This window comes from Mustela erminea, chromosome 7 (genome assembly GCF_009829155.1).
Source record: "Mustela erminea isolate mMusErm1 chromosome 7, mMusErm1.Pri, whole genome shotgun sequence".
Classification (NCBI taxonomy): Eukaryota; Metazoa; Chordata; class Mammalia; order Carnivora; family Mustelidae; genus Mustela; species Mustela erminea.
In genome coordinates, this window is record NC_045620.1 from 28734939 (window position 1) to 29235644 (window position 500706).

The window sequence follows — 500706 nt, forward strand, 5'->3', positions numbered from 1 at the left end:
TGGGGATGCTGGTTAGTAAAACAGTCAGGGTCAGGTCCTGGTCTGAGGCAGCAGCCCCCAGCTGAGGGTTCCCACTGTGAAACAAGGGTGACCCAGGCAGGGGGACTCCCAGAGGTCAACCACCCCTCAGGCGCCATCTCTTGCAGCAGACGGTGGAGCCAGAGGACGGGCGAGGAGCGGCTCTCCGGGCACAGGTGAGGCGGGATGGTGCTTGAGGCGGTGTGTGTGAGATGGGGTGGTGTATTCCCGGTCCAGCCACCTTCCAGAGTTCTCTTCCATCCTCCTTCCTCTCTCCCTTCTTCTGTCCCTCCCTCCCTCACATGTAAGGAGCCCTGGGGGCGGGTGCTTCAACCTGAGGGGGAGGCCCAGAGAGGGCCTGCCCACAGCCCAGAGTTAGCAACACTGAGTTGAGCCTCGGGAAGCAGTGACCATTCATCAGCCTGGGGGACAGGGAAGCTGGTGGGGCCAGGACTCACCCCCAGGCCACAGGACTCCAGACGGCACACTCTTCACCTCCACAAAGCACCGGCAGGAGTGGGGCTAGGCCACCTTCCCATTAGGAATGTGGCCACGGCTCTTCTGTGAGGCAAAGAGGGATTTACCTCTCTGAGGTAAAGTGGGGAGACCCCAGACAGTTGGGCCCACCTGCTCCAGGAGGAGCTAGAGGAAGTCATATGCAGGAGACAAGACCCTCCACTGCCATGAGGTAGGCAGAAGCCATACCCACAGGTCAGGCCATCCTACACTTCAAGTCCTGAGACAGGATGGAGATAGGACGCCATTTTCTCCTTCTTGACTCACAGGCGGGGCCTGCACACCTGCCAGTAAGTGAGGAAGCAGACTCTCAGGAAAGAATGGACTTCTGAGTTGGGTGTGAAAGAGAGTCCCCCTGGACGATTCCGAGGGGGAGGGACTTGTCCAGCCCCCACTCAGTCACACTGAGGTATGTGGGGGAGCTGACGAGGATCAGCCCTCCTCTGCCAAGCCCTTCCCTCTGGTCATCCACTGCTCCCCCACTGCCAGGGGCCTGAGTCCCTGCTGAGGCAGGTCTGTGACCAAGGAGGAGATCCAGGGGCAAGACTGGTGGAAAAGCCAGGATCCTGGGCAGGAAGAAGGCCCACAGGGAGGCACCACTGGTATCTCAATACCCCTTCCTACCCCCAGAGCTGCCCCTCAGCCATGTCTGTCCTCCCCACCACACCCACCATCCCGTCATTCTTTCCCTCCAGACATGGGGATGAGCATTCAAAAATGTGCCTGAGTGTGACTGGATGAGAAAACCCTTCCTCATGGGAGGGTTGGTGCTCTTGGTGACAGTTGTCTAGACATAGGACGCTCAGATCTGGTTCTCCACATTCCGTTCTCCTTGTAGTCCTCCAGTTGCTGTCCCTTCTGGACCCAACCTCCCTCCCCTCTGCCCCAGCCAAAGACGCTACTCTTGGTGGGGGGTCACCTGTGGGCACATGGTCCTTTAAGCAGGACTGAAATGGAAAGTCATTCTGCCTAAAATACAAACCTTTTCTTCCTGAAATATGCCACTCACAGCCCCACCCTTAAAGAAAGAAGAATTTTCATTTAGGGGTCCAGATGGTCAAGGAATACAGCAAAGTTAAATATTGGGAATCCACTAAATGAACTGAAACCCAATTACATAAAGATTTCCATTTTCAATCTCCTCTGAAGTCACCTCTGAGGGGACCTGATAGTGTATTCCTTCAGCTTATGGTCTACAAGGAGAAGAAAAAAAAAAAAGTCTGAGAATACAAAGTTATTTTCTCAAAATAATTACAATTTGTTATTGTACTAGTTGACAAAAAGGGTCAGAACTCTTCCTCCTTGCAGATCATTTGCTAAATGTACTTAACAGTTTAAAATCACCAAGTTGGAGGGTGAGCCAGATCCACTGGGCCTTCCAGCTTCTCCTCAGCCTATTTTCACCTTAGGTCATGTGCGTACGCATGAGGAGGCCTATGACGTGTGAGGGAGAGTGTGCTGGGCTTGGAGGTCTTCCTAATGGAGCAGCTGCTTTTCTGGCTCCTAAATTATTCATTACATGGAGTCCATGGAAAACTGGCTGCAAAGGAAAAACTAAAAAAGTAGCTCATTTTCTGTTGCTCTCTAAGTTCCATATGAATTGCGTTCAGATGGGAAATAAGATTAAAACGGAAATCACAGCCTATAAAAAATGCATGAACCCCCAACTTCTACCTACAGTGTTTGAAAGAACGCCTGGTACAGCTCATTACCAAAAAGAAGACCATTTGTTAGCTGATTGAGAACACACAGTGCTCAGAAGAAGATGCAGACAGATGTTGACATTCTTACCCAGTTCCTCCAAGCAATATGGTGCCAGTAGTCTATGCGGGCCTAGGAGATCCTTCTCCTTCACCTCTTGCACACACTCTTTGCTCTTCTGTCCTCTCTCTCAATTCTAGAACTTTCCTAGGGGTCACGGCAGCAGGGACACACACTTTCTCACACTTGCTCCTGGGTCTTTGGAGGGAGTGTATGTGTTTCTGTCTCCGTCCCTCCTCCAAGATGGGGGCTGAAGCCTTCCAGAGCCATGGGGAAGAACATCTAGAGGACAAACCCACCTCTCATTGGCTGATACTGACCAGCTTCCTAACTTGGATGAGTTCTCATTATACTCAAATAATCAATCCTGCTTTACATTTTCTGACTGAGACCAGGGCTGGTGTGGGCCAAGAAAACCTGTCCCCGCCTCCCCACCCCCCACCCCACCACACACACACACACACACACACACACACACACACACAATCACCTCTCTTTCCATCCATAAACAGCACTCACTGCTTTTCAATGTGCTTGCGACCAGTTAGCTCAAGCAGTAATTGCCCCAATTAGAACCGAGCCCCAGAGATTGTTAATGGTGGAGCCAGACCCTTGCCTGGTGTCCTTTTGTGCATTCACAGTGGGTGAAGCAGCCACAGCAAATACACTCACACTTGTGGGGGCCAGGGGGGGTCGTTTTTCTGCAGTGACTGGGAGCTGGTATCCATGTTCCATGACAGCCTTTGCCGAGTTGTTAGCATGATCCTTGGGTGCAGACCACATCCTGCAAAACAGGCTGTACTATCACACCCTCACCCTCCAGATTTCAACCCAGCAGCCCCACCAGTATAGCTCTCTGGGCGATTTCCCCTTAACACACTCCCCATCCCCAGCTACCGGATCCCACCTGAGACTCAGCTCTGCATTGTTCACCCCTATCTCCGACCTCTTGCATTTCCACTGGGGCCCCTCAGTCCCCTGTTTCCTCTGCCTAGAATCCCCTCACCCTGCTAGCACCACCCTCCTCCCCTTCTTCTCTTGGCAAACTCCTGTTCATCTTCAGCAATCAGAGTAAACATCTGTTCCAATTATACCCTGTCCCACTCTCTCTGTATTCCCATGGCTTTTTTTTCATCCACCATTTGTTCCCTTTTTTTTTTTTTAAGATTTTATTTATTTATTTGATAGACAGAGATCACAAGTAGGTAGAGAGGCAGGCAGGGAGAGAGAAGAGAAAGCAGGCTCCCTACTGAGCAAAGAGCCCAATGTGGGGCTCGATCCCAGGACCCTGGGATCATGACCTTAGCTGAAGGCAGAGGCTTTAAACCACTGAGCCACCCAGGTGCTCAGTTTCCTTTTTTTTAAAAAACAAAAATATGTTTATCTGAGTTATTGTCAAAAACTGGCTTCCTAAGTATCACCAACCCATCTTATCAATAATACAAAGCTGCCTTGTTGCTTACAGCAGGAAAGGTCTCAGAAAGGGGAAGGTGAAGTTGGAATTTCTTGAGAATCGAGAGTTTGATTTAAGGCAGGACTTCCAGAGTGGGGGGCTTGACTGGGATGGGGTACGAATTAGCATACAACAGTCCACAATAAACAGCAAGGCCAGGGTTTTGAGGCAAAGCATTCAAGGAAACTTAGGGTGCAAATTGTCTGTGATGCTTTCCATTGAAGAGCTGATGAGTCTTTGGGGAAATCCTGCAATGACCAGTCAAGCCACTTGCGTGGGCAGGAGACTCCTGGAAAAATAAAGTCATGCCAATGAAGATAGAGATACAGCCCAAAGTCCATCTTAATGAAGACACGATGGTGTAGGTTGGGTTCTCCATGTCTGGGATGAATGTGGGATAGATGGTTTCAGTTCTCAGTTGGTCTTTGTGGTCATTATTTAGCCCAGACTGAAGAATGCCAATCCAGGTCTTCACCACTGTTTGAGGAATCCTAATTGAATGTCAGTTAGGATAACTGTTTGGAATTCCAGATTTCCGGGGGAAATTGTTTCAACCTGTGTGTGAAGTTTTCCAGTTCTTTCTTCTGGATGACCCTTTGCTGAATCATTTGGCACACAGCAGCTGTACAACAGCATTGAAAACCCAGGGGATCACCCATCTGAAAGCTGGTACACAGACAAATGCAAAGAGGATTATGACCAGACTTTTTATGGTTCCATTTTCTGCCAGGGGCCAAGAATGTCCAGACTAAATAAAAGAACAAAACTCCTGCCCAATCGGAAAAGTCCATAGAACCAAAGGCCGACGTAATCTAAAGCAGCTCTGTTCTAGGAGCACCTGACTGGCTCAGTGAGAGGAACCTGGGACTCTTGATCCCAGGGTCATGAGTTTAAGCCCCTACATTGGGTATAGTGATTACTTAAATAAGTAAAACTTGAAAAAATAAGGCAGCTCCATTCTAAGTCATCACCTGTCCAATTTCATAAACCTCTCAGGATGTGTGTTCTTGATGGTATTGTCCACTTACCTGCTATTATCTTAATCACAACATAAAAGATTCACTTCACTCTCCAGACCTCTTGTAACGTGCGGAAATGCAAGTCCTGAATTTCACAATTCTCCTAGAGTAGTTAGGGAATCAGGGCACAATTTTTCTTCTTCCATTAAACTGTCTACTTATCCTGTTTTCCTAAAGGACAAACTAATGGGCCAAAATAGATCCTGGGAGATGTCACAGGCTATCCTGAGAATAGGTATTAACATATTAATGTTAATTAATTAGTTATTTTTAATTATTACTTTTTAACCAAAGTAATAATTTCCTGTCTGACTTGTGAGTAACTGTAGACTTCTGTACCAGATCCAATACCAGTCATTGGGGGCCACAGAGTGATCTGGTTTTGGTCAAAATACTCCTTTGCAAAGGAGTATTGTGAAGTAATGCTGTAATCTTTTGGCACTGTTCATCAAGAGTAGTTTGGTGTAGTGAATTTTCTAGTATGGAGATCATTAAGTGGGACTAAAGGAAAAGAAGAGTAACATGTCTACTTGTAGATCTGTGAAAGTGAGACGGTGTCCAAAAATATACCATAGGTTCCCTGATCTCCTCCCAAATTCTCTTTCAGTGAAAGTTCAAAGTTGTGACATCTCTGTCAGTTTTTGACAAATACATCTCTGTATTTGAACAATACATCTCTGAAGTATTGCTTCAGAGAGTCAAGACCCTCCTAGGAAGTGATGGGAGTTTTGGATTTCTCACCAGCTGGCCGGCTGTGGAATTTCTCATCTAATACATCGCCCAAAGGTGGAGTCCAGTTACTCAGGAAACCAACTGATTTCTTACAAGAAACTGGAACCAAAGAAAGCTGACTGGGAAATAAGTACTTTAGTCAGTTCATGAATGAATTGTAACTGGGTATTGGATTCATACCAAGGAGCGATTAAGGATGCAAACAGCAATATTAGAAATAGAGGCTTATTAGTAACACAATTAAAAATACCCTTAAGTAGGGGCACCTGGGTGGCTCCGTGGGTTAAAGCCTCTGCCTTTGGCTCAGGTCATGATCCCAGGGTCCTGGGATTGAGCCCCGCATCAGGCTCTCTGCTCAGCGGGGAGCCTGATTCCCTTCCTCTCTCTCTGCCTGCCTTTCTGCCTACTTGTGATCTCTGTCTGTCAAATAAGTAAATAAAAACCTTTATTTAAAAAAATAATAATCTTAAAATAAATAAATAAATAACCTTAAGTTAATGCAGGACAGAATTAGGTTAAAGAATAGAAAACAGGGGCACCTGGGTGGCTCAGAGGGTTGGGCCTCTGCCTTCCGCTCGGGTCATGATCTCAGGGTCCTGGGATCGAGTCCCACATCGGGCTCTCTGCTCAGCAGGGAGCCTGCTTCCTCCTCTCTCTCTCTCTGCCTGCCTCTCTGCCTGCTTGTGATCTCTGTCTGTCAAATAAATAAATAAAATCTTTAAAAAAAAAAAAGAATAGAAAACAGAGGAATACAGGTTACAAAGTGACAATCTATGGTCTTGTTCCAATGGATTTTGAGCACAGCTTTCTATATCCAAAGACTGTCTGCTTTAACCCTCAAACCAAGGTCACCAGTAGGGATGGATGGTCTTCCAGTAATTTGAGGATGGTGATGTCTTTTCAGTTGAAGGTTGTGAATCCAAGAATCAATCCCTTTGACAGTTATACTACTGTGCTAGTTAGCAGTACCCACTAGAGTCCTTCCTGTCAGGGTTCCAGGACAGTCCAGTGGTTGAAGACAAAAACGCTGGTCTACAGTCGAGGTTTCAAGGAACTTTGAGGATACAACATGTAACATCCATAAGTGAAAGAGACTTAAAATGGCAATGGTAACTTATTACCGACAACTTTCAAAAGTGAAACGTTATTCATAGCAATAGTGAAACTGACAAGGAAATTTGTTCATTACTATAGGATGCAAAACAAACGTTAATAAGGCAATCTGAAAGTTTTGGGCAAAATGTTTTTAGTGATTAAACATGTTTTTACAGACAAGGAACATTATCTCTGACTTACAAAGATGGTTTAACCTAGTCTTTACAGAGAAAAATATCTTGAGGTATAATGTATAATTAGATAAAGACATATATGCAATATAACAAGAATATAACAAACATATAAGAAAAAGAGGTCAAGAATATTAAGTAAAGAGATTCAGTGAGTCCAGAGTAGGTCCTAAGCATGTGTGGTTTTGTTTTTTTTTTTTTTTTTGAGAGAAAGAGTGAGCGAGGGGAGAGGCAGAGGGAGAGAGAAAGAGAGAGAGAGAGAGGTTCTCAAAGAGGCTTTATGCTCAGTGCAGAGGCTAACATGGGGCTCAATACCAGGACCCCAAGATCATGACCTGAGCCAAAATCAAGAGTCACACACTTAACTGACTGAGCCATCCAGGCTCCCCTAAGCATGTATATTTTAATAAAACTCCATAGGTAAATCTGATCAGTATTTCCAGCTAAAAAGCACTGGCCTAAAAGATGCCAGATTCAAATTAAAGACTTGATACCAAGTAAACATTTTAAATGATAACTGAACTTTGATTATTACACTGTTGCCCAACATCAGGCAAAGCACCTTCAGGACTCTGATTAATGGACTCTGTCATGGACAGCAAGAGCAATGACAAATTTCTAGGAACTGCCCACAGAGCATTCAGTTGCTGAAATATTTAAACATTCGACCTAAGGGGCCCCTGGGTGGCTCAGTGGGTTAAAGCCTCTGCTTTCGGCTCAGGTCATGATCCCAGGGTCCTGGGATGGAGCCCCGCATCGGGCTCTCTGCTCGGCGGGGAGCCTGCTTCCTCCTCTCCCTCTGCCTGCCTCTCTGCCTACTTGTGATCTCTGTCTGTCAAATAAATAAATAAAATCTTAAAAAAATAAATAAATAAAATAAACATTCAACCTAAACCAACTTAACCTAGAAAAGGCTGAGCCTCTCTTCTGATTTGACAGCTCTTCTCATGAAACTCCAACAGTAACATCAAATAATCCTGATTGTTTCTGGCACCTCTCTTTTTCATAAGGTGGAAGAGGAAGATTTTGTGATTTTCCAGGACCTTCTGGGAATTCTCAAAGATAGTTTTAGACACAAAAGATATCCTAAAAGTTATTTTACTTCATTTTACAATTAGGAGTCAGTCTTGGAAAGAAGAAATCAAAAGTTGTCAGATATGAACACTTAAGATCATGGGGGGACACCTGGGTGGCTCCATCGGTTATACGTCTGCCTTTGGTTCAGGTCATGCTCTCAGAGTCCTGGGAATGAGTCCTGGATTGGGCTCCTTGCTCAGAAGGGAGGCTGTTTCTCCCTCTGCCTTCTCTCCCCCTGCTTGTGTACACTCTCTTTCTCTGTGTCAAATAAATGAATAAAACTTAAAAAAAAAAAAGTAAAAAAAAAAAAAGATAGGATTGTGGGTGCCTTAGAAACAATATTTGGCTACTCGTTTGTTTTATAGGCCAGAATATAGTCTGTCTTGGTGAATGTTCCATGTGGGCTCAAGAAGAAGGTGTATTCTGCTGTGGTTGGATTAAGTGTTTTAGAAACATCAATTAGATCCAGTTGTTTGACGGTGCTGTTCCATTTAACTATGTCCTTATTGACTTTGTGCCTGCTGGATCTCTTGATTACTGACAGAGGGGCCTGGACTCTCAGCTGTAATCATGGATTTGCCCATTTCTCCCTGCATTTCTACCAGTTTTCGGTGTTCTGTTGTTAGGCGTATGCATATTAAGAAATGTAATGCCTGGGGCACCTGGGTGGCTCAGTGGGTTGAGCCTCTGCCTTCAGCTCAGGTCATGGTCTCAGGGTCCTGGAATTGAGCCCCGCATCAGGCTCTCTGTTTAGCAGGGGGCCTGCTTCCCTTCCTCTCTCTGTGCCTGCCTCTCTGCCAACTTGTGATCTCTCTCTGTCTGTGAAATAAATAAATAAAAATCTTAAAAAAAAAAAAAAAAGAAATGTTATGCCTTTCTGGAGAACTGATCTCTCTAACATTATGCAACGTGATGCTCTATGTTTTCTGTGATAATTTTCCCTGTTCTAAAATCTGCTTCGTCTGAAATTAGTACAGTTGCTCCAGCTTTCTTTTGGTTTGTGTTAGCATGGCATATTCTCCTCTGCCCTTTCCCTTGTAATCTGTATTTTTCTTCCTATTTAAAGTGGATTTCTTGTAGACAATTTCTTGTTGGGCCTTTTTTGCTATTGACTCTGACAATCTCTTTCTTTAACTGGTGTAGTTAGACCGTTGCTGTTAAAGTGATTGTTGATATAGTTGGGTTACTATTTGCCATGGTTGATGCTGTTTTCTAATCATTATCCTTGTTCTTTGTTCTATTTTTGTCTTCCACTCTCCTACCTCTTGTGGTTTTGACTGAGCATTTCATATGATTCCAGCTTTTTAGCATATCAGTTATAGTTTTTTTTTTTTTCACTTTTCTTAGTGGTTTCACTAGAGTTCGCAGTATCGATTTACAATTAATCCAAGTCCACTTCCAAAGAACACCACGCCACTCCATGGGTAATGCAGGTGCATTATAACAGCGTGTTCCCAGTTCCTCCTCCATGGCCCTTGAACACCACTGCCATTCATTTCACTTTTCCATAAGCTACAGTCATCCAATACTTTGTTGCTAGCATTATTTTAAACAAACTCTTATCTATTGAATCAGTTAAGAATAAGATCTCAGGATGCCTGAGTGGCTCAGTCTGTTAAACATCTGCCCTCCAGTCATGATCCAAGGGTCCTGTGATGAACTCCCACATTAGGCTCTGGGAGCAGCTGGGAGCTTGCTTCTCCCTCTGCCTCTCCCCCTGCTTGTGCTCTTTCTCTCTCACTGTTTCTTTCCATCAAATAAATAAATAAATAAAAATCTTAAAAAAAAAAAAAAAAAAGAAGAAGAAGAAGTTCTCAGATCTCAGCTTAAAGGTTTCTTCCTTTTGGGGCACCTGGGTGGCTCAGTTGGTCAAGCATCTGACATTTGATTTCAGCTCAGGTCATGATCTCAGGGTGGTGGGATCAAGTCCTGCCACATCAGGCATGGAGCCTGCTTAAGAGTCTCTCTCTCCCTCTCCCTCTGTCCCTCCCCTGCCTTGCTTTAAGTCTGGGTCAAGCCCACCCTTGTGCTTCATAGAACAGATCATAGAACTGATCACATTGCCTCCCCACTAACTCAAAACGTGCTGAGGGGCAGAATCTTTTCAGTCTCATTTGCTGCTCTAGCCTTCGTAGCATCTAATCAATGATCAATAAATGTTTTGGTTTGGATAAGTGAATTAGTGAATAAAAGGCCTTTGAGTTCTTGGCCAGCTCAGTTGGCCAGGCAGCCTGGCACCTTGTCCATATGAATGTGTCACCAGTATCCTAGTTTGAAACCCAGAAAGAGAACTTGGAGCAGTTTCTCCCTGAACCTCAATGCAAATCCCATTCACAAATCTAGCACGCTCCAGCTTCCATCACACTTGGACAGATGTTATCTAGATTGGATTTCCCTACCACACTTTGAGATAGGTGCCTATGGACCGGTCGGGTTCCCTGGAAGCAGAGCCTGAGATAGGGATTCTTGAGCATGTAATTTTATCAAGGGTGGCTCTCCGGAGGTAAGAAGTGAGGGAAGTAGGGCTGAGAAGGACAAGAGAAGCAAGGATGTGGCCCAGGTGGAGTCTAGCCAAGGCCTGATCCTGCAGGAAGCTCAAGAGTATGAATGAGGGCGCCTGGGTGGCTCAGTGGGTTGGGCCGCTGCCTTCGGCTCAGGTCATGATCTCGGGGTCCTGGGATCAAGTCCCGCATCGGGCTCTCTGCTCAGCAGGGAGCCTGCTTCCCTTCCTCTCTCTCTGCCTGCCTCTCCATCTACTTGTGATTTCTCTCTGTCAAATAAATATATAAAATCTTAAAAAAAAAAAAAAAAAGAGTATGAATGAGCCACAGACTTGCCCAGTCTTGAGGCAGAGGACTGGATTTTGTGCCTCTGTATCAGTTAGTAATTAGCTACAGGCTGGCTCAAGGAGAGGAGTGAGCTGTAAATTTCCAGGCATTTTCCAGCAAGATGGTTCCCATCAACCAAGAAGGGAGAACCTGTGAGCTGTTAGAGCCACCACACACAGCAGCTAGGGTAGGACGCAGTGGCCAGGTAATGGGAATCTGGGTAGACCACCACCGGCACTTACTAGATTACCTACAAGAAAGCTGACTCGGAAACAATAAACAACCTGCCCAGAGTTACCCAGACAAAAACCATCAGAACCAGACATCAAGCCCAGACGTCCAGACTCTGAATCCCCAGATCCAGCCCACTTACCATGGACTAATTCTGGTTGTTGTTTGACAAGGTGGCTTGCTTCTCAGAGTATAAAATCTCAAGGGTCAGAGAAGCAGAGAGGAAAGGTCTCTGGGGCCACCGCATTGAATGTACAACTTTGAAGGGCTGGATAAGGAGGAGGGTAGAGTTGAGAATTTGGGAACCGGGGACTCCACCTTCCCAGACTCTACTGCTGCTGCTGGGAATGGCAGGTGGCAAACTTCCCCTCTGCTTTTGCCAAAGTTGGGCCTTTGGCAATGCAGCTGGGGAAATCTGCCTGCCCATGGCGGAAAAGGCTGAATGGGGGCCCATGTGGGCAATGGGAATGAGTGCCCTACAGAAGACTGTTTCCAGGCACTGCCCACTCGGACGCAGGGGCTCAGAGCACAAGAGTGGCAAGGCAGGCTGGAGACAGGAGGGGAGGGAGCCTGTGCTGAGTATTTCCCACAGGCCAGAACTTTTACTCCTGTTTTTAATTAGCACCCTGCCCCCAACCAAGTAAGGAAATGGGAGCTCCTAGAGCCATTATACAGATGAGAAAACTGAGGTGCATAAAAGTAATGTGTCTGTGGTCATTGAGATAAAAAATGGTAGAAATGATCTTTTCAGGCAAACCAGTCTAGCTCGAAACCTGTGTTTTTCCTATAAGCAAAAAACATTTTATTTCTGGGTAAAAGTATCAGGGTAATGACATCTGTCCTCAGACGTCAGTCACTGTCCTGTGTTCATTAAGAAGCTAATAGGGTAAGGATGAACATCGCCCATGTTAGAGATGAGCTGAGACTCAGAGAGGTCAAGTGACTTGCTCAAAGACACCCAGCTAGTAAGTGGGAGAGAGGTTGGCTATTAATACCAGAACTGTATAATTTCCCAGCATTTGATTTGTAAATGCTTATACAAAGAGTTGTAGTTAGCATAGTCGTTGGGCAAACTGTTGAGATTTCATACGGTCGATTCCATTCAACCAGGTCATTTGTCAAAGCCTTGAAGTCATGGTTTATACACACACACACGCGCACACGCACACGCACGTGCACACACACTCTCAAACGCAAGAAGAGCTCATCAGGCAGCAGCCCCTGGACAAAGGAACCCATCCAGCCCTTCCTGTGCCAGTGGTCCTGCCTTGCCAAACAGAGACCCGTGCTTGGCTAGCCCCGGGGGCTCAGGAGATGACTCAGTTCTGACCCCAAGTAGCTACACCCAAAAAGAGGAAAGGCATGTGCCTAGGTTTCTACCTAAGGTTTAGGCAAGAGTGTGGAAATGCCAGCTGGTCAGAAGAGGGAGACAGTAAATCTCATCCCAAACCAGAGTTTCTGGAAGAGGTGGCCTTTGGAGCTAACAAGCTCCAGAAAGCATCTTGGACATCTGATTCTTCATAGGCTGGGGCACTTTCCTGCAGTGGAGGCCAGTGAGGCCAGAACTGTCCATTTCCTCTCCCTGCAGGTGACAGGTCCGGGAGGAGACCCTCACGGAAGCAGGCTCCCAGAGCCGAGGGTGCTGCAGCAGGCAGGCGTGGAGCTCAACCTGGCCAGAAGGAGCGGGCTGGGGGCAGCCCAAGGCCGGGGTCTCCCCGCAGGAAGCAGGCAGAGCGCAGGAGACACGGAGAGGAGCTGGGGGAGCAGGGGCGGAGCTCCACAGAGAGGACCTGTGAGGGGAGGAGGAAGAGAGATGCGAGGGCTTCCCTCAAGGAGCAGAGAGCTCCCCCAAAGAAGGAAAAGGAGGTGCCAAGAAAGGAGGAGATGTGGAAGCGGCCAAAGAAACACAGGTATGTTGTGATTCTGGTTCCGGTGCATTTTTTGACTGGCACCCTCCTCTCCTTTGGCCCTTCACCCTGCCCTGATGAAGGGCTGAGGTCTTCTCCACTGGTAGAGGGGGGCTGTTTCTGTTCGTCCCTGCCTTGTCCACCGCCCTGCCTTCCCCATCTGGGGCAGAAATGGGATGAGGGTCTTGGTCATTCCAGGCAGATTGGCCCCTGGGCACTCTCAGAGCCAATGCCCCCTGTCTGGCAGGTGTGAGTGGAAGCACTGGCGGGGGTGGGGAGGGTGGGGGGGTGTGACATGGCAGCCAGGTGGGACAAGATCCCAAGTCTCCTGAATTTCAGCTGGTGACTCACCACAGCTCCGGAAGAGGCACTGAGAGAAACTAACAAAATTGGATGCAGCAGTCATCCTAGGACTTAAGCACGCCATCTCCCCAGTCTGGACCTGTGTCCTGGTGTGTGATGTGTGGCATTGATCTAGAGGACCGTCGGGGATTCCAACAGCCCTGAAACTTGGGATTTGGGGAGAGGGGGTATTTGTTTTGTTTCCTTTGTCTCATTAGCACTGGCACACGGGGGTCTGTGGACTAAGCCAGCTTATAGAATCAGCAAGTCAGGATTTGGTCCATTCTTTGCTATAAATTTTGATGGAACATCAACTTCTGTCTTCCCTCTTTGACATTACTCACTTCTTGGGATGTTTTAAGAATCCATCTTGATAATGGCTGGGGAGGCTTTCGAAATAGTTGAAGGAATCTGGGTTATGGTGAAAATGGTGTTCCTTCCCACGGGGCTCTAGGCTCTTCCACCGAACCTCTCCGCCTTTACAGAGCGAACTGGGACCCTCAAAAGAGCCCACTGATTTCTTGTCACCATGCCAGCCATTCCTGGCTTGATTGGGGCTTTTTTCTACTGTCTAATGGTCTTTGGACATCAGCTAAAGGGGTAAAGGTGCCCTTAGCAATTGAAAGAGAATTTAAAGCACGCAGATTGGGCCCTGGAGTGTTCTGAATTTTACAGGGAGGCTGCCCTCCCCCTACCCAGAAACAGACCCCCAGTGTCTGGATGGCAGATGCAAAGTCAGGGGTACATTCTCAGCTAAGTGCTGCGACAGGTAGAGAGAGGTGGAAAAGGCTCAGTCCTGTTTCCCAGGTGCTGACAGTCTGGCAGGGGAGAGAGGCCTTGGGCAGCAGTCATCACAAGACAAGGCAGAAAGCAATATGATCTGAGAAAGGATTTAACGAACTGCCTTCCTGGGGGGTGCTGGGACATCAGGGTTCCTCCATGGAAAAGGTAAGCTTTTCGGCCGGTCATGGAAGCCCAGGTAACATTTGAACAAGCAATGACTGAAGCCCCCCTCCCCACCCCCAGGTTAAGGGAACCCCTGTGGAAAAACTCAAAGGCAGGTAATCATGGGGTGTGCCTGAGGTGTGACAAGACACTCCCATGCCCAAGTGTTCCCAGAAGTGAAGTGTCGGACCCCTCCTCCCACCTCTGTCCTCTTCTGAGCTCCTCAGAAATTAAGACTCATAGAGGCTCCTGTAAATTGTTCTCTAAGTCGAGCCCACATCCTGGTGTTTCCATGTATGAAACTTGCTAAGAAGCAGCTGGGGCATAGCCTTTTCCTGTGCCCTCCTCACCTCGGGGTGTGGGGGGGGGGGTGCTGCTGTCCCTCCCAGAGTCACCGTGTCTGCGAGTGAAGGACGGTGCAAGTGAGACGCACACACAAGAACTAGGATTTTGTGGCAGCTGAACACATCATCTTGTCTGTGAGATGCTGAGGCTGAGGCTCCTCACGTGGGGAGAAGGGTTCCTCACCTGGGGAGAAGGATTCCAGCTGGATGCTCCCTCCCCCTATGCTGTCCAGTACCATCCCTGTCAGCCTCGTGCTGAGCCCTTGAACTGTGGCCCACGCAGACCAAGACACTGAATTTCTAATTTCCTTTCATTCTAATTCAGTGTTATTACTACAGAATTAACACAAGAGTTAGTGGATTTACTTAACCCGGAGAGACAGCTATAGCTTTGAAATCAATTTAACTTTGAAATCAATTTAACTTTGAAATCAATTTAACTTTGAAGCCGGCGCATTTCAAATCTCTAAAAAATAAAAGGCAAACTGCTTTTGTCAATGCAGATGCAAATGTCAAAGGGAAATGGCATTTGGCTACTCGAGTCATTTGTTGGGAAACTTCTAAGTATGTCTGAAACAACCTGGGTATGTAAATCTACCTTTTCAACTACAAATATTATGAAATCCAGATATGGATGAAATATGTTCAAGGAAAATTTAATGTCTGAATTGATATATGCACAGTAGTTGTGGGATGAACACCAGATTTTGAAGACAGTACAAGAAGAATATAAAATTTCTCATTAATAATTTTTTATATTTGTTACATGTTAAAATAACAATTTTTGACATATTGGAGTCAATGAAATGTATTATTAAAGCTAGCTTGCCCATCTCCTTTTGCCATTTTTAAAAAAATTTTATTTATTTATTTGACAGAGAGAGAGATCACAAGTAGGCAGAGAGGCAGGCAGAGAGAGAGGGGGAAGCAGGCTCCCTGCTGAACAGAGAGCCTGATGTGGCGCTCGATTCCAGGACCCTGAGATCACCAACCTGGGCTAAAGGCAGAGGCTCAACCCACTGAGCCACCCAGGCACCCCTGCCATTTTTTTTTTTTTTTTTTTAGAGATTTTACTGATTTATTTGAGAGAGAGAGAGAGTGAGAAAGAGTAAGCATGAGCAGGGTGAGAGGCAGAGGGAGAAGCAGACTCCCTGTTGAGCAGGGAGCCCGATCAACAGGGGAACTGTTGAGGGGAGCTCAATCCCAGGACTCTGGGACCATGACCTGAGCCAAAGGCAGATGCTTAACGAATAAGCCCCCCAGGTGCCCCTTGCCATTTTAATATGGTTACTAGAAAATTTAAAATTACAACACGTGGCTCGGGTTACGTTTCTGTTGAGCAGCACTGTGCTCCAGTGTGGTGGGTGGGGAGGACTCAGAGAAATGGAGTCGGGGGAGGCCACCCCCCTGGTGTTTTGGGCTACAGGACAGAGCGCGGCCTCTTCTGATGGGCGGTGGGAGTCACTGAGGGCTTCTGTGCAGGCACAGGCCTCTGAGGGGTGATCAGCGCTGGGAAGGCCAGGGAACACAACCCACCTGCCTTGCCTGTGGGTTCCTCTCCGTTCCACAGAGCACCTGAAGACACTTGCCAACTTTTCACTCTCCCCTGCTCTGCCCCGGCTCTACCTTCCAGATCACCCTCCTTGGCCTCCCGGGCCTCTGGAGTGGAGTCTCTCTCAGAGGAGGAACTGGCCCGGATCCTGGAGCAGGTTGAAGACAAGAAGAAGCTCATCGCCACCATGCGGAACAAGCCCTGGCCCATGGCGAAAAAGCTCAGGGAGCTCAGGTGAGTGAGGGGTGGTCAACCGGGGCCTCTGGAAGTCCAGAGGGTGCAAGTCCTTCCCATGGGCCCCAAACCCAGCCGCAAGAGGACTTGACGGGAAGTGGGATTCACTCTCCCACTCTGCTTTGGTCCCTCCTCTCCCCAGCACAAGCACAGTGCCTGAGTGGGGTCTGTTAGAGCCCAGACAAACAGGAGTCGTTACTGCTAACAGAGGGCCTGCGGTTTGCCAGCACCAAGCAGGGTCTGGGGAGCGAGATGAGGATCATGGTGCTCTGGCCTAGAGCCAACCCTGCCACTCTGCCTGATGTCCCTTCTGTCCCGTGCCCCTTCACCTTCATGGCGAAGGTTCCTGCGCCTTCCTCACAACCCAACACAGACATGCCTTCCTTGGGGGACTCTCTGTGACCCTCCTCTGCCTCTGCAAGGTCAGAACTCCCTTCATGTTCCTGAGGCACCCAGAACCTTTCCATGTGTAGCACACTCCCACTTACGTATGGAGAGCAGGGACTGGGTCTGTCTCAGCTACTCCTGCAGCCTGAGGGCCTGACCCCGGGTCAAGCTCACCATCATGCTCCATGAATATTGTTCAGGCCTCCTCAGGCCCCAGCCCCCGACTCCTGTTTCCAGCTGGCCCTTCTCTGGCTTCCATACAAAGGCCAGCGCGCCATACATGTTATGAACCTCTTGTCTCATAAGGGTGAGAGTCACATTGCTTAACTTCTGGTTTTCTACTTAAAACAACAACAACAACAACAAAAACCCTATCCAACATTACCATTTCCCCCCACAAGTGCTCTCTTGGCTTTTCTGTTGCAGGGCTGGGCAACAGCCTTCCCTCTTTGTGAAGCCCTTTTCCCTGGCTCCTCTCACACATGCGTTTCCCAGTGGCTCAAGTCAAATGCCTCATCCTCTACTGGGTAGAACAATCTGGCAGCTGTATTTGGACACATTGGGATTCATGGTTTACCCCTCCGAGAGGCACCGCCCAGATGCTAGTTGCACAAACATGGGTCGGGCTTCTGGTGAACAGAGCTTACTCCATGCTAGCAAATGACCGCATTGTGTCCTACACAGTTGTGGGAAGAAAGGTGTCCCTGTGGTGCCCACCAGCCAGTGTGTCCCAACAGGACCTCTGTTGGAAGTGCTCTAAATCCATACTAATACTCCTGCCGCCAGCTACAGGTGGCCAGTAAGCTCTTAGAGAGTAGCAAGTGTGACTGAGACACGGATTTGGGGGTTTTATTTTAATTTATTTAAATTAAATCATCCCCTGTGGCTGGTAGCTACCGTTCTAGTGGCAGGGACAGCTCCCAGCGGTGGCTATCTTCCCACTCAGCCTCTTTTCCTGAGACTCTTCTCCCTAGTCCCTCGGGGCCAGGTTCTTCTTCCTGCAGGGGGGCACAGAACAGCCATCTGTCACCCTTACGGGACCTCACCCCCACTCAGGTGTCACCTGAACACATCTTTTATTAACAGTGGAAAAAGAGCAACCGAGGTGCTTATGGAAATGAGATCTCCAGGCAGCTGGAAGTCACGGGGCCTGGGAGATTTCCTGAGGGCTGTCTAGCTGCCTGGAGGAGAAGTGTGACATCTCCTCCAGCCAGAGGACAGAGCTCCTGCTCTTGGGATGGTTGACAAATGGCTAAAGCCTGGGAAGCCAAACAGGCTCATGTGTTTCTCCTTGGAGCAGGGATCTTCAGCCAATGCTGGCCTCCTTCCCTCTACCCTCTCCCAAGACTCCTTATCTCCAGCTCAAGTCCAAGCCCAGAGAGCCTCTGAGTCCCCAAGCAAGCTGGTGCCTCTGCCTCGATCTTTGCTTTCTGCCAGCCTGGCTGATTCCCACATATCCTACAGGACTGGGGCCAAGTGTCCCTTCTGCAGGGACACTCCCATCCTTTCTCAGCAGTAATGAAGAGTTCCTACCCAGTCTTGGATGCCAAAAGGAGCCAAATGAGGAGCATGGACTGCCATCTGGAAGAAACCAGACAGCACCCTTTCCTTTTCACCCACTGAAGCAGTGTCAGAGGATGCCTGCTAAAGCAAAAGATTTAAACAAGATCCAGAGTCTTATAATATCCAAAGTGTCCAGGCTTCACCTGAAAATCACTCATCATACCAAGAACTAGGATGATCTCAAGCTGAATGATAAAAGACAACTAAAGATGCTAACACAAAGATGACATAGATGCTACAATTATCTGGCAAAATTTTTAAAGAAACTGTCATAAAAGTGTTTCACTGAGCAATTACGAGGACATGAAACTAATGAAGAAGTAGAAAGTCTAAGAAAAGAAATAGAAGATGTAAAGAAAAACAACTAGAAATTTTAGAAGTAAAAAATAGAACAACTGAAATTTTTTAAAAAATGAATGAGTGGGCTCAACAGCAGAATGAAGAACACAAAGAATCAATGAAACTGAAGGTAGAACAAGAGAAATTACCCAATCTAAACAATACAGAGAAAATAATCGGGACGGGGGGGAATGAACAGAACCTCAGGGACATGTAGGACTGCAATAAATGTTGTAATATTAGTGTTTCTTCCATATCCCTTGCCCTGGATATGAGAGGGTCAGGAGGAGGAGTCCAAGAAAAGAGAAGAGAAGAGAAGAGAAGGGGCTGAAAAAAACCTTCAAAGAAATAATTACTAAAAATTTTCAAATTTGGCAAGACTTACAGACTCAAGAAAACGAAAGAAACCCTACATGGAATGAACCCAAAGTAATCCATGTCAAGACACATCATAGTCAAACTTCTTACCAGCAGTCAGAGAGAAACAATGCATTACCTATAGGGGAAAACAATTAGAATTAAAGTAAATTTCTTATCAGAAGCCTGTCCTCTGGAGGACAGAGGAAGGTTACACAATTTTTCAAGTGCTAAATAAAAGAATTCTCAGCCCAGAATTCTATAGCCAGCAAAAATATCCTTTAAGAAGAAGAAGAAATTGGGACACCTTACTTTGCTCAAGTTGTGAACTGAGGGTCCTGGGATCAAGCCCAGCATCAAGCCCCAGATTCAGTGGTGAATCTGCTTACCCCTCCACCCCTCCCCCTGCTCACATTCTCTCTTTGTCTCTCTCTCAAATAAATAAATAAAATGTTTTTTTAAAAAGTAAAAAGGAATCAAGACATCCTCAGATGAAGGAAACATAAAAGAATTTGTTACCAGCAAACCAACCCTTAAAGAATGGCTAAATTCTCTAAATAAAAAAGAAATGATAAAACAAAGACTCTTGGAACATCAGGAAGGAAGAACATGGTAAGAGCTAAAATATTGGAAACTGTCATAGATTTTCCTTCTCCCTGTGAGTATATAAAATTATATTTAACGGTTGAAGAAAAAATATAACAACATCTAATGTAGTTCTCAATGAATGTAGAGAAAATATCTAAGACAATTATAAATGAGAGGGTAAAGGGACATAAGGAACACACACACATTTTACATTACATATCACATTATATAGTAATATGTAGGAACAATTAGAGCAACTACTGAAAAGACCATACAAAGAGATAACACTGAAAAGCATCATAGATAAACCAAAATGGAATCCTAAAAAATGTTGAAGTAACTTGCAGGAAGAAGGATTAGAGAAATGAAAAACAGAAAGAATAAACAAATAAACAAAAGTAAAACAGTAGGTTTAAATCTTTTTTTAAGATTTTATTTATTTTATTTATTAATTTGACAGAGAGAAATGTATTATTAAAGCTAGCTTGCCCATCTCCTTTTGCCATTTTTAAAAAAATTTTATTTATTTATTTGACAGAGAGAGAGATCACAAGTAGGCAGAGAGGCAGGCAGAGAGAAAGGGGGAAGCAGGCTCCCTGCTGAGCAGAGAGCCCAATGCGGGGCTCGATCCCAGAACCCTGAGATCGTGACCTGAGCCAAAGGTAGAGGTTTAACCCACTGAGCCACCCATGTGCCCCATTTAGGTTTAAATCTTAACATATCAATAACTACATTAAATGTAAGTGGTCTAAATATACCAGTTAAAAGACAGACTGGCAGAGTAATTTTATTTTTTTTAAAGATATTATTTATTTATTTGACAGGGCGAGATCACAAGTAGGCAGAGAGGCAGGCAGAGAGAGAGGGGGGAAGCAGGCTCCCTGCTGAGCAGAGAGCCTGATGTGGGGCTCGATTCCAGGATGCTGGGATCATGACCTGAGCTAAAGACAGAGGCTTTAACCACTGAGCCACCCTGGCAGAGTAATTTTAAAAATGACTTAACTGCATATGGTCTGTAAGAAACTCTATTTTTTTTAAGATTTTATTTATTTATCTGACAGAGATAGACACAGGTAGAGAGGGAACACAAGCAGGGGAAATGGGAGAGGGAGAAGCAGGTTCCCCACTGAGGAGGGAGCCTGACGCAGGACTGGATTCCAGGACCCTGGGATCATGACCTGAGTTGAAGGCAGACACCTAACCAACTGAACCACCCAGGCACCCCAAGAAATTCACTTTAAATATGATGATATATATAGGTTGAGAGTATAAAGATGACCAAAAAATATATGCCATGCAAACGTTAACCAAAATAAAGTAGTAGATGAGGCAGTGTAAATATCAAATAAAGTCAACTTCAGAGTAAAGGAAATTAACAGGGACATAAAGGAATATTATAGAGTGATAAAAGTGTCAATCCATTAAGACAAAGACATAGCAAACCTAAATGTGGGGGAGCACCAAGTGGTTTGGGTTCTGCAGTGTAGTATCTAGGGATGTGTAAACTTAGCAGTTTAAAATAGTAATGAACATTTACTGCCTTGTATGGGCCAGAAGTTCAGGAGCAGCTTAACTGGGCAGTTCCATCTTGGAGTCTCTCACAAGGTTGGGTCAGGATGTTGGACAGGACTGCTGTCATCTGAAGGCTTGACCGGGGCTGGTAGTTGTTAGAAATAGGCCTCAGTTTCTCTCCATAGGCTGCTTGAATTTCCTCATGACATGGAAGCTGGCTTCCCTCAGAAGAAGAGGAAGTCACAATTACCCTTTATTGTCCTAGTCTCATAAGTCATAAATAGTCACTTCTACCACTTTCTGTTCATTGGAGACAAGTCACTATGTCTGGACCACATTCAAGGGGAGGAGAATTTGGTTCTCCATTTTTATTTATTTATGTATTTATTTATTTTAAGATTTTATTTATTTATTTGAGAGAAAGAGAGTGCAAGGGGGGAGCAGAGGGAGAAGGACAAGCAGAATCCAAACTGAGTGAGAAGCCTGATACGGGGCTCAGCCCCATGACCCAGAGACCATGACCTGAGCCAAAATCAAGAGTTGGACATTTAACCAACTGAGAGCCCCAGGAACCCCCAGTTCTCCATTTTAAAGGGAAGAATAACAATTTGCTACCATATTTTATACCACCATCCATGGAAGCCAGGCATTCTTGGTTAACCTCCACTGCCCTTGGACACAGATCCTCACCTGGCCCATCCAAATTTCTACTTAGCACGAGTTCAGCATTTATTGATTCTTGTCTCCACAACTAAAAATGGAAATTGCCTGGGGACAAAGGGAGGCCCCAAACCAGCATGGCCCAGACCACCTTCAACCTCTGGCCACCCCCAGCCCCTAGCCATCTCCTTTTGGCCATCAGGGCTTCCCTCCTACTTCCTTGAGATCCATGCCCCTAAATTCTTCCTCAAAACAACAGCTCCCTCCTCTCTTTGCCTTTTCACTGCATTTACCACATACCATCTGGTCTGAGGAAAAAAGGGAGACAAGTTTGCAGAAGTTCCCTCTTCAAAGGACACTTGGTGACAAGGAAGGGACAGAAGTAAGATTTACAACAATCGAGAAGAACAGGGCAGGAGCCTATGTTTCTATAAACCAAATCCTCTCTGGTAAGGAAGAACGGGACAGTCTGGATTATAGGTAACGTGTTTAAAAAGGAGTTTTTCTGCAAAAAGTTAGTTGTTACTATTTATGTATTTTCACTATATCCAGAAAAGCTCACTGTGTCCACCAAAATTCTTAAACCAGGTGGGCTCTTCATAGTGAACAATCCCTGGAGTTTGCACCCACTGCCGGGCATGGCCTTCTGATCTCCTGAGCACTGTCCGGGGGTCTAGACACAGAGTCTGGATCTCAAGAAGAAAAGTATTTGCTGCTGGGCCCAACAGCTCAGGAACATGAGCTGGCTCTTACTTTGGGAAATTTCACTTGAAGTCCCCAAATCTTAAAAGCTGGCACATTTAAGGATTTATTTATTTATTCTAGAGCGAGATACTGCGGAGAAGGGCAGAGGAAGAAAATCTCCAAGCAGACTCCCCACTGAGCACGGAGTCCAACCAGTTGGGGCTTGATCCTATGGCCCACGAGATCATAACTTGAGCCCAAGCCGAGAGTCGGAAGCTCGACTGATGGAGCCACCCAGGCACCCCAAAAGCTGGTGCATTTAAACTCACAAACTCCAAGTGCTTAGGAGCCTCTGCTCACTTGTCAAATACAGGAAGAGAACAAAAATACAAATTTCATGAAAACATGTTTTTGTGTTGTGCCTAGTTGGTAGCCACAGATAGCTAACTGCCAGTACATGTCCTGCCTGGGGGAAAACAAGGAGCTGATCCCATTAAGGATCCTTAATCCCCTACAGACCAGCTTTTGACCCTGGGGCTCGGAAGCTAGACAGTCAGCCTCATCAATATGGAGACATCGGAATAAAACCAGCTTCAGGATTAACCTGAGGTTAGAATGTGACTTTGACTTTGATCTGCCTGCAGTTGCTCTTTGGAGGTGGGATAGGGATTGTGTAGCATACAGCGAGGGCTGTAGCAATAGCCGCCAAACACACAGCTCCACGACGCCTTCCCCCACAGCCCCAGAGCCACCCTGAAATGGACTTCATTTCTCATCCATTTGTGGTGCTCTATCCAGGGGCTGATGAAAAACTGGCTTTCTGCGGTCTGCGAAGGAGGGGGTCTGATTTGCAGCATTTGCTGATTTCCACCGTCGGAATACTCCCGGTGGCTAATTTCAAGCTACCAACAGTTTAACAGCCAGGTGGCCAAGTTCCTGAATATTTAACATCGGGTTCTCAGGAGCCATTCTCACTGGCCCCAGCACACCCCCCAGAATACCTAATAGACAAACTGATGCATGTTGTTTTCATCCAACCTTCCTGGGTTATGCAGTCCCTCATTCAACATTCATGCAGTCCACAAATGTCTCCTGAATGCCGTATTCATTCTCCTTTTCTTTACTGAAGTATAATTGACATACAATATTATATTCATTTCAGGTGTGCAACAGCATGATTCGAGGTATGCATACACCACGCAACGCTCACCACTATAAGCCTAGCTACCATCTGTCACCATACAATGTTATTAGTATTATTGGCTATCATCCCTAGGCTGTACTTTGCCTCCCCATGACTTAGTTATTTTGTAACTGGAACTTTTTAAAATTTAATTTTTTTTTCAGTGTTCCAAGATTCATTGTTTATGCATCACACCCAGTGCTCCATGCAATACATGCCCCCCTTAATACTCACCACCAGACTCACCCAACCCCCACCTCCTCCCCTCTCAAACCCTCAGTTTGTTTCTCAGAGTCCACAGTCTCTCATGCTTCGTCTCCCCCTCTGATTTCCCCCAACTCACTTTTCCTTTCCTTCTCCTAATGTCCTCCACATTATTCCCTATGCTCCACAAGTAAGTGAAACCATATGATAATTGACTTTCTCTGCTTGACTTAATTCACTCAGCATAATCTCCTCTAGTCCTGTCGATTATAACTGGAATTTTTTACCCTTTCATCTCCTTCCCCTGTTTTGCCATGTCTGTTTCTGTTGCTGCTACAACACACTGCCACAGTGCAACTGTTTGAGCTGCTACTCCCCTATCTACCAGCTCACAGCGCTGCTGGCCACAAGTCCAGCAGGACACGGCTGCATTCTCTCTCTGCACAGGGTCTCACCTGGCTAAAATCAAGGTATTAGCAGGGCTGAAGTTCCCATGTGGGGCTAGAGGTCTTCTTCCAAGCTTGCTGGGTTTGGGCAGAAATCTATTCCTTCTCTTGCTTACCGTGTGGCTTCCTCTCCAGGGGTCCCAGCAACAGAGGGTGGAGAATTCTCTTGCTTCTAATTTCTCTGACTTTTCCTTTTGCTACATCTCTCTCTCTGACTCTCTGCCTTCTTCTCTGTTTAGGGGCTCATGTGATTCTTCTGGGCCCTTCCCAAGAATCCAGGATAATATATTTTAAATTCCAGAATTTTAATTATGTCTGCCAAGTCCCTTTTGCCATTCATGGGCATGCCACCAGGGGGCTACCCTACCCTCATGGGGGCCCAAATTCTGCCTATGGGTGCCTACCATGTACTAAGCACTCATCTTAGTATTTGGGAAACTTCAGTGAATGAAACAGACAGAGAGTCCTGCCTTCACAGAGCTTACATTCTAACTAGGAGTATAAAAACCCTTCAGATTTCTTTTGGTTTGGTATTAATTGCAGTTCTGCCTCTACCCACGCCTCCTTTTTTTTTTTTTTTTTTTTCCTAACCAGGGAGGCCCAAGACTTTGTGGAGAAGTATGAAGGAGCCTTGGGAAAGGGGAAAGGCAAGCAAATCTACGCCTGTAAGATGCTGGTCGCTAAGGTGGGTGGCACAGAGACAGCCAAACCCTCGGAAGTGTTTGCTCAGCCTCTGAACCTGGGTGACCATCACAGGCCCTTGCCCACCCTCTTCATTTCTGTCTAGTTCCCCCAGAATCCTCCCACTGAGAGGTCCGGCTGACTAGCCGATTTGTCCAGGAATGGAGACTGTTTGTTGTCAGTTTCTCTACATTTATCTGTAAGGGCTTCGGTGTATCTGAGATTCATTTCCTCTCCAGTGAAGAACTATAAACTCACAAAACGGATGAGGTGAAAGGACTGAGATCTTATTTCCCAAGCCCCAAATCCGGACACACTGTTTGATGCCCACAGCCCCGAGGGACTGTCAGATGGTGGCCAAGTGATCAGCTAACTGGCAGGCTGTCCCCAGGGGCCTCCCTTGGCAATGTTCATTACCCGACTTGGCCCTCAGCCTTGCAAGTCTATATTCTGTACTGATATTATCAGCACCCGACAGGGGATCCATCCCTCGGGGTTGGGGGGATCACATTAATAAAGCTTCTGAGACTGATAGGTAAAACCAGGTGCTGGATTATTAATTTACAAGAAAAAATAACCATGAGAGAACTTGAAATATGAAGAATTCACATCAGCAGTGCCTTTTTTTTTTTGATAATAGAGTTACTTTATGTGGGTAGCTAACCATAATCTTAATTTCAATCTTTTAACTTGCAACCACAAATCATTACCATAGAAATCAAAATACTCACAGCCCAGGTGATGGGCAGTTTTCCTTATAGACAGACTTAAATAGAAAGCCAATAACCCACCAAAGATGAATTTTGAGCGTGGAATCAGAGCTAGGGAAGGTAGGTAAAGCAGTGGAGCTAGAATGCCCAATGCTAGTCTCCATACCCCTTCCTGTTGTAGGGAGTGCTTTGCCATTGTTATCAACCAGGCTTCTGCTTACACACTCCTCTTCTCTATTGCGCCTGTGACCACCGTCCTTTTCGACAGGTGCTTCCTTCCTTGTATAGCAATCATCCCATCAGGATACATTCAAAGCCTACAGGTCTGGAAATGCATCTGATCCCTTCAGATGAATGTTCCTTTTGAGCCTTTAGTGACTTACATGGGAAACCCCACTTCCTTTACAAACAAGTCTTTAGGGAGCCTTTATTATAATAGAAACTGATCCTAGGGTCTTCTCCCCACTACTTCTTTGTCTGCTGTTTTCTATGAGTTTTTTTTTTTTTAATTCCAAATAGATGTATTTTCAGGGAGTACGGTTGTTGGAAGAGCAACCCCCTTGAGAGCTGACAAATTCTCACCCAGTCAGCAGACAGACAGCTACTCAGGTTTCCAGCTGGTACCAACTCTGAATGTTGGTGCTGAGAACAGATCTTGGAAAGAAGCAAAACACCTAACTTCTTTCAGAAAAACAGAAACAAGAACCAAAAAAAACAGGCCGTTGTTTTCACCAGGAGAAGAATGGAAGCCACGGGTGGAGGTCCTACCAATTCCAGCACCACAAAGGTTGAACAAAGTTCTTATCAGATTTATGCACTTGGCTGTCTGCCAAATGTGGACGTAAGCCTTGTGAGATTTTTCCCTCCTTTGAATGTTTAAGAATTAAAAAGAAAAAAAAAAAAGTTGCGCCAGAGGTTGCTAACCCAATTTGATCCCCTAAACCAGAAGTATATACAGAATTCCTAAGTTCACATATACACTGTCCAAACATGAAATTTTATCAGCAAATACAAGGCACTGTGCCGGGATGGCTTCTCTCTCGCCCCACTCTTGACTTTCATGTTGACGTGTCAGCATCAACATGTCCCTGCAGTGTGTTCCTCCAGGCCCCAAGGCAGGATGTTAATGTACTGAGTGTATTACCTGTTTAATTTCAGAAGTGGGTCAAGTTTAAGAGAGACTTCCATAACTTCAAGACTCAATGTATACCCTGGGAAATGAAGATCAAGGACATTGAAAGTGAGTATTTTGGTGTAACTGTGTTGAGCTGGGTTCCTAACGAGTTTTCCAAGGGCTTGGATTGTGTTCTTGACCAGCTGATCAGGTTATTCCACAGGACCGTGGTCTTAGAAAACAGGATGGCCTTTGAGCAAGTCAGACCCAGATTTAAATCCCGTTTCTTCATTTTCTTATTGCAGGAGCGCAGGTAAATGGGTTAGCCCGTCAGAGCCCCCAGGTTATTTATCTGGAACATCCGTTCCGCAGACCGACATGAAAACAGAATCCATCACACACATGAAGAGCTCGGTCATGCTATCTTCCTCCTTCCACAACATTTAAACCCTGCTGCCTTTCCTTATGCCAGGTCACTTTGGTTCCTCTGTGGCATCATATTTCATCTTTCTCCGATGGATGTATGGAGTTAACCTCGTCCTTTTTGGCTTAATATTTGGTCTAGTTATCATCCCAGAGGTAAGACAAGAGCTTCCTAGATCTCTAGAGAGTGTGGAGGCTTATCATGACCACCATCCTCATTTATATTAATCAAATACTCTCCGTTTTACAAAAAATGAGTCATTCATTTTAAGTTCTCTACTCCCATCCATTGCCCAGATAGCTTAGGACAAAAAACGGAACCAAAATACTTGTGTTCCTTTTTTTTTTTTTTCCAGAGTGTTCAGCTTTATTGAGGGCATGGGATGTCTACAGATAAGGTCTGGAATCAGCCTGGAAGGGCAGTGACCCGATGGGCAGCCAGGGAAGGCATTTCCATGACTTGGGTTTTCTCGAAAGTGTGACTCTCAGCTCCACCCCACCCAATGCCTTTGAGTCCAAACATGGCGTCATAAGAGGGATGATTGTAATAGGGCTTGCCTTCATGCTCAGCAAGGCCCCCTGACATCAGCATCTTTCCACATTTCTCACACATCATCCCCCAAGGCTGATGCCAGTCCTTCCCCAGAGAGCTCACCTGCTCAGCTGGCCCAGTGGCCCACCCAGAGTCTCAGTGGGTCCTTGTGCCCCATGGGTGGGGAGGGGCACCTCCAGTCCTCTAGGCCAATCCAACCAAACAAATGAGGGTTGGGTTCAAGATACTTGTGTTTCTAAATTAAGACATGGACCCTACGTTTTTCTGTCTTTTGTTTTACTTTAAGATTAGTTGAGAATTAACATCTTAGTAAGGTTTTTTCTTTACCCTGAAAAAAAAAGAGAGAGAGAGAATGCATTGTGTCATAAGTTACTTAAAAAAAAAAAACCCTGCATTTAAATTTTATTCCTCACTATTCTCCCAGATATAATCTTATACAGATGTATGTGCATACCTACTTATAGATGAGTAACTGAGAGACAGGAAAGGAATAAGCAACTTGTGCGAAGTCACACAGTAAGTTTGTAGTAAATGAGATCCAGGTCTCCAGAGTGTTGGCCTGGGATCTTTTCCAAGGGAAATCTGACAAATTAGAAGACTTCTGGGCAGAACACTGTCAAGCATTACAGGACCAAAATACAACTGAATACACAGGAGGCTATGTTCTTGGAAGGGAAAACTTAATATTGTAAAATAAAAAAGTCAATCCCTCCTAAATCAATATGTAAACTTCATACAATTCTGATTGTTTTAGAATTAAGGATGCAAATACAGGCATATACATTAGGTTATTAATAACATAACCATGTACACGTGAAGAACTGGCAATATTCTAATATCCAACAACAGGTGATTTGTTAAGTAAATTTATAGTAGATAGATGGGATTAAATATTCTGAAGTCATTTTATTTAGAGACATACCATATATTATAGAGAATTGGTCATAAAATAATATTAAGCTAAATAACCAGACTAAAATATAGATAAAACTCAGAAACAGCCGTAAGGAAATCTATGATTATCTAACAATCATTATCTTTGGGATATGGTGGTGATAGGGACTTTTTTAAAGATGTATTTATTATCAGGGCACCTGGATAGCTCAGTGGGTTAAGCCTCTACCTTCAACTCGGGTCCCAATCTCAGGGTCCTGGGATCGAGCCCCTCATCGTGCTCTCTGCTCAGCAAGGGGCCCGCTTCCCCCCCGTCTCTCTGCCTACTTGTGATCTCTCTCTCTGTCAAATAAATAAATAAAATCTTTTTAAAAATGTATTTATTATTTATTTATTTGAGAGCGAGCAAGCACAAGCAGGAGGGGACAGAGAGAAAGGGAGAGAGAGAATCTCAAGCAGACTCCATGATGAACGCAGAGCTGGATTTGGGGCTCTATCTCAGGACCCTGAGATCATGACCTGAACCAAGACCAAGAGTAAGATGTTTAAGTGACTAAGCCACCCAGGCGCTCCAGTGATGGGGAATTTTTTAAAATGCTCTTCTGTACTTTTTCACATTTTCTACAATGAGTATGTGATAGTTCTACACCAGGAAAGGGATTAATATTCTCTAAAGAAGAAAGTGGGGTGTGTCCTACTCTGAGAAGGGAGATATTTAACCCAGTATATTAATGTCTCCATGTGTTTGTATTTTCTCCACTCATCATGCTGTCATTCTGTCCCTACACAAGGTACTGATGGGCGTGCCCTATGGCAGCATTCCCAGGAAGACAGTGCCTCGGGCTGAGGAAGAAAAAGCCATGGATTTTTCTGTCCTTTGGGATTTTGAGGTACCAACACTAACATGCCAATGCCCTTCTACTATGTGATTGTAAGACCTAAAGTTTGCATGGCTAAGTGTGAAATAATGCGTTTAGTCATTGGAAAACCAGTGCTTAACTCAAATGAGATCTCCACTATACAAATGAGCTAGCCAACCCTGTCCTCCTAAGATCCTTTCATAGGTCCTTCCTGCAGCCACACACCGCTCCTCTCTCTCTCTGCCAGATCCATGTACGCGATCCTACAGGACAGATTTCTCTTCCCATACCCACAGGAAGACTCCAGGGCTATCACCAGCTCGGCTGTTCCCAAGCTTCACATGGCATCCTCAAATTCAACATCTATCCAGCCAAACCCACATTGCGTTTTCCCATCTCCTTTATTGGAACCACCATTCACCCAGTCGTTCAAGTGTGAGACCTGAAAGTCATCCTACACTTTTCCCTTTTCCTCACTACCACCTCCCCCCCACCACACACAACAAGCCAACCACTAACTCTATCTTAATTCAGTCCCCCTTTCTCTATGCCTCTTACCTCTTCTTTGGATAATGTCCACACCATACCAGGACCATGTCAAGAATCTTCTACCTCTGCTTCCTGCTTTGACTTGGCTCCTGAAATCTCCATTTGCTCTGCTGTCAGAGTGATCTTTTTGAAAGGCAAACCTGACCCTGTCACTCCCCTACCTTGGATATCCATTTATTCCCATTCCTAAAGGGAATAAAATCCAATGTTTTACATCAGGTTTATAAAAGAACTGTTCACCACTTGGCTGATCCTCCCTTTCCAGCTCCATTTCTGTCTCAGAACTCATACTTTAATTTCCAATTTTTATCAAGTTTGGGGGAAGTCCCTGAACACATCACATACTAGTGCCTCCTACTTTTGCTCAGGACATGGCCTGGAATACCCCTTCCTCCTTTTGAGTCTCCTCACCTCTATGCCTTTGTGGAGCTCTGTCTGCAACTCCAAAGAGTTCCTAAGGCTGGGAGGTTCAGGCAACAGGTCATCGCTGCTGCTTCATTCTCGTAGTCAGGTTCAAGTTCAGGTCAGGTTCATACTTCTCAGGTACGTGTGGTAGTGTGTTGGAGTATTTTTCCAAGCCATTCAGAATAAGGGTGTTCCAAACAACTACTACATTTCTATAGTACTAAGTATTATATACTACTACTACTGTATACTACCACTAAGGATTTCCTTTATTCTTTATTTCACTCAAGGACCCCTAAGGAAACATACTAGCTGCCCAAAACAAACTGAATTTGTTCAACAATAATCCTCCATTTTGTTGTTGCTGTTGTTGTTGTTACCAATGGTAAAAATTTCTTTTTTTTTTTTTTAATGTGTTTTTAAAAAAATAATCTCTACACCCAGCATTGGGCTCAAACTCACAACCCCAAGATCAAGAGTTGTGTGCCCCACCTACTGAGCCAGCCAGGTGGCCCTTAAATTATATTTTTCAAGCTAAAATTAACGCTTTGGAAAACTTATATCCATCACCATCACAGTGGCAGTTTCTCAATGGTTAGATGCTTTTCCGATGAGATCAATGAAGATATTAACACGTGATTTTTTACATGTGTACAAAGTGCCTCAACATTTGGCAGATTTTTATAACTCAGGGAACCATTATTTTCCACTTGACCAATCCATGATCTTACGGAATTATGTGTGGGTAAAAGATCCCACATCTTGATAGTACAAGATAGAGCAATTAAGCTTTAAAAACTTCAAATCTTGAGATAATTTTAGACTTACAGAAGAGTTGCCTAAATAGTACAGAGATTCCCCCACACACAAAAAATAGTATAGAGTTCTCGTATACCCTTCACCTGGCTTCACTTTATGATAATGTCTTATCTACCCATAGAACAATTTTCAAAACTAAGAAATTAACCCTGGTACAATATTATTAACTAAAGTGTAGAATTGATTTGGATTTCATCAAGTTTTTCACTAATATTCCTTTTCTATTCCAGGACCAAATTCAAAATCACACATTGTATTTGTCCTATCTCCTTAGTCTCCTCCAAATCTGTGACAATTCTCTTTCAGTGCCCTTGACACTTTTGAGGAGAACTGGTCAGTTGTTTTGGAAAATGTCCCTCAATTTGGGTTTATTTGATGTTCCCTCATGATTGTAGTGAGATCATACATTATTGGGAAGGTTGCCACAGAGGTAATGTGCCCTTCTCAGGGTGGCAAATTGGGGTTATACTATGTTGATACATGTTATGATGGGCAACATTGTGACCACTTGGGTAAAGTCGTGTCTGTCAGGATTCCCTATGGCAAAGTTAATATTTTTCTCCTTTCAATTACTCAGTATTTTGGGGATTGCGATGGAGTTTAATGTAACAAGATATGAAAAGCTTAATATGTGATTCAGGTTCCACATTACAACTAATATTTAAGTGATGACTATTTATTTATTGAGTTTAGGTATCATATCAAAGAAGAAACAACCTTAAGTACATGAAAAGATTGTTAAGATTTGCCTTCCCTTTCCAAATACATACCTGTGTGAGGCCAGAATAATCTCGTTTAACTTCAGCAAAGACATACAAGAAATGCTAAAATTCCAAGCTAGTATCACACCTGAAAAGTGTACTGATTATACCTAAAGCCAATTATACCTAAAAGCCAAAACAAAACAAAACTTGAGGTTTAGATTAGACTGTAAGTCCTGTAAAGGTATGGTTTTCTTTTTAAGTTTCATACTGAGAAAGTTCACAGACTCCAGCCTACTTCCAGAGTGTGACATTAAGACCCTGGAAATGTGAGGGGAAAGAATTTGGAGCTCTTCTTGCATGCATGCGCACAGGCACACACACACACACATTGTATCCGCAATGTTAGCAGAGCTGTCCTCCTTGTTTTGTATCTGTATGCATTCTGGGTAATCGAGAACAAAGAGAATGAAGGGGAGACGCAGAGACATCGATAGACTCTGGAGAAACTGGGGGAATTTGAAGGAAGAGTAAGGATGCCCAGAATTCCTCCTTTCACCCCTCAGATTCCCATTAAACCCTAAGAAAGAAATCCCAGTAGAATGAAAGTGTCTGGAGACCATCTGCGCTAAGCTTACAAACCCAGAACATTTGGACCTATCCCACAGGGTTACATCAAGTATTCTGCTCTCTTCTACGGCTACTACAACAACCAGAGGACTATTGGGTGGCTGAGGTACAGGTTGCCCATGGCATACTTTATGGTGGGGGTCAGCGTGTTCGGCTATAGCCTGATGATTGTCATTAGATCGTAAGTATGACTGTCTCTTTTACAGGCTTTTCATTTTCTTCACACAAACAACCCACTCCCATGGCCACTCTGTGCCTCCTTACCTTCTTATGGGGATTTAGAAAGAAAACAAGGAGACATATAAAGCAGATATGGATTGTCATATGTGATATAAAAGATATAAACGGTAATAAGGGAAGTTTTCAGAAAAGGGGTAAAACACCTTTACATGATGCTGAGAATGGCCAGTCACCTTGAAAGTCTGGGGCACAGCATTTTACACAAAGGAAGAGCATGTGCAAAGACCCTGAGGCAGCAAATATCTTAGTAAGTCCCAAAACCTGTCAAAAGGCCAGTGTTGTTTGAGAGAGAGCATGTAACTGGTAAGGTAAGGCTGGAGAAGTCTTCAAGTCTGTTTTCACTTAACCCAGAGGTCAGCTTCCTCAGAAAAACTATTCTGCTCCTCTGTAACTCTAGCTTGCATGTGAGTACTGAGCTCCACATTTGTAAAGATATCAATAAAAAACGTGAAGGAACAAATGTGATGTGATTAACCATGGTGTCCTCTCTGGCCCCAACTCTATCTGTCTCTGTGGTCAGAAATGACTTTTTTGTTTTAAAAGATTTTATTTATTTATTTGACACACACACACACACACACACACACACACACAGAGAGAGAGAGAGAGAGAGAGAACACAAGCAGGGGGAGTAGGAATGGGAGAAGTAGGCTCCCTGCTGAGCAGGGAGCCCAATTTAGGACTTGATCCCAGAACCCTGGGATCTTGACCTAAGCCAAAGGCAGACACTTAACAACTGAGCCACCCATGCACCCAGAAATGACATTCTAATATGTCTGTGCCTTTTAATTTGTGTTCTCTGAGGAAAAATTCTGGCCTATGAATTGCCTTCTTCTAAGCCAGGGAACCCCAATCAGCAAAGGCTGACGTAGTGTCGGGGACACAGCCTCCTGCACAAATCTGACTACCGGGCCCATCTACCCTTCAGCATTCCTCCCGGAAGAGCACCTGTCTGCAGGAAAGGAGTAGAGCAAGTGTTAAAAACTCCAAAAAGTCAGTCGTTAGCCCAGTACAACTTTCTGTCATGTCCTCTCAAGGGGAAATGCTGCTGTTCACGAGGGACTGCCCAGCACAATAGTGACCATTTGGTGATGGGTGGCTGCCCAGCCAGATCTATCAGGGGATAGGCTTGCTTTTATTCTTAGCTCTTATGTTTGTTGCAATGTTCCCTGTTATTATCCCAGATGAGTATAGGTGTATAGAAGGTTTTCCTGATGAACCAAAAACCTAAGTCAACTAAGCCCATGGAATAGCAAATCCCATAAGATAAAGAGGAACAAATTCTACCATACATACATTGTATCTGAGAGAGGATCTGCTTGAAATTCTGATTCTCACAGCAAGGTTGAGGCTATGTAGGATAAAATGGGTGGGTAACGAGGCAGGTCCAAGGGACTTTCAACCAAGTTTGCTTAAGAGAAGGATGTACATGTCACTGGTTTCCGTAACAACTACCTCAGGGATTGTTGGGTTTTATATCAGAAAATAAGTATCTTTTTTGTTCAAGAAGATACGTGAATTAGAAGAGGATATTCTGGTTTGAGAATTGAGTTCCCACAAAGAGTTCTCAAACAACATTGGCAGAGGAGTCTAGCCACAGGAAGTCAAATGTCAGGGTAGAAAACGTGGTTCAGTGGTTCATTGTCCAGATGATACCATGTGTGCTTGCTGTGGACTCTGAATCTGGGGGGAAGGCACCCTGGGTATAGTTCAATTTGAATCATCTTGGCTCTTTCCCCTCATTGCATTTCTACTACCTGTGCCCCAGCCCAACTGAGGCCAAGGTTCCCCTGGGCTAACAGTAGTGGTATGCACCCTACAGGATGGCCAGCAATACCCAGGGCAGTGCGAGTGAGGGGGAGAGTGCTAACTTCACGTTCAGCTTCAAGATGTTCACCAGCTGGGATTACCTGATTGGGAATTCAGAGACAGCCGACAATAAATATGCCTCCATTACCACCAGCTTCAAGGTAGGTGTCCCAGGGTTGTTCCCACTTCCTCGAGGCATTCTGGGTCCCTTTGCTCATTAGGAGACTTCACAAAGTTGGGGCATGATAGATAAGATCCCCAAGTAATTTGTGGAAAAGGCTTTACCAGAGGTGTGAGCCGCGGTCTCAAGCCTTCAAGAAAGAGTGCCCATGACTGGTACCCACATCTGTTTCGTAATATGACAGAGAATCTTGGTTGCTGGGACCTAGTCCTGACTGTTTCCTTGTGGAACTCTTTTCTGCCAGAGAAATTGGAAGGAATCATTTGGGGCTGCACTTCTCAACCTTTGATGCATGTTTAAATCACCTAAGCAGCTTTAAAAATCTTTGGGGCCCAAACCCCCAGAGATTCTAGTATAATTGGTCAGGGGCTGGGGGGGTTCCTGGCATTAAATTCTTTAAAGGTTCTCTGAGTGATTAGAAACCCCAGAAAGAGTTGAGAACTTTGGTTTGTGTGGGTGGAAGGAGTCAATTAAATGTGCAGCAACTTCCTACTTAATTACCTCATAAATTTATTCACAAAAGACATGTGAAGTGGCCTACACATCTCTATTTTTTAGAATAAAAGCAAACCTAGGGGTAAACGAATGAATGAAGACAGAAGCTAGTATGTTGAAGAGCGACACATCTTATTTATTTCCTCTATGTCTATAAAAACCATTCGGAGTTCTTATAGTTCAATATGTCTCCCATCTGATCAGACTTTCTTTCCCCCAGGACCTACCGAAGGTCAGATTTACAACACGCTTAATTGCCTTGTCTTCTTCCCTCTCCTCTCTTCTGGCCCTTCCTGGCAGCTTCCCTCTCACCAATACCTACAAAGGGCAGGTACACCCACCAGGGGCAGAGCTTGGGCTGAGCAGCTCACTACATGGGTTTCATGAGCCCACAGTCCTGACAGCTTGGCAGTGGGTAATGCAGGGAGCTGACTAGGCTCTCTTCCCTTCTCCTTCTGGCAGCAGTTGAGCGGGGGTGGAGGGGGTGAAGGGGGGGGGAGGCACTGTTGGAGCATCCAAAGGCAAAAGAGGGGTCAACGGAGGCTTTGCCTCTTCCTCCAGACCTACCCAAGAGAGAAAAAGAAGGTCAGTGCCTATGTCTGAAGCCCTTTGAACATCTGGCAAGGTGAAGGCTTTTTCTCTGAGTCTATTAAAACCAGAGATAATAACTTTATATAACAGAGCATATATGAAAACTGCAGAGCTAATGTATATTAACTGCTTGATAAATTAGTTAAACCTGGACCTGAATACAGTAACTGTTCATTGATTAGAAAAGTCTCCTTCCCAGTACTTAGGTAATCAGGAGACCTCCTTTACCATCTTGGGTCCACCATGAACTATTTCTGTCTTCATAGAGAGTAACTGATGCAGGATGCAAAGTCTATAAAAAAATCTAAGGGTGCCTGGTGGCTCAGTTAGTTAAGTATCTGATTCTTGATCTCAACTCAGGTCTTGATCTCAGAGTCATGAGTTCAAGCCCTGCATTGGATTCCATGCTGGGCATGAAGCCTACTTAAAATAAAAATTAAAATTAAAATTAAATATATATATGACTATTATATTTTTATATACAACAGCAAAATAGAAAATAATTTTTTAAAAGAAAATAAAAAATTATTATTATTATATTATATTATTATTATTATAAAGAAAAATTATTTTCTTTAAAAAAGAAAATAATTTTAATCCCATTTACAATAAAATTACATAAAATTCTTAAGAATAGAGTTAACAACAACAAATATAAGACATTTCTGAAAGAAATTAAGAAATCCTAAATAAAGGGAGATATACCATATTCATAGATTAGACAGGTATCAACAAATTATTGTCCAGGGGCAAATCCAACCTGATGCCTACTTTTGTAAAGAAGATTTTATAGAAACAAATCAATGCCTATTTATTTCCATATTGTCAGTGGTTACTTTCATGTACTATGGGGTAGTTGAATAGTTGTGAAAGAGACCACATGGCTTGCAAAGCCAAAACTATTTACTATAATGGCTCTTTAAAAAGAAAAAAAAAAAGATTTTAGGGGTGCCTCGGTGGCTCAGTCACTGGGCGTCTGCCTTCTGTTTAGGTTACGATCCTAGGGTCCTGGTATCGAGCCCCACATTGGGTTCCCTGCTCTCCCTCTCCCACTCCCCCTGCCTGTGTTCCCTCTCTCATTGTGTCTCTCTATGTCAAATAAATAAATAAATATCTTTTAAAAATAATTAAAATTTTAAAAGATTTCATTTATTTATTTATTTGAGAAAGAGAGTACAAGTTGGCAGAGGGAGAGGGACAAGGAAACACTGCAATGAACATTTAGCCTAATGCAGTGCTCAGTCTCACAACCCTGAGATCATGACCCCAGCTGAAATCAGGAGTTTGACACAACTGACTGAGCCACCCAGGTGGCCCTACTATTAGAATAGAAAATGTTTGCTGGCCCCTGAATTAGAAGACTCAGTATTGTTAACATATCATTTTAATCTATTTGCTCTATAGTTTTAAAACAATCCCAGTCAGACAGTTGCTGAGATCTCTCTGGGCCAAGTATCTATGACATGGGTGATAATAGAAATTACTATGTTGGTTTGTTATTGGGGTTATGAGGGTGATACAAAACAGGTGTTTAGCACCACAACTGGCATACAGTAGGTATTCAATAAATCTAAGCTTTTGTTATCACGTGTACCAAAATGGGAATAACAACAAGGTATATCTTCTGAAAGAAAACAATTCTTGAGGCGCCTGAGTGGCTCAGTCGGTTGAGCACTGGACTTTTCACCTTGGCTCAGGTCATGGTCTTGGGGTCATGGGATTGGGTTGCTTGTTGAGTCCCATGTGGGGCTCCATGCTGAGTGAGGAGTCTGCTTGAAATTCTCTCTCTCCCTCTCCCTTAGCCCCTCCTCCCCCACTTGTGTGCTCTTTCTCTCTCTCTCTCAAAAAATAGATAAATAAAACTTAGAAAGAAAGAAAGGAAGGAAGGAAGAAAATTCTCCATAAGGCAACAGTGCTCTGCAGCACCTCCTCTGGATTATTTCATTTATGATAATATACTAAGCAGTCGTTTCAGGAACCCAATTTGTTCCTAGCCTGTCCTTACTCACATCTTATTTCCACACATTAAGGAATCAATAGTGGATGAACAAGAGAGTAACAAAGAAGAAAATATTCATCTGACAAGATTTCTCCGGGTCCTGGCCAATTTTCTTATCATCTGCTGTTTGTGTGGAAGTGGGTACCTCATTTACTTTGTGGTGAAGCGATCCCAGGAATTCTCCAAAATGCAGAATGTCAGCTGGTATGAAAGAAATGAGGTAAAAAGGCTGTCTCTGTAGAAGTGAATGCTGAGAGCAAACATGGAAAATTATACTGGTTCCTATGCAATTCAGCTGAATTATTGAAAATCTAGATTATAGGACATATTTTGGGGTTTTTTTAAGATTTTATTTATTCATTTGACAGAGACACAGCAAGAGAGGACACACAAGCAGGGGGAGTGGGAGAGGGAGGAGCAGGCCTCCTGCAGAGTGCAGAGCACAATGTGGGACTCAATCCCAGTAGGCCAGATCTTGACCTGAGCCAAAGGCAGACACCCAATGACTGAGCCACCCTATTGGACATATTTAAAAAGTGAAATCACATCCCTTTCCAGTTAAGTAGCATGAACATTTGAAAAAAAGAGTCACGTCTTATTAGTCTCTTATAGGTTATTAAAGCTGGATTATAATTAGCATGTCAGTCAACTGAATAATAAGTTGTCTTAGCACCAACTATTAAAAAGGTGATCCTTTCTTCACAGCTCTACAGTGCCATACGTCATAAATCAAGTATAAAGTTAAATCAAGTATCTGTTCATGTATGAGTGTGATTCTGAGCTCTCTATTCTATACCACTGATTTATTTACCTGTGCCTGCCCTAAGAAATACACTGATAAACTATGCCTTTAAAGTATGTCTTGATATCTGGTAAAGTGAGTTCTCTCATCAAGATCTACAATAAAACTCATTAAAGTTTCATTATGGTTATATTGAGTCCATAAATCTCTTTTGGGAACTTAACATCTTTAGTAGTTAGCAAAATGGCTACAAGTTTTTCCCCATCTTATATTCCTGTATTTCTTTGCAATATGATTTTCTAGCTCCTCTCATGAAGAGGTAGAATCTGTTTCCCCACCCTTGGAATCCAGCTAGGTTAGCCATGTGAATTGCTTTAACAATGAGACAATAGCAACCATGATATAAGTAGACTTGAAAAATGCTTGTGTTTTGGAACTTACCCTCTTAGAAACCCTAAGATCTCCACCATGTGAACAGTTCCAGACTAGGCTGTTGAATGATGAGAGACATATTGCTCAGTTATCTCATCACTCTACATGACAGCCAGTCAACTAGCAGACATATGAATGAAGTCATCAACCATCTGAACCATAGATATGTGAATGAATCCACATGAGACCAGCAAAAGACCACCTACCTAAGCCCAGAGAAAAATTACTGATCTACAGAATCATGAGCTAGCTAAATTAAATAATAAAAAAGAATCTCTCTCTTCCCATGAAGCAAAAAAGGATAGAAAAAGAAATGTGCAACTGGTAGGACAAATATAAAGCATAAAATCAGATAGATTAATGTCAGTGATTACAATAAATATAAATGGATTAAAGCTATGGTTTAAAAGCAATAATGGGGCACCTGTGTGGTTCAAGTGGTTAAGTGTCTGCCTTTGGCTCAGGTCATGATCCCAGGATACTGGGATCAAGCCCCACATTGGGCTCCCTGCTCCAGTGGGGATCTGCTTCTCCCTCTCCCTCTCCCTCTGTGCTCTCTCTCTCTCGTAAATAAATAAATTCTTTTCTTAAAATAAAGGAAATAATCAGAATGAATGTTTTTAAGCTACATGCTTTTACAGTTAACTTATCTAAAACATCAGATCACTAAGGTATGAGAGGGATACAAAAGATGCCTGAGATGGATTCTGCCCTTAAGCAGATTGCAGTTTCCTTAGGAAGCAGACTTGACAAGAATAAACCAAAACATGAACAGCAGTGGGCAGGAATAGTGATCAACTAAGATGTTTTGGTTTACAGATGTGTGCCAGGTGGAGAGTTCTATGTGAGCTGGAGAGGCAGGGGGACTTTGTGGGAAAGGCAGGAATTAGGCTATGCATTAAACACACAGGTGAAGAAGGGCGGTGGTGGATGTGGTGCAGTGATGCACCACAGTGATGGCTGTCCAGGTGGGAAACACTGCATGAACATGTGTGAAGGTGATGAGTAGCCAAGCCAACAGACAGTGTGATAGAGTATAAGGGTGTCAGAACCAGCCCAGAAGAGTCGACCCACCTGCACTTTGGTCAGCAGTTCAAAGATTTACTCTGTACTAGATGAGCAGTTTTACTTGAAGAAAAAAAAATATTCTACCATGGTCAGGTTCAGTTATACAAGTCAGGATTCTCCCAAAATTGGAGCCAAATTTAGTGCTTACCAGGCTCCAGGCTAGCAGACTTATGTCCACAATCTCATCTGACTCTCACAATAAAAAACTGTCATTCTCACTTTACATGTGAAGAAACAAGAAACTCAAAGAAGTTATGTAACTTGTCCTAAATTACAAACCCAGCAAGGGTTAGAGCTGGAGCTCAAACCCAGAGAACTGACTCCAGATGCCATACTTTTTACCATGTCCCTCTGCTGTTAGTTCCTTTCTGTGATCTCAGCTTCCTGTCTTCCGTGCTCCTGAGATAAGAGCTACCACAGTGACTCTTGCCCAGCTCATGACTTTGACTGAACACAAAGAACTGTTCCATATGTTAACCCATTTATTTCTCAAAGAAAATTTGCCATTTTTATCAATACTAATAGCAACAGTCATGACAGCATCCAGTCACAGAGCAATTATGATGTCTGGGACATAGGCTGACAGTTCCAGGCATGTTGGCAGCTTAGTCACAGTCACACAGTAAGTTGTGGAGTCTTGAGGGCATCTCCAGAGGTGGAAGAGGGGGCAACAAGGAGATGGAGATGCATGGCCCTAGGGTGATACAGATGGTGACCAAACAAGTGATACAGATGACCCAAGTAATCCAGGATTTACTGATTTCTCAGGTAGAAATTGTGATGTCCCTGCTTGGTATGTTTTGTCCCCCTTTGTTTGAAACCATTGCTGCTCTGGAGAATTATCACCCGCGCATTGGACTAAAGTGGCAGCTGGGACGCATCTTTGCACTCTTCTTGGGGAACCTCTACACATTTCTCTTAGCCCTGATGGATGATGTTCATCTCAAGGTAAAGACCACAAACTCCTCTAATCCCTGGTGCCCATGAGATTTCCTTTTTCAGCTATATTTTCCTCATGCATAATCCCTATTAATTAAAGAAATTTTGGAAAATTGAGAAAAGTAAAATGAAGAAAAAAGTATCCCCAGAATCCTATTACCCAAATACAACCATTGTTAATGTTTTGTTGCAGGTCATTACTGTCTTTTTTTTAGGTAGTCTCTTTGCCATAAAGTAAGTGTCTATTGACATGATATCTCATGGTTGACCCCACCTTCCATCACTGCTCACTAGACGGTCATGGAGCACCCACTATATCAGGCCTTGAGGGTACAGCAGACAGCAAGACACAGTCCTGTCCCAAGGATATTTACATCTCGGCTGGGAGACAGACTCATTCAGTATAGCATATTGTGGCATGTGCTCCAGTGGGGGCAAGCCCAGGGAAGCATGACAGTCCATAGGAGGGACTCCAGAATTCCCCCCACCCAACCTGGGGAGTCTTAGTAGACATTGGAAAAAGCAGAGGGAACAGCTGGTGCAAACAAGGAACTGTAGGATAGCAAAGAATAGAGTGGAGGGAAGAAGGGGAAAATGAATCCAAGGAAAGGGTCAGATGATGATGGTCCTCTTCCCCACCTCTACCTTCTCATTACGGAGCTGTATGAACTTTTACCTGAGTTTAACAGAAAACTATTGGAAGATTTTAAGCATGGAAGTAACTTGCCTACCCCTCCACCTTCATCTCTGGCTTTCATCCTACCCTAGTGAACTCTTCTGCTCTCTTGAACCTCACACTTCCTCCGTGGGACAGAATTTTCTCTTGCCTGTCTCTCCACTCCTCTCCCCATGTTTAACTCATTGACTAATCCTCCCTGAGGTTCTGTCTCAGATGTCATTGCTTCCAGTAAGTTCTCTGTGGCCCCATGGTCTGATATGGATTTCCTTGGTCCCATATTCCCTATGGGAATATTTCCCATAGCTCTTATCACTCTATTCTATAATTGTCTGTTCACCTCTCTCACCTCCAGACTGTGAACTTTCTGAGGGAAGCCTGTCTTTCTTTTTCACTCTTGTGTCATCTCTACCTTACATGCCTAGAATAGATCCTGAAAAACATTACTCTCAAAAGAAGAATGATCAGCATCCCACTGGATGATAGATGATTGGATGGATGGTTGGATGGATGGATGGACAGACAGATAGTAACTTAGAAAAAATCTCACGGAAAAGACCCAAGGACTTCAGCCAAATGCCCCTTCTCCTGTATAGACTGAAAGGCTGGGGAGGGCATTTCTGTAGAGACCACTGAAAGGTAAGGCAGAGGCTAGGTGGCAGACTGGTGGCATATTCTAGCTTTAATTGTTGTTCCCTTGGAAACAATTGAACCATCCCTGGCTCCTTCCAACCCCACATTTCCATCTTTCATTCTAGCTTTCTAATGAAGAGACAATAAAGAACATCACTCACTGGACTCTGTTTAACTATTACAACGCCTCGGGTTGGAACGAGAGTGTCCCCCGGCCACCCTTGCACCCTGCAGATGTGCCCCGGGGTTCTTGCTGGGAGACAGCAGTGGGCATTGTGAGTAATTACGTTGTCCTGCAAAAGTGATCCCTGTTCTCGGTTCTTTGTTATTTCTTTCTGGATGTTTCTATTTTTAAGACACCAAAATATCAAGCCAGTATTTCCTAGGAAACTTTTACCTTTTCTCTTTCCCATTTTTTTTTCAGCATCCCACATACTTTTCTACATGCTCCATTCACCGGTCTAATACCACTTGGATTCATTTAAAGTCTTACTTCAGATTTCACTGAAAGCCTATGGTTCTCCATCTCAAAATAAGCCTATGGTTCTCCATCTCCTAAAAACTGGAGGCAGGATCCGTGTCCATATATGCATCTGTGCATTTTTGTAAAGAGAATTGATGGTTTTCATTAGTCCCAAATATTAACAACTACCATTTCACCTTATGCACTGTCACCACCATTCCAGTAGCTTGCATAGTATGGACTTCAAAGGCTAATGTTCTTTGCCTTCCTGGGCAGAAACTTGAAGTATTTTCAGGTAACACAGGGATCAGCTGTTCTTTCTTCCTCAACTCCATCTCCTGCCCAGGGCTTTCTTTCCTATGCCACCACACTGAGATGCAGAGTTTATTACTTCTTCATGGGTTCCCTGAAGAACCCAATCACACAAAGCATTAGACAGCAGTGTTTTTAACTGAGGGTGGTGAAGTACAATGAAGGAAGGGATGTATCACATAGCCCATCAAACATTGCCTATAAATCCACCAGCAGATACTTTCCTGTAGAAGAGTTCCCTTCCCGTGGGGTCCTAGGAGACTTTTTTCCCTAGTTCCTCCATGGAGGGCTCAGACTTACCATTTCTTATCTCTTCTAGTCCAGATTCCCCCCATATTCTTGAAATCCTCCTCCTTTGTACATTCATGTACAAAGCAATCCAGCTTTCCAAGCTCCTGCATTTCTAAAGCCATCACAGGGTATAATAGAGAAAGAGTCTTCAAGTCAATAAAACCCACCCTCCTTAGAAGGCAAAAGAGAGTCCATTACATACATGGTTCCTTTGGAATACTCTGCAATAGAATTTCTCATGTCCTGTCTTGGACCCTTGGAAGATGTCTCTCTTGCCCTCCTCCCTGAATGCCCGTCACTGTTCCCAACACTGGTTAAAGCTTGTCTCTTTCTGAACATGTCAGTAATGATGGGTTTGAGCTGTTACATCCTGCTCACCTGTATCCTTCACCGCTTCCACCCCAGGTCCCAGAGCATCACCTTGCACAGAAGAGTAGACTTGATACATGTTGGTTTGTCTGATACTTAGGAGCATTAACTTGAATTCTTATTGAGGAATAATCCTGAAAACTCATCAGCCGTTCATCCAGCAAACATTCATTAATCATCTTGAAGGATACAAAAATGAATAAAACAGACCCTGTGCCCCCAAGGAACTCCAAGGCTATTAGACAGATGTCTTAAAGGTTGTGATGATGCCTGGTAGATCTTTTCCAATTTTTTAAATTAATAAATTATATACACTCTATAAAGTAGAGAAAAACTTTGCTTTTGGCTCTTCTACTATGTGCCTCATGAAAAAACCTGCATTATTATCTCTGTATGACAAGCCAAAAATCCAATTAGCAGGAGATGAAGAATGCTGGCTCTTGTCCCCAGGGACGATGGTCAGATTCAGTGGTAGCTGGGGGCAGCTACATTTCAGAGGAGGTGCAGGAAGCAAGGAGGGAGCCTTTTAGATCCTCTCTCTGTGCAGTAGTGCTGATAACTGCCATACACTGGGCATTGCCAATGTCCCAGGCAATTTGCATGCATAATTGCTAAGCTTCCCAATAACCCTGCAAGGTTGTTATCACTATCAGCTTTGAGAGGCTCAGAGACTATTCCAAAAGCAAAAGATGATTGGTAACTGGGAACTAAAAATAAGGATTTTCCAAAGCCTGGGGTCCTTTTTCTGTACCATCTCTGTGCCACCAAGAACCAGCAGGTCACAGAAAAGATTCAAGTGGGTAGGGAAGACTTTGCGTGACTGCAGTCAGCTGGGAGAAATGGACAAGGTTTGACCCTGACCATGCTTTTTTTTTCCTGTGCTGCCCCTTGCAGGAATTTATGAGGCTGACAGTGTCTGACATGCTGGTAACGTACATCACCATCCTGCTGGGGGACTTCCTGCGGGCTTGTTTTGTCCGGTTCATGAACTACTGTTGGTGCTGGGACCTGGAGGCTGGATTTGTAGGTCACCATTTCATGAACATCCCACAGAGAGGGGTCTCAACCATCCTATCTGATATAGTCAGATGCATTCTTGGGCATTTATTTGGTTAATTGATGCCAGTCTCTGCTCTGCAAAATAGTGAAGCATTTCATCTTTATTTCCTTTAAGTGACCTATTTGCCTTCCGAGAGGAAACTCCACTTTTCCCGCCATGTAATTAACAATATGACCTTCCTATCTCACATTTGGCCTATGGGAAGGGTAGATCACATGCTTTGGTACTGAGCAGATGGTAGTAGAGAAATGCCGAAGTGGCATCAACTCTCATTAGGGATGGCAAAGACCACCCTCCTTTGGAGTCCATACCGAGCAAGGTATAGGAATGGTAACAGAAGTGGATAAGACAAAATGGTAGTTTCTTTTTTTTTTTTAAGATTTTATTTATTTATTTGAGAAAGAGAGAGAGCAAGAGCGAGCACGAGGGATGAGGAGAGGGAGAAGGAGACTCCCTGCTGAATAGGGAGCCTGAAGCAGGGCTTGATCCCAGGATCCTGAGATTCATGACCTGAGCCAAAGGCAGACACTTAACCAACTGAGCCACCCAGGCAGCCTAGAAATGGTAGTTTTTAATTTTTGAGACTATAATGAAATCCTGGGGTGGGAGAGGGCAGGTGGACCTGAATGTTTCAGAAAGTCTTGGGACAAACCAAGAACATAGTAACCATTGGTGCTATCTTCTGGATTATGCTTTGATAATCTCTTTGCACTCATTCCCTCCACCTGAGATACTCTTCTTCCTCCCCTACCTGGGAAACTGCTTTTTCTAAATGTGTGTCATCTCCTTTCTGTAGTGGCCTTCTGTGATAAGGCAGAATGTCTGGCTTCCTCTGTCCTGTGTGTGTCTCTTCCACAACACCTCACTCGCTATCCCTATAAGTCACTGTTGTTGGGGGCTGGGAGGGGCACTACCCCTTAAGTGATCTCCATATCTGGTTTACCCGTGTCATCTTCATCATGACCTGCAGTAAGGTACCTGGCCTAGGTAAGGGCTGCAGTACAGGTTTCTGTCATTTTTTTTTTCTTTTAGTCGTCAGCCACAATTTTGCACAAGCCTACTCAACTTCTCTTCACAGTGAGGAAAACTTCATAATCTCGTCCGAGAACAAGGTTGAAAGAACCTCATGTTCAAAGAAGATGCCATCTTTAATAGGACAAAAGGAAACTGCTAAGATGTCATTGCCCTCAAATTAATTTATAAGTTTAACAATATCCCCAAATAATACTAAATTTCAGTCTAAAAATAAACATGTAGAAATAGCCAGGAAAAATTTTAAGACCGCAAAATGAAAGGGACTAGACCTACCATTATGTTAAAACATATTATGAAGCTATAATAATTAAAACTAGTACTAGGGAACAGCCAAAGTTATCAATGGAACAGAATAGAAAATCCAGAAATACAATCTATATGAAATAATCTATGTGGAAATTTAGTTTAAGATAAAGGCAGTCTTTCAATCCAATGGGAAAGGATTTTATAACAAAGGGTGGAGACAACTGGTTGACCACTGGGGGAAGGGACTATATCTCTCACCCGTTTCATCTACATACATAAATTGTAGGTACATCAAAGTTTTCATCATCAAAAAATTAAATCATAAATGTCTAAAAGAAACCGTATATAAAGTTACAATCTTGGGGTGAGGACAATTTTTCTAACCAGGACACAAAACACAGCAGATGAGAAGTTTTCAAAAATATTTTTAAACATTTCATTTTAAGGTCCCAAGACTAAACCCTCATTTATTTTGGAAAATGCGCATTTCCTCTTCCTCCTTTGATCCATGCCTGACCTTCCTTTCTCTCCTAATTTCTTCCTCTTCCTCCTCTCTGTCTCTCTTGACTTCCATTTCCAGAGGACAAATGGGGAAGTCGATTTAAGCATGTTGCCTGAGGACCCCTCACTCCCCAGTGCTCACACAATCTGCAGTCTTTCAAATAGTTGACAAATCTCCAACATTCTGAAAATCAGAGTCTGGCTGAGCTCTTTCCTTTGCATGAACTACTCTCAGACTAGAGGAAAATGATAAGGAGAAAAGACAGGTGGAGGAGTGGTTTAATTATTGTGTTTGCTTGTTTGATTTTAAAACTATCATTTGATCCCTCATTTAACTATTTGCATTTGGTTACCTATTAGATTTATTCCTTGATTATAATTTTAAGGTAAATTTCTGATTAGAGCATTGATAAAATGTTCTCATTGGGGCCAGGGTCCTCCCAAGAATACACATTTGGCCTGCAGGCCCTAAAAGGTTAAAATCTCTGACTTTTTTAATGGAAAAAGTAATTGGAAAAACTTTCAACTTCAAGAATTTCAAAACTTTCCTTGAAATGTAGAAAATGTGTTAAAGGAACAGAACCATGAATCCAAGGCTCCTCTCAGATCACCAGAGCAGGCTCTTTGGGATGGAGTGTCCCTGGCTTAGCCAGTTGGCTGGTCATGGAGGCTAGCTAATGCCTAACAACTTCCTTTCTCTCTGTCTGCCTCCCCCTGCAGCCGTCATATGCTGAGTTTGATATTAGTGGAAATGTACTTGGTTTGATCTTCAACCAAGGAATGATCTGGTGAGCTATGCGTTTTGTTTGGGGACCACCTCATCAGGGAGGTCAGAAAACTGGAATCTCGGGCTTGGCCTCCCAGCTAGCTGGGGGAAGAGGTTAGACAAATCCTCAGGCCTCTCTGAACTGCCTCCTTTCAGATGACAGATAGAGGACAGGACAAGATGAGAACCAGGACCATATCATGGCCTACTCATGGGCTACCACGGACAAAGAGGAAAGGAGAGGAACAGAGGAAGCCTGAAGGGGAATGAGAAGGAGGAAGGAAAAAAGGATGAAGTAGAGAAGGGAGGAAGGAGAAGGCAAAAGGAAGAGAGGAGGAGAAACAGAGGAGGAAAGGGAAGAGGGAGGAGGGAGAAAATAGGTAGGAGAGGAGGAGGAAAGGAGCCAAGGGTCTTCCTCCTCTGAGGCGGGGGTTAGAAGAAAAGGCTGAGTAATTTCAACCAAAGACTTTTAAGAGACTGAGGGCTCCCTGAAAGCTGGTGTCCCATTCTCTTCATTTAAGAACTTCAGATACTTTTCTGAGCAGCACTATTGTTTTAGGGGAACCACAGAGAAAGAGTCAGGAGGCCAAATAATTTGTTAGGTGCCTCGTGGTCAGAACCCGAGCCAGTGGTGCTTGGAGATCTCCCTCTCCTGAGGAATGGGTGGCTATGGCTTGGCAATAAATGTCCAGCTTAAATGGGAGACCACTGCCTTCAGAACCTGCAGGGAAGACAGTGAGGCCTCATGCTCCTAATTCATCTATCCCATTTCCTCCTGTCATCCTTCCTTGGCCTCACCTTCTGGGGGGCCAACCGAGTATGTGGTTTCTGCCCTTCCAGGATGGGCTCTTTCTATGCTCCAGGACTGGTAGGCATCAACGTGCTGCGCCTGCTGACCTCCATGTACTTCCAGTGCTGGGCAGTGATGAGCAGCAATGTGCCCCACGAACGCGTGTTCAAAGCTTCCCGATCCAACAACTTCTACATGGGCCTTCTGCTGCTGGTGCTCTTCCTCAGCCTCCTGCCGGTGGCTTACACCATCATGTCCCTCCCGCCCTCCTTTGACTGCGGACCATTCAGGTGCATAGTCCTGGTTGCATGGGAGCAGCTCTTCCCCCAGAGCAGTCTGTTGAGGGAGCCCTGGCTCAGATGTCCTCTTCTAGCATCTTATCAGCCTGAAAAAGGCCGTGGAGCTCTGTGCAAATCATCAGAGCCATTCAATGGCGTTTTCTGCAAGGATGGACATGTTCTATCACTGCGTGATCCAATATGGTAGCCCCCAGCCACGTGTGGCTCTTGAACATTGGAATGATGACCAAGAAACTGAATTTCTTTATTTCATTACAATTCACTGTAATTTAAATAACCTCCCATGGCTGATGGCTACTATATTGGACAGTGCAGCTCTGACCTTTTAACATGTGGATAGTCTACTGCTCTGGATTACCTTACCGTAGGATGAATAAGAGGAGGGAGGGAATAGTCTGAAGATGAAATAACCATACATTTATAAGTGCCATTTGCACGGGAAGCAGCAACTGAGACTTTTGACTGGGTCCCCATGCCCTGCAGAGCATTTGTCAGCACTGTGGGTTCAGGGTATAAGTCAGACCAGTTTAGGAGACTGGGCATCATATAAAGAATGTATAAGTAATGAGATAAGGAGGTACATTGAGAAATAATATGCATCTGCTGCTCTCTTTCCAAGCATAAGACCCTCTGGAAATAAAGCCATCTCTCTACTTCATAAGAAGGAGTTCTGTGGTTCAAGCAGTTTGGAACATGCTGACCATTTTATCTGCCACCTTCTTACTTAAAAATGCTTGGGGCACACTCTTTATAATGGATCAGAAGAATCATGCAATAAGATAATGTGTGCAAGCCAGCATTTCTGTCCTTCTTGACCATAGACTCTTCATGGAACACTCATCCAGGGCCAGGAGTGGGGTGAGGTGGGTGAGTTACCGATTCTGAGCTTGCTCCTTCCATTGTGTGTCCCAGGGCCTGACCCAGCTCACTCTGGTCCTGGCTCTGGGCCTACCATAGTGGATCAACACATGGGGAAATGCTGCCCTGGTACTTTTCCATTTAGAAGGGACTTATGTAGCTAAAGCCCTGTAGTGTGTACCCTCCCCACCCCCCACCCCCCACCCCCCACCCCACCCCACCCAGTGAGTGCTGTGATGCTCAGAGGCATTAGTGGTGTGCTCGTGGCAGAGTGAGATCTGGCTGCACAGAGGTTCAGGTGGAAGGAATGGGGTTGGGGGTGGGGTGGGTGACTAGTTCCAGAGAAGAAGAATTTGCTGAGCTGTAGATGGGATGCCAGGCTGAAGGGAGAGCCACATGATAGGAATGGTAGAACCCTCTCCTGACTTCTTCCTAAGCAAGGTTTGGAGGGCTGAGCTCTAGATTCAAATGCCAGTGCTCCTTTGTTCAGGCTGCCTACCTGCCACCAGAAAGGAGGCCCATGGGCAGGCCTAAGCCATGCCTGACCTTGCCCTCTGCCCCACCCTTGCTTCGTCTGCTACCCTGAGAGGCCCTGACAGCCTACAGCCAGAGAGCAGGGAAAGGAATCTGAAAACAAAACTCAGAAGGAAACATGTCTGCCACGGCCTTCCTGTCACCCTTCTCATCAAAACTCACCAACAGTTAGTTCATTCCTCAGATATTTCTACAGCTGTTCTCTCTCTCACTTGCTTCAGGTGTTTTCTCAAAAGTCACCTTCTCAGTGAGACCTTCCCTGGAGAGCCTAACTAAAATGTCACACACACACACTCTTCTTATCATTGTTTCTGCTTATTGTATCTCCTGATCAACATCTAACAGTCCAGGTTTTTTTGCTTATTTATCGAGTTTGTTGTCTATCTCCTTCACCAGGACATAAGCTCCAGGAGGGTGTGATTTTTGCTTCCTTTCTCACTGCCTTATACCCAGTGGCTAGAAGAGAAGACCTAGTTTATGGTCAGTGTTCAAACTAGACCCTTCACATCACAAAAATTCACTTTTACTGGAGGGACTTGGGGTTTCAACCAGATCCAAACAGACATCAACGGATGAGACATAGAGTTTTTGTAAATAGAGTTTCATTGGAGCACAGCCACACCCATTTGCTTACATATAATCTGTCGCCACAGATTTCTCACTACAACAGCTCAATGGAGTCATGTCAACAGAGACCATCTAGTTCACAAAGCCTAAAATTTTTATTATTAGCTGTTCCCAGAAGAAAAAATTCTCAACCCCCTAACTCTAGAGTCAGCTCAGTCAGTTGCCAGCTGGGGTCATCTCGAGAAGTTACTTAACTCCCTACACCACAAGTTAATTGCCTATAACATGGAAATAATTGTAGTGCTTCTGTCCTAGTGTTGCTATGAGGTTTTAGTGTGCTATTTGCAAAACACTTAAAGGAGGGTGCTAATTTCCATGGTAAGGTATATATACAAGTTTGTGAAGCCTGAGCCCTGCCCAAGTTGGGGGTAGTTGGTACAGCTAACAAGGCTATGAGGTGGAAGCATCATCTACACCAGGGCTCAGCTACCTTTTTCTGACAAGAGCCTGACAGTCAATATTTTCAGCTTGGGAATCAGGAGAAAAAAATCAAGAATATTATGTAAATACTTCTATGATTAGAGAAACAAATGGCCACAAAGTTTATATTATTGACAAAACTCAAAATATGATAATAATAGAGTATAATTTTTGTAATATAGGTCTACCAATGAAAAGAATGGAGTTCTTGAGGGGAAGGCAATGATAATATCTCACATAACAGGGGCTCAAAGTTACTGTCCCTTGTCATCAACATCAGTTTTACTTCTTAGAGAGCAGTACAGTCCATCATTGTACCAGACATGACAACACATCTCCTACCCTAGAAGAAAAATTCCCATAAAGCTTTACTACTGCTACGTCATTGAACTGCTATGCATTGGGCAAGCCAGAACCCTCAGTTTCCATTTCTGACAAAATGCACAGTTTGGAAAATGATTAACTTATGAGAGCAGATGAAATTCACTATTGACATTATTGATTGATTGCAGTAGCACATGATAGATTCAAATATTTTCTGCAAATTACCCCCTGATGAGTAAGACAGAGAATAACCATAGTCTGTCCACACCTAAAACTTCACAGGCTTCATAAATTTGTCCAGCTAAGCCTTCTTCTGCCCTATATATATTTTGACCATTGTCAACTGTAGCATGCCATAGCAGATCCCACATCAGTTGTATCAAATTCCATTCCATTCAGTTGTACTGAATTAACGTATTCTCAACTTCTTTGAGAAAATTTCATCCATATTTGTTCCACATGGTGTATTCACAGAAATCAGTTCTTCAGTCACTTCAAACTTGGCATTCGTTCCTCAGTTAAACAACTGAACAGCATCAGTAACATCTCCTGACTCATCAAGGGCCAAAGAAAACCACTTGACATCATTTACCTCTCTTGGAATACACCCTTGTTCTCAATGTCCTCAACCCTTCAAGCAGCTGCTTTTGCTGGAAATTCTCCAAGTCTTAAGCAAGTTTATTTCCTCCAGATACATTCTTCAGCTCCTGCAATCAAATACAATTTAATCACTTCACCACTGGTCAGTGAGGAATGTGATTTTGGGAAGTGGAGAAAAGGGGAGTCCTTGCTATATAGAGAACAGAAAGCTTAGCTGAATGATGTCCTACAGGTATATGGAAATCTGAATCTGTAAATAATGAACTTGGATGTTTGGCTAAGGAGATTTCTAAGTGAAGTATTGAAGGCACAAACTGGTTTCATCCTGCTACTTCTACTAAAATGTGAGAGGAAAGAGACAAATTGAGAAAAGAACTGATAAGCCAGAAGGAACCAGAATCTAATGATTTGGGAAATTCTCAGCCTGTCCAGATTGCAAAAGACACTGCAAACAGATTTACTGTCAGGAAAGCATGCTCTAAAGGAAAAAAAAAAAAAACAAGGGGCAGGCTGAGCAACTTTTGCAAGTGCCTCTGAGGGATCAAAAAACCTAAATATCCATTCACACAGAGGATTTTTTTTTAAGCTTGTGACTGGGATCCTCTCAACCATCTCAGCAGAAGGCAAGCATAGAGATAGAATTCTCCAGTAAAGATCTGTGTGGGACCCCCTTGTCTAATGGACTGAATTCCCATGACATACATGGAAGACCCACCAGATATTTAAGAATGTCATATGAGCAGTAACACTGCCATCTTTTACTGTTATCTTAGGGCTGGCACACCACTGTATTTTGGGAGTAAATAATTCATTTTCTAGTTTTATGGGTCCATAGAGAGAAGAATTTTGCCCCAAGATGGATCATACCCAAGGTCTCACCTATATGTAATTTAGATGGTGAGATTTGGGACTTTTGTGCTGATGATATTTAGATGAGATTTTGGACTGTGGGTTGATGCTCTAATGGGTTGCAACTTTGGGGGATACATGGATGGTGATGAATGTATTTTGCAGGTGAGATGAACATGAATCTTCAAGGACTAGAGAGTATAAGGTGATGGGCTGAATAATGGCTCCTGAAGATATTTGCTTCTCATCCCTGGAAACTGTGGACCTTATTTTACATAGCAAAGTGACCTTTGCCAATGTGATTAACTTAAGGATCTTGAGGTGGAGAGATTATCCTGGATTATCCAGATGAGCCCTAAATCACAAGTGTCCTTATAAGAGGGAAGCACAGGGATATTTGACTACAGAAGAACATAAAGTGATGTCACCATGGAAGGAGAGGTGTTACCAGCTTTGAAGACAGAGGAAGGGGCCATGAGCCAAGGAATGCCAGGAATAAAGCATGAGATGCTGGGAAAAAAGCGAGGAAACAGATTCTCCCCTAGCACCTCCCTCTGAAGGGAGTGCAGCCCTGCCAACACCTTGGTGTCAACCCAGTGAAACACTCAGACTTTTGGCATGCAGAACTGTAAGAGAACAAATTTGTATTGTTTAAAGTCAACTGTGTGGCAATTTGTTATAACACCCACTGGAAACTAATACATCATCTAATACATCATGATTCAAGGACAAAATAACCCATACTTAACTGTGACTTAAAAGCATAACAGGTGAAATTTACTTTTCTTGTTTTTACATGACAGGTACACATGAATAAGAATAAAAACTGAATTAATGAAATGTCATAATACGATGCACATGGCACTTAAAAGCGCTAAACATTGAGATGGCCATGAGTGGTCTCTGACACAACTATTTCTTGTCAGCCATTAGAGCACAAAAACGACCACAGACCATATATAAATAAACAGGCATGGCTGTGTTCCAATAATATTTTACTTAGTGACACTAAAGTTTGAATTTCCTACTTCAATTTTTATATATCACAAAATATTCTTCTTTTTTCCCCCCAACCACTGAAATATGTGAAAACCATTCTTTGTTTTCAGGCCACAGGAAAACAAGTCATAAGCCAAATTTGGCTCATGGGCCATTATTTGCCAACCTTTGATCAATACTTTACAGAAGAGAAAGATGAAGCTTCTGGCTGCAACATATTGGAGGGCACTTATCATTTGATGACCCCATACATAGTGTTTTATATAAAGTTGTATCTACACCCTCTAAACAATTCTCTGAGGCAAATACAATTATTCTACTCATAATACCATGTTATACTTTATCATTATTATGCTATATTATACAGATGAGGCTATATTATACATAATACATTATTATGCTTTATTATACAAATATCATAATACCATATTATACTGTATCATTATTATGCTATATTATACAGATAATATAGCATAATATTATGCTATATTATATATATCATTATTATGCTATATTACACAGCAGAGAAATTTTCAGTATCTTGGCCAAAGATATCAAACATCTACAGCACTGTCTGGTAGAATTTTCTATGTGATGAAAAAAAATTCCATATCTACTCTTCAAAAATAGTAGCTACTAGTCCCATGACTACTGAGCATACTTGAAATGTGAGGCTAAAAAACTGAATTTTTAATTTTACTTAATTTTAGTTAACTTTTTTTATTAAAAGAGTTGTTTAATCATGAAAAGAGAAATGGTCCAATAACTAGTAAACATAAACAACATAAAGGATGCTGGATGTTGACTTCTTAGTGCTCATCATTTTCAGCCATCAGCTGCAGCTGTCCATATTTGCTGTTTTCCTCTGTAGAAAAGGGAAAAAAGACAGACCTAGAGCAAATCAGAATGAGAAACTGAGTGCTCTGGTATAGATCTGCCAGAGAAAATACAGGATGCCCAGCTGAGTTTAAATTTTAGATAGATAATTAATAATTTGCTCTGTGAGACATTCTTATACTTCTGAAATTCAAATTTAGCTGGATATCTTGTATTTTTTAAATTAATTTTTAAATTGATTTTTATTTTATTCTTTTTTTTTAATAGCTACACTGATGGGGAGTCTCTAATGGGGAGACCGAGGAAACAGAGAAACAGGCAGAAAGAGAATAAGTAAACTATCCCGTGTGTCCCACAGCTAATAGATGAAGAAGCAAGGATTTGAACCAGGAATTTCAAGCCCTAAAGTCCATTTCTTGGCCCTGAAATGATTAACCATAGCCAGCAAGGGACCGTAGTATCTGGACAGGCATTTGTGGAAGTCAGTCTGCATAATAGTTCTTGGGTATTTGAAGAAAATCAAAATTACCACTGTGACCTGTCCAGGAGCCTGTCCTAAGTGATCCAATCTCCTGAAACTATTATCTGAAGACAATTTGTAGGTATTTCTCAGCAGCCCCATGAAGTTGTCTCCCACATAAGCCTCTAGAGAGCTCTTTCCTTCCCTGGGGGCCCAAAGGGAGCTCCATGTCGATCTTACAACCAGCTGACAGGCAATTTTCTCCCAGGAGAGTAGAGTAGAAAACCCATTTTCATCTTGCTAAGGAAGATGTCAGACCCAGGAGACCCATGCAGGTTGAGAAGTTCTGAGGTTCCAAGGACATGACGCTGGCCAGGGGGCTGACAGAGCCAAATGGCAGCCCCTCGTGGGGCATGTTTTACTTGCAGTCCCTTTGGAGCAGAGCTCTGGTTCTTCTGGGAAAGCAGTGGTGAGTGGCAGCTTGGGACCCACGGGGACACGGGCGCAGCTGTGTTCGCCACCTAAGCTTCATATATTGAGCTGTCATGTGTTCTCTCTTCTTCACAGTGGGAAAAACAGAATGTATGATGTCATCCAAGAGACGATTGAAAATGATTTTCCAGCCTTCCTGGGCAAGATCTTTGCTTTCCTCGCCAACCCTGGCCTGATCATCCCAGCCATCCTGCTGATGTTGTAAGTTAGGGGCTCTGCCTCCTGGCAACCTTCCCCTTACACTTGAGACTTCCCAGACAGGTCCTTCTCCCCCAACCCCCAGCCCTCTTCCTTAATCTACATTTCCCAGAAGCAGATCCTGAGACAAAGATGCAAAGGCAAATAATTCACTGGGGAGCGAGGGAAGGAAGTGAGATGGGAAAGGGGACAGCAAGGTCATTACCACTGGGATGACTTTAATCCTGCTGGGGAACACTGGGAAACAGTGGGTCTCAGAGTTATCCGGCTCAAGGGTCAGGGATGGGGCATCTATAGACCAGCACCCATCGCTCACTCTTGGGTTGGACTGGGAAACCTAAAAGGGGATCGGGGTGGGTTAGTTCCCTGGCAATCTGGGTCAGCTGCATTCCTGGGTCAAAGGGTTTCTGCAGGGGATGGAAGGGAAGCTCCAGGCACAGAGGTAAAGGAACTGCTAGTCATAAGTCTTTCAGGGAGCACACTGAAAGATGGGGCCCAAGGAATATGGATGGCCACTGACAGTATCTGTAACACTCTCCTAAACGCCCCTTAGAAATATCAAAGACATCTGGGCTCTGGGTCTCTGAGAAAGCAGAGGGTCTGATTCAGCCTGTCCTTGGGTGCACTAGAACCTTTGGTTCATTCCCCACTCTACCTCCCATCAAAGACTGAGAAACCTGTGAGAATGGTGAGTAGGTGGGATGATCTCTGGACCCCCAACACCAGCACCAGGCCTAGGGCAGAGGAGGCAAATAACACACGTTCAAGGAAGGAGCAAGGGAAGAAAGAAAAGAAGAAGGTGGAAAGTGAGACTCCTGAATTTGAATTACGGTCATCGAAAATGTACTGGTGAAAATATTAGGGTGTTTTTTCTTTACAAAAAAACCATTTTGGCATGCTTTTTTTTAAATTGTGAAATATTCCTAACATACAGAAAAGTACAGACAACATGAATGGGATCACAAGAGTAAACAGATGTTACTAGTTTGCATTACTTCCACCAATCTGTCCTTTACAAGAAATAAAATATTACAGATACACTTCAAGCCCTCTCCCACCCAATCCAGCTCTCTTCTTCCCTCCCCCAAAGTAACCACTGTAGGAATTCACTGTGATCATTTCCACACGTAGTCAGGTGTTTTCATCAGGCACGGGTGTGCTATCCTTTTCTGGGCTTTAAATTTTTTCAGGAATGGTTCACTTTCTCACTCAACGTTATGTTTGGGGAATGTATCCATGTGGATCCAGGAGCTCTACTCCTCTATGAACGGCTCTACTCCACTCTGCAGTGTGATTAAACCACAGTTTTTCTGTCCCTCTGCAGAGAGGTGGTTAGGTTTCCAACTTTTTTGCTATTGCAAATGTGGTCCTTGTGCAGATGTGTGAGGGCTTCTCTTGGACAGACCTCTGGAAGTAGAAGTGCAGAGTCATAGGCATGTGTTTCCCCAATCCTTCTAGAGAGTGCTGAATTGTTCCCCCAAATAGGTGTATTTTCTTACATCTTTGACTGGAACATCTTCTGCTCCTAGTCGAGGCCTAAGAAAGGACTGGCATGATAGTGACCACCTGTACTACCCCTTGAATGCCTGAGGAAATTCTGGAACCCAGACCTGACCCCTTACAGGCAGCAAAGGGAAATGCTGAATTTGGGAATGGAGGGACACAGCCACCCATGAGCACTTCCTCCTCTCTGACCTGCAGTTCCTCCCTAATAGATGGGTGGTTAGTTAGGGGAGAAGGTGAGGTCTGGCCTTCAGTGTAGGAGCCTTACAAAACAGGTCCTGCTGCCTCCCACTGTCCTCCCTGACTCCCCCTGAGTCTCTGCTGCCGCGGGCTCATATGATAGCCTCTGACCCACACTCTGCCCTAAACACAACGGGATTCCTCCTCTCTGGCTGGAAAGAGCTCATGGACTCAATGAATTGGCTCTGGGTGGCCCCGCCCTGAGAGGAAGACTTAGAAGACCCAAGCGGGAGCAGCTAAGACTTGAAATCCTTGGAGAAAAATGACAAAGAAGGATGAACCTCAAAAGCTCCCAAGTAACAGGATGGCGAGGCACCCAATCCACATGGTACCTTGACTTTTATGTCCCCTCCCCTCTCAGGTGGTGCACCTAGGTCATAGCCCTCGACTTTAGGTCCTGTGAAAGGGAAGCTTCAAAGGACACCTGGTGGGAGCTGGACTCTGAAAACCAGCCCAGGACCAGACATTCCCATCAGTGCTCCCTAAGCAGGGACCTCCTGGCCTTCTGCACTTGTGCTTCTAGGCAAACTTGGAGCAGGCACCTAGCATCCAGACCTTCCTCTCTTAGCCCTTGATGACTAGGGAAGGAGCTTTGGCTTTAAATGTTTGGCTCCAAAAGTACTGATAGATGGGGTAAACTTCGACAAAATACTTAACCTATCTGAGTTCTAGGAGACTGATTTGGAAAGATGGGAGACATCCTTTCAACTTCATGGGTTTTCTGTGAAAACCACAGATGTGGTGGAGTGGGACATGCATGACACAGGGCAGCTCCCCAGGAAGTATAAGCAGCTTCTTCTGCTTTCAAGAACTCCTGCTTCTCCCCCACCTCTTCAGATTTCCAAGAAGAATGATTCCCTTAACCAACATTTACTGAGCACTCTGAGAGTTTAAAATGTATGTCATTTCCGCTTTTAATAAAATAGAAAATAGGGTGTCCAGAACCCTCTCCTCATTAAGTCGGGAGCTTAATCTCTCCACCGTGCCCAGAGGCAAACTACTCCAGGAAGCCTGCCTTGATTCCTCCAGAAGGGGTCCAGCTCTTATCATTTTCCAAGACTGCCTTATCACAGGAGGCTCACTTTTCTCTTGCAGCCTGGCCATCTACTACCTGAACTCAGTTTCCAAAAGCCTTTCCCGAGCTAATGCCCAACTGAGAAAGAAAATTCAAGCGGTGAGTCTGTCGGGAGTTTTCATTTGAAAAGATGTCATGGTTTTGGTTTTTGCTAATTTGCTCTGTGAGCCCAGTTGTATTAGCTAAATGGCTTCCTTCCAAATCAGATCCCAAAGTATCTGTGTTATAGGAAGCCTTGTAAGATTGAACAACATGCATTTCTCTTTTGAGGTTATTCAGGGGGCACACAATAATGATGGCTTAAATTTGGAGAGGTTGTTAAAGAACAGGAGAAATTCAATGGACTCAAGCAATGTTCATACATAGTAAAACCAGTACCCCCAGTAATATGTATAGATTAAAACTAATACCATAAATACTAGACAAAATATTGTCAGAATGACATAGTGCTTGTGAACACAGCCTAAGAGGTCTCTTAAGCTCCCGGCTGCACACAGATAGCCTCTCCCCCCACCAGCTGAGTTCTGACTGCTCTCTTGTCTCTCCCAGCACCCAACCTCCCCCCTCCCCTCCAAAAGCAGTGAAGGGCAGACCCCACCCGGCTCTAAGCCTTGTCCTCCTTGCTCCTTGCTCCCTCTTCTGGAACTAATCTCATCTGCCTCGAAGCCAGCTCCCCCTCTGCATCTCCCTCTGTTAACCTCACTGTCCTCTTGCCCAGATACAAAGAACCTTGAAATGCAGGATTGGCAGGGTTTCTGTCCTCCCCTGGCCAGATGTCCCTTCAAATGCTGTGTAAAGCTGAATCTTGGGCTCCCCTGTCCAATCAGCAGCAACAACCAAGACCTGGCAATTTAAGGTAGTTACCAAAAACTGACGATGGAGTCCTTGTCCCCTAGACCTCGCCATCGTGGGCTCTGTTCCTCAAATACCCATTTCCCTGGAACCATTCATTCTTTTCCTACAGCTCCGTGAAGTTGAGAAGAGCCACAAATCTGTCAAAGGCAGAACCACAGTCCAAGATTCAGAGGACACAGCTAAAGACACCTCCAAAAATGCCACCCAGCTCCAACTCACCAAAGAAGGTAAATCCTATTTCATGATGATTCGTTCTTCATGGGGCCACATGGGAGGGTGTATAGAACATCAGCTGAGAAATCAGATGGAGCTGGGATGAAGTCAGAATTCTGACAATTAGCTGTGCGAAGCTGGGCACATTAAGCTAAGAATGGGTCATAGGTCCTATCTCATGGGGTGGGGAGAATGAGATGGGATTCTGCAAGAGGCGAGCTTTACAGAGGCCTGGCACACAGAGAGAGAGCCCATGACTATGAGCTGGGAGGGGCGTCTGTGACATGGGGAAGCATCTCCACTTCTCCCCTGGGGCTGTCTCCTTCACCTCTACCCACCAAGTCTCTCGCTGCATTTTCTTTTTTTTTTTTTTTTTACATTTATTTATTTATTTATTTTACAGAGATAGATCACAAGTAGGCAGAGAGGCAGGCAGAGAGAGAGAGGGAAGCAGGCTCCCTGCTGAGCAGAGAGTCCGATGCGGGACTCGATCCCAGGACCCTGAGATCATGACCTGAGCCGAAGGCAGTGGCTTAACCCACTGAGCCACCCAGGTGCCCCTCTCGCTGCATTTTCTATGGTGACTCTTGACTTTCGCCACAAGTGAGCCTTCTTTTCTGAAATGATTTCATCTTCTTCACTTTCTCGCTTGAGTCTGACAGTCCCCTTCTGATATCCTCTTTCTTTTTTTTTTTTTTTTTTTTTTTTTTGAAAGATTTTATTTATTTTTCAGAGACAGAGGGAGAGAGCGCGAGCGAGCACAGGCAGACAGAGAGGCAGGCAGAGGCAGAGGGAGAAGCAGGCTCCCTGCCGAGCAAGGAGCCCGATGTGGGACTCTATCCCAGGACCCTGGGATCATGACCTGAGCCGAAGGCAGCTGCTTAACCAACTGAGCCACCCAGGCGTCCCTGATATCCTCTTTCTATCTGGCTCTTTAACCCAATAGAAGGGCACTGCTGGTGTCCTACCCAGATGCCACTAAGATACTCTGAGGGTTGGCTGACAGGGGGTCACAGTCACCTAGGGATGGAGGAGGTATTTGTTCTCTGTGTTGTCTTGAATGTTTTCTTTAGAAGGAAAAACAGATTTGAATCCAGCAGTTGCTACTCTTACCAGAACCAATTGGTATTCTCTTAAAAAAGAGAAACACTGGAATATCTAGAATGGAAGGAGAAGAAATGACCACATGTGTTCCAAAGAAGGTGTCATAGGACTTCAACACGGCTTGGTCACAGACCATCTCCACCTTGAGAGAGGAAATGTCAAGCCAAAAGAGACCATCTCCTAGGTGACCCCATGTCCAAAACTTGTCCCTATTGTAAAATTAAACCACATCAGCATGCTGTGATTTTGGTCTCTGATGCCAGAAGTGAATAAGATGCACAAGAAATGGCTGACAGTTCAGGAGTTTGAATTTTTAATGCAGAAATTGTATTATTTATTTGATGACTTTATGACATGTAAGCAAGATCACAAAAAACAGAAACAAAGAATTTAAACTGCACAGTATTATCTCCCTACAAGGTGAACGTCCTCTGTTGGCATATTTTTCTTTTCCTTTTTCTTTTTTTTAAAGATTTTATTTATTTATTTGACAGATAGAAAGATCACAAGTGGGCAGAGAGGCAGGCAGAGAGAGAGAGAGGGAAGCAGGCTCCCTGTTGAGCAGAGAGCCCGATGTGGGTCTTGGTCCCAGGACCCTAAGATCATGACCTGAGCCGAAAGCAGAGGTTTAACCCACTGAGCCACCCAAGTGCCCCATTGACGTATTTTTCATTTTTGAGGTCCAACCATGATGGAAGTGGCTGTGGAAGCAGGTCAGGAAACTTTTGCATCCCTGGAAAACCCTGTGTTGGTATTGGAATACTTGTCAATATCAGTATTGACACTGGAATAGTAATGAATTACTACTGAATGGTTGGTAGCAAGTAAACAAGTGGATGTTGCAGAAAGAAGACAAGAAGTCTGTGTCGCAATAGAACCCGTCCCTAGTGATTCTCCCAAAATAAATGGAAGGCATTTCGAAGCTATAGACCTCCTTGTTGGTTAGATGGGCTGGCGGTCTTTCAATGCTCTCCAAGACTGGTTCAGGGTTGAAATGTAGAAGAGCGACTGGCTAGCTGCTTATCGTGACACTGAAGAAAATATTTGAAATCACCTAATTGTCCCACACGGGGCAGGAAATGGAGTACATGCAATGTTATATTGTAGTATCACCAACAAAAATGAGAAAATGGGGGGCACCTTGGTGGCTCAATAGGTTAAAGCCTCTGCCTTTGGCTCAGGTCATGATCCCAGAGTCCTGGGATCAAGCCCCGCATTGGGCTCTCTGCTCAGCAGAGAGCCTGCCTCCCCCTCTCTCTCTGCCTGCCTCTCTGCCTACTTGTGATCTCTGTCTGTCAAATAAATAAATAAAATCTTTTTAAAAAATGAGAAAATGGAATGGACCTATTTGGACACCGATGGACTTAAGTATGGAAGGAAAACAATAGGTATACAAAATGTTTTCTATGAGAAACCGAGGAACTTACACTGGTTTGACAGTGGTCGGCTCACGTCCCCACAGTCCCAATGGGTCCATCTCCCTGATGCACTTCTTCCCTGCCTTGCTCTACTAGGCTGCTGCTTTAAAGTTTGCCCCTCTTCAAATGTGAGTTTTTAGTACGGATCCAAAGTTCTTTTGATTTTGTACTGCTTACCTTGGTACTGCAGTGTTTGATTTTTTAAAATTAGTGTGATCTGAACACATCAGTGAGAGTAGGCTATGGGGGAAAGCCTGGGAAGATGGCCGCCAGTGGCCTCCATGGCTGCCCTCACTTAGCTTCTCTTCTCGAAGTAGTCGCTAGAATGATGCCAGTTACTATAACAAATAGGCCCAAACAAGTAATGACTCAAACACAATGAAAGTTGACGTCTCACTCAACGTAAAGTCTAAATTGTGTGTTTCCACTTGACGGCGACTTTCTTCTCAAGGGACGCTGCTGCAAGGATGCTGGCTCCTTCCATCTGGTGACTCCACCTACCCCAGACAGGCGCAAGGGGGAGGGGCAGGGAGGAAGTGGGGCACGTCAAAGCCTGGACTTCAGACACAGGCCACATTCACCCACCAGGGAAACCTAGTCCGTTTCCGTGTCACAGGAACTGAGGTTGGTAAAGAGCAAGCCAGTATCACCCTGAGGCCAGAGTTAGGGGAAGGGCAGAAGACAAGTAAACGGGAGCACTAAGTTAGATATGATTCCATGCAGGTCACACAGCCCCTGCCAGCATCATATGTTACTGTTGTCCCAGCTTTGTACCCCAGAAAACTAAGGCTCAGAGAGTCCAGTGTAAGGCCAGTGTTCAAAGCCTAGCTCTCCAGCCAGCAGACCATATTCTTCCAACAAATCTGTTTATGGCAAGGCTGGGCCAAGGTGCCCCCAGACACCCAGGGCCATCTGACCAATCTCACTTCGCCAAATGGGACTGTAATACACACACACAGCAGGACAGCTCCAGAGGGCTCCCGTTTGATACCAGGAAACTGAAGCAGATTCCCCCACACCCTCATTCTTAATCTTGGTTCCTTTTCCAGGTACCATATCTCACTCTGCCAGCCAAAACCAGACCCCAGACAAGAAGGTCCAGGATCCTGGGACCTCCAGTTCTGCCAGCGGGACCACACTGCCTGCCTCTCGGCACCTCTCTGGTGCTCGGCTTACTGGTGTCAGACCAGATTCTGGCCCTGCTCGGCCTCAGACTCATCCTTGGAGAACAGCCTCTGGAAAGAGTGCTCAGAGACCTTCCCACTGACAGCTGGGACTCACAGAAGCACCACTCTGGGGCTGATCCTTCGGCCCCACCATCTCACACACCCAAAACAATATTCTCTGTTCCTCTCTCTGTCTACACACACACAAACACACACAAACACACACACACATGCATGTTCTCTCACCTGTCATTGTGGGAATTTCGATTATTTACTCTCAGGCACTTGTTGGCTACCGCAATGGAAGGACAATGGTTTCATCCACTCTTCAGGGAAGCTGAGTCTCTCCTCACTCCCCATAAACTGCACTTTCCAGTATCTTGGTTCAGGCAGCTCTGGACCCTACACTCACTGGTTCCCAGAATTTGGGAGGAGGGGGTGGGGCCATAATCACCACCATAGACTTTTTTCATGGCCGCCGTGTTGGGACACCAGTTTCTGCTAACCTTACTAACTGGGAGGAAGATGTGAGACAGAGCAGCCCCGATTCCTGACCATCACCTCTATCCAAAGGAGATGAGGAGGTTTAAATGAAAGGTACAAGAAGCCACTGAATATAAAGGTAGTGAACCAAAGTCAGCCATGGTGAATAGGAAGATGATTGTCCCCCAGAACCCAGCCTGAGGGGAGCTGACCCCATTAAGCAGCAAAAATGCATGGGAGCCGGGGCGCCTGGGTGGCTCAGTGGGTTAAGCCGCTGCCTTCAGCTCAGGTCATGATCTCAGGGTCCTGGGATCGAGCCGCGCATCGGGCTCTCTGCTCAGCAGGGAACCTGCTTCCTCCTCTCTCTGTGCCTGCCTCTCTGCCTGCTTGTCATCTCTCTCTGTCAAATAAATAAATAAAATCTTTAAAAAAAAAAATGCATGAGAGCCTTCTAGCAATAAGGCAAGTAGCAAGTGTTTCTTCCAACTAGAGACGACGTAGATTGCTCAGGGCAGAAAAGTCCTTCTCAAGCACCAAATCTGAAAAGGAATTTGATAGTCTGCTTACTGTGTAAGGAATGTTGAAGATGGTTTCTTTGAGGAGTTTGGCAAATGGTGCAATGCAGAGCCTTGTCTCCGGGGATTCTCTGTTGAATTAGTGTCATGGTGTGGTTCTAGGCAGAATGTCTCCTTGGGGGCACAAGCCAGGGAGATCAGACCATTGAGAGGGCCTTGGCAACAAGGACAAAGGCTCAGCAGCATGCAAGTCACAGTGTAAGACTCTGAAGTTGCGGGAGTCCTGTGGGTGGTTTCCTCCTCTCCTCGGCCCCATGTTCCCATACCCCATGGATGCCATATAACTTCATGATCGTCTCATGCCATGTCTCTGAGTTTCTTTTTTTTTTTTTTAAAGATTTTATTTATTTATTTGACAGACAGAGATCACAAGTAGGCAGAGAGGCAGGCAGAGAGAGGAGGGGAAGCAGGCTCCCCGCCGAGCAGAGAGCCCGATGTGGGGCTCGATCCCAGGACCCTGGGATCATGACCTGAGCTGAAGGCAGAGGCTTCAACCCACCGAGCCACCCAGGCGCCCCGTCTCTGAGTGTTCTAAAGGGAGTCCTCTCCCCTGCCCACTGCACAACCATGGCCCCAGGGGTTCTCAGGAGAATCTCCCACACCCTGGAAGTCAGCCAAAGTCCTGGTGGGGAGATAGATATTTTACAGAGACTTCATAAGCTATGAATTAAAGTATTTCCCAGGTTCCCTCCCAATTCCTTCACCTTCCCAACCCAGCACCACCACTTCACACATGACCTAGAATGGAATGGGAATGGGGACGCATGACCAAGAGAAAGAGATCAGTCCTTTTGCCCCCGTGCATCTCCAGGTTAAGATGTTTCATGGGCCTCCTATCCGTGAAATTCAGGTCCAAACTCCAATCCCAAATTATGCTGTGCCTTATGCCTCTTCTGCGAGGACACACGTTGGCCTTGAGCTTATATGCCTGACACTCTGACATCAGGATCCAGGCAATCTAACCCAACCAAGCAGGACTGGGAGGCCCCAAAATGGCCACCACATGACCTCTGGCCTTCAAGACTACCTGCCTGGGTAATGCCAGCCCCCAGGGAGGGACAGTGATTACTGTCAGGCTTCCGATGGCTACCAACATGCCTGAATACCCACCATAAACACAAAACATGATCCTGTCCTGGTGATGCACAATTTTATGTGAGGGAATATCTTCGTTGTCTATTTCTGCACATCAGATTATCCCCCAAACTTAATGGCTTAAAGAAAGAAACACTGATCATCTCACACAGTTTCTGTGGGTCAACAATTTGGGAGTGGCTTTGCCGAGCAGTTCTGGTTCTGGGTACAGCTCAAGATCTCAGGTGGGGCTACCAGCCCTGTAAGAGTTGACTGGGACTGGAAGATCTATTCTCAAGCTGGTTCATACACATGGCTGTGGACAGGAGGAGTCCCTCCTTGCTGGCTGTTAACAGGAGACTTTGATTACTGCCCATGTGGACCTCTCTGCAGGGCTGCTGGGGTGTCCTCGCAACTCAGCAGCTGGTGTCCCCCAGAGCTAGTGACAAGAGAGAGAACCAAGAGGAAGCCATGTGCCTTTTATAACCAGTCTCAGAAGTTACACCATCAATCCTACCACTTTCTATCCATTAGAACTCAGTCACTAAGTATAGCTTCCACTCAAGGAAATGAGATTAGGCTCCATCTCTTGAAGGGCCTTATCCAAGAATTTATGAAAATAGTTTAACAGGAGGTTTCCTAATTCAAATAGTTGCAAGACCACTCTCAAGACAACCCAAAGATTTTTTCAAGAGATGTCCTTCAGAGAATTGGCTCATGGTGGCTCCCAGGACCCTCAAGCAGCAGGAAACTTCCAGTGAGCTGGGAAACAGGCAGAAGAAGAAGGCATGGGTAAGAGAGGAATGGTGCTGGTCTGGCTTTAGAGCAGGGACGTGTTTTAGAAAGCATCTCTGCATTCTTGGGTTTGACCTGCCAGCTCATTCTATCTTAACACTTAGCTTCAGCCTATCTAGGAGCCATCAGGCATGAACATCAGTCTTTCTTCTTTCCTCCCTCCCTCCTTCCTTCTCTTCTCCCCCCACCTCTCTTTCTTTCCTCCGCTCTCCTAAGAATGATTTAACAATAAATTTAACAATTTATCCAGAGAACTTCAACCGTTGTCTTACTGATATCACCGGAGTTTATACATTTTGTATTGGGGAGAAAATGAAAGAGACCCTGGATTTTCTCTGTCAGAATGCCCATAAAGAACAACAATTCCACTCTACACAGACTCACATAGGTAGAAACACACCTTGGGTGAAGGTCAAAGGAGACACCTGACTGTCACACTCACAGAAACTGGAGAGTGAGACACCAGCCAGTAGGGGGAGCTGGGCCAGGTACCAGCACGGTCCGCTAGGCTGGTGACCCTCCGTTTAGTAAACTCCCTTCAGATATGCTTCAGATATGCTCTATAGAGCTCCACCCAATAATATATATATTATTATATATTATATTATATATAATAATGTAATTCCTGTAAGGGATTATAAGAAACAAACGTGCATTGCAGAAAGGGACACTTGTCTCCTTTGACCTTGGCAGCAAGTGGGGAGAAAAAGTCTCCCTTGAGAATTTATAGCCACAAGGCAACCCTCACACAGAGGATCTAAATTCCCACACCACCTGTGTGCTTCAAAAACCTCAAATGGAAGATTTTAATTTAAAGTACTCTTAGAGGGGCACCTGGGTGGCTCAGTGGGTTAAAGCCTCTGCCTTCGGCTCAGGTCATGATCCCAGAGTCCTGGGATTGAGCCCACATCGCATCGGGCTCTCTGCTCAGCGGGGAGCCTGCTTCCTCCTCTCACTCTCTGCCTGCCTCTCTGCCTACTTGTGATCTCTGTCCATCAAATAAATAAATAAAACCTTAAAAAAAAATAAAGTACTCTTAGATTAACAGTCCCTCCCAGAAGGAGGGGGAGAAAAGCAAAGCAACAAAAAAACAACACAGCAAAGAGAAAGTGTGTAAAACGATAGAAAAAGAATATATCAGGAATCAAAATAAATGGAAACAGACTAAATTCGGCAGATTGAAGACCGAGAGGATCAGATGAATATTTTATAATCCCATGCACTGTTTTCAAGAGATACGATTAAAACCTACAGACAGAGTCACTAGGGATTTTATCCCTTTTTGTTCCTAGGGAACAAAGCTAAAACACAATCTTCAAGGGCAAAATCCCCAGGTGTGTGAGTGCTGTCCAATTTTGTAAGTTAGGCTTCTTTTTGAGTGTTGAGGATTGCTAATTAAAGACAGCTCTCTGCAGCATTGTGCCAGATAATTCTTTGATGCAGTATTAGTTTGGAAAATGCAAAGAAAGGCCCAAGATCGTGGTTGGGGTTGGTGAGGGATACAGAGCATACAGACATCTTTATCACTGAACCACGTCTGGTTACATGGTCATCAGCCATGTAAACCTCACCCCCCAAATCCTCCTGTGAAGATTCTACGAGTGGACACAGGTAAGACTAGTGTCAAGCCCCACGCTCTGTGCTCATAAGTAAAAGATATGATCACAGGCACGGGTAAGATCAAACATTCCTCAGGCTCAGATTCTGAATGCCAACAGCACTGGCTGAACGAAACGTTTACCCTACAATCCTGATTACACTGGACTTCACAAGCTCTACCCAAAAAGACAAGGAATGCTGAGCTCGTGGACCGTCCTTGGATGCTTTTCATTCTTCTGTGTCTATGGGAATAATTATTGTATATATGTGTAACTCATTACTGTTGCAGGGGGTTTTTCCATGATTGAGAAATGGGCCAAGGAATTCCTCGAAGTCTTTCAAATTCTATGGGAGGGTTTTCCATTCTAGAAATGAGTGTAGAGAGTCGCCATCTTGTGGTTCTTTCACACAATTTCCTTTCCTGAAGCTCTCTTTACAGCCTGGAATTTAAACAGCCCATTCCATTTCCATAGGTGCCCATTAGTGTTGCCACGAGTAAAAACTCTGGATTAATTTACACCAAGATGACACAGTGAGCCACAGTCTGATCTAAATGAAAGAGGACTAGATGCTATAGAGTATGATCCTTCCCTGTGAGTGGACAGTTCCACCTACACGGAGAAAGAAAAGGCCCCAGGTGCCACATGATTTTCAAGCTTGAACCCAGAACACGCCTGGGAAACCCTCAACCCTTCAGACCTTCTGCCCATGCAGGACACTTTTTCAGCTGGAACTTTCTGGGAAATCTGTCTTGCATCTCACCTCCAAACTAGTCTCCAATCAAACTTTGTGCGATGGAAAATAGGAGTCTCATCTGATCCAAGCCACCCATCCTGGCTTTTCTTCAAGTCTTCTTAGGTTCTGGGTCTTACATACTAGATCCTCCAGTCTTTTGTCCAACTATTAACCAGGATGAATCTTACGTTTCTAGCAATTCCTTCTTCACTACTGGCTTTTGCTTCCACTCTCATTCCATCCGAGATCTCTAGATGACCTACACATGACTACCTAGAACTACCCTTACAGCTGTGAAGTCTTCCCCAGGAACACTGTCCCAAGTGGTCTTCCGGTCAGCCTCTCACACTACTGCACCTCAGTACTTGCTCACGTCCAGTGTCCCAGGATCAGAAAGTCCCTGGAGTCAGAAGTCCCAGGTTAGTATTATCATTGTGTATATTACTCTCCCAGAGCTCTGCATTGCTGACTCCCTTGCTTAAGATCTTGGCTCAGTGCTGCCTCTTTGCTGAGCACCTGGGTAACACCACACCACCTTCCGGAACACATCAGCGTCTGATGCGCTACATATTTACTTGATGGTTTTATCTTCAAGAAGTGAACTCCGTGATGGCAGTGACTTACTTGGTGTGTTGACTACTGTATCCCCAGCACCTAGCTTTCTAGATGGCATGCATATGTACCTGGATGTTACAGGCTCACAAACCCCCCCTTTTTTTTTAAAGATTTTATTTATTTATTTGACACAGAGACAGAGAGAGAGAGACAGCACGGGCGCGAGCGTGCGTGCACAAGGAGAGGGAGTGGTAGGCAGAAAGAGAGGGAGAAACAGGCTCTCCACAAAGCAGGAAGCCGAATACATGACTTGATCCCAGGACCCCGGGATCATGACCTGAGCCAAAGGCGGATGCTCAGCAACTGAACCACCCAGGTACCCCAAAAACTTTTTTTTTTTTAACAAATGGTAGAATTAACCGATTTTGTAGCTTCGTGAATACCCAGATCCCTTAACCTGACTCCTGAACATCCTGATTCCTCACCTGTAAGGGATCACACAATGTCCAAGGTGCTCACTAATTCAAAACTTACCTATGTTCCCAGGGGACCAAAAAAAGCCTAGCTGGATTCAGTTGATTAGTTTGGATCTGAGATGAGTGGAGGCAGCTCTGGGCTCATTTCTCCGCTTCCTCCTCCCAGCCGCTGTCACATTCCATCTTCATGTCTGTGAGGTGTCTGCAGACTGAAAGGAGGGCCCTGGGCCTCAGGCACATATAATGATGCCAGTTGTTGGGGCCACACGGGAACCTGTAAGACTGAGCTGGAACGATACAATCTGGGTAGTAAATCTGAGGTTAGGAAGCTCACCAGCTTAGGGCACCCCAAACTTTTTCATCAACAGCATCTTGATTCCTGACCCAAAAGGTAAGCAATGTCCTTCACAAGGAAAAATCAGATGCTACCAAGCAATGATGGGCGGCCGAGGTTTTTCAAAGAGAAGGAGAAGGAAATAATGCTTAGAAAGCAGCAACGAGAAGCAAGGAGGACAACAGCCTTTATCACCCAAACAGCATGTGGGTCATAGCAGCATGCATAGCAGGTACCAGAATTCCTGTGGAAGTGAATTAGAAGGAAAATATTGCACAGGAAAATTTGCAGACTATCACTACAGCAGTATTTTGAGGACAATGTATATGTAAGAAGAAAAGTTTAAATTAATGAGCCAAAGGAGGTACAAATAATCAGCAAGCTTACGTATTTTCCAGGTTCCAGCAACGTTTCATCAGGGGGACAGATGATGAACCGTCCATCTACTACCACTGGCAGTAGAAAAATGGTATGCATCCCTGTTGTATCATGTAAAACTAAACCGTGCTACAGGTGATCCGTCTACATGGGTGAGTTAGTGGCTGAAGTGGTAGGATTAAATTATGGCAGTGGAATGTATTAAAAAATTCAGTTACAGTAGATTCTATGGGAGGCAATGGGAGAAGTGGGGCTCACCTGAGAACAGAGGCAAGGAAATGTCATCAGGCTATACACACGAAGGTACAAAAGAAGAAGATGAAAGACCACTAACTTTTGTTGAGTACCTACTATCTGCCCAGTACCACCCCTGTGTCATACCCGGCTCCTAGGAGATGGCCAGTAAAATGTTTGTTGAAGGGATAAATGAATCCTCAGTGTTCATTCTGCAGAAGAAATGAAAGCTCAGGAAAGTGATTCACTTAGGTCACATCACAAGTAGTAGGACTGGGGTCTGAACCCAGGTTTATGGTCAGATTCATATTTATTACAGCTTAACAAATCATCCCAAAATTTAGTGTCTGAAAACCACAATGTATTATTTCTCACAATTCTGTGCATAGGTGGGGCTCAACTAGGTGGTTCTTCTGCTGGTTCTGTTTCTGGTTGCTCACATGGCTGCAGTCAGATGTTGGCAAGGGCTGGGAACACACAAAATGGCTTTATACATGTCTCCTTTCTTGGGACAGCTGCAAGGCTGGGCTTAGCTGAGCTGCTGGAAAGCTGGACTTGTCCGTGAAACATCAGGGCCTTTCCCTCTCTATGTGGTCTTCCCAGCAGAGTAGCTGAATTTCTCATAAGGTAACTCAAGGCCCCCAGGAATGCAAACGGCTGAGGCTTGGAAAGGGCACAGAATCACTCCTGCCACGTTCTATTGCCAAGAATGAATCACAGACCCAGCCCAGGAGGTCACTGGATCACTTGGGGTCATTTTTGGACACTAGCTCCCACAGGTGATTCTGAGATACCAAGCCCTTAATCTTCCCATGACTTCATTCCATGATGAGCACCTGCAAACGAACATGATTGGGTTTAAGAAGATCATCCCGGCAATGAAGACGAAGGTGGCTTGGAGAAGGGGAAACCAAAAGTTTTGCAAAAGTCTGCTTTGGTGCTGAAGAACAGAACCTCGGTAGTTATGAACCCAGCCCAAAGGGAAGGAAGGTATGGTTTCTAACATCGCACGCTGTAGAAACGCCCATTGCGGATAGATCATGAAGTATTGGGGAGATAGCTTAGTACAAGAGGTGGAAATGAGGAACCCAAAAGAATATTTTGTGTTTACCCCACAACCCATCTAATTATGCGTTTGTATCTCACCAATGGAAGTGCAGTTTTCTTCCATCATTACTGAGTTAGCATCTGTCCCAGTACAGCTCCTATGTAACCAGAGGACTCAACTCTTTCCCAAGCATGACTGTGGCTAACTTCCAGCTCCATGACTCTCCTTGTATTGAAACCACAGAAATGAATGTTTATGTAACATATATACACTATTAAATTTGTATGCATACACACGTGTTTTACATACATGTGTTTAGCTAAAGCAAAAAGTTTTACAGATCAATATGGTATGTAACATACTTTTATTTCCATTCTCTTTCATCCTATTTTTCTTAATGCTGGCAAAGAATGTCTAAATTAATTCTGCAATCCATTAATGGATTCTGACTTGTTCTTTGAAAACTTTACTTTAGTAGATAAGCACCTAAAACCCCAGGAATATTTAGCATTAAATATAGAAATAATGAAAAAAAATCAGTCATAGAATTAATATTTCCCATTACATTTTGGGATCATCTGCTTAATTTGGTATTTATAATTTAAGAGAATTTAACATACTGATTATGTAACAGATTAATTTTCCAATTCTACTTTTAAGTGTGAGAGAATAATTGATTCATACCCGTAACTGTATTTAAATATATGTAACAGAATTCCATCACGTTTTAAGCGATATTGAGATTATGAGACTTTAAGATTCACTGTACTAAGTTTTAAGACTGAGCTTGCTACTTGGATTTTGTTTACCAAGTAACGGAATTGTTTAAGAAGAAAATATGTTAAATGTATAAATGCACTTCAGTTATAAGACTATACAGAATAAAAATCCCCTTAATGATTTTATAAGGGGCGCCTGGATGGCTCAGTCATTTAAGTGGTTGCCTTCAGCTCGGTGACGACCCTAGGGTTCTGGGATAGTGACCTGCCTTGGGCTTCCCGTTCAGCAGGGAGTCTGCTTCTCCCTGTTACTTTCCCTCTGGCTTGTGCTCTTTACCAGTACATACACCACTTTAGGATAAACAAGTTTGGGGTTTATCATTCTAGTATTAATTATTAAAGCAAAGGTAATTTCAAAATAATCGCCAAAATGCACAGAACCGCTCCAGTTCATTTGGAGCTAACTGAGGGTTCTACGGGGCGAGCAACACGTGGTCCTTCAAAAGGAGCTGGTTCTTCTTATAGAGGAACCAGAAACCGACTTGGGAAGCGGTGAGATCGTTATTCTTTACTACTTTGTCGCCTGTGATAAAAATTTAAAAAATAAAATACAACCGAAAAGCTCGAAGCCGGACACAAGAAGCCGTTTCTCCCGGTCTGCGCCAACACGCCCCAGGCCCCGCTTCGGTCGGCGGGAGCAGGGTGGGTCCCGAGTGGGAATCGGGGATGCAGGCGTCCCGGGGGTTGGTGGGCGCAGGGATTAGTCCCCGGCCCCAGGTCACCCCCGCCGCGGAAAGCGGGCTCCACAAGCTTCTGCAAAGGAATGGTGGCCGCGACCCGCGCGGGGCCTGTCGCCCGGCGACTGCCGAGCTCCGCCATCCAGAATTTCTACGATTGAACACCCGAGGGCTTGTAATATCTGGGAAAACACTCCCCAGGCCCCCCATGCGGCCTGCAGGGCCAGGTACCAGCCCGCGCGTCCCCGGCAACCACGCCGGCCGGCGCCGCAGCAGAAGCCGGAAGGCCACCCGCGCGCCCGCGCTCCCCCTCCCGCGCTCCGGACGATACCACCGCGGCGGACCCCTCCGAAGGCCCGCAAAGGTATCGTCCCCAGCCTGTGATTGGCCGGCGGCTCGGGGGCGTGGCCTCCGGAGCCCCTTTCCGCGCGCCAGAGCCCGCTCGCCGCATTGCGAGCCGGGTCGGGAGCGGGCGCCATGGTGAGGAGTGGTTGTGCATGCGGTTGTGATGAAGGCCGAGCTTTGGGCCTGGGTGCGGGCGGGAGCCCGGCCCGGGGCCGGAGCCGGGGCCGGAGCCTGTCTTGGGAAACGACGGGCGAACGCGGGACCGCGCTGATGCTCGCGCCGCGGCTCTCTTGCAGGTGCTGCTGCACGTGCTGTTCGAGCACGCGGTCGGCTACGCGCTGCTGGCGCTGAAGGAGGTGGAGGAGATCAGCTTGCTGCTGCCGCAGGTGGGTAAAGCGGAGGGCTCACCGGCCTCGTCGCAGCCCCTCGGGCCCCCGTGCCCCAGCATGCACCGCGCCCTCCCACGTGGCCGGCCGCACATCAAGGGTTGCACTGGGCCAGAAAGCCCCAGAGCCGGGGGTCCATACCCGCTTTCGCGACTAGGGTCACGTTAGGAGTATTAGAAGTAAGCCCCCCGGACTCCACCCCGTACGGTGAAGCGGACCGGGATTTAGGGCCTGCCTATAATCGGCTCATTTACGAAGCGTGCGGTTGCTTGGTACCTGTGACCGGGGCTGGAAACCGCTGCTTTACTGCGCCCTAGAGGCAAGAGCGAGGGAAGAAAACCGCTTATGCTCTCTTCTCCCCCAAGGTAGAGGAGTGCGTGCTCAACCTGGGCAAGTTCCATAACATCGTTCGTCTCGTGGCCTTTTGTCCCTTTGCCTCGTCCCAGGTTGCCTTGGAAAATGCCAACGCTGTGTCCGAAGGTGAGTCGGCCACAACCAAGTGTTTTAGGGAGATGAGCGGAGGTTCATTTGCTGCTGCTTTTATCCTCATGGGAGTTTGTGATAGCATTTTCATCTCCTTGGTTCATTTGTTCTAAATCTGATGCATGTTGGGCAGTATTTGGCTGGTACAGGATGTGGCTTAAAACGGCCCAAGGTGGGCGCCTGGGTGGCTCAGTTAAAGCATCTGCCTTCGGCTCATGTCATCCCGGGGGTTCTGGAATTGAGCCCTACATCCGGATCCCTGCTGGGGGGAAGCCTGCTTCTCCCTCTCCCACTCCCCCTGCTTGTGTTCCCTGTCTCATGTCTCTTTCTGTCAAATAAATAAATAAAATCTTTAAAAACAAACAAAAAACAGAGCCCAAGGTCTGGAGAGTATGGTATACTAAATATTTGAGGTGCATAATCCAGGCCTAGGCTTTGTGAGTGATAATTGATTAAGTGAAATCTGGTAGGGAGGCGTAGTTTAATGCTGAAGGTGGTTCTTTGGTCATTGTTGAAGTAATTGGAAAAGGCAATTCTGGTACAGAAGAGCCAAGAAAAAGGTTTGGCCCCAGAAGGCAAATCAAGTACTAAATACTTGTCTCCGTAGTGCCCCTGGGGATGTTTAAGGTTTCCGTTTTGTATTAAACACACGTGCTGTTAGCCCTGTACATCCTGTGGTTGATGCAGGCTTTGCAGTGATGACTTGAGTCTGTCAATCCCCTGAGTGCAGTCACTGATGTCTCCATGTCTCTGAGCAAAGCCTGAAGCAAGGAAGAATATAGGCATGCTATCTCCGCATGCTCTGTGGGACCAACGTAGGATCCGTTTGTCACTTAATCAGCGGTTAAGGGGCAAGGATTCCTTATATGATGTAAGCATTGTTCAGCATGTTAGTGGGAGCTCTGTTCTTTGCCTTGAGGTGTTGTTCATGAGGACCTCCGCCTGCTCTTGGAGACTCACCTGCCATCCAAAAAGAAGAAAGTGCTCCTGGGGGTTGGAGACCCCAAGATTGGTGCTGCTATACAAGAGGAGTTAGGGTACAACTGCCAGACTGGAGGCGTGATAGCTGAGATCCTGCGAGGTGGGACCACCTGTTAGCATTCTTGACATCTTGGAGGAGGGGGATCTGCAAACTTAATCAGTGTGCTTAAGGTTGCTTTTGGGAAGCCTCTCTGCTTGGCTGGCACCCGTGGGTGCCAGACGTGGCTTAGAGCCTTCTCTAGCTTGCTGTCTTGCCCTCCTCCAGGGGTTCGTCTGCATTTCCACAACCTGGTGAAGGGTCTAACAGATCTGTCTGCTTGTAAAGCCCAGTTGGGGCTGGGACACAGCTATTCTCGTGCCAAAGTTAAGTTTAATGTGAACCGGGTGGATAATATGATTATCCAGTCCATCAGCCTCCTGGACCAGCTGGATAAGGACATCAATACTTTCTCCATGCGTGTCAGGTAAAGTGCCCAAGCAAGCCCTGAGAAATGGGGTCTTTGCCCTGTGGTTTAGCGAATTTGGAATGCTAAAATCAGGACTGGCTCCTGTGGGTAGAACAACATGGGGTGGGGCGAGCCTCCCGGTGCTTACCACAGGCTGTGTTCTTACACTGACTGTACAGAAAGAGGAGGCAGAGTAAATCCACCCATATACACCCCAGCCCAGGCTCTTTGCCTGGACTGTATTGTGAATGGGGGGACATGGAGTTGAGGTTTTGTACTGGTCTTGATCCCTTTTCTGTGGGTAAAGAATTGCTATGGAGAGGGCTGAGGCTTTGAGACCTACCCTCGGCTGGGAGTGATTGTGGCCCTTTGCAGGGAGTGGTATGGGTATCACTTCCCTGAGCTGGTGAAGATCATCAACGACAACGCTACATACTGCCGCCTTGCTCAGTTCATTGGCAACCGGAGGGAGCTGAATGAAGAGAAGCTAGAGAAGCTGGAAGAGCTGACGATGGACGGGGCCAAGGCTAAGGCTATTCTGGATGCTTCGCGATCCTCCATGGGTCAGTACAGCCCTGGTGGCCAAGATAAGTTTGGGGCTATGAATATCTGGTCCCGCGTTCACACTGGGTATCCCTTAGGCATGGACATATCGGCCATCGATTTGATAAACATCGAGAGCTTCTCCAGCCGTGTGGTGTCTTTGTCAGAGTACCGCCAGAGCCTGCATACTTACCTGCGGTCCAAGATGAGCCAAGTGGCCCCCAGCCTCTCGGCCCTGATTGGGGAAGCGGTGCGTCACAGGGAGCAGAAAACAGGGCCAAGGAGTGTTACCACATAGGTCCATACTGCTGTGTTTCCTGACCCTCTGTTATGTTCCCCAGCTGTACTTGATGGGGTGAAGCAGAATTAGGCAGTTGGTAGATAGGCAGTTCCAGCTTCTCTGATTCCTTGAATCCTTTTCCAGGTAGGTGCACGTCTCATTGCTCATGCTGGCAGCCTCACCAACCTGGCCAAGTATCCAGCGTCCACAGTGCAGATCCTTGGGGCTGAAAAGGCCCTGTTCAGGTACCAGTGAGGGCACCTGCCCCACTCAGGTGCCACTTCTGGTGCCCACTGCTTGTTTGGGGATCACAGTGATGGCTGACCAGGGCTCCCTGACCTGTACAGACCTCTGCTATGGGGGTGATGGCCAGTCCTGGTGTCTGAGTGATTCCCAGGGCCCAGCAAAGGGACCAGATTTCCAGGTCAGCGACATTGGATGCCTTCCCTCTGCTTCTGGGAGCTGTGGGTTGGCGTAAGGTGGGGTCACTGGCCTAAGGCTCGCTCTGGACACCGAGGGTACAGGGGAGGGGAGGAGCTACCTTGGCTAGCAGGGTTGGAATTTCTGATCTTAAAACTCCCCACTAAATATTCTTCTCCCAGAGCCCTGAAGACAAGGGGTAACACCCCAAAATATGGACTCATTTTCCACTCCACCTTCATTGGCCGAGCAGCTGCCAAGAACAAAGGCCGCATCTCCCGATACCTGGCAAACAAATGCAGTATTGCCTCACGAATTGATTGCTTCTCTGGTATGGGTGGGGGGGGCTTGGAGGAGAAGGGGCTGGGAGGGAGGGAAGGCTGACTACCTAGCAGCTTCTACAATGATGGCAGTATTTTTCGTCAACAGCAGTTCACCTAGTGAGTGTTGATATCTTGGGTCTGAGTGAAGCTGAGGGTAGAGGGGAAACCGGGCGGGGAGCAGCTGGCCCTTTAGGGGCTGACAAGCTTTGTTTATCCACACATACACACACACACATCTAGAGGTGCCCACAAGTGTATTTGGGGAGAAGCTTCGAGAGCAAGTTGAGGAGCGGCTGTCATTCTATGAGACAGGAGAGATTCCACGAAAGAATCTGGATGTCATGAAGGAAGCAATGGTTCAGGTCAGTTTGGACTTTGCTGCGGGGGGGTCGGGGGGAGTACATGAGCTGGCCGTTGGAAGTGATGAGCTGGCTCAGCCTGACCTCATAGAGTGGAGGCAAAAAACTGATTTAATGAGCCTGATCCAGGGAGGCCAGAAGGGAGACCTGGAAAGCCTGCAGTCTTCGGGGCCTCTTCAGCACCTTTCTTTGGGCTAGGCAGAGGAAGCGGCTGCTGAGATGGCTAGGAAGCTGGAGAAGCAGGAGAAGAAACGGCTGAAGAAGGAGAAGAAACGGCTGGCCGCCCTGGCGCTCGCATCTTCGGAAAACAACAGCAGTACCCCAGAGGAGTGTGAGGTCAGTAGGCAGCCTGGCCCTCAGCCCAAGGCGAACACCCTGGATGTAGGGTTCTTAACAGCAGAACAAAGGATGTACTACCTCAAGCCATGGTCTTGGGTCCAGGCTTTTGGACTGAAAGAAGGACCTGAAACATCTCAACTACCTCTTGATTCTATAGGAAGGAGATAGGTGCTGAGAGAACTGGCTCAGGAGCCCAGAGAGCTGGTTGTAGCACACCGGGTCCCTGGGCAAGTGTTCTGTCCTCGGCTGCCTCCCAGGAGTCCTCAACCGGGGGTAGTGTAAATCCCTGCTCTGCGCGTTCTCAGCCGTGTGTCCGGAGGCGGTGCCATTTCCTAGTGGGGCTTGGGGCAGGGGTCTCCACAGTCCAATGTCGTGGTCCCTCCACCCCTGGGATTTTTCATGGAGTGCCCAGTTTGTCAAGTTTTTCAGGGTCCCCTTTGCAACATAGCATGATCGTTCTGTTGTGGGTTTCTCTAGAAGCTATTTCACGGGCTTAGGTGACCATTCTCCCTTTCTAAGTGGGAGTCACCTTTGGGGTGGATTTCCAATGTCTGTTAAACCATCCCAGAAACACAGATTTTCACATCATTTCCGCGTCTTTATGCCCCAACTACTTAGTTGCAGCAGTTTTAATAGGCATGTGTGTGTTCATACAATGAATGATGGTTTCATACCCATTTCATTCTTTAGGAGACAAATGAAAGACCCAAAAAGAAGAAAAAGCAAAAGCCCCAGGAGATTCCACAGGAGAATGGAATGGAAGACCCACCTGTCCCTGTCTCCAAACCCAAGAAAAAGAAATCTTTTTCCAAGGAGGAGCTGGTTAGTAGTGATCTTGAAGAGACAGCTGGCAGTGTAAGTCTTCCCAAGAGGAAGAAATCTGCCCCCAAAGAGGAACCAGTTAGTGATGCTGAAGAGGCAGGAACCAGGATCATCCCCAAGAAAAAGAGGAAATTCTCGTCCAAGGAGGAGCCACTCAGCAGTGGGCCTGAGGAAGCTGCTGGCAGCAAGAGCAGCAGCTCCAAGAAAAAGAAAAAGCTCCGGAAGCTAGCCCAGGAAAACTAGGTCGGACATTTCCTGGTGGGAGGCAGAGCCCCCATGCCCTTTCCCAACCCACCATTATATCCCAATAAAAAACAACTTCACAAGAGTCAATAATGTGTTTTTATTGAACACCTTACATGGTTATGGGTGGGACCTATGGTTGAGGCAGAGCACCAATGACCGCCTCAGTGAAGTCCTGGCAGGTGGCATAGCCACCCATGTCAGAAGTTCGAACCTGTAGGGGAGAATTGGCATCATCCCTGTGGCCTAGGCCCCATCCCTAACCTCTCCCCCACCCCCCACCCCCACCGAATAACACCGTTCCCTAAGGAAGCCAGCCCCAGGACAACCTAGGCTCCGCCCAGATGATTATAGTCTAAAGGTTTAAGAACTCTTCTCTGGTCCACTGTACTGAAGGGAGGTGTAGGTAGTATGGTCCTTGTGAGGTTGGAGGGAATAAAGGGGTCTAGCCCCCATGGGGGTGCAGGTGGCCGATGACAGACTTGATGAAGTCGGTTGTGGTGCTGTAGCCGCCCATGTCTCGAGTCCGCACCTACAGCCACCACCGGCAACAGCCGTGGGGAAGAAGAGAAGAGAGCCCATGAAGGGGGGATAGGGCAATGTGATGGAAATGGAATCCAAGAAAGGATGGCAAGGCCAGGAAGAAGATGCAGTGCGGCAGTCGCAAGGAGGCGGCCAGATGTGCAGAGGGCCAGAGCCCCTCTCGGAGCTGTGCTGCAGCCGGGGCAGGATGGGAGGGAGGCTGAGCATGAAGTGAGATGGAGAATGCGAATCAGAGACAGGACAAGGATGCCTTGGAGAAAATCAGACCAGGTGCAGGGAAAGGCGGCCAAGGATGCAGACAAGGACAGGCTTCCAGGTGTGAAGGTGCCACCTGGGCCTCATTCTGCCTGCTATGTCCCTCTGCTCCTCCATCCCCTGGGCTCTCCCCGGGTAAAGAGCTGCAAGTGCCGCCTTCAATGGCCATAAAAGAGCCAATGGATGGAGCAGGAAAGAGGGAATAGCAGACGGTAACCAAGAGGATGAAACAGCCAGGAGAAGGGAGGTGAAGAACAGCCCTGAGAGCAACAGGGGAAGATCAGAGAGCAGAAGATGTTCTGGGGACCTGGAGGGAAAGGCGGCCCCAATTCAGGTTCCCCAAAGAGGAGTGCCAAGGCCCTGAAACCCACAGCCTCTCTAACTCACCTTGCCAACTTTGATCACCTTCTTCACCGCATCCGCAATCATGTTGGAGTGATACTCGAGACTGTCAATGTGGACAGGAAGGAACTGAGATTCTCCCCACGGCATTCCAAATCTCCTCCACTGTGCTCCCCCCTAACACCCTGCCTCCTGCCCCAGACCTCCATGACCTTCTTGAGATACCCACTTCAAATGCCGCAGCATGTTGGAAGCGGAGAGCAGCATGGCTGTAGGGTTGGCGATGTTCCTGCCCACTGCCTGGGCAAACGGGTGCCGGGCTCCCTGTGGACAGAGGGCAGACTAGAGTCACTGGGGGCAGACATTATGCAGAGTCTAAGGTCAGGGAGAGGCATAAGGGAAGAGAGAACGGGCCAGGGACACTGAGAAGAGGCACAGTGGAGGGGACAGAGCACAGCAGTCACTTAGGAAGGGAACAAGTTGGGAGGCAGCTATCAAGGGACCTCAAGTCAGAAGACAGGCATGCAGAGAAAGTTGGGAGAAGTGGGGATCTCACTCACCGTCTCAAAGACTGCGTACTCTGCACTGTAGCTCTCACCAGGGACCACACCAGCTCCCCCAACCAAGCCAGCAGCCAGATTGTCGATAATGTTCCCATAGAGATTGGGCATCACTAGCACATCAAACTGGTAAGGATTCTGCACCAGCTAGGGGGCAAAATGTGTAGCATGGACAAGAGAATTAAGTTCTGCTCCTGGCCCCTCCCCGGCACCATGAGAGCAGAGACATGGGGAGGACATTACCTGCATGCAGCAGTTGTCTATGATCATTGTCTCAAACTTGATTTTGGGGTACAATTCAGCAACTTCCTCACAGCACTGCAGGAACAATCCATCCCCAAGTTTCCTGTCCGTGAGGACAAAGGGAACAAAGTCAGTCAAGAGTGCAACAGGCTACCTTCCTGGGAGCCTATCCCATGTAAAGGCATGTCCCTCACATGATGTTGGCCTTGTGCACAGCCGTGACCTTGCCCCGCCCCTTCTTGGTGGCATAGTCAAAGGCAAACTTTGCAATCCGCTGAGATTTGGTTCGAGTGACAATCTTCAAGCACTCAATCACACCTCTTGCACTCTGTGTAAGAAGAGAGAAGCAGCCAGGTGACCCTGAAAAGAAGGGAAGGAGCTATGCCACTCTCCCACCTTCACCCCTGACCTCCCCAATTTCTAGGGCCTCACCTCATGTTCCAGGGAGCTGTATTCTCCTTCTGTCTGCTCCCGAATGATCACCAGATCTAGATTGTTGTGTCGAGTCTTGTACCCAGGAAGTGATTTCACATGGACTACATTGGCAAACAAGTCCAACTTACGCCTGGGGGTGGGGCAGAGCCATTAGCACCATGTCTGGTGCTCTAGGACTCCTCTGACCCATGGCCCCCACCACCTACCTTAGGCGCATATCGTAGGAGGCTAGCTCGCCCTTATATTCCATCGGGGTATGGATCTTTCCTGCATAAACAAAGGGGTCAGGGTTGGGCACAAACCAAGCCCAAGGGAAGCCAGATCAGTGTCTGATCCTCTCAGTGACAGGATGCAACCCAGACTCCTCTCCCACTCCCAAATCTGTGACTTTTAAGTGCCTCTGGAGGCAAAGAAAAATGCCGTTAAAACCAGTGTTTTATAAGACAAAACCAGAGAGGGCGACAAACCGTAAGAGATTCTTAATCTCAGGAAACAAACAGAGTTGCTGGAGTGGAGGGGAGTGGGAGTGATGGGGTGGCTGGGGGATGGACATGGGGGAGGGCATGTGCTATGGTGAGCGCTGTGAATTGTGTAAGACTGACAAATCACAGACCTGTACCCCTGAAACAATACATTATATGTTAATTTAAAAACAAAACAAAACAGTGTTTTATTTTTAGTTACTCTATTTAATTTATGATGAAACTTCAAGGTGACCTAAAAGGAGGACAAAAAACATTTTCAGGTGATCAAACAGCCTGGGTTTAATAGGCTAAGAAACAATGCTAAGGAACCTATGACCTTTCTTGATGTATGCCTGTCTACCTACTTGACATTTTTTCAACTGATACTTACTGAATACTGGCCATGCATCAGGCACTAGGGATTTCAACCAAAAAACACAATACCCAATTCCTGTCTTCAAGGGGCAAACAATACATCGGGGAAGACAAATGCAAAACACATGATAAATACCATGGGCGAGGTATTAACGTCATGTACAGGAACCCCGAGTAGAAATTCCCTCTGGTAACATCTAGAAATGTCATAGAACACTTGGCATTTCAGCCAAGCCTTTAGTTAAGTGAGTACAGTAGGTTGAATAGTGACTCCAAAATGGTATGTCCATTACCATTTACCCTAATTCCTGAATCTTATTTGTGACCTTATTTGGGAATATAAAATGTGACCTTATTTGGGAAAATAGGGTTTGTAGACTAATTAAGTATCTTGAGATGAAATCAACTTGAATTAGAGTACTCTAAATCCATTAAGTCTTCATACAGGAAAACAAAGAGAAACAGATACACAGATACAGAGAGGGAAAAGCCATAGGATGACTGAGGCAGAGATCGTAGTGATGTATCTCGAAGTCAAGAAACACCAGGAGCCACCAGGAGCCACCAGGAGCTGGAAGAGGCAAAGAAGCATTCTCCCTGAAGTCTTCAGAGGAAGCCCTTCCAACAACTTAATTTTGGGATTCTGGCCTCCAGAACTGTCAGAACAAATTTGTTATTTTAGGCCCCTAGCTTTGAGGTTAATTTGTACAGTAGCCCTAGGAAACTGTAATACAGTAAGTGAGAACTAATCTAACAGGTAGCATCCGAGAAAGAACATTCTGGACAGAAGTAATGACTAAGTCAAGATAGTCAAGATAGTACACGTATTTGGAAACTAACGGTCCAGTGTGACCAAAGCACAGAACAAGTGTTATGGAAATAAAGGCAGAAGAAGTGAAAGTCAGCTTATGAAAAACTTACTTTCCTAAGCTAAGGCTGGGCCTGACAAAGTCATGTTGGTCTTTCCAAAAGAAGAGATGCAGATGGAGGATTGTAGGGGCAGGACCGGAAGCCCCCAAAACAAACAACAAACAAATGAGATTAAAGCAAAGAAGCAGAGGGGAAGACAGAAGAAAAGAGGCAGCTAGAAGAGGCACTCTAGAAACACAATGAACAAGATTTGATGACCCATGATGGAGCCCCTGACAGACTTCAAACCTTGATGCCTTCCTGCAAAGGCAGCTCACATGATGACTCTCAACTCCTGAGTTAACAGACAGAAGAAACAAACAGCCGCAAAATGGTGATGGGAGCTTGGGGGACTTAATGTGTTAGCATGTGCAGAAAGAAGCTTAAAGAATATTTGCTCACATGACTTTAAGGGACACGTAGGTGGCGTAGCAAGGGAGCACACATACCAATGATGGCCACCTTGTTTTCCTTCATGGAACTCAACACCTGCTCCAGCTTCTCCTCAGATGCCATATTCTGCACCTCGCTCAGGTGATGCTCCTGGAACTCCACTGGGACAGAGGCAGCCTTTGGGGACACGTACCAAAAATCTCTGGGTCAGGATCGAGTAAGCAGTCCTTTCCAACCCACGCCATAGTCCGTGCTGGCTGATTCCCCCAGGGCCCTCACCTTGAACACCTCCTTGACAGCGTGCATCAGTTCAGGCCCCACGCCGTCTCCTGGCAGCATAGTCACGGGAAAGGCTCCCTCCACTCTCATGTCCTCAGCCTGGAAGCAGAGCCGTCAGAGCTAGAGCTGCGGCGGGGGCACAGACTCCCGGGGAGAGGGAATGAGGGGTCAGGGGAGTGGGCAGGCAGGAGTCGGACCTGCCCTTACCTGGCTCCGCGAGGCGGCCTGCGCCACGGCCGAGGTACACAGGCTCCTCCATGCCCCGGGGTTCGGGGCGGCGACCAGAGCCTGCGACACAGACGCACACGCCTGTGAGGTCGGGTATGGGAGTCCCAGCCCCCGAGTACCGCTATGAACCCGGTACAATCCCGCCGCTCCCCCGCCCGCCCGCCCGCCCTCGGCCCGACCTGACCCCGGGCCTCACTCGGGTCAAACAGCGGACACCTATGCGAGCTGCCATGTTTTCAGCAGGAAGTCCAGGGGAAGTGACGCCGGAAGCCGGCGTGGCCCGGCACCCCGACTTCCGGTCCGCGCAACACGGTGGTGAGGGGCAGCGGGCGGTTCTCTCTTCCTTCCACCAGCGCCACCTGTGCTCTCCTGCGTCGCTGGCGCCTCCCTCTTCTTCTGCTTACCCCTTGCCCTGGAGCCTGACGGGAGACACAAGTGCTCTGTCTGTTGCTTGGTTTTCAGGCTCCATATTTATGCTGAAACTAACACCGAAGGACAATATGCGATTTTATGCGAGTACCTGAGTTCAACGGGTTGAGAAACAACAAGGAATCTGGCTTTTCTTCATGTTTTTGTGTCTATGTCTTTGTTTCTCTCTTAGCCAGTACTCGCTGAACATTCGTGTATGAGGCACTAAAAGAGTACATGAACACAATATAGCCCAGGGGGAAGGTGTCAGTCTGTTTTCTCCTGCAGTCTCCTAGCCGGCCCAGTTACTCCGTATTAATCAAGTTTCTTGGTTTTTTTCTTGTGTGGTCCTGTTCGTGCTCTGATAGTGTGTCCCAGGCCTCAACTACCCTGGGCAGGACCATTAACTGGAGACAGAAATTACGTCAAGCATGTAAGTGTGGCCAAAGGGGAATTTTATTTTTTTTTTAAAGATTTTATTTATTTATTTGACAGACAGAGATCACAAGCAGGCAGAGAGGCAGGCAGAGAGAGAGAGAGGAGGAAGCAGGCTCCCCGCTGAGCAGAGAGCCCGATGTGGGACTCGATCCCAGGACCCGGAGATCATGACCCGAGCCGAAGGCAGAGGCTTAACCCTCTGAGCCACCCAGGCGCCCCCAAAGGGGAATTTTAAACTTTTATTATTATTTTTTTAAGATTTAATTTTTTAAATTTTTTTAAATTCTTTTTTAAAGATTTTTTTTTTTTTAATTTATTAGTCAGAGATCACAAGTAGGCAGAGAGGCAGGTAGAGAGAGAGAGGAGGAAGCAGGCTCCCCGCTGAGCAGAGAGCCTGATGTGGGGCTTGATCCCAGAACCCTGGGATTATGACTTGAGCCAAAGGCAGAGGCTTTAACCCACAGAGCCACCCAGGGGCCCCTTAAGATTTTATTTTTAAACAACCTCTACAACCAACAGGGAGCTGGAACTCACAACCCTAAGATCAAGAGACAGATGCTCTTCTGAGCCAGCCGGGGCTCCCCGACTGATTTTAAAAATTCCACTCACTTGCCATTTACAGGTGACCTGCCTAAAACCAAAATGGCAAGGGAGGATTTACCTAAACCAGTATTCTAGAAATGTGATTTTTGGATCTCCTGTCCAAGTGGACCAGGGGCATTTGTTTAGAAAGCAGACTTAGGGGGTGCCTGAGTGGCTCAGTGGGTTAAAGCCTCTGCCTTCGGCTCAGGTCATGATCCCAGAGTCCTGGGATCAAGCCCCACATCAGGCTCTCTGCTCAGTGGGGAGCCTGCTTCTCCCGTGCTCTCTCTCTCTGCGTGTCTGCCTACTTGTGATCTCTGTCTGTCCAATAAATAAATAAAAGTCTTTTTTTTTAAATCTTTAAAAAAAAAAAAAAGCAGACTTGGGAATTCTACCCCAGACTTGCAGAATCTGAGTCTCAAGATTGGGGACCCCAGGAAATACATTTTTAACAAGCACCTCCAGATGACACACACTGAAAGCCACACACTAGTTGGGTTCTCTGTAATTTATATACCTCATCCAAGATTTATAGATTTAAAGATTAGATAATGGTTAAGAGTCTTGAACAAATGAAAAGTGCTGTGTAGATATAAGGCTGCCATAAATATTATAGTTAATATAATTTATTAAGGTATACTACTACTATTCCTCAATCTCCATTCATTTATCCCATGAAACAAATCAAAACTAGAGAGAATCAGGGGCACCTAGGTGGCTCAGTCGCTTGAGTGACCAACTCTTGATCTCTGCACATGTCTTAATCTCGGGGTCATGAGGTCAAGCCCCAAGTTGTACTCTAGGATGGGCATGGAATCTACTTAAAAACAAACAAGCAAACAAACAAACAAACAAAAAACTAGAGCGTATCAGCACCTTGTTCCCATAGACTCCCTAGTCCCAACTTCCATGCTGCTATTGTCATTCACCACCATTTTACTCCTCCAAATATCACTCTGATAAAGAAAAAGTGAGAGATTTACTCTTCTTAAAAATCTATATTTTTTGTTACTTTGGGACATTTAGGGTGGGAAAGAAAGATGCAATCTTGGTCCAATCTCTGGTGATAATCTAATTTTCTTTTTTTTAAATAGCTGAATGCTTTGTTTTTTAAGATTTTATTTATTTGAGAGAGAGAGAGAGAGCGCACGGAGGAAGAGTGAGGGGGAGAAGCAGACTCCCAACTGAGCAGGGAACCCTATGCGATGCTCGATCCCAAGACCCTGAGATCATGACCTGGTCTAAAGTCAGACACTTAAATAACTGAGCCATCCGGGTACCCCGATAATCTAATTTTCATCCTAGAAAACATTAATTTTCTTGAGTATAACTACAACATTATTTTCATCCCTAAATTCTGCCAGCCTGACATTCAAGCAATACCTAAGACATTCTGCTCTTAATTGAGCCCAGTCCTTCAAATATCTGCTACCTGATATGACACCATGTGGCTTTCCCCTGAGTGAAAAGGACTGATGAAGGGTACCAAGTGATTCAAGTTGAGAAGGTGAGACCATCATTGCCTGAAGGCCACGTGTCTTCCCTGTGAGCTTAGTGAGCTCTCCTGGCCTTCCCAGTCCCCAGGAAGGCATCTCTCACTGATACTGCCTGAGAATGGGGAATTTTAGTCAGGACCCTTGAAAAGTTCCTCAAACAGTCTCTTGGCCAGGGGTGGGACTGTTTAACTGATAAACAATCTATTTAACTGTTAAGAACCATGTAGTGTGAGGCTGAGTGAATCGAATGCCGGTTTCCTAGGCCTACAAATCCTCTAGTATGGGGGTCTCAACCTGGGGTCCACAGAGCCTACAGCCATCCATGAATACAAGTGGAACTTGGATGGGGAAAATCCAAAAATCACATCTTTATTCTTACTCACCTCCAACTGAAATTTAGCATTTCCTTTCATTACGAAGGTAGAATGAAATTGTGCTACCGGTAGTACCCTTGACTTTGTCACAAACAGAAATTACATTTCATTCCTCATTTCACTAGGCCCTTCATGGCCTAACCTTCCCGGCCTGTGTGGCTCTCAGAGGCTCCATTGTCCACAGACAACCCACCAGAGAAGGGGGTAGCTGTGAGCAGTTAACAACTAACACCCAAAGCAGGAGAGAAACTGGATGCACCAGCTGGCGGAGGGTCTGAACAAGGCAGGTCCTGCCTGGTGGAGGTGAGAATGAACCTGGTTCTCTGGGGCACAATTAGGAGAGCAGGCATGTTTGAGGAGTTGATGTACAGTGAGGAGTGGTGAGTAAGGTTGGTGCAAGTCTCAGGACTGAGAGAGTGGAAAGGAGTTTATGAACAATACCAATGACTCTATTGGGATGGTGATGTGAATTTATCATGTGTGTGATTTCATGGAGAAAGCTAACTCTTGGGTTCATCCAGAAATACTATTTTGTCAGGCTCCCTCTCAGTGGGAAGCCTGCTTCTGCCTCTCTCTCTGCTGCTCCCCCCAACTCATGCGTGCTCTCTCTCTCTCTTTCACTTGCTGTCTCTCTCTCTCTCTCTCAAATAAATAAATAAAATCTTAAAAAAAAGAAAAGAAGGGGCACCTGGGTGGCCCAGCTGTTGGGCGTCTGCCTTTGGCTCGGGTCATGGTCCTGGGGTCCTGGGATCGAGCCCTGCATTGGGCTCCCTGCTCGGTGGGAAGCCAGCTTCTCCCTCTCCCACTCCCCCTGCTTCTGTTCCCTCTGTCGCTGTGTCTTTCTCTGTCAAATAAATAAGTAAAAATCTTTAAAAAAAGAAAGAAAGAAAAGAAGAACAACTGTGTTTGGACCGAACTCTCAGAGCTTTAATGTAACAATCTGGGATGGGGCCCAGATACTGATGTTCTTCAAAAGCTCCCTGGATTATTCTAAAAGTGGACCAGAGTTGAGAACCAGTGGCTTACATTCCTCATGACCCTGCACTTGGGGCTGGCCAGGTGTCTCAGTTAGGATTAGATTCAGGTGCAGGGAACAAGGCACAACATAATCATAGCCCAAATAAGGGAGGGGGTTACTTCTGGCTGATATAAAAATTCAGTGCTAGTGGTTCAGAGCAAGGTTGGCCCCTGTGGTGTCAGAGGCTCAAATGCCTTATGTTGTTACCCTTCCTTGCAAGGCCTCCATTCCCAAGTTCATTCAAGAGCTAAGACTGTTATTCCAGCTCCAGCCATCATGTCTATATTCTGGCCAGCAAGAAAGACCTGGCAGAAGAGCAGAGGCCGCCATCCCGTTAATGACACTGAAATGTCCCACAGCATCCCTATATCCTCTGTGATAAAGAAACATTTCAATCTTTGTCTTCAAAGCTCTGGCTTTTGTTTTGGAAGGCCTCCTCTAAAGATAATAAAGATATTCTCTGATTTCTTTTTTTATCTGAGAGAAAGTTTATTGTTCTGATTTACTGAGACTTAAAATATTCCATTAAGAAAATCCAGGTAGCTGAAATATCTCAGGGCGCCTGTGGCTGGCTCAGTCATTAGAGCAAGTGACTCTTGATGTCAGGGTTGTGAGTTGGAGCCCTACATTGGGTGTAGAGATGACTTACAAATAAAATTTAAAGAAAGAAAGAAATTGGGGTGCTTGCGTGGCTCAGTCAGTTAAGCGTCTCCCTTCGGCTCAGGTCATGATCCCTGGGTCCTGGGATCGAGGCTGGCATTTGGCTCCCTGTTTGGTGGGGAGTCTGCTTCTCCCTTTCCCTCTCCCTGTTCATGCTCTCTCTCTCTCTCTCTCTCTCTCTCTCTCTCAAATAAAATCTTTTAAAAAATAATTATAAACGAAAATCTTAAAAAAGAAATATTTAACACTGCCCATTTCTTCAAAAGTTCTGAAATAAGTTTTAAAAGACCACAGAATGTATACGCACACACTATGCCACTTAAATCACTTCCGCCATCTACACTTGAAGACTTCAAGTATAGACATAAACCCTGAAGTGCTCAGGTAAAAGCCTTACCTGAGCATAAAAGCTCATCCTAAGGCTTTTTCCGGTGAGCCTCCCCACAACATGACTGGGTAGGTATTTGGGGTTAAGTGTGAATGTTACTGGGAGGTTCCAAGTCACATGATGGGTCAATCCCATTTCAGTTTTAGACCAAAAGCAGCACATGATACATGCCCCTGAAGAGCCTGTGTTAAGTGTATGTGTGTAAGGGACAGGTATGTGCCAGGGGAGGTTGCCTGAAACGCATTAATAATGAATGTCAGAAGTCTGCTGTTGTCAGGAATATAGAAACATACATCTTCAGGTTCAAAGTCTTCCTGGGGATTTCTTCATCATTTCATCTGTGAGTCTCATTCAGAAACAGTTTTAGCTTCCTGCTCAGAAGGCCAAATGCCTTGGCAGCTTCGTACAGAAGACCTTGGGGGCCGCAAGTCAAGTCTACCCAAGTGGGGTTTCCAGTAGGAGAGTACCCACTGTTCCTATGAAACACTCTCCCATGCCTGTTCAGGAGCTGCAGTTTGAGCACTGGCAGAGATCAGTGCCTGGCTCTCCACCATGGCGCAGGCAGACCCTGCTGCCATCCTAAGGCTTTTTCCGGTGAGACTTCGTAAGTCGGTTTGGTTTCATATTTCTCTTTCATCATGGAGGACAGCCAGCTCTGTATGTTTTCCACCAAAATATTAGTGACAACACTTCAGCTTTAAAAGATGTAACCTGGGGGGCGCCTGGGTGGCTCAGTGGGTTAAGCCGCTGCCTTCGGCTCAGGTCATGATCTCAGGGTCCTGGGATCGAGTCCCGCATCGGGCTCTCTGCTCAGCAGGGAGCCTGCTTCCTCCTCTCTCTCTCTCTGCCTGTGTCTCTTCCTACTTGTGATCTCTCTCTGTCAAATAAATAAATAAAATCTTTAAAAAAAAAAAAAAAAAGATGTAACCTGGGGCGCCTGGGTGGCTCAGTGGGTTAAGCCGCTGCCTTCGGCTCAGGTCATGATCTCAGAGTCCTGGGATCGAGCCCCACATCGGGCTCTCTGCTCAGCAGGGAGCCTGCTTCCTCCTCTCTCTCTGCCTGCCTCTCTGCCTGCTTGTGATCTCTGTCTGTCAAATAAATAAATAAAATCTTTAAAAATAAATAAATAATAAAAGATGTAACCTACTATTGCTTTTTGGATTTTTCCAGAAGCAACCCTCCCATCTTGCTTGCTGCCATTTGTACCAATGTTATGATGGATGTTACGAATGTGCAGGGCCAGGCAGGGATGATCTTCTGGTGAGTGTAATGTTCAGGTCAGACCCCTTTAACTGTGTTTGTTTGTTTAAACATTTTGTTTATTTACTTGAGAGAGAGAGAGAGAACAAGCAGGGGGAGGAACAGAGGGAGAGGGACAAGTAGACTCCATGCTTAGCCTGGAGCCTCATGTAGGACTTGATCCCAGGACCCTGAGATCATGACCTGAGCCAAAATTAAGAGTTGGATGCCCAACAAACTGAGCCACCCAAGTGCCCCTAATTTTTTTTTTCTTGAATAAGGACTTTATCTGATGTTGGAACTGGATACGTTTTCAAGGGAGCCTTTATGGTGGCAAGTATGAACTCCATGTGGCTTTCAGTAACATTCAGATACTTCCCTGCAGACTCTGCTTCATAATAAACTATTATTTCATCAGTTACAACCAGACTGCACTTTCTGTGAAGTTTCTGGTTGTGAGCTACTCCTTCATCCATGTAAGAGAACCAAAGCCTGAGCATCCGAGGGTCATCCCTCCTGTTGTCTGATCAAAGGTGTACATGAGACAAACGTCCTCTTCGTGCAGTTCCAGCCTTCTGCAACAATGGTCCCTCTCCTGGAAGCCCTCCAGCAACTCATCCCTCGGCTGCTTGATGGACATATCACAGCCTTCAAGTTTCCCTTCAGAGGCTTCCCCCAGGACGATGGGATCAGGATCTGCCCTTAGGGGAATGTCACATATGTATTTTGTCTAAAGATAGTATAGCTTTTCAAACATTCAATTCCTCAGCGATAGACTTCTCCAAAGACTTGGTCTCAGTAAGAGCTTCTGGATCCTGAGGGGATAACCGCAATTTCTTTCAAAGGATACTTTATCAGAATGGTTTTGGAGTTTCAAATCACTCACCCACATTCAATCAGACTACATCCAAGACACTGCACCCTCTGTTTTCTTGTCAATCAGCTCCTCTCAAACATAGGGCAGCATGAGGTAGTGGACGCTGTTGTATGTCTGTCCTGGACAGAAATAGGGTAAGTCAGCATCTTTGGATTCCAGGACATCAGTTCAGTAGGAAAAGGTGTATAAGGGGCTGTAAGTCTGCACAGGGAAGACAGGACACTGAACAAAGTCTCCAGGGCCATAACATAGTCCTCTACCCTGTTTGCACCCTTTTGTCTTCTCCAGTTCCTCCTGACATACCAGTTGGTCAGGACATCCATGAACTTGATCAGGCAAAGCACAACAGTATAGATCCTGTAAGCTGCCATTTTGGTGTCAAAAAAACCAATAAGTACCTGTGTGAAGGGCAGGACCCTCTGGTCTGTGATGTTGGCACTTTCTTAAGCCATGTTTTGGTTGTAGGAGAATTCCATTTCTTCCTTATTCTGCAACTTCAGGATGTTATGGATGAAGAAGCAGTAGGCACTGTACCAAGGAAGCAGCACATCCTTCAAGATATCACACATACCCTCCTCCTTAAGGCTGAGGCTTCCTGCTCTCACCGCAGGGGAGTTAATAAGATACAATCTGAAGGCATCGACACCATATTTATGGATGACTGAAAGTGGATCCAGATAATTCTTATTTTGTTTGCTCATTTTTTGGCCAGCACTCTCCAGGATGAGCCTGTTCACAATCGCATTCCTAAAAGACACTGTCCTAAGAGAACAATGGCCAGCACCACCAGAGTGTAAACCCATCCTCTGGTCTGGTCAGCGTCTCAGCATCCTCAAACTCCCTCTTGCTTTCAAATGATAATGAAGTTGAGCATAGGGCATGCTGCCACTCTTGAACCAGCAGTCAAACTCTTTAGAGATGCGGTGCAACAATTTTCACAGCAGGCAGGGATGGTCAGATGGTCAATGCTCTCTCTGTGCAGATCAGAGATCTTTTTTCCCAACAGTTCTTCAAGTTCTGCCATTGACCCAATGCGTACTGCCTCCTCAAAGTCATCACTGACCCACAATGCGATTGGGGTGCCCCACTACCTGTTTCTGGAAATTGCCCAGTCACATGCATTCTTCAGCAAGTTTCCTAAACACTTTTCTCGTACAAACCCTGGGACCCAGAAACACAGGTCACTAATTCCTCAGCAACCAGTCTAACCAACTTCTCCACCAGCTAGGCTCTGCTTTATAAATGAGGGGAGTGACCAACCTCCAGCAAGAAGGGTAGCTGTGAGTGAAGGTACTGGCAACAAGAAGTCGGCCTCCTTTTTTCAGGGTCCTGATGATGTTTTTATGTTTCTGTCAGCATCCCTCACAGGCTGTCCTGTGAAATCAGTCACTTCTGATGTCGAACAACCTCAAGCATCCATAGGGCGAAAAGGGGAAGTCTCTCCACGTGATGCTGAAGTCCACACAGACCCAATAATCATCAGCACTAAAGTAAAGAACCTGGTGGGCCCGTCTAGGGCCCTTCGCCTCCTGCACATGGCCATCAGCAAGCCCAGTAAAAGCACGATTCTCCTTACCTGCTCAAGATAGTCAAACAGGGGCCTATATCTCTTGCTCTTTGAGATAGGTGCCAGGAAGTCTTTCAAGGATCTCATAGTCACTCTCCATCTTATGGAGGGCTCATAATCTGGCTTCTGCGAAAATCAGTAATTTTCCTCTGAAAAACATCTTTAATCTTCATATACTGCGTATCTGGATTAACACACAGGACAAGGTTACTAAGATGTCTAGGAAGTGGTTATCTAAGCAACCAAAGATACAGTTTCATCTTCCTCCAAAAGGAATATTACAAATATTGAAGGATCTTGAATATCTTTGTATTTCTGGTGAGACTCAAAGTTGGAAAGTGGAATGTTACAATGTGGTAGAGAAGGACATACCTCTATCCACAAGGCCTTTCTATCCACACCTCTATCCACAAACCCTTTGTTGTAGAGTTGTTTGAAGACCCACTAGACTGATTCCATGAATTGTGGATACAGAGTGTTGTAGTCATTGTCAAATTCAATACACTGGCCAGCCCTTCTAATAGCGGACTTCCATGATATCACTTCACAGATTGATTGGCACTGATTGTTATGCTCTACAATCCCTATTTTGGCTACGTCCTCTGGTCCTCTGGTTCCCAGTATCTTAACAATATCATGTTCTCCATGTAAGCCAAGAAAATCCCATCCAAATCTTCTGTCAAAATGAGACCCACTCTGGTGAGCATATCTGGTAACTATATCTTTCATTGTCCCTGCAAACGTATGTTCATAGTGAAGCAGTCCAGTTGCAAAAGGAGGCCCATAATAAAATGTAGATCTGGGCCCATGTTTTGACTGCTCTAACCATTCCTGAAAACAGGGGCACCCGGGTGGCTCAGTCAGGTAGGCCTCCGACTTTTGATTTCAGCTTGGGTCATGATCTCAGACTGGTGGGATAGAGCCCCAAGTTGGGCTCCATGCTTGAAGGGGAGTCTGCTTGAGGTTCTCTCTGTCTCTCTCCCTATGCCCTTCCCACCCCCTGCTCTCTTTTTCAAATAAAGAAATCATTTTTAAAAATTAAAAAGAAACAGGCATGGCCTGGAAATGGACACAGGGTAGGAGCTATGGGGAGAGCTTGGCGTGTCCCTGCACATTCTTTATGGATATCCAAGATTATGAGGTCCCTAACTGTTCTCTGTGCCATTTCTCAGGCTTGTGCTGACAGAGCAGCTTTGAGGAATGTGATAATACCTTCCTCTAGGACAAAGAGCAGGCTTGATTATTTTTTGCTATAAAAGACCTGGGTTCCCCAGGCTCAGTGTTCTCAGATGCAGCACAAACCTACTGCATACACAGCATCCACTGAGGCCCTCCACGTTGCCCCTGTGGGACTTGGGTGGAAAGGGAAGCGATGTAAACTCTGCTTATGCTGCTTGCTGTGCCCTGAGTAATAAAGTCCTTAGTCTCATCTTGGCCAGCATCCAGGAAACTGTAAGAGGCCAATTAATCACTGATCCACAGGAGAAATTCAGATGCCAGACTATGATGGTTTTGGCAGTGAGGATGTGTTGCTAAAGGAGACATGGCCTTTCTGGAAGAGGAAGGACCCTGTGGACCAGGCCAAGGGTTACGAAGAGACTCCCTGGCATATGTTAGTGAATTCTCTTCCCGCAGTGGTGGGTGGCAGGGTGAGGGGGGCTCCAGTGAGGGCCTCCCAGTGGCCTACCTGTTAATAAGAAGAAGCAGGGAGAGATAGGATTGAAACAAGCCCCCGGAACAGCGCTTCAGTTCCAGCTTATTCTCATCTGCGCAGGAGGTGGAAGAGAAGTCATGATGGTGGGGTGACAGTATGGCTCTGGCTGCTGAGTCAAAGGACTCAAAAGCTGAAATAAATGGTATCGGTCGGTGTGTTTGACACAGAACCTAACATGAACCAAAAGCATTACACATGTATTTGGGTGAGCCATTCAAACCCAAGTGACCAAAAAACTTTGCTTGCTGGCAAGGACCTGCTCTGTCCCTCTATGCACCCCGATCCCTCTCCCCCCGTCAGCTGCTTTGATGAAAAAGTGAAGTATGCTGGGAACTTCATGGAGGGATGGGCTCAGACATTTGTAGCTCTGTAGGACCTGTCACCTTACCAAGCCTGTCACCCCCTTACCATGTCCTGTGGATAGATGCAGCTGGGATGGCTGAAGGGACCAAGGAATACAGTGTGGGACTGGGGCAAAATGACCCCGGGCTCAGGGGGTCTCTGGGCTGACACTAGAGGTACATGGCCAGTGGTATGTCAACTCTATAGCCAGAAGCCAAGAGAAAATAAAAGCCTACCAGCTGTCCCCACTGCTGTCCCATAGGCTAGCCTCCCCCACCCCCCAGCACCCTCTGTGCTCCTCTATCCCTCCTCCACGCCCCCGCATCTCCTCAAAAGCCCCCAAACCTCCCCACCCCTCTGCCTTGGAATAGCATGATTTCCCAATGCCTGGGTGGTTCAATCAGTTAAGTGTCTGCCTTTGACTCAGGTCCTGATCCCAGAGCTCTGGGATCCAGTCCGGCATCCGGGTCCTTGCTGGGTGGGGAGTCCACTTCTCCCTTTACCTGCTGCTCTCCCTGCTTGTGTACTCTCTCCTGACAAATACATAAAATCTTTTTAAAAAGCAGGGAGGTGGATAGCATGATCTCCTATCTCCTGGCACTGTTGCTACAGCTCCTGATTAGCACACACTAAACTCCTTAGTCTGTTTTTCCATAAGGTTAAAAAAAAAAAAAATCACCCAACTTCAAAGGCTGGGCTCTGAGCAACGTCTGCAGTAGGGAAGGGAAATTAAAGCTACCCTGTAGTTGGGATCTTAGGGCCAATGATCTGCGTTGGGGATGCCACTGCTGAAAATATAATTGGTATTGGTGCTTGTTCAGGCTTGTGCTCTGAGTGCTCCTAGTGTCAGCGCATTTGCCCATTCAGAGGCTGCTGCTTGTCCACAAGTGATTCCTGAACACTCGAAATGGAACAAACTACAGGATTCCAAGAGGAGAAAGGTGAACGGGAAAATAGCCTCTATGGCTGCAATTACGTAAAGGCCATTTCCAGGTACAACAGCGCCACCAGCCGGACACAGTCGTGAAGTACATTGCTTTAAAAAAAAAAAAAAAAAAAAAAAAACCAGAACAACAACGGAAAAAACCCTGCTACTACCTTGTTACTGATCCTGTACTGGTCCTGTCACTGTACTCCTGACGTCCTCCATTCTGGCACAGGTCAGCTTGGATTTGGCGGCTATCGAGAGAAGAGCACAAAAGGCCTTAACGGTCAAATGGAAATGCTTTATTCAAGAGTACAGCTGGCCTGTCCCTAACATAACCCGAATTGTACATGGAAGGGTGGTGGCAATCCCTTTGGGGAGAACTCCCTTCCTCACTTCATCACCTGAAGCATCACTTGCGAGCTCAGTGGGGCCCTCGATTCACAGAGGGTCCCCCAAGTGCCTGCCTGGTTCACTGTTGGTTTGGCTACGCTCGCCCCTGATGATGTCCACACTCCACCCCAGCACCAGCACAGCAGAATCAAAAGAGCCATGTTCATTCTGCTCAATGTGCAGAACTCAAGGCAGTGCTGATAGCTCTCACCGATACTTCCCCTGATGAAACATGACCCACTTTTACTGCATTATGTCTTGTCGTCAATGACCTAGCAGTCCCGTGGGGGAGACCAGCAGATCAAAGACATTTCTCACAGGAACTGTGAATTGGAAACAGATCTATCTGCCAATCACACACCCCAGGTCATTCATGGAGATGCCCATGATAAGGACCCTTCTCTAGTATGACCTGCAGGATTCAGGCTGCCAACCCAGCCTGCGTTGGCCATGCACCTCCCACCATTGCCTAGACCCATCATTGCACCAGACATGGCAACACAGCCACAATTGTGGACAGGGCACAAAATAGAGAACTGTCTGTTTCCGTTGCAGAGGCCACTATAAAACTTGTAATGCCTCCCAGAAATTAGACTGCTTGTCTCATTGTAAAGAAGCCATATCGCATGGGGCACTGCTCCTGTCTGCTCCTAGATAACTGACTACCTCTGAATGGGGGTCCATTTTCAGGTGATCGTGTTCCTACCTTAATCTGACCAGGAGACTGGCCACATTTCTGTGGCCCTCGTAACTGAGCCATGTGAAGTTTTGGCTTTTCACACTGTCTAGAGTCTGACAGTGATGTACCCTTTGTTGCAAAAGCCACACAGCAAGGGGCCCATAGTCAAGGTATCTGATGGCCATGCCAAGCGCCTTGCCATCTGCAGGCATTCCATATTATTCGGCATTGGAATGGCTGCCTCAAAAATTACTCACAAGCCTCTGACTACCTCCCTCCTCTCCTTCTGGTCCACACACTTCAGTGAGACCGTGTGGTCACTGAGCATAGTTGTCCCCAGACAAGAATCATCCCTCAGCCATTTCTCCAGTAATGATCAGGACAAAAGGAGGGGTTATATAACCCTTTTCTGAAGATTTGGGATTCAGATTAGTCCTGGGAATAGTGCTTCCTTTTGTCCTCCAAGAACAACCCCTGGCCAGCCTCGCTGGTACAGCCTCTGGTTGTCAGCCTGGCAGAGGGGATCTAGGGGATTCAAACTTCACTCTGGTTTAGCCCCTGGACTCTCCAATGGCTTTACACAAGCCTAGGTGATAAAGGTAATGATGATGTAGTTGAGTACACGTAGTTGAGTACACTGCCCCCTACGTGGGCCCACAGAGGCCAAGGTTGGAGATAAAAAGGATCTCTGTGCATTTGGTTCCACTCACACCTGGCCCCGCCAGATAACAGGTCAGGGTGCAGTAGGAAAAGCCTGGAGAAAAGGCGAAGTGCTAGCTACTACTGGAATGGACACTAGTCCCACAGGTGCAGAGGCCCTGGGGCACCCCAGATGCCAGGAGGTGCAGGGAGGGAAGGGTGACTGACCTCTGTGTTCCCCCAGTCCAGCCCTGCAACCTGGCAAAACCACCACCTGGTTTATACGAGTTACGTGTCAGCGGTCAGCCTGACCCCTTCTGGTTTGGGCGTCCTGTGTCCACGTGCTATGGAAACGGGAAACTCACATCCCCATGACAGGTCCTGGACTATTTGGTTGTGCCCTTTGCCAATGATGGCAGCTCCGAAATGCCGAGCCTCCCCTCCCCTGACCTTGGACAAATGCGCCATCCAGTACAACCTTGTTGCGGTCTGACGGGTACCGATGCACACGTTTTTCGTGTCGCCTGAGTGTTCTTGGGTCATATATGGCAACCGAGGCTGCACCGATTTGGTGACACCGCCCATAGGGCTTAGCCAATCTGCACAATGGAGATACCAATCAGAATTCACCGCAAATCTTGAACTGGGGTGACGTGTGTGGAGGCATATGTTTGTTTGTGGGCCATGGAATGGCTCTCCTTTAGGGATGGGGATTACTTTTTGGCCCATCTACTGCCTCCCATCATTATTGGCAGTGACATCCAAAGTCGGTAGATTAATCTAAAAGTCACTTGTGAGAATTGTAATGGATTGTAACCTGGGTTTAGACTATCTCCCAACCATCTGAAATTAGACCTACTGTTCCCCTTGTGTCGCCCTTGGGACTCGTTCACTAGTGACTGAGTCTGGGACACTAGGTGGCCAGGTTGAAGCCAATACTCAAAGTTGGCCTCATCTTGATGCTTCAAGTTCTATAGATAGTAGACTTAATTAAATTCTGTATGAGACAGATTGAGCAGCTTTGGTTCCAGGCTCTGTGATCAGATTAATCAGCGTGGCGGATGGCGTGGCATACTCATGTGAATATTCAAGTCAGCCAAGAATGTGCAGGGCCGATTGTTGGGAGAGGCAAACCACATCAGCCCTGTGCATCACTGTACATTTGTGCTGGGCATGCCAGGAATATAAGGCCCTGACCGCTATGCCTGAAGTAGGTCTTGGGGTTGTGTGTGCAGCAAGCAACCTTGAGGTTGCTTCAAGGACAAAGAACTTGCTTATTGATTCCTTCAAAAGGGGCGGCTTCCCCATTCTCATGCCCACCACATGCACAGCGCCCAGAGGGCTCCCCTGTGTGGCCCCTGGAGGACTCAGAGGCCAAGGCAACTGATGCTGACAGGATGCTTTCATTACTTGCTGTGCTGTGAGTAATAAAGCTCATTGTCTCTGATCCAGGAATCGTATGTCTTCAGCCAGCATCCATTAACAGGTCAACATTCACATCCAGTAACAGGTTAACTTTTTAGCTTGAAAGTAGGGCAAGTTCAAATTCCAAACACTTACACAGTCAGTGCTAAAAAGGGCCTCAGGTGAAGGGCTGTCCTTGGGTGTTGGCGCTGTCTCCTTGTCATGCCAGGACAAAATACCACGGATGAGAGGCTTGCGTCACAGACAGTTATGGTCTTATGTGCTGGAGGCTGGGAAGTCCAAGCTCAATGTGCTAGCCAATTCATTTCCTGTTGAGGACGCTCTGCCTTGCTTGCAGCTGGCCACATTCTCACGGTGTCCTCCCATGGTTGGGGGAGAGTTCTCCCTTCCACTCCTCACAAGGGCACCAACCCTATGCGATTAGTGCCCCATCCTTGTGATGTCATTTAACCTTTACCACCACCTCCCAGGGCCTAGCTCCAAATACAGTCACACTGGGGGATAGGGCTCAGAACAGGAATTTCAGGGGAACATAAATATTCAGTCCATAACCAGTGTCATGCAGGTGTCAGTTAAGACTAGAGAGGACAGAAGCATTGAAAGAAATGTTGAGAACAGGCAGAAGTGGACTAATTACGGAGAAGGGATTCTGAGGGGTATGGCCAATGTTTTGGGAGGTGAGGAAGTGGTGGATGCTGAGTCAGGGCCAAGGAGAAGCAGAGCATCATGGGACTAAGTATGAGACCAGGAGGGCCAACCTGTGGAATCCACAGTTTGATAGATGAGTGACAGAAACAGTCATGAGAAGCATGAAAACAAAAACTTTAATTAAAGTTAACATTATTAAAAATCAGCACTAGGAATACTACACAGAGGTAGGAAGACTCTTAACGCATGACAACACGGATAAACTTTCACAGATCTAACAATGAATAAAAGCCAGATACAAAAAACTCCACAGTGCATGATACCATTTAGACGAACCCCAGAATGGAGAAAACTCATTTATGGGGCACACACTGACAAGAAGGAGAAACCCGAAAGGCTGCTGGGATGTGGCAAAGGGCTTGTATCTTAATCCAGGCAGGGGCTATATTGGTATATATGTGCAAAAACTTTATCGAGGTATACATGTGGTATGACTGCATTATACCTTAATTTTTAAAAATCAGCATTTTTTGAACACTTTTTTAAAAAAATTGGGCTTTGGGCCAAATCGATTATCTACATACATTTTACCCAACCTGAAGCAATCTCACCAGTAAAAAGAAAGGCCCACATACAGCCTGACCCAGAATAGGGGGTCCCTTGGTCCACCACTCCTGTTCAAGTGGTAGGGAACTTCTATCACCGGGCCCACACCGGGGTGTGCTAGTTTCAGTTCGTATGGGCTCTGGAGAACCTGCTGTGTGTATCTCTTCCCCACATGTCCAGTCACATCACGTTACTTGTTTGAAATGAGCCATAGCCGAAACATAGCTCATGAAAATCAGTGAATGCAGGGGTGCCTGGATGGCTCAGTCATTAAGCATCTGCCTTCAGCTCAGGTCATGATCCCAAGGTCCTGGGACTGAGCCCCACAGCGGGCTCCCTGCTTAGCGGAACACCTGTTTTTCCCTCTCCCATGCCCCCTGCTTCTGTTCCCTCTCTGGCTGTGTCTCTCTCTCTGTCAAATAATAAATATATAAAAATCTTAAGGAAAAAAAGGAAAATCAGCCAATGTTTACAAATCAGGTTTATTTTTTTTTGAGAGGTGGTTGTTAAACACTTAGCCATCACACCAATGGACCCTCGCCACCCCAGGCTTACCCAGGAAGTAAATGAAGCTAAGGATATTTAGGCAAGAATATTTTATTATATTAACTATACCTACTTGAGTCCCTAGACCCCCAAGTCCTTTTCACCTGTGGTGTTTTCCAAGGACCTGGATCCAACGGGCCAAGTGGCCACTGAATGTTAAAAACCAGAGGCCTTGGGGTGCCTGGGTGGCTCAGTGGGTTAAAGCCTCTGCCTTTGGCTCAGGTCATGATCTCAGGGTCCTGAAATCAAGCCCCGCATCGGGCTCTCTGCTATCGGGGAGCCTGCTTCCCTCTCTCCCTCTGCCTGCTTCTCTGGCTACTTGTGATCTCTCTCTCTCTCTCTCTCTCTCTCTCTGTGTGTCAAATAAATAAATAAAATCTTAAAAAAAAAAAAAAGGCAGAGGCCTTGATGCTTTCTACCCCAGGAGTGGGTATAGGTGATGTGGCAGAGCAGGGCTGGGAGACAGGGGGAAGGCATGCTAAGCTCGTCTATTTGGGGCACCCTGTATGACCCCCTTCATACCTAATTAGTCGTGAGTTCCTGACCTCTGCCTCCCAGACAAATAGTCGTCACTCAAGGATTTGTGCACCAGGCACTGTTCTGAACACTATGGAACAGAGAAGAGACAAATCCCCAGCAGCAAGAGCTACAGGTCGGTCAGTGACAGTCCTTTCTCATGAAAGCATCTCTCTCCTCTGTTCCTCTCATTCCCCCCTTGACCTGCCTTTGTTGAAGGTTTTCATTATCTCTTACCTGAATGGTTCCTACCCAACTCCAGGTCCTGTGGGAGGTTGGGGGTTCAGGGGAGCCTGAAGCTCATAAAACCAGAGAGGGTATGGCTCTTTTAGAAGAAAAAGACAAACTTTTGAATACATAATTATATATCACCATGGGAACACACTGCAAGGAGATATCAAAGGCCTTGGAAGGGGTCTGTGAGGATGAGGGTCCCTGAAGTTTAAGCCTCCTGGAGAACTGGCCTTTGCCAGGCCATCTCCCTACTTCACCCAGAACAAGGTGAAAAATGGGCCCCTCCCACCCTCCCCTACTCCCCTCACCCCTTACCCTACTCTTACTTCCAACATGATAGCTTTCTTTCCTGCTGACCATCCCACAACCATAAGAAAAGGAATTTGTTCTTGTCCCATGTGTAAATATAATGTATATATTATATTTACATGCTAAAATAGTTCCCTTCCTCTTCCTCAATGAGCATGAGACTGGTTGTCTTTGAGATGGTTTGTGATCAGTAGAAGTGTGGACAACCAGGAAAATGGAAGGGACATGCAGTCTTTTCTTTCTTCCAGCCTAGAAACTGGAGATGGGAGCTCTACTCTTTCGCCCAAGTGTTGACTCCCATTGTGTATTATTCAACACTGAGTAATTCAGCCTAGATTTGGGAGTGGGAGGGACCCCAGGGCAAAACTAACACATGTAGTGTGGGTCTTTCCCCTAACAACAGGGGAAGTCAACTGGGAGGAAGGCTGAAAGCTGGAGCATACCCACCCAGAAATCTTCTGAGATGGCCCCAGGCATTTTCCTTTTCCTCCTGGAACATGTGGACAACCGTATTTAGTGGATGCTTTAATATTTTTTTTCTGTCTTCACGTTCATGCCTATCTAGAAAACTTGACCTTGAAGTGGATCCAAGCAACTGACGCTCTAGGACCTCCAGGGGGCGCTATGGCCCAACACACAGCCTGGCCGGGAGCCTTCTGCCTAATACACCACCTTAGATCTGTTTTCTGTCGCGTTGCGTCCGTGTTTGGAGAGAGTGAGTTCTGCTGGTTTTCTAAAACACTGTTTGGGGTCTCCTGGGTGGCTCAGTCGGTTAAGCATCTGCCTTTGGCTCAGGTCATGATCCCAGGGGTCCTGGGATTGAGTCCCTCATTGAGTCCCTCATCAGGCTCCTTGCTTGGCGGGGAGTCTGTTTCTCCCTCTCCCTCTGCTGTCCCCCCTGCCTATACGTGTGCTCTCTCTCTCTCTCTCTCAAATAAATAGATAAATAAAATCTTCAAAATACAGTTTTAAGGCCCAGGTTTCCAGGAAAAATGCCATGCTCCTCCACATCACCTGTGATGTTGCAGGTGGAAGCTAAAGGCTTCCACCTTGAAGCAGGTACAGCAAACGCATTCAGCTCCCACTGACCTTTACATACACTGTCTTGATCTCAGGCTCGGGCCCTTCTTCCAAGCTGCCCCAGTCCCTTCCCCTGCATCTCTAACGGCCCAGGTCACTCACTCTGGATAACACTGAGTGTTCATAAGTCTCTCACTGCCACAGTGTGATACCCAGAAAACACAAAACATAAAAATGCACGCAGAGCTCCAAGAACCAGCCTTGCTGGGTCTAAAGTAGAGATACTTACCTCCAACCACAGGGACTGATTCAGAATTTGCTCACCGGCCTTCTACCTGCTGGCCCAATTGATGTCCTCATCACTCAGCAGTGGCTCTAACCCAGAAAGCCTTTCTCTGGGGCTCTAGACCCTAGGAAGCCACCAACACCATCCTGGTTGATTTCTTTCTAGTCTGTGTAGTTAATAGAGAACAGAAAACTGTCCAAGTAAAGAGCCCTTCCAAGATGACTTTAGCTCAGTGCCACTAAGTCCTCCTTCTGCCTCAAGTCTACTTTGGGGAGAGTCTTCCAGAACCACGAAGATCTGCAACAGTAAAGCCCTTCCACCATCATGAAAAGGAATGTGACTCTGCAGCCTCCCAGAGAAGAAAGGCAGGGCAATAGTGAGGACACTGCCTCCCCACCCACCACCCCCACCGCCCCCGCCCCCCGGAGAGAACAGCCAGGTGAAAGGGCTGGTATTTCCAACCCTGTGTCTGGGAAAGAGTAATCTTCAGCGTTGGGCAAGAAAGGGAATGGAGGAAAGACTGGCAAGAGACAGGTGGATCAGGCATCAAAGGGCTTAGACCATCCCTAAACTGGCCCCTAAATGTCTACTTGGGGAGCCACTAGAGACATTTGTAAGTTTCTAAGCAAGTGACAGCAGGAGGACAGAGGGTGATTGGGGTGGGCTGCTGGAGACAGGGGGCTAGTATCAGAGATGAGCTCCTGCCCCTAAGCCTGATGGATATCTGGAGAAGGTGCCATGGACAGACACAGGGAGGAGGACACGAGGAAGAGCTAGGTTGCCAGACCAAGCGACCTCATTTCTGGCTATATAGAGCTATTGTGTTAGGGACACTCTGTGGAGGCAGGTGCTTCCTCGAGAGTTGAGGCCAGCCCTGTGCTCACCAGGACTGGCAGAAGCAGGATGGAGGCCCACACCAGGAGATCGTGTCCCCAAAACGGCCTCTGAGGCTGCAGACCAGCATGAGTTCTCTGGGGGGAGAAGGGAGAAGGAAGCATGGCCCAGCAGCCTGGGGCACTCACAAGAGCAAGAGAGGCAGAGAGCTCTGGTCCTCAGGATGGCTTTCCCTGGGGTGTGTGTGGGAAGGAGAAGGGCTGGAGAGCCCAGGGCTGCAGGGAGTCAGAGGGCCTGAGGCCTGAGTGCAGTGCACACAGCGGCAGAGCTGGAAGGGAGCCAGACCATTAGGGCTCCGGGAGTGGCTTGATGGGGGCTGGCAGGGCATCCTTGGTGGAGTGCTCCTGGGGACTCTCAGAAATAGGAGGGGCACAAGTAGAAGGAGGAGGCGGGGACAAGGGGAGGGTTCTTTTAAGAATAGAGAGGTCTGAGCTGAGAAAAGGAAGACCAAGATACAAACAGATCAGATGGGGCAACGTCAGGAGATGCAGAAGCTGGGACTTAGTAAAGAGGTCCCTGAGCCTGCATGTTTAGTGGGGGTCCAAGGAAAGAATAGAATGGGCGATGAGACTGAGAATGGATGGAAACCACGAACGGCTGAGAGGGACAGCAGGATCTTCCCACCGTTCCCCGGACCCTCTCCATTAAGTAAGAGGTAGGCTGTCTGCTGGAAATTTCGAGAGCAAGAGGTATGTTTGAGGGTTGGAGAGAGGGGAGAATCAAGTATGGAACACTGGGGCAGGGGAAGGTCTCTAAAGCAACACTTCCCAAATGTAAGTGTACATGAATCCCCTGGGATCTTGTTAAAATTGGGTTCTGATTCAGCAGGCCTGGGTAGAACCTGGGACCCTGTATTTCTTTTCTCTCTTTTTTTTTTTTTTTAAGATTTTATTTATTTATTTGACAGACAGAGAGCACAAGCAGGCAGAGACGCAGGCAGAGAAAGCGGGGTGGGGGAGAGAAGCAGACTCCACGCTGAGCAGAGAGCCCGATGTGGGGCTCGATCCCAGGACCCCGAGACCATGACCAGAGCTGAAGGCAGAGGCTTAACCCACTGAGCCATCTAGGCGCCCCGACCCTGCATTTCTAACAAGCTCCCAGGTAGATCTGTTGCTGGTGGTCCAGGACCCCACTGGGAGGAGCAAGGATCTAGAGTCAAATCAGGAGGTGGAGAAAGAGCCTGGCAGAAGAATTCACCTTAAGGAGAGACCTACCTTTGATAATCTCACCCAGGGTAAAAGCTGACACTTGGAGAAGTCTGGGTGGGAGTCACAGCCCCTGCAGTTAATGGGAAGGGGGACATGGAGAAGGAGGGATGGCAAAGAGGAAAGAAATCAGGAGAAAAGGTAGGGGAGCCTCTGGGATGATAGGAGGCGTGGCAGTGCCCCCAGGGCTCCCTATCTAGGTCGGGGTGGACCACCAACTGCACACTTGGAGACCCTCCAACAGAGGATAGGAGTCAGCTGGGGCAAGAAAGTGTTATTCCAGGGTTAACTGAGAGAGCAAGCGACAGGCATGGCCGGCCACCTCTGTGCTGTTCTGCAGGAAAATACTGGACTCATTCTGGCTTTTTCAAAGCTTGGCCTGGACACATCAAGCCAGAATGTGAGGTGAGGGGCACACACCTAGGGGCTCTGCCCTAGGAACAAAGGTGAGATGATTTCTGTGCCAGAAACTTAAAAAAAAAAAAAAGGAATGAAATCTGCAAATCTGCGAAGGAGGGTGCTGGGGAGAAAGAGGAGGTGCGTTGGGCTCCCAGTCCTAACTCTGAGCCCTAAGTGTCTAACTTGCCATCAGAAATCAAGAGGTTTCAGAAAGGTACAGGCTGGAAACGAAAATGCTTTGGGTTTAGGCAACCGGGGGAAGAGGCTGAGGAAGGCCGCTCAGCGGTCTGGGGAGAGGGAGCTTTGAGTCCTAGGCTGAGGTTAAGGCGAGGTCAGGTTCGCCAGGGGAAATGCAAGGAGGACAGTAAGGGCAAGCAAAGAACATCAAGAGTAAAAGCTTGGAGGCGTCAACATGAGCAGCAAGTGCAGGCACAGGGTGTCAGCGTGGGGAATCCGGCGGGTACTTGGGAGAGCAAGGTGAGGCCAGAAGCCCGAGCTCTGTCCCACCGCGACCCGGAGGCGGCGGAGGTTTCTGAGCGCGGCGTGTCGCGCTCCTCCGGCTTTGGCGCGGCTCCCTCGCTGCGCAGCCCTGGCTGCCCCCATCTCGGGCCTCCCAGAGCCCGAGGGTCCCTCCAGCTCCTCCCCGCGGCCTCGGTCAGACCGCAGCCCCCAGCCCCAGCGACCGACTCGCCAGGATCCGCCCCGCCGCGGCGGCCCGGGCCCCGCCGCTCCTCCCCCGATGATGTCACGTCCCCGGCCGCCCCTCGGCCGGCCGCGCCGCCCCGCCCCCGCCTCCCCCGGCCCCCAGTCCCCTGGGCCCGCCCGCTCCCGCCATCCCTCCTCCCGCCCGCGCTCCCTCCCTTCGACTCCCGCTCCCCCGGGAGCGGCGGCGGCGGCGGCGGCGGGATGGCCCGGGCCCGCGGCCAGGCCCCGGGGAGCGGCGGCCGGCGGCGGCCGCGGCGGGGCGGCGCGGGAACCGGGCCCCGGGGGGAGTCGGCCGGGTTGCTGCTGCTGCTGCTCCAGGTGCTGCCGCCCGGGGCTGCGGCAGGGCCGGGGCGCCGGGGCACGCGGGGCTCCGCCGGCGGCGGCGTCTGCTGGCCCGGCGCTGCCCCTGCCTTTCCCCGGGACGCGCGGCTGCTGCTGCTCCTGCCGCCGCTGCCGCCGCTGTCGCCGCCGCCGCGGAGCTCCGCGCCCGCAGCCTCCGCCTCCCGGATGGTAATCAGCGCCCCGCGCCGGCGCCGCGGGCGGGCGGGAGGTTGGGGGGGGCGAGGGGGAAAGGGCGGGCAGCCCCGCGCCCCCGCCTCGCCGGAGGCAGCTCCTGGGGCGCTCGGGCCCCCCCTCCGACGACCGCGGCCCTGGGCAGCCGCCAGAGCGCGCCTCTGGGGCGCCTCCGTGCGGACCGGGTGCCGGCTCCGCTCCCGCCCTCCCCGCCCCGCTCGCAGTCCGCCCGCCGGCGCTCAGGCCGCGGGGGAATCCCTCCATCTCCCCGCCCCGCGCCCCGGGAGGGGAGGGGACAGCGCCGGCGCTCGCGGACCCGCTTTCTCCGAGGGAGCGCCCGGGAGGCGAGCGCGCACTGAGACGCGGGGACCCGGCGCTGCGCTGCGCTCCTGGAGGCGCCCGCTGCCGTCGGGTCTGGCTGAGCCGAGACGTCCGCAGCCTCGGCGGGACCGCATTCCCGGCGGCGGGGGCGCCCACCGACCGCGCGCCCTTATGTTCCCCGCGCAGGACACTCTGCCCCGCGGCGGGCTGAACCTGAAGGAGGAGCCGCTGTTGCCCGCCGGCTTGGGCTCGGTGCGCTCCTGGATGCAGGGCGCGGGCATCCTGGACGCCAGCACCGCGGCGCAGAGGTAAGCGCACGGACGCGACCCGGCGCGCTCGGGTTGGACGACTCCGCACCGTCTTCGCTCAGCCTGCTGAGCTGCTGGGGCGAGGGGTGGGGGAACCCTAACTCTGGACAGTCGCTGCAAGCTCTCCCGCCCACCCTGCCCCGAGCGCCTCTGCTTCCTCCTGAGGCTCTGGGGCGGGCCGGGGCGGGGCTTCTACCGCCTCTGCCGCTGTCCCAGCTCTGATTTCTGATTTCTAACTGTCGCTCAGGGGCCCGGCGGTCCATGACTCTAGAGTAAAAGGTGTCCCCGCTGCCCGCAGTCCCTGAGCCATGACCCACAGCCACCGGCCGTCAAGTAACAGGCAACCCCTCCTTCATGGGCAGTCCCAGTGCCTCTCCTGGTCCAATTCGAGGCTCTCTGCCAGGAAAGGCACAAAACCCAGCCCCCTTTCTGCTTTCCCACGCCCCTCAGAGTTGAAGGAGGGGTGCGTGTGGAGCCAGAGAAGAGGCTGGGGGCTGAAGAGTGGGGAACAAGCGAGCTGGACAGTCGCCTTGGCTGGAATGATTGGGGCTCAGGCCCGGCGCTCAGGCCCCGCCTCTCCTCAAAGTGGTTTCCTGGCGGGCCCTGGAGGAGGCAGAGGGTCCCTGGGAGCCCGGCATTTATGCCAAAGCCTTGCAGGAGTCTGGGCAGAGGGCCTGGATAGGGAATGGACTCCTGGGTTGGAGAGGAAGTTTAAATGGTTTGTTGGCCTGCCCCCACAGCACCTGACCATGGACTTTTTGGTGCCCCTACTTGTGAGCGGTCATGGGGCGCGGGTATTGGGGGCGGGGGGAGTCAGATATCCTACTGGAGTTCTCAGTGGTTAAGACTAAGGCGCTGCAGACTCTGCAGACCCCTGGGGACCTGGGAACTGGGCTTCCCCGAGGTCTGAACCGCTGCTGGAGCCTGAAGGGATTCTGCAGGAGGGTCACCTGGGCACATGGGCCCAACATTCCCATCCCTGGGCCTGTTCCTCAGTGGCGGCTTCTAGTCCAAGTCCAACCTCAGCCCTTAACAGACACACATCTTGTTCCCTGCGCCAGCCAAACCTGTTTCTGCACTCCTGTCCTTTGCTGACTGTCAGCAGGGAGTGCTGGGGGGGGGGGGGCTCTTCCTGGAGCTCATCTCTTCAAGAGGAGAGGGGCTTGCTATGAATTAATTTACATAGTTTTACTCATATAAGTATATTCCAGAAAAATTGGTAAGCAAGAAACAAAATTCTACCTTTCTGATACAACTACTGTCAACACTTTAGTGTATTTCCTTCCCATCCTTTTTCCCATTCACGTGGGTTTTTTACTGGGCTGTGCAAACAATTCTGTATCCTGCCAGATTTTCTGTTGGTTCTGTTTTTATATTTAATTTGAGATGGTCTGTTCCTTAATGAAGGCTCCGTCATTTTGTCCACCACCAGCTGTTGTGAGAGCTCCTTGCAAGAGTGGGTGAAGAGTTCCAGGGGGACCCCTGAGGCTTAGGGTTCCTGTTTCTCTCTGACTGGACCCTCTGTCCCTGTGTCAAGCCAGCAGGTTTGATGAGGGAGGAGCAGATACGGAGGTGGTGCTCTTGTAGCCTGTATGGGTTCAGAAGTGTGGGGATGGGGCCTTTTCCCAGAGGATCTGACCATCAGCAATGTTGTCTGCACGTGGAGGAGGGGGTTCTTGAGTGGCATTGAGATGTCCCATCTGAGTCCTGGGGACCACATCGCTGGGACTCAGAAGCCCTCCCGTTGGAAGAGGGGCATTTCTTCAGGCCTGGGCTTCTTATTTGCAAGTCAAGAGACTTCTCTGCCTCAGAACACAGATTGGGAACACACCCCCGCCCCCTTTGGTTGACTCTGGACCACCTCCATCCAGTGAAGAGCAGGCTAATCCTTTCTCCTCATTCTTCCCAAAGTGGTCCATTGTCTCTCCCATTAGTGTCTTGATCCCCCGGCACTCCAGCCCGTCCTCCTCGGCTCAGGTCTTTCCATCCTGAAAACAGCAGCAACAAACATTCCTTTCCCCATCCCTACCTCCGTCTCCAACCTCTACCTGACTTCTGTCCCTGTCACCTTTGGGAAATTTGCCCAGGAGAGCTCTTCCCCAAGTCTGCTTGGTATCTGACAGTCATCTTTGATGCCTTGCCCCACAGCCCCCTGATGGTCAAGGCTCCTAGATGTTTCTTCATGTCTGAGGCCAACTTTTTAACAATGGCTCACCCCTGTCCTTCACCTGTTTCCTCCCTGGCTTGAAGGTTAATCTATCCCTGTTTACCACTGCAGCCTGCTATCCCCCTACCCCAGCCCCAGGCTCTCACCTCTCCCCCAAAACCATCTGCCATGTCCCAGGGGGACCAGAGCAATATTTTTGAAGAACTCTTCTCTGATCATGTCCTTCTCTGATTAAAAACTTCAGTCACCCCTGCTTCCTCCCAAGTATTCAGCACTCAGGGCTTACCACTGTCTAATCCCAAACTCCCTTCCAGCCATTGGCACAACACTTGGCATCTAACAATGCCTCTTTTTGGCCCCAGCACCCACCTACCCACTGAATAAAGTCTTACAGTCTTGGGGACCCACTGCACCCCAGCACCTTCTGTATGTGTGCCCTCCCACCTGGACCTCAGGAACAGTTCTCAGCGCTGCCTAAAGATCCTGGCCACAGCCCAGAATCAGCAGTGCCCCACCAGCCCGTGCCTTTCTTTAGGGCAAGGATGAGGGCTTATTCGTCCTTGTGTCCCCAGCACCAGGACAGGCTGGAGCAGTCAGCAGAGAGGGGGGCAACGAGTATCTGCTGAAGGAAATAGGAGTGCGTGTTAAAAAGTTCCCAGATTCCTTTTTGTTGGGCTCCCCTCCCTATGCTGGTGGTCTCCAGCATCTACCTGACTCTAGGAACCAGATACTGGGTGGCGACTGCTTTCCAGCTTTATGACGCCAAGTTTTACAGAAGGTGGAGGTGGAGGAGACGGCCCCAAACCTGCCAAGATCAGTGAAGGAGGCTCTGCCAACAGGAAGGGAAGTTCTGAGCAAAAGAAGAGTAGGGGAAGAGAGGGGCTCCCTGCCCTTGCCCTGGAGGCAAGAGGGGAGGAAAGGGAAGTCTGGTGCCTCGAGGGCTGGCAGGATCTTCCCAGTGGGGAGCTCTAAACAAGCACCCCATGCCAGCCCCAGCCCGTGTTCCTCTTGCTGGGGGCTCAGCCCAGAAGCAACTCTCCTCTCCTGATGGGATTCCCGGCCCAGGGAGACCCCCTGCAGGACCCCAACCCGCCCTCCCCTTCCAGCAGGTCCCAGCACACAGGCAGGCCCTGAGAAAGCCAGCTGGGCTGCCTTTCCTGTAAGCAGCTGCACGCTAGCCTCCCTGCTAGGAAATGCTTTTGTTTGCTTTAATAATTAATAGCCGCTCCTCAGCCTGGGACCTGGCAGGCGGGCCTGTGGGTGGGTGGCGAGGGGGTGGGCAGAGAGAAGCAGAGTGGGCAAGCTTTAGGTGGAATGCAGGGCAAGAAGAAGAGCTGGCTGAGATCCTTTCCCTCCCCCCACCCCACTGGGGGGGCCTGGGTGGCTGAGATAACTTCCTGTGACAGGTGAGCCTACCCACTGCCCAGCAGCGGAAGTAGGGAATATGAAGCAGCCCAAAGCCTCGTCTCCCGCAGACCCCTCCAGACACAGATTCAGAGCCTCCAGTTCCTCTCCCTGCCCACATGGTCAATGTGGGTGTGCCCCAGTGGGCTGCTGCTTTTATCTTCCTGGTCTGTAGCACAACTAGGGTCTGGGCCTGTCGGGCTGGGCAGGGTGAGGCCAACGGATCTTGGCTGGGGCCAGGAAGGCCAGGCCCAGTTTGATGGCTCCCAGCAGTCCCAGGAGCCCAGGGGAGGCCCGCAGGGAGCAGGGCCAGTGGGACACTTGGAGGAATAGCGGACACAGAGATAAAAGAGACCTATGTAGTGGGCTGGGCTAGGGCTGCAATTAGTAGCAGAAATTTTAGAGAAAGGTGAGACAAGGGATGAGATGCAGGAGACATAGGCTTTTTGTTCCTTCTACCTCTTGGGGGAGCCTCCCCCCACTGCGGATGACCTTAGGGCTTGTCCCCATTTCCCCAGCATTCCAGATTGCCAGGCAGATCAGGTCCAAGTCAAGGCACTGCTCAGAAACTTGGGCTATCAAGGCAGGCAAGAGTTAGGTCAGTGGGGGGCTAATGGGAAGGGAAAAGGTCCAAGGATACCTTTGGGGGGAGGCAAAACTCCAGCCTGGGCCACTGGTCCTCTGAGGGACTTGGGATGCTTGTTTTAAATTACTTGTATTTTTTATAAGCATATAGTCAGGCATGTAAGGAGCCCCAAGTGACCTCGTGAGGACACAGTTGAGTGGCGCGGTGCTCTCCATACTAGAACCCTGGGGCAGGGTCCAGCAGCTGCTCTGCTGGGTCCTGCCCCGCCCTGGGAAGGAGTGTCTCCAGGGACCACTGGGACCCCCGCAATAGCAGCCAGACAACCCTACAGCCCCCAGCATGTCCCCACCCATATCCCCCAGACACAGGCCACCTGACGGCCCCAGCCGGGAAGGACAGGTTTGTCCTTGTTGTCAACTTTATTATTTTTTCTTAAAGATTTTATTTATTTATTTGTCAGAGAGAGAGAGAGTGAGAGCAAGCACAGGCAGAGTGGAAGGCAGAGGCAGAGGGAGAAACAGGCTCCCTGCGGAGCAAGGAGCCCGATGTGGGACTCGATCCCAGGACGCTGGGATCATGACCTGAGCCGAAGGCAGCTGCTTAACCAACTGAGCCACCCAGGCGTCCCTTGTTGTCAACTTTAACCTGGATTCCCAGCACCGTACTCCAGAAGCCCATGCACACCCACACTTGCTACAAAGCACGTGTCCTCAAACCATGAAGTAGCAGCGCACACCGACGCTCGCCTGCCACTGTCACCTTTTAACTCACGGGCCATTCCAGAACAGAAGATGGGAACGCCGGTGAGCAGGCCACGGTAGAAATATGAAAACAAGCGCTGTCCCCTCCTGTGTCTGGGTTCTTTAGTACAAGAGCAAATGCCCCGCCCTTGGCACACTCCAGAGTGGATAGGAAACTGTTTTGAGCATTTTGTTGAAAATGATCTTTTAAAGAAAGCCAAGAGATGTGTAATTCTTTTTGGAGCCTCACAAAAGTGATGAATGTGGCGGTTCTCGCCATTCAGCTGGCTTTATCTGAGAAAGGCGTCTGTGTGGCATGCTTCGTGCTCTAGTGATGCTAAGGGAGCGAGATGTCTCTGAATTATAGGCCCCAGCAACTCATATACCTGGGGAAGCTGTTCTTATATCTGTCTGCCAATTTTTTAGGCAGTCCCTTGGGCTGTAGTCTTACCGGCTTCTAACACACTGTAGGCCTCTGGATGGCTGGTGGTTGGTACCCTGCCACCTTGGTGAAAGGTCTGCTTCTGCTGCCAGCACCTGGCTCTGGAGACTTCCTTAGGCTGCCGGAGCCTGCTCTGCCCACTTGCACACAGAGCCAGGTGTACCTGAGAAATGACTGCCCAGGACCTCCCCCTGCCACTGCCTTCCACCAATGACTAACTGAAGTTGGTGGATAACTACCCCAGTTCCCTCCTCCAAAGCACCTGCTCTATTCTAGACTGTTTCCAGAGCTCCCAGCAGGACTGAGAAGCTGCAGTGGCCCACAGCGGTGACTTGCGGCACCCTTTTACGGAGTGCCTCTCCTCTTTCTCATTCCCCAATCCCAGCCCTGTGTTTGCTGGAATCACTTCCCACTTAAACTGTTTGCATTTGAACCCTTGTGCCTCCACACTTCAGGGAGTCTACTCCTGCTTCCCTTTTTCCTTTTAGATAAGGGATTCTTTATCCATAGACATCCTTGCACTTGCTCCCTGCGGCCCGTGGGAGACTGCAGAATCAGAGACACCGGCCTTCATCCACATCTCTCTGTCTCTAAGCTAGTGAGAGCAGCCACAGCTCCCGCCTCCCACACGTCTGCACCCAGCAGGGGCTCTCTGACCTCTGGGCGTCCCCTGTGTCCATTTTCTGAGCTGTCTGCGTGTATCTCTCTCTCTCTCTTTCTTTCTGTTCTTTAATCCTGGTTTGTTTTCTCATTACAAGAGCATCAGCTCTTCCCAAGGGGGAGAGGAGCTGAAGTCTCTCCCCTCCCCAACCCTCTCCCTCTGGGCCTTGTCCTTGTATCTAGGCGTGCAGATTGGTCCCCTATTGCACGGTGGGGGTGGAGGCGCATGGAGGAACCAGGACAAGGAAGGGATAGTCCAGAGCTACCCCCACGTTCTTGCTGAGGTCCTGATCCTTCTGTCATTGTCCGCCTCTTGTTCGCAGGAAATACGATAATGACTTTCCAAAGCAAAACTTTTTTCTATTTCACCTTGAGCTTCTCTCACTGGTCTAGCAGGAGTATGAACAGGGGAGACTGGAGACAGTCACAGACCAGCAGCCCTGGGTGTGCCCTGGGTCTTGCCCACTCTGCGGTCCTCTCCTGGTCTTGTGGTTTGGTGGGGGGAAGCTGGAGCTGTAATACTCATATTGTTCTGTCCTTGATCTTGATGGTAACCCTGTCTGTAAGCTGGAAGCTAGCCACCTGTCCCGTTGTTTTACCTCAGTGGGTGTGAGCCCCAGAGGATGAGGGTGCCTGAGACCCATTCAGCAAGGTGGGGAAGACAGGATGATGCCAATGCTGGGCTGCCTTAGAAGAAGCGGAATGAGCCCCCACCCTCACCCCGACCCTCCGGCTTTGGGGTGGGACCTGCACGTGAGACAATGCAACCCTCTCCCCATCCCCGGACCAGCAGCACTGGATACTGGTCCACAGGCCCCAGGCAGCAGGCAGCAGGCAACAGGCAGCGGTACCTGCCCTCTATCCTCTCCCTGGGTTTCCTGACCTCTCCCCCCAGGAATCCCCTCTTGCATGGAGGGCAGCCCTGTGGAGGGAGTTCAGCTTGGGACCTGGGCCAGACTCCCCAGGTCTGGTCCTTAGAAGCCTGGCAGGAGCTGGCAGGCAGCCAGGACCCAGGACAGACTGATATTTGCCAAGAGGGATGGATGAGAGAGGGAACTCCTGCCAGCATCACTAATTTACTCTTGGCCTGGAAGTCCAGGGATGTCTGTGAAGGAAGGGTGTATAGAGTGGTGTAGGGGATTGGGTTGTTGCTCCGCATCGACCCCTCCCCTGTGAAGGCCCCTGTCTCTGTACCCTCCAGCTCTGCCATCTGAGAGCCTTCCAGGCACCTCTCCTGGTCTAGCTGATGGAATAAAGGGCCGAGTGAGAGATCTGGGAGGGTTCCATGAGCCCACCCCCTTCTGCCTTTTCTCCCCTCAGGTGGTCCTGGAACCTGACCGATCGAGCTTCTCTCCCCACTCCCCCCAAACTGGTCCTGGGGCCAGAAGGAGGAGTCAGGATTGCTGCCTCATTAGCATATTCATCAGCAGTAATCAGGGACCTGCTGTGATCAAAGCTCTTCCGGCTTCCCTGCCTCTTGGCAAAAGGGAAGCTGGAGGGTCAAGGCTTGGACTTGAAAGGACTTCTTGACCTAAGGGGGAGGGGAGGAGAGGGCAGAGGAGGTGCGAAGCTGGAGGGAGAAAGGGGCACCTGTAGAAAGAACCTTTGGTGGGGGAAAGAGAAGGTGACCGTGGTCTCCTCCAACTCCTCTTGATCAGAGACCGGCAAGACCCATCACCCAATCCTGAAATCAGCATTTCACCAGGACCAGCAAGGCTCCCAACCAGGCTTAAGGAGGTGGTACAATTGTTCTTTGAATATTTCTGTATTTACTGTAAGATGTACGAGTAAAAACACAAGCGTCTCAAGCCAGGATAGCCCGGTCATTATGGTTTTTGCATGAAGCAGAGTGAGAGTAAGTTGATTTAAAATTATAAGAACAGCATTAAGGAGTGATGCATATGGCGGATGTTTCCACAATGGTGTGTCCCTGATGGGACCCTGGTCTGAATGGTTCAAGGCAGCCGTGCCATCCTCATGCTCTCCTCTGCATCCCTGCAGGGGCTTCTCGCTTCCCCACCCCACTGCACCTTCCCCATGGGTAGCATCTTCTAAGCCCTGCCGGGCCTCAGAACCTTCTGGTGGCCCTTCATTGTATTGCTCAAGACTTATCCCTCAGCAAAATTGGTGCAAAAAAAAAAGAAAAAAAAAGCTAAAAACTCAGCCATGTCAAACAACAAACACCCCTTGCCTCACATAGTTTCTCAGAGTCAGAAGTGAGGGAGCAGCTCGTCCTTCTCCTGAGGCTGCAGTCATTTGAAGGTGTCACTGGGGCTGATCTTCTTCCAAGGTAGCTCATTCATACAGCTAGCAAGCTAAGTGCTGGCTGTGGGCAGGAGAGCTTGGTTCTTCTCCACATAGACCCTCCACAGGGCTGCTCGAGTGTCCTCACAACATGGCAGCCAGCTTTGCCCCCGGAGGCTGATCCAATAGAACAAGGCAGAAGCCACCATGTCTTTTATGACCTAACCTTGGAATCATCTGCCATCACTTGTGCCACATTCTATTGGCCGCACAGACCAACCCTGATACAGTCTGGGTGGGGACTACACAACAGCAGAAATACCAGGAAGTGGGGCTCATGGGTTGCCATCTTGGCTACCACACATGAGGAGAACCAACCTGAGTGAAGCCATGGAGGGTCTACTCTTGGAGGGTGTCCCAGGGCCCCCTACACACACTTGCACATGCTGTGAAGCCTCATTTCTCAGCAACGGTGGTGGCCATAGTTGCCTTTTTTTTTTTAATTTTTTTTTAAAGATTTTATTTATTTATTTGACAGAGAGAAATCACAAGTAGATGGAGAGGCAGGCAGAGAGAGAGAGAGAGAGGGAAGCAGGCTCCCTGCTGAGCAGAGAGCCCGATGTGGGGCTAGATCCCAGGACCCTGGGACCATGACCTGAGCCGAAGGCAGTGGCTTAACCCTCTGAGCCACCCAGGCGCCCCCATAGTTGCCTTTTGTAGAGGGAGGGTCTAAAGCCATGAGAAACCTGAGGAACCATCTTTTCAAGACCTTGGCCCAGAGGAGACAGTCTAAACTCAGAGCCTGGTTTTTGTGTCTCTCCAGACTTGGCACTTCCAATGCAACTTCTTCTTCTCTTCACTTAACTTTCTAGAATCCGTGGTCCAGCCACACCAACCTTCACGCGTACAGCCATTCCTCATGCTCTTTGTTCTGCTCCTTTCCCTGTTCTGTTGAGCTCCCATTCATTCCTCAAGTACCGGGGGAAAGCTACCATCTCCACGAAGGCTTCTGAACCTCATTTCTCACAGAAAGAATTCACTTTTTTCTTCCTTTGCTTCTAGAGTTGTTTTGTTTGTTTGTTTGTTTTTGTTGTTGTTTATTTGTTTGTCTTGTGTCCTAGCCTTCTGTATCTGTCTTCCCTCCCTTCCAGGCATTTAATTCTAGCCCCACTCAGTGCCATGGGTCCGGGACTTGGTACATGGCTGGGGCTGAGGAAGTATTTGGGGAATGGGGCCTTTGTTTTTCTCCTCCTGCTCTTGCCTGGCCCTGGCTTGTAGGAATCTTTTCTTTTTCTTTCCTTTTTTTTTTTTTTCCCTAAGATTTTATTTTTAGGTAATCTCTACACCCAACATGGGGCTCAAACCCACAACCCCGAGATCAAAAGTCCCATGCTCCACTGTCTGAGTCAGCAGGACACCCCTTCTAGGAGTCACTTCTGATGAGCCAGGAGACAGCTCTTGGCGAGCCTAGACCAAAGGGTCCCCCTGCCCAAGGGAGCCAGCGTATATCTTTCCCACCCTGTGAAGGCTGGTCCCTGTACTCCTGAGGGGTGCACCCTCTGCCTTCAAACATAGCCCGGGGTCCGGGCTGGGCAGAGCAATGGCCCTGAGCCAGTTTAATGTCTCTGAGAGCCTGAGGGACATCACCATCATCTCCCAGGTGATGCCATAGTCTCACAAACACAGTCGTGAGACATTTGGTCCAGAACCTCCTAGCTGCCCCTTGATGCTCTAAAGGGCAGTCACAGGAGCCTCTGGTCAGTTAGATGGGCGGTCCATACCTTTGATTTTAGAGATAGATCAGCCTTTCAAAATATGGGGCCCAGGAAAAAGCCTGGGAGGGGGCCTGGCAGGGGTGTCTCCGCGGCTGCCCGCTCTGCCCCTTCCTCCCAAGGGAGCAGGCAAGGGTGACGTCAGTCCGGGGAGCCGTCTGGAAATGATACCCTGGGCAGGGATGGAAGGGCCCCAGCCCACCTGATTTCTGGTCTAGACTCCTGCCGCGGCAGGACGGCACCCTGACCAGCCTCCCCCACAACCTGGTGGAGGTGCTGAGGTCTTTCTCCCCGTCCCCCGAACGCCCCCCCCCGGAAGTGTGTCCGGTGGTTTGGCAGCCCCTTTCCTCCTCACAGCGGCGTGGGCCTGGCGCGCGCACATTTTGAGAAGCAGCCACCCTCCAACCTCAGGAAATCCAACTTCTTCCACTTCGTGCTGGCCATGTATGACCGACAGGGGCAGCCTGTGGAGGTGGAGCGCACGGCCTTCATCGATTTCGTGGAAAAGGACCGAGTGAGAGGCTCGTGGGCTCAGGGCACCAGAGCAGGGGGGAGGAAGGGGGTGGGTTCAGGGAACCCCCTCCCATAGGGTAGACGGATGGACCATGGTGGAGGGGTGAAGTGTGGGGGGGCGGGTGGGATGGATGGAAGGGAGGGAGGAAGGGTGGGATTAGGCAGGAGGTGCTGACGGGAGACTGGAGGAGCCAGGGGAAAGCTGAGCATCCCCATCTTGGCGCCGCAGGAACCTGGGGCTGAAAAGACCAACAATGGAATCCACTATCGCCTCCGGCTGGTGTATAACAATGGTGAGTAAGGCTCACTCCTTCCTGTGGCTCCTGGTGGGGAGGGTGTTGAGTGTGGTTCAATCACTAGAGGCCACAGCAAGCCCTCTCCACCTCCCCACCCTTAGGACTTCGGACGGAGCAGGACCTCTATGTGCGCCTCATTGACTCCATGTCCAAGCAGGTGAGCCAGTCCAGGGGATGTTCAGGCCCATCTTGCCCCCCTCTTGGACCCCATCTGAGTGAGCACCCTCACCCCTGGCCCCACCTCCTCCTTGCTCCTCATCCCCACTGGTCCAGCTCCTGTGGCAGGAGGCTGTGTGGCCTCGCCCTCCCATCTGTAGAAAGACAATGTTTGTACAGAGGCCCTGTCTTAGGTGACCTCCCCTAGAAGGCCAAACCAGATGGGCATGCAGGTGTGTGTGATTTATTGAGAAGCAGGAGTGAACCTTTCAGGAGAAGGCAAGGGAGGGAAGCAGGACAGAAAAGGCTGAGCAGGGCTCAGCAAGGATGTGGTTCCAGCTGGAGTCTAGTCTCAGCCTGATCCCCAGGGAGCTCTAGAGAAGGAATGGAAACAGAGTCACGCCCCCTTGAGGCAAGGAGGCCAGGATTCTGTACGCTGTATCAGTCAGTGGTTGTCTGGGAACCACTCCCATGGGGAGACATTTCCAAGCTAGGCAACTCCTATCTGCTGAGAGCAGTTCTCAAGAGAAAGCCCTCACCAGCCTCCACTAACCACAGCTGAGGGATGGTGCCCTGGTCCACTAAAGGGGGACTGGGTGAGGCCCCAGAATTTCTACTGCAAACCTTTAGCACTTGCTGGTCTAGAAGGTCACAGGAGGCTGAGAGGCTAGCATAAGGAGCTTGGGGAAATTGAAACCTGAGTAAATCCTGATGGATCCTGCCCAAGACAGGGCCCCAAGTGTCAGGGCTTTTCAGGGAAGTTGTGTGTGCCGGTAAGGAGCAGGGCTGGGTCACAAATGGGCCCATTAGTGGCCTGGAATGCAAGGTGGAGACGGGCTTTCCAACAGTCTTCTAGCAGCTTCCACCCAATCTCAGGGCAGGGGAAGAAACTGTTTCTTTCTAGAAAGCCTGTGGCCACTGTGGTCTGGGAGGCAGATGAGGCAGCGGCCAGTGGGACTGTGTGGGGATAAGTGTGGAACGGATGGGAGGAGGTCTGGAGAGAGGGAGGGACCCCACCAATGAGGGATGGCCTGGAGGCACAGGGGGACATAAAGTGGGAAGCTGGAGCTACAGTTTAGGGAGCTCCCTCCTTGCTGCGGGGCAAAGTAGAGGCCAGGGAGCTGGTGGGAAGGCTGATCCAATAGCACAAGGGAGACATACTGGCCTGGGATGGGGAGTGAGACTGGTGGGGAGAACCCAGAGGAACAGTGCTTGCGAGCAGGAAACAGAGATCACCTAGGGCCATGGGAACAGTGGAGATAGGAGTGTGTCTACCCCACCAACAGCCCAACCTTGTGGTCTAGGGACCTCCCCAGCTCCAAACAGAGCTGGCTCTGGAAAAAGCTGCCTGTGGACAAACAGAATCTATAGACCCACCTCATGCCACCCTTGCCCACCGCAGCCCCCGTTGGGGTTCCTGGTTTGGGGAGCCCGGTCCCAGCTCCTGCTCTGCCTTCTTGGGCGCCCCAGAGCAAGTTGGAGTGCAGGATCTTCCCTGGGAGTAGGGCCCATCTCTCCCCTGCACTTGGATTTGAGAACAACCTCCTTCCTCTTGAGCCTGTGCATTCCTCCTCTCCCCAGGCAATCATCTATGAGGGGCAAGACAAGAACCCCGAAATGTGCCGCGTGCTGCTCACCCATGAGATCATGTGCAGGTGAGAAGGTTTGGGACACTTGCACCTTTGTCTCTGGACCCCACCGGGCCCTGCCCTGACCACTGCCGACACAGCCCGGCTCCTCGAAGCTCCCTCGGGAAGCCAGATGGGGGGAGGCGATGCGGGAGGAGGGAGGCCCTTGAGCACAGTGCTGGCTGAAGAGAGGATCCTTGAGGCCCCATTAGCCTGGCCTGTTTATGTGGCTTCTCCAAGTGTTTTTGTAAGACAGGCCTCCTGCCACCACTGGAAAGCTTAACTAATAAAGCTCAGGGGAGGCTTGCTGAGGAGGGGGGCAGGGCTGGGCCTCCCGGATTAGCTTAGAAGCTAGAGAGAGGAAACTTTGCTGCCTCCTGGGTGAGCCTCAGGGTGCTCCCTAGGGGAGGTGGGGGTGGGGCAGACACAACTCTTGGCTCCCCTTCCCCATTACCCCCAGATCTTGACATTTCTAGATAAGGTCTCCCCAGGAGATGCCCCTCACACCGGGTCCTGAAAAGCAGTTCCTTCTGAATGGAAAGGAGAACAGTGTTCAAAAATCTGGCTGGGACCCTGGCTGCCCTTGGGAAGAGTAGTGACAAGGAAGGGGCGTGGGGAGGCTTCTGTGGCACTGATTGTGTGCGGTCTTTCTTCGACTGGATGCTGGTTACATGGGTGGGTTCACTTTCTGGTAATTCCTGAGCTGCATGCTAAAATCCGAGCCCTTTGCTATGTGAGAAAGACCCTGGAGGGGGCCTGCAGCCTGCCTTTACTGAATCCTCCAGGAGTAGCATGCCTTTGGGACAAGGGTCTCCTGGCCAACCTGGCTCTCCAGGTCCTGGTGAAGGACCCTTCTCCCGAAGGCTCCTGGAAGTGAGGCCCCCAGAAAGGGATTCCACACTCAGAGACAGGACGCAGAACCTCCAACCGGAAGCACGTGTGCACGCTTGCGCACACGCATGCGCACACAGACACACCTTCTCGCTCCTCTTCCTCCAGCCGGTGCTGTGACCGGAAGAGCTGTGGCAATCGGAATGAGACGCCTTCTGACCCGGTCATTATTGACAGGTAGGTGCTGGGAAGGAGGCCCCCGGAAGACCAGGGCGGGCTGGTTTCAGCTGCAGAGCACGGGGGCACACGCCTCGCCCCCCCGTTGGTGGCTGTAAGCAGAGAGAAACTACCAGACACGAGGAAGCTGCCACCTCTGGCCTCTACAGAAAGCCGCTGGTGGTAGGCTTCCTGGGGCTGGGCTTAGAGGAGTTCTGCTCCCTGGGGAAGAAAGCCTGAGGGCCAGGGCCTGGGGTGAGGGCGGGGCGGGAAAGAGATGAACCAGACCCCAGAGAGCGGCTGGGAGGACGGACAGGCTGGCATGGGAAAGGCAGGGGAAGCCCTGCTCTAGTCCCAGGTCCACCTGCACCTCTCGCTGCTTGCCTTGACTTCTCTGCACTTCCTTTTCCTTCCACTGAAAAGTGGGGACATACTTGGCGCATTTCAGTCACAGGACTGTCAAGGTGACGGGTGTAAAATGCATTCTCCCACCATGACTTCTTTAAAATTATTTTTTCTTTTTGAAGAGCAAATGCATAGGTAAGGTACAAAATTCAAAAGGTACAAAAGAGGACCCCACCCTTATGTACCAGGGACTTTGTACCGTTACGTTTTTTTAAAAATTTTTAACAATATGTCTTAGAGATCACGCCATATCGGAACATAAACCCTGCCTTATTCTCCTTCTAATAGAGAGCACATTCACAGGAGCAGAAATTCAAGTTTAAAAGAGTTTAAAGCAAAAAGGCCGCCACCTTGGCATCTCATCCATCCATTGCCCTCCAGATAAGCAGCCTTTGTTAGCAGTTTCTTGGCCATCTTTCTTGACATTGTCTGCTCATAGACAAGAAAATACAGATACATTTTCTTTTCGTACCTTTCCTTTTATGTTTCTAAAAATGCTGGCGTCCAAAATGTACCTTTCAGCACCTTTCCTTTTCTCTAAGAAACGTGCCTATCTGGGAGGTTATATCAGGACATAGGAAGTCTCTTTCCTCTTTTTTGGTACTGCAAAATATTCCACCGTATGGATGAACTATAATTTCTTTCAATCGTCTGCCATTGCTGGATGTTTTGGCCGTTTTTGTTCCTTTCCGGAGATCAAATATACTGCAGTGACTTACTTTGTCCCTGTGTCACTTTGCACATAGGTGCGTTCATAAGAAGGATATTACAGCAGCAGAATTGCTGGGTCAGAGGAGATGTGCGTTTGTAATTTTAATAGTTACTGTCAGTTTGCCCTCTGTGGAAATTACACCAGTTGGTATTGGTACTAGCAGTTTTGAGAATGCCTGTTGTCCACACTCTGGGCAATTAGATATGTTATTCTTTCAACAAAATTTTTTTTTTAATATTCACCCCATGCCAGGGTCTCTTCTATATTCTATGGATTAAACAGTGGCCAAAACCAAGACAAAAGCCTTGTGTTTATGGGCTTAACAATCTAGTAGGGGAGATGGACGTGAATGGAATGAATGAAACGTAGATTCTGTTAGATGGCGGTAACAGCTAAGGAGAAAAGACAAGCATCAGGAAGGATCTGAAGTGCCCAGGAAGTGGGGGGTGCAATTTTAGAATGTTTACAGAGAGCCTCCCTAAAAAGATGACATTTGAGCCAAGACCTGAAGGAAGGAAGGGAGTGAGCCATGTTTGAACCCAGGAGAGGAATATTCTTGGCTGGAGCGGACCTGATGTGTTTAAGAACAGTAAGAAAGCTCAGGTGACTGGCGTGAAGGGCACTGTAGGAGGAGATGGTGTCAGGAAACCAACAGAAGGGTCAGAGGAAGGCAAGACATGCAGACAGGGCCATGTAAGTTGCATATAGACCATTATAGGGAGTTTGGCTTTTATTCTGAGTGGCATGGAAGCCAGGGGTGTCAGGGGGGTGTTTGAGAAGAATGAAATGATCTGATCTATATTTTAGCAAGATCACTCTAGCTCGTGTGATGCCGATGACCTGTAGGAGGCAAGGATGGAAGCAGAGAGGTGAATTAGGAAGCCAGCACAGTTATTCAGGTGAGAGAAAGTAGAGGCTGTTAAAGAGGGGGTGTTAGGAGGTGGTGGCAGGAGGTGATTGAATGTATTTTGTGGACAGAACTAACAAGATTTGTTATAGAAGGAGAGACAAAGTGACAGAGAAGGAGGGGGAGTCAGAGATATCCCAGATGTCCAACCTGATCAACCTAAAAGGACAGAGTTCCTATTTACTGAGGAGAAAGAGATTTCAGAACAAGCAGGTTTGGGAGCAAGGAAGATCAGGAGTTTGGTGTTGAGATGATTAGCAAACATCCGGGGTGTGGGGGATTAAAAGCAGGTGAAAACATAAGTACAGATCTCTAGGGAAAGGTTCAGGCTGCAGATCTAAATCTGAATGAATGAAATCATCAAGGGAATGAATGCTGAATGAAAACAGATGAGGTCCAAGAACTGAGTCCTGGGCTGTTCAGTGTTTAGAGGCCATAGAGATGTGGAGCCAGTGAAGGAGAACAAGAAAGAGTGGCCAGGGAGGCAAAAGGGGAATTAGAGGATTGGAGTGTTCTAGAAGTCCAGGTAACAAACGATTCCAAAAAGGGGGAAACAGCCAACTTCAACAAATGGTTCTCATGGAGATGATAAAAAGACTAATTTGACCATCACATTTAGCAATGAGGGGGACAATGGTGACCTCAACAATAGCTATTTCAGTAGAGTGGAGGGGCAGAAGTCTGGTAGGAGGCTGTCTGAGAACAGAAGAGAGACTGGAGGCAACGAACAGAGGAACTCTTGAGAGTTTTGCTCTAAAGGGATCAGAGAAATAAGATGGGGACAAGAGCACAGTGTAAGCCCCCCGCCCCAAAAAAATACAGCTTCTTCACATGCTGATGAGAAAAACCAGTGGGAAAGAGGGGAATGATGATGCAGGAGAGGAAAACTGCTGGAGCCATGTCCCGTAACCAGCGAAGAGCATGGGATCCAATGCACCAGTGGAGGACTGGTTTAGCTGGGAGTGTAGACAGCTACCTACGGACAGAACAAGGAAGTCAGGGAGCCTGGGCCCAGAAAGGGGACAAATTAGGACACCCAGTGTGGGAGCTTGCAGATGCCATTTCCTGATTGCTTTGTTTTCTCGGTGAAATGGGAAGCCAGGTCAATAGTTGAGAATGGAAGTGGTGAAGGAGGCATTAGGGCCAAAAACAGGTGTCCAGGAGACTTAGTGGACCATGGAAATGTGTGATTGCCAAGCAGCACTAAGGGCCTGCCTGAGGTTTGGTGTCATGAATTTGAAGTGAGAAATTTCTTCAGCCATGCTGAGCAGTGGGAGAGTACAGGTGCGGGACAGGTGTTCAGGGTTTGCCAGGTGAGTACAAGGAGACATGAGAGGGCAGGAGAGTAAAAAGCATGTGCAAATGGTGTTTGCAAAAATGGAACAAGAAATTTAAGGGATAGGGAGAAGGATATGGGAGATTGAAGAAAAGGCCGGATGAATGGAAGGTAGGTTCTGATGGGGCCAAACAAGTTTTGAAGTTGTGGTACCAGAAAGGGGTTGAGCTGGAGGTTAGAAAATGGATGGTTAGATCATGGGTTGTCTGTAGGTAAACTTATTCAGGGAGATTGCATCAGTAAGATGTAGCCAAGGGAAGGTAGATACGAGGTCAGTGGCGGAAAGATGCTTGCATAATGCAGAGGACAATGTTTTGGAAGGATTCTCTATCTATGTTCATACTGAAATCCCCAGGAATTATGGCAGGATCATTGTTCAAGAGTATATATAGTGATGCAGCAGGAAAATCTTCAGAGTGAAGGCAAGTGACCTTGGGGTTGAGAAATGACTGCAACAAGCAGTGGTCGCCATACTTTTTTGTCTCTTTCCATCATGGAAGTGAACTGTGGTATCCTGGTGAATTTCATTTCTCTTACTGTAAGGTTGAGCATGCTTTTAGGTACCTAAATTCTATTTGTTTTTTCTTTTCTTGGAACTCTTTTGTCGTGTCCTTTGCTTCTTTTTCTATGAAGGACTGGCTTTTGTTACTGATTTGTAGAAGTATGTATTAAGGAAATTCGCCTTTTACATGAGTTGTAAAGATTTTTTTTCTAGTTGATTGTTATCTTGTAACTTTTCTTAGAGTGAAACTTGCCCAACCTCTCAATCTTTTAAGTACTCTCGATTTTTGTCATATTTAGAAAGCCCTCTCTCACACCAAAATCATTTTTAGAACTTTATCCTGTGGTTTCTTCTGGTTCTTTTATGGTTTAATTGTTTACACTTAAATATTTGGCCCATTTGAAAAAATATATAAGTTGTGTCTCATATCATACATACAAAAGAAAAATACAACAAAATGGAAATTGAGAAGCATTAATAATTATTATACACCTGTGAACTGACCAACAAACTTAAAATTAGAACATTAAAAATATTACTGAAGTTCTCTCTATATTCCTTCACCATCTTGTACCACTGCCTATCCCTCTCCTAAAGATAATAAGTAAATTGAGCTCTGTGTTCACACACAACTCTAAAAAATATTACGACATACTGTAAACACTATGTCTGGTCGTGCTTGTTTTTAACTTTATAAAAAGGATATTGTGTTGTAGTAGTCTTCTAAAATGTTCTTTTTCAATTCAGCATTATATTTTTAAGATTTTTCTGTGTTGCTATATTTATAGTTGGTTGTACTTTGTTTTTGCTATTATAAGCAAAACTGCCCTGAACATTCTTGCCTGTCTCTTATGATTTGAACAGGTACAAGTGTGTGTTTAGGATGTAAACCTAACACTGGAACTGCCAGGTCACAAGGTGTGCCCATGATTAACATTAGGAGTCAATGTCAGACCATTTCCAAGATGGTTGTCCTGAGCAATGCTCCCACCTAGAGTGACTAAGTTCCTGTGGCTCCACCTCCTCACCAGCCCTTCCTAATGTCGAATTTCTTAATGTTTGACAGTCTAGTGGCCACACAGGGACTTTTGTGGGCACCTTAATTTGCATTTTCTTGATTATTAATGTAGGTTGAGCATCTCTTTTTGTTTGTTTGTTAGTATTTGCCTTACTTCTCCTACTAAGTATATGCTAGTCTTTTTTTTTTTTAAGATTTTATTTATTTATTTGACAGAGTTCACAAGTAGGCAGAGAGTCAGGCAGAGAGAGAGAGGAGGAAGCAGGCTCCCCACTGAGCAGAGAGCCCGATGTGCGTCTTGATCCCAGGACCCTGGGATCATGATCTGAGCCAAAAGCAGCAGCTTTAACCCATTGAGCCACCCAGGCGCCCCTAAGCATATGCTAGTCTTTTGCCCATTTTTCTTTTTGAATTGTTTGGAGGATTTATACTGATTTAAATGGATCTTCATAAATCCTAGGTACTGAGCCTTGGTCAGGAAAGTATATTTCAAGTATCACAGTGTAGTTGAACTTACCAGTATTTTCTTCGTGGTTTTTACTCTGTGCTTTATTTAAGAAATCTTTCCCTATTCTGAGTCATTAACATATTCTTCTATATTTTCTTCTAAAGGTTTTACAGCTTTTCATTTTACATTTAGGTTTATAATCCATGTGGAACTAATTCTGGGGCATGGTATAAATTAAGGAATCAGTGTAATTATTTTTACTCATGAATCACTAATTATTGTAGTATCATTTATTAAGTAGCTCACACATTCCTACTGAACTGTAGTACTATATTTATTCTAAATCAGATTTCCTTCTACTTGTGGGTCTGGTTCTAGACTATTTCTTATGTTCCTTTGATTTATTTGATAATCCCTGTGCCAACATCACCTTTTTATAATCACTATAGCTTTTTTTTTTTTCTCAAAGATTTCATCTATTTATTTGACAGAGATCACAAGTAGGCAGAGAGGCAGGTAGAGAGAGAGGAGGAAGCAGGCCCCCCGGTGAGCAGAGAGCCTGATGCGGGGCTCCATCCCAGGACCCTGGGATCATGACCTGAGCCGAAGGGAGAGGCTTTAACCCACTAAGCCACCCAGGCCTCCCAATAGCTTTATAATAATGATATAGACAAGTGTATAGGGCAAGTCTCCTATCCTCTCTTGTTCTTGAGAGTATTGCATTTTTTTTATCTTTTGTGTTTCCATATAAGTTTTAGAGTCCACTTATAAAATTACACACACACACACACACACACACACATCTTTTGGGGGGCTTTGATTAATATTACTTTGATTATACATTACTTTGGAAAAGAATTCACATCTTTATGCTACTGAGTCTTCCTTTCCATGAATATGGTTTATCTCTTTACTTATGTATATTTTCTCTAATGCTTTCAGTAAAGTTTATAATTTTCTCAATAAAGGCCACATGCACTTAACTTTTTTTCATTTAATTTTACTCATTAAATAAATATGTATTGAGCATCTACTATGTACAAGACACTGCTCTAGGCTCTAAGAATACTAGAGTAAATAAAGCAGACAAAAATATCTGTTCTCCTGGAGGGAGAAGACACAGGGGAGATAGGCAACAACAATAATTCTAAGTATGTCAGAATGTGATATGTGGAAAAACTGGAGAAAAATAAAACTGGTCAGGAATTTGGGGATTAGGCAAATGTAATTTTTAAGTAAAGTGATCACAGGAGGCCAAATTGAAGGTGGAATTTGAGGAAGGATCTGAAGAGAGAATGAGCCTCTCAGGTGTATGGATAGCTTATTTATATTTATAGTTATAGTTATAGTTAAAGTTATAGTTATAGTTATATTTTGTTGCAATTGCAAATTATTTCTTTTGTTATATTTTCTAACTTGATAGTGTACAGAAATGCAATTGATATTTGCATGTGAATCTTTGTCTTTATGTTTGTTTTGCTTTTTATGTATAGATGTATAGATCTTATGCAAACCATAACTTTTTTTCCTGTCCAATCCTTTTTCTTCAATATTTTATTTATTTGAGAGAGAGAGAGTAATAAAGAGAGCATGAGCTGGCAGGAAAGGCAGAGGGAGAGGGAGAAGCAGGCTTCCCACTGAGCAGGGAGCCTAACGTGGGGCTTAATCCCGGGACCCTGAGATCATGACCTGAGCTGAAGGTAGACCCTTAATGGACTGAGTCACACAGACACCCCCCCTTTTTTTCCCTTATTTTATTGCTCTGATAGAACCTCAAGTACAGCATTGAATGTAAGCAGTGGCAATGGCATTCTTGTCTTGTGTTTGATTTTAAAGAAAATGTTTCCAGTGTTTCACCATTTAAAACATGGTTAACTGTAGCCATTTGGTAGCTATACTCTACCAGGTTAAAAAAGTTTGGTAACCAATTTTTGTTTGGGGGGTTTTAAAAATCATGAATGAATACTGAATGTTACATGCTGCTTTTCTCTGTATGTACTGAGTTGATGAGATAGCCTTTCTCCTTCAAACTATTAATGTAGTGAATTTCATTAACGGTTTTCCTAATCCTGAATTACTCCTGGTATAAACCTAACTTGATAATGGTTTACTGTCTTCTCTATATGCTGCAGGATTTGCACTGTTAATAATATTTTTAGAGTTTTTGCATTTATGTTCAATGGTGTTTGGCTTGTGATTGTCTTATAATGTCCAGGTATGAGTTTGACAGTTAGTTATATTCCAGCCTCAAATAATTAGAAGGGGAATGTTCTTTCTTTTACTCTTTGCTGGATGAATTTGTATGAGTTTGAATATATCTATTCCTTGTATGATCTGTTCCTTGAAAATTTGTTATAATTTGCCTTGAGTTTTCAGGGATGAAAAGGAGAGAATTTTTAAACAGTTGACTCTTTTTTTTTTTTTTTTTATGGTCATGGACAATTCAGGCCTTCTGTTTCTTTTTTACTCTGTTTTGGTGAGTTATATTTTTTAAGGAATTTGTACATTGTACCAAAGTTTTCAAATTTATTTCCATAAAGTTGTTCGTAATGTTCTCTTATTTTTTGATCTCTATTGTGTTTTTAGTTATGAACTTTTTCCATTCCTGATATTGTTTGCAGCATATCTTTCTCCTTGGTAAGTTTTGGCAGAAATTTGTCACTTTTATTCGTCTTCTAAAAACAGTTTTTGGGGCACCACTCAGGTGGCATAGTTGGTTAAGTGTCTGCCTCTTGGTTTTGGCTCAGGTCATGATGTCAGGGTCATGAGATGGAGCCCCACATTAGGCTCCACACTCAATGTGGGATCTGCTTGAGGTTCTTTGCCCTTCTCCCTCTTCCCTTCCTACTCATGCTCTCTCTTTATCTCTCAAATGAATAAATAAATCTTTAAAAATATATATATATATATATATAAACAGAGTTATAGTTTTTCAGTCTTTTTCTAATGTGTGTTTGCTTTGCATTACATTACTTCTGCATTTATCTTTATTTTCTCCCTTCTTCATTCATTGGATTTATTTTGTTCTTTCCTAATTTCTTGAGTTAGATACTTAGCTCCTGCTTACCTTCTTCCTTACCTTCTTCCTTACTAATACAATCATTTAAGTCTGTCATATTTCCATAAAATACTACTTTCCCTGCATCTCACCTTTTCACATCTCACATTTTTATTACCACTCAGTTTCAAGGATTGTTAAATTTCTGTTATGACTTCTTTTACAATGCACGGGATATTTAGTGTTGTGTTTCCTTATTCTTCATTTTTCAATTAACTTTATGAGGTGTAATCAGTATGCAATAAAATGCACATAAAGGGGGCACCTGTGGCTCAGTGGGTTAAGCCTCTGCCTTCAGCTCAGGTCATGATCTCAGGGTCCTGGGATCGAGCCCTGCATCGGGCTCTCTGCTCGGCGGGGAGCCTGCTTCCCCCTCTCGCACTCTGCTTGCCTCTCTGCCCACTTTTGATCTCTGTCAAATAAATAAATAAAATCTTTTTAAAAATGCACATAAAGGGACGCCTGGGTGGCTCAGTTGGTTAAGCAGCTGCCTTCGGCTCAGGTCGTGATCCCAGCGTCCTGGGATCAAGTCCCACATCGGGCTCCTTGCTCCGCAGGGAGCCTGCTTCTCCCTCTGACTCTGCCTTCCACTCTGTCTGCCTGTGCTCGCTTCTCACTCGCTCTCTCTCTGACAAATAAATAAATAAAATCTTTAAAAAAATGCACATAAAGTGTACAATTTGAAAAGCTTTGACATATGTATATACTGAAGAAACCATCACCACAGTTATAATAGTGAACATATCCTTCATGCCCAAAAGTTTCCTCATGCCCCCTTGGAATCTCTCCCTCTCTCCCCTTACCTCTATCCTCAGGCAACCATTTCTCTGCTTTCTGTCAATATAGGTTGGTTTTCCTTTTTTAAAATTTTATATAAATGAAATTATACAGTGTGTGCTTTTTTTTTTGGTCTGTGTGTTTTCACTCAGCGTAACCTTTTCTTGTGTGTTTCATCCATGTTTTTGCCTGTATCAATAGCTCATTTATTTTTATTCCTGAGTGGTTTTCCATTGTATGCATATAACAGTTTTTGTGTGTGTGCCATCATCTCTTGATAGACATTTGGGTTGTTTCCAGTTTATAACTATTATTAATAAAAGCTTTATGAACACTTATGTACAAGTCTTTTTATGGACAAACACTTTCATTTTTCTTAAGTAAAATCCTTGGAGTAGAATGGTTGGATCATATGGTAAAAGTATGTTTAACTTTATCATAATTACCTAACTGATTTCCAAAGTGGTTATGCCATTTTACATTCCCACTAGCAGTGTATAAGAGTTGTAGTTCCTCTGCATTCTCATCAACATGAGAATAGTCTATCTTTTTAAATTTTAGCCATTCTAGTAAGTATGTGATTTTAATTTGTACATCCCTAATGACTAACAATGTTGAACATCTTTTCATGTGCTTATTTGCCATCCATATATTTTCTTTGAAGAAATATCTACTCAAATATTCTACCATCATCCCCCTTTATATTGGGTTGTTTTTTTATTACTGAGTTTGTAGGAGTTCTTTATATATTATGGATACAAGTCCAATATCTATTTTACAAAAATTTTTTCCCAGTGACTTGCCTTTTCATTCCTAACAGTGTTATTTGAAGAATACAAGTTTTTTAATTTTCATGAAGTCCAGCTTATAAATTTTTTCTTCTATGTATTATGCTTTTTATGTCATAGCTAAAAAATCTTAAATCAATTACCTCAGCTTTCATTCTAGGAAACCTGATAAAGGAGATGAAATTAAATCAAAAGTAAGCAGAAGAAAGTAACTAATAAATGTCAAAATAGGAAACAGATAAGCAATAGAGAAAATCAATGAAACCAAAAGCTGCTCCTTTAAGATCAATAAAATGGTTAAACCTATAGCCAGACTGATCAGAAAAAAAAAGAGAAGACATAGTTTGCCAATATCAGAACTGAGAATGGTGACATCCATACAGCTTCTAGATTATTCAGTTGTTTTTTTATTATTTCATTTATTTCCTTTGTTGGCTTATTAGCCAAACTATTTTGTTACTTTAGTGATTGCTTTAGGGCTTAAAGTACACACCTTTAGGTTAGTATAGTCTACTTTTAATTATATTACTTCTTGTATAGTATGCTATTCTTGTCATGAATTCTATTTTTTTAAAGATTTTATTTATTTGACAGAGAGAGATACAGCAAGAGAGCAAACACAAGCAGGGGCAGAGGGAGAGGGAAAAGCAGGCCTCCCACTGACCAGCAAGCCCGATGCGGGGCACAATCCCAGGACCCCGGGATCATGATCTGAGCCAAAGGCAGATGTTCAGTGACTGAGCCATCCAGGCATCCCAAGAATTCTATTTTTATATGATATAAAAATCCATAATACATGGATATTTTTATTTAAACAGTCAATTATTTTTAGAAATTTTAAAAATATGAAAAATATCTTATACATTTACCTATGCAGTTACCATTTCTACTGCTCTTCATTCTTTTCTGTAGACCCAGATTTCCATTTTTCTTATGTCTGAAGGGCATCCTTTAATATTTGTTTGTATTTTAACTGGGTATGGAATTCAAGGTTGACTTTTGTTGTTAAGGTGTTGTTCCACTGTCTTCTCTTTTCCATTACTCATGAAAAATCTGGTACCATCATTGTCTTTGTTTCTCTGTGCATAAACATGTCTTTTATCTCTGGCTGCTTTTAATATTTTTCTCTTTATTATTCATTTTTTTAAAGATTGTATTTATTTGGGGCACCTAAATGGCTTAGTGGGTTAAAGCCTCTGCCTTTGGCTCAGGTCATGATCTCAGGGTCCTGGGATCAAGCCCCACATGGGGCTCTCTGCTCAGCCGGGAGCCTGCTTCCCCCTCTCTCTCTCTCTGCCTGCTTGTGATCTGTCTCTCTCTGTCAAATAAATAAATAAAATCTTTTTTAAAAAAGTTTTTAAAAAAAGATTGTATTTATTTACTTTAGAGATAGAGAGAGTGAGTGGGGGAGCAGAGGGAGAGGGACAAGCAGACTCTGTTCTGAGCACAGAGTCAAAAACAGGACCAATCCCAAAACCCTGAGACCATGACCAGAGGCAAAATCAAGAGTTGGATGCCCAACCTACCAAGCTATCCAGGTGCCCCTCTTTATTATTCATTTTTAACAACTTAATTATGATATGCCTTGGTATAGTTTTTCTTCATATTTCATGTGTTTGGAGCTATTGATCCTTTTGGATCTATGAGGCTACAGTTTTCATTATACTTGGAAAGGCTTTTTAAAAAGATTTTTATTTATTTATTTGAGAGACAGTGTGAGCAGGGGACAGGGCAAAGGAGAGGGAGCAGCAGACTTCCAGCTGAGCAGGAAGCCCAATGTGGGGCTTGATCCCAGGACCCTAGGATCATGACCTGAGCCAAAGGCAGATGGGTTAACCAACTGAAACACCCAGGTGCCCCGTTTTGGACAGTTTTTTGCCATTATTTTCTCAAGTATCTTTCTGTACACCATCCCCCTCTCCACTCCTTTGGGAACACTGATTACTCCAATTACAAATGCTAAACTGCTTGAGGTTGTCCTGCAGCTCACTTTACATTTCACTTTAGAGGATTTTGTTTTGTTTTGTTTTTCATTTTGGATAATTTCTACTGCCATGCCTTAAGTTCACTAATCCTTTCTTCGGTCCTGTTTCATCCACTGTTAATCCCTTCCAATATATTTTTTATCTTAAATGTTGTAGTTTTCATCTCCACAAGTTTGATTTGTATATTTTTTTTATATCTTCCACATCTCTGCTTAAATTTTTAAATTTACCAAATACTGTTGTAATTACTTTTAAAGACTTCTGCTAATTCTAATATCTGTGTCTATTCTATTTTAATTGATTGATTATTCTCATTACGGGCCTTATTTTTTTGCATCTTGGCATGCCTGGTATTCTGTAATTAGATGCCAGACATTATGAATTTTTCCTTCTTGGGCTTTGGATATTTTTGTATTCCCATAAATCTTCTTGAGCTTTGTTCTGGGATGCAGTTAAGTGACTTGTGAACAGTTTGATCTTTTTGAATCTTGATCTCATGATTTATTAGATGGTTCCACAGCAATACTCAATCTAGGACTAATTATTCCCCACTACTCGAGTAAGACCTTCTTGCGTACTCTACCCAATACCTCATGAACTCTGAGTTTTTCAAGTCTAGCTCATAGAAACAGGCACTATTCCCATCTCTATGCAAGCACCAGAACTGCTCTCTATATTCCTTTTGGGTAGTTCTTTCCTTGGTCTTGGGTAGTTTCTTCATATGCACAGACTGATTAGTACTCTACTAAATACTCAAGGGGGACCCTTCACAACTTTCTGGTTTTTCTTTCTATGTACTTCTCTCCTCTATGAGGCTCTGTCCTATGAAGTCTAGCAACCTTGGGACTCCTCAGTGCATCTCCTCAATTCTGGGGTCTCCTAGCTCTACCTTAGTTCCCCCTCTTGTGCTGTGGTCTGGAAACTCTCAAAGCAATAGTGAGACATTTGCAATGTTCACCTCATTTATTTCCCATCTTTTGGAGATCACTGTCTTTTGTTATCTGATGTCTATTACCTTGAAAAATGTTTTGTACATTTTGTCTTGTTTGTTTTATTTTTAGGCCATAGGTAAATGTGGTCTCTATTACTCCATCCCGGTTAGAAGCAGAAGCAGAAGTATGGTTTTTAATTCCCAAACGCGGTATTTTAAAATTTATTTTTGTTATTAATTTCTAACATAATCATGTGTCTAATAAGTCTAACACTTTATATATATGTTCATTTAATCAATATTTTTAAAAGATCTTATTTATTTGTTTGAGAGAGAGAGTGAGTGAGAGAGAGCATGAGTCTGGGGAGGGAGAGGGAGACACAGACTCCCCACTGGGCAGGGATCCCAACCCTGTGCTCCATCCCAGGACCCTGGGATCATGACCTGAGCTGAAGGCAGGCGCTTAACTGCCTGAGCCACAGGTCCCCCTAAATCAAGATTGAGTAGTGGATGGATCAGTTGATTGGGTGTCTGCCTTTGGCTCAGGTCATGGTCCTGGGGTCCTGGGATCAAGCCACACGTTGGTCTCCCTGTTCGGTGGAGAGTCTGTGTCTCCCTTTCTCTCTGTGTCTCCCCCTGCTTGTGCTCCCTCTCTCTCTCTTTGTGTGTGTCAAATAAATAAATAAATTTTTTAAAAAAAAGATTGTTAACTATATTGTCTAGATCTGTCTTTATTTATCTTTTTCTGCTTGACCTATTAAAAATTGAGAGATGAGGTTATAATCCTCACTTGAATTTTCAGCTTATGTTTATCTTTCAATTTTATATATTTGTGTGTATATATATATATTTATATATATATTAATATCAAAAATTGATGGAACCCACAAAGATAGGCCAAAAGTTCATGTGGAAGATTAATATATACAATATGTAATTAATAATATATATATTGGTGACTATTTTATTGAATGTGGAGAAGTTTTAGAATCTTATAACTTTATTCTGGGTTGAACTTTTTATTGGCATTTATTCGTCCTTTATTTCTTATATATATTTTGCTTTAAAGTTCATTTTATCTAATACTATTTACAGACTCTCTTAACTTACTTTTGGTTCTATTTGGATCATATACATTTATTCATCCTTTATTTTCAACCATTATGTGTCCTTATGGTTCAAGTATTTCTCTTTTAACAGCGTATTGCTGGATTTTTTTATTTTATTTTATTTTATTTACTTGAAAGAGAGCAAGTGAGAGAGAGCATGAGAGGGGAGAAGGTCAGAAGGAGAAGCAGACTCCCCATGGAGCTGGGAGCCGGATTCAGGACTCGATCCCTGGACTCCAGGATCATGACCTGAGCCAAAGGCAATCACCTAACCTAATTCTAATCATATTAGAATTAGCAGAAGAAGTCTTTAAAAGTAATTATTTTTTAAATCCAGTCTATTTTTTAACTGACAAATTTAGTCCATTTTCTTTATTGAGATTATTGATTTATTTCAACTATCTTACTTTGTGCTTTTTATTTGTTCCATCTCTTCTATGTTTCTTTGTTTTCCTTTCTTACTTTATACAAAAAATTGAGAATTTTGTTTGATGTAGTGTATGTGTTTCTTATGCATTTTTCCCTCTACTGATTTAGAACTTTATTCACTTAATTTCTGTTCTTTTAGTTATTACCCTTGAAATTTAGTATGTATCTTAACAAAGTCTGAATTTCTTTCCTAATATTGGAATCCTGGATGGTGGTGTCCTGGAGCTGGCTCATATCAGTTCACGAGAGTTAATTATTAGTATCTCTTCTCAACTCCATATTCAATGACATCACACTAGTAGCTTGAAATCAGTCATGGAGGGAACATATACAGCCATGGAAATCAACAAATGTTATAAATCATGGGTTCCCCCACCCAAAAATTATTGTTAAATATTTACCAACTCACCACTGATCTTAGACAGTTCCATTACCCCTGCCCTATTTATAAGACATGAGGTCCAGAATTTTAATTCTTTTAAAATTCCACACATTGTTATTATTTTTAATTATGCATGAATTTTTTTCTTTAGATTGATCAAGGTTTTGTTTTTTGTGGGTTTTTTGTTTTGTTTTTGCTTATCTTTTTTTTTCCTTGTATCTTATAACTATCTCTGGGGTCCCTTTCTCTCCTTCTGAAGTATATCTTTTAGAGGTTCCTAATTTAATGAAGGTCTGTGGTGGTAAACACCATGCTCACTTTTGTTTTACTATCAGTGTCTTTATATCACTGTCTTTCTTGAAAGGTGGCTTTCCTGGGAACCTAATTCTATATTGATAGTTAGTTTTTTACTTAGCACTTTGAAAATGTTTCCACTATTGCTGTTGAAGAGTGCAGCATAAATGTCATTCTTTTGCCAGCAAATCTTTTCTCTCTGTCTGTATAGAAGAGCTTATCTTTGTTTTTGGTTTTTTTTTTTTAAGATTTATGTATTTATTTTTTTTAATTTTTATTTATTTATTTGACAGAGATCACAAGTAGGCAGACAGGCAGGCAAAGAGAAGGAGAGGAAAAAGCAGGCTCCCCACTGAGCAGAGAGCCTGATGTGGGACTTGATCCCAGGACCCTGGGATCATGACCTGAGCCGAAGGCAGAGGCTTTAACCCACTGAGCCAGCCCAGGCGCCCCTTTTCTTTGTCTTTGGAGTTCTTCAGTTTACTTTAATGTGCCTTGTTGTGAATTTTTTTTTATCCTGCTTAGAGTTTGTTGATCTTCTTGTATCTGTGGATTTATATCTTTCATCACTTCTAGAAATTGCTCAGACTTTGCCTAATGTTACATTTTGGTTGTATTCTCTCTTTTCTCCTTATGGCACTTTTTAAAAACAGTACTTTCATTTTTTTTTATTAACATATAATGAATTATTTGTTTCAGGGGTACAGATCTGTGATTCATCAGTCTTACACAATTCACAGCACTCACCATAGCACATACCCTCCCCAGTGTCCATCACCCAGCCACCCCATCCCTCTCACCCCCCTCCACTCCAGCAACCCTCAGTTTGTTTCCTGCAATTAAGAGTCTAATATGACCCATCTCCCCCTTTGGTTTTGTCCTATTTTCTCCTTATGGCACTTTAAATGAGACTCCAATTTAGACCTTTAATCCTATCCTCCACATATCCTAAACAATTGTGTATGTCTTATTTTTCTCTTTGTACTGCATCCTGGGTAATTCTTTTTTATTCATCTCCTCACTCACTAATTCCCTTTAGCTGTATCTAAACTGTTGTTTAATTTATTCAATGAGCTACTAATTTCAGTGATTTTATTTTCCATTTCTAAAAGTTTTATTTAGTTCTTTTTCAAATATGCCTGGTTACTAGGGGTGGTGTCTCTTGGTGCTTACTAATTTTTTTTAATTAACTTTTTGTTTCTTTAAAATGTTTGTGGTTATTTTACATTCAGTACTTGATAATTCCAGTATCAGAAGTCCTTGGGTTCTATAGCTATTGTTCATTACTTCTGCTGACTCTTATTTGTGATGGCTTGTTTCTTTCTTTGATGTTTTTGTTGTTATTATTGTGGTAGTCATTATTTTATCTTATTTTAGCCCACATTTGGTTGAATCACATCAGGACCAGAATAGGCTATGCTTTCCTCTGGAAGGATTTGTTTGATTCTACCAGGTGGAGGCAGTGCTACCAAACTGAGACCTTTCTAGGATCTTTAGAGGATTCAGGGCCCTCATCTGAAGTGGTCCCTATTCTCCATCCCAGTGTGTTCGTATTGCCATTTGACACCAGTACAACCCTAATATTTGTGCTAGCTCATAATTCATAGCTCCCACTTAGATTTCAACTTCTTGTTTTTGGTTTCTTTTCTTTCTTTCTTTCTTTCTTTCTTTTTTTTTTTTTTTTCTATTTTAATCCTTGGATTTTCCTTACTTTTGGATAAAACTTCAGGGTATGGTCATATTGGGAAGGCACTTTATTTATTCATTTACTTATTTAAGTAGACTCCATGCCCATTGTGGAGCCCAGTGCAGCACTTGAACTCATAACCTTGAGATCAAGACCTAAGCTGAGATCAAGAGATAGACACTTAACTGACTGAGCCAGCCAGGTGTCCCAGGAAGGCACTTTAAAGATATTTAGTCTAGGGGCGCCTGGGTGGCTCAGTGGGTTGGGCCGCTGCCTTCGGCTCTGGTCATGATCTCAGGGTCCTTGGATCGAGTCCCACATCGGGCTCTCTGCTCGGCGGGGAGCCTGCTCCCCTCTCTCTCTCTCTGCCTGCCTCTCCGACTACTTGTGATTTCTCTCTGTCAAATAAATAAAATCTTAAAAAAAACAAAAACAAAAAAACAAAAAAAACTCCTATTTCTGTTGTTTGTTTCATTTAGAAAAAAAAAAAAAAAGATATTTAGTCTACCATAATACTGGCAGAGGAAATCATCCATTTGGAATTTACTCTGGTTAAAGTTAGGAAGTATGGGTTCACCTCAGATATCTGAGTGGCTCAGTCAGTTAAGCATCTTCCTTTGTGTCAGGTCGTGAGATCAAGTCCCACATGGGGCTCCCTACTCAGTGGGAAGCCTGCTTCTCCCTCTCCCTCTGCCTTTCCTTCCAGCTTGTGCTCTCTCTCTTGCTCACTCTCTCTCTCTCTCTCTCTCAAATAAATAAATAAAATTTAAAAAAAAAGAAATATGCATCCACCTATATTTTTTTCTGATCGCTCCTGTTGTCCCAACAACAATTATTGAATAATCCATCTTTCCCCTACCAATTGTAAATATCACCAATGTCGTATTCTAAATGCAATTATTTGTATTTCTGAACTGTTCATCCTATATCATTATTCCTACTTATTTATGTGGGAGTACAATGCTGTTTTAATTTTTGAATATTTATAACACTTTTTAGTAACAGATCTAGTGCTTCTCTGCATTACTCTTATGTTTTAGAATTTTCTCAACTATTCTTTTGTTCTTTTTTTTTTTTAAGATTTTATTTATGTATTTGAGAGAGAATGAGTGAGAGAGAGCATTAGAGAAGAGAAAGTCAGAGGGAGAAGCAGACTCCCCAAGGAGCTGGGAGCCCGATGTGGGACTCAATCCTGGAAGTCTGGGATCATGACCTGAGCCGAAGGCAGTTGCTCAACCAACTGAGCCACCCAGGCGCCTTTTTTTTTTTTTTTTTTCTTTTTGAGAGAGAGAGTACAAGTTGGGGGGAGGAGTAGTGGGGCCAGAGGTAAAAAATCAAGCAGACTCCGTGCGGAGCATGAACTTGACATGGGGCTTGATCTAACAACCCTGAGATCATGACCTGAGCTAAAATCAAAAGTTGGATACTTAACTGACTGAGCTGCCCAGGTGTCCCCCCAGCTTAATTATTTTTTATATTAACTTTATAGTTAGATTGTCTAGGTCATAAAAATTACTTACTTATATCATTTTTTAAGGTGTGTTAAAAAAAAGACACCTAACAAAATTTACTATCTTTATCATTTTAAAACAGTAGTGTTAAATATATTCTCATTGTTAGGCAACAAGTTTCCAGAACTTTTTCTTTCTGCAAAACTGAAACTCTGTATCCATCAAGCAGCAGCTCCCATTTTCTCCTCTCCCAGTCCTGGTAGCCACAATTCTACTTTCTGTTTCTCCAAATTTGGCTACTTTACATACCCCATATAAGTGGAATCATACAGTATGTCTTTTTGCAACTGGCCTGCTTTACTTAACATACTCTTCTCAAGCTTCATCCATGTTGTAGCATATAACAGGATTTCCTTCCTTTTTAAGGCTGGATAGTGTTCTGTTTTACATACATACCACATTCATCCATCAGTGAACATTTGGGTGCTTCTATCTTTCGGCTATCATAAATAATGCTGCTATAAATATGAGTCTGAAAATATCTCTTTGAGACCTTACTCTTTGGATATATAACCATAATGCTATTGCTGGATCATATGACAGTTCTTTTTTAAATTTTTTAAGGATCCTCATACTGTTTTCCATAATAGGTGCACCGTTCTACCATTTCATCAAGATCAGACAAGTGTTCTAATTTCTCCACTTCCTCACGAACACTCTTGTTTTACAATAGCCATCCTAATGGGTGTGAGATGATATCTCATTCTCTTTTTTAAAATATTTTTTATTTTAAATAATTTCTTCAACAACGTGGGGTTCAAACTCACAATTCCAAGATCAAGAGTCATATGCTCTACTAACTGAGCTAGCCAGGTGCCCCAGTATCTCATTGTTTTGATTTGCATTTCTCTAATGATAAGTGATGTTAAGCATCTTTTCAGTTGCTTTTTGGCCATTTCTACATCATCTTTGAAGAAATCTCTATAAAGTCATTTATGTGTTTTTGTCACTGGGTTATTTGTTTTTTGTTGTTTTTGAGTTTTAGGAGATCTTTATATATTCTGGATATTAACTATTTTTCAGATATGTGATTTGCAGATATTTTCTCCCATTCTGTAAGTTGCCTTCCACTCTGTTGATTGTGTGACATATTTACTGAGATTGTGTTTAATTCAGATTAACCTAGATGGAAATGAAATCTTCGCGATGCTAAGTCTTGAAAGTATCATGTGAAATGTAGCTCATTTATTGTATAAGTGGGAATAAGGAGGGTTATTCAAGTCTCCTATTCCCCTGTTGATCTTCTGCCTAGTAGTTCTGTTATTGAAAATAGGGCATAAGAGTCCTCAATTACTGTTGAATTATCTATGTCTTCCTCCAATTCTGTCATTTTTTTATTTCTTATATTTTGGAGCTTTATTATCAGGTGCATATATGTTTATAATTATTTCTTTCTGAAAGATTGACATTTTAACATAAAATGTCTTTATCTCTTATAATAATTTTGTCTTAAAGTCTATTTAGTATGGTATTAATAAAGTTGCTCCTGCTGTCTTCTGGTTGGTTTTCTTTTCTTTTTGTTTTTTTTTTTAAGATTTTTTATTTATTTATTTGACAGAGAGAGATCACAAGTAGGCAGAGAGGCAGGCAGAGAGAGAGCGAGAGGAGGAAGCAGGCTCCCTGCTGAGCAGAGAGCCCGATGCGGGACTCGATCCCAGGACCCCGAGATCATGACCTGAGCCGAAGGCAGCGGCTTAACCCACTGAGCCACCCAGGCGCCCTCGTTGGTTTTCTTGATATCTTTTGCAATCCTTTTATTTTCTTCCTATTTCTATCTTTGAATCTAAATGGTGCCTTGCATAGACATCATATAGTTAGATTATGGGCTTGTTTGTTTATTTATTTATTAAGATTTTATTTATTTGACAGAGAGAGGTATGGCAAGAGAGGGAACACAAGCAGGGGAGTGGGAGAGGAAGAAGTAGGCTTCCCACCAAGCAGGCAGCCCAAAGCAGGGCTTGATCCTAGAATCCCAGGATCCTGACCTGAGCCAAAGGCAGATGCCTACATGACTGAGCCACCTAGGTGCTCTTGGGTTATGTTTTTTAATCCATTCTGCCAATCTCTGCCTTTTAATTTGAGTACTTGATCCATTTGCATCTAATGTACTTACTGATAAAGTAGGATTTATGTCTGCCATTTTGCAGTGTGTTTCATATCTGTTGTATTTCCCTTTTCCTCTATTATTGCTCTTCTCTGTGTGTTAAATTGATATTTTCCAGTGTACTGTTTTAATTCTGTTATTGTTGTTACTGTATTTTTAAGTAATATTCTTAGTGGTTGTTCTGGGAATTACTATTAATATCTTGATTTAAAGCAATCTAATTTAGGGGTGCCTGGGTGGCTCAGTTGGTTAAGCATCTCATTTCAGCTCAGGTCATGATCTCAGGGTCCTGGAATCAAGCCTAGCATCAGACTCCACTCTCAGCAGGGAGTCTCTTTCTCCCTCTCCTTCTGCCCCTCCCCCTACTTGTGTGCACTGGACTCTCTCTCTCTCTCAAATAAATAAATAGAATCTTTTTTTTTTTAAGATTTTATTTATTTATTTGACAGACAGAGATCACAAGTAGGCAGAGAGGCAGGCAGAGAGAGGGAGGGGAAGTAGGCTCCTTGCTGAGCAAAGAGCCCGATGCGGGGCTCTATCCTAGGACCCTGAGATCATGAACCAAGCCAAAGGCAAAGGCTCAACCCACTGAACCACCCAGGTGCCCCTAAATAGAATCTTTTAAAAAACAATCTAATTTAGGGGCGTCTGGGTGGCTCAGTCGTTAAGCATCTGCCTTCGGCTCAGGTCATGATCCCAGGGTCCTGGGATCAAGCCCCGCATCAGTCACCTTGCTCAGTGGGGAGCCTGCTTCTCCTTCTCTCTCTGCTGCTCCTGCTTGTTTTCTCTCACTTTCTCTGTCAAATAAATAAATAAAATCTTTAAGAAAAAAAAATCTAATTTAGACAGTATCAACTTAGTTTCAATACATGTAAAACGATGCTCTAATACAGCTCCATTGCCTCAATTTTCCTTTGTTAGAGCCTTGTCAGTCAATCACATTGTATTTTTACACATTATAAACACATCAGCACAGTTTTATAAATACTGTGTCTATTAATATTTCTTTTTTTTTAAGATTTTATTTACTTATGTGAGAGAGAGAACGAGCCAGGGAGAAAGCATGAGCAGAGGGGAGGGGCAGAGGAAGAACCAGACTCCCAACTAAGCATGGAGCCTGATGTGAGCCTTGATCCTAGGACCCTGGGATCGTGAACTGAGCCGAAGGCAGATGCTTAACCATCTGAGCCACCCAGGCACCCCATCCCCATTAATACTTCTTGCAAGAAAGATCTAACTTCAAGAAAGATCACTAACAAGTCAGGAATTCTCTCAATTTTTGTTTATCTGAAAATGTCACAATTCATCTTTCATATTTATTTAAATTTTCAAAAATGTATGCTTCATGTTTGAAGGATAGTTTTGCTGGATGTAGAATTTTTTTGTTGACAATCATTTTCTTTCACTGCTTTGAATGTCATCCCTCTATAATCTGACCTCCATAGCTTCTGATGAGAAGTCAGCTCTTAATCTCATGAGGCTCTCTTGTAGGTAATTGTTGCTTCCCAGATTCTGTCTTCAGCTTTTGACAGTTTGAGTATGATGTGTCTACATTGTGGATCTCTTTGAGTTCATATTACTTGGAGTCCATTAAGTTTCTTGGATGTGTTGAATAATGTTTTTCACCAATTTCAGGAAGTTTTTGTCAATTATTTCCTTTTTTTTTTTTAAAGATTTTATTTATTTATTTGACAGACAGAGATCACAAGTAGGCAGAGAGGCAGGCGGAGAGAGAGATGGGGAAGCAGGCTCCCCGCTGAGCAAAGAGCCTGATTTGGGGCTTGATCCCAGGACCCTGGGATCGAACTGAGCCAAAGGCAGAGGCTTTAACCCACTGAGCCACCCAGGCGCCCCTCAATTATTTCTTCAAACATTCTTTCTGCCCCTTTCCCTTTCTTCTTTCCTGTTGGGGCTTCCATTATGAATATGTTACTATGTTTGATGGTTTTCCACAACATCTTAGATTCTTTTTACTCTTCTTTGTTCTTTTTCCTTTCTGCTCCAGAACTAGATAATCTCAACTGACCTATCATCAAATTCATTGATTTTTTTTGTTTCTGTCAATTCAGATATGCTGTTAAGTTTATCTAGAAAATTTTCACTTCAGTTGTCCTTTTCAGCTCCTGAATTTATTTTTTTAAAAGATTTTATTTATTTATTTATTTATTTATTTGAGAGAGAGACAGAGGGAGCACAAGCAGGGGGAGGGGCAGAGGGAGAGGGACACGGAGAGTCTCCACTGAGTGGGGAGCCCAGTTCTAGGCTCAGTTCCATGACCCTGAGATCATGACCTGAGCCAGAGTCAGACCCTTAAGTGACTGAGTCACCCAGGTGTCCCATAGTTCCTGAATTTAAATGTGGGGGTTTTTGAAAAATAATTTATATCTCTTTATAGGTGTTCTCTATATGGTAAGGTATTCTCATACTTTTCTTCAATTCTTTTAAACATGGTTTTCTTTAATTCTTTAAACATGTTTAGAATGGCTGATTAAAGTCTTTGTCTAGTAAATCTAATATGTGGACATCTTCAGGAACCATTCATATTAATGCTTTATTTCTTGTGTATGGGCCATACTTTACTGTTACTTTGAATATCTCAAAATTATTCATCAAAAACTGGGCATTTTAATAATGTAATAAATGGAAATCAGCTCCTCCTTCCCAATGTTTGTTGCTGTTAATCTTTGTTTACTTAATGACTTTTGTGGACTAATTCTATAAAGTCTTTATGTGTGTGGCCACTAAAGTTTTTGTTCGGTTAGCTTAGTGGTCAGCTTATGATTGGACAAGCATTCTAAATGCCTTAAACCAATTTGTATTTAATCATTTGCTAGATCATTTGCTGCATATGTTTTGCATCAATTCCTGCATATGCATGTTGTCAGTGTTCTAGCAATATACAACCCTGACTTAACCTCTACTTCCTGTTTGTGCAGGTTTTAGGATCAGCCAGAGATGAGAGACTAGGGCATTCTAAGATATTTCTTGAACATGTGCTCTTCCTTGCACATGCACATGACCTCCTAGATCTCCAGGAATATATGAAAGTTTCTCAGAGTCCCCCTATGAACCCACTTTTTTTCTTTACAGGTTTTGGCCAGACTCTTGTTTGCCCCAACTACTGTCACTGCCTCCAGCAACAGCAGTGTTAAACAATTGCCAATGGTTGTTTTCAACAAACACCCTCAGGATAGAGATTTTCCCACTAAGCAAGCTCTGGTGCAGCTCAAATGACTATTCCTGTGAATGGGGTTGTCAGGGAGCTGCCAGACAGATCAAATAGTGACAGTTGTCTGAGAATACATATTGAGAAGCTCTAGTCTTTTTCTTATAGTAGCTACTAGGCACTAGTTTTCCCAGCAGCCATGGTTGCAGTGCTGCTGGTTTTCAAATCTACTACAGAGCTAGAAAGAAGGGGATGGTAGTAGGGCAAATGAAAATACTGCAAAGCTCTCTGTTATTAAGATTCATTAATTTCTCTTGAGTAAATACTCCTTGGTTTGTGCAAAACTTTTGTTAATTTCAAGTTCTGAAAAAGTTTATTTTAATAGTTTTAAGATTTTATTTATTTGACAGAAAGAGATAACAAGTAGGCAGAGAGAGAGAGAGAGAGAGAGAGAGAAGCAGGCTCCCTGCTGAGCAGAGAGCCCAATGAGGGGCTTGATCCCAGGACCCTGAGTTCATGGCTTGAGCTGAAGAGAGACTTAACCCACTGAGCCACCCAGTCACCCCTATTTCAACAGTTTTTGCCTGTTTTCCTCTTGGTGTTATCAAGGAATAGATTTTCACAGGTCTTTTCCCTACAGTTCTCAAAGTTCTGTCTCTGCAACTGACATTTTTTATCTAAGTACAGGATTTTACTTTCCTATTAAATGTGATTTGGGGGCTTTGGTCCAGTATTTATCCAGTCATATAGTTAATTTTGACTGTTGAATTCCATCATGAATCAGTGAGCACCAGATGTGAGGCAGGTACTGTAATGGATGACTGGGGGAAAACAGGAAAGTTTAAACAATGATTCCTGCCCTCTGAGAGCTTACTGAGCAGTTGAAGACATGAAACATAATTGTTTAAGCCTTTACATATGATATAAGGAAATAGAGATCAACGTAAAGCTTAAAGACAACGCTATCAATAGAACTCTGTGCAAGGATAGAAATATTCTGCACTGATCAATGAGGTAGCCAACAGCCACATGTATCTTGGGCACTGGACACCTGAAATATAACTACAATGACTGAGGAACTGGATTTTTAATTTTATTTAATTTTAATTAATTCGAACTCAACCACATACAGCTACCGTGTTGGACATCACAGCTCTCAGACTAATGATTTTCTTGATCAGCCTAGTGTGAGAGTGGGTGGGAAGCCTACAGCTCTTCTCCTCTGGCTCCGAGGGATGGACTGGAGCTGTGGGCTGTGATGCATTCTGGCATGTAACTGTGCCTGGTGCACAGTGGATTTTGTAGTGATACTGTTGAAACAGGCTGTGCCTGAGCCACCTAGAGGAGATAAGCTTTAGTTTCCCCTGTTGTGGGCAAACTTAAACCCCAATCTCTAGGTCAGGCACAGCCTGACAAAGGCAATGATAGCAAGGGGTTGTGAAAGCTGCAAAAGAATCAGCCTTCCTTCTTAACCCAATGGTCAATGCAGGAATCACTGTTTTTCTCCACAGCCAAAAAACAAGCTCACAGTAGTGTGCATCTCCTTCCACTCTTTCCAGTAGGATCTCTTTGCACCCACGGTGATGCTGCAAGCACAGGCTTCTGTCTGGGCCCATTCTGGCAATTCTTCTTGGGGTCCTGGAACCTCACTGCTGGGTCAGTGCTGAGGTGGGACTGAGGTTCCCCTCTTGCCTGCAGAGTGAACTGCACTTCCTTCCCCACCCCACTCCTTTCAGAGCTGGGAGCATTTGAGAGAGAAGCAGAGAGGGTTCATGTGAGATTCCCCCATAACCCCTAGGGCTCCCCAAACCACCCCTGGGGGGCCATCCAAGGACAAGGGTCTCCAAGCCACCCCCTAATTCAGAAGGAGATTTCCGGAAAAACCTCCCCCAGGCTAAGGCAGGAGGGGAGCTATGGACAGTGCCCCCAGAGGAGGAGAGAAGAAGTGCAGGCATGAGGAAGTGTGGAGGACTGCAATAGGTGGAGTGGGAGGTGGCTAGCAAATCACCTGTCTGCAATTTGAATGATAAACTCTCTCTGTAAATTTAAGGGTTATTCGGAATTGGGAGATTCAAGCCAATGTGGAATGTCTGGCCAGACGACTTGGAGCAAGGCCCCCACGTCCCTCAGCTTCAGTTTCCTCATTTCTAACAAGGAACTGACTCTTAACCCACCCCATAGGGATGCTGCGAAGTTAAGTCCGATGTACTTTTGCAGGGCCTGCCATAATATCATATCTTACCCCAGCCCACCTTCACCCTGATGGCCCATCTCAGAGAACTAGCCTCAATAGCACCAAGAAAATCACTTAGAGCTAACTGACCACAGTCACAGATGAGCAGGAAAGGAGTCTGAGCCTCTGCCAGCGTTCCTGGGAGGTCTGGGGCTGGAATGGAATTGCCTCTGAATGGGAAGGGAGCAACACTCAGCCTTCTGTCCTCTCTGTCCTGGGTCATTTGGCACATTAAGGAAAGTGTCCGGCTTTCCTGACCTCCAACCTCTGCCTCTCTCATGATTCATAAATAGGAGGCACCAAGGTTTCTGGCTTGGGAGCCTGGCTCACCCACCCAAAAAAGCCAGAAGAACTCACAACTTCTTCTCTTCAGGCTATGAGACCCCTCCGTTCCCCTTCATATTCCCAAGTTACTTACAAGCACATCTCCCTCCTCTATGGATTCCGTCTATCTGTCCATCCCTCCCGTTCCCTATCCCTCCCACCTTTTCTCCATCCCTGCTCCTCTTCTGTTCTTCCCTTGGAGTCTAGCATCCTGCATTCTCAGAGGACTCCCAAGGCTAGAGGGGTGGGGGGGATGCAGGACATGTGTGTGTATGTCTCTGTCCACATGGGCACAAAATGGGCTTCATGCTCAGGTGACCCACGGTAACTGTGCTCCTGCCTGGACCCGGTGCTTCACGTGGGGCACCCAGAGGCCTCCCATTAGCAGCCCCTCTATCCCGCTATCCCTCCCTCAGGGAAGTGGAGTCACCACCGCACTTCATGGGCAGCTGGGGGCCCCATATCAGTCTCTTTACCACCTCTCCCCCTCTCCTCAGGCCCCATGCCCAGCCCTGCGGTTTGGAGAGCCTAGTAAGTGCCCTATCAACATGTTAATCAAATTACTTAGGAGCTAAAATTGACGCTGTTCATTAATTATACAAGATTATGCTAATTGCACATGCAAATGCATGCAGGGGAACAGAAGGTGTTCAGGCGCATGGTGGGCCATTAGCATAGAGGATGGGGTGCGGGTGCATTGGCATGCTAATGTATGCGCCCCGGCTATTTATAGTCCCCCAGCCCATCTGCACTGCAGCCACCTCTGCCCCAAGTAGGGATGATGGTGGGGAGGCCAGGTCCAGGCCTGGCAGGTGGCTATGGCCCTGGGGACACTCGGCATTGGCTGCTGCCCCAGGCCAAGATCAGGAAGTAGCATACACCACCCCCATCTGGGCCACCCCAACCTGGGCCTGGATTATCACACCAACCTCCTTGCTTACCATCCCTAGGTGCCCACTTCCCTGGAGGCAAGACACTTCCCAATGACACAGGCAATAAGGCACACTGTGCTGACTCCCCATCACTCACAGTTTCCATAATCCCGCAGGATTTGATGCCAAACCCCCAGACCATGGTCCACACCCATTCTGCTCCACCTTGTCAGGTACCACAGGGAAAAGTGTGCCATGCATGCCCCCAGTCCTTGGGCGAGGCTGTTTATTCCCTTTGCAGGAAGGGCCCTTGCCTCTTCCTCCTCTTTCAGGGAAAATGCCCCTGGTCTTTCAAGACCCCAGATGTCCAAGATGAAATGCGACCTATAGGAGCCCGCCCAGCTCTACCAGGCATAGTGGCTGGGGCACTTACACTGAGCAAGTTGTGTCCACTACTTTGTGGTATTGACTGGGCTTCAGGTTTCTCTCTTTCCTGCTGGATTGTAGTTTTCCTTAAGACCTTGTTCACCTCTAGATTGCACTGCCTGACTCATGTAAGGTGGTTAGTACATCTTTTTCAGTGGGCATGTTGAATGAATGAGGGAATGAATAGTCCAGCCCTCTAGAAATTCCTCTGCCCTTGAGCTGGGGTCAGGGAGCAGCAGACAGGGAAGAACAACAGGACACAGACCCTGCCTCTGGAAGACATTCTATTTCTTCAGAGGTTCATGGGCTCAAAGGCAAGCCCTTTGGAGTCAAAATGAGCAGAGGATTCCCCTGGCCCCCATTCCCCATCCCAGGCTGAAATGCCAGCTGTGGACTTAGAAATAAATATCCAGGTTTATTCTACGCTTTTCTCCCAATCTGCTTTCTCTCCCAAGGTATTTGCAGGACACTTGTTTGGAAGATGCTGCCCCAACCCGTTCATCTGTTCACACCAATTCCTCTTTCTTGATCCATACTGTCCCATAGAGTCAGTAGCCCTGAGGCACATGTGACTCTCTCAGTTTAAATTTAAATGAAACAATGGGGCACGTGGCTGGCTCTCAGTGACACATGGGACTCTTGATCTCGGGGTTGTGAGTTCAAGTCCCGCGTTGGATGTAGAGGTAACGCAAAAACAAAATCTTAAAAAAAAAAGCAAAGTAAATAAATTAAAATGAAACCAAACTGGAAACAGTTTCTCAGTCACACTGGTCACATGTCAGGTGCTCAGTCGCTACATGTGGCCAGTGGATATCATTTTGGGAAAAGCTCCGTCGGACCGCGCTTGTGATCTACGCGTTCCTTCCCCCACTCTGGGCAGTCCTGTGGTTGTGAGCATCCTTGGGCTTCATCCTGCTCTTTCATTTACTAACAGCTTTGTCTCTGGAAGTGGGAACGTGATTCCTGCTCTAAGGGAGTCTCCCGTGGGACATCAGGAGGGCAAACGTGGTGCAAAACTGTGACATGGTATCTTAGGATGAGATTCCAAGGAGCAGAGCTGGAGATGGGGGCACTCATGAAAGGGGTTTATTGGAGGAGAGCTCTGGGAAGAAAAAGAGGGAAACAGCAGCCACAGGAGCAGCTTAGAAAGGAGACAGTCTCCGCTGGAGTCTGGCACCAGCCTGAGCCCTTGGGGAGTTCTGAAATATGAAAAGCACAGGGAGTTGGTCCCCCATGTGATGTCAGTCTGTCTTTGGCTGGGGGCGCTTCTGGCTGAGGATAACTTGAGGGGAGTTGGGGGAGCTGTGAGCCCTTTAACAGCCAAGGCTCACAGTGTTTGGGGGATGAGTAATCCAGCAGGCATCCCCCACCATGGTGCCTGGACACCGCTTTCCACCCCCTGAGAACCCAGAGTTTGCGAGTGGACTCCCATCACTCACCTCCACGTATTGCTTCATGGAAAGCACAGTGCTGAAGGGCTTTCCTTATGAGGGGAGGGGTGACACCCCTGCGAAGTTACAATATACATCAGATGTTTGCACCAGAGTCACATTCAACCCAACATTTGCTTCCTTGGTAGGGATTATTCCATTGACAGGGAAGGTTCATTTCCATTTCATCTCGCGTTGTTTGTACAGGGAGGAATAAGAAGCATCTATAGGAACGACCATGAAGGCGAAGCTACGTTCAGGACGCGGTAAGGGCAGGTGTGCGAGCGAACTGCTCTTACCTTTCACTGAAATCATAGGCGCCTGAGTCATGATGCTTAACTACCACCCTTGAATTGCCTTATTAGCTGAATGACCACAGCTCTTCCTCTGGTCTTGTATTAAACTTTTAATAATGGAAATGTTGAACATCTAGGCCAGAAGAGAATAATGAGCCACCAGTACCCTTCACTGAATTTCAACTCGGCTTGTCTTATGCAACTGGTCTTTAATCTTGGACACCTGCTCAGACTGAGAGCAGCAGTCACAACAGCCAAAGGCCTCCAATTAGGAGCAAGGGGTCCTGAGTCTCTTTTGCAACCTTGCTGCATTTGTGACCTTGGGGAAATGGCCACGAAATGGCTAAACATGTCCCGGTACAGCCTGCCTCTCGGGGCTCCTTTTGAATGAGGCTTGCTTGCCAGCCCCAGGGCTGGGGCAGGGTTGGATTTCGAGAGCCCCAATTAGAGGGAATTTTCCATGACTCTTGTCAGTATCTGGGGGATCACGGAGTCCTGAGCTGGTGTCCAGACTTTGGCCTTTGTGTGACTTTGTAGTGATGCTTACCTTTGGTTTCCTTATCTGTAGAGTGGGGATGATTGCCAATCTCCACCACCTCAGGGTTATGAGAGGATTAGACAAGGTAATGCCAACGGTGAGCTCAGCAGAGTTCCAGGCTCTTACTAAGTGCTTGAGAGATTAGGCCTGGATCACTTTTTACTTCTGCATGTGTGTAGTTTTGTATTTTCTTTGTAGCTCATGCTTGTATTTTTAGTATTTTTCTTATAGTAATTCTAATGACCTAATGGCAGGTCCCCGGACTTCACCTCTCTCTTGCTCCTCTTCCTGTGAGGCTCAGATGAGGAGTCGTGCCCTCTTAGAGCCTCATGGTCACCATGGGTCCGGACCTGGGCACAAGTCCTTCACTGACGCAGAGAGCATCCTAAAATGCTCACTCTCCTTGGGGATACTTAGGTCAATCAGGGCTGTGCACTTGACCAGGGTCCTGGGGTCGACCCCCACATCAGGCTCCCTGCTCACAGGGAACGTGCTTCTCCCTCTCCCCCTGCCTGTGCTCTCACTATCTCTGTCTCTCTCTCAAATAAATAAATAAAACCTTAAAAGAAAAAGTTGCCAAGGTAGCTACAAAGCTAGTTAATGTCTATAGAATGATACAATTACAAACTTCAGGGCAAATTTTTCTACCAAATAGAAAGTATTTACTTCTCCCCATGAAAACCATTTGCATCATATCATTTTCCTGCAAATTAGCACCACCTTTACCGAATCTAGACCCAATCAGTACCAAATACATGTCAAAGTTACATCCCCCTAGAGAATTAGACAAGACTTAGGTGGCTTTGGGAACATAATACTCTCGAGCAGCACTGTCCAATATAAATACGCAAGCCACAAGTGTAATTTTAAATTTTCACTAGTAGCCACATTTTAAAAACAAGAAAAGGAATTGGTAGCATTAATTGTGACAATATATTTTATTTAATTCAGTATATCTAAAATATTATTTCAACATGTAACCAATACAACAATGTTCCTAGTCACTATTTTATAGTCTGTGGGTTTTTTTTTTTTTTTTCTAAGTAAGTCATTGGAATTTGGTGTGTATTTTATACTCACATCTCAATTCAAACCACACTGCAAGGGCTCAATGCCACATGGGGCTAGTGGCTGACGTATTGGATAGTGTAGCTCTAGGAGGCATCAGAATCTCAAATTTAGGAGGCATCAGAATCACCTGGAAGCCTCATGAAAACACAGATGGCTGGGCCCCACTGGAAGCATTTCAGCTGGGTTAGGGGTAGGACCTGAAATTCTGCATTTCTAGCACGTTCCCAGGTGCTCCCATGGCTGCTGAGCCAGGAGGCACACTTTGAAAACCACTGTTCCAGGATGACTCGGAAAGGACTCCTGCTCATCTTTGTGCCTTATTTTCCTCTTGTGGGTAATTTTTCTTAACACCCCTGAGGCTGGTGCAGATTCAGGGGGTACACCGCAGTAGCAGCGGGGGCCCTGGGGACTGTTGGCATTGGCTCATCCCCATCTGGCTGGGAGCAGCCTCACGGCCCATCAGTGGGCAGTGACTAAGACAGCCGCTCTACCATCGCTGGTGTTGACTGAGTGCAGCTCTGAGCTAAAAGTTCAGGGGGACACCACCAGGGAGGGCCCAGGCCTCTTGTGGCTAATTCTTCCTCAGCACCGCTGTGCACCAGGCAGAGATGTCCTGGGGCAGGTCTGCAGAGATGGAGGCACAGGCTGGACCCTGGGGCTCTAAGTGGGGGCACTTCCTGAAATCTAGAATGGCCAGAAAAGGCCGGTCAGACAGGGAGTGGAACTGATACAGACCCAGAATAAATACCACCTGTGACTTATTTCTGGAAGTGAATGATACTGGAAAGAGAAAGGATGGGAAGACCTGCTGAGGAAAGGTTGAGGGGGCTCCCTGGAGGCAGGTGGGAGGACAAGCTGCCGCAAGAAAACAGCAGTGAGGTCCTGGGAGGTCAGAAATAGAGGATGTCCCAGAGGCTGTCCCCGGAAGACGCCTCAGGAGATCAGCTGCTACTCTCCTGGTTCTCCTGGTGGCTGGAGATGGAGGTTAGAGATGTCACAAAGTGAGTTAGCACGCGGGCCAAAGCCCACATCTCGGGCCCTATCTCAGGAACCCTTCCTCTGGACCCTGGAGGTTTGGGAGTGGGATTGGGTGCGGTGGCCATGTGTGTGGATGTAAGGGAAGTGTATGTCACCTTTGGGACACTCATACGCTTGCATCATCTGTGATATCCAAGGGCTGGCCTGAATGCCCCTGAGGACAGGGACTGTTTTTCTCCTGATGTTTGCCCTCCTCCTTCTAGCACCTTGTAAAGGACTGAGCCGATGAACGTGGAATTTAAGCGAAGTGGTCTGCACCACGTGTGATGGGGGTGTCTACATTTTATGTCATGTAAATGCGGGGCACACATAAAACAGTTACTGTAGACACGGGTGACACCATGAGGTGTCTCGCATGGATATTGGAAACCAGTACTGTGGCAGATTATGAGAGATAAATGGGCTGTCTGTACTGAACAGGTGTGCTGTTGGGGAGCACTTGAGGTGACTGCACTTTGGGGTGACCTTATGGATATGCAGGGCATCTACACTGGACTGGCTACTGTTTGGGGGCATGTAAGCTGTCTGCACTGCATTGTACCCAGTAGGGGTGAGTGTGGAGGGTCTACATGGTGGGTGTGCCCTGTTTGGGGTCTTATAAGTTAACCGCATCTCACAATCCTTCTCTGTAGGGGTGTATAGAAGGTCTACACTTCGTACGAGTATTTTGGGGGGCTGTGGATGTAAATGTGTGCAGATGTAGCATCCCTATAAAAAGGAAAACAAAGTGGGTTCCCAGAAGCGTATTCACTCCGTGGGGGGATATGACAGGCGGTCAGGTGTCAGCATTGTGGAGGACAAGAGGCCGGGCCTGGGCGGAGGTACATCTCAAGGAAAATGACTGGTTCTGACTCCTAGGAGGGACGGTCCTTTTGGACACCCCAGCCAGCCCTTGGGGACCTCCTCTTTGGGAATTTGCTTTTAAAACCAGTGACAAATCTTCCTCTGAATGTGAAGTTCATGCTTGTGGGCTCTGGAGGCCACTTTAGGGATTTAAGCTGGATATTCAGATTTGGGGTTCAAAACTAGGGGGTGGTGGTAGAATGAGGACATGCACTGGCAGAGCTCATGGAATGGCCCAGGAGGCAGGCCACGTGCCGGGACCCCAGCACCTGCAGATGTTTGCCCTGCATGCTGCAGTTTGTAAAGGGCATCTCCCTGGATGCATGTGGGGTCCCAGGGGCGCAGAGGCAGAGAGTGATAGTATTTTGAGCTCACTAAGAGCACAGATCCGAAGTATTACGCTTGGTTGCCTCCCTGGTGGCTGGCAAGGCCGAGCCCCGCCCCCCTCCCCCTAGCCAACTGCAAGGACCAGAGGACCAACTGCTCATGTGCTTGTCTAAAAACCAGTCTCATTACTGCACATACTGTGCTTTTTTCCAGTTACCATATGTGAAAAGAAGGTATCCCTTGTGCATCTGTCCAGTGTGTCTGACGGGTACACCGCGTGTGTGTGATGGGCATAGGCTCTGTTTGATGAGGTTATCACTGTGTGTATGTTGAGGTGTACAGTACATGCATGGGAGATCTGTTTGGGCAGGATGTGCCGTGGCAGGGAGCCTGCTATGTGTGAGCAAGATTTGTGCGCAAGAGGGCTGTGTTGGGGTGTGGGGCAGGGGACGGGTGGAATCTGCTGAGAAGGAGGAAAGGAGATCTACTTGCTATTTGTGATGACTGGACGGCAGTGCCATGATTGTATTTTGGGTAATCATATACAACATAAAGTGGTATATTAATAGATATACTCTTTCTGTGCATATACTGTATGAGATGGGCATACGCTGCACATATGGGTATAGACTCTGTGTGGGGGTAGTATACCATATGGGTACGATGACTATAGCCTCTCTGTGGACTATGTATTGTGTATGCTCTGTGAAGGGTATACACAGTGCGTAATGGCTGTATTTTGTGAGTGATCATATATAAGGCATATACGGTATATAGGATGGATGTATTATTACGAGTATACACTGTGTGGGAGATAGTATACTCGGGAGGAGGGGTATGCTATGTGATGTGGGTGCACAGCACGTGTGATGCACACATAGTATGCCACATGGTGTGGGATAGTTGTTGGGAAGGGCCTCCCTGGTGTGTATCAGGCATCCTGTGCAGAGACAGCGGGTTGTGGGAATAGGGGGCGTGCGACTGGTGTGAGCAGGCAGAGGGGAGTCGCCATGCTGGGGAGGGGCATGGAGGCAAGCCATTAGATCTTCATCCGTTTCCAGACCCCCTACCCCAGCCCTTGAACTCTCCTACCACACTGTTTCAGGTTCTTCCTCAAGTTCTTCCTCAAGTGCAACCAGAACTGCCTAAAGAATGCAGGGAATCCCCGAGACATGCGCCGCTTCCAGGTGGGCCTGGGAGAGGGGTCCCCTTGCAAACCCAGCCCTTCCTGATGGGGTGAGTGGGGAAGGCTGTGGTCCTGCCACCCCGGGGAAAGCCCCAGGGCAGCTCTCTGCCCAGCCCTGTGCTTTAGGGCCCAGTGCCTGCTGGGGGTGGGGCAGTTCCATCTCAGCTTATGCTGGCTGCCAAGGGAGGCTTCATTAGAGTCCCACTTAAGGAGATGCTAATTGTGACATTTTTACATGATTAACGACCCAGCTAATTTGCATAGCGTGAAGCAGAGAGCAGCTGCCCTTAGTACATCCCCAACCTGCACACCCCTCTCAGGGAAGGGTGGGAGGGAGAGAAGGAGGCAGCCCCAGTTTCCTCCCAAGGGCGGGGGCTCCCACTGATGGTTTCTCAGGCTGAGGCTGCCTCCCCCCACTCTCACTCCCACTTGCCTAAGACACATTCCTGCCTTGGAGCCTTGGGGATACAGTGCAGGATGCAGGTATGCCCCCAAAACAGTAGCCATTCTGCCCAAGGAGCCAGCAATTTTTTCAGGACTCTGGATTTTTCTAGTTCCTGGCGATCACTTCCCCTGGGCAGCCCTAGACAGTGCATCTGGTTGACCTAGCTGCCTGTCCCCCCCCACCTCCCCTTCTATGAGTTCAGCCCCTGGGGGAATCTCTTTCCCACACCCATGATTCTGAGCTCCAACCGCCAGCCACCCTGGCCAAGTTCTTCAGAATTGCCCACAATTCTGCCAGCCTTGGCAGCCTGCAGGGGGCCCCTGAGGGCCTAAGCCAGGCGGGCTTCCGCTCTCCTTGCAGGTGGTGGTATCCACGACAGTGAGTGTGGACGGACACGTGCTGGCCGTGTCCGACAACATGTTTGTGCACAACAACTCCAAGCATGGTCGCAGGGCGCGCCGGCTGGACCCCTCTGAAGGTCAGGACCCCCGGCCCTTGGTGCCCAGCCAGCCCCCAGTCCCATCCTTGGTACAGGCCCCTGACCTGTCTCTTCTCCTGCCTGGCAGCTGCCACCCCCTGTATCAAGGCCATCAGCCCCGGGGAGGGCTGGACCACAGGAGGCGCCACCGTCATTGTCATCGGTGACAATTTCTTCGACGGATTGCAGGTCGTGTTCGGGAACGTGCTCGTGTGGAGCGAGGTGGGCCACCCCCGCCAGTCTCCCTTGGGGCCTCGCGGCTGGGCCCTCCCCTCGCCCCGGGCTGGAACCCGCAGGCCTCCCCTCTCCCCTCGCAGCTCATCACGCCCCACGCCATACGGGTTCAGACGCCCCCGCGGCACATTCCCGGGGTGGTGGAGGTGACCCTGTCCTACAAGTCCAAGCAATTTTGCAAGGGAGCCCCCGGCCGTTTTGTCTACACAGGTAAGGAGTCAGGCGGGGGACAGGGGTTGGGGGCAGAGAGGCCTAGGGTTGCTGGAAGGAGCCCCACCCGGTGCCCCAGAGCCTGGGTCTCTGAGTTAGCCAGTATCTCAAGTTGGCCGCTGGATCCCTTGACCTCTCTTCCTTCGCTGAGCTTCTCCGTTTCTCTCTTTTCGGCCTGACTCCTCAGTCCCCTCCCAGGCTCGAGTCTCCACCCTGCCGGACTTCCTCCTTGCCTATGGTCATCCTCACCAGGGCACTCTTCACTCTTCACCCTCACAAATCCCCCCCACCGCACACACACACACTCCCCAGGGTCTAGAATATCTCCCAGCGGCGGCACATCTGTTTCAAAGATTTTCCAAAATGGGCTCGATGCTCCCTAATCTACCCTCGGTCTCTTGGTTTCCCAAGCCACCCCAGTCTTCCCTCTGTATGGGCATAAACAGGTGAGCGGGCACTTGCGCGGGCACGCACACGTGTGTACACATACACACACGCGCGCGCGCACACACACAGCCCCTGCAGAAAGCCAGGGCGAGAAGTTAACAGAGACTGGAGTATAGAATACCCCATCCCCTCTCTGTCTGACCACTGGCCAGGACCCTCTCCACCTTCCTTCTCCTGCCCTGCCCCAGCCACCCACTTGTCCCCATCCTACTCTCCACAGATAATCTCCTAGCCCTTCCCTGCACCGCACCAGACAATCGGTAGCGATCCTAACTTACTGGTAGGGAGTTGCAGTCTAAGGGAGTGTGGGTGGGGTGGCTGGAGCTGGGATCAAAGCGTGAGGTGGGTGAAATTACAGGTGGAGGGGAGGGAAGGACCTCTAGGAGGCAGTGTGGGCTTAACAGGGCTAAGCTGAGACTGCAGTGATGAATACGGAGGTAGAGCTGGGGAAAGGCAGTCCTGGAGAAGGAATGGCAAATGCAAAGACCTGGGAATGAGTGCTTTCCCTGTCCCGGGAAACAGAAGCAAATTCACTAAATGAGTTGGTTGTGAAGAAAATGGGTAGGGCTTTGAGGCTTGGTGAGTTGGTCCAGACCCACCTGGAGAAGGAGGTCATGGGGATGCCTAGTCAGGAGTCTGCCCCCTGGCCCGCAGAGCCCTGGATGTGGGCCACAGTCCCTTCCCCAGGGCCCACACACACTTCTAACGGCCAGATACTGCTGGGAGCCCACCTGATTGGTGATAAATGGAGACTGTTGGAGTTTTTAACTTTTGTAATTAATATGTTACTCCTGATCATGCAGACAGAAAGCTCTCCCTCCAGTCCTACCCCTAGGAGTATAGAAACTAATACGTCTATATGGTTGCCCTTTTTTCGAACCACAGATGGGATGGTATAGTGCTTGTGTGTTAATGCCAAGCACCTGGCACAGGGCCCGGCTCAGTAAATATCTGTTGAATCAATGAGCAAAGAAAGGAACAGAACACTCAGCGAACCGAATCTCGCTGACCCGTGTGTGCCGAGAGTTTGGGGCTGGGCTGGTTGAAGGGGGTCTGTAGCGAGGCTCCCAGATTGGTTGCTGGCGGGCTTGGCTCTGCAGCAGGCGCTGGGAGGGGGTCCTCCAAACGCCGCCCTTTCCCCCAGCCCTGAATGAGCCCACCATTGACTATGGATTCCAGAGGCTACAGAAAGCCATCCCCAGACACCCCGGAGATCCCGAGAGGCTGCCCAAGGTACTCAGAGGGGCGTGGGGACGGGGATGAGGGTGACCTGTGGTCCCCGGGGGGGGGGGTTGGCGGGGGTGAAGAGGCAGAGGGGACCCCGGGCCCCTTGGCCGCCCCGCGGGGCTGGCCCTCCGTCCTGCTGTCTCCTCCCCCGCCCCCAGGAAGTGCTGTTGAAGCGGGCGGCCGACTTGGCGGAGGCCCTGTACGGAGTGCCCAGCAGCAACCAGGTATGGCGCCTCCGCCTACCTCCTCGCGCCGCCAGGCCGGGGACTGTCCCCCTCCCGGCGCCTGCGGCTGCCCCGGCCGTGCCCCGCTCTTGTCTTCGCAGGAGCTCCTCCTGAAGCGCGCGGCCGACGTGGCCGAGGCTCTGTACAGCGCCCCACGCGCGCCTGCGCCGCTCGGACCCCTGGCCCCGAGCCACCCGCACCCCGCCGTCGTGGGCATCAACGCCTTTAGCAGCCCGCTGGCCATCGCCGTCGGGGACGCCACGCCGGGCCCGGAGCCGGGTGCGTCCCGCTGCCCCAGCGCGCGGCTCCCCACCCCGCGCCCGCCCTTGCTGTGTGCCTGACCACCCTCTCCCGCAGGCTACGCGCGCAGCTGTGGCAGCGCGTCCCCGCGCGGGTTCGCGCCCAGCCCCGGCTCTCAGCAGAGCAGCTACGGCAGCGGCCTCGGTGCGGGCCTCGGCGGCTACGGGACACCGGGCGTGGCCGGCCTAGGCGTGCCCGGGTCCCCTAGCTTCCTCAATGGCTCCACGGCCACCTCGCCCTTCGCCAGTGAGTGTCCCCGGCCCGGAGAGCTGCATGGGGCTCGGTCCTGCCCCCTCCCGGCCCAGGGCGGGTGGGGGGCTTCCGGCGACTTTCTCACCACAGTCGTGTGACCCGTCTCTGCTGTTGGAGGCCTGTCCCTCAAGCCCACCCTTCGGCAGGATCCCGGACCCTGGGGCCGGGGCAGTTCTCGCACCTTTAGTCTCTTTGCCGATTTCAGCTGCATACCTAGTTTCTAGCCCTCCTCTCCTTCTGAAAGGGGCCTTAACCCGGCGCCGGGGTATCCAGATGAAACCTGGCGGACCGCCACCTTTCCGTCTTACGCCAGGACTTTGGGGGGAGGCTGGCGCCCCCTGCCGGAGGCCCTAGGGAACTAATGGCTCAGACCAAATGGGTACCTGTCTGGGGGGCGGGTGGGGAAACAGGACTGGTGGGAAGATGTGGCTCCCTGCAGTCAGCTAGGGAAGAGCAAAGGAAGTCCGTGTGGTCGGACAGCTGGATTCAGGATTTGAAAGCCCAAGTCAGGAGCTGTCATTTAGCAAGTTACTTTATTTCTTTCAGCTTCAGTTTCTTGTCTGTAAAATTAGATCAGTGTCCCCCTGCCTAGGGTGTTCTCAGATCTGAATGCGCCACTGTGCGTGAAATGCCCAGACTTAGAAAGGGTGCATGATTTCACATCCTGGGTACTGCTCTTCTTGGCTGTGGGCTTGAGCCTGACTCTCTCCTGGTGGTCTGGGCTCAGCTTCTGGGACCCAAAACCCCATATTCCCGTGTTTACACAGGCCATGAACCTCTGCTGTCTCTACCTAAACCCCTGTGTCTCCTGGCTCTCTGCTCAGGCCAGACTCCTCTTCTTCCACTTCCATCAGATTGGAACAGCATTCTTAAAGACTCTGGGTGCCCCTTGAATTCTAAACTGGTGGGGTCTAGACTACCAACCCCTCTCTTCCATCACACACACAGTGCAGTCAGAAGTGGGGAACCTACTGCCCCGGGGGGCAGAAGCCACCCCATCTGGGATCTCCCTGTTTAGCCAGAGAATCAAGAATTCTAAAGTGGCTTGAGCCCTGCTTCCAGCATCAGTTGGGAACCCTGCACTTACCTAAGTGTCAGTCCCATCTCATAACCAGGTCTTACCCACGTCCCCATCCATTCCCTGTGTTCTTCTCATTGAGTTGGCCAGGAGATGCCTGAAATGACATCTGTCTGCTTGGGCCTCCTTTTGGTTTTCTGCTTTGGCCACCAGCAACTCCCAGTTGGACCCACAAATCCCAGTACTACCCAAGCTACAATATGTGGATGTGAGCTCCCAGCTTTGAAAGATACAGTACACTTTCTGACATTCGTCTCCAGCCCTCCTCAGAGTTCCATGATCCTCATCCATTAGCTGTGAGCACTGTCTTTGGGAGTGGGTGCTCCATGAGGCTGAGAACATTAATTTGGAAAAGGGGTAGCTGTTGAAGGCATCACTTTATCCAAGGGGAATTGGGGGTGGTGTGCTCTGATGCCAAAGGCAGCCTTCTCGAGCCATTGGTTTCTTTCAGAAATCGCCCACCTCATGCCAGCTGCTTGGACAGCACTCAAATCACAGCCTTATTTGTATTCAGAAGAGAGAGACAGGGAAAAGGGTTTCGATGAGAATGTAGAAAGGAGGATCCAGAAGGGCCCAAAACCCTAGGAGAGGAGGCCGCAGGAAGGAAGGACAGCCAGAGCCTGGTTGCAGGAGGCTCCCTGGCTATTCTCAGAGGAGCGGTGAACAGCCCTTGGTGCCCAGGAGGTCTCAAATAGGAAGATGCAAGGATGTGGATTTCTGTGTTTTTGCTTAAACTTGCCTGGCTGGAGGAGGGAGATACAGGAGGCCTCCAGGCCCTGGTTAGGGGTGACAAGGACCTGTGTTAAGCTGGCAGAGAACAAAGTGCCCAGTGCAGGTGTGTGGGGAAGGTTGGTAAGGGAAACATATGTGTGGAGGAAGTTAGGGTACTTGTGTGAGTTAAGATCGTGGGCAACAACGCCATATAACAGGAAGCTGTGCGTACCCCCCCAAACATCCCTGATCCCTTGCCCCAGCTTTGTTATGAACCCTGATCTTTGACTCTAACATTGTTACCCCAAGGCCCAGAATGTTCCTTAGCATCTTGGAATCCCAGCTCTTTTAGCAGGAACCCTGACCTGTTCTATTCCATCTATTCCACGTCGTTCACTTTTCAGGGCACCTCCCAATATTTGGTTTTGTTGCGTGTTCTGCTTTTGCTTTGATTTTGACCTAGTCTGGCCCTGGCGTTTGCAGCCCCAAGAAAGGGTCTTTAGAACCCCCCCAGAAGGCAGTTACCGGCCCAGGACCCGAGGGCCTCCTAGTCTGCCTCTATACCCTGCCCAATACTGGTCTCTCTAGGACCCTCACTGCAGCCCCCTAGTGAGGTCTGAGCCTGGTGCCTGGGTCAACAGCCCCCCTGGGGCCCAGTGCCCAAGCCAGGGCTCCAACCGAGCTGCTCACTCTGGTGCTGTCTCCCTGTTGTGTCTCCCATCGCCTTCCCTGCTGCGCCTGCCCCTCCCTGCCCCGCCCCGGAGTCATGCCCTCTAGCCCCCCGCTGGCCGCTGCCTCCTCCATGTCCCTCCCGGCCGCTGCCCCCACCACCAGCGTCTTCTCCTTCTCGCCTGTCAACATGATCTCCGCTGTCAAACAGAGGAGCGCCTTCGCCCCCGTGCTGCGCCCACCCAGCTCCCCACCCCAGGCCTGCCCGAGAGCCCACGGAGAGGGACTTCCAGGTGGGTGACCTGTGCTGCCCTGCTATGGCCCGGTGGAGCAGCTAGGCTTCAGGGGCTCACTCCATTCACATGTCACCAGAGCCTCAGGCTGGTTGGCCAGGTGTCTCTGGAGGATGTAGAGCAGGGAGCTCTGCGGGGGTCCCGGGATGTCCATCTGGCTCCTACCTCCCTGGTCCCCATCGCTTTGGGTGGTCACCACTCCAGAGACTGTCCATTGGCCCCTTGACAAAGGAGAAGACTGGAATCCTGTTGGAGAAGGGCTGGAAAGCACTCCAAGGCCCCATCCCCACCTGGTTGAGCCCAGAGCAAAGATCCTCCACTCAGAGCTGGAGAAACCCCACACAGGCTGCAGGCCTTTGACCTGGGCCTCCCAGCATGTGTGGGAAGGTAGTAGGCACCCTTGTGGGGGTCTGGATCATGGAGCGGGTGGAAGGGGACTGACTTTAGATGAGGTGTAGCCCAGCTCCCACTTCCCCACTTACGAGTGTAGAACTGAGACGACGTTACCCCAACCACATGCCGTTAGTGAAATGGTGGGGGGTCATGTGTCAGTTATTGATCTCCTTCAAGTCCACATCCAACTTAGCAAAGCCTGGGCCCTATACCAGGGGTATAGAGTGAGTCAGGGAGTCACCTGCCCTCGAATAAGATGACTCTTAGGGTGGGTTCATTAGGTGATTTCAAAGGACGCACAGTCTTTTGGTCTTTGGATTTGTTTGGGGTTTTTTTGTTTTTTGTTTGTTTGTTTGTTTTGCCTTGTTTCCAAGTTTTGGATAATTATTCTTAACCTGAGTGTGTCTGGAGCTTCAAATATGAGTTTTGGGGAGCAGGAGAGAGAACCGGTGCGGGTCAGAGGTTTCGGCAGGGGAGGGGAGGATGGAAGTGATGAATTTTGTGGATGTCTGGGAGGGAGACACGCCCCTGCTGCATGAGGGGGGTCCATTCTCCAAGATGCTGACCTTTTTTCTGACTTCATACTCTGTTTTCTCTCCCTGCGGAGGAAGCAGGGCTGGAAAGTGGAGCCCAGAGTCACCTCTTTTCAGTGAGGGAGTTAGGCAGGCAAGGGCCTGGGGCTGCACCTAAGAGGTCCGATGGGTTCGCCTCACCTAACTGTCTGTCAGGAACAGGAACAGCCCAGCACCTGCCAGGCTCTCTGTAGCTCTGCGTGCTGTCTCCCGCCCAGAGGCACACAGGCTGAGAAGGTCCCCAGGCTGCACAGAGCTTATGGTTCCTGTCTTTGCTTACCACAGACCAGCCTTTTGAGGATTCCGACAAGTTCCACTCTTCAGCCCGGGGGCTTCAGGGCCTGGCATACTCCTAATCATGGTAGGTCTCCAGCTGGGCCTTGCTTCCTCCCCTGGCCCTGCGGAGACTCTGCAGGAGACTCTGCAGAAGACGTTAGCTGGGGTGGGGCCCTGGGGTCCAATTCTCTCTCTCCAGGGCCTGTCTAGACAGCTGTCGGGGCCACACAGCCAGCTCCCTCTCCCTACCCCAGTGGCCCAAGCTGAACAGGCAGAGAGAAGGGGTTTCCTGTCCCCTTGCAGCCAGCCTTTTTCCAGAACCTTCTTGTCTCCCTCTCCCCACCAGGTCTGCCAGTGTTGCCCCCACTGAACCCGGACTGGAGGTCCCTCTGGGATACACACTCACGTCCTGGATGGCAGCACAGACAGACGCTGAGCCAGGGCTTCGGGCGGACATCCACCCAAAGGCCTGAACAGGCCACCCTGTGCTTGAGGCCTCCAGTCCCACAGGCTTCTCTCACCTCCCTTCCTCGGGGCTGGTCGGAAGCCTTAGCACTGTGCTGATGCTCTCAGCAGGAGAGCATCCCAGGGAGGGTCCCGGGATGCTGGGTTTTCCTCACTGGGTCAGTTCCTCTGGAAGAGATGAACCTTGTGCAGACCGGACCATCAGGCGACAGGAGCAGGGGATGGGGACCATGGGGAAGAGGACAGCTCAGGGAGAAGTGGCCTGGGGAGGTCCTGTTTGTGTCTGACCCATCTCAGCTGGCCCAGCATCCCGACCTTGCTCCAGGGCAAGAGGTGGTGCCCAGCAGCCTCCCAAGGCCTGCCCAGGCTCCCATGGAGCTTCCAATGGCTGCTCGATCCCTGTGGCTGCCCCCTCCGAGGCCCGCACACTCATGCTTGCCACATATGAATCCCACCAGGGGCTTTGGGCATGGAGTGTGCAGAAGAGGGAGTGCCAAGCCCCCTAAATGGTGGGTCTTCCTCCCCATGGCTATCTCATGGACTCTGGCCCCATTCACATATGACTCTGGCTGGCCCCATAGTACCATGGAATTGGCCTAGCTGCCACTGGCCTCACATTCTGCTCTGCTGAGGTTGGAGAAAACAGAACAATAAACACAGCTGCAGGTGGCCACCTGGCCTCTCTGGCCTGCTTCCTTGGCGTGGGTCTTCTTTTCTCAGTGGTTCTGCTGTTCTCCTGGGGCCCCTCCCAGTCATGCCCCTGGGTGGCCTTCTCACACATCGGGCTTTTTCAACAGCCCCAGAGTTCAGCTGAGCAAGGATTACTTGCCCCACATCTGCTCGCAAGGACCATTGCGGGTGGTGGGCAGGCTAGCAGGCCTGGGGTCCCAGGACGTGGGCTCCACCCCAGGAGCTTAGACTGGGAGCATAGTCTGGCCACTGAGGACTCCATCCCCCAGCTGCTGTCTGGCCAGGCCAAGGCAGGGGTTGTCAGAGGACTGCCCAGGAACAAGAACGGCACAAACAAAGCGCCACTCGGTTACACAGAGGCTCAGAAAAGAGATCCACTCTGAACGAAGGTCATGGGGCCAAGGTAGGTCAGGGTAGGCTTTTGGCCCTAAGGTTGCCTGTTTGAGCAGATCTCCACCACCTCTGCCCCCAGGCCTAGGCACCTTTGTCTCTCCTGTCTCAGAGTTTGGGAGGAAAGGTAGTAAAGAGGTAGTTAAGTAAATAGGCTCATTTACCCCATCCCCCTTCTGGAATGAATTCCTGCCGTCCCCTGAGATGTATCTCCCAGATCTCAAAGGTCTGCTGGCTGACTCTGGAAGCCACTCTTTTGACCTACTGTCCAGGGAGCCTAGCATCCAGCTCCAGGCCTCAGGCTTTACTCTCTTCCTGGTGGTCCTCTTTGGCTCTGGCCTCCAGAAGCTCCACAACCCATGACCATATGCCCTGGGGTCCTCTGGACAAAATACACTTGCCAAGGCAGATGGGCTGCTCATGCCCTTCAGAGGCCTCCACTTCCTTCTCTTGTGTTCTTGGTCAATACCTGGGGATTCAGCTCACTGGGGGCACATGACCAGGAGAGGCTTCCATTCATCTCCGTGCTCCCCTAGCCTCCCCCTCTGTTCTTGCTTCTAATCCATGTTGCAGAGTCCCAGAGCCTGCCAGCCCACGCCCTGCTCCACACAGGCTCCAAGCGATTCCTATAGCCCAGGTCCCGCCCAGGCTAAACACCCAAAGAGCCATAATGTGTCCTGGATGCAGGGGGTAGCTGGGTTGTGGTCACACTCTGGCCCCTGGGGTGGGTCAGGTGCACAGTTGATAGAAATAGGATGTGAGATCTGTTTCAAAGATCTCAAAACTGTCCTCAGACCACCATCCAACTCAACACTGCCCACCCCCTAGTGCGCAGAAGGCAGGACTAAATCAGTGACTAAATGCTGGCTTTGGATGAAACAATTCATACACTAAGCCCTAACCCCTCCCTCCATGTGGTGTTTTTGGACCTAGGACCTCTAAGGAGACGATTAAGGTTAAATAAGGTTTAGTTTAGTCTGACAGAACTAGTGTCCTTGTATGAAGAGGAAGAGACTCCAGAACCTTCTCTCCACTATGAGGGTACAGTGAGGAGTCCATCTATGGGCCAGAGAGAGCGTCACCACCTGGAACTGAATCACTGACCCCTTGATCTGAGACTTCTAACTTCCAGAACAATGAGAAGATATGTTTCTGTTGTTCAAGCCATTCAGTCTCTGGTATTTTGTTATGGCGGCCCAGGCTGACAAATACAGTGTTCTTTCCCACGTGTCTCAGTTTGGATTCCCCTAGAAGCAGAACCTGAGACAAGTTCCCTGCTGGAGAGCTCTGGGAAACAGTATAGGGCACACTTCAGAGCTTCCCCACCGAGTGGCAGAGAATCTGGGGTACTGATCTTCCAGCCCTCTGAAGTTGCCTGAGGACTAATCCCAGGAGCTGCTGACCTCTCTGGCACTTCTGGCCTGCCCTCCCACCTGCAGAGAAAAGCCACCAATTAGGGTTTTGTTCTAGAATGTTGTGAGCAAGTACCAGAACCGAACTGTAAGTCCAAAGGGATATGGGCAAGGTGCCAAGAGCCTCTACTTCAAGCCCTTTAGAGAGAGCATCTTTCCAGAAAGTCCTCTGCCTTCCTCCCTCATATATTTTCCAGCAGAAACAGGCTGTTGTGTTCTGCATCCTCCCTTGGGGACCTGGTAGCCCTGGACCTGGCAGCCGTTGGGGCTGCATTTAACTCAGACAGGACCCGCTGTGGACAGGCTCCACTGACTCAAGCAAAGGTAGACACCAGCTTGGACAAGCCATCCAGCTGAGTATTCTGCAGAATGCCCTTCTCCCCAACCCCCAACCCATATGAGTGGGGTCCCTCTTCTTGCCCCAAAAAAACTCCCAGAAAAATGGGAAGGGCCATGCATCAGGGGAAAGATGGTCTTTTCAATAAATGATATTGAGTCTATCGCATATTTATATGAAAAATTAAACTGGACCTCTACCTCACACCATATACAAAAATTAATTATAATGGGTTGTGGATCCCAATGTGAAAGCTAAAACAATAAATTTCATGCCTTTCAAGATGGACTAGAAGGCTTTTGCCAGAGTAACCTCCAAGGTTTGTTTTCCCACTGCATGATCAATTTTATTTTTTTTTTTAGATTTTATTTATTTATTTATTTCATAGAGATCACAAGTAGGCAGAGAAGCAGGCTTGGGGGCTGGGGGAAGCAGGCTCCCTGCTGAGCAGAGAGCCCGATGCGATGCAGGGATCCATTCCAGGACCCTGGGATCATGACCTGAGCCGAAGGCACCCCTGCATGATCAATTTTAGAATGAGGCAAGTATTAAACATGTTTGAGGTGGTTTGAATGGACCGTCGGAATATCCTTTCTCTTTCCTAGGATGACTTCTCTAAATGGGATAAAGTTCATGCATCATAGGGTCTTTCCCCCCTAGAAGAGACAGGCTCTTCACAATGATTCGCCAAAGCTCCTAGCTCCTGAGCCTAGGGTGGCCGCCTCCTGCCTTCCTACCCATAACTATACCCTTGAGCTTCCTTCCTATGCCACCGCTCAGTGGCGGAAACAAGACCCATCGGAGGATGGAAGGAAATGAGCCACCTTTTTGAAGCTTGAAGTCTGATGTTCACAAGAAGACCCCCAACATGAGGGTCCTAATGAGTGTGCAGCAATGACCATCCCTGTGGACTCATCTTCCTGTTACTTCCTGAACCTTCTTCTCTTCACACTCATTGTGAGGTTTAAAGAAAATTGTTTTTATTTAACTAATCTCTACACCCAATGTGGAGCTTGAACTCATGACCCCAAGATCAAGGGTCGCATGCCTTTCTGGCTGAGTCAGCCAGGTGCCCCTCATTAGGAGATTTTTACCAGAACTTCTTAACTGAATGTAGTGTAAGTTGTCAAACTTTTCTTTATGGTTAGTGCTTCCTGTATCCTTTTAAGAAATCTTTACCCACCTACAAATTAAGAAGATATTTTTGAGTATGGTATGAGCTAGGAGTCAAGTGTATTTTTGTCTGGATAGTCACTTGGCTCAAGTCCGTTTATTGAAATGACCAACTTTTACCTCCTGCTCTGAATTGGCACCTTTATCATCAATCAAGCCACCATTTGTATATGGGTCTGTTCTGGATTCTCTGTTCTCATCCACTGGTCTTTTTATTATTATTTTTTTTAATCTTTACACCAATACCACACTATCTTAAGTACTTAACTACTTGAGATTTGTAGTAAGTTTTGAAATCTAGTATGGCAAGTTGTCCTATTTAGTTTTTCATGATTATCTTGGCTACACTTGGTCCTTTGCATTTCCATATAAATGTGATAATCAGTTTACTAACTTATATTTTTCAAAACCTATTGAATTTTCCTTGGCATTGCATCTGTAAATTTATAGTTCAGTTAATGGAGAATTGACACCTTTAATATACTATTTCAATCTATGGATATGGTATATCCATTTATTTCTATCTTTTAAAACTTCTCTAAGTAGTACCTTATAGACCTCTGTCTTATACATCTTTCATTTATTCTTCAGTATTTGATTACTTTATGCTATTATAAATAACATTTTCTTGATTTCGCTATTTCTCATGTGTATACAATTGATTTTTGAACAATAACCTTATACCCAGCAAACATTCTTAACTCATGTATAGTAATACTTTATCCGTAGATTATCTTGGATTTTCTTAACTACAAAGGACAATTTTTTTTTAAGATTTTATTTATTTATTTGACAGACAGAGATCACAAGTAGGCAGAGAGGCAGGCAGAGAGAGAGAGAAAAGCAGGTTCCCTGCTGAGGAGAGAGCCTGATATGGGGCTCGATCCCAGGACCCTGGGATCATGACCTGAGCTGAAGGCAGAGGCTATAACCCACTGAGGCACCCAGGCGCCCTACAAAGGACAATTTTATCTCTTCATTTCCAGTCCTTGTTTCTTTTTCTTGCCTAAATGCACTGGCTAGACAAATTCATTGGTCATAGACAGTTCATTGTTGAATAAAAGGAGTAATAGCGGACATCTTTGTTTTGTTCCTGATCCCAAAGGCAAACTTTGGCTTTTCACCATTAAGTATCACATTTGGTTTTATAGCTATCCTTTTATTTCTAATTATCTTTAAAATTTGTAAAATTTGGGGGTGCCTGGGTGACTCAGTGGGTTAAAGCCTCTGCCTTTGGCTCAGGTCATGATCCCAGTGTCCTGGGATCGAGCCCCACATCAGGCTCTCTGTTCAGCACCGGGAGCCTGCTTCCTCCTCTCTCTCTCTCTCTGCCTGCTTGTGATCTCTGTCAAATAAATAAATAAAATCTTTTAAAAAAATAAAATAAAATTTTTAAAAGTTTGAATAGATGTTCAAATTTTATAAAATGCTTTTCTGCAAATATTTGAGATAATCACATGACTTTCTCCATTATCTTGTTGACGTGCTGAATTACAGTCATTGTATGTCTAGTGACAAACCATTGCATTAACTGTGCAATTACTTGTTTCATGGTAAACTCCCATCCTTTACCCAGGAGATACCATTTGTCATCAGGGAGTCCATTCCCTCTCTCCCTCCCTCTCTCCCTCTCCCCTCAACCCCTCTCTCTCTCCTGCTCTCCCAGAAGGCACTCATTGGCCCTCACCTTCCCCACTTCTCAGGAAGTTAGGCTTCTGGGAAACAAAATGCAGAGACCAGCAGACTGGTATTTCAGCCTGCTGTGCTGTCTTCTGGGAGCCGGCCTGCAAACTCAACAAGAACAAATGTAAATTCAAGTCTCTACCTAAGTCATTCTACCTCCACTCTAACCTGCCTCTCCCCAGCTGGACTCTTGGCTCTGGGTCCCCTGTACTGGATTTCTATAAGGGCGATCTTGGGCCATCCGTTCCAAAGACCTGCCTCCACCTACCTCCCCAAGGAAAAGGTGGCCAAACCTTGCAGGGGAGCCAAGCGGCAGCCCTGGGGGGATGGGGTCACTCTGGGTTCAGAGCTTCCAGGACTGCCAAGGGGAATGGTGGGAGGGTTCTGAGTGCACGACCCCCCCTGGAGACAGAATGGAAGAGATTTCCAGACTCTAAAGATGTAGAAGAGGCTTCTCAGCAGGACAATAACAGAAACAAGACCTTTTTTTTTTTTTTTTTTTTTTTTGCACATTCTTTAGGTAATTTTATTCCTTGAGAGAGAAGGGGTCAAGTGTTTAAAAGGGGAAGGAAAAATGCCACAGCAGGTCTGTTGTTCCTTGGGACCCAGCATCTCTCTTGGCTCTTCAAAGCCTTTCCTTCCCGGTCCCCTGCAGGCCTGGGAGTGAAGGCAGCTCCCGAGGCCTCCCTAGCTGTGCAGTGGGCCCCTCAGGCTGGCCTGCCAGGGCTCCGGGGAGAGGGGAAGTGTGGATGTGTCCCCATGGCAAGGTTGTAAAGGCCTGTCTGGCACTGTGACCGAGGGACACTCCAAAGTTGGCAGCCATCCCAGGAGTCCAGGAAAGCCCTCTGGCCTGGGCCCCTGTTCCTGTTGCCTCTCTTGGGGTTCCGCTCACCTGGGAGCCTGGCTCCCCTCCACACATCCACCCACTCACCCAGCGTCTGAGTTGACCTTCGGGTGGTGGAGGAGGGTCTGGCCACTCTGGGGCTGGCAGGGACTCGAGCTCAGCCAGCTTTGGCTTCTGTGGTAAAAGCCGGTTTGTCTGGGGCTGCTCCCTAGGCTGTTCTTGGAGCAGGGCCCAGCAGGCCCCCTTGCCAAGATAAACTGTGGCTGGTGGGGGTAATCTGGTGGAGTGGCTGCTGAGCGGGCCCAAACTTGGCAGGCCTCTTGGTGGTGCCCTGGCCTGGTCCACAGCACAAAGTCCCACAAGGTCCCGGGGGCAGGCCAGGCCAGGAGCAGGGACAGAGAGCCTATTTGCTGGGCAACTCTCTGCCCTCTTTGTTGACGGAGGCAGGGACATCTGCTCTCTTGGTCTCAGCCGGAAACCAAAACCTCAGAATGAAGCCTCAAGGTTGACCAAATTCCTTCAAACCTACTTCCTTGTGGGAGCAGTGCTGTAGCAGAAGATGGCGGAGAGGGGGTCGCAGGGAGCTCTAGGTGCCTGTGTGCATGCTTGGGGGTGTGTGTGTGCAAGTGCGGGCTGCCAGAGCAGAGAAAGAACCCCCACGAGGCCTCTGCTGCTGCGCGCCGTATGAGGGGGCTATGCTGCCATTATGCCTCATGTTCACTCAGCACTTGCCACTGACTCGTCCTCTTAGGTGGGATTCCCTGGAACAGAGCTAAAATGGGGATCTGGGAGCATGTGAAAGTCTTCCCTGGAAGAAAAGCCATGACGGAGGCAGGCAGGACAGGGCAGGGCCAAGAGCTGAGAACGATCCCAGCAGGGAGTTCTGGAGCTTGAAGTTCATCCCAGTTGGACCAGCGACAAGGAGAAAGCTAGAATACCTCCAGGCCAGTCAGTCCTTGGTCACAGGCTGCCAAAGCAGGACAGAGCATGGAAGCCCTGTGTCAGGCAGCTCCCAGTTGGCCAAGAGCAGTACTTGGGGGAGGCCGCCAGCTATTAGCAGACAACTTTCCCTTCAGTCAGGGGGTGGGGGCACTGGCTGCTGAGAAGGTTCTCAATGGGACAGGAAGGGCCTCCACCCTAGCCATCTCTCGTACCTCCAGAACAGGGGCTAGGCCTTTGTGGGACCACTATTTCCTGGGTGGCAAGCATGTCCCTTGTGTTTCCTGCTGGGCTGTTTGGGAGTGTCCCGGGCTTTGACAAACAAAGGGGAGGATCTGTGCAGGGAGATGGATGAGGCCGGCAGTGCTCAGCAGCAGAGGTGGACATGTGACCAGGGGAACCTTAAGAGCAGTCACTCACTGCGGGGGTGATAGGTGGTTGTCTCCACTGGCTCTGCTGACCCAGGCCCAGGTTGTTGTCCCAACCCTCTTGTGCCTGTCGTTCCCCTCCCCAACCAAGTTGGGCCATTTCCTTTCTCACCTCCCTGATCAGGTAGCACCCTCAGCAGGTCCCAGTCTCTGGACTGGGGAGGGGGAGTGCTGGCAGTCTTGCTGTCCCTCTAGTCTCCTTCCAAGACATCATCTTGTCATCAATACCTGCTTTCCTTGGGCCTTCCCTTTTCATACCCAAGAGCCAATTTCCAAAACACAACAAAAAGCACTGAGCCTGCTCTGTTCTCCCTCCGAACTGCTAAATCTGAAATGTACACAGAAAGGTAACTTTCTTTGCCCCGAAGTCAACTTTATCTGATATTCAGGTAACCACTCCTGTAGCGCCTGGCTGGCTCCCTGCCTGGAGCGTGCAGATCTGATCTCAGGGTTGTGGGTTCGAGCCCTGTGTTGGGTGCAGAGATTACTTAAAAATAAAATCTTTAGGGGAGAAAAAAAAGCCTCTCCTACTTTCTTAATATATCCTTTTCCATGCTTTTACTTTCAAGGTGTCTGTATCTTTACACTGGAAGTGAGTTTGATACCGTCTATAGCGGTGTCCCATCTTGTAATCCACTCGGCCAATCAGCTGAGCACTTAAGTGTACTTTTCATTATGTATATTAAACTCTGATGAATAAAAACAATCTTGGGGCGCCTGGGTGGCTCAGTGGGTTAAGCCGCTGCCTTCGGCTCAGGTCATGATCTCAGGGTCCTGGGATCGAGTCCCACATCGGGCTCTCTGCTCAGCAGGGAGCCTGCTTCCCTCTCTCTCTGCCTGCCTCTCTGCCTACTTGTGATCTCTGTCTGTCAAATAAATAAATAAAATCTTTAAAAAAAATAAAAAATAAAAAATAAAAACAATCTTTTTGTTCGGAAAAAGGTGACACTGTACAAGGAGAGCTGGAGGTGGGAGCAGAGAGATGGGAGATGGGGCGCTGAATTCCTCCCAGTAATCTGAGACTGAAAGTATGAGAGAGAGACACAGAGACAGCTCAAGAAAGAGAGACAACAGAACAGCCCAGCACTGGGCAGGCTTACCTAACAGGAGGCTACCTGGATGTCTTTGTGCTGAATTTACATGTTAGTAACTGCCCCATCCCTGACCTTACAAACTTTCCTCTGAATCAGTGGGCTGGGTGCCTGATAAATGCATTTCGGAGGTTTCTTTGCAAGCTAGGGTATAGTTAGGTTATTTTTGTTTGTTTGTTTGTTTGTTTGTTTTAAAGATTTTATTTATTTATTTGACAGACAGAGGTCACAAGTAGGCAGAGAAGCAGGTAGAGAGAGAAGGGAGGAAGCAGACTCCCTGCTCCCGACATGGGGCTCCATCCCAGGACCCTGGGACTTGACCTGAGCGGAAGGCAGAGGCTTTAACCCACTGAGCCACCCAGGCGCCCCTTTTTTGTTTTAATTTTAATTTCTTTAAGTAATCGCTACACCCAACTTGGGGCTTGAACTCACGACCAGGAGATCAAGAGTTGCATGTTCCACCGAGCCAGCTAGGCATCCCAGGTATAGTTAGATTTTGCCAGTGGGTTGGAGATTACAAAGTGGCAGGAAGGGAGAAATTATTCTGCTTCAGGCTCTGGCCATAGCAAGTGGTCGCAAGTGATCCCAGGTGGCCGCGGGAGGTCTGGAGCCCAGTTTCTAGGTAAAACTCCCTTCTCTCTTTTCATCATCCAGCTCTTCCAAAACTTTATATCCAATGTCCAGCATTACATTTTTCTCTGCTTGAAATCCCTGAGTGAGCGATTTCCCTGGCAAGACACAGGCTGACACATAATTTGCCCCTCAGTCTAAAAGAAACAAATCAAATCTTGTCATTTACCAACCCTCTCCAAAAATGGCTGTTGAAAGAAATTCAAACATGCCCAGCTATCCTGTCTTCCTTGGCTGGTCTCTCCTGCTTGGAGCTCTCTGTCCATACCCTATACTTGGTTCACCTCCCATCAAACCCCCGAGAACCTTCACCTCTGTTGCATCCTTGATGTCCGAGTCCCTGCTGAATGGCAGTATTTCACACCCAAGTATGTAAGCCCATCTGTGCTCCCACAGCAACCAGCCTCCGCCTCAGCATGCCTCACACCGCACTGAACTATCCCCTCTCTTCACTGGGAGCCCCAGGAGGTTGGGAGGGCCCCCTTATCCTTGACTCCTTGCATGCTTGGCCCTGAACACGGTGCCTTGTGATTGCTGGATGAGCTGCTCTGGTAAGCCCTAGGTTCAGGAAGAACCCAGGCGGGATCTTTCCACACCATTTCTCCAGACGTCAATCAATGAAAGCAAGCAAATATGCGAGGAATAGGATCGGGGAGAAGGGGAAACTGAGGACTGGCCCAGCGGCAGGACCTGGGATACAGAGACAACAGGAAGACTGGCTGAGGTGCCAAGTAGCTTTAATGAGCCTGAGCACCTCTTCCCCCATTCTGTCCCTCCCTCCTTCAGTTCCGGACAGGTCCAGCCTGCCCAAGGCTAGAGGGCTTTTCCCCTGGACACATGTTAATTCTTCTGCCCTCTCAGCCGCTCCAGCCGCCTCCGAAGGTCTGGGGGCACCTTGGCCCCGGCTGCCAGCAGCTCTCGAAGTCTTTGCTTGGGAGTCTTGGTGAGGTGGAAATTGCAGGGCACTGGGCCCTCTTCAAAGGGAACCCAGCACTTCCTCGTGGCTGTGTGGTAGCCCTCAGCACTGGCGGTCACCACATAGTCCCCTGGGGTCAGCAGGCGCCAGTAATCCCCGCCCCATGCTGACAGGAGTGAAGGACAAGATCAGGATCCGGGGACTCTCTGCTTCTGACCCAGCCGAAAGCTGACCCCTCCCACACTTCTGTCCTCCAGTCTCCCACACACCTGTCGTGACATCATGGTTAATCCCTTCCACAGCAATGACAGCATCGGCAATCCCCTGCTCTGTGTCTTTGTCCCGCACGACTCCCGTAATGCCCATTCTCACCTGTGTGGGGGTGGGGGGGAAAGGCTATCAAACCCCTTCTCCTTCTCCTTGCGAATGTGACCTTCACTTCATTTTCTGGCTCTGTTCCGGGCAAAGTCGGGGATGGCAGGTCTATGCTCCTAGGTGGCCACACTCTGGTAAAAATAACTCCCAACTGATCAACTGCAGGTGGACGGGAAGCTATGAACACCTGGCTGGAAAGCCTGTCTTTGGGTTTCCCCAAGTTCAGCAACCTTCGGTATCAGGCTTGTCATTTTGCAACCTTTGGAAATTACACTTACGGAACCATTACAAGGGATACAGGTCCTGTGGAACAGGAAGCACCCATGCCAGGGTCCCCCCACCCCCCCGCCTTTGCATAAGGGGTCTCTGCTGGGAACAGTTCTCCTGGGACAGCTCTGGGACAGCTCTACGGCCCAGGGCTAGACGGCTGTGGGGTCCACTCCTCCTGGCTCATCATGTCAGAGGCCGTCCTGCTGGCAGACTGTGCTTCCCATGGGGACCGCGGGAGGCCCCTCAATGGGAGCTGCAACCCCGGGGGGACAGCGGACAAGACCGCAGCAGTGACATGGGCAGGCGGGGACAGAGCAATTCGGATCCCACCTGTTCCAGGTAGGTAAGGAGGGCTTCTTTGTTGTTCTCCCACTCCTGGGGCAGCTCGTTCTCATGAGGAAATTTGTCACAGGATAGCTCCACGGTGATCTCGAAGCAGTTGGTGTGCAGGTAGCTGAAGTCATTCATACCTAGGGTTACCACAGAGGCTGGAGCCTGGGGGACAGGGGGATGGGAGCCCAGTCCTCCTGGGGCCCTCCTCAGGAGCACACTTCCCAGAGGGCATTGACACTAGGTGGACGGAGCACACCGCCTGACAGGGGCAGGGCTACAGGCACAGGGCTAACTCTATCCTGAGGCACATACTCCCAGGAACCGTGTGCCAGTCGGCGCCGTTGATGATGTTGCCGAGGGAGGAGAAGTCTTGGCTGTGGCAGGGTCGGCGGTCTGGGTCCTGCATAGCCCAGTTAGTGCCTGCATAGACCGTGCTGAGCCAGCGGAACACAGCATCATCGGGGGTGGGCGTGAGTTCACGCGCGGCCCACGGGGTCCGGGTCATGTCGAATGGGTAGGACACCACAAGCTCACCCCCGTGGAGGTTGGCACTCAGCACGAAGGGAATCCGCTGCATCCACTCGATTACGGCTCGCGTTTCGGGAGCCACCTAGACAGGTGCGGGTCAGACAGGGGTGGGAGACAGAGACAAGGGCCCCCGGGGAGCCCTCCACCACAGGCCCAGAATACTCACAGTGGCGTTGGGCAGGGTGTAGTAGGTGGGCAGGGGCAGGTGATGATTGGGGACGGTGTCAGGCACCAACCCATCATCCTCTGCCTCCCACAGGGGCGTGTTGAGGTCGGCAAAATTATGGTTAAGGTCAATGCCCTGCTGGTTCCAGCGGCCCTCGGCCCAGCCTACCAGCTCCGAGCCCTGCATGGGGAGCGGCTTGTTCAAGCCAAGCGGGCACCAGTGCAGAAGGGGCAGGGCGGCCCTCAGCCCAGCCAGCCTACCCGGCGGAAGGCAGTCTCATAACCGTCAGGATTCATGGAGGGCAGCAGGTGAATACGGGTCTCAGTGAGCAGCCTGGTCACTCGCGGGTCCCCTCGCAGGTACTCGTGGCACAGGAACTGCATCAGGAGCAGGAGCAGCTCCCTGCCCAGTGCCTCATTGCCATGCATGCCAGCCACGTAACGCACCTCGGGCTCTCCTGGGAACACCGTGGGGGGGTGGGGTGCCAGGGTTCGGAGCTGGCGCATGCGCACAACCCCACCCTGCGCCTGCCTCTCCCAACTCAGAGCCCGCCAGTACCCAGCTCGTGCTCGCCAGGCTGGTCCGACATCTCCATCACATACAGCTTCAGGCCCTGGTGGCTCTTCCCGATGCTGTAGACGCGGGTGATGTTGGGGCATTTCTCGTTCACCTGCTTCATCAGCTGGAAGGGCAGAGCAGTGTGGGGTGTGTGAAGATCAGACCCCAGGGTCAGATCCCACGTGGCCGGGGAAGGACTCACAGAAACCAGTGGTGGCTCACACATGGGGACATATAGGAGAGGAGAAGTAGCAGACCAGAAGGAAGGGAGGCAACATAACCAGGGAAATTTGGGGGTAGAGTTTAGGGATCAAGGGGAGAAAAGGGTGAGACAGTGGGTAAGTGGGGACATGAGGACAGTCCTAGCAGGTTAAGCCCTGGGAAGGGGACATAAGATCCCCCGCTCGTCTCTACCCCAGCTCATAGGGGTTATGTCTGACCTTCCTCATGGCCTTGTAATTGTGATGCCGGAAGTCCAAAGGGTCAGAGGATCCCAGTGCAGGGGCCTTAGGGAATAGGTCATTTGGATCTGGTGGAGAATGAATTCATGGTAAAGAGGATCCGTGCTGGAGTTTTTTTTTGTTTTGTTTTTTACAATTTTATTTATTTATTTGAGAGAGAGAGAGGGAGATAATGAGAGAAAGCATGAGAGAGGGAAGGGCCAGAGGGAGAAGCAGACTCCCTGCCGATGCAGGGAGCCTGATGCAGGACTCGATCCTGGGACTCAAGGATGATGACCTGAGCCAAAGGCAGTCGCTTAACCAACTGAGCCACCCAAGTGCCCTCCCCCCACCGCTGGAGATTTTACCCTGGTCATCCAGCCTTTGTCTGACTGCCTACCTGAGACTGGGCAGGCCAGGATCTCTGCCCGGAGGCATGACGCGCCTCCCTGAAGCCAGGTCTGGGGCAGCAGGCGAATGAAGCGGGCCACCTGGGGCTCGGGCAGGAGGTTCAGCACTGGTGTCTCTGGGTCTGAGTTGGCAGGAAATACCTGGGGACATCAATTGCTTTGGGGGGACTGCTCAAAGCCCAGCAAGCCTGGCCCAGGGCCAGAGAAAGAACTCAGGCCTCTAAGCTCACCACCAAACCTACGCTGGTGGGCTCAGCTGGAGACTGGCACTCTAGGACAAATACAGAGTCACTGCTAACCGGTAGCCCTCGGCAGCCAGGCTTTCTGGCTTGCTCATAGCTTATGAAATAGACCAATAGGGGCCCATCACTCAGCAGCAGCCAGCCCCACACTATAGTCTGGTATAAAAAGGGGTCTGTGAACTGGGACAGCCAGAGCCATGTGGAGGTGAGAAGTGGGTTGGAGGCCCATCACCGGAGAGGGTGTTTCAGCAGGAAGCTGTGGCGTGAAGTGGGGCCCATCCCGTGGAGAAAGTACCTGGGGAGGATGTGGGCACGTTCCCAAGCAGCTTAGCACCCAAGGCTGCCTGGTGGGTGCTACCCATTCTGACAACCCCCTTTCTCCTAGGATGTCAAGTGCACATCCATTCCTTGACCTCAGAGAAGCCTCAGCCCCACCCAGTACCCTACACGGTGGGGGGGCAACCACCACAGGGCCACTCACCGCCTCCATCCCACTGCTGCGGTTCCTACTCCCCCACCACGTCTGACTGTCATTGCTGAACTGGACCTTGTATGATGTGACCCAGTCGTACCTGGGGCAGGAAGCGTGGGGAGAGATCATCGGTGGCCCCAGGACACCCCCCCCCCGAGTCTGCCTGAGACTTCCTGGACTGGGCTAGTCTGCCTCACCTCCAGATGGAGTTCCTGCCCTGTGTGATGATGCCTGAGAAGCGGGTGGGGTGCCTCGCATCCACCTGAAACCACGGCTTGGTGTCCTGCTGCTCGGCGCACCAGGCCCCGTCATAGAGGTCACCATCCTCCAGGCCTGACTGTGCACAGGACAAGGTGATCAGACCCAGCTGAACAGCAGAGAGCAGGCCAGGGATGGGGGAAAGGGAAGGGTAGGGAAGAAGTTCTAGGAGGTGCCCTACTCAGAACCAGGGCTGCTGACCTGAATGTTGAGCCGTCCCCGGTGTGGTCCAAGACCGAAGGACTGGCTACTGGACGCCTCGAGCTGGCTGTCTGAAACTCGCAGGGACTCCAGGCCCAAAGGGGGACAGCCTGGGGCAGGGACAGAGCAGTGAGATGGGACCAGAGAGAGCATCCAGGGAAGGTAGGAAGCCGAGCCCATGCTTGCCAGTGCGCTGGGGGGCATGCCTACACCTCTGAGGCCAGAAGTGACATGAGTATGCACCCCAGGGGCTGCAAGTCTGGGCAGGTGCAGCAGTACCTGGGTCCTGCTCATCTGGGAGGTCAAGGGCTCCTGTAGTGGTGGTGGTCACCGGAGGCCTGGCAGTCGCCATGGGTCTGGGGCGAATTAGTTTCTTTCGTTTTTTCATAATGACCTTCTTCTTCTTGACGATGCGAACCCGGACATGTGGTTCTGAGGTCCCTGGAGACCACGGAGGCACAGAATGGCCGAGGGAGTGGTCTGCTAGCCCAAGAAAGCAAGCCCCAGGCAGCAACCCCCCAGCCCCTGTATCTAAAGACCTTAGCGTGGACTTAAAATATGACCCCCACCTGCCTCTCCCACCACTTCCGTGGCTCCTTCTCCTTGACATGACTGCATGTTTGGCCGGCCTCATCTCCAACCCTCTCCAGTGGAGAGTTCCACCCAGCCCCTAGGAACTGATGGGTTGCTCCAAGGAGCTGAGTTTGGCCTTGGTTGACCCTCTCCATCATACCATCCACCACCCCTGATCTTATTGCTCAATTCCCAGTCTTTGAGTTTCAGCCCAGGAGCCTTCCTTAGCCCTAGACCCAATCTCATGCTCCAAAGCCCAAGTTGGCCTCTATCGCTCCATCTGCCCCCTGGCCTGAGATGTCCTGTCCTCAGACTGCCTGCCCCAGCGCTCGGGCTTTCCATGGCTGGACCTGTGTCCTGCTTGCCCTGTAGTACAGCACCTTAAACAGGTTGGATGTTTCTAGTTCCCCTCACACCCAGCTCCATGGGTACTTCCAGAACGGGCTGTATATTTTTGTATCTGGTGACCCACACCTTTCCACATACAGTTTCCTTTTCCTCCTCTCTTTAGCTCTTCCTGACTCAGAGAGATCCACCTTTCAGGACCCAGTTCCACTTGCCTCCTCTGAGAAGCCCTCCTTGATTGCCATCCTTTTGCCATCCTCTTCCAGGCACTCACAGCTGAAGTCAGGAAGTCAGGCAGCCTGTCTCTCCCCGACCCCTGCTAGTGTCCCATTCCTCCAGGCAGCTGGCAAAGAGGACTCTCCTGCCTTGCTCTCTCTCTTTCCTTCCAGCCCCAGCCCTCAAGCTCTGTCCTAAGGCTAGCTCTGCACCTTTTAAATTTTAGTCTCAGGGCTTTTGTCTGTCCCTCTTTCTCCCCTTCTCCTGGCTGGGTCTCAGTTTCCTCATCAGTGAAAAGGTTTGGGGCTGGAGGAGGCAGCATCCTACTGGCTCCATCCCAGGACTGCTGACTCGGTCTGGCTGCGAACTAGGGTTGCTGAGTCAGCAGCCATAGCAAGGGGGAGAGAGGGAGGGAGGGAAGGAGTGGATGTGTGAGTGTCCGGAAGGGTCGGCACACAAGCTCCAGGCAGGGGGAGTGTGTGAGTTCGTTGTGTGCGTGTGTGTCTGTCCGGGAAGGGTGGGCACACAGCGGACGGGGAAGAAGGTTAACCGGCCAGCCCGAGGAGCGGGGGGGGCCCTCGGTCGGGGCGCTCACCGTTATCCTTCCCCGAGGGCGGCTGGACTGGGCTGCTCTGCGGGGCCGGGGTCGAGCCACGAGCCGGGCTCCAGGCCTCGGTCGTAGCGGGCGGCGCAAGTCCCAGCACGGAGGTGCCGGGCGTCCGCAGACCCAGACCGACGGCAGGCGCGAAGGTGGCCAAGGCGAGCAGGAGACCCCACATGGCGGGATCCAAAGGTGCGGACGCGCGGGGCTCGCGTTGGTCGGTGGGTTCGTCTCTTCCTGCCGGGTGCTCTAGAGCCCCCCGCCCCTTCCTGCCGCCGCCACACGCCCCCTGCGGCTCTGCCCGCCCACAGCCCTCTCGCTGGCTTCGGACCCTGGAGGGGAGGGGATAGGAGAGGAGGGGAGGGTCCAGGCGGAGCGCGCGGGGCGCACCCCCGGAGCGGCCTCCCCGGGTCTCCGCACCCACCGGCCCAGCCCCGCCCCATCCGGCGTCCCGAGCTCACCCACCCCACTCGGGCACTGCGGTCTGCAGTTCGCACAGCCCCTCGGCACCCCTCCCTGATTTCACTAAACCCTGTGAGGCGCCCGGCCCACAGTGGGCACCTACTTTGCACCGTGTACCACGCCCGGCGCTTTGCACATGGCCTCTCAATCAAACCTCATTTTACAAACAGGTAAACTGAGTCTCAGAGCGCCCTACTGACTTGGCCAAGATAGCACAGCTGAGAACTTTGGAGAGGAAACTACTACCCGAGAGGGAAATCCATCCAGAGCTACAGGCCCCCTCCCAGGGCGGATGGGTCAGAAAGAAGAGGGGAAACCGAGGCACGGGGTGGGGCGGCGAGCAAGGGGAGGACCAGCCCGCCCTCCAGGAATCCTTCTGAAAGACAACTCTAGGGGCCCAGCCAGAGACCGCGCTTCCCACCGCCAACCCCCTCCTCCGGCCCCGCCTCTCTTCTCTCCTCCTTCCCCTTCCCTCCCCTCCTCCTTTGCTCGCCGGCTGCCACGTTCCGGGGTTACATAACTCGAGGAGAGAAGCCGGAGCAGATACCCAGACGGCTGGGGACTGAGGTGGAGGGACCCGGCCTGATGCTCGCCAGTTCCGCTCTCTCCGCCGCCTCCCTTACCCCTGCCTCATTTTCCTCTGGGGGCCGGCAGCCTGGGTCTCTGTGGGCGGGGGCTGCCCCAGATCCGGGGATTCCAGAGCACAGAGCCTTTCCCATCCCGGTTCGCTAGCCCTCTTTAATTCCCCAACGCCAGATCGCCTCCCAGAAGGATGGCAGTGGGTCCGCTCTGCGCCTCTGGCCGGTGCTTTGTACTTGCGAGAAGCCCGCTGGGGAGATACTGCCATCCCCACCAAGGAAGCGATGGCCGGACGTGGCCGGGAAGCCTCTGGAGCGTGTGCCGCCCTGAGCGATTATTATTATTATTTTTTTTTTTTTGCAGGGTCTCTATGTAAAGAATTTGAATCACCCCAAATCACCATACCGACAGCCCAATCTCACGTGATCCCTCGAAAGAAATCCCACGCTGAACCCCTGGAACTAGGTCCCCAGGGGCGACCTCACAGACACCAGCTCTGGAGCCCCTCGAGGTATCTGGCCCAACCCACGCACTCTGGATAGAGAGCCCCTGAAAGGAGTAACCGGGATAAGGCCCACGGGGTACCTCTTCTGCCCTGGAGCGCCCTACCTGGATAGCTAGGTCCCAGGCACGAGAGGGGGAATTAGAAAAAGACACCGAAGGAGCGCCAAAGCCAAGGGTTCGGGAAGCGCTGGGTTCGCCCGGTCAGGGGTAGAAAGACAATATTGTACACTGAGGTTTCCTCCGGGGGTGTGAGGTCAGGACAGGCTCCCATAGAGCTAGAAGTGAGTCTGAGCAGGTCCTGAGGGCTGCTCCCCTTCCTCGAAAGCCCAGTCTGGCCACTACTCTGTCTCTGGCCCCAACCTCACCCGTTTGCCAGGCAGGTGTGAGGGGGTAGAGGGGGGACCGGCTAGGACATGTCAGCCTCCTGAAGCTCCCACCCACAGCAGCTAAATCAGGTCAGGTTCTTCCTTGCTTCAGTCCCTGGGGGCTCACCTGTGAGGCCCTTCCTGACAGAGTTCTTCCCCACCCACACCTTTCCCACCTCATCACCCTGGGCTCTTCCCCTGGCTTGCATGCCTCCAGCGCACTGGCATCTTAGCAGTACCTCCAATGCACCAGCCCCATCCAGCCTCAGGGCTTTTGCACTGGTTCGCCAAGTTTGCGTCCTGGGCTACAAAGGTGCCAAGCCAGGAAGCGGGCTGTGGAGGTGACAGCTTAGATCTCTAGCCCCAGAAGCCAGGTAGAGAGTTTGTCATGGCCTCTCAAGGGCAAGGATTGGTACAAAGCACGAGTGAGCAGGACTGGGCTGGACTGGGTGGAGACAGCTGCAGGAAAGGGATTGGGGTTTAAGGGATGATTGGGGATTCTCCGGCCAGCTCTCCCAGGGTGGTCGGGTGGCTCGAGGTGGAGAGGAGAGCTGACTTTGGCACCACGTCGGCTCAATTTCACACCCGCTTCTGCTGTTTGTTGTGTGTGGCTATCCTTGAACGGTGATTCGCTCTCTGAGCCTCTGTTTCCTGATCTGTAAAATGGGCACAATAATAGCTTAACCCCAGGATTTTGGTGGTGATGAAGTGAGATAATACGTGTTTTCCTAGGTGGTCCTGAAGGTAACCAGATGAATTAAAAGTGGGAAAACAGCCTCAAACAGTCCTCTTAGTCCCACATAAATGGATGGAATAAAACAATATCAAGAAAAGAAAGGAGGCTGTGTGTTTGGCTGCACAAAGAGAGAAGTAGTGGAATCTACTGCCTTCCTGGGCTTCCTAATCGTCTGTCCCTTGTGCTGGGGCAGAACGACTCCGCCCTAGGTGTTCTCCCTGTGATGCAGGTGGGCATTAATGGGGACTCCCTCCTATGGCACCTTGGCTACATGCGTCGTCCTCTGCTCACCACCTCCCACAGCTATCTCTCTTTTGTACATCAAGGTCTTCGAGAGCCCTGCCCCTCAAAGTGTGGCTGAGGACCTAGAGCACCAGCACCCCCTGGGCACTTGTTAGAAATGCAGAAATCCCACCCCAGACCTACTGATTTCAGAATCTGCATTTTAACAAGATCTCCAGAAGATTCAACCTCAGGAGATTCAAGGGCACTTTAAATAAAGGCTGAGCAGCACAATGAGACTTAGAGCACCTCCATCTAAAATGCATGAGATCCATAACTTTCAAGTTTGATGGTGTTTGATGCTGTCACTGGAAATTGGATCTCAAGCTACAAGAGCACATGCATATAACATTTGGAAACTGGTATTTCATTCATCCTGGGAGGGTATATTCCTGATCTCTATAATATGATCCTATATTAATTTTCTTTTCTTTAAATCACTTAACCAAAATACAATAGAATACAGTTTTGTTTTTTATTTTTTATTTGACACAGAGAGAGATCACAAGTAGGCAGAGAGGCAGACAGAGAGAGGAGGGAAGCAGGCTCCCTGCTGAGCAGAGAGCCCAATGTGGGGCTCAATCCCAGGACCCTGAGATCATGACCTGAGCTGAAGGCAGAGGCTTAACCCCCTGAGCCACCCAGGTGCCCCAACAGAATACAGTTTTAAAGGTAAATCCCATTTAAGCTTGCAATAGAAGACTCTTTTGTATGCGTCTCCATTCCCAGATCAGCTTTTAATTGCTATTTCTCCTTATATTTAAGTCTGTACCTCTGTTGCCATTTCTTAATTTTTCTATGTCTAAATGTTATCTTTAGGTTTCCTGCTATGGAATTAAGGATTTTGCTTTCCTACCACCCTCCCCAACACGCATCTCCAAGCACACAAACAAACTCCTTCCATCCTTCCAAAGAGCTAAGTCACTGGAGTCAATATTCAGTGCTTATATTATGACCATGTAAATATTATTGTCCAACTTTGTGTGTTTCTGAAGTTAGCAATTGCTTTGTTTTATCATTTGTTTGGTTTTCTAGGCATCAATTACTAATTTAATCCCAAAGCGACCAACAGAACTGAACATTTTTTTTTAAATATTTTATTTATTTATTTGACAGACAGAGATCACAAGTAGGCAGAGAAGCAGGCAGAGAGAGAGGAGGAAGCAGGCTCCCCGCTGAGCAGAGAGCCCAATGCGGGGCTCGATCCCAGGACCCTGGGATCATGACCTGAGCTGAAGGCAGAGGCTTTAACCCACTGAGCCAAAGATTTTTTATTTATTTGACAGAGAGAGATCACAAGTAGATGGAGAGGCAGGCAGAGAGAGAGAGAGAGAGGGAAGCAGGCTCCTTGCTGAGCAGAGAGCCCGATGCGGGACTCGATCCCAGGACCCTGAGATCATGACCTGAGCCGAAGGCAGCGGCTCAACCCACTGAGCCACCCAGGCGCCCCAGAACTGAACATTTTGAACATCTCTAAAAACCAGAGATAATCTCATTTTCTTCTGGGAGACATGCCTCCTGGAGCATCTGGCTTTTGATTCCAGCCCGGTTGTTTCCTTTCTTCACTCGGAAGCACAGCTGACACCCTGAGCCTGTTTCATCATTGCTTTCCTGTGTTTAGCCTCATTTCTTGACTCCCATATTGTCCCCTTAGTTTAATGCCTTGTTATGCTGAGACACATCCTCCAGTAACTTTCTAGAAAAGAGTGTATGTAAGGTCAGATTTTTGATAACGTGCATGGCTTAAAATGTCTTTATTCTACTCTCATACTTGAGAATCATTTGACCATATCTATGTTTTTAGGTTGGAAATTATTTTCCCTCAGAATTCTGCAGGCATTGCTTTATTACACTGGGAGGAGCCAGAGCAAAAACAATCAATGAATGGTCCCAAGAGCCAGGGGCATTGGTTCTGTGTCAATGTCAAGTTCACCAGGCTTGAGTCTTTGGACAGGGGCTGCTAGAGGTAGATATGCTGCCTGATTCCTGCATCTCCTCTCTGAGGGGCTGTATGGCCACTATCCCCCTCCACCAGCCCCAACATTTTTTCCTCGAAGTATGATATGTGGACAAGGATTCTGTTCTTAGTTATGATCTCTTTCACTCTAGCCTCATAAATCACTAATCTGAGATGGGCTGGAACCTCTGTAGCCACCAGCCATTTACCGATCATCATGGGGATAGGCTTCCTTTTCAGATGATCAATCCCTTCCTTATATGTTCATTTGCCTTACTTTCATTCTCAGAAAGGAACTCTAACTTTCAGTTTGGGGGTTACTATGGTGCAGTCCTCTTACATTATCGGTGCCGTTTCTGGAATCCCAGTACATGGAACGCTTCCCACAGACCACAGGGCTTAGAAACAGCCCCCTCCTGCCCCACCCTATAGCAGTCCCATGGCAGCCCAGCCCCAGAAAGTTTCATGGTGCTTCTGGGAAAAGCCGGTCTCTGCATTTCAGGGCTTCAGTTCTGAAAATTCCCCCACAGGGGCCCACCGGCAGCCCCCAGCTCTCAGGGGAGAGAGAGCTGCCGACAAGAAGATTGAATGATTGTCCCTGGACACATAGCTCTGGGAACCCACAGGAGAAAGAAAGCAGCCCTTCCCCTCTTGCTCAACTGCCCACTTAGAATGCCTTTCTGGTAACTCAGATCCTCGCTGGGGCGTCCTGGGGCAGGGAATTTGCGAAGGCAAGAGGATGAGTCTTGGTTCTCAGAAATCATTGACTCCCTTCTGCCTAAGTCCCGCCTAAGCCACCAACTGCTTAGGAGGCCCAAACCAGCAGCAGCCCGCTCTGTACCCCAGGGCTCCACATAGCAGTAGGTCACAATGCCCCAGCTGCCCAGTCCCAGAACAGCTGACTGAAGGGGGAGGTGAGGAGGGTGTGGAGGGGGTGTGTGTGGGGTGGGGGAGATTCCCACGGAGCGGTCTAGAGTGTCTGCCAGGGCCTCACCCCCTCCCACACACCCGCCCACCCCTACTCTCTCCCAACACTAGTTCTTCCTGTCACCTCCACCTCCCTCCATGACCCAGCTCGGCTTACCCAGGCCCAAAGCCCTTGCTTATCCTATCCCAGTCCTTCCCAGAGGCCTGCGTACTGGCGAAGGGTCCTATAGTCCAGTGGGTCCATGTATGTCCCCCTGGGGCCTAGCACGGCCCAGCTCTGGGACAGCGTCCTAGGGTGGGGGGCACTGGGGCTGACGATTCGTGCAGTCTCTTCCCCAGCTGGCCCAGCCTTGCTGCTGCTGCTGCTCCTGGTCAGCTTCCTGGCCTTTGACCTGCTCCACTGGTGAGTGTGCAAGCAGCCTGGCAGGTAGACAGGAGTAGGCAGGCCAGCAAGCGGTCCACTTCCCGAAGCCCAGCCACCGCCCTCTCTCTCCGCAGGCCCACAGGCCGCCCGCAGCCACAGCTCACACTTCTCCCGGGAGGCCAGATTCAGGGGGCCGGCGAGGGTCCAGGAGAGCAGGCGGCTGTACTCCCACCTCCAGCGACAGTCACAGGACGACTCAGCCCCCAAGAGGCTCTGCTCCTGCTTCTCCTGGGCCTGGGGCTGCTCCTGGGAGTCCGCGGCATGCCCTGGGCCCTGCTTGGCCTGGCTTTCTGCCTCCATCCTTGGGCCTGAGCACCCTCCAGAAATACACTGACCATGCTGCTTCCCCAGATCACCTTTCCCTCTGTCCTGGGTTGAGCAGGCAGTAGGGTACCCCTTTATCTCCAGCCTGAACTGCAGGCGACTTTTGGTATCTTGGTCTAAGTCTGAGACAGAAATAGAAGGCGAGCTAAGGGACAGGGAGCCCGGGGCAGGTGGTGGCAGCCACCTCTGAGCTTGTGAGTTGTGGGTGGCCAGTCTGGCCTCTTCTGTGGTTCCAGAGAGTGAGTGAACAAGAGAACAGAGTGGGACTGGATATCAGTTAGCAGGGTGGGAACAGGGATCCAAAGAGGGCTTCCCACAAGAAAGCACAAGCATCTGCCTCTGCGGGCTCACCAGAGCCCCCTACCAGCCTGCCGGGTCCATGGAGAGAGATTCAGGTGAGCCTCCCATCCTGCAGTGGCTCCTCTCTTGGCTGGACCCCACCCCCACCCGGGTCACAATGGGGATCCTCAGCGGGGGGCGGGCCGGGAAGAGGGGTGAGGGACACTGGGGGCTCTGCTTGGGCTCCTAGGCCATCCTGGGTGCTGCAGGAAGCAACATGACATAGGGGGCTCTGCCTAGAGGTAAGACCCAGGCCCCAGCTCAAAGCCCCAGCCCATGCATGCTGGTACCCTCCCGACCCCTGCACCCCCATCTGCCTGGAGGTCCCAGGCGCCTCCAGGGCTGCTGCTGCAGCTGGCCTGGCCCTCTCCCCAGGTGCACCAGCTATGACGCAGCAGCCGCAAGTGGAGACAGATGCCATCGGGGCCGGTGAGGGGCCACCTCGGGCTGTGCCCTGGTCGGCCTGGGTCACGCGGCAGGACTGGGTGCGCTGGTGCCTGTGCTACGTGCCTCGGAGCTGGGTCCAGTGGTGGGCCACGTCGGGCTGGCGGCAGCCACTCCAGCGTGTGCTGTGGGGGCTGGAGGGCTTCCTCTACCTGCTGCTGTCCCTGATGCTCTGCCATGCGCTCTTCACCACCGGCTCCTACCTGCTGAGCTCCCTGTGGCCCGTCATGGCCGCAGTGTGGCGCCACCTGCTGCCCGCCGTCCTCCTGCTGGTGCTCAGCGCCCTCCCCACCCTGCTCTTCTCTGCCTCCTTCCTGCTGCTTTTCTCCACGCTGCTGAGCCTCATGGGCCTCCTCACCTCCATGTCTCACCCAGACTACACTCAGGACTTGGACCAATAGAAGGGCAACCCCATGCCGCTGCCTGTGTCTCTTGAGCCCTGGCCTAGGGCCTGAGCCCCCCCCCCCGGGGGGGGCAGTGGCTTCAGCAGCCCCACCCCCACCACGCCCCCTCCCCAACCCTCCAGTCCCTAGCCCTGCTTGGGCCAGGCGTGATGTGGTCAGAGCTGGCCAGGGAGTTTGGCCTCACCTCTAGCCACCTCCCTCCAGCCGATGTTACAGGTACTTGGTGTGGGGCATCAGGGGCTTTGAGAAGAGGGGCAGGGCGGAAGGGTGAGCAGGGCCAGAGCTTGGCTGAGCAGCAGAGAGTTCCTGCAAGGGTGTGGTGACACCATGAGGGCTCCCTTGGTAACTGGCAGCCGCTTTTTCTTGAAGCTCTCAGATGCCTCAGGGGCAGATCATTGAGAACTTCTAGCTAGGTAGCCCTGGGCTGGCCATTCTTTCCACTAACCCTCCCTCTTTCCCTGAGCTCTAGAAAGGGCCCACTGACAGAAACCTAGCTGAGAGAGGGCTGGCCAGGAGCCCCATGAGACCTCAACTAACTCACCTCCTGTTCCTTTCTGCCCAGACATCCCCCACTCCTTAGAGTCCCTACCTTCTGCCTCAGTGAGCATCCCCAAGTCTGGGAAGTGGGCCAGCTAGGGTAGTGAGCATCCCAGAGGAGACCTACTTTAAGATTCCTAAGGTCTGTGATGGAAAAATGAACAAGAAGTCCCATTTCCCCACACAATATGTGGCCATGCCCAATTAATTCTTTTGGATTTAGTGGGTTCCAGCCCTGTCATGGGGTTGTGGTGAGTCAAAGGCAATACCATCTTTGTGTGAGGGACTTTGTAAAGACCAGAAAACTGTAAGATCTTATATTGAAGTCTGAGAATAATCTGTAGGCTCCAAGGGTCTTTTGACCCTGAAGGGGGTTGAAAGGGGAAGGGGAAGCTTCCCTAGGCCTTCAGAGAAAAGCTTCGGAGAAATGCATACAGTTTTGGCCCTCCAATGGTAAACAGGGGTGGATGGGTGTGGATGAGATGTAAAAGGTCATGTGACATGAAACCTCAAAACGCGCACATGTTGAGCTCTCCTGATTGTGAAATGTTTGGGGCTGGGGCCTGGCGCCAGGAGGTTCCTGGACAGCTGTGTGAATGGAGAAAGCAGAGCCCAGGGGTTTCTTTAGCTGTCCTGACTGCTGCTCACTGCTCCAGAAAGGTCTGGAAGGGGGCATCCCTTCATGCCCAGCATCCTGGCCCTTCACATAGCAGCTAACCTTCCAAACAAAATGTGATCTGATATTACCAAGCAAGGCACATGGGAGATAGTTTTACCCATGGCTCAGACCCACCTGCTGGACCCCCACCCAGTTCCTGACCCTCCCTGTCTTCCAGTCGTGACCCCTCTGGATGTCTAACCCTAAAACTTCTGCTCCTGAAACCCTGACTCCCCTCTCCTGCTGCCTAAACATTCAGGCCATGGGAACCAGCCCCTAGAGCCCAAGTTTATTTTTGCTAAAACCCCTTTGCTGTGGGGTTTCATAACCACGGTCAGAGGCCTTCAGCGTTGGTGCCCCAAACCCCAGACACAGCCCTTCCTTACTGTTTCCTTGTAGTTCTGCCTCAAATGTGGCCTGGTAGGAAGGGCAAGGCAGGACATGGAGGTGCTGAAACCTCCTGGTTCACATGAGCCCTGGGGTATTAGCTGAGGGTGGGTTTGAATCCCAGCACTGTTACTTCCTAGCCCCATGGTCCTGGTGGAAATTGTTAAACCTTAAATTTCCTTTTCCTCGAGGGTAAAACCAAGGCAAGAACACCTGTTTTAGAGCTCCTGTGGGGCTCGTGGCATGTGAGCAAAATTCCTGGACTGGCTCCTCACGCCACACACTGTAGCTATGCTATCCCATTTTAGAGATGAGGAGTCAGACTTAGGATCGCTATTTGCCAGCACAAAGCCAACTGGTTTGAATCCTGGTTCACGCCAGTGGGCAACTCCAGCAAACGCGATGGAGGAAATACAACTGAGTGGAAGACGCTGGGGCTTCTCGATGCCTGTTCCTAAGAGCTCCTGTCAGGGATGAAGCCAGGATGCCAGTCTTGGGTCTCTCATGGACTTGGCTGGTCATTGCTGGCCAGCGACATCACTTAAGAGTCTCAGGGCCATTCTGATTAAGGGAGAGAAGAGGTTTTGGCTTGGACTGGGCACACTGTGGGGATGAAGGCAGGAAGGGCTTGGGAAGAAGCAAGGAGGCCTTCTGTCCTTCCCCACATAAATATATACCTCCCACCCTCCTGTGTCTGCTGGTAGCGGATAAGGTGGTAGAGCTGGACTGCAGAGCGGATGGGCAATATTTATCAAATTAGATCAACCCATATCCTGTAACCCAGCAATCCAGAATGAAGTCCCAGAGAGGCCCATAAGGGCCTAGCTCATCAGAGTGGTCCCACCAGGACCAGAAGTATAGGTATCACCTGGGAGCTGGCTAGAAATGCAGAGTCTCAGGCCCCACCCCAGGCCTGTGGAATGAGAGCCTGAATTTTAACAAGATCCCAGGTGCTACACATGCACACAGATGTCTGAGAAGCACAGCATCAGGGGCTGTGTTTGAGAGGGATGGTTGTACAATCGGTGGTGGCAGGAGATGGGAGAGGTAAAATAAGGTGGACGAGCACAGTGGTGGGAGAAGAAGCTATACCTATTGATCTGGAAATCATAGCACTGAGTGAAAAGAACCTCACTGAATGAGAAATAATACAATTCCTTTTACACAAATTTAGAATTTATGCCAGCAAACCACCCCCGATCCCACACGTGAAAACAAAAGATAGAATGGAAATTCTAGAGGCAGGCAAGAGGAGTGTAGTATACAGAGAAAAGGGAAGTGAGGGACCTTGGTATCATTAACATAATTCCTGAAATTCCTTTAAATGTAGATAAAGCGACTAGCTTAGAGTTAAAAGGCTTAAAAATGCAAGCCTGGGGCAAATGGACAGGCTGGAATGAAGTTCTAAGCCTTTTCCTATTTGGGCCAAGAAAGGAGATCTGCTCCGTTGGCCTGAGTGACCTGGGCAGGGGGGGGTCGGTGTCTTTGTTGGGCCTCCCCCACCACAGCCTACAGCCCGCTCCCAGTCACCCTGGTAGCCTGGCCAGAAGGATAATCAGATCAGGCAGCGGAGAAGGGACAGGAGCAGAGGGGGCGTCAGCCTTGAGGGCCGTCGCATCTAAGAAAGCAGAGGAGGAGATATGCTGGGAGGCACCTAGGAGCAGGAGCGTCGGGTAGGACTCTCCTCAGCCCCATGTACAGAAAGCACCGAGAAGGAGCGGTCAGGACGGCGGGTCTGAGAAGGGGGTGAAGGGGGCTCAGGAGGGCACCACTGAGACAGTTGTGCCTGTCAAGACACTGACAGGTAGTCAGTGGCTACCCTAGGGAAGGTTGGGGGGTCCCTGGAAGGAGGGGGTGTGCGGCGCCGGGGGATCCTCCAAGGGCCAGCTGCGGGAAGCCGAGAGGGGAGGTCACTCCGGGAAAAGGAGGCAGGTGTTGGGCACTGCGCAATGCGCTCAAGTGCGCGGGAGAGGGGCCGGGGCGACGGCTGGAGGGCGTCCAACCGGGCGCGTTGTCCGTGCGGGCAGAGCGAGGTGGTCAAGGGCCTGAGGCTGAGAAGGAAATGCTAAGCAAAGCTGGGGATCGGAGGCCTGTGGGCACCCACAAAAGGAAGGAGCTAGGCATCCTCGGAATCGGCGCCTCGCGGAATCGCAACTGGCTCCGGCGGCGACCGAGGATGCTAGAAGCGCCCCCTAGCGGAGATCTCCCTCTCCGCAATGAAGGCAATGAAGGGTCGGGTTTGTTTGGGGTGTGGGGAGGAAGGGAGAGGTCTCTCACAGGCCGGGACACTAGCCCTGGGGGCGAGGGTGGATCCTGACGCCAGAGAGGGGCATCTTCGGGCTCATTGCCGTCACGGTAGGGGCTTCGGTGACTCTTGACCGCCTTCCCCAAATCTCCAGCCTGGGTCCCCCAGCTGGAAACCCAGAGGCATCAGGGCCGAGCTCACGAGAATGCTGGAGAAGGAGGGGTCCAATATAGCCCGCTTCACTGTCTCAAGGGACTTCTGGCTCACCCCTAGTCTATGATCCCGTTCCTCCTGGGGGAAAGAGCTGTCTTTTGTGAGGTCTTGTCGGAGTTTGGATGCAACAAATTTTTAAAACTTTTTCTTTTTTCCCCTGCTGAGCAATCATCTATATTCTGGGTCTCTCTTCCTTTACACTGCCCCTTTGCCTTTCAAATATTTTCCATCTTAAAAATAAAAGAACTTGATTTAAGATCTTGCGGCTTCTACCATATTTTCTGATCTGTATCTTTAAACCTCTCACAAAAGCCCCACAACATTTACAATTGATATGTGATACTGCATACTTGCAAAATACTTGTAACACATATGAAAGTCAGAAAGTCCTCTAAACTGAAGGATACCACATCCATCTAAAAGCCAGATGTTATCAGTACATTATCAGGCCTCTCCCTCTGCATTCATCATCTAACCGTGCAAGCTGAGGTTCCCAGACAATGGCATATGGAATTGCTATTCATAGGCACCTTTCACTTGATCTTAATTTAAAAGAAACTCCTAAAGTGCCACCATTAAGAATTACATAGATTACTGTAGAATCTTGAGAGTTAACCTTTATCCAGCTAAGGAAATTCCTTTCCATTCCTGATTTGCTAACAGTTTTTATTGTGAATGGATATTGAATGATAAAATTGTTTTTCTGCATCTACTACAAGGACAACTTGGTTATTTTCCTTTATTCTTTTTATATTCTTTTATATATATGAATTACATTTTTAGGTGTCTTAATATTGAACTCTTCCTAGAAGAAAAACCCCATCCTGGCTCCTTTTTAATTGATGTATAATTCACACACATTTTGTGTGCAAGTAAAACGCACAAATCTTGGAGGTACAGCTCAAGGAATTTTTACATACTTGTATGTGTGTCCATGTAACTGCTGCACAGATCAAGATACAGAACTTTTCCATCACCCCCGAAAGTTCCATTAGGTCTTTTTCAATCAATACCTTCCCCCATACGTAACCTGTATCATGGCTTCTATCACAACAGATTAGCCTATTCTTGAAATCACACGGAACAAAGTCATACAAAATGTACTCTATTGTCTGGATTCTTTCAAGGTTACAACTGTGAGATTCACTCATGTTGTTTCATCTCTCAGTAGTCTGCCCTGCTTTATCAGTGTGTACTATCCCACTGTAAGGGAAGCAACAACTTATTTATCTACTCTATTGCTAAAGGACATTTGGCTTGTTTCTTTTTGGCTTTTATGAATAAAACTTATATGAATATCCTTGGACATGTCTTTTGGTAGACAAGATGCACTCATTTCTTTTGAAGTGCAATTGTTGGATCATAGAGCATGTAAATGTTCCAACTTTAGCAAATGCTGCCCAATAATTTTCAAGGTGATTTGTACCAAGCAGTGATTCCATGGCTTTTTTCCAGCCTATCCACCAAATTCATTGTTTGGGGTTTCTACTCTCTTCTAGTCATCAGATATGGTATTTCCATTTGTTTCTCATTTTCATTTTTGCTTGGGTGATTTCTGAGAGGAGGAGGAAATACCAACTTTATCATCTTCAAACTGCACAACCTCTTTCCTTTTTATTTTTTTCAAAGATTTATTTATTTTAGAGAAGGAGGGGGCAGAAGGAGAGGGAGAGAACCTCAAGCAGGCTCCCCACTGAGTACAGAGCCTGACTGGGGGCTCGATCCCACCACCCTGAGATTGTGACCTGACCTGAAGCCAAGAGTCAGATGTTCAACTGACTGAGCCACCCAAGCGCCCTGAACTGCTTTCCTTTTTAAAGCCAAGAATGCAAGGGTGGTTTAACATTAAAACATGCATATACACATAACAATGTAATTCACCATATTATCGAACTAAAAACTACATGTGATCATTTCAAAAGATGCAGAAAAGGCATTTCACAAATCCAACATTCTTTCCTGATAAAAATAGAACAAAACTCTCAACGACCTAGGAATAAAAGAAAACTCCCTCAACTATATAGAAGGCATCTATGAAAAATAGGGGTGCCTTGCTGGCTTGGTCAGTGGAGCATGCAACTCTTGATCTCAGTGTTTTGACTTTGAGCCCCACTCTGGGTGTAAAGATAAAATCTTAAAAAAATATTTTAAAATATTACATATTTAAAAGGATTTAAATATTTTATATTAAATAAAAATTAAATATTTAAAAATTTTTAAAAATAAAATCTTAAAAAAAAGAAAATAGCTGATCTCACAGTTGGTTAAAAAACTGAACACTTTCCCATTAAGATTAGGAAAAAAGTATGTCTGTTCTTACCATTTCTATTCAAAATTGTAGTAGATGTCCTAACCAGTGCAATAAGGCAAGAAATATAAATAGAAAGCATACAGATTGGAAGACAAGAAGTGAACCTATCTTTATTTGCAGACAACAGGACTGCCTATGTAGAGAATCTAATGGAATCTATAAAGAGCTACTGGGACTAATAAGGGAATTTAGCAAAGTAACTAATATATACATGGTCACCATTATGACATAAGATCCATACCAAAAAAAATAAAAATCAATTGTGTTTCTCTGGACTAGCAATGAATGATCAGAAATAGAAATTTAAAAAGCAGGATGCCGGGGCGCCTGGGTGGCTCAATGGGTTAAAGCCTCTGCCTTTGGCTCAGGTCATGATCCCAGGGTCCTGGGATCGAGCCCTACATTGGGCTCTCTGCTCAGCGGGGAGCTTCCTTCCCTCCTCTCTCTGCCTGCCTAAACTAAAATTGTCTGTTTTTCAAAAGATACTGCTAAGAAAAAGACAAGCCATGGAAGGAAAAAGTACTGGCAAACCATACATCTCATAAAGGACTTGGATCCAGGATAGAAAGTTCTCAAAGCCCAATAATAAGTTAAAAAAGGGGAAGGATGGGTGGAAATGAGGAACAAACAATTTGAAAAAAAACTTTACCAAAGAAGATAAATAGATCGCCAATAAACACAGGAAAAGACATTCAATTTCATTAGTAATTATGGAAATGCAAAGTAAAATCACACTATTATAATAGCTAATATTAGATAGACTAATACCAAGTGTTGATGAGGATGTGGGAGAACTATATCCCTCACACACTGCTGGCGTGAATATAAAATGGGACAATCACTGTGGAAGAATGTTTGTCAGTTTCTTTAAAAGTTAAACCTACATCTACCGTATGACCCAGCCATTTCATTCTAAGTATGATAAATGAAAACGTGTGTCCCTACACAGATTTGTGCATAAATATTCAGAGCAACTTTATTTGCAATAGGCAAAAACTAAAAATAACTCAAATGTCCACCAATGGGTGAACAGATAAACAGTGGTACAGCCACGCAAGAGACTACTAATCAGGTGTAAAAAAGAGCGAGCTACTGATACACCTAACAACATGAATTTCCATGTTGATCTGTCTATCCAGCTAATTAGGCTGAGTGAAAGCAGCCATGTTAAAAAAAAAAAAAGGGTACCTATCGAATGGTTCCGTGTAAAATTCTGGGAAACGCAAACTGATCCATAGTTACAGAAAGCAAATCAGTATCAGTGGTTCCTTGGTGTTGGAAGTAAGGAGATGTGAGGAGGTTGTGGGGAGAGAACAAGGGAAAGGTTTATGAAGAGGCAGAAAGATAAATTTTATTATCTTGACTGTGATGGTTTCATGAATGTACACATCTCAACATTTATGAAATTGTAGATTTGAAATAGATGCAGATTGAGTTACATCTCAATAAAGCAGTGTTCTTTGTTTTTTAAGCATAGGTCCACTTTCTTGTAGTCAGAGTTTATCTTTCACCAATTATACATGGTGGAGGTAAACACTAAAATGGACTCAACACACAATCTGTGTAAGGACCTGGACAACACAACAGAAGGCAAGTTATCTACTCCTGCCAGGAAACTTTCAGTTTGGTTAAAATGTTTGGGAAAAAAATTCCAGTGATTTTTCTTCTCAAAACTTTTATTTTCCTTGGAAAATAAAGGCTGATATTACAACTGACATGCTCATACATCTTTTACTACTTTCAGGAATATCTTGGTATGGCAAAAGAAAGGATATTGGAACCAAGATTCCAGGGGCTCCTGGGTGGCTCAGACAGTTGAGTGTCTGACTCTTGATTTTGACTTGGGTCATGATCTCAGGGTCGTGGGATCCAGCCCCATGTTGGGCTCTGCGCTCAGCATAGTCTGAGATCCTCTCTCTCCCTCTGCCCCTCCCCCTGCTTGCTCTCCCTCTAAAAAAAATAAATAAATGAAACCTCTAAAAAACAAGATTCCATGAAAAAACACAAACCAAGATTCCATGAACGAGAGGGAGTCTATATAAGATAGTTTTTTTTAAAGATTTTATTTATTTATTTGACAGAGATCACAAGTAGGCAGAGAGGCAGACACAGAGAGAGAGGGAGGGGGGAGAGAGAGGAGGAAGCAGGCTCCTTGAAGAACAGAGAGCCCAATGTGGGGCTCGATCCCAGGACCCTGAGATTATGACCTGAACTGAAGGCAGAGGCTTTAACCCACTGAGCCACCCAGGCGCCCCCCCACTTTTTTTTTTTTTTTTTAAGATTTTATTTATTTGAGAGAGAGAGTGAGAGCACGAGCACGGGGAGGGAGAGGGAGAAGGAGCCTCCCCATGGAGCAGGGAGTCCAACACAAGGCTCCATCCCAGTACCCCAGGATCATGACCCAAGCCGAAGGCAGATGCCCCACTGACTGAGCCACCCAGGCGCTGCTATGTAAGACTGCCTTATTAAATGATTTGTCAATGGTCAAATACGGGTGGTTTCTGAGAAAATCAAGTTTGAGTTCTGTCATGCTTAACTAGCAAACTGTGTGCTTACATGCTGGGAAAACTAAAATTCTCACTATTTTTACATCTCAAAACAAAGGCCTGACACACTGTAAATGTATGTAATGACCTGTATGTGGCTATTTTTGAAGTTTCTTATTTCCCAGCCGTAACCAAATAAAATCTCTAAGAGAGAAGTCAAGTGCCTTGTACTATAATATGCTTATATGACCAAATGAAAATAAAATAATTTATCTCCGTTCTGCTCTTGTGGTAGATTTCAAGTCTGTGCTGGGAAGCGGAAGGAAAGGTTATGAAACTCCCTGTGGGCAATGGGAGCCACACAGTGAAATGGGCTGGAGATGGGAAGTGCACAGGTAGAATGACGGGGACATGGAGTACAATGAACAGTCTCAAGGTTGCTTACAGAGAGCTCCAGAAGTGGGATGAGGTTTGATGAGAATGGGAAAGACTCAGGAAGGATTGATAAGGGAGGGGACAAGGAGTTTTTAGAGAATATGATGGCAAGCAATGGACAGGGCTGGGTAAGACTGGGTGAGACCAGGTAACTCGTATTACTTTCTTCTGACCATCAAATTTTCTCCAGTGACACTGAGAAACTCCAGAGCCAGAGGTGTGAAAGTGTCCAGACAGAAAAGGGTTTTGAAGAAAGGCAGAAAAGAGTGAATAAGGGGTTGGGCAAACGGAGGCCGGAGGCCGGGGAGAGAAGGAATATTTGTTACCAAAAAGAAACAATCTTTTGCAACAGTAAAAATAACAAACCTAATAGATTAACTCCCTAACAAAAGGCTTTTTCTTTCTTTCTTTTTTTTTTTTTCACATGTTCCCTTACACTTTTTGTCTATACCAAAGAAAACCAAGCTTGTTTGTCTCTTTTGATTCCAAATACCCTGTCGAGGTTGCTCTCTAAAAGGTTTTATTAATTCACCTCGTCTCCACCAGCCTCCCCAGCACTAGCCGGTTAATTTAACAGCTTCCTTTCATTTGCAATTCATTGATTGCTACCAATGGGCAACACTTTTCTGATGTGCTATTTCACCTCCTCTTGTGTGAGATATGCTATCCTTTGCCAAGGTAAAATTTTAGTAACAAGTACGGAAACTCAATACAAGGAGTCTGCGTCCCTCTCTTCCCTCCGATTCTACTTCAGGATGATTTAGTGGTGCTCCACATTACCCTATTTTTCTGCCCCACACTGCCGTCGGCCTATTGATCCCTCCTCCCTCAATGTCACCATCTGGCCCACACTTTACCCCTGATGCTTAGTAGTATCACAAACCTAGAGTCAATACCACTTGTCAAAGCTGAAACCCTATACTCTTTTAACTTCCTTACAGAGTTTGGCACAGCCTCCTACCCCCTGCCCCATCTTGGACTTCTCCCTCAGCCCCCCTCTACTCCCATCCCCCCACAAACAAAGAGGTTGGTCTGTGTTGCATTTGCTACTATTGCACATTATATCTATTAAATAGTGGATTTCTAATCAGTCTTCCACCTGAGTTTGGAAGCTTGTTCAGTCCCACCCACTTAACGAGGGCCCACCATGTGCCGAGAGTTGTGCAGATAACTAAGGTATGTGTGCATGTCCAGAAATAGATGAATGTTGAATGTATATGTGAATGCATAAGACTGGGAAATAGAGGTGAGAACTAGCCAGATCCAAAATTCCAAATAAAATACAGTTTGAGCTCAGCCCTAGCTATTTTTCAATCCCAACGAGCAGCAGCCAACAAGCGACCCCTCCAGGATCTTTAGGCACACTCCTGTGTTCTGGTAAGAGTGGGAATGAGTGTGTGAGATAGCAGGAAGGACACGTTCAGTGACTTTTAAATAGTGTGAGGTGAAAAGCCAAGACTGGAGAAGGCCCAGAGGCAGCTCCCCAACACTTCAGATCATGGTTTGGGAAACCCATCCCCTCATACAGGAAGATGCCACTCTGTTCTTCCATGCTTTTATTAGTGACAGCAATGGACAAGAACAATGCCAGGCATAACAGACACCCTGACCCAGCACTGGGGATGGCAAGCAGACCCTGTAGGGCCATTGGCATATCCAGCCCCAGTCCAAGATCCAGTCTACCCAGGCCATGTCCCCGAATGGGCAGGAGGCTGTCTGTCCAGTTTATTTGTGTGGATCAGTCTGTCTGAGTGTCTGAGCCGCTGCCTGCAGGGCCCCCCCATCCTCGGCACGTGATAGGGGCTGCTGGGAGCACAGCGTGGCATTCCCCTGTGGACCACTGGGCCCCGGTGCTGACCATGGGGGATAGGGCCAGGGACTGGAGGTGGCAGGGGGCCAGGCACAAAGTTCACTCCAGGGCCACATCCTACAAAAGAACCAGCCATTATCAGAGAGTGGGCTCTGACCAAGTGAGCCCAGCTCTGCCTCCGAGCAGCTTTAGTCCTCCAGGGTGAGGTTCTCTGGGCTTCAGTTTCCCCATCTACAAAATGGCAACACCACTTCCCCTTCCACTGAACCAGCAAACTGTGACAATCAATGGTTGATTAAGGAGTCTACAGATGCTGTAGATCCAGCAGTGACTGGACCCAATCCTGGGGGCACAAGGAGCTACCGAACTCCTCTCAGTCCACCTGGGGATGGGAGGCTAGGTGGGGGAAGGTGCACAGGGAGGCTGGGAGAGGTGGAAAGGGAGGTCTGTGGAGGCACCTACCTAAGTGGGATGACATCGAGAAGTCTTCTGTTGAATTATAATTGAAGAATTCGTGGGGTGGGAAGGGCTGGCCTGGGAAAAAAGGGGTGTCCTGGGGCAGGGGTGGAAACAAGGGAGGTGGCGAGGGCTGAGGAATGGAGTAGGGGAAAGGCATGGGAGGGGGCAGGGGAGAGGGTTGGGGTGGGGGCAAGGCCAGTTGCTCCCCGAAGTCTGGGGGCTGCCCATGGCTCCCCTGGAACAGATGATCCGGCTCTGGCCAGTCCTCAGTCCACGGGTCTAAGAATGGGATGGTTGTTTGTTTTAGGCCTGAGAGCCAGGCTGCCCAGAATTCTGCTTGTCCGCACTCTTAAACCTCTTTCCTCTTCTTGGAGAACAGGGCCACCAGGACGGGGCACCCTCTGCTTCCTACCCTGTCTTCCTCACACTGTCTCATTTCAGGCTAAGCCCAGTGTACGTTCCTTCTTCTTTGCCTTTCTCAGAGTCATAGATCTGCTTTTGTTCTAACTTTATGCTCCCCTCTAGAGCCTTCTCTTTTTGTATGCTTGGTTCCTGTATCTGTAGCTTTTTCTTCTCCCAGCTCCTCCCCACAGACCAAAAAATGAGCCTAAGAAGTCTTTTCTCTGGACAATATGAGACCCTGTCCCTCTCTTCTCCCAGCAGTCCTGTGCCTTCCAAACTTCCACACGGAGTGTTCTGCCCAGTTCCCATTCTCTCATCAACCACTCCCGCCTCTAAACCCTGCTTCAGTCCTTCAGCACTTTTCTGACTAAATGTAACCACTTCCTCTCTTCCTGCCAGTCATACTAAATGACTAAGAGCCCCTGTCCTCCCTGATAGTGTCTCTGCCCTCAGGTCCTTTTGTTTACAACATCAGCCCTTCTTCCCTTCCAACTCCATAGCACGGCCCTGCTTCTGCTCTCTCCTTCACAGTTGACTCTGAGACCCGCAGCCCCACATTTCCAGAGCATGTCAGAGGTCTGCCTGGACCAAACTCACCAATCACATCTTCCCACCCAACTCTTCCTTTTCACCTCCCTACTTCTGGAGCTTCAAACTGGATTCAGAAGACCTAAGCCACCACGAACTAACCTTACAACCATTAGGGCATCCCTCTCTTTGCTGGGGATAACAAGGAAACTGAGCCATTATATAATCAAAGTTCGAATCCACCTCCCCAAGGATCCAACGCCTGGCTACCAAGTCCTCGATGACCTCCGTGACATTCCTGGCTTCTCTGTGCCCTCACTTGCTCTAGTGCTGCTGTAACAGCCTTCTAACATGACTCCTACCCCCAACTCAACAAACTCTATCCTGCACATACTATGGACACAGCAACTGTACCAGACCCCAAGGCCAAAAGGAACGAGCTGGCAACAAGGTAGGAACCTTGCCCTTTGAGGACATGATCCAGGGGGAAAACACACATGCAAACAGCCATCACACTCCTTTTGCGAGCGGGCAGGAACTGAGAGGCTTGACAGCACCATGTGAGGGGCTTCTTTGCTTCTGTAACATTGCATGATTGCCCTTCTTCCATTTCCGTCTTTCTACCCCCAGCCCCCATGCCTAGCTAGAAGTCCCCCCATTTCTTTCCTATTCATCTGTGGAATAGGAGTCTTTTGACACGCTGCCTTATGTGCTCAAAGCTTATATATACTCACTCATGTGCAGAGATGACTATATGCTAGCCCACACAGAACCAGAATTTGGATCAAAACGCTGTTCCTGTGATCTCACCCTCCCCAGGGGATGAGAAAGGTGCACTCGGGAGCCACAACAGACTTTTGAGAGGCCTCTACTCCCTGAGTACCTCTGTCCTATTCTGGGTCTGAGCCCTATACTCTAAGAAACCCCTCTGCATCATTCTCCTACCCACTTGTGGCAGGGCTCACCAGAGGGATAGTCACGCTTGGGCAGCTCCACGCCCCAGGCGTCGGCCACGTGGGTCAGAAGCAAGTGTGAGAGGTGGCGGTGAGCGTGTTGGTCCCAGTGGACACCGTCCCGGTGACGGTGCTGTACCGCATGCCGAAAATGGAAGTGGAGGTCGAGGACATCAAAGCAGTGGTCCCCTGCCAGTGTTGCGCTGTAGAAGTTCCCTTCAACCACATCCCTCCGCAGAGACCCCGCCAGGGGCTGGAGCTGAGTAAGAAAGTGCAGCATCTAAGAGCTGCACAATGAAGCAGGGTCGGGAGGGAAGGACCTCTTATCTAACAGCTGCCTCCTCCCCCATCCTGAAGGGCCTCCGTCACTTGCCTCTGGCAGAAGGAAACCCCCAGTGACACGCTCCCCCAAGGGCATGGCCATGTTCCACACCAGCAGGCACGAGTCTGGCAACACCTGGTCCATGCGCACAAACACCCGCTCCAGGTTCTCCCGGTAGCTCTCCATCGAGCAGCGGCCATACCTGTCAGACAGCACATAGGGTGGGCAAGAGCACAGGGTGGACAGCCTCTGAGCTGTACCTCCACCCCCCAACCACTATTTCCCTCTCCCGCTGCCCCAACCTGGAGAGATCCCAGAGGCAGGAGTTGATGATCACCAGGTCCGGGGCAGGCCCATAGGTCAGTTCCTCCAGGACGCCCTCGAGGTACTCGGAGTAAACGCGGGTGAGGAAGTAGAAGCGCACAAGGTGGTGGCCAGAACCCGAGCAGAACTGGCGAACCTCCCGGTACTGCGTTCCGTTGTGTAGCTCGCCCAGCTGACCCCCAGCCACCAGCTGGTCCTGTTCAAAGCTCAGCTCCCCCTGCCCACCCCCGGCCCCCAGATGGTCAGACCCATGCTAGGGAGGAAGGCCCTGCCAGGCCAGGGTCTGTGCCCACCCACCACTGGCATGGCTACCAAGCTTCCCTCACCTTGGCTTTTAGCTGGGCAGCTGTGAGCAGTGAGTCCCTCTGGAGCAAGAGCACCAGGTCTTTGTACACAGCCCGCTGGACTACAGGGAGACAGAGATCCTAAAGCTAAGACAAGCCTCATCCCACCCTAGCTCCTCCTAAATCCAGGCCTTCCATCTTCCCAAGGATGGGGCTGCCAAACACCACCACTGTGGCATTCATTACAAAGGCAGGAGAAAAGCTGACGTTAAAAAAATCCTGGTACCACCTCTGCCTTCACGGGATACACTACCCCCAACTTAGTACACAGTGGCCCCAGATCACCAGGCGGAAGTCAGCTGGCCAAGTCACCCAGAAAACAGACAACACAATCCACTGCTCCCATGAAGGAAAGTATGGGAGACTGTCAGGGTGAAAAATGCAGAGCAAGGATGGGGTAAAAAATGTGTCGGACTACATGGATCAGGACACCTGTGGGAGGTGCATAGGGAAATCAAAGACGGAAAACCCCCTGGACTGGAACAGACTCGGGGTCAGAAAGGTTTGGGTGCGAGACAAAGGGTCCAGTCATCGAAAACAGACTGAAGGTCCGGGGCTGGGTAGTGTGAACCTAGAGGGGCACTCACTTGAGTCCCCCAAGATGACCACGAACTTGTTGTGTAGCAGCTGCTGGACTTCCGAGGCCTGGAAGTGGACCATGGCGCTTCGCAGGGGGAGGCGCGGCTCCTCGTTCTCCAGACAGAAGACCATGCCTCCGCGGCTAATGATGGGCTGCGGGGAGAGGCCACTAAGCCGCGCGCGGGCGGGGACTCAGGACAGGTCGGCCCCAGGGCCCGCCCCGGGATAAATGAGACCTGCGCCGGCCCCTCCCGGGCTGCTCAGGGCTACCGAGGCGAGGTAGCGGCGGCAGAGTGGGACCCGTGGTGGCGTCTTGCCTCAGTCCCACCTGGCACCGGAGGCAGGGGGTCGCCAGCCCGCGGGCCACCAGGGCACCGAAGATCTTCCCGCGCGGCGCCGCCCTGCGCCCCGCCACGTGCCCGCCACCGCCCCGCGCATGCGCGCGCCCGCTAGCGCCAATTACCCAGTCCCGGGGCGCCGCACCGTTCACCCACGCCCGGGGCAGGGCCGCGCACTGCGCGCCTTGCCCTCTGAGGGCCCCAGGCCTAGCCTCATGTTCCTCCGCCCCGGGACGCCAGTCGGTTCTGCACAGCCCGCGCCCGGCAGAACCCGTGCGTCCCGGTTAGCCGTCGGCGCGCAGCCCGGCGCCCAGCGCTCTCCATGCGTGCGTCGCGGCGGCCCCGACGGCGCCTCGGGCCTTGGCGCCCCGGGCGGCGACGCTCACAGCAGCCACTTCCGGTCACCCATGTCCCGTCCTGCGCGACCCCCGGCGCCCGAGGGGACAGGAAGGCGGCGGGGTTGACCGCGACGGAGGGTGGGAGCCAGAGCCGAGCCCACCCGGGCGGGCACGAGGCCCGGGTGTGGGCGGGGGCGCGGCGGCGGCCGAATGTAACTGCCCACACTGGTGATGGCCGTGGCGGCAGCCTCGCCACGTGACCCGGACGGGCGGAAGCGGAAGTGCCGTTCCGGAGCCCGGGCTAGGCGGGTGTCCCCTAGGCGCTTCCCAGCCGCCACCTGCACCAGCCATGGACTGCTACACGGCGAACTGGAACCCGCTTGGGGACTCTGCCTTTTACCGGTGAGCCGCGCCGCCCTCCTGCCCACCGCCCGGCATACCCCGCTCGCCCGCTGGCTTGAGTCTTCGGGCGGAGCCGGCAGCGCGCGCCCTCGTCACTGTGGTCGCCGGGGTCCGCCCCTCGCGGGCTCCCCCGCAGCGTCTACCGCTGAACGCACAGCCGCCTAATGGCCTGGGGGCCGGGCCTTCCCCAGCTCCAGGAAGGAAACTGAGGCAGTCACATCACGGTCACACGAGTAGGGGCAGAGAGAGCCCAAAGCTGAAGCTGAGATCTGTCAGCCTCCGGAAGGATGCTCAGATCACGTTTGAGGGAGACGGCCTGTGGGTGACAGCGAGTGTCCAGTCTCCTGTGGGGAAGTGCTGCCAAAGTTAGACTACAGTGGCGCTCCGCGGGAGGCGGGATCGCACGGCGGGCGGGGTAACAGCAAACTGGGAGAGAGGGGCGAATCCAGGGGTAGGGCCTGTGAGGACGCTTAGCTTGGGGTAACCCTCTCACGGGAGTCGTAGAGTCCTAAACTATATATAGATATATATATATCCTAAACTATATATACACACACACACATTTATTTATTTGACAGAGAGAGAGAGGAAGAGAGGGAACACAAGCAGGGGGAGTGGAAGAGGGAGAAGCAGGCCTCTCGCTAAGCAGGAAACCTGATGCGGGGCTCTATCCTAGGACCCTGGAACCATAACCTGAGCCAAAGGCAGAAGCTCAATGGCTGAGCCACCCAGGGGCCCCGAGTCCCAAACTATTGATGTGAAGTGTAAACCGATCACATTATTACCCTGATAGGTAATAATAGGACTTTTCAGAGGCGCCACTTTTTTGTGGGGTAAAATACAAACTCCTATTGGAACATCTGTAAGTCAGCCTCTGTTTATCTCCAGCTCCGTCTGCCCCTCTCCTACCCAAGTCTTGTATTCCAGTTGCACAGAATTACAGAACCCCAATACACCACGATGTTTCATGGCTTTCCATGTTTGCATCCAGCCTTCTGTTACTTCTCTGGGTACTGCCATTGGTCTTTTTATCTCACTGGAAAATTTTTGCTCATCTTTCAGGGCTTAGTTCAAGGGTTCTTTCTGAAACCTTCCCTGATCCAGTCCCAGTAGAGTCAGCTGACTTTCCTTTAGGCCTCTCTGGCCGGTGTTGCTGTCTGTTATGGAAGGCGCAGTAGGGCAATATTTGCATGTGATTTCTTTTGCTAAACTAAGTTCCTTGAGGGCCAACATTCTGTTTATCTCTGTCCAGTGCTCATAGAACAGTGCCTGTTATATAGTACTTGCCCAATAAAGTTTTAAAAATACTTTAGTGATTTCAACTAAAGGTCATGAAGATATTGTGTTGGGGTCATATTTCAACACCATACAGTGAAACTGTATGGCGATTTTTAGAGATCCTTTGCATTTGTTGTTTATTTGTAATTCTTCTGTCTTATAAATGTGCCTATGAAATATGCAATATGAAAATGCAGAAATTTAATTTAGAAAGCAGTAAAGTCAGTAGGAAATAACAATGATTTCACCTGTTTTTGCAGAGAAGGTATATCAGACAAAAGTAGCCATGTAACTTAGTGTTTCGTACATCATACACTTGAAAAAATATTAACTCATATTATTTTGGAAAATACATGTGACCACACAGGTTTGTTAAGTCAGAGAATGCTGAAGACAATGACCTCATTACCACAGAGCTCCTCTTTATCACATGCAGTCTTAGCTTTATTGGTATACCAGGAAAGATTTAAATGAGTGTAAGTGTGGAATGCCTGCTGTAGACATGACCTGTCTGGGTAGCCTCCCCTTACCTGTGCTGTGCTGCCAGAAAGAGTAGAAGTCTAAGCCTTGCTCTGGAGGATATATGACTTTTGCTGACAGAGGGACTGTGTACTAGACACTATGTTAAGTATTTTATATGTATTAACTTGTTTGTTTCAAGACCCTATGAGATATGTGTTATTAGCCCCATCTTCCTGAGGCACAGAGAGGTTAGGTGGCCAGGTCACCAGGTAAGTGGTGGTGGAGCCAGGCTTTGAATCCGTTGTTCTTCTAGAACCTGTGTTAAAGCATAGACGTTTTGGTTTTGGTTGTTGTTGTTGTTGTAAATCGGGAAATATACAGCATATTCTAACTTCACCAGAGTGGAAATATTTTAAGTGCAACTATTTAGTTTTATTCATATTTGTTCATAGCTTTATGGCAGGGCATGTTCCAATAAGTGAATGAATGACTGATGTAAGTATTGCATTTTGAGTCCTGTCTGCAGGTCAGGATTCTTTTGTGATGTAAGTAATGTTCTGGAAAGCTCACTGAATTTGGGAAGGGAATGAGAGGGAATGGTTACTAGTTCTTATAGGAATCCAGAATTTAAGCCATTTTTATCTTAAAACCCAACCTTGGATTAATCCTGTTAGTTAATTTTGCCCAACCCTGAATGTATATCAACCAATAAAAAGACATGGACTCTGTCTGCTCTCATAGAGCTTACAGCCAGCAGGAGACACAGTTGATAACCATTAATGACTTAGTATTTATTTAATCATAATCAGTGTAAAGGAGAGATATAAGGTCCTAAGAGAGTATATATAGTAGACTGGGAGGTTAGAGGTAAGAAGACTTAATGAAAGAAACAATAATACCCTATCCAGGGAATGAGTAAATGGAGGTGCAGGGAGTGTGATGAAAGAAGCATATACAAAGGTCCTGAGGCAGGAAAGACTAGGACACTCTCAATCTTCTAAACAGAGCCAGTGTGTTTGGATTGCCGGGAGTGTATGTGTGTAAATAAGACCGTTTTGGAAGGAGCAAGCAAATATGGACACAAGGGTGGAATATGCCTGAGAGAAGTTGATGGTGGAGAGCACTGGGGCAGTGATGTTGGAAATAGAAAGGGATGCATCAGAGAAGTATTTAGGGGACAAAATTAAAGGAAATTGTGATGGGTTGCACTGGGTAGAAAGGAGGTAGAGCAAGAAATTGAGGATGACTGGGCTTTTGGCTTAAGACAAAAAAGGAAGAGTGAGTTTTGTGGGGAAAGGTTTACCTTGGCTTTGGACACATTGCTTCAGGTACTTTAGTAGAAACATCCCTCACGGTAAGAGAAAGGAGACAAGATACATTATGTACTCCTGAAACTCTTCTTAGAAGAGAGATTGACTATTTTAGTAGGGATTTTTTTTGGGGGGGGGGAGTAACACATAAATACAAACTTTTTAAAAGATTTTATTTTTAGGGCACCTGGGTGGCTTAGTGGCTTAAATCCTCTGCCTTCAGCTGAGGTCATAATCCCAGGGTCCTGGGATCATGTCCCGCATTGGGCTCTGCTTTCTTTCCTCTCTCTCTGCCTGCCTCTCTGCCTACTTGTGATCTCTGTCTGTCAAATAAATAAATAAAATCTTTAAAAAAATTAAAAAAAAAACTTAAATTATCTCTATACCCAACGTGGGGCTCAAACTTAAACCCCCAAAAGCAAGAATCACGTGTTCTACTGACTGAGTCAGCCAGGTGTCCCTAAACGTGAACATTTAAAAAAATTGTGGTAGGCGTCCCTGGGTGCCTCAGTCGGTTGGTCATCCGACTCTTGGTTTCAGCTTGGGTCATGATCTCAGATTGAGCCCCACGTCAGGCTCCCTGCTCACTGGGGAGTCTGCGTTCAATTCTCTCTCTCTGTCTCCCTCTCTCCCTCTATTCCTCCCCCTCAAAATAAAACATAAAAATAAGCTTTTAAAAAATTGTCGTTAAATATAATAACATAAAATTCACTACCTTAACCATTCTAAAGGATAGTCCAGGAGTGTTAAGTATATTCATGTTGTGCAATGAAATCTCCAGAACTTTCTCATCTTGCAAAATTGAAACTCTATATCCATGAGATAATAACTCCCCATGTTCCCCCTCCCGCAGCCCTGGTAGCGGCCATTCTGTTTTCCTTTTCTATGAATTTGACTACTGTAGATAGTTCATATAAGTGAAAGTGTGGAAGTGGAAGTGTAAAGTATTTGCCTCTTTGTGACTGGTTTATTTCACTTAGCATACTTTCCTGTCCTCAAGGCTTATTCATATGATAGCCTGTGTCAAAATTTCATTCCTTCTTATGGCTGAATAATATTCTCTTGTACATGTATAACATTTTATTTATGCAGTCATTCATCAGTGGATACTTGGGTTACTTCTATCTCATGGCTAGTATGAATGCTGCTATGAACATGGGTGTACAAATGTCCCTTTGAGACTATTTTCAGTTCTTTTGGATATATAACCTGAATAGAATTGCTGGATCACAGGTTATTCTGTGTTTATTTATTTGAAGAACTATCAGACTCTTTTTTCCATGGCAAGCACACCATTTTAAATTCCAGCAACAGGGCGCCTGGGTGACTCAGTGGGTTGGACCTCTGCCTTCGGCTCAGGTCATGATCCCAGGGTCCTGGGATCGAGCCCCGCATCAGGCTCTCTGCTCAGCAGGGAGCCTGCTTCCCCCCTCTTTCTCTGCCTGCCTCTCTGCCTACTTGTAATCTCTGTCAAATAAATAAATAAAATCTTTATAAATAAATAAAGAAATACTATGGGGGTGCCTGGCTCGCTTAACTGGTGGAGCGTGCAACTATTGATCTCAGGGTTGTGAGTTTGAGCCCCATGCCGGGTGTGGACTTGACTTAAAAATAAAATCTTAAGGGACGCCTGGGTGGCTCAGTTGGTTAAGCAGCTGCCTTCGGCTCAGGTCATGATCCCAGTGTCCTGGGATCGAGTCCCACATCGGGCTCCTTGCTCGGCCGGGAGCCTGCTTCTCCCTCTGCCTCTGCTGCCACTCTGTCTGCCTGTGCTCGCTTGCGCATGCTCTCTCTCTCTCTCTGGCAAATAAATAAAATCTTCGGAAAAAATAAAATCTTAAAAAAAATACTACACTGAAAAGAAATTTTAAAAAATAAATAAAAAATTTTTAAAAAGTACTATTAAAGAGCTCCTGTACATTGTTGCTGGAATTTTTCTCTGCCTACTTGTGATCTCTCTCTCTCCTTGTCAAATAAATAAATAAAATCTTAAAAAAAAATCCTTAAAAAAAAATTCCAGCGACAATGTGCAGGAGCTCTTTAGTAGTATTTTTTTTAATCTTTTTTTTTTAAATTTATCTATTTGAGAGAGAGACAGTGAGAAAGAGCATGAGTGAGGAGAAAGTCAGAGGGAGAAGCAGACTCCCCATGGAGCTGGGCGCCTGATGCGGGACTCGATCCCGGGATTCCGGGATCATGACCTGAGCCGAAGGCAGTCGTCCAACCAACTGAGCCACCCAGGCGTCCCAGAAGTATTTTTTTTTTGATTTTTATTTATTTTTTTAGATTTCTTTTCAGTGTAGTTTTTTTTTTTTTTTTTTTTTTTTTTAAGATTTTATTTATTTGAGGGACGCCTAGGTGGCTCAGTTGGTTAAGCAGCTGCCTTCGGCTCAGGTCATGATCCCATCGTCCAGGGATCGAGTCCCACATCGGGCTCCTTGCTCGGCAGGGAGCTTGCTTCTCCCTCTGCTTCTGCCTGTCATTCTGTCTGCCTGTGCTCGCTCTCTCTCCCTTTCTCTCTCTCTGATAAATAAATAAAATCTTAAAAAAATTTATTAAAAAAAATTTTATTTATTTGACAGAGAGAGATCACAAGTAGGCAGAGAGGCAGACAGAGAGAGAGGAAGGGAAGCAGGCTCCCCACCGAGCAGAGAGCCCAATGCGGGGCTTGATCCCAGGACGCTGGGATCATGACCTGAGCCAAAAGCAGAGGCTTTAACCCACTGAGCCACCCAGGCGCCCCAGTGTAGTATTTTTTTTTAAGATTTTATTTTTAAGTAATGTCCACACCCAGCATGGGGCTCAAACTCACAACCCTGAGATCAATAGTTGCACGCTCCACCAGTTAAGTGAGCCAGGCGCCCCCATAGTATTTATTTATTTATTTATTTATAAAGATTTTATTTATTTATTTGACAGAGATCACAAGTAGGCAGAGAGGCAGGCAGAGAGAGAGAGGGGGGAAGCATGCTCCCTGCTGAGCAGAGAGCTTGATGCAGGGCTCGATCCGAAGACCCTGGGATCATGACCTGAGCCGAAGGTAGAGGCTTAACCCACTGAGCCACCCAGGCGCCCCATAGAGTATTTATTTTTGAGGCAAATTGGAGTCAAAGGATTTCAGGTGTGCTGATGAGCTCTCTTGGGTTTTAGGATTTGGAATAGATTATTCCCCAAGGCTAGACCTGATGTGCCTCTTCCACCCCAGTGGTCCAGTAGTCCAGCTTAGACCCTGGAGGCAAAGGCTGGAGATCACCTATTTTCACGCAAGGGCTCTGCTTGCGCTGCAGCAGAACGTACTTTTCCAGAAGTTCAGCTCCACAGCCACGGGGATTTCTTCAGTGTCTGAAGGGAGGGATGGAGAGGGGAGGGGCTAGAACCGAGACTACGAGGACTGCTAGGTTTAGTGATTTCCTGGTATTGGAATCCAGGGTCCGTTTACTGCTGCTGAGATTTCCACTTCCAGAAACTGGGAGTAGAGGAGGAAACTGTGACTGGTCTTCCTCATTGAACGTATGGCTGTCCTTACAAGAGTCCCTACCCCTAGGCTCTTCTGAGAGGCCACCCTCCCTGTTGCCCTCCACTCTGCCTCTGCAGACCCAGTGCCACCCTTTAGGCACAGCCTGAGTCACCCAACTGTCCCTGAGAAGCTTTCTTTACCTCCAAGACCTGGAGAAGTAGTCCGTGTTTTGTTGCTCTTCACTACTCCTGGCCCCCTTCGGAGGGGCTCTGCCTCCTTCCCAGAGCCAGGTCTGTGTTGCTGCCATCCTCCTGAACCACATCCCTGGCCAACTGTTGGGACAGCCTCCTGTGCATCCCTGCTCTTTCCAGAGTGATTTAAGGGCCCACCTGCCTTTAGGGTTCCTTGAGCTCTACTCGAGTGATTTTATCTACATCAGCCACCCTCCACCCGGCGCCTGTGCTCTTCCAGAATTGCTTTGCCTCGGAAGCATTCAATTCAGGCAGCCCCCATCCGACCGTAGGCTCCTGTCCTCACTGGTACTCTGATACCTCCTGATCCACCTGTCCTTGGACCTCACCGGGATCCCCATCCCTGGAACCCTTTGTTCTCTTCGTATGTACGAGCAGAGCCCCCTTCTATAAATGTGTCCCTCCCTGTCCAGCGTGGAGTACAGCCGCAGTCAGTCATTTCAGTTTCTTGTCTTTTCCTTGACAACCTTGTTCCTTTGTCCTTCGGTTACTCCTGCCTGAGACAGAGCCACCTCCCAGTGTGCCAGCCACTCACCATCTCCACCTATGCCTAGGCTGCTGCTCACTGCTGCCGGGCAGCCCACACACAGGTAGTTGGGGCGACAGCAACTCGATGCCCCCCAGCCTCAGCTGGGCCCTCTTAGTCTTTTTTGAGGGGGTTCAGCCTACACTTATCGCAAGGGCTCTGCTTTTCCTTTTAAAAGATTACACAAAGAAACAACGAAGTTAACTTGGAAATACTGAAAATCATAGTCTCCTTGGCCCCTTCTCTCAACAGCTGACTTTGCCTCGTGCTTCTGAGAGAACTGGAAGTCTGCATAGAAGGGCCTAGGCTTCCCGCTACCAAACCTGACCCAGTGAGGAGCTGTGCCTCTGTCCCCCTGTCCTCCCAGAAACCATGTGCCATCTACCCACACCCTCCCTCAGTCACAGTGTTTCTCCAGGTGTTGTCCAGGACCCCTTGCTCAGAATCACCTGAGATGCTGGCTATGCAAGGCTTCCATGGTCAGACATACTCCCTTATCTCTGGGATGGGTCCTAGAAATTTGATCTGTATCTCCCTGTCCTAACAAAAAATAAACTCCCCCATTCCACAGGTCCCTCCTTGTCACCGCATCTTTTTCTGCCCATTCCAGCCAACGGTCGATAGACCACCATCTGCATTTCCTTCTGTTTTCTCTCTTCCTACTAATCATTCACTCTGGTCCGAGCACCTTGTTCTTAATTACATTCTGTCACTTGAGTGGACAGATCTCAGGCCTCATCTGAACTTCACTCCCTGGAACACTGGAGAATCGTAAGTGCTCACTTCTTTCTTGGGAATTGAATTTAACCTTTTACTAGGGACATCTTCAGGCATACAAAAAGTACAGCATCACCACCTGGGCTTAAAAATTGTTGTTGTGTTGCAGTGTTTGCTTCAGTACTTTGGAGGTTAAAATATTTTATTAAGAAAAAGTTCAAATGGGGGCACCTGAGTGGCTCACTGGGTTAGAGCCTCTGCCTTCGGCTCAGGTCATGATCCGGGGGTCTTGGGATTGAGCCCCAGGGTCTTGGGATCAAGCCCCGCATCGGGCTTTCTGCTCAGTGGGGCGCCTGATTCCTCCTCCCCTCTGCCAGCCTCTCTGCCTACATGTGATCTCTGTCTGTCAAATAAATAAAATCTCTAAAAGAAATGTTAAACAGAGTAATTTAGCGGACACCCATGTACTTCTTCCTGAACTGCACTAAAGATCAATACTGTCATTTTCTTTTCATCTTTCCCTTCCCCCTCTCAGACACTTTTGGGACTATCTAAAGCCAACTCCAAATACATCTTTTTATTTATTTATTTTTTTCAGATACATCTTTTTAATCAAATACTTTTTCTGTTGTATTTCTTTTTTTCTTTCTTTTCTTTTTTTTTAAAGATTTAATTGGGAGAGAGAGAGAGAGAGAGCTGCAGGGCATGGGGGTGGCAAGGGGGCAGAGGGGATGGGAGAGAGAGAAGCAGACTCTGCACTGAGTGTGATGTGGGGCTGATCCCAAGACCCTGAGATCATGACCTGAGTTGAAACCAAGAGTCTGATGCTCAACTGAGCCACCAAGGCACCCCTTGTGATTTATATTAAAGTAAATTTGCAGGGGCACCTGGCTGGCTTAGTCGGTAGAGCATGCAACTCTTGATCTTAGGATTATAAGTTAGAGCCCCATGTTGGGTGTGGAGATTACTTAAAAATAAAGTCTTTTTAAAAATTAAATTACAGATATAACATCAATGTGTATTACTTTAAAAAATGATTTTTTCCTCTAAAAACACAGTCTTTCCTATAAAACTGCAGGACTCTTTTACACCTAACAAAATTAACATTTAAAGTCATCTGACAACTGGTTCTTATTCAGACTTCTCCAGTTGTCTTCAAAGTGTCTTTTTATAACCGGTTTGTTCAAATCAAGACCCAAACCAGAATTACTTGTTTGCTTACCTCTCTTAACTAAGCCTCTTGTAAACTTGAACATTATTGTCTCCACCCCCACCCCTACCTTTTTTTTTTTTTAATTAACATGTAATGTATTATTAGCCCCAGGGGTACAGGTCTTTGAATTGTCAGGCTTACACACTTAACAGTACTCACCATAGCACATACCCTCCCCAATGTCCATAACCCAACCACCCTCTCTGTACCTCCCTACCCCCCAGCAACCCTCAGTTTGTTTTGTGAGATGAAGAGTCTCTTCCAGTTTGTTTCCCTCCCGATCCCATCTTGTTTCATTTTGTCCTTCCCTACCCCCAAAACCCCCTACTTTGCCTCTCAAATTCCTCATATCAGGGAGATCATACGATAATTGTCTTTCTCTGATTGACTTATTTCACTCAGCGTAATGCCCTCTAGTTCCATTCATGTCATTACAAATAGCAAGATTTCATTTCTTTAGATGGCGGCATAGTATTCCATTGTGTATATATTCCACATCTTCCTTATCCATTCATCTGTTGATGGACATCTAGGTTCTTTCCATCATTTGGCTGTTGTGGACATTGCTGCTATAAACATTTGGGTGCATGTGCCCCTTCGGATCACTACATTTGTATCTGTAGGGTAAATACCCAGTAGTGTGATTGCTGGGTCGTAGGGTAGCTCTATTTTCAACCTTTTGAGGAAACTCCATGCTGTTTTCCATAGTGGCTGCACGAGCTTGCATTCCCACCAACAGTGTAGGAGGTTCCCCTTTCTCTGCATCCTCACCAGCATCTGTCATTTCCTGACTTGTTTATTTTAGCTGTTCTGACTGGTGTGAGGTGGTATCTCATTGTGGTTTTGATTTGTATTTCCCTGATGCCAAGTGATGTGGAGCACTTTTTCATGTGTCTGTTGTCCATCTGGATGTCTTCTTTGCAGAAATATCTGTTCATATCCTCTGCCCATTTCTTGACTGGATTATTTGTTCTTTGGGTGTTGAGTTTGATAAGTTCTTTATAGATTTTGGATACTAGCCCTTTATCTGATATGTTGTTTGCAAATATCTTCTCCCATTCTGTCAGTTGTCTTTTGGTTTTGTCGACTGTTTCCTTTGCTGTGCAAAAGCTTTTGATCTTGATGAAGTCCCATTAGTTCATTTTTCGCCTTGCTTCCCTTGCCTTTGGCGATGTTTGTAGGAAGAAGTTGCTGTGGCTGAGGTCGAAGAGGTTACTCCCTGTGTTCTCCTCAGGGATTTTGGTGGATTCCTTTCTCACATTGAGGTCTTTCATCCATTTGGAGTGTGGTGTAAGAAAATGGTCCAGTTTTATTTTTCTGCATGTGGCAGTCCCATTTTCCCAACACCATTTGTTGAAGAGACTGTCTTTTTCCATTGGATATTCTTTCCTGCTTTGTCAAAGATTAGTTGACCATAGAGTTGAGGGTCTATTTCTGGGCTCTCTATTCAGTTTCATTGATCTATATGTCTTTTTTTGTGCCAATACCATGCTGTCTTGATGATGACAGCTTTGTAATAGAGCTTGAAGTCTGGAATTGTGATGCCACCAACTTTGGGTTTCTTTTTCAGCATTCTGCTGGCTATTCGAGGTCTTTCATGGTTTCATATAAAGTTTAGGATTATTTGTTCCATTTCTTAAAAAAAATTGATGGTATTTTGATAGGGATTACATTAAACGTGTAGATAGCTTTAGGTAGCATAGACATTTTCACAGTATTTGTTCTTCCAATCCATGAGCATGGAACATTTTTCCATTTCTTTGTGTCTTCCTCAATTTCTTTCATGAATACTTTATAGTTTTCTTAGTACAGATTCTTTGCCTCTTTGGTTAGCTTTATTCCTAGGTATCTTATGGTTTTGGGTGAAATTGTAAATGGGATTGACTCTTTAATTTCTCTTTCTTCTGTCTCATTGTTGGTGTATAGAAACACAACAGATTTCTGTGCACTGATTTTGTATCCTGACACTTTACTAAATTCCTGTACAAGTTCTAGCAGATTTGGGGGGAGTCTTTTGGGTTTTCCACATAAAGTATCATATCATCTGCAAAGAGGGATAGTTTGACTTCTTCTTTGCCGATTTGGATGCCTTTAGTTTCTTTTTGTTGTCTGATTGCTGAGGCTAGGACTTCTAGTACTATGTTGAATAGCAGTGGTGATAATGGACATCCCTGCCATGTTCCTGACCTTAGCGGAAAAGCTCTCAGTTTTTCTCATTGAGAATGATATTCGCTGTGGGAGAATGATATTTGCTGTGGGTTTTTCATAGATGGCTTTGATGATATTGAGGTATGCACCCTCTATCCCTACACTTTGAGGAGTTTTGATCAGGAAAGTATGCTGTACTTTGTCAAATGCTTTTTCAGCATCTATTGAGAGTATCATATAGTTCTTGTTCTTTATTTTAGTAATGTATCATGTTGATTGATTTGCGGCTGTTAAACCAACCTTGTAGCCTTGGAATAAATCCCACTTGGACGTGGTGAATAGTTCTTTTAATGTACTGTTGGATCATCAAGGATATTTGTCTGTAATTCTGTTTTTTGATGGAGTCTTTGTCTGGTTTTGGGATCAAGGTAATGCTGGCCTCATAGAATGAGTTTGGAAGTTTTCCTTCCATTTCTATTTTTGGGAACAGTTTCAGGAGAATAGGTATTAATTCTTCTTTAAATGTTTGGTGGAGGGGCACCTGGGTGGCTCAGTGGGTTAAAGCCTCTGCCTTCGGCTCAGGTCATGATCCCAGGGTCGTGGGATTGAGCCCTGCCTCGGGCTCTCTGCTCAGCAGTGAGCCTGCTTCCTCCTCTCTCTCTGCCTGACTCTCTGCCTACTTGTGAGCTCTCTCTCTGTCAAATGAATAAATAAAATCTTAAAAAAAAAAAAAAAAAAAGTGTTGGTGGAATTCCCCTGGGAAGCCGTCTGGCCCTGGGCTCTTGTTTGTTGGGAGATTTCTGATGACCACTGCAATCTCCTTACTGGTTATGGGTCTGTTCAGGTTATCTATTTCTTTCTGGTTCAGTTGTGGTAGTTTATATGTCTCTAGGAATGCATCCATTTCTTCCAGATTGTCAAATTTGCTGGCGTATAGTTGCTCATAATATGTTCTTATAATTGTTTGTATTTCTTTGGTGTTGGTTGTGATCTCTCCTCTTTCATTCTTGATTTTATTTATTTGGGTCCTTTTTCTTTTCTTTTTGATAAGTCTGGCCAGGAGTTTATCAATCTTACTAATTCTTTCAGAGACCCAGCTACCTTTTGTTTTCATGACATTGACTTGTTTAAGAGACCAGATTACTTTCTGGATTTGTCCCATTGCTTCCCTGTGGTGCCTTTGATCTTTATTCTCTATCATAGCCTGTATTTCCTGAAACTGTATTAGATCTAGAGGCCTGAACAGATTCAGGGTGAACATTTTTGGCAGAAACGTGTCATAGGTGATGCTGTGATACTTATGCAGCATCACATCTGCAAGCTTCTTACATCAGATTGTCCACTAGGAGCAAAGTAGAGATTGACCAGTGGGTTTGGATGCTGATGACCACATCCGCCCTTGCAAAGTCATATGTAATCAACTTGTAGGCTGGTACCCCCAGGAATGGTGCCATATTGGGACCAGATCTTAGTCTCTGTTGTTGGCACATTAGCCACTCAGCAGTACTGTTTAGTTAGGTCAGCCTTGGGGAGGGAGGCTCCCAAGACATCTATCCCAAAGGAGGTTATCACAAGGTTTTCAAGAGCCGAAGGCTAGTCTCCTTGGACACGCGAAGGGAAGCTACTTGCATTGTTTCTAAGTTTCAGGATACAGTTCTTGTTCTGATCAACGCTGTTAAATTTCACTTGAAAAATGGTGTGTTGGTGAATTCAACTGTTACAATTTAACAACCCACACAATTAAATTTTGATTTTTAGCAGTAGCAGCTGTGTGGCTGTATACTGTAGGGCAATTATGGAAGCTTCCTGCTTCTCAGAGCCATGATTTGAGCTAAAAGTTAATGGACCCGGGGCGCCTGGGTGGCTCAGTGGTTTAAGCCTCTGCCTTCAGCTCAGGTCATGATCTCAGGGTCCTGGGATCGAGCCCCACATCGGGCTCTCTGCTCAGCGGGGAGCCTGCTTCCCCCTCTCTCTCTGCCTGCCTCTCTGCCTACTTGTGATCTCTCTCTATCGAATAAATAAATAAAAATCTTTAAAAAAAATTAAAAAAAAAAAAAAAGTTAATGGACCCAAGTTTGTCATTTTCTCTTTATAAATGTTCAAGTGAACTCAGAATGATCTAGCCCACGGTCAGGCACAGAAGTCACTCCGAAGGCACATGTCTGACTTGGCATTTCACCACAGCAAACTGCCCGCTTGATTAATTGTGATGCCGCCGCATGAAATAGGTGACTAGCATTCGTTTCCCATGACCAGGAGCTCAGTACTGCACTCAGGCCCAAGCACACAACCAAACCAATCCCCAGATCACATCTTTAGGGTGCTGTCTTCTGGATCACTCCCTGCCCCAAGTTTGTATCAGTTTGGGTCCAGTCTGGGGACCTAAACGGAGAATGATAAGCATAAAGAATTATTAGGCTGAGGGAGAGCACCCAAGGAGTGACACACTTGGAAAGGAAGCCTCTCCCCATGCAGGGGTTCAGATACTAATGGCAAAAATAGAACTGCAGATCACTGGAAAGCAGAGAAGTTCGCTGGTTTACCTGGGCCAGAGCTGGTCCCCAGGTCCTGGGCAAGCAAGAAACAATGCTCTGGGGTTCAGAGGTAAGCGGCAACAGGTGGCCAAGCATGTGGGCATGGGATGGAATGGTGCTGCTTCTGCAGCCTGGAGCCCATGGTGTCTGTAGCCACAAGCAGTGGTTGGGTGCACAGGTGTGCAGAGGGATGTCAGTCAGTGCAAACACAGAGGCACAGGCCGGGTAGTCAGATCTTGGCAGCTGAGGAAGCAGAGCCTGGTGTGGGCAGGAGGCCAGGAGTGTGGTGTCTGCCCAGGGAGGCTTGGAAATGTGATTACCATTCCAGGAGAACCTTTGAGATTGCTCCTGCATAACGGAGGCAGAGCGCCACCAGATGTCCTCACACCCTGGCTGCTTGCCGGCTGTCCCCAGCTGGAAGCAGTCGGAGAGCTCTTTCCTCCGGTAATGTCCCTCTGCGCGCCCTCTGCTGGGAAAGATGAAACTCACACTCATGGTGAAGGGGAAAGGCCTAAAGGAATGCTGTCTATCACAGAGCAGTAGTGGAGGGTGAATTTGGAGCTGAGTGGCTCCATGAGAACTGACATACTAGGTCTGTGTGAACAACTGTTTTCCCGTCAGATTTTCATGCAACTATTTTAGTAACAAAATGTCAAAAAATGTATATGGTTTATCAAAAAGTCAAGTGATGTAAAAGTCTAAAATTTAGCAGTCCTCCAACATCCTCCGTTCACCACCCTCGGCACAGGTAAACCACTGTCTCTGGCTCAGTGCAGCTTCGTGTCTCTGAGGGTTTTTCTGTGCATTTACACACATATGTGTAGTTATGTGTACATATATGTATATATGTGTATATATGTATATATATACAAAATATGTGCTTAATTTTCATATAAAATAAATGGGTTCGGGGCGCCTGGGTGGCTCAGTCGTTAAGCGTCGGCCTTCTGCTCAGGTTATGATGCCAGAGTTCTGGGATCAAGCCCTGCCTTGAGCTCCCTGCTCAGCAGGAAGCCTCCTTCTCCCTCTCCTGCTCCCCCTGTTTGTGTTCCCTCTCTTGCTGTCTCTCTCTCTGTGTCAAATAAATAAATAAATTAATATAATATATTATATATAATATATAGTATATATAATAATTAATTAAATCTTTTAAAAAAATAAAAGTAAAATAAAATAAATGGGTTCATATGTTTTCTGTTGAGCTGCAGGGGTTTTTCGTTTGTTTTTAATAAAGATTTTATTTATTATTTATTTGACAGACAGAGATCACAAGTAGGAAGAGAGGCAGGCAGAGAGAGAGGAAGGGAAACAGGCTCACTGCCGAGCAGAGAGCCTGATGTGGGGCTCGATCCCAGAACCCTGGGATCATGACATAAGCCAAAGACAGAGGCTTTAACCCACTGAGCCACCCAGGTGCCCCTGTTTGTTTTTACTTAACAGGACATCTAGAGATCACTTCATGTCAGTACGCAGACTCACCTTATTAATGGCCACATAATATTCCCCAGAACAGACATCCCATAGTTAATTTAACCAGCCCCATATTGAAGTAGGTTTTTCCAGGATTTGCAAGAGAACTATTTTAAGTAGTGCCACAGTGAATTCACTGTGGGCACTTAACCAGCTGAGCCACCCAGCCACCCCTGTTTAGTTCTTAAATATTTTCACATAAAATAGTATGATTATAGCCCTTGACCATTCTTCTTTTGGTTTTAGTTTCATTTTTAAAAATTACTTAGAGTTGGGGCATCTGGGTGTCTCAGTCCATTGAGCATCTGCCTTCAGCTCGGGTCATGATGCCGGGGTCCTGGGATCAAGCCTGGAGTTGGGCTCCCTGCTCAGCAGGGAGTCTGCTGCTTCTCCCTCTGCCCATCTCCCCGCTTATGCTGTCTCTCTCTCTCAAACAAATAAAATCTTTTAAAAAATGTTTAAAAATTACTTAGAGCCTTTTGTATTTTTAAGAAAAGTACCTGTTTTTCACGTGTCACATTTTTTTCTTTTCTTTGTCTGTCTTCCTAGTTTTCCATGGATTTTTTAAATGTATTAAAGTTTTTTAATGTTCATCTTTTTTTTTTTTTTTAAATTTGACAGAGAGATCACAAGTAGGCAGAGAGGCAGGCAGAGACAGAGAGGGGGGAAGCAGGCTCCCCACTGAGCAGAGAGCCTGGCACAGGGCTCGATCCCAGGACCCTGAGATCATGACCTGAGCCAAAGGCAGAGGTTTTAACCCACTGAGCCACCCAGGCACCCCTTAATGTTCACCATTTTAATAAATAACCATTAATGTGATTTAAAACCTCAAACGAGGTTTTTCCTGTCCCTGTCCTTACTCAACTGATTCCACCTCCTCACCTCCCAGTAATCAGTTACTAGCATCTTAGAAATCTTTCCAGAGTTTCTTGTTTTTCAAATAAAAGCAAATACAAAACATACGTATTGTTTTTACCCTTTTCATATAGAAGTATACAGAAGTCTTTTTTTGAAAAGATTTTATTTATTTGACAGAGAGATAGAGATTACAAGTAGGCAGAGAGGCAGAGGGGGAAGCAGGCTCCCCGCTGAGCAAGGAGCCCAGTGCAGGGCTGGATGCCAGGGCCCTTGAGACCATGATCTGAGCCAAAGGCAGAGGCTTAACCCACTGAGCCACCCAGGCACCCCCAGAAGTCTTTTTTATCTATACTCGTTCTTTTTCTGTGACTTCTGGGTTATATACCATACTTAGAAATTGTTTCTGTTTTGAGAGTGTGAAGAGATCCAAGATTTGTTCTGATACGCCTTTATTTATTTATTTTTAACATTTAAGTCCTGAATTCCATCTGGAAAATACTGTATTGTAGAGATTAAGTAATGAAATAGTGTTTATTGCAATTCTTCCCATATGGCCCATTGTCTCATTTCAAGTATCAATTTGCAATAATTTGAAATGCCATCTTTATTACGTGCTCAATTCCCAGTTCTTTTTCTGGACTCTTTTCTTCCATCAATCTATTTGCTTTTCCCTATCCCAAAACAACAGTTTTAATTAATTTCAGTTTTATGTAGTATATTTTATATCTGACGTATATCTGTTCTCTTATTTTAAAAATATTTAAAAATATTTGTGCTGGGGCGCCTGGGTGGCTCAGTCAGTTAAGCATCTGACTCTTGATCTCAGCTCAGGTCTCCATCTCAGGGTCACGAATTCAAGCCCTGCACTGGGCCCATGCTGGGGGTGGAGCCTACTTAAAAAGAAAAAAAAAGAATCAGTGTGTGCTTCCACCAACCCCCCAACTAGAAGTGGTTTTTACTGGAATTTTTATGCATTCATAGATCTGTTTGGAATGTGTCTTGCTCTGAAAGACTTTTCCGTAGTTTACACTATAAAAAACTATTAGCCTGTATTTTCTTTTTTCTTTTTTTTTTTTTTTAAAGATTTTATTTATTTATTTGAGATTTTATTAAGATTTTATTTATTTATTGAGATTTTATTAAGATTTTATTTACCTATTTCTCTGTGTCTTTATATCTTTGAGTAAACTTTGATTTGATTTTTTTTAACTTTATTTTTCTTTAAGGTTTTTTAAAAAAGATTTTATTTATTTATTTTTGAGAGAGAGTGACAGAGACAGAGACAGAGAACGAGCAGGAGGAGGGGTAGAGGGAGAAGCAGACTCCCAGCTGAGCAGGAAGCCTGACTCAGGACTTGGTCCCAGGACCCTGGGATCATGACCTGAGCCACCCAGATGTCCCTCCTTCAAGTTTTTATTTAAATTCCAGTTTATTAACATACAGTGTAAGGTCAATTTCAGGTGTAGAATTTAGTGATTCATTACTTATAGAAAACACCTGGTGCCCATCTCAGCAGTGCCCTCCTTAATCCCCATCACCTATTTAACCACCCCTCTATCCCAGCCCCACCCTTGCCTGCTTCCCTTCCATCACCCTCAGTTTTTTTTTTTTTAAAGATTTTATTTATTTATTTGACAGACAGAGATCACAAGTAGGCAGAGAGGCAGGCAGAGAGAGAGGAGGAAGCAGGCTCCCCGCGGAGCAGGGAGCCCAATGCCGGTCTTGATCCCAGGACCCTGGGATCATGACCTGAGCTGAAGGCAGAGGCTTTAACCCACTGAGCCACCCAGGTGCTTCCTCAGTTTGTTTTTAATAGTTAAGGGTCTGTTTCCTCGTTCGCCTCTCTTCCCCCCACCGTGATTGTATTTGGTAAAAACTTGCGTTAGGTTTATTCTTGCATATCATCATTTTAATACTATCATGATTAGGGTCTTTTAAAGTCATATTTTAGTTGATTTTTGTTATGATATAGAAAATATGTAGGCTTCTGTTGATTGCCCTTTTGTTTTGTTCATTAATCCATAGCCTGCTTTGGATTTTCTAAGTAGACAATCACATTATTTGCAACTAGCAGCAAACTCACTCCTTCTCTAAAATATAAACTTCTTTTTATTTGCTTTTTCTTAAATTATTTTGCTACCCCAAGATGAATGTCAAATAGAAGATAATGGTAGGCATCTTTCTGATTCTTATCAGGAAGGCTCCCGAAATGATACTGGAGGAAACACTCCCCTTAAAAACTGCTTTCTCTTGGCTTCCTGGGAGAGGGCCTACTCCTTTTCTGTCTGCTTGTCCCCACCTCCAGCCCTCAAATGACGGCAGGCTTCAGGACTCCTACTCCGTCTTCATGTCGCACACACTCTCAGCGACCCACGCCCATTTCAGACTCCAGTCATCTCGTGCCAGCTTGTGATTTCTGTGACCTCCCATAAGCTGAGCATTCAGAGATTGACATCTCCAGCCCAGGACTCTGTCCCCTGAGCTCTGGGCTCACCGAAGAGCTCCTCTGTGATTTCTGTTTTCTTTCTTTCTTCCTTTCTTTCTTTCTTTTTTTTTTTTTTTTAAGATTTTATTTATTCATTTGACAGAAAGAGAGAGTACAAGTAGGCAGAGAGGCAGGATGGGGGGTTGGGGAACAGGCTCCCTGCTGAGCAGAGAGCCTGATGCAGGGCTCAATCCCTGGACTCTGGGATCCCGACCTGAAGGCAGAAGCTTAACCCACTGAACCACCCAGGTGCCCCTGGGATTTGTTTCAAGCACTGCTAACTAACTGAATGCCTCTAAAATGGAGTTCATTATCAGTAGGCATTGAGGGCGACCCCTGGATATAAATCCCACAACCTGCTTTGGTGTTAAGAACCAGAAATAGAAGAAAGGCTGCTTGCTCTGAGAGACCTGCCCCCACCTTAGAGGGTCTTATTTCCTGCTAATGCCGGCCCAAGCCAGCCACCCCACCCTGGTCCTATCTGAATTTATGCCTTGGATATTGGTCACATAGCCTGTCTGTCATGCCATGAGTTCCTGCCACCCTTGGACTCTTGCCCCACGAACCGCGTCCTTCCCAGCCAACTGCTTCTGTTCTGTCACCTGCTGTCCCTAAGCATGGATGTGGTCAGTTGCCCGAGCTGTTTCTAGTCGTCACCCTCTCCCAGCTGTGGGGGGCCTCAACTCCCCTGTGAAGGACAAATGGAGGCTTTAGGGGTTCCTCTGGGCTCACTCCATCTGGGCACAAGGTCATGAGGAGGCTAATTTCTGCTTGCCTCTGTGTGGGCAGGAAGTATGAGCTGTACAGCATGGACTGGGACCTGAAGGAGGAACTCAGGGACTGCCTGGTAGCCGCTGCGCCCTATGGGGGCCCCATTGGTATGTCACCCCTATGCTGCTGCATGTTCTGGGACAATGGGTTGAACTCTAGGTGCATGATTCCCCGGGGGCCTTGCTGGCAGGTGCTCCTTGCTAATGTGGCTACCCCTCACCGCCCCCTTTCTCACCCCCTGCTGAGATACTTTAAATTTTGATTCTCATACGGGGTGGGCCTGGGGAGCTGGAAAGAAAATCTCTTCTTGAACTACAGCACTATTGAGGAACCCGTGGCGGAAGGAGAAGGCAGCCAGTGTCCGGCCAGTGCTTGAGATCTACTCCGCCTCCGGCCTGCCTCTGGCCAGTCTGCTGGTGAGCACTCGTGATCCCTGCTTGGGGCTAGGCCGGGTCTGTGTCCCAAGGACAGCCTCAGGAACCTCCCCGTCCTCTGCAGTGGAAGAGCGGGCCCGTGGTGTCACTAGGCTGGTCAGCCGAGGAGGAGCTGCTCTGCGTGCAGGAAGATGGTGTGGTGCTGGTTTACGGGCTTCATGGCGACTTCCGGAGGCACTTCAGCATGGGCAATGTAGGGACCGCAGGGGGCTGGGGAGAGGGTTGGAGTCTGGGCCTCTGGCTTTCTCAACCCACGGCCCCTCTCCCTAGGAGGTGCTCCAGAACCGCGTTCTAGATGCCCGGATCTTCCATACTGAGTTTGGTTCAGGGGTGGCCATCCTCACGGGGGCCCACCGCTTTACCCTCAGCGCCAATGTGGGTGATCTCAAGCTCCGCCGGATGCCGGAGGTGCCAGGTGAGCCCCAACATCCCTGAGACAGGCGTTTGGTGCCCTCCAGATCTGGGGGCCAGGAGAGCTGAAGCCGTGGGCTCTGGCCATCCTGAGCTTGCCCCCTGCCCCGGCCACAGGTCTGCAGAGCGCACCCTCATGCTGGACCACACTGTGCCAGGACCGAGTTGCACACATTCTTCTGGCTGTGGGGCCTGATCTTTACCTTCTCGACCATGCAACCTGCTCTGCAGTGGTGAGGGCCCCGAGTGAGAGGGAAATGCAAGGGGTGCGGGAGGCAGTGCGGGGGGAGGCAGTGAGAAAATGTCTGCTGTCCCTCGCCTGTCCCAGACGCCCCCTGGCCTGGCGCCCGGAGTGAGCAGCTTTCTGCAGATGGCAGTCTCCTTCACCTACCGACACCTGGCCCTCTTCACAGACACAGGCTATATCTGGATGGGGACGGCATCACTCAAGGTATGCTCTTGGGACAACGTGGGGGCACCCTGTCTTGTCCAGGAAAGAGCTGTTAAGGGTAGGGGAAGGGCCTTTTAACCAGACTGGTGACTACTGGGACAGGGCCGTGATATTCCTTGCACCCTTCCAGGAGAAGCTGTGTGAGTTCAACTGCAACATCCGGGCCCCCCCGAAGCAGATGGTCTGGTGAGGATGGGGGTATAATGATGTGGGTGGGCACAGCCTTGTTTCCTGGGACACCTTGATTCAGCCTGTCTACTGGCCCCACCAGGAGGAGCTATCCGCTTTGCCAGTGCATGTTTGAGGGAAACCTCTGCGCCCCTGTGGGCCCCAGATGCTCCGGGGAGCTGACAGCATAAGGGGAGAGGGAAGCAGATGTCAGTCAGAGGCATGGGATACGGGGTGGCATGCGTGTTCAGGGCTGTCCCAAGGCAGAGCAGTATAAGCAGCGATGTGGGAAGGTGAGAGACGTGGCTGTGGGCCCCGTGTCCTGTGTGTATCCCAGATGTGCATGTGATGCTGCCGACAGGTGCAGCCGTCCTCGCAGCAAAGAGAGGGCTGTCGTGGTGGCCTGGGAGAGACGGCTGATGGTGGTGGGTGACGCACCTGAGAGCATCCAGTATCCTTGGAGGGCTGCCTCTGTGGGTGGGAAGGGAAAGAAGGTGAGAGAGGCTCACCTGCCCTGCCCCATTTCCGGGTACTTTTGGGAACCTTGACTGAGCCCAGGTTTGTGCTGGATGAAGACTCCTACCTGGTGCCTGAACTGGATGGGGTCCGCATCTTCTCTCGTAGCACCCATGAGTTCCTGCATGAGGTTCCAGGTGAGGCCCTCCCAGGGGACCACGGGCCCCAGGGCAGGATCAGGGCACTGAGCCAGTGCTGAGGATTCCCTGCCCTACCAACACTCACCAACTCCCTCCCCTAGTGGCCAGCGAGGAGATCTTCAAAATTGCCTCCATGGCTCCTGGAGCACTGTTGTTGGAGGCCCAGAAAGAGTATGAGGTAAAGCCTTAGGCTTCTCCCTGGGCCCCAGCCCATGCTCTTCTCCTTCCCCTTCCTAACTGGCTCAGCCCTGTGTCCCTCCCTGCCTGGGCACAATGAACTCAGCCAGGTGCCACTTATCAAGAGAGGAGTCTAGGCAGGACACTGGGGAGAGCCAGCTCAGGTAGACTGAAGTGACATGGTATCTTCCATGCAATGATGGGAAGGTGCAGGGAACCCCTGTTGTCCCCAGCCCAGGCACCGATCAGGGCTGTCATAAAGGCCCTCTGCCGGCAATTGCGGGTGGATATGGCGGAGGGTGTATGGGTAACTTGGGTGGACTGTGGGCTGAGGGAGTTTGGGCTTTGGCCTCTGCAGCCCCTCCATGCCAGCCCATTTGAACTCCAGCCCAGAGGGGTGGGGGGACCAGAAATGGGGGTATTCTCGCTCATGGCACCCCATCCCTGGTGCCCTTCCTCCATGCCCCAGAAAGAGAGCCAGAAGGCAGATGAGTACCTCCGGGAGATCCAGGAGCTGGGGCAGCTGACCCAGGCCGTGCAGCAGTGCATCGAGGCTGCGGGACATGAGCACCGGCCAGACATGCAGAAGAGTTTGCTCAGGGTCGGCCTGGCCAGCGGGGATGGGGCTGGAGGGGTGCTGGGCGTGTTGGAGGGGGTATGCCCTAGCAGGAAGGGTAGGGCAGCAGGTATGATCACCCCTTTCGCCCTCTGGCTCTTCTCAGGCGGCCTCCTTTGGAAAGTGTTTCCTCGACAGATTTCCACCGGACAGCTTCGTGCGCATGTGTCAGGACCTGCGTGTGCTCAATGCCATCCGGGACTACCACATCGGGATCCCCCTCACTTACAGCCAGTATCCTTAAGCGAGCTGCTGGGATGTTTACAGCCCGTGGTGGGGAGGGAAGGTGAAGGGGCTAAACATACTGCCTCCCAGTCCTTGGATCCTTAACCACGTAAAATCTAGATATAAACAGCTCACCATCCAGGTGCTGCTGGATAGGTATAGCAAGTCCCAGGGCTCTGGGAGGAGGGCTTTATGTGGGCGGGCATTATAGCCCCTGGTGTGTTCTTGTGGACACTGTTCCTCACCCATTTCTTTGGGAGCCGGAAGGCCTGAATTACAGGCTGAGGTCACTCTGCCCTCTCTTTCTATCCCACCTCACTCCTGTCCCCTTAATCCCCTTGCCTGTCAGGCTGGTGTTACGGAGGCTTTACCCTCTGGCGATCCAGATCTGTGAGTACCTGCGCCTTCCTGAAGTGCAGGGTGTCAGCAGGATTCTGGCTCACTGGGCCTGCTACAAGGTAAGGACACAGGGTGGACTTCAAAGTCAATTAGAAGATGCCAGGCCCCAGAGACATGTGGGAAACATGGAATGTAGAGGTGAAGGGGGAGGTCCTGATCCAGGGCCAGTTGGGGCGGTGGGTGAAGGGTGAGCTCCAGGTGTGGGTGACAACCCTCTTCTGTCTGCAGGTGCAACAGAAGGATGTGTCCGATGAGGATGTTGCTCGGGCCATTAATCAGAAGCTTGGGGACACACCAGGCGTCTCTTACTCTGACATCGCTGCACGGGCCTATGGCTGTGGCCGCACAGAGCTGGCCATCAAGGTGTGGGCTCCCAACCCTCCCCAGATACTCTGACATTGGTATTAGAGGCCCCCAGGCCAACTCCTTCTCTCTCTGCCTTTCTCCCCACCCGACAGCTGCTGGAGTATGAGCCACGCTCAGGGGAGCAGGTACCCCTTCTCCTAAAGATGAAGAGAAGCAAACTGGCCCTGAGCAAGGCTATCGAGAGTGGGGACACTGATCTGGGTGAGCAGAGTTTGAGGGAGGGCAGGGCTGGGGCCCCTGGGCTAAGCAGAGGGCTGGGCCGGAGTCCCCACACCACCTTACCGTTCCTTAGTGTTCACGGTGTTGCTGCACCTGAAGAATGAGCTAAACCGAGGAGATTTTTTCATGACTCTTCGGAACCAGCCCATGGCCCTGAGTTTGTACCGACAGGTGTGTGCCCTGGGCAAGGGTGGGGCTGGAGCCTCCCGAGCCACTGATTTGGCCTCCCAAGCTGGCCTTGCTGACTGCCTGCCTGTCCGTGGCCCCAGTTCTGTAAGCACCAGGAGCTGGAGACACTGAAGGACCTTTACAATCAGGATGACAACCATCAGGAGCTGGGCAGTTTCCACATCCGAGCCAGCTATGCTGCTGAGGAGGTCCGAGGTCCACAGAATGGGGAGGGCCTATGGGCTGGGCTGCTGGTCAGGGACCTTCTCCAGGCATCTGGGCCCCCTGTCTGTCCAGTACACACCCCCTCTGGTCCTCACTGTCGCGGGAGAGTCTGAGATGATAAGAGGCCAGGATGGTGGTCGGTCCCAGAGGAGCTAGCCTCCCCACAGGGACACTGAGGGGGGCGGTGCACCCAGCATGAAAGGCTGGTCCTGGCAACCCTGAGCATGGGGACTGGGGAGAGCAGTGTAGCCTGAATGGGGAAGGCTGATTTCCTTGGTACCAGGAGTTCAGGCTTCCCTGCTTGCCCCTGCAGCGTATCGAGGGACGAGTGGCAGCTCTGCAGTCGGCGGCTGATGCCTTCTACAAGGCCAAGAATGAGTTCGCAGCCAAGGTTTGCCCTACTGTTTTCTGAGAACCTCGTCTGCTTCTGGTCTTGGTCTGGTCGCCTTTCCCTGTTGGCCCCATTCAGACCCATCTGGCCTCCTCTCCACCCCAGGCCACGGAGGATCAAATGCGGCTCCTGCGGCTGCAGCGGCGCCTGGAAGACGAGCTGGGGGGCCACTTCGTAGACCTGTCTCTGCATGACACAGTCACCACCCTCGTCCTCGGGGGCCACAGCAAACGTGCGGAGCAGCTGGCACGTGACTTCCGCATTCCAGACAAGAGGTAGGAGAGGCCAGGGCTGCAGGTAGGTCCTGGGATCGCCTGCCTGTCCCACAACACCTGCGAGCCCGGCTTCCCTGCAGGCTCTGGTGGCTGAAGCTGACTGCGCTGGCAGATCTGGAAGACTGGGAGGAGCTAGAGAAGTTTTCTAAGAGCAAGAAATCGCCCATTGGCTACCTGGTGAGGCAGGGGCTCTGCGGCCACCCCACACCCAGTGGGAGTAGTCCTGGGGAGGGGACCAGGCCCAGAGCTGGGCAGATGGCTTGGTCTTGCATCTTTTCAGCCCTCCCACATAGTTAGCAGGTGCTTCCCATGACTGCACACCCATGGGCCAGGTCTGTGGGCGAGTGGGTCTGAGTTAACCCATGGGTGTTGGCCAGGGAGGGAATGAGCTGCTTGCCCCCCAGGAGGCCGGCAGTGAGCACCGTGTGCCTAAGGGAAAGTATTGTGTGAGTAGGGGGCGGAGGGGCAGTAGGAGGGCATGTCCGGGAGGCAGTGGAAGAGACTGACAGGGGTTGTTTTCTGTGGCAGGTGGTTCAGGGGTATGGCAGGTAGGTGGGATAAGGGCAGCGGTGAGAGAAAGCACAGGCCCTGAGAAGGCAAGGGACTCCTGTTGCGAGAGGGTAGCCATGGATGGTGGAGTGGCTGTGTGGACATAAACATAGAGTCTCAAGGCTCTAACAGATCTGTGTGTAGGCGGTTCCTGCCCAGAGACTGTGGAGATCACAACTTTGCATGTGTGTCGGGGGGGGGGTGGGTCGGGATTGTGTACACTGAAGTGTGTATGAAGTACACGGGGACCATGCGTCCACTGGGCTTTGGCTCGTAAGAGAGAGGACAGGAAGGCTCTGCCTTACCTTCTCCTCTCCCCATCTTCTCCTAAGCCCTTTGTCGAGATCTGCATGAAACAACACAACAAATATGAGGCCAAGAAGTATGCCTCCCGTGTGGGTCCCGAGCAGAAGGTCAAGGCCTTGCTTCTTGTTGGGTGCGTTGGCTGAGAGCCCCATGGATGCTAGGGGGTTGAGCCCAGGGGCTGATGAGGGGTACGGCTTGTGCCTTTGGGCAGCCTGACAGCATCTCCCCTCCTGCTCAAACCACAGGGATGTGGCTCAGGCTGCAGATGTGGCCATTGAACACCGGAACGAAGCAGAGCTGACACTTGTATTGTCCCACTGCACTGGAGCCACGGACGCGGCCACGGCTGACAAGATTCAGCGGGCTAGGGCACAAGCCCAGAAGAAGTAAGGGGCTCATCTTGCATGTCTCCTGAGCTCTAGGCTTGGCAGAAGGTCACTGCATATCCAGCTTCTTCAGAGCCGAGCTAAGCTGAGGAGCTGAGGTGGGGTGGGCGCCGGGGGTCTAATGGTCTGATTGTGAATAAAGTTGGGACATTTTAGAGTACCTGTCTCACGCAGTCCGGCCCAGGCAAAAGCATGCTGGAAGGCAGAACCATCCAGACACTTGAGCAGTACTTTGTGTGTTTGATTGTTTGGGACTGTAGGGTTGCTCCTCAGTGATATTTGCAAGAGAACTGCCCGTCTCCACGGTTATGGAAGAAAGCCCTGTAACTAAGCTCATAGCTCTGGGTAGCTGGGCAGAACTCCAGCAGCAGCCCATCGAGAGCCAATCTGAAAAGCATTATACACAAGAACCATGCTGAACGCTTCACCATTGCTGTTTCACTTATTCCGCAAGACAGCCCAGTGAGATAGGTAACATTGCCCCATTTTACAGAAGAGGAAGTCAAGGACTGAGGATGTGTGGTGACAGTGAGTATGTGGTGAAACTGGGATTTGAAACCTAGTTGTGCTGGTAGGGGTCTTAGAGCTTCCCCTCAGCTATTGTTGTGACAGAAGAGGGATGACTGAAATTGGGCCCTCTGAGCAGAGGAGCCCGAGGCAAGGCCTCCATTCTCACCACAGTAAGGGTTGGAGGACGGATGAGCGTGTGGCCAGCGTGTCGGAGGGTTAGAGGAGGAACCTTCACAAACCATGTCCACCTAACAGTGGTAAGCAACTCCCATGTCGTCCTGAGGCCGAAGAGAAAAGGAGGTTGGAATGTCTCCATTCTGCCAAGGAGGAACTACAGACTCGAGACCCCTGGCGCTACCTTACCCCCGAAGAGAGGCTCCATCCCCCGCCAGCAGCAGTACCTTCTTGGCCCTGCGGACCCCCATCGCTGGCCTTCAGCGTGCACTCTGGTTACGTGAGCTTCATGGCTCAGTGCCCACACCCAACACTGAGGGCATTTCCTTTTCCTCTTATTGCGCCTTTATTCTAGAAGGAGGACAAAGGAGGAAACCGAAGCCCAGAGGGAGGGCAGGCCTCCCTGGAGTTTCTGGCTTTCCCCTCTTAATGCCTCTAGAGTTGACTTGAAATGAGTGCCTGAAAAGAGTGAGCGACCCGGGGTCTGGTAAGCAGTTTCTTTTTCTTCTTCCTCCACCTGATTTGTAACTTTGAATTTGTAACTTTGAATGTCTTCCAAGAGGATATATGTCACATTGTAAAACAGCCATTTGTTATGCTCACCTCTTACTACATGGGTCAAAAATCGGGGCTAGATAAAACAGTGGTTTGTTTCTGCTCCACAATATTTGGGATAGCAGCTGGGGGCCGAAATCATCTGAAGGACTGACAGCTCACAAGTCTGGCAGCTGAAGCTGGTTGTTGACTAGAACCTTCCCTGGGACTGTTGGCCAGGACACCTACAACTCAGAGCTCAACATGGCAGCCAGGTTCTAAGGGCAGCATCCCAAGAGAGCCAGGCAGAGCTGTACTGCCTTCTAGGTTACTAGCTCTGGAAGTCACCCAGGGCCTCTCAATACCTGCCACATTCCATTGGTCAGGGCAGTCCCACCCCGTTTCACTACCATCTCTTGGTAGGGGACAGGGGAGGCTCTGGAAGAGTATATAGAACTGGTAATGTGGCCAGTTCTTGGAATCACAGATAGGCAAGCCCATCAGAATCTCAGAATCAGCAGGCCTCCAGGGAGAGGAAGAGAGATCCCAATCCCAAGCTCATTGTTTGGGGCTCTTTTCCTCCCCAACCTTGATTTTACAGTTCCCCACTGCCCTGGCAGCTCTTTGATGCCTTTCAAAAATGTTATCTCCTGGGGTGCCTGGGTGGCTCAGTGGGTTAAGCCTCTGCCTTCAGCTCAGGTCATGATCCCAGCGTTCTGAGATCGAGCCCTGCATTGGGCTCTCTGCTCAGCAGGGAGGCTGCTTCCCCCTCTTTCTGCCTGCCTACTTGTGATCACTATCAAATAAATAAATAAAATCTTTTAAAAAAATGTTATCTCCAGGGGCGCCTGGGTGGCTCAGTGGGTTAAGCCGCTGCCTTCGGCTCAGGTCATGATCTCAGAGTCCTGGGATCGAGTCCCATATCGGGCTCTCTGCTCAGCAGGGAGCCTGCTTCCCTCTCTCTCTCTCTCTCTGCCAGCCTCTCTACCTACCTGTGATCTCTCTCTGTCAAATAAATAAAATCTTTAAAAAAAAAAAAGTTATCTCCAGTTTTTCTAGCTGTTTTCAGTGAAAAAGGGTTGGGACTATACAAGCCAATGTGCCCTCTCTGGAAAGGGGGCCCTGAGGCACTGCTTTAAGAATGTACACAATAAAATGTCTGCACCCCCAAAGTCACATGCCCCATATATGCTCCTGGAATGTGCAAACATTAAGCACTGGACATAGGAAGCTTTAGAAATACGTGAGAAAAAACAATGATGACATACAAATAAAGTGATTCCAACTTCATAAAAAGTGTTTTATGCAGGTGGAGAAGCACCAGAGTGGTCCAATGGGAGAGTTGTCTACAAATTACAGGCAATTTGGTATGTTTTTTTGCAAAATTTAAACCCTGATCCCCCTCCCCCAGCATTGTTTCACAAAAACTTTCAGACATACAGCTAACTTGAAAGAATTATACAGTGAACACCACCTGTATACCCACCGCCTGGATTCTGCCATTAGCATTATACTATTACACATCTCTCCATCCCTCTATCCATCTTACTTATCCACCTTATATTTGATGCACTTCAAACTAAGCTGCAGTCCTTAATACACTTCCCTCTAAATACTTCAGAATTTCTTCTTTTTTTTTTTTTTAAGATTTTATTTATTTGACAGAGATCACAAGAAGGCAGAGAGAGAGAGAGAAGGAAACAGGCTCCAGAGCAGGGAGCCCGATGCGGGACTCGATCCCAGGACCCTGGAATCATGACCTGCACCAAAGACAGAGGTTTTAACCCACTGAGCCACCCAGGCGCCCAATACTTCAGAATTTCAGTGACTAAAGCCTAGGACAAGGATTTTGGGAACCTTTCTTCTAGTTTAGGATAGCCATAGAAGCCCGGGAGTGAGATTCAGTCAAAGGTCTTCTCGAGATAAGGGGCCTTCAATCTTTTAGGTAAAAAGCTCCAGCAAGGGGCGCCTGGGTGGCTCAGTGGGTTAAGCCGCTGCCTTCGGCTCAGGTCATGATCTCAGAGTCCTGGGATCGAGTCCCGCATCGGGCTCTCTGCTCAGCAGGGAGCCTGCTTCCTCCTCTCTCTCTGCCTGCCTCTCTGCCTACTTGTGATCTCTCTCTGTCAAATAAATAAATAAAAATCTTTAAAAAAAAAATAAAAAAATAAAATAAAAAAAAAAAAAAAAAAAAAAAAAAAAGCTCCAGCAAAGGACCCTAGAAAGGAGAACAGCAGCCTGGACAGGCACTTGGCTCTCATTTACTCCAATATCCTATCTTACTGCCTTGCTTTATTTTCATTACAGCATTTAGGAAATTTTCTTTTCCCTTGTTTGTTTATTGTCTGTCTCCCATCCAGAATGTAAATTCCTGAGAGCAGAGACCTTTTCTGTCTTATTCCCTACCGCGTCCAGCACATGGTTTTTGCTCCGTATTTGTTGAGTGAGTGATTCATTGTTCATTTACTGGGTGGAGAAGGGGGGCCCAGAGAGGGGAAGTGATTTACCTGATGAAACAGAGGAGTCCTTTACCCCCATTGTCCAGCTCTTCTTTAGTCCAGTCCTTTTCTCACGAACCCTGGGACTCCTTGGGGCACCTGTGGCGTGGCTCACAATTGTCTGCCTGTAGGTATAAGCTCCAGTGAGTTGGACCTAAAGCAGGACTGGGAGCAGAGCTTCAGCCTCCCACATGGGTGCACCTGAGTATGGAAAGCTTCCCCTCCCTCTCTCAGTCCTCCTCTTATTCTGTGCTCTTTGAAGACAGCCCTTTGCCCTGTGGTGATGGGGCAAAAGCATGGAAACCCTGGGCATCAGGTGGGGTGGGGAGGCTAGGCACCTGTCCACAAGTGGGCAGATGAAGACAAGACTCTATTCTCTCCCACTGGAAATGGTCGGTGTGGAAACCGAGCTGAACTCTCCTTCGCATAGTCTCCAGGATGGGGTACCCAAGACCCTACCTCTCCTAGGTCTCCCTTACACACCCACCACAAATGCTCTGACCACAGTCCTGCTGTCTCATGAAGAGAAGGAACTTCATTTCCTGAGAATGGGTTACTTGCCAAGCTGTCTGTGGTTATAATTCTTAGTCCAGAGGCTGGGAAGTTCCAGGAAGGGTGGCAGGGGGAGGTTCGGGTCACCCAGCCAATGTCAGGGCTTGAACCCCAGGGCTCTCTGACTTGGAAAACCTGCAGTGTTTTCCCAAGTGTGGCCACATCGTGTGTGTGTGTGTGTGCACGCGTGCAGGCGGGTGGAGGGGGGGTATTCTTCAGATGATCTTGAGGGTGAACACTTTTTATTTTATTATTTCTTAAGCAAACTCTACCCCTAGCATGGGGCTCAAACTCACCACCCTGAGATCAGGTGTCCTATGCTCTCCTGAGCCAGCCATGCCCCAACACTTTCTATTTTAATAGTTATTTTCATATATGTTAGAACATATAAGTAGCACATCAAACCTTTTTATGGTAATATAAAAGAAACTATAAAGAAAGAAATCAATCAAAAGAAGCATACTAAGAGTTAATAGGGCAGATGTAGAGAATGCAAAACTAAGCTGGTGGGGTTTGGTCTTAAGATGGCACTGCTACCCTTAGGTACCCAGATACCTCCTGCACATACAGTCATTGTTTTCCAGGGTTTCTAAACGCTTTGAATTCAGGCTTTTCTGTTTTACTTTTGGTGAGCAGACAGATTGAGTTGGCACTTCCTGGGAAACGTGTGGGAGCACCTACCCTCATTGGCTGCCCTTGGGATCTAACAAGAGACTGGGCATGTGGCCTCTGGGCCTTTGGGCTAGAGTGTTTATCCGGCAGAGGCGTCTAGGGCTTGGCTATTTCGTGACCCATCCGGCGCTGCTGAGACCAAGAGACAAGTCCAGCTAGAGAAGGAACTTCCCTGCCCGGGAGAGGCCAGCCTGAGGGAGGCCCACCGCTGCCTGTATTTCCAGGCTTTGGCCCCGGGTCAGCACGCACTCACTTATTTCACAAATGAGAAGGGAGAGTGCATAAATTGACGCCCCAACTGCAGGAGGTGATGGGCACTCGAGGTGACAGGGGCACCAACCCGGAGGAAATAGTTACCGATGTGGGCTCTTTATGCACCAAAATGTACCCCCACCCCCCCCCCGCACCCCTTGTCACGAAGAAGAGTTGCCGCCGGCCACAGACTCACCCCCCCCCCCCGGGCGTGACACCCACCGCAGGCGGCGCGGACTCTGCGTCTTGGATTAAGGGTCCCCCAGCAAGCTCTGCTTGCACACTGCTGTGCAATCTGTCTCCAACCTGCACCCCCAACCACTCGCCCTGAGCGGGGCCTGCAGTGTCCGAGGGACCTCGTGTGGGAACCACAACCAGGAGAGTGTGTCACCCGCCACGCACCACGGCCGGGGTAACCGGTCTTCGGCAGCGGAGGCCCAAGTCCCGTAGCTGCCAGACGGACCGACGCATAGCTTTGGGTCACCACACGTGGGGCAGGGAGCCCTGGGGGGAAGAAGTCCGCGCGCAACCCCGACCCCGGGGGCGGAACGCATCTCAGGTCCTCTCCGCTCTTTGAACCTCCCCTCCTCCCTGTCCTATCGCAAATAATACCCTCACCGCAGAAACCCGTGTGTCGTATTTCTGCTCGGCTCTGTGGCCAGTCAGGCCCCGGTACGCGCATCTAGAAAAGCGGGAGAGATTTCCCTGGGGCTTGGGTGGGGATGGCGTGAGCTGACTTGAGGTAAGACGACACCCACGGCGCCGGGTCCATTCTAGGGACTTAGCAGGTCCCTCTCCCCAAGAGAGCCTACGTCCTTTGAATACCTTGCAGCAATTGAGGGGCGGGGAGTCGGAATGGAATACATTTGGAGAGAGGGGTGGAAAGGCAGCTTTTTTAGAGTTCCAGGTCGTCCTGGTCTCTGGACATGGCTGTAATTTGTATTTGGCCTCAGTTTCTTCATCTGTAAACTGGGAAGAAGGCCTACGTCCAGGCGACTGGGACTTTAGAAACGCGAATGGCGGTGGTGCACGGGCGGTCAGTGCACCCGGGTTCCGGCTTCCCCAAGGTTCCCACGGCTGCGGGGCGCAAGCACACCTTCCAGGCGGCGGAGGAGTCAACGAGACCGTGAGACCCGGCTCCGCCGCCCACGCGAGCGTGCGAAAGAGACCTGGGAGTCGCGCAAGGGCGGGGCCCGCGAGGGCCGGGAGACGCCCTTTCGGTGTGGGCCAACCAGCGCCCGTCTCTGAACGGCCAATGAGGACGCACCTTACAGCCAAGGCCGGGTCGGGAGCGAGGCTGCGGCGAGTGCGGCGCTGACAGAGACGCGCGCGCGCCAGCTCCTCGGAACCCGGGCCGCGGCCGCCATCACCGCCGCCCGCCCAGTCGCCCCTCAGCCGCTTCCCCTCGCCATGGAGGCGAGGCCGCCGCCGCCGCCGCGGAGCTCCGAGCCGCGGGCCGGGCGGCGGCCCTGAGGGCTTGTGGCGGGCCGAGACGCCGCCGCGGAGTCGAGGCGGAGTCGCCGTCCTCGTTCCCCGCGGTCCCGCCCAGCGCCGGACTCGGTGAGTGCTCGTGGCCGCCGCCGCCGCCCCGGTGGGCTCCGTAAGGGGGGGCGGCTCCCGAACGCGGGTGGCAGGGGTCGCCGGCCCGAGCCCTAGGCAGTCTTTTCCGGGCACAATCCATCAGGCGGCTCCAGTCGGACCCCGCGTCCTTGCGCTGTCCGTAGGGGGTGGGGGGATCCCCGGAAACGTGCCGGACAGGGCGCCGACCCCTCTCGACCGCCCGGGAACTTTGCGTGCGTCCTCCTGGGGTCAGGGCAGGGCACTGCCATAGTTCATTCTGCAAGAAGAAACTTGGAACAGTGAGAACAGAATTTGCTCAGGTCCATTTAATGGGAAGAAAGAGGGAAACTCCTGGCATGAGAAAATTTGTTCTTGCGGAGACCAACTTTTCTTTCCCTTAACCCCCGCTGGCCTCTGTCCCAGGCCCCTCTCTTTTCCGCCCACTCCCAACTGTCGAGGTTGCTTAAGAAGGGAAATAGGGGCTCACAGCTGCCCAGAATTCAAAATGAGCCAGTTGGGAATGCAGAGCCCCTTACTTTTCATTTTTGGTAAATAAAATAAAGAATATTGTTTTTTGGAAAATCGGTTACTAATTGTATTTCCTGAAGATACAAATAGTAATGGCAGAGTTGAGGGTTTTGTTGTGGTTTTTTGTTTGTTTGTTTGTTTGTGGGGTTTTTTTCCTTTCTTTTTCTTTTTCTTTTTTTTTTTTTTTTTTTGAGATCAGTGATGATGTTTGTAAGACTGGAAAAGAGGAATGTTCAAAACCTCCCTAGGCGGGGTAAGTGCCTTCAGAAACCTTTACCCAGGGTGGGAATTCCTGCTCTAGAACCAGTCACATCTCCCAGGAGATGTGTTCATTTGCCACCTGCTTGCTGTTAAAGCAGCCTAGAACCAGAAGATGGTGGGCGAGGAGAGAACTGCGGGTGGAAGATGGGCGAACATCTTCCTGCCTGGCCACTCCTTCAAGAAACACAGATTTGATGGTGTCACTTGTTTACTTAAAAACTGCTCGCTCTCCTTTTCCCGTGGGATGAATGAAGCCCAGAATGCCTTATCAAGTCATACAAGGCCCTGGATGGTCTTGCCTCAATTTACTCTTAGCTCAGTCCTTTCATTCTCCTTTCCCTCATCCCCAGCCATTCTGAGTTGTTTGCCTCTTCACATGTTTGGATGCCTTTGCGTGTATGATTCTCTTTCCTCCCCCACCCTTATCGGCCAAGATCTACCTCTCTTTAAAGAGATTCTGATCTGGGAAGATTCTTGAGGCCAGGAGCCGTGTCTTATTTACCTTTACATCTCCTTGCTAAGAGGATTCTTCCTCTCTGTTGTCTTTTAAGTCCTATCCCATCTCTTCCCTTGTATGTCTCTTCTCTGTTTACTTCAAGGTACCCACTTGCTGAGATAATCTTTTCTTGAGTGTTTCCTAAAGGCCTGCTTAGAGTCTTTGGCACATCTTGGACATTTAGTATCTCAGATTACCCATCTCCCGGTGTCCATCTCACCCAGTCCCCGTAAGTAGTCAGCAGGCAGGAACTGACAGGTCTCCTGTTATGATGGTCTCCAGTCCACTTGCCTGTCTCTGAAAGCCTCAAAGCCCCATGATCTCTTTTCACCTCTCTGCCCACCCCAAGTGGCCTGGCTAATATATGCATTCTAAGGCATGTGGGATCCAGGAGGTTGTTCACTGGGTACCTTTTAGCCACTTGTTTATCATCTGGATGAAATTCAGAACAAGAAAAGCCAATCATCTGATTTCTGTAAAGGTGTTCATGTGCCTTCTATTTGCCAGGCGAAGTGCTTGGGATACAAAATAAGAGCAAGGAATCTTTATCTTTTAGGAGCTCACAGTCTTATGCAGGACAGGTAGATACAAATACCTCACAAGTGCTGTGAGAATGTAATAATGATAATAACTATTGTCTTTTATTTGCCTTGTGAGAGACTATGTAATAAATTCATTCCATGAATTACCTCATTAATCCTTTCAGCCGTCAAGTAGGGGCTTTTTCTTATTTGACAAGGGCGGAAACTGAGGCCATATAGGGGACACATAAGGGAATAGTCAGGATTTAAATCTTGGCAGTGTAGTTCCAGAACATGTCAGGCTGTATAGAGAGCATTCCTTTCCTGGGAGGGGGCCTTTGGGTCATAGAGTTTGGTGTGGTAGACAGGGTATGGGAAAGAAGGAGCAGCACATGAGGTCGTGGAGGTGGAAGGAGTCCATTGTCCTTGGGAAAAAGGGAGAGGTTAAAACAACTGGATTGGGTAGGGAGAGAAGGGTGGGAGATGAGATTAGGATGAGCTTGCAGGACTGTATGTGCTGTTTTCGAGTTTGGGCAATGGAGAACCACTGGAGGATTTTAAAGACTGTCAGGGACCCTGGGCTAGCTAGGCTTTCAAAGGGTCATTTAGGGAAGTGTGGGGCCAGAAGCCGATGCCCCTGCAATTTGGAGACATTGCTCAGGTGCCACTTAGGTGTAATCGTAGTGTCTTAGACTCAGATGGAGGCCTAGAGAGAATCCCCAGTTTCAGGAAAAGATAAATACATGTGAGAAAACACTCCAGCAGAAAAGAGGGAAAAAAAGAAAGAAAAACACTCCAGCAGTATAAAAGGGAACATAGAGGAAAATAAATCTCCTTCCTACCCTGAGCTTTCCAGAGATGACTGGAGTTTCCAGTTTCTGTGGCATTACATAGACACTGTTTTTATAAACATGTGTCTACCTATCCATATTCCTCCCCGCCATGGTACATACCAGTCACACCTTTTTCCTTTTTAACGTATTTAGGAAATCATTCCATGTTAGTAGATATAAAGCTGTTCATTCTTTCTGTTGGCATTTTTTACTTTTTTCATTGTGTGGTTGCACCATAATTTGTAACTAGTCTCAGGTTAAGCCACATTTAAGTTTCCAGGTTTTTCTATTACAGTGTTACAGTGGATCTTTTTGTACATAGTACTTTGTAAGGAGCTCATGTGTAAAGTTATCTGAACAATGTATTTCTAGAAGTGGAATTACTGGGTTAAAGGATGTATGTGCATTTAAAATTTTTAGACATATAGCCAAATCCCCACCCTTTCAGTGTGTTTGTACTAACTTAATCATTTTCCTCCCAGAAAGTCTGAATTGGACTCAGTGGATCTTCATAAGAGTGTACATCACAATTGCCTGGGATGCTTTTCCAGATACCATATGCCTACTTTTCCCTCACCTAATCTCCCGTATGGTTTTAACATTTCTCTCAGTTACAGAGACACATTGAGGTTCAGAAGGATAAGTGACTTGTGTGACTTGTTAAAGTGGGTGGTGGTTGTTTTTTAAGCAGTTCTGATATTTGTATTTGCCCAGAGCCTTTCATTGGAGGCACTCAGTCGATTTGTAAACATTGTTGCATTATTTTTCTCCACCTTCATGTGGAAAAAGTGAGATGCAGGTGAAGTTCGAATTTGAATTACAAGCAGGAAGTTGGCCAAATACAGACCTTGTCTTTATACTTTTCGTGCAGTAACTAATAAATGTTCCCAAATACCAGAGCTGAAGAAATGTCTTTTTTGTGAGTCTGAGTACAACAAAAATAGCACTGTATAACACTAACTTAATAAAACTCAGCAGCAAACCCGTAAATAACCCGACATTAAAATTTGTTTTCTTTTTACTGATTTATTTTGTAAAAAGATTTATTTATTTATTTATTTATTTATTTAAGAGAAAGAATACAAGCACATGAGCCAGAGGGGCAGAGGGAGAGAGAATCTCAAGCAGACTCCATGTTGAGTGTGGACTCTGAACTAGGGTTCGATCTCATGACCCTGAAATCATGACCTGAGCCAAAACCAAGAGTCAGACGCTTAACCAATGGAGCCACCCATGTGCCCCAGAATTTCTTTTACTATATTCTCTATAGGGACACCAGACTGGCTCTGTCAGTAGAACATGAAGTTCTTGATCTTGGGGTCATGAGTTCAAGCCCCATGTTGGGTATAGAGTTTACTGAAAATAAAATATACACATGTCTATATGTATTCTTTATAGAAAAGAGAATTTACTAAATGTAAAACTGTTTTTTCTTTTTAAAAAAAGTTTTAATTCCAGTTGACATGCAGTGTTATATTAGTTTCAGGTGTACAGTATAATGATTTAACACTTTCATACATCACTTGGTGCCCCTCACAGGTGCACCCCTTAATCCATATCACCTATTTAGCTTGTAACCCTGCCCGAACTATATTTATTTATTAATTTATTTTTAAGTAGGCTCTACATCCAGGATGGGGCTTGAACTCACAGATCTTGAGATTGAGAGTTACATGCTCTACTGACACAGCCAGCCAGGTGCTCCTATATTTACTTTAAATTCACATCCATTTGTGTCAGTATGCAGGCATAGCTTTTTTTAAATATCTGTAATCAGTACATATAAAATATGGTTGTTGTATTCTTTTTTTTTTTTTTTTTTAAAGATTTTATTTATTTATTTGACAGAGACAGATCACAAGTAAGCAGAGAGGCAGGCAGAGAGAGGAGGAAGCAGGCTCCTGGCTGAGCAGAGAGCCCGATGCGGGGCTCGATCCCAGGACCCTGGGATCATGACCTGAGCCGAAGGCAGAGGCATTAACCCACTGAGCCACCCAGGCGCCCCATGGTTGTTGTATTCTTAAATAGCATAAAATGTTTTGTATTTACTCATTTATGTATCTAATTTAAATCACAGAATAGTAATCTGTGCATTGATAACTAGTTTGTACAATATTTTAAAATTTTTTCCTTTATTTTATCCTTTTTACTATCCTACTTTTTTCTTAAGATTTATATATTTGAGAGTGAGCATGTTCTGGCATGAGCAGGGAGGGGGAAAGGGGCAGAGGGAAAGGGAGAGAGATAATCTTAAGCAGCCTCCATGCCCAGCATGTTAGTCTGACCCAGGGCTCAATCCCTGAACCCGTGAGGTCATGATCTGAGCTGAAACCAAGAGTCAGGTGCTTCTGACTGACCCACCCAGGTGCCCTCCTCACCCCAAATAAAATCTTTTTTTTAAAAAAAAAAAAAAAGGTACTGAGGTACCAGGGTTGGGGGATCGAGCCCTGTGTCAGGCTCCCATGCTGGGCATGAAGGCTGCTTAAGATTCTCTCCCACTGGGGGCGCCTGGGTGGCTCAGTGGGTTAAGCCACTGCCTTCGGCTCGGGTCATGATCTCAGGGTCCTGGGGATCAAATCCCACGTCAGGCTCTCTGCTCAACGGGGAGCCTGCTTCCTCCTCTCTCTCTCTCTGCCTGCCTCTCTGCCTACTTGTGATCTCTCTGTCAAATAAATAAATAAAATCTTAAAAAAAAAAAAAAAAGATTCTCTCCCACTGTACACCCACCTCCCCCAACCCCCTGCCTTAAAAAAATTATCTTAAGAAAAAAAAGATTGTATTTTTAAGTAATCTCTACACCCACTGTGGGGCTTGAACTCAGAACCCTGAGATCAAGCAAGGCTCTACTGACTGAGCTAGCTAGTTGTACCATAAATGGTACTTTTAAGCACCCTTGTTTAAATACTTCTTTTGGATTATTTTCTTGGACTTGCCCCTAAAATGGGTTCACTGAGTCAGATTATAGTTTCAGTGCCAAATTGCTATCTGGAAAGGTTGAACTAAATTATAACACCATCAACGATTTATGTGGCCCTGTTTCTTGACAGTTCAGTCAGTACTGTTACAAACACAATCTAATATTTGATTTTATTAATTCACCCATAATATAATGGTACTTTGAATTAGGTTTAATTTGTAGTATCCAAGAATTATGTATCTAAAGGCAACTTGTTTTTGAAGAAAAACATGGTTAATAGATCAGAAATGTTGTGGAAATTTAGAATAAGATCATATTGATATGAAACACAAGATTAGATGCTCTTCACCTGAAAATAGTAGACATTGTGCCAGGAGTTGGGGGTATCCCAGAGTGACATGGATGTGATGTCTGTCCTTTACCCACTTGTGGGCTAATGCGAGAGAGGTTCAATATTAGACAATAATTCTGAAGGCCCTGAGCTGGGAAGGGGTTTGGTACCTTAGGTCATTGCTTCTCTAATTTGAATGTTCACATGAACCATCTGGAGACTTTGTTAGAATGCCAAGTCCAGATTCAGTATGTCTGGGCTGGGACCTGGGATTCTTCATTATTGACCAGTTCCCTGATGGATCACAGTTGGAATAACAAGGCCCAGTTGAGACCTTGGTGAGTAAGAGGGGTAGTTCTTCACACTGGCTGCACTTTAGATTCAGCTGGAGAACTTAAAAAATCAGGGATGCAAATACTCCACCCCCAGGTATTTTGATTTAATTTTTCTAGGGTGGGACCTAAGAATGTATAAATATTTTTAAGTTCCCACGTGTTTCTCATATGCATCCAGGGTTGGAGAACCACTGGACTAGAGAGAGGCAGGAGCCAGAGTTGAGGGCCCTATATAACATGCAGGGATTTTGGACTTTATCCTAAAGTCAGAGCTAAGCCATTATAGGATGGTAAGGAGGGGAGTGAATTGATCTGTTCACTTGCAGTTGTGAGAAGTTTACTGTGCCTGCAATCTAGAGTGGTAGTTTTCAAAGTGAGGTAGATAAGATGACTCACTGGGATGCTGGGAGACATTTTAGAGCTTTTTATTATTTTATCTAAAAAATGGTAAAACATTAAATTTAGAGATTGTCACTGGCATCTTCTTGGGTCTGTAAGTCAGTGTTACTATGTTATCTATAGAATTTTGGGTGTCCTGAAGGAAGAGAAGGGAGTTCTGCAGTGAGCAAGCACAGCCATAATCATACTTTTCCTTTCCAGGTATTGCAACTTTGGTACAGCTTATATTACCTAGGGTTTTTTTTGTTTGTTTGTTTGTTTGTTTTGTTTTGTTAAACTAACCTTCACAAAATGGACAAGTGGCTTAAAACAATTTCTGCCAAGAAACCAGTGACTGAAGAACATCCTAATAATACAAGCAGAAACAATGGTAGAGCTGAGCCTTGTTCAACTCCAATTACAAACTGTTGCTGAGCTATTAAATCAGTGTGAATAATTCTGCTTTTATTACATTAGAAAGTATCAGGAAGCTTATTTGAAACATGCATTCACATCCTGTTGTTAATAGGTATCTTATTTTAAGAGTATATAGAACCTTGTGATATAAAATAATAAAAAACAAGGCTATCATTAGTACCAGGACATTTGAGAACTAAGTGTATGGAGCGTAAAGTGAACATCTGTGTTTTTCTCTGTCCAGTGATGTTTAAAGTCACAGGCTATTCCGTCATATGCTGTACAGTACAAACCTAGTGATTAAAGTATGTATTTTGAGCTTTTTTGCTCTGATGAAAGACAGAAAGGCACATATCATTGACAGGTTCTTCCTGTTGTACCCTATCTCCTAAAAGGCTTGTTTTAAGAAAGACTACAAAACAATGTCAAGAAGGCAAAATGCATTCCTTTTTTTCAGCAAATACTCTTCTATGGTGGATAGAAAATATTGCTGAAGAGTTGAACAATATTGGGACAAATTTTGCAGTGTGGGAGGTTTGCTATATACATAGTTATAAAAATATAGAAGCTCCTATCATGTCTTAGTATTTGCTAGATTTTCTTTTAATAACTAACCCCCCCCCCCCCAAAATTATATCTTGTCTGAGCTACTGAAGGGAGGTGGTACTGGAGAAGACATATTCTTAGTACTAAATGACTGCCTTAATAACATTGCTATGTGGAATTACTGTCTAAAGATTTTATTTGTTTATTTGACAGAGAGAGAGATCACAAGTAGGCAGAGAGGCAGGCAGAGAGAAGAGGAAGCAGGCTCCCTGCTGAGCAGAAAGCCCAATGTGGGGCTCCATCCCAGGACCTTGAGTTCATGACCTGAGCCGAAGGCAGAGGCTTAACCCACTGAGCCACCCAGGCGCCCCAGAATAATTGTCTAAATATAAACTACTGCCGTTGCTTTGACTGAATAAAAGGAGGAAATTCATTCACTGCCACTTAATGGATTATTGAGGCAGGTTATCATATATTGGCTATCTTGTAATAAAATTGACCTTATGCATTTTTTTTTTTAAAGATTTTATTTATTTATTTGACAGAGAGACATCACAAGTAGGCAGAGAGGCAGGCAGAGAGAGAGAGAGGAGGAAGCAGGCTCCCTGCTGAGCAGAGAGCCCGATGCGGGACTCGATCCCAGGACCCTGAGATCATGACCCGAGCCGAAGGCAGCGGCCCAACCCACTGAGCCACCCAGGCGCCCGACCTTATGCATTTTTTAAAAAGATTTTATTTATTTATTTGACAGAGAGAGACCACAAATAGGCAGAGAGAGAGGGGGAAGCAGGCTCCCCTCCCTGATCCCAGAACCCTGACTGAGATCATGACCTGAGCCAAAGGCAGAGGCTTAACCCACTGAGCCACCCAGGCGCCCATGCATTTTTCTTTTCCAAAAATTGGACTTTTTCTGTGTGTGCTACTTGGCAAATATTATTTGAAAAATTAATATCCTTAATCTGTCTCTTGAAGTAAAGTTGTTATTTTAACAGTGACTCAAAAGTAACCCCTTTTTTTTCTTATAAATGTGGTATGTAGTAGCCTTTTCCTTGTAATTAAAAAAATAGCTTTATTGAAATATAATTGACACACCATAAATTCACCGTTTTAGGAGCACCTGTGTGGCTCAATTGGTTAAATGTCTGACTCTTGGCTCAGGTCATGACCTCGGTCATGAGATTGAGCCCCCCGCCCAACTAGTGTGAATGCGCTCACTTTGTCTCACTCAAATGAATAAATCTGTAATTCACCCCTTGAAAATGTACAGTTCAGTGGTTTATAGTATATTCTTGAAGTTGTGCAGTCATCACCACCATCTAAGTTCAGAACATTTTCATTATCCCAAGAAGAAATTCTGTACCCATTAGCTTCGTTTCCTATTCAGCCCTTCCCCTAGCCTTGGCAATCAGTTCTTTCTGTCTCTATGGATGTGCCTGTTCTGGACATGTCATATAAATGGAATTCTTCAGTATGTGGCATTTACTTAGCATACTGGTTTTGGGGTTCATCCATATTTTGGCATGTATCAGTACTTCATTGCTTTTTGTAGCTTAATAATGTTCCATTTTATGAATATACCAATTTTGTTACCCACTAATCAGTTAGTGAACATTTGGGTTGTTTCCACTTTTTGCCTATTATGATAGTGCTATCATGAACATGTACAAGTTTCCACATGGACATGTTTTTGTTTCTCTTGGGTATATCCCTAGGAGTGGAATTGCTGGGTTAAATGATAGTAACTGTTTAATTTGTAGAGGAGCTGCCAAAACTGTTGTCTAAAGCAGCTGTACCATTTTACAGTTACTAGCAGCAAAGCACAAAGGTTCCAGTTTCTCCATATCATCAACAACACTCGTTAACTCTTTTTAGTAGGCTCTACACCCAACACGGGACTGGAACTCACAACCCCAAGATCAAGACTTGTGCACTCCACCATCTGAGCCAGCCAAGTGTCCCTTCTGTCTTTTTCATTATAACTGTTTTAGTGGGTATGAAGTGGTATCTCATTGTGGTTTTGATTTGCATTTCCCTGATGACTTATGATCTCATTGTTATTTTGTTATTTTATTGTTATTATTATATTTGTTATTATTTGTTATTTATACCTATAAAAACTCTCATAATTTCACACATGAAAAATTTGGGAACATAAATTTGTTACCTGATAAAAATCTCCAGATGTATTTCTACAGAAATTTCGAGTGACCTAATGATATAAAGGACCCAGACATTGATCATCAGTGATTGTTAAAGCTATTAGGGAACTCTAATAATTGAAGGGTCAGACTGGCAGTCTTTTCAATTATGTTATCTCCAAAGTGGATACAACTAAACCTTAAAATCTTACATTCCTTTAGTGTGGTAAGATAGGAAAAAATACACCACCATTCATGATATAACTCTCTCCCTTATAAAATCGAACCTGACTCTTAATTATTAACTTCTGTGTCTAACTGTGAGTTTACAGAATGTAATTAGAAAATTGTAATGGGAGAAAATCTACAAAAGAACCAACCCAGTTACTTCAAATAAATGCAAAAAAAAAAAAAAAAGAGTAACAACAAAAAAAGGAGGCATTATTACATGGTAGAAAAGACTAGAGACTTATTCACTCAGTGTAATTAATATGTAGGCCTTGTTTAGATCCTGGTTTGCAGTCGGGGAAGTGGGGATGGAGAATGGGGAGGGGGATAGGTGGATGAGTATGAATTTTTTTTTTTGAGATTTATTTATTTTAGAGAGAGTGTGTGTGCACCTGAGCACACAAGAGGAAGGAAAGAGAATCTCAGGGAGGCTCCATGATGCACGGAGCTTGATGAAGGGCTCTATTTCATGACCCTGAGATCATGACCCAAGCCGAAACCAAGAGTCAGACGCTTAACCGATTGCACCACTCAGGCAGTCCAGGTAGATAAATATGATTTAAGCAATAGAAATGTTAATCAGTTTCCAGAACCCAGGCTTTTTAGAAGAGAAGATTATTAATGAATGAGTTTCTGTGTGTGGGAAGAACTTGAAACCTGGTTGGTCTGAATTGGTGTGAGGAGTTCTCAAACATTGATTGACAAATAGCTTAACCAGCAATTAGCTTTCAAACATTGGTTGACCGGTGGCTTAATATAATACTGTAAATACATTAATGCTACCCCAAGATCAAGAGTTGTGCACTCCACTCTTCAATTGATGTATCAGCACTACTGTTACCAGAGCAATGTGGAATAGTTCCAGGACTTCAGCTGTTCTAAAAGGAACTGGGGGAGGGGTGGCAGAGCTTTTACAGGGGTGCTTCTGTTCTCTTGGTGGTCCTTTCCATGTCTCCAGTGATGTGAATCCTCTACCACCTTTCAGGGAGTGAGGCCAGTCCCTCATTCAATGCCTCTGCCTGCTTTCTTTGTGAGACTGACTGCTCTCCACTGCTCCTAACTGCCCGTCAAAACCTGCTTATATGTTAACAGAGGCTAAATTCGCAGTGACTTCCAGCTGGTGTTTCTCTCTTTTCTCAGTCTGGGGTGCTAGCCTGCCCACGGTTTTGCTACTAGTTGATAGAAGTCAAAGAAGATTCTTTTTCTTCTTGTAGTTCGTACCCAGTTAGCAATAGTGCTGTTGGCAGCAGTTGTGAACCTCTAAGGCAGTGATTTTCAATAGTGGCTGTCTATGGTGGAGAGGAGGCAAGTTTGAAAAAGCATTTTTGAAAAAAGAAAAAACCTGGTTTTATATTTTTCAGTCAGTGTATTTTTAAGTTTGGCTTCATTTAAAATCATTTATGCATTTGAATAATTAATACATGTTAAAATATTCTAGTATTTTTATTGTGTGTTAAAAGTATACAGTAAAAGGTAATGCTTCCCCATCTTCCAAGTTCCCCTTTCTAGAGGCATCCCCAAGTACTATGAAACTTGTGAAACCCTCCAGAAATAGTATACACCCATAAAATTTTTTTTAAAGATTTATGTATTTGTTTTATTTTATTTTATTATTATTTTTTAAAGATTTTATTTATTTATTTGAGAGAGAATGAGTGAGAGAGAACATGAGAGAGGAGAAGGGCAGAGGGAGAAGCAGACTCCCCAAGGAGCTGGGAGCCCAATGCGGGACGAGATCCTGGAAGTCCGGGATCATGACCTGAGCTGAAGGCAGTCAGTCGCTCAACCAACTGAGCCACGCAGGCGCCCTTATGTATTTATTTTAGAGAGAGAGTGTGCATGCCAGTGTGGAGGTAAGGAGGGAGAGGGAGAATCCTTAAGCATACCCCGCACTGATCTTGGAGCCCAACATTTGGTTTGATCCTGGGACCCTGAGATCATCACCAAAACTGAAATCAAGGGTTAGACACTTAACCAACTGAGCCACCCAGGTGGCCCCCCACTTCTTCTTTTTAAAGATTTAATTCTTGGAGAGAGGGTGAGAGAAAGAAAGAACATGAACAGGGGGAAGGACAGAGGGAGGGGGAAAGAATCATTTTTATTAAAAAAATAGATTTTATTTACTTGCCAAAGAGAGAGAGAAAGCACAAGCAGGGGAAGTGGCAGGCAGAGGGAGAAGCAGGCTCACTGCTGAGCAAGGAGCCTGACACTGGACTTGATCGCAGGATGTTGGGATCATGACCCAAGCCAAAGGCAGGAGCCCAACCAACTGAGCCACCCAGGTGTGGAAAGAATCTTAAGCAGACTCCACACTGAGTGACAAGCTGTCTTGGTGCCTGCTCTCATGACCCTGAGATCATGACCTGAGCTGAAACTGAATTCTATGCTTAACTGACTGAGCCACCCAGGTGTTACCCCCACCCCCATACAATGTCATTAAGTTTGACAATTCAGCGAACATTAAAGGAGAGTATGAGCATGGTATGTTCATGAAGAGGGTGTTGATCAGATTGGGATGTGCTGTTCTTATCTTGGGTAAGGGGTGGTGAGGGTTATGTGGAGTTCAGTTGTTTCTCTAGTGTTAGTGGGAGAGATTGTTTAATAATTATTCAGTTGCACGTAGTTTTTGAAGGTTCTATTTCGAAGGCTGTTGTAGAGCAAGTAGTAGTTAACAACAACTCACTTATCTGTTTTTTAACATCTGAGTGGGGCTTTTGTACACAGAAAGGACTACTTCAAATTACTTGGGTTTAAAGTAATATTCAGTTTATTTAAGTGCCAAATTAAAAATTTACTTTTCCGTTAGTCTTGTTACTGTACTTGTAAGCATTATAATTTTTTAAAAAATTTTTACTTATTTGAGAGAGAAGGGGCCTAGGGAGGAGGACAAGCAAACTCCCCACTGCGCTGGGAGACTCCATCCTAGATGTGGGACTCCATCCTAGGACCTCGAGATTATGACTTGAGCTGAAGTCAGACGCTTAACCTACTGAGCCACCCAGGTACCCCATAAGCATTGTAATTTTTTTTTTTTTTTGTCAGAGAGAGTGAGCACAGGCAGAGAGAGTGGCAGGCAGAGGCAGAGGGAGAAGCAGGCTTCCCGCTGAGCAAGGAGCCCGATGTGGGACTCGATCCCAGGACGCTGGGATCATGACCTGAGCCAAAGGCAGCCACTTAACCAACTGAGCCACCCAGGCATCCCAGCATTGTAATTTTTTATAGAAATAAGAGCAATAACTTGTACTCACTATTTAATTAATGTTAATTCAAGCTTAACAGATTAAATTCCTCCATATTCCTTTGTTAGTAAGTTAAATTTCCTTAGATGTTTAAAATATATTTATACATTCAGTCTTTCAAGCACAACTAGGCCTTGATAGTTCAGAGTTACCATCTTAACAAGCAGAATCTCCTTAAGCACTTGAGCAGTACTGAGAAATTAAACTTACAAATTTAGTAAAGCAGACTCTCTTAAGACTTCCAGTGCTGGGGCGCCTGGGTGGCTCAGTGGGTTAAAGCCTCTGCTTTTGGCTCAGGTCATGATCCCAGGGTCCTGGGATTGAGCCCTGCATCGGACTCTCTGCTCAGCGTGAGCCTGCTTCCTCCTCTCTCTCTGCCTGCCTCTCTGCCTACTTGGGATCTCTGTCTGTCAAATAAATAAATAAAATATTAAAAAAAAAAAAAAAAAGACTTCCAGTGTTTGGGGTGCCTGGGTGGCTCAGTGGGTTAAGCCTCTGCCTTCGGCGTGGGTTATGATCTCAGGATCCTGGGATTGAGCCCCACATCGGGCTCTGCTCAGCGGGGAGCCTGCTTCCCCCCATCTCTCTCTGTCCGCCTCTGCCTACTTGTGATCTCTTTCAAATACGTAAATAAAATTAAAAAAAAAAAAAGACTTACATTGCTTGGGGTGCCTGGGTGGCTTAGTTGGTTAAGTGGCTGCCTTCTGCTCAGGTCATGATCCTGCATCAGGCTCCCTGCTCAGTGGAGAGCCTGCTTCTCCCTCTCCCTCTGCCTGCCTCTCTGCCTACTGGTGCTCTGTCTCTCTGTCAAATAAATAAATAAATAAAATCTTAAAAAAAAACAGAATGACCTCTAGTGATTTTCATTAGCTGGATTGGAATTACCCATATGTAAGAACCACATATCCTAACTTAACCAAAGTATTAGTACTGTGTGTTTGATACACCTCTTCTTGTTTTTCATATCTTTTTCTTCCAGAGTTGTAATGTCATTTACCCAATAAAGGAGGAAATGGGAAAATGTAGAAGGGGTGGGAGAGGTTAGAGAGAGGGAAAAGAACTGCATAAATGTTAACTGTACATTTACTCTCTGAATTATCTTTCCAGGAGTTCTGTGACACAGTATCCTGGTTTTTCTTTACCTCTCTTGCCACTCCTCAGTTCCCTTAGGCCCCCTTTTCTCTGAGCACTCTTGGACTTCTAAGTATTTCCACCGTCAGCCTCTTGTGTTTCATCCTACTTAACCTTCCTGGAGGCATATGCCTATGCCCATGGTTTCAGCTTCCAGCTCCTTGCTAATTAGGAGAAAATTTGTCCTCTGAAACAGACTGGATGATAACCAACAACCTACTACTAGTCATCTCCATTGGGCTGTTTCCTAGGCACCAACAGGCTCAGAACTGCCCCCATCTTCCCTTTAAATGTGTTATTTTTATATTCTCTATTTTGATGAGTGGCACAGCCAGTAGCCCAGACCAGAAACTTGGATGATGATGTTCATCCAGTTAGTGATGGATTCCTGTTGTACCTTCAGTATTCCTCAGATTTGCCCAATGTCTTCCATCCCTTTTGTCCTTAGTCAGGTTTTATTCTCACTTAAATGACTGCTTCAGGTTCTCTAGATGTCTACTCATTATTACTTCCTCGTTCCAGGTCATTTATCACATTGCTGCGAAGGGTACTCTTTTTGACTTCCTTATCTAATCACAGCACTCTCCAGATTAAAATCTCTGGGAAAGATCCAAACTCCTTAACAGACCAAGCTTTTGCAGTTCAACCCCTCTTCGCCTTTTAATCTTACTTTTTCCTGTGCCCACTGTGCTAAACTCCTTCATATCCTCTGCCTTCGGCTGGACTAACCATCTCCCTCTTTTATTATAACTCTTTATAGGAGGATCACTTCCTCTAGTGAGCATTACATTACAGTCTGCACAACTCTGATCTAGGTGTAAATCCTATGCTTCTTTCTGTTGAGTCATTTACCATGTTACGGGACAATCTATACATTTATATACATTTATATTGTATAATAATCCACATATTAGCATTAATTAGATTAATGTTCATAGAACAATGTTGGTGGTTCAAAATGTGTAGGAATTTGTGCCCTCACCTTGAATTTGGCAGCAAGTGAATTCACTTAACCTCTTCACTAAGCCTAACCTTGCTCAGCATCTAAACCTGTCTTTATATTATTTCCTGCTTTTTCCTTTATTATTTCATCTTTTTGTTTTGTAGGTTTTATTTTCTGATTTTAAGACTGGAAAATAGTTTTTTGTTTTTTAAAAGATTCTGTCTATTTATTTGACAGACTGAGATCACAAGTAGGCAGAGAGGCAGGCAGAGGAGCAGGGGCAGGCTCCCCGCTGAGCAGAGAGTCCAGTGTCGGGGCTCAATTCCAGGACCCTGGGATCATGACCTGAGCCGAAGGCAGAGGCTTTAACCCCTTGAGCCACCAAGTGCCCTGAAAACTCAGAAGGTTTTTGAGTCCCCCCGTCCCCCCTGCATCCCTGTTATCTTTGGCATTTAGTCAGGGGATGCAAACTCAGATATGTTTTTGGAAGCCAGGCACGCGATGTGTATGAGAGAAGTAGATACACTGGTCATATACCACACTAGAGGTTCCATGGCCTATCTAAAGTGGTTCACATTCAATTTTTTTTTTAACACACTGTGCTACTAGTTTGTGACTGTCACTCTAACTGCCAAAGAGTGTACATATATGATTCAGTTTATCTTTCTCCTTGAAGTTGAATTCATTAAACAAAACCAACCTTACTATTATTTATTCTTCTAGGCCTAGCTGGTGTTATCACCTACTTAGTGAAGTTTCCTGAATTCAGCCAGAGATTGTATTTCTCTTCTTTTACGATTGGGTGTAACAACGTACTATTTTTTATTTTAAAAGATTTTATTTATTCATTTGATAGAGAGCACAGGAGGAGAGTGAGAGGGAGAAGCAGACTCCCTTCTAAGCAGAGAGCCTAACATGGGGCTCAACCCAGGACCCTGGGATTACGACCTGAGCTGGAGGCAGATGTCTAACCAACAGAGCCACCAGGGGCCCCACAACTGTACAATTGATCACAGTGTATTTTAATTACTTTTTTTCATGTCTGATTTCCTGGTAGTTTATTGAGGACAATTATTTATTGATGAGCATGTCTTATTTTTTTTTTTAATTTTTTAAAGGTTTTTTTTTTTAAATTTGCCATTTGAGAGAGAGAGCCAGTGAGAGCCCGAGCAGGAGGGAAGGTCAGAGGGAGAGGGAGAAGCAGACTCCCTGCTTAGCAGCTCCATCCCAGGATATCAGGATCATGACCTGAGCCAAAGGCAGGTGCTTAACCAACTGAGCCCTCCAGTCCCCCTGCCCCCGAGCATGTCTTATTTCTATTAAGAGTTCAGTGCATTTGCCTTGCATTGAGTGAAGTGCTAGGCAACAGATATTTATTAAAACCAAAATATGGAGGTCAAGAATATAACATTTTTTTTCTTTTAATGATTTATATAGGTCTTTGTGTCTGCACTAAATTTTAGCTTTGTTTCTTGGACATTACCAAGAATATTAGTGATGATGTATCTGTATCTGTATTGTTGGATTTGATGTGGACAAATCTGTGTTTGTATAGATGGTAACTAAACAGCTTACAAATAAACAATGCTTTGTTCCTCTGAGAAAGGTTCTATTTCAAGGGGGAACTTCCTGCTTCCACTTTCATATGGTTAGGAGAGGTAAACACCTGATGATTATGGAAAATGTGAAGGAATATGAGTACCCTTGGTTGAAGAGGGACTTGGAATTGGCAGCCTTCAACTCTGTTTCTGGCAATATTTAATAGCCATCTTTCTTTGTGTAAGTCTCTTGGTCACAGTTTCTTCATCTATAAAATGATAAGGAACTTGATGGTTTTAGATCCTTCTATCTCTAAAATCACTTAGTTTTAAAATACTGTAATCCCTAAAATATTATGGCCAGGGAAGGAAGTACTTATGGTCTAGCTCATTCTGAGGAGAATTTGAAGTAATTTGCTCAAATATATAAAAACCAGTGTCTGTGTGTGTGTGTGTGTGTGTGTGTGTGTGTGTGTGTAAGGTCTCTAGAAAGATACTAGAGAAACTGGTAATAATAATAATAATTACCTCTGGGGGCTGGGGTAGTGGATGGCTGGTGGGAAGGATACCTTTTTTTTTTAGATTTTATTTATTTATTTGACAGAGACACAGTGAGAAAGGGAATACAAGGTAGGGGAGTGGGAGAGTGAGAAGCAGGCTTCCCGCTGAGCACAGAGCCTGATGCCGGGCTAGATCTCAGGATCCTGGGATCATGACCTGAGCCAAAGGCAGACGCTTAACCGACCGAGCCACCTGGGTGCCCCAGAAGGATACCTTCTAGGCAGTATATTTTCTTTTATATTTTTTGAATTTTATAATGTGTGCCTGATTACCTACTAAATAAGGACAAATAAATTATATATATATACACATATGTATTTAAAAAATCAGAGTATATGGAAAATAAAGGTCTCATGATAAGAGAGAGGCAGCCTGGGGATATTAGTACAGAGAGTGCAGTCTTTTAGATCCTGAACAGTCATTTATTTCATGTTCTTAAAGATTTTATTTATTTTAGAGATAGAACACACACATGTGAGCAGGGGGAGGAACAGAGGGAGAGGGCAAGCGGACTCCATGCTGAGCACAGAGCCCTGATGTAGGGCTCAATCCCGGGACCCTGAGATCATGATCAGAGACAAAATCGAGTTAGCTGCTTAATTAGCTGAACCACCCAGTTACCCCTGAGCAGTAATTTAAAGAATTGACTATGTATTGAGCTCTCAAGTTAAAGATAGCCAAGGCAAAGAGGTTCCAAGAGATTCAGTGGGCTTACATGCCTTTCCTGGCACTAAGGTTTGCAGTATTTTCTTCTTAAAAGGGGCATTGTGTGATACGGTGGAGGATGTTTCCAATAATACCTTTGCAGTCATACTGTAGTGCAATATCTCCCATGGGGGTCCTTGGATATATTTTGGAGAGAAATGGTTTTTTCAGTTTCAGTAATCTGAAATAAAAGAGAAGTATATAATGATTACCTGTCTTGTATCTGAGTATTGCCACACAGTGTCAGTTGCTTATGTTTTATGTATATTTTTAGGATCATTGGTTACATATTTCTTTATTTCTAAGTAAGTAGTTTGTGGGACTAATGGAAGGGCAAATTGTGTTGGGCACATAGGGCAACTTCATTGCAGTTGTTTGAATGAGTAAGTGATGGAAATAGCATATGGGATATATGTTTAGGCATGCCAAGCTAAAAAAAAATCCTGTTATACCAAATCCATGTTGTGAATGGTGATTTAATTTCCGCACTAAATCTATTGTTATTTATTAATGATAATTTGAATTTCATTAGTTTTATATTTTTAATATTAAATTAGTAATTTTGTTTCATTATGTATCTTAGCTTTATGTTTATATTCATTAATTTAAAAATTTAACTTAACATTGGAGATGTGTGAAGAATTTTGTTTCCAGGGCACCTGGGTGGCTCAGTTGGTTTAGTATTTGCCTTTGGCTCAGGTCATGATCTCAGGGTCCTGGGATTGAGCCCTGCACTGGACTCTCTGCTCTGTGGGAAGTCGTCTTCTCCCTCTGTGCTCTCACTCTTGTTCTCTCAAGTAATATATGTAAAATCTTAAAAAAAAAAAATACTGTTTTACTTTTGAAAGGCATCTATCTCTCTCAAATTCAAGAATCCCTGCGGTAGTGATTTTTTCTTTAAAGGAATATTTTGTTTTCTGTTTGCCTATTTATTTATTTATTTAAGATTTTATTTATTTGACAGAGTACAAGCAGGGGGAGTGGCAGGCAGAGGGAGAGAGAGAAGCAGGCTTCCCTTGGGACCAAGACCTGCACTAAAGGCAGCTGCTTAACTGACTGAGCCACCCAGGCGTCCACCATTTTAACTATTTTTAAGTGCACATTTCAGTGTACATTGACCTTGATTGTGCTTCTGTCACCACCATCCATCTCCAGAACTTTTTCATCCGCAACTGAAACTCTGTACCTTTTATTTTATTTTTATTTTATGTATGTATTTGTCAGAGTGTGTGAGTACGGGGAGCGCAGGCAGAGGGGAAAGCAGGCTTCCTCCTGAGCAAGGAGCCTGATGTGGGACTTGATCCCAGGATCCTGGGATCATGACCTGAGCCGAAGGCAGAGGCTTTAACCCGCTGAGCCACCCAGGTGCCCCGTCACTAATTAATTCTTAACATTAAGCACAACTGGGTTCCAGTATGAACTGTAGTACCTTTTTTATTTTATATATTGATGGCTTCAGATTACTAATATTTTGGTATGGATTAGGTAGGATTTTTTTTTTTTAATCAATTTACTTTTTTTTTTTTTTTAAGATTTTATTTATTTATTTGACAGAGAGAGATCACAAGTAGGCAGAGAGGCAGGCAGAGAGAGAGAGAGAGGAGGAAGCAGGCTCCCTGCTGAGCAGAGAGCCCGATGCGGGACTTGATCCCAGGACCCTGAGATCATGACCCAAGCTGAAGGCAGCAGGTTAACCCACTGAGCCACCCAGGCACCCCAGGATTTTTTTTCAATACGGTTTAGACAATTTTCTAACTTTATGTGGTTTCTTTCCTTGGTCGTGGGTTATTTATAAGTATGCCTTTTAGCTTTCAAACGAAGTTTTTCTGGTGACCTTTTTGTAATAGTTTTATAGATTAATTGAGCTGTGGTTAAAGATAGGACTTACATGATTTCGATCATTTGGAAATTGGTAATATTTATTTGCCGCTTGTCCTAGTATATCCTTCCCCCAGATTCCACATTGTTAAGTTTTACCACAGTTGCTTTTATCTTTGTCACTTTATCCTTCTTAAACTATCCTTTTCTTATACAGTTTTTCTTTTTTATAGATTTACTTAGTAGAGTGTGTGCCTGTGTGTGCAATCGAGTGAAGGTGGGAGGGGTAGAGGGAGAGAGAAAATCTTTGAGCAGACTCCCCACTGAATGCAGAGACCATCTCAGGGCTTGATTGCAGAACCCTGAGATCATGATCTGCCAAAATCAGGAGTCAGCCATCCAACCAACTGAGCCATCCAGACTTCCCTGTTTATACAGTTTTTCTGAATCATTTGAGAAATAAGTTGCAGACATAAAGCTCTAAATCAGTTTATATTTCCTAAAAACAAGGATACTCTCCTATATAACCACAGCACACCCATTAAAATCAGGAAATAGATATTGGTATAATCCTGCTATCTAATTCATACCACTCACATTTCACTGATGTCTGAATTATGTTCTTTTCTTTTTTTTAAGATTTTATTTTATTTATTTGACAGACAGAGATCACAAGTAGGCAGAGAGGCAGGCAGAGAGAGAGGGGGAAGCAGGCTCACGCTGAGCAGAGAGCCTGATGTGGGGCTCGATCCCAGGACCCTGGGATCACGACCCTAGCCGATGGCAGAGGTTTCAAACCACTGAGCCACCCAGGCACCCCCGAATTATGTTCTTTACAGCAAAAACAAAAACCTTAGTTGTCTTTAGTTGTCATGCCTCTTCATTCTCCTTCAATTTTGAATAGTTACTCAGTCTTTACTCGTTTTAGTTATCTTGACAGTTTTGAAGAATAGGCCAGTTACTTTGTAAAATGTTCCTCAATTAGTCTGATGTTTCCTCATAAATAGGTTTAGGTTATGCATTTTTGGCAGGAACGCCACAGACAAGATGTGTTCTTCACTACATCGTATCAGGAGGCACATGCCACCTTGTCCCATTACTGGTTATGTGAAATTTTATCACTTGGTTAAGATGATAGGTTTTTATACTATAAGTTAGTTCAAAGATATTTTGTACTTACTAGGTAATAATTAAATAATACATGTTTTGTAGCATGATACTTTGAGGCTATATAAATAGCCCATTTCTTATCAAATTTTCACCTGCCAGTTTTTGCATACGCTGATGATTTGTGCCTGAATCAGTTATTACTAAGTGGTTGCCAGATGGTGAATTTTAAAAATTTCATCTTTCCTTCCAGCATCCATAGTTTGGCATTTCACTGTAAAGTTTCTCTTTCTATTTTTAAAAAAATCATTTAAACATATCAGCGTGGACTCCTGGATTCCTGTTTTACTAATTTTTCATTTTTTTGATGCTCAAATTATCACTAATTTGGCCAGTGGGAACTCTTCCAGGTTGGTTCCTATGCCTTTTTTTTTCATGTCCCCATCATTCTTTGATCACTTTCTTCTCTTTCTTTCCTTCTCTTTAAAGATTTTATTTATTTGAGGGGCACCTGGGATCATGACCTGAGCCGAAGGCAGAGGCTTTAACCCACTGAGCCACCCAGCGCCCCTGTAATATTTTTTACATATATGTACTTATGCATATAAACATACACAAGCATCCATATCTGCTAAGAATGTTGAAATCCATGATTTCACTGTGATGCCTTCACTGATTCCATTCTAACACCACCGCACTTTTTCCTAGTCATTCCCCATTTTGAATTTATTCCTCCTTTCTCTGACATTGAGAATATGGCTTTCTGTCCTTTTTGCTCCATCTTTTAGGTAACGGTCCCCTGACTATGAGCACCATCTCATTGGCCCCAACCCCACTGAAATTGCTAGCTGAACACTCCCATCTAGTTTGATGAGCCATTTTTATATACAGACAGTTCTCATTTTGCACCATCCTCATGGATGAACTTCTGTTAATTTGGTTTTTATTTTATTCTTTTTATTTTTTAAGATTTTATTTATTCATTTGAGAGAGAAAGACACAGAGAGAGGGCACACAAGCAGGGGGAGTGGGAGAGAGAGAAGCAGGCTTCCCACCGAGCCGGGAGCGCGATGTGGGGCTCAATCCCAAGACCCCAGGAATCATGACCTGAGCCAAAGGCAGACGCTTAATGACTGAGCCACCAGGTGCTCCAGTTAACATGGTTTTCAAAATTTATTTTTATATTTATTATTAAGTAATCTCTAAACCCAACTTGGGACTCAAACCCACAACTTTGAGATCAAGACTTGTATGCTCCAGGGGCGCCTGGGTGGCTCAGTGGGTTAAGCCGCTGCCTTCGGCTCAGGTCATGATCTCAGGGTCCTGGGATCGAGTCCCGCATCGGGCTCTCTGCTCAGCAGGGAGCCTGCTTCCCTCTCTCTCTGCCTGCCTCTCCATCTACTTGTGATTTCTCTCTGTCAAATAAATAAAATCTTAAAAAAAAAAAAAAAAGACTTGTATGCTCCACTGGCTGAGTCAGCCCCATAACCTAACATGTTTTAATCAAATGAGACTAGTCTGCATATAACAGTTAATGAAATGCAAAATATAACCTGTGATCAGGAATAGCTCCTTCAAAGATTTTAAAATTGACTCCAACCCGTAATAGCTGATTAATCTTTCTCTAGACATCATTCAGTTGAAGGTGATTTCCCCGCCTTTTTTAAAGGAAAGTAACAGTCTCTGCCCTCCTCTCAGCGGAACTTAACACAACTCTGCATTTCCCTCTGTCAGTTCCTTTTGGAATGGTGGGTGGGTAGCAAAGGAGAGGATATGTACAATAATGTATTTTTAGTTCTTTTGAACAGAGGGGTTGCTCCAGCCATTGCTGTTGATGACAGGAAGTATATTTATAGCTTCAAGGAAGGAGGGCCTTGGTTTAAGAAAACCTGGCAGGCTCTGCTTAATAATATTTCATTTAAGTTCATTTGCACTTCATAGGAAGTTCTTGCCTTAGAAGTGTAGTTGAAATGAATGGATTATGTTATGAAGTTCAGGTATTTGCATAAGTATATTCATGCTTCTCCTGAATCTGGTACGGGATGTGTGCAGAGAATTTAGATGGTCGCATGCAGCTGTATAGTAAGAATATTGAGGGGGTACTAAATATTGTCACAAGTAGGTATTATTCATGAAGCTCTTACTGGTTCAGCTTCTATGTGATTTTCAAAGATTGAGATCAGATTTGTACATATTGTATATGTATATCATAAAATTATTTGGGGTTTTCCACTGGGCATCACATAACATTCTTCTAAGTTTGATTGGGATCGGACTTTGGCCCATGACTATCATATGCAATGGGCACATTGAACACAAGTTAAATTATTCTGAAGCTTTTCTCTCTTTTTCCTACTCCCTTTCTTAATTGAGGGAAGCAAAGGATTGGTTTCCAGGATACGTCTTCTCTCTTATGCTGATTTCAGATTGATGCAGTCATGGAAACCAGGCAGTAAACTCATTCTTGGCAGCTGCTCGCAGAGGTCTGATCTTTTCTTTTAAAAGCATGAGATTCTTTTTTTTTTTTTTTTTTTTTTTTTTTTTTTTTTTCTTTTTCTTTTTCTTAAAGATTTTATTTATTTATTTGACAGAGAGAAATCACAGTAGACAGAGAGACAGGCAGAGAGAGAGAGAAGGAAGCAGGCTCCCTGCTGAGCAGAGAGCCCGATGTGGGACTCGATCCCAGGACCCTGAGATCATGACCCGAGCCGAAGGCAGCGGCTTAACCCACTGAGCCACCCAGGCGCCCAAAAAGCATGAGATTCTTTAATAATAAATTTTGAGAAGGCTGGTGTCAAATGATTCCAGATCATCTCAAAGGGAGTGGGAATTCGTTGAATAGTTTTAAGTGACTCAGTTAAGTATTAACAGGTTGCTAAACAAAACTGCAGTGATTTACCTAAAGATTTTTATGTCTAATTTAAACAGAAGGATTATAAATTACAGAATTATTAATGTTTAGTCAGTTTTTTAAGACTACTTTATTTTTTTTTAAAGATTTTATTTATTTATTTGACAGAGAGAGATCACAAGTAGGCAGAGAGGCAGGCAGAGAGAGAGGAAGGGAAGCAGGCTCCCTGCTGAGCAGAGAGCCCGATGTGGGACTCGATCCCAGGACCCTGAGATCATGACCTGAGCCGAAGGCAGTGGTTTAACACACTGAGCCACCCAGGCGCCCCAAGACTACTTTAAAACTTTTCTAACTTGATTTTATTTTTTGTTTTCAACTTTTATGTATTCAAAATATTAACAGTTGTAGAGCTTAACTTTATTTAACATAACGAAGGTTTTCATCTGGCCCAGTAAAGTCTACCTGCTGATGAAATGAAAATATGAAATAATGACTCTTTAAAAGTCATTTTAAAGGGCACCTGGATGGCTTAGTCAGTTAAGCATCCAACTCTTTCATTTTGGCTCAGGTCATGATCTAAGGGTTGTGAGATGGAGCCCTTTGTCAGGCTCCACGTTGAGCAAGGAGTCTGCTTGAGATTCTCTCTTTCTCCCTCTCCCTCTGCCCCTCCCCCAACCCTCATGCATAAGTCCATATGTACTCTAAAAAAAATTAATTCAAAAAATAAAATATTTTGAGGATTCTGAAGCTGACTGTCTTGGTTCAAATCCTATCTCTACCATTTATTAGATATGTAACATGGGACAAGTTACTTAACCTCTCCGTGCCTTAGTTCCTTATCTGCAAAATGGGGGATAATAACATCCACTTCATAGGATTGTCATGGGGAGTAAATGAGCTAAAATATGTCACATGCCTAATTCATAGGGAGCTGACTATTACATTTACACATAAGGAGTAAGGCTGAATAATGAATTCAGGAAAGGCTTATACTGAATTTATGAAGGACTTAAAAGAAGGAAGGTATTTTTGACGTATGTATTTTTTAGATTAACAAAAATGGTGGAGGATTTAGGAATCTCTTCCTTATTGCAAATGAATAAACCATCTGTTTCAGATCCCTTGTAAAGATTTAGTATTGGGTTTACATAACTTACCAAGATATTTGTTGATTTGAGAAGCATTGATTGTTGGATTGCTGAATGCTCAGTAGGTGCTGGGATTTGAAAGGCAACTGAGAGACATCCTCTTCCCTGGAGAGCTTCCTGTTGTGGAGGGGTGTAGGCGGAGAAGGGTGAAGAAGTGAAGGTGACCTGTTACAAAACTTAATTCTTTATACATTGTGTTAAGAGCTACACTAGCAGAATTTTAAATTTTAAAAAATGATATGGAAATAGGAGACAGTACAAATTAACTTAAACACATACTAGGGGCGCCTGAGTGGCTCATTTGGGTGAGTAGGACTTTTGGTTTGGACTCTAGGTTTCAGCTCAGGTCATGGTTATCAGGGAAGTGGGATCGAGGCCTGTGTTGGCCTCCCTGCTCATGGCGGAGTCTGTCTCCCTCTCACTCTGCCCCTCCCCCTGCTCACGTTTTCTCGCTTTCTAAAATAAGGGAGTAAATCTTACTAAGAAAGGAAGCATGCAAGATGAATATGAAGAAAACTGTAGAGCCTTACTGGAGGATTTTTTTTTTTTTTAAGATTTTTATTTATTTATTTGACAGAGACCACAAATAGGCAGAGAGGCAGGCAGAGAGAAGGAGAGGCAGGTTCCCTGCTGAGCAGAGAGCTCGATGCGGGGGGCTTGATCCCAGGACCCTGGGATCATGACCTAAGCTGAAGGCAGAGGCTTTAACCCACTGAGCCACCCAGGCACCCCCTGAAGGATATTTTTAAAAGATAAATTTGATATTTATGCTGTGTTTCTGAATGTGAAAGACTCAAGTATTATAAAGATACTGTATAGAGGTTTAGTAGGGGTGGTCCCCAAATTATTCTACGGATTTAATGTTGTTTTGTAACCCTGGTGGGGTACACCTTTTTGAAAGCTTGACAGACTATAGCACAGTTATTTGGAGTAAATTCAGTAGTTGAGAAAATTTTGAAAATTCTTGAAAAAGAACAAGAGCTGTAGAAGTGGGAAAGGTATGTGGCAGTTGACTCTGTGGATAGTAAAATATATCACAGAGTTAAAGGTATCAAAGGAAGTGAGTGGCTGGCTCAGTTGGTAGAGCATGTGACTCTTGATCTTGGGGTTCTAATTTTGAGTCCCATGTTGGGTGTAGAGATTATTTAAAATCTTTTTTTTTTTTTTAATTTTACTAATTTGTCAGAAAGATAGAGAAAGGACAAGCATGGGGAGCAGCAGGCAGAGGGAAAAGCAGGCTCCCTGCTGAGCCTTAAGGAGCCTAATGTGGGACTCCATCCCAGGATCCTGGGATTATGACCTGAGTCAAAGGCAGATGTTTAGCTGACTGAACCACCCAGGCATCCTTAACAAATAAAATCTTTTTTTTTTTTTTTTAAAGATTTTATTTATTTATTTGACAGAGAGAAATCACAAGTAGATGGAGAGGCAGGCAGAGAGAGAGGGAAGCAGGCTCCCCACTGAGCAGAGAGCCCGACGCGGGACTCGATCCCAGGACCCTGAGATCATGACCTGAGCCGAAGGCAGCGGCTTAACCCACTGAGCCACCCAGGCGCCCCAACAAATAAAATCTTAAAAAGGTATCTGAGACAGTTTGGCCTTTGTGTTAGAATAGACAAACTAAGTATTTAGAGCAGGCTAGGATATGTGTGGGAATTTAGAATATGATAAAAGTAGCATTAAAAAATCAGGGAGGAAGAATGGAGTATTCAGTAAATGGTCTTGCAACAGTGGGCTGTTTGGGGACAAAAATATGTAAGGATCACTAATTTAAACTATGCCCAAGTAATTGCCGGATTATAGGATATACTTAACCAAATTACTGAATTAACTACATTCTTCTTTCTCTAGAATGTACTGAATGATTCTTAAAATAAGCTCAGCACTCAGGGTCGGTAAACTACTTGCTAGTATACCTTGTGTTTTACAATGACAAGTTGAATTTTATACTTTCAGGGGTCAGTATGTTCCAAACCTGTGTATGCCAGTTACACTTACTATAATTTTGCAACCTTATTAAATATTATATGATTATAATAAATTATGAGTATAAAAGTTTTTTTTTTTAAGATTTTATTTATTTGACAGAGAGCAAACACAAGCAGGGAGAGTGGCAGAGGGAGAGGGAGAAGTAAACCCCTCAGCAAGCAGGGAGCCTGATGTGCGGCTCAATCCCAGGACACTGGGATCATGACTCCAGCTGAAGGCAGGTGCTTAACCCACTGAACTACCTAGGTGCCCCTGAAAGTAGTTGTTTTTAAGAAAGTTAGGTTGAAGATCCTGAAAGAGTTAGATAAATACAAGTCCCCTTACCCGCCAAATTACTACTTTTTAAAAAAAGTTTATTTATTTATTTTTAGTAATCTCTACACCCAATATGGGGCTTGAACTCACTACCGCAAGATATCAAGAGTTGTATGGTCTTCCAGCTGAGCCAGCCAGGTGTGCCTTCCCCCACCCCCATTACTGTCTTACTAGTTTTGGCCACAAACACTTTTGAAGGTTAGGAGGAAAAAAATTCTAAAAATCTTGTTAAAGACTCTATGCTCTAAGTTGTCTGAATTTTTTTTAAAAAAGATTTTATTTATTGGAGAGAGAGACTGAGAGAGAGTATGAGAGGGGAGAAGGTCAGAGGGGGAGAAGCAGACTCCTTGTGGAACTGGGAGCCCGACTCAGAACTTGATCCCTGGACTCTGGGACCGTGACCTGAGCCGGAGGTAGTTGCTCAACCAGATGAGCCACCCAGGCGCCCAAGTTGTTTCTGAATTCTTGTTCCATCTTAATTAAAATTTAAAATCACAGATATGATACATGCAAGAAAGAACATGTAAAACATAAATTAGCAGATCTGTACTCACAGTGACTTTGGTTCCCTACCAAAATGTTGGCAGATGAATGTACATGTATTTGTTTTAAGCAAAAATCAAATATTTAAGTAACATGTATTTTTTTTTTTTTTGATTACTTGATCTACTGCATTTTTTCATGTAAGCAACCAGCCCCAAGCCTTGTTTGTCTTGGGTAAAAGTTTTTACTGATCCCTGAAGGAGATAGAGGAGATGCTTTTACATGCATAGGTTAAAGAAAACCTTTCTCCAAAGAAGGGGTCATCAAACATTTTCTGTAAAAAGCCAAAGAGTAACTACTTTAGGCTTTGCAAGCCAAAAAACAAGATCAAGACTATTATGTAAGTACTTTAAAAGACACATTTCCACAAATTTCTTTTCTTTTCTTTTAATATTTTCTTTATTTATTGTCAGAGAGAGAACGAGCACACATGCAGGGGGAGCAGCAAACAGAGGGAGAAGCAGACTCCTCACTGAGCAAGGAGCCCAATACGGGACTTCATTCCAGGATCCTGGGATCATGACCTGAGCTGAAGGCAGTTGCCTAACCGACTGAGCCACCCAGGCATCCCATCTGGTTTTTTTTTTTTTTTTTTTTTTTTTTTAAAGAGTTTATCTATTTATTTCATGCATGTGTAGGGCAGGGAAGGGCAGAGTAAGAGGGAGAAGCAGACGCCCTGCTGAGCAGGGAGCCTTATGCTGGTGTCTATCCCAGGACTCTGGGATCATCACCAACCATCTGAGCCACCCAGTCACCCCCACAAATTCTTACTGATGAAATTAAAATATAATAATTACTGAGTACAACTTTTTGTAATAATAGGTGTATAATGAGAAAAGTGGAATTCTTTTTGGGGGTGATACATTTTACTTAATTGGGGTTCAGAGTTAATGTTTCCTATTAAAATTAATTGTAAATGAAATATATCATTTTATATGTTTCATCTTTGAAATGTCTTTACACAGATGTATGACCAAATTTTTTTTGTTTCATTTATTTTACTTTATTTTATTTTTTTTAAGATTTTATTTTGTATTTAACAGAGAGAGAGAGAGAGAGATCACAAGCAGGCAGAGTGGCAGGCAGAGAGAAAGGGGAAAGCAGGCTTCCCGCTGAGCAGAGAGCCCAATGTAGGGCTTGATCCCAGGACACTGAGACCATGACCTGAGTCGAAGGCAGAGGTTTAACCCTCTGAGCCACCCAGGTGCCCCAAGTTTTATTTATTTTAGAGAGAGGGAAAAAGGGCAAGTTGGGAGGGCAAAGGAAGAGAGAGAATATCAGGCAGACTCCCCTCTCCAGCAGGGAGCCCTACATAGGGCTCGATCCCATGACCCTGAGATCATGACCCAAGCCTAATGAAGAGTTGGGTACTTTACTGACTGAGCCACCCAGGCACCCCAGCCAAATATTGGTATCAGCCCCCAAGCATATGATTTTATTGAGCATATTAATAACTTGGGAAGTGCTTATAGAATTATATTAGGTTTTTCTTTTAATATTTGCCTTTTAAGCATGTTATTACATAGCAGATTAGTTACTTCTCTTTGGAGGTTACATGGAAACTCCGTAATTTCACTGTTACATAGACTTTGAAATATGGAAATTTTCTTTGCACTTACATTGAAATCCTAAAAAACTGTAGTATTGAGCTAAGAAAATATATCCACCCGCATATTTGTTCAGCAGTGGAGATCTCACTTCTTATTTTAAATTTGACAGCATGGGAAGTATATAAAGCAACTTTTGAGAGTGCTTATGATTCAAATATTAGTTTTGTCTAAAACACTTAATTGAAGTTTCACATATAAGTGCTATTCTCCCCTGGTAATTTTTATTTATTTAAGAAAATTTGTTAGATTTTATTTTTAAGTAACCTCTACACCCAGCGTGGGGCTTTGAACCCACATTCCCCAGATCAGGAGTCGCATGCTGTACCAACTAAACCAGCCAGGTGCCCCCTGCCCTGGTAATTGTAGATTGAATTTATTAAATCTTACAAATTTGCAGCAAAAGCTAAGTTTCAGAGCTGTTCATTATTTGATAATAGTATCTGCAAGAGGTCTTATCGTTCTGAAAAATCTCATTCTTAGTCACAAGCTTAAAAGATGAAAAAAATCACAAAATTTTACAACACCAAAGTCACCAAACTGCTCTGTGGTCAGGCAAGTCAGGTTATTCAGCTTTTATTTCTGGCAATAGTTAAGTCCATGACAGTGAGTGAAGTTCACCATCCACACTGTTTGTTTAATAACACATGATAAATTTGAATATTTTCCATAGTACCTGCTGATGAAAAATATAATGAATTAACTTATATCTTAACAAATTTTGTAAATTATCCAATTAAGCTTTTATCTACTCCACATGTATTTTTACTATCATCAGAACACATTTTAGCAGATTCCCCTTCAAGTTGTACTGAATTAGTATTTTCTGAACTTCTGACTTACAGTTGTTTGACAGACTATTTGTGGAAGCTAATTTTTCATTCACTTTATTGTTTTTAAAGATTTTCTTTTTCTTATTTTTAAATTTTTAAGTTGTCTCTCACTCATTGTGGGGCTTTAACTCACAACCATGAGATCAAGAATTGCATGCTGCACCAACTGGGCCAGCCAGGCGCCGCTATTCATTCAGTTTAAATTTGGTATTGACTCTGAGTAAATAACTGAGCAGTATTGGTAACATCTGTCAACTCATCAAGAAACAGGGAATCTACATGAACTAATTTGTCTTTTTAAATAGGTAATAATCTTACTCCCTTTGTCCTCAACTTTTGGAGCAACTGGTCTTGTTGAAAAGCCTAGTAGTCTTAAGTTTATTCTCTCTGAGTATATTTCTTCGTCACCTGGAGCTGAGTATGGTTTAACCACCTCATCATTGGTGAATTACTTTTTTTGCTTGGCTAATAGACCAGTCTTTTGGATTTTTCAGATCATGGCTTTCCTGTGAATTGGGAATATTGGTTGACAACTTAGTGTGCTGATATTGATATATATTGAATTCTCCTAGTTAGCTACAGTGTCATTGCCTAATAAACACAGAGCTTTCTCATGTGACTTTTTTTTTAAAGATTTTATTTATTTATTATTTATTTGACAGAGAGATTACAAATAGGCAGAGAGACAGGCAGAGAGAGAGGAGGAAGCAGGCTCCCTGCTGAGCAGAGAGCCCCATGCTGGACTCGATCCCAGGACCTTGAGATAATGACCTGAGCCGAAGGCAGAGGCTTAAACCACTGAGGCACCCAGGTGCCCCTCTCATGTGACTTCTTAACAAAGTAATCCACACTGTTCACTGTGCTTTAAATCAGGACATTGTACGCTTTCTCTTCTTTTTTGTTTTGATATGATAGCCATGCACTAGTAATACAAGCAAGTAAACTTTCACAACGCAGTATGCCAGTATATGTATGTGCCGATCAAAACGCTATTGAGTTAAAGCTTCCTCGGTGTGATTTGTGGTATGCTGAGCAGCAGGACAAAGCTCTGTGAGCACCATATATACAAGTAACCAGTCAATTCTGCCAGTGTAGTGTTGATGCCATCCATAGGCAACATGTAAATGAGTGAGTGCAGCTGTATTTGATGTTATTTATGGACACTGGAGTTTGAATTTCACATAATCTTCATGTCATGAAATATTCTTTTGAATTTTTTTTTATCAACCATTAAAAAGTGTAAAATCATTCTTAGCTTGCAGCCCTTACTAAAACAGATGGTTTGCTCATCTCCATCTAGCATAAGGCATTACACCAAGGCCAAAATCAAGAAGTAAAAGATAGCATAAAATTTGATTGCATAAAAAGATAATAGAAACTAAACTAAAAGATAAACTGCAGGTCACCTGGGTGGCTCAGTCAGTTCAACGTCTGCCTTCGGCTCAGGTCATGATCCCAAGGGCCTGGGAGTTAGCCCCACATCAGGCTCCCTGCTCAGCAGGGAATCTGTTTCTCCTCCTCACTTCTGTGTTCACGCACATGCTCTCTCTCTCTCAAATAAATAAAATCTCTTAAAAAAAAAATAAACTGCATGTTGGGGAAACGTATTTGGAACCATATATAAGGAAAAGATTATTGTCATCTTAGTATGACATTAGGAAGGGTACCCATGGATAAGAAACAGACCAAAACACTATTAGAAAAATGGACAAAGGGCACAAAAAGACAGTTCACCAAATAAAACCTAATGTCAGTAACTGAACTGACCAGTACTGAACCACAAAAGGCAAAAGAAAACATAGGAGACTTTCACTTTATACTTCATACACTTTGGTATTGCTTAAGACTTTTCTTAAGCTCACCTTTTAATTTTTCCTTTTATTTTTATTTTATTATTTCTTTAAGATTTTATTTATTTGAAAGAGAGCATAGAAGCAGGGGGTGTGGTAGGCAGAGGGAAAGGGAGAATCAGGCTTCCCACTGAGTAGGGAGCCTGATGTGTAGCTCTGTCACAGGCCCCTGGAATCATGAGCCAAAGGCAGACGCATAACCGACTGAGCCAGCCAGGTGCCCCTGTTTTATTTTTTTTTAAAGTAAGCTCTATACCCAGTTTGAGGCTTGAACTCAGTGACCCTCAAATTGAGTCTCATGTTCTACCAGCTGAGCCAGCGAGGTGCCCCATTGCTTGAGATTTTTGCAGCAAGCAGATACTATATTTATCAGTATTTAAAAAGCCAAAAAAAAATTTTTCTTGTAAAATTTTTGAATTGTTGCTTGGCTTTCTGGTCCCTAAATTTTCTATTTTCCTAATGGAGGTAGAGAAAAGAGGGTGAGTTCTTCTCTTTCCTGCCTCTGCTATGCTATACATGTTGCTCTGGTTTAGAAGACAGCATGTGGAGCTTAGGCCCCGTCAGATTCCCCCACCCCAGTCCTGGCTTTTGTATATTCTTTGGCATTTTACTAGGCCAGCATAATGGGCACTGCTTGCTTTGATGCCATGTTGACTTGGAAATCTCCAGTCTGATTTTAAGGTGGAGGTCGTTCTATAAAGCATCTTCTTAAATAAGTTTGATGTTAAGGATTTTGAATTGCTTTTTAATTTTATTTTTGTTTTAAATAGTTATTAATAGAAGCCAGAGCGAAGGGGCACATGGGTGGCTCATTTGTTTGGGCATCCCACTCTTGATTTCCATTTGGGTCAGGGTCTCCTAGTCGTGGGATCAAACATTGCAAAGAGCTTTATGCTCAGGTGGAGTCTGCTTGGGATTCTCTCTCCCTCTGCCAACCCTCCCTCCTTCACATATGCACATGTTAAATAAATAAATCTTTTTAAGAAGGTAGAAGAGGGGTGGAGGGATTCTTTTAAATCCACTCTTAAAATTCTGTCTTTGGTAGAATTCTTGATTTTCCAGGATTTGTTAAATGTGTCAAAAGATATTTGGCGTAGGTATTAACTTTATGAACCTGTTGAATACAAGACAGTTTTTTTTCTGGTTCTGAATTAATTCAGTCATGAACAATAAAAGAACCTTGTATGTAGGTAATGCTACTGCATTTACTCAAGGCATTTGGTTACGAAGGTGAATCACAAGGGAAAGAATTTTACTTTGCATTTCTTTTCAAATCAGGAGTAATAGAATTTGATGAGCATGAAGCATGCTGTTATTCTTCTCCTGTATTCTATGTAGATGATGTCATTAAAGTAGATTTTGGCTTTTAGACCTTGGGTTTAAAGTACTGGAATAATTGGCTAAGTCATAAGTATATTTCATGTGGAAAAGAAATAATTGTATTGAAATAAGCTGATCTGATCTAGAGGTACCTTACTTACCTTGAGCATGGCAGAAAAGAAACTTACACCAGTTAATGTACAGTGTAGCAGCTATAGCTGGGGAAAGAGGAGTATGAGAGGGAGTAAAAGTAAGGTGTAAATTATAAGAAATTTGGGAGAATGTGACTTTGTGATGTGATGTGAGAGCCAGAATTGGAAATACTGGGTAGACATGTACATGTACATGTACATGTCCCTAGATTTTAGGAGAGTATACTTGAAGAGCATACTTGAAGAAGTAGACAAGATAAGAGTATGAATCAATTGGAATGGTATACTAAAAGGAAAGTCAGGGGCACCTGGGTGGCTCAGTGGGTTAAAGCCTCTGCCTTCGGCTCGGGTCATGATCCAGGGTCCTGGGATCGAGCCCCGCGTCGGGCACTCTGCTCCGCAGGAAGCCTGCTTCCTCCTGTCTCTCTGCCTGCCTTTCTGCCTACTTGTGATCTCTGTCTGTCAGATAAATAAATAAAATCTTAAAAAAAAAAAATTAAAAAAAAAAATAAAAGGAAAGTCAGCTTAAAGAAAAACAACAACACAAAAACTGCTCTTAAAAGATAGGTACGGGGTGCCTGGGTGGCTCAGTGGGTTAAGCCGCTGCCTTCTGCTCAGGTCATGATCTCAGGGTCCTGGGATCGAGCAGGGAGCCTGCTTCCCGCCCCCCTCTGCCTACTTGTGATCTCTGTCTGTCAAATAAATAAATAAAATCTAAAAAAAAAAAAAGGTAGGCGATTACTTCTTCTGTGGGGGGCAGAGGAAGAGGGAGAGAGATTTGTTTTGGTTTGTTTTAACGTTTTCTTTGAGAGAGAGAGAGAGAGAGCGCGCGCGCACAGAAGGGGAGGGAGAAGCAGACTCTCCACTGAGCAGAGAGCCTGATGCAGGGCTCTATCCGAGGACTCCCAAGATCATGACCTGGGCTGAAGGTAGAGGCTCAATCCACTGAGCCACCCAGGTGCCCCAGAGAGAGAAAATCTTAAGCAGTCTCCAAGCCCATCACCGGGCCCGACATGCAGCTCTGTCTCAACCCTGAGTTCTTGACCCGAGCCCAAATCAAGAGAGGCTTAACCAGCTGAGACACTCAGGTGCCCCAAGTAGGCAGTTACTTCTAATAAATACTCAGACTTAATTAAGAAACATAATTTCTTTTTTTTTTTTAAGATTTTATTTATTTATTTGACAGACAGAGATCACAAGTAGGCAGAGAGGCAGGCAGAGAGAGAGGAGGAAGCAGGCTACCTGCTGAGCAGAGAACCCGATGTGGGGCTCCATCCCAGGACCCTGGGATCATGACCTGAGCCGAAGGCAGAGGCTTTAACCCACTGAGCCACCCAGGTGCCCCAAGAAACAGAAATTTTGAAAAATATAGGCCATTAGTCTATCAGCAAGTATAGAAAAAGTAAAGTAACTTAATTTGTTTTAAAATTTAATTAGTATTAAAACTTTTTTTTTAAAGATTTTATTTTTTCATTTATTTGACAGAACAGAAAGAGATCACAAGCCAAGAGGCAGGCGGAGAGAGAGGGGGAAGCAAGCTCCCCACTGTGCAGAGAGCCTGATGTGGGACTCGATCCCAGGACCCTGAGATCATGCATGACCTGAGCTCAAGGCAGAGGCTTAACCCATGGAGCCACCCAGGCGCCCCTAAAACTATTTTTTTAATGAAAAAGTTCTTTGATCTTTTGTAGCTTCTGCTGTTCTCTAGTCCTGCACTTCCAATATGGTAGTCTTCAACCCTGTGTGCTAGTATGTTGGCCAGCATATATGTCTGGAACATTTCTATCATCACAGAAATTTCAATTTGGAAGTGCTATGAAAATGAGATATATTATTAGAAAAGCTAGTAAAAGTAAGTGAGGGTAATGAGATACTTTTCTATCCAGAAATTTTACAGAAGAAGAATTAGGTCTTTATAATCCTGAGACATTGGTGTGTGCTTTTTTGTTGTTAATACTTGAATTTTGACTTTTATTTTGAAATAAGTTTACAGAGAAGTTGCAGTAATAGTACAAAGAGCCTTTTCCCTCCCTGAGCCATTTGAGAGTAAGTTGCTCACTTGATGCTCCATCAGCTTTGAATACTTCAGTGTGCATTTCCTACAAATGGGGACATTCTCCCATGTAACCACAATGCGTCCATTAAAATCCGGAGTTTAACAGTGATACAGTAGTACCAGCTAATCCTCAGATCCCATTCAAGTTTACCAGTTGTCTCAATAATGACCTGTAGAGCAGAAGGATCTAGTTCAGAATTACACGTTAAATTTTGTTGTCCTGTCTTTGATTTGATCATCTTGATGTTTTTGAAGAGCATAGGCTAATTATTTTGAAGATTATATCTCAGTCTGGGCCTGATGTTTCTTCATGGTTAGATTCAGAATATGCATTTTGTCAAGAATACCACATAAATGGTGCTATATTCTTTTATTTTGTCAGGAGGTACACTGTGTGTCTCATTTCTTATGTTCATTGTGATCACTTCATTAAGATAGGTTCTGCTGGTTTTCTGTACCATAAATTTACTTATATTTTCCAGTGAGTGCTTTGTGAGGATGAAGCATTTTGAAACCATGTGAATATCTCATTCCCTATGAAGTTTTCCCCCACTAGTTTTAACATCATTGGTATTTCTTTAACATCATTGGTATTTCTACAGTGGTTGTCAAATGATGATTTTTCTAATTTTATCATTTCTTTCACATTCGTTAGTTGACATATCATTATGAGCAAAAGCCTCTTCTCCCAGTGTATGTAATAACTTATACTCATATGTATTTATGCATTTCTGTTTTATTCAGTGAGTTATTATGTATTAATATAATGTTACTTTGATGCTGAATTTGTCCCAGATTTGGCTAGTGGATGCCTCTGGCTTCAGGCTGGCTCCTGTATCCTTTTGACATGGTCTATCATTCTTTGATCACTTCTGTTTCTGACTTTGTGGTACAAGATGATCCAGTCTCTTCTGTACTTTTCCTGCCTCAGCCCTGAAAGCAGTCATTTCACCAAGAAGTGAAATGGTTCTTTTATTGGAGGGTGTATTTAGAAACCAGGTCTTGATGCTAGGTATGATTGTTCTGCTGGGTTATAGCTTCCTCTAGGCCCTCTCAGTGAATAGAGCATATGCAAACATGTATGTGTACTTATATATGCATCCATCCTAGATAAGCTTTGTCCATTCATAAGTTAAAGTGCTGTTGGCTCTTAGTTCAGTATTAATGAATCAACAATAAGGGAAATCAAGAAAAAGGAAGAAGATGTTTGCTGATCTGTACATTCAAGTCACTTCAGAAAGTGCTAACATATGTAATGCATGGTGAATCTGTGCAAAAGGGGATAAATTTGTGGATTTGTGAGATGACAAACATAAAAGTGGCATACTGGACAGTGTTGTGCACTGTGAGCATTGAGTGTATTTTTGTGATGAAGGGGTGTCTGATTTTAAATGCTTTTTCTGCAGTGAGATCATGTGTTTTGCTTCTTTCTTAATATGGTGTATAATACCAGTACATAGACTTTTAAATAGCAATTAATTAGCTGTTAGCTTTTGTTGTATCTTTTGCATTGTATGTTGGGTTTGTTATGAATGCTCGGCAAGATTGTATTGCAGGTGTGTTTCAGGATATCAAATATTAATGAGATTGTCTTTTTAAAAATCAGCTTAATTGAGGTATAACCAATCTTCTTAAAATAAAATGTACCTGTTTTCCATATACAGTTGGTTGAGTTTTGCCAAATTTATATATCACAGTGATCATCACCACAGTGAAGATACCTAACATTTCTTTAACCCCAACAAGTTCTCTCTTGTCCTGCCCAGTTATTCCTCTCTATCCCCTTGGGCTACTGGCTATTAGGGATCTGCTGTCTGTCACTACAGACTGCATTTGTCTTTTTTTTTTTTTTTTTTTTTTTTTTTTAAGAGACAGATCACGTGAGCTGGAGGGGATAGGGCAGAGGTAGAGGGGTAGAGGGAGGCAGGGAGAATCTCAAGCATACTCCATGCAGTGCGCAGAGCCTGACACAGGGGTTTGATCTCATGACCGTGAGATCATGACCTGAGCTGAAATTTTAAGAGCTGGACATTTAAGCAACTGCGTCACTCAGAAGGCCCTACATTTTTGTCTTTTCTACGTTGTTAAATATAGTATTGTACCCTTTTGTCTTGATTCTTTCGCTGAGCATGATGTTTTTTGGGTTTTGTTTTGGTTTTGTTTTGTTTTAATTGTATTTGCATTTATTTTATCCAGAACTTACTCCTGGACCTTAAGTTTTTGTTTCTTTAGTTTCTTTTGGGATATCTTTTATTTCTGTGCAGCCTCCTCTTCTGGTTTAGAAACAGCATGCTCTTTTTTAGTAAGAATCATCTCAATGTGGCAGGGAGAGTTATATATGGGTTAATCCAATTATGAGCTCTGTAAGTTCTACGCCATATCTTGGAGGTTTTGTTCACCTGGATATGCTCCATTACCACAGAATCAACATCTAAATCTTTAAGTTCAGCATTACTTTCTGCATTTTGAAGCATGTGCAGTAAAAATTCAGCTCTCTTTTCTGGGCCACCAACCTGTGTGCAGACCCACTCTTTGGCCTGGGCATGCCTACCAGCTCCACCAGGGTAACGATGGAATGGCACACTTTACTTCTGCAAAGTGACATTCTTCAGATACTGGGCTTTTCGGATATGCATATCCTTAATGTCCTGGACAATTTCACATGTGTTCTTAAAGTGAATACTAAGAACTTCTTGCATGATTTTGTAGGGTTTTCTGGATATGCATATCCTTAATGTCCTGGACAATTTCACATGTGTTCTTAAAGTGAACACTAAGAACTTCTTGCATGATTTTGTAGGGTTTTCTGGGTTAAGTGAGTAGTGAACCATTTTCAGAGATCACCTTAGGCTGCTTAGGTTAAGAGTGAGCATGATGTTTTTGACATTCATCCATGTTGTTAGGTATATTAGTAGTCATTTCCTTTGTTTCTTTTTTCTGAGAACTATTCCATTGTGTGAATATACTGTAGTTATCTTCCATATGTTAATAAGCATTTAGGTTTTTTCAGTTTGATCCCCTTATGAATAAAGCTGCTAGGTGCATATGTGTTCAAGTCTTTGCTTAGATATAGGTCTTTGTTTCTTTTGTATAAATCTTAGAAGTAGAATTGCTGCTGGGTTTTATGGTTAAAGTGTATGTTTAATTTTATAAGAACCTGCCAAACTGTTTTCTATAGTTTTACACTTTACATTCTCATCAGCAATGTGCATGAGTTTCATTTCCTCCACATCCTCACCAGCACTTGCCATTGACAGCCTTTTACTTTTTAATCATTATTGGTGTCTCGTTATGGTTCTACTTGCATTTTCCCGGTGACTAGTGATGTCTCCTAGTGATCCTACCTTGGATATCTGTTTATGTCCTTTTTGGCCATTTGTGTATTTGCTTTTGTGAAGTGTCATCTTAAATCCTTTGTCCATTTGTTTGTTGGATTATTTGTTACTAGTATCTTATGCTTGAGTTGGTAAGCGTTCTTTATATATTCTGGATACAGTAATTATATATGTATATATATTACAGATACTTTCTCCGAGCCTGTGGCTTTTTTTTTTAAGTTTTTAAAATTTATTTTAAAATTTTTATTTAAGTAATCTCTATAGCCACTGTGGGGCTTGAACTTATGATCCTGAGATGAAGAGTCATATGCTCCTCCAATTGAGCCAGGCAGGTACCCCTCGTTTGTTTGTTTGTTTTTTTGTTTGTTTGTTTTTTTAATGGTGTCTCCCAAGGAGGAGAAGTTTTTTAATTTTGATAAAGACCAAATTGACCACTTTATTTTTTTTTTTTGAGTTCGTGTTTTTTTGTGTCCAATCTATGAAGTCTTTATCTGTAGAGACTGAATTCGAAGAAGACTTTAGAGGTCTTAGGGACCTACACTCTTGTATTATTTCCTATTTGTAATTATGGGCAGTGAATATGATGGGATTTTACTCCAGTGATTATGTTATGATACATGGCCAAAGGGATATTAGAGATGTAATTAAGTTATTAATTAGTTGACTGAATCCATTAAAGGGGGATTATACAGATAGACCTGACCTAATCATATGAACCCTAAAAATCTGGGTCTAGGAGTCAGAGCCAGGGGAATTCAAAAGATTTGAAACATAAGATTTCAGCAAGAGGGAAATTTTTCCATTGCTGGCTTTGAGGGTGGAGGGGTCTATATGGCAAAGATTGCAGATGGTCTGTAGCTGCAGAGAATGGCTCCTGGATGAGAAGTAGCAAAGAAACAGAGATCTTAGTCCTATAGCTGCAGGGAGCTGAATTCTGCCACAACTATGTGAACTTGGAGGAGGATCCTGAGCATCAGATAAGAACACAGCCTGGCAAACACCTTGAGTTTTTATCTTTGTATCTGTTTTTATCTTTGATCCTTAGCAGAAAATCCATATCCATACTGTTACTCAGTAATACCAAATTAATATACTGTCTCAAGATTGTGAAATTTTTTTCTTATATGTTCTTATGCTTTTAGCTGTACATTTAGGTCTAGATCTATTATCCTTTCATCTTTTATGAATATTCATCCCTCAGTAATTTGTGTGTTTTAAAAATTCTGTTATACATGGTATTTTAAGATATTTCAATTTATAACTATTAATAATTTCCAACTCTTTATTGATAATATATAAAGATACATGGGGCACCTGGGTGGCTCAGTGGGTTGAGCCTCTGCCTTTGGCTCGGGTCATGATCTTGGGGTCCTGGAATTGGGGCCTGCATCGGGCTCACTGCTCGGTGGGGAGCCTGCTTCCCCTCTGTCTCTGCTTTCCTCTCTGCCTACTTGTGATTGCTCTCTCTACCAAATAAATAAATAAAATCTTTAAAAAAATACAATTGATATTTATGTATTTTTTTATGTTGATCTTATATCCTACTACATTGTTAAACTTACTGTTTTTACTCTTTTGTAGACTTCTTAAGGTTTTCTATGTATAAGATCAGGTTCTCTGTGAGTAAGTTTTACTACTTCTTTTCCAACATAGTTTTAAATTTATTTTTCTTTATTGTACTGGCTAGGACCCTCTAATAAAATGTTGAATAAAAAATGGTAAAGTGGGTATTCTTGCCTTCTTCCTGATTTTAGGGAGGAAGTATTCAGTATTTCACCATTAAATGTGGCATTAGCTTTAGTTTTTCATTGTTTCTATCACATTGACAAAGCTTTTTGTAATTACTAATTTGCTGAAAGAAGTTTGTTGGGATGGTTTGGATAATAGGGAGAAAGAATGCAAAGTGGCTTTGCTTTTTGAAGATACTCTTCCAGCACTTTCTCTTTTTTTTAAATCAACATTGTTTTGGCTGTTCTACATTCTTCGTGTTTCTGTGTAAATTTTCTAATCAGCTTTAGAACTTTTAGCTTTCCACTTATTTTTCTAGGTCAGGGTATGTTTATTTGTGCAGCATTTTGGATAAATTCTTCAGATTTATTAATTCTCTCTTTAGTTTTGTCTTCTAGTGGTTTTCCTGTCTATAAAATTTTAGATTTCAATGAATATTTTTATTTTGAAAGTTCCATTTGGTTGTTCCTTTGTCATCTTTTTAAAGTGTTTTATGCCTTCTTTGTGATTTTGATGCTTTTATCATAATCATTGTTAAAACTCACTTTATAGTCTTTATGAGATTGTTCTGTTTTCTGAATCCTGTGCATTTTTTGTTGAGGGCTTGCCTTTCCATAGGAGGTTTACTTTTGTTTGTACTAGAGATGTCTAGTGGCATCGCTGGCACAGGCCACTTTAGTTAATTTCCCGTGGGGGGAAGCGGGTCCTGGATCACAAGATAAAGTAGACCTCAAATCCATAAGAGGCATATGTCTGTGGTTTCAAACTCTCAGAGGGAGCCTTTCCTTCTCTTACCCCCAGCTAACACTAAGGTAGACAGACTTTCTGGTCTTGTTTAGGCAGGTAGATTTTTTTTTCCTTATAGATTTTCATGGAGAGTATAGTCCTTTTAGGGCCACAGCTTTGCAGGAGGTCTTAGATCTAATTCCCCATGTTTCTCAGGAGCCTGCTTCCTGTCTCCTTTCTTTCTACTTGCCTTATTTATTCATATGTCTTCACAAATGCTTCTGGGGGCTAATACAGAAGTCAGCTCATACTGCCAACTCTGTCTTTTTTGGGGGAGAGGTTTCTTTTTAGATTTTATTTTAAAGTAATTCCTATACCCAGTGTGGGGCTTGAACTCACAACCCAGAAATCAGGAATCATGTGCTCCTCTAACTGAGCAACTAGATGTCCCCCCAGCTCTGGTTCACATTTTGTTTCAGGTTTTGTTTACTTTCTTGAGAACTTAACTAAGCTTCTCAAAGTACGTTAGTATTTATCCAACATTTCTAGATTATAGTAACTGGAGATTTTATTACATTTCCTAGATTGCTGTGTTGCAAGATAAAAAAAGATGACTCTGTGCTTTAAAGATTGAGCTTAATATACAGAGATATTGGGTGTCAGCCAAACCATAAAACTACTTTTTATATATTCATTTATTAATTTCTATTTTTTTAAAAAAGATTTTATTTATTTATTTGACAGAGAGAAATCACAAGTAGATGGAGAGGCAGGCAGAGAGAGAGAGAGAGGGAAGCAGGCTCCCTGCTGAGCAGAGAGCCCGATGCGGGACCCGATCCCAGGACCCTGAGATCATGACCCGAGCCGAAGGCAGTGGCTTAACCGACTGAGCCACCCAGGTGCCCCTAATTTCTATTTTTAAATGGCAGCTCCTTTAAAAAAGAGATCAGGAGTATGATTTTCCTGTCTACTTCCTGAGGAAGCAAAAAGGCAGAAACTTGGTAAATAGCAAGACCAGTGGTTGCTATAGTAAGCATGAGACTTCCTGGCATTGGCTCTATTAACAGTAGGAAATGAAATCATGGCAGTGTCTCTTTATTTTGCCACAAAGTTTTGTTTCCCATCTTTAGATCTTTGGATTAGGACATTCTGCTTTATCAAGGAATTGGCTCTTCCAACTTATTTTATTCAGTTAGACAGTGATTAGAAAGTCTCATTGGCTGTGTACATTTTACTATACTTAGGAGTTTGTAATTATATGACAGTTATGATACATTTCAAGCAGGGCTTCAAAACTTCCCATTTAGCTCTTTCTGGAGGGAAGCCCTTTTCCTCACGTGGCTGTTGATATACATGGGTTATAGGCTATATTCATCCAGGGAGTGAGAGCATAGATTTTGAAATTAGATATTCCTGGATTTGAGTCTTATCTTTGCAACTTACCAGTTGTTTGGTTGCAGACAAGTTTTTTTAACTGCTCTGTGACACAGTTTTTCATCTGCAAAATGAAGCATCTATTTCCTATGCTTTTTTCAGAGGTAATGTTAAATAATGTACATTATAGTTTGATACAGTGCCTGACACAAAATAAGCACTTAATAAATGGTTATTATTATCCTTGTTGAGCTGCTGCTTTTTCATGTGCCTGGTGATCAGCGTCGGAATTGGCATCTTCCAGGATTTGACCAAGTCAGTTATTTCAAAAATCCAAGCAGACTACATCTGTGCTTTGAAAAGCAGAAAAAAACACCCAGAAAACAGAAACTAAGCAGTTATTAAGGCATTGAATAGTAATGATCATTATTATTTGTTCTTAATAAGGTAGATGTTCCATGTTTGCCTGGGCCTTTATTTAATGCTTTTTAAAATTTGCTGTTTCTCTTTTCTCTTTAAACCTTACTATTATCAAGTTCAAGAATAAACTGGGGTCTTAGGATAGGAAAGAGTCAGATTTGTAGGATATACCATTAACTTTCTCTGTTTTGAACTAGGGGAAAAACAGGAACAAAGAACCTGGGGTGCCAGGCCAGTTCAGTTAGTAGAGCATGCTACTCTTGATCTCAAGAGTTTTATGTTCACGTCCCACATTGAGTGTAGAAATTACTTTAAAAATCATCATAATAAAAAAGAGCCCTTCCTCCTTTTTTTAAAGATTCTATTTATTTATTTGAGAGAGAAAGAGAGAGCTCAAGTGGGGGGAAGAGGCTAGCAGAAAAGCAGAGGGAGACGTAGCCGAAGTCAGACGCTTAACTGACTGAGCCACCCTGGTGTCCCAAAGAAAGCCTTTTTGTAGATTGCTTACAGTATGTGTTCTAGGAATTCTACTAAGTTCTGTGAATATTATTAATAATTTTTTTTTTTTTTGAAAGAGAGCGAGTGAATGAGCAGGCAGGGGCAAAGAGAGAGGGGGAGAGAGAGAGAGAATCTTAAGCAGCCTCCACACCCAGCATATAGATCCTTGCAGGGCTGGATCTAACCACCCTGAGATCATGACCGAAGCCAAAATCAGGAGTTGTCTGCTTAACGAACTTTAGCCAGCCAGTTGTCCCTCCCTGAATATTATTAAGACATAGTTCTTAACCTCAAGGATCTTATTATCTGTGAAGTGAGGCCATAAACAGTTGCAGTAGTTTGTGACAAGTACTTTGCTGGAGGTCATGATGAACTCTGGTGATTGAGAGAAAGGAAGGAATTGGGACAGCTGGGATTTCTGGTTTGGGCAAGGGGATAGATCAGAGTTGGCTGACTGTGACCTGCTAATAAATTTTGCACAGCCCAGAAACTGAAAAATTGTTTTTACCTCTTGAAGTGGTTGAAAGAATCAGAAGTGTATTTTATGACATGGACATGGGAAAATTACATAAAATTCAAATCTCAGTATTTACAAAGCTTTGTTAGACTACATCTATGCTCAGACTTGGTGTCTGTGACTCCGTTTGTGCTAGAACAGCAGAGCTGAGTAATTGTGACAGAGGCTGTATTATCTGCAAAGCCAAATATTTACTGTGTAGCTCTTTATGGAAAAAGTTGGCTGACTCCTGGCGTGGATGGTGATTTTTATCCACTGGGATAAGCAATTAGGAGAACAGATATAAAATAAAATGACGTATTTCTCTGAGTGTTGGTTATTTGACTCAGAGGTACTTGTGAGATATGTAAGTATACAGTATACAGTATACATAGATCTAGGGTTCTGAAGGGAACTGTGACTGAATATAGATGGAGAAGAAAGGATGAGATCCAGAAGAATGGATGGGAGAATGGTTCTCAGTCCTGGCTGCACATTGGAATCACCTAGAGTACTTAAAAACAAACAGAACCCAAGCAGGATAATCAAAAGTATTTTCAGTCATTGCCACATGTCCCCTAGAGAACAGTGCAGTAGAATAGTCCTAGTTTTAGGATAAGAGAGGAGTATGCCTGCTTTCCCTGGAATGACCTGATTTCTCACTGAATTCAGTTCTCATGAACTCTTCAGTGATCTTAACTATTTATTTAAGATGAAGCTCTGTGAAACATCTTGTTAGAGTGTATTCCTCTCCCTGGGAACAATCCATGGGTTTAAATTGGGCTGTTTTGTTTTTATAAAGGTTTTTTCCTTTGCTAGTTGCAGGTGGCACACCAGAAAAACAAGGGGGTGGGTATTTATGGAATTCCAATCAGTGGTGATGGTTGATGGAGTTCAGGTAACTAAGGTAAGAGAAATAAAACCAGAACTTCGAGGAGGCTTTGTCACCTGAGTTAGTGTCCTCACAAAATAAAGCTAAAATTGGGTTCTCTGTCACTCCATTTTATTTCTGAGCTGTTAAGAGTAGCTTATTTTTTGTGATTAAAAACACAATTATCTTCCTTTGAGAGAGTGGCTCTCAAAGTGGTCATGAATTTGAGTCACTTAAAGAGCTTTTTACAAAAAGACCAAACTCTGTGCCCTGTCACCCTGCCTTTGTGGAATTAAAGTTTGTGTGGGTAGAGCATAAGTAATCGTGATCTCCATACTTGTTGAAGAACTGATGTATGGAAACAGTCGAAGAGTGCAACACTCTCTCTTACGTGTAGCAGTAAGTACCTTGTGTTAATAAAGAAAAAATGGATTTTTGTTATTCGACCTTCCCATTGCTCCAAGTTTTAAGTAGGAGTGTAAGCCAGCACTACAGCTTTGGAAGACTTGAGTATTTTCTGCAATTCCATTCCTACATATTTCCTGTTGAGAAATGAAAATGTATGTCTAAAAAAGGACTTATATGTAAACATACACTGAAGCTTTATTTGTAACAGCTAAGAAAATGGAAATAATCAAATGTCTAAAAATAGGTGAATAGATAAATATAAATTGTGGTATATTCATACAATAGAATTTTTTTCAGCAATAGAAAAGAACAGACTACTAATACATACAACAACATGGGTGAAACTCAGAGATGCTATGTTGAGTTAAAGAAGGCAGACACAGAAAAAGTCGATGTAGTTCAGTTACTGGAAGATGAAAGCACTAGTGCTTCCTTTAGCAGGAGGTGGGAAGTCATGAATAGAGGGGGACAGTGAGAGCCTCTGCAGCAGTGAAGCGGTTTTATAGGTTAATGTATAAGAAATACACATATTTTTTGTTGTTGTTTCTTTTGGTAAAATACACACAACATAAAATTCACCATTTTCATCATTTTTAAGCGTACAATTCATTGGCAGCAAGTGTATTCACATTGCTGTGCAGCCATTGCCACCGTCCATCTCCAGAACTTTTTCATCATCCCCAATTGAAACCAACTCATTATACACTAAATTCCATTCCTCCAACCCTACCTCCAACCCTGGCAACCACCATTCACTATACTTTCTGTCTCTCTGAATTTGATTACTCTAAATACTTCATGTAAGTGGACGTATACAATATTTATCTTTTTATGTCAGCCTTAATTCAGTTAGCATAAGGTCTTCAAGTTTCATCCATATTGTAGCATGTATCACAATTTACTTTTTAAGTCTGAATAATATTCAGCCTTAATTCAGCTTGAATATTTTATTCATCCCTTCATCTTTTGGCTGGCATTTGAGTTCTCTCCACCTTTTGGTTATTGCAAATAATGCCATAATGAATATTGGTATACAGATATCTCTTTGAAGAGTCCCTGCATTCATTCTTTGGGGGGTAGGTACTTAGAGGTGGAATTGCTAGATCAGATGGTCATTAATTTCATGTTCAGGTTTTTTCTGAGCAGCTGCCATACTGTTTTCTGCAGTGGCTGCACCATTTTCTAGTCCCATCAGTAATGCACTAAGGGTTCTGATTTTTCTGTATCCTCACCAGCACTTAGGTTGTTGTTGTTGTTGTTGTTGTTGTTGTATTCATTTATTTTTTAAAATTTTAATTCCAGTATTGTTAACATACAGTGTTACATTAGTTTCAGGTGTAGTGATTCAACACTTCATACATCACCTGAGCTCATCACAAGTGTACTCCTTATTCCTTATCATCTGTTTCCCCCATGCTGGCTACTTACCTCCCCTCTGATAACCATCAGTTTGTTTTCTGTAGTTAGGAGTCTATTTGTTTGTTTGTTTGTCTCTCTTTTATTTGCTTATTTGTTTTGTTTTTTAAATTCCACTTATGAGTAAAATCATATGGTATTTGTCTTTCTGTGACTGACTTATTTCACTTAGCATACTGTCCTCAGAACACTGCAAGGCCTTTCATGGTCTGTCCATGGATTATCTCTAAAACTGTGAAAGAGCCTATACATAGCATTTATATTACTATAGATAAGTAAATATTATTCGTTGTCAGGCCAAGTATTGTTTTCTGGGCTTATATATTTTTCCCTGTAGGTATAATGTCCTGGCCCCTGGGTTGTTCAAAGGAGAAGATGAAGAAAAAGTTAATTCTTTTTTTGAAAGTATCAGTTATTTCCAGTCATAATTTTTTTAAAAAGATTTTATGTATTTGTTAGAGGGAGAGAGAGAGAGCACAAGCAGGGGGAGCAGCAGGCAGAAGGAGAAGCAAGCAGGGTCCCTGCTAAGCAAGGAGCCTGATGTAGGACTTGATCCCAGGACCCTGAAACCATGACCTGAGCTAAAGGCAGATGCTTGATCAACTGAGCCACCCAGGTGTCCCTCCAGTCATATATATATATATATATATATATATATATATATATATTTTTTTTTTTTTTTTTTTTTAAGATTTTAGTTATTTATTTGACAGACAGAGATCACAAGTAGGCAGAGAAGCAGAGAGAGAGAGGAGGAGTCAGGCTCCCCGTGGAGCAGAGAGCCTGATGCGGGACTCGAGCCCAGGACCCTGGGATCATGACCTGAGCCGAAGGCAGAGGCTTTAACCCATTGAGCCACCCAGGCGCCCCCAGTCATATATTTTTTAAAGATTTTATTTATTTACTTGAGAGAGAAAGAGCACGAGCAGGGAATGGGACAGAGGGAGAGGGAGAAGCAGACTTCCTGCAAAGCATGGAGCCCCACATGGGGCTTGATAAAGATTTTATTTGTCACAAAGAGAGTAAGGGAGCACAAGCAACAAGAGCAGGCAGAGGGAGAAGCAGGTTTCCTGCTGAGCAGGGAGCCTGATGCAGGACTCCATCCCAGGACCCTGGGATCGTGATGAAAGCCAAAGGCAGAACACTTCACTGACTGAGGCACTTAGGCATCCCTCATAAAATTTTAAAAAAATTTTTTTATTTTTAAAGATTTTTAAAATTTATTTGACAGAGATCAGAAGTAGACAGAGAGAGGGGGAGTGGGGAAGCAGGCTCCCTACTGAGCAGAGCACCTGATGCGGGGCTCGATCCCAGGACCCTGGGATCATGACCTGAGCCGAAGGCAGAGGCTTTAACCCACTGAGCCACCCAGGCGCCCCCAACTCCTGTGATTTTTTTTTTTTTAAGATTTTATTTATTTATTTGAGAGAGAGACAGTGAGAGAGAACATGAGCGAGGAGAAGGTCAGAGAGAGAAGCAGACTCCCCGTGGAGCTAGGAGCCTGATGCGGGACTCGATCCTGGGACTCTAGGATCATGACCTGAGCCGAAGGCAGTCATCCAACCAACTGAGCCACCCAGGCGTCCCTCCTGTGATCTTTGATCTCAGTCTTACAAGACTCTTTTTTAAAAAAAAAATACTTATTTATTTATTTTAAAGAGAGAGAAAGTGAGCAGGGGGAGAGGGAAAGAGAGAGATTCTCAAGCAGACTCTGCGATGACTGTGGAGCTGATACAGGGGTCAGTCCCATGACCCTGGGATTATGACCCAAGCCAAAATTAAGAGTTGGATGTCCAGCTGACTGAGCCACCCAGGCACCCAATTTTTTTTCTTTTTCTTTTTTGGAGTTCCTTCTCAAGTAACTTCTTGAGAGAAAGGGTACATGGCAAATAAATGTTGATACTTTCTAATGTTTATTCTTCCTTCATGTTTATGTGATGATTGAGTATAGAATTCTGAGTTGCAGGTTTTTTTCCCCTCAGAGCTTTGAAGTCCCTGCTCTGTTTCTTCTGACATCCATTGTTGCTTATGAGATGTAGAAATTTAGCCTCATTTTTGTTTCCTGTAAGAAATTAATTTTCTTCCATCTCTGGAAGCTTATCTTTTATAGTCCATATATTCTAGAATTCCATAGTGGTATACTTACTTGGTAGACCCTCTTAATCTGAAGATTAATATTTTTCATGTTTAATGACTTGTCTTAACTTCCTTTTTTTTAAGATTTATTTTAGAGTGAGCACACAAGTGGTGGGGAGATGGAGACAATCTCAAGCAGACTCCCCACTGAGTGCAGAGCCTGAGGTGGGGTGTGGGGCTTGATCTCACAACCCTGAGATCATGACCTGAGCTGAAACCAGGAGTCGGATGCTCAACCAACTGAGCCACCCATGCTCCCACCCCTTGTTTTCTAATTTTTAAAAATTGCATTTGGTTTTTGTTGATCTCTGAAGATAAATCATTTTTAAAAGTTTGATTTTTTTTTTCTTTCTGGAATTATACCTATTTCTTCCAGTCATTTTTCTGTTTGTTTATTTTGCTCTGGTGATCCTTGCCTGTTCTTTTTTAAGAATGAAAGATTAAGTGGGGCTTCACCAAAATGAAAAGCTTTTGCACAGCAAAGAAAACCATCAAGAAATGGTCAATCAACTGAATGGGAGAAGATATTTGCAAATAATATATTCAATAAGGGGTTAATATCCAAGATATATAAAGAACTTATACAGCTCAACACCAAAAAACCCAAACAACCTGATTTAAAAATGGACAGAGGCGGGGTGCCTGACTAATTGAATCAGTAGAGCATGCGACTCTTGATCTCAGGGTTGTGAGTTTCAGCCCCAGGTAGGATGGGGAGATTACTTTAAAAAAAAAAAAAAAAAGGCGGAGAACCTGAATAGACATTTTCCAAAGAAGATACGTAGATGGCCAACAGTCACATGAAAAGATGCTCAACATTACTAATAACAGAAAATTTTTAGTTAATGGCAGAGGAACCCTGGAGTGAGCTCTCCGCTCCTCCCTATATTCCATAGTGGCTATGGAAAACAGGGACCAGGTGAGCTGTTATTACAAGTGACTTACCATTTCATCCTTATTACTACAGGTGCAAATTTTGAGGCTCAAGGAACATGTAGAATATTTCTGAGGGAAAAAGTTTAAGTGTAAAGGGTTATAATTTGGCTTTGTGATATCTGTATGGAATTTGAGTTTCATATCTTGAAGGTATACATTAAGGTGGTAGCTTGATCTGAGCCATAAAAATCAAAGCAATGGATGTATACTTTGAATACCAGTCATTTTGGTCATGGTAAAGGATTAGTGAATACAAAGAAAAATAAGGAACACATGAAGGGGGCTACTTGGATAGTGCCTGCTGTGTACTAGACTCGATGACAGAGACTTTACATTATTACATATAGATACGTTTACGTGTATACTACATATTTTATAGCATAGCAGTCCTCTGATACTGGTGGGAGAGATTGCTGTTTTTAAAGATGAGGAAATGAAAACTCCAAAGTTAAATACCAAGCTGTAGTAGTGACAGAGCTAAGATTCAAATGTAAGTTTATGTGACTCTACCCTGTTGCCTCTCTAAGGAAATAATCGCTTTCTTAATTTCTCATGTATGTCTCTAACCTGAGCAGTGTTAGTCCTTTTTTCTTCATATGTATTGGGCATTTGCTGAAGTAAGCACTTTTGAGGGGATTCAGGGAAGTAGAAGGCTTGGATTCTGCTTACAAGGAGTGTATAATGTACATTGGGGACACAAAAAAGATTTTTGCCTGTGGTCCAGGAGCTCATTGAAGACAGGGACAGGTCTTAATTGGCTTTCTAAACCCAGCATGTGGCACAGTGCCTGGCTTTTCAATGAAAATTTGTTGAGTCAGTGGCCAAACTAGAAAATGAATGCATGAACTTAAGATAAGGACTTTGCCTTTTTCTTTCTTGCATCCCTAACATTTAATGGAATGCCTGGCCTGTAATGGGACTCAAATAAAATATTGATGTGTGAGAGGTAGAGGAAGAAAAGCTGTGGAAACTAAAATTTACTTGTAATTGTGTCCAGAGAGTCAGGAACCCGGGCAGCGTTTGAGAAAGCAGATAACTATCACATGTCAAATGTAAGTTAAGGAGAATGAAAACTGTCAGAAGAAAATTGAATTTAATGAGATTATTTGTAGATTTGAGAGTGAAGGCATTAAGAACACAGTGGGGTCATTAAGGTGAGGTAGATAGTGAGGAACTAAAAGCAAGTACATCTTTTTTTTTTTTTAAGATTTTATTTATTTGAGAGAGATCATGTGTGTACATGAGTTGGGTGGGATGGAGGGGAGGGAGACGCAGGCTTCTCCCTGGGATGGGGCTGATACAGGGCTCCATCCCAGGACTGTGGAATCATTACCTGAGCTGAAGGCAGATACTTTACTTACTGAGCCACCCAGGTGCCCCCAAAGTGAAGTATATCTTACCCAAGTTGGTAGCAATGGGAAGGAAAGGGAAAAGAGGAGGCCGGAGGGTTAAATGGGGGTAGTTACTGTGTTTGCATTTCTAAATATCTGTTCGGAACATGTGTGCTTTATTTATAAACAGGAAAATTGAGGGCTGGAGAGGAAAGTTTGAAGGTAGCAGAAGGAAAGGCATACTGTAGGGGAAAGATCTAAAATGGGATCAAGGACAGAGAGATTGATAGTCTTTGAAAGCATGAGAATATCTCTTCTAGTCTAAATGGAGAGAATAGAGGCTCAGTAAAGAAGAAGGAAGAGGTGATGTCCTCTTATCACTAAAGCCATCTGTCCAGAGGGAGCTTTGAGCTACTGTGCTAGAAACTGACAAAGAAAGGATGTTTTCTGCTTAGCACTGAGACCCTGTGGTTGATACTTTGGAGCTATAGTTGGCAGCCCGAGATAGGAATGGTGAAACTGGGTGTTGCGGATAATCCATAAATCAAGATGGCACTTTTTTTTGATTAGGGAATTACAGGATGGAGATTATTTTAGTCCACGCAGGCTGCCATAACAAAATACCTAGACTGGCTGGCTTAAACAACTGAAATTTATTTCTAGAAATTCCATTTCTAGAGATAGGCAGTCCAAGATCTAGGTGTTAATAGGATGATGTCTGATAAGAACACTCTTATTGGGTTGCAGATACCCAACTTCTTGGTGTATCCTCACATGGCCTTTCTTTGGTGCATGGGGGTGGGGGGGGTGAGGGAGAGGCGAGGGGAAAGAGAGAGATCTCTCTTCCTCTTCTTCTAAGACCACTAATCCTGTCATGGGAGCCTCACCCCCATGATCTAATCTAACCCTAATTACCTCCATAAGGCCCTGTCTCCATATATATTGGGGATTAGAGCTTCAAAATGGGAATTTAGGAGGGAGACACAAACATTCAGTCTGTAACAGAGGTATATACTTTTATTCATTCCTCTTTTAAATGGCTCAGAAGTTCTTATAATTTTCATTAATATCATTGACCAACAGTTTAGATAGCTTTATAATGTAGGTTTTTATTTTAGTACTTCTGGGAAAACAACAAAGTAAGAAAATTTCTGCCTGGAGGTTTCTGGTCTTATTCAGGAACTAGATCATATATATAAAAAATAAATTATCATATAGCACAAGGCATTATAGACTAAGTTATAGACTAAGTGCCAAATGAGTAGAATAGACACATGTCAGAGATTATAGCAGTATAGCTTGAGGTTCATTTCCCTGTAGCTTATGAACATTTAAATGTTACCACTTTTGGGGCATCTGGATGTCTCAGTGGGTTAAGCATCTGCCTTTGGCTTAGGTCATGATCCCAGAATCCTGGATCTAGCCTGACATTAGCCTCTCTGCTCAGCAGGGAGCCCACTACTCCCACTCCCTCTGCCTGCCGCTCTGTCTACTTTTGCTCGTGCTCTCTGTCAAATAAATAAATCTTAAAAAAAAAAATTACCACTTTTATGGATATGTGCCAGTTTGAGAGGCGCAAAAAAACATCTAGTTGCTTTAGTTTGCTTTTTGTTATTAGTAAATATGACTTTTTAAATTTGTTTATCATATTTTCAGATTTTTATGAATTGCCTATTCATGCTTTTTGTCCATTCTTCCATGGTTATGTTTGTACTTACTGATTTATAAACACTTTAATAAGATTATTTAGCTCTTTGCTTGTAATAGTTTGAAAATGCTTTTCCTAATTTCTTATTTTGATTTAAATTTTATCTATATTTTGTTGACATATAGGAGTTTAAACTTTTTTGTATTTGAAGTTACTCAGTTTCTCAGTTTATGTTTTAAAAGTGCTACTGTACCTCAAGAACAGACAAATACTTACAAATGTTTTCTTCAAGATTTTTTATAGTTTATACTACATTTATATTATTTATTGTTTATACTTAAAACTTTAAGTCATTTGGAATTTTTGGGGGGAATATTGCATGAAATGAGGAGATAATTTACTTTTTGCTCAATTTTCCTAGTACTGTTTATTAAGTAATCCCTTCATTTTCTTCTGATTTGAAATTCTTCATTTATCATCTATAGAATACTTAAGCTATAGATTTTCTTGCTTATTAATCTGTTTCTGCACCATTATCAGAGTTTTAATGAATTATGTAACATCTCATAGTATAAATACCTTTTAATTATTTGTTTTAAAACAATGTCTAGACTGTGCTTAACTGTATTTACAGTTTTCTTTTCTTCTTTTTTTTTAAAGATTTATTTATTTTAGGGAGAGAGCAAGAGAGACAGCACAAGTGAGAGGGGCAGAGGGAGAGCCAGAGAGCATCTCAGGCAGAGTCCCAGGACCCTGAGGTCATGACCTGAGCAAAACCAAGAGTCCAACACTTAAACTACTGCGCCACCCAGGCGCCCCTTTCTTTTTTTCACTTTTTAATTTAAAAATAATTTAAGACTCAAAAGCTGCAAAATAGTACAGAGTTCCCATTTATACATCATGTAGTATGCTCCAATGATAACATCCTATATAAATAACCACAGTATATTTTGGCAAGCAGGAAATTGATATTGGTATAATCCTATTAACTAAAAAGCAGACTTTATTTGAATTTTTTGCCTTATTTTACATTTATTTATGTATTTATGTTTTTGGTGTATACTGCTTTGAAATGTTATTACATACGTAGAATTGTATAACCACAGTAACAATCAGGATACAGAACTGTTTATCACCATGAAGAAAAAATCTGTCAGGCTACTCCTTTATAATCAGAACCTTTCCCCAATCTTAAAACTTGTCATCCTATCACTATAACTTTTTCTTTTAGTATATGGCATTTAAATGCAATTATGCAGTATGTAGCCTTTTAAAATTTTTCACTTAGCATAATGCTTTTGTGAGCCATCCAAGTTTTTGTAAATATCAATGGTTTGTACTTTTTAACAGCTCAGTATACTATTCCTTTGTATGGATGTATCACAGCTGATCCATCTGCTTGTTGAAGGACATCTGTGTTGCTTCCAGTTTGGAGCTATTAATGAAAAGACTGGTATAAACATTCATGTATGTGTTTTTTGTATGGACATGTTTTCCATTTCTCTGGGGTAGATGCCCAGAAGTGCCATTGCTGGGTCACATGGTAAGTAAGTGTTTAGTTGTTATTTTTTAAAGATTTTATTTATTTATTTGAGAGAGAGAGCAAGCACGAGCAGGGGAGAGAGGAAGAAGCCAGCTCCCCACTGAGCAGGGAGCCCAATCTGGGGCTCCATCCCAGGACCATGGGATCATGACCTGAGCTGAAGGCAGATGCTTAATGGACTGAGCCACCCAGGTGCCCCTAAGTGTCCATTTTTTTTTTTTTTTAAGTGTTTGGTTTTTGTTTTAAGTGTCCTGTTTTTTAAAGAAATTGCCAAAGTATTTTCCAGACTGGCTGTATGTAACATTTTACATTCCCATTAACATTACATGAGAGATTCACTTTTGCTGTATCCTTACTAACATTTGGCACATTCCCTCAGGCTTCCACTCTTTAAAGACTTCTGAGTGCTTATAGGACAAAGAAAAATCCTCCTTATATGCTCCTGTTCTGTGTACATCTCCAGCCTTCTCTGGCACTATGTTCTTCATGTTCCAGTTACAGTGGCTTCTTTCAGGCCCTGCTGCCACCATTTCTGAGACCACTAGCTGGAACTGAGTTTCCTATCTTTCTTTCCTGTTTATTCTTCACTTTCCAGTTAAGGAATCACTGCCTCAGGAAGGTCTTGACTGAGCTTTTTTACTACGTCAGATTTTTTCTTATAGGCTCTTCAAGTCCTGTAATTCTCCTCCTACTACTTGTCACATATGTCCATTTGTTTAATGTTGGTTTTCTTAGATTGTAAGTTTCATAAGAGTAGGGATTTAGGTAGGTTTTGCTTGTTACTATTTCATTTCTGGTACCAGGAGCGGGACCTGACATATAGTAAAAGCTCAGTAAATTTTTTTTCCTAATAAATGCTTTTTTCTTTTTTCTTTTTTTTTTTTGAATCAGGAATTTACAGGTAGCCTTTTTGGCATTGATCAGGGTAATCATGCACCTTTTAATATTTTGAATTTTTTTTCTTAAAGATTTTATTTTATTTATTTGACAGAGAGAGATAGATCACAAGTAGGCAGAGCAGCAGGCAGAGAGAGAGGGAGAAGCAGGCTCCCCACTGAGCAGAGAGCTGGATGCAGGGCTCGATCCAGGACCCTGAGATCATGACCTGAGCTGAAGGCAGAGGCTTACCCCACAGGCTTAACCCCTGAGTGGCCAGGCACCCCTATTTTGAATTATTTTAATAAGGATTTTTATTAATATGTTCCTTAATAATAGACCATGGTTAAATTTTTGAAGTATACCTTTAGCAGTCTGGAGACTCAAGGAAAAGTTACAGTTCAAAGACAAGTCTGCTGGAGAATTTTCTCTGGCTTGGGGGAGGAACAGTGTTCTGTTCACACCTTCATCTGATTGGATCCGGCTTGCCCATATTGCAAAGGACAGTCTGCATTACTCAAAGTCCATTAGTTTTAATATAAATCTCATCCAAAAATACCTTTACAGAAACATCAGACTAATATTTGACCAAACTGGCACCCATATGCATCTTAAACCATACTTAATCTCTGAATAAAGATAATAAGGTCATGCTTCCACCTAATGTCATACAACTACCCTGCATATAACCAAAAGGTTATTAATCTTTTCCCTAGGAGAAGATGCCAAGTCCTTTGATGATGTTTACTTTTCTTCTTGATATCTTGTAACTTAACTACTATGATGGAAAGTTAACAATACTTGAGTACTAGGATTAGATATTTAATCTGATGTTTTTCCCTGAAGAAAATGTTTACATATCTGTTTTCTATTACTATTTTCTTTTTCCTTTTTTTTTTTTTAAGATTATGTATTTTTGAGAGAGAGCATGCATGTGTGCATGCCAGAGTGGGGTGGAGGAAGAGAACCTCAAGCAGACTACGTGCTGAACGCAGAGCCGGAATGCCAGGCTCAGTCTCATGACCCATGAGATCATGACCTGAGCTGAAATTATTAGTAGGACTTTTAACCTGCTAAGCAACCCAGGTGCCCCACTGCTGTCTATTTTTTGTTGCAGAAGACATTAAAACGTAGTAACATAAAGGAACAACCATCTAATTGAGCTTACTATGCTTTGAATCAGTAAACTGTGTTGGGTTAGCTGTTTGGTTCCTCTGCAGTCTTGATTAGAGTCATTTGTGTAGCTGTTGTCAGCTCCTGGTTAATCTGGGGCTGAGATTGTCTCAGGTACTTGTCTTTCAATTGGTGTTGGGTGTCTGCTGGACTTCTGTATGTAAAAGCCCTGAGCTTTCTACATAGCCAGGGCTGCTTCATATTATGGTAGCAGTGTTCCCAGAGAGCAAAAATGGAAGCTGCAGGTTCTCTTGAGGTGTCAGCTTGGAGGTTACACCATCACTTCTGCTGCATTTTCTTGTATGGAGCAAGTCACAAGGCCACCTCAAATCAAGGGGTGGGGAAGTAAGCTCTACCTTTTGATAAGAGTACCAGTTTCTTCCTATAAAAGGTATGTGCAGCATTTTTGTAGCCATCTTCACTAACAATCTACTATACTCTTTTTTTCCTTCTGACTGCTTAAAAATTTTTTTAAAAAATTTCTTTGGTTTTCAGAAATATTACTGTGGTATATATAAAGACACAGATTTCCTTTTTATTTGCTTGAGGTTCTTAGGATTTCTTGAATCTATGGCTTGATGTCTTTTGTCAGTTTTGGAGAATTTTTAGCCTTTGCTTTTCAAGTAATTCTCTTCTGTCTTATTTGTCTTCCTCCTTTTATCTGGGACTCATATTACTTGTAGAGTAAATCATCTCACTGTATTCTCTATACCTCTTCCCATCTTTTGTGTTTTTTATCCTTTTGCCTCCCTCTGCTTTATTGTAGATACTTCCATTTCACTAATTCTCTCTTCAGCTGTATTTTATCTGTTCTTAAATCCATCTGTTGAGCTCTTTATGTCAGTCAGCTATTTTCTCAGTTTGAGAATTTGTGTGTGTGTGTGTGTGTGTGTGTGTGTGTGTTTTGTTTTGTAGTTCTGCCTTTACTCTTTTTTTTTTTTTTAATTGTGTTGATTCTTGGCTGAAATTCATAATGGTGTGGTAATGTTCTTGTCTGTTTTCTACTGATGCTCATGTTATTTCCTCATGGACTAGACATTGTATTTTTTAAATTGTAAAAATAATCTGAGACTTAGGATGATATCTTTTTCTAGAGAGGATTTACATTTGTTTCTGGCCTTGCCTAGAGGTCTTGAATCAACCAGTTTTAGGGCGTGAGATTCCTTTAAGTAGGAGTTTAGTCCCTGCTTCAGTCCACTGTCTGGGATGCTTGTTATGTGTGGGGCACTTTGCTAGTACTAGGTAGGTTCTGTGAGCAGAGCAGATGTGGTCTATAATCTACATTGGAGACAGTCTTGATTAAATGACAGATAAATGTATATACAGTCAGGTTGTGTGAAAACAATGAAAAGATTGCTATGGTATTGGATTTTTGGACTGGGAAGGGTATGAGAATGGTCCTACCATAATTAACTTTAGCAGGTTTCATTTAAGCTGAGACCAGGCTCATGTGAGAGAACTAAGACCAGAAGCTTCCAAACAGAAGCACTTGCCAATATAAAGACTGAATAACACCCCAAAAAAGTGAGGATAGAGACAGGGGGAGTAGTGGAGGGGGAGTTGAGATTGAGAATTATATTAATGAGTTCCGGGAGATGTCCCCTATCCCCCACCATTTTCCTCCCAATTTCCTTCAGAAGATTAATGAATTAGGAGCTGATGAATCTAGGCTTTAGATCTAGCTCCGTGATCTTTTTTTTTTTTTTTTTTAAAGATTTTATTTATTTATTTTTTTTGAGAGAGAATGGGTTGAAGGAGGGAGAAGCATACACCCCGCTGAGCAGAAACCCTGACATTTGACTTGATCCTGGTACTCCAGGATCATGACCTGACCTTGATGCCTAACTGACTGAGCCACCCAGGCATCCTAGCTCTGTGATCTTGCACTAGTTACCTGATTATTCAATTATTCATTCAAAGCAAAACAGATGGAAGGGAGAAAGGAAGGTGAGGCTACCACATGGAAGTGGGATGGGAAGTAATGAAAGGAGTACGCGAGGAGAGAGACCAAGTAGGTTTCTTCGTATTCCTCACAATTGTTTACACAGTTCGGCACATACAGTAGGCATTCTATAAGTGCCTGTTCATTTAACAAAATTAGAATAAATCAGAGAATTTTTTTCATGGGGAATTAATCATAGAAGAGAAGAATAAGAATTTTCCATTTTAGTTCTATATTTAAAGGAAAGAGAGTAAATGAATCAAAATGAAGAAAGATCATATTTATCTACCTCCTGGATGACATGAGTTCTACTGACTAACCTGAAATGTTTTGGGTAACATGAGAAAGGTAGGTGAGAAAACACTTGAGATGTGAGCTCCTCAAGGGCAGGAGTTTCTCTTTTCCATCCTTGTGTGGTGTAAGACAAGGAACTTAGTTGAACAAATGAGCAGATGATTGATTCCCCACTTTGAAGGAGCTTAGGCCATTCTCGCCTTATAGGACAGGTCTGTCATCCATTTGCTTTGTATAATGTCCAGGAAGAGATTAAGATTTCCTCTCATAACATTATTAGCCCCAATTTCTGATTTGATTGATGGATTATAGAACTTAAATTTCCTCAAAGCCCAGCAGTCAGAGAACACATTGTTATTCTGAGGTAAACAAGAGTATATCTCTCAGAGCCTTATGAAGTATATTCTGTTTCTGGTCACAGACACTGGGTCTTGAACTGATATTTGAGAGGAAAGGATTGGAACTTAGTAGTTATACTCCTGTATCTTAACTTTCCAACCATTATGTAAGGCTTTCTTTTTCTAGAAAGAAACTAATGTGGAATGAGAATTAATACTCGTCAGTAAATGCAAAGCTTTAAGTAGGTCATCTGACTTTGCTTTTGTGCACCACATTCACCCTAGTTATAAAAGGGCCTTTCATGAGTTTTCTAGGCTTTCATCATTCTCAGACTCTCTCTCTGTAGGCAGTGTGAAAGAACTAAACTACCCTCCCTCTGCAATGCCTGTCTCATGGACTCTTTCGTAGAGTGCACACTGCACTGAGTGTAGCTCAGCAGGGACTCTTTGCAGACACTGAGTATATGAACAGTTCTCCTTCCAGATAAGAGATTTCAGTTTTGATTAGTGTCATAGACACATAGAAGTTAGTGTCTGCCAGTATTTGATACATTGACTTGGCAGCCTAATTTTTGCCAGGTTTGTAGGCCAAAATTTAAATGTCTTTATTAAAATTAATATTTTTTAAGATATTTTTTATTTATCAGAGAGAGCACAAGCAGAGGGAGCGGCAGGCAAAAGGCAAAACAGGCTCCCGGCTGAGCAAGGAGCCCAATGTAGAACTTGATCCCAGGATCCTGGGATTATGCCCCGGACCAAAGGCAGCCACTTAATTGACTGAATCACCCAGGTGTTCCCCCCCATCCTGCCCTTTTAAAAAAGATTTTATTTCTTTCTTTGTCACAGAGATAAAATTATTTTTATATAAAATTAGCCTCTAGATAATTTCTTTTTAATCATTGAATAGGAGGCTGATGAATGCTTCAAATAATCTACAAATTTTTTTAAAGGAGAGAAACAGCACTGCAGGCTTAAATAAGTTTTGCCTACAGGAATAGAGGAAGAAAATAAACATGGAATTATGGAGCAGTATTTAGCAAGCTGTTTGTGGCATAATCTGGAGGTAGTAAAGGATTTGTATTGTGCTGGTGTTGAGAGCCATACATCTCAAGGAAACTATAACTATATAGGGTTAACAATATTTATTGATTTTTCAGGGACTGTATAGCCTGTCAGTTAAATGGATTCCAGATGATTCTGGAATCATGGGGTCTTCCGGTTAACCTACCCTGTTACTGCCACTAGAGGATACTCTCTGACATCTGCATTTTTAGCCACTTGAGTCCTTTATGTTTTTGAATCATCTTTGGTGTCTACCATCTGTTCTTATCAAAGATAGACTCTGATTCAGCAGTTCAGCTATTCTCTTGCCAGTAGTCAACACTGTTGCTTATAGTTCTGTGACATTCAGCCACCAAACCTTAATTCTGTGTTTTCCAAACCATTACTGAATTTTCCAGAAAAGAATTCTTGAACAATAGGTCTCATCTCAACTGGGCCCTTTTCTTTGATTTCCTGCCATTTTCTGCAGCAATAGTGTTAGTCTTATCACTTCTTACAGCTTTATCCCACTGTCTCCCCCTCTTTTTTAGCCTTTGACTTTGCTACATTCTCCACAGGAAATCTTAAAGATGACAGATTGAAACTCCTTCACTTTTCCATTCTTTCTTGTATCTCTTCCTACCTTCCTTTCCTTCCCACTGAACCCTCCTCAGCATTTACATTTGATTAGTTCTCTCTTAACCTAACAAACTCTTTCCCAAGCACAAATCAGTGGCTAGTTTTGCTAGGATATAAAAGTCCTTTCTCTAGTCACCTTGATACCCAAACCCCCCCCCCCCATTGTTTCTGAGGATTTGCCTGTAGGTTGTTGTGGATTTTCTGTATTAATAATCATATTTCCTGCCCCCAAAAAACCTATCTAATTTTTAAAAGATTTTATTTATTTATTTAGAGAGAGAATGCACATAAGTGGGGGAACAGGAGAAAAGGGAAAGCGAGAATCTCAAGGAGACTGTGCGAGGAGCATGGAGCCCAACACAGGGTTGGCTCTCACAACCCTTAGATTGACCTGAGCCAAAATCAAGAGTTGGACTACGGAGCCATCCAGGTGCTCCTGTATCCTATCTAATTTTTATGATTCTGTTTCTTATTGCCAAGGCTAGGACCTCTCATAAATATTTTTAAAAGATTTATTTATTTATTTTAGAGAGACAGAGAAGGCATGAGCAGGAGGGGCAGAGGGAAAAGGAGAGAGAATCTCAAGCAGACTCCACGCTGAGCATGGAGCCTAAAGTGGGGCTCAGTCTCAGGACTCTGAGATCATGACCTGAGCCAAAACCAAGAGTCAGATGCTTAAATGACTGTGCCACACAGGTTTCACTTTTTAAGAAACTGACAAATGATTTTTCAAATGGATTATACCATTTTACATTCCCATGAGCAATGTGAGGGTTGTGATTTCTTCCTATTCTTGACAATACTTCTTATTATCACTCTTTTAATTCTAGCCACTAAATTTAGTATGGTATTTTGCATTTTATTCTGCATTTCCGTAATGATTAATGATTTGTAACATATTTCATGTGCTTGTTTGCCTTACATATATCTTCTTTGGTGAAAATGTTCAGGTTTTTTTCCTGTTATTTTATGGGTTGCTTTTCTTATTGTTGTCCATATAATATAAAATTTACATTTTAACCATTTTTAAGTGTATAGTACAGCATTACATTTCTTCACATAATTGGGCAACCATTATCAATCTCTGTCCCTAAACTTTTTATCCTGGGGCGCCTGGGTGGCTCAGTGGCCACCTCTGCCTTCGGCTCAGGTCATGATCTCGGTGTCCTGGGATCGAGCCCCATATTAGGCTCTCTGCTCAGCAGGGAGCCTGCTTCCTCTCTCTCTCTCTCTCTCTCTCTCTCTGCCTGCCTCTTTGCCTACTTGTGATCTCTGTCAAATAAATAAATAAAATCTTAAAAAAAAAAAAACCAACTTTTTATCCTGCTGAACTGAAACCATATCTGAAAGCATATACCTATTGAACAACGATTCGCATTCTCCCCCACTCCACTTCTACTTTCTGTCTGTATGGATTTCACTGTGTTCTTACTAGAAATGAAATCACATGATATTTGTCCTTTTGCAACTGTCTTGATTCATATGCTGCCATAAACATTGGTGTACACAATATCTTTATGAGTTCCCACTTTTTCAGGTCTCCTGAATATATACCCAGATGTAGAATTGCTCTATCGTATGCCAATTTCGTATTTTTTTGAGTAATCACCTTACTGTTTTCCACAGTGACTGCACCATTTTACTTTTCCACCGACAGTGCATTCCAGTTTCTCCACATCCTTGTCAACACTTGTTATTTTCCCCTTTTTGTCTTTCTCTCTCTTTTTTCTTTAAGTAATAGCCATTCTGGTGGGAATGGAAGTGGTGTCTCGATATGGTTTTCATTTGCATTTCTCTAAGGATTAGTGATTTGAGCTTCTTTTTTGTTTTCTTTTTTAAATATTTTATTTCTTTATTTGACAGAGATCATAAGTAGGCAGATAGGCAGAGGGAGAGGAGAAAGCAGGCTCCCTCCTGAGCAGAGATTTCCCCATGCGGGACTTGATGCCAGGACCCTGGGATCATGATCTGAGCCGAAGGCAGAGGCTTTAACCCACTGAGCCACCCAGGCACTCCTGATTTGAGCTTCTTTATGCTTATTGGCCATTTGTCTTTCCTGGAGAAATGTCTGTTCATGTCCTTTGCCCTTTTTAAAATCAGGTTGGCTTTTTTGGTTGTTGAATTGTAGGAGTTCTTTATATATTGTGATTTTCAGTTCCTTATCAGGTGATTTGCACACATTTTCTCCCATCTCTTGGTTTCCTTTTTATTCTGTTGATAGTGACCTTTGATGCACAGATGTTTTTAATTTTGATAAAGTCCAACTTACCTATTTCTGTTTTTGTTTTGTTTTGTTAAACTGTCTTCTAGCACCATAGTTTAAAAAGCGTTGCCAAATCTAGTGCCATGAAGCCTTCTGCCCCCCAAGTTTTCTTCTAAGAGTCTTACAGTGTTAGCCCTTATGTTTAGGTCTTTGATCCATTGTTCAAAGGTTAGGTGTTAGGTAAGGAACCAACTTTATTCTTTTGCGTGGATACACTATCCAGTTTTCCCAGCACCCTTTATTGAAAAGGTGGTCCTTCCTCCATTTTTGTACCCTTATCAAAAATATTTAGGTATTGTGTGTACTTGTTTCTGGTTTTGTTTTATTTCATAGGTCTCTATATTTATCCCTTTGCTAATACCACACTGTCTTCTTTTTTTTATTTTTATTTACTTATTTGACAGAGAGAGATAACAAGTAGGCAGAGAGGCAGGCAGAGAGAGAGAGGGGAGAAAGCAGGCTCCCTGCCAAACAGAGAGCCCCATGCGGGACTCGATCCTAGGACCCTGAGATCCTGACCTGAGCCAAAGGCAGAGGCTTAACCCACTGAGCCACCCAGGCGCCCCCACGCGTCTTAACTATGGTACCTAGATACTAAGTTTTAACATTGGATAAATGGATTTCTCCCATTTTATTCTTCCTTTTCAGAATTGCCCCTTGTTTTTGTTTCTTATTTTATGCATGTAACTGTACTATACTTTGGTTTCATATATCCAATAATTTATTCCAGGGTGTGCTTAAAAAGATCAAATACTTTTCCACATTCTTCTTTGTCTTTGTTAATCTGCAGTGTAAATTTATAGCAAACTAGTTTATTGAAGTAATCTGATTGACTTCCTCGCCTCCAGGTTCATCTTTCCCCAGTCCCCAAACTTAATCTTGCCTTAGGTATAACTTAATCTGTTTTATAGCTTTGGTGGTCCTGAATTTCGTCAGTGGCTGTGAGCATCTCTTTAGGGTTTCAGATTTTTGCTAATCTTTGCAGGTGGTGATCCTTTTTCCTTTGTTTTGGACCTCTCTACCACATTGCCTTTATAGTAATGAAAGTTGATATCTGGTGTACTAGGCCTTCTTCAGAAGCCTTCAGCAGGTTTTCAGGCTCTTTTCTCTCCTGGCAAGTATTCAGTGTGCTGTTCCTACCCCACCCTCTCTTGATGGCATATATCAGTTTTCTACTCATCCACACCCACCTACTCCTGCCTCCTGGGCTTGTCAGATGTCTCTAGCCTGGCTCTCTGCTTTTGTCACTTTTACAGCTGTCTTCTTCCTTTCTTTGGCTTATTGCCTGACTTCCATGGCAGCTGCTCTCTCATTGCTTGTCTGCCATTCTGCCCCTTCTCCCACCCTCATAGCTTGCACCCATGCCCCCCTTAGGTACGTCATGTGCATTCTCCATGTTCAGAACTAAGCTTATCACTTTCCCATGGCATGGCATGTCCCCAAAGTGCTTATAGCATTATGGTTCACTTAAGTCAGACACCTGGGCCGTCTTTACCTTTGGCATCCCATTGTTAAGTCTTCAGTTCTACCCCTGTGAAAGGGTCCCTGGATCCAATTCAATGTGTGTGGTGTGTGTGTGTGTGTGTGTGTGTGTGTGTGTGTAGGCTCTGCCACACCAACAAACAATTTTTGGATACCAGCAATGTGTTCAAGAATTCAACTAAATTCTGACACTGTCTACTCGGAGATAGAATCAGATTTCTCAGGTAAAGGACTCAGTCTCATAGGACCTCCCTCTGGTTCAGATGACCTGCTACAAATTGTTGGTTCCATTGACCCCCTCCAACTCAGGATGCTAGTCCCAAATCCAGGTTGTTACCTCTACTTCTGACCAACTGGCTGTAAATTAAAGGTTCTCAGGACTATCTCCTTGGGTTTGAATTTGCCATAATGGCTCACAGTACTCAGGAAAGCCTGTTTACTCTCTAGATAATTGATCTATTACAAAAGATACAATAAGATAACAAATCAACAGCCAGATGAAGAGATACATTGGCAGAAGAACGTCTGTCCTTGTGGCAAAGGAGCTTCTGTCCTTATGACACTTGGAGTTTGGCACAGTGGCAAATGGAAATGTTCTAGTTTCCACGTGTGGAAGCTCTCTGAACCCCCTTCTTTTTTGTTTTTTTATAGAAACTTCATTACATGAGCACAGTGAATTAATTCATGGGTCATTGGTGATTGATCCAACCTGTAGCCCTAATTTCTTCCCAAGAAATTAGGGTGGGACTGAAAGTTCCAACTTTCTATTCATTGTTGGTCCCCCTCACAACGAGTCTTCGTTCTTAGGTGCTTTCCAAAAGTCACCTTTGTTAATACAAACCCCATTATGGTGGAAAGGCTTTATTATGAATTGTAAAACATAAATTTCATCTTTATGGCTCTGAACATTTTTAGGAACTGAGGGCAAGAAACAAAATAAAACAAATATGCTCCTTTTTATTACCTCTCAGGACATTTTTAAGGATTTGGGAGGTGTGAGCTCCCAGCTGTGAATGAAGATCAAATATATCTGAGAAATGTATTTTGTTCATTTGAATGACCAAATATATATATTTCTTTTTTTTTTTTTTTTAATTGAAGTATATTTGACACACAGTGTTACATTAGTTTCAGTTTCAGGTATGCAACACTGTGATTCACCAAGTCTATACATTTGTATATATTTCTTATAAATGTGTCATGCCCTGTAAATCCTTTATCAGTCTCTAGATATTCCTGCCCTGCCGGTAGCTCCTCGTGGTTTATTGGCTAGATTACTCCTGAAGGCTTCAGTCAGTGGCCCTCCCAACCTCAAACCCCACCAGTTAGTTAATCCTCCACCCTGCTGTCATTGTTTCTGAACTCCAGATTGTTCTACTCATTCTCTTTGTGCTAAAGCCTTTGGGGTTCCTTTGTATGTTCAATACAAGATCAAAACTTTTTATTGTGGTAGTACGTGATTGGCTCAGTCAGTTGAGCAGAAAGCTCTTGGTTTCGGATGGATTGTGATCTCAGGGCTGGCATTGAGCCCTGAGTTGGGCTCTGTGCTTGGCCTGGAGTTGGCTTGAGATCTTCTTCCTTTGCCCCCTACCATACTTGTGCAACTGCATGCACACACACACACACACACACTCTCTCTCTCTCTCTCTCTCTCTCAAATAAAATAAATCTTTAAAAACTTTTTATTGTGGCCTGTCAGCCCCTCTGGGATCTGATCATTGCTTCTGGTCACCTCACCACCTGCAGTACCTCCACATATCCTCACATGACTCCAGTCTTTCATGTCTGTCTTTTTCACATTAATTTAATGTATACTTATTGAGATCCTGCTTGATGCCCTTACCCAGCTCTTTTCCATTCCTGAAACCAGATAGGCTTGTTTAAGCCTCCCAGGTCCTTTTACTTGAAAGACTGTTTCTGACCATTTTCTTAGTTCACTTCGCTATCCTCCCAAGTTCAGCTCAAGTGTTACCCGCCCCTGAAAATTCCTTATATGGTCTGCAAGTTTACCACTCACCTTGATCAGCTAACATTATTTATGGCAGATAATAATTCAGAGCTTGAACAAATTGTTTATATGTGCCTAGGGAACTACTGGATGACCATGTCCGTATCTAATCTGTCTGGTGATATTCCCAACATTAATTGAAGCGTGAAGGCAAGGACATGAGCTTTGACTTGTAATCCTAATAGCCACTCGTTAGGTATGTGGCCTTGAGGAAGTTCCTTAACCTCTACGATCTTTAGACTCTTCATCTATAGAATGGAAAAATGATACCTAACTCCTTAGGTGGTTGTGAAGATTAAATGCATTAAAGTATATAGAATGCCTGGTATTAGTGCCAAGCACCTAGTGGCAACCAAGGATTATAGTTGCAAAAATAGTTTTTGTTCTTAATAATAAATAATATAATGTTGATTGAGTGAATAGGTAGCTGAAGGAATTGAATCCTCCTCCTGGGGGCCTTTTTCTCAAATCAGAGAACCTGAACAGCCCTAGGAGAAGGCATGGGCAGAGCTTAACATTCCTAGCTGCTACTTCTTTGTGTCTCCCAAACCTGGGAGACATCCTCAGTAAGGCTGAAAGTGGAATACATATCTTTCTCCCTGAGAGTTTCATCTCTGTGAAAGAGGTGAGTTTACTTAAATCAAGACTAGTACTTGAATAGTCATATATATTAAATACCTGAAAATCAGTGATTGATTAATGTGAGCACATTTAAAATATTCACTACCCCTTTGCTTAGAAATCTATAAAATGGGAATAATAATTAGTTTTAGGTGGCATTAGGAAGATTTATTTGTTTCTACATTAGTCTTTGTGCTTTTTTTTTTTTTTTTAAGGTTTAGTTGCTTATTTTGTTGGGGGGCAGAGGGAGAGAGAGTCTTAAGCAGATTCCTCACTAAGCATGAAGCTCAATGCAGGGCTGGGGGCTCGAACTCATGACCTCAAGATCAAGACCTGAGCCAAAACCAAGAGTCAGTCATCTAATGTACTGTGCCACCCTGGCACCCCTAGTCTTTATACTTTTAAAAGATCAAGTTTGAGGGCGCCTGGGTGGCTCAGTGGGTTAAGCCGCTGCCTTCGGCTCAGGTCATGATCTCAGGGTCCTGGGATCGAGTCCCGCATCGGGCTCTCTGCTCAGCAGGGAGCCTGCTTCCTCCTCTCTCTCTCTGCCTCTCTGCCTACTTGTAATCTCTCTCTGTCAAATAAATAAATAAAATCTTTTAAAAAATAAAAAATAAAAAAAATAAAAGATCAAGTTTGATAAGATTTGTGAAGAGAAGTCAGGTAGTCCTGGATTTGAATTCAACTTACACAGTTTAATGGGAGTTAAGAGTATGTAACTTGTAGAGTTGCTATGAGATTTAATTTAATAGGTAAAATACCAGATATTGAGATAATTTGTACCTGACACTTGATCACATTTTATCAGCTCTATTGTATTGAATGCTTAACTTGGAATAGATACTCTCTTAATGGAAACTATCACAGCCAAAATCCACACTCTGGGCAATGTGAAGATTTGCTGACCTTTCCTTTGCTGTGGGGCTTCACAATACTGATTCCTTAACATTCTTTCTTTACCAAATGGATTCAGCATTATACTTACTAGCAAGAGGGCTGAGAAAAATACATTCCAGAGCACCTTCATCATTCCTATTCCTAGATCATCAGAAGTCATAATATTAAGAGTTGGTCTTCTTATTCCTTATAACTAGCTATATCAGGATTGGAGTTGGCTGTATAGATCAGAAAATAAAACAGGTTTTTTTCTTTCTCATATATATGAAATGTAAAAATAAGCAGGACTGGTATGGCAGTTAGTGTCATCATAGAACTCGATTTCTTTTTAGCTCTCTATTCTGCTATCCTTACGTCACTTCAGGGTCCATAATGGCTGCTGGGATTCCAATGATCACATCTAAATTCCAGATTACAGGAGGGAGGATGGGGGGCCATGATGGGGGGGTACTCCTTCCTTCCCTTTAAAACCACCTTCCTAGGGGAGCCTGGGTGGTTCAGTTGGTTAAGAAACTGCCTTTGGCTCAGGTCATGATCCCAGGTTCCTGGAGTCAAGGCTCCTTGCTTGGTAGGGAGCCTGCTTTTCCCTCTGCCCCTGCGTGCTGCTCCACCTGCTTTGCCAAATAAATAAAATTAAAAAAAAAAAAAAGTTTAAAAACCACCTTCCTAGAAGTCTCATCATACCCTTTAGCTTATAACTCCTTGGCCAGGATTTAGTCAGTTGTCCACAACTAACTTGGGAAAAGGGTGTGTCCCCTCCTCGCCAAGTATTAGCCCCCAGTTTTCTTCCTTCCTCCTCTTAGGAGAGGATGGCATGTCTCTCGGGACCTCTCAGGGCCCAGTGACAGGGAGTGTATGTTTGGGCAAGGAGTGTTTCTCTTTGGCCTGAAGCCAAGGGCAGCTTTTCTCTAGCAGATACTCAGTATGCCTGTAATGGTGCAAGTTGTATATTTGGAATAATTTACTCCTGGAATGCATGTAAGGATCTATAATTGATTGGTTATAAAGTTAACATCAAAGAATTCTGTAGTTCAAGAGAAACCCCCAAACCCTCAAAGGTCCACAACACAGTAAGTTGCAGTAACACAAGTATCAGCATCATAGTGTTGGGGACGGTTAAGTGAGAGGAGGCATATAGAGTGCTCAATGCAGGTGGGTAAGTATGAGTGATTTAACAACTAGTGCGCACTGCCCACCATCCATGCTGCCTCCACCACTGAGTGCAGAGCTTCCACATGTATCCATAGAGTGTCTCAGATCTATGCTGAATTCAAATTTTAAGAACATTTAGGAAATGCTCTTAGAACCTCAGAATCAGGAAAAGAACAGTTACAGTTTTTCAGAACTTCATTTGTCATATATCCTAGGGCTTGTAAGTATTGTTAGTGGCATTTTGGTTTTCCTCTGTTGTTTGAATGTTAAACTTTCCTGACTTAGCACACTAATGTACGTTCAGCGGAACCAATTTTTTTAAACTAAGAAATGCTTTTGTAATGAAATAAGAATTGTGTATTGGCTCTTTTTCTGGGTGTGGTAGAGTAGGAGAGAAAACACAATGTGTGTGCCATTATGTCTGATAAATCGGGGAACTGCCCAGACTTCATGACTCATCTCCCAAAACCTCCCTCCTCAGTTATTCTCTAACTCACAGTTAACCAGAGGATTATGATTCACAAGTGCTTTTTGAAAAATGAACAATGTTAAATTTTAGTTTCTTCCATTATTTTGGCTTTCCTGAAATACGTAATTCTGTCTTTACTCAGACCAGTCTTGCCTAATCAAAAATGATATATGGAGACAGAGGAAGAAATCATATACAGTTAGTTGTTACTTAACAAAAGCAAGCAGAAGGACTGGTTAAAATGATTTTGATTATATAGACATGATGAAACACTGTGTAGCCACAGAAAAGTATCTAGATATATCGATATGAAAGATGTCCAGGATTTATTACCTAAGTAAAAATGTAAGCTGTAGGTAGTAAGTATACTATGATCGTTTTTATAAATTTTTTTTAATGTATAGTTATATTCTGCTATTGCATAGAAAATTTCTAAAAGGATGTAGAAGAAAGTATTAAGTGATTACTTTTGGGAAATGGACTGGCAGGAGGTGATTGAGACATGTGTTTTGCTATATATCCCTCTGTATTTCTTTTAATGAACATAGTTTATTATTATTTTTTGAGTAGTTTATGAAAGGGAAGTGGACCAGGGTCCTTCCTATATAACAAAAGCATTGTTTTAATAAACAACATTAATTCATTTCATCTAGAAGATACTCGAATAGGGTCTGAGGATCTAATGTAAAACATGGTGACTGTAATTAATAACACTGTATTGTATAATTTAAATATGTTAAGAGAGTAGGATTTAAACATTTCCACTAAAAAAACAGGTAGGAGATGATGAATGTGTTAATTAATTAAATGGGGGGGATCCTTTCACATTGTGTATGTATATCAAATCCCCATGATGTACACTTTAAATATCTTATAATTTGTAAGCTGAAATTAAAAAGATTCCATTCACAGTGACAGCATAATATAAAATAATCGGGAATTAATGCAGGAAGACATGAATAGGACAAAAAATACAGTAAATATAGTTAACACTTTGAAGAATATTTAAAAAAATAAGTGGAGAAATACTGTCCTAGGATTATAAAATTCAATACCACAATATGCCAGTTCTCCCTGAACTTTTATCTGCCTTATGAAGTTTTTCAAATATGGAGAAAAATTGAGAATTTTATATCCATCTCCACTACCTAGACTGTATAATTAACATTTTATTCTACTTGTTTTATCATGTATCTGTCCACTGTCTCTGTGTTCATCCATCATTCATACTGTCTTTAATGTATTTCAGAGTAAATTGCTTATATCAGTATACTTCTTCCCAAATACTTTAGCATTTATGATACTCATTTATGGGTAGAATTGTTTTCAGAAGTGAAATTTATATGCAAATACACAAATGCATTTCCTTGTCCAAATACAGAATATTACTGTTGTCCAGGAAGGTACCCTCATGTTCCTTTCTGGTAAATCTTTCATCTCTTTCCCAGGCAAGCATTGTTCTGATTTTTTTCCCACCACAGATTAGTTTCTTAATTGTTTAAAAAAAAATTTTTGATTTTAAAATTTGGGGGTGCCTGGGTGGCCCAGTTGGTTAAGCATCTGACTCTTGATTTCAGCTCAGGTCATGATTTCAGGGTCGTGAGATTGAACCTTGTCCGTCTCAGGGTGGAATCTGCTTGAGATTCTCTCTCCCTTTTCCTCTACCACCCCCCACCCACGTGCTTGCTCTGCCACTCTCACTCACTCTCTATAAATAAATAAATACAGTCTTTTTAAAAATAAAGTTTTTAAAGTAACCTCTCTGCCTTATGTGGGATTTGAACTCATAACCCCAAGATTAAGAGTAGAGTATATCCACTGTAGAGTAGATTTGCTTGTTTTAAGACTTCATGTGTGTGGAATCATATGTTATATAATCTTCTGTGTAAGGCTTTTTTCACTCAGTATGATATTTTTTAGATTCATGTTGTACATATCAGTAATTCTTTCATTTCATTGTTAGTGTTCCATTGTGAGAAAATACCATTGTTTATATATGTATCTCTTATTGATGGCTACCTGGTTTGTTTTCAGTTTTTTGTTATTATGGGCATTTTTGTGCTAGTCTTTTTGTGGACATGTGTTTTTATTTCTCTTGGGTAAATAAATATATAGGAGTAGAAATCCTGGGTCATGAAGCAGGTATATATTTAGTTTTACAAGAAGCTGTCAGACTAATTTTTAAAATGAAATAAAAATATCACAAGTAGTAGCTCATCCTAAAAATCATTCTGTGAAAGGCAAAACCGTTTTTACTTTAGAATTTGTATACATGGTTTCTGGCATTGTGCAGACAGACTACAGCTGGCAGTGCTGGTTTCCTTCTGACATTTGATAGTACATATTTCCCTTGGATTCAAACTATTTAACCATTCATCTGTATCTATATTCATCTAAGGCTAGATCTTTATCATAGAACCAACTTTTAAGATCAATTCAGAGAGAGGTGTGGGGAAGAGATGAATTTCGGAGCTTATGGGGTGTCAGTAAATCAGATGTGACAGGGAGCTTAAAGGGTTTAACAACGAAGAGTTGGTGTGTATCTTTGGGAGAGAGAGAAAGGTGGGGCAGGGGAGGGAGAGAGAAATACCAGTGGCTCCCCTGCCCCATGAATTTTAATTTAATTTTTTGAAAAGTTTTTTTAAAGATGGTTCAAAATCAGAAGGTGTCTAGTGTGCTGAAATGAAATGATCTCCAAAGAGCCTCCTCATCTGTTTAACAGGCCTCATAGTATTCCATTTTATGGGTATGCCATCATTTATTTAATCACATTCCCCTCTGCTGTTGGTAAACATTCAGGTTATTTCCAGTGTTTTTCTATTGCAAACAGTGCTGCATTGAATAACCTTGTACATAATGGCACTTTAAAAGTATAGGTTTATCTTAAAATTCTCAAAATAGAATTGTGTCAAAGGGTTTGTGTTTTTGTAATTCTGCTAAATATTTACAGATCATATGAGAGTACCTGTTTACTCAGTCTTGCCGATGCATTGTTATTCAAGTTTTTTATTTGCTTGATAGGTGAAAACTGATACCACAATATAGTTTTAATTTGGATTTCTCTAATCATGAGTGAGGTTAAGCAATTTTTTTTTTATATTTAAGAGAAGCATTTGCTTTTCTGTTGCATTCTCAGTTTCATATCTTTTTGCCCACTTTTCTTTTGGATTGTTGATTCCTTTTTTATTAATCTGTAGGAGTCCTAAGACATTTGTGAATGAGTTAGAAATATTTTTGAATAGCTTATTCTTTAAAAATATAGAAGTAGTTAGTTGTTTTAGTGGAATGGTGGAAAAAGAAGCCAGATTGCCATGGAGACAACTCTTTCGAGAAAATTGGCTGCAGAGTAGAGTATAGAGAATGCTAGCTGAAGGACTGATACAGAGTCAAAGGAGTTCTTTTCTTTTAGAAATTCTTGTTTTTTTTTTTTTTTTTTTTAAAGAAAAAAAGAAAGAAATTCTTGTGTTTAGAGGCACCTGGGTGGCTCAGTCATTAAGCGGCTGTTTTCGGTTCAGGTCGTGATCCCAGGGTCCTGCATTGGGCTTCCTGCTCAGCAGGGAGCCTGCTTCTTCCTCTCCCACTCCCCCTGCTTGTCTTCCCTATCTCGCTGTGTCTCTCTCTGTCAAATAAATAAATAAAACCTCAAAAAAAAAATTCTTGTATTTAAATGCTGTTATTAAGGGAGAAGTTAAAGCTAGGAGTTGGTAGTAGGGGATCTACAGGACAAGTTTCCTGATGTACTGAGATTCTTGAGAGTAATTGCAGAGAAGGAAGAAATTTGTAAATATGTTGACTGGGAGTTAATGGGTGTCGTGCACTCCAATGGCTTCTATTTTCTCTGAAGTGAAGGCAAGGCCAACAGCTAGGGGTGTGAGAGGAGGTGGTTGGAGAGGAGAGGAGGCTCTTTGAAATCACTGCTATGGAGAATTGGAGAAAGCTGCGTAAGGAAATACAGATAGATTGCAGAAATTGTTTGGACTTCTATCAAGGCAGAAGGATTATTGGCCTTATCGGTTGTTTGATTTTCATAAGCAGCATTTGGCAGTTCCAAGTATAAGGCTGATGGTTGGATTAGTTCAGGGTTGGACTGTTTTTGTTTTTCCCCATGTAGGTAGAATAGAATGGTATTGCAAAGGAATTAGGGTGTAAGCATAGTGATGGAATTGACACCAAGTTTTCTTAGTTGGGTAAAGAAGGAAATAGGACAGAGTTATTGGATAAAAAATTAAGAGTTTCATGGACTAGAAACCTAGGTGAGGTCTAAGAACAGGTATAGTACACATAAAAGAGAGAGAACTGCAAGGATGGGAGTCTGGTTGGAGAGTGGGAAGGTGCAATTCGGTCTGAGTTTTTCCTGGTGATGACAGAACTGGGTGAGCCATTGTCATGGGTGGCCCAAGTGGAGTAGAAAGAAGTATGAGGCTTTTAGGATTGAGGAAGTCAGGGAATTCATAGGTTGGTCCAGATGTGAATTGTGGTGGCAGTCCTCTGTGAGGATGTTGAACTGTCTTCGCGGAAAATATTCAGACTTGGGAATGGGAAGAAAACTGTGAGCCACATTGCAGTGTCTTCACGATGAGTGATGAATGCCTTCAAGAACAGGGACTGTTAGAGAAGGCTCTAGGAAGAAAGATTTGCATATGAGATCCTTGAAAAGTGGGGAAACCTTAGTTTTCCTTCTAGATTTGCAGCTCCCGCATACTTGGAATGGAAGATTTGGAGACTGGAAGAGGAAGGAAGCAAGCATAGATATGGATGCACTTTAATGTGGGAGGGAGGAAGTCACAGGAATTTGCCTGAGGGTTTTTATATTTGGGCAGAGTGAGGCCTTGACTACCAGGTTCCTGGTTGTGATCTGTGGACTCACCTTGTTAGTGACATGGATCTTTTTACGTTGACATACCTCTCATTCCCCAGTTTACTCATATAAATCCTCTCCAACTTGCAGTTCACTGTACACTCGTTTTTTTTCCCTTGCAGCCTCTCAGGTGAAGTATGTCTTTCTCCTGCAGTTTCATTTTAGTTTTGATTTGTATAATCATGCTCTGTAGTGAAATCTGTTTCTTTTTAACTTAATTTTATTGATTATTTATAAAAATACTCTGCTCCATTTTTAAAATTTAGAGAATAAAGTACAATGTAAAAAAGAAAATATAAGTATAAAATGCTGTGCTGAATGTTTATAGATTTTTCCTTCTAGTTTTACGTTCATGCATATACATTCATACACATAGATGAATTTAGTTGAGATCATATGGTATGTTCAGTTTTGATCTATTTTTTTTTTTTTTTTTTTTTTAAAGCTTAAAAAATGAAGGGCTTGGGCTGCCTGGGTGGCTTGGTGGGTTAAAGCCTCTGCCTTCAGCTCAGGTAATGATCCCAGGGTCCTGGGATCGAGCCCCGCATCGGGCTCTCTGATAGCGGGGAGTCTGCTTCCCTTCCTCTCTCTCTGCCTGCCTCTCTGCTTACTTGTGATCTCTGTCTGTCAAATAAATAAATAAAATCTTTTTTAAAAAAATGAAGGGCTTGTTCCATTTCCTTAAATTCTTTGAAGATAGCATTTTGAATAGTAGCAGTATATCATCTTGAATAGCAGCATAACACTTACTTCAACTTTTTCCTGTTTTCCCTGCTGCTAGCTATTTGGATTGTTTCTGCTTTTCTACTTAATGAATATCTCTATCATTTTAGTCTGAGTTTCAGATTATTTACATCTACTTCAGAATAGAACCTTGGAAATGGGTCACAAAACAATATGGACATGTTTAAGATTCTTGTATAATCTTTCTGGGAAGGAATTTGTTATTACAGGCTAATGGCCATTCCCACCAGTATTTGGTTCCTTTTCATGAGACTCTTGCCAGCATTGAATATTTCATATGATGGATCTTTTCTGATCTGAAAGGCAAAAATGTTCTCTCGTCATTTTATTCCTTTGATTAATAGGGATGGTCAACACTTTTTCATGTATTTTCTTAGCCGTTTATTCTTCTGTTCTGTAAATATCTGTTGAGGTTCTTCAGATTTTCCAAATTGAGGTCTTAATGTTTTCCATATTTATAGGACTTCTGATTTTAATCATTTGTCTTATTTGTAACAATTTTCTAGTTTATTTCCTTCCTTTAAAACATAGACTTTAGGGGCCCCCAGGTGGCTCAGTGGTTGAACGGCTGCTTTCCACTCCGGTCATGGTCCTGGAGTCCTGAGATCAAGTCCCACATCAGGCTTCCTGGTTGGTGGGAAGTCTGCTTCTCCCTCTGACCCTGCCCCTACTCGTGCTCTCTCTCTGTCTCTCTCTTTCAAATAAATAAAGTCTTTAAAAAACCCATAGTCTTTATTTTTTTTAGAGCAGTTTTATGTTCATGGTAAAATTTAGCCGAAATTTGAGTTCCCAAATACTCCTGCCCCTACACAGGCACAGCCTCCCACACTTGTCACCTTGTACCTCAGTGGTACATTAATAATGCAGATGCATCTGCATTGACACGTCATTATCATCCAAAGTCTTGTTTACACTGGGGTTCACTTTTGGTGTTGTACATTCTATGGGTTTGGACAAATAATGACATGTATTTATCATTGTATTACCATACAGAATAGTTTTACTGCCCTTAAAAATCCTCTGCCTGTTCATTCCCTCCCAACTTCCTAGCCCCATAATCACGGATCTTTTTACTGTCTCCAGGAGTTTGCCTTTTTAAGAATGTTGTTCGTTGGAATCATACAGTATATAGCTTTTCCAAATTGCTTTCTTTCATCTACTAATAATCACTTAAAGTTTATGTCTCGATAACTCATATCCCTTAAGTGCTACATAATATTTCATTGTCTGGATGTAGTACAGTTTCTTTATCCATTCACTTACTGAAGGGTGTCTTGGTTGCTTCCAAGTTTTGGCGATTAAGAATAAAGTTGCTGTAAACACCAATTTGAAGATATCTGTGTAGACATGGTTTTTAACTTTCTTGGGTAAATAGCAAGTGCACAATTGCTAGATCATATGGAGAATGTTTAGTTATGTAGGAAACCACTTAACTGTCTTTCAGAGTAGTTGTAACACTTTGCAGTCCCACCAGCAGTGTATGAGAGTTCCCATGGCTCCACATGCTCATTAGTATTTGGTGGTGTCAGTGTTTTGGATTTTGGCCATTCTCATAGATGTGTTGTGGTGTCTTGTTGTTTTAATTTGTAATTCCTTAATGACACATGTTGCATATCATTCCATGTGCTTATTTGCAATCTCTGTATCTTCTTCACTGAAGTATCTGTTAAAGTCTTTGGCCTTTTAATTGGTTTGTTTTCTTTTTTTTCTTTTTTTTTGGTTTGTTTTCTTAATTGTTGATTTTTAAGAGTTCCTTGTAAATTTTGGATAACAATCCTTTATCAGATGTGCCTTTTGCAGTATTTTCTTCCAGATTGTGGCTTGTCTTCTTGTTCTGTTGACATTGTCTTTTGCATAGTGGAAGTTTTTAATTTGAATGAAGTCCAGCTTATTAATTATTTCTTTAATGGATTGTGTCTTTGGTGTTATACCTAAAAAGTCATCACCATACCAGGTCATTTGATTTTCTCCTATGTTATCTTCTAGGTGCTTTATAGAGTTTACATTAAGGTCTGTGATTATAATAAATTTTTGTGAAAATATAAGGTCTGTGTCCAGATTTTTTTGTATACACATATGCCCAGTTGTTCTAGCACCATTTATTCAAAAGACTGTCTTTGTTCCATTGTATTGCCATTCCTCCTTTGTCAAAAACTAGTTGATTGTATTTATGTGGGTCTGTATCTGGGCTCTGTATTCCATTATATTGATCTATTTTTCTTTTACCAATACCAGTCAGTCTGGATTACTATTGCTTTATGATAAGTCTTGAAGTTAGGTAGTGTTAATCCTCCAGCTTTGTTTTTCTGTGTTTAGTTGACTATTCTCAGTCTTTTGCCTCTTACAATCTTTAGAATCAGTCTGTCAAAATCCAAAAAATAACTTGCATTTTGATTGAGGTTGCATCCAGTGTATAGACCAAGTTGGGAAGAACTGACATCTTGACAGTATTGAGTCTCCATGAACATTATTGAATCTATCCATGAACATTGTTTATGTTCTTTTACATTTAGTAGCTTTTATTTTTTTCTGTAGTCAGATATGCCATTTTTACCTTTGTGATTTCTTAAATCAGAAAATCTTTCCTCATCCTGAGTTCACATAAATATTAATTTATTTCCTTGTAAAATGTGTTTTTATCCTTCTACCCTTCTGGATTTTATTTTTGCTTTGTGAAATGAGGTGATGGTCTGACAGTGTCCCACCAAACACAGTTATTTTTCCTCAGACCATTTCCTATCAAGAATGTATATGCATACAAGTAATCAGCTTTCCAGTTTGTTTTCTAACCCTTTTGGAGGGAATTGCATGCTTTCCCTATTTTAGATTATAGTCAGGTGGGAAAAATAGTAAGGTCATCAAATCTTACATGGTTACCGCTTGGGAAGGCCACCTACTGAGCCCATTTCCCTACTAGGCATGGTTGCTGGTACCAGAGGCAAACTCCTAGGTTGTGTGTATGAGCCACCTGCATTCCTCCCACCCCTTTTCAGAGATTCTAATGTACCTCTTGGAGAGGCATGTCCTGCTTCCCTCACTACCATATTTGGTTACCATCTGGGTGTGAGTCTATTGAAGATGGGATGTTTGAATGTATTGCTCCCCAGTTCTTCCCCTAGTACCTAGCTCACTACAGGACACAAAAATCTGAATGGACAGATGAACCACTATTATCAGTAGGAATGTGCCACAACTCTGATGTGGTTTGAAATGAAATAAAGGTTGGGAGCAGCTGTATGAGGTCTGTTTCAAAGAGCATTTACATCGCAGTCACCCTGCCTTCTCCATACTTCCCATGCTGAAGATGCTAAAGCTGCACATGGTGAACACAAGAGGAGCTTTTCACAGGACCACTCCCTAGCTCTCACTCCCAGAGATGCAGTCTGGCATGGAGATTTTTAAAAGTTCTTTGGGTGATTCTAAAGTGTAGCCAAAGTTGAGGGTAATGCTTTAAAAAGTGTGTTCTTACTAAGTTTTATTTGTATTGATATAAAAAATCAATTAGGTAGTTGGATTTGGGGGCATGCATATCAGACTCCCAGAAGATCATTGGTCTGTATGTACATTTTATTGCTGGGAAGATTTTACCCAAAATACTCCTTTGGTGAGTATTTTAGACATAGTTACAGTAATATAGGACCTTGTCTAATATGGCTCTCTCCTTTCTAGGTCAGCATGGATTCCTGGTTCATTCTTGTTCTGCTTGGCAGTAGTCTTACACGTGTATGTGCCAACAATGCAACCACAGGTAAATTGTCATTTGATAAGGCTAGTGTTCTGAATAGAATTTTGCTTTCACATTTAATGACCTAAAATTGGAGACCTGGGTGGTATTCAAGAAAGAAGAAATATTTAAGATTTACTTAAAACTGATGGTATAAAATAAATGTCTTTGGAAATCTCTGAGTCCTGTTGAATGATCAGCATTGCTCTGTATACAATATACTACTTTAAAGAAATAGATTCTATGTTTATCCCTGAAAAGTTAAAAAAAAAAACAAACAAAACTGTTACTACTTAAGACTCCTCTATATTGGGGCGCCTGGGTGGCTCCGTGGGTTAAACTGCTGCCTTCGGCTCAGGTCATGATCTCAGGGTCCTGGGATCGAGTCCCGCATTGGGCTCTCTGCTCAGCAGGGAGCCTGCTTCCTCCTCTCTCTCTCTCTGCCTGCCTCTCTGCCTACTTGTGGTCTCTGTCAAATAAATAAATAAAATCTTAAAAAAAAAAAGACTCCTCTATATTGATTCTGAGAATATAAGTAATGAATCCACTTTTCTTCCTCCGTGAAACAGTAGTCCTTTGGAGGTGGTAGAAAAGGCCCAGTGTTAGATAAAAGAGAGAGTGTGTGTGTGTGGTCTTTTCTTGGTCTCAGGTGTTTGATTGTTTATTTTTTAAACTATTTATTTGAGAGAGAGAGAGAGAGAGCAAGTGAGGGGCGGGGGACGGCAAAGGGAGAGAGAGTTTCAGGCAGACTCCCCACTAAGGGTAGAGCCCAGCACGGGGTTGATGCTAGAACCTTGAGATCATGACCTGAGCTGAAATCAAGAGTCGCCCACTTATCCATCTGAGCCACCTAGGCGCCCCTGTTTAAGAGTTTACTAACGCTTGCTGCCTTGTGTCTCATAATTTTTGAGCTATCACATTGTTTTTTCTTTTCTTTTAAGATTTTATTTATTTATTTGACAGAGAGAGGCACACAGAGGCAAGAGAGGGAACACAAGCAGGGGGAGGGGGGAGGGAGAAGCAGACTCCCCACTTAGCAAGGAGCCTGACGTGGGGCTCAGCCCTCGGAGCCTGGGATCCTGACCTGAGCCAGAGGCAGACAGACACCTAACAACTGAACCACCCAGACGCCCCTGTTTGAGAGTTTATTAATGCTTGCTGCTTTGTGCCTCATAACTTTTGAGTTATCACATTCTTCATGGGGTGTTTTCTTTCTTTCTTTCTTTTTCTTGTTTATAGTTTTACCTTCAGTAGGCGTTACAAGATCTATGAAGACATCAACAGCAGAATCAGTCAAAGAAGAGACCAAAGCTTCACATTCTACTTCTTCAGTAACTTCTTTCTCGGTGGCACCAACATTCAGCCCCAATCTAACACTGGGACCCATCTATATAACCACTGTTAATTCTTCAGACTCTGACAATGGTACCACAAGAACAGCAAGTACCGATTCTGTAGTCACTACACTTTCACCAAATGGAACATGGCTTCCAGAGAACCAGTTCACAGATGCCAGCACGGAACCTTGGGAGGGGAATTCCAGCACTGTGGCCACCACCCCGGAAACTTTCCCTCCTTCAGGTACTAGGGATGGTTTCTGTTTTGGGTTTTGTTTTTGTTCTCTTTTTCTCTTTGAGGTTACTTACCGTTTTATTACTTTGTGTCTTCTAGCCACAAAATTTCTTGAAATAATTAAAATTGCAAACTGATGAAATTTAGATAATAAATTCTCAGGAATATCTGTTTAACATAGACTTAAGAAGAAAGAAGAAACACTCTAGAGGAGTGTTTATGCTTTGCCTGGCATTCTGGTTAGACTGGGGAGGCTTGAGTGTTAAAGGTAGAAGAAGTTTGAAAATATAAGAGAAAGGGGAGGTAATTGATGATGCAGGAGACTAAAGATGAAAGGCTGCAGAAGCTGAGTAATAGGATTAGCCTTGAAATGAAAGGACCCATGGAGACCATGGAAGGAGAATGGGTTTCGATGTCTGTAACAGTTAGGGAGTGGGAACCCTGTGGCCAAGGGTGGAGTTAGAGGAGCTCAGGGAAATGGTTAAGTTGCAGTGCCAGCTTGTTGAGGCCTCAGCCCAGCCTACTTCTTTCCTTCAGTCCATCAGTGGTTGAATGGGAAATGGCACCAAAGATAGAATCAGCCCTAGGTCAGAGACCAGGTGGGGTGGAGCAAATTTCTGACTCCTTGGAGCCTCAGGGTCCTGGTCTGTAGAAGAGAAGGGGACCCTTAGAGGGCTTATTTGAAGAGTAGAGGAAATTTTTCCCTGACAGCTGTATAACTGTCATTCCTTTTCTAGCAAAAGTCACTGTTCCATCTTCTGTGATCTCATCTCCTTGGCTCATATTTCTTCCCTGTTAGATGGCGAGGGCCCCTAGATTGGAATCACATCTTGCTCATGGGGATCATTCAGAAAGTACTTGCTGAATTGAGTCTCATTTCGTTACTACAGTTGATCTCTTTCAGCTGAGCTATACAACCCAGGCCCTGCATTTTCCTGCTTTAATCCCATATTTTTCCACTGTAAATGTTAGACAGTCTACTGAGACACACTACTTGAGTTTGAATTCCACCCTGACTGTGTGACCACAGGCAAGTTTATTTAACCTCTGTACCTCAGTTTCTTCATCTGTAAAATAAGGGTGAGTGATAGTAATAATACTTACCTCATAGAGGAACTATCAGAATGAAATGGATTGATAGAGGTAAAGCATTTACAGTGCCCACCTTTACATGGCAAGCACTATTTTTAAGTGGTGGGTGTTGTGCTGAGAGTTTTATAGAGTAATCGTATGTAGTATCCTATGAATCCTCTGAGGTTGGTTCTGTTTTATGTTTTGCAGATGGAGGAATTTTACAGTGATGAAACTGTAACTTAGGGAGTCTTTTTCAAAGTACAGGTCATGACCAACTCATGAAATCAGTTTAGTGGGCCATCATGTTTTGTTTTTAAGTGGATGGTCCTGTTCCATTTCTGTTCTTCTTGCATTTTGTATATTATTTTGTGAAACTTTTGTTACAGTTATACAGAAACATATACTGAGTAACAGTGTAGAATGTATTTCTTTCTGTGAGTTATAGCCATTACTTGAGGAAAGAAGACAAAATAACTTGTACAAACTGAATTAGTCAGTGGGAAAGGTGAGACAGTAACCCAGGCATGACTGACTTTGCATCCTGTGTTCTTGTGTTCTTCACTTCTGTTCTGTACTGTCTTCATTTGCCAGTTCTTTGACATGACTATGGATACTTATCTCCCTTTAATAGTGGTTAATGTGAAAGTATAGAGATTAAATTACTTGTCTTTGATCTCAGGGCTGTCAAGTAGCAAGTTAGGCCTATTTCTCACTTTTGTGGTCTTTGCACTCTGCTGTTAGGGAACTGAGTTTTCCTTTATCTGTCATAGGTCCAAATTATGCTATAGCTAAGAAACCAGTTATTGTATAGTTAACACATTTCATGTCTCAGGGGATGAGACTGCTTTTCACTGGTGACTTTTGATCAGTTAAACACAAGAAAACCTTTATGGTACATCAGGATGTCACAACCTGAACCCCCATGTCCTCCTGATTACTACCATCTCATCAGTCCTCCCATAATTGTTACATCATAATTTCTGGTTAAATCAGTATTTGATGTTTTATATTATTATAATGATGTTACTCCCTGCTGAGCTATAAGTATAATGTGATTATTTTTCCTTTCTTGTACAATTCTTTCCTGGATTTTATAATTGCCTTATAGTTCTTTTTTTTAAAGATTTATTTATTTATCAGAAAGAGTGTGTGCATGCACACACAAGTTGGGGGAGGAACAGAGGGAGAGAATCTTCAAGCAGACTTGCCCACTGCGCGTGGACCCAATACAGGGCTCGGTCTCATGACCCATGAGATCATGACCTAAGTGGAAACCAAGAGTCGGCCACTTAACTGACTGAGCCACCCAAGTGCCCCAGTTGCCTTATATTTCTGTTTTAGTTTTCTTTTTGCCTGTTGCTAGCCAGTTCTTCTCATATTTTCTATAGCCTCTCAGTACAGTTTTCAATAAAGTCAGATCTGTAAGGTAATCTTTTTTTTTTTTTTTTTTTTCCCTAGAGATCTTCCTCCTGAGTTATCCATTGTTTTACTCAAGTCTAGGCTTTATCATCAGGGCTGCTGCCCAGGTGTTGGTGTGGGATTTCCTTTCTCTTTTGTTTTGGAAATTCTCTTTGCTTCCTGACTTCTGTATTGACATCTTTCTTGGATTACCCATCCTTTGGTAGAACATATCTTCCAGTAGCTTCCTGAGATAGGAGTCAATGAGGAGTACATTGCATGAGGCCTTGGATGTCTAAAAATGTCTGTAGGGCTATGTATAGAATGTGAGGACATATTTTTTCCTCCAGAATGTTGAAAGCATTGCCCTGTCACTCCTAATTCCTAGGTTTGGAGGATTCTGTTGCTATCCTGATTCATAATTACACTTTGGTGTGTTTTTGAAAGATCTCTTCTTTATCATAAGTATCCTGAAATTTCACGGAAATGTGTCTTGATGTGGGTCTTTTTCATTCAGTATGCTGGATACTTGATAGGACCTTTGGAGCCTTTGTTCTTCAATTCTGGAAATTTTTGGTTCTTCAGGTTGATATATTTTTCTTTTATTTGGAAATTTTCTTTCATTGTCCATTTTTTGTTTTCTTCTAAAACTCATTATTTGGATATTGGACATAACCTAGATTAATTCTTTATTTTAAATTTTTCTCTCCTTTTGACCTTTGCTCTGAGTCTCTGTTTTCTCCTTTTATATATGTGTGTACGTATGTGTATATATATATATATATAGTCCTTTTTCTTATATTTATTACACAAATGATACACATATGTATTGTGTATATTTCTGCAGATTGCTTTTTTTCGCTAGCCTGTCATACTTGTTCTGTATTACAGTGAAGAGCTGCTTCGTTGTATGAGTATACCCTAATGTATTTATCCAGTTTTCCCTATCATTATACGTTAAGGTTGTTTTCAGAGTACAAACAGTATACTTTGTCATTTCAAGCATATATGAGAATATTGATAGGATAAATTATTTTTAAGTATGCATTTGTAAACTGGTGGGTATTGACAGATTTTCCTCTATTGGGAAATTCATTCCTGTAAACAGTTTGTCAAAGTGCCTGTTTTCTTATGCTGTCTTAAGTACAGTAAATTATCAAACTTCTGGATATATGCCAGTCTGACAGGTGAAAATTAGCATTTCAGTGTAGCTTTAATTTGCATTTCACTGAGTGAGGTTGAGCATCTTTCCGTATTTGGAAAGATCATTTGTATTTCTTTATCTCAGAACTCTGTTGATATCCTCTGCGGGGTTTTCTTATTAGAATGTCGGGTTTTTCTGACAGATTTATAGAAGCTCTTTAATGTTAGGAAAACAGACTTTTATCTACCTATGATAAAGGTGCAAATATTTTTCCCCAGTTGCTCATCTAGCTTTTCTTCATTACAGAAACTATCATAAGCAATTAAAAAAAATTTTTTTTAAGATTTTATTTGACAGAGAGAGAGAGATTACAAGTAGGCAGAGAGGCAGGCAGGGAGAGAGGGGGAAGCAGGCTCCCTGCTGAGCAGAGAGCCCGATGTGGGGCTCCATCCTAGGACTCTGAGATTATGACCTGAGCTGAAGGCAGAGACTCAACCCACTGAGCACACAGGCACCCCTCTTTTTTTTTTTGATTTTATTTATTTATTTGACAGACAGAGATCACAAGTAGGCAGAGCAGAAGGTAGGGGGGTGGGGTGTGGGGAAGCAGGCTCTCTGCTCAGAGAGCCCAATGTGGGGCTAATCCCAGGATCCTGAGATCATGACCTGAGCTGAAGGCAGAGGCTTAACCCACTGAGCCACCCAGGTGCCCCCAAAGTATTTTTTAATTAAAATTTATCAGTTTAACTAAATGTTTTCTTGGTATTAGATCATACATAGGAAGACTTCTTTTCTTTTTTTAAGATTTATTTTAGAGAGAGAGAGCCTAAGTGGGAGAGAGGGGCAGAAGGAGAAGAAGAGAGGATCTCAAGCAGACTCTGCACAGAGCTCATGGTAGGGCTTGATCCCAGGACCCTGAGATTATGACCTGAGCCAAAACCAAGAGTCTGCTGTGCCACCCAGGCGCCCTTAGGAAGTCTTACTCCAGTATTACAAAATTATTTTCCTTATTATTTCTTCTAGAATTATGGTTTCTTTCTTCTATATATGTATGTGTATATGCATGTGGGTGTGTGCTTAAATATTTGATCCATCTGGAATTTATTCCGTGTGAAGTGTGAGCTATGGATCTTTTTTCCCCCCAAAATGGTTAACAACTTGTCCCAGTACCTTTCAATGAATATCTATTTTTTTCCTCACTGATTCAAAATGCTACCTTACCATATATTGAATTCTGATATGTATTTAGATTCTATGCCTATTTCTTGGTATTTGTATTTTCTGTTAATCATTTTCTCTGTCCATGTCAGAACCCCCATGTTTTAATAATTGTAACTATAAAATAATATTTGATAAGGTTAGTCATCCCTGTTAATCTTATTTTTCAGAATTTTGCTAGCAATTCTTGATTATTTTTCTTTATGAACATTAGAATCAACTTATATAGCAGGAGAAAAGTTTTTATTGATCATGTCACATTTATAGAACAGGGGCAATTGACATCTTTAAGTCTTTTTTTTAATTAAAGATTTTATTTATTTATTTATTTGACAGAGAGAGAGAGAGAAAGAGAGAGAGAGAGCGCGCACATAAGCAGGAGGAGCAGCAGAGGGAGAGGAGGAAGTAGGCTCCCTGCTTAGCAGGGAGTCTGATAGAGGGATCAGTTTCAGGACTCTGGGTTCATGAGCTGAGCTGAAGGCAGACATTTAACCTGAGCCACCCAGGTGCCCCATCTTTAAATTTTTCTATCCAAGAATGCATTGTATTTCATTTGCTGAAGTCTTACTTTGTATTTCTTAGAAGTGTTCCAGTTTTTGCCACTGATGTTGCACATGTTTTGTTCAGCTTATTTCTAGCTCTTTCAAAGGTTTCCTTTTTGTTATTTTGGTGTTTTGTTTGTTGTTAGTATAAATGGAATATTTTCTTCCATTATGTCTTCTAACTGGCTGCTATTGGGGCTATAAAGGCTATTGACTTTTTTTTTTTTTTTTAGGAAATAGTTGATCTAGATCATTATTTTAGTTTTGGGTGTACTACATAAAACTGTTGACTTTTGTAGGTATATTTTATCCCGGTCATCTTAAAAAATTTCCTCAGTGTCTGACATAATTTTCTTCAATTATCATAAATCTTCAAATCAGTCTCCTTCTTTTTCTCTTTAAATGAATTGGTGAATACCTTCAGAACAAAATTAGGAAGCAGTGGTAAAAGCACTGTCTTGTACCTGACTCTCAGGAGGATGTTCTTAGTGGTTTTTCCATTAACCATGGATGGTGCTGACTCTTGGGTTGAGGTTAACATACTTATCATGTTTAGGTTTTATTAATTTACTCCTGCTTTAAAGAACGTATCTGTCAAGAATGGGTGTTAAATTTTGCATTTGCATTTGCATTTGCCTGTTCAGCATCAATGAGCAAGGTTATTATGATTTCTCTTTTTGTGATATGCTGTGGTGAATCATTTTAATAGATTTCTTAACTTTGAACTATTTACATTTGTGCAAAAATGACCCTACTTGGTTGTGTTGTAGTTCCCTTGAATGAACTGTAGCAGTTTGTTTGATACTACTGTATTTGGGTTTTTTCCATTGACATTCATAAGTTATCTTTATGAGACTGACGCGCTACCTACTGCGCTAACGAGGCACCCCATAAGTTATCTTTAAATTAAATTGGTCTATTTCCTTTATATGTGTACTTTTTTTTTTAAATGTATCTGTGCTGTTTTTGTTAAGTTTTAGTTGTCAGTGTTTTGCTTTGCTTCACAGAAAGAAATGAGCTTTACTTAGAAAACTACGCATCTCATTCATGTTTTCAAAATTACTTGAATGGATTTGAGGAAAAGTCGTCTCTTAAGATTAATTTGCTACATAGCTGTTAATATTTGTTACATATTTATGTCCATTTTCATACTTGAGTTAGGTAACCACTTCTGTGTTTCACAGTTTGGTTTTTTCTTCCAAAGAGTCTGCTGTTATGTATTTATTAGTTTGTAAGGATAGCGTTAGCCATATCCCGTAAGTGTTCTTATAGGTAGTTGTATTAGTTATGGTGCAGCCTAAACTACTCTAATAAAGGCAGAACAAAATTCAGTGACTTAAGTAGACAGAAGTTATCCTTCTTTCCCCTCTCACATTCCAGAGGTAAACAGAGGGCTTTGCCTCATAAGGACTGAGTTCTTTTCTTCTTTCTTTTTTTTTTTTTAAAGAGTGGAGGGGCAGAGGAGAGAGAATCTTTTTTTTTTTTTTTTTAATTCATGATGGGGGTCGGGGAAGATACAGAGGGAGAGGGACAAGCAGACTCTGCCCTGAGTGCAGAGCCCAACTTGGGTTGAAACCAAGAGTCAGATGCTCAACCGACTAAGCCATCCAGGCACCCCGAGAGAGGAAGAATCTCCGCTTCATGGCGGAGCCCGATATAGGGCTCTATATCACAACCCTGAGATCATGACCTGAGCCAGAATCAAGAGTCACCAATTAATTGACTGAACCACCCAGGAAACCATAAGTTCTTTTTTTCTTACCAGTTCTTCCAGCCCAGCAAAATTGCCCTCATGGGATTGGTCAGAAATGGTTCTCATCATTAGGTTCTGGTTCCAGCCCCTGAGAATGGGGAACAGAGGAAATGCGGACAATTTCTTTTTCAAAGAATGTGATCCAGAAGTTACCCTTATCACTTTTGTTTACATCCCATTGCCTAGAATTCTTCATATAACTACATTTGGCACAAAGGAATCTTAGAAATGCAGTCTACAGCTTGATAGCTTTGTGCTCAGCTTAAAAAAACAAAACCAAAACAAAACAGGGTTTGTACCTTGTACCAAAAGCAAGAAGAAGAGACTATTACTGGGGGAGAGTTGGTAGATTCTGCCACAAGAGTGATTTTGTTATTTTTTAGGTATTTTATAGTTTGGCTTTACTTTTAATTTTCAAATGTTTGTTAATTTCTAGTTTTATTGCATCATGATAAAAGAATATTGTCTGTGTTTTTTCTGTAATGGGGAATACTTTATAAGGGCTTGTGAGAAGTTTTTGTTAAGATACAGAATTTGGTCTACACTGGTTAGATTATTTTTTTTCTTCATACTGGTTAGATTTTATTGCCTATTACCCTTTAGGTCTTTTATATCCTTAACTTAATTTTGCACTGTTGCATTTTAATGGCCTCTAAAAGATCTAAAGACCTCTAATACTACTGTGTTTGTATTTTTTTGTATTCTTGTATTTTTTAAGAAGATTGATGTATTGTTTTTGTACTCAGAAGGACAAATTACTGATTGAAGTTTAGTGAGTCTGGGCAGTCTTGTTTCCCATTTGTTGGAGGGTACCTCATTCTAGCCCCAATATATATAAAGAAGAAAGTATCTTGTTTTCCTAGAGCTTATTTTATCTTAACTTAGGTTGAATTGTAAAGCTTTTCTTTGAGAATGAATGTTTCTATTTCTCACTTATTACACAGGTAATTCTGACTCGAAGGACAGAAGAGGTGAGCCACTCACCTTATGTCTGTTGTCCCCTTTATAGTGTACAGTATTCATCGTCTTTGCTCAGTTTGTGGTAACCTTGTGTGTCTGTATGGTTGTGTGTTTACTTTCCCTTAATTTGTTTTCCATATTAACCTTGTAGAGAAGAGTAACAGAAACAAATACTATGTTTCTAAATATAGATTATGGATTCTAACAGTTATGATGTCTTTTAACAAGTAATAAAACAGCTGTTATCTTAATTTATTATGTCACCTTGCTAATAGCATCCTTTGGTGATATTAAGCCATAATTTCTACCCTGTAGTAATTCCTAATGTCTAATCAATAATTGCTTATAAACATTCTAGCTTTTTATGTTGTTTTCGCTAGTCTGTAAAGTGTGAACCCTTTGTCATTTTATATGGATATTATGGGTTTTCACCACTCTAGTGTAATGTCCCAGTGGCTGGAGATACTGTGTAAGTGGTCTAAGCAGGACTGGCAAGTCCCTGGTCAACAGAGAACAGAATGCGTGGGTACTTACGTGGAGTGGCTCATTTTGCTTAGGACAATAGTAAGACTGTTATCAGAGGGTGTAAGAGAAAGAGAGATCATTCAAAGGTCTAAGAAATGATCATTGCATTTGAGTTTGGAAAATGTTAATCTGTGAACCAATTTTTCTCCTATGATTTTTTATTTTATTAAATGAGTTTTCTGAGGCTTCCCCCTATCCACTATTTAACCATGCACAGTTTTTCTTGCTTAATTAATAGAACATTTGAAGGCTTATGAATTCCCATTAAGTAAGGGAACATTTGAATCAAAAAAGTAGGTACGATAATCCATCATGTGTTGTCCATCTGCCACCATATTTGGTGAGGATTGGTAATGTGTTATACTGTGCACAGATTTCTTGTGATTTTCCAGCTCTCACTTTCTTAAACTCAGGAACTAGACTCTATCAAGTAGTGTCTTTGCTATTGATATTTGCTTACTAGATTCTCACTACCAAATGTAGACTTAATAGATTTATATTGCAATAGATAACTTATGTTTGCTCTCTAAAAGTCCTCTTTTAACCAGTCTCAGAATACAGTCAAAAGTTGAAGTGGTATAGGCTTTAAGATTAAACATACAGTCTGCTTTCTTCCTCCACATAGTTTGTATTTTCTTAATATTCACTCTTGCCCCAGTATTGTCCCTGTTTTAACTAACTAACATGGATTTGAGTGGTTCCAATACTATGATTAAAAAGAAATGAAATTACCTTAATTATCTAGAGTATTGCTAATTGTGACATATTATTAATATGTATTAGCACATATCCTTTTTAAGTTAAAAAAATTTTTTTGTGTAATTGATTTTGACCAAACAGGAAAATTGAAGAGACATACATGTTCTCAGCAATATTTAAAGCCCCAAATATAATGACATTTTTACCAGAGCAGATCTCTAGAAGTATTTCTTTAAATTTTGATATCACATTCTAATTTTAAAACCAAATGCTTTCTGAGAAATGAGGCAAATTATTTTAAAATATTTTCATCATAATGGTTTTGCTAAGCAAAGTATATCTTATGCAGATGAATTAAATTATAAGTTTTTCTGCACTGGTCTCTGGGATGCTTTTGAATAGCAATGGCTGGTGTTTTAATTGTCAAAACAGAAAGGAATAAAAACAGACAAAGGGAGGCAGGCAACTTTGCTTTCTTTCTTTTGAAGTCTAGGAAGCTGGTTATTTTATCATGTGTATTACTTTTTAAATATATCACACTATCCAGCAGAACTAGCTTTTTTTCTAATTGTGGTAAAATATGCATCATATAAAATTTTCCATTCAAACTGGATAGTTCAGTGAAATTAACACATTGTTGTACAGTTATCACCACCATCTACCTCCAGAACTTTTTTATCATCCCAAACTAAAACTCTAAACATTAAACAGTAACTCCCCATATCTCCTTTCTCCCAGCCCCTGGTAACCAGTAGTCTACTTTCTGTCTCTATAAATTTGTCTATCCTAGCCACCTAATTTAAGTGGAATCACAGCACTTTTCCTTTTGTAATCAGCTTTTCTTTTAAAGCGTTTTATTGGTGTTAATTTGGGTGATTTGTGTAATATATAGTAATGCATTAAATCCAGTTCTTGCATTAACTCCTGAGTACCTCTTCCCCATGAAATCAGTGGTCATGAGTGCACTCTCCAGTTTTTCTTCAGTCTTCACTAATTTTACATCTCAGTTTTATTAGTTTTGTTGTAGAGAGAACAGACTCTGGTTTAGGGGAGAGTACTTTCTCTCTCCATAGCACCTGCAAAGCACTGAAGGCACTAGTACTGAGGGAGACGACATGAGATGCCACATGATCAGAGCAAGGGCAGCAAAGGCCTTAGTCAGTCCTGCAGAAAGCTCTGGAGTTGGAATGGGGGTTGCAGGGGCTTTCCCCTGGGCCAGGATACTCTTAGGCCAAGGATACTTCCTGGGAAAGGACTTAATAAGATTTGTTAAAACACTAACCCTCCCAGCAGCTAGGGGAATGGTCTTAAAGGGGAATCTGTAACATCTACTTCCCATTTTCATGAAGTTGGAGCAGGATAGTGATGCATACTCTCATCTACTCAGAGGTTTTCTTGTGTAAGAAAATGCTCTTGAATAATCTTGATATATGTATTAAGGCTGGGGAGTGAGTGGCATTGTGGAATATTTGGACAAGCTGTGTATGCAGTGGTTAAAATCCCTGGACTCAGGCTAGACCATCTCAGTTCGTGAGTTGACTGTTACCACTTACCAGCAGGGTGAGGTAGATATCTGACTTCCCTGTGCCTCTTTTCACTATTTGCAAAATAGGATTGGAACACAGTTTCTGTCATAGGGTTATTTTGGAGAAAGAAGTAACACACATAAAGTGCTTGGCCTACTGCTGGGTCAGCACATGGCAGTTGCTCAGCAGGAGCTGGCTATCACATTGCTACTCCTGCCATCCCACCACTCTGTTACAGTTCCTGTTGATGGGAGACTAAGGAAGTTGGGAATCTTAGCCGGTCAGTTGGGACTCACAGACACAGGGACACTCCTTGCCTCCTGGAGCCTTTGTGTGAGACAGCTCCCAGGGCAGGGTCATCTTGCAACCGTTCCACTATGACTATAAACATTTAGCTATTCTCCTGCACCGTACCTTTTTTTTTTTTAAGATATTATATATTTATTTGAGAGAGAGAGTGAGCTAGAGTAAGCATGAGTGGGTAGAGGGAGAGGGAGAAATAGGCTTCCCACCGAGCAGGGCTCAATCCCAGGACCCCGGGATCATGACCTGAGCCAAAGGCAGATGTTTAACTAACTGAGCCACCCAGGCATCCTGGTTTTTTAATTTTGTTTGTTTGTTTTAAGTCTGGAAAGAGTATCCTCTAAACATTTCTGAAGGAGTCTTTGAACTACAGAGTTCTAGAACCAGGCAGGATAAGCATTCTTTTGAATCTCATAGGCTCATTCAGGTTTCTCAGCTCTCAAATCAGATCACTTGCTCCGCCTGGCTTTCTAAAGAAGTATTTTTTGATCATCGCAGTAAATGACATTATTATTGTGAACTCCATGGCTTTCCCTAAGTACCTTTAGTTATATATTCATTCAGTACCTACCTGTTAGATGCTAAGGAATCCATAAAGAAAAGAAATTATTCCCTGTCTCATGGAAGAAACCTGTGAACAGGTTTTGATGAACAGGTCTGATGAACAGTCCTGTGAACAGGACTTTGATGCTGATCAAAGTCCACTCAGCTACATGTTATTTGGCTATACCACATAAAGTGCTGTAAGGGAACGTAAAGACTCGTGCCTGGAGAGTGGGAAGGACGCATGGAGGTGAACTTCGGGTATTTTAAATTAATACAGTGACTGAGAAAAATGAGGAGCCACCTGAAAGGCTGAAAGCAAGGAGACATGGGAGAGCAAGTCAAGTATTTGAGGAACTGTGCACAATTGAAGCACAAGAAGTGGAGAGTGGCCAGAGCTAGCCTGTCTGCATAATGGACCTGATCATACAGTAAGCTCAAGGGTCAGGGTGTCTCCTGGTGATGGGAAGGAAGGAAGTGACATGGTCAGAATTTTGTTTTAGAAGGATAATGCCAGAGGCCTCAGGGAAGTTAGGTGGGCAATAGAAACTAGTTTCTTTTCTTTTCTTTTCTTTTCTTTTAAAGATTTTATTTATTTATTTGACAGAGAGAGATCACAAGTAGGCAGAGAGGCAGGCAGAGAGAGAGAGGAGGAAGCAGGCTCCCCGCTGAGCAGAGAGCCCAATGCGGGACTCGATCCCAGGACCCTGAGATCATGACCTGAGCCGAAGGCAGCGGCTTAACCCACTGAGCCACCCAGGCGCCCAGAAACTAGTTTCTGAATTTGGCCCAAGACAAGATTGGGCTCAATGCACTGGTTGGGCTATTGAGTCAACTTGATTATTTTTTTTGCTGTTTTTAAAGCCAGCGGGAAGTACTTAAAACATTACAGCTCTGCCTTTGAGAGTTGATGAATACTAATATCAAAAAGCATAGAGATGAGACAAACAGACCTTAGGGATTGAGGCTAAAGGAGTATGGCTTTTACTTCAGTGATTATTTTTGTAGTTGACCAAGGTGTGTCTGAATCTTTAGGTGACTCACCAGTCTACACGTGAGCCCTTAGAATGACATTACCCTTTGTTTTCTTGGGAAAAGGTTATAGCAAATAAGACATCTGTTGTCCCAGAGTACCATTTTAGTGTTTTTGAAGCGCTGTCCCCATAGCCTGAGTCTAGGAAGTGAAATTTGCTAGAATGGATAGTGGAGAGGAGGTGGGGGTAGGCCAAGGAATAGACCACTGTGCTTGTCTTGCCTACACCGGCCTGCATCATGCAAGGCCACCTCCAGAAAACCTAGACCAGGACAAGCCTGAGACTTGAGATTATGACTCTGTCCAGTTAGGACGGGACCCTGGGAGAGTGACTTGATCCTGAGCCTATCTCTAAGTCTGAGATTTGGTACAGGGAGCTGTAAGGTCTCTCCTGTTTTCTTAATAGATCTGAGTCTCCTTCCCTCACAGAGGCCTGAGGACATCTTTACTATCTGTATTGTCCTTAACTGTATTAGAAACATGGATGTAATTCAGATGTCAACAGATAAAATAATACTTCTACTACAGAGGGCTGTTTTGGCCTGAAAGCTTGGAAGAGTTAAAGTTGTATTTGTTTATGTAGAGTATGAAGAGTCAGGAGAATAGAGTAACTTTGTGGTTTTGCTTTAGATTTGCAGCTTTATACTATGGGCAAGTTAATCTCTGTGCTCAGTTCGTCACCCATAGAAAGGGTTAATAGTGGTTTCTATGTTGGGGTTCTTAAATTGAATGATATATGTATGGCGCTTTGCTCTGTGTTACTATGTAAGTGCTAAAATATTAACTGTAATCATTTTCATTTCTAAGTTATCTGGTAGCTGACTCTTCTTGTCCTTTTGCTTATAGTTGTCAACTCTACTACTGTTGGTCATAAATAATACTGCACTGTTCATGCTTTACTTATTCCATCCATTTATCCATCCATCCATCCGTCCATCCATCTGTCCATCCATCCATTCAGGATTTGTTCTTACCACCCCATCTTACATCACAGAACAACCTCCCCCATTTTCTCTTTTACCCTGCCTTATTTTTCTTCATAGCACTCATTACTATCTGTATTTTTTTTTTTTTTTTTTTTTTTTTTTTTTTATTTATTTGACAGAGAGAGATCACAGGTAGGAAGAGAGGCAGGCAGAGAGAGAGAGGAGGAAGCAGGCTCCCTGCCGAGCAGAGAGCCCGATGCGGGACTCGATCCCAGGACCCTGAGATCATGACCCGAGCCGAAGGCAGCGGCCTAACCCACTGAGCCACCCAGGCGCCCTACTATCTGTATTATATATTTCTTTATTTACCTCTTGTTCTTCTTCCTCAACTAGAATGTAAGCTTCATAAGGGTAAGGAATTTTGATTTATTCACTACTGTACACTCAAGACCTGACAGTAAGTCACTCAGTAAATATTTATTGAATAAAAGAATAAATATTGAGTGCAGGGATATCTGGATGTGATCTCAAATCCATGCCTTCCAGAAATTTGTTATTTTATTGACATTTAATCTATGACTTTAATTGAGTGGGATTGTAGCAAAGTAGGTACGTAGTGTTATGGAAGTGCAAGAAATGAGCAGTTACCCATAAAAGGTGATATTTGACCTAGAATTGTATAAGAGCATGGGTGGTATTAACATTCTAGATCAGGGTTTGGCAGATTTTTTTCTATCAAGGACCAAATAATAAAAGAATTTCAGTTTTGCATCCATACTATCTCTGTCACATCTATTCAGCCCTACCTTTGTAGTGCAAAAGCAGTCGTGGGCACTATATAAATGAATGCAGAGCTGGCAGTGGGCTACATTTGGGCTGTGGTTTCCCTGTTTTCAAGACATAACCATTGAGATGAGATGAAAAGCATGTAAGTGCTAACACTGAAGTAAAGTGGTAAATTCACAGGGATGCATTGTAGTGTTCTCTTTACACGTATGTGAGTTTGGAAAGTTTTCTGTAATACAGAGTTTAAAAATATATGTACAACTTCTATTGAGGCGGGGTGGGGGGGAATCATCAGCACTCTCTGACAAATCATCTAGTCTGTGTAGGGTTCTGTTTTCCCAGTGAGTCTGGATGGGGCACCACAGCTTGTTACCCAGCCTGTTGATGTGCTGGCCCGGTACTGGTAGCATTCTGCTACCCCAAGGCTTCTTCTCATTCCCAGGCCTGGTTGACTCTAAGCTTGAGGTGTTTCCAGGCCCAGACTGGTTGAACTCATATTTACTTTTCAACTGAAGGCTCTTTGGCTCTGTGGCTCTGATTGATCTCTGCAGCAGTCCAGTCAGTCCCTCGTCATTGTCTTCTACACATCCCTGTTTCAGATCTGCTGATGCCACTCTTTGTTGCCTTCCAGATAATGATTTTCATTCATTAGTATTTTTTTTTTAATTAAAAAATTTTTTTTTTATTTGACAGAGATCACAAGCAGGCAGAGAGGCATGCAGAGAGAGAGGGAGAAGCAGGCTCCCCGCTGAGCAGAGAACGGGATGTGGGGCTCGATCCCAGGACCCTGAGATCATGACCCAGGCCAAAGGCAGAGGGTTAACCCGCTGAGCCACCCAGGCGCCCCCACTAGTATTTTTATATTTCTTCTATCATTTCAATGTACTTTTGGGAAGAGAAAGAAGTAAAATTATGGATTCAGTTCACTATCTTAAGATGGCTCTAATTACCTTCTTTTTTTTTTTTTAAAGATTTTATTTATATATTTGACAGAGAGAGATCACAAGCAGGCAGAGAGGCAGGCAGAGAGAGAGGAGGAAGCAGGCTCCCCGCTGGGCAGAGAGCCCGATGCGGGCCTCGATCCCAGGACCCTGAGATCATGACCTGAGCCGAAGGCAGCGGCTTAACCCACTGAGCCACCCAGGCGCCCTGATTACCTTCTTTTAATGCCTGGTGTACTTTGTGATTGGCATTTAACAAAGACCTATTTAGTGATAAATCATTAGTCTAGTATTTGTTTAATGCCAAATGTGTGAGAAATTTTGTCTGGATTTTAGGTATATGGTGAGAAACAAAGCAGATATGTAATTCTTGCCCTTGTGGAATTTATGGTATGAAGGAGGGACATTCCTTAATCAACTCTACTCAAATAAATATATAATTATAAAGTGTGGGAGGTATTACCAAGGGCAATAACTGTGTCTTATGAGAATAACAGGGAAGATAATAGCCGATACTGACTGTGAGTACATAATGTGTGTTGCTTACTGCACCAAAAACTTCACGTGGATGATCTCATTTAACCTTCACATAACTTATTTTAGCACTAAGGAAACTAAAACTTAGGATCGTAATTTAGTTGTAGGAAGTCAGAAGAGACCTCTTTGGGAAGAGTAACACTTGAAATGAGAACTGGATGACTAGGAGGTAGCTAGGCAAAGAATGGAGGGAGGCCATGTAAAGCAGAAAGGCATAACATGTTTGAAGGCCTAAGGAAGAAATGAACTCCGCATGAAGGGTGCCAGTGGTCAAAATGGAGTGAGCAAGGAAAGCATAGCAGGAGATAGGGTGAGCAGGGGCTAGTGGGGAGGTTGTTCTAGGCTCGTGTAGGGTATTAGATTTCATTCTAAAGGCTTGGGAACTAAAAGGTTTTATAAGAGAGGAACATGATCTGGCTTGCTTTCTTAGAGACCACTCTGCCTGGTTTGTGGAGAAAGAATCAGCAGTGGTAGAGGGTTACTGTGATCCAGATGAGAGAGTATAGGGATTGAGGCTACAGTGTTGGCAACAGAATAGAAAAAGGCAGACAAATTGGAGGCATTGATTTTAGCCCTAAAACATATTACTTGCAGCTGAATTGAATATAGATGATAAGTAAGAGGAAATCAAGGGGATATCCACATTTTTTCCTTGGCTAGCAGGGTGCATGGTAGTGTTCTCTACTGAATGGTGAGGGGAAGGCTTTAGACATGGAAGGTTTGCATTGCCTGTGAAATTTAAGTGGGGGTGACATATAGGCTCAAAAGAGAGATCTGATCAGGCAGTGCAGATGTGGGAATTGCTAGTGCATCATTTGCACTTAGAGCCATCTGTCTGATCAGCTGGAGTGCAGAGAAGAGTGCTAGGGACAGAGCCCTGAGGAAGTCAGACATTTAGAGACCTTATGTTAGAGAGGAACAGCTAGGGAGATTAAAATGAGACGGAGCAGCCAAGAGATAGAAAGAAAATCAGAAACATTCTTTGTTGTGGAAACCAAGAAATGAAAGTTCTTCAAAGAGGAGGGAGTAGTTTGAATGCTCATTTTCAGATGACAGCTGCATACCAGGGTGTGTTTGAAAATTGCCATCAACAAAGAAGCATGGTGGGGTGCCTGGGTGGCTCAGTAGGTTGTCTGCCTTTGGCTCAGGTCATGATCCCAGAGTCTTGGGATCGAGCCGTGCTTAGGGTTCCCTGCTCAGCAGAGAGCCTGCTTCTCTCTCTCCCTCTGTTACTCCCCCTGCTTGTGTGCTTGCTCTCTTCTCTCTGTCAAATAAATAAAATCTAAAAGAAGAAGAAGAAGAAACAAGGTATAATACCTCCCATCTCAAAAAAAAAAAAAAAAACCTCCATCCCACATGTCCCTCCAGTTGCTGTTCATTCTCTCTGCACCTCTTTATGGTAGAAGTCCTCACTTCAAATGAAGAGTTGATATCTCACTGTCTTCTCTTTCCATCTTTATTTCTCTCCATTTATGCTGCTTCACCAACTACTCAACTGAGACCACTCGTAAAACAGTCTTACCTGTTGTCTTATCAAATCCAATTTCACTTCTCTGTGAAACTCACCTACCTAGTCTTTTGTAGTATCTGATTGATTACTCCCTCCTTGAAAAACTCTTTTCTTGGCTTTTGTGACACCATATTCTGCTGGATTACTTCCCACCTCATGACTACTGCTTATGAGTCAGTTTAACTAGCTGATCTTTTAAAAGAATATAAATCCAGTGATATTTCTGCCCTTTTCAGACTCCTCCAATCACATAGTGCTTCTCTTCACGTTCAAAATTAAATCCACGCTGCTTACCATGGCGTACAAAGCCCTAAGTCTTCAGATTCCTGCCCACCCCTCCAGTCACATCTGGTACTAAAACTGGCCTTTGTGCTATTTCTTGAACTCTCCAAGCTGCTAAGGGGTATTATGCTTGCTATTCCTGTGCCTAGAAAGTTCCTTGCCCAGATTTTCGCATGGGTTATGTCTACACATTATTCAGACCTCTGCTCAGTGTAAGCACTTCAGACCTGCCCGAACTACTCTAAAATAACTCCTTCCAACCCATCAGTCTCTATCCCATTACTCGTCTTTTCTTCAAAGCACTTGTCCCTGTCTGAAATTGTATGTTTACTTGTTTCTGAATAGTGTGCCGGTGCTTCCTACAGGTCACTTGTCTGCTTACTCGTTTCTCTGTTCCCAGAGTCTGGAGCAGTGCCTGGCACATAGTTACTGGTCAAGAAGACAAGTTGTTGAGGTGACAGTAATGGATGTAATCCAGACCATATGTGACAGGATTGACCTTTAGATGGGAGGGACATGCCCTCCCTTTTAGCAGAAGGGGAAATGGTAAAGATAGTTATACACTCATACTGGTTGTATGGTTCATGATGGGGATGTGGGACTGGAGGAAGATGAGTCAGCACCTGGTCAGCCGCCATGAGAAAGGCCGGCTAAGTATTGGGTGGATAGGAAGCTGGGCCCTGTGGAATGAAGGGAGGAGTCATTCTGTCTCCAAGCCAGATGTTGCTATAGTCGGGCTCCTGGTAAAGGTGGCTGTGGAAAGAGGTAGAAAAGAGTACCCAGCATTTTAGATACATAGTGCTTAAGGATCTAATGTCTCCCTGCTTTAATCAGGAACACTGTTCTCTGTGCCAGGAAAGTATTTGCGTTTACGATAGGAAAATAGTCCTTTTTCCTTCCTCTCCCATCCTCCTCTAGATGGAGCTCATTGAGCCTGGGACAGAGCACATTGTTGGCCCTGTACACCCAGCCTGCCATCAGGATTGATGTGTTTGTGCTTTCAAATATTTGAGCATTTTTTATGTGCGAAGCACTGTTTTAGGCTCTGTGGCTTTGAAATAAACATTCAGAGGGTTTTTATTCTAATCCAGGGAAAGAGAGTAAATAGATGTACAAGTCGGAGATGGGATAGGCACGTCACTCTAGGTTCCTCTCCCGACCTTTTCCCTCCCATTCCACCCACACTGGCCCTGCGGTAGCTGTGGGAAATGTTCTCTCTCTCACTCACTCTGTCTATGCCCTGAAAGTTACAGAAGCATGGAATGAGCCCATCTTCCTTATCTGGGTGTTTCCCTGAGCAGCTGGCTCACTGAGCAGCTGACTTGAGCCCTCCATTGCACACAATGGTAATAACATGTTTTGTTCTCTCAATTTCAGATGAGACGCCAATTATTGCAGTGATGGTGGCCCTGTCCTCTCTGCTAGTGATTGTGTTCATTATCATAGTTCTGTACATGTTAAGGTGAGCATGTTAAATGCTAAAGTGAGAATTCTAAAGCTTCTGCACTCTCTCGGATTCTTTTTCAGTACACCAGGGTCTCATTAAGCCCACACGGTCCAGAAGATAGTAGGATAAGGACAGTAAATAGAATAGAGAGGAATGTTCTATAATAGTAAGATTAAAATTCTACATAGGAACAGTTTAAAAGCTCTACATACCTTTCCTCAAGACCTAGGCCCCTCCACCCCCGGTTTGCTTCCATCTGCCCAAATTCACTTCCCCAACTCCAGTTTAACCTAAAGCCCAGGGTGGTGGTTTGAGGTTGAAGGAAAAGCTGTATAGTTTGTGTTGGGTTGGATGATTTAAGACCCTTAGATCTAGCCCTGCTGAAGCAACCCCTAACTGTACCCGATTGGAGATGATGTGGTAAATAGAGACCTATTCTATTTCTAGTTGGGGGAAGTTTGGGACAAACCTAGGATCTAGGATCCCTAACCCTAGTGCGCTAAACTGAACTATGTGAATTACAGAGTTCCCCTTTCTTCCTTCAGGGTCCTCTAGATATTACTGTTCCCACAGGGAAAAAAAAACAAGGAGGGGGAACCCCAAGGGAGAGAAAAGGAAGGTGCATTTGTCGTTTTCCTGCTGAAGTTACTGCCCTGGCTGATTAGGATTAACCCTACCCTTATCTTTGGTTTAAGCTGCTCTGTGCTCCCTCTGTTGTTTTGCAGGGATAAAGAGAGGGGAACCTTGTGCACCCCTCCAGTTTGTCATAAGTCTCCCCTTTTCTGCAGGAGACTTGTAGCCAGACCTGTGTCCACCCAGTCTGAAGCTCTCGGCTTCTTCCTGACTACACTGGGGAAATACCAGGATTTTGTCTGATAGGATCATTCTTATCTCCTCTCCACTGTATTCTGCCCACTTAGCCCTTCCCCACCTGGTGTGGTGGTCATCTCCAGTGAGTCCTGCACTTGGAGCCACACAGAGGAGCCCTACAAAGCCAGAATATACTGTTATGGCACCTGGGTTGGATTCTAGTGTGTTTAGGATGAGCAGGAGCATCCAGAGGCACTGGGTCACCATGAAATGGAGCTGCCTCAGCATGTGCAGGACCCCTCTCTAAAAGAACATCTTTATTTGGTAAAGGAGGTTTAGGAAGCTGAATTGATATGTGGAAATATAAGGCCAGTGATTGGAGTCTCTTGACTCTGTGCTTACTTTTTAACTATGAACATTTTCTCTATAGGTTTAAGAAATACAAGCAAGCTGGGAGCCATTCCAATTCTTTCCGCTTATCCAATGGTCGCACTGAGGATGTGGGTAAGGCACCCCTTCATGACATGGGGAACCTTTGTGGAGAAGAAAATCAAGAAATAAAGGTTTCCCCATCATACAAGGGATAGGGGGAAGACTTGAAGAAAGCAGACCTAGTCCTTGGTGGCCTGGTACATGAGGTAGAATCCCCAGTTTGGTCTCCAGAGCACCTGACCAATCTCCCCACTTGTATACTGCAGAACCCCAGAGCGTGCCACTTCTGGCCAGGTCCCCAAGCACCAACAGGAAGTATCCACCCCTGCCCGTGGACAAGCTGGAAGAGGAGATTAACCGGAGAATGGCTGATGACAATAAGCTCTTCAGAGAGGAATTCAACGTGAGTTCTTTGCTGAGGCTGGCGTGTTGGCAGGGAGGAAGGCAGACCAAAGGTCAGGCCTTTTCAGTCATGGGGTAGAAAACAGGTTTTCTAATGGGTTAAAAGGTGAGAAATTTTCTACTAGACTCCTTTCCTATGTGATCATAGATAGGAAATGAAATAAGATTTGTCTTAACTCTCTCATCTACCCATCCATCCATCCATTCATCATCGCATCTGTTACTTTTTTTAATAAATACTTACCAAGCATCTAATACGTGCTAGGTGCCAGAGATTTGCTGGGGAGCAAAAACAGATCCAGTCTCTACACTCAGGGAACTTGCCACCTAGTAGGGAAATTCCCCTAAACAAGAGCGAAAATAACTGTTTAAGTTCAGACAGCAATATAGGACATGAAGGACTGGTGCATAGTTGTAGGAGTCTATATTAACATGTGGCATTTTGGGGTCTGAAACGGGTCCCAGAGTCATAAGTAACAGAGAGTAGGTGTAAATGAGTATAGAAATGCGGATCATGAAGAACGATCAAGCACAGGCCTCATGTGGGGTAGTTTTTTGTTTTGTTTTGTTTTGCTTTTAATAATTCCCTAAAGAAGCTAAACATGTTTTGAATCTACCAGTTGGTATGACCAGCCCAGTAGTTCTGATCCCAGTTCAGAACTTCCTTGAAGATAGTATGTTTTAATTGAGAACTAATCATAGGCAAGGGCATTGGTAAAGGAGAGTGGGGAATGTTCCAGGCACTGGAAGTAGCAGGAGCCAAACTATCACTAGTGAGGGTGGGTAAGAGAAGGGCACATTTGACAAACCAAAAAAGGGCTACATGTGGCTTAAAGGCAAAGGTTTGGGGAGGTAGCAAGAGAGGAAACCATGGAAGAAGACTGGGCCAGACTGTAGATGTTGTAGATTATCATGAATGAAATGAAAAGCCATGGACCAACCAGATTTATATTTTGGAAAAAATATATCTGGCTGCTAAATAAAGAAGATCCCAGGGGGAGAATAGATGCAAGGAGTACAGTTAGGGGCTGCAAGGGTTAAGATAAGAGGTGCTAATACATTGATATAAGATGGTAATAATTATAGAGAGGTGATAGACATAGAGAAGCAGTTCCAGAGCTGGCTAATTCATCAACTTGTGCATTATTAATCTCTCAGTTTCCTTTACATCTACTCAGCCATGTGTCAACTTTATCTCTTAGACTAGCTCCCCTCTTGTTGCCAAAATGGCTTCCTCAGTTCTTAGTGCTACCTGGAGTTATAACAAGGCTCAGTGGGAAAAGGATGACTGTTTCTTCCTGTGTGTCTCCTTTATCAGGGAGGAAAACTTTCCCAAAAGGTTCTGAAGACTTCCCTTGTTGCAAACTCCTTCTTAAATCAGCCCCAAGCAAGAGAAAAATAAGTTTACTGCAACTGACTCAGATCAGTATGGATTATTCCTGTGTCATGTAGGGGATAGGCAAACAACTCTACAGAATGGGAGCCATAGTAGCAAAGAGGAAGGAAGGAATAGTTATTGGGTAGGTGAGTCACCCCTCATATCTGTTCCCATCACTGAAGGGCTTAGGGGAGTAAGAGAGTGATAAGGTCAGATTTGCACTCTGAGAAAATCACTAGCTACAAAGTGGAGAATAGATAAAAAAAGAAAGCAAGAGTTAAAGCAGGACACCATTTACTAGGAAAGAGTTAATGAAATAACTTGGACTCATTTTTTGGTTATTGGAAAAATGACACCATTTAATGCTCATTATTCATTGAAACATTTACCTCATTCCCCAAGATAATATACCAGCCTTATCACCAGAGCTAGGTCCCCAATAGGCGCTCTGCTGTTTTCATAATCTGTAGTGCCCACTGCTTCTGGGTAATAGGGGATGTGACCCCAGGCCAAACTTCTTTTTCTGTAAAGTGAGTTGTTTAGAGGAATATTGCCTGAGGTAAAGCATTCCGGTAAACCCCTGGATGGAGGTGGTATTCCTGGAGGCATGGTAGGCAAATTGAAGCAAATATTATGGTGAGAGCCCCATTGCTATGCTACCACGGCCACTATGTTCATGGGCTCATTGGGCCAGCGCTGGGACAGTGAAGGAAGGCTGAGCAACATCTCCTGGATTTTTAACAGTGAGTGCTGTCTGGTGAGCATACACATGGAGCATAAATATATCCTGTCTTTCTTGTTCCAGTTATCCACCGTCCAGGGATCGGCTTAGATCCTGACCTCCAGTGAGGTAGTATGATACCTTGCTTGAAGTTCTGTTTCCTGGAAGGACTTCTCTTTTATATTCATTCAGAGTCATCCCTTAAGTAGATTACCCCATAGCCGTCTACTTCTAGAGTGGGCCAGTACATCTCACAGAGCCATTTGTGTACCAGGCTGGACTTTTTTCTTCCATTAACTGTTGATATCATTGGAATTCTGTGTCTGTTGAAGGAGTGGCTATGTGGCAAGTGTCCTGTACACATTACTTACATCTAGGGGTAGAATTCTGCTGGATATGTCCACATTTGTGGCTTATGGAATCATGTGATACTTAATTGATGATGGGCAGTTGAAGTCACTTGCATATCTTGTGACCCGCAGTCAGGCATATAGTCTCTTCCAGAGCCCAGTGCTAAGCTAAGAACATGATCTTGCTGACAGGATCATGGTTTTGTCTCCAAATCCTAATGTTTTGCATTATGATTTTCCTGCTTAGCCTTAAGCACGGACACCTAGGGCCCCACAAGATCAACCAGAGCCTATTTCTCTGTGGCCTGGGTTAACTAGAGAGCCTTCTCTTTCAGATCAGTCAATAAATGAGTCAGAGTAGGACACCAGCATGAGTTATATGCTGTCTTCAAAATCCAAAAATGGCTCAACAAGCATCAGTCCTTCCTAGGGGATTGGGGGGGAATGGACAAGGAGCAGCAGCATGTCTTTTATGCTGGAGGGGATATCCTGACATGCCATAGGCCTTTGACTTTCAGAAAACTTGGCAGAAGTGGCAGGCCACTCTGTTTTTATTTTTATGTCTAACATGTACATCTAACATACATATATTCCTGCTTTTCAAGTCCTGTCAGCTTGATGCCATCAGTGTGGCATCAAGGGTGATGGCCTGTGAAACCGACAAAATCCTGATGAACCAGATCACATCAGATAGATGTCAAGATGATTTATCACTCGGGCTGCTCCTGCCATGAGAATGGGAACTGCTTCATGTAGTCTTCATGCACTATAAAGGAAAAAGATATAGCTATTAATCAGTAGCTATATTCCAGGTACCAGTGGTTATGTCAATCTGTAGGAAAGGAGAGCACGTCTGGAAAAGCACCTACAAATCCACAGTTCTGTGTGATTCATATATTATAATCCACTGACATCCTTAAACACTGTCGGTCTCTTATGCTAGTTTCTTTTGTAGCTTGCATGTGGGGAGGTGGTGGTAGGAGGCATCAGAATAGTTAATGCTGGAAGTCATTGAGCACTCGCTTCATACCATCACTAAACTCACACATGTAAATGTACTGTCTCATTCTGCAACTTATAGTCTTCTGTAGCACTTCTATAACTCACCTAGAGACTCAGGATCTCTGTAACTCCTCTTAGCCTTTTGGTAAAGAGATTACTGCTTCAGCTTGCATTTGCTCTTGCTATTTTAATGGTCCTTCTTATCCATTGGGATAAGAGACCAGTGTGAGTATTCTGCCACTGGCTGTAGATAGCTGTTCCAACCATACATTGGGAAAGTAGGTATTTCCTAATATAAGTGCGGTTTGGGCCAAAACTCTTTCTGTTACCTGGTCTGCAAAGGCTCCGTTCTAACTAGCATAGAATAGTGGCATTCTAGGTTCCCAGGGATTAGGTAGCTTAAGGCCAGAACCTGCTAGATCCCCAAACGTGTATTTTCCTTTACCCAGTGGAATTACCATGGTCAGTGGTGTAAATTCTTAGGAGAAGATGAAGAGAAAGTTCCTGGTATATTAGTGTTGATGTTATGTGAAGTTCTTCCTTTCACATGCCTAACATTAAAGAGTTCTGTGTCATGAACTGACCCACGTTGGCGGTTGGATGCAAACGGGCCCTTTCTCTAGCTTGGCAGTCCAGTCAGGCCCCCTTAGTTCACCTGTGCTGGCTGCCTCCCATTCCTATTATTGGGAGCTTCCCAGTGACTTATCCACAAGTAGAGATGTCTGGGCCCTGGAGACTCTGGCCTCTGAGGCTCCTTCCGTCCCAGGGAAGATTAAGAATCCCATTTTGAAGCCAGTCCTTTCCATGAGCATCTCACTCTGGTGAAGACAGTCACTGAAGCACTTCTGAAAGATTCTAGTGCTTTCCTCACATGTGTGCCTTCTCTGGCAAGGCACGCTTGGTGGATCCCATCAGGGACACAGTGAAGGTGTCAGCAGGAAGATTGAACCTCTTGGAAACCCGGTAGCTCTGATAATCCCCCACTTTGTGCCAGGGGCTTTCGGCTTTTCATGGTTACCTAGCTGACTTTAGCATTCAGCCAGGTTTCCATTGGCCAGCCTAGCCTGCCGTATTGTGGCCAGGCTTCTGAGCTGTTATACTACGTGCAGAAGTTCAGTTAACCATACCAAACTAGAAATTTGGCCTTACCCAAAAATGATGCTCTTCCCTACTTGATCTAAGATCTCCAAAATCTGTATCAACAACTATTCCTATGATTTTTGATGATCCAGCTCAAAGAAAGGAATTCTGCAGGAGCAGTTTCCTCCAAGTATCAGCTCTTTGCTTTTCTTTTTGTTTATGTATTTTAACCTCCACATTGTGTTGTGCTTGCGTCGTGATTGTCCATGAGCGATGAGAGCGGAGTCACGGGGCGGTTGTCTTTCTCATGAAAGCAGGGTGCAGTAGAGAGCATACTAGAGGGGATTAACAGTTGGTTTCTCCAGCTCCTCTGTTTCAGCACCTTTGTCATCTCACTTAAGACCCTGGCTTTCACATGAGTGGCCTAGGAAACATAGGTGTCCCACTGGCATTACATTCAGCATCCAGCAAGATAGTGAAATCTTAATATTTGGTTCAACAAAACACATGGCACAGTCAGAAAGGGCCTAAGTTTTGTGCTGTCTTTGGAGATAAACATTTGATATCAGAGCTGGACTTTTCCTTATTTCATTATCTGATTTTGTCAGAATTGCACTACCCCTTGATTTCAGCATTCCTCATCTCCTTTTAATTGAACTTCCCTCCCTCTTTCCCACAAGCTCAAATATACCCCAGGCAACTGGAAGCAGTAACTGAAGTGACTGAGTGCAGTTGTGAACTAGGAGTGGCTTGCCCTTTCCCGTCCTGAAAACTGGTTGGCAATTCCTTTCCCTTTATCTGAACCCAGTAATCAGGCTCACATCACCCACATTTCTCTCCTCAGTCTCTCATTCACAACCCCTCTCTGATAGGAAACTGCTAAGTCAGTTAAAGGTCTTTTTTTTTTTTTTTTTTTTTTAAATAAGAGAAGTCGGGGCACTTGGGTGGCTCAGTGAGTTAAGCTTCTGCCTTTGTCTTTTGTCATGATCTCAGGGTCCTAGGATCAAGCCCCACATCAGGCTCTCTACTCAGCAGGGAACTTGCTTCCCCCGCCCCTTCTCTGCCTGCCTACTTGTGATCTCTCTCTTGTCAAATAAATTAAAGGAAAAAAAAACTCAAGCAAATTAAGAAACAAACAAACAGAAAACCCCAAATCATTAATTGGGAAGACTTTGGAGAAGCTGACAGAATCAAAAGCTAAGGTAGACTACCAAACCTTGGGCAGAACAGGCCCTATCCTGCTGGCTCTGGGGCCCTCTAGGGAGGTCTCTATGTTTTCTTGGTTTCACAGTCCTGAGAATCTGGATTGGCACAGTGTGGCTCAGGTGCAACTGTGCCTGCGTCCAGCCCTGGCAGGGAAGACAACAGCAACACTTAGGGCAAACACACCAGTTTGTGTCTACCAGAATAATACGTTTATAATCATGGGGTGAGGAAGCCTATTTTAAGCAAAACACAAGAATCAGAAGGCACAGTGGAATATATTGGAAGATAATAAATACATTAAAATATTATATATTCCTATGAATAGTGACACCATAAAAAAGTAGCCAGTTGGGTGCCTGGGTGGCTCAGTCAGTAAAGCATCTACCCTTGGTTCAGGTCATGATATCGTGGTCCTGAGGTCGAGCCGCATATTGGGCTCCCTGCTTAGTCAGTGGGGAGCCTGCTTCTCCCCTCTCCCTCTGCTCTCCACCCCACCCCCAACTTGTGCTTGCTTGCATGCTCTCGAATAAATAAACAAAATCTTAAAAAAAAAAAAAAAAAAAGTGGCCAACTGGGAGAAACTGTTTGCCACAGGTAGAAAGAGAAACTTTCATAAAGCATAAAGAGATGCTACAGACCTGTGAGACAAAACTAAACATGGTAGGGGACTTTGAACGTTGCAGTAGAAAAATTAATAGTTCTCAGAAGAAAGCAAATGGTCTATAAACCTATAAAAAGCTGAACTACATGAAGTAATCAAGGAGATCCAGATTAAAACTAACCATTATTTTGGGCCTGTTAGTTTTGAAAATTTAAGAAGATTGGTATCATGTATGGGCAGAGACTTGTGAATATAGATGTTCTTATGCACAGATAGAGCAAGTTTAAGTTGGTATAGCACTGGAAAGATGATTTGGCAATATCAGTCAGATTTCATATGGTTACACTATCTGACCTAACTTCTGGGACTCTGACACAAAACCAAGTATGTGTTCCTGAAGGTTGTTCATTACAGCATTATTTATAGTAGCAAAGAAAGTAAGATGAAAAGCAAATATCTATCAAATAGCAGATTAGCTAAATGATTTCTTGTATCCGTTATGAAATTTTATACTATCATTAAAACAAATGCCTGAACCTAGATTTCTAAGTCACTGTTCTGGGAGAAAAGACATTGCAGAGGACTATACATTGGCATAATCCCCATTTAAAAATATACTTTTTTTTTTTAAGATTTTATTTTTTAAGTAATCTCTACACCTAACATGGGGCTTGAATTCACAACCCCAAGATCGAGAGTCACATCCTCCACCGACTGAGCCAGCCAGGTGCCCCCCAAAATACTTTTTAACGTCTGGAGCTATGAACAGTGGCTTTCTACAAGAGGGTTAAAAGACGTAAGAAACATGGTAGAGAACTTTGACTTTTTACTGAATTATTTGACTTTTCTTTTATGATAAGCATATTCTTTTCATAACATTTTACAAGTTTCTTAATATGATAAATGAAACTAACAGATTTTAGCTTTAGCATAATACCTACTGTACTTTAATTGATATATAGCATGTAGAATAAAGAGTTGGTGTCCCCAGCTTGAGTTTTGCTAAATGGGAAATTGTTCTGGAGAAAAATTGGATTATGGAGGTGAACAGCTGAAGGAATAATATGCATAAGACATGACAGCTGTTTTCAGATGTTTGACAGGCTAAAAGGAGAGTGTGCAGCATTTCCATGAAGCCCCCCCATGGTTGAAAGTTCTAGGTGATGGCCTTCGCCCTAGAGTTATAAGCTAGAATTTTTTTTTTAAGATTTTATTTATTTATTTGGCAGACAGAGATCACAAGTAGGCAGAGAGGCAGGCAGAGAGAGAGAGAGGGAAGCAGGCTCCCCGCAGAGCAGAGAGCCCGATGCGGGGCTCAGTCCCAGGAGCCTGGGATCATGACCTGAGCCGAAGGCAGAGGCTTTAACCCACTGAGCCCCAAGCTAGAATTTTTTTATTGACCAGCTTTTGTTGTAGAAACATTGAATTTATCTAAAAGAAACACTTTAAAAAGCCACCTATTGAGATCCCTAAAGCATTCAAGGTATTTTTTGTTTGTTTTTTTAAAAAAGCAAAATGTAGTTATCTCCTGGGAGAAAGGGGATAGGTGACAGAGAAGAAAGAGTGGAGCCAGTGAGATGATCCAAATCTGTGAATTGCAAGATGTGACACCCTCCCTGCTGCAAGTCTGCGTCCTTGTAGAGACCACTTAATGCTGCCTTTCAGGTGGCGAAGCGTGTGTGTGTAATCTGGGGACTGGAGCTGTGTGGCATCTGAGTGAGGTGGAGGCAGAATAGCCTCTACATTGACGAGTTGTCTCGAAATAGATGAATCAGAGCCGAAGGCCTATGGGAATCAGCAGGAACTGTGTCAGAATTCAGTAGTCCAAGGAATTGAGGGTTAATGGGTTTCCAAGGGACAGAAAAGGCTCCAGCTGATCTCTGGGTTTTCCCACTAGTCAGAACAAGGGAAATACAAAAGATATGTGTGTCTAGGTTTTGAGTCCTTCTAAACAGAACTTTCCGAGATGTGATGAACTACCTTAAAAGGAAGCAGGTTGCCCATTATGGTAGAGTGCTCAGACACTGATGACTCTCCAGTTAGAGTGTTTGCGGGGGGATTCAGATTGAGAAAAGAATGAGACTCAGCACTGTACTGGAGATCTTCGGCAGCACAGTGAGGCAAGAAGAGAAATGAAAGGTATTAAGGATTGGAGAAGAAGAAACAAAATAAGCATTTTTTTCAGAGGAGAATATTGTCCTTGAAGAAATTCAAATACTCATCAGATATATTATTAGAATTAGTAAGTTACTTTAGCAAGGTTGATAGATACAAAAACAAGATAAAAAATTAATGCATTTCTGTACACAAGCCACAATCAGAAAAATGATAATAATTTTTAAAAGATGCCATTTACAATAGCATCCAAAATGTAGAGTACTTAGGATTAAATTTAACAAAATATTTGCAAAATCTTTGGAGAAAATTATAAAAATGTTTGAAGACATTAAAGAAAAATTCTAAACTAGTGAAGAGTTAAGATCAGTGGATTGATTAGAAGGCTCAATATTGTAAAGATGTCAATTCTCCCCAAACTGATATATAGATTCAATGCAATTCCAATAAAAATCCCAACAGGTTTTTTGTGGAACTTGACAAGCTGATTCTAAAATTTATATGGAGGAGAAAAGATTCAAGAATAGTCAAGACATTCCTGAAGAAGAAGAACAAGGTGAGGAGACCTGCCTTACCAGATATAAAAAATTATTATAAAATTAAGACAGTTTTGTATTGGCACTGGAATAGATGGATTGACCACTGGAACAAAATAGCCCCAAAGCAGATTCATGTGTGAGTGGAAACCTATTTTATGGCAGAAATGCCATGGCAGTTTTGGTGGGGGAAAGGATGGTCTTTACAATGAGTAGTGCTGGGACAGTTGGGTAACCCTTTGGGAAGAAATGAAATTGAATTCTTGGTTCAAACCAAACAAAAAATAGGTCCCAGTTGGTATAGATACTGAAATTTAAAAGACAAAACATTGAAGCAGAGACAGTAATGGAGGAACAAATGCTTATGATCTCACAGCAAAAAAGGATTTCTTAAGGTTTAAAATGTTGATAAAGGGGAAGATCAGTCAACTTGTAATGCAAAACTCTGTCCATAAATAGGACAAAGCAAATGAAAGGGCAGGCCACAAGCTTAGTAAAATATATTTGTAACACTTATACAGACAAAGGATGAGTATCTAGAATGAAGAATTACAGATTAATAAGAAAATAAGCAATCCATTTGAAATAAAGGGGAAACCCTTGACTAGGTACCTCACAGAAGAGGGAACCCTGTTGACCAGTAAACTCTGGAAAGATGGTGAACCTCATTAAAAATCAGAGAAATGTAAATTAAGCCTATATTTGATAAATTTAAAGTCTGACAGTAGCAAATGTTGGTGAAGATCCAGAACAACTGGAACACTTAGTATTGCTGGGGGGAGTGTAAATTGGTAAGACTATCTCTAAGAACAGTCTGGCCTTACTTGGTGAGGTTAGAGATTCTAATACTTGAAACGCTTGTACATGTGCATGAGAAAACACACAAAATTAGTATTCAAGGCAGAATTATTAACTGTAAACAACCCATATATTCATCAGTAGAAGAATGGATAAATAAATGTTGGTATGGTCTCAAAATGGAGTGCTTCAGAGTAGTTGAAGTGAATGAACTTTGGCTACCTGTAACAGCCTGAGGGAATCTTCAGAATATAATGTTGGGCAAGAAAAAAAAGTCACCATTTGATTATGATTCCAAAAATAGACTGATAAAGAAATACATATATTGTTTGAGAATACAAAATGTATGGAATAGAATTAAAGCAAGGTGATGGTAACATGGAATTCTAAGTTGTGGGAGGGGAAAAAAAAGGATATGAAGAGAAAAGGCCCCAAGAGAACTTCTAAGTTAAGTTGTACAATGGATATCCTTTTTTTAAAAAAAATGTAAAAATTGAAAAAGAATTTTTTTTATAACTTGACATATTAAAAAATAATAATAATTCATATATAGCCTTGTCCCTAGTAAAGGCGTAAGCAAGGAATGAAATGGTCTTTGATGCCTCCTAGTGTTTCTAGGGATTTTAACAATCTGGTAGCCTTCTGGGTCAGCTGCTTGTGCCTAGCTCTGTGAGCTAGGTTTTTCAGAGCAGAAACTAAAAGAGTAGGTAGGGTTCACCTTGTTTTCATCCCTGCCGTAGGCTGTTCAGTCTGACCCTTTGCATGTAACACCAGGTTCTCTAGGGAGGCCCTTTGTTTTCTCTTGCCAACAACAGTGGCTCTTGTTGCTTCCTGACTTTCCTTTTAGGGGTTTCAGCCTGGCTGGAGACCCTAGTTTTTCTTCATAATGACTGTGGGGAGCTAGGAATGCTGATAGGACTATGAGGTATGGTCATAGTCAAAACTGACCCCTGAGGACTATTTTCAAGAGTCTTGCTGTCACTCCTTCTGTTCTACATCATTTTAGACAAGGGTGTACATGGAAGAAAGCCTCTGGCTTAGTCATGAGGGCATTAAAAACTTGTATCTCATTCTTCCCTGTACCAGGGTAGAAACCTGTGGAAATCTAGCTAGTCTGGAAGAAGGCAAACCAAAGGTGAACTGGGAGGTTCCAGTCTTAAGTAACGTCTCTGTTCTATGTATTAGAGTCCAGCCCAGGAAACTCTCTTTTCCCCTTTATGTATTGGCAGCATAGGGTACAAGGAATTGCTTTCTCAGTATAGTGACATGCAGAACTGGCAGCGTCTTAACTCTGAAAGGAAACTCTCTTGAGTAACTGAAGGCAGACAGACTGTGAGATCCGACTCCTGTTAGGGTCTTCCACTTTAATTTCTCCTACCATGATCTTGCTAGTTCCCAGGAAGTGTATTTGCTCCCTTCTTAAAGCTTTTGCATCTATCTGGAAAAATAAGTCGCTTTTAGACTGGCTTTTCTTTTATTTAATATATTTTTTTGATTATCAAAGGTAGGCACCTGAGAGTTATCCTTTATTCCTGTCTCTTTCCCCAACCCACCTTCCCTTCATTCCAGCTTTAACTCCGGAATGTATGTCAGATGCATCTTTTCCTTATACCATCCTCCTTCCATGTTCCTATGCTCGCCTTCCTCCTGGTCACTTTTCCACATAGCAGCCAGAGTGATTCTTTAACATGTAAACTGGATTGCAGTTGAAAAACCTTTAATGGTTTCCTCATGTACTTAAAATAAAATTCAGTCACTGTTCAGGGACCTACATGGACTTGTGTGATCCAACCTTGCCAGGCCCTTTTCGTCCTCTTCCTCTTGCCATCCCCACACCCACATTGTCTATGTAATACATACTCTCACTGACCTTTCAGTTAACTCACACAGCCAGGCCTTCCTCTGCCTCTGGGTCATAGATGCTGGTCTCATTGCCTAGAATATTATTTTTCACACTCCTTTTTCCTCATAGAGACCTACCCTTAATCTAAATTTGGCTTAGGCTTAGGCTTTCTTATACTTCTATCTTAGGCTTTCTGATACTTTCTGTAATAGCATTCTATTCTTTCCTTGTATTTTTCATGGTATGTAATTCATATGTTTTGTTTGTTTAATGTCTTTCATTCACAAGTTTGTATTGTCCTTGAGAACAAGAACTGTGTATATGATTGATTCACCATTGTTTGCTCTGTATTTATCCTGGTGCCTAATAGGTACTAATCTATATCTATTGAAAAAAAACAAATGAAAAGTAATACATGAATCATAACTTACTTAACTGTTCCCCTACTGCTGAATACTAAGGTTGTTTTCAGTTTTGGAATCTTCCAAATGACAATAAAGTAAATAATGTGAACAAAGAGATTTTTATTTCTTTAGCCTAGATTCTCAAAAGCTGAGTTGCTAGGTCAAAGCATGGATAGTTTTAAGGTTCATAAAACATATTTCCAAATTACTTGTCAGAAAGGTTGTCTAGGTTGGAATTTTGAACTATTTCCTTCCTTGCTTTTTAAATTTTGAATATATGGAACACATAAGAGGAAAGTCGTTCAAATAGTAAAGCTTAGCTTCCCACTTCTATAAAACCAATTTATTGAATGCTTGTTCTGTGCTAGACTTGAGATTTTGGTAATTACTTCTTATATGGCAGATATTAACCCAGTTTTAAAGATGAGAAAATGGGGTCCTAGAAAGTTTAACAGATTTTAAGTTCATACAGTCCAGACTATCTCATGTCAGACCACTTATTTTTATCCACACACTTCCCACTACTAGCTAATTTACATTTGCTCCAAAACTACTGCAGGTTCAATGTCAACTCACTCAAATCCTCTGCTTCCTAACTGCTGCGTCCATGTGAATGTCTTCCCACCCACCTGCCCATCCTTGCTTCCTTGTCCCGTGATACTCAAAGCTGGGCTGTCATTCCCTTCAGGTCCCTAGAGAGGGCCTAACTCAGCTGACCATTCAGACCCCTCCTGTGTGGTTCACTCTGAGATGTTTCTCATCTTTACATGTTGGTTAACATGGCCATCCCTTCAGTTATGTCCCCATTCCTGTTTACAGGGGTGGTCCATTTTGACCCAGCATTAAAACAGGTCCCTAACCACACAGTAATCATATAAAGAGCATGCTGCGCTTACAGTAACAGGGCATTCTCCCCCCTGCGGATTCTTGGCGTTAAACTCTTAAGGAGCTTGCAGGCTGTTTAGAGGAGAGGTGCACTATTCTGTGTTAGGCTGCAGGTGTTCACCTGAGCCCATCTTTGTCCCCCAAGTTAGGGTAGAAACTTGCTGTCAGATCGGGGGATGGTGCAGCATTTTGCATGTTTGGTGTTTATCCCTGTTAGTAACTTCCTTTAATTTCTCTTAACTTTTTAGGCTCTCCCTGCTTGTCCTATCCAAGCCACCTGTGAAGCTGCCTCCAAGGAGGAAAACAAGGAAAAAAATCGATATGTAAACATCTTGCCTTGTGAGTGTTTGCAGAGTTTTCTGGCATATAATCTTAAACTACATCTCTAGCCAGATTTTTTTGAGGATGGGAAGAATCTTGTGATTGATCATAGGAGGGTTGGTAATAAGTATGGTCGAGTCTTTGGGCGGGAAGAGCCTTTATGGTCCCCCAGAGTGACCCAGGTGCTTATAAAGTTCAGCGGGGGAGCTTGACCAGGTTTTTTGTGTCAGGCCTAAAGTTTCTAGATCAAGAGGAGCAGTTTCACTGGGACCAGATAGGATGTGTATGGTTGTTAGGGTTTTTTGTAGTGCTTATGGCAAAGAAATCCTAATACAGAGTTCTCTTCATAATGCCTTCCCAGGGTTAGTCATTGCTAATTAGTTGATTTATAACCTTATAACATATATTTGTCTAAGCCAGTGGTCTGCAGAATGGGATATGCATAATCCAGTGGGATGTGACAGCAAAATGTTTGAATTTTGCTTTGTTTTTTTAATTTCCTTCTCAAGAAAAATTTATCCTTTAAAAAAATTTCTGGTGTATTTTTGGGTACATAATATATTAGAGACCACTCTCTGAGACATTTATAGATACTCATGTCTTCTAATTCATATATGAGTATATGCATATTATGTATATTTTTAAAAAGCAATTAGTATTCTGATTACATTGCTTTGACTTTTTTCTTTTAACAGTGTATATTGGCAGTTCATCTGTCAAGAAACATATTCATTTTCCTTTTTATTAACTCCTTATCGTTCCTTGTTGTGGGTACATCTTAATTTATTTAACTAGTCCCTGAATGATGGCTGAGATGTGTCCAAATTATTGCTCTTATAAACAGTGTTTCAGTGATATCTTAAGGCACATAGGCACAGATGTCTCAGCTGGCCTGGTTGTATCATTAACTGAAACATTAAATTTTTTTTTCCTAGATGATCACTCTAGAGTTCATCTGACACCAGTTGAAGGAGTTCCAGATTCTGATTACATCAATGCTTCATTCATCAATGTAAGGAACTCAGGGTTTTCCTCATTATTACCTTGAATGACCATTGGCTACCATCTGCTGGCTCCTTTCCAGCTTCACATTAGAAGGAATATTTGTCATTTCAAGTTTTTCTTGAGGAGTCTAAATTTTTTAAGAGACCCAAAAAAAAAAAAATGTTTGGTTTTTTTTTTTTTAAGATTTTATTTATTTGACAGAGAAGGAGAGCACAAGCAGAGGAGCAGCAGGCAGAGGGAGAGGGAGGAGCAGGCTCCCTGCTGAACAAGGAGCCCAATGCAGGACTCAATCTTAGGACCCCGGGATCATGACCTGTGCTGAAGCCAGATGCTTAACCCACTGAGCCACCCAGGTGTCCAAGACCAAAAATATTTTTTTAAAGATCAGATAGTTTCATATGTATTCTTATGTTTACCCTGTTGTCATTCCAAAAGATTTCCCATAGAAATCTAAAGGTGTACTTTTCTGTAAGCGTCAGTGAATCCTTTTTGAGCTTATTCAGATAAGTAAGAACAAAAGCAGATCTTACCATCTTGAGTAAAAGTAAGGGAGAAGAACAGGACAAGAATATCTGACACTAGGTAACTTTGGTTAGTTATGTCTACTCTGAACCAAGGCCTGAGGGAAGAGCTAAAACTGGGAGATTATTTTAATGGTGATTTAGCAATGTTTACAGAAATGGTCCAAGAGACTTGAGTATGTTCCATAGGCTGTGTGAGGAGCCAGTAAAGAAAGTTTGAAAAAGAGAGCACAAGTGAGCACAAGCTAACAAGAGCAAGCCTGACTTGTTCACAGTAGCATTAATCACAATACCCAAAAGGTGGAATCAACCCAAGTGCCCTTCAGTGGATGAATGGAGAAGTGAAATATTGTATATGCATACAGTAGAGTATTATTCAGTGTCAAAAAAGAGCAGAAATTCTGATACATGTTATAACTTTAAAGATTTATGCTAAGTGACATAGGCAGGTTACAAAACAACTTCACTGAGGTGTAATTCACATACCATAATTTTCACCCATTTAAAATTTACAACTCTTTGGTTTTTAGTGTATTCACAGATACATACAACCATCGCTGGTCCACTTTAGAATATTTTCATAATCTCAAAGATACTTGCGTCTCTTCCTTTTTTTTTTTTTTTTTTAAGGTTTTATTTATTTGAGAGGGAGGGAGGGAGCATAAGTGGGGGTGGGGCAGAGGGAGAGGGGAGAGTAGACCACCTGCTGAGCGCAGAGCCTGCCACAGGGGCTCCATCTCAAAACTCTTAAGACCATGACCTGATCCAAAGTTAGATGCTTAACTGACTGAACCACCCAGGTGCCGCACATCTTACTTTTAAAAACGTTTTGTTCACACCAGTAAGAACCTTATTGTCCATTTATAGTTAATCCCCATTTCTACCCTTGGCAACACCTTACCAAGCCCTTCTTGCACAGAGAGCTAAGATCAAATGGGAATCTTGAAGAGAAGTGGTACACAGCACTGTGGAGTGGTAGCAGCAGGCAGGGGGGTAGAATGAGACCTATGGGTTGGAGACCACAAAGGTTCAAAAGCAAACCTGGTATTAGTTACAGGAGATGATGAAACAGATAGTGGCACAGTTGGCAAGTGGGTTTCCAACCTGGAGTCTTAAGAGGGACTAATTGCCTCACTCTAGATGTTGTAAGAGTAGGGTCTTCAGGAATATTTTTATTTTTAACAGATACGAATGTAGCTACCACCTAGAGCTAGCCAATGATTTGATTTTGAAAATCCAAAGACATCTCAGGAACCAGGGAGCCACATTTTATCTTTTCCTTGATCATAACACAAGGAAGAGCATTTGCCTCATTCTAGCTATACCTTATTGGTTAAGCAGTGCTGCCATATCACAATGTCAGCATGCATTCATAGGGACATATGGCACAGTGTTGGATGGGACAGAAGCACTTTGGGGCTGGGGCCGCCAGCAGGGCTGTTAAGCTGCTCATGGCCCACATGCTCCTGTGAGAAATTAGTGCCTTCTTGTGGAGCAGGGATATGACTTGGCTTAACACATTCCCAGGAGCTTATCAGTTATTTGTTTCTTTTTTTTTTTTTTTTTTTTTAAAGATTTTATTTATTTGACAGGCAGAGATCACAAGTAGGCAGAGAGGCAGGCAGAGAGAGAGAGGGGGAAGCAGGCTCCCCGCTGAGCAGAGAGCCCGATGCGGGGCTCGATCCTAGGACCCTGGGATCATGACCTGAGCTGAAGGCAGAGGCTTTAACCCACTGAGCCACTCAGACGCCCCGAGCTTCTCAGTTTTAATGACAAGTTTAGCTATAAACAAATTAAGCCTTTCTCAGTTTCCGTCTTCTAATACTTGTAGAAACTTAAATTCCCCTTCTCCAGAAAAATTTTAACAATCTTATTACTGGCTTTAAATATGTCCATCACTCGGGGTCTGAAGCTGCTTTCTCCTTCTGTGCTAGCAAGCAGCCCTGTCTTTCTCTCTTTTGAACTACAATAGGACATGGCTTCTCAGACTCAGGCCCCTTCCTTTATTCTGCCACTGCCTTGCAGACTTATATTTCACGCCATCATCTTGGTGTGACATGGTGTCCCATATGTGAAGCTGCCTCCTCCCTCATTGCCCATCTTATGGCTGTCTTCAACAGGTTATTTATAATTCTTCAGTCAGAGGATTTTTCACTTACCTAGGACTTTTCAAGTGAACACTATATTTAAAAATGTTGAAAAGTTGTATCACTAAAACAGTAAAAACTGGAAAAGAAAGATACTGCCAGTAGTTAGTTTTTCCAAGGCTCCGTATCTATTCAGTGACATTACCAGGCCCCTTTGCTTCTTGTCTTCTACTACCTGTAACGGGGAACCCAGTTGTCTAACACCAGGAACTATTCCACATACCCAAAGGCTCTTCCCCAAAGGTTTTTGGACTTGGGTAAAGGATTATCAAGTAAATAACTCCTTAAAAGAAAAGAAAAGAACCCCTTTTCCTTCCTGATGTGGGCCCAGCTTCATCCATGGAACCACCACACATGCTTCTGCCTTGGAGGGTTAGCACTGACACCTAGACTCTCAGCTGCGAAGAAGGTATCAGGAACAGTGTCTAGCCTAGGTGTTGGTATTTGGATGTTCTTACACCAGTGTTCATTAATAATTCACTTTGAGAAGACTACCTAGACCATGTGATCTTTGTAATCTTTGATTCCTGGTATCCAAAGCTAATCCTTCCGAAATTTCTAGAATGGAAATCTTGTTAATTGCCTGGACCTTTTCACAAGGGAGGCTTTGTTAACTGGGAGGTGAAAGTTCATTCCTATCCATTTTTGGTTCTCATTTTCTTTTTATCCCTCACCTCTCCCCCACCCTACCCTCAGGGCTACCAAGAAAAGAACAAATTCATTGCTGCACAAGGTAAAGTAATGATCATTTTCTACTTTCGGGCTCAACCATTAGTTCATTAGTGGGTTTTCTTTTTTTCTTTTCTTTTTTTTTTTTTTTTTGGTGCAGATGCTAAATAGATTAATCAGAATGCTGTAATTTTTCTGTAATCACTATCATCTGAAAGAAATAAAATCTGCCTTGCACATTTATAACTAAGGGCCTTCATCTTGATGACAGTATCCAGGGATCCTGTTAAAGAAGTTCTTTTGTGTATGTGCATAAAAAAGACTGGAGAAGGCTGCACGTGCGCACGCACACACACACTCTCTCTCTCTCTCTCTAATGAGGTCCTCTGTCTTAGGGCCTGATGGGAACCTTAGGTGCAAGCCAGGCTTCTCAAGAGTTTGAATTTGGATTCAGTCTCCCCAGAGGGTTGGCCACCTCACAGGGTCCAGGCTGGCTCATCTCCTCCCCCTGTTGTTGGGCCTCAGCTCCTCTGTTATTTACAGAAAAGTGGTTTAGGAACTCTCAGAGCAGGGACTTAGTGCCATTAGGTTAGATGTGCTCTGCACACATTTCCATAGCCTCAAGTTTTAGTAAGTATCCTCCATTTTGGGATCCTAGTAAAAATATCATGTTGTTTGCTGCACTGCAAAATAATTGATGTTATTATGGTCCAGCAGAGCCCATTTATTTAGCCATTCAGCAAATGTAAATTATTGGCCATCTGTTATGTGCCAGGCACTGGCCTAGTTGATAGGGATATGTACAGGAATAAAACAGGAGATGATCCATGTCTTTTTGGGGCCCTTAGTTGGTAGAGGACAGTTTACACCAAAATTAACTGAAGTTCTGGTTAAGTGACTGTGCTCTTCAATACAATAACCACTAGCCAATTGGGGCTATTTAAAATTAGAATTTTTAATTAACTAAAATTAGATAAAATTTATAATTTGGTTTCTCAATCACACTAGTCACATTTTAAGGCTTAATAGCTACATGTGGCTAGAGACCACCATATTAGTGCAGATATGGAACATTTTCATCATTGCAGAAAGTTCTATTGGGACGAGAACCATGGTAGAGAAAAACAGAGACAGAAGTAAAATAAGGTGGCTAAGAAAAACCTTAGCTCCCTCTTGCCCTTACAGTCTTCCACTGGGGCCTGGCCATTGCCTAACCAGGCCCTGCTTTTCCTACCCTCTGACCTTAAGTCAGGTCTACCCTCTGAAGCCCAGCTTAGCTGCCACCTGCTCAGTGATCATTCTAGCACGAGTAGCCAATGTGCAATCTCTTCCTCTCTTTATTTGCCATGTGACCTTGTTGATGCTAAAATATTTGTTGAAGTAAAGTCACCTATGATTTTCTGATAGATCTTTTCTCACACCCCCCTTCCTCTTGAGCCTCTCCACAGTACTTCATGCTCCTTGAAATTCTCTGTTATTTCCTGACATTCAGTGTTGGTTTTTCTCAGTTTTCTAAATATTTCTTCTCTGGCTTTTATTCTTCCTTCTGCCTCTAAAATACAGTTTCTCCCCAAATCTGTGGATGACTATTTCCTTGAAACTCCACTCTTGTCTTTCATGGCACCATTTCTTAGTTCTGCTTCTCCATCTGCTCGTCCTTAGTCTTCATCCCAGGCGTTTGCTTTCTGAACTTGAATAATGCTAAAGATCTCCAACATTCTCTTTTTGACCACTTCTTTTCTTCTTCTCCTCTGTATTCTCTTTGAGAGACCTCATCTAATACCCACCTCTGTTTGTCTGGCTGCTGACTCTCTTGAATTTCTGAGCTATCTTTCCTTCCTTCCTTCCTTTTATTCTTTTTTTAAATTTTATTTATTTGAGAGGAGCACAAGAAGGGGATTGGGGCAGAAGGGGAGAGAGAAGCAGATTCCCCACTGAACAGGGTGCCCGATATGGGACTCAACCCAGGACCTGAGATCATGACCTGAGCCAAAGGCAAATGCTTAACTGACTGAGTGAGCCAGGCACCTCTTCAAACAACTTTTCTAACTCACCACCTGGATACCTCCACAGACTCTTCAACATCAAAAACTAAAATATGCCTTAGGGCATTGGCTGGATCAGTCAGTAGAACATGAGACTGTTGGTCTTGGGGTTGTAGGTTTGAGCCCCATGTTGGGTGTAGAGATTACTTAAAAACAAAACAAAACAAAATCAGTCTTCTTCAGCCCCCACAACTGCTTTTTTCCTGTATTCTCTAGCTATCACCATGAATGGAAGGCTGTTCATCTAATCAACCAAACCAGATTTGGGATCGTCCAGATTTCCTGCCTGTTCTTTGCTCTGAATATGAGTGGTTCTCTTACTTCTTTCTCCAAAATCCATCTTCTCTGAAACTGCCTTATCCCCATCTTTTTTTCCAGCTCTGTTGTAGTAACCTACTAATTGACCCCTAGGTCCCAACCTTGCTCCTTGCATTTCTTCCACCAGGATGGCCTTTACTGATGCAAAGTTCTTGTTAGGACTTGTGGATATCCTACAACAAATTTCTATTATTTATACAACAAGTCTTCCTTAGCCTGGCCTCTACCCCTTTAGATTCTGTTACCTGTTTTTCCCCCTCCATCTTCTCCCACTCCATGTGCCCTATACTATAACCTCATTGAACTCCTTACAGTCCCTGGACATCTCGTGTTTTTTCTTGCTGCTGTCCCCAGCACCTCTGCCTGGAGCATTTCTTCTCCCTATATCCCCTTTCTAAATTCCTTTCCGCCTCATCTACCCCAGCATATGGCTTAAATGTCACCATCTCCAAGAGATTTTTCCTGACCTTGCTAGATAGTAGAACAACTCTACCTCTGTTCATCTTGTTGGCATATGTCCACCCTGTCATTATTTGTTTTTCTTATTACTATTTTTTTTTTATTCTTACCAAAGGGAATACAAAGTTTAAGAAAGTCAGAAGGGTATTACAAAGCATATAAAAACAAAGTTCTCCCCCATTTCCTCTTCACTTTTTTACCCAATGCAACCATTTTTATCTCTTGATGACTTCTTATGACAGATGATAATTTATTTAATCATCTTACAGACTGTCTTATACTCAGTCATACATGCATACACATGTCCCTTTCCCCCATTTTCCCAGTAGAGTTAAATCATAATTTAGAGCTAAGATAATATTTTTTATACTGTTATTATTATTATTATACTAATATTATATACAACTGAAGTATTACATGATGTTTTATACAGTTTTTGGTTTTCCTTTTTTCCAAATGAATACTTACCTTCTTTATCCTGTTTACTTAGTTTTTTATATACCTAGCACTGAGTTTTTCCCCCCAGACTCTCCACTAGAAATATTTATTTCCTCTCAGTACCTTCAGAAACATGAGGCTTAATTTTTAAAATTTTTTTAATCTTACAATTCTTCTAGAACCTTATTTCTTCAGTTCCATTCTGGATTGGTTGCCCTCTATCCTCTGTCATCTTGAGCCTTTCCTTCACCAACACCCAGGGAATTCCATTAGCCTCTATCCTGTTAGATCCCATTTCTTTCTCTTTGTTTGCACTCTCATTTTGTTTAGAAATCTCCCAGCAGCATTTTGGAAAAGACTGTATGGCAGTAAATTTTAAATTCTAGCCTGAGCAAGCCACCTAGCATTTCTGTGGCTAACAACACCTACCTTACAGCATGATAGGAAGGAGTAAATGAGATATAAAGCACTTAGCTCATTGGCTGACCAAAAACATAGGTATTTAGTGAGCAGTTATGATTTCTAATCCTCATCTATAATATCCTTGAGAGACATTATTTGTGTTCTCTTTACATTTTGACAGCCTCCCAGCCCCCTTCATTTCCTGGTAAAGTGCCTGACACATACAGGGTGGATGGGAAATGTTCACTTAGTAGGTGGATGAATAGATGGATTGGATATTTAGCTGAGAGCATGTGGACATAGGCTTCCAAAAGTCAGGAATGAATGTTCCCAATTTCCCAGCAGATTTCTTCCCCTTGGTGTGTACTCTCCTCATCTTTGCTATTGACTACTTTAGGACCAAAAGAAGAAACAGTGAATGATTTTTGGAGGATGATCTGGGAACAAAACACAGCCACCATTGTCATGGTGACCAACCTGAAGGAGAGAAAGGAGGTGAGTGAAGAAATTAGATAGGCATGACCAGCAGAGGAACTCCTGTTTGAGCCTGGGGTGTCCCTCTTTTGTGCTTCCTTTGTGGCTTCTGTGCCAGTCATCCAGACAGAACCTAGACCAGTGCGCTTCCTAGACTTTCTTTGGGCCTGGAGGTCTCAGATGAACCTCAGGGGTGCGCCGAGGGCACCTTCCCCGTGCCTGATAGTCAGGCAACTCACTGTGGTTTCAAAACAACCTAGAAGAAAGACTTGGGCCATTTGCCAAGGAAAAGCTACAGAGGAGCTTTTTTCCCTGGGCCTCTCCAATCCCTCATTCTCGTGGTTTCCTGTACCTCCTCGGAGTCAGCAGAGGGAGCTGTATAAACTGAGACCCTGTGGGGTGCAAGGGGGAATCTGAGGCCCTGGCCTGATCTTTGTGCAAGCAGCTTTCTGACTGGTCCTTCTCTTTTCTTTCGTGCTCTGGCCACCAAGTTTGTGCCTGGCCAGCCCTATCACTGTGTCACGGCCAGAACCAGTCTTGAGCTCTGGATCAAGCTCCAGAGAGGAACCCCCATTCATGACAGTCTTTTTTCCAAATGGCCCTTAAGTTCCCTTGATGCCCACCGTGGGGTGTTGGATATGTTGATCAGCAGCTCTGCAGTGCTTAGAAGGGATAGCACTAGGGCTGTGCTATAGGTTCATTTCCTCCTACCTGACCTCTTACTCTCAGGAGCTGTTCGGGGCCCAGAGAAGGCATCATCCCACCTTGGTAAGCCCCTCAGCAGGTTGCTAGTTCCAGGGGAACAGACAGGCCTGTCCCTAGATCATAACCTGGGTATTGTGGAAGGGCATATTTTGTAGTAAAGTAATGCTCATTTTGACCTGAACTAAGGGAACAGGAGTGGGAAAGAAGGAGAAGTATAGGGCTGGGGCTATGTAAAAGTCAAGAGATACTGCCGAACAGGATGGAAGCTGAGAAACTTGAAAAAAGAACAGTAAAATAAGTCTGCGGGGACCAAGGTGAGAGAAGAGGCCTTCTCTGGGGACTTCTGCCTGGGCTTTTGTGGTCCTTTCCTTCAGGTCCTACATGTCTGCTGGGGGCGGGAGGTCTGAGGTCAACAGGGGATGCATGTCTGTTCCTTTCCAGTGTAAGTGTGCCCAGTACTGGCCAGACCAAGGCTGCTGGACCTACGGGAATATTCGTGTGTCAGTGGAGGATGTGACTGTCCTGGTGGACTACACAGTGCGGAAGTTCTGCATTCAGCAGGTACTGTCTCCTGCCTCCTTTCTCTGCTAACTACTAGGAATGTCGAACAGACTGGGTTACCCCTCTCTTACTCAGGTCAGGAATCACTGAGTGTGAGGTCTGTTTGGGCTCTGAAACCAGACATCTGGGCTCTTAGGGAATTCTGTCAAAGCCAAGGGAGGAGCATTTTCATGACCGGTAGAAAAACGTGTTATTGAGATAGTGTCTCATCATTGTAGTTATGAACCAAGTGTCTCTCAGATGTGGTATAATCTTCTGGCTACTCACCTTCTCTTACTCCGAAGGATCTTGACATCAGGGATGTGGTGGCCCCTACTCTTGGTCCTCCTTGAGTGACCCTGGAAGCTTGAGCAAAGTTTGCCTTTAGCTAAGGGGCACAGTAGTGCTGTGAAAAGAGGGCTTACGAAGAGTCAGGAGACCTGCATTTTAGTTCTGACATTGCTGTTAATTAGTTCTGAGACCTTGACAGGGTCACTTCTCTGAGTTTCACGTTTCACATCTGTCAGCTGAGAATAATTGTGAGAGCCCTTCCTTACCCCATGGGGTTCCTGGGAAGAGATCCTTTCTCCGTAGTTAACTATTCTTTGGATAGACTCTCACTTTCCCATTGTCACTGACAACCACAGCTGGCCCTGGCTTTTAAGCTTCCCTACCCCTGGCACTGCCCTGCCCCAGGTTATCAGGGCCCACACACAGGATCTCCTCACTCCACAGGTGGGCGACGTGACCAACAGGAAGCCACAGCGCCTCATCACTCAGTTCCACTTTACCAGCTGGCCAGACTTTGGGGTGCCTTTCACCCCTATCGGCATGCTCAAGTTTCTCAAGAAGGTGAAAGCCTGTAACCCTCAGTATGCAGGGGCCATCGTGGTCCACTGCAGGTCAGTGTGGCTGACCCTTGGCTTCCCGCTTATACCGTATTCTGTGCCCATGGTCAGAGCAAAGGAAAACACGGGGGCCCTGGCTGGTGAGAGGAGGCTGACACAGAGCAGATAAGCTGTTAGGGTCCTGGGGCAGCAGCCAGACTCAAGTTTTGGTGCTGGGATAGACCATATGAGGAAAGAGGGAAGGGCAGTCCTCCAAGACTAGGGGTGGGGAGACCACTGCTATGAAGCCAGAAAGCTAGATTGAGTGTGTTTTGTGTGCTTGGTGCTTTCACACCTTTCTAAGTGTCAGGATTCCCTGGTCCTGATAACCAAAGGTATAGTGGGGTTGTTGGCTCCATCAGTCTTCCAGCTATTCCCCATTCAGAATTAGAATGTACTGGCCTGAAGAAAGAGTCCTGGCCTCTGCTACCCCCTCCCTGTATGCTTCCACAAGGCATGCTGGCCATCCTAGTAACATCCCTGCTCTCTGGCTGCAGTGCGGGTGTAGGGCGTACAGGTACCTTTGTTGTCATTGATGCCATGCTGGACATGATGCATACAGAGCGGAAAGTGGACGTCTATGGCTTTGTGAGCCGGATCCGGGCCCAGCGCTGCCAGATGGTGCAAACAGACGTGAGTGATTTGTGGGTAAGGTGGGCAGAGGGCATTCCAGGACCAAAACACCTACTAGCATCATGGATTACTCAGCCTCCTGGGTTATTGTAAATGATCGTCATGCAATGTGATGAAGGACCCTTATAAACTATGTCTTAAAGGAGACATGGAGCACGGGGGAGTCAGAAAGGCATGTGTCATATGCACTAGACTCTGTGGATGAGGAACAGGTCCTACAAGCACACATGCAGGCAGCTGAGAGAACCAGTGCCCACAGAATTGTGACTCAGCTTAGCCATCTCCAGGAGCAGCAGTAGGATCAGCTCGGTGGTTGGTACATGGGGTTCAAAGGGCACAGCGCTGGGAGGGAGGCTGGCCCAGGTTTCGTATGTCACCAGGCTCTGACAGCCCTTCACACTGTTCAATCTGTGCTGTCAGAATGAGCAGGAGTTGGGTTTGTCCTTCCCTCCAGTCTTGCACTCTAGGAGGCTGCCAGAGTAGGACCCTCCCTCCCAAGTTAAGCACACACCCCTCAACCCAGGGTTTCATGCATTTGAAGTCCTGCCTCACTGAACCAGAAAACGAGTGAATAATTTTATACCTGCTAGGGTCAAAGGAGAAGTGGACTTGAGTGATTTGGGGGTGGGAGGCGGTCATCTGGCACCACAGAGACATGTTGTGTATAACTGGCAACTTGGGCATCATGGCATTTCAGATGCAGTATGTTTTCATATACCAAGCCCTTCTGGAGCATTATCTCTATGGAGATACAGAACTAGAGGTGACCTCTCTAGAAACACATCTGCAGAAAATTTACAACAAAATTCCAGGGACCAGCAACAATGGATTAGAGGAGGAATTTAAGGTGAGTTGGAGCTGAACTCCCTCTTTCAGACTGAAGGATCTATGTGCTCTGGGGAATATGGAATGCCTGGCTTTTAGAGATTTAGCAACAAATGGGGAATCCCTTGTAAGATATGTATGTGGTTAAAGCAGTGGGTTTCTTGTCTTTTATTCATAGCTTAGTAATTTTCAACCCGTCCTGCATGTTAGAATCACTTGGGTTTTGTTAGGAGGAAAGAAGAAAAAACAGAACAATCTGGCAGTGGTATTTTGTTTAAGTCCCCCAGCCCACTTCCCCCTGCCAACAGGCATATTATTGTATGTATTATAGTGTACAGCAGCAGTAGACCTTTTGTGTAAGGACCAGACAGTAGAAATTTTAGGCTTTACAGGCAGTATAGTCTGTCTCTTTTGCAACTGCTCAACACTGTTGCTGTAGCACCAGGGCAGCCGGAGTTGCTACATAAACAGGTGAGCCTGGCTGTGTTTCCATGACTGTGTTTTTTTATAGGCAGCAGGCCAGATATGGCCCATGGACCATAGGTTGTTGACCTCTGCTGTCAACCATTAGATAGTGGTTCTCAGCACACTGAAGAGTATGTCACACTCATGTCAACATAACTGTTCCCAGAAGAAGAGATTCTGAGTTGCAGTGGGAAGGATCACATCCCTTAAAGTAGTTCTTCTCTAACTAGAATGTGCACACAGATTACTGTAGGATCCCGTTAAGATGCAGGTTCTGATTTGCCAGGGAGAAAGGGAGTTAGGGCCTGAGATTCTGCATTTCTAATGCCATGAGACTGTTGCTGGTTCATGGGCTACACTTTAAGTAGCAGGGATCAAGAAGGAACCTCAGAATCAGGAGAAGGGAGCATGTGCATTTGAATAAGGTTTTCGAATGAGTCCGAGACAGCCTCTGGAGTGGAGGCAGGCTCACGCCCTCTTATGAAGCCAGGATCCTTACTCCAGGATCATCAAGTTCTAGCTCCAGGGAGTCCCAGAAGGGTCCACAAGGAGTCCGCAAGGCAGTGTTTCCCAAACACTCTTGGCTTGTTCGCTGAACTTGTGATAGAAGAAATGGTGTTCCAGAAAGAACATGTGGAAGTGGAGGTCAGGGCTCCAAGGAGGAGCAGTTTGCAGCCGGAGTAGCCTGAAGATGCAGGTCTGACAGGCATCATCTTGCCAAGTTACAGAGATGAGGAATGTTTCCCCTTCCTTCCCAAATCAGAAGTTAACTTCAATCAAAATCCAGAATGACAAGATGCGGACTGGAAACCTTCCAGCCAACATGAAAAAGAACCGAGTTCTACAGATCATTCCATGTAAGAGTCCTCTCCCCACTCCAAAGTCTTAGTGCCCCATCCCTCCTTCTACTTCTCAGCTTGGAGACCAGAATTAGAGTATTGCCTCTTTTTGCTCTTAGATTTTTAGTGGCTTCTGGAAATTTAAAAGAACAAAGCAAAACAAAAAAAAATGAAGGCCAAAAGGTTTCTCCCTCCTGGCCTGGGTACTGGCATGTTATTGCCCAGCTGGGATTATACCTCCCCAGGGCCTGGGTGGGAGGGAAAGATTGAAAGAGAGGTAGGAGAGGGCAGGTGCCATCGGGGAGCCACAGCTTCTGTCCTTCTGCAGATGAATTCAACAGAGTGATCATTCCAGTTAAGAGGGGTGAGGAGAACACGGACTACGTGAATGCATCCTTCATTGATGTAAGTGGTGGCTGTGTCCCCAGAGCTCCCCACCCTCCATGGAAATCTGGCTGGGCCTTGCAGTGCCATCCTCCCAGTGCTTGGGAGGATTGTGCTTTTGTCAGTCATGAAATGTAGAACCAATACCTAGCCTGCACACTAGGTGTGTCAGGCTCCTGAGAGCAGAAAGTGGTGAAGCAAACGGGGCAGACACCACAGTAATAACTAGAGGAAAAGGTTCATAGCACAGACCACAGCCAAGGACTGAAAGCCTCTGCTTTTTCCCATTCTTGTTCTCTTCATCCTAGCTCCAGCCCCCCTTTCCCTCACCCTCATAGAAGGAGACCAGCATTTCAGACAAGGTTTGGTCCTTAGCCAAAGGGGAGTTCTGCCTGGGATGAGTTTGCCTCATCCCATTTTAGTGGCCTTCTTCGCTAGCCCCTCCCTATTAAGCCACCTTACTCCTACCATGGACCTGGTCTGTATAGGGCTACCGGCAGAAGGACTCCTACATCGCCAGCCAGGGCCCTCTTCTCCACACCATTGAGGACTTCTGGCGAATGATCTGGGAGTGGAAATCCTGCTCTATCGTGATGCTAACAGAACTGGAGGAGAGAGGCCAGGTGAGTTCAATGACGTCCTGGGCTGTGGGAGACAGAGAGCACAGGAATAGGGGTGGAGGGGAGCTGTGTTTGGCTTAAACTGTCCAAAAAGCCATATCCAGGCAGTTGATCTGAGCTATCATGAGCTTCTCTCAGTATTGGAAGAGCAGTGTGGTCTGCGACCCCATACAGTTCCTGCCTCTTAACTTCTCTCCTAAATATGGTTGCCTGCAGCCTAGCTTTGTGCTAGCCTCCTCCTCTCACCCCCAGACAGGGCAGAGCTAGTGAATGAGGGATACAGCGCCAGACCAAGGATCTGATGTGGAACTTCTGAGTGTCCATAAAAAGAAGTTGCCTTCCAGGCCAGAAGAATGAACTAGAGAACTGTGGGAAGATGATTTGCCTCTTTGCAGACTACAGAAAAACAGTAGAACCTGAGAAATAATAGAAATAATAGAAGAAATGCAAAAGCTGACATTAATAATAGAAGAAATATATAAGCTGACATTCAATAACAAGGAAATCTTTTAAAGAACACATCCTCAGGGCGTCTGGGTGCCTCAGTGGGTTAAGCCTCTGCCTTCTGCTCAGGTCATGGTCTCAGGGTCCTGGGATCGAGCCCCGCATCGGGCTCTCTGCTCAGCAGGGAGCTTCCCTCTGCTCAGCAGCTCTCTTCCCCCCTCTCTCTGCCTGCCTCTCTGCCTACTTGTGATCTCTGTCTTTCTGTCAAATAAATAAATAAAATCTTAAAAAAAAAAAAAAGCTAACTCTTAAAAAGAAAAGAAAACGTCCTCAAATCAGTTTAAAAGTAGAATTGTATGGTAACTCAGAATGTAACAGACCTTAGAGGCCCCCTTGGGTCACCCCCCCCCACCCCCACCCCCAGTGTGGGGGATCTGCTGTTCCCGAGTCATAGTCACAGAGCCTCTACTGAGCACTTTCCATCTCAGGGGTCACTCTTTCTCTGCCTGCCTCCTGCCCACCCCCCTCGCTGATGCTGGGTATCCCAGTCTGTGTTCACACAGTGTTTATGATCGCCCAGTGCAGTAAACGGGCACTTCATTGTGCCTGGTGTGTGACTTAACAGAGATCAGAATTGAGAGAAGGAGCCTGGAGAAACCAGCAAGGGCCTGGTGATAAAGGTCTTTCTGAGCTGTAGTGAAGGGTTTGGACTTCACAGAGCAGTTTCAGAGCCTTTGACAATATCAGCTTTGTGTTTTTTTGAAAGTCCCTCTCGCTCAGTGAGGAGGGCAGATGAAAAATGAGCACAGCACAAGGAGAAAGAAGGCTATGACGGTACTGCTGATGGCCAGGACTTAGTACAGATGGTGACAAAGGGTCTGTCCCAAAAGATAGTGAAAGCAGGGTGAAGAATTAAGGATGGCACCCACTTAGGATTCGCTGAATTTACAACCAGTTAAAAAAATCACTAAGTATATTTTATGCTAGTTGTTACTAGCTACACCTTCCCCATTCTGTACTTACACAGTTTATTTTAAATTTGATACAGCTTTATTCATATTTGCATACTCTGATATTCTGTATGTCAGGATTTTTTTTTTTCCAGTTTTAATCACTTAACTCATGAGCTATTCCTTCCAGATTTCTCTCATGTCCCTCATCAACAGACATACTTCAGAGGTCTTCATCTGTCATTAATAACAGTACTGATGAGGTGAAAGGTTTGGGGCACAGTTCCTGGCTCTGCAGTTGGGCAATGAGCTACTACGTTATCAGGAGCTGGGTGTGTGTTTCCTGGCCCTCTCTAATAAGCCAGGATGGAAGGTACAGAGGAGCCTTGGACCTGCCTGAGGTTATCCCCACACTGCCCATTTCCAGATCTGTGACACGCAAGCCCATATTGCAGGGAGAAGCACTGGGATAACAAGCACAAGTATCATCTCTCAACCCACTGTCCCGCAATAAAATGTGGCCACTGAATACGTCAGACTTCATCCCGCAGGATTATAAAGCCCTTCCATCCTTGAAGGAAACCTAGTGAGAGTTAAGGATGGATGGAGATGGGGAAAAGAGCCACGTGCATACACAGTCTCCCACGCCCTGATGAAGCCTGCAGTCCCCTCTACCTACCACTCTGCCTTATTTCCTCTCTGTGGGGCCTGTGAAATAGGCAGCAGCTCTTGCCCTTAGAAGCTTCTGAAATGAATCAGAACAGGACATTAATGACATTCTCTATAAGGCCTCACCGCCCCCTAAGACAGGATTTCCCTTCCTGTTCCATCTCCCATTCGTCTTATCAAGTGTAGCCTCCAGAGATACTAACAGGAACCTAAAGGATCCAGTGAAAGCTATCTACATTTACACAACATGACACCACTACTCCCTACACCTGGTTTTAAAGTCCCAAGGAAAATGTCTTAATCCTAAATTGTCAATTTTATATACATTAAAATCCCGAAAGAATTAAAACTTAAAATCCTCTTTTCTTCCTGTTACTTTCCCCCACCTCCTCCCTGCTCCATCTTAACCAGAGGGGTCCACCAACATGCTTGGTAAGGCCTGTTCCCGCAATAGCTTAGGTTGGACCATTCATCCGAGTGGGCAGAGCAGTTCTAGCAGTTTCTGCATGGGGTCAGCCCCACCCAGTGTTGTGTTCCACTTATCCAGAATCAGTAGAATGAGATTGCATCAGATGCCTGTCACAAAGCTCTCTGTCCTTATCACTGTTGTCAGCCTCGGGACTGTGAAAGACACTAGGTGCTATCTAGGAGGAGGAGGGAGCAAAGGCAGCAGGAGCAAAGACACAAAAGCTTCTCTTGCAGCTTCTTTAGGATATCGTTATCTAGAATCTGTAACTTGAAAACATAAATCTGAGGTTAAAGTCCCATTCCCAAGTATTCTGCTACTGGATTGAGCACTTATTCCCATCTCCCACCCTGAGCTACTGAGGATTTTAACACCTGGCTTATTGCCCCTTGGCAGCCCCTATGCCTGCCTCTGCTCTTGAAGGGTTAAGTATCCATGGAGGTGGTCTTTCAGTCTCTTGGCTATCTCAGCTACCCACTCAAATCAAGTCATTGGCCATATCTGTGCTGCCTTTGGGCTCTCAGCACCAGGCACCCTGCATCCTTCCCTGCTTCACCATCTGGCAAGTATCCACCTCACTGCTTCCCATCTCTTACTCCATAGTTTTTATCTTCACCAGGTCTCTAGCTGTGCCCAGGGTCCAAGGGCTCAAGAGCTCCAGGGCTCCCAAACAGGCCCAGTTCAGCCACTTGCCACTGACAATACAAAGGCAGAGAGCCCAGCAGAGGTGAAACAAGAGAGGAATTTATTTCAGTGAGGCCAGCACTGAGTCCAAGACAGTGGACTAACATCTCAGAGACTGTGTCCAAAGTGCAGAAGATAAAAAATTTTTTAAAAAGCGCAGAAAATAGTTCTAGGTTCATTTAAGGAAGTTGTGGGATAAAGGTCAGTGGGTACACGCAGGTGGGCAGAACGGTCAGGTTGATCACTGTCTTGGGGTCAGTCCAGTCATGTGGAGTCTTTCTGAGGCCAGGGCAGTCATCATTGCTTGAGGGTTCCCATCCCTAGATGCTTTGCCAGCCAGGTCTTTTGCCTGAATTAAGAGAGAAGCTGGAGAGAAAAACTTAATCAGAAAATATAGACTGAGGTGAAAGTGGAGGTGGTTGAAGTCCTCTTTCAGAGCCATGGACTCCTCCACTTCCTCAGCCCCGACTCCCCTCGTGTTCTTACCTTCCTCCTTACTCACTCTAGAGTTTTTGTGACTTATCATTATTATAATCCTTTCCTGCTAACCTTTGTTATTCTCTCCTAGTCTTTTATTTTCTTGGCACCTTATCTCACAATCTGGCTCCTCCTCTGTGACCTCTAATCACTGAAGTGCCTTAGACTCTGTAGTTAACACAGTTTCCCTTGAGGACCTCATGTAGTCCTGCGGCTTGGAATGCTATTTATATGCTGGAGGTTCCCAAATCTGTGTCAACTTCCCAGTTGTGGACTGGTGTACCCCTGTGCCCACTGGATATCTTCACATGACTGTTAAGGATCTCGAACTCCACCTGGCCCGGATGAAACATGATTTCCTCCTTCCCAGTACTAGTCCGAGCTCTTCTTACCATCTCAGTAAGTGGTCCAGCCTTCTGCCCAGTTGTTCATGTCAGAAGTCTAGTAGTTACCTTCATCACTCCCCTTTCTTTGGTTCCCACATCAGTGAGGCCTAACATAAGTTGAGTGTGTCCACCTCTCTCCAGCACAGCTGTGGGCCCCTCCTCAAAACCATCGTCTGCTCACCTAAACCACTCAGTAGCTTGACAGCCCCACTTCCACTCTTGCTCACTTTTAGTCACTTCCCATGGCAGCCAGAGATCATTTCAAAAATAGAATTCTAACTGTGGTCACTCCTTAAACTCTTCTTTGGGCTTCCTGAGATCGTGAGGGAAAATTTACCCAGCATACAAAATTCAGGAGCCTTTCAGAAATGTTGACATCTAGTCCCAAGGCTTGAATTGGGTCCTTCTTTCTCATAGTTTCACTTGCTTAATTTAATTCTCCTGGTTTCCATTTTCCCTTGTTCCCTTCTGCCATCTAGCTGCTAAGCGGGGCATGGCTTCTGAGATGGGTCATAGCCTACTCCTTGACAGGAGGTTCTGTATTTGTCACTGCTTTGTGTTCTGCCCAAGCCTGGTCTCCGCTCTGTGCTCTCATGTCTCCCTCTTCAGCAGGATCCCCGGGCCTGCATAGCTCTGGGCATCAGTAGGTGCAGCCACTGTTGGCCCCTGCTCTGGATTCCTCGGGCCCGTGTTCTGCTATTTAAGGAACAGGGTTCCTCACCTTTGGCTCAGAGGAGCATCTCTAAACTGACTCTGCTCTTGCTGAGTATTCCAAAACCTCCCTCAAAACCTTGCCTTCCAGCAACTTAACTCAGCCTCCTGAACTAGTGCTGCTTTAGGCCCCACTCTTTCTGCCATCGCCCTCCCCACAGCCATGAGAGGCACCTCTGGACTGCCATTTCCCTTAGTTGTTGCCTTTTTCTCTTAAATAGCTGGCTTTGTTTTTAAGTCCAGCTTGCCTCCTCTGTTTGTATTGTGCCCACTCGGAGAGCCAAATTAAATAAACCCTGTAACCTTCGCCTGGCTGAGTGTAATGAGTTGCTGCCATTGGTCCAACATTTGTGATTGTCTTATGTGGCTTCTCTGGTATATCATCTCTTAAACCCTTACCCTGGGGCACCTGGGTGGCTCAGTCAGTTAAGTGTCTGCCTTCTGCTCAGCTCATGAGCTCAGAGTCCTCAGATCAAACGGCACATCGGGCTCCCTGCTCAGCTGAGAGTCTGCTTCTCCCTCTCCCTCAGCTTCCTCCCTCCTGCTCATGCTTGCTTGTTCTCATAAGTGTTCTCTCTCTCTCTCCCCAGTAAATAAATAAATAAAATCTTTTTGAAAAAAATCCTAATCCTGTAAGTTTACCAGGCTTGTCTTCTTACCTATTTACCTACAAAACTGTGTCACCTTGAAACTCACTCTGGCATTAATCTAACCTCTTGGTTGGTCCCAACCATGTGTAGTCACCTTTGAGAGTTGTCCCCATTAAACTAGCCACAGCAGGTTCCCTGTTTGCTTTTACTGTTGACTGATTCCCTATCCACAATTGTTTGTTTGTTTGTTTTAAGATTTTATTTATTTATTTATTTATTTGTCAGAGAGAGAGAGAGCAAGCGAGAGTGCACAAGCAGCAGGGAAAGAAGCAGGCTCCCTGCAGAGCAAGGAGCTCCATGTGGGATTCGATTCCAGGAGCCTGGGATCATGACCTGAGCCGAAGGCAGAGGCTTAACCGACTGAGCCAACGGGGCGTACCTCCCTGTCCACAGTTTTAAGAGAGGACTCTCTTAATAGTTCCCTAATGCTGTATCACTGGTGGCTTTCTTCCAGTCAGCCCCTTTTCTTTGTTGTGCCTCACCACCAAAACTAGGGTCTCAGATATCTGAAAGCCATAAAGTGGGGGACCATATTATTTCTTTTTCTAGCGTGATAGCGTCATAGCGTGATTCTAGCTCATACACACTCCACTTCTCTCAAGTCCATTTGGAGCTCAGCACTTGTAATGGTTTTAAAGTCCCAGTCTTCAGTCCTGGCTGATAAACTGTGTGAGGGCAGTATTGGGAGGGAACTCTGGTAGCAAAATTCATTCCACCCACCAGTGCCCTAAAAATCAACATAATCTCTGTTTAAGAGCCTTAGAATTTTTTTTAAAGCTGTTCTAGTTGAGGAGAGCACCTGGAGCCCCAACCCTCAGCATCCCCAGGACTCCAAGTGGGTATATGTAGAAAAGATTGGTCTGTTACATTTCCCTGCCCCACCACTTTGATAATTCTGTTTTTAAATGACCTCAGTGTCATTTATAAGGGGGTAATGAATCATCACACATATGAAAAGCAAGAAGAGTCACTAAAATGGACCTTTAATAATGATTTTATTTGGACTAAGAGACTATCAGTGATTTTAGTTTTTCTACTTTTTGAAAGTTTCCCGGTGAATGTGAAATACCTTTATGGTTGAGGATTTTAAAATTGCCAATAGTGAAATATTTAAGATCTTCCCCGAAATGCTCCAAAGAAATGGACAGTATAACTGTATTGTTTTATTTATGTTCATATAGCCTGACTAGTTCTGCAAACATTGAACAAATTCAGTTAGCAGCAACTGAGAGCCTACCACGTGTGGGTGGTGTGCAAGGTGCGGGGAGACAAAGATAAAAAAGTGGCAGCTTCTGCCCATACATAGTTATAGAGGAGATTGAACCAGATGCCAGCAAAGACAGGCTGTAACCCATCTCCTACTCACTCACGAAGACAGAAATGTGGGTGCCATTGCAGATTCAGAAGATCAAGAGGAGAGGGATGGAAGATACTATGGCCTGGGCTCTAGTAAAGTACCATGGCTGGGTGGCAGGGTCAGTGGGGCTCGGTTTTTCTGGATTAGTAGTCTGACATATGTAAGCATTTCTAAGAGGTAGAAACACCCAAAGGGGGCAAAGGAGGGGAGAAAAGGAACTGGAGCAAAGACATCCACTTCTCTCCCTCTTAAATGTTGGACACAGCAGAGGTGATGGTCAGAGCTCTTCAGATATCCTGTCATGTGTGGCAGCTTAGACTGTAGCTAAGTTAACAGCAAAAGGTTAAATGATTATGTCAATACAAGAATTAAGTTTTTAAATATACAGTTGACTCTTGAACAACATGGGGGTTGGGGGCATGGACTGCCAGCCCCCGCTTCCTACGGTGCAGTCAGAAATCTGCATATATCACAGTGATGAAAGCTGCAGCGTAGGGAATATAGTGGAATGTTAATACTGTTCTGTGGTGACAGATGGTAGCTGCGCTGGTGGTGAGCACAGTATAATGTATAGACTTGCAGAATTACTGTATTGTATATCTGAAACATATGTAACATTGTGTGTCAACTGTAATTTAAAAAAAAAAATCTGTGTGGGGGCGCCTGGTGGCTCAGTCAGTTGTCTGCCTTCGGCTTGGGTTATGATCCTGGGATCCTGAGGTAGAGCCCCACATCAGGCTCGTTGCCCAGTGGGGAGTCTGTTTCTCTCTCTCCCACAACCCCTGCTTGTGTTCTGCCTCTCTCTCTTTCTCTCTCAAATAAATAAACCTTTAAGATTTATTTATAAATCAATAAATCTTAAAGGTTTATTTGACAGAGATCACAAGTAGGCAGAGAGGGAGGCGGGGGGCCGGGGAATCAGGCTCCCTGAGAGAGGCTGATGCCGGGCTTGATTCCAGGACCCTGGGACCATTACCCAGCCAAAGGCAGAGGCTTTAACCCACTGAGCCACCCAGGCGCCCTATAAATAAAATCTTTAAAAAAAAATCTGCGTATAACTTTTGACTCATTAAAAATGTAATTAATTGGATGAGGAGGGAGACAAACCATAAGAGACTCTTAATCTCACAAAACAAACTGAGGGCTGCGGGGAAGGGTTATGGACATTGGGGAGGGTATGTAATATGGTGAGTGCTGTGAAGTCTGTAAGCCTGACGATTCACAGACCTGTACCCCTGGGGCAAATAATACATATGTTAATAAAAATAATTGATAAAAAAATAAGTAATTTAAAAAATGTAATTAATTGCCTCCTACTGACCTGAAGATTGATCATTGACATTAACAGCACATATTTTATGTTTTATGTATGATGTACTGTGTTCTTAAAATAAACTGGAGAAAAGAAAATGTCATTAAGAAAATCATGGAAGAGAAAATACATTTGTACCACTCTGTAAAAGTGGGCCCACGCAATTCAAATCCACGTTGTTAAAAGGTTCAGCTGGTGAGGTACTGGTGAGGCTCCTAGTGAAGTGAATTGGAGTGATATTAAGTAATGTAATGACACTCTGAGTCTCTGATACCTTGGAGATGACGTGTGTCCTCTAAGAGGTGGTTACTGTAAGAGGGGAGCAGGCAGTTCAGAGAGCAGCCCCACCTCTACCATACATGGTATTCCAAGCCCCTCACTTCTCCTATTTGTCATTCCAGGAGAAGTGTGCCCAGTACTGGCCCTCTGATGGAGTGGTGTCCTATGGAGATATCACAGTGGAGCTGAAGAAAGAGGAGGAATGTGAGAGCTACACTGTCAGAGACCTCCTGGTCACCAACACCAGGGTAAGGTGGCTGGGGGGTGTGGCTCCTCCCCCAGGGGAAAACCAGAGCGCCCTGCCTCTCTGATCACCCTTCTTCCAAAGGAGAACAAGAGCCGGCAGATCCGGCAGTTCCACTTCCACGGCTGGCCTGAAGTGGGCATCCCCAGTGACGGAAAGGGCATGATCAGCATCATTGCAGCCGTGCAGAAGCAGCAGCAGCAGTCAGGGAACCACCCCATCACCGTGCATTGCAGGTACCACTTTCCCCAGCCCTCGGCATGGGAGAGAAAGCTGGGAGAAGGAGGCAGGGGAAGCGGCAGTGGAGAAAGCCAGACAAGAGAAGGATATACTGGTGGGCAGCACCTGGCACTCGATTTTAGTGGCCAGCACAGCGCCGGGTAATGAGAGAGGGTCATAGAGTTTGAACTGTGCATTAAGTGCTAAGGAACCAATGACATTAAGATACTGGGCAGGGGAGCATTTGGGATAGTGTTGGGGTATAGGCGAGCAACGGGGGAGACTGATAGTGGAGAGTCCAGTTGGGCACTGTGGGGGTGAGGTCTGGCCTCCGTAAGAAACACAGGGAAAGGGGTGCCTGGGTGGCTCAGTCAGTTAAGCATCTGCTTTGTGCTCAGGTCATGATCCTGGAGTCCCAGGATGGAGCCCCAGTCTGGCTTCCTGCTCAGTGGGGAACCTGCTTCTCCCACTCCCTCAGCCCCTCCCCCTGCTCCTTCTCTCTTTCTCTCACTGTCTCAAATACATAAAATCTTTTTAAAAAAAAAAAAGAAAAAAAGAAAGAAAGAAAGAAAGATACACAGGGGGAAAAAAAGGCAACTATTTTGAGACTAGCTTGAAGAAAAATGAACAAGACTGAAAACAGATGTGAAAGAGAAGAGGAGTCAAGGTTATAGGGTTTATCCCAAGTTTAAATGAGGGTTACTGGTAATGTTTGCTGTCATTGACAGAAGAAAGATGAGAAGGGGACTTCTTTTGGGAGGCAAGGGTGAATTTTGTTTGGGGCATGTTGTTTGAGATTGCATTTTAAGGGGAAAAAAACTTACCGTGAGTTTGTATTGCTGTTATAATTAGGGAAAAAAATTCTTGGAAGAGTATATCATAAATCTCTGCAAATTGGTTTTAAAAACAGAAAAATGAGCAAAGGAACCTCTGGGAATGTATCCAGTAAATGTGCTTCAAGTGGCCAAAAGGAAATAATCACCAGGATTGAAGTATTGTTTATAATAGTGGAAGATTATAAATTACCTAAACACATTAATGGTGGCCTGACTCAATAAGCTGTGATGGATCTCGAGCTATAGAAATTAATGAGGAGGCTGCTTACATACTGGGTGTGGGTTAATCCTCTAGATGTATTGTTTTGTGAACAAAAGCAAATGGGAGATAGGGAAAGAACATGTGTTCCTGTTGGGGGTTGCCTGGCTGGCTCAGTGGGTGGAGTGTGCGACTCTTAATCTTGGGATTGTGAGTTGGAGCTCTGTGTGGGGATAGAGATCATTTAAATAAATAACTTTAAAAAAAAAAAAAAAACAGAAATATGTTTCTGTTGGTATATGCATAAAAATATCTCTGGAAGGACAGGTAAGGACCTGAGGACATTGGCGCTTTCCTGGAAGTGTATCTGAAAGCGATGAAGTGGAATAGGAAGGAAACCTTTTGTTGTTTGGGATTGTTTTGAAATTTGGCTACCTATACAAAAATAAAGCATTTTAAAAATATCTTGAAGAAAAAAGTGGCAAGTCCACCAACTAATAAAAATGGACAGTGAACACAAAAAGGTGCTACAATTTACTAGTAATATTCTGAGGAATGAAAATGAAAACAAGGCAGTGTAGCTTTGTGCCCACTGGACTGGCAAGATTATAAGAATTCTTTAGTGGCGCATCTGTCTGGCTCAGTAGAACATGCAACTCTTGAACTTGGGGTTGTGAGTTTGAGCCCCACACTGGGGGTAGAGAGTACTTTAAAAAAATTAAAAATTAAAACTAAACTAAAAATTTAAGAAAAAAGGATTCCTTGGACTGCCCAGATAAATACTTCCTTCCCTACACTTTTTTCTTTCCCTTGATCACCCTTTCTTGGCAAACCCCAGATTCTCTACCTAACCTCCATTTATGCCGTGCTGCTGAGTGTGCCTGCAGAGAAGCACCGGGTTACAAGCCTCAGTTTACATTCCTGACCTTATGGTTGGCCCTTAGTGTTGCCTTGCTATCCTTCTGCACCTTCCACTGTTACAGACCACAGCTGGGCATACTAGGGGTCCAGTGCCAAATCTGGCCTACCACCTGGTTTTGTGTGGATCTGCAAGCTAAGAACTATTTTTACATTTTTAAGATTTTATTTGTCAGAGAACAAGCAGAGGGAGAAGCAGGCTCCCCGCTGAGCAAGGAGCCTGATAAGGGACTTGCTCCCAGGACCCTGGGATCATAAACTGAGTCAAAGGCAAATACTTAACCAACTGAGCCCCCCAGGGGCCCCTGTTTTTACATTTTTAAAAATCAAGACTATTTCATGACATGAAGATGGCATGAAATTCAGATTTCAGTGTCTACATATGAGGTTTTATTTTTTGTTTTCCTTTTTTTTTTTTTTAAATTAAATTATTTATTTATTTATTTGACAGAGAGAGAGAGAGAGAGAGACAGCAAGAGAGGGAACAGAGGCAGGGGAAGTGGGAGAGGGAGAAGTAGGCTCCCCATTGAGCAGGGAACCCAATGCGTGGCTCATTCCCAGGACTCTGGGATCATGACCTGAGCTGAAGGCAGATGCCTAATGACTGAGCCACTCAGGCGCCCCTATATATAAGGTTTTATTGGAACACAGCTATGCCCATTTGTGACAAACTGGCTGCTGTCATGCTCCAGCAACAGAATTGAGACCATACATGGTGCTCTCCTTGCCTCATACTGCTGCTCAGCACACAAGGGGTCAGAGTTGTATAGTTATAACTGATTTTATCTCTTCTCAGCAAAACCTAAGGTATTTTCTATCTGACCCTTTACAGAAAGGCTTTGCCAGCCTAGATTATTATTTCACACCTTCTCTCAGACCTAGATAACCATCAGCATCTCTTCTGTCCCCTTATTTAAGAGAGGACAGTGTTTTTCTGCTTGACTAAGAAAGGAGAAGCAATCAGAACTTCCATATGCTCCCAACACGTAGCTGCCTGTCACCTGCATTAGTGTTACGGTCCCTGCATCCCTCCTGTTCAGTGGATGAATTGTCTGTCCTCTTTCTGAAGCCAGTTGCATTAATCATCTATTGCTATTTAATAGTATTACCACAAACTTAGCATCTTAAAACAACACACATTTATCTCACAGTCTCTGTGGTCAGGAATCTGAGCACATCTTGGGTGAGTCCTGTGCTTCAGGGTCTCTCAAGACTGTAGTCAAGGTGCTAACCAGGGCTGTCATCCTGTCTGAGGCTTGAATGGGAAGAATCCATTTCTTTTTCTAAGATTTTATTTATTTATTTATTTATTTGAGAGAGCGAGAGAGCACACACAGGGGGAGGGGGAGAGGGGGAAGGAGAAGCAGACTCCCTGCTGAGCAGGGAGCCCAGTACGGTATTCAGTCCCAGGACTCTGAGATCGTGACTTGAGCCAAAGGTAGATGCTTAACCAACTGAGCCATTCAGGTCCCCCAGGAAGGATCCATTTCTAAGCTCACTTGGTTGTTAGTAGCATTCAGTTCCCTGTGGGCTGCTGGACTGAAGTTCCTTGCCACGTGGACCTTCCCTGTGTGGTTGCTTGCCTCTTCTAAGCCACCAAAAGAGAGTGTCTCCTTGCAAGATGGGCGTTAAAATCCCATGTAACGTAATCACATATGTGTAGTATACAGCTCATCCCCCTTGCTGTTACCTGTTGGTTAGAAGCATATCACATATCCTGCCCACACTTATGGGGAAGAGATTACATAAGGGTGTGAACACCATGAGGCAGGGATCTGGGGGGCTGTGGTAGGGCCTGTCTGCCACAGCCAGGGCCCTCTACTTCACTATCAGTTCCATCGCCTTTTATCTCCTCAGGAACCTGACTTCACTGTCCTACATTATCAGGTTTTCCTCTGAATAATGACCTGGATAACTACCATCTTCATGCAAATGTGCTATGATTTCTCCCATCTTAATATATATGTATTTTTAGGATTTTTATTTATTTATTTGACAGAGAGAGACACAGAGAGGGAACAGAAGCAAGGGGAGTGGGAGAGGGAGAAGCAGGCTTCCCACCGAGTGGGGAGCCCAATGTAGGGCTCGATCCCAGGACCCAGGGATCATGATCTGAGCTGAAGGCAGATGCTTAAGGACTGAGCCACCCTGGCGCCCCATCCCATCTTAATATTTTAAAAACTCTTACCTTTAATTTCCTTCCAGGTATCCCTCTATTTCTGTTTTCCTTATAGTAAAGTTTCTCAGAAGATTTGTTCAGACTAACTCCCCAGTTCTTCTCTTCCGTTCTGTCTTGAGCCCATTCTGGTTAACCTCTCCCCTCCCCACTCCATTGCAACTGCCCCTGTGAGGGCTACCTATGACCTCCACATTGCTGAGTCCAGAGATCCTTCTGACTCATTACCCTTGACCTTCATTAGCATCAAACACAGTTAACCACTCGCTTCTCTATGGAATGCTTCCGGCATAGCTTCTCTTCTTGTTTGTATCCTCATTGGTGGATTCCTCTCCGTTTGTGGTCCAGGGCCCAGGTGGACCTCTTTGTTGACTAACAGCCACTCCCCTAGGCAGCCCATCTTGTTTCCTTGCTTTCATACCAACTCCTGTGTCACTGTCACTTTGTTCATCCTCTCCCCTAAACTCCAGATATATATGTCTAGTTACGTACCCAAAATTTCCACTTCTTCATTTTAAAGGGTTTGGATCAGAACTTCTGGTCTGTCTTTCTAAGTCCACTATTTGCCTAGCCTTCCCCAGTCAGTAAGTGACATTTCAGTCCCCCAGCTAAGTCAGATGAGAAGCCTTGGAGCCATACTGTTCTCCCTCTTTCCTCCCATATGCACATCTAATATTGGACTTTGCTGTACATGGAAAATAGTTTCAGAATCAAGTATTTCTCATATCCTCCACCAGCACCCCTCTGTCTAAGCCACCACCTCCTCTTCCCAGTAGTTACACGGCCCTCACATGTTGCCCTGTCCCACCCTTCCCCCTGTTCTCAGCTCAGCAGCCTGAGAGATTCTTCTAAAAACTTAAGTCAAGGGGTGCCTGGGTGACTCAGTGGGTAAAGCCTCTGCCTTTGGCTCAGGTCATGATCTCAGGGTCCTGGGATCGAGCCCTGCATCGATCGGCACTCTGCTCAGTGGGGAGCCTGCTGCCCGCCCCCCCCCCCGCCTACTTGTGATCTCGATCTCTCTGTCAAATAAATAAATAAATAAATAAATAATTTCAGTCAGGTCACATCACTGAGAATCCTAACAACTCATAAGGCCCAACTTGATCTGAGGGCTCTTGCCTAGGCCAGGCAGGAGGTGCACCCAAGGGCTGGCATTCTCCCTAAGGGCTCTGACCTCACCCCACCACTCTCCTTTCTTCCTTTTTGTCCTCCAGCCATCAGATTCAGGTACACAGCTTCCGTGCCTAGGCATCCTGCCTGTGCCTGAGATACTCCTTTCCAGACAGATAGCTATTGGGCCTTGCCCTCACCTCAGGTCTCTGCTCATGTGACACTCTATTAGAGAACCTTCCCTGACCACCCTGCCTGGAACACCTGTTCCTCTTTTTCCTTCCCACACTACGTATCTTTATTGTCTGGGGTTGTTTTCCCCATGCCACAGCCACACAGAAGGCACTCAGTGAGGGTCTGAACCGATGACATTGAACAGAGTGGATAGTGTCAGAGTCCGGATTCTTGGGATTTAGGAAGCAAATGAGAGTCATGGAAAAGAATCACACGCACCCCCCCACCCCCACACACACACACAGCACAGAGGGGCAGGGTTTATCAGGAAAGGAAAGAGACTAGAATCCCAGCATGAGCGAGCAGCACATCAGGGCAATGCAGGTATATTTTCAGGTAGATGGAGAAGGCTCAGCGTTGGGTGGGAAGGAGGGTGTGTGAGGTTCTTCACCACTGTCCTATGGGCGAGTCCCTCAGTGGCAAAGTGGGACGTACAAGAAGGGCAGCGGCAGTACCCCTTCCTCCCCCAGAGCAGTGTGAGCAGGGGGCTTATGGGGAGAGGAGCAAATGGGCCCCCCCCGACCATCTCCATTAGATGCCACCCCTTCCCATGAGCACCAGCCTCTACCTTTGCCTTTATGTGCTCATTGCTACTGTCTTCACTTTCCCAGCCCAGCGGGCTGTAACCAATGTGTCTGCTCTGTTACAGTGCGGGGGCAGGACGGACGGGGACCTTCTGTGCCCTAAGCACAGTCCTGGAACGGGTGAAAGCGGAGGGGATTTTGGATGTCTTCCAGACTGTCAAGAGCCTGCGGCTACAGAGGCCACACATGGTCCAGACACTGGTATGCTGCTCACACCACCTCCGACCCACAGCCCCTCTCTGTCAGGGCCGTCACAAGGGGAAGGCTCTCCCGGGGGGCCCATTGTTCCCCAAGGTGCCCCAGATAGAATAAGCCTCGGTGGCAGTGAGAGCAGAGGGGCACAGCCCTGTCAGCAGTAAGAGAATTGAGTGGCCTCTTGGAAGGCTAGAAGGGGGTGCTGGGGTGCCTGGGTGCCCCACAGGGCAGCACTTCTCTGTGGGTCCTGGGGTGGGAAGATTCAGGAGTGCCTCCTCTTCTGCTCAGGCTTCTGCCCGTCCCAGTGACCAGTAACCACTGACTATGGGGACAAACATCTGGAAGGGCCCTGGAACCCTGGAGAGCTAGACATGTCTAAGGGGAAAGAAAAACACATTTTAAGAGGTTTAGGCATTGGTGAGGCTTTGAGACCTGGGGTACCTGCAGCCTGGCAGTTCTGGTGAGGTGCGGGCCACACAGCCATCTCCCTGCCTGCTTGGTCCACCAGTCCAGCACACTCATCTGCGCGGCAGGCCTAGCGCCGTGTCTCCCTCTTGGGTCACCTTCACTTGGACAAAATTAGCTGTACTCAACCCAGAAAGGGAATGCTGTCAGAACTCTGGAAGGCAGGGCAGGACTCAGGTTCAAGTCCAAAAACATTCACTTCCCCTCAGGCTTCTTTTTTTTTTTTTCCTTTTAAATACTGGTCAGGAACTGCAGGTCCTATTGTCCTCAGTAACGCTGATTTTTCTCTTCTGTTTGCTCTGCAGGAACAGTATGAGTTCTGCTACAAGGTGGTGCAGGAATATATTGACGCATTCTCAGATTATGCCAACTTCAAGTAAGAGGTGATGAGATCCAGTGGACAGGAAAATTGCCTTTAATATTTTGTAATATTCTGTTTTGTTAATATACCCAAAATTGTGTATATATCTTATAACTGTTTTAGAAATTGGTACATAGGCTTCTATTACCTATTAGGTGGAAGATTTTATATGTAAATGTGTTAGCACTGATAGTCCTTTTTCCAATGTTTTATTGGGGAATTAAATAGTGTGATGTTTGGATTGATATCGTGAAATCCTCTGCCTGGAAATTGGGCTGTATTATTCTTTGGTTTAGACCTCTTTTCCTGAAGAAGGAACACAAAATCATTCCAGGTAGCTCAGCATCAACTAAGAAAAAAAAGCACAAAGTTCTCAGAGCTCTTGAGGAAATTGGTTGTCCTGGTGCCCCCCTCTCCTCTGCCCCTATCAGGCTGCTGTTCCCTCCCTGCTCTGTAAATAATCCCTCCCCCCTCCATCTCCATCCTCCTCCATCACCACCACAACCCACAGTGGGGAGTAAAGGGACCAGAGCGGTATCTCTGGCACCACACTAGGGATTATCAGGTAATAAAAGCTTTGACTCCCTGAGGAAGCGTCTCCCTTTGTCTGGGGTGGGGCAGCCAGACTAGGGCTGGGGCGCTCCTGGGCCGCTCCTAGCCCTGCTGTTAGTGCTCTCTCAGGAGCCGCTGTCCTCTCAGCTCCTCTCCAACTGGTACAGCCTCTTCAGCTCTCAGCTAGTTGCCAGGACCCACCTTCCATTCCCAGCCTAGCTTTGGTGCAGTGATCCCAGCCAGCCTTGCTCCCTGGAAAATGGTCAGTGTCCTCACTGTTTCCCTAGCACAGGGGTGTGGAAGAGAGAGGAGGTAGCTGGCCAAGGCCGGTCCGACTTCCCTGGTGCTTTGCTCCAAAACATCTGGGTTATGTCATTCTGTCCAGGATAAGTCTTTGTATATCCACACTTACTAGATTAAAAAGCTTTTCATTTCCTTTTATATCTGTCCACATTTCCAGGACTTTTATGTGGAAGTGCCTCAGATCCAGAGGCTAAGATGGTAGGAGTCTTCAGTCCCCAGCTCACTTCATCAAGTCAGTGCCCTCCTGGGCATTCAGTTTCCTTCAGCACTCCACCATCACCAAATGCACAAGTCTTTGGTTTTAATTTTAAAAAAGGGCACTTCCCCCAGGCCTGTGCTTTTATGATAGATTCACTCACCCCTCTTCTACCCTTCATCCTCACAGATTCCTTTCTTACTGCTTATCACAGATCCACTCTCTGTCCACCAGTTCTTCCCTTCTGACTTTATCTTTACTCTGCAGCCTCTGCTCCTCCTCTTTCTCCTTCCTCAGAGACTAGGCGTTCTTGTGGTCTATGTGTTGTAGACCCTCCGCCCTTCTCCAGCCCTGAGCTCCAGGGAGGCATATCCTTCTTCCTGCCAAGTGACTGCATGGGTTGACCCACGGGCCCCTGTCTCACACTCCCACTGCCCAGGGGTTCACCTGGTCTCTCCAGAGTCTACTGTCCCTTCCTGCGGCCTTCCAGCATTCTCTGCGCCTCTCTCCCTCCACCCCTAGTCCAGGGATCTGGATCCACTGGCAGTTCCTATGTTGACTCTTCACCGTTTTTGTTCCTTACAAGGGAAGCCCACAGCTGCTCTGTGTGCAGACTCCAGCTAACTCATTGTCATCCTTCACCCAGACCATCTGATCGGGGTCTGTGCCCTTCTGTGCTCCAGCAGCACCTGAGCACTCAGGTCTAAGCCTCTCCTTTCCCAGCTGACTACAAGCAACTCCCAGATGGATGAAGTCCTATCCTCAAGGGCCGACCATTAGTTGGAGCTCAGTGGTGAACAAATGGCTTTCTGTGCCCTGCTGAGAGGGATAGAAGGATGAATTTCAGAGCCTGTAATCTAAAAGAGGATAGAAAACATTCTTGAAAAGCTACGGATGTTGCCAGAAAGAAAGGAACCAAAGCATCTGCTGGGAAGCTTAGTTCTGGTTTGGTTTTTTAGGAAAAACCACAAACAAGTTACAGAAAAAATAAAGGCACCCCATTCCTCTTTTAAAATAAACACAGGGGACTTTGAATAAAACATTCTGTAAACCCAAACCAGAACTAAGCTAACTTAGGGAACTCAGTCATTTTCACAAAACAAATATTTCCCCCAAAATTACTTGGTTAACCAACACATATAGGAACAAAGTGTTTATTTCCCAAAACAGTTTAACTGAATACACAATCTACACATTGCTTCAGGTCCCTGCTAAAGATAAGTCATTTTGGAAATTGAGGAGTGCCTTCCTGCCTAGGCAGCTGAAGTCCAGGTCCCTGTGGATGACTGTGGTGCCCGTTATGCCATCCCCTCCCCAATCTGTGCCACAGGATTTGACGTACCTACTCCCTGACAACTGACTGTCACAATGCCAAGCCTGACCCTGGCCCTTGCATTTGCTGTTCAGCGCAAATGCAGAGATTGGCTATTAATCCTGTAAACAGGCCTCTGCCCTCCCCGGGCCCCAGGCTAATAGCTGGCGAGCAGTGGAAAGCAGAACTGATGCAGATTGAGAAGTGGGGGCACGTTCGAGTGTCCTAGTTTAGCTGTGCCCAACTCCACGAATAGTCCTGGGTTGAGCACAGGCGAAGGCTTGGAACCTTGAGAGGCAAAACTATTCCTACCCCCTGCTCGTTCGTAGGCCCACAGATGCTGCACTGTCCCCTTAGCTGGGCCCCCTCTCATGGGCCTCCTGGGAGGAGAGAGAACCACCTAGGGGTAGGTGTGCCCCACCCAAACCTGCCTCCATCTGGAGTGACGCAGCCCTGGTGCCCAGGTGTGTGGATGAGGACGGCTCCATCCAACCCAGTTTAACAGTGGGGCAAACAAGCCCTCAGGCCCTCATCGTCTCCCCCAGACCTTTACACTTTGCTGGGCTCCCCACTTAGGCTGCCAACTGTGTGGCACTCAGGGTCCCCCAGGCATTGCCCCCTCCAGGCCACAGTTCCCTTTTTGGATCAGAGAAGACTAAGGGCTGTGTAGGCCAAAGGGCAGGAGCTTGAGGATGTAGCCTGGGAAGTGGGAAGATGATTCTTTAGGGCCTGGCCAAGCTGGAGCAGGAATCTTACCACATCAGATCCCTGGGAAGGCAGGGAGAGGGAGCAATCTGTCGGTGACCTAGGGTCACTGGCTAAAAATACACCAGGAACATACACTGGTAAGGGGAGGGTGTTGGGTGTCAGGCTACTCCCCTTCCCTCTTTGAGACGTCACTGGAGTGTGTGGACCAGGAACAGGGTGGAGTCACCTGATCAATAAATCCCAGAGCTGGCTGTCTGGGGTTCCTGTTGTCGCCTGGAGGAGCCACCTCAAGGAGCCACCTCATCCAGAGCTTTCCCGTGGTGAGTGAAGAAGCTGCTCTCCCCTAGGACTGGGGCTCCTGGCTGGAAGTCTGTCCTGGGTGTGTGGCACACTGTTCCTCTTCTCCCTCCCAAGTTCCTCTACCCATGAGCCATGTCCCTGGGTGGGAGTGGGGGTTGATGAGGGGAGAACACCTTTCCCTTTACCCCCAATGCTGTTCTTGTGCCTGCTGCCTCTAGTTAAGGAGGGACAAGGGGTGGAAGCACTTGCCCTTGTCACCATCAGACATCCATTCCACATCCTCACCTGCCATGAATGAGAGATGACAAACTACAGAGAACAGAGGCAGCGTGCCATGCACCAGGTGCCCCAAATGCCCACACATTGCTGCTACTCTTGGGTAACTCCCCTTACCGGACTCTGTTCCTCTTCCCAACCTTCTCCCACTACTGGAATCTCTGAAGGAAGAAGGGGTAAACCTGATGGACTCAGGGGGACCCTCAGCTGGCAAGGCTGGGAACCCCCAGGGGGCTCTAAAAAGGCTAGTTGCCAGGAGCCTTTGGGGTGCAGATCCCAGAGCTCTGGGATGAGGAGCAGTGGCAGAAGTAGGAAGGGCATTAGGAAACACTAAAGCTGCCCCTGAAGTGCCTGTTGTCCAGGGAGCCCCTGAAAGAAAAGGGGGGGAGGTATAGATGGCAGTGTCTCTTCTTAAGTGCTGTCCACTCTCCATGGGAGCAGCCCTGCCATGGCCAGCTGCAGACTAGGCTTTCTGCTACTGCTGCTGCTCACCGTCCACCCTGGATCCTCGAAGGCGCAGCACTGGTCCCATGGCTGGTACCCTGGAGGAAAACGAGCTTCCAGCTCAGCCGAGCACCCCCAGCAGGCCCCAAGGCTCCTAGGTGGGTTAAGGGTCTCCCCCGCTTGAGTGGGAGGAAGAAGATGCTGGCTGGGGCTCCTTCATCTTAGAGCCTGGGGTGGGAGTAGTGGGCAGGCCGCAGCCTTGGCTCCTTTCTGAGGACGGGTCCTGGGCACTGCAGCAAGCAGCCCAGACCAGACTGCCCAAACCCTTCCAAGCAACGCCCTGGCTCCCCCTGAGAACAGTGTGCCCTGGGAGAGTAGAACCACAGGCTGGTGGCCCCTCCACTGGAAGCAGCACCTGGTGCAGACACTGCTGGTAAGTATAGGGAGGGGCCGGGCATGGCCCAGTAGGGGCCACTGCGTCTAAGGACTTGGGGCAGCTGTGTGGACAGAAGAGGGGGATAACAAGGCAACACTGACACACTCCATGCTAAGACACCCCAGGCACACACAGAAGGATACCATCTGCTATCCTTCCTGTTTCTCAGAATTCTAGACAGTTTATATTTATGTAAAGGATTAGAAGTCACTAGTGAAGTGGAGATGATTGTACTGAAAACCTTCATAAATAAGACTAGCTGTAGTGGGGTCCTCCAGACTTCTTCCTTTGTCAAGAGAAGGCAGTGTTTCTAGATGTGGGCAGGCCCTCAGTGGAAAGAGGTGAGGGGCGTGAACTTCAACTAATAGGAGGGCACCAAGAACCAGGTGGTCACTGACATGCACTAGGAATGACAGTGATTGCAGAAGATAGGTGTGCAGAGATGGATTATTACTACTTCGCAAATTTAAAGTGCACTAGGAGAGCGGTTAACGGAAGAAGTTGTAAATTCCTATAAGGCAAAAACTTAACCACTTAAATGAGTCAGTGTGAGCTCAGCACACCTTAACCAGGTGTGTTAAGGGTGAACAACGCCCAGGAAGCTACAGAGCCCGCAGCTGGGTCGTCTAGCTGGCAGGGGCATCAGTCTGGCGGCAGCGTCATCCCCCGCAAAACCAGGTTGGGAGGGATGGGGGCGGATAAGGTCGCAGCTGGGCGGCCAGGTGACCAGGGCATCAACTATCATGACCAACCCCTACCCCCTGCAGAACGGACGTAGAGCGCCGCACCCTGTCGCCCTCCAATAAAGATGTGAAGTAACAGAAGCTGCTGCCTCGAGTTCTCTCCGTCCCCTCCCTCGCCCAACCCCACTAAGACCCTACCCTGCATGGGGTTGGAGGGGCGTGGGCCTGGCCCGCCGGCGAGAGGGACACGGGAGGGGTGGGGCGGGGTAGTGCAGACCCCGCAGGGTGGGAGCAGCCAGAGCCCGTGGGCCTGGGGCGGAAGCGCCGAAGTCCGCAGACACGCGACCCTCGAGCGGCCCCCGGGGCCGGGGGCGGGGGGGGGCGGGAAGGCAAGGCCTGTGGACTACATGTCCCGTGGCGCTCCGCGGCCGCTTCCGGGTCCCGTGATGCCCTGCGGCGCGCCCGACGCCGGGTAGGCCTGGGCCATGATACGCGCGCTGCGAGTCCTGGGCCGGGGGTCCCCGGGCGGACCACCGGCCCCGCTATTGTTGCAGGTGCGCGGCCGGAAGACCCGCTACGACCCTCCAGCCAAGTCCAAGGTCGGTCGCGTGACGACCCCGCCCGCGGTGGATCCTGTAGAATTCTACTTGCTGACGGAGCGTTACCGGCTGTACCGCCAGACGGTGCGCGCCCTCAGGTGTGTGTGACAAGGGGGAGGCGACCGTTAGTGCCGCGGGCAATGTATGAGAGCGGGCGGGCATAGAGGGTGCCGACTCTGGGCGCGTCTCCGCCCAGGCTTGAGTTCGTGTCCGAGGTGCGGAAGAAGGTGCACGAGGCTCGGGCTGGGGTCCTGGCGGAGCGCAAGGCGCTGCAAGATGCTACCGAGCACCGCGACCTGATGGCCTGGAACCAGGCGGAGAACCAGCGGCTGCTCGAGCTGCGGTGAGTGGGCGAGGAGGCGGGGCGGGCCGCTGGCTGGCTCCGGGGAGAGCCAGCCGCGCTCAGTGTCAGCGTCTTGCCCCACCCCACCCCAGGTTAGCGAGGCTGCGGCAGGAGGCGCGGGAGCAGGAGCAGCGGCAAGCGGAGGAGAAAGCCCGGCGGGCCCTAGAGGCGCAGGCCTGGGCGCAGCTCAAGGAGCAGGAAGTGCTGCAGCTGCAGGTGGGCCGTGTCTCGCGGGGTACTGAGGCTGGGGCTGGAGCTGGAGGCCGGGAAGTCTGCCTGGGCGCGGCGCAGTGGGGCTCTGGCTACGTGCACTGAGCAAGCGAGCCGCCTTGAGTCTTTAGAGTTAGCATGTGAGGATTTGGGAGTGAAGGAATTCAAGGAGAGTTGCTGGCAGGCGCAAAGACAGAGAGGTGAGAATTGTTAGGAAAAGTATTACAGTGGCTAGGCTTGGTAAGCCCGCATCTGTGGGAGGGACTCCCGTTTCCGCAAGGAGTTCCTATTTTGCTTTGCGGGCGATAAATCATTAAAGTATTAATATTCTGGGCTAGGATGGCAGGTGTGAGACTTAATAAAAGCAGGGAAACCAGTTAGCAGTCATCCAGCAAGAAAGGATGAGGTCTGAATTAAAGTAATAGATGGAGGAACACCTGAGTGTTTCAGTCAGTTTGACTGACTTAAGTTCCGGTCAGGATCCTCGGCTCCTTGCTCAGCGTGGAGCCTGCATCTCCCTTTGCTTCCCCTGTTTGTTCTCTCTCTCTCTCCCTCCCTCCATCTAACAAATAAATAAAATCTTTTTTAAAAAAAATAAAGTAATAAGGGCACCTCGGTGGCTCGGTGGGTTAATCCTCTGCCTTCAGCTCAGGTCATGATCCCAGGGTCCTGGGATCGAGCCCCGCATTGGGCTCTCCACTCAGCAGAGAGCCTGCTTCCCTCTCTCTCTCTCTGCCTGCCTCTCTGCCTACTTGTGATCTCTCTCTCTGTCAAATAAATAAATAAAATTAAATTAAAAAAAAAAATAAAGTAATAGGGGAAGAAGGACAAGCTTGAGAGAGATGAAGAGGGGGCATTGAGGCAACATTGAGGAATGGATTCTACCCATTGTGACACGAGATTGTCACAACTGGTGTACTTGGAGTTCTGGCTGAGATGTCCAGTGGATAATTATCTAGGAAAGAGGAATATGGTAAGACTGCCTGATGTTCTTCCATGGGAAGGTCATCAGGACACTCACAAAGGACCTGGGCTCCAAGCATCCATCCAGGGAGAGAGCCGGAGCCTCTCAGTGGGCTAAAGGCCAGGAGGTATGTGCTTTCATTCATCTGGTCTTCTGTCTCCCAATAGGAGGAAGCAAAAAATTTCATCACCCCAGAGAACCTGGAGGCACGGGTGGAAGAAGCTTTGGACTCACCGAAGAGCTACAACTGGGCCATCACCAGAGAGGGGCTGGTGGTCAGGCCACAGCACAAGGGCTCTTAAGAGCCCATTAAGGACAGTGCCCACCCAGGGACCATGTGTGTATGGGGGTAGGAGGGTCGGAACTGATCTGCAATAAACCTGTCGATGTTTCTTATGAAAAAGGAGGCTCACCATGTTCCGGGGTAGCCCTCACATTCTGGCCTCTGCACCCACCACTTGGTCAGAAATTCTTATCCACAGTGTCCTCTTCTGGACCTATGTACAACTCAGCAAAACTCCAGACCTTAGAGATTATCGTCTCACAGAGGAGCATAATGGACCATAGTTCCCTCAGGCGATCAAGTTATCTACTAAGTGTCATCAAGGACAAGGACAGTGGCTGGCAAGTTATTGTCCATGGGCCCAGTCTGGCTTGCTGCTTATTTTTGTAAATCAATTTTATTGGAACACAGCTAAACATTCACTGACTACTTTCACACTATGATGGTAGAAACTAGTAGCTGCAACAGACCATTTGATTTACAAAGTCTAAACTATTCCTTCCATGGGTTTTTACAGAAGTTTGCCAACTCCTGATCTAGACCTTTAGGACTCAAGCCAGAGTACCCAGATACCACCCAGTACCTGAGACAGAAGCTAACCACTGGCCTGCTTCTGCTTGACCCTGAGATTTGCCCTCTAGGGTCTGGTGTGCCCAAGACCTAGAAGGCAAGGAGGAGACCCCATTTCTTATGGTGGCCCTTCCCACCCATGGCTTCAGTTACCCACATGTGCCCTGGCATGGGCAGCTTCCTTGGACCACACCCAGATTGGTATTGGCAGGGGGGGCCTGGCTGACCTTTACAAGGTCAGTGGTTTATCCAGCCCTTGGACCAAACCCTACAGGTACCAGAAATACTTGCAACTGAAGGTGACAAGGTTTAGTAAATGAACACAGAGATGTATGGCCCCTATTCAATTTCAAATCCTAGTGTTTCTTAGAGCAAGAGCTGCTGCCCCTTTGTCACCATTCACCTGAACTTGCCCAGGTACCACCAGGGGAAAGCAAATGGAATCCTAATTTATTCCACCAACTACCATGTGGTAGAGACGGTCTGGAAACCCCCAAAGTACGAAAGCCTTTTAGGGCATATGGGTCATCCCTCAATATTCAGGTGAAGAAGCATGTAGAAAGATACAGGCAGAGGGCCAGTTGTTATAGTTCCTTGCACCCAGCCTCCATCAGGCACTGCCCCAGTGAGGGCAATGGTTTCCCTCTTGCAGGCTGATAGGTCACCTTTTTTGGGGCACCGAGCCCAGGCACAGGACAGTGCAGTCCCTGACTCCAGGTGCTCAGTGTAACTTTTGACAGGAGAGCTGATGGGTGCACATTATGGGCCATGGATTGAGGTAACTGCCCATAGCCTTGGGCTTTGCTATGAGGAGGGGACCACATGCAGTGGAAGTGTTTGATGAGCTTGGGAAGTCCAGTTTCATTCTTGCTAAAGTCCCTGCCCTTCCGCATCAGGATTCTGACACAAACTATCTGTCCTCTGGTGAAGAATGCGTCCTACTTTCTTAAAGCTCAGTCTTTGGGCTGCCTTTCCTTCATGGCTATCCTTTAATGTCCTGTGTGGGGCTGTAAGTCCTTAACGTCCACTACTAAAGCCAGTATGTCCTGTGGAGCCACCCATAAACCAGGCTTTGATGTTTTTATCCTTTATGCACAACCCTCTTAGACACAGATGGGCAGCTTACTGGTACCTTCAGAGTTAAATCAAGCCCAATTGCATCTGTACCTGCATCTAATGAATCAGAGTGCTGTTAGGTGCACACGGTCCAGGGTGCTGACTGATGTGGTGTCTCATGGAAGAATGCCTAATCTCTAGTAGAACCCTAATCGTTAACCTGATGGCTTCAAAAAGCCCAGGACATCTGATTTTTCCCGCAAGTTTCAAATATGCTTTGGGTCTGCTATACACAATGTGAACCCGGACCTCTCAGAGAATCTTCTCTTGCATGAGGCCCCACTTGAGCATAGATTTGAGGGCTACCCAATAAATGCATCTGGCGGGCAGTACCCAAACGTAAGTGCTTTCACAAGGATTTGAAGAGGCCCACCTGCCATGGTTTGTGCACCGTGAGGGTAGATGGAGGGACAAGTGTAATTTGTGTTTCACCTAGGGGGAGAAGTATGCTGACCCCAAGAACGTTGCTGGGTAGGCACTTTTTTCCTGGGATTTAACTCCCTAGTCAATCTGGATTCCTGCCCCTTCTGATTCTCCAAGATAAGCAACATGACATCAATGAAGTGGGCCACCATGATGTCTTTGGGGTGGGTGGTCAAAGTCTTGAGGATTAGGTTGTGCAAAACTACAGAGTTGTTGGGGTGCCTTCCTGGCTTGGTCGGTGGAACATGCAACTCAACCTCGGGGCTGTAAATTCAAGCCCCACGATGGTGTTAAGAAGTTACTTAAAAATAAAGTAGGGCACCTGGGTGACTCAGTCAGTTAAACAACTGCCTTCGGCTCAGATCATAACCCCAGGCTCCTGGGATCCAGCCCTGCAATGATCCAAGGATCCTGGGATTGAGCCCTGTATCCGACTCCTTGCTCAGTGCCTCTGCCTCTGCCTGCTGCTCCTGCTACTTGTGCTCTCTCGCTCTCTCTCTCTGTCAAATAAACCCTAAAAAAAATGAAAGAGAAGAAAAAGAACACGGTCTAATTCATTGTTCCATTTCCAAGGCCTCGAAATCAAGAACCCATACGTTCAGCACACTGTGCGGGCACATGAGGGCCCACTAAAGTGACAAGGACAAAGCTGCATGCCCCCTGCCCCAGTACTCCAGGGTGGGGCTGTGGGTCAAAGTGCCAATAATCTTCCCCAGGTGTTTTGGCATTTCCCCTTGCCAAGGGTAAAAACCCAGTTAAGTGGCTGGAAGTCTCTAGGAACTTATGTTCTGTTCTACCATTTTTTTTTTTTTTTTAATGTTGTCTCCTGGGGGAGAGAGACAGTCCAGAAGTGGAATCTTGTGATCTACTGGAGGGTAGTCAAGATCTTGTGAGTTTGACATCTACATATCAGTCCTGGCTACCGCACCTCTGCCCACCGCTGCCAGACCCCAAGCCCATAAGTGCAGGTGCTGGCTAATGGGCCGCTGTTGCAGTCAGAGCACCAGGGCCCAGGCAGGAAGGTAGGGGCGGCTTGGAGCTGCCGTGGGTGCCCCAGAAGCTGAGAGATAAATGTGGATTCACCCTTCATCTCACCATAAAAACAAATCTTGCTGGGTTGTCCGGATGGCTCAGCCAGTTGGTCTTCTGCCTTCATCTCAGGTCAAGATCCCAGGGTCCTGGAATCAAGTCCCATGTCGTGCTCCCTGCTCAGCAGGGAATCTGCTTCTCCCTCTCCCTCTGCCCCTCCTCCCGGCTTACACTTTCTCTCTCTGTCTTTTAAATAAAAACAAATCTTGCCAGAGACTCCCAGGTTATTTTTGTAATGGAAGCCAGCTGGCAAGGAAGTCCAGAGCATGGTGTGCACACTTCCAGCCTCCTGCGGAGCTAAGGCTTATGGGTGAACAACCTAGAAGTATGGTTTCTCACAACTTAAGAGTATATAGAGCAGGAACAAGCAGAAATAGTTTGTAGAGACTTCTTAAGAATAAGGTGAAGGGGCACCTGGGTGGCTCAGTGGGTTAAAGAATAAGGTGAAATGAACTTTGATACAGTAATGGATTCTGACAGGGATTTGTATTTTCTGAAATTCTGTAAAAATTATTAATAGCTACATCACTCCCTTGTGCTTTTTTGTGTTTGAGAGAGCGGGGGAGGGGCAGAAGAAAAGGGGGAGAGAGCATCTACAGCAGGCTGCACGCCTTACAGCTGTCAGAATTGGCTGGCGTTGTGCGCGCCCCGTGTTTGGAGCGCTTTCTCGCTAGGTTTGTGTTGCAACCTTCCAGGCCCCTTGCAGAGTCCTGGGGTGTGGCTCAGGGGTCCCCAGTCTGGAGGGCTTGGGGGCCAGGCGTCTGGGGACGGAAACCTGAAAACCCAACCTAGGGTTAGGGTTCGGGCCTAGGAGCATGGCAGGCCCCATCTGCCGGCACTGAGGCGGGATCCCCAGGGGCGGAGGCTGGGGAGGGCAGCTGGCCATCTGTGGTGATCTGGGCCACCTGCGCGCATTCCTGGCTTTTGGAGCCCGCTCTCGGGAGGTTCCTGCCACAACCCAGCAGGACCACGGGCCAGGCCCAGGCAACTCCTTTGAGTGCCCCGCTGCAGGAAGCGAGTTCACTGGGGGGGGTTCTGGCCACTTCTCATGAGCTTTCGGCCCAAATTGCATTGGAGTAAGATCTCGTGAGCTTTGGAATAAGTTCTCAAGAGATGTGGACTAGACCTCACAGGATTTGGACTGAGGTCATGTGATGTCTCTGAGTTATCACGATATTTTAAATGACTTCTCAAGAGAATTCTACCCAAATCCATAGATTTGGGTATGGCTAAATCTGTGGATTTGGGTAGAATTCTCTTGAGAATTACCTGAGTGCCCAGGAGATTTGAACTAAGATCTCTCAAGCATCAAAGAAGTTCTCACGAGATTTGGACTGAGATCTCCCAGGATTTGGACTGACATTGCGTGTCCCTGAGTTCTCATGACAGTTGAAGTGAGTTCTCGGGAGGTTTCTACCCAATTCTAATGAGAATTCTACCCACATCGAGAGATTGGGATAAAATTCTCAATAGAATTGCCCAAGTTCTCTGGAGATTTTTTTTCCCCCCTCTGGAGATTTTGAACGAGATCTCTCTAGCTTTGGAATACATTCTCATCTCATATTTGGAATGAGTTCTCATGATATTTGGGTAAAAAAATCTTGCTTGAGTACTGCTTGAGTTCTCACGAGATTTGGGCTGAGATCTCATAACCTCTTGTGGTGGGAACCGACACTGCCACTCTGCCCAGAGTCGTGCACTGCAGCTCATCACTGCTTACAGTGGCAACAAGCTACACAGCCTTGCAATTACTGGTCCCACACTGCATCTCAACACTGACTCTAGTGGCTGTAAGAAAGGCTGCAAAGCCTTCTGCTATCTCTGGCACCGCAGCTGACCTCTGCCTCCAGTGATGGGAATTGACACTGCCCCTCCTTCCAGCGTCTCACGCTGGAGTTCATCACTGTGCCCAGTGGCGTGAAAGGGTGCAGCGTTTTTCAGTATCTTGCACTGGAGCTCACCACTGTTTCCAGTGGTGGCAAGCTGCACTGTCACATCACCTTGCTCCTCTCACGGTGCAGGTCATCACTGCCTCCAGTAGAAGTAATCAGCACTGCAAAGCATTCCAGCATCCCTCTCACTGCAGCTGATCACTGCCTCCAGTAGTAGGAAACTGCACAGCCTCTCCTTGCAGTGTCCTAAAGTGCTGCTCACCAGTGCCTCCAGTGACGGGATACTTCACTGTCATTCCTTCCAGCATCTCCTATGGCAGCTCAGCTCAGCACTGCCTCCAGTGGTGACATGCTGCACAGCTACACCGTCCATGGACTCGTGCTGCATCTCAACACTGCCTCTCATGGCCATGAGAAGCACTGCAAATCCTTCTGGCGTCTCTTACACTGCAGCTGACCACTGCCTCCAGGGACAGAAACTGACATTTCCATTTCTTCCAGCGTCTCACCGCTGGAAGAAATGGAAGACATCATCCAAGTCTCTATCTGACCATAAGCAGCCACCTAGCTTTAGATGCTGGCCATTCCACCACAGCCTAGGCCCAATGGAATAATGTCAGATGAAGGAACACATTCTATGTTAAAAACACACACCAAGTAAATCTCATCTTCCCTTTCTAATCAAAGCGTCTCACCACTGCAAGCTGCACTGGCATGTCTCCCAGCTCACCACTGCAAGCTGCACTGGAATGTCTCCCAGCAGATATCCCAATGCAACTCACCACTGCATCCAGTGACAGACTTCTGCACTGCCATTCCATCAAGCAGCTCTCATTATTCAGCTTTCCACTGCTGGAGGCAGTGCTAAGTTCCAGTGTAACAGATGCTGAAAGATGAGGCAGTTCAGCTTACCGCCAAGAGAAGCAGTGCTGAGCTGCAGTGAGCAAGATGCTGGAAGACATGCCACCGGAGCTTCCAGACGATGGGTGCCATGGATAGACACCGTGCAAGGTGTGGGAAGACGAGGCAGTGCTGAGTTGCAGTCTGCGGGACGGTGGAAGATGTGCCAGTGTGGCTTGAGACCATTGGAGGCAGTTGAGAGCTACACTGCGTGATGCTGGAAGGCCCGGCAGTGCAGGTTCACACCACTGGAGGGAATGGTGAGCTGCGGTGTGAGACTCACTGGAAGGCATGGCAATGCTGCTTGCCACCACTGGAGGCAGTGGTGAGCTGCAGTGGGAAACACGCCAGAAGAGGAGTCAGTGCAGCCTCTTGGCTCTGAGGGCATTGGTGAGGTGCTGGTTGAGAGACCCTGCAAGGTGAGGCACTGCGGTTTGTTTTTATGGGAGGGAGTGGTGAGCTGTATAGTCTGTTTCCCCAGGCTCAAGAGTGGTGGTAACAACCCCTGGAGCCGTCCCCCCACTCAGCATTTCACCGTGTCCCCAGGTTTGGTGGTAACAGGCTGTCATGATGGTGCAGGAGGGTCCTCCCGGTGGGGGGTCTGTAGCCTGGGGGAACCAAACCCCACTCATGTTGCATTTGGAACCAATGAGTTGAGTGTTTGGAGAGTATGTTTACTTCTCCAAAAAGGACAATGGCATTGGTTGACTTTAGAAGGAAGTTAATTACCACTTAAGAAGCAAGTGTGTGTCTCTCCTTCCAGAAGTTGGAGCAGGTGTGCAGGCTTTAGGTGAGAGGTTCCTGCTTATCCCCACCTGACAACCCTTCTCCACTCTGGCACCATGAGACTCAAAGTTTTGAAATCAGCATCTGAGTCAGTCATGCAACTTGTCACAGGATGTCAGCGTTCAGAGAAAGCAGCAGGCCCATTGGCTGCAAGGTTACATCCATGTCAGGACGGGAGATAAAACTTCTCTTTAACCCCAAACCTCCTGGGCTTTTCTCTTGTTTCTAGTGGAGCCACAAAGTCAAACTGAAGCACCTGTTAACAATCTAGAGTTCCTTTGTTTCCCTGCAGGTAGAACATAGCAGTGGATCCCATTTTCTCTGTTCATTTCTGGCTTACCAAGGTATTTGGAACATCCCTTTCCTCGGCAATCGCTTTGATTAGAAAGGGAAGATGAGATTTACTTGGTGTGTGTTTTTAACATAGAATGTGTTCCTTCATCGAACAGTGTTTATTCCATTGGGCCTAGGCTGTGGTGGAATGGCCAGCATCTAAAGTTAGGTAGCTGTTTGTGGTCAGATAGAGACTTGGATGATGTCTTGTCTTTTGTCAAAGGTGATGTTTCCTAATTGATTCATCTTTTCATCCAAAGAGTTATAGTAAAGGCAGAGAGAAAATTCAAAATGATTCCAAGGAGGCTTTGACAATTTAAAAATGAAGCTTGACTTTCTAGTTTCACTAAATGGATCATCTAGATAGTTGGACTTGCCGTATTTTCTCTGTAGTTTCATTGGTGGGGAAGTCAGCAGGACAGTCTTTGGGAATTCTCCTGGAATTCCCAAATTCCAGGCATGCTGGTAGCTTCAAGGGGCTTGGTGTCAGGAACTCTGGGGTGAATTTCTGTAGCTGCTTGCCTGACACTGGGTGAGTCAGGTTATCCCACGGGTTTCCTCTTCCCTTCTTAGGAGATTGCAAGCAGGGAATATTCTGCTTAAAGCAGAATCCTCCTGCACTGTCAGTGGGCGTGTGGGCTGTTGCAGCCATTCTGGAAAAGAGTATGGCGGTTCCTACAAAAGCTAAAAACTGAACAACCCTAGGATCCAGCTATTGCACTCCTAGGTATTGCCCCAAAGGACACAAAAATGCATATTCAATGGGGTACAAGCACCGTGATGTTTATAGCAGCATTATCAACAATAGCAAAACTATGGAGGGAGTCTCAATGTCCATTCACTGATGAATGGAGAAAAAGATGTGGAATGAATACACACACACACACACACACACACACACACACACACACACAATGGAATAGGACCAGCTTCAAAAAGAATGAAATCTTACAATCCGTAAGGATGTAGATGGATCTAGAGTGGATTAGGCTAAGCAAAATCAGTAAGGAAAGACCAATACCCTGTTGACTTGACTCCTGTGGAATTTCAGAAAGAAAACAGATGAACATAGTGATGGGAGAGAGAGAGTTCAATGAGGAACAGACTCAACCAGAGAGCACAAATGGAGGGTTGCTGGAGGGCAGGGGTGTGGGGGGAAAGGCTAAATGGATGATGGCTATTAGGGAGGGCACTTGTGATAAGCTCTGGGTGTTCTCTGCAGGTGAGGAATCACGAAATCCTACCCCTGAATCAAAGAAATTAACACTGCATTGAAATGGATAGGAACTGAAGTCATTGAAGAAAAGAAAAAAACTATGTTCTGCTTCATGAAGAGTGAGGTAAAAATGGAGTGATTTTCGCTCTCCTATTCTGTAGATGATAGTTTTCAAACACACTGTGGCAGGATACACTAGTTTTTTATTGCATAAGGAGAGCTGCCATGAAAGATTCAGATCTCAGAGCACGTTGATGTTCCATTGATAGGTTCCCTCCAGTTTGCCCAGGTAGAAAGGGGAGTGGAGAGAAATAGGACAGAAGAGGAAAGGAGGTGTTAGCCATTCAGTAGGTAGCCTTCCCCCTTTCCCATGAAAGCCTCGGGCCAGTGTAATTTTGGATGAAGGGGCAGGGGGAGATCCTAGAGCTTTGTAGCAGTCAGGGGAGTCCCAGGTCTGGGTAGAGCTGACAAGGCTCATGGAGGAGAGCGGAGTGCATTCTGCAGGAGGCTGTGGGCAGGGCTGGCTCCAGGGGTGGCTCCGTGTCTCCTGTGACAGCTGTGACAGGTCAGGGCTGTGAGCAGGCTCCTGGCTGAGGACAGGTGAGGCCCGGGTGGAGAGCAGGCATGGTACCTTCTTCTGTGCCACCGGCCTCAGCCAACACACACAACCTCATTGTCCCTGTCACTCCAGTTCAGACTTCTCTGCGTTACCAGGTTGAGACCTTGGTTTGTGGTTTCTTTGCATCAGACCTTGGTTTCTTTCTTTGCATGTGGGTGAAGTTTCAAAAGTTCGATGTTTGGAATGATGGGTGGGTCATTGGAACATCTGTTCCCCTTGTATTTCCTGCTCTTCTTTCAGTCACTGAAGTGAATCAGACCTGCTAGTGGAAGAGAGAGTCTGTGTGTTTTTCTTTTCCCGTTTTTCCTTAAACAATGGGAAAATTTCAGTCTTCTGAAATAGTCCAAGATTCCTTTGTGGGGGGTTCATGTTTTTCTCTTCCGTGAACCACTTTGATATTTGAAATTATTTTTGAGGGGCACCTGGGTGGCTCAGTCATTCAGCATCTACCTTTGGCTCAGGTCATAATCGCAGGGTCCTGGGATCGAGCCACGCACTGGGCTCCCTGCTTGGCGGGAAGCTGGCTTCTCCCTTTCCCACTCCCCCTACTTGTGTTCCCTCTCTTGATATGTCTCTGTATGTCAAATAAGTAAATAAAATCGTTTTAAAAAGAAATTATTTTTAAAAGTAAAGCACAGACTCAGGGTTGTAACAGGGTGCAGTGCCCTATGTGAGGGGGAGGAATGGAGGAGGAGTGTAGGTTGTTTAGGAGCCCAGGGAGAGGCTCATTGTGCTCCCAACAGAACACAAGCCCCGGTTAGCCACCCCTAGCGGGGCAGTGGGGAGGTGGTGTGTGTGTGTATGGCCGCTCACCTGGTGGCCCATCCTGGGCTCTGAAACCTGACCTGGTGAATCATTTGGGACTTGAACTGGGGAATTTATGAAGAAAACAGAATGAACCCTGGAGGGTGCTGGCATCCTTTGCACTTGGACAACTCCATGGAGCAAAGGAACTCATCACCTGTGAAGCACGTCAGCTCCCTGTGTGGGCTTTGCTTCCTGGGAAGAGGTTGTGTCTTCATCCTTATCTGAACCAGAGCCATGTTTTCTGGTTATGGAGACCCAGACCTTTACGTGACCACGTCATTATTATTCTTGTTATTTTAAGCAAGCAATGTAGACATTGACTTCGAGATCCAAATACCAAAAGGAAAAACATAAGGTCAACTATATATATGAGAATTGAACTTGTGGTGCCTCTCATTAGTATGGGCAATGCAGGGATCCCGTAGGAGAAAGAACATGGAATTTCATTTGGATAGAAGTATGCCGTGCACACGTAGTGTTTTATTCTATCCTCTACCTTACTTCTCTGAGGGGAAAATAGAGGGTGACTGGAGCTTGGTTTCTGATTTGAAGGAATGGGAGACAAGAGATTTGAAAGAGAGTGTTCATGCGGATGTGGTGCTCCGTGCCCAGCGAGGGAGGGTTTGCAGCTGGGACTTGGAAGTGTTGGTGTTCAGGGAGGAAGTGTGGGTTGTCCTAGATGCTGCACATAGAGTCGCTCAGCTGATCTGCCTAAATGGACTTGTTCCTGCCTTTTGAAGGGCAGCTTGAAGGTGGCTTGAAACCCGAGGGCACTTGAGTAATGATCTGGAAGGGACATCTGGGTGGGCCAGTGTAGACAAACCCAGGGAATTCCGGAACATGTTTCTGAGGCTGGAGTTGGCTTCTCTGTGAGCAGCATTGAGCTTGGGAGGAAAGCAGTGTCTCGGTCTTAGGAGTCACCGTGGCAGCAGGTGTGAGCATGATAGGGCAGTCAGATCAGGTAACTGGGACACTGTGAGGCTGTGGCAGTGGCCCTCACTCTTGATGCACAGGCCAGCTTGCTCCAGGGATAGGACTCTGCTCCCCAGCCAGCCCTCCTGCTGCAGATGTGATAGGAAACTTGCTTCCTGTTGGGTTCTCCAGCCCTCATCTCAGCAGGGGGCTTGGTGGGAAGCAGCCCACAGGCAGCATTATGGCTTCTTGCCCAGTGTGCCCCTTGCTTCCTTGGACGAGGCACCGCAAATGTCCTCTGTCTGTTGTCTGTGAATTCAGCTGTAGAAGCACTTCTTCCAGAGCCACACCCCTGAGAAATCCTCCACATTGCTGTGCTGTGTGCAAGAGGCCAGTGTTCATTTGGAACTGAAATCTCAGCTCCTGCCATTAGGTTCCAAGGCCACACAGTACCCCAGTCTCTTTGAAGCTCTCGTTCCACATGGGGCCTGGCATACGAGACTCAGACTGAACCTGGGCGGCCTGCTGCTGGTGGTTCCTTCCTGAAAACTGTGCAGCAAAGCCTGGTTTGTGATCATGTCCCAGGGAAGAGGGACAGGTGCCCCATTCTGCCCCAGCAGACTTCAATCACAGGTGGCTGGCGCAGGGAGGAGAGATGTCTGTTTCCCAGGACCTTGGCCAGAGGGAGATTTGGACCCCAGGATGCTTCTCTGCTCAACTTTCTCAGATGAGCACATCGGGCAAAGGGAGGAAGTGTGTGTGCTCACCTGGAATCAAAAAAGGCTTCTGGTATGAGGTCTCATGTGAAAGCGGATTCCTCTTATGGTTCATTTTCCTGATGGTCTTCAGGGTGCCATAGGGGGACCCATTGTCCCAGGCATCCTGGCTGTCCAAGAGCTCTGATCACCTTTTCCCCCAGGGTTCTGGACTAGAAAATCAGAGGTAGTCAATGGTGAAATCATCCGAGTAGACCTCCATTTCTCCCTTGCTGAGATGGCCTGGTGATTGTGATAACTGCTCTGGAAATAGAAAGCAGGAGATAGGGCTCGGGTGCTGAAGGGGAGGTGGCAGTTTTGCTTGCTCTTCACATAGGAGCCAGCTGGGTCTTTACTAGGAAGGTGATTCTTGAGTCAAGTTTAAAAGAAGGTCAGTGATATCACTCACTTAGAGCTTTTTACACAGAAGGGAAAGCATATGCTAAGCATATCCAAAGGCCCTAGGGCAGGAGCATACCAGGTATGTCCAGGAGGAGCAGGAAGGCCCTGTGGCCAGAGGAGATAGTTAGGACATGACCTCAAGGAGGTGACAGTAGGGTGACAGAAAGCCATTGCAGAGCTGTGACTCTATGGGACCTTGTTCCACTGGGTCATCCTGGCTACAGTGTTGAGAACAGATGACACAGTGTTAAAGATGGGAAAGGGAAGTCAATGGTGAAGCTTTTCCAGGAACTCAGGCAAGAGATGGGCTCCAGTGTGGACCAGACAGGCAGCCTTGGAAAGAGGGGTTAATGCTGGATGACTGGGAGGCTCAATTGGTTAAGCCACTGTCTTCAGCTCAGGTCATGATCCCAGGCACCTGGGATGAGTCCTGCACTGGGCTACTTGCTTGGCAGGAAGCCTGCATCTCTCGCTGCCTCTTCCTGACACTTTGCCTGCTTGTGCGTGCTCTCTCTCTCTCTGACAAATAAATTAATTAATTAAAAATCTAAAAAAAAATCTTTTTTAAAAATTGAGAGGTTAGTACTATTCTGGGTACCTATTGAAGATGGAGCTCACAGGATTTGCCAATGGGTTCGATATTAGGAATGGGAGAAAGGAGGAATTGAGTTAACTCCCATCTCTTGTGGGTTGTCCTGAGTGAGGCAAAGGAGGAGGTTTCTGGGGGCAGGAGGTAGTTCGTGTTCCACCTGCTGAGGAAGGTGTCTTTCACAGTGGACCTGCTGAGGTTTGTGTCCGGGAGATCTCTGAACATCTACCCCCTCAGTAACTTTCAAGTACAAGTCTTCCCCACTTTTATCAAAGTTCATGGTAAGACACTTGTCTTTTTGGAAAGATCCATGTTATTACCCAGCTCCACTAGCAGGAAGAAACCTGAAGAGGATTTCCCTCTTATGAAAAAAGTCAAAAAGTGGGCATCGCATTCAGCATCTGTTTTGTGGGGAACCACTACAGAGGCTGCGTGCATCCCAACCAGCTCTTTCCCGGGCACTGCTCTCTGCACCCAGCCACCAGCACTTTGAATTGTGTCTGGGAGCATCTGCTGTGCTTTATCTCCATTCATTTTGGGCATCCTTTAGGATGTTGTGTCCTGAGGCCAAAGAACTTTTGGCGTCTGAACATGCTCACTCATTTTTCTGTAGAAATGAATGTTCATTCCTTTTTCCATTTACACCACTTCTGCTGTGAAAGGTTTCCTAGGAACACTGTACTTTCAAGTAGCAGGGGAGCCTGTACCCCATCCTGCAGGGTTAGCTTTCATCTCCATGTTTCACAGAACATTTCATGACTTGCGGATTTTATCACTCAAACATGGCACCTTTGACTACCTTCACCCATTTACCCCCACCATCCCTGAATCTGGCAACCACCAATCTGGTCTCACTATCTATGAATTCAGTATTTTTTTTTCCACATGGAATGTCCATGAGAGCCTCTGGTGTTTGTCTTCCTGTGTCTGAGTTATTTAGCATAATGCTCCCAAGGTCAATGTTTCCATGTCTGGTTATTGCTGATTAATGTCTGGTTAATGCTGCCGTGAGCATGGGAGTACATCATTCTTTTGGGGGGCATGTTTTTGTGTTCACCAAAGAAATACTCAGTAGAGCAAATACCGGGTCATGTGGTAGTTGTATTAATTTCTCCCAGAATCTCCACAGCATTTGTCACAGTGGCTGCACCAATTTCCATTCCCACCAGCAGTGCACAGGGTCCCCTGGTGTACACACCCTTGACCACACCTGTTGTCTGTCTCTGGGACGATTGCCCTTCCCACAGTTGTGAGATGATAGCTCATTCTGGTTTTGACTTCTGTTTCCCTGAGGACAATCAGTGATGTTCAACAACTTTCTCTGTGTCTGTTGGCCACCTGCATGTCATCTCTGGAAAGTAGCTAGTCACATATTCTCCCCAGTTTTTATTCAGTTTTTGTTTGGATTTGAAGGAGTGTTTTGCATATTTTGGATATTAGCCTCTTCTCACACATACGATGTACAGATCTTTTCTCACTGGAGAGGTTGCCTTTTAAGGGTTTGATGGTCCCTTTTGTCGTGCAGAAATTTCAGCTTGATGTCCTTCCACCTGTTTATTTTTGCTTTTGTTGCCTTTGCTTTTGGTGTCTGATGTAAAAGTCTATTCCCTCATACCAGTAGAGAGCAACTTACTACGTGTGATTTCTTCTTGGAGGTTTATGGGTTCAGTTCTTATGTTCAAGTCATACATCCATTCATGACTCATATGCGGCGTAAGACAGTGATCCAGTTATATTCTTCTGAGTTTAGGGTCCAGTTTTCCCAGTACCGTTCACTGAAGAGACAGCCCTGTCCCCATTGTATATTTTCTGCTGCTGGGTCATAAGCTAAGACCATACATGTGTGGGTTAGCTTCTGAGGTTTCTCTTTTTCCTTTCTTTTCTCTTTCTTTCTTTTTTTCTGGTCTTACGGTTTATTTGTTGGGAAACTATTTTTCCTGTCGGAATATATGCAGTGTGGACTTCATTGATGATGTCTTCATATTCTTTGTTAGGCCTTTTCTCTGACATCTGTGTTTTTGTAAATTAGTTGCTGGATCTATAGCTTTGAACAGGTTGAACATTTGGGCAGAAGTACTTAAGCAGTATTCTATTCTTCCTTCAAACACCAGATCGTGTCTGATTGTCTTCTTCTGTGATGTTCTCAGTTGGGATGAGGGTATCAATGTTTCCTTTTCTGTGGTAGGTTGATTAAAGTGTGTCGCTCTCGCCAGCAAGAACGACCCGCAAACGTGATGAGGAGCAAACTTCTTTATTAGGGTTTCTATTAGCGTCTGACGTCTCAAGCAAGTTCTGGCAATATATACATGTAGGCGGTCCAGCCCAGTTATCTAGTCACTGCCCTGTGCACTCGGTCTCCTCGTGAACCCTTATGTAACCACAGAGGGCTCTATTGTTCTCAAGCAGTAATCATGCATTTCTCTCTTGGCTCCTGGTGCTGTTCATGCATCAGCCACGAGCGCACCCATACCCTACCTAGCCAATCATTCTCACTTCCTTAATCTTCAGGCATTTTCGTCTACGTGACTCCTTGCATCTGCTGGATGGCTCTCCACAAAAGTGAATTTATTTTTCTTGAAAGTGTGGATTCTAAGGCACCCTTACTTTATAATATATATTTATATAAAACATCATGTTTAAAGAAATGCATTTATTGTAAGCAACAGATGGGACAGGACATAAATATTATTAATTCCCACTCAGTGTTAAGAATTCTATTGATCAGTTTCCAAGCTCTCTAGTGTGTTCCACTGACCTGTGTGTCTGTTTTTATGCCAGTCCCATACTGTTTTGATGACAACAGCTTTGTAATCTAGCTTGAAATTGGGAGTGTGCTGACTCCTGGTCACTTAGTCACTTGTTGGTGTGATTGCTTTTTTTTATCAGTGAGGTTATTTATTTATTTATTTTTACTTTACATTTGTATTCTACATGTTTTTCTTTCACTTCCTTTTTTAATTGATCATATAATGTGTTACTTGTTTCAAGGGTACAGGTTTGTGATCCTTCTGTTTTACACACCACACAGTACTCACCACAGCACATACCCTTCCCATGACATCACAGCAACCTCATTGCTCCATAGCTGTCCCCCTCAGAATCCCTGTTTGTTTCCTGAGTTTACGTGTCTCTTATGCTTTGTCTCCCTCTCTGGTTTAATCTTGCTTCCTTCTTCCCTCTCTTCCCCTATGATCCTCTGTCTTATTTCTTAAATTTCACATATTATCTATGAAATAAGGGGGGCTGCTGATGCTGGTGGATGTCTTAAGGCTGTGTGCAGGTTTTTCCAGCTCCAAGTGGCATGGTTTCCTTCTGGGGGTCAGGTGGAGTCCTGTGGTTTGTCTCAGGGGGTCCCCAATCTGGAAGGCTTGGGAACCAGGACTCTGGGTTAGAATTAGGACCAAGGGGCATGGCTGGCCTTATCTGCCAGAGCTGAGGCCAGCTTCCTGGGTGGCAGAGTTGAGGGCGTGGGTCAGGATGTGTGTGGGTTTGTGTCCACCGGGGTGGCTGAATGTGGGGGGATGGCCTCAGGGTGGCACGGAGATGTCTCACACTCTGCAGGTTTTCCACAGCAACAAATGGCATGGTTTCCTTCTGCGGGGCAGGCAGAGTCCTGCGGTGTGGCTCAGCAGTCCCCAATCTGGAGGGCTTGGAACCAGGCCTCTGGGGATGGTAGCCTGAAAACGCAACCTAGGGTAAGTGTTAGGGCCTAGGGGCATGGCATACCTGATCTGCAGGCACTGAGACGAGCTCCCAGGAATCTGAGTTTAGGGTGGGGGTCAGTCTGAGTGGCACCCTGTGGGTTGTATCCAGGGGCCTCCAAAAGTCAGGGTGGCCTGAGGGCAACATAAAGGTGTCTCCAACTCTGAGGGTTTTATGCAACTCCAAATAGAACAGTTTCCTTCTGGGAAGCAGGCAGAGTCCTGTGGTGTAGCTCAGGGGTTCTTAGTCTGGAGGGCTTGTGGGCCTGGCCTCTGGGGAAAGAGGCCAAATGGGCTGAGGTGAGGGCAGGTATCACAGACTGTGGGTTTGTGTCCAGGAGGGCCCTGGGGGGCACACAGACTCCTGCAGTGTGGTTCAGGGGTCCTTAATCTGGAGTACTTGAGGCCAGACCTCTAGGGAGGGAAGCCTGAAAACCAACCAAGGGTTAGAATTAGGGCCTAGGGGCAGGACAGGCCTGATCTGCCCACGCAGAGGTGAGGTCCCCAGGGGGCTGAGTTGTGGGTGGGTGTCAGGTGAGTGTCGTGTGTCGTGCTGCGAGTCTGTGTCCATGGTGGCAGCTAATTGGGGGTGGCCTAAGGGGGCCATGCAGGTTTCTCCTGCTCTGAGGGTTTGTGCTATTCTAATTGGAATGGTTTCCTTCTGGGTGGCAGGCAGAATAATGGTGTGTGGTGCAGGGGTCCCCAGTCTGGAGGGCTTGGGAGCTCAACCTATGTGAAGGAAGTCTGAAAATGCAAGTAGGGCAAGGTTTAGAACCTACAGGAATGGCAAGCCCGAATTTGCGGTGCTGAGGCATGCTCTCTGGGGGGCTGATGAGAGTATGGGGTTTACCCGTGTTCTGAGCAATGTGGTCTGTATGCGGGCCTGACATTTAGAGCACTTTCTTACACGATTCAGGTTGTGACCACTTGGGAACACAGGCAGGGCCTGATGGCACCCGTGAGGGCCCCTGTCGCTGGGACAGAGTTCACCAAGTGTTCTGGTCAATTCTCATGAGTTCCCGACCAATTCTCACGAGCTATCCATAGTTCAAACTGATAACGACCACAACACACAACTGGAGAGAAAGCAATCCAAACACGGGGCGTGTGCATGGCCAGAATCACCCCCCAATGCTGGCCAATTCTCACAAGCTTTCTTCCCAAATCGATATGGATTTGGTCAGTATGCTCGTGAGAATTGGCCAGAAAACCCCTGGCGAACATGCTTTTGGCAGCACAGGCCCGCAGGGCTGCCACCTACACCTGGCCTGGGGTCCCAAGTGGTCACGGCTCAAACCCTGCAAGAAAGCCCTCTATGAGCCAGGCTCATGCACCGCCAAGAACGCCTTCTACTCAGTCCACTCCGGTGCTCACCCCAGGGCTGGCAGATCGGGCCTGCAGTGCCTCTAGGCCCTCGCCCTAACCCTCAGTTGGGTTTTCAGTCTCCGTCCCCAGGGCCCTGTCCACTGAGCCATCCAGGTTTGGTTTCCACCTCCCCCACCAGACCCCCACTGGGAGGGCTCTCCTGAACCATTCTGACAGCATGTTACCTGCAAACCTGGGGAAACGGGCCACAATGCTGAGTGGGGGCCCGGCTTCTGGGCCTGTTACCAACGCTCTTGAGCCTGGGGAAACAGACTATACAGCTCACCACTCCCTCCCGTAAAAACAAACCGCAGTGCCTCACCTTTCAGGGTCTCTCACCCAGCATCTCACCACTGCCCTCAGAGTCAAGAGGCTGCACGGACTCCTCTTAAGGCGCGTTTCCCACTGCAGCTCGCCACTGCCTCCAGTGGTGGCAAGCAGCATTGCCATGCCTTCCAGTGACTCTTGCACCAGGGCTCACCACTCCCTCCAGTGGTGTGAACTGGCACTGCCGGGCCTGCCAGCGTCTCCTAATGCAGCTCACAACGCCTCAACAGATCTAAAACCACTGGGGCACTGCATCGCCAAATTGGGGACCTCTGAGCAAAACACCAGGAGTCTGCCTGCCACCCAGGAGGAAACCGTGCCGTTCGGAGCTGCACAGAACCTTCAGATTGGGAGAAACCCGCATGCCTCCCTGAGGCCACACCCACCTTCAGCGGTCACCTTCCCCGCACCCCACAAAACCCAGAGCCTGACACGCACCTGACCCCCGTCCTCGACTCAGCCCCCTGAGGATCCCACCTTAGCACCAGCAGATCAGGCCTGCCATGTTCCTAGACCCTAACCCTAACCCTAGGCTGGGTTTTCAGTCTTCCATCCCCAGAGACCTGGCCCCCAAACCCTCCAGGTTGGGGACCCTTGAGCCACACCCCAGGACTCCGGCTGCCACCCAGGAGGAAACCATGCCGTTTGGAGCTGCGCAAAACCCTCAGAGTGGGAGAAACCCACATGTCCCCCCTGAGGCCACCCCCACTTTTGGTCCCCCACCAGGCTGCAAACACAGAGGCTGATGCTCAGCCGGACCTCCTCCCTCAGCTCTGCCCCTGGAATTCTCCCCTGCGCAGGGGGCCTCACGGGAGCCGCCTCGGCCTGGCCTGTGGTCCTGGATGGCCGTGACAGGCACCTAGCAAGAAAGCACTCTAGACCACAGACGCCAGCGTGGCCCGAATTGCCGCCCAATGCCGGCCAATTCTCACGAGCTTTCTGCCCAAATCAGTATCGATTTGGGCACAAAGCTCATGAGAATTGGCTGGAGAACCCCTGGCGAACTCGCTTCTGGTGGCGTGGGCTGGCAGGGCTGCCGCCTAGGCCTGGCCCGGTGTCCCGAGTGGTCAAAGCCCAAACCCTGCAAGAAAGCCCTCTAGGAGCCGGGCACATTCGAGGCCAAGGCCTCCCGCTACTCAGCCCCATGAGGTGACTGCCTCAGCACCAGCAGATCGGGCCTACCATGCCCCTAGGCCCAAACCCTAACCCTAGTTTTGGTTTTCTGGCTTCCATCCCAAGAGGCTAATCCCCAAACCCCCCAGACTAAGGACTCCTGAGCAACACCCCAGGATTCCGCCCACCCCATGGAAGGAAACCGTGCTGTTTGGAGCTGCACCAAACCCTCAGAGTGGGAGAAACCTGCATGCTCCCCTAAAGCCACCCCTACCATCGGCGGCCCTCCAGCCACAAACCCTGATTCTGCCCGGTTGCCCGATGTATGTCCTAAATTCAGACCCAGGGGGATCCTGCCTCAGATTAGGCCTGCAATGCCCCCAGTCTCTAACTCTAACCCTGATATGTGTTTTCATGCCTCCATTCCAAGGGACCTGGCCCCCAAATCCCCCGGATTAAGGACCCCTGAGTGAACACCCTGACTCCACTCACCACATGGGAGGAAACCTTGAGCTTCGGAGCTGCGCAGCACCCTCAGATGGGCAGAAACCTGCATACCTCCCTAAAGCCACCCCCACCATCGGCGGCCCCCCGGCCATAAAGCTGGATTCTTGTGACACCGGACGTATGCCCTCAACTCAGCCCTGAGGGAAGCCTGCCTCAGAGCTGGCAAATAGGGCCTGCAATGGCCCTAGGCCCTAACCCTAACCCTAGGTGGGGTTTTCAGGCTTCCATCCCAAGAGGCTTGACCCCCAAACCCCCCAGATTAAGGATCTCTCTGTGACAACCCAGGAATCTGACCTCCATGCAGGGGGGAAATGTGCTGTTTGCAGCTCCACAGTTCCCTCAGAGAAGGAGAAACCTGCATGCCCCTCTAAAGCCACCCCCACCATCAGCAGTCCCCCTGGCCAGAGACCTCGATTCTACCGCACTGCTGGACACATTCCCTCAACTCAACCCTGAGGAGAGCCTGCCTCAGTGCCAGCAGATTGGGCCTGCCATGCCCTAAGACTATAACCCTAACCCTAAGTTGTGTTTTCAGGCTCCTTCCACAGAGGCCTGTCCCCCAAGCCCTATATATTGGGAACCTTGGAGCATACTGTAGGAGTCCACCTGCCATCCAGCAGGAAACCAGTCCGTTTGGAGCTGCGCAGAACCCTCAGAGCTGGAGAAACCTGCATGCCCTCATGAGGACTCCCCCACGTTCTGTAGCCCCCGGCTACAAACCCGGAGCCTGATGTGCCGCCTGACCCCCATCCTCAACTCAGCCTCTCAGGGAACCCACCTCCAGACCAGCAGTTGGGCCTGCCATACCCCTAGCTCAGCTCTCCTCAGGGACCCCTGTCAGCTATAGGCAGACAAGGAACTCGTCTGCCACAAAGCTCTGGGATCCCCCCCTCCACCTCCTTCTTCTAAATTTACACTGGCCCAGGGCTTTCATGAGAAAGGGGGAAGGCTACCTACTAAGTGCTTAACACCTCCTTTCCTCTTCTGTCCTATTTCTCTTCACTTACCTTTGTACCTGGGCTAACTGGAAGGAACATATCAATGGAACATCAACGTGCTCTGAGATCTGAATCGTTCATTGCAGCTTTCTGAGGGCTCCTTATGCAATAAGAAACTAGTGTATTCTATCACAGTGTGCTTGAAAATGATCATCTACAGAATAGGAGAGCGAAAGTCACTCCATTTTTACCTCACTCTTCACGAAGCAGAATAGGGTCTTTTCTTCATTGACTTCAATCCCAATTCATTTCCATGCGGTGTTAATTCCTTTGATTCAGGGGTAGGATTTTGTGATTCCTCACCTGCAAGAACACCCAGAGCTCATCACAACAAGTGCCCTCCCTAATAGCCATCGCCAACTGAGCCCATCCCCCCAACCCCTTCCCTCTAGCAACCCTCTGTTTGCGCTCTAAGGTGGAGTCTGTTTCTTCATTGGCCTATCTGTCTCCCCTTACTATGTTCATCTGTTTTCTTTCTGAAAATTCCATAGGCGTCAAGTCATAGGGTGTTGGTCTTACCCTACTGATTTTGTTGAGCTTAATCCACTCTAGATCCATCTACATCCAGCAGATGGTAAGATTTCTTTCTTTTTGAAGCTGGGTCCTATTCCATTGTGTAGAGATAGAGCCAGAGGTAGAGATGGAGATCACCCACATCTTCTTTCTCCATTCTTCAGTGAATGGACATTGGGAGTCCCTCCATACTTCTGCTGTTGTTGATAATGCTGCTATAAACATCACGGTGCTTGTACCCCATCGAATATGCATTTTTGTGTCCTTTGGGGCAATACCTAGGAGTGCAATTTCTGGATCCTAGGGTTGTTCAGTTTTTAGCTTTTGGAGGAACCACCATACTCTTTTCCACAGTGGCTGCAACAGCCCACATGCCCACCAACAGTGCAGGTGGGTTCTGTTTTAAGCAGAACATTACCTGCCAGCAATTTCCTAAGGAGGAAATGGAAAACCTGTGGGATAATCTGACTCACCCAGCATCAGGCAAGAAATTCACCCCAGGGTTCCTGACAAGCTCCCTGAAGCCACCAGCATGCCTCTATCCAGAAGAATTCCCAAACACTCTCCTTCTGACTTCACCACTCATGAAACTAGGTGTCCCTGGCCCGAGTTTCCATGGTTGCAACACACACCTAGCCAGAAAGCGCTCTCAACAGCAGATGTGTACAATGCCAGCCAATTCTCACGAGCTTTCTGTCCAAATCGATATTGATTTGGACAGAAAGCTCGTGAGAATTGGCTGGAAAACCCCAGCGAGCTCCCTTCTGGCTGCGCAGGCTTCAGGGGAGCCAACTGGGCCTGGCCTGAGGTCCCAAGTGGTCACACCCCGAACCGTACAAGAAAGCCCTCTAAAAGTCAGGTGCACACATGGCCAAAACCTTCCTCTATTCAGCCCCCTGGGGTGCTGGTCTCAGCACTGGCATATCGGGCCTGCTATGATCCTAGACCCTAACCCAAACCCTAAGTTGGGTTTTCAGGCTTCTGTCCCCAGGGACCTGTCCACGAAGCCCTCCAGTTTGGGGACCCCAAAGCCACACCCCAGGAGTCTGCCTACCACCACATGGAAACTGTGCCATTTGGAGCTGTGCAGAACCCTCAGACCAGAAGAAACTTGTGTGCCTCCCTGAAGCCACCCCCAAACTCGGCAGCCCATCCCGGCCACCAACCTGGAGCCTGACACACTGCAACACCCCTGACCTCAACTCAGATGCCTGGGGATCCCGCCTCAGTGCCGGCAGATCGGGCCTGCCATGCCCTGATGCCCTAATGATAAGTTTAGTTTGGAATTTCAGACTTCAGTCTCCAGAGGCCTGGCCCCCATACCCTCCAGATTGGGGAAACCTGAGCCACACCCCAGGAGTCCGCCTGCCACCTAGGAGGAAAGCGTGCCGTTGGGAGCTCCAAGAAACTCAGAGCGGGAGAGACCTGCATGACCCCCTCAGGCCACACTCAGCTTCAGCACCCACGTGCCAAAAACCAGGAGCCTGATGCTCAGTCTCACCCCGTCCCTGAAACCCGCCCCCAGGGAGCTCTCCTCTGTGGGGGCTGTCTGGAGCCACGTGATCATGCCTCGAAGTCCCGCAGGACCCCAACAGTCACCTAGCGAGTACGCACTCCCAGCACAGCATGGGTGGGCAGCCTGAATCACCGCCCAATGCTGGCCAATTCTCATGAGCTTTCTGCCCAAATCCATGTCAGTTTGGGCAGAAATCTTGTGAGAATTGGCCAGAAAGCCCTGGCGAACTCACTTCTGGCAGCGGGGGCCTTTGGGGGAGCCGCCTGGGCCTGGCCCGGGGTCTCGCATGGTGTCCCCTGAAGCCTTCAAGAAAGCACTCTAAACACCATGTGCAGGTGTGGCCCAGGTCGCCTCTAAATGCCAGCCAAACCCCCCTTCTACTCAGCACCCTAGGGAGCCAGCCTCAGCACTGGGAGTTGGTCCCTGCTAGGCCCCTAGGCCTGAATCCTAACCCAGGGTTGGGTTCCCAGGCTTCCGTTCCCAGAGGCCTGGCCCCCAAGCCCTCCAGATTGGGGACCTCTGAGCCACACCCCAGGAGTCTACCTGCCCCCCACCCTGATGGAAACCATGCCTTTTGGAGCTCCACAGTACCTTCAGAGTGGGAGAAACCTGCATGCACCCCTGAAACCACTGCCACTGTCAGCGGCCCCCTGGCCAAAAACCTGCAGCCTGATGCCCCATCTGACCCCACCCTCCACTCAGCCCCAAGGTGTTACCGTCTCAGTGCTGGCAGATGGGGCCTCCCATGTCCCTAGGCCTTAACCCTAGGTCTAGGTTGGTTTTTCGGACTTCCATCCCCAGAGGCCTGGCCACCCCAAGCCCTCCAGGTTGGGGACCCCTGAGCCATACTGCAGGACTCCACCTGCCACCCAGGAGGAAACCATGCCTAGGTCCTCACACTAACCCTTGGTTGGGTTTTCAGTCTTCCATCCCCAGGGGCCTGTCCCTGAGCCCTCCAGATTGGGGACCCCAGAGCCATACTCGAGGAGTCTGCCTGCTGCCCAGGAGGAAACGGTGCCATTCGGAGCCGCGCAGAACCCTCAGACCAGGAGAAACCTGCATGCCTCCCTGACATTCCCTGAACCTCTGTCAGCTCCTCCTGGCCACAAAACCCAGAGGCTGATGAACCACCTGACCCCGGTCCTCAACTCAGCCTCCCAGAGATCCCGCCTCTGCACTGGCAGATCAGGCCTGCCATGTCCCTAGGCCCTAACCTTAACCCCAGAGCTCTCGAGATTGGGACTCCTGAGCCACACTCCAGGACTCTGCCTGGAACCCAGGAGGAAACTGTTCCATTTGGAGCTGCAAAAAACCCTCAGAGTGGGTGAAACCTGCACACCCACCTGAGGCCCCCCTCTCCCCACAAAAACCTGCAACCTGACATTCAGCCTGAGCCCCGCCCTCACCTCAGCCCACTGGGAGCTCACCTCTGCACCAGTGGATTCCCCTAAGCCCTAACCTTAGCCCTAGGTTGGGTTTTAGGCTTCTGTCCCAGAGTCCTGGCCCCCAAGTCCTCCATATTCAGGATCCCTGAACCACACCACAGGACTCTGCCTGCTCCCCAGAAGGAAACCATTTGGAGCTGCATAAAACCCGCAGATCGGGGAAACCTGCAGGCCCACCTGAGGTCGCCCCCACATTCGGTGTACTCTCGGACACAAACCCGCAGCCTCAACTCATCCTGAACCCCACCCTCAACTCAGCCATGTGGGAAGCTCGCCTCAGCTCTGGCAGATCAGACCAGCCATGACCCTTGGCTCTAATTCTAACCCAGAGTCCTGGTTCCCAAGGCCTACAGATTGGGGACCCCTGAGTCACACTGCAGGACTCTGCCTGCCCCCCCCCCCAGAAGGAAACCATGCCGTTTGGAACTGTGCAAAACCCTCAGAGCTGGAAAAACCTTCATGTCCCCCTAAGGCTTCTACCACTATCGTCGGCCCCCCTTATTTCATTGATGATATGTGGAATTTAAAAAGTGAGACAGAGGATCAAGGGGAAGAGAGGAAAAAGGAAGCAAGATGAAACCACAGAGGGAGACAGAGCCTAAGAAACACTTAAACTCAGGAAACAAACAGGGATTCTGAGGGGGAGGGGGTGGGGTATTGGGGTGGCTGGTGATGGTCATGGAGAGGGATGTGCTGCGGTGAGTACTGTGTGGTGTGTACAACAGAAGGATCACAAACCTTTGTGCATGAAACAAATAACACATTTCATGATCATAATAAAAAAGAAGTGACAGAAAAACATGTAGAATACAAATGTAAACTAAGTAAAAATAAATAAGTAAATAATCTCATTGATAAAAAAGCAATCAAGCAAACAAGCGACTAAGTGACCAGGAGTCAGCACACTCCAATTTCAAGCTAGTGTACAAAGCTGTTGACATCAACACAGTATGGGACTGGCATAAAAACAGACACACAGGTCAATGGAACACAATAGAAATCTCAGAAACTAATAATCATAGTACTTTTGGCAAAGTTTATTCATTCATATATTAAAGGCATACTTACACTTAGCTCTTATAGAATTATTAACTCTGAATGGGAGTTAATAATATTTATGTCCTGTTCCAACAGTGGCTTCCAATAAATGCATTTTTTAAAAGATTTTATTTGTTTATTTGACAGATCACAAGTGGGCAGAGAGAGGGGGGGAAGCAGGCTCCCTGCCGAGCAGAGAGCCCCATGCAGGGCTCCATCCCAGGAGCCGGGGATCATGACCTGAGCCAAAGGCAGAGGCTTTAACCCCTGAGCCACCCAGGAGCCCCAATAAATGCATTTCTTTAAACATGCTATTTTATATAAATATATATTATAAAATATGGATGATTTAGAATCCACACTTTTAAGAAAAATGAAATTCGCTTTAATAAACGTACCACAAAACGAAATATAGAAATCCATCATCCCAACTGAGAACATCACAAAAGAAGACAATCAGACACAATCTGGTGTTTGAAGGAAGAATAGAATACTGCTTAAGTACTTCTGCCCAGATGTTCAACCTGTTCAAAGCTATTGATCAGCTACTCATTTACAAAAACACAGATTTAGGAGAAATGTCCTAACAAAGAGTATGAAGACGTCGCAAATGAAGTCCACCATGCCTATATTCTGACAGGAAAAATATTTTCCCAACAAATGAGCTGTAAGACAAGAAGGAAGGAAGGACAGATGGGGGGAAGCAAAGAAAGAAGAAAAAAAGAAAAGAGAAGAAAAAAGAGAAACCTCAGAAGCTAACCCACACATGTATGGTCTTAACTTATGACCCAGCAGCAGAAAATATACAATGGGGACAGGACTGTCTCTTCAGTGAACGGTACTGGGAAAACTGGACACTAAGTGCAGAAGAATGTGACTACATCACTCTCCTACACCACACATACAAGTCATGAATGGTCGAACTGAATCCATAAACCTCCAAGAAGAAAAAAAAGGTAGTCAGTTTCTTCATACTGGTTTTGGGGAAGAGACTTTTACATCAGACACCAAAAGCAAAGGCAACAAAAGCAAAAATAAACAAGTGGAAGGACACCAAGCTGAAATTTCTGCACGACAAAAGGGACCATCAAACTCTGAAAAGGCAACCCCCCCAATGAGAAAAGATATCTGCAAACTGTAAGTGTGAGAAGAGGCTAATATCCAAAATACGTGAAACACTCCTTCAAATCCAAACAAAAATGTAAAAACTGGGGAGAATATGTGAATAGCTACTTTCCAAAGATGGCAGACAGGTGACCTACAGACACAGAGAAAGTTGTTGAACATCACTGATTGTCCTCAGGGAAACAGAAGTCAAAACCGGAATGAGCTATCACCTCACAACTGTGGGAAGGGCAATCGTCCCAGAGACAGACACCACGTGTGGCCAAGGGTGTGTACACCAGGGGACCCTGTGCACTGCTGGTGGGAATGGAAATTGGTGCAGCCACTGTGACAAATGCTGTGGAGATTCTGGGAGAAATTAATACAGCTACCACATGACCCGGTATTTGCTCTTCTGAGTATTTCTTTGGCGAACACAAAAATGTTCCCTCCAAAAGAGCGATGCACTCCCATGTTCACGGCAGCATTATTCACAATAACCAGACATGGAAACACTGACCTTGGGAGCATTATGCTAAGTAACTCAGACACAGAAAGACAGACACCAGAGGCTCTCATGGACATTCCACGTGGAAAAAAAAAAGTACTGAATGCAGGTTTTCCCTGTGATATTCTACCTGCAGGGAAACTAAGGAACTCTCGCACCAAATCCAGAATGTGGACAGCTACTCCAGTCTTACTTCATGGCTCAACTAGAGAAGAGAGAAAAGTCCAGGAGGTTTTGGGTTAAAAAGAAGTTTTACCTCCAGTCCTGACACGTAAGTGACATTGTGCCCAATGTACCTGCGGCTTTCTCGGAACGCTGACGTCCTGTGATGAGCTGCGTGACTGACTCAGATGCTGTTGTTCAAAACTTTGGGTCTCATGGAGCCAAATCAGAGAAGTGTTGGCAGGTGGGGATGAGAAGGCTCCTCTGACCTAAGGCCGGCGCACCTGCTTCTGTTCCTGGGAGAAGAGAAAACACATACTTCATTTCTTTTCTTTCTTTCCTCCTTTTTTTTTCTTTTTTTTTTTTTTCTTTTTTTTTTTGGAAACACATACTTGTTTCTTAAGTAGTAATTATCAATATTCTAAGATAGACAAATTACTTTGTCTTTCTTGGAAGAATGAAATCATCCTTCCAAATGAACACCTCAACTCACCTGTTCCTCATGCAACTTGAGTGGGGTCTGGTTTCCTCCAGCTTCCAGGCCCCCACCCGGTGGATGCTTCTGCAGGATCCTGACAGCCCATTACCATCATTCCCCGGGAACTTGGACAATGCTGAAACTGGGGGATGGCTCTGGGGCTCGTTAGCGCCACACCTGTGTCGGGAGGGGCAGGAACCTGGAGGACCCTCCTGCACAACTCTGACAGCCCATTACCACCAACCCCGTGGACAGGAGGCAAAATTCTGAAGCTGGGGAACTGTTCTGGGGCTTGTTAGTACCACACCTATGGGGGGTGGGGAACAGGGGACACCCTGCTGAACTCGGGGTGCTGCTCAAGGTCCATTACATGCTCTGTGTCAGGGGACAGGTGGCACCCCACTGAAGTTAGGGACTGTGTGCTGTCTTTACATGCACTCTTCCTGGGGATGCAGGAAACCCTGAAATGCCCACAACCCATCCTACAAAGCTTGGTGAGCTGGCGCCCTGGAGTTCAAGGATGTGGGGGACAGGGCCAGCTGAAGGACATCGGGCAGTAGAGACTTTCAAGGGAAAAAGAGAACCCATCTGAGTACCCACGATGAACTCGCTTCAGGTACCCTTCAAGGACCCTACCCCCCTGGAGCCCCACTCAGCGCACAACCCGAACTCACCAAGCCAGGACCCAAGCCCAGAACCTCTCCCTGCGTCCCTTTGCCGCCGCTGCAACTTCTGGCAGCTCTGGGTCCGCCCACAGAGGAAACAGCTCCACACCACATGCTAATGAGTTGGTCAGGAAGGGTGGTGCCCTTAGCCTATTGGATGCAGCTCTTGCCTGTACCAAGCGACCCGTCCTTACATCCGCGCCTCCCTGCTTTTGCAGGTATTCTCGGAGGCAGCGCCTCCTCGGTCAAACACCTGGCTCCGAGGGACAGGCCTGGGCGGGTCGTGGGCAGAGCACCCCCTCCCCCAGACATCTGCCCCCTTCCAGGGACCCCTCAGACCCTGCCCCTTCCCTTCCAGCACCAGCCCTGCGGAGCTGTTCCTGGCTCCTGGCAAGGTCAGGAGCTCTCAGACCTTCCCAGGTTTGGGCTTTAGGAAATGCAATGGTTGGGGCGCCCGGGTGGCTCAGTTGTTAAGCGTCTGCCTTCAGCTCAGGTCATGACCCAGGGTACTCAGTGTACTCGGATCTAGCCCCACATCTGCCTCCCTGCTCAGTGGGAAGCCTGCTTCTCCCTGTCCCACTCTCCCTGCTGTGTCCCTCTCTCACAGTGTCACTCTCTGTCAAATAGTAAATAAAATATTTTTTTTAAAGATTTTATTTATTTATTTGACAGAGAGAGATCACAAGTAGGCAGAGAGGCAGGCAGAGAGAGAGGAAGGGAAGCAGGCTCCCTGCTGAGCAGAGAGCCCGACGCGGGACTCAATCCCAGGACCCTGAGATCATGACCTGAGCCGAAGGCAACGGCTTAACACACGGAGCCACCCAGGCGCCCCAATAAAATATTTTTTTTTTAAAAAGGAAAAGCAATGGTTTCCCACATTTCCAAGGCAATTTTAAGACCCAAAAAGTAACGCTCTAAGCTGGAGAAGCTTCACCTGGTTTCATCCATGGAGTGGATAGTGCTTTTCAGACCTTCCAGCATCCTCTAGGATGAGCCCATTTGTGCTGGAATATATATACACATATGCTTGGTTCTTTAGGGAACTCCAGGATGAACAAGAGTAGGCGCCCTTCTGTGATGTTGGAGTTGTGAACCAGGAACATTGATTTTTAACTTAAAAAGAAAACACATTGTTATTGTCTACACTAAAGGAACAAACCCTTTTAAACATTTTAGAGAGAAAAGAAGAGAGTTTTATTCAAACCCAAGTTGAGACAGCTGCCTGGGAGACACAATCTTCACAAGGAAGGGAGTGCTCTGGGGGAAGAACATTTAGGACGGGTTTCTAGATTCGTTCTGTTTTGTTTTACATACTGAGCTACACATCATCATGAGGAAGAACATTCCAGAAAGTTACAGACTTTTTCTTATGTCTTCAGTATGTGCAAGTTAGTATGACTTTAATGTTATGGGAGAAGGAGAGATTCTTTTGTTTTTCTTTTCCATACATTTGCAATGACATTTTTTGGTTATCTTTTTCTTCTTCTTCTAGGAGATGTACAACATGTGCTTGGGGCAGAAATAGGGCCCATGCTCTGACGTTTTACCCAGTCATTTTGAGCTTGGTAAAACGTTAAAGGATAGCTTCCCTGGGAGCCCAGGATCTGGGGCTCATGGATGGTAAAAGACAAAAATTTCCATTATCATTGCAATTACTACTAAAGAGAGGAACTTGAGACAAAAACACCTTTTTTTTGAGACCTTTTAAAAATACAATTTAAAACTATGTTGTACCAGTACAACATATTAATTTTACAAATGTAAAATTTTGTCCGCTGTTAAAGCATTTGCAAAAACCACACATCCTACTTCAGCTTTATTGCACGATATCTATACGAAAATATTAATTTTAAATTAGAAAACATAAAAATGCTTTCAAACTATTTCTTTTTTTTTAAGATTTTTTATTGATTTATTTGACAGAGATCACAAGTAGGCAGAGAGAGAGGAGGAAGCAGGCTCCCCACTGAGCAGAGAGCCTGTCATGGGGCTCAATCCCAGGACCCTGGGATCATGACCTGAGCCGAAGGCTTTTTTAAACCACTGAGCCACCCAGGCACCCCAATATAGAAGGGACAATCTGATTTTAAAGACAATTCTCTATAAGAATGTCTACTCAGAAAATAACAAATTTTCACAGGATACCAAGCTGGACGGATGCTTTGGCAGATTCAGGACAAAACACTGTTTAAAACCAGTCCAAGATACTTAATCCAAACTGTACAATCATTCTTCTTTAGGAATCTAGATGCCACTCAAGGTGATTTCTTATACTTAGAAAAGTTGAGGCATTTTTCGGTGTGAGCATTCTGAATATCTCTTACATATTAAAAACCATACTTCCCACTAGCAAACAGCCATTTGCAGGCTTATTTCCTTCATGCAGACTATCTCTGGCAACTGTTTTTGACAACTATTGAATGATCATTTTAACTCATTTATGTTGATAGAAAACATCAAGTTAAATACACTTTTAAAACCCAGTCCTTTACAAAAATCAGTTTATAAATTTGTATCATAAAAATTAGTGTCAAAGACTATCAAAATGGTCTTCATTTGCTGGATATTAGTTGGTTCTCCTAGAGCTGGGATGGCAGATGTCCCACTTTCCCATGTAGTGTTAATCAGGAATAAATTCCAGCACTAAACTGGAATCCCAAGACAGGTTAATAAGGTTGTATGATGGATTTTAGTGGGCTACTACCCTGGGTCTGTTTTCCAATGTAGGTGTTAAAATACTGACAGCAAATCTTGGTGATTTAATTCACCTCAGACAATGAATATAATCTGGAGATGCAAAAGGAAAGGTGTTCACATAATGCATTATCAGTGGGGTTATGTATATCATAGAAAAGGGGGAAAATCCTTATTTGTTAGAACAAGGATTCACCAAATTTGATACATATGTAGATGATGCATCATTCCTTATTTTTTTTAAAGATTTTATTTATTTGACAGACAGAGATCACAAGTAGGCAGAGAGGCAGGCAGAGAGAGAGGAGGAAGCAAGCTTACCACTGAGCAGAGAGCCTGACACGGGGCTTGATCCCAGGACCTTGGGATTATGACCTGAGCTGAAGGCAGAGGCTTTAACCCACTGAGCCACCCAGGTGCCCCATGCATCATTCCTTATTAAAGCATGTTGTTTCAATCTCGAGTGTTTTTGAATGTATGCCTCTGTGCATCAGATTGCCTTTTGGAACTTATGACCTGCATAAGCAAAGTCAAATACAATAGTCCACATCTGTGTAGAGAAAATAATGATTAAAACAGTGGTTATGTGCTCACCTCGGGACATGCCACCCCAGAACACGGCAGGAGGTGCTGAGTGTCAGGTGCTGCCACCGCCAGCAAAATCACCTTTAACAATACTACTAAGCCTCCATCAGAAAGGATGAATACCCAACTATTGTATCAACATGCACGGGACTGGAGGAGATTATGCTGAGTGAAATAAGTCAAGCACAGAGAGTCAATTATCATGTGATTTCACTTACTTGTGGAGCATAAGGAATAACATCGAGGACATTGGAAGAGGGAGAGGAGAAGGGAGCTGGGGGAAACTGGAGGGGGAGACGAAGCACGAGAGACTGTGGACTCTGAGAAACAAACAGGGTTTTGGAGGCGAGAAAGGGGGAGGGTTGGGTGAGCCTGGTGGGGGCATGGATGGCATGGATTACATAGAGCACGGGGTGTGATGTATAAACATTGAATCTTGGAACACTGAAAAAATAAAATAAAGTTAAAAAAAAAACAATACTACTAAGAAATAAAAATGATGCCTACAGGTTACCTGTTCCATGGTCAACACAGGTAACAGAGGTGTTCACAGAAGCTGAGTTCCTCCCTTTCTCCTGTCCAAATCTCTGAAGCACACATATGATTTGAAGTCATAATTTTAGAACCTCCCATCATCTTAGAGCTGTCTGGCACCATTCCCTGGGACTACAAAATAAAACAGAGTAGTTCATTGTCACAACACTAATTTAAACTTGAAGTCCCCCGAAAGCTTGGGTTCACTGTCTTTGCTCTTTCCCTGCAGATTTTGACTAATGGGAAGTAAGTAATCATGGGTAAGGGAATAGTTTATGAAGTTTATAAGCATTGTCTCACTTTGTAGAAGAGGGTGAGCTGAGGGTCTTTGAATACTATTTCAGACCTGTGTTACAGCACACTCTGAACATGCCAGAACCTGAATCAACTTTAAAAAGATAGTTCTTTCAGTAACTTTAATATCAAAAAAATGTTATAATGTCTCTATTTCTAGGGATCTTTGAGTATCTTACTCAGAGGTCCTCCACTCTTAATGATCATGATGGGCAGAGGTAAAAAGACCAGCTGAATTCATTCCAGTTGACCACACAACTAGAAAATCCTGAGACTTGAGATGTTTTCAGATCAAGAAGACCAGAGATAAGAGGGAAATAGTACCATGTATTGAATAACAAGGGATTTGGAGTCAGTTTGGGGATCTCACTTAGGTTTCTGACACTAAAATCCTCTGTAACTCAAATCAACTCTGAGCCCCTGCCTAACCATCTAGAAAATGCGACTAATAATAGCTACATCATAGTTTGGAAGTTTAAGAGGGAGAACTCCACAAGGAGCTGGTGTAATGGCTCTCAAGAGCAGGCACTCAGGAAGCCGTAATTACTTTGGGGTCTATTTCTTTTCCAGAAGAAAGAACACATGTTGAATCTGTATTTCTAGTAGATGACTCACAAGATGATTTTCAAACCTTAAGGAAGGTCAAGAACCTGTTATTGTGTCATATTTCACAGAAAACATGCTGCTGGACTGGTGAGGACAATACAATAGCACTGTCATCTCCAGGGGTATAGAGCTTCCCATTTCCATATGGCCATGTTGTCCCTCTTAGCTCAGGGTCACCAAAAAGGGCAGCTGTGGGGGGACCACAGGCCAAGGCTTCCAGGTGTGGCTGGGGCAGGCAGAACTCTGACTTAAGGCTCAACTCCTGTCTAGCTAGTTATACTGCTCTTCACAGATAGAGTGCCATTGTCTGTGAGCTCTGATTTAGGAAAGGTTGTGAATTTCCCTTGTGATTCCCTCTCTGACCCTTAGGAAATGTAGTAAAGTTACATTTAATTTTTAAACATTGAGAGACTTCCTGGTTTTCTTTTCATTATGACTATAACTCAATTTCCCTGTGGTCTAAGAATATGATCTAGTTAATTTCAGGCTTTAAAATGTGTAGATTTGCTTCATGGCACAACATCCTCTACTTACGTAAATATCCTAGGACCCCTGGAAAATAATGTGTCCTGTACTTAATGTGTAATGTTCCATATATGTCAATGAGGTCACATATGTTACCAATGTTTCATCTGCCTTTTCTATCAGATACTGAGAAAGGTATATGAAAATCTTCAAACAATGCTACTCTAGTCAACATTGGATTGAAGAAGCTACCAAATGTTTTAAAGCAAGAGAAACAAAAGGAATAAGAATTGAGAGGATAATTGTGACTATTCACAGATAATATGAGGGTGTACACAGAAAATATAAAATAGTCTATAAATAACTATTAGAATTAAAAATGGAAAACTTGCAAATCTTAGAATCAAGAAAGCAATCCAGAAAGCAGCCGGGGAAAGAGATTTCTTATGTATGGAAGGAGGAACATCAGAATAATGTCAGACCTGTCTACAGAGACCTGGCAAGCCAGAAAGGGCTGGCAGGACATATTCAGGACACTAAATAAGAAGAACATGCAGCCAAAGATACCTTATCGAGCAAGGCTGTCTTTCAAAGAAGAAATAATACCTATTGTTCTGAAGCTGTTTCAAAAAATAGAAACAGAAGGAAAACTTCCAAACTCATTCCATGAGGCCAGCATTACCTGGATCCCAAAACCAGACAAAGACCCCATCAAAAAGGAGAATTACAGACCAATATCCCTGATGAATACGGATGCCAAAACACTCAACAAGATCCTAACCAATAGGATCCAACAGTACATTAAAAGGATTATCCATCACGACCAGCTGGAATTTATTCCTGAAATGCAAGTGTGGTTCAACATTCACAAATCATTCAACATGATAGTGCACATTAATGAAATAAAACACAAGAACCATGATCCTCTCAATTAATGCAGAAAAAGCAACACCCTTTCCTGATTAAAACTCTTCCAAGTGTAGCGATAGAGGGGATATTTCTTAGTTTCATAAAACCAACTATGAAATGCCCACAGCAAATACCATTCTCAATGTGGAAAAGCCGAGGGCTTTTCCCTTAAGATCAGGAACACAGCAGGGATGCCCACTCTCACCACTATTATTCAACAGAGTACTAGAAGTCCTAACCTCAGCAATCAGACTACAAAAAGAAATAAAAGGCATTCAAATTGACAAAGAAGTCAAACTCTCTTCACAGATGACATGATGCTTTATATGGAAAATCCAAAAGACTCTGCTCCCAAATTACTAGAACTCATACAGCAATTCAGTCATGTGTCAGGATATAAAATCAATGCACAGAAATCTGTTGCTTTTCTATACACTAACAATGTAACCATAGAAAGAGAAATTAGGGGATCAATTCCATTTACAATAGCACCAAAAACTGTAAGATACCTTGGATTAAACCTATCCAAAGAGGCAAAGTATCTAAACTCTAGAAACTACAGAACACTTAGGAAAGAAATGGAGGAAGACCCAAAAAGATGGAAAACCATTCTATGCTCATGGATCAGAAGAATAAACATGGCTAAAATGTCTATGCTACCCAGAACAATTTACACTTTCAACACCATCCCTATTAAAATACCATTAGCATTTTTCATAGAGCTAGAACAAACAATCCTAAAATTTGTGTGGAACCAGAAAAGACCCCACATAGTCAGGGAAATGTTGAAGAAGAAAACCAAATCTGGGGGCATCACAATGCCTGACTTCAAGCTATATTACTAAGCTGTGACAGCATGGTATTCACACAAAAACAGACACATAGATCAATGGAACAGAATAGAGACCCCAGAAATTGACCCTCAACTCTATGGCCAACTCATCTTTGACAAATCAAGAATGAATATCCAATGGAAAAAAAGACAGTTTCTCTGATTAATGGTGCTGGGAAAATTGGATGGCCTCATGCAGTAGATTGAAATTCAACCATTCTCTTACATCACACAAAAAGATAAACTCAGAATGGATGGAAGACGCCAGTGTGAGACAGGAACCCATCAAAATCCTAGAGGAGAACATAGGCAGTCACCTCTTTGACATCAGCCACAGCAACTTCTTCCTAGACACATCACCAAAGGCAAGGGAAACAAAAGCAAAAATGAACTATTGGGACTTCATCAAGATAAAACGCTTCTGCACATCAAAGGAAACAGTCAACGATAAAAGAGGCAACCATTGGAATGGGAAATGTTTGGAAATGACATGTCATATAAAGGGCTGGTTTCCAAGATCTATAAAGAACTTCTCAAACTCAACACCCAAAAAGGAAATAACCCAATCAAGAAATGGGCAGAAGACATGAGCAGACATTTCTCCAAAGACATGCAAATGGCTAGCAGGCACATGGCAACATATTCAATATCACTTGCCATCAGGAAATACAAATCAAAACCACAATGAGATATCACTTTACACCAGTTAGAATGGTCAGAATTAACAAGTCAAGAAATGACAGATGTTGGCGAGCACGTGGAGAAAGGGGAACCCTCTTACACTATTGGTGGGAAAGCAAGCTGGTGCAGTCACTCTGGAAAACAGTATGGACGTTCCTCAAGATGTTAAAAAAAGAACTACCCTACCAAACAGCAATTTCATTACTGGGTATTTACCCTAAAGATACAGACATAGTGAAAAGAAGGGACACCTGCACCCCAATGTTTATAGCAGCAATGTCCACAATAGCCAAACTGTAGAAGGAGGCAAGATGACCTTCAACACATGAATGGATAAAGATTTGGTTCATATATACAATGGAATATTCCTCAGTCATCAGAAAAGATGAATACCTACCATTTGCATTGACATGGATGGACCTGGAGGGGATTAGGCTGAATGAAATAAGACAAGCAGAGAAGGACAATTACCATATGGTTTCACTCATATGTGGAATGTAAGGAATAGTGTGGAAGACCATAGAGGAAAAGAGGGAAAAATGAATGGGAAGAAATCAGAGGGGGAGACAAACCATGAGAGACTCTCGACTCTGGGAACCAAACTGAAGGTTACAGAGAGGAGGAGGAGGGGGCAAGAGGGTGATGGGTGTTAAGGAGGGCATGTGTTGTGATGAGCACTGGGTGTTACGCACAACTAATGAATCATTGAACACCATATCAAAAACTAATGTTTTTGTATAGAACACTATATGTTGGCTAACTGAACATAATTAAATAAATAAACACGTTTTCTACATGAAAAACATATAATAATGGGAACAGAATTTCAGATTTGCATGATGACATATTCTCAAGATATGTTTCACAGCAGTGTAAGTATCCTTAACACTACCAGACTTCATACTGAAAATGTTTAAAATGGCAAAATCAATGTTAGGATTTTTTACAATTTTTTAAAAGTACATTCTGTATGATTCCATTTTTATGAAGATTTTAAAAATCTATTTGAGAGAGAGAGAGAGAGCATGACAGGAAAGTCGTGGGAGAGGCAGGAAGTGGAAGAGAGAATCATGAGCCCACACTGCACTAAACACAGACCCTACATGGGGCTCGATCTCACACCATGAGAGCACATCCTGAGCCAAAATCAAGTCAGTGGCTTAACTGACTCACGGAGAGCGTGTGTGTCTTGTCAGCCCAGCAAATGAAGGAACTACACCCTAGCGTTCAGGCTCTAACAGAAGCAGAATTTCAATGTCCTGTTTGGGAGCAGCCACCTCCCCTCTTACATGGCCTTGGGGGACCCCAGGGAAAGTCTTCCTTGTCCTCATGCCCTCAGAGGGAGGAGCTGGCCCCATGTCCTGGGGTCCCCACCCTGTCCCACTGCTAAGCCACACACAGGAACCTGGTGTCAGGAGTGTGATCTCCCAGGGCCCTGGCAGCCACTCGCAAGGGCTGGATTGCTTTGAGGGGGAGGGGTGCTCACTGGTGACACCGTACGACACCCCCCACTGCACTCTGCAGTCCAGGCTCTGTGCCCAGCTTAGGTCAATCAACAGCACCCCACATGCTCCAGCCATGGGAGCGATCATTCAACATCAGCACATTGCACAGAGGCAGAGAGCGAGGCCTGGAGAGGGGAGGCCAATGGCTCCAGTCACAGGACTGGTCAGCGGAGGGGCTGGAAGCTAGCCCTCCGGAGCCCCCGTTAGCCCAGCCAGAGACTCCCTGACCCGAGTGAGCCCTCCCCTGCCTTCCCAGCCACACACTGGCCCCTGAGCTGGATGATGGATTGTTCTTCTTGGCCCCGAGTGTGTTGCTGGCTGACTAGGAGGGAGAATGCAGCTGGTGGGGCCCTCCTCCCCAGCCTCCTTCCCACACCTCTGACTCCAGCCAGGGCTGCAACCAGGGACAGGCTGGACTTCTGTCCCAGGGTCCTACCAGGAAAATGAGGAAGAAGGAAGAGAGGAGAAGGGGAATGGGGTGGATGACTCTTTCCCCGTCACAAGTCAGTGTCCACTGCTGCCTCCAGGCCCTCCAGCCCAGACCAGCACTTAGCTGGACCTTGGGAGCAGTCTGCATTCCCGGCCAGCTGGGTGGAGGGTATTCAGTGACCTTTGTGTCCCCAGATGTCCACCTACCTGACTTCGCACCCTCAGGCTTGCTGCCCAGGATGGGCATAATTCCAGGGCTAAGCGGACTTTGGGGCCACAGAGCCCTTGGCGGTGGTGAGGAAACATGGGGGACTGGTCAGGTGCGGAGCCATGGGTCTCGTGCACGTCCACCACGGGACTGGGTCATGGTACAGGTGCTGTGTCCAGGTCCTCTGTGCACACCTGGCCCTCTCAGGAGGGAGGCCTGTGTGTCTGGTACACCTGTCCTCCACCTACCCTTGAAGGAGTGGCCAAGTTTGAGCATTTCCATGTCCAACCCTCAGGGACAGTTGGGAACCTGGGATCGAGAGAGACAGGGACTGGCCCAGGACAAATGAGGGTTACAGAGTCCAAGGAGTGGGGCTGCTCTCCAGTCCTAGGCCAGCCCCAACACTCCAATGAGGTTCTCTTTGGGGTGAGAGACCCTCGGATCCTCAGGGATAGCTACCCATCCCCTCCCATATGGGGACATGACCTTGGGCATCCCCAGACAAGTAAAGTCATGTGCGCGCATGCGCACACACACACACACACCCCCACACACACACACACCCACACCACTCTGACTGCCCAGCTCAGGGTCAGAAGGGGTGGACACCTTGGGAACAAGGTGGGTGACAAGGTGGAAAGAAGAAAGATGTCAGAGACACCTGGGCCATGGGGCAGGGGCATCAGGACCCCTGGCAAGAACGCAGACCCATAGCATGGGGATGGGAGATAGGCCAGGTTGATGGTCAGGGGGTCCCCAAGGGGCCCAGGAGGGTTGCCAGGGCACTGGGAGAGGACAGGGTCAGGGGTCTGGGGTCCATCACCATCCTGGACTATTAGAAGTAGGAAGATATTACACCCCCCCCCCCAAGTCCAGATGGGGCTGCAGTACAAAAGGCCTCAGCTTACTCTTCTGTCAAATGAGCCATAGAGATGGGGTGTCCCTAGGGCCCCACAGGCTTGTAGAAAAGTCTGTTAGCCTCAGATCTTCATCCCTGACCCACTGTGTTCCCAGGCCTGGGAAAATGCTTTGTTGACAAAATACCTCAAGGTCCTTCTGAGCAGAGGACAGCCTGGGGGCTTGGGGACCTGATGACTTGGGTTTGCAGAATGTGGCAGAGCACTGGACCACTGGTCTAGGGACCAAGGTCAGGACATTCCTTGTTGCAGCCTCAGGGCCCCCATTTGGAAGAGGTTCCAGAGTCAGTGGTCTGGTCAGAGTGAAGAGGCCTTAAGAATGAACCAAGCACCAGGACAGGAGAGGGAAATGGGAGGAGGTTTCTCACATCTCCCCCAGAGCCCCCAGGTCCTGCTCCTAGGAGAGACACAGAGACACACAGAGAAGACAGAGATAGAGAATGAACCTAAGAGAGAGAACCAGGAGAAACGCAGACTTTCTTCAATCAGGTTGGAAACCATTTCCCATCACTTGCTCCATTCTCTTCCTTACAATGCAGTCACACAGGCCATCCATGCTGGAGGGGAGAGGATTCCACAGGGATGTATGACCAGGGTTCGGGGATGCCAGGGACCACTGTGGGGACTGTCCAGCACATGAGCGCAGACAAGGCCCTGGAGCCTGGGCCTAAACCTAATGGGAGCCCCTGGAAATCTGTGTTGCGGGAAGACAAGGTCAGAATCAATTCACTGCAACCTTCCCACAGGGGCTGGGAGACCGGCCGGAGGAGGGTGGCTTTGCCTGGGCTCCAGAGCAGACCCAGGCCCCTCTGAGCTGTGTTCTGTGCTCCACCCAGCCCCCAACTCGTCCTTGCATTGCCACGTGCGTGTCCCAGGCTCCTGTGATAGCAAGAAGGTATGTAGAGGTCCTACCCCTGATGGCGTCCCTAGAGGTAGAAACCAGAAGACCTCACTGTGCAGATGGGGAGACTGGGGAGGTCCTGAGAGGCACAGGGTCTGTCCAGGGTCACAGTCCTGGGCATGAGCAGGAGCCTGGTCCTAACCCAGCTCTGTGTCCTCCCAGTGGGGACACCGTCCGCACCCGGGTCTCACGGGGACTGTGGGTAGGCTGTGTGGGTGTCACTGTATGGATTCGGCATGGAGTAGAGGGAGAGCATTGAGCAGCTTGGGGAGGGGGCCCTCAGGGAGCGCTGGTGTGAGGAGGAAGTCGGGGAAGGGGTTCCCAGGAAGCGGTTCCCTCACTGTTCTGACAACAGAGCCCAACAGAATTTGGAACCCAGGTAACCAGGCACCCACATTCCAGAGATAACTCCCTGCTCAGTTCATTTCATTGGAGATCCTTGAAAGAAGCACATGTTTGCATGTTGCATCCTGAATTCTGGAGGCTGCAGGCAGAGGAAAGCACACCCTGCAAATACTTTCCCTCACTGAGGATGTCATATCAGCTCTCCCCAACGTCTCTGGTCATTTGGGCAGAAGTACAGAAAGGTGACAACATAAGGCCCAGCCCCAGCCCCCTGACCCATACACTCTGATCTGGCCTGTGCAGCCCCAGGTCCCCTCCCCATGCGTGCATTCGAGCATCCGTGTGTGTGTGTGTGTGTGTGTGTGTGTGTGTAAAGAAGGCTCACATGGGGTGCGCCCACCCCGTTCAAGAGCAGGTTAATGAGAGGTCAGATGCCCGGTGGGCAAGTCATGTTCACACTCCAGGTCAATGCTGGCTGGGTGGGACAGAGTGTGGGGGGCTGAGAGCTTCTCCCCAGGGTTTATCCTGTGTCCTGCAGGTATGGGTCCCTGTCCTAGATGTTGGGGCTGTGCACGCACAGGTCTGTATCTGATCTGGGAGCAGCAGGGGGACTGGGCACGAGGACAGTGCAGATGGCTGGGCAGGGCTGTGATGCATCCGGGCTGGCTACTGGTCCCTGTCTTTGCAGAACACCAGGGATGATGAAACAGGGAAGAGGCTGGTGGACACCTTCTCCTGACACAGGGAGTGACCGTAAGGGGCTTTCCAGGAGCAGGGACTAGGGACTGCCTTGGAGGTCCTCTGACACTGCCCAGGCCACTGTCACTGGTGGTACCACACCGGACTCTGGTCCAGGACCCAGAACCCACAGAGGCTGAGCCCGAGTGTGAGAAGGCGAGAGCCGAGTGTACGTGGGTGCCTGGGGATGAGTCGGTGCTAGGACAGGCAGGAGACCCCAGAGTCTGGTGTGGAGCCAGGAGCAAGGACTGGGCTCAGAGCACCCAGTGGGTGGACTGTAGTTGGGGAGATGTCCCAGTGAGGGTTCCTTCCTGGCTGCAGCTTCTCTGGGAGGCCCTGGGCTGATCTCTGTCTCTGCAAAGGCATACAAACATGTTCTTTGTTCCAGAATCTCCAAAGAAATAAACTAGGTAGGGGGCTGTTTCTAGAATGTGGGTGCCTGGATACCTGGGTCTAGCTCTGAAGAGCCAGAGCTGGGCCCAACTTCATCCACAGCTCCAGAGGGGGGGGGGGATGGTGCCCAGAGAGACCAGCAGGAGACCAGGAGCCAGCAGTTGGCAAGGCACCTGCCCACGGAGAGCCTGATGCTGTCCCAGAAGAGCTGGCACCTGCCCCTGCCCCAGCCCTGCTCCTGATACAGTTCCTGCTCCTGTCCCTGCCCCTCCCCCTGCCCCAGCCCCTGTCCCTGCCAGAGCTGCTCTCCCTTCCCCTGCCCCAGGCTTCCCCTGCCCCTGCATCTGTCCTGGCTCCTGTCTCTGCCCCATCCCAACCCCTGCCCCTACTCCTGCTCCTGCAGGGCTCCCAGAGCCACATCCAGAGCCCGCAGCTGCTCCTCATACAATTATCTTTTGTTCTATCTCCTGACGCTGACAGTCCGCAGGAAGCTTCATCCCCTACCTGTATATTCTTTGTCTCTGGTACATATTAACTGTTATTTGATCTTTCCATGTTCTGTATACTGTTTATTAATTTATTTTAAATAAAATTACTTGTTTTCACTTGAACACATCACGAGCGTTAAGCCCATTCCCAACGCTGTGCCACCACACCACAGAACCTCGCTGCAGGACATCTCTTTCCCCAAAGGAGACCCTGAAACCAAAGCCCTCCCTGCCCATTTCTCCTGCAGCCTGGCCTCTCACAAAACCTAAGCTGCTTTCACTCTCTGTTCCTTTACCTGTTCTGGATGTTTCTATGTGTAGAATCACACAATATGTGCCTTTGTGTCTGCCCACCTATTTTCAAAGGGGACTCGTTTTTTTTCTGTTATTGACATAGAATTTCCCTTAATCGATATTGAAACCCCCAAAGGATTACAGATTAGACGTAATCATAGAGATCCCTTTAGGGATTATGGTTACAATATCAGGGTTGAGACCCCTGTTCCTGCTGGGACACCACAGCCTGACCTCAGACAGAACACAGCTGGTTCCTCCTGTGGCCCACACAGAAACCAGAGAAACGCAGAAAGCTGGCAGACACACCACAGGGGGCAAGTGCATCACTCACAACCCAAGGCCAGAGAAAAGTTTCACCTGACTCTGCTCCAAACCAGGCTCCAAGATACGGGGTTCCACAGGTAAAGAGACCAAAAGCGTGTAAGTCCAGGGGGAGGATAGGCACGTGCAAGTCCAGTGGGAATATGTGTCAGAGATGCGGGAGCTCCTGGGGAAGGGCTCTGGCAGAGGAAACTCTATGGAGGCAGCGCTGGTCACCCTCAGAGCGGCAGGTGTCTGGTCTGGGGACCGGCAGCCCTGGGGAGAATGTGAAGAACCAGAGGTCCACAGCAGGTCCCCCAGAGAGAAGGGGGATGGGCACCCCTGTCTGGGAGACCAGTGAGCAGCGCCCATCCCGGGCCGCAGGTGCACCCATCACCTATCAGCGCTCAGCCTCAGACTCTGCCCCAGAAACTCTGGCACGATTTCTCACAGAGGCACTGTCAGGAGTGCTCAGCACAGCGGTGGTGGAGAGAGCAGGGAATGGAACAACACTCATGCTCAAGGAGATGGATGGGGTCCACGGTCCCAGTCCTCATGACAGGATGTCCTGTAGCTACTGTCCCAGGGTTGTCCAGGCATAGAATCCGGGAAGCCCCTCCTGAGACCCCCCACCACCACCACCCTGCTCCTGGGAACATTCAGAATTGTTTGAGAAGGGGGAGAGGATCCAGGGTGACAGCAGGGCCAAGAAGAAGGACGGTCAGCACTGGGAGGACAGAGGGATGTGCCCTGAGCCACCATCCCAGGCTGTGACGCCCTCGGACCTCACCCCAAATAATGGCTCCTGATGTATGAACCAGACTCCTGCTCCTTCACTCCCTCCTTCCCTGCCTCACTTATTCACCGTCTCATTCATAACCCGCTCTCTGCTTCCCGCCCACCCCTCCCTCCCCTCCCCCACTCCATCCCCCTCCCTCCCTCCCCCACCCCTCCCTCCCTCATTCAGCAGAAGATCTGGGGCCCCTGCTTTGTACTGGGCACTGGGGCTTCATCCGTGAGCACTCCCCAAACCCACGTGGTCATGTCCACTGTGGGAGGTGACAGGGGGCAGTCCTCAGGGCTAGCAGTGGTGAGGAGCACCAGGAATCCGCTCCTGAGAACAGAGGCCGGTTGCACACAAAAAAAAGAATGGAGAGACCCATGCTTAGCACTTCTTCTAGCAAAATCTAGTCCTGAAAAGTAAATATATCCTAGACTTCACGCAGCGCAAGTGCTAATGGCCCATATGCCTTGATTCCTAGAAGCAACAAAGAGTAAATCATCCCGTGTCGACACGGGGTTTGTGACACAACTTTTTGGACCAAATGACAGCATTTCAGCCAACATCTCCAGGGCCTCTCAGTTTTCCCAAGGGTCTCTTTGATCCTCTGACTTTTCCATCGACCTCCTTGGGAGGCTCTGTCCTGTCGACTTCCTTGTCTCCTGCCTTTAATGCGACCTTCTGTGGTCCCCCCTCCCCCCACCAGGGCCACCCTCGCCAGGATTCCCCATGCCCCTTAGCTGGGTGCCCACATCCCACACTGGGCTCCATGAACCCTATGTATTGTGTAAGGCCTGTGTGCTCCCTCTGGGGTCACCTGGCATCTCCATTGAAGCGGCCTGCATCTTCCTGCACAGGCTCTCCTCTGACAAGTCTGTGAGGCCAGCCTGTTCCCATGTCATGGGCATGGAAGCGCGAGTCCAGAAGGTCCAGATGACCTGCTCCCAGTCCCAGTGTGTGGAGGCTGGGCCAAGAGAGGTCCCTGAGCAGAGGGGGAGTTGGGCCCGGGGGCCCTGTGGGAGGACGTGGCACAGTGAGCCCCCAGGAGGACAGTGAGCATCATGGGGTCCTGGCACTCAGGCCAGCTGGGAGACCACATTCCACCGGCACTGGATCTGTCCCTAGGGCTGGAGGTTGACAGGGTATCCACCCTCCCAGGCTGCAGGCTGGCAGTGACGGGCAGGGGAGGGGCAGGGCTGGTGCAAGAAAAAGCCCTCAGGTAGAGAGGAGGGGGAAGGCGCTCCCCCAACAGCAGGTGCACTGGGGCAGAATGAGGGGGCATCAGCGGACAGCAGTGTCTGCAGCCGGGGGCTCCACACAGGCCCCTTCCTGAGACTCAGCACAAGCTTGTCTGGATGGCCTGTGTCCCAAACACAAAGTCTGGCCCAGGAACTCCCCTCAAGCTCCCACTCCCAATGCTTTGTACTCAGCTCAAGTGCAAGAAATGACCAGTAGTTTAGGTTACGCTGGGCTCACAGAGACATGCGAATTTTTGGCCCATGCTGTAACATTGCTGGCATTTTAAAGATCTCAGAGCTTTGATTCAGAAATGGTAGAATGCCAGGGACCCCAGACAGCTTTCTGGAAACCTGCCTCTGTGCCTTGCAGCCCTCCCGTCCCACCAGCTCGGCTCAGAACCCCTCCAGACCACAGACCCGCGGTCTTGGGTCCTCAGACTGCCCAGATGATGTGCCTTCAAACAGCGATCCAGGTGGGGCAGCAGGACACACTGAGGATTCCAATAACTCCCCCTCCCAGAAAGTGAGGGTACTGCTGGATGAACTGTCTGAAAACAGCCAGGTCAGGGTTCCAGGAAGACACCAGAGGCACAGGAGTAACTGAGGAGCATCTGAAGGTCAGGTATGGACAGTGGGAATCTCGGGTGGTTTTGCCTGGGGGCAGCTCCTGTCCCCCTAAACTCTCAGTGTCATGGCTCTACTGGCGGATGGGGGAGGGACCATGCCTGGAGGCCCCTTGTCTGCACTGTCAGAGGTTGCCAACTTGGTCTGTGCACAGGTGGGGAAACCCAGCCACATCCCCAAAGAATTTCTGGAAACAAGAGCCATCTCAGTGGCAGCCAACCTGGGAGGTCAACCTTCAGGCTGCCTGAGGTGGGATGGAGCCACAGACCAGCACACTAGCCAGACATGAAAGAAGGAGAACCAGTTCTGTATTTCAACAGTTTCTGAGTTACTGGTTTGTTCCTATGCTTAGTATACTTTGCAAGGTCTTGAAAATGTTCTCATGTTCTCTGCTGGACAGGTTCTTGAAAAACCTCTGGTTTATAGGTAAAATCATCTGGAATCGACCTTGGTTGGCACAGCCATGCTGGGAAAAGTATGGTGTTTCCCCCAAATACTAAAAATAGAACTCCTGTAGGATCCCACTACTGGGTAGACATTTGTAGGAAATGAAGTCAGCTTCTTGAAGTAAGATCTGCACACTCTCACCCAATCTTCCCAAAGAGGGGCAACCATCCTTAGCAACAGGGCACCTGTGTGGTGCCTGGAGTCATAGGCAACCCTCCCCTGGAGGCAGGTGCCTCCCTGGACAAGGGGCTGCCCCAGGGCTGGGAGGTCTCCACAGCAGCACATTCAATGTCTTGGATGCTAGGAGAAGACAGATTACAGCACCAGGCCAGTGAGGGGCAGGACGCACTACCCCAAATATGGCACCTTGACAAATTAAATATAGAAACTGAAAGAATTTTCCATAGAGCAGAAGCAGAAAGGTCCCTCTGATATCCAGCCATCAGCCCTTCTTCCCTGAAGCAGGTCAGAATACTCCCAGGTGGTACTTTCTCTCCCCAGACCACAGGGTGGACATGATTCTCACCAGTGTCAAGGAATTTAGGCTATAAGAACAAGCCTAATTAAACTAACCTTTATTTTCCTAGTTACTTTTTTTAAAAAGATTTTATTTAATTATTTGACACAGTAAGAGGGATCACAAGTAGGCAGAGAGGTAAGCAAAGAGAGAGGGGGAAGCAGGCTCCTTGCTGAGCAGAGAGCCCAATGCTGAGCTCGATCCCAGGACCCTGAGATCATGACCTGAGCTGAAGGTAGAGGCCTAACCCACTGAGCCACCCAGGCACCCCCCTAGTTACTTTTTTACCGTTAACCGGTCCTAGCTCAAACCCTGTGTCTCTCAATTCTTCACACTATGATTGCTTCTTTGCCTAAAACGTAGAAGAACTGTCTGCTCCAACTGCCTCTGCTGGTCTGCATGTTCTTGTGAGGTTCCCACCAAAAAAATCAATGCACTTTGCCAGCTTTTCTCCTGTTCCTCTGTCTTTGTCCATTTCCAGACCCAGCTGGGGACCTTAAAATGAGTTGAAGAAAACTTTCCTCTCTTGCCACCCTGGGTGGGGGTGGTAGCAGATGGAGACAGGAAAATCCATCCCATCTTCCTGGCCTTGGTTAAAACCGCCCCCTGCTGGGAAGGTGCACACAGGGCTGTGCATGGCTGGGGGAGTCAGGGAGAGGCAGGTGGAACATGTAGAAAGCTACCTGACCCCCAGCGGGGGCACTTGGCCCCACTGACAAGTTCAGGGTGTGATGATGAGTATTATAATGGAAGCATCCTGAATATCACACCTTCCCCACCCCAGGCTTCATTATTGCCGCTCATTGTGGATGCTACTGTTGGCTTAGTGACTTTTCTGAACTAACTTTGTCCAGTCTGTGCTCTTTGCTGCGTGTGGCCACTGAATCCCTGTGCTTTTAGCTTAGTGGTCAAGCAGCAGCTGGGCAGAGAGATCACTTGTGTTTCTGAGCTACGGCTACATATTGGAGGGCCCCACAACCTCCTCCTTGGGTTCAAATAGTCTGCTCGAGTGGCTCATGGAACTCAGAGAAACACATTGCTTATTGGATGACCAGTTCATTAAAAGGACAGGACTCAGGACCAGGCAGCTGGAGACGATGAGCAGGGCAAGGTGTGTAACAGAGGCTCTCAGAGTGAAAGAGGCCTTTACCCACCTCCACTCTGACTTCGTCTGTACTTCCTAACTGATGACGTCCCTCCTTCAGGCTCATCTCTTAACTCAAGTCAAAGACCCAGCGGGCACCAAAACAACCCTTCAAGCAATAACCACTGCCTGACAACCAGCAAGACCCCACGTGATGGACCCCAAAACAATGATTGACTGAAATGTTACTGACCTCCTGCACCTACCCACCAAAGTTTGTCCTAGATTTTCCTCCTATAAAAGCTCAGGAGTGTTTTCAACACCTTGAGACCATGCCAGTCCTTGGCCTTCTGGTGTCAGCTGCACTGAAATATATTCCTTTCCTGTGTCACCACCATTCGTCTCTCTGCCTTTGGATCTGGGACACCGTGAAGAGTGCAGTGCAGCAAGTCAAATGACAGTTGTTCCCGTCCCCAGGCTTCACTGCTGCTGCTCTTCCTGCAGTTCTGCTGTTGGCTTAGTGACATTTCTGAACTGATTTTGCCAAATCTGTATTCCTTGTTGTGTGTGGCCAAAATAGTGTCTGGTCTGTGAATGCAGCTGTCAATTGTCCACTGGGTGAGATTTCCTTAAACATCTGGAAACTGCCCTCCTTCTTAAAAAAAAAACAAAACCAAAAACAAACAAACAAAAAACCTTCCAGTCTTTGCAGTTTGGGAGGAGGGCTCTTGGTGTGTGGGTGTCAGGATACACCTTCAGCACCAGCCAGGCCTCTTAGCACTCTGTCTTGGCCTTCACTTCCTACTTACCAAGACTGAGAATCAGCAGAGGGCAGAGCCTAGGGCCTTCTCATATCAGCCCTGAGCAGGCCCCCAGCCCATGCATGCAGTGTCCAAGGGGCTTGGGAATAGGTCAGAGCTTCCAGGCCCTTCTTCCCTAAAGCTCCTCATCACTCAGTCTTTCTTCCAGTGATTCTGCTTGCTTTCTATTTGCCCCAACTCTTACCCATTGCCCAGGCAGTAGAGACTCGCATATGCCTTTAAATGGTTTGGATATCAAATGTCCTCCAGTAGCCACATCATTACTGGGAGAGTTGGTGGAGAGCAACAAGTCAGAGAGGAATCCAAGGGTCTGGACTTGGTGTTTCCCTCTCCTGAGATGGGGACATCTGTGAGAGGAGCAGGTGGCCAGCTGATTGGGGAGGGGGTGCAGGCACCTGACATGGACAGGACAGATGGGGTAGGTGAAGCCAAGACCCCCGAGGTATGTTCCTGGCATCTGGGCTGAACTTGTCATCAAAGCTGCAGATTGGTTGGGATCACCTTTAGGCTGAGGAGGAAAATAAGGGAAGCAGAGGAGACTGAGGAGGCTCATACCAGACACACAAAAAATTGCTCAACATCCCTCAACAGGAGGGAAATACAAATCAAAACTATAATGAGACATCACCTTACCCCAGTTAGAATGGCTGAAATTAACAAGACAGGAAGCAAGTGTTGGCAAGGATGTGGAGAAAGGGGAACCCTCTTACACTGTTGGTGGGAATGCAAGCTAGCATAGCCACTCTGGAGAACAGTATGGAGGTTTCTCAGGAAGTTGAAAATAGAGCTACCCTACAACCCAGCAATTGAACTCCTGAGTATTTACCCCAATGATACAGATTTAGTGAAACGAAGGGCCACCTGCACCCCAATATTCATAGCAGCAATGTCCACAACAGCTAAACTGTGGAAAAAGCCTAGATGTATCCCTCGTTGTGTGTGGCCATTGGCCCATTAGCCACGTTGATCTCCATCACCTGGTGACAGGCCAAGGTCAGTCAGTGAACCTCCACCACCAACCCCCTAAAAAAGGTCCCCATGTAGTAAAGGTTGCCCTGGTTCCTGGGGATGTGGGCCTGGGGCTGTGCCAGCACTGGTAGCTGAAGTCTTCATGGGACACCTGGTAGAAACTGGGTTGCAGGGTGCCAAAGAGGGGGGACAGGATCTCCATGCCCGCATGGTCACAGAACTTCATGTCCACCTCTGAGCACACCAGGTCGTCCACCTCATGGAGGAAGTGCTGCTCACAGAAGCAGCTGACCATCGCCATGTGCTGCATGGACACGTCCTGCCAGTGCGGGGCACCAGGGACCTTCAACAGATGGGATAAAGAAGATATCGCCCATATATACAAGGGAATATTTCGGAGCCATCAGAAAGGATGAATACCCACCATTTGCACTGACATGGGTGGAACTGGAGGGGATTATGCTGAGTGAAATAAGTAAAGCAGAGAAAGACAATAATCATATGGTTTCACTCATATGTGGAACATAAGGAATAGAGCAAAGGACCATAGGGGAAGGGAGGGAAAACTGAATGGGAAGAAATCAGAGAGGGAGACAAATCATGAGAGACTTTGGACTCTGGGAACCAAACTGAGGGTTACAGAAGGGGGGATATGGGGTAGCTGGGTGACAGGTATTAAGGAGGGCACATGTTGTGATGAGCACTGGGTGTTACAGGCAACTAATAAATCACTGAACACTTACATTAAAATCTACTGATGTACTATATGTTGGCTAGTGAATTTAAATTTTAAAAATTAAATTAAATTAAAATAAAAAATAAAATCAAGGCAGAAACCATACATAAATCAGAGGGCTCCATGCTCCTAGAGGCTGAGCTAGTGGCCACAGCCAAGGCCTCTGGTGTTCAGGGAACTGAAGGTCTGGGAGGTGGCTCAGTGCACCCCTGCCCCTGAAGCCCCATGGCCATGGCAAGGTGCAGGGAGTAGGAGGGAAGACATGACCAGAGGCCGTCCTGGCTCCATGGCCGCTGCAGGACCACTCCCAGCCCCACCAGGCAGTGTCTGTCTAGAACCAGGAAGAAAACCTTTTCCCTTGATTGTTCTTTTTAAAGATGGCCGCTCAAGTGGGTTAAAGCCTCTGCCTTCGGCTCAGGTCATGATCTCAGAGTTCTGGGATGGATCCCCACATTGGGCTCTCTGCTCGGCAGGGAGCCTGCTTCCTCCTCTCTCTTTGCCTGCCTCGCTGCCTACTTGTGATCTCTGTCTGTCAAATAAATAAATAAAATCTTTAAAAAAGGAGGGGGGAGTGCCTGGATGGCTCAGTGCGTTAAAGATAGTTGCTCAGCATTGACACAGAAAAACACTTGACATAAAACTGGAGCCGCTCACAGCTGCAAATGACCCAGAAGCTATCAAAATGTAGTGACCACAAAGAGAGGACCTTGTGTCCCCAGGCAGGTCTCCTGTGCGCGGGTTCAGCTGGGGGCCCTGGACATGCCTGTGCAGGCAGGGCTGGGCTCCATAGTCTCCCTCGAGGAGACAGAAGTAGAAACATGCTCTGACAGCTCTGCTCAGGACAGCACCCCCTGATGGAGATGGGGACAGCCCCTTATGAGTCCCAGATGTCCTGGTTGATTCTTAGGCACGGCCTGAATCTCAGCTTCTTCATGAATGGTAGGGAGGATAGCCCAGCCACCGCAGATCCCATATGTCCTCTAGGGATAGCACCTTGGTGGGATTGTGGTCCAGCGGGTACCTGTTCAAGTGGCTCTCATCAAACCACACAACCTCGATCCCATAGGCCAGGTTGATCCCCATCACCTGGTGACAGGCCAAGGTCAGTCAGTGAACCTCTACCACCAACCCCCCAAAAATGGCCCCCATGTAGTAAATGTCACCCTGGACCCTGGGGATGTGGGCCTGGGACTGTGGCTGGCACTGGTAGCTGAAGTCTTCATGGTACACCCAGTAGAAACTGGGGTGCAGGGTGCCAAAGAGGGGGGACAGGATCTCCATGCCCACATGCTCACAGAACCTCATGTCCACTTCTGAGCACACAAGGTCATCCACCTCATGGGGGAAGTGCTGCTCACAGAAGCGGCTGACCATCGCCATGTGCTGCATGGACACGTCCTGCCAGTGCGGGGTGCCAGGGACCTCGAGGACCACCACCTTCAGCCCTCCCAGGGGGGTACACAGGACTGGCAGCCCACTGGTTGGTGATGACCTAGTAGGTGATCTTGTGTCCTACTATGATGGGCTTCTCTGCCTTCTGCAGGAACAGCTCCGGGAAGACCACCTGTCGACAAAAGACAAGGGACAAGACAGGAGGAGGGTTACTGTCAGAGGTGGTGGAAGGACCCCAGAGCTGTGGGCCATGGATGTGTGCACCTTCTTCAAGGGGACAGGCCCTGGGCTGCTTTAAGCAACAGCCACTCTCACAGTCTGTCCAGAGCAAGTCTGCTTGTGGGACCTCCTTTCTTTCTGCTCCCAGAGAGGGAGGCCATCAGCACCCCCATTATACAAAGGGGAGCCTGAGGCTTCAGAGGTGGGAAACCAACCCCACAGTCAGAATGCTGGAGCTAGGAACACTCCCCCTGTGCTGAGCTCCCAGGCAAACCCAGCAGGTGCCCTCTCCTGGCTGACCCCCTGCAGGTCCTTTCCCCATCTGCAAGGCGTAGAGCACCTTCAGGCACAGGCCTCCTTTCTGTGGCCTATAGACTGGCTAGAATCAGCAGGGCTGGCCTCCTGCCCCACTTTGCTTTGAGTGGGCTGTCGCTGGTCCCCACAGAGTTGTTGTCTCCAACCCCATAAGGTTCTCCCTTGAAGGCTACTGGAACTCTTGCTGACAAGGTCCATCAGTCAACCCTGCTATTCCTAGGAGTGGTCACCCTTGAACTCCCCCAGATCAGGAATCAGGTCCAGCCCATGGGCAAGGAAGGAGAAAGAGGACCGCTGGAAGAAAAGGGGGCTTGCTTAGGCCCCAGCCATGAATTCAAGAGCGTAAGCTTCCAGGTCCAGGTCTACATCTCCTGAGCCTTAAAAAGTTGGAAGTCTTGACTCTCTGAGGGGACCACCTGTGGGGACAACAGCTCCCCCATTGTCAGCAAGGGTGGTGAGACCCTCTGAGACTGATTTTTTAAAAGATTTTATTTATTTGACAAAGAGAGAGACAGCTAGAGAGGGAACACAAGCAGGGGGACTGGGAGAAGGAGAAGCAGGCTCCCCACTGATCAGGGAGGTCAACATGGTGGGGTTCAATCCCAGGACCCTGGGATCATGACCTGAGCCAAAGACAGATGTTTAATGACTGAGCCACCCAGGTGCCCTGAGATGGATTTTTTTCACAGACACTAAGGCTACTTCCCTGTGCCTGCCCCATACCTGGCAGCTTAGTAAGTTGCTCACACAGGGAAAGTGAGCACTACATTTAAATTGGGGGCAAGGCCAAACACAGCCAGCAGACATGAGTCAGGTCACCAGGGGGCAAGTCCAGGCCCAGACAACAGGGTAACAAGCCAGGCATGAAGCAGGGGGAGAGAAGAGTGTTCCTGCCAGAGGGCAATGTAAAGGCCTGGGGTCAGGTCCAAGGCACATGTGGGATGACCACACACCTGGGAAGCCCACAGGGGACGGGGGGACATGGTGGGAGAGGAAAGGCTGGGAAGAACAAGCAGCTGGGGAGTGGATCACATAGAGGCTCAACGTTTATGTCCTGAAAAGATCACTCTACTGGTTACTGGAGAAAAATGGGCTCTGTACAGCAGAGAACAGGAAAGCCCTAATCCTAACCCCACCCTAACCCTTATCAAACATCACGCTCAATTTTGAGGACCGACAGCTCTACTCTGTCCATCATGCTGGCTTTCCCTCCTTGCTCAGTATTGTACTGAGAATTCTACCCAGAACAGTATGGCAAGAAATAAGGAATCCACATGTGAAAGGAAATACTAGAACTAGGTCTATTCAGAGACCAGAGATGGCATCATCGTATATACAGAGTTGCCTAAAGAATCAACAAAAAATGATTACAGCCAGTTCCCTAATTCTGCAAAGTTACAGGACAAAGTATCAATACACAAAAATCTCTCTTATTTGTATACGCTAGCAATGAATCATCCAAAAAGGAATTAAAGAAAATAATTCCATTTTAAGGAATATCAACATTGACAAAATACGTAGGAATAGATGTAATCAATGTGTACAGCTTGTACACCAAAAATTACAAAACATTGCAGAAAGAAAGTAAGGGAAACCTAAATAAATCTGAGGACACCCCATGGTGATGACAAGACATACTATTGATAGGATGGCAACAGTACACAAAGCAATGTGGAAATTCAATGTGTCCCCAAGAAATTTCAAAGGCCTTTGGGAAGAAATGCACAAGCTAATCATAACAGTCATATGGAATTTTAAGGGACCGCAAGATAGCCAAAACCATCCTGAAAAAGAAAATCAAAGGTGAAAGGTCACATTTCCAAAGTTCAAATCTTAATACAAAGCAACAGTAAACAAAACATTGTGATACTGTTGTAAAGGTATGCATACACCCTGAAACAAATAATACGTTATATGTTAATTAATTGAATTTAAATTTAAAAAAATTTTAAATAAATAAAATTAAAAAAAATTTTAAAGTATACATACAGATCAGTGGAATTTAACTGAGAACCCAGAAATAAACCCCTTCATCTATGGTCCACTGAATTTTGACAAGGGTGGACAACATTACACTGGGGGACAGAATGGTCTTTTCAGCAAAGGGTGGTAGACAATCCACTATCCATGTACAGAGGAATGGCACTGGACCCTTACCTCACACCACATATAAACATTAATTCAAAATAAGGTAAAGGCTTAAATGTAAGAGGCAAAATTATAAACTCTAGAAGAAACAAATGCGGATAAATCTTCATAACCTTGGATTTAGCAATGTTTTTAGATCTGACACCAAAGCATAAGAAGGGAAAGAAAAAGATAGATAAAATAATATCTTCAAAATTAAAAATCTGTCCCAGGTGCCTGGGTGGCTCAGTTGGTTAACCATCTGACTCTTAATTTTGGCTCAGATCATGATCTCAGGGTCAAAAGATTGAGCCCCACGTCAGGCTCCACACTGAATGTGGGGCCTGCTTAAGATTCTCTTTCCTTCTCCTTCTGCACCTGTCCACTTGCACACTTTCACTCACTCTTAAAAAAGAAATGTAAAAAATTTAAAAATATTTGTGCATCAGAAGATACTATCCAGAAAGTGAAAAGACCCCAGAATGGAGGGAAATATTTGTAGATTATTTATCTAATAAGACTCTGTTGCCAGAATATGTAAAGAGCTCTTATAACTCAACAAAAAGACAATCCCATTTTTAAAATGGACGAAGGACTTGGATAGACCCTTCTCCAGAGAAATCATACAAATGGTGAATAGCACATGAATAGATTTTAAGTATCTTTTATGGAAATGAAGATTTAAACCAGTTAGATGCCCTTTTACACAAGTAGAATCACTATGATCAAGAAAACTAAAAATAACAAGAGGATGTTGAAAAACTGAAACCCTTAAACTCGCTTGTGAAAAATGTTTCAGTCTACATGTAAAATAGTTTGGCATTTACTCAGATAGATCAAAGCAGAATTATCATATGGTTCAACAATTGTACTCCTAGATATATACCCCCAAAATTGAAAACACTGGTTCAAACAAACAAACAAACAAAAATGTACAGGAATATTCATGGCAGCAGTGTTCACAATACACAAAAACCAGAAACAATGCAAATGTCCGTCCGTGGGGAAAAGGATAAACAAAATGAGGTAGATCCATAAATGGCCATCTTGTTCTGCCCTATGAAGGAATGAAGTAAAATAGTTCATTTGTGGGGAAAAAACATGGTGGTTCCTTAAAATATTAAACACAGAATTCCACTGCAGCCTAAATGGCCCCAAAAATTGAAAGTAGAATTACCCATATCCAAAGCAGCCTTTCTCACAACAGCCAAAAGGTGGAAGCCACCGGAGTGTCCACTGACAGATGAATGGATAAACAAAATGTGGTTTATAACCATGGAACATGATTCAGCCTTAAAAATGAAGAGAGTTCTGTGGTGCTTGGGTGGCTCAGTGGGTTAAACCTCTGCCTTCAGCTCAGGCCATGATCTCAGGGTCCTGGGATCGAGGCCCACATCAGGCTCTCTGCTCAGCAGGGAGCCTGCTTCCCCCCCACCCCACCTGCCTCTCTGCCTACTTGTGATCTCTATCTGTCAAATAAATAAATAAAATCTTATTTAAAAAAAAAATGAAGGGAGTTCTGACACAGACTATAACACAGGTTGAACCTGGAAGTCATTACACGGAGTGAAACCAGCCAGTCACAGAGGAGAGATACTTGTGATTCCACTTGGATGAGGTGTCTGGGACACAAAACTGGATGTGGCTGCAGGAGACCGAGAGGAAAGGACAATAGGGAGTTGGTGTTTCATACATACAGGCTCCCTCGGGGAGAATGAGAAAGTTCTGGAGAATGATGTACAACCGTGGGAGCTCAGCTAAGGTCAGAATTGTGTATCTGAAATGTTTTAAGTCGTCAATGTTCTTATGTTCAGTCACTGTGAAAAAGTGATTGAAGGACAGATGCACGTCACAATGTGGATGGACACTGAAAACAGCCCCAGTGACGTAAGCCATATAGAAATACCACTCCAACTAAAGCCACCTGTGCTCCTTAAGTCCATCAAGGTTACCCAAATAAGGGAAAGTCCTGGAAGAAGTTCCAGAAGAAAACTGTATCTGAATGGAGAAGACATTTCAGACCATCCAGGCAGGCGGTAACAGTTGAAGTGGGCCTGTGCTCTGGGTTCAAATGTGGAAACCACCACGATTTCCTCACTTGGGGTTCCATGATGGTTCCACAGGACAGTGTCCTTATTTGGGGTAAAATGAACCAAATAGTTTGGGTGAAGTGGCAAACGTGGTAAAGAAATGACAGCTGGGGAGTCTGCGTGTGGAGATAAAGCATATTTGTGCTGCTGTGACAAGTTACTGCAGATTTGAAATCACCACAGAGTAAATGACTCTTCCAAACATCCACATTAGCACCACATTACAGAAGCAGAGAGGACATCAGACTCCAGGATGGAGGCCAAGTCCTCCCAGATCCAGTTCACCCACCATGGACAGGCCACTCGCCCTTGGAGGAGGCCACATGTTAGCAAGAGACTCATGGGAGGATTAAATCAGGCGCCCCCGTGTCTTGGTGCAGTGGAAGCAGTGGGCTTTGGAATTCCAATTCTCCATAATGCTCAACCACAACCTGGTTAGAACTGTGAGAAAGCAGGAAGGGAAGCCTCAGTAAAGTGGACTGGGCATGCCAGAAGGGGAGGCTGGAAGGGGGTGCCTGGCGCTCAGTGCCTGTTACAGACCCCACATTAGAATCCCCCACAGGAGAAACTCATCCGTTCCCAGGCCCTACAGGGGAAGCTGGAGGGTCCATCTCCTACAAGAAATCCCGTAGCTCAGCCATTGAGAATCCTCCATCACCCCGAGCCCCTGCCTTTCTCCAGTGGACTTTCCTTCCAAGCAACGCTTCCAACTTCCTCCTCCTCCGTGAAATAATGTTCCTCTCCTTTGTTTCTTGCACTTGTCTGTGATGGGACTAGCTTGCTCAGCCCAGATTGCCATTCTCTGCTATTCCCAAATAAACCCATTTTGCTGGTCAATTAACTGGCAGTTTGAGTTTAAAGTGAACAGAACTAGTAAGTTCGAGAAACTTGCAAGGAACAAAATCAATCTACATGAATCAATTGCATTTCTACGTGCTCCGAAGGAACCATCAGAAAGAGACTATGGGGGTGCCTGGGTGGCTCAGTGGATTAAAGCCTCTGCCTTTGGCTCAGGTCATGATCTCAGGGTCCTGGGATCGAGCCCCACATTGGGCTCTCTGCTCCACAGGAAGTCGGCTTCCTCCTCTCTCTCTCTCTGCCTGCCTCTCTGCCTACTTGTGATCTCTATCTGTCAAATAAATAAATAAAAATCTTGAAAGAAAGAAAGAAAGAGCGAGCCTATGGAGAACAATCCCATTTACTACTGCATCCAAAAGAACAAGATACCTAGGAGTCCCCTGAACCAAGGAGGTGACAGACTTGACCTCTGACAGCCATGAGACACTGATGACAGACATGGAGGGAGACACACGGAGATGGGAAGACAGTCTGTGCTCAGGGAAGAACCAACACTGGGAAAATACCTGCTCTCCCCAAAGGCGTCTACAGGGTCCACGCTGTTGCTCCCGAACTTCCAGACTCTGGACCAAACCTGAAGCGGGTGTGGACACAGGAAGGACCCTGCAGGGCTGAGGCGAGGGGAGCAGAAACACCCAGCTGGCATCCACTCCCTGACTGCAGACTGTCTGAGGAGCCCCACGAACCGAATCCGCGTGTATGCACACAAACCCAGACGTGGGATTCAGGGCGCACATCCAAGACCAGAAAGGGGAGACCCCACAGACCCGCTCATAGCACCGTGGGAGGCCGCCACATCACCACACACAATACCACAGAAGCCCCAGTGTCTACACAGCGTGCCCTTCCTCCGTGGGGTCCTGAGACCTTGCACCCCCTCGCCAGTCCCTGCTCAGCCTGCTTCTCCTCACCTTCTCCTCCAGCAGCCAGTCCTGGAGGGGGCTGGACTGCTGTCAACGGGGACGCAGCCCCACATCCTCCACAGTAGATCCTGTGGATGTGGACCCACATCCTCCCCAGCTTGTCCTATCAGCGTGGGAGCGACCCCACCTCCTCCAGAAGTCTCCACAGTGGGTCCTGAGGAGGCCAGGCTCCTGCCCCACCTATGCTGCGCAGGCCAGGCTCAGGGCGGGAGCTGGGGTCTGGCGCCCTCTACAGGCGGTGGAGACAGTGCAGGACTAGGGGAGCTCACCCTTCAATGGAAGCACCTGCTCCCTCCAGGGGTCCAGCTGAAGCCATTTCATTCTGGAAATTCAAGCTGCATGGAGCCCAGTACCCCCAACTTCTCCAAAAATAGCTAAAGAACAATGAATTGGAAACAATATGGAACAACAACAGTCCCTGGCCCAAACGGTGGCTCCGAACATGACCCTGGCTCTGACGCAGACCCACACTCTGACTTCAACTTTTTCTCAAGCCTGGCCCTGTCCCCAGTCCAAGACCCTAATCCTATCCCCCAACCCAAATGGTGTTCATGAGAATCAAAAGGTAGAAACTGCAAATATCCATCAATAGTGAACCAATAAACAAAGTGTGGTGAAGGGTTTGAATTTGGGTTCATGTTCAGGTTTCAGTCAGAATTCTAGATCAGTCTTTGGGTTTAGGGTCAGGGTGAGGATTTAGAGTTAGGGGCAAGGGAACAGTTAGAGTTTAGGGCTTTCGGTTTATGATTTAGGGTTTAAGACTCAGGGCTTCTGGGATAAAGTTCAAGGTCAAATTTGGGGTTTGGGTTCATGCTGGGATTTGGGTTCAGTCAGGGTTCATGGCTCAGAGTTCTGGTTTAGAGTTTGGGTTCATGCACGAGGGCTTGGATCCAGGGCTCAGGTTCAGAGTCAAGGCTTTAGGTTCAATTTCATATTTGGAATTCAGGGTTCCAGTTTGGGCTTTAAGGTCAGGTTAGGTTTCAGCATTAAAGTTAGAGGTTAAGGTTAGGTTTAGGAATAACACATCCTCTTCAGCTGTCATCATGGACACAAAATTTCTATTGGAAGTTTCTAAATCTGAAATGTATTTCATCCGGGTGTCAGGAGCTGGTTTAGAATTTAAGATCTTAGTAACTCCCTACCAACATCATTCTGATCCTAGGGTCTCCCAGTCACCCAGAATTCACTTTTGTCTTGGCTCAAACATACCCTTGGCAGAGAAGGGCGAGCTGCTGCCAAATTTGAGATGATTTCACAGTGGTGGAGGTGAGAAACCAAATATTGTGGAACTGTTCATGGAAAATGAAACAGAAGACAAATAATTGGTTGACTCCTGATTCTTCCACAATAACAAAGACCAAACTTCCAATAGAATCTGATAATCTTCCCTAGGAAAGCCTATGGTACTCATTACCAGTACCAAAAGAAGGCCCCTTCCCCTGCTTTATTATTTTTTTTAAAGAAATTTTTTTACTTATTTGACAGACAGAGATCACAAGTAGGCAGAGAGAGAAAGGAGGAAGCAAGCTCCCTGCTGAGCAGAGCCCAACTCGGGGCTCAATCCCAGGACTCTGGGATCAATACCCAAGCCGAAGGCAGAGGCTTTAACCCACTGAGCCACCCAGGTGACCTCCCCTGCTTTAAACTAAGAATCACAGCAGGATACTTCCTACTTTGTGTCGAAAATAAAATTTTATTATTTGGCTGTTCCAGTACAATTTGTGGAAGCACTGACATTTTCCTTTCTCAAATCCTCATCGACACACGGGTAAAATGCAGGCAATGTTGTAATGCACGAATACCAAGTACAAGGAGGGCTACTAGAAGCAATAAAAAGATACTGAATTTGAAACTCAGAAAAAGCACACTTTATGGGCAGTTAATGAGGATCCCTAACCATAAGATCTAACATCTCATCCTATAGAATTCACCCATAAAAATCATCAATAACCGTGACGCCTGGGTGGCTCAGTCAGTTAAGCCGCTGCCTTCGGCTCAGGTCATGATTACAGGGTTCTAGGATTGAGTCCTGCATCAGGCTCCTTGCTCCGCAGGGATCCTGCTTCTCTCTCCACCTCTGCCTGCCACTCTGCCTGCTTGTGCACGTGCTCTCTCTCTCTCTGATAAATAAATAAAATCTTTTTTAAAAACTCATCAATAACAATAGCCTGCGGACCACTGTAACCACCTCACCGTTGACCTCTAGGCTTGTAATTCACACTCTAACCACTAGAGACACACTTCTCAGCAGCAGAATGGGACTTGCCCACTCCCAGTGAACCAACTCTTAGAGTAAAGCCAAACAAATCCCATTCCGTGGAAATCCCAGCCATTAGGACAAAGTCACAGAAACCACACCCAGAACTCAATAAAGGACAGACACTTTATGAAGCGGATGCTGCAGATTACCACCACTCCCAGGAAGTAGCACTACAGTGGATTCCAGATCTTTTCCCTTCCCAGGCTTACACGGAGCACTGCATTCTTCCGATACTCCATCCTCAGAACAAAACCATGAACTGCCCTCATCAGTCCTGCGTGCAGGCTCACAGTGAGCCCTGCGAAAGCCAGACACCTTCTTGAGAGCACTCAGCCTCTCACGCCTATCCTAGCAGATGGAGGGTGCTGCTCTCCCAGACTTCCATAACAACTAGAGAATACTTGGAACAAGTCTTGCCATATTCCATGCAATGGGTATATTCTTCTTCTGCAAAATGGGAGATGGTGAAACACCATAGATTCCCCGCAGCTTCTTGAACCTAGATAAGTTGGAGATACAGCTTGGCCAGAGCTATTATCCCCAATCACCTACACACACACACACACACACACACACACACACACACACACACCCTTCCCTTGTGCACTCCAGACCAGTTTCCATCCATTTTGCTCATTCTCAGCCATTGTCTCTGCAGAGTAGTACAGTAGTACCGAGGTGCTGGGACCGATGTGCTAGGTGCTAAGCCAGCACTTTGAACCCACTTACTGTCAGAAAATAATACCTATTTTATTAACGGATGCATCCTAGAAGATCTTGCCACCATGGCCATTGGTAAAGTCATTACACATTAAAAAATGTTCATCATCATTAGCCATCAGGGAGATTCAAATCAAAACCACATTGACGGGGCACCTGGGTTGCTCAGTGGGTTAAGCGGCTGCCTTCGGCTCAGGTCATGATCTCAGGGTCCTGGGATCAAGTCCCACATCGGGCTCTCTGCTCGGCAGGGAGCCTGTTTCCTCCTCTCTCTCTCTCTGCCTGCCTCTCTGCCTACTTGTGATCTCTCTCTGTCAAATAAATAAATAAAATCTTAAAAAAAAAACCACATTGACATACCTTATACAAGTTAGAATGGCCAAAATTAACAAGACAGTAAACAACATGTGTTGGAGGGAATGTGGAGAAAGGGGAACCCTCTTACACTCTTGGTGGGAACGCAAGTTGGTGCAGCCACTTTGGAAAACAGTGTGGAGATTCCTTAAGAAATTAAAAATAGAGCTTCCCTATGACCCTGCAATTGCACTATTGGATAATTACCCCAAAGATACAGATGTAGTGAAAACAAGGGTCATCCATACCCCAATGTTTATAGCAGCAATGGTCACAGTGGCCAAACTGTGGAAAGAAACAAGATGCCCTTCAATGGACAAATGGATAAAGAAGATATGGTCCATATATACTATGGAGTATTATGCCTCCATCAGAAAGGATGAATACCCAAGTTTTGTATCAACATGGACAAGCCTAGAAGAGATTATGCTGAGTGAAATAAGCCAACCAGAGAGAGAGTCAGTTATCATATGGTTTCACTTATTTGTGGAGCATAAGGAATAACACGGAGGACATAAGGAGATGGAGAGGAGAAGTGAGTTGGGGGAAATTGGAGGGGGAGATGAACCATGAGAGACTATGGACTCTGAGAAACAAACTGAGGGTTTCGGAGGGAAGGTGGGTATTAAGGAGGGCACATATTGCATGGAGCACTGGGTGTGGTGCATAAACAATGAATTCTGGAACACTGAAAGGAAATTTTGAAAAAAAGAAAAGAAAAGTCATTACAACAGAGATCCTAATAACCTGTGCCAATAACCTGTGGACCACCCTGGCCAGGGGCTTTTCCATCACCACTGCAGAAGTGGCCTAGGTCAGGCCTGTGCCAGTGCCACAGAGGGTCCAGAAAGCCAGGTGGTCCATAACATTGCTGAGGGCTGTTGGACTCATCTTGAAACCCACACATCCTAAATCCTCTGCTAACTCAAGAGAACCCTAAATGTGCTCATGGTCTTGAGCCACAGATGGTCTTGACCATCTGTGTGGTATATAACCCGCAAGATATACCCACCAGCCAATGGGGACATACTCAGCCAAACAATACCTACATGGAATTCAACCACAGACCAACATCTTGTGGCAAGCTCAAGGCATACAGAGAAAGGTGGGAGAATTTCTGAGGCCTTAATTGTTAGCCAATCTCACTATCATCTTTTTTTTTCTTTCAAGTGGAGGGGCCAGGGTTAGGCAGGATAGATCCCCATGAACACCCACCCTGCCATTGGAAAGGAAGAAACCTCTCCCCCATCATCCATTGTGTTGCAGATCTGGGGTGTGGAAACTACCGCCCGTGGGCCAAATAGACCTCCCCCGTATTCTCTCAATCAAGTGTGGCTGGAACATGAGTTATGGACAGTCTGTGGCTACTTTCATGCCACAAGGCAAGAGCGGAGTCATTGTCAGAGACACCAAAATGACTGCAACACCTAACAGAAAATTTTTACAGAAGACTTTGCAGAAAAATCTGTGCCGATCCCTGGTCTCAAAGACCCTAGGATTATATCACTTCTTTGAGTGGAATGGAGTGCCTTCTGGGTAAAATCTATTTTCTTCACCCCCAGAGGCAAAGACTTCCATCCTTTTAACCAGAACTCCATATCTATCCTCCTCCATTTACATCTTGAATGGCACGTCTACAGGTTTGCAGCCCAACAGGAATTCAGTGTAGTTTACATGGTAGTGATGCCCAGAAATGGAGGTGTAAGTGTGCACTTGTGAGTGTGAGTGTGTGTTTCCTCTTTGTTAGCCACAGTGTTGAAGGAGAATACAACACAGTGGCATGCCTTCTGTCCCACAGAAACAGCTACACAATGTGGTTCCATAAGGATCTCAGAGGAATCCACCTTCATAGAACAAACTTCATCTGGGAGGACTCCCAAATCCCTTGTTCTGGACACTATATTCCACCAGGGCTGGGGGCCCACAGAGGAACAGAGATTCCCCTTGCTCATCAGGGTTTTGAAGGATGCCTGCTGTTCCAGGACAAAAGATACTGAAACCTTTAATCCACCTGTCATCCAGCCAGGCATCTGTGAGAGAGATCTACTCCAAGAAGAAAAGACAGACCAAGAGACAACAAATGACAGCCTTGTGTGACAAGTGCCATGACAGGGGACACTCAGGAGGACTGGGGGTGTGCAGGGTTGGCCAGACCTGGGGCTAGGGGGACTGGAAAAGATCCAGGAGGATGATCACAGCTATGTCACTACAGGGGGTATGTGGGAGGACTGGGGATGTACAGGGTAGGCCAGATAGGAGGGCAAGGGGACCAGGAGTGCTTCAGGAGGATGAAGGAGGATGTCGCAGTTGTGTCCTTGTGTGGCTACACGTGTCAGTGTGACCAGGCATTGGCCAGACTGGAAATGACAGGGTGGGCAAGGGGCGGTGTCCCTAAACTGTCTTCTGCAAGGCAAAAGTTCAGTAATATTTATCTCAGTACAATTTCATTTCACATGCATCAGTGAGTCCCCAAAGCTGATGGTGTAGAACATAAAGTATGTAGTTGGCCATTGCTTTCAAGCCTGAGGTGCCGGGGGCAGAGCACACTTGATATTTCTTTCTGTTGCTTTCAGAGTATGATGACTTTTCACACCTTCATCTCTGACCCAAGGGCAGGGAACAAAGGCAAGACAGATCTACACTTAGACATGTCAACAGAAATCTTCAAACCCAAGTTCTCTTAGGAGCTAAAGGTTCAGGACCAGGGGGACAAAAAGGGGAGGGAGATAGCAAGGAACTAAAAGATCACGTCCAGTGCATGTGAGCTGGTCCACTCCTCCACCACGTGCTATCTGGAGAGTGGCCACACGGGGGCACCAATGAGTAAACATTGCCACAAATCCCACTGCAAAGCCAATTCTTCCTTCATCCCCTCAAACCTTGTTCATTCAATGTTTACAGATCATTGTTTAGATTATGAAAAATGTGACTTTGCTGAATTTTTTAAAAAACCAAACTAATTCTTTCAACTCGTTAAGAATAGAAGATGTTTTCAAAAATCTCAGAGTTGGCAAGGCCCAGGGGCCTGGGAAAAGGCTATGACTGCTGAATCTATTCAGGTCTACTTAGGAAACAAGGCTGACTTCTATTCCACTTCTTTTCAGGAAGAATTTGTGTCAAGGAGCAGCACTGAATCCACACAAAATAGTGCAGCTCAGAGGAAAACAAAGGGGAATCAACAGCCTCCAGAAGCAGAGAAAGAGCCACACCCAGGAACAAAGAAGACATACCACAGAGGCTCTGCTCAGGCCAATTTGCAGTCTGCAGATCCTCTGGAGCTAGACTGCCCCCAGTGTCCCTGGGGGTCGTGGGCCAGGCAGAGCACACACCCTGATGCTGCAAAGTTGTAACCCATGATGACCCTCCTGGTCCCTTCCTCCACGAGACACACTTACCTCCTGATGACTCTGGCCTGCTTCTTGGAACTCCCATTCCCCTTTCTGACCCCATCATTCACTTTTCCCATCACTGCCAAAGTACAGAGTACAGTTAACTACATATTATTCTGTCATTTAAATGTGTTTTTTTGTCATGTTGCTGTGAAACTGTACCTTGCATCAGCTACCCTGATGTAGAATCCCTTGTTGCATTGCATGACTTAACCTTGGACTCCAAGTGCCCTCACAGTGTCATGGGGCTAGTGTCCTGGGCAAGGTTCTCACTAAGCTGGCTCAGCTGTTGCAGTGAGGTCCTGATCCAGACACTGTTATTTTTGTGCAAATAAGGCAGCACAGCCAAAACCTTGGTTTGGGTTCAGAATTGCTCATGGCCCCTCAGCCACATCAGATGGCATGGGGGTACACCCTGAAGACACTTGGTTGTCCAGTGTTGTCCTGGGGACTTCCCCTGGAATAGCCATTGTGTCCAGTAAAGGAACTCAATAGGAGTGGTGAGGATGGAAGTCAGAACTCCTGAGATAGAATCATCTTGGAAACTGCCCAGAACTTCCTAGGAGTTCATTCTATATTCTTGAATGAATCAATTGATCTAAAATCATTTCCTCATTTTAGAAATGATGAGCCTGAAGCTCCAATGAAGTGACTATCCTAGATTGTATTGGAAGTCAGTGAAAAAGCAAGACTGAGATGGGAGATGGCCTCTAGCATGATACCCCAGAGAGGCTTTAGCTAGAGCTGCAATCACCCATTTATTTTTCCCAGACTCCCAGACTCTCATGGGACTCTTCATGGAGCATATTCTGGGAATAAAGGTCATTTCAGGGCCACAGAAACCTCTGATACTGGCTATAATGAGACTTTGTGATGTCAGTGGAGTCCCAAGCCATAGGCCATCTCAGAGATTGTCTGCAAAGATATGGCTTGTAGGAAACCCATATGCTGACAGAGGATAGAGGAAGATGGAAGAAGCTAGGGAAAGAGAGGGTGCTCACATCACATCTGGTTCCAAATAACATGGTGATGTCTAGCAGGACAAGCCTCCCAAATGCCCCCTAGCACCTTCACAAAATTCACCCTTAAGATTTGAAGGTGAGCTTCATACATGCGTCATGAGTGTTCTGGCTAACTCAGGGAAGCATGATACAGAACATAATAAAGCCACAACCTTGACAGATGTTTATTCATGGAGCAATAGCTTTCTACAAATATATTCTGATATGGTAAAAAAAAATTCACTGATAAAACATGGATATTTTTTATTAAAAAGAAAGCTATACTTGTTCAATTAATACATATTATGGAGTATCTACTTAGTGCAAACATTTACCTCTAGGAGCTTGCAAAGATATGGGATATAATCAATGGATCAATAATAGGAAGGAATGCAGGTTAAGGACTAAGAGAGCTATTCTATGCAGACATTAAGGAAGCCCACTGAGAAGATGCTTTTATCCAAGACCAGAAAGACAGGGCCAGTGAACCCATCTGTAAGATTGACCATAGAACATAAATGTCAAGAAATATTGTCTTAAGTATTGCTTTGGTACATTTGGTTCTTCTCCGTAACTAGTTGGGTTACATGCTAACCTTTACTCACTGTAAAATACTCTAATAAAATGTCTAATTTAAGCATACACATCTTGTATTAAAGTTAAATAAATTAACCCTAGCAAACCCCTAAACCCTAACCCTAACCCCTGCCCCTAACCCGTGACCCTAAACCTGACCCTAGGTTGGGCTCAGAGGGGTCTGCCCCAGAGACCTGGTACCAAAGCCCTAGGGACTGGGGACACTGAGCAATTTCAGAGGACTCCACCTGCCTACCAGAAGTAAACCATGGCATTTGGAACTCCAGAAACAGTTCAGAGCAGGAGAAATCTGCATGCTCACCTGAGGCCACCCCCGCACTCAGTGGCCTGCTGGACACAAGCCTGAGGCCTGACATGCACCCTGACCCATGCCCTCAACTCAGCCCTCAGGGAGTCTTGCCACACAGCTGGCAGGTTGAACCTGTCATGATTCTAGGTCCCAATCCTAATCCTAGGTTGGCTTTTTAAAGGACCATTCCCAGAAGCCTGGCTCCAAATCCCCAGGGAATGGGGACACCTAAGCGAAACAGAGGACTCATCCTAAAACAAAGTCAGATATCATGCCTTTTAGAACTCCAGAAAGGATTTAGAGCAGGAGAAATCTGAATGAAATCTTGAACCAATCCCTGCTTATTTATACTTTCATACCATACTGAATGCAAACCCTGAGCCTGATACACTCCTTAACTCTAGCCCTCAATTCAGATGTCTCTGAAATTCTCCACAGCTAAGCAGATCACAACTTCCTTGCTCCTGGGACTACCCTTATCCTAGCTTAAGACATAGGTGAAAATATAAACGTGTCTTTCTATCAAAAGGACAAACTAGAGACCAAGAGATACACGAAAAAGTGCTCCACATCAATAGCCATCAGGGAAATACAAATCAAAACAACAATGAGATACCACCTTACAAGAGTTGGCATGCCTAGAATGATTAAGGCAGGGAAAAACAAATGTTGGCAAGGATGTATTGAAAGGGAAACACTCTTATACTGTTGATGGGAATGCAAGCTTGTACAGCCACTCTGCCAAATGTTATTGAGTTTCTTCAAGAACTTAAAAATAGAGCTACCCAGGGCACCTGGGTGGCTCAGTGGGTTAAGCCTCTGCCTTCAGCTCAGTTCACGGTCTCAGGGTCCTGGGATCAAGCCCCGCATTGGACTCTCTGCTCAGCAGGGAGCCTGCTCCCCACCCCCCAGCCTGCCTCTCTGCCTACTTGTGATCTCAGTCTGTCAATAAATGAAATCTTAAAAAAAAAAAAAATAGAGCTACCCTATGACCCAGCAATTGCACTACTAGGTACTTATCCCAAAGATACAGATTGAGTGAAAAGTAAAGCCCCCAATGTTCATTGCAGCAATATCCACTCTAGCCAAACTATTGGAAGAGCCCAGATGCCCAAGGACAGATGAATGGCTAAAGAAGATGTGGGTAATATCTACAATGAAATATTGTTCAGCCATCAGAGAGGGTGAAGACTTACCATCACATCCACCTGGATGGAACTGGAGGATATTATTATGAGTGAAATAAGTCTGTCAGAGAAAGACAATCAGCACATGGGTTCACTCATATGTGAAATAGAAGAAACACCATAAAGGATCAGAGGGGAAGGGAGGGAAAACTGAATGGGAAGTCATCAGAAAGGGAGAAAAACCATGAGAGACTCTTCATATCAGAAACAAACTGAGGGTTGCTGGAGGGTAGGTGGATGCAGGATGGGGTAAGTGAGTGATGGGCATTAAGGAGGGCACATGATGCAATGAGCACTAGGTGTTATACACACCTAATCTATTATTGAACACTACATCTGAAACTAATGATGTACTATAAGTTGGCTCATTCAATTTAAGTTAAACAAAAAGAACTCAAGCAAACACTCCTACACATTTGTATGGAACCACCAAAGATACTGAACAGGCAACACAATGTTGAGAAGAAAAACAAAGCTGGAGGGTCACAATTCCAGATTTCAAGTTATACTACAAAGCTGTAGTCATCCTAACAGTATGGTATCAGCACAAAAATACACATAGTGACCAAGGGAACAGGATAGAAGCTCAGATATAAACTCACAATTATGTGGCCAATTAATCGTCCACAGAGCAGGCAAGAATATCGAAAAGGAAAAGGACAGTCTCTACAGCAAACAGTGTTGAGAAAACTGGACAGTTACCCATAGAAGAATGATATTCCTCTGCTTCCTTATGCCATACAGACAAACTCAAAAGTTTCAAGACCTCAGTGGAAGACCTGAAACCATATGGATTGTTACAATAGATGCAGAAAGAACATTTGATAAGATTCAATATGCATTTATGATAAAGACTCTAAACCATCTGGGTATTGAGGGAACATACCTCAACCAAACAAAGGCCCTACATGAAAAGCCACAGCTGACATTATACTTGAGGGTGAAAGGCTGAAAACTTTTCCATTAGCAAGAACAGGATAAAGATGCCCACTCTTACCAGTTTCATTCATCATCATATTGAAAGCCCTAGCCAAAACATTTAGACCGAAAAAAAAAAAAAAAGATATGAAATCTGAATAGGAAAAGAAATGGTCACTATTTGCAGATTACATGATCCCTAAAAAGTCCACAAAAAATGAATTTTTATTAACAAATAAATAATTTGAATAAATTAAGAATAAACAAATTCAGTAAAGCTGCAGGATACAAAGTCAATATACAGAGACATGTTGCATCTCTTTTTTTTAAAGAATGTATTTATTTGACACACACACAGAGCCTAAGGAGGGGGAGCAGCAGAGAGTCGGGGAAAAGCAGACTCCTGGCTGAGGAGGGAGCCCAATGCTGGACTCATTCCCAAAACCCCAGGATCATGACTTGAACTGACAGCAGACACTTAACTGACTGAGCCACCCAAGTGCCCCAACTTGTATTTCTATATACTGATGACCAACTTTCACAAAGAGAAATTAAGAAAGCAATGTCACTGACAATTGCATCAAGCAAAAACAAAACAAAGCAAACAAACAAAAAAACTAGGAATAAAAGTAACCAAGAATGAGATAGACCTGGTATACTGAACACATGGTGGAAAAGGAAGGACAAATATGCACGTGTTGGTGGGAGAATGTATGGGCCGAAGATTTGGAAGATGACACAAGTAAATGGAAACATACACCATGCTCATTAACTGGAAGAGTTAACAATGTTAACATGTCCACCATACCCAAAGAAATCTATGAATGAAATGAAATCCCTATCTGAATTCCAATAGCATTATTCAAAGAATAAAAGTACCAAAATCCATATGGAATCAAAAAAGGTCAGGTTCTTATAAGAACATAGGATGGGAACTCTATGTCAACAAATCAGGCAGTCTTGAAAAAATGGATGCATTCCCAGAAACATAGAAATCACCAAAATTGAACTGGGAAGAAAGAATACCTGAAGAGACTCATAAACGGCAAGGAAATCAAAGCAGGCATCAAAAATCCCCTAAGAAATAAGAGCCCAGAGCCAGATGGCTTCCCAGGGGAATTCTACCAAACATAAAGAAGATTTAATACCTCTTCTTCTGAAACTTTTCTAAAAAATAGAATTGGAAGGAAAACTTCCAAACCCTTTTGATGAGACCAGTATTACCTTGATCCCAAAACCAGATAAAAACCCCACCCAAAAGGAGAATTATAGGTCACTATCCTTGATGAATATGGATGCAAAAATTCTCACCAACATACTAGCCAATAGGATCCAACAGCCCATTAAAAGGATGATTCACCACGACCAAATCAAATTTATTCCTGGGCTGCAAGGGTGGTTCGACAACCACAAATCAATCAAAGGAACCCACTACCTTAATAGAAGAAAGAACAAAAACCATAGGATCCTCTCAAAAGAGGCAGAAAAAACAGTTGACAAATTAATGTGTCCCTTCTTTTTTTTAAATTTTATTTATTTATTTGACAGAGAGATCACAAGTAGGCAGAGAAGCAGGCAGAGAGAGGAGGAAGCAGGCTCCCCGCTGAGCAGAGAGCCCAATGTGGGGCTCCATCTCAGGGCCGTGAGATCATGACATGAGCCTAAGGCAGAGGCTTAACCCACTGAGCCACCCAGGTGCCCCTAATGTGTCCCTTCTTGATCCAAACTCTTCACCGTGGAGGTATAGAGGGTACATGCCTCCACATCATAAAGGTCATCTATGGAAAACCCAAGAGAACATTATTCCCAATGAGAAAAAGCTGAGAGCTTTTCCCTTCAGGTCAGGAACACGACAGAGATGCTCATTCTCACCACTATTGTTGAACATAGTACAGAATTTGTAGTCTCAGCCACCAGACAACAAAAAGAAAAGAAAAGGCATCCGAATCTACAAAGGAGTCAAACTCTCACCCTTTGCATACAATAGGATACTTTCTGTGGAAAACCCAAAGACTCTAACCGCAAATTGCTAAAACTCATCCAGGAATTCCATACAGTGGCAGGATATAAAATTAATACATAGAAATAACTTGGGTTTGTCTACAACAACAATGTGACAGAAGAAAGAGAAATTAAAGAGTCCATCCCATGTATAATTGCACCCCAAACCATAAGATATTTAGGAATCCATCTAAACAAAGAGGCAAAGGATCTGTACTCAGATAACTATACCATAGTCATGAAAGAAATGGAGGAAGACACAAAGAAATAGAAAAACATTCCATGCTCATGGATTGGAAGAACAAATATTGTGAAAATGTCTATGCTACCCAAACAATCCACAGATTCAGTGCAATCCCTATCAAAATACCATTCACACTTTTCACAGAACTGGAATAAATAATCCCCAAATTTGTATGGAAGCAGAAAAGACCCTGAACAGCCAAAGGGATATTGAAAAAGAAAGCCAAAGCTGGTGGCAATGCAATTGCAGACTTCAGGCTCTACTACTAAGCTGTAATGTCAAGACAGTACGGTACTGGCACAAAAACAGACACACAGATCAAAGAAAGAAAGAAAGAAACAAACAAACAAACAAACCAGAAATGGACCCTCAACTCTAGGGTCAACTAATCTTCCTCAAAGCAAGAAAGAATATCCAATAGAGAAAATAAAATTGTCTTCAATAAATGGTGCTAGGAACATGGGATAGTATATACAGAAGAATGAAACTGGACCATTTCCTTATACCACACACAAAAAATAGACTCCAAATGGATGAAAGACCTCAATGTGAGACAGGAATTCATCCAGGTCCTTGAGGAGAACAGAGGCAGCAACTTCTTTGACCTCAACCAGAGCAACTTCTTGCTAGACATGTCTCCAAAGGCGAGGGAAACAAAAGCAAAAATGAACTGTTGGGATTTCTTCATGAGAGCAAGCTTTTACACAGCAAAGGAAACAGTCAGCAAAACCAAAAGACAACAAACAGAATGAGAGAAGATATTTTCAAATAATATATCATATGAAGGGCTAGTATCCAAAATCTAGAAAGAACTTACCAAACTCAACACACACAGAACAAATAATCCAATCAAGAAATAGGCCAAAGACATGAACAGACATTTCTCCAAAGAAGACATCCAAATGGCCAACAGACACATAAGAAAGTGCTCAACATCCCTCAATATTAGGAAAATACAAATCAAATCCATAAAGAGATACCACCTTACCCCAGTCAGAATGGCTAAAATGAGCAAGTCAGGAAATGACAGGTGTTGGTGAGGGTGTAGAGAAGGGGGAACCCTTTTATACTGTTGGTGGGAATGTAAGCTGGTGAAGCCACCCAGGAAAAGAGTGTGAAGGTTCCTCAAGAAGTTGAAAACTACCCTAAACCCTGCAATTACATTACTGGGTATTTACCCCAAAGATACAAATGTAGTGATCAGAAGAGGCACCAGTGCCCCAATGTCTATAGCAGCAATGCCAACAAGAGCCAAAGTATGCAAAGAGCCCAGACATCCATCAACAGATGGATATATATGGGTATATATACCACTGAATATTATGCAGCCATCAAAAAGTGAAATCTTGCCATTTGCAATGACATGGATGGAACTAGAGGGTATTATGCTAAGCGAAATAAGTCAATCAGAGAAGGACAATTATCATATGATCTCCCTGATATGTGGAATTTAAGAAACAAGACAGAGGATCATAGGGGAAGGGAGGAAAAAAGGAAGTAAGATGAAACCCGAGAGGGAGTCAAAGCAAAAGAGACACAATCCAGGAAACAAACTGAGGTTTTCTGTAGGAGAGGAGGTGGGGGAATGGGGCGGCTAGGTGATGGGCACAGGGAGGGGATGTGCTGTGGTGAGCACGGTGTGCAGTGTAAAATGGAAGGGTCTCAAACCTGTACAGCTGAAACAAATAACACATTATATGATCATAATAAAAAAGAAGTGAAAGAAAAACATTTAGGATACAAATGTAAACTAAGTAAAAATAAATAAATAATCTCACTGATAGAAAGAAGGAAAGAAAGAAAACAAGCAACTAAGTGACCTGGAGTCAGAACACTCCAATTTCAAGCTAGATTACAAAGCTGTTGTCATCAAAACAGTACAGGACTGGCATAAAAATAGACACACAGGTCAATGGAACAAAACAGAAAGCTTAGAAACTGATGATCATAGTACTTTCGGCAAAGTTTATTCCTTTGTATATTAAAGGTATATTTAAACTTAGCTCTGGGGCGCCTGGGTGGCTCAGTGGGTTAAGCCGCTGCCTTCGGCTCAGGTCATGATCTCAGGGTCCTGGGATCGAGTCCCGCATCGGGCTCTCTGCTCAGCAGGGAGCCTGCTTCCCTCTCTCTCTCTCTCTCTGCCTGCCTCTCTGCCTACTTGTAATCTCTCTCTGTCAAATAAATAAATAAAATCTTTAAAAAAAAAAAAACTTAGCTCTGATAGAATTATTAACTCTGAATGGGAATTAATATTTATGTCTTGTTCCAATGTTTGTTTCCAATAAATATATTTTTAAACATGCTGTTTTATAAAAATATATATTATAAAATAAGGATTATTTAGAGTCCAAACTTCTAGGAAAAATTAAATTCACTTTAATAAATTTATCACAGAAAAGGAAATATAGAAATCCATCATCAGAACTGAGAACATCACAAAAGAAGACAACCAGACAAAATCTGGTATCTGATGGAAGAATATAATACTTGGGTCTGCCCAAATGTTCAACCTGTTGAAAGCTATACATCCAGCTACTCATTTACAAAAACACAGATTTAAGAGAAATGTCCTAACAAAGAGTATGAAGACGTCACCAATGAAGTTCACCATGCCTATGTTCCGACAAGAAAAATACTTTCCCAACAAATAAACTGTAAGATTGGAAGGAAGGAAGGAAGAAGGAATGAAGAGAAAAAGAAAAAGAAAAAGAGAAAGAAAGAAAGAAAGAAAGAAAGAAAGAAAGAAAGAAAGAAAGAAAGAAAGAAAGAAAGAAAGAAAGAAAAGAAACCCACACATGTATGGTCTTAACTTATGACCCAGCAGCAGAAAATATACAATGGGGAAAGGACTGTCTCTTCTGTGAATGGTACTGGGAAAACTGGACACTAAACACAGAAAAATATAACTGGATCACTATCTTACACCACACATACAAGTCATGAATGGATGTATGACTTGAACATAAGAACTGAACCCATAAACCTTCAAGAAGAAAACACACGTAGTAAGTTGCTCTCTACTGGTATTGGGAAAGAGACTTTTACATCAGACACTAAAAGCAAAGGCAACAAAAGCAAAAATAAGTGGAAGGACACCAAACTGAAATTTCTGCACGACAAAAGGGACCATCAAACGCTTAAAAGGCAACCCCCCCCCATGAGAAAAAATTCCTGCAAACTGTATGTGTGAGAAGAGGCTAATATCCAAAATACACAAACACTCCTTCAAATCCAAACAAAAACTGAGTAAAAACTGGGAGAATTTGTGAATAGCTACTTTCCAAAGACGGCAGACAGGTGGCCAACAGACACAGAGAAAGTTGTTGAACATCACTAATTGTTGTCAGGGAAACAGAAGTCAAAACCGGAATGAGCTATCACCTCACAACTGTGGGAAGGGCAATCGTCCCAGAGACAGACACCACGTGTGGCCAAGGGTGTGTACACCAGGGGACCCTGTGCACTGCTGGTGGGAATGGAAATTGGTGCAGCCACTGTGACAAACGCTGTAGAGATTCTGGGAGAAATTAATACAACTACCACATGACCCAGTATTGCTCTACTGATTATTTCTTTGGCGAACACAAAAATGTTCCCTCCAAAAGAGTGATGTACTCCCATGTTCATGGCAGGATTATTCACAATAACCAGACATGGTAACATCAACCTTGGGATCCTTATGCTAAGTAACTCAGACACAGAAGGAAAACATCAGAGGCTCTCATGGACATTCCACATAGAAAATATATATATATTGAATGCATAGATAATGAGACCAGATTGGTGGTTGCCAAATTTGGGGAGAGTGGGGAGAAACGGGTAAAGGAAGTCAAAGGTGCCATGTTCGAGTGATGAAATCCACAAGTCATGGAATGTTCTGTGCAGCGTGGAGACAAAAGCTCTGCAGAATGGGGTACAGGCTCCCCCACTACTTAAAGGTACAGTGTTCCTAGGAAAACTTTCACAGCAGAAATGGTGTAAATAGAAAAAGGAATAACCATTCATTTCTACAGAAAAGTGACTGAGCATGCTCGGACACCACGAGTTTCTTCTCTTTGGCTTTTCTTATCCCTCAGGACACAACATCCTAATGGATTCCCAAAACAAATGGAGATAAAACACAGCAGATGCTCACAGACACAGGAACAGTGGAGGGGAGGGGCAGAGGTGGCAGCTGTATGCAAACTTCCCTTCACCAGGGCTCACTTGGCTGCCATCTGCCCATAGCCTAACCAAATGGCAGCAGGGACCACTGCCAGCGCCAACATCCAGGGACACACTGGACATCCAGCAGGATGGGGAGCCCCCTAAAGTACCTGTGGTCCAGGAACTCCCTCTCTAGGAAAAAAGGGCCATGGACTGTGTAGTCTTACCATGCTCCCATCCATGCAGTGGGGCTTGAAGAGCCTACTGCAGGCTGGCTTTGGTGCCGGCCCAGGGACCGCCCCAGGGATGCATTCACTTCTGAATCTGCACCAGTGTGCAGGCTGATCTCCGCACCATAGTGGCAAGCCAAGACTGATTGGTCTAAACTAAGAAGAGTCACTCCTGAGCCATTAGGAGAGAAGGGAGCAGCTGCTCGCTGGGGCTGCTGTGGTTCTTGGTCGCTGAGCGATTTCCAAAGCAGTTTCTGCCTCTTAGACCAAGGTTATGTGGGACACCCACGTGCACCATCTCCAGATCCTCTCTGTCCTGCCCTTCCTCCTGCCATGGCTGGGGGTCCCTGCAGACCAGCTCCCAACCTGCGCTACCAGGCAGCCCTTCCACTGATGTGGAAGGTGACATTGCTCACCTGTGTTTGGTTTGGTTTTTGAAGATTACTGCCTAAAACATTCTATCTCTATTTTATATATATATTTTTAAGATTTTATTTTGGGGACACCTGGGTAGCTCAGTTGGTTAAGCAGCTGCCTTTGGCTCAGGTCATGATCCCAGAATCCTGGGATCGAGTCCCACATTGGGCTCCTTACTCAGTGGGGAGCCTGCTTCCCCCTCTCCCTCTGCCTGCTGCTCCCCTGCTTATGCTCTCTCTGTGTCAGATAAATAAATAAAATCCAATGTTTTGGGGAATCTCTACAACCAATGTGGGACTCAAATTCACAACCCCGAGTTCCAGAGTCCCATGCTCCACTGACTGAACCAGCCAGGCACCTTTATTTTTTCTTTATTTTGTTCCAGTATAGTTAACACACAGTGCTCTATTAGTTTCAGGTGCACTATATAGTCATTCAGTAATTCTATATATTCCTCAGTGCTCCTCATGATAAGTGTCATTTTTATTTCAAGATTTTTATCTATTCCTTTGAGAGAGAGAGAGAGAGCGCACGAGCAGAGGGGAGGGTCTATTCTCTAGATCCAGCCATGTTGTTGCAAACGGCAAGATTTCATTCCTTTTCGGGGCTGAGTAATAGTTTATTGTACATATTCACCACATTTTCTTTATCCATTTATCTCTCAGTGGACACTCAGGCTACTTCTGTAATTTGGCTCTTGTAAATAATGTTGCAATAAACATAGGGGTGCATATGTTATTTTGACTTAGTGTGTTCATATTCATTGGCTAAATATCCAGTAATAGAATTACTGGATCACAGGATAATTCTATTTTCAATTTTTAATACTACTTTTTAAAGATTTTATTTATTTATTTGACAGAGAGAGACGGAGGAAGAGAGGGAACACAAGCAGGGGGAGTGGGAGAGGGAGAAGCAGGCTTCCCTCTGTGCAGGGAGCCCAATGCGGGGCTTGATCCCAGGACCCTGGTATCATGTCCTGAGCTGAAGGCAGATGCTTAAATACTGAGCCACCCAGGTGCCCCTCTATTTTCAATTTTTTGAGGAACTTCCATACTGTCTTCCAGAGGGGCTGTACCAGTTTGCATTCCCACCAACAGTGCACGCAAGTTCCTTTTTTTTCCACATTCTTGCCAATACCTGATGTTTCTTGGAGTTTTTATTTTAGCCTTTTTGACAGATGTGAAGTAATAACTCATTGTGGGTTTGATTTGTATTTCCTGGTGATGAGTGATGTTGAGCATCTTTTCATGTGTCTGTTGGCCATCTGGATGTCTTCTTTGGGAAAATGTCTGTTTATGTCTTCTGTCCATCTTTAAATTGGATTATTTGGGTATTTTTGGTGTTGGTGTTGAGTTGGTAAGTTCTTTATATATTTTGGGTACTAACCCTTATCAGATGTGTCATTTGCAAATATCTTCTCTCAGTCAGTAAGTTGTCTTTTAGTTTTGTTGATTGTTTCCTTAGCTCTGCAGAAGCTCTTTATTTTGAAATAGTCTCAACAGTTTATTTTTGCTTTTGTGTCCCTTGCCTTAGGAGACATATCTAGGAAAATTTTGCTACAGCTGATGTCAGAGAGGTTACTGCCTGTGTTTTCTTCTAAAATTTTTATGGTTTTAGGTCTCATATTTAGGTCTTTAACCCATTTTGAGTTTATTTTGGTGTATGGTGTAAGAAAGTGGTCTAGTTTCATTATTTTTCACATAGCTGTTCAGTTTTTCCACCCATTTGTTGAAGAGACTATCTCTTTCCCATAGCATATTCTTGCCTCCTTTGTCAAAAATTAATTGACCATATTATTGTGGGTTTATTTCTGGGCTCTCTATTCTGTTCCATTGATCTACGTATCTGTTTTTAGGCCAGTACTATACTGTATTGATTACTATAGCTTTGTAGTATATCTTTTTTTGTTGTTGTAGTATATCTTGAAATCTGCATTTGTGATACCTTCAGTTTTGTTCTTCTTTTTCATTTTTTAAAAGATTTTATTTATTTATAAATTTATTTATAAATAAATAATAAATATATTTATAATTATATTATTTATATTATTATATTAATATATATTATATTATATATTATTATATTATATTTATAAATAAATAAATAAAGAGAGAGTGTGAAAGAGAACATGAGAGGGGAGAAAGTCAGAGGGAGAAGCAGACTCCCCACAGAGCTGGGAGCTTGATGCGGGACTCAATCCTGGGACTCTGGGATCATGACCTGAGCCTAAGGCACACACTTAACCAACTGAGCTGCCCAGATGCCCTGTTCTTCTTTTTCAAGATTGCTTTGGCTATTAAAGGTCTTTTGTATTTCTGCCCATGTTTTAGGATTCTTTGTTCTTGTTCTGTGAAAAATGCTACTGATATTTTTATAGGGATTGCACCAAATCTGTAGACTGCTTTGGGGAGTATGGACATTTCAACTATATTTTCTTCCAATCCATGAACATGGAATATCCTTTCATTTGTTTGTCATATTCATTTTCTCTTATCAGTGTTTTATAGCACACGCCCCTACCACATGGGTCAAGCCCACTGTCATCTCTTGCAGGGACTGTTTCAGAAGCTTCCTCACAAGCCTCCCTGCTTCCACTTTTGCTTGCAGTCTTTTCACAATAGCCAAAGTTGTCCTATAATGTGTAAGTCAAATCACATCACTCCTCTATGCAGAGCCCTCCTGAGTCCCCATTTCACTTGGCTCTATGTGACCCTGTCCCACATTACCATGCTAACCCCAGGACTTTGATCACTCTGCTCCAGCCCCTGTGACCTCCATGCTGCTCCTTGAACATGGACACACATCTCTGGCTCAGGACCTGTGCACGTGCAATTTCCTCTGTGGAGAATACTCCCCTTCTAGGACAGGCAGAATTCTAAAACAACCCCAATGGTTCTTACTCCTAGTGGCCACACCTTTGTGTGATTTCATTTTGCATATGGATAGGACATGTAACTTTTTTTTTTAAGATATTATTTATTTCAGGATGCCTGGGTGGCTCAGTTGATGAAGTGGCTGCCTTTGGCTCAGGTCATGAACCCAAGGTCCCGGATGGAGTCCCACATTGGGCTCCCTGCTCACTGAGGAGCCTGCTTCACCCTCTGCCTACTTCTCTCCCTGCTTGTGTTCTCTCTCTCTCTGTCAAATAAAAAATCTTTTTAAAAAAAGATATCATGGGGAGCCTGGGTGGCTCAGTGGGTTAAGCATCTGCCTTCAGCAAGCAGAGATCCTGCTTCCCCCCTCTCTCTTCACCTGCCTCTCTCCCTACTTATGATCTCTGTCTATCAAATAAGTAAATAAAATCTTTTCTAAAAAGATATCATTTATTTGTTTTAGAGAGAAAGAGAGCATGCACGAGAGTGGGGGGAGGTGCAGAGGGAGAGAGAGAATCCCAAGTTGACTCCTAGCTGAGTGTAGAGTCTGACATGGGGCTCAAGCCCACAACCCATGAAATCAAAATTCGGATGCTCAAGTGACTGAGCCACTCAGGAGCCCCAAGGACATGTAACTTCCTTCTAACCAATAGAAGACTATGGCAAAAATGATGAGCTATCACTCCCATGGTTATACTACATCATAAGGTAAAGATGAAGGGATTTTACAGATACACTCAAGGCCCCAGTTACCCAAATTAACCAGTTTCACCTTGAGTTAAAAGACTGGTGGATATTCTACTATGTTGTACACCTGAAACGAACATAACATTGTGTGTCAATTCTACTCAAATAAAAATATTTCAAGCAAAAAAGAAAGAAAAAGGGGAGGAGTCAAGATGGCAGAGGAATAGCAGACTGAGATGACATCAGGTTGCAGGAGTTCAGCTAGATAGTTATCAAACCATTCTAAACACCTACAAACCCAACAGGAGATCAAAGAGAAGAAGAGCAGCAACTCCAGAAACAGAAAATTGACCACTTTCTGAAAGGAGAAGTGACAGGAAGATGGACCGTGGCAGGAGGGGACTGCTTCCGGCAAGCGGTGGAGGAGCAGAGCACAAAAACTGAACTTTCAGAAGTCTGCTCCACTGAGGGACATCACTCCAGAAGCTAAGCAGGGTGGAGCCTTTGTGGGGACAGTGTGGTTTCATGTCCTGTAGGGTCACAGAAGGTTCAGGGGTGTCTGAGTGTAGCAGAGCTCACAGGTATCAGAGTGGAGAAGCTGGTTAGAGATGGAGCCAAGGAGTGAGCTCTCAGTTTGGGATTACCTTAAACCATGATCTACAACACAGTCACACCACTGCTCTTTGAGCAGAGAACTCACAAGTGCCATATCTGGGGAGACCCCCCTGGAAGAGCAGAGCAGCAGGAATCTGCTGGGTTTGGAGATTCCAAACTGTGCTGTGTGCGAGAGAGAAGCACTGGGTTACAAGCTGGATGAGCTCGGAGCGCAGCCAGAGACCAGGGAGATGGTAGTGACTGACCACTTTTCTCTGAGGGTGCACAGCGGAGCGGGGCCCCAAGCTCTTGGCTTCTCTGGACTGGAGACTGGGAGGCCGCCATTTTCATTCCTGTCCTCCAGAACTCTACAGAAAGCGTTCATGGAACAAAAGCTTCCAAGAGCAAACCCTGGCGGATTACTTAGCCTGGCCCCCAGCAAGAGCAGCACAGTTCCGCCTTGGGCAAAGACACTTGAGACTCACTACAACATGCCCTTCCCCTAGAAGATCAGCAAGAACATCCAGCCAAGACCAAGTTCACTGATCAAGGAGAATAGCGGAATTCCAGAGGAGGGGAAAGCAAAGCATGGAATTCATGGGTTTCTCTCCATGATTCTTTAGTCTTGAAAAGTTAATTAAATTTTTAAAAGTTTATTGTTTTCTTATTCTAATTTTTTAACTCTTCTTCTTTCCTCTTTTAATGTTTTTTAACTAGTTTATCTTAACGATACCATTCTAAAAAAATATTTTTAAACCATCATTATTACAGCCATATTTTATCCATCATTCTAGCTAACTTTATTTTTTGTATACATACAGTCTTCTAAAAAATTTTGGGATACAATTTCTTCTAATAGATCAAAATATACCCTAAATCTAGCACAGGGCTTTGTTCTAGCTTCCAGCCCGAGCAAATTCTCTCCACTTTCTTTTCTTTCTTTTTCCAACCAACTCATCATATCAATTCCTTTTTTAGAGTTTTTTTTTAAATTTTCATCTTTATAGTCATATTCCATCCCTTCATCGTGCTTACTATTATTTTGTGTGTGTGTGTGTGTGTATTTTTTTCCTTTCTTTAAAATTTTGGGAGGCAGTTTCTTCTAAGAGACCAAAATACACCCAAAATCAAAATCAAGTGGGTGTCTCTGTTCTATTCACCAGTCTAATATATATATGTTTTTATTTTTTTAATTTCTTTTTACCCTCTTTCTTCTCCTCCTAATTTGGGGTCTCTTCTGATTGGGTTAGCATACACTTCTCTGGGGTCTTCACCACCCTTTTAGTATTTTATTCTTTCATTCATATATTCATATCTAGATAAAATGACAAGGTGGAAAAACTCAACACACAGACAAAAAGAACAAGAGGCAGTACCAAAGGCTAGGGACCTAATTAATAGGGACATTGGTAATATGTCAGATTTAGAGTTCAGACTGATGATTCTCAAGGTTCTAGCTGGACTTGAAAAAGGCATGGAAGATATTAGAGAAACCTGCCTGGAGAAATAAAAGCCCTTCCTGGAGAAATAAAAGAACTAAAATCTAACCAAGCTGAAATCAAAAAACTACTAATGAGGTGCAATTCCAGGACAAACAAAAACTAAAAGAATTTGTAAACAACAAACAAGCCCTACAAGAAATCTTGAAAATGGTCCTCTAAGCAAAGAGAGAGCCTAAAAGTAGTAGACCAGAAAGGAACAGAGACAATATACAGTAACAGTCACCTTATTGGCAATACAATGGCACTAAATTAATATCTTTCAATAGTTACCCTGAATGTAAATGGGCTAAATGCCCCAAACAAAAGACACAGGGTATCAGAAGGGATAAAAAAAAAAAAATCAATATGCTGTCTACAAGAAACTCATTTTATTTTTTTTATTTTTTAAAGATTTTATTTATTTATTTGACAGAGAGGGAGCTTACAAGTAGGCAGAGAGAGAGAGGGGGAAGCAGGCTCCCTGCTGAGCAGAGACCCCGATGTGGGGCTCTATCTCAGGACCCAGAGATCATGACCTGAGCCAAAGGCAGAGGCTTAACCCACTGAGCCACCCAGGCGCCCCACAAGAAACTCATTTTAGACCCAAAGATACCTCCAGATTTAAAGTGAGGGGGTGGAAAACAATTTACCATGCTAATGAACATCTAAAGAAGGCTGAGATGGCAATCCTTCTGTCAGATAAATTAGATTTTAAGCCAAAGACTATTAATAAGAGATGAGAAAGGACACTATATCATACTCAAAGGGTCTGTCCAACAAGAAGATCTAACTATTTTAAATATCTATGCCCCTAACATGGGAGCAGCCAACTATATAAACCAATTAATAACAAAATCAAAGAAACACATCAACAATAATACAATAGTAGTAGGGGACTTTAACACCCCGCTTCACTGAAAGGGATAGATCACTGAAGCAAAAGATCAACAAGGAAATAAAGGTCTTAAATGACACACTGGACCAGATGGACATCACAGATATATTCAGAACATTCCATCCCAAAGCAACAGAATATACATTCTTCTCTAGTGCACATGGAACATTCTCCAGAATAGATCACATTCTGGGTCACAAATCAGGTCTCAACTGGTACCAAAAGATTGAGATCATTACCTACATATTTTCAGACCACACTGCTCTGAAGCTAGAAATCAATCACAAGAGGAAAGTTGGGAAGAACCCAAATACATGGAGGCTAAAGAGCATCCTACTAAAGAATGAATGGGTCAACCAGGAAATTAAAGAATTGAAAAAACTCATGGAAACAATTGATAATGAAAACACAATGGCTCAAAATCTGTGGGACACAACAAAGGCAGTCCTGAGAGGAAAATATGTAACGATACAAGTCTTTCTCAAGAAACAAGAAAGGTTTCAAGTATACAACCTAACCCTACACCTAAAGGAGCTGGAGAAAAAAACAGCAAAGAAAGCCTAAACCCAGCAGGAGAAGAGAAATAATAACGATCAGAGCAGAAATCAATGAAATAGAAACAAACAAACAAAAACAGTAGAACAAATCAACAAAACTAGGAGCTGGTTCCTTGAAAGAATTAATAAGATTGATAAACTCCTGGCCAGACTTATCAAAAAGAAAAGAGAAAGGACCCAAATTAATAAAATCATGAATGAAAGAGGAGAGATCACAACAAACACCAAAGAAATACAAACAATTATAAGAACATATTATGAGCAAATATACACCAGCAAATCTGACAATCTGGAAGAAATGGATGCATTCCTAGAGATGTATAAACTACCAAAACTGAACCAGGAAGAAATAGAAAACCTGAACAGACCCATAACCAGTAAGGAGATTGAAGCAGTCATCAAAAATCTCCCAACAAACAAGAGCCCAGGGCCAGACGGCTTTCCAGAGGGAATTCTACCAAACATTTAAAGAAGAATTAATACCTATTCTCCTGAAACTGTTCCCAAAAATAGAAATAGAAGGAAAACTTCCAAACTCATTTTATGAGGTCAGCATTACCTTGATCCCAAAACCAGACAAAGACCCCATCAAAAAAGAGAATTACAGGGGTGCCTGGGTGGCTCAGTGAGTTAAAGCTTCTGTCTTCGGCTCAGGTCATGATCCCAGAGTCCTGGGATTGAGCCCCACATCAGGCTCTCTGCTTGGCAGGGAGCCTGTTTCCCCTCCTCTCTCTCTGCCTGCCTCTCTGCATGATTTTCTTGAGAAAATCATTCTCAATCGTGAAAAACTGAGAGCTTTTCTGCTAAGGTCAGAAACACGGCAGGGATGCCCATTATCACCACTGTGATCTCTGTCAAATAAATAAATTAAATCTTTAAAAAATAGAATTACAGACCAATATCCTTGATGAACATGGATGCAAAAATTCTCACCAAAATACTAACAAAAAGATCCAACAGTACATTAAAAGGATTATTCACTACATCCAAGTGGGATTTATTCCAAGGCTGCAAGGTTGGTTCAACAGCTGCAAATCAATCAACGTGATACAATACATTAATAAAAGAAAGAACAAGAACCATATGATACTCTCAATAGATGCTGAAAAGGGTTTTGACAAAGTACAGCATCCTTTCTTGATCAAAATTCTTCAAAGTGTAGGGATAGAGGGTACATACCTCAATATCTTCAAAGCCATCTATGAAAAACCCACAGCAAAAATCATTCTCAATTGAGAAAAACTGAGAGCTTTTCTGCTAAGGTCAGAAACACGGCAGGGATGCCCATTATCACCACTGCTATTCAACATAGTACTAGAAGTACTAGCCTCAGCAATCAGACAACAAAAAGAAATTAAAGGCATCCAAATCAGCAAAGAAGAAGTCAAACTATCCCTCTTTGCAGATGATATGATACTTTATGTGGAAAACCCAAAAGACTCCACCCCAAATCTGCTAGAACTTGTACAGGAATTCAGTAAGGTGTCAGGATATAAAATCAATGCACAGAAATCTGTTGCATTTCTCTACACCAACAACAAGACAGAAGAAAGAGAAATTAAGGAGTCAATCCCATTTACAATTTCACCCAAAACCGTAAGATACCTAGGAATAAATCTAACCAAAGAGGCAAAGAATCTGTACTAAGAAAACTATAAAGTACTCATGAAAGAAATTGAGGAAGACACAAAGAAATGGAAAAATGTTCCGTGCTCATGGATTGGAAGAACAAATACTGTGAAAATGTCTATGCTACCTAAAGCTATCTACACGTTTAATGCAATCCCTATCAAAATACCATCAATTTTTTTTAAGAAATGGAACAAATAATCCTAAACTTTATATAAAACCAGGAAAAACCTCGAATAGCCAGTGGAATGTTGAAAAAGAAACCCGAAGTTGGTGGCATCAGAATTCCAGACTTCAAGCTCTATTACAAAGCTGTCATCATCAAGACAGCATGGTATTGGCACAAAAACAGACACATAGATCAATGGAACAGAATAGAGAGCCCAGAAATAGACCCTCAACTCTATGGTCAACTAATCTTTGACAAAGCAGGAAAGAATGTCTAATGGAAAAAAGACAGTCTTTTCAACAAATGGTGTTGGGAAAATTGGATAGCCACATGCAGAAGAATGAAATTGGACCATCTTATACCACACGGAAAAATAACTCCAAATGGATGAAAAACCTCAATGTGAGAAAGGAATCCATCAAAATCCTTGAGCAGAACACAGGCAGCAACCTTTTCAACCTCAGCCGCAGCAAATTCTTCCTAGAAACATCGCCAAAGGCAAGGGAAGCAAGGGCAAAAATGAACTATTCGGACTTCATCAAGATCAAAAACTTGCACAGCAAAGAGAACAGTCAACAAAACCAAAAGACAACTGACAGAATGGGAGAAGATATTTGCAAACTATATATCAGATAAAGGGCTAGTATCCAAAATCTATAAAGAACTTATCAAACTCAACACCCAAAGAACAAATAATCCAATCGAGAAATGAGCAGAGGACATGAACAGACGTTTCTGCAAAGAATATATCCAGATGACCAACAGACACATGAAAAAGTGCTCCACATCACTTGGCATCAGGGAAATACAAATCAAAACCACAATGAGATACCACCTCACACCAATCAGAATGACTAAAATTAACAAGTCAGGAAACAACAGTTGCTGGCAAGGATGCGGAGAAAGGGGAACCCTCCTACACTGTTGGAAGGAATGCAAGCTGGTGCAGCCACTCTGGAAAACAGCATGGAGGTTCCTCAAAAAGTTGAAAATAGAATTACCCTATGACCCAGCAATCGCATTACTGGGTATTTACCCTAAAGATACAAATGTAGTGATCCGAAGGGGCATGTGCACCCAAATGTCCACAACAGCCAAACTATGGAAAGAACCTAGATGTCCATCAACAGATGAATGAATAAAGAAGATGTGATATATATATATATATATATATATATATATATATATATATATATACACACACATACATACATGATGGAATACTATGCGGCCACCAAAAGAAATGAAATCTTGCCATTTGCAATGAAGTGGATGGAACTAGAGGGTATTATGCTGAGCGAAATAAGTCAATCAGAGAAAGACAATTATCATATGATCTCCCTGATATGAGGAATTTGAGAAGCAAAGTGGGGGGCTCGGGGGGGAGGGAAAGAAAAAAATGAAACAAGAGGGGATCAGGAGGGAGACAAACCATAAGAGAATCTTAATCTCACAAAACAAACTGAGGGTTGCCAGGAGGAGAGGGGTATAGAGAAGGTGGTTGGGTTATGGACATTGGGGAGGGTATGTGCTATGGTGAGTGCTGTGAAGTGTGTAAGCCTGACGATTCACAGACCTGTACACCTGGAGCAAATAATACATTATATGTTAATTTTAAAAAAAGAAAGAAAAAGAACAATAACAAAAATGTTGGTCCAGGTGGGCCTGGCCTAATCAGGTGACCCTTTAAAAGAGGCTTCCATCTACTCAGATACTTGAAGCCCCAAAGTGTCTCTCTCCCTCTGGTGCCGGCCTTGAAGAAGCCAGCCATGAGTTCTACTGCTGCAAGGGATTGAATTCTGCCAACAATCTCCCAGGCTACTGGATGGAATTCAGTCTGGCTGACATCTGGACCTGACCGCTATTGAGACTGTGAGTAGAGGACCCATCTAAGCTGTGCCCAGACCCACAGAAACTGTAGAGTAGTAAGTGGGTGCTGTTTTAAGCTGCCAAACTTGTGGTGATTTGTTATGTAGCAGCAGAAAACAAGTCTGCCTTTCAGATATCCATCCAGTCTCTTTCCTAGGTCCTTCAAGCATCGGCTGTCCCCTTTACCAGAGGCCTGCACTGAGCACCCTTAGAAAAAAATTACAACATGTCTCTGCTTTTCTCCATTGTCCTGACTACCTCCTAACCTACTGAGCTAGGTTTACTGTTTGATGCCTCCCCACACTCTACTAGAATATAAGCTGTCGCGAGCAGGGTCTTGTGTCTGTCTGGTTCACTGACATCTCAAGCATCTGTCCCCGGACCCTGTGCATCTTAAGATAAGCAGTCCTCGGAGAGCTGTCAGAGCGCCAGCCCTGCAGGGTCCATTATGCTAAGGAAATTTTATGTGCATGTATTAACTTGGGTGAGGTCAGGGTGTCCCAAGGATAGGAAGGAGGCCTTTCTGGGGCTGCCTCTAGGGTCAAGGCCCTGGCCTTCTAGTCCAGCAATGCCAATGAGCTGATTTGCGTGAGAAATAAGACGACTCTCTGACGGGTAATCAGGTCAGCCTGAGCAGCCCCTCCGTGCTAGGCAGCTCACATGAGTGACTCAGGGTCAGCCAGGCCCTGTGACCTGTCCAGCCCCAGCAGCCACAGCATCCTCCTGGAGGAGGGTCAACAAGAGGGCTACAGTGGCTGGGGCCATGCCAGTCTCCTCTTCCCCGAGGGCAACATCTAGGGCCTGGCTGCACTGAGTCTGTTCCTTCTGACACTGGCCTCCTTTCTTCTGTGCTATTGCAAGGTGGGCTCCCCCCACCCCTGGGGAGCCCTTGGAGATGGGGTTTAACATGCAGGAGTTATTACCAAGGGCCCTGGGGACTCACAGCTGTGGAAGGGAAGGGGTGGATACAGAATTGGGGAGAGGGAAAACTTCCATGGGGGCCTCAATTGCGGAGCTCAGAGCTGAAACAGTCCTTCACAGTTGCCCACTGTGGGGCCAGATCGGTATTGGAGGTCAGCCACCTGGGAAGGGTGTGATCTTGGGCCAGGCTACTCTCTGCCACTGAGGAAGACCCTGGCTGGTTGCTAGCCAAAGTCTTCCTGCTGGGGGTAAGTCCCCCCTCCTTTTTTTTTAAAGGATTTATTTATTTATTTATTTAAGTAGTCTCTACATCCAATGTGAGGCTCATACTCATGACCCTGAGATCATGACCTGAAGAGAAACCAAGAGTGGAACTGAGCCACCGGCGGGTCCCTTCTTGAAGGACGATGGGTGCTGAGCTTCTCCCCCTTCATGACATTGACTAACATCCCCTCCACGGAGGCACTCTTTCTTTTATTTGTAATTATATTCATTTTAAGATACATTAAAGATGCGGGGTGCCTGGGTGGCTCAGTTGGTTAAGGTTTGCATTCTGCTTAGGTCAGGATCTCAGGGTCCTGGATGGAGCATCAAAGTTTCAGGCTCTGCTTCTCCCTCTGCCTGCCACGCCCCCTGCTTATGCAAGCTCGCTCTCTCTCTCTCTCTCTCTCTCTCTCTGAAAGGAAAAAAATAAAATCTTTTTTAACAAATTACAAAAGAGGGGCACCTGCGTGGCTCAGTGGGTTAAGCCTCTGCCTTCGGCTCAGGTCATGATCGCAGGGTCCTGGAATCAAGCCCCAAGTCGAGCTTTTTGCTCAGCAGGGAGCCTGCTTCCCCCTCACTCTCTGCCTGCCTCTCTGCCTCCTTGTGATCTCTGTCTGTCAAATAAATAAATAAAATCTTTTTTAAAAGATTACAAAAGAAACCAAGTGTATTTATATTCAGGAATCAAAATGTTAAAACAAATCTGTGATATATTTAAATATGCTTCTTTACTTAAAACCTTAGATACAAGGGCACCTGGGTGGCTCAGATGGTTAAGTTTCTGCCTTGGGTACAGATCATGATCCCAGGCGCTTGGGATCAAGTCCGGCATCGGGCTCACTGCTCAGGCGGGGAGCCTGCTTCTCCCTCTCCCACTCCCCCTGCTTGTGTTCCCTCTCTCGCTGTCTCTCTCTGTGTGTCAAATAAATAAAGTCTTAAATAAAACATTAGCTAAGATCTGGTGGCAGAGCTGGGAATTAACTATCATTAACTGCCATAACGTCAAAGGGATGAGTCTAACAACATTTAGAGACACTTGCCATAGCTGTGATGTGATGGGAGAATAGCTGTCATTTGATGTGTGACAAAGCCACAAGGGTTGCAAATTCCACGGTGGCTAGTTGACCACCCCATAGTTGAAGCAAAAGGTTACATTTCAGTTACAGGTTAAAGAAAATAAAGATCTTTCCCTATTCCAGTTCCAGGTGCAGGGGTGTGGGTGTGGGTGTGAGGGTGGAAGGTGGGTCCCAGGAAATTGGGGTTCGAGCCGAGGAGGCTCCCTAACAAAAGAGACAAGACTGCTGCGCAACCAGCCAAGAAGGAGAGATGCGGAGTCCTGCCCACCCTCCTCTGGCCTGGAGGGGTCCAAGTGTCTGCTCTGTAATCCTTCCCCCACCACACTGGGAAGCCAGCTACATAGTTCTGGTTGGGCCGCAGACCTTCATGCTCCCTGCGCCACTCCAGGGGGCCCAGGCCACCCGCCCCCGCACGGCCTTGTCTTCTACCTCCCCTGCCCCCAGTCCATCAGCCGCTGTGGTGACGGTGACCTGGCCAGGCCCCTGCAAATAAGGGGGCGCGCCGGGCGCCCAGGGTCTGACCCGCAGCGACCAGCTGTGACCAGCCATGCGGCGGCCCTCTTAGCCAGCGCTCCGCCCGCGCGGCCAGGGCCATTAAAAGGCGGGTCCCGCAGGCACCGCCGCAGCAGCCGCCCCCGACCCAGCGCACCAGCACCATGGCTGGCCCCGGCCTCGCCTGCTGCTTGCTGGGCCTCCTCGCCCTGACCTCCGCCTGCTACATCCAGAACTGCCCCCTGGGCGGCAAGAGGGCTGCGCTGGACCTCGATGTGCGCCAGGTGAGCCCGGGCCGCGTCTCGCCGCCCCTGCCCGCCCCGGGGTCCGGAGAGTTTAGGGGACCTGCGCCCCCTTCCCGCGACCGCGGCCCCCGACCTCGCTCAGCCCTCGCTCATCTGCCCCTGCCCTCCCGCTAGTGTCTCCCTTGCGGCCCTGGGGGCAAAGGGCGCTGCTTCGGGCCCAGCATCTGCTGCGGCGACGAGCTGGGCTGCTTCGTGGGCACCAACGAGGCGCTGCGCTGCCAGGAGGAGAACTACCTGCCATCGCCCTGCCAGTCGGGCCACCAGCCGTGCGGGAGCGGTGGCCGCTGCGCCGCCGCCGGCATCTGCTGCAGCCCGGGTGAGCGCGGGCCGGGGCCGGGGAGCGGAGACCCGGGAGGGGCCGGCACCGGGGACCGGGGACCTGGAGGGGGCCGGGGACCGAGGACCTGGGGATGGGAGCCAGCGGAACGGGCCCTGACTCGGCGCCTCTCGTTCCAGACGGCTGCCGCGCCGACCCCGCCTGCGACCCCGAGGCCGCCTTCTCCCAGCGCTGAGCCGGATGGCCCCGACGGTGGTGCAACACCACGAGAAATCATGAAATAAAATAAAGCAGAGTTTTCCCCCTCTAACTCGACTGGCGTCTTGGTGTCGGAATGGGAGGGAGGGCACTGGGGGAGCCCCGACGGTCGCGCCTGGCGGAAGCCGGCGTCTCTGGCTCTGGGCGTCTGAGTGCGCTGTTCCAGCCCCGCAATCCCGCAGCTGGGGGTGAGGTTGGGGGGACAGCAGGACCGGCTTCGAGGGAGAGGGTAATAGACCCCAGCTTCCCGCTCCAAACAGAGCTGGGAATCTACAGCAGGCGGATTAAGAGGAACTTTCAAAGAACCGAAAGGATAGGGCGGGTTGGGCCGGACAAGGAACAAGAGGAAGAGGAAGGAGCCCCAGGGACGGGTGAATGACTTCCCTACGTTTGGAGTGAGGCTTGAGCCCCACCTGAGGGTTGGGTTTGGGGCTCCGGAGGCTGAAGGGCCATCAGGTTTCCAAGGAGAGGGACTCCAGGCCACAGGAGGCCGCCGGGACTCAGAGGTGCCAGGCCGCGGTGCACCCAGCTGTGGCCAGCTCCTTCCTCTGCAGTGGAGGAACTGGGCAGGACTCAGGACCCTGCAAGACAGGAGTTCCGGAGAGCCCACCGCCACAGAAATGACCACAAAGCATGCTGCCCTTCACTTACCCATGCCACTGGGCAAGCAATTTCAGAAGGTGCAGACCACACTCCCAGGCCTAGTAAAACAGGAACAGATCACTCTCGTGTGAGAAAAAAGATAATTTCTATGGCTTTCTCTCACACTGGAGGCCCAGGAGCACTGCCCCATGGCAGTATGTGGAGAGAGAAAAAATGTGCTGAAGAGGACTGTAAGATTTTCTTTAAATAAATTACCAAAACAGGGAAAACTAAGCTATGGTGCTAAGAAGTCTTGAGTAGGGTGGTAACTGAAGGGGGTCCAAGAGCAGCTCAGGGGTGCAGTCATATCCTGCTTCCTGGCCAGCCAGCTGGTGGAAAATATAACCCAGCATGCTCGTGATTTGACTTTTTATATGTATATAATATGCAAATGAAAGTTTTGAAAAAGGAAAAAAATATCATACTGCTGAAATGTATGGAGAGAATAGAGATGAGGCTTTTGGAGTTTTTTTTTTTTTTTAAGTGCTTTTCTTCTAAAGTAATCCATATATCCAATGTGGAGCTCAAACTCATGAACCCGAAATCAAGTCTCATGCTCCAAGGACTGAGCCAGCCAGGAGTCCCTGAGATGAGACTTTTGAAAACCCCTGTGGCCTATAGCAACCTGGAATACAGTTTTTTCTTTTTTTTTCCTTTGCTTTTTTTTTTTTTTTTGCTTTGAATTTATTGATTTGTTCTTAGATTTCACATATTAGTGAAACCACATGTTGTTTGTCTTTTTCTGTCTGACTTATTTCATTTAGCTTAACACCCTCTGTGTTGGTCCATCTGTGTTGTCACAAGTGGCAAACTCTCACCCACCCTTTTTCATGGCTGAGTAATATTTCACCATATAGACCAAGGTTCCTTTTTTTTTTTTTTTTAAAGATTTTTATTTAGGGGTGCCTTGGTGGCTCAGTCTGTTAAGTGTCTGCCTTTGGCTCAGGTCATGATCCCAGGATCCTGGGATCAAGGCCCACATTGGGCTCCTTGCTCAGTGGGAAGCCTGCTTCTCCCTCTGCCTGCTGTTCACCCTGCTTGTCCTCACTCTCTCTCTCTGACAAATAAATAATATCTTTTTAAAAATAATAAAAAGTGGGGCACCTGGGTGGCTCAGTGGGTTAAAGCCTCTGTCTTTGGCTCAGGTCATGATCTCAGGTTCCTGGGATCGAGCCCCGCATCGGGCTCTCTGCTCACCAGGGAGCTTGCTTCCTCCTCTCCCTCTGCCTGCCTCTCTGCCTCCTTGTGATCTCTGTCTGTCAAATAAATAAATAAAATCTTTTTAAAGAAATAAGATAATAAAAAGATAAAAAATAAATATTTTTATTTATTCATTTGAATGTATACTACAGAGTGACAGATCTGTGCTTTGCCAAACTGGAATGTCCCCCTTCTGCCTTAGCAGGAACTCTGGGATTTCCCCCGCCACCTCTTTCTCTCCCCTGAGTACCTTGGGGTGCCAGCCCAGCTGTCCCCACCCTAGGAGAGAATTTGGGTCCCCTCACCCACTCAGGCACCCACTTCACTGTCCCACTCTTTCCCTAGAATCCAAAGGTGAACAGTGTTTTTGGGCCACAAAACACAGGGTCAGATTGACATGTATTTTCCTGGGTATGTCCCCAAGGTGGCATCAAGCTGGGCCTGGTGGCCAGAAGGGTACAGAAGCAAGCTTGTTACCATTCTTCCTTCTTCTTGTTTTCTCAGTCCCACAGCCTTTGGTCCTTGTTGAATGACTCCTTCAAACCTCCCAAGTGCTTGGGGGCTTGTCCAGGGCGGTGGTTCCCAGCTCCCACTTTGTGTAGCTTTGTTCTTTGTCCTTTTACTACTTGGAAATGAAATTCCTAGAGAATATGCCCACCTACATACGATTTCCAAAAACAAGTAATTAGTCTTAGCAGTAAGATAGAGAAAAGGAAAGTAAAAAGTAATATTACTTTAATATGTGACTAAACAGACAAGCCTATGCTAGGTGACACGCACACAACACAGCAGAGCAAATATAATAAAGAGAGATTGGAACCCATTCCCTACAACAAGTTCAGGCAAACAAAAAGTTGAGAAAAAGGGCAACGAGGATCAATGCTCTCTTTTGTGGGGCGCCTGGTTGGCTCAGTCAATGGAGCATGAGAATCTTGACGTTGGGGTCATGTGTTTAGTTCAAGTTGCATGTTCGGAGTAGGGCTTCTTTTAAAAAAATTCTTAGGGGTGCCTGGGTGACTCAGTTGGTTAGGCATCTGCCTTCCACTTGAATTATGATCCCAAGGTGCTGGGATTGATTCCTCCTCGGGGTGAGCCTGTTTCTCCCTCTCTTCCCTGTTCCGACTCTTTCTCTACATCTGTCTCTCTCTCAAATAAATAAATAAAATGCTTAAAATTTTTTTTTTAATTCTCTTTTGGGACTCCTGGGTGGCTCAGTCGGTTAAGCAGTTAAGTGCCTGCTTCGGTTCAGGTCATGATCCCAGGGTCCTGGGATTGAGCCTCGCTTCCAGCTTCCTGCTCAGCCAGGAGCCTGCTTCTCCCTCTCCCTCTGCCACTTCCCTGCTTGTGTTCCCTCTCTCCCTATCTCTCTGTTCCCCCCCGCAAAAAAAGTGTGTCAATTTTAAAATAAATAAATAAATAAAACGAAAAATTCTTTTTTGTGCCACAAGAAATAGACAGACTCAGATATCCATGAATTGCAAAGAGTGCACTCATGGAACACTTGGGGAAATTTGAATAGTCCCTGAATACTTGATGGTACAAATATATTGTTGAGTTTCAGTTTGCAGCTGGTGTATGTGACAACAGTCTGTGGTCATGGGTTTTGTTGTTGTTTTTTAAAAATTAATTATTGTATTTTTTTTAAAGATTTCATTTATTTATTTGACAGAGAGAGATCACAAGCAGGCAGAGAGGCAGGCAGAGAGAGAGAGAGAGAAGGAAGCAGGCTCCCCGCTGAGCAGAGAGCCCGATGCGGGGCTCGATCCCAGGACCCTACGATCATGACCTGAGCCGAAGTCAGCGGCCTAACCCACTGAGCCACCCAGGCGCCCCCTAATTATTGTATTATTAAATTATCACATATAAAATTTTAATATAGTATTATAGCATTAAAATTAATTTATGTGGTGCCTGGGTGGCTCAGTAGGTTAATCCGCTGTCTTTGGCTCAGGTCATGGTTTCAGGGTCCTGGGATCAAGCCCCCAATCCGGCTCTCTATGGTTGAGAGTCTGTTTCTCAGGTGCCTGGGTGGCTCAGTGGGTTAAAGCCTCTGCTTTCAGCTCAGGTCATGATTCCAGGGTCTTGGGATCCAGCCCCGCATCCGGCTCTCTGCTCCGCAGGGACTCTGCTTCCTCCTCTCTCTCTGCCTGCCTCTCTGCCTACTTGTGATCTCTATTCGTCAAATAAATAAGTAAAATCTTTGGGGAAAAAAAAAAGTCTGTTTCTTGGTTTGTCTCCTTGTTTCCTTTGTTTGTTTGTTTGTTTTGTTTCTTAAATTCCACAAATGAGGGACACCTGGGTGGCTCAGTTGGTTAAGCCACTGCCTTCGGCTCAGGTCATGATCCCAGGGTCCTGGGATCGAGTCCCACATCAGGCTCCTCGGTGGGGAGCCTGCTTCTTTCTCTGCCTCTGCCTGCTTGTGCACTGTCTGTCTCTCTCTCTCTGACAAATAAATAAATAAGATTAAAAAAAAAACTCCACAAATGAGTGAAATCATATAGTATTTGTCTTTCTCTGATTTATTTCGCTTAGCATTATACTCTCTAGCTCCATCCACGTTGTCGCAAATGGCAAGATTTCATTCTTTTTTTATGGCTGAATAATATTGCTCTGTGTATACATACCACAGCTTCTTTATCCATTCATCAGTAGGTGGACATTTGGGCTGCTTCCAAAATTTGGCTATTGTAAATAATGCTGCTATGTGTGGTCACGTTTTTAAGAAGAAATCTTTTTGAGGGGCGCCTGGGTGGCTCACTTGTTAAGCATCTGCCTTCAGCTCAGGTCGTGATCCCTGGGGGTCCTGGAAAGGCCCGAATTGGGCTCCTTGCTCAGCGGAAAGCCTGCTTCTCCCTCTCCCTCTGCCTGCTGCTCCCCCTGCTGTGCTCGCTCTCTCTCTCTCCGTTAAATAAGTGAATAAAAAAATCTTTAAGAAGAAGAAGAAGGAGAAGAAGAAATCTTTTGAGATCCACACTGGAATGTTCACAGATGAAATGGTTATGCCAGGCGGGATTGGCATCAAGTATATATAGTATATATACTAATTCGGGGGTGGGAGCGTGAGAGGCAAGGATGGGGTAGAGGTGAAACAGGCAACCACATGGTTGATTATTGTTGAAGGTAATTGTCCTGAAGCGGGTGGACCTGAGGGACTTTTGCCTGTTGGGTCTACTTTTTCATACCTTTTAAATTTCTCATATAGCAAAAGCTACCAAACAGAAAGACTGTGGTAAAGGTAAATGTTTTGATAGGAAAAGATGCCGGAAATTTACTTTGTTAAATATGTTGTAAATTAGGACATATGGATTATGCAAATAATACTAATTTCTAAAACAACAGCTGTGTGAAGCTTTAGGACAGAAGTGTTTCAGTCCGAAAGCAATGGTTGTTGTTCGGTTTGTTTTTTGAGTGTAAACTCTAAGCCCAACAGGGGGCTTGAACTCGAGACCTGGAGTTAAAGAGTCACGTGTTCCACTGACTGAGCCGGCCAGGCAATCCCAGTCTGAAAACTATCATTATCAACTTCATCATTAAACATGTATCACAACGGTTGATTTTCTGTCACACCGTATTAGCAAGGACCTGCAGTACAATTTGGAAGGGCAGCAATTTCAGTTTTCTTAAAAAAAAAAAAATACAAAAGTTGAGTTGTTTTCTTAGTATGGAGCTTTGAGAGATCTTTAGGCATTCTGGATATCAATCCTTGATACGCTTTGTGAGTTGTAAATCTTTCCTTCCAATCTGTGGTTTGCTTCTTCATTCTTTCAACGAGCAGAAGTTCTTAATTTTGGTGAATTCCAAACCTATCTTCTTTCTTTCTTTAAGATTTTACTTATTTATTTATTTGAGAGAGAGACAGCAAGAGAGGGAACACAAACAGAGGGAGTGGGAGAGGGAGGAGCAGGCAGAAGCTCTCTGAGTAGGGAGCCCGATGCAGGGCTCCATCCCAGGACCCTGAGATCATGACCTGAGCTGAAGGCAGAGACACTTAAGGACTGAGCCACCCAGGCGCCCCTCAAATTTCTTCTATTACGGATTCTCCTTTTGATGTCAGAGCTAAGAAACCTTTGCATAGGTCAAGGTCATTAATGATTTCTCCCATGGTTTCTTCAAGATGCTTTAGAGTTTCAAGTTTTACCTTTAGGTATATGATCTATTTTTATTTAAACCAGCTGCCTCTGTCTACCTCCCTGTGTCCTGAAGGGTTACTAAGTTCCTATGAGATCTGGCCTGTCTCAGTCCTACAAGACCTGGGGACTGGCTCTGATGGGCCACACCAGGGCAGAGGTGGGAGTCTATGGCAGGGATAGAAGCCCACAGGGCTCCTGCCCTCTGTTTATACTTAATCCCTCTGAGCACTGAGCCAGGTCAGGGGTGATGGCAAACGGAAGAGCTCTAAAACCAGGTAAGAGCCTGACTTCCGCTGAGCACCAGGAAGCTGGTGAGGCTGAGTCACGACACTCTGCCCTAAAGCAGGGTGTGGATCAGGGCTCAGAGGGTCTTCTCTCTGCCTGCCCTCCCTCCTGGCCTCTAAGTCAGTGGAGGATTCCAGAGGAGAAGAAGCCTTTTTTTTTTTTTTTTTGCCCCAAGGCCTGGAGCAAGAAATCCCAAGGACAGGATGTAGAGAACAGATGGAACAGAGCAAGAGGAAGGGAGGGCGTCATGGGACAAGGAAGGAAACAAAAGAGGGCCAAGGAGCTGGGGACCAGGGAAGAGAGGTGGGTGAGTCACAAAGGGGATAAAGGAATAGAGGGGACGAAGAAGGACAGAGGGACACAGAATAGCATTGGCCGAATGCCAGTGGATGTCTGTCCTGAAGCTGCACGCACGTGTGGGAGGTCCTACAGCGTGTATGTGTGTGTGTGTGTGTGTGTGTGTGTGTCCCTGTCCATGGTGAGTCTGTTTGTATATGTGTTTCTCTGGGTATGTCTGTGGTTCTGATTGTGTATTCAGGGTCTCTACCCATAGCTGAGGTCAAGTACCCCAAGGCATGCCCCTATTGGTTGTTCACTGGTCTGTGTTTGGGTTAGTGTGTGTGGTTTGTGTGGCTGTGTGGATGGGTTGGGGGGGGGGGCATGTAGCTAGGGTTTCACTGGGCTCCGTCTTCACTCTGGCTGAAGGGGGAGATTTGGCGAGTGCTTAACTTCTTCCTGGAGGGATAGTACTTGGCCCTCTGTCTGCTGGGTCTGGGGTGATTTGCTGCCTCCCGCCTCCAGACTCACACTCTCTCTCTCTCTCTCTCTCTCTCACACACACACACACACACACACACACACACAACGCACAGCCCTGGATGAAATAGTAGACTGGAAACCTGGGGAGTTGGGTGGGACCCTGAAGCCGTGCCTCAGTGTCCGGGGATGTAAATGGGCATAGGAACCCCTGGTCACCCATCGGTTCCCCTTCGAGCTTTCTCACTCTTCCCTCGGAAGCTCTCAACGTCTCTCTCTCCATCCTTTCTCTGTCTTCTCTTGCTGTCTTGTTCAATGTCTTCCCCTCTCCTCACCTTTCCTTCCACCCCTCTGCTGGGGGGTCCACCCAGCCCCTGCAGGGTCGCTCTTGGCCCCAGCCCTGCCCGCCCCCGCTCCCCAGGTCGCCCTATCCCTAGTTGCCCCTAGCACTTAGCCAAGCCAAGATCGCTTCCCCGAGGCTGGGGCGGCGGAGGAAGAAGGGCCGGCGCCCCACCGTCTCCTCTGCGCCCCCTCCCCACCCCCGGACACCGAGACAGATACTCGCGGGTGCATTTTAAAAGGTTTATTTCTCCAGGTTGCGGAGGGACGGGAGATGGGAGAGTGTCAGCGAGCGGCTCAGTAGACGCCGGGCCGGGCGGGCTCCGCGGGCTCGGGCGCCCCCGCCAGCTGCACCAGCCGCAGCAGCAAGGCGCCGGTCGGCCCGTCCAGCTCGGTCGCATTGCTTCGGTCGCTGGCGCGGGCACGGCGGTGGAAGCCGGAGCCCCCCCGGCACTCGGGGTCGGTCACGCAGCTCTCTGCGGTGGGGAGGGGGCATAGGGTGAGCGGGAGGCAGGCGGGACCCAGATCGCCCAGGCCCGCCCGGAACCCCACGGGCCACCCCTGCCCAGATCCCCGCCCGCCCCGGGGCTGTCCCGGTCGCGCGCACCATCGTTGCAGCAGATGCCGGCGGCGGCGCAGCGGCCCCCGCTCCCGCATGGCTGGTGGCCGGACTGGCAAGGCGACGGCAGGTAGTTCTCTTCCTGGCAGCGCAGCGCCTCGGCCGTGCCCACGAAGCAGCCCAGCTCGTCGCCGCAGCAGATGCTGGGCCCGAAGCAGCGCCCTTTGCCCCCGGGGCCGCAGGGGAGACACTGACGAGAAGGGCAGGGGTGGGGGGAGGTGACCGAGGGCCGAGCGAGGCCGGGGGGCCACGGGGTCGGGGGAAAGGGCGCACGTCCACTAAAGTCCCTGGGTTTTCAGGTGACAGAGGATCGGCTCTGAGTGACAGCCCTCAGCATCCTCCCTCTTCGTTGAGGGGGGGCCCCCTCCGCACCGGGCTGCACGGAAGAGACCCTCCCTCTCAGCTCTGGGGCCATCACTGGTGTGCGCCCCTCTCTCAGCGGCCCACCCTGCCCCTAACTCCGACCTTCCTCCCCTGCTCCCATCGCTGAAACTTGATCTCTAGCACCTGCCCCGCCCACAGCACTTCCAGGCCCCTCCTCCCGTTTCCCGTCTAGGCTCTACCAGCTGGTGGGCCTCAGTGGGCCTGGGCCTGAGCTCACCGCCCAGCGCTAACTGGGGGTGGCAGAAACCTGACCCTAGGGAAGGGCATGGGGCACCTCGCTGACTCAGGTTTCCAAAGGTGCCAAGCAGAGGGAAGTGCAGTCTGTGGGGGCTGCCCACCACCCACTCCAGTCGGTTCAACAGCTCAGAATTGAGCCACCTCTGGCCTTGGTGGGATTGAGCATGGTGATGGGGTTTCCCTCAGCTCTGCTGAAAAGGGCATAAAAGGGAATTGACTGGACATGCAGGGTCGGGGAGAACTGGGCTAGGTTACCAGCAGAAGTTCCTTGCTGGAGGTGGCACCCTCACTCCAAGGAGCTCAGAGCAACGACCAGCTTCTGTGTGGGGCCCAGGGGAGCTGTGGCTAGGAGAGGGTGAAGACTGGAGTGGGGGAGGCCTCCCATGCTGGCTAGGACACAGCCTGTTGTGGCTTCGAGGCTCCGACCAGCACAGAGGAGGCCTTACTGTCCAGTTCTCCCTGATGCGCCCCAAGCCCAGTTACTGGGGAAACACCGGCTTGCCTTTGTCCCTTGTCTGGATGAGGATAGCGTCCCAGAAGTCCCCCAGCTTGTCCTAGCCTGCCTGGCAGCCTGGCCACCCACCCTTGCCCAGCCAAGCCTCTCTTCTGCTGGGCCCTTCCCCTTAGAGCCTGCCTCTTCCACAACTTCTCTCCTTCCCGGCCCCTGCAGGGTAGTGCTGGCCAGCCCAGGGCCTCTGTCCCCTCCAGGCACTCCTGAGATGCGCCAGGCTCATACCTGTCTCAGCTCCAAGTCAGACAGGGCCCTCTTGCCGCCCCGAGGGCAGTTCTGGAAGTAGCAGGCGGAGGTGAAGGCCAGCAGGCCCAGGAAGCAGGCAGGGAGCATGGCGTCCGGCATCCTGGCGCAGGTGGGCACAGTGTGCGGATCACTGCGTGGACTGTGCAGCACGGCCTTCGCTGGCTGCCTATTTATGTCTGCAGGTGTTCCCCCGGAGACAACGTGGCCACCAACCCCCCTCCCCGGTGACTCCCCAGGAGCCCACGACCGCCAGGTCCCAAGCCGTCAGCAATGATTCAGACGTCTGGGGACGCACGTGGACCTGTCTGTGGGGGGGCCTGCGGGGGAGGGGCACCGGCCTCCAGGCTGTCACTGGCAGCGCGGCTGCGGTGTGACAGGAGCTGCTGCAAGGGTGACTTGGCTCTCTGGACCTGGGGAGAAGGACAAATGGGGGCGGGGGTCTTGCAGAGACCATCCCCAAGCTTTCTGGCTGCCCAGAAGAGGCGGGGGGGGGGGGCAGCAGGCCCGTCCCCAGACACGGACACCTGAGAGAGTGGTGAGGGGGGCCTGAGGAACTGGGGTGCAGGGAGGAGGGTTGGCCCCTGCCCAGGAATGGTGGGACAGGGGACAGTCAGGTGTGCAGAACCCCATCAGGAGGGTTGGTCTCCTGGGGTGGGGGTGAACGACACTCCCATCCCCCACCCCACACACATCCAGAGCAGGATTCAGACCCAGTAAGATTCAAAGATGAGGGAAAGGCATCTGCCCCAATTCCTACCCCTACAAGGACCCTAGTTTGTGGAGTTGGGGCAGGTACTGTCTCAGGCCTGGAGTAGAAATGGGGGCACAGGAGGTTTGGTGTTGGGGGGCTGAAGGAGCCACAGCCGAATGAGACTAGCCTGAGAAAGCAGACTTTGGTTCACAGCCCCAGGCTAGTAGGATGAAGGGACTAAAGCCTCCCTCTCCCGGGCCACCGGAGTGCCCCTCTGGTCCTTGGACCCGGGCTAGCCACCCTACTCCTGTCGGGATCTGTTCGGCCCCTGGTTCTCCCAGCCCCAGGCTCTTCGCCTCCTCTCTAGGGGAGCCAAGAAAGTTCTGGCTGCCTTCTCCCCAGCAAGTGCTGTGGGAGACCTTACACTCAAGACCTTACACCGGGCTTTTCAGGAACATCCCTTTATGGACTGTGAGGACACTGGAGCCCAAAGGCCTGTCAGAATCTGGCTTCTGTTGCTCAAAACCTCCTGACTCAGGCAGTTTTCTTGATCTTTCTGTGGCTCACTTTCTTCCAGTGTAATGTGGGGAAGACACTAACTAGTATCCACCTCATAGTGTGGTGAGGACTGAAATAATAACATATAAGAGCTTTAGAAAAGTTTCTGCACTACTGTAAAGCTAATTAATAATAGTATTGTATTGTAAATGCCATTATTTTTATTAAGAGCTGAAGAGAGTTTTCCAGAGAGAACAGCTTCCTGGGGTAACCCAGGAGGAATATTTTCATTCCATTCATGGGGCCTGGAGAGAAGCTGGGTCCGAACTGTTGCTCCCTTGAGACTCTCAGTTGTGATGGAGGCCACAAGGCCTAGTTTAGGCCAGCTGTTGTGGCCCTGGCCCGGCACCTTACCCTCTCTGCACTTCAGGTCCAAGTCATCATCTGAAAATATACGGAGCTACACTCACTAAAGGGATCAGGGTCTGGGATAGGCCAGGACACTCATGTCCCAACCAGCTGTGTCTACCAAGATCTTCACTCTAAGACTTGCCTCCCACACCAGGGCCCCCTTGAAGACCTCAAACACCATGGCCATTGAGATGCTAGAGGGCCTGCTCCTCCAATACCCACCTTCTTGGAACATGCATGGGCTAGAAAAGTCATGTTACTGTGCTGTCATGTCAAATATATCACCTCATGTGTGAGGATATCACCTCATGGATCTTTTGGACACACTATGCTCCTACACTTCCCTCACATGTTCCCTTTTCAGATCTACTTTTTCACACCTCCTCTATCCTTACATCCCCTACACCCGGGCTCATAGATCTTTAGTCACATGTCATCTTAAAAGAGAGGACTTAGGGGCGCCTCGGTGGCTCAGTCGTTAAGTGTCTGCCTTTGGCTCAAGTCATGATTCCAGGGTCCTGGGATTGAGCCCCATGGTAGGGCATCTGCTTTCCTCTCTCTCTCTCTCTCTCTGCCTACCTCTCTGCCTACTTGTGATCTCTGTCTGTCAAATAAATAAATAAAATCTTTTTTTGAAAAAAAAAGGGAGGACTTAGGTCTTTCACCAGTCCCTCTCCACCCCACCCCCTACACATGCTTTCCCACCCACCATTAATTTGTTATAATGACATCATAATCGTTAGATGAGTACTGAGTTAGACTTCAGATATACTCTCCAAGCTAAGCCATATGGTAGATTATGATGACCTTTCCATCCTTAAACAGCTTTCCGTGTTCTCTGGAGTTAGAGATTGCCTTGGGTTTTCACTGTGGTCTCTGTACTATTTTCATCCTGAAGTCAATATTTACTCTTCAACCCTCTCCACCCAATCTTCCAGCCAAACCAGTGCACCAAAACTCCTGTTACTGAGGTCATGAATGACCTCTACCTTGCCAGATTTTGTGGTCATGTCTCTGTCCTCATTTTACACAATTCCCTAGCAGCATTTGACCTGGTTGAGCACTTATCCTTTTTAAAACTACACTTCAGGGGGCACCTGGCCACTCAGTTGGTAGAGCATACAACTCTTGATCTTGGGGTTATGCATTCAAGCCCCACATTGGGTGTAGAGATTACTTAGAATAAAATCTTTAAAATAAAATAAAATAAAATAAAATAAAATAAAATAAAACTACATATCCTTTTTTTTTTTTTCCTACCATACTGGATGTTCTATCTCAGTCTCCTTTTCTGCTTCTTCCTCTTTGACTTTGACTTCTAAATATTGGAAAATCCCAGGGCTCATTCATACATCTGTTCTCTTCTCCTCTTTCTACACATCTACTTCTAACCCCATGACTTTATATACTTTCTATAAAATCAAGATTCCCAAATTCATAACTCCATCTTGGGCCTCTCCCCTGAGTTCCAGATTTGGAGCTACAACCTACCTAATGACACCGCCATTAGGTGTCATTGAATATGCAACCAGCCTCTCCAACTCATCATGCTCAGACTCAACTCCTGATTCTCAGCCGTTCCCCTGCTCTCTCCCACGGTTTCCTAACTGTAGTCATACCACCAGCCAGCCAGCTGCTCCTCGAAGAACCCAAGACTCACCTTGGTCCTTCTCTTTTCCTCACCTCTTTAGTAATCCTCCCTTGAAAATATATCTCAAATCTATGCCTTCCTTTTGCTCCTGCTTTGAAGTCTCAGAGCATGTTGTTTTTTGGTCCTAGAAGGTTCCCCTACTCTTCCCTCAGTAGGACTCCCCTGGCCGCTTTGGTGTCATCTCCCAAGAGGACACTTCCCTGGCCGCCCACCTGGTGAATCCCTCCCTCGGGCCCACCTCGGTCACTTTCTAACTTGAGTCAGTGTTGAAGGATTAATAGTACAAACGACAAACTGCAATTCATTTACTTGTCTGTTTATCTGTTGTGTGTGATGGCTGTACCCCTCTAGAGTGAAACCCCCAGCGCAGAAAGGACTTAAGCTTTCTGTTCAGTCCCATAGCCTGGTACAGTGCCTGCCACACAGTGGGTTTTCAATAAATTACGCAAAGGAGGAAGGGAGGTTGAGAAGTCCTGGGTTCCAGCCTCAACTTTCCCAGGAGTTACTCCACGACTTTGGGTAAGTCACACCTGTTCCCAAGGTTTCTTGTTTAATGCACTAACTTCCCTTCCTATCTCTCTGAGGACTTCAGGGAATCAGATGAAGGTGATAGAAAGGTTAAGATTTTCTGAAATATTTACAGAACAAAGAGTTGCAAGCCTCCAGATTAAGCCTCAAATCTCAGATACTCTTTAAAGTACTTCCTTACTGCCAGAGCATCTTTTCTGAGAGCAGGTGATAGTTAGCTGCCCAGGGCCATCCATCCCTGTTTCTTATTCTCCTTTTCTCAGGATCAGCCCTGGGACTGCACCACAGGACACCGCACGCTTCTTGTCGGAAGGGGGTTGGCCGCATTCTCAAAGGGCCTCTGCGGCCACAGTAAGCCCACCTTCCGCCCTCCTCACCTGTGGTCCACTAATGACCCCCAGGACCCTCGGCAGTGTAGAGACACAAATGGCCTGTCCGCTGTGAAGAGGTGAACTGCAGTGAGCAAAGTTGTAGGAGCCCCAAACTGCTCACTGAATTGAATCAAAAAGGATCCACAGAGCAAGGATCACAAGCGTGAGAAAATGCTGGGCTTTCAGGCGGACACACGGGTTGCTGAGAAGGATCCACAGCAGGCGTGAGAGAGGACAAACCTTGGCTTCTTCACCTCCTAGGGGGAGCGCAGGGTGAAGAGCCATCAGATCTCTACAGGGCGTTACACTAAGCTTAAAAGAAGCAGGAATGAAAAGGCCTCATAAAAGGTCTTACTTGCAAAAACAACCTAACTAAAAAGCAAAACAAACCCGGACAGCATCTTTTGGACACGGTCTTCGTGTTAACGCCTGTAGGCGGCAGGATGGGTGAAGTCGCATGTGGGGGTCTCAGCGCCCGCTGGGACCGCGTGCCCGGGCCTGGTGTCCCCGCAGGGCTGGGGCCAGAGCTGCTGCCCTCCCACCCCCGGCCCTCTGAGGCTGCCCCCTCCCTGCGCTGGGCCTGGAGAGCCCCGGTGTCAGGGGGCCTCCACCACCCCATCCCTCCGCCCCCGCACCACGCAGCGCAGCGCAGCGCAGGGCAGGGTCAGGCCTCACGGCGGCTGGAGCAGGCGCCCAGCGCCCAAAGCAAAGACAGGAAGAGACTCCGAGGACCTCGGGGACCGGTGGCGGTGGCGCGAGCCGTGCCCTGACTGCCGAGAGCCGCATGAGCGCGGCGCCCGCGTCACTTGGCGCCCCTGGGGACCTGGCCAGGCCGTGCTCCCATCCAAGAAAGGGGTGCACCCCAGCGCCCGGGTCCCGCAGCAGAGCAGGGAGCCGAGGCTAAGACGCGGAGAGGGCTTCTCGAATATTCCTTTGGAGCCTGTAATTTGGGTACTGAAGGTTAAATGGAGAGTTCTGGGAAGAAGGTTGGGGAGTGCACACCTGAGCCAGGTGAAGGAGAAGGATGCATGCCAGTGTGTGTGCCTGTGTGTATCTGTGTGTGTGTGTCTGTCTCTGTGTGTGTCTCTATGTGTGTCTGTATGTGTCTGTGTGCATGTGTCTGTGTGTTTGTATCTGTGTGTCTGTGTGATTCTCTCTCTGTGTCTGTGTATGTCTGTGTGTGTGTCTGTGTCTGTCTCTCTGTGTGTGTCTGTGTGCGTGTGTTGGTATGTTTGTATCTGTGTGTCTGTGTGTTTCTGTCTCCGTATGTGTCTGTGTATGGCTGTGTGTGTGTGTCTGTCTGTGTCTGTGGTGGGGGTAAGGGCACAGTCGGGCACACAGGTTCTGGGGTATGTTGACCCACAGACAACAGCAAGGACTTCCCCTGGGTCAAACTGTTCACACGCATTTCCTTCTTGAGTCTGCATGAAACCCTAAGAAGGAGAAAGTATTTTTTTAAAGATTTTATTTATTTATTTGACAGAGAGGGAGAGCGCACAAGCGAGGGGGACAGCAGGCAGAGGGAGAAGGAGACTCCCCACTGAGCAGGGAGCCTGATGCGGGGCTTGATCCCAGGACCCCAAGATCGGGACCTGACCTGAAGGCAGGCACTTAGCCCACTGAGCCACCCAGGTGCCCCAGGAGAAAATATGTCTCATTGACACATGCAAACAGGAATCAGGGACAGAGAAGTTGAGGTGCTTGCCCAAGGAGGCTCAGGTAAAAACCAGTGAAACTGGGCCACAGGGTCTGTATTCTCTGGCACTCCTCTGCCTCATAGCCAGTGGGGACTAAACCCCCAAGATATTAATATTTGCTAGGATTCAGAGCTAGAGGTTGGTGGTCTTGTGGCTGACACAGGGTTCAGGGGTATTACCTGGGGCTTCCTTACTCCCTCTGGCACCCTCCACATGTCTGGCTGTCTCTCCTCATGGTGAGGGTATAGCCACAAAATGGTTTCCTCCTCTGAGCCTTTCCCTTCTCGGGGACCCTCACCTTGGCCCAGGGTCCCCTCTCCCAAGCTCCTCCAGGCTGGGTGAGCACCTGACTGTGTGTTAGATCAGCCAAGGTTGACTCCAGGGCTGGGGTATCTGCAGGCCCCTTCTAAATGGGGTTCTCTTAGTGAGGCACAGGAGGGACTGGCTGCTGGCCAGTAATAGGGGTTGCTACAGGCCCCAGGCTGGTAGGACTTGTAGGATCCTATAGATCACTTCAAGTGGGAGGACCCGGTGGCACAGAGAAGCTCAGTGTCTTGTCTGGGGTCACACAGCTAGGCAGTAATAGCTACTGGGTGAGGAACACTCAGTCCCCCATTCCTGCACCTCCCCAGGCTACACCTGGTCTCAGCTCTGGCTGGATCACCTGCAGAGCCCAGGCTCTCATCCGTCAGCTGCCCAGACTGACCACACCACTTTCCTTGTGTTTCACTTCAGGACCCTCCATGGCTCCCCACTGCCTGCCAGATGATGCCCAGACATTTTTACGTCATCCACCCTCAACCCCCCAAGATTATGCTTCTCCCAGCCAGGACTGCAGGGTGTCTTCTCTTAGCACCTTTTATTCGATTTTTCCAAGAATCAACCTCTGCTCTTATTGAATCTATGATTTGTTTCATTAATTTATGCTGTTATCTTCATTAATTTCATTTTTATCTTCTGTCTTTGAGTTAATTCTGTACTTCTTTTCTGACTGTATTGAGTGCTTGGCTCATACATTTTCAATCTTTCTCCTTTTTATTTTTTAAATGTTTTATCTATTCAAGTAGTCTCTACACCCAATGTGGGGTGCAAAATCACAACCCTGAGATCAAGGGTCACAAGCTTCACCAACTGAGCCAGCCAGGCACCCTCCTCCTCCTTCTTCTTCTTCTTTTTTATTTATTTGACAGAGAGAGATCACAAGTAGGCAGAGAGGCAGGCACGGAGAGATGGGGAAGCAGACTCCCTGCTGAGCAGAGAACCCGATTCGGAGCTCGATCCCAGAACCCTGGCATCATGACCTGAGCCAAAGGTAGAGGCTTAACCCACTGAGCCACCCAGGCGCCCCCTTCTTCTTTTTAGACAATATATTTTAAGGTTGTAAAACTTCCTTTGTTAAATGAATTTTTATTTGTAACCCCCTTATTGTCATTGGGTTCTATACATTTCGTGATGTCCACACTGATTTGTCCTTTTGCTTTCTAGTTATTTCCAAGTGTGCCACTTTTTTGTTTTGTTTTGTTTTGTTTTGCTGTTGTTTTCATTTTCCGTAAGTATGGCAAATGCGTTATTTTATCATTGATTTTTACTGTTTCTGTAGTCAGATAATGTAGCCTGTGTTCCATTGATTATCTGAAATGTGTGGAGACTCGACGCGCTGTGGAGACTTGACGCGTTGTGGCAAAGCGGACGGTCCTGATGGACTATCTTAAGCGTCTGGTAATGTTACACAAATCCGTGAAAAGTAATTGTATTGATGGAGCCGTCGGGTGAGCAAGATTGTGATGCCAGTGGTTCCTAGCTTCTCTGCCTTCCCAGACGCATGTGTGCCTAGCTGTCCTCCCTAGGACAGGTCCACCGACACCTCTCTGCAATCCTGGCTCGCCCACCTCTCCCGCGTTGAGGATATGCTGTTTGGCGCACACAGGTTTCCGGTTGCTGTGTGTTCTCGATGGATTATTTCTGTTATCATTAAACACAATCTCCTTATCCTTATTGGTATTTTTGCTTTAAATTCTATTTGCCTCACATTACTGTTGCGACATTCTCCTTTTTTTCCCTCTCCTTTCCCATCCCACTTCTGTGCTTTAGTGATGTCTGCTGAAACAGTACATGGCGGTATTTGATTTACTGAGTGTTCCTGTGTTGTTTTGTTTTTTTTTCACAAGGGGGGCTTAATCTGTTGACATCCGTGGTGATTGCTCAGGCTCATTTGCGTACCTTTCGCTTCTGTTTTCTATTTATTATGACATCTGCTCACTTCTTTTCCTTTCTTTCTTGTCTTCTAAAAGATTGGCTAACTTTTTTTTTTTAAGATCTTGTGCTTGGAGGAGCACCTGGATGGCTCAGTGGGTTAAGCCTCTGCCTTCAGCTCAGGTCATGATCTCAGGGTCCTGGAATCAAGCCCCGTTCAGGCTCTCTGCTCTGCAGGGAGCCTGCTCCTCCCCACTCTCTGCTTGTCTCTCTGCCTACTTGTGATCTTTCTGTCAAATAAATAAAAATCTTTAAAAAGTAAAAAATAGGGGCGCCTGGGTGGCTCAGTGGGTTAAGCCGCTGCCTTCGGCTCGGGTCATGATCTCAGGGTCCTGGGATCGAGCCCTGCATCGGGCTCTCTGCTCAGCGGGGAGCCTGCTTCCTCCTCTCTCTCTCTGCCTGCCTCTCTGCCTGCTTGTGATCTCTGTCTGTCAAATAAATAAATAAAATCTTTAAAAAAAAAAAATAAAAAGTAAAAAATAAAGATCTTATGTTTAAGTAATCTCTACACCCGGGTGTAATCTCTACACCCTGGGTGGCTCAGTCGGTTGGGCATCTGACTTTCGGATGGCTCAGGCTGTGATCTCAGGGTTGCGGGATTGAAAAGAAAAATCTCTATGTCCAAAATGGGTAGGGCTTGAACTCACAATCCTGAGATCAAGAGTTGCAGGCCTTTCTGACTAAGCTAGCCAGGGGCCCCCTAATAGATTGGCTACCTTAATTTATTTTTTTTTAAGTAGGCTCCACACCCAGCATGGAGCCCAATGCAGGGCTTGAACTCATGACCCTGAGACCAAGACCTAAGCTGAGATCAAAAGTTGGATGCTTGACTGACTGGGCCACCCAAGTGCCCCAGATTGGTTATCTTTAAATTTTATTTCTATTCTTTTAGTAGCTGACCTAAACAATGCCTGAGGCTGTCCATCTCCCTCTTGTCCTCCTGAGCAAGATGAATTCCCCAGAATGTTTAACCAGGAAATCCTTCATTCTCATCATCCTTTACATTGTTGTCAATATGTTAGGGTCAAGGGTCACCTTGATTTTAAGACTCCTCACTACTCATTATTTTTAAAAATGATATTGATGGAAACTCCACTCACCATTCCTCTAAGAGGAATCTCTGCTAGAGATTCTGTACCTCCCTCCCACAGTGAAGAGAAGAGAAAGACTGTTTCCCAGATGGAGAGGGGCATAGGCAGCTCGGGGCTGTGCTGATATACTCCCGGGGGGAAGATTATATTTGGAGCTGGTCTCCTGGAGATGTGTCCAGAAAAATCCCCTCATTTTCCTAGACCTAACTGTCTTCTGCACCAAACGGCACATGGAATGATCTAGAATTAGCTAACATTTACTGCATACTCATAGTGAGTTCTCAGCTCATACACTATAAACCTTATGTCTTGAGATATGACAAGACAGCCATCACCATTTTGTTGGTGAGGAAACTGAGGCACCCAGGGGTTAAGCAACTGTCCTGAAGAGCCACAGCAGGCAAGGAGAGGGGACAGGATCCCAACTAGTCCCAAGCTTCCAGAGCAGCCCCAAGAGGGCTCGCCACCTGCCAGCTTCCGAGGCTCTTTTGGGTTCACCCAGCTTCCGATCTGCTGTTTCGATGACAAGAGAGGACTCCAGGAGCTCCCACCATCATGTCCTCAACTTGTTCATCTGGTGCCACCCTAACTTGCTGCAAAATAATCTGAGAATGTCGAAACGGGCGAGGGTAAGTGTGGAAGAAATGAGACTAGCCGTGAGGTGAGTGCTGATTCAGTGCTGAGGGGCACACAGAGTTGATTATACTAACCCAGATTTCTGTGTCAGTGTGAACTTTTCATAGTAAAAAGCTGGTCTGTTTTTTGCTTTTGTTTTAGTTTTTTTAAGTCTCAGCCCCACCTTTTGTGGGGCCTGTGGTAAAATATGATCAAATACTTAGAAGTTTTTAGGCCAAGCTAACAAAACGTTAAATGAAATATGTTCTATCCTCTTACCTTCACAAATACGTGCTCAACATGACAAGCCCAGAGGCGCCTGGGTGGCTCAGTGGGTTAAAGCCTCTGCCTTCGGCTCAGGTAATGATCCCAGGGTCCTGGGATTGAGCCCCACATCGGGCTCTCTGCTCCGCGGGGAGCCTGCTTTCTCCTCTCTCTCTCTGCCTGCTTCTCTGCCTACTTGTGATCTGTCAAATAAATAAATAAAATCTTAAAAAAAAAATGACAAGCCTGGGTTCATATCGGGAATCTGGGGCTCTTCGGAGTTCTACAGCGGATCCTGGCAGCGGGGGGTGAGGAGCGGGGGTCTGTAGGGAGCTGGCCTCTCCCCGCAGCCTCGTTCAGTCCCACATCCCGAGGGACACACATGCAAGTGGGTGCCCCAAGCTGCAGGCTTGGGTTCTGTCCGTGCACCTCACACTCGGCCTCCCCCTTCCCCCATGCAGGTACGTGTGCACACTTCAGGTGGTCTCACCTGGGCACAGACCCAGACAAGAGGGCCCCTCCCACCCTAGAAACGGTCATGGGAATGTTAGGCAGAGTGTTCCAGGCCACAGCCCACAGGGTCCCCATTAGGGGTGGCATAGTCCCTGGTCTCACCCAGAGGAGGCCTCTTAGGCATTACTGGCCCTTGAAGCCCTCAACACCTAAAATCCAGAGCCAGCAGACCAGAATGTGCCAGAACCTTGCTCTCAGGAGACACAGAACTCCAAGGGCTCAGCTGCTTCATCCCAACATGCCACAGAACATGGGGGTCCAAACCAGAATGTGAATGTCAGTTTCACTATCTTCTGGCCTTTTCTAGACAATCCTACATTCCCCTTATGTTCTTGAATGTCTGTTGCCAGCCCTCTACTCCTGGTTCTGTGTTCTGTAACAAGGTTGGGAAAATTTGAACAAAAGGAATTTACTGGAAGGCTATTAATAGCTCATAATTTAGGGGCACCTGGGTGGCTCAGTCAGTTAAGCGTCTGCCTTCAGCTCAGGTTGTGATCCTGGGGTCCTGGGATCGAGTCCCATGTCAGGCTCCCTGCTCAGTGAGGAGTCTGCTTCTCCCTCTTCTCTCCGTGTTCTCTGTTGCTATCTCTGTCTCTCTCAGTTAAATAAATAAAATCTTAAAGAAGAAATAAAGAGTTCATAATTTAGGGGAAAAGCTAGAGACCCAGGCTCAGAAACTGAGCGGTTCTGGAGGACCATGAAACACGAAGCCGGGAATGTCTCCTGAAATGGATGTGTCGGATCCCCCAGCGGCAGCCCTTGCGATGGGGATTCTTGTACTCGTGACTTATGAAGGAGGGAGGGGCCCCAGGGGTGAGGGAAGCCAGATTGGGCAGGGGAGGAAGGCAGGCAAAAATGCTGTGTCAGCTGGAGTCTAGGCTCAACCTGATCCCACAGGGGCTCTGAGTGCAAGTGACACCAGAGTTGCCCTACCTCGAGGCAAGGGGGCTGGTTTCTCTTCTACATCTGGGCATGAGGTGTTGGTCAAGGCGGTTGGCGGGGAGGAGATGGCCTAGGCATTTTCTTGGTGAGGTGGCTCCCGTTGGCTGAGGGCCAGCTTTGGGAGACGGGTCCACTGTAGGCATATTCATGGCATCTGGGCGACGAATGGGCCTTGCGGCAACGACACCCCCTGAAGGATGATCGCCTTCAGCTTCCTTCCTCCGTTCTGGGTCACGCTCCAGGGAGGCGTGTCTATTTGGCGTAGCTGGTTTCCTATGCCCACCCCCTTAGGGATCTCCATAAAGCTCCCTTGACCTGTATCTGATGGAGAAAGAAACTGAAGCTTGAGAGAAGTCCAGGGTGATATTATGAAGAGTCAGTGGGTGCTATAGAGCTAACCCCCCCAAAAAAATCCACTGAGGTATTTTTCTGAAATCAGAACCAGAGTCCAATCTTTAATGCCCACATCACCATCCTCAGCACAACAGACCTCCCCCACCTCCAAGTGGACTTGTACCCCAAAGAATGCTTGAGTCACATGTTTCCCTGGCTCTCTGAACCTTCAGACAGTGTTCTTTTCTTCAGTGGGTCCCTGGGCCCTGAGGGGGCTCTTGAGGAAATGCCTGAGCTAGTGGCCAGCCCCGGTGTGCACATGCGCAGGTCACAATGTGAGGGCTCAGCAGAGGAACATCTTTGGGCCTTCCCCTCCCCCTCTGTGCTGAGGACGACTCCAGCTTTGCCTTCCTGGCTTCCCTCCACCCCCACCCCCAGCTCTCTCCATAGCAGCTGTCTAGGATCTTGTGCTTGTTCCCGTTACTACCACTGTGCAACAACCCTCTCCAAAAGGCGGCGACACGGAACCACCACCCATCTTATGATCCTAGATTCTGAAGGTCAGGAGTCCAAACAGGGCACAGCAAGGACAGTTTTCTCTGCTGCACAGTGATCGGGGCCTCTGCTGGAAAGTGTGAACAGCTAGGGGCTAGAATCATCTGGAGAATTCTACACTCACCTGCGTGGGCACCTGGGCAGGGATGACCCACAGGCCGAGCTCAGCTGGGACTGCCATCTGGAGCACCTATTGCCCTGTGGCCTCTCTGTGTGGCTTTTCACAGCTTGGTGGCTTCGGGATAGCTGGACCTCTTGAACATTCCGGCTCCTGGAATGCTTCAGGAGTGGTCTAGCGAACAAGGGCTTTAAGAGTGTTCCAGAAGTGAGGCATCTGGCCCGCTCAGTTGGAAAGCCATACAACTCTTGATCTCAGAGTTGTGAGTTTGAGCTCTACCCTGGGAGTAGAGATCACTTAAACATAAATAAACTTTTAAAAAAGAAGTAAAAATAAAATAGTCACAGTGGCATGAAGTCAGGAGGAAAGGACATAGACTAAGGTTTGAGATTG

At 46.0% G+C, this 500706-nt stretch overlaps 14 protein-coding genes, 5 long non-coding RNA genes, 5 other non-coding genes and 2 pseudogenes across 33 annotated transcripts; 18 read left to right on the top strand and 8 right to left on the bottom strand.

The window, feature by feature from the left end:
* Positions 1-12790: 12790 nt before the first annotated feature.
* TMC2 (transmembrane channel like 2) lies at positions 12791-63317 on the top strand. The gene is made up of 18 exons (XM_032353745.1): positions 12791-12831; positions 16093-16245; positions 24763-24853; positions 26718-26799; positions 27146-27252; positions 29335-29433; positions 32546-32688; positions 34570-34717; positions 37854-38042; positions 40833-41012; positions 42438-42587; positions 44642-44770; positions 47310-47377; positions 48196-48435; positions 55520-55645; positions 58481-58559; positions 59425-59542; positions 63100-63317. Exons 1-18 carry the CDS (start codon positions 12806-12808, stop codon positions 63315-63317), a joined length of 2346 nt encoding a protein of 781 aa, XP_032209636.1. The 5' UTR covers positions 12791-12805.
* A 10038-nt stretch (positions 63318-73355) lies between these two features.
* On the top strand, positions 73356-79018 carry NOP56 (NOP56 ribonucleoprotein). Its single transcript, XM_032351230.1, has 12 exons — positions 73356-73438; positions 73600-73689; positions 74055-74169; positions 75092-75253; positions 75419-75617; positions 75975-76162; positions 76241-76392; positions 76567-76667; positions 77025-77173; positions 77406-77527; positions 77723-77860; positions 78554-79018. The coding sequence occupies exons 1-12, from the start codon at positions 73436-73438 to the stop codon at positions 78926-78928; spliced, it is 1794 nt and encodes a 597-aa protein (XP_032207121.1). The 5' UTR covers positions 73356-73435; the 3' UTR covers positions 78929-79018.
* Positions 74863-74930, top strand: LOC116596694. The gene has a single exon (XR_004288276.1). It is a non-coding gene; the product is annotated as a small nucleolar RNA SNORD110 (small nucleolar RNA).
* Positions 75731-75861, top strand: LOC116596683. The gene has a single exon (XR_004288265.1). It is a non-coding gene; the product is annotated as a small nucleolar RNA SNORA51 (small nucleolar RNA).
* LOC116596692 lies at positions 76729-76814 on the top strand. The gene has a single exon (XR_004288274.1). It is a non-coding gene; the product is annotated as a small nucleolar RNA SNORD86 (small nucleolar RNA).
* LOC116596676 lies at positions 77241-77311 on the top strand. Its single transcript, XR_004288258.1, has one exon. It is a non-coding gene; the product is annotated as a small nucleolar RNA SNORD56 (small nucleolar RNA).
* Positions 77581-77651, top strand: LOC116596675. The gene has a single exon (XR_004288257.1). It is a non-coding gene; the product is annotated as a small nucleolar RNA SNORD57 (small nucleolar RNA).
* IDH3B (isocitrate dehydrogenase (NAD(+)) 3 non-catalytic subunit beta) lies at positions 79009-84249 on the bottom strand. Of its 2 annotated transcripts, none has more exons than XM_032351232.1 (12): positions 84151-84249; positions 83934-84014; positions 83727-83825; positions 83504-83624; positions 81513-81573; positions 81304-81436; positions 81066-81199; positions 80872-80974; positions 80629-80775; positions 80298-80392; positions 80114-80174; positions 79009-79142 (listed from the first exon to the last, which is right to left on the bottom strand). In XM_032351232.1, the coding sequence occupies exons 1-12, from the start codon at positions 84184-84186 to the stop codon at positions 79062-79064; spliced, it is 1152 nt and encodes a 383-aa protein (XP_032207123.1). In that variant the 5' UTR covers positions 84187-84249; the 3' UTR covers positions 79009-79061. The 2 variants fall into 2 exon arrangements, with proteins under 2 accessions (XP_032207123.1, XP_032207122.1); XM_032351231.1 differs by having other exon boundaries at positions 79022-79460.
* Positions 84250-89574: 5325 nt separating this feature from the next.
* Positions 89575-93475, bottom strand: LOC116596478 (annotated as a pseudogene).
* Positions 93476-106783: 13308 nt separating this feature from the next.
* EBF4 (EBF family member 4) lies at positions 106784-164390 on the top strand. Of its 3 annotated transcripts, XM_032351234.1 has the most exons (18): positions 106784-106996; positions 107507-107628; positions 118001-118157; positions 118386-118449; positions 118554-118609; positions 120190-120263; positions 121236-121304; positions 155336-155417; positions 156222-156339; positions 156428-156561; positions 156657-156783; positions 158375-158463; positions 158616-158681; positions 158783-158960; positions 159039-159227; positions 161787-161984; positions 163235-163310; positions 163572-164390. In XM_032351234.1, exons 1-17 carry the CDS (start codon positions 106994-106996, stop codon positions 163303-163305), a joined length of 1797 nt encoding a protein of 598 aa, XP_032207125.1. In that variant the 5' UTR covers positions 106784-106993; the 3' UTR covers positions 163306-163310; positions 163572-164390. The 3 variants fall into 3 exon arrangements, 2 of the variants coding, with proteins under 2 accessions (XP_032207125.1, XP_032207124.1); XR_004287548.1 differs by lacking the exon at positions 106784-106996 and having other exon boundaries at positions 107492-107628; positions 161903-161984; XM_032351233.1 differs by lacking the exon at positions 106784-106996 and having other exon boundaries at positions 107492-107628.
* A 9667-nt stretch (positions 164391-174057) lies between these two features.
* Positions 174058-180626, bottom strand: CPXM1 (carboxypeptidase X, M14 family member 1). The gene is made up of 14 exons (XM_032351235.1): positions 180206-180626; positions 178756-178917; positions 178477-178586; positions 178215-178354; positions 178027-178117; positions 177294-177444; positions 176894-176982; positions 176454-176577; positions 176156-176352; positions 175896-176075; positions 175514-175811; positions 175199-175338; positions 174493-174595; positions 174058-174389 (listed from the first exon to the last, which is right to left on the bottom strand). Exons 1-14 carry the CDS (start codon positions 180387-180389, stop codon positions 174148-174150), a joined length of 2211 nt encoding a protein of 736 aa, XP_032207126.1. The 5' UTR covers positions 180390-180626; the 3' UTR covers positions 174058-174147.
* On the top strand, positions 180321-184217 carry LOC116595172. The gene is made up of 3 exons (XR_004287549.1): positions 180321-180403; positions 181616-181763; positions 183959-184217. It is a non-coding gene; the product is annotated as an uncharacterized LOC116595172 (long non-coding RNA).
* Positions 184218-186020: 1803 nt separating this feature from the next.
* On the top strand, positions 186021-187190 carry C7H20orf141 (chromosome 7 C20orf141 homolog). Its single transcript, XM_032351236.1, is given in 3 exon segments — positions 186021-186279; positions 186282-186426; positions 186522-187190. Coding segments are annotated over 3 exon segments (501 nt in total). The 5' UTR covers positions 186021-186161; the 3' UTR covers positions 186760-187190.
* A 57-nt stretch (positions 187191-187247) lies between these two features.
* On the top strand, positions 187248-188006 carry TMEM239 (transmembrane protein 239). Its single transcript, XM_032351237.1, has 2 exons — positions 187248-187352; positions 187486-188006. Exon 2 carries the CDS (start codon positions 187497-187499, stop codon positions 187953-187955), a length of 459 nt encoding a protein of 152 aa, XP_032207128.1. The 5' UTR covers positions 187248-187352; positions 187486-187496; the 3' UTR covers positions 187956-188006.
* A 10767-nt stretch (positions 188007-198773) lies between these two features.
* On the bottom strand, positions 198774-203862 carry PCED1A (PC-esterase domain containing 1A). Of its 2 annotated transcripts, none has more exons than XM_032351242.1 (8): positions 203415-203862; positions 202960-203104; positions 202355-202434; positions 202007-202245; positions 201756-201906; positions 201395-201641; positions 199503-199778; positions 198774-199157 (listed from the first exon to the last, which is right to left on the bottom strand). In XM_032351242.1, the coding sequence occupies exons 2-8, from the start codon at positions 203081-203083 to the stop codon at positions 198910-198912; spliced, it is 1365 nt and encodes a 454-aa protein (XP_032207133.1). In that variant the 5' UTR covers positions 203084-203104; positions 203415-203862; the 3' UTR covers positions 198774-198909. The 2 variants fall into 2 exon arrangements, with proteins under 2 accessions (XP_032207133.1, XP_032207134.1); XM_032351243.1 differs by lacking the exon at positions 203415-203862 and adding an exon at positions 203280-203395.
* Positions 203863-203887: 25 nt separating this feature from the next.
* On the top strand, positions 203888-230091 carry VPS16 (VPS16 core subunit of CORVET and HOPS complexes). The gene is made up of 24 exons (XM_032351238.1): positions 203888-204029; positions 223528-223616; positions 223828-223925; positions 224008-224136; positions 224214-224358; positions 224472-224587; positions 224683-224805; positions 224936-224991; positions 225335-225424; positions 225532-225626; positions 225731-225807; positions 226276-226407; positions 226529-226656; positions 226768-226803; positions 226997-227105; positions 227275-227409; positions 227505-227613; positions 227705-227802; positions 227901-228008; positions 228338-228415; positions 228521-228690; positions 228771-228867; positions 229572-229675; positions 229791-230091. Exons 1-24 carry the CDS (start codon positions 203977-203979, stop codon positions 229933-229935), a joined length of 2520 nt encoding a protein of 839 aa, XP_032207129.1. The 5' UTR covers positions 203888-203976; the 3' UTR covers positions 229936-230091.
* Positions 230092-236391: 6300 nt separating this feature from the next.
* PTPRA (protein tyrosine phosphatase receptor type A) lies at positions 236392-381865 on the top strand. Of its 3 annotated transcripts, XM_032351239.1 has the most exons (22): positions 236392-236680; positions 315651-315729; positions 316945-317286; positions 325351-325377; positions 336355-336439; positions 337665-337738; positions 337933-338069; positions 351236-351326; positions 352244-352320; positions 355678-355714; positions 359710-359807; positions 360933-361052; positions 361767-361933; positions 362416-362551; positions 363249-363398; positions 364605-364698; positions 365009-365085; positions 365553-365687; positions 374192-374317; positions 374398-374549; positions 380655-380790; positions 381555-381865. In XM_032351239.1, the coding sequence occupies exons 2-22, from the start codon at positions 315657-315659 to the stop codon at positions 381627-381629; spliced, it is 2409 nt and encodes an 802-aa protein (XP_032207130.1). In that variant the 5' UTR covers positions 236392-236680; positions 315651-315656; the 3' UTR covers positions 381630-381865. The 3 variants fall into 3 exon arrangements, with proteins under 3 accessions (XP_032207130.1, XP_032207131.1, XP_032207132.1); XM_032351240.1 differs by lacking the exon at positions 325351-325377; XM_032351241.1 differs by lacking the exons at positions 236392-236680; positions 315651-315729; positions 316945-317286; positions 325351-325377 and adding an exon at positions 346984-347077.
* Positions 373464-393614, bottom strand: LOC116595180. Its single transcript, XR_004287555.1, has 3 exons — positions 392880-393614; positions 386896-386898; positions 373464-373499 (listed from the first exon to the last, which is right to left on the bottom strand). It is a non-coding gene; the product is annotated as an uncharacterized LOC116595180 (long non-coding RNA).
* Positions 383650-387247, top strand: LOC116595178 (progonadoliberin-2). Its single transcript, XM_032351245.1, has 2 exons — positions 383650-385859; positions 385977-387247. The coding sequence occupies exons 1-2, from the start codon at positions 385706-385708 to the stop codon at positions 386183-386185; spliced, it is 363 nt and encodes a 120-aa protein (XP_032207136.1). The 5' UTR covers positions 383650-385705; the 3' UTR covers positions 386186-387247.
* MRPS26 (mitochondrial ribosomal protein S26) lies at positions 387252-389339 on the top strand. The gene is made up of 4 exons (XM_032351244.1): positions 387252-387517; positions 387616-387762; positions 387855-387978; positions 389104-389339. The coding sequence occupies exons 1-4, from the start codon at positions 387306-387308 to the stop codon at positions 389236-389238; spliced, it is 618 nt and encodes a 205-aa protein (XP_032207135.1). The 5' UTR covers positions 387252-387305; the 3' UTR covers positions 389239-389339.
* Positions 393615-404283: 10669 nt separating the features above from the next.
* Positions 404284-417133, bottom strand: LOC116595179. 3 transcript variants are annotated; one of them, XR_004287552.1, is made up of 5 exons: positions 417078-417133; positions 416419-416966; positions 416060-416221; positions 409831-409942; positions 404284-405305 (listed from the first exon to the last, which is right to left on the bottom strand). It is a non-coding gene; the product is annotated as an uncharacterized LOC116595179 (long non-coding RNA). The 3 variants fall into 3 exon arrangements; XR_004287551.1 differs by having other exon boundaries at positions 416419-417127; XR_004287553.1 differs by lacking the exon at positions 404284-405305 and adding an exon at positions 405330-405757 and having other exon boundaries at positions 416419-417127.
* Positions 417134-429067: 11934 nt separating this feature from the next.
* Positions 429068-436486, top strand: LOC116596486. Of its 2 annotated transcripts, none has more exons than XR_004288135.1 (5): positions 429068-429215; positions 429662-429726; positions 431162-431290; positions 433579-433830; positions 436002-436486. It is a non-coding gene; the product is annotated as an uncharacterized LOC116596486 (long non-coding RNA). The 2 variants fall into 2 exon arrangements; XR_004288136.1 differs by lacking the exon at positions 436002-436486 and adding an exon at positions 433987-434124.
* A 2794-nt stretch (positions 436487-439280) lies between these two features.
* On the bottom strand, positions 439281-477759 carry LOC116596335 (annotated as a pseudogene).
* On the top strand, positions 477553-478473 carry OXT (oxytocin/neurophysin I prepropeptide). Its single transcript, XM_032353747.1, has 3 exons — positions 477553-477877; positions 478013-478214; positions 478355-478473. The coding sequence occupies exons 1-3, from the start codon at positions 477758-477760 to the stop codon at positions 478408-478410; spliced, it is 378 nt and encodes a 125-aa protein (XP_032209638.1). The 5' UTR covers positions 477553-477757; the 3' UTR covers positions 478411-478473.
* A 5991-nt stretch (positions 478474-484464) lies between these two features.
* LOC116595182 lies at positions 484465-489176 on the top strand. The gene is made up of 2 exons (XR_004287556.1): positions 484465-484680; positions 487965-489176. It is a non-coding gene; the product is annotated as an uncharacterized LOC116595182 (long non-coding RNA).
* On the bottom strand, positions 486021-487934 carry AVP (arginine vasopressin). The gene is made up of 3 exons (XM_032351246.1): positions 487762-487934; positions 486393-486594; positions 486021-486261 (listed from the first exon to the last, which is right to left on the bottom strand). Exons 1-3 carry the CDS (start codon positions 487879-487881, stop codon positions 486083-486085), a joined length of 501 nt encoding a protein of 166 aa, XP_032207137.1. The 5' UTR covers positions 487882-487934; the 3' UTR covers positions 486021-486082.
* Positions 489177-500706: the final 11530 nt, after the last annotated feature.

Bases quoted from the DNA above. Each gene is read 5' to 3' on its own strand.
- PCED1A (XM_032351242.1), bottom strand. From the start codon at position 203,083: ATGGTCTTCTGTCTGGAGAACGAGGAGCCGCGCCTCCCCCTGCGAAGC. The intron at 202,246-202,354 runs GTGAGGGAAGCT...GGGGGTGGGCAG, and splicing joins CTGCCCAGCTAAAAGCCAAG to GGGGAGCTGAGCTTTGAACA. The intron at 199,158-199,502 runs GTAGGTGCCTCC...GTTCTTTTGTAG, and splicing joins CTCGATGTCATCCCACTTAG to GATGTGGCCCTGGAGTGAAC.
- PTPRA (XM_032351239.1), top strand. From the start codon at position 315,657: ATGGATTCCTGGTTCATTCTTGTTCTGCTTGGCAGTAGTCTTACACGT. The intron at 361,053-361,766 runs GTACTGTCTCCT...CTCACTCCACAG, and splicing joins GGAAGTTCTGCATTCAGCAG to GTGGGCGACGTGACCAACAG. The intron at 374,318-374,397 runs GTAAGGTGGCTG...CTTCTTCCAAAG, and splicing joins TCCTGGTCACCAACACCAGG to GAGAACAAGAGCCGGCAGAT.
- LOC116595178 (XM_032351245.1), top strand. From the start codon at position 385,706: ATGGCCAGCTGCAGACTAGGCTTTCTGCTACTGCTGCTGCTCACCGTC. The intron at 385,860-385,976 runs GTGGGTTAAGGG...CTCCTTTCTGAG, and splicing joins GCAGGCCCCAAGGCTCCTAG to GACGGGTCCTGGGCACTGCA.
- TMEM239 (XM_032351237.1), top strand. From the start codon at position 187,497: ATGACGCAGCAGCCGCAAGTGGAGACAGATGCCATCGGGGCCGGTGAG.
- AVP (XM_032351246.1), bottom strand. From the start codon at position 487,881: ATGCCGGACGCCATGCTCCCTGCCTGCTTCCTGGGCCTGCTGGCCTTC. The intron at 486,595-487,761 runs GTATGAGCCTGG...CCTTCTCGTCAG, and splicing joins CTGACTTGGAGCTGAGACAG to TGTCTCCCCTGCGGCCCCGG. The intron at 486,262-486,392 runs GTGCGCGCGACC...TCCCCACCGCAG, and splicing joins CGGCATCTGCTGCAACGATG to AGAGCTGCGTGACCGACCCC.
- IDH3B (XM_032351231.1), bottom strand. From the start codon at position 84,186: ATGGCAGCTCGCATAGGTGTCCGCTGTTTGACCCGA. The intron at 84,015-84,150 runs GTGAGGCCCGGG...TCTGTGTCGCAG, and splicing joins GTGTCCGCTGTTTGACCCGA to GCTCTGGTCGCCGCCCCGAA. The intron at 83,625-83,726 runs GTGAGGGCCCTG...GTGTCCCCAAAG, and splicing joins CTGTCAAGGAGGTGTTCAAG to GCTGCCTCTGTCCCAGTGGA.
- OXT (XM_032353747.1), top strand. From the start codon at position 477,758: ATGGCTGGCCCCGGCCTCGCCTGCTGCTTGCTGGGCCTCCTCGCCCTG. The intron at 477,878-478,012 runs GTGAGCCCGGGC...CCCTCCCGCTAG, and splicing joins TGGACCTCGATGTGCGCCAG to TGTCTCCCTTGCGGCCCTGG. The intron at 478,215-478,354 runs GTGAGCGCGGGC...CTCTCGTTCCAG, and splicing joins CGGCATCTGCTGCAGCCCGG to ACGGCTGCCGCGCCGACCCC.
- TMC2 (XM_032353745.1), top strand. From the start codon at position 12,806: ATGTGGAAGCGGCCAAAGAAACACAG. The intron at 58,560-59,424 runs GTGAGTCTGTCG...CTTTTCCTACAG, and splicing joins TGAGAAAGAAAATTCAAGCG to CTCCGTGAAGTTGAGAAGAG. The intron at 59,543-63,099 runs GTAAATCCTATT...TTCCTTTTCCAG, and splicing joins GCTCCAACTCACCAAAGAAG to GTACCATATCTCACTCTGCC.
- MRPS26 (XM_032351244.1), top strand. From the start codon at position 387,306: ATGATACGCGCGCTGCGAGTCCTGGGCCGGGGGTCCCCGGGCGGACCA. The intron at 387,763-387,854 runs GTGAGTGGGCGA...ACCCCACCCCAG, and splicing joins CAGCGGCTGCTCGAGCTGCG to GTTAGCGAGGCTGCGGCAGG. The intron at 387,979-389,103 runs GTGGGCCGTGTC...GTCTCCCAATAG, and splicing joins AGGAAGTGCTGCAGCTGCAG to GAGGAAGCAAAAAATTTCAT.
- VPS16 (XM_032351238.1), top strand. From the start codon at position 203,977: ATGGACTGCTACACGGCGAACTGGAACCCGCTTGGGGACTCTGCCTTT. The intron at 224,359-224,471 runs GTGAGCCCCAAC...CCCCGGCCACAG, and splicing joins CCGGATGCCGGAGGTGCCAG to GTCTGCAGAGCGCACCCTCA. The intron at 226,657-226,767 runs GTATCCTTAAGC...CGTAAAATCTAG, and splicing joins ATCCCCCTCACTTACAGCCA to ATATAAACAGCTCACCATCC.
- CPXM1 (XM_032351235.1), bottom strand. From the start codon at position 180,389: ATGTGGGGTCTCCTGCTCGCCTTGGCCACCTTCGCGCCTGCCGTCGGT. The intron at 177,445-178,026 runs GTGAGTGGCCCT...TGATGTCCCCAG, and splicing joins GCAGCAGTGGGATGGAGGCG to GTATTTCCTGCCAACTCAGA. The intron at 174,390-174,492 runs GTGTGTGGGAGA...CACTCCTGTCAG, and splicing joins TAACCATGATGTCACGACAG to CATGGGGCGGGGATTACTGG.
- EBF4 (XM_032351233.1), top strand. From the start codon at position 107,492: ATGTTCCCCGCGCAGGACACTCTGCCCCGCGGCGGGCTGAACCTGAAG. The intron at 120,264-121,235 runs GTGAGAAGGTTT...CTCTTCCTCCAG, and splicing joins ACCCATGAGATCATGTGCAG to CCGGTGCTGTGACCGGAAGA. The intron at 156,784-158,374 runs GTAAGGAGTCAG...CCTTTCCCCCAG, and splicing joins CGGCCGTTTTGTCTACACAG to CCCTGAATGAGCCCACCATT.
- NOP56 (XM_032351230.1), top strand. The intron at 75,618-75,974 runs GTAAAGTGCCCA...GGCCCTTTGCAG, and splicing joins ACTTTCTCCATGCGTGTCAG to GGAGTGGTATGGGTATCACT. The intron at 76,668-77,024 runs GTACCAGTGAGG...TTCTTCTCCCAG, and splicing joins GCTGAAAAGGCCCTGTTCAG to AGCCCTGAAGACAAGGGGTA.